Below are 576,716 nucleotides of genomic sequence, written 5' to 3' on the forward strand. Positions count from 1 at the left end.
TGTTAGGTTGCCTTCTGGAGTGCATTTCTATTACCTTGCTTCATTCCTGAATTATGTTGCTCTTTTGACATATATACTGGGGGGGGGGGGGGGGGGTAGGGTAATTTTCAAAAGGATTTACATGCATACAAGTAGCAAATATTGTAGCCATTTTCAAAACTGCATTCACACGCTCAAAAATCAACAAATATTGTAATCTGCCTTGAGACCAATTTTATTTTTTATTTGTATGTTTTTAAATACCGAAGTTTGGAGCTGGCCTTCACTCCGGTTTACAGGTATAACAACCATTTACATGAAAAGTCAAACTATAAATACATTGATTTTGGGAAAAGACAATATAAAAGGGTCTATAAAAATAAATTTTTGTTTAGCAGGGAAGGGGTTTTTTTTATTGGCATTAAAATAAAAAGTCTGATTACATCAACTTGCAGATTGAGGTTTCCTAGATAATTTGTAACAGATAAAGGAGGTAATTTTAAAAAGGGTTTATGGGCTTACAACTGGATCTATGTCCCCGCCCACCCCACTAGAACTGTCATGTAATATAATACAGCTCCAGAGCGGCTGAGCCAGTCCTGGTTTTCCTTCCAGTGCATTCAGGGACTTAGTCGTTGATTCTTAAGAAATTGAAAGAATAAGTTGCTGCGTGCCATGAGGACTGGCTCAGCCTCTCTAACGTGGCCCTCCAGAGCCGGCTCCCGATCCCCCAGCACCTCGGGTCTTCCCTTGCTCCTCCCCCTCTTACGCCGGGAGGCCGCCTTCCTTGCCACGCCGCTCACCTGCTGCGCCATCCGCGCCTGATAGTCTGCCACCGAAGCCTCCATCCTGCGCTCCGCAGCCGGCTCGGACCGCGCGCTTCCGGGGGAAGAGAGAAAGCGCGAGAGATCGGAGGGGCACTTGGGCCGGCGTAGAGCTACACGGGGAACCGGCCAGGGCCACAGCATGCGCGCTGCCCCCTGGTGGCCGGCGGTCGCACCGTCTCATTGCGGAATCAACGCACGTGCTCGCCACGGCAGCTCCTCGCTTCCCGTAGGTTTCGGAGAGACGCTGGGCACGTACGACGCTTCACCCGCCCTTCCGTGACGTCACTGGACGTGCGCGCTGCTCCTTCCGGGCTGGGAAGGATCAGGATGATGGGGCGCGAGGGGGCAGTTCTGTTTTGGGTTTTTTTTCTTTTCTTCCTGTTTTTATATTTCATTTCGGAGGGTTGTTCGCTTTCTAGAAGGGTCACGCCCTCTAGTTCTAGGGGTCGTTTTCTTGGGGCCCGGTCTTATATCCGCTTCAGTAAAGTCCCAGAAGGTAGCACAGTCCGTAGAGAAGGAGCCTAGGAGGAGGGAGGGAGGGACGGACGCTCAGGGGTAATTACTGCGTGGTTGCTAGGGTGGTGGGGGTATTTGAATCAGACGTGGTAACAACTCAAGCGGGCATTATTTATTTAACACATTTCTTGATCACCTCTCAACGTTTCTAAGCGCTTTATAAAATAGGGCTGTGGACATGGAGGAAGCGGAGCAGAGATGCAGTAGGGAAATGGTAACTGGAACTGATTTTGTAGAGAGAGCAATGTAGTGGAAGGGTTTCAAGGAACACTTTTGGGCTGCAAGCTGTTCAGTATCTTCGTGAGTGACACTGGGTAGGATTTGAAGTTTGTCTTTCTGCATCTGATACTAAGATCGGCAACAGAGCAGGCACACCTGAAGGAATAGAGAGAATGAAAAGAGATTTAAGAAAGCTTGAAGAGTGGACAAAAGTTTGGCAGCTGGAATTCATTGCCAAGAAATGCGGAGTCATGCATTTGGGGTGCAGTAATCCAAATGACCATCCGCAAGTGGGGGGTGGAATACTAATGTGCATGGATAGGGAGAATGACCTTGGGGGTAATAGTGTCTGGAGATCTGAAAGTATTGAAGCAATATGACAAGGTGGTGACTAAAGCTGGAGGGATACTAGGCTGCATAGAGAGAGGAATAACTAGCAGGAAAAATGAGGTTTTAATGCCTTTATACAGGTTTTTTTGGTAAGGTGTCACCTGAAGTACTGTGTTCTATTCTGGAGACCATTTCTCCAAAAGGATAGAGACAGTCCAGAGAGGATAGAGGCAGTCCAGAGAAGGGCAACCAAAATGGTTTGGGGTCTGTATCAGAAGACCTCTGCGTAGGGGAGGTGCAGGACAGATGTACAGACATTCATATATCTGAAAGGTGTTAATGATGCACAAACTTCAGACCTTTTGTGTTGGAAAGGAAACTAGAACTAGGGGATCACAATATGAAACTCTGGTGGGGGGGGGGGGAGAGGGCATTGGCTGAGAACCAACATCAGAAAATATTTCTTCACGGAGGAGGTGATGAAGATGAAAATAGTATTTGAATTCAAAAAAGCATGGGATAAACACTGCAGATCTTTAGAGGAAAGGATTGAAGAGCTAGGGTAAACTCTGTTAACTTTAGGTGTAACATTTCTGCATGGGTGAGTTAATATGCATGGAGTGGCAGTTACTATACTTCTCAGAAGGCATGGTGGATAACTGCTTGGAGCGGCAGTTACTACCATAAGCAAATTGCTGGACAGATATGATGGAACATTTGCTCTTTATCTGCCATCAATTATTATGATACAGAAAGATCATTGGAAGGGCCAAGAGCTGCTACTTAATGGCACCAGCCCATTGTTTATAAGCAAAGTATATAGGGGCAACTTTACTGATCTCTGCAGGTAACCTCTTAATTGAAAGATAGTTTGCTACAGTGTGGGAAGGGCCTGTTTGGGATCCTGAATTTGTGGGTCAAGAGGAAGCGATATGTCAGAGTTCCAGGATGAAAAACCATAGAAAACAGATTACCCTAGTACTCACCCCCAGGACTAATGGTCCTCTTAAAAAGGGGCTTTTTGTAAAAGTGATTCTGTTTGGAGGAGAAACACTACAATAACACAAGTAGCTGTAGGATCTGGGGCTTGAGCATCTTTCAGGTGCAGTGAACCTAGGGGGAGGTGACTGGTATAGGCAATGCTCCCGTCTGCCCTGCATCAGGGTGCGCTTGCCAGCTGTTTGTATAGGCATCGTAGTATTACCTATGATGCTGCGTCAACTACGCCACAGCAACAAGGGCTCACTCTGACACTGCTCATCACAAAAATGTTATTGAAACAAAATGTCCATTCACTATATACACAAAAAAAGTAAAACAAAATGAATGTTACATCACAAAATGTGAAGACAACTGTACCCAAGTAGCAGTATCATATGAAGCATCACAGCCACTATGGAACAGAGTACATGGAAAAATAATCAAGTATTCCAAAAGGAAATTCCAACCCTTCCCCCCCCCCCCCCCCCCCCCCCCAAAAAAAAACCAAAACCTCCCTAGCTCATGAAATATAAAGGCAAAACATCAAAAAACACACAAGTAGCCAGGAGTTAAAAGTTGGCCCCATATTAAATACGATTATGAATTCTTTGCAAAACAGAAGAAGGGACTCCTTCTCACCACCCATGTGAGGTTTTCCATTCCACCAAATCTCACTTTCTTCAATCATAGCAAGATGAAGGGCACTCACTTTTCCACTTTCTTGCTAAAACAACTCTTGCCAAAAACAAAAGATGGCTGGAGTAATCACTTCAGTCTCACCAAGACCTTGTCCTGTATGTCTTCCCTCAGCAAAAAAATTGACATTAGGGATGTTTTAAACTCTTAAATCTTAATGAGTGAATTGGGTATTTCTGTTTAAAAATTCTTACTAGAAGGACAATCTCACCATTTACGAAAAAAAGACCCAAGCATTCCACAAGTGTGCCTTCAAAATTGAGAAAAGTGACATCCCTTTTATTGATCCTAATGAGTTGATCCTCAAAATCTTCAACTGAGTACTCACCAAGCCAAGGGAAATAGAGCATTGAAAAGTATATCTCTAAATCAATTGACCAAACAGTTTTCCCAACTTTTTACATATTAGATGGAGACAGAGAAGATTCTGATTAGCTGACACTTCCCCCTTTAAGATACAATGAAGTCTGCAGCACTTCAGTAATTCTCTATCTCCAGCAGATCATAGAAGTGCTGAATCCTGCAGGGTAGGTTTTGCAGACAAATTGCTCCCAGGCAGTTTCACTCTTTCCTGTTCTGGTTGGTTGAGTAAGGGACAAGCAGGGAGCATTTGCCAGGCATAGGCATCGTAGGGTCACCTACACCACAGCAACAAGGGCTCATACTTACACTGTTCATCGCAGAGGGAATTAGTGGCCCTTCTTTAGGCTTTGTCCTTGGATTGGGATGGGAAGAGAAAACCAGTGATGCTGGTTCCCTCCTTCCTCCCATGGCATCGTGGAATCTGACTCTTCCTCCTTTCTTGTTTAGGGAGTTAAGTCTGGTACCTGGTAGAGACCACCAGGGAAGTATACATTGAGTATTTTCTGTAAAGTCTTTTAAATAAATAAAAGGGATTTAGAAGTCTGGAGTTTGCAGCCTTGTTTTTGATTGGATAGGGATCGGGGAGTCATCTCTTGGAGGTACTTGTTTCCCAAGGGTCACTGAGGGAATACTGTGGTGTTTAGGAGTTTTGGTGGGCCAGTGTTATGGCAGCTCCGGCGGGAGCGCAAGAAGCATGGGTTAGTTAAGGGTGTTGTGGCAGCTCAGCAGCAGTGTGCCATGATCATCTGGAGGTGTATTTGTGAAGATCAGGCACAACTGGAAAGTCTCCCGTGCCGGGGCAGCAACGGGGGCTGAAGCCGCAGAGGCCCAAGCATCTCCTTTGTCTGGGCCAGAATGCTGTTTCCTTCTCCCAGTGTTTAACTTTAGGTTCATAATCTTAAGAATTTCTTTTGAGGAACTCTAGAAAGGAGGAAGCAAGGAGCATTGGCAGCAAAGTTGTCAGTGGCCATTTTTTTTTATTTTCGATTTATTGATTTTTCAAAAAAATCACAAAACAATAATGTTTGGAAATTTGACATAAAACCACAATATGGGGGTATACATATTAACTAATATAATAAACCCTTATACAAGAAGAAATCATTTTTTTTAAATTTATATCTTTATTGATTTTCCATAATAAAAACAGTAACAGAAAATAGATTAAGTTTGGTTCAGTGATCAACCTTCCAAACTTATTAATTTCACATAAATTCTTATAGCGTGATCAATGTAACAGGTACTTTTGTCAACAGAAAACAGAGGTATTAAGATAATAGGGAGATATTATTTAACCTAATCAATTGTCTGAATTAGTAATTCACAATTCTGTGCTATTCCTTTTTCTCACTTACTCACTGGAGAGGGGATGAGGTGGTTAATCTCTTCTGTTCAACAAAACACTTTAACTGATCAGGCAGAAAAAATATGAAAACATCTTGATCGCCCTTAATTATACACTTGCAAGGAAATCTTAGGATGAAGGAATATCCCATAGTTATCACATCCTGGCGATATACCAAAAACGGTTTCCTCCTCTGCTGTGTGGCAAAAGATAAATCAGGAAAATTTTTTACTAAATTTCCATGATACGATATAGGGTATTTGGAAAAATATCTTTTCATAACTTTAAGTCGGAAAAATGTATAAAGGAAACTAGTAATATACCCCTATCAATTATCAGATTATTAGAAGTTTCTAGAAAATTAATTAGATCGCCTTGAAAAGGCAATTCTGAAACATTCAGATTAACATTTTTCTTTGGCAAGAAATAACAGTAACTAATACTAGGCAAATCTTGTTCAGAAAAAAGCAACACTTCCCTTAGAAAGTTTTGCAGCGATTACATCGGTATTTCTCCGACCACTCTTGGAAAATTAAGTAGATGGAGATTTAAACGTTTGGACTTTCTATTGCTACAGCAGCATGAAATTCCAAATTCTTTGCTCCTGTTTCTTCCAGGACTTTAATTCTATCTTCAGACTTTTTAACCACATTTTGTATATTCTCTAGATCCTGCTGATTTTTCCCTGCAATAGAATCTATCTTCTTTTCTAACCCTTTAATATTGATAGACATTACAACCATCAAGTCCCACACTCGATCCAGTGTGACCACTGCAGGACGAATTAGAGTCTCCAGAACCTCTCCCTCAGCTGGCTGCTTTTCTCCTTCATTTGTGGCCTCAGAGTATTTCATTCCTTCTTGCTGTTCATCACTCTGGCCTACACTTAATCCCATTACAGCTGAGGGCTCTCCTCTCGAACTTTCCAAGGAGACCCCTGCTCCTACCAAAGATGGTTTACACATTATATTTCCAAGTATCGACTCATTCGCCCACTGCAAAGGTGGTAAATCCAGATTGGGACTCAGCGACGCCTCCTCTATAGGTCCAGAACATCCTCCCTCATGATCCGGTTCAGCAGGTTCCTTGGCTGCTGGAGTATTTAGCACAGACGCTGACATATATCTAACAATCTTCTGCTGGATAGGAGATGGTAGGGGCATGGTGGGAAACACCCTAACCTTGCCCTTTCGCTTAAGCAGCATTGTAAACAAAAGAAAACTTTAAACTCCAGCAGATTATGTCACATATAATCAGTTTCTTGTGAAGTTCCTTACCTCTCTGGCTGCCAAAGTCGGATAGTAAGCTTCCTCCTGCTACTCTGGCATACTCCGGACTAAGCCGGACCAAGCCGTGCGCCGGCGGCAGTGGCGCGCTGGTCTTATGGCGTGCAGGGCCGCTCCCTCTGACGTCGGGGCCTCCTGGGCGAGCAAGTTGTTCTTTGCCGGGTCCTTCCAGGTAGGCTCACAGTCCAAGTAGGCAGCCAAGAAGAAATAAATTTAACCCCCCCCCTATCTTGTTCATATCTCTATACTAGGAAATATGAGAGAGTTGTAATTAGGAGCAGAAATACATAGGAATAGTATATTAACATATAACATTCACAAGTGCTTAGGAGTTAACCATTGCTCTTATTTCTTTACCAAATTCCCTCAAGCTAATTAGAATGAGAGTTCAAGTAAGTACGTAGATAGTCCTGCTCTTTGAACAAGTATCTGGTATTGTTATGAATTATAAGGCATTGACAAGGGAAATGAGCAGAAACTTTGCCCCCCCTATCTTGAACCTCCCTTCTCATTTCCAAGAATCTCTTCCTTTTAGTTTGCGTTAACTTAGTAATGTCAGGGAAAATCGTAATAGGATATCCATAAAACTTTTGTTCTCGATTCCAAAAGAACAATTTTAGGATAAGATCTCTCTCCATTGCTGTATCCAGCTGCACAAAAAGAGTGGCTCTTTCTTCAACTTCTAAATCACTAGATTTTTCCAGAATGGTAGTCAAAGGAGGCTTCCATCTTTTCCTTCTGCTCACTTGATCCTTTCTCTTTATCTGACTGTGGTAAATAATACACTTTAATAATTTTAGGTAAATCCTTTTCTTCCAGTTTCAAATTTTTAAGGAAATAACATTTAAGCAGCTCTCGGTGAGATAATCGCATTTTAGGAAAATTTAATAACCTTATGTTATTCCTCCTTATATAATTCTCCAGGCTATCCATTTTAACCATCTGTAAATTCTCCGATTTTATCAAATTTCCATGAATCTTCTCCATTTCAATAACCTTAGTTTCTAAACTAAGGATTGATGAATCATTTTTTTCCATTCTTTTTTCCTAAGGACTGATTTTTCTCAATACTCTGTTTTACAGTCAGAGTCAAAGAAGCTATCACATTCTCCATAGAGGAAATTGCTTTTAAAATTTCCTCTAAAGTTTCTTTGAAGGGGATAGATTGAGGGGTTCCACACCACACTTGAATGTGATCTTCTCCTCTCATTCCCGACTTTGGGGGAATAGGTCCTTCCCTGGCTCGCTGCGTCACTTCAGCTGGTAACTCCCTGGAGCCCAGTATCCCTGGGCTCACTGCGGATATTGCGAGTGCCTCGCCACCTCTCTGGGGTTCCGTCGTCTGAATGGCCGATTTTCCTTTCAGCAGAGCAGAAATATCTAAGGAGGAATCCACTCTCCTAAGCGGGGCTTCAGGCATTATTGGTGCGCCGGGGCTCAAAGATGTTTCAATGGCCAGGGGGCTCAGCGACTGCTCCACGCTGACGCCTCCAGCGGCCCCTCCTCCCGATGGTAACTGCAACAGTCCAGCAAAGGCTTCTTGTTGTCGAATTAGCTGGATCGGAGTTGAGGTAATGTCTTTAATTTTGGCTTTTCTTTTTGTATGTGGCGTTATGCCACAAAAAGGAGGAAAAATATTTCCAGGAAATATAAGAAAACGCCAGGCAGTGGCCATTTTAAATTCTCAGTCAGTCATTGCTGCAGCCAAAGATGGATTAATGATTTCTCTGACTCTCTTTCCAGTGAAGGGAGAAGAAAACAGGTCTTGAGTAAGAGCTTCAGTTGTTTGGGGGCTTCTGCTACTTCCTCTTCTGGCTTTTCTGTGAAGTTTATTTGATGCTATGATGTATTTTGTTTATGGAAGGACAAGCCTCTGAGGAAATCTGTTTCTTGTTTCTCTCTTCAGCCTACTGGATAAGGAACCCTTGGGACACAGTGGGGCTAAGACACCAAGGTTGAAATGGGAGGAGGAGTTGGGTAAAAAAATTTTTTTTCAGAAGTTCTTGGGAGAACTTCTATAGTGACTCAGAAGGGAAGGCCCTGGAGGAGGGAATCTTCCTCTGGCAGAGGGAGAATGATTCCCCCATGTGGTCAGGTTGTTCAGAAAAGAGGAACCGCCCACATTGCTAGCCCAGGCATTCATGGAACGAGGTATGAAAGAGACTCCTCTGGAGGTGGAAGGAGAGGGCTAGAAATATTCCTTTTCATAGAACAGCGAGGGCTCTTGTTAACAGGGATTGGGACTCACCAGAGTCTGGTCTTAGTGTAGGCAGGGCTATGGCTAAGTTGTATCAACTTCCAGTTGAAGACCTGGAGTTCAAGTATCCTAAAGTGGATGCTTTGGTTTCTGCTGTTATGAAAAAAAAAACCTATCATTCCAGTGGAAAGTAGCACAGACTTGAAGGATGCCCTAGTTAATGTTTCAAGTTGGCTCCAGATTTTCAGGACAGGTTGAATGAGCTCTGAGACCTTTTGGAAGCAGTCAGGGAGCTTTATGGCTCTTTCTACAAGGAGTCGGGCAGCTTTATGGGCAGACCGTAATTCAGTATCGCCTGCAGCGATTTGTAGGGTGGCCCCTTGGCTGTCCATACACACTTTCTCTCGATATTACAGTTTTGATGTGCATTTTAGGGAGGTGGCCTCATTTGGAACAGACGTCTTGAGAGCAGGTTTGTCTGGCTTCCTCCCTAATTGATGAATGCATGGATACATCCCAGGCATGCTGGACTGGTCTGGAGAGATGATAAGGAAGGTAAAATTAGAAAATTAGCAAGCAAGAAACCTTTCCTTGAGTCTTTCAATACCAGTCCAGGTTCCCACGTATTGCTGGCTGTCACCCTGCTCTCTATGCATAGATTCACGCAGATGTTTTAATGTTAGTTTCCTGGATGAGGTAAGGGTCTACTTTTTTATTCCCTCTACTCCTGGGGGGGGGGGGGTGAGTTTAATATATTTATTGCTTTAATACAGTTATACTGAAGCATTGCAAGCTTCTTTGCCCCCTATGGGTATGGCATCAGCAAATCAGAATATTCTGTCTTCATCTGCTGGCAGGGGGGCCTAAACCCAGGCATACTGGACTGGACTTGTCTGGAAAGATCCAAGTAAAGAAAATTAGAAGGTAAGAATCCTAATGTTACCTTATGACCCAGTTCCTCAAAAATTGTCAACTCAAAGGACAAACATATCAAGTGCATCAGGTTAGCAAAGCTTAAAGCAAAGTTCTTAATCTGAAAAAAATTGAAAAAAAAATGTGGGCTATTTGCTCAACAAGTTGCAAAAAACACTTCTGTTGAGGCACATCCTGGACTTTAAATAGCATATTCCATTTCTGCGCATTTAACCAGGACCGTCCTGGCCTGGAAATCATAGAGCAAATGCAGACAAACAACTTGAAGAATGCAGCATGACCAGGGGGCTACTTTAAAACGACAGTCCAGCCAAGTACATTGAGCTTTGTGTGTCCTGTGGTGGGTGACAAGATACTTCAAGAGTTCTGTTCTTTCACTTCCTGGTGTTTCTAGTGGGTATTATTTGGATTTGGTACCGCTTTCAGATTGCACAATTTGAGTGTACACATGCTACTTTATCCCACTTCAGCCACCCGCCCAAATAAGTTCAGAGTATGTGGGCACGTTCAGGGTGCGTACTTTACATTAGCTAATTGCTTGGAAGTTACAATTCAATGCAAGCAAATGCTGAGTCATGCATCTGGGGAAAATCCAAGGGAGCAGTCCATGATGGGAAGTAAGAAGCTGATGTGCAAGCCCTTGGGGTGACAGTGAACCAATGTGATAAGGCTGGAGACACATGGATCCTGGGGTGCAAAGGGAGAGGTATAACCTGCAGAAAAAAGGAGGTGATACTGCCACTGTACAGGTCATTGTTCATCTAAAATACTACAGCTAGAGGCTGTCCAGAGGCACTAAAATGGTGAGGGGCCTGCACTAAAAGCCATATATGATGAGACTTAAGGACCTAAAGATGTACCCACTGGAGCACAGGAAAGATGGCGGGGGGGCACTATGGTGGGCATGATAAAGATATTTAAATATCTGAAATGTTAATGCGCAAGAAGCAAACCTTTTTCAGTGGAAAAAAGGTTGGAGAACTAGGGGTCATGATATGAAGGTGGTGGCTACCTGGAAGGAAGTCGCAGAGAGAAAAATGGTAATAGAATTCAAAAAAGTATGGGGTATACATAGAGGATCCCTGGTGGCCAGACAATGGGAATGAAGCAGTAGGTAACCTGCACTGAGCAGTGAGTTCTGTGCTACCATAAAAAGCACTGGAGTAGATTTTAAAAGAAGTGCACACATCAATTTTATAACATGCATGTGCCAGCGTCCACATGTTATCAAATCCGTTGGCCGTGCGGGCGGTGCATGCAAGGGGAGTGACTTTTCAAATATTACGAGCGGCAACGGAATCGGGCCTCCCCCCAGTTCCCTTTTGGAACGGATTGGAAGGGAACTTCCCTATCCCCCTACCAAACCTTCCTTCCCTTTCCCCTCCCCACCCTGACCCCCTACCTCACTATAAGATTTTTTTAAATTTTTTTTACTTACTGCTCTGTTGGAGCAGACACAACTTGCATGCACCAGCCGGCTGCTGGCAGGCGCTTCCCCAGAACAGCGGCTAATGGCCATTATCCCGGCCGGCCTCCGTTTGGTCCCACCCCAACCCCACCCCTTTTTCAGGGTCCGGCCCTTGTGCACGTATCTGCAGTTGCGCGCCGTCGCCAGGCCCTTTTGAAAATGTGCGCGGCATGCGCAGGGCCCGGCCCCGCACGTAACTGCCGGTATTTGCGCAAGTGGCCCTTTTAAAATCCAGCCTACTGGGGATAACCTGCACAGAGCAGCAGTTGCAGCCCAATACAGCACTGGCAATGCTTTGGGCTTCCTGGAAGGCATTTGGGTAACCTGCTTTTTAGAATGGAGCATGGAGCAGCAGTGTCTGTCCTAAACAGCAGGCAGACTCTCATGGATAAATCCCAGTGAGCAGAGGGAGGCCAGCAGTATAACAGAGTTTGAATGTGCTTAGGAGGATGAGGAGGACAGTTAAATGATACAGGGAGAGTGAGTGGTGTTTGATTGCACGTGTGCATCTCATGTGCGTTCTCAAGTGCATGAAAATTAAATGGGTAGACTGGATGGGCCATTTTGATCTTTATTTGCCCTCTGTCAGTATTCAGTCAATCTTCAGCCGCACGCAGACCTGGTGCTATCCAGATAACTCGGTCAGGATATTCAGCACTGCTGAATATGTCCATATAGATTAAAATTATACAGGTAAATTTAGGATTGGGTTGGGGTATGACCTGATTTCTGGATAACTCTGAATATCATGGTTATCCACCTAAGGCAACCCTTTCCCGGAATTTATTTATTTATTTAAAAATGCTTCTTACCCATACCCTCCAACGTTTGGGGTAGGTTACACAAAAAGCATACACCATAAAAACAGAAACCATGGCACTATACAAGACAAACAAATTGACTTAAAGCTGGAGTATGAAGACTGTGCGATGAAAAGGAGGCAGAACTTATTCTTGAAATCTTTAGCGCTGGTCATAGTTCTGATAGATGAAGGAAGTGAAATCCAAGCGTTGGGGCCTGTAATTGAAAAGGCTCTTTCATGGGTCATGGACAATCTGGTTTGCCTGGCAGAAGGGTCATCCAGAAGTGATTGATTTGCAGATCTGAGGTTTCGAGAGGGAACATAGGTGTAAAGTTGACTGAATCCATAGGCTGGTGACATTGTTAAGTAGGTAATGGACAATAGTTCCCATCTTCTATGTTATGCGCCACTGGAGAGACTGCAGAACTAGGGAAATGTGATGAATTTTAGTGGTTGGAAGTAGGCTCGCTGCAGAATTTTGTACTAGCTGAAGGAATCAGAGTGGGGGAAGACTGGCATAAAGGGAGTTACAGTAGTCTAAACCAGTAAGGAATAAAGATTGTAAAACCGTATGAAAATAAGGAGTTTCGCGTAATGGCTTAAGATGACACAATAACCTTAATTTCGCATTTGAGGACCGTATAACAGATTTAATATGTGACTTCATGCTCAAAGTTGTTTCAAAAGTAACAAGGTTACAGGCAATGTGGGAAATCTGTATGTTGGTGTTGTCAAAGAAAAACAACAAAGGCATTTCATAAAGGGCAGAACAATCAAGGATAATGAATTCAGTTTTTTGAAGGTTGAAAGAGAGTTTATTATGGGATAGCCAAGCTGTAATAGAGGAAAGTCAAAGTGTGAAGGAACACACGGTGGCATGCTAAGTAGGATCTGAGAGGCAAGTAAAACTGTTTATCATCAGCATAAAGACGGTGAATAAGCCCTGATGTGGGCAGAAGGGCACAGAGAGGAGCAATGTAAATATTAAATAGAGCAGCGAATAGAACCAATCCTTGGGGGAACCCCTGTAATGTTAGGATACCAGGAGGAAGGAGCAGAATTTACATGAATTTGTTGTGAGTGATTGTGAACTGAATTAGGAGTAAACTAGGAGTAACTAGTAAGTATCTAGGAGTCATGCACCATGCCTCCTAGATACTTAGCCAGGTTTTAGTCTAGAATCTCATTACTTTATCTTATTCATTGTACTTTATTCTCCCTGTTCGATGTAATCGCATTCTTACATGCTTGTTAATGTTATAATGTAAACCGAAATGATATGTAACATTGCTACATGAATTTCGGTATATAAAAATGTTAAATAAGTAAATAAATAGATAAACTGGGCCAGAAAGACAGGAGGGAAGTATCTCATGATTAATGGCTTCAAAAGTGGCAGTGAGATCCAGGAGGCTGAGCATGAAGGTAGATCCAGGGTCAAGTTCACGGTGGGTGATGTCAGTGCTGTAGTGTCTTAGTGCTATGATGTTGTCTGAAGCCGAACTGACCTTGGTTAAGAATAGAATGACCATCGAGGTACTGGTAGTTGTTTAAGAGCAGCTGATTCAATGATTTTTGAAAGAAAAGGAAGAGAAGAAATGGGACGAAAATTAGCAAAGTCAGAACTGTCAGCAGAAGGTTTTTTTTAAGGGGTGATGGTAAGGAACCTGAAGTAAGAGAAAGGTTGACTAGTTGGGTAATTAGCTCAGCAATGTCATTCCGGTTGAGCTTGAATAAGGGAGTGGAGTATGGGTTCAGTGGGCAAGTAGAGGGTTTAAGATTGGTGATGACTTTGAGAATCTCACTTTTTGCGACCTATTAAAAATTCTCCCAGACAGCCAAGGTGGATGTTTCTAAGGACTGATGTGTAGGAGGGGTATACGAAGGAAATGAGTTTACAATATTTAGAACTAAAATAATTTGCAAAGAAGTTACAAGCTCAGACTTACTACCCTTCTGAAAATTGGCAGAAGGATAGTTAGGAAGATTGTTTACAGTAGTTGTGAGGAATTTTAACAGTGCTAAAGAGTATTCAAGGAATGCCCCCGACTTATCTGAATAACAACTTAGCCAGATAATTCAAAATAGAGGAATAGCCTATGGTTAGGGCAGTAGGCTGAGAACCAGAAAAGCCAGGATTCAAATCCTGCTGCGGGTCCTTGTGACAATGGGCAAATCACTTCACCCTCCACTGTTTCAGGCACAAACTTAAATTGTGAGCCTTCTTGGGATAGGAAAATACCTACAATACCTGAATATAATTTTCAATGAAGTGCCATAAAAGCAGAATGTAAATCAAAAAAATAAATAAGCAAGTGAATGTAACAAATTTCAAAAACATTGCTTTGTCCAACTAAGTCCCAAACTTAGCCAATCTGTTTGAATATGGACTTCTATATTACTGTAGAAGCTTCAAAGGATATATGGCAAAAGTATTTGCATACTGTGCAGCTATTCAAAATAAGGAAGGCACCATTTGTCTCCCATATCCCTCAAAATCAATCTGAGTCATGATTTCATTTTAATAAAAAAAGTTGGGAGTCCTTTTTAGAAATATAAACTAAAAGATGCCACAGCAAACCCCATTAATTCTGTATGTAAAAAAATGAAGTGCCAAACAAATGCCATTTAAAACTCTGACACATACGCCTCAGTTTACACTAAATTAGAATCTCAAGGGCCCCAATACAAGCATGAGAGGGAAACTGTAGAGTAACATCCTGTAATCTTTCGGTATTCGCAGTTTGCTGGGGAGAGAGTGGGAAGAAATATTAAAAGATTCATATTAACAGCAACCTACTACAGCTTCTAGTGACTTCTGTCAGCAGGGCCAGCGCGTCCATTAGGTGAAAGTCGGCGGTCGCCTAGGATGCCGAGCCATAGGGGGTGCCGAAGAGCAGCCACGTGGTGCCGCAAGTGGGGCCAATAGAAATAGGGACTGTGCGTCTTAGGACTGAGATGCACAGTCTGCGCCGAAACAGGTAGGGGGGGCACGACTGAGGAGGGGGCGGCAGCATAAAGGTCGCCTAGGGCGCCTAATTACCTTGCACCAGCCCTGTCTGTCAGACCCACAGACCATACCATCCCTTTTCTGCAGGTGCGGCTATGGGAACTCATAAGAAAGGCTCAGACTTGTAAGGAATGAGTCTCACACTTCTTTGAAGTGGGGCTTGGTAATGTTTTCATTGTAACTCAAACATTATCCATACTTACGGCACGAGTTCTCCAGGCCAATGACACTCAGTTTTTCCACCAGATGAGCGCATAGGGAGAAGGAGCAGCAGGTTTGAGGCAGGTGAGCAACAGGGAGCCGCCAGCTTACGCAGAATGGCCAAACCCGCTAAAATGTTATTTTTCATGTTGTTGAGCATGTAGTCTTCGGGAAAGTTATTTACTCCACTTAATCAACTGTCAGTAGTGAGCTTCCCATGAGTATCCAGATCAGAGCCCCTTTCATAGATCCTGACATTGCCTTCAGCCCTCTTTGCACTGATGCTGCCTCATTGGTTTGCAGAATCAAAGTGTTTCCCACCTCACACTTCCACCCAAGCATGCATTAGAATCCCAAACCTGTTCTTATGACCCCACAGCCAATTATGTCATCAGAATAGGCACAATAAATATTTTTGAGATACTTATTCACCAGTACATTTCATGCATATTGATTGTGGATGTCCCAAACACATGACGAGCTGTGGAATCAATAGAACACCTTTGGGAACCAAGAGATAAGACTCAATACATTCTGCTAGGACTGGAAAATATATCTGGGGTATGAGAAAATTAAAGAGAGCTGGGCTGAAAGTGCCATGTTAGGATAGAGTGAGCAGCTGACATTAAGAGCATTTTGTTTTCGATCCCATAGGACTTTGAGATGTGCACAATCAGCTTAATAAGATAAAGGAGACCTGTAAATCCCCGCATGCTCTGAGTGAGAGGTAAACAGCAGGATTAGAGTAAAATAGCTGAAATGTCCACAGCATCGTCAGTTCCTCTGCAGGCGAGAGTCCAGGCTATGCAAGGCTCTGTCCCCAACTAGCTGATGTAAAATTACTTGACACGTATTCAGATACAGCAGAATAGTCCAGTGGTGATTTTCTGCCAAGCTGGAACGTTTGTTTGAACTTGTTTTCCTTGTCCGCATTAGGAAACAATGGAAGGTGGAGGCTGCCTTTGGATCTGACCTGATACATTTTTTATGTAGAAAACGATCACTTTCTCCAGAAACAAAAAGCAGAATTCCATTTAGTGCAAAGGATATCAAACTTCACTTCTGTGGGAGTAACAAAGCCACGATAAATGACCCCATGGGCCCCAATCACATGATAGGGGCAAAGGCCGGATGGCGCCGTTTTGGAAAATGGCAGCTATCAGGCCTGGAGCCGGGGTGGGGGGGGAGGTGGGCAACAGGCCCCCCCATTGGATCATCAAGGACATTTTGGTGAGTGGGGAGGTCCTGGGTGGGGCTAATAAGACCACCTGGGCTTTGTTGTGTCAAAAGGCGGGGGGGGGGGGGGAGTGGAGCCACTCAACCACCAGGGCTACCTTCCTGTGTAAGGAATGGAGTGGGAGGTGTGGGGGTCCCAGCCCTTAGGACTGCATGATTTTAGTGAAGGGGAGGGGTCTGAGGACAGGGCTTGCACCTCCAAGGATGGCAGGGTATGGGGGGATGGGACAGTTGGTTTATGCATCTACTTTTAGGAGAGGGTTACTCAGGACGATCAGCCCCTTTAAGGCAGGGCCCCAGCAGCTTCGGGATGTGCGTTAACATCCCAAGACTCCTGAGGAAAGTTAGCTAGGACTCAATGGTTGTAGCTAACTTCTAATCAGATAGTACAGCTTGCAAATTTTTCATAAGCACCATTTGATTTGCATCAGTTAGGGTATGGGTGGTCATTTAAATATATGTGGTGCCAGGGCTGGAATAACACAAAATATTTGAAATATCTCACCTGATTTACCAGTATTTTTCATGTGGTAAACTGGTTAATGCAGCTTAGTGGTGGCCCCTTTTAGGGTCTCATTTACTAAGCATTTTTCCCATAAAAACAGAAAAGGAGATTACCCTTATCAAATCAGGCCCTTAATGTGAAACTGCATTCTTATTCCTATCCCCAACTCAGACACGTTGTCCAGAGCCCATTCTCTCTCTCAGCATCTCTAACTATATTTGTATAGTGCCAACTGGCTCCATTTTCATTAGTCAGCTGATCCAGGCCTACGTTTACACTGCTGCATAGATGGTGTTCAGGACATGCCTTCCAGAAATCAAAACCTACAATCCCAGAGATGCACAATGGGGAAAACAAATCGAGTCAGCTGCTAGCCCTGCGGTACAATCTCAGGGTCTCCCATTGTTTGCTAGCGCTTCGTACAGCTTCCCATTCTGTTTCTGGAAAGGGCTCAGTAAAGTAAATATAACATCAGTCCTTGAAACTCTGGCGAGAACATGGAGGGAGACAGGAGCTGAAGTGTAAAGGTGAAGCACAGACCTACGTCCCTGCAGCAAATTCCATTTACTAACCGGAGTCGCAGCTCACAAAGAGTGGAGAACAAGACTTGCATATCACACAGAAATACACATTTCTATATATATTTATAATCTTTTTTCCCATGGTGAGGTTTCTTTATTTTATTGCAATAAAACCTCTATGAAGGTCCAGCTGTACAAAAGATTCTAAACACAGACTTTTATTCAAGAATAACAATGCACCTTCTCTGTTTTGTTTGTAATTTCTGTCACAAAAATACATTCCTAAATATACAAACTATACAAACTTGTAAATTTAATGCTGGTTTTTGTAATATTGGTAGAATAAAACTAATAAAAAATAGTTCATACACATTAAACAGACATTTCCAATGTACAGATCGCACTGTACCTTCATAACACCAAAACGACTTCATCTACACGAGTGGTCAGCGAATGTCAGGCCCCCAAGGCTACAGCCCAGCCTCTGACCTCTCGCCTACGCGGCAGCGATGCTGCAGACGAAAGGGGGTGCAAGCCTCTGTGTGCCTGGTGGATACCCAGCATTGCAGGGACCAGCAGGAGGTAGAAAAAGGGCTGAAGGGCGACCCAGGGGACCCCCAAGCTCTGCTGGGGTGGTTTCTACATTTCCTTTTCTGCACATGGCACCACCATTTGTGACCAAGAAGCAGTGGAGGAAAGCTGCCTCCTCCTCTGTGCTCCTGCTCTCCTTCCCCAGCATAGGCAGGATCTCTGTCCGACGGCAGCAGGTTTCCTTTCCCTACAAAAGTAGGGCTCCACCCGCTGCCTCTCCTCGGTGACCTCAGCCTGTGGTGCCTCGCTTGTCTACGACCCGGCCCGCATTGCCGACCACCGATTTGCACCCGACTTGGTTTTCCTATTTTTTTTTTTCTGCAACAATGATTGGAGTAACACATGGAATACTTTGTGGTGATTAAACATCGTCTGCAGACAGGGTTGGAATGTTAATTCTGGGGCGGGTGAAGAATGCCATCTTCTCCCTGTGGAAGTAAAGAACAGCACGTGTCAGTTCACCAACTCCGCATCCTGGCACGGGCAACCAGAAGAGTCCATGCACTTCCGGCAAACACAAGAGCAGTCATGGGAATGTGCAGGTGCCATCATCTCCACAGACACTTTGAACATTTTTCCTAAAATACAAATTGCTTGCCAGGAAAATAAGGAATAAATCAGGAGGCAGCACTGAAAACAGGAGAAAGAGGGCAGAGAGGTGTTGTTCTGTAATAGGAGTACCTGGAGGTGGCGAGATAAAGGTATTGAGTCTCTGTGCTTCTCTCACATCTGCAAAGTGACCCAGTTTCTTGAGGAAGACTTTTATCCTACACTGGCTTTTGAATTTAGATCCCAGTGCATTGTGGGAATTGCAGTTCTGCTTCCTTTTGAATTAATTAATGTAGGGACTAAAAAGCCTTGAATGGCTCTAGGATCTCTTGGCAGGGCTCCTGGTCCAGCTCTTCTATACCACATCATCAGGTTTAAACAGAGATCATATTAAAATTGTCAGGTTAAACAGCAGATTACATTAGGATGCGACTCTCTGATAGCTGCCTCCCTGCTAAAGCGTCCATCATCATAAGCCAAGAGAGGCCCTTCAGAAATGCAATGTGCTGACAGGATGAGCTATGTGATTTTTGAATCAAAGTGAAGCATACCAAGGGTGAGAATATTTGCATCCATGCATTTTTTATTTTCTGTCCGGGGTGCAGTACAACGAGAATACGAAAATCACACTAACATGACCGTACAGAGAAGACAGACACAGGGACAGAGGGGAAGAGAGGGCATTAGGAGTTGGGACAGGCAATTTAAAAAAAAGGTTGAGCCTTTAAATTACAATGGAAAGTGGGAGTGGAGGAGTTTATTCCACATTGACAGAAGCAGGAGGGGGGCCTTGGTTGAAGGAGATGCAAGGTAATGTGCAGACCAGGAAGCAAAGAGAACAAGTAGGTTTGGAATAGTGGAGGGCAAAGTGTGGAGATGGAAGGAGGAGTGAGACCACATATGCAAAGGAAGAGTGTGCATGGTCTGGAATTTGACAGGGAGCCAGCGTAGAGAGATTATTAAGAGAAAAGCAAGGGAAGAGATCGAGGAAGTGGGCAGCAGAGTTATGGAGAAATAAATATCAGGGAGTCCTATGTCTGAGATATGATGATATGTCAATGCTCCTTGCCTCCTCCTTTCTAGAGTTCTCCAAAAGAACCTTATTTAAAAGCCTAACCAGCTGCATGCATAGCCCCAGAAAGGTGGAATTTCCAGCTGTTTCCGGTCAGCTGGGCAGACTGAAAGAGTTTGATTTTGCCTTACTGAATCTAAGGACCTGTAGTGTAGTCCTCCTTTTCATAGACACCATGGAGCAAAAACAGGACTGGCTGGTTCCGTTCCCATGGACCTGGAGCCACCTGGTAACTCTATAGCAAAGATCTCCAGAAGAATACCCAGATTTACCTAATTAGGATGGCACTGGCTAAGTGAGAATCATTTTCAAAACTTCAAACGCTAATACAAATGAGACTTAGCAAGAATGAAGGTTGCGAGGAAGAGAGAATATGAAAGCATGTTTCTCTAATCCAGCATCATGTGGGCCACATGCATCTTCCTGAGAGTTTAATTGCGGCTTTTTGAATGACGGTAGCTGATTTGGTGCAGGCCCGAAGGAATGAAGCGGCGGTAGCGGCAGAGGCAGCAGCAGCATTGTTCTCCTTGGCTGCCAGCCACCTCCCGTAGTGCTTGGGGGGCAGGCAGAGTCAGTGGTACTCCTGCATTCCATAGCAACGGGGGGGGGGGGGGGGGGGGGGGGCGCAGAAAATTACCCCCCTACCATCCGGGGCACTCTTTAACTTGGACATGCAGTTGCTGCACCCTATGCCTGGAATACACTGAGGTGGTGCGTCTTGCTCCTTCTCTGGCCATATTCAAATCCAGTTTGAAAAGTGACCTTTTTTGAAGATGCTTTTTACGCCTAACCATTTCTTTATAATATAATGCACTTCCCAGAGATTCTTGTTTGTCATGTATAGTAAGCAGCATGGAGCAAGGGCTGTCTCTTATTTGTGTCTGTACAGCACTGCGCAAGTCTGGTAGTGCTTTACAAATGAGTAATAATAGCAGTAGTACTAGCAGAAGAGGCAGGGAGCTGCTGCAATCTGATGAAGTCACGACACAGTAAGAAAGACTTAGGGGGTGGGGGCAGTGACAGAGAGACCGCTAGGAATACGGTGGAGAAATAAGAAAGACTGCAGAAGATGGGGATGATTTATTTATTTAAAATAATTTATATCCTGCACCCTTCAAGGTTCGGGGCGGGTTACAACACAACATACATAATGGGATGGGAGAGAGAAAGATGATGAAAGAAAGAGAGTCTGCCTGAGATGAGGTGAGAAAGACAGACTGTGCAGATGGCGTGAGAGAAAGAGACTGGTGGAGGCAGAGAGAGAGAGTGGCTGGTTGAGAGAGTAGAAGAGGGATTAGTGGAGAAAGTGAAAGACTGATGGGGATCAGAGTAGGAAAGAGAGGGACTGATGGTGGAAGGATTAACAGAGAGAGACTGATATAGGCACATTGGGAACAAGAGAGAGACTAACAGAGGGCTGGGGACTAGGAGGAGGTTGAGAGAGTTTGGTTTGTGAAAGTTCGGCAACTCCTGCTCCTACAGGGTTTTTTTTTTTTTGCTCTTCAGCACCATGGTCAGTTCCTGCGACTGGGAGACCAACAGATTAGAAACTCAAATTCATTGCATATTTTACATTTTTGAAGTGTGGTAAAACAATTTTAATGATTCTCTTTGTTTAAAAGCAAGAGTGCTATTTTTTCACAAACAGAAATGTTAACATGAAAAGGCAAAAAAAAAATTTTACCACATCCAGTTTTTGCTTTTAATTTTTATACTACTATGTACATAGCAATGCAATTCACACTGATCACAGTTTTGGACTTTGCAGAATTATAAGCATTGATAGATAAATAAATACATTTCATAAACAAGCCCTGCAAAGATAAAAGAAAAAATAATTATCTAAGCATCTCAGACCAGCTCTGCTCCTTCTCACTGATTTGGCAATCAAGTGCTTCCCCAAACCAGTTCCAGATCAAAGTGCCGGACTGCTCTAGTCCTGGCTGGAGATGTCACTTGTTTTTGTTGTTGTTGCTTCGGCTGCCACGCACATTATTTCTAGTATTTTGGTATTAATATCAGGGAGGACAAATTAGCCAGGTAAAATCAAAGGTTCAACATTGCCCTCCTCTACAGGTAAAAGTGCTTGTGCTGATTCACCCAGACTATCAACATGCAAGGATTTCATGGGGAAATCCCCATGCAAGGTTTATAACACAGACTTTGCACTGCTGGTTGGCTCCAAATTTTCCAAGGCAAATTCTGCAAGGAGTTTCCTGGCTTTTGAAAATGCATTTAAAAAATTGTCCCCACTATGTTTAAGTAACACAGTAATGAAGGCAGAAAAAAACCAAACGGTCCATCCAGTCTGCCTAGCAAGTGCAGGTTACCCCCATTTTTCTGTTAAGGGTAGTAACTGCTGCTCTGTGCAGGTTACCCTCATGTTTCTATTAAGGGCAGTAACTGCGGCTCTGTGCAGGTTACCCTCATGTTTCTATTAAGGGTAGTAACTATTGCTCTGTGCAGGTTACCCTCATGTTTCTATTAAGGGCAGTAACTGCGGCTCTGTGCAGGTTACCCTCATGTTTCTATTAAGGGCAGTAACTACCGCTCCATGCAGGTTACCCCCATTTTTTTGTTAAGGGTAGTAACTGCCGCTCCATGCAGGTTACCTCATGTTTCTGTTAAGGGTAGTAACTGCCGCTCCCTGCAAGTTACCCCAAGCCTTATGTTAAGGGTAGTAATAATAAAAATCAAAACCAAGCAATTGTCAAACCCATAAAGTTACTGCTAGCAACATTTTTACAGGGTGACCACCTTCTTGATAATTCAGACAATGTTGCTACTTGAATGTGCTTTGTTTTTGGACTTGACTGTAGAAACAGTCCTGTGCATTTTTCCCTAATGTTTGCAAATCAGTTCCCTGGACCATGAAAGGCAGGGCCCAGCATTGGCTGTCACCTGAATTCAACTGCCCGCCCTCCTCCCGAAGAAGAGAGGAATGTTGCAGTTGCATCAAAATCCTGAAAACTAATTGGTTAAGGGTAGTAATGCCCCCCCATGCCTTCTGTTAAGGTCCTGGCGAGATTTCTGGTAGAGTGATCTTGTTGTTGGAAGTACTTTTAGGCTGACGTGGAAAGTGAATAATTACAGGGTTTGAAGCTGAAGGCCTTTATTTTCCCTTGATGGAAAGGATTTTAGTCCAGTGGACACTTGGTGCATTCAGTCTAAATCTGGTTTTCTTCTTCCTTTAATCAGCGAGTGCTGCAGAGGTCAGGAGTCTACTACTGTAGGAACATAAGAAATGCCATACTGGGTCAGACCAAGGGTCCATCAAGCCCAGCATCCTGTTTCCATCAATGGCCCATCCTGGTCACAAGTACCTGGCAATTACCCAAATACTAAGGGGTAGATTTTAAAAGGTGCGCGCGGGAGTAGATTTGTTCGTACAACCCGGCGCGAACAAATCTACTCCCGATTTTATAACATGCGCGTGCTGCCGTGCGCATGTTATAAAATACAGGCTCGGCATACACAAAGCTGCGCAAAATCGGCAGCTTGTGTGCGCCGAGCCGCGCAGCCATCCTCCATTCCTTCCGACCCCCCCCACCTTCCCCCACCTTCCCCTCCCTAACCCATCCCCCCAGCCCTAACTAATTCCCCCCTACCTTTATTTTACAAGTTACGCCTGCCCATAGCTCCACCCCCGGAACGCCCCTGATGACGCGCCGGCTGCGGCACACCCCCAACACGCCCCCCCCGGAAACCCCTGGGACTTAGGCGCGCAGGGGGCGGTAGGGGCAGCTTTTCGGGGGTTACACGCGTAACCCTTTGAAAATCTGCCCCTAAGTCTGTTCCATATTACCGTTGCTAGTAATAGCAGTGGCTATTACTAAGTCAACTTAATTAATAGCAGGTAATGGACTTCTCCTCCAAGAACTTATCCAATCCTTTTTTAAACACAGCTATACTAACTGCACTAACCACATCCTCTGGCAACAAATTCCAGAGTTTAATTGTGCGTTGAGTAAAAAAAGAACTTTCTCCGATTAGTTTTAAATGTGCCACATGCTAACTTCATGGAGTGTCCCCTAGTCTTTCTACTATCCGAAAGAGTAAATAACCGATTCACATCTACCCGTTCTAGACCTCTCATGATTTTAAACATCTCTATCATATCCCCCCCTCAGTCGTCTCTTCTCCAAGCTGAAAAGTCCTAACCTCTTTAGTCTTTCCTCATAGGGGAGTTGTTCCATTCCCCTTATCATTTTGGTTGCCCTTCTCTGTACCTTCTCCATCGCAATTATATCTTTTTTGAGATGCGGCGACCAGAATTGTACACAGTATTCAAGGTGCGGTCTCACCATGGAGTGATACAGAGACATTATGACATTTTCCGTTTTATTCATCATTCCTTTTCTAATAATTCCCAACATTCCTTTTGCTTTTTTGACCCCTGCAGCACACTGAGCCGACGATTTCAATGTGTTATCCACTATGACGCCTAGATCTCTTTCCTGGGTGCTAGCATCTGTGATACTGTGGGCCCCCATCTGGAGAGCCTGCAGCTGCAAGCACAGGGCCTCATTTACCAAGCATCTCCCCTGAGCAAATCAGGCCCCCAGACAGGTGATCATAATCAGAAAAGAATAAAATTACCCCGTTTGTTTTCTGTTTGAATTTGAACGAAAAACGGAGTGAAGAAATGTAATTAATATATTTCCAACATTGGTTAGGCCACAGCCCCTTTTGGATGGGTGTTGTCTTTTCTTTCCTTTGAAAGTCTAGTTGTTAATAGAACTGGCCTTATAAGATCATCATGTCTGTCTTTTGTCCGACCATCTGTCCCCCGTAACTGTGCCCCATAATACCACTTTCCCGCTGCTCTAATCAAACAAATGGTTTCTAACTCCCCCACCCTGGTATCCATACTGAGCCAAGACCCCCCAGTGGCGTGAGGGGGAGAAGAGCAGGGCACAGCACGGACACGAGGACGTGAAAGGTACAACCTGCCGGGCGTACCTGAATGACTGCACCTCCAAGGGCTCCTTTCGACTCTGCCCTCGCAGCCTATGCACATCCTTGGCCGCCGTTCTCATCATCTTGTCCACCCGCAGCTCACACCGCTGCTCTGTCTTCTCTACCTGTTGGGTTAGAAGAAAATAGCACATCTAGAATTAGCAAGAGGCTGCAGTACGGTGCATTTCACTATACGGGAAGGAAATGGAACAGAAAAAGGAGACGCATCAATTCTAGGCAGAGACTTCAAAATAGGAACCTGATTGCTTCTTGGCTCTGCTTTTATGGTGTTTGGTCTTCTTTCTAAGTCTTCTTTATCCCAGTACAATTAATAATTTATTTTGTAATAAATAGTTTATATCTTTTATCGCAGCCATGCCCACCTCTGAATAATTTCTCAGAGGGCACTGGTTAGTTGCTTCTGTTTATGTGAATCAGGGAGGCGCCTGCACAAGGCTCTGATGATCCACTCTGTATCTGTCCGTGCTGTGTTCAGGATTTACGTGCACAAGGCTCTGATTATCCACTCTGTATCTGTCCGTGCTGTGTTCATGATTTACGTGCACAAGGCTCTGATGATCCACTCTGTATCTGTCCGTGCTGTGTTCAGGATTTATGTGCACAAGGCTCTGATGATCCACTCTGTATCTGTCCGTGCTGTGTTCAGGATTTACATGCACAAGGCTCTGATTATCCACTCTGTATCTGTCCGTGCTGTGTTCATGATTTACGTGCACAAGGCTCTGATGATCCACTCTGTATCTGTCCGTGCTGTGTTCAGGATTTACGTGCACAAGGCTCTGATGATCCACTCTGTATCTGTCCGTGCTGTGTTCATGATTTACGTGCACAAGGCTCTGATGATCCACTCTGTATCTGTCCGTGCTGTGTTCAGGATTTATGTGCACAAGGCTCTGATGATCCACTCTGTATCTGTCCGTGCTGTGTTCAGGATTTACGTGCACAAGGGCTCTGATTATCCACTCTGTATCTGTCCGTGCTGTGTTCAGGATTTACGTGCACAAGGCTCTGATGATCCACTCTGTATCTGTCCGTGCTGTGTTCAGGATTTACGTGCACAAGGCTCTGATGATCCACTCTGTATCTGTCCGTGCTGTGTTCATGATTTATGTGCACAAGGCTCTGATGATCCACTCTGTATCTGTCCGTGCTGTGTTCAGGATTTACGTGCACAAGGCTCTGATGATCCACTCTGTATCTGTCCGTGCTGTGTTCAGGATTTACATGCACAAGGCTCTGATGATCCACTCTGTATCTGTCCGTGCTGTGTTCAGGATTTACGTGCACAAGGCTCTGATGATCCACTCTGTATCTGTCCGTGCTGTGTTCAGGATTTACGTGCATCAGTAACACAGCTGCTCAGCACGTGGATGAAGATCCACTCTTCAGCTATCCGCGCTGCTTTGTGTGCATCAGTAACAAGCCTGCTTGGGGCTCTGATGAAGATCCATTCAGCTGTCCCTCTTGTATCCATGCTTTACGTGCTGATGTTTTGAATGCTCTTGCGCTACTTTAAGGATGTGTCTAGAAAAATTATTTTTCAATCATTAAAACTGTTGGAGTTAATGTTGGAGTATCGTATACATAAAAAAAAAAGTGTTCAAAACCATTTTTTCTTAAAAAAAGAAAGTGGCACACTTTCAAAACCCCATGATTAAATGTTTTAGAGCAGACACTTCTGTTACACTTTGCAAAAAATTTGCATCATCACAACATATAACAAGGGGGTTCACACCCCCTTGTTATATGTAAACCGGCATGATGTGGTTTCTAATCGCAAATGCCGGTATAGAAAAACTCCAAATAAATAAACAAGTGAACAAGCTAAGAAAACGCTTTGCAGCGCCAGTTCCTTTAGCTCATTTATGAGGGTGAACACTGACATAAAGAAAGTGTCATTTCATATTTTGTACGTGGTTCATCATTCGATTGCGTGCTTTAGTGACACACTTGCACAAGGCTGTGATGAAGATCCACCCTTCAGTTGTCCATGCTGTATTCATGATTTACATACATCAGTAACACCGCTGCTCAGGGCTCTGATGAAGATCCACTCTTCAGCTAGCCATTCTGTATTTGTGCTTTATGTGCATCAGTGACATGCCTGAATAAGGCTCTGATAAAGATCCACTCTACACCTACCCATGCTGTGTTCATGATTTACATACATCAGTAACACCGCTGCTCAGGGCTCTGATGAAGATCCACTCTTCAGCTAGCCATTCTGTATTTGTGCTTTATGTGCACCAGTGACATGCCTGAATAAGGCTCTGATAAAGATCCACTCTACACCTATCCATGCTGTGTTCATGATTTATGTGCACAAGGCTCTGGATGAAGATCCACTTTTCAGTTGTCCGTGCAGTATTCATGCTTTACGTGCATTTGTGACATGCTTGCACAAGGCTCTGCTGAAGATCCACTTTTCAGTTGTCCATGCTGTATTCATGCTTTACGTGCATCAATAACACGCCTGTTCAGGGCTCTGATAAAGATACATTGTTCAACTGTCCATGTTGTATCCAAGGCTGTGATGAAGATCCACTCTTCAGCTATCTGTGCTGTATTCATGCTTTACTTGCATCAGTAACATACCTGCATGTGGTTCTTTGGCTGTCTGTACTGTATTCATACTTTGAGAGGACAGTTTTATAGTAAACGCGTGTCAGTTCACTTTGAAAATCAACAAGTGCTGCGGAATCAAGCATGGCATATGTGCAGATGTCCATGCCCATTTGGGAACATGGAAATAGTTTTTACACCTCTGGGAACACCTTGGTCAAGTAGGAACAACATTGCTTGCACACATAATTTTATGTGCGCAACCCCCAGGGGCAGTTTTCAAAAACCCTATTTGTGTGCATAAAATATCCACTAAAATCCTGGATCGGCGCGCGCAAGGCTATCGATTTTGTATAGCCTGCGCGCGCCGAGCCGCGCTGCCTCCCCCCGTTCCCTCCAAGGCCGCTCCGAAATCGGAGCGGCCTCGGAGGGAACTTTCCTTTGCCCTCCCCTCACCTTACCCTCCCTTCCCCTACCTAACCCACCCACCCGGCCCTGTCTACACCCCCCCTTACCTTTGTCGGGGGATTTACGCCTCCCGGAGGGAGACGTAAATCCCCGCGCGCCAGCGGGCCTGCTGCGCGCCGGGCCGCGACCTGGGGGCGGGTACGGATGGCGCGGCCACGCCCCCGGGCCGTAGCCACGCCCCCGTACCCGCCCCCAAAACGCTGCCGACACGCCCCCGGAACGCCGCGACGACCGGGCCCGCCCCCCGACACGCCCCCCTCCGAGAACCCCGGGACTTACGCGAGTCCCGGGGCTCTGCGCGCGCCGGGAGGCCTATGTAAAATAGGCTTCCCGGCGCGCAGGGCCCTGCTCGCGTAAATCCGCCCGGTTTTGGGCGGATTTACGCGAGCAGGGCTCTGAAAATCCGCCCCCATGTGTTTTTTTTTTTTGCATAAATGCTTTTGAAAAATCAAGTCTTAGAAGGATCAGCGTGATGCCTGTCCGTGCTGTATTCAGAGGGCCGCAAGGCGCTGCTGCACTCGGGGCTCTGAGGTTCCTTTTTTTACTTTTCTAACTGCCTCTCCTCTGCTGCCTACGATTTCTCCCTCTTTCTTTCCTCGTTCACCCTTGAAAAGCATACAGTAATTTTCCCCGAACGCATCGCAGAGGAACATAAGGTAGCAGCACGTGGAAGAGAGAAGAAACTCGCCACGAGCCGGGACTTGCCTGTTTCTCCACTTGCTGGAGCATCAGCTTGAGCCGGTCGTCCCCCTTCATGGAGCGAGGCAGCTCGCTCTCCCCCTGTCGCTTCGCCTGCTCCAGCTGCTCCTTTAGCTCTTTCAGCACAGAGATCTCTTGTATCAGCTGACTGTGCCACGTCCGTGTGGCCTGCAGGTCCAGCTCCAGGTCCAGGGATGTGCGCAGGAGACGTTCTGTGCCAAAGGGCTTTGCAGAAGAAGGCTGCAAAAACGGAAATGTTTATGGCTCTTTGTAAGACAGGCACCAGTATACAGGGCTGATTTTTCTACATTTTCCATAGCTTTTATGTTTCTGGACCCTAATGAGATGCTGGTAATCAGTAAAGATTTGCTTTCCTTTGAAAATGACACAGAAACAGCAAGGAGAGGTGTTTTGTTTTGTGTAATTTTCATAACAAAGTGAAAGGAAACCAAAGTTTTGTTTTTTTCCATTTTAGTGTGCGTTAAATGTGTTTTAAGCTGCGCTAAAACCATTAAAAGTGAATTTTCAAAGTTGCGCATTTAACAGCTCACCCTTTTGCCTGTATATAGCAGAATCACGAGTGCATGCGTAAATCAGAGGCAGTGTGTAAAATTACGTATGTCAAAAAGGGGCAGGGTGGGGTTGACATTTTCTAAGCACTTTATTCATGTAAATGTGGCACCTTTCTCGTGCATATTTACTCAATATCAGGAGTAAGCGATCGGAAACAAGTGAAAAAATGGGGGACTTCAGGTAAAGAGCTGGCGAACTGGCAGACCAATTAGTAAAGCTATTTATTTCATTGCCACGTGGATGCTAAAAATCCCCTGACTTACGGGGAGAGAGGGAGGGATGAATGTGTCTAAATAATGTGATTAAAATCTAGTCGCATGTCCATTTAAAGCTGGAACACGTGTATATCATTTACGCACACTTATCCGGCTAAGTAGTGCCTTTCCCATTACTTAGACGGACAAGTTCAGACTTATCTGGATAAGAAGTGGCAAGCACTATTTGCCTGTCTAATTAGCTCTTTTTGGACTTAGCCAGTTAAGTAAAGTAGCCGAACAGGTCTGGGAAAAAATGTTTTAAGACTCAGCCAGATAAGTCAGAAGGCAGATAAGTTTGTAACTGCCACTTAGCCGACTATCTGATTTGGCTGGCTACATAGCATTTGTTTTTTTTAAACTTTTATTTATTCATTTATTAAAATGCATCAGTCGCTTTCCAGATGCAGTCATGGTCGCCCAAAGCTATCTTACTTAGCTGAATAAGTAAAAAGGGGACACGCAGCGCTTTTCAGAACTTATCCAGATAACTCTGAACTTGCCTGTTGTGCATGTTTTATATGCGCATGCATCTTTAAGTACATTTTTTTTTTGCACACATTTTAAACCTGCGCCTATCGTATCCACGCAGGTTATCAAATGCAGTAGGAAATTTGCACGCGCTCATGTGCAGGTTTTTTTTTAGTTACCCTCCCTGGGTGTACTAAAACCATTTAACGCGTACACAAATAGAAAAATGAAATGAAGCAAATTAAACCTCTACCCCCCCCCCCCAAAAAAAAAACCCAACGAAATAAAGAAAACAAATGAAGCCCTCCTTCCCACTGAAGATAGCCAGCAGTCAGTAGCAGCTCTGCTGTAAGCACAGTGCCCCCTGTCCCTGTTATACAGCTCTTGCCCATTTTTCATCTCTAGGTAACTTTTTTATCTTTTGAAACTAGCGTCTTCCTCCCAACCTGCTCTTTGAATGTATCTGAGATCGCCTCTCCTTTTTCTGCAGATTTTAAGAGGTCAGCGTTTTATCTGGGTAAGCTGCCTGTCTGAAAATGATCCCTCCCACCCCAGCGTGTGGATTTTCAGTTTTCCCGGGATGCGTTAAAGCCGGGGAGGAAAAGTGCAAGTGTAAACGGCATTTTCAACTTCAAGCACAAAAAGCAGTGACCCTGCACACTTTGTACCTGCGGAAACATTCACAGTGAAAATAGAAGGCTAATTTTGCTTCGAGACTTGGTGTGAAATGCATGCTCTGTCTGAACGTGGAGCGTCTGAAAAAGGATCGATTCAGCACTGCTTCATCTCGCTTGATAAAAATGATCGCTGCCCGAGGACATGTTGGCTGAATGCTTGGCTACATCAGATGGACTCTCTAGAGACTTTGGGAGTGTTTGTGTGAGCCACAGATTGAATCTTATTTGTGACTCAGCCAGTGAGGTTACACCAGGAAGTAGTGCAAACTGTGGGATTCAAGAACAAACTCTTATAGGGTTATAGGATGACGCATGGGACACCCATGCAGAGCAGGCTGTGATCTATCAACCTGCTTTTGTCACTGAGACAGCCAGACTACAAACACCAGAAGGCTTTAGGATGGAAGCATAACTGCCACAAAATTGACACAGGGCTCATGGATTCATCTGATCGTGCTGCTCAGAAATCCTGTCCAGCTGCTAGGACCGGGCCATGCAAGGTCTGTCAAAGCAAAAAAGCAAATTGGCCAGTTCCTGGTCTGCACAGATTAGCCCATCTATCCAATCTGGTGTGTATCACTGGGGAAAATGAGCTTAGCTGTGTTCAGTGCAAGGCACACGCCACACCAGAATAAACTAATCAGTTAGAGCACGTGGCTGGATTTCTTACCCTCTTCACTCTTACGCTTTGCCTCTCCATGGCATTCCTGACAAAGGGTGGCTTTTTGGAGAGGGTGGAGCTGTCACTATCACTGCGATTCAACTGCAAGACAGAGAAAAGGAAAATACATCAGTTTTTGTACAATACACATCTACTTGTGTGAGGGTGTGTGCGTGTATGTATACAATACCTATAAACACACATAGATCTAAAAATATCTCTAGCGCTACATCTCTCTGTACAGATGTAGGGGAGGAACGGTTGGGGCTGGCGGGTTTTGGACTGCTGATTTCCAGTCTGAGTGAAACCGGCCCAAGCCCCACTTGCCACCCTGTGAGGAGCAGCTGGGCCTTCATTTCTGGCTGCGCCTTCATTTCTGGCTGCGCCTCTAGGATTGTATTTTTAAACAATGTCCAAGCCTGTTGAACACTTTTAACCTTTGCAGCTGCACCTTTCAGTTTTTTTCTAACTATTTTCCTCATTTTATCAAAGTTTCCCTTTTTAAAATTTAGTGTTAGAGCTGCAGATTTACTTATTGTCCCCCTTCCAGTTATTAGTTTAAATTTGATCATGTTATGATCACTGTTGCCAAGTGGCCCCACCACCATTACTTCTCTCACCAAATCTTGCGTTCCACTAAGAATTAAATCTAAAATAGCTCCCTCTCTTGTTGGTTCCGTGTCCTTGTGCTTATCTAGGGATGGTAATGAAATGGACTGATTCAAATGAAACTCCAAGACTATCTTGGGCAAGAAGGATGGAACAGCACAAAGCTGTAACACTCCTGGAGTCATCCAGATGAACAGTTCCCGACATGACAATACCTGTAGTTCAGAGATGCGACATGCCGAGCATATAGCCACCAGGAACACCGTTTTCAAGGTTAATAAACGCAAGGAAAGACTGCGCAGTGGCCAAAAGGAGGGCCCTGCCAAAAATTATAATACTAGCTTAATATTCCACAAGGTTACTGGACACTGTAGGGGTGCTGAAGTGCTTCACCCTTTTAAGAAAACGAACCATGTCCGGATGAGCCGACAGGCAGTTTCCATTCACCTCGCCCTGAAACATGAGAGAGCTGCTATCTGGACCTTCAAGGTCAAACTTTTATTCAAGCCATCCTGCAAAAATTCCAGAATTAGTGGGATTTTGACCACCTGAGGGGGGACACTGCACTAATCACACCAGGCCTCAAATATTTTCCAGACCACACATATGCTAGGGATGTAGAGAACTTCCACGCACGGAGTAAGGTGGCAATTACTGCTGCAGAATATCCTCGCTTCATTAGGCGAGCCCTCTCAAGGGCTAGACCGTTAGACAGAATAGAGACAGACCCTCGTGAAGGACCAGTCCCTGCTGTAGCAGGTCCCTATGCAGTGGGAGACACAGGGGGGTCTGCAACAGGACTCTTCGCATGTCCGTATACCATGAACACCTGGGCCAATCTAGAGCTACTAGTGGGACTAATCCCCTGTCGTGCTCAATTCTGCGAATGACCCTGCCCAGCAGGGCCCATGGAGGGAATGTGTATAGCAACTCTTCTTCCGGCCAGGTCTGAACAAGAAAGTGGATCCCCAGGGAACACTGATCTCTTCTGCGACTGAAAAATTGGGGAACCTTCGCATTGTGAGATGCGGCCAGCAGGTCAATGGAGACCCCAGCAATCTAGTATCAGCTGAAAGGTTTTGGCTAATAATGCCCACTCTCCTGGATCTAGACTCTCCCTGCTTAGAGAGTCTGCTCTGATGTTGTCTTTTCTTGAGATGTGGGAGGCTGAGATCATCTGTAGATGTATTTCCGCCCATTCCATAAGGAGATCTATCTCCTGTGACACTTGCTGGCTCTTGGCTCCATCCTGGCGGTTGATGTAGGCTACCATTGTTATGTTGTCAGACATTACATGGACCACTTGACCCTGGAGTCTGTGACTGAATTGTAGACACGCCAATCTGACTGCCTGGGCTTCCAGGCAGTTGATGTTCCAGAGGGCCTCTTCCTCATTCCAATGTCCCTGGGCCACCAGTTCCCGACAGTGAGCTCCCCTGCCCCGGAGGTTCACATCTGTTGTGAGGACCAGCCAGTTCGGAGAGGACAGGGATACACCCCTGCTCAGATAAGCTTCCTGCAGCCACCACTGGAGCTTAGAAGCAGCCATCGGTAAGTGGAGAGGAATCGAATAGTCTTGAGACTGCAGGTTCCAATGTGACAGAAGTGAGCATTGAAGTAGTCGCATGTGTGCCCTCGCCCACGGCACTACCTCCAGGGTTGCTGCCATCAAATCAAGAACTTGGAGAAAGCTCCACACCGTCAGGCGTATTGTGCTCATCAACTGATGCACTTGGGACATCAACTTCTTTATCCACGTGGCTGGAAGGAAAACCTTGCCCTGCTTGGTATTCAACCAGACTCTCAGATATTCTAAGGACTGGGAGGGCTTGAGACTGCTTTTGTCCAGGTTTACAACCTAACCGAGTTCCTGAAGCAAGGAGGTCACCCTGTTGGTCACCCAGAGACTCTCTTCCACGGACTTGGCCTGGATCAACCAGTCATCCAAGTACGGGTGCACAAGGATTCCATCTTTTATCAATGCTGCCACTACAACCACAATAATCTTGGAAAATATTCTGTGGATGGTGGCTAGGCCAAAGGACAGTGCCCGGAACTGATAATGGCGACCCAGTACAGCAAAGCATTGAAAACGGTGTTCTTGATGGATTTGAATATGTAGGTAGGCCTTGGATAGGTTCAGGGAGATAAGAACTCTCCCAATTGTATGGCCATTATCACGGAGTGTAGGGTTTTCATGCGGAAATGATTCACTCGTAGATGTCGGTTGATGCTCTTGAGGTCCAGAAAGGAACCTTCCTTCTTGAGTCTGATGAAATAGATAGAATAATGCCCCATATTTTTCTGGGGCGCAGGTACTGGGATTATAATCCTCATCCTGAGAAGTCATAAAAGAGTAGTCTCCACTGCCTGTTTCTTGTGCTGGGAGTGGCAAGGAGACATCATGAATATGTCCCGAGGAGTGCTGTGAAATTCCAGCGCATATCCTTCTCGTATGACCTCCAGTACCCATTTGTCTGAAGTGTTCTTGACCCAGCTCTAGTAGAAGAGGGACAGTTGACTCCCTATCTCCTCATTCTGAGGGTAGATTAGCAAAATTTCATTGGGGTGGTTCAGGATGAACCAGAACCCAAGCCTGCCCCTCTCTTCAGCTGTTGACTAAGAAAGAACTGAGAGCTCCCAAAGGGCTGAGACCTCTGAAATGAGTTTCTGTAGGGCTGAAATCATTGGGAGCCCCTGGATTGATCCCTCATAGGCGAGGGGTGCTGTAACTGCTTTTTCTTATCTTCTGGTAGCCGGGGAACTGGAGATTCGCCACATTTACTGGCCAGCTTTTCCAATTCGCTTCTGAAAAGGAGTGATCCTTTAAAGGGCATCTTTGTAAGATTTGCCTTGGAGTTGCATTGGCTGACCAATTCCGCAGCCATAGCTATCTTCTCGCTGCCACCACTGAGGCCACTCCTCTAGCCAAATTATAAACTAGATCCGAGCCCACGTCAGCTAAAAAGGTGGCAGCAAGTTACATAACCACTCTGGAATTTACTCCCAAGTCATTCACCGCCTGAGAGAGGAGTAGGTAAGAATGAGCTACCAGGGCACGACAAGAAGCAATCTGTAAGGTCATTGCTACTGTGTCAAAGGCCTGTTTACGGATAGACTCCATCCGCGTATTGTGCGCATCCTTTAAGGCCGCTCCTCCCTCCACTGGGATAGTTGTTCGCTTAGAGATGGCACAGACCAGCGCATCCACTTTAGGGAAATGCAAATGCTCTCTTGCTGCTGGATCAAGTGGGTACAGAGCTTCTATCACTCATCCCCCTTTAAAACCTGCTTCTGGGGCATCCCATTCCAGGTCAATCAACTCCTGGATGGCTTCCAGTACTGAAAGATAGCAAGAGGCTATCCATAGGAAAATCAGAATGGGATTCTTCTTTGGTTCCGTCAGAATCCGCCCCAAGAACTCCCAGCATCTTCAGGGTCTGGGAAACCAGGGCCGGCAATTTGTCTCTATGGAAAAACCGTAACATGGTCCAATACGGTTCTAAACCAGGGGGACTTTCCCCATCTTCCAAGGAATCTGTATATCCTCTTCTTTATTCGTGCTGTCCAGGTCCCTGCCAGGGATACCCTTGGTGAGGTGAGGCATGTCTCAAGGTCTGCTGATAGGACTGGGAGAGGGAGGTCTTACCAGCTGAGGTTCCATCTGGACAGGGGCAAGTGAGGTAGAGACTGTGCCTATACGAAGGCTTCAAGTCCTGGAAAAATTCCACTCAAGAGAAGGCAGCCGGGTCCATGCCTAGCCCAGGAGGTACTGGGGTAGGTGCTGCTGAATTTCCCTCTCCCATGGATGACCCAGTCCCAGGGGTACTCAGATCCAGGGTACTTCCAGTTAAGGCTCTTATTTATTTTAATTTTTTTTTACTTACATGGGCTCAGTGCTTACCAGCTGAGTACAGATACAGTTTCCTGCTGTGGGGGGGGGGGGAGAGGGTTTTGGCCATCACCACCATGCTCGGCTTACTGCACCCGCTGTTTTTCAGCTGCTTAAGCAGCAAAGTCCACACCAGGAACCGGCTACCGAACCAAGACACACCTCTGAGGGATCTCAGAAACCACCTCAGGAATTCTCAACTGGGGGAGGGACCTTTAGGTAACACCACAGGAAAGCGGGGCTCAGCTTTTTTCTTTAATTTTAAATGTAGAATTTCTCCTTCCAAAAAGTGCAGCAATCCCCATAGGGAGAGGTATGTCTACCATCTACTGGAGACAGAGAAATACTGAAGGGCTGAGGTCACTGCAGGAGTGTATCTAGGGTGATGACAGCTTTGAAATCTGACTCCATCTCTTTCTGCTGGCAGGGGAGCATAACCCATTGGTCCTGAGTCCATCTGGCTACATGCTAGGAAAGTAATGTTTTTGTGACCAAGCATGGACCAATCAGACATGGTGAGTGCATGGTTAATTTGAGATTCCTGCTAAAATGGCCATTCCCAGGGATTAAAAGGTATTACAAGTGAGCACCTTAGATGGTTTAAAAGAGAATGATCTAGCAGTGCAGTTTTTGTATGACACAAGGTGAGTGCTCCTGCTTACTGTGTACAGATGGGTATGGCTTTCCTTTAGAGCAATGTGTCCATTAGAATAGCCGGGGTTTTCTAGCCATGATCCACTTTGACTGGCGTTAAAGGCTGGAAATATTCAGTATTTGCTGTAACAAGCTTCAGCTGTACTTCTGTTAAGCATGTTCTGTTTAACCTCTGTCACAGAGAGGAAGGCGGAAGTCCTCTCTCATATGATAGTGTCTTGCCATGAAAATGTTTGGGGCTAGGACTGCCGGGTCAGAAATGCTGGCAGCCAAATATATACGTGGCTACATTCTTATATTAAAAGGGACACCACCAGGAATAAATATTAATTTCCGATACTTCACCTATGAATTTGACATTTGTAGGCGCTGTATAATAAATAGGGTTTGTTTGTTTTTTTTAGTACTAGGAAGAATAAGGAATAACCAATCTGACCTGATCTGGGTGCAATTTTCAAAAGCTACTTTAAGGGACTTTTTGGGCTGTGTGGTGGCATGCAGGACGTATCATACCGCCCCAGTGAACATGCAGGAAGTTTTGTGCTGGAGAGAGCAAAAAGAATTACATTTTTTTTTTTTTTTTAATGCAGGCCAGGAAGCCGCTCCAGATGTAACGGAGAGCCTTTCAGTTTGCAATCGGTTCTTACTACAGACCTCGTTTGCTTCACACTGAGCAAGTAGTGATGCATTCACCCAGCTCCGAGGTAATAAAAGCCCATACGTCTCCCCATAAATCAAGGCCTGGCTCGTTGCTTTCTGAGTGATGCCTAAGAATTTCTCTAATAGGGACTTATCCAGCTAACTGGTGGCATTTAGATATTTGGTCACTTTGCAGCAGCCGACACTTCGTTAGATAAATCTAGCAGCTGTGCTGCTGAATATCCCAATTAAGTTAGCCGGTCACATTTATCTGGCTAACTTTCTTAGCCAGATAAGAACAGAATATCAAACCCTCTGTGTTTAAGGGGAAATGGGGGGAGGGGCTTTAAGAATTTCTGCATTAGTGCTGCTGTTCTTACCCGGCAAATGTAGTGGCTCTGGGGCCCTGGTGAGAAGGTCTTGGAGCGGATGATGGGGCTGCCCCTGATGAAGGGGGTTTGCAGTGGGTTCGCCGGTCTCTTGTCTTTTGGCCGCACTATTGTAGAAGGCTGTGCAGGACTTTCAGTGTTTGTCTCTTTATCCACCTGCAAGGAGGAAGCATTCAGAAAAACGCAAGCATGACCACAGTCCTGGAAACAAGGATGCTGGGGAGCCGAAGAGAGTTAAACAAGGTAGGACAGGAAAAACAGGTCTCAAGATAAGTGGAAGCAGCATGGATAGGGGATGGGGAGAGCAGAAACGGGGAGGGGGGGGGTGCATGTGGCCATGAGGGAGGGCAGGGGTAAAGAGTAGCAGAGAATGTTATAGAAGCAGATTTACATATTTTCTGGAAGCCAACAGAATATTTAAACAAAGAGATTGTGTGCGAGAAGCATGTCCTGCAGACCCTTGGCATTCTGCTGGATTCCCCAGCGGTTTCACTCCATGGATCTCCAGCCCGCCGGACTCTCTAGGGGCACTGTGTATTGGATCTGTACCTTGCCCCCTGGTTCTTTGCCTCACTGAAAACACCAGCATTTCAGGTTCTGACAATTCAGTTTGTGTAGCTCAGCCCCCACCAAAATCAGCATAAGTCCAGCAAGTTTTCTGAGAAGCCTCCAGCACAACCATTAAAGTCCTTGAAGAGAATGGAGAAGGGAAAGGGGTAGCCGTGAAGCTGGGAGTCGTGTATGAGAGGAAAGGACAAAAAGCAATGGAGGGAAGGCCAGCTGGCAGAACACTGCTATAACCCAAAGAGCTTTTCTCAGGAGCATGCATTACATGAAGAGATATGGGCCAAAAATCATAATACCATCCCCCATAATTAAGGTACAAGCTTTGTGTTCTTTAATTCAGGCTTCATATGAGTCAGTCTGAATGAAGGTGGCCACAGAAACAAATGTGGCTCTGGATGCATGACTCCCCCACCCCTCCCATCTGCTTTCTCTGAAATCTCTTCTAGCAGCGTTTCACTGTAAGGCCTGGGAGCTTTTGGCCATTCCCATTGACCCTAAGTGTGGTTCCCTGACTCTTACTTCAGCACACACCACTTTCTTTGGAGGACTGCTGCTGGTGCTACCTCCTGAAAACCTGGCCTGTTTTTTTTTTTTCGGTACAGCATAGTTCTCATTGAATCTGAGCTGTGTCGTGCCCAAACTCCTACATAATTATTCTTGCAACCCTGTGAGAACAGCATGGGAGCGGACACTGCTCAACTCTTGGTTCCGCCCTGCCGATTGATTTAAGCCACCATCGTTTCATTGTCAGAGAATCCTCACTGATCACCCTCTCAGTAATGGTAGAAATTTCTGTAAGGTTAAGCGGACCGCTGTGGTCTCCAAATGGTTGATAGCCCACACAGACTCGCGAACCAGACACCCTGAGCCGACTGTTGACAAATTGCTCCCCAACCAGAGAGACTGCCATCGGTAGTAACTACCACCCAATCTGGAACTTCAAGGTCCACAGCCTGAACAAGATTGGAAGTCAGAAGGCACCAGGAGAGGCTCTCTCTCACGCAAACCCTTCAAATGGCAATGGAAGCTGAAACTCCTCTGAGACTGGGTTCCACAGAGCCAAAAGAGCCCTCAGCAGCGGTCTCATATGCACAATTGCCCATGGCACCAAATCCAGGGTTGAAGCCATAGAACCCAGAACCTGCAAATAATCCTAGACCTTGGGCATTGGTAACCGCAACAAGCACTGAACCTGCCTCACAGTTTCAAAACACGCTCCCTCTGTGAGATACACTTTGCCTACTAGAGTGTCGAACCGAGCTCCCAGATACACTGAGGACTGCATCAGCAACACATTCACCACCCAACCGAGCATCAGCGACACATTCACCACCCAACCGAGCAACTGGAGAATGCCAAGAACCTTCTGAAGCGATTGGCAGTGTTTCCCAAACTGCCACCTGTTTGTCTAAGAAGCCACAAGGGGAAACTAGAAATAAGTCGCGGACGGGATGAGAAAATTTTAAAGCATAGCCATCCTTTACCACACTGAGAACCCACTGGCCCTCTCCTCGTAAAACCACGCCAGGCAACTTCCTATAACAGGAATGACAGAGTGGACCAGCCTCGCCTCATTGCAAGGACTTAACTCCGGATGCACTACCACCGGTGGCACCCAGGAATGGTCTTCTGGCACCCGAAAGGACTGACCCTAGGACTGTCCCTGAAGAGAAAACTACCTTTGCGGACCTGGCGCAGCTCTTAATGGATGAGTCCTCCTATTGACCTGAAAACGGGAACACACCTGGAAAAGTCTTGTCCTTAGGCTTATCCTCCTGTAGCCCGAGGACCTTATTGTAACCCAGAGATTGCATCAAATGGTCAAGGTTCTCACCAAATAAGAGCCGACCCTTAAAAGACAGCAAGCAATAACTGTGACTTGGAGGACATGTCCACTGACCAGTTATGCAGCCAGAGCAACCTTCTGGCGGAAACTGCAGACACCATAATACGAGACGACATGAACCAAATCATACAGAGCATCCATGCCGTAAGCCACCGCCGCTTCAACATGCCCAACTTCGGCAGGCTTTCTTGAACCTGTTGCACCCAGCGCAGACAAGCACACTGCATAAAACTAGTATAAATAGCAGCACACGACCCCAGAGCCAAGACCTCAAAAATCCTCTTGAGGTGTACTTCCACAGTACTGAAACTCTACTATTATCATCCTTCGATACCTTACTAAGAGGCTTCAACTCAAACATAGACTATATACTAGTGCTATTAGACATCTCGGCGGCTTTCGATACCATTGATCATTCCATTCTATCACTACGACTACGGTCCATTTCCATTAGAATATCAGATAATTAAACCAGTTGACTTCCTTATTTCTCATTAATCATCAATGCCAAATTCACATTGGCTCATTCTCATCTTCCCAATATACCATTCCATCTAGTGTTCCACAGGGCTCATCACTATCTCTCATTTTCTTCAATATTTATCTCTTGCCATTGTGCTACCTACTAGACAGTCTAAATGTTCATTTCAAAATATACGCTGATGATATTCAGTTTTTCGTTCCATATTCAATGTCTTGGTCAAACACTCTATTATTAGTCTCCTTATAAATCAATACCATAAAATTCTGGCTGTTGCATAATCGCTTGAAACTCAGCACTGCAAAAATTGAAATAATCCACCTACCCCTCCATCCCATTCTCCGACTGTAACCCACCTGCTTATTTAGACCTCAATGGCACATCCCTACCTATTATCTCTAAAGCCCGTAATCTCAGTCATAATTGACTCTAGCTTGTCTATGACCCATCACATATCACAGACAGTAAAAAAACAAAAAACAAACCCTCCTTTTACAAGTTACATATGTTAAAATGTTTACGGCCACTATTACACCAGGAAGACTTCAGAACTATTTTGCAAGCTTTAATCTTCAGCAGTCTTGGTTACTATAACGCTCTCTCTCGGTCTACACTATAAAACATTACGTCCGCTGCAATTAATTCAGAATGCAACAGCTTGCATCCTCACACGTAGAGTCCACATTTCACCTATACTTTATTCATTACATTGGTTACCAACAGAATACAGAATAAAATACAAAATGTTCATCACAATCCATAATCTATTAAATGATATCTCAACCTGGCTCAGTTCTCAACCTTGCATTTACAAACCTTCAAGAAGCCTATGATCGGCACATAAAATTTTATTACAAATACAAACAATAAAAATTGCCCATCTTGACATCACAAGACAAGGTGCCTTCTCTGTAGCCGGCCCTCAGCTTTGGAATTCCATCTCAGACCACATGAGAAACTTAGATAACAGGAACGAATTTAAAAAGCGTATAAAAACCGATCTTTTTAAATGTGCTTTCAACATTGTTGACACCATTTAACTTTGACCTCGCCTCTGACTATTTTATTTACTTTATAGTATTTTCTAATTTATCTTATTTTTACTTTGACTTGTATTTTCTTCTATTTATTCGATATATCCTTATTTTATTTTTATTCATTCATGTTTGTGATACAAGATTATGTACGTTTACTTTGTAAACCATTTTGATTATTTCCATATAAAAAACAGTATATAAAATGTTTTAAATAAATAAATTAACAATCCTGCACATCTTTCAACACCACAGACGCTACCACCGGAATGGTCGTCCTTTTTGTAACAGCTGAAACCGCACCATTGACTTTAGAAAGAGCAAAAAGCTCCAATGTCTGTTCAGGCAATGGATAAAGCTTTGCCATGGCCCTTCCCACCTTTAAACCGGAATCTGGAGTTTCCCACTCTGCTTCCACCTGCTTCATCACAGACTTGTGATATGGGAAGGCCATTGGGAGACCACGCATCCCATCCAGGACTGGATCTGCACCCTCCAAATCAGAGTCCTCCTGGGGAATTTTAACCCCAAGCACCTGAAAAGCCAGAGGAAGTAAGGCATCTAGCTTCTCCTTCCTAAAAAGATGAACTATCTTCGGGTCATCCCCCTTGGGGACCGGGATTCCCTCCAGATCATCCCCCTGATGCACACCTCCTGTCACTGGATCCACCGGTACATCCTGGCCAGGAGGCTCCCCTGTCCCCATGGGAGCATCGTCAGAATTATACGACTCATCCCCACCTGAGCCTAATCCCGAAGGAGGTCCCACTAATCTCTGGACAGGTGAAACTTGTTTCCTGATAGAACGATCCTGTCTTGGCCCTACTGCCCCCCCCTTGCGGTGGCTGGGGTGGCAGGGACCTTGAATCATCATGAGCACAAGCTGCTTGGCAAGATAAGCCTCATGTAATAACACAAAATCCACTGAGAATGGTTTTGATGCTCCAGCCCCCTCAGGATAGGAGCTAGGGACCAGCAGCATGGGGCTCCCTTCCTCCTCCGTGTTCACCTGGTCACACCCAGAGACAGAACGGGCCAGAGACAAGTGCGGAGAAACATCCCCCCCCCCCTAACGGTGCGGGAATGGCCGAAAGTAAACCCAAGATGGCTGCCACTCCCGCACTGAGTGGGAAGGGATCAGCACCCCGGCTCAAACCCCAGAGCACTGCAGAAGCAGTGATCCTCCGATGCTTTGTCACGCCTGTCAGGCCCTGGGACGAGTACTCCCTGCCCTCGGAACATCAGGTGCACAAACAGAGCCGGTTGAGTCGCGACCACACTGAGCTGCACACGCAGCAGGCTGACTCACGGCCCATTGCAATGAAGGAGAAAATTGCCCAAGAGCACAAGTGGGGAAAAAACCTACCTCAGCACTAAAGAAAAACACACCAGCTGCTAAGACAATAAGAAGGAAGCCACATGCACAGCAGAGCTGTGCTACAGCCTTTTCTCTTTTTTTTTTTAAACTTTATTCAACTCCTCCAAAGCTGAGAAACAGAGGGTAGAAAAAAAGAACAGACTGCCTCAGAATAAAAGAATACCCTGAGCCTGCAGCTGCCTCAGCGGCCTCGTGAAGGAGAGGGATCTGGACCACCAGATTTACACCCCATGGGCACACAGACCAAGCACACACAAGGGTCACCAACCCCCGACTTGTTCGCCTCAACCGGGCAGGGAAGAACCCACTAGGATTCAAAAAAACCTTTGGGAGGAAGGCTCAAAATGAAAAGATTGCCCAGACTGCAGAACTACAGGTTTTGCACCATCTATCATCTGCTGGAGACAGAGAAATACTGAGGAACTGCAGGTGGCACACATGGTTAAGTAGCAGTGTTAGTAAAACTTTCTCTGTCTCCATCTGCTGGAAGGGAGGCAAAACCCAGGAGTCTGGACTGATCTGGCTACGTACTGGGAAACTCCAGTTATACTAGGCATTGTTCTCTCCTCATTACCTTGAGTGCTGTTTCTGTAGGCACTTGCACTGCCATGTCTTCCTCTTCAATATAGTTTCCCCCCTCATCTTCACATCCCTCCTCCTCTTCCTCTTCAACCACATCTTCTTCATCTGGCCTATTGCAGAACAAAGGATACAACATAAAGCACTATGCACAATACATAAACTAATCCATGATGAAAAAGCAGAATAGCTCAATACAGCTTTGCGAGTACATGTACCGCAAAGGAATTTGTGATCAGCGAATAAGGCACTATTGACGGTCCCATCAGTTAAGGCAGCAAAAATGACACAGGTTCGTGTCAGAGCCTTGTCTTTAGCAGGTCCTAACTTGTGGAATAGTATGCCTCTGGAAATAAGACTACAAAGAAACTATAAGCTATTTAAAGGCATTTTAAAAACTTGGCTCTTTAAACAGGCTTTTCAGAGTGAGTTTGATGAGAAGTAAAGAAAGGCTGTGTAAATGACAGGCAGACTATCTGATGTTATTTAGCATCTTGAAGAAATCTGTATTGCATAATATGATAGCTGTTTTATATATTTTATCTTATTTTACATAGTCATCTTAAAATAGTTTGAATTTCTAAATGCAGTATAAAGTTGGGAAATGGATTTAGTTTTTAGTTGTTTTACATACATTTAAAATTTTGATATTTGAGACTATTTTTGTAACCGAATTTTAATTGATTGGCACTTTTTAACTTTTAGTATTTTTTAGATATTTAATGTTATTTTTGTGTGCCTTATTTGCAAACAGTCGTGATGGTTATTAACTTAAAAACGGTATATACAACTTATTAAATAAATAAAACAAGCAACACATGTTAGCATGAATGCTTTCCCCTCACCAAACCTTCCATCCCAGTACCATTTCAGCAGAGCCAAGGTGAGACAGAATTCTCAGTCCCTCGGCCCATCCCTCGCATAATCCAGGGATTTGACATAAGTCTGTCTGAGAAACCCAATAATAGAGGACTGCCAAAGTATATTAAGTCATCTATACTAATATATATATATATATACACATTTCAAAGCAAAAATCTGTAGTGTACTTATGGTAAGAAGGTGAAAGTTTCCCAATCAATCCAATCCAATCCAATCACATTATTTTACTAGGTGTATTTTTATTACTAATTTTTCTCAGAGTACTACCACATACACAGTGTACTCATCTTGTGCATTTAGTTTATTTAAGTTCTGCTATAATCTTCTACATCTAGGAAGAAAATAGTAAACCTGAGCCATATTTACCTATCCCTAACTTGGTCTTTGTCATACAGCAGCTTATATTTTTAACCATTCATTTTCAACTACATGCTTCATTTCCTTAAGTGAACTTTGGGTCTTCTGCAGCCTTTCACTGCTACCAGTCCTTTCCTAGTATTGCTGTTTATACATACCAGTTCTCTTCTGCGCACAATGTGCTTCTGCTTTCTTCTCGCCTCTTCTCAACAGCCTCCAGCTCAACAGCAGTCTGCTCCAAAAGTGCAGACACAGAGTCCTGTAGGATGACAAAGTCTCCATGTACCAAAACTTCTTTAAACATTAATCAACTTGTATATTCCTGATAGAGCAAGCACTAAAGCTATGAGCACTTACTGGCTGGCACCAAATTACCTGAAGACCAGGCATGTGGGCCCCTGTTGCAGACTCCAGAAAGCCTCTGGACAATGCAGATGTCCTTATTACAGGGGCAGATACACCACTAAACCATACATGTGTGCTACCATTATAGGAACAGAGGTACCATAGGAACATGCATGTGTGCCCCTGTTTACAGAAGCAGAGGTACCTCAACTATTATCCACCAAATCATTTTTTGATCTTCTAATTTGATCAAGCCATGACAATTTGTGCATCGTTATTTCAAATTATGACAAAAATAATCAGTTCCTTGCTCCTTGGCCATGTTCCAAAGTTACACTTTGGTTTCTTTACACACTTATGATTAAAGTTCTTCCCTACCATGTTCTCTTGATCGGACACCTCCAAACGGCTGTTTCTCTGCCTCTTTTTCATGGTTTCATTTGGCAGATATCTGTAGCTGAGGAGATTATACCAACGTGTTGTGCTCTCAGCAGACCTGCATACCTCGGCTAGGCTAATTTGAGCACCACCCTATAATAACCAAGAGAAAAAGCACACAGACTGAACGCTTTGGAATTATTTTACCAACCTTTGCTATTTTGTTATAAGCATCGATGTGTATTTGTAGGGTTATAAAGTGGGATGGTTGCAAATCAGGGCTCATGGTGCTGCAGCCCAGAGGCCAGTCCCTATTCAGCTGGAAGCTGAAAAGAACTGGAGGAAACTATAGGGCCAAAACTAATTAGAAGTAGCACAGAAGAGTAATTATAAACAGCCAGACTTCATGTCTAAAATCTCAGCTAGACCCCATCAATAGCATATGAAGTGGGGTAACTTGTGAGCTGGATTGGCCACTGCTGGAAACAGGATTCAAGGTTTGAAGGACTCAGTATGGCTGTTCTTATGTTCTTAGCTGGGATTAGCCACAGTGCAGATGTGGGAGAGTAAAGCTTGAGGTACTCCTCAAGTCTGATGTATGCCATGTTTCATTTCACACCCAGGAATGGGTTAAGAGGGCCCACAGTAGCTGGGAGAGAAAGAGAAGGCATAGAAGCTTGTCTTTCTTTGAGTAGGTGATCTAACATCCAAGCTGCCAATGCAGAGAAAGAGTGAGATGATGAGAGGGGAGAGAACTCTTCATGGTCAGACTAGCTAGGTCATATGGTCTTTTTCTACCATCATGTTTATATGTTTCTAATAGGGTAATTTATCAAACCACATTATGGCGTTTTCGCACCAAGATGAGATTTGTACAATGTTCTCTCAACCTAGCTTGATATTACCCAGGTACAGAGTCCATCAAGCTAGGTTGAGAGAACATTGTACAAATGTCATCATTGTGTGTTTCTTCACTCCAAAGGACAACAAATCTTCACAAGAGTGCACTGTTCTGTTCATATGACTCACTCTGCATGTAAAAGTGGCCCCTAAGGCTTTCACTACTACCTAAAACTCGCAAGTTACTAGGTGGGCCTCCTATAGTAGCATATATAGCTAACTACTACAAGGATTTTGTAGATAGGCGCTCTCTCTCCCCATCCCACTCTCCCCAGTGGACCTTCTTTTGCCTTTAAAAGGAAGATGGCGAGTGACACTTAAATATAATAATTTGTATATTCATCAGTACCAGCAATGGTTTCCCATTGCTGATAGCAAAATGAGGAGGGGCAGTCACTCTTTCCTCTCCTCAGGGGTTCTGGGGAATCCTCTGCAGAGTAGTCCATAGGAGAATCATATCAGAATACCATGTGCCCTTGGCTGTTCCCTGTGCCACAAATTTCTGCCAGGAGCCAGGAATTAGCCCTGGGACTTGGAAAAGAAAATATTTAGCAATAGTTTTCATAATGCAATTAACTTTGACATAATTACTGGAGGAAGGATATTAAGTAAAACTATTGCAGTAGCATTTAACTTTAAAAAGAGTACAATAAAATGAGGAAATTAGTTATAAATAAAAACTAAAAGGAATGGTTTTAAAGGTTAAAAGTTTGCAAGAAACATAAAAAAATTATCTTGGAAGCTCAGATAAAATGTATTCCATTCTTTAAAATAGGTTGAAAGAAGACCAAATGACTACCAGCATAATTACATGTCTAAAGCGGCAATTAAATCCAAAAAGACATTTCAAAAAATGGAAAGTAGATCTAAATAAGGAAAATAAGAAAGAAAATAAGCACTGGCAAATTATAACTAAAACATAATAAGGCAGGACTAGAAATAATTCAAAGCTTGACATACAGTAAAAGCAAATAATAAAAATGTTTAAAAGTACATTGAAAATAAGAAGCCTATGAGGGAGTCAGTCAGACCAGCAGACAACCAAGGAGTAAAAGGGATACTCAGAGAAGACTAAGCCATCACAGAAAAACTAAATGAATTATTTGCTTCAGTCTTTACAGAGGAGGATGTTGGGGAGGTACCCACACCAGAAGTGTTCATTAACGGTGATGATTCAGAAGAATTGAAGCAAATCATTATGAAACTGGAAGATGTACTAGAGCAAGGACAAATTAAAGAGTAATAAATCACCAGGTTCAGACAGTATTCAACCCACAGTTCTGAAATAACTCAAATATGAAATTGCAGGCCTGTTACTAGTAATCTCTAACCTATCATTGAAATCAGCCTTGAAAACTGGAGGGTGGTTAATATAACACCAGTTTTTAAGAAAGTCTCCAGAGTTGATCCAGAAAATTCTAGAATGGTATGCCTAACATCAGTGTCTGGCAAAATGGTAGAAACTATGATTAAAAACCAAATGACTAGCAATATGGACAGATATAGCTTAATGGGGAGAGCCAACATGGATTTAACAATGGAAAATCATGTTTTACCAACTTATATATTTTTTGAAGATGTTAATAAACATGTAGATAGAAACTGATGCAACTAACCCATAACAATAATGTTTAGGGAAAACAATTACAGAAACACAGATTCACATGTAAACAGAAGGATATCAGGATTGATTTTAGAAGAATAATCAAGAGATTTTGATTTTGGAAGAATAATCAAGAGATACCCAGACGATTAATTTTTTGAAACACGGCTATATATCAGGGCAGTTGTTGTATGCTTTTGGACTTTAGGTTAAGTACTATTGAGATTTTATAAAAATTTTCAGAGTACAAGCAAGCTAGTTTTGGGGTTATTTTTAAGTGAATATCTAAAACATCTGGGGGCCAATATTCAAAACATGTTCAGCCCTATTTAGCCAGATAAGCAGGACTAATGTGGCTAAGTAGCAACCGCTGAATATGCACCTATATTCAGTGGCCGCTGTTTAGCTGCATACGTCCCTTATACAGCTAAAAGTTACATGCACAAAATGTAGGCGTGTACTGGGCAGATCGGAAGTGAAACGAGTTAGCCGTATAACTTATACAACTAATTACCAATATTCAGAGTTAGCCACACAAGTATATACACAAGTCTAGATGTGCCATAATGCAGGTCTAAACTTAGCTGGGTAGCCTTATCTGGCTTAGTTTGTGTATATATGTGTGTGTGTGTATATATGTGTGTGTATGTGTGTATATATGTGTGCGTATATGTGTGTGTGTGTGTGTATATATATATGTGTGTATATGTGTGTATATGTGTGTGTGTAGTGCCTTCGCTGTGCCACTGATTATACATTGTAATTTAACTGGCTGCCTGATTTGTCAAGGCATTTTCTCAGACACAGAATGGAAGAAATGTCTTAGTGAATCAGGCCCTTACTTACCCAGCCAGCTTTGAATGTCTACCCTAATGTACGCATGGTAGTTGACCTATGATTTGGTTTATGAACACTTTCCACTGGCATTTATATGATGGTCCTTCAATATATATATTTTGAATGGAGATATTTATGGCTTAGGGATGTTTACTATGTTTGATAGAAAGAAACATGATTGCAGAAAAAGACCACAGAGCCCATCTGTCTGCCCATTCACACTGTATTGCTCAGCAATACAATTCCTACCCCTCCTTCAGAGACCTCCTTGCTTGTCCCATGCTCTCCTGAAGACATATACTGTCCATACCTCCACCACCTCCGCGGGAAGGCTGTTGCATGCATCCACTACTCTCTTGTTTAAGAACAACTTAATTAGATTACTCCTGAGTCCCTTTCACACTCATCCCATGACCCCTTGTTCTAGAGCCTCATTTGAAAGAGGCCCGTCTCCTGTGCATGGAAACCTTGGAGGTATTTGAATGTCTCTATCTTATTTCCCCTATCCCAGCTTTCCTCTACAGGGCTGGATTTAAGATTTTGATGCCCATAGACAAAGTGTCACAGTGGTGCCTCTTTGAAATTCTGCTGTCATATGGCTTTAAAGCTTAGTAGCAAGCTCCTCTATGGCCTGGATCTTTGGCACCTTCAAAATCTGGTACCCTAGGCACTTCCTATGCTGCTTATGCCTATGTCTGGGCCTGAGAGTATACATGTTTAGATCCTTAAGACTATCCCCTTATGCTCTAAAACCAAGATCATTCATCATTTTAGTAGCCACCCTCTGGACCGACTCCATCCTGTTTATATCCTTTTGAAGGTGCGGTCTCCAGAATTGTACACAGTATTCCAAGTGAGGTATCACCAGGAACCTATACAGGGGCAATATCACCTCCTTTTTCTGCTGACCATTCCTCTCACTATGCATTCAAGCATCTTTATAGCTTTTGCCATTGCCTTATCCACCTGTCTGGTCACCTTATCATCATCATATACAATCACCCTGCTCTTCTTTTGTGCTTAGAAGAATTTCACTACCTATACTATACCTTTCCCTTGGATTTTTGCAGTCTAAATGCATCTCTTTGCATTTTTTGGCATTACATCTTAGCTGCCAGGCCATAGACCATTCCTTGAGCTTCACTAGAACCCTCCCCATGTTTTTCATATCTTTCTGGTGTTGCGCTTCCCGGCCACGCTGGTGCTGCGACCAGGTCTGCTCACCTGGCGAGCCTGTCTACCAGCTCTCTCAATCCCAGCACTGCTCACCCGTGGCACCCACGAGCGACCCCAGGCCCATCGGGGCCTTCCACCTCGGAGTGCCCCTCGCCGCGGGGCTCAACGTCCTCCTCGGCGTTGGCCCTGCCCCTTAGAGTACACACGCACGGAGCTCTCCCGTCTTTAAAGGGCCAAGCACGGGAAACTCATGGGCAGCGCCTGATTCTGACGTCACTTGAGCCCTGTATATATAGCAGGGCTCAGCCACTAGCAAATTGCCTTGGCAATTGGGTCGCACACTCCGGTGTCTCTAGTTTGCCTGTTCCAGTGTCTCCTGTTCCAGGTAGTACCCTTCGGACTGATCTCACGTTACTGACCTTTGCTTGCTCCTGACCTTGTCTGACTGCTGCCTGGATCCGACCTCTGCCTGTTCACCGACCATGTCTGACCGCTGCCTGGAACTTGATCTCTGCCAGACCTGACTACTCCCAGATTGACTACAGGTACTGACCCCTGCTTCGGCTGACCATTCTGGACTGATTCTCTGGCCTTGATCCTCGCTATCCACTCGGACACTCTATTCTGGCCTACTGCGACCTCTGGACATTCTTGCTTGAAGATTGACCACACTCCCTTGCTCTGGGAGACCCTGTGAGGCCCACCTAAGACCAGGGGGCCCAGGTAACCAAAGGCTCAACCTGAGGGAACCCCCGGCTTCCTATTGGCGAAGCTCCAGCTAGCCTCCTGAGCTCCACCTCCTGGTGGCAGGCGCTCTCTGGGTCCGACCAGAGGGCCGTACCAATCCTGCACCAGGCCATGGGTCCACCTCCAACCCAACACCTGGCTGTCTACCCCATTGCAGATTTTGGTATCATTGACAAAAAGACAACTTTCTTGACAAGCCTTCTGCAATGTTGCTCACAAATTTTGAAAAGAACTAATATGAAGATCAATCCCTACAGCACATTACTAGTAACACCCCCCTCCTCAGAAACAACTCCATGTAATCACTACTCTTTATCACCTCCTATGCAACCAATTTCTAACCTAGTCACTTTAGGGCCCATACCAAGGGTGCTCAATTTATTCATAAGTCGCCTATGTGGCACTGTGCAAAGGCCTTACTGAAATCCAAGAACACTACATTTAATGCTCTCCCCTGATCCAACTGTCTTGTCACTCAGTCAAAGAAATTGATCAGATTTGTATGACAAGATTTACCTCTAGTAAAACTAATCTGCTTCAGACCTTGCAATCCATTGGTTTCCAGAAACTGCACTATCCTCTGTTTTAGCAGCGATTCCATTAATTTGCTCACCACAGAGGTCAGACTAACTAGCCTGTAGTTCCCAGCCTTCTCTTTACTTCCATTTTTGTGAATAGGATCCACATCCTCGTTTCCTGTCCTCCAGAACTACTCTGGACTCTAAAGATGCGTTGAAAAGATCAGCCAGTGGAGCTGCAGGACTTCTCTAAGTTCTCTTAATATCATCGATGTATTTCATCCAACCTTGTCATTTTATCTAGTTTAACTCCTCGCAAACATCACTTTTCTAAAAATCAAGTGAGGCTTCCCTCACTTTTAATCTTCTGTGTTCGTTTTCTGTGATCCTTTTCCTGGGTGAGTCAGTCAGTATACCGTAGTATATCTGGACTTTCAGAAGGAATTTGACAAAGAATCAAGCCCAGCGTTGGGCCGGTAAACGGCACCATTCCACCTGGCACCGAGGCGGAGGGGGCTGCCCACCAGCTCCGGGCACTTTTGAGATGCTTCACTGAAGAGAAAAGCTCAAAAAAATGAAAAAAATCAGCTTTAAAATGTGAACGGAGATCGCTATGAAGAAAAACAGTGAGCAGAAAAAAAATCAGCTTTAAAATGTGAATGGAGATCGCTATGAAGAAAAAGTGAGCATGAGACCCGCCCCCTTGTGATGTCATCCAGCCCAGCATCGAGCCGGTAAACGGCGCCATTCCACCTGGCGTCGCGCGCCGAAGGGGCGTGACAAAGGGGCACTCCCCCTTTGTGCACCCCTTCGTGCAACCCTTGGTGCTACCTTTTTTCGTTTTTTTTCTTTTTTTTTTTTCTTTTTAACTTCTATGTTTCTTCCACTTTTGTTTACCTTTCTCTTTTTTCATAGTTATCCTTTGTTAACAATTTTCATTGTTATTAATGTTAAATGTATTTGACAAAGGTAATTTTTTTCCCTGCATCTCCTGTTTTAATGTAAACTTCATATGTGGGAAACCCTAGCTACAGACTGCCCTGAAGAAAAGGAAGAGAAAATACAACCGGAAAAATATAGCCAATGGGCAAAATTACAAAGGCTCTCTGAAAGTCCCCCCTACTAAATCCTCTCTAAGCAAAAGAGCGTTATCTACATCTGGGCTGACTCTTTGGAACACTCTCCCTCCTGACCTCCGTCAAGAACAGTGTTTCCTAACCTTCAAGAAAGACTTAAAAACTTGGCTGTTCAATCAAACTTTCCCTGAAAACCCTGGTTCTCCTTGATGCAGGTCCCAAAACATGAATGCAAGTCCTATGACTATCATTTAGTGGACTCTCAGAACTTTCTCTTCACAGCCCTTTAAGGACACATTCTAGTTTTAAATAATGTACTATATGTACTGTCACTTTATTCATTTTACTTTATCTTATTATTTATTCATATTTTTATTTATTTTGCTCTCTGTTTTCTATTGTTCCTTGATTCCAACTGTTTAAATGTTAAATGTTCACTGGTTAATGTTCATTGTTTAATGTATCGCCTTCCCAGCGAAAGTTCTGTTCCATTGTAAACCGGTGTGATCTATATTCTTTATAGGAATATCGGTGTATAAAAATTCAAAATAAATAAATAAATAAATAAATAAATAAATTATACAAGAATGTCGGTATATAAAAATTAAAAATAAATAAAGACCCTAATGAGAGAGATTAGTAACAGGCTAAAAGGCAGAAAACAGAGTAAGACTAAATGGCCAATTTTCCCAATGGAGAAAGGTAAACAATAGATTACCCTAGAGATCTGTATTGAGACCAGTGCTGTTTAACATATTCATAAGTGATCTGAAAAGGGGGTAACATGAGGTGATCAAATATGTGGAGGAGACAAAATTATTCAAAGGTGTTTAAAACGTGAGCAGATTGTGAAGAGTTGCTGGGCGACCTTGCGAAACTGGGAACTGAGCATCTAAATGGCAGACAAAATTTAATATGGACAAGTGCAAAGAGATGCACATAGGGAATTATAGGCACACAGTGTTGGGTTCTATATTAGGAGTCACTAACCAGGAAAAGGGTGTTGGAATCATTGTGGACAATACATTGAAATTCTCATCTTAATATGCAGATTATTATTCTGAAAGAAATGGAGAATAAAACAGAGAAAGTGAAACATAGAAACGACGGCATAAGAAGCCCAAATGGCCCATCCAGTCTGCCTAGCAAGCTTTCACACTTATTTTTCTCATACTTATCTGTTACTCTTGGCCCTTATTGGTAACTTTTTGGTTCCAATTTCCTTCCCCCCTGACTGATGCAGAGAGCAGTGCTGGAGCCGCATCAAAGTAAAGTATCTAACTTAATTGCTTAGGGGTAGTAACCGCCGCAATAAGCAAGCTACTCCCACTCATTTGTTTACCCAGCCTGTGCAATTCAGTCCTTGTTTGTTGTCTGAATATAAATCCTCTTTTCTTCATTCCCCCTGCCGTTGAAGCAGTGAGCTGCGCTGGATATGTATTCCAAGTGAAGTATCAGGCTTATTTGGTTTGGGGTAGTAACCGCTGCCAGTGTTATCTGAAGACAGTGAGATGTAAGTCTTCACACGTGTGATGAAATCATTCAACAAAACTAAATGCAGGAAAATTATACAAAGGTTTCTAGAAGTTTTTGGCATGCTCGACTGAGCATGTGCAGTATGATCCACATCACTGTGCTGCAGGAGGCCTCTTCATAGTCATGTATGCATAAATGTTAAGAATCAACTCTAAGAGATGGCAGGTGAGTTCTGTGTGGATTTACATTCTGCTGTCTCGGAGAACACTTGTTACAGGTAAGCAACTTTCCCTTTCTCTGAGGACAAGCAGGATGCAAAGTCCTCATATGTGGGAAACCCTAGCTACAGACTGCCCTGAAGAAAAGGAAGAGAAAATACAACCGGAAAAATATAGCCAATGGGCAAAACTATTTTTAGTGGCAATATGACATTTCTTTCTTTTTTTGGGGGGGGAGGGGCAGCCTGAATAACAATGATAATGAGACCTGAGGGGGGATAAAGTTGGGCTTTAAACCTCAGATAGACTCAGAATGACTAAACTTTCTCTTGCTTCGGGAATCCCCATCCAAACAATAATGAGATGTGAATGCATGGACTGAACTCCACTTCACAGCTTTGCAAATCTCTTCCATGGAGGTTGATCTTAGCTGGGCCTCTGACACTGCCATGGTTCTAGCACTAAGAGTCTTGACATGTCCTTGCAGTTTCAAACCTGCTTGGGCATAACAGAAGGAGATACAATCTGCTAGCCAATTAGAAAGGGTATGTTGGCAATGACCGTTTCAGGTTTACTGGGGCCAAAGAAACAAAAAGCTAGGAAGATTTAATAAGGGCTTCAATCTGTTCCAGATGGAAGGCTAAGGCTCTTTTGCAAAATAAACTATGCAAAGTTTGTTCACCTTTATGGACTTGTGGCCTGGGGAAAAATCTTGGAAGAACAATTGACTGGAGAAGGTGGAAATCTGACATTTCCATAGGCAAGAACTTAGAATGTGTGCACAGAACAACTCTGTTGTTGAAAAACTTCGTATAAGGTGGCTAAGTCCCTAGAGGCAGGAGTTCATGGACTCTGCATGCCGAAGTGACTACCATCAACAATATTTTTTATTTATTTAAAAATATTTCTATACCGTCTTTTCAAACGAATTTGACCAAAACGGTTTACAAAAATCCAAATTATAAAAAAAACAAAATAACCAAAAAAATTACTTTAAATAAAACTATAAAATAAAATAAATGACTTTCCAGGTCAGATACTTTATCTTATATGAGTCCAATGGCTCTAAGGGAGTTTTCATCAGCTGGGTTAATACTACACTGAGGCTCATGACACCATGGAAGGCTTGACAGGAGGTTACAAGCAAGAAGATTTCAAGTAAAGCAAGTTTTACATAAACTGAACAATTAAAGGCTGCAGAGATGGGTTTATCTTCCACATGGTGATGATAGGCACCAACTGCACTGATATAAACTCTAATGGAGTTCATTTTCAGACCATATCCTGAAAGATGAAGAAGATATTTAAGTGTTTTTCCCTCACAGCAGAAGGCAAACTTCCTCTATTGCAAACCATAAGATTTCTTTGTGGAATCCTTTCAAGAAACCTGAAGAATACAAGACATATCTTCAGATAGATTAAAAGAATGCAATGCTACACTCTCAACATCCAGGCTGTGAGGGCTACAGACCTGATGTTGGGATGATGTAGCATTCTCCAGTTCTGGATGATGAGTGATGAGTAATTTCCCAACCCGATCAGATTCCTGACTTACATCTCCTATTGGACAGAAACAATCTCTTTGCCAATAGGGAGCTATGAGGATCAAGGTCCTCCATCTCTTTTGAGTTTTTGCAAGGTTATTTCCACCAGAGGAATTGGAATATAACCAGACAGAAAGACCTGTCCCCAATCTAAGGAGAAAGTGTCCGAGGCTAGTTTGCCTTGAGTCCCTCTGCTGGAGCATAAATTCAGAACCTTTCTGTTTGGAGGAGATGCAAACATATCTATATGGGTATACCTCACTTGTGGAAAATCTGATTTGCTATTCCCTTGTCCAGGGACCATTGCTACTTTTTGAATCTGGCAGTCTTCTGGACACGATATATTGTGTCCATCTTCATATTCATTGGTGACACAGAGAAGGAAGGTCTCCCATATTCTCATCTGCACCTCCTGAAGCATCTCAGATCCATGAGCGTACCCAGAAGCCGTTGATGGTGTGATCTGAGCTTGCATCTGGCTAGCAGACAAGGTGTCAATGAGGACAGCTCTTATCTGTTGGGGGTGAAGATTCAGATGATGCACTCTCCCAGTAATTAGAATTTATCATCATTATGATGGTACCTTGTGTCAATGGCCCTCCAAGAACAGAAATTGGGGCCCTTCCATCAGTTGCTTTTAAAGTTTCCAGCAGAGGTTGGACCTCAGTCTGCAAGGCCACTGATTTTTCTCAATGCTGGTGCACTGATGCCTGCCATCTTTCGTTCCAATGCCTCTTTGCTTCTATTCAATGCCTCAAAAAACTATCAATGCTAATAAAGTTCGGGTAGCAGGAGGAGAAAGATTAGTGATTGACATTTGGACCCTAAGAGTCTGTTGAGATTCCCAAGAGTGATGCAAGGATGAGTTGTCCTTTCTATAGGAATGCTTTGAGGAATTTATTGTGGCACCTAGAATTTTTCCGTTGCCAGCATCAAGTACCAACAGAGGCCTTCACTAGATGTACATCATCAGAGCTCCTTGATGCTGGAACAGAAGCAGAACCTTTGCTTTTTTCGAGTGGGAGGAGCTGGATGATCTATCTCCTTGGCCTCTATAGATGCTCGATGCTGAGGAGGAACAATATCATCTATGCTGCTCCTGGGACCTTCAATGTTGACAGGCTGGAAACTCTCTCAAAGAGCTTTATCATCAGCCCCCAACAAGAACATCCTCCTCTGTGATCATCTTTCCACAAGTGGAACACTTGGGGTTCTCCCAGCAAAGCATACATCTATCACTGGGATCCATGACAGATATAATGTGTTCACATCAGGGGCACTTATTGAAGTTGATGGCTTTCTTCATTTTCTGGGATATTGGCTGAAAAAGAAGTGAGGCAAAAATCAAACTGATTGATTTTACAAAAATCCAACCAATACTGCCCGATAAACCAATGTCAATGCATGTGGCAGTTGATGAAAAATTAAGAAAACTTGAAAACAATCATCAAAACCTATTTAATGAAACTAAGAAAGATTAGATCAAGAAACCATGAGGCCCGTGTGAAAAATTAAGAAACTCTCTCAAGAGAGAAGAACCATGACCATAGGGCTCTGACGAAACTCACAAACTGAAGGGGCCTCACATCACATGGGTCATGCTTCACATGTTCGATCAAGTATGCCAGAAGTTTGGTATAGTCTTCCTGTCAGATGACATTATCCCACCTGCGAAGATGTTACATCCTGCTTGTCCTTAGAGAATATCTAATGCCTCTGTATCTAGCCTTCCTTCAATACTGTGTACAATTTTAGTCACCCTATCTCAAGCAAGATAGAGGAACTAGATAAAGTGCAGAGAAGGTTGAAAATATGATAAAAAGGATGAACGGATCCCTTATAATAAAAAAAAAAAAGATTAAACATGTTAGGGCTCTTCAGGTCGGAAAAGAGACAACTGAGGGAATATGATAGAGGCTTATAAAACCATGCGTGGGGGTGGATCAGGTAAGCAGGGGACGGTTATTTACTCTTCCAAATAACAGCAGGAAACTAACAGGTAGCAGTTTTAAAAGAAATCGGCAAAAGTATGTTTTCATTCAATGCACAAGGAAGCTATGTTGCCGGATGTAGCCAGGGCATATAACACAGCTAAGTTTAGACAAGATCCTGGAGGAAAAGCCCATTATTAACCAGCTAGACGGTGGAAAGCCACTGCTTATCCCTGAGAGTGAGATACAAGGAATGGATCTACTGTTTGGGATCTGCTGGGTATTTGTGACCCAGATTGGCCTTGATCAGAGACAGGATGCTGGGATCGATGGACCTTTGGTCTGACCAACATGGCACATCTGATGTTCTTAGTACCCAGTCTGCACTCTGAGGTCCATTTTGATTTTTAACTTTAAGAGGATAAGGGGGATCCCAGATGAAGTGAAGAGACACTTCTCTATTAATTTCTGTGCTCCATGAGTCTTTGTTCAAGCCATAAACTTCAAAGGATTCACATTGAAAGGCATTTCTCTGGTTTCCAGATCTGAGTTAAAGTTCAAAGCTGCACTTCAATAGCTGTGTGTACAAAGTGTACTGCCACCATGGAAACCTGTCTTGCACATAGCTGGCTTGCAATTAGGGAACTAGCAAGAGGAATGACAAATGTATTATTTATTAGTCTATAAATATCTTTAGAGCTTTGCAAGATGAGTATAATAATATTTTACAGCCTCCAGTTAAGGGACAAGGAAGGGGATGACACTGGTCTTTAAACACTAAGTCAATCGCTTTCCCAGTAATCAAAGTGAATATGCATGAGAGAAGTACACAGGGAGGGCAATAATGAAACCCTGCAGACCCACGGGCCTGCAGTTGAATTTTTACAGGGAAACTGCTCATGAGTTTCCCATTGAAAAAATGTGGTCAGCGTGCACATTTTGGGTACTTGTGTACCAAGGGATTAGCACCTGCATGGGGGCACTGGAAACCATGCCTGGTGATTTGAAATGAACTTACTCTGTGTGCTTTCTCTCCCCCCAACCTGACCCCACCACTCATTCCCCACAGTGAAAGCAGGCATGAATGCATGTATTTTTACTCGCACTAAGGGAAGCGCAATGCTAAAACTGTGATGCTACATAGGTCAATGCACGTTTACTCCTGTGAAATCTTTTGCTTTTTGCGAGGGGGCGAGAGGAAGGGACAAACCAGGATGGCACCTCCAGGTCTGACTCTGGTGTGTGACGATGCCACTTCAGGGTTGCCATCCCTGTACCCCACACAGAGTGACCCCCCCCCCCCATGCACCCAGTGCTGGATTTACATCTCTTACACCCCTAGGCACAAGAGAAGGCAAAGGAGCCCCTTCTGAAGTCAATTATCAAAGAGTTTAGGCTCATAACGTTTGGAGTTAGGATCCCAGATTGCCTCTTTTTAAAATTAACTAGGGCCGAGTGCCTAAATTGAGGACCCTAAAATGTGGATGGCTATGAGGGCGAGGTTAGGGCAGAGAAACAAAGTTAGGAACTTAGCACCAATTTTCAGAACTAGGCACCTAATTTAGGAGCCTAAATCTAGAAAAATAAATAGCAGGCATAAATATAGGAGCTTAACTTTTAGGACCCTAAATTTATGTGATTTGTCAGCTGAAAACTTAGGAACCTAATTCAGTGGCCTAAATTTAGGGGCTAAGCTTTTTTTTTTATATCTATCCCTGTTATATTGGGGGAAAAGAGTTCTCTCCAAAGATTCAATATTATTAATCAGCATCTCCTTCCTCCAGACAACCTTCCCCCCCTCAGAACAGCCCCCTTAAAGTCACAGGGTGCCCTTCAGAGAGAAGATGCCCCTAGGCAGGTTACCTACTTTGCCTAACAGGAAATCCAGCCCTGCGTGCAGTTTTACCAGAATACTGATGAAGGCCAAAACAAAGAATGAATTAACTTTTTCTGCCACGGCCTTATCCACCCCAAGTGTTCCTTTTACCCCTCCAGTAATGAGGAGGACTTTCAAACCAATCTATACATGTTATAGTTGGTTAACAGGCCTCAGTTGCCCTGTTACCTGCAGGTCCAGGTACCTTTAGCTGCTTTTAGGGGAGGTGTTCCCGGTGGTCGTTTTTTTGTATGGGGTTGGGAAGCAATGCACACAGGTTTGATGTTACAGTCTACGCATTTTATTTCCCAGCCAAAATCTGCCTGCAGCTGCCTCACCTTCTGTTTAAGGATGGACAATTTTCAAAGGGAAAGGAAGTGGCAGAGTGTGGCACCTTGTCGGGGCCGTGCGAAGATTACTCTCCCAGTGCTCCAGCTGATTCCCTCACAGGCTTCTTAACGTGGATATATTTGAGAAAATGTTGATTAGTTTTTGCTGCTTTGGCTAGTTTCTCCTCAAATTCTCTCTTGCCCTGCCGTGTTAATGTTTTACATCTAACTTGCCAGTGCTTGTACTTTTCTCTGCTTTCCTTATTACTCTATATTTTTAAAGAATGCCCTTTTTTATTTTAATAGCCTTGCTGACATTAATTAATTAATTATTTTTTTTTTTACAACCTTTGTTTTAATCTTGTGGATTTCGTTTTATCTGGGTTTCAAAAATGCTATATTTAAACAATCTCCACACTTTTAAATCCTTGCTCCTTTTTGGTTTCCTAATTCTCCCATTATTATTGTGGATTTTCAGCAGAAAGTCATGCTTAACTAATTTTAGCACAGTTTCTTCATTTATTTTTAAACAGGACCACCTTGCTCAGAATCTTAGATGTTGGGTCAATACTGCTGTTAACAATAGAATCATAACATTGCAATGGACACTGCATTTCTGGCTCTTTCAAAAGTAGATTTGTCTAACTTGAAAAGGCACACTGTCACTCAAATAAAAGTAATATTCCTAACCAGGCATTCTTCATGGTGGGAGGAATTCACAGTGCAAATGTCCACTCTGAGAGTCTTTTGACGTAAAGCAGCATGGGATATGGGAACCCAAAAAATTTCATTATATACAAGATTGTCCATAGTCTCCACAGATCGTGTCCGGAACAAGCAGCTCGTGCTCTCAGAACAGGGAAGAACTGCAACACGGATGTACCTACAATGAAAAGAATCTCTTATTAGGATCTACAAGCGTCTGAAATTTCTATTGATGTGAAAGAAAATGCTTTCCACGGATTTAACGGTTTGGCAAGCGACAATTCAATAAAAAGGTGGGTCCCACTTTAGATTGGAAATGCATAAAACCATGAGGGACCACATTGCTCATTAGCTTAGCAAAGGGACACTGGCCCTTTCCTTTACATGACTGCATGACTCAGATACAGGGACACAGAGCCTCTCATTTGAAAGAAGGAATGGCTTAGATTGACGGTGATTGACGGTGATGTGCTTAAGCTTTGCCTCACTTGGTAAGATGCACTTCACTTTCATAAAATAATTTAACGAGGGCCTTCCAGGGGCTATTGAAAAACTGCACGGCTGAAATTGGCACATGAACTTACAACCTTTCAGATTAAGGTCACCAGCTCAAATCAGGCCTTGGTTGTTTGCGAATGGCTTTTAGTGGCTCTGGGAAATAAACTGGTGGTCCCAATCACACCAACCAAAAAAATTGGACTGATCAATAAAATACACATCACAAATGATACCAATTAGCAACCTTCCAAGGACTGAATGGAAATGGAAACTGAATTATTCTGTCTCCTAACTCCCCTGGTACCTTAGCAGGGTAATGTGGAGAATGTGTGCACACCATTGTTATATGGAGAAATGATTAATAAAACGTATAGAGCCAACAAACATAGTAAAATCAGGCAAGAAGGGAACAAACATAGTAACATAGTAATGACGGCAGGAAAAGACCAAAATGATCCATCCAGTCTGCCCAGAAAGCTTCCCAAGGTAGTAACTGCCTCTCCTCGCAGGCTACCCCCATGTTTCCACCAAGGATAGTAACTGCTGCTCTGTGCAGGTTACCTCCAGGCTTTTTCACTCATTCCCATCGTATAGCCTTTAGGGATCCACAGGGCCGGATTTTAATACCTATGTGCACGGGGTACATTTGTGGAAGCTATCCGGTGCGCACAAATGTACGCCCAATTTTACAACATGTGCGCGTAGCTGTGCGCATGTTATAAAATCCAGGGTCGGCGTGCGCAAGGGGGTGCACACTAGTGCACCCTGCGCGCACCGAGCCCTAGGGGAGCCCCGATGACTTTCCCTGTTCCCTCCAAGGCCGCGCCGAAATCGGAGCAGCCTTCAGAGGGAACTTTCCTTCACCACCACCCCACCTTCCCCTCCCTTCCCCTATCTAAACCACCCCCCAGCCCTACCTAAATCACCCTCCTACCTTTATTTTGTAAGTTACGCCGGCCTTTGGCGGCGTAACATGAGCGCGCTGGCCAGCTGCTGGCGCGTGATCCCCCGGCTTTGCTGCTGTGCAGGAGGCCTCAGTCCCGCCCACATCCCGCCCCTTTTTTCAAGCCCCGGGACATACACGCATCCCTGGGCTCTGCGCGTGTTGCCGGGCCTATGCAAATTAGGCTCGGCGCGCGTAGGGCTTTTAAAATCTGCCCCACAGTGTTTATCCCACGCTCCTTTGAAATCCTTCACAGTTTTAGTCTTCACCACTTCCTCCGGAAGGGCATTCCAGGCATCCACCACCCTCTCCGTGAAGAAATATTTCCTGACATTGGTTCTAAGTCTTCCTCCCTGGAGTTTCAAATCGTGACCCCCCTAGTTAAGGAGAACTGCCTACAGAAGACTTGTGCAAACACTACTGCTTCTATACAAGGTCTAAGAAAGCCTGCGAGGAGAGTTAAGATTTTAGTCTATTGTTTGCTCTTCATAGTTGAGTTTAAGGCACCACAAAACACCACGTGGTTATTTTACATCTTAGCCTCCAAAGCTATTATGTGGCTGGTTCTCACATAATATCCCTTGCAGACAAGACATCAGCAGTCATGCACAATCTCTAATGGGATTTTAAAAGAGTCAAGGACCAGAATATGTTTGAATGAAAGTTAAAGACTGGGACTAGCTTGAAATTTCATGGTGACATAGGGCTGGGCCGGCAACTCTGGAAACCCTTTTGAAAAGCCAAATGTATTCGTTTCTGTACTCACACTTTCTGGTCTTGCTGTAACAGGAGAACAGAAGAGTTGCTCAGCTGGATGACAAACACTGCAAACTGACCATTTTTGTCATCATACCTTAAACAGAGAACAAAGTGTTAAAACACTAGAAAGTAATTAGTACTATAAATGCAAAGCTAAAACAAAGGGCAATTCTTTTAATCATTGCTTATTACATCTTGGCTGTTAGAAACATGCAAAGATGCTTAGAAGGTACAACTTATTCTTACCTGTTAATTTTCTTTCCTTGAGCCCTGCTAGACCAGTCCTTACAAGTGGGATTTCCCCACGCCACAGCTGTTGGAGACAGAGGTCACACCTTTTGATGACCTCTCCCTCATTATAAAGGAGTTTTCTGGCATCAAGCTGTTGCCAGAAAACTTCTGGACTGTAGGAATATTTCCCCCCAAGTTGGAATTGAAAGGTCCCCAGGGTTCCTGAAGCACATCCTGCAGCAAGTGGGAGAACACGAGAGAGAAGAAGCCCCCTTACTACCACCCTCTGTTTTCCTGAGCAGGCTTTGGATTGGTCTAGCAGAACTCAAGGAAATTAACAGGTAAGAATAAATTTCACCTTCCTTATTTTCCTGGTAGACCAGTTTTTCCAAATGGGAGTTACCCAAGCTGCACCTCGACTGGGCGGGGTGAAGAAAGGGCTGCTCTAAGGACCTCAGCCTTGAAGGCGTCTTATCTGACTTCTACATTTAGAAGGTAATATACCTCATGAAGAAATGCAAGAATGACCAAGTGGCTGCCTTGCAGATTTCCTCTGGCGAAAGCTAGGATACTTCCATCTATGATGATGCCTGTGCCCTTGTGGTGTGTGCATGAAGTTCTGCCAGTTCCTGTTTGCCCTTGAGCAGATAGGGGAGGGCTCTAGGTTGTTCTTTGCATAGTTTGTCACCCACTAACTGCTCCAGGAGGTAAACCACTATGGCTACTGCCTGATGGATCTCCTGGGTGGATTTGGCTCAGATTAGCCAGTCATCCAGATAAAGGTGCATCAATATACACCTCCTGCAAATTTCCACTGCTACTATGACTACAACCTTGGTAAAGGTCCTTGGATTGGTTGCTAAACTGAAGGGTAGAGCCTTCAGTTCTCCCAGAATGCGGAATAAGAGGAGATTCTGATGGGAGGCTCAAATGGGGATGTGAAAATAGGCATCTGCCAAATCCAGGGAGGAAAGAGCCTCCCCTCTCCTTACCGCCAAAATGATGGAACGGAGGGTTTCCATTTAGAAGTGGGGTACATACAGGTACTTGTTGACCCTTTTAGGTCTAGTACCGAATGGAAGGAGCCATCTTTCTTTGCTGCCACAAAATAAATTGAATGTGTCCCTAGCCCTCATTGCTGAAGTGAAAAGAGAATTATGGCCTAGAAATCCTGAAACTTTCACGGCATGGTTTTTATAGCTTCCCACTTCATTTGCAACATGCAGGGAGAGATCATAAAGGCATATGAGACTGACAACATGCATTCTGATTGTTACCCCTTTTGCATGATTTCCAGGATCCACTGATCCATGATGATTTGGGTCCTACTCTACTGTAAGAAAAAGCTCCTAGAGATTGTTCAGCAAGAGGCGGCTGCCCATGGGTACTACTTCTACCACAGGGACCCTTTAAATATCATTGGGAAGGGCAACAATCCCATGCTACCACAGAGGGTTCACCCTGGGCCCTTCTGGTACCTCAAAAGGGATGTTTTATTGTCTCAACTATGGGAGGGGGAGACTGCCTAGCTGTCCTGAAACCATATGGTTCCTGAAATCTCTGGTGTCTGAGACCTCAGGCTCCAGGTCAGATCTTGCCCTCCAGAAGCCTTTGGGTCTTGGATTCTCCCTGGTCCTTAACTTGTGAAATTCCTCCTCAAACAGCAAACCTTCTTTAAAGGGAAGCTTGCTAAGGCATGTCTTGGATGCTGAATCCACCATCCAGTTATGCAGCCAGAGAAGCCTCCTGATGGGCACCCCTGAGGCTACCACTCAGAAGGACATTCTGACCAAGACATTTATAACATCAGCCAGAAATGCCACCCCAGATTCCAGATGTGCCATCTCAATACTTTCTGGGAGATGTTGGAGCCAGCATAAAACTGGTTGGGCCACATATCCCCCGCAGATGGAGCTTCGGTTTTCCAAGACATTTGTGGAGAGGATCTGCTTTAAAATAGCTTTTATTTTCCTATCTTGTGGGATTTTATTTTATTTTTTATTTATTTAAAAACTTTTCTATACCGTCATTTAGTAATGCACCATCACAACGGTTTACATTTAGGCACGAAATAGGTTTGGTTTGGTTTCTAAGTTATCCATGGGGTGCCAATATTTTACAGTTACATAGTTCAATAATATACTCTAAATGAGAAGTGTGTTGGATTTACTGTTTATATGATTGCTGGGGTAATCATATATGTGAAGACTGTTTTAATGTAATATTTAATTATGATTAAAATAATACAATAATCAATTCTGCTTTTTATAGGTAACTTTCAGCTGTATTTGTTGTTATTCAGCGACCTCACTGTGAAATGCTTTTTTGAAGAGCCAATTTTTAAGCTTTTTTTGAAGAGTTTTAGTTCTTTCATTAGTCTAAGCTCAAGCAGTAATGAGTTCCATAATAGAGATCCTGCCAAAGATAGTGCTCTCTCTCTAACTGGGTCAGTTTTGCTGTTTTGACTGATGGAATGGTTAGCAGAGCTTTATTGGCCGATCTGAGATTTCTTTGAGGGACATGTAATCGTAGTGCAGTGTTTAGCCAGTCGGCATTTTCGTCGTTTATTAGTTTATAAACTGTGCATAGTGTTTTGAATCGGACTCTTTGTTCTATTGGGAGCCAGTTTAAATCCGCAAGTGTCTGGGCGATATGATCTCTCCTGCCTTTCCCAGTAAGTATTCTGGCAGCTGAGTTCTGTAGTATTTGCAGTGGCCTGACTGTGGTATATGGTAATCCTAGGAAAAGTGTGTTACAGTAGTCCATGCTAACAAATATTAGTGCTTGTAGTATTGTGCGGAAGTGTTCTTGAGTTAATCAGGGTTTTAGTCTTCTAAGGATCATTAGTTTGGCATCGCCTTCTCTTACTTTTATTGATATTTATTTATTTAGTGTTTTTCTATACCGGCATTAAGCATATGTGTTGCTTAAGGCTGAGTTCCGTGTCTATAATTACTCCTAGGTTTCTAGCCTTATTGGTTAGCTCGACTGATTTGTCATTTTTAATTTTGATGGGATTTTGGATTCTTACAATGTTTTTTCGTTCCAGGTGTATAAATTCTGTTTTTTCTATGTTAATTACTAGTTCCATTTGGTTTAATAGTTGTTTTATTATGTCTATGTACATCATTGCAAAATTCAGTGTTTTCTCAATGCTGTCTCACACTCTAATGGAATAGATAACTTGCTGGTTACAGCTGACACCATGGTGTTTACTCTGGGAATCCTTAGTGAATTATTCCTCTCTTCCAGCAGTAAGAGGATATAGTTTAGACACAACTCTACCCAATTGAGACCTTCTTGAGGGAAGTCCTATTCTGAAAGTACTATCTGCTTCAGAGTTTTATGTAACGGGAATGTCCTTGGTGGCTTTCTTATACCCTGAAGGATGGGATCCCCATCTGCTGGGTCTTCTGACTTGGTATCTGATATCTTGCCGGTGATTTTGATGTTAGTGATAAGGGTTGAAGACTCTTCCTTGTGGAAAAGCCTAACTCTCTTCCTGTGCCCAGAAGGGAGGCTTATGTTAGAACTACTTCCTCACCAGGAACCCTCTATGGATTCCTGGGAAAGCATTGGGAAAGAGGAGGTTAAAGGCTCCAGGGCACCTTTAGGTCATATGGAGGCCATATCCTTCTGCTCTGATAAGTGACTCCACTCCAGAGCTGTAGAATGAGGGGCTGCGCCTAGTTTATGCATAATGCAGAAATCCTGGTGGATGAGAAGCACAAACTGTGGGGGAAACCCCCCTAGCTGAGGCTGTAGGACAGATACCCTTCCTGGATGGGGGAATTCCAACCCTGATAGTGCTCCTGCAGCTTCCAGGGGGTGGGGGGCCTGAAGGGTGCTGCCCACAGGGGGGGTTGGGAGTTTCCCCTTCTATAGCAGTCGGGGACAAGTTTGTCCCTAATACTGCGCCTCTGCTTGGTGAGCTGGTGCTGGCAAGGGAAGGCCGTCTCTATTCCCCCCATTGCATAGGGGACAAAAGAACACTGTGATGTTGGGGACCCCTTTTGTCCTGCAGATTGTGCATCTATGGCTTTGCAGAATGGTTTCCCAGTGTAAGCATCTGCAGAAGAGGCATGCCTTGTATATGTTGCAACACTCCCTCTCTCTAGTACTTCCACCTTTTTCTTTTTTGTTGCACACACACGACATGCTGGGTGTGATGAATTAAAAAACAAGTCTCACAGCCTGAGTACTGGGTCACCCTCTCCCCTGTTCCTCTTTGCAATTACTCTGCCCCTGGAAGCCTTACTAAAGAGGTTAGAGCTATGGGTGACCTTCCTCTGACTGGCCTTATCTGGAAGCAGGAGAGAAGGAAGGGAGAGAGAGAGAGCGAGAAGGCCCTGGATGGGCACTAGGCAGACCAGCTCTCCTGGTTCTACCTGGTCCCAAGAAGCTGGGGAACCCCCCAACTTCCAGGGGAATTAATAGAACCCTCAGGAGACTGTGATCATCCCCAAGGGAGCCATCAACCAGGGTCCTTCCTGGGAGGCAACTCTACTGTAAGAAAAAGCTCCTAGAGACTGTTGCCCCAGAAGTTAGAGGGCTCAACCAGGCTGAGGTCTAACCTTGGCCTGGGAGCTTATGGAAAGTTAGTCCTAACTTGTCCACAACTGCAGGAGACAGAGATTACTAACAACAGCCTCAGCCCACACCTTTCTTATACCCAGGGATGAAGTCATCAATGAGATACGTTCTCTGTCTTCTACAGCTGTGGATCAGGGAAATCCCACTTGTAAGGCCCGTTCTAGCAGGAAAATAAGGAATCTGGCCTTTCAATATCACTATAAAGTCAGTAGAAACTGTTAGAGCTTGGACTATGGCAAGGTTTCTTTGCAGAAAGTGATACACAACTTATTCTAGACACAAATGTATATATTCAGTGGTCTGGTAAGCAGGAAAGTGTCCTGGGCACCTTTACCGGAATATTCAGCCGCACTTAGCCAGATAAGCTTGCCACTGAACATATCCAGGACATATATTTCTTTCAGCCAGAATTACCTGGCTAATTTTAGCTGGGTAGCAGTGAATATCAATGCTCCGTGGCTAACATTTAACCATGCCTTCCATCAGCACCTCTTTTTATCTGACTAAATTTTGTGTGAATAATGAGTTACCTGGCAAAAAAAAGGCCAAGAAACAAGGCAAATGTTTCACTCCTCTGCTTTTGTCCAAGAGTTGCCTGGACAAAGCCTTTGGACATTGACCTCACTCCTGAAGTTAAAAACAGTATTTTACACGCATACAAATGCAGAACAGGATGCCATTTAGCCCATCCACAGCTCCTGTCCAGCTTTCTAGTCCTTTCCCTCAGAGATCCTCTGTGCTTATCCCATGTTTTCTTGAATTATGACACTGTCCTCATCTTTACCACCTCCATTACCCTTTCTGTAAAGAAATATTTATTTAGATAACTTTATATCCCTTTTCACCCTCATCCCACAACAATCCAATACTGGGTGCACACACTCGGGGCAATGGGGACATAAAACTCACAGCAGTTTATTAACAGGTTTCAGTTAAATCCATCGGTCTGCCTAGCAGAGAAAGGCAACATAGGCAGTCGCAATGCATACAGATATGATATAACCCATGGGAAAACAGAAATGAAATGGTATTTGGAATTTATTGTGTTGCTTCGGTAAGTAAACCAGAGAGGGAGCAGTTGTTATTAAGACTTATCAATCACCTATAGTCTTAATGCCAGCTCTGTGCATGAACAGATGTGGATATTTGTTGGTATCAGTTTGCACCACTGCTGAAGGTTCTGGCTCTTTGAATGCTGACATTTATTTAGCTATTTAATTTATACTCTGCCTTTCAACCACTTCAAAGTGGACTGCATTCAGGGAGTGTAGGTATCTCCCTGCGCATCACTCAGAACACAGGGAAGAAAGATGGCAGTAAAGCGCCAGTGTTAGAAAACCGATTCACAAAGCGGGAGAGCAGCCTGGCACAGCAGCAGGCCACAAACTGGTCTGGCTTTCAGGATTTCCACAAGGAATCCGCATGAGACACATCTGCATGCACTGCCTCCACTATACGCAATCCATCTTGGGTATGGTCATTGTGGAAATCCTGAAAATCAGACTTGTCAGAGGGTCCCTCAAGATTTGGGGACCCTCTGACTCCCAATCAGTCAAAACCTATCATGGTGAACGCTGAACTCGGCAGCTTTAGCAGAGGAGTGAAAAACTGAATGAGCGTGGCAAATGAGTATACGATCCACAAGGAGTGTGAGTGTGAGAGTGAGAGTGTGAGTGTGTGAGAGTGTGAGTGTGTGTGAGTGTGAGTATGTGTCAGGGAAGCCTGTGGTGCTTATGGCTTGTACTCTGCCTGTTCTTGGCTGGGTCACTTTGTGTGTGAGAAGGTCACACTCCTCCTGAATCTGCTCTGTGTATGTATCTGCTGCAGTCCAGTTAGTTCTCAGGGCTTAGCCACCTGGATCCTTTCACTAGCATCAAAATGAGGGAAAGGAAATAAAGGTAAGCGCTCCCCTTACTTCATTCCAATCTGGATCTTGGCAGTCCCAGCCGCATCCGGTTCATCCCCTTCGAGGGCTGCATTTCCGGAGATGCGGGACCTGAAACACAAAGAAGCCAATCTTTTTTTTTCCTCTTGTAAAGCACTGATGGACCTTTAGAAAGGAAACTCGCATTAACAAAGGAGCTGAGTTTTTGTAGATGGTGATCTGTAGCAGGGTAGAGTGGAATATTTTTTTGCCCTCTGAGGGGTTTGGGGAGAGTTTATCCATGCAAAATGTATTAATTATTGTATTTTGGTGTAGAATATGAATAAGCCCCATTCCCGGCGAAAGCTTTAACCTTATATCCTGGGGAGATGTTTATCCTGATTAATGTGTGCGTTTTGGGAGGAAGAGTAATTCTGACGTTATTTTACTTTCATTATGCAATCTGCTCCAGCTCCACAGTAGATGTGTGTGTGTGGGGGGGGGGGGGGGGAGGATCCAGCTGTAGTAGGGATTTTATATTGATCTATTTTGTAATTATAGTTTTATCACGATGTTGTATTTAATGATAACTTATATTGTATAAATACGAAGCTAGGCCAGGTGCAGGCTTAACTGCAAAATAAGATAAACAAAACACACACTATTTATGCAGCCCTGCAGACAGGGCCCTGGCAGAAGTGGCTCTTTCATGGCTGACAGGTTGCCAGTGACATCAGCACACTTCTAATCTTCCAGGCAATTAAGGTTTCTCTTTTTAAAATTGGCTCTATTTTGGTGATTTCCTTGCAGTTTTCTCTGTACTGAACATTAGGACGGCTGACAAATTTCATGGACAAGTTCCATTTCTTTTCAAATGACAGAAATCTGATCAGATTTCTCAAAGACTTTCTTTCATCTCATTCAGGTTTCCCTTGACAGTGACAGAGCCCAGCAATACGATGGGACATTTGGACTGCAGCAAATCCTTCTGAAGCCCACCCCCAGCACTACAGAACTACCGTAACTACTGGCGGCCTTTGGCTCACTCCATTTATTTCTTCTTTTGAAGGGGTCCGGGTAGGGTTCAGGAGAAGTCCGGCTCCAGTCTCCTGTCCATCAGGCGCATCACAGGGTGAGAGAGAAGGTAGTGGCTGCTACCGGCAGAAGTGCAGTGCTGAGGGGGGGCCCTGCAGGCCTCGGTCAGTGAGGGAACTTGTAGTCACTCAGAGGGGGGGAGTTATAAAGAAGCAGAGAAAGGAGGGGGTCACTAAAGCATTTGCTAGAAGGTTTCTGGAGGGTTCCTGCTCTCCAGGAGAGGTTCAGTGAGAGGTCAGTGAGTTCTGTGTAAGCGCAGACCTCTTGTGATCTACAAGTACCTTTCCTGCAAGGGGAGATGTTAGGGGGATTGAAAAATCTGTCCTGCAGAGCGAGTGATGCTCTGAGCTACAGAAGGCTGGAACAGCGGGAGGCCCATTCCCCCCCAAAGGGAATGGGTTGGGGTGAGAAATTATTCAGGATGCTTCCCTCAGGCATCTTAGGGGAGCCTAGAGAGAGTCTGGAGAGTTGTAGGAATCTTTGGAATGAAAAGAGTCTTAAGAAATTGTCTGAAACAAAAGACTTGGATAAGATTCCTGACAGCCATCCAGAGGGCTAAAACGCTGAGTGTCAGGGGTGACTTTTCTCAGCTGCCCCGGAGGTCTTGGGGCTGAATGGTGAGTTGCTAAAACTCACTCTCAAAGCAGGTAATTTGAGGAGTGACTAATAATAATGGTGTTTTTTTCTTGGACTGTATCCTGTCACCTACTGGAAGATTGTTTATTTTCCTGAAGATTTGGATTTACAAATCAGTTTCAGGTCTGGGTAAGTCTTCCCTTTGAGCCTCCCAGAGACCTTCTGGTCCCCGCTGGTGAACCCTGGAAGGACTGCTCTCCACCCCTGCAGCCACCGAGATGACCCCAGCCACAAGAGGTTATGCAGAAACAGGTTATGTAGGAGGACACGCTTGTGCACTGCAACGTGGGACATGGGGGGGGGGTGGGAGGCAATGTTTAAAAGGCTGCAGGGTTTGCAGGGGCCTACAAATGGGTTTTTAAAGGGAAACTTCCCACAGCGAAGAGTGTAAAGTGTGTGTGTGGGGGGTGGGGGGTGGGGGGGAGGTTTCAAAGTGAAATTCCTGCATGGACTTTCCCTCCCCACCCTTCATCCCGTGTGAACAACGCCCGCACTTTCACCCACTGTGAGACGGGGGAAATTTTCCAATCATATTTTTATGTGGGTAAACACGTTTCCCCAAGTTTCCCTTCCTGTCAGCAAGGACTAGGAACATCAGAAGCTGCCGCTTTCAGGCCATCTCATGCGGCACAGATGGTTCCTGCGAGCTAAGGAAGAGTGTGGATTCAGAGTGGCATCCTCACGAGCCCTCAGCTTTAGGGGTCGTCTAGGCAATGAGGGAAAAATAAATCATGGCCAATAAATTACTGACCTTAACTGTTATAACCAGGTCTCCTGACTAAGGTGCAAGGCCCCTTAGTCTAACTTCAAAGTGAAATTCAGTCCCTCACACAGGGAATAATGCAGTGCTAGGTGCCCCCCTGGAGTAGCAGCATGTGTACTCTGCCAGGAAGGTGGCATCAGGACTCTTGAGAGACTTTGGCAGGACAGCAGGAGAGTTCTCCTGATGGACGGGTGCCTGAAGAATCTGGAGACTAACTCGCACCCTCTTATTCTGAAGACTTCCCTTTAATAACGTGTAACCCTGAGTGGTGGGGATGGCCTGCATTCCAGCCGCCCACACTGCCGTGGACTCTGTGAATGGGAAATGACATCCCTGATCTGCTGAAAGAATCATCTACCCCTCTAGCACTAAGGAGCAAGGCGAGAGGGTGTGAAATCGGGGTTCAGCATTAACGCTGCAGGATTTGAACTTGAAGCTCTGCAGCATTTCTACTTCTGCGTAAAATGCAAGCGCTTGGGGGAACGCAGAAACTCTGTGTGTAGTGCAGTTTGTGCGGAGAGCGTGAAGTGTAAAGGGTTTCCTCTTACCAAGGTCCAATTCTACGTGCCCATTAGTTAATATGAGAGAACCCCCATGTTCCGTGTGTAAGCTCAGCACCAAGCATCGGGCTACAAAGGTATTTAAGGCTCATTGGCTGATGGCCACATTATAATTTATAATATTCTATGGAATCTGCAGCCATACTATTTATCTAGGTGAGTTATTTATTTATTTATTTTTATATACCTGTGTTCGATTTTACATATCACATCGCTTTACACTTAAACAAAATTTGCAGAACTCATGCATTACCTTTGTCAAATACATTAAACATTTAAATATGGGGATTGTTAACAAGGGATATAAAAGAACATGGGGAATGGCTAACACTACGGGATGCACGAAGGGGTGCACAAAGGGGAGTGCTCACTGATAGTAGTAAATACCTCTGCATTGATGCCTCGTAAACGCCGCTGTCTCCTGCTACAGATTCGTCTGACACTGCAGCCGACACACACGATACTTTCAAGGCTGCCCCTCTGAGGCTGTTAAGACCTGGCAGAAAAAATAAAATATGGCAAGGTGATATTTTCCATAGAAAAGTCATGCTCTGTGAGGTTACAGGAAGGAAGGTTCAGAGGAAACAGGAGAGAGTGGTAGATGCTTGGAATGGCCAGCGGCAGAGGTAGTGGCAACCGAACCCATGACTTGGGACAGTCGCAGAGCGCAGAGGTAAAGGCAGGAGGAGGGAGGAAGCTCGAGTCACATGGAACGTTGGAGGGTGGAAAAGGAATAGAAAGGAAGGAGCAGAATGTGCATCAGGCTTCCACGGTAACAACCCTGAGGTCACTGAACAGAGGGCAGCTGGACGTCTGACAGCCTCACTGGTTTATTGCAAAGCTTGGTGATAAAACATGGAAAGGATCCCAGATGTTGGATCAAGTCTGGGAACTGTAAGAATGAAAGAGGAAGACAAGGCTGCCAGCAGAGGCGGGAGAGGCCAGCACTGCAGCAGAATAGAAAAATGCCTGGGACATATATAGAGGGCAGTGGTAGTAGCCGGGCTGAGAGGTCTGTAAAAGACAAGGAGGGAGTTGGTTGGGAGGTTTAAAAATGGAACTTTATAAGCTTAGATACCCAAAGTGATAGAGAAACAGAGGGGCAGACAACACTGTGTTACTCTGAAAGCAGATCAGTCAGCACAAAGAGCTATGTGATATTGAAATACCCTACAGCTGTCAAACTACATTCTGTGTACCATCAGACATGATAAGTCTGCAAAAGGATTTCATTTCCAGAGCTTGGTTCCTTCCTGCACCCCCAGTTTCTGGCACTTGAAAATCTATCACTGGGGGTCATACGATACAATTGTCAGAGGGAAACAGAGACTTTACTAAGAAAAAAAGTTGAGAACTGTTGAACAGATGAATTGGCTCGTTGAAAGAATGGACTTCAGTGCAGCAAACTGTTTGCTGCACTGAAGTCCATTCTTTCAACGAGCCAATTCATCTGTGAGACCCAAATATTTACTGCCACGCATATTGCACAGGCACTAACATAATGCAACAGACAAAAATCCTTAGTCCAAACCAGGTCCCACCATGCTCTCCCAATCTGTGCAGCCACCTCTGATGTGGATGGCTTAGAAGCACTGAATTCCAGCTCAGGAGGAGGGATATTGCTTCCTTTATTACTACATGAAAGCACTTATGGGCAGAGGGGGGAAAACATTCATCATAACCAAGGCACACGTAGCTAAATGACTTTCTTGGGGTCACATTAGGCTGTCAGAGGTAGAGATGATCTGAACTTGCTGGACAAGCAGATCAATGACAGCCTTTCTGGTTTCCTTCCTTGTGGCTGGCATGTACTGTCAGCATTACCATATTTATTAAGTTTCCTGAACTACATAACTGCAGGAGCTGGGAATCCCTCTAGGTTAGAGAGAACTCGATTTCAACTGTTGGCACTGGCAATAGAATATATTTTGGTAGGAAGGCCACAGAGTTTCTGTTTAATATTAAGCAAACAAAACAGCAGTATCTCCCCAAAGTTCACAAAGATGGCACTCCAGAAACTTCTTTTACATGGTGTCGCACCCTTCCAAAGGCATGCATCTTTTTGTGTCTGATCTAAGCATTCACACTACAGCAGGCTGCAAACATCCATCATCGAGACAAGACGTCACGTTTGGTGCCGATCTATTGCAGGAAAAATCATTTGATCTAACAAAAAGAAAGCATTTGGATTTGCAGCAGTAGGTGGCAGAATCACAGCATTTTAAGCATTCACGTTTTGGAAAAATCCTTTCACAACTGTCCCAAGCTGGGGAGATGCCATTACTTTGTTTTGTATATTGGAGAAGGAAAATAATCAGCAATCAACAGCAGTGGAGCAACATAAAATTATAGACAGATAGGGCTAGAAAGGTCTTCAAAACGTCTTCTATCTTATTCCTCTGCCAACATGCAAGATAAACCAGCCCAGACTGATGTATGTCTTACCTGCTCTCATAACCTTTCAACAATGGATAAATTCAGCACCTCGCCAGATAATTATTCCCATACTAAACTGCTTTTTAAGTTGGAAAGTTCCAATCTAAATCTCCTCTGCTACAATTTATGCCCATTATTTCTATCCTCAGTAACACTGAAGAATTACTTATCATGAGTCTCTTTACAACTCCCCTTTATGTATCTGAATATCACTGTCAAGTCCTACATTAGACTCTACCTTCAGCCCAGTAGTCCTGGATACAATATTTAGCGCCTGTTACACAAGAATGGGTACTGGGCATAGGTAGTAATAGGGTTGCAACCTCACCCAGATCAAACCAAAGAGGCCGATCTAGTTTTGAGATTTTCCCATTGTATGTGTGGAGTTATAGCTCTGATTTTCCTGAGAAAAGTAGGTCTACTCCATGTATGCATGCAATAGATCAAAAAAGCCTCTTCGGTTTGACCTGGCTGAGATAGCAACCCTAGGTATCAAATATTCAACAGCTGCATTTCATCATGCTCAGCCACATCGCTTCAAAAAGAGCTAAGCACTGCTTAGAAAGTAAAATCTTTCATTCTCTACTCCTCTAATAAACTGCTTTGGATAATTAGTGTGCCTGCTGACTGAATAACACTAACTGATGATCACTTTCATCCTCTTGGAATCCCTTTCAAATAGGCTTCAACAAATCACCAAAGGTCACAGCCAGTCACGGCCCATTTGGAACCAAAACAGATTACAGTTTTCTACACATCTATCCAAGATGACAAAAATATGTCTCTGGCTAAAGAACAGCAAAGTGATAATCTTGATTATCATCCTGATAATCTTCTTCTAAACTTTATAAACACCCAGTATCTTCATTACTTATGATTTCTTCTTTATTATTAAAAACTGCATTTTTGAACTGAACAACTCATTGTAAATTATACAATTAATTTTTTTTTTTTTTTTTTTTTTTTTGAAAACTTTACCTTCTACAGGTTTATACACCATGTTAAAGTTACTATCTTTTCTTCTTCTTACTCCCAGTTGCATGTTTCCTTGTTTATTGTAACTGCATTTATAATATGTATATTACATATTTGTTCTTGGTTCCGGTTATTACCCCATTGTTTATTGTAAACCGGCCTGATGTGATGTTATCACGATTGCCGGTATAGAAAAAATTAAAATAAATAAATAAATATATCAGTCAAGGCTTTCAGACCGCGCCGGAGATTCAGGTTACTGATGGTGACAAGGTGAATCCAGTCCAATATGCATTTCACATCCTTGGGATATTTCATTGATCATTCAATTTAAAAAAGGAAAATTCAATGTTCTCACTTTCCCCTTTCAATTGCAATATTAAACATTTCATTCAAGTAATAATGACTGATGGAGAACGGTGTCTGTATGTGTGTGCTTCTTTCCTGGCAGGGATTGGTGGACACTGAAGAGACCTATGGTGAAGTTGGGGGCTGTAATTTGCCAGATCATTATCAGCAAGGTCATAACCAGTTTGGAGGTTGCTAGTAGTTAAAGCAGTGGTCCCCAAACCTGTCCTGGAGGGCCACCAGCCAGTCGGGTTTTTGGGATATCCACAATGAATAATCATGAGAGAAAATGTGCATGTTATGGAGGCAGTGCATGCAAATTTTTTCTCATGCATATTCATTGAGGATATCCCAAAAACCCGACTGGCTGGTGGCCCTCCAGGACAGGTTTGGGGACCACTGAGTTAAAGGATTCAAGCTCGCTACATTTTTCAAATTTGCATCATTCCCAAAGAGAACAATCAGTAATAAGTAGAGACCTTCATTTTCAGTTTTTATTTCATTTTTCCATGGAATTTCAATGTTATAACAAAAAAATCAGTAGAAAAAATGACTTTTACACTAATTTTTCTCCTGTTATAAAAAAGTCATTTTTCCACTGATTTTTTTAAATTATAACACTGAAATTCCCAGGGGAAATAAAAACTGAAAACGAAGATCCCTAATAATAACAGACTGCCAAGAAAGTGAGGTCAATATTCAAAACAGTTTGCCTAGCTAACTTCAGGAGTTAACCAAACTCAGACTTTTGTATTTCCAGCTAAGTTTTAGACAGTTAAGTCACCACGAAGCTAAAACTTAGCTGGAAAAGAGAAAGACGGCACGAAGGTATTCCAGGAGCACGGCTTAAGTTTATCCAGGTAACTCTGGAAAAATTGCTGTCTTAAACAGGGCGAGTACAAGACTCTTTGGTGCCCTAGGCGAACCTTTAGTCACTCATCCCCAGACTCCGGCACAGAGCGCCCTTCTTCGGCAGTACTGGCTCTTCCCCTCCATGTTGGTGCAATTTTGCCACCTCCAAAGTTCTAGTGCCCTAGGCCAGTGGTTCCCAACCCTGTCCTGGGGGCCCATCAGTCAGTTGGGTTTTCAGGATATCCACAATGAATATGCATGAGAGAAAATTTGCATGCTATGGAGACAGTGCATGCAAATTTTCTCTCATATATATTCATTGTGGATATCTTGAAAACCCGACTGACTGATGGGCCCCCAGGACAGGGTTGGGAACCACTGCCCTAGGCGACTGCCTGGTTTACCTAATGGAAGCACCGGATCTCGTTCTAACGTTTGCCAGAAAACTTAAAAATAAAAGTAGGGGGCCAGCAGCAGAGGAAAAAAAAAAAAGCATGGGATGAGTGGCTCCCTACCATCCCCCAAGATGCTGTAAACATAAATTTCCACTGCCTAAAGCACCCCTTCCCCTGCCCACCCAAGAAAGTCATGATGCCCAGTGACGCAACGAATGGTCCAATCATTGCCCAAGTGCAGTTAATAAATCAATACTACATGCTAGCACTATCAGAGCTATAGGCACCTAGTATTACGCGCAGGAGGAGGATGTAAGACTACTGAGGATTCTGGGGTGGGGTAGGGTTTTGCAGACACACATTTTTAAAGATAGGGGATGCGGAAGGAGGGAAATCAGGCCACTGAGCAGCATTGCTATTTATTAAAATATTGAAGGGGGGTGAGGGGGTTTAGCATTACCGTGATGCTAGGACAACATAAAATGGACACAAATAGGATTGGAAGTGAGGGAACCCTCAAATGGTTTTCAAAAGGCTGTGTTTGTGAAGGGTTAGCAAAACTAAGAGTAGATAAAGTGATGGGGGCCGACAAGGGTTTTATGGGAACAGAGAAGTTCTGAGCTTCTGGCAGCTTCACTGGCCGACCTTTTCAATTTGTTGATATTTGTTACGGAGGACCAGAGAAGGGCGGATGAGGTTCCTATTCATAAAAGTGGAAGTAAGAAGGAGGCTGGGAACTACAGGCTGCTTAGTCTGACCTCTGTGGTGGGCAAAATAATGGAATCACTGCTAAAGCAGAGGTTAGTACAGTTTCTGAGACAGCACAGTTTAACCAGATTTAGGTCTTGTCAGATGATTATCAGTTTCTTTGACTGGTGGCCCTAAAAGTGGCTGACTGGGTTAGAAACTGGGAGGTGACAAAGGGTAGTGGTAAATGGAATTCACGCCGAGAAGAGGGGTGTGATTAATAGAGTGCTACAGGGATCAATCCTTGGACCAGTTCTTTTCAATATTTTTAGATGCGATATTGTAGAAGTACTATCGGAAAGGTTTGTCTTTTTGTAGGTGATACCAAAATTTGTAACAGAGTAGACAGCCAGGAAGGTGTGGAAACCATGAGGAGGGATCTGGTGAAGCTTGAGGAATGGTCTAGAGTCTGGCAGCTAAGATTTAATGTTAAAAAAGCAGGGTCATGCATTTGTGCTGCAAAAAGCCCAAGGCAGCAGTACAGCATGAAACAAGTGCAGGATCTGGGGGTAATCATATCTGATGATCTTAAGATGGCCAAAAAGGTAAACAAGGAGACGGCAAAAACCAGAAAGATGCTTAGTTGCATAGGGAGAGGAATGGTGGTTAGCACAAAATAGGTGGTGATGTTGCCCCTGTATTTGGAATACTGTGTACAATTCTGGAGACCACATTTTGAAAAGGATATAAACCGGCTGGAGTTAGTCCAGGGAATGGCTTTTAAAATGATCAGTGGTCTTCATTATCTAAACAAGTATATCCTGGAGGCAAGGAGGGATGATGAGATATGATAGAGATGTTTAAATATCTCCAAAGTATCCATGCAGAGGAGATGGGCCTCTTTCAAAGGAAGGGTCATGACATGAGAGTGAAATGGGGTGTACTCAGGCACAATCTAAGGAGAGATTTCTTAACAGAAAGGGTTGTAGATGCATGGTACAGCCTCGCTGAGGAGATGGTGGAGACACAGACAGGATCTGAATTCAAGAAAGCATGGGACAAACACAAAGGAAATCTGAGGGAGTGCTAGGGATTGTAGAGTTGAGCCATTGGTGTGGATGGGCTGGGAAGAAATAGGTCTTTTTCGGCTGTCCTGTTTCTATGTTTCTAAAATGATTAATAGGGTCTGTTTTCCTGTCTCTCTATTATACCATGCCTTCAGTCATAAAAAAGAGAGAGACGGAGCTGGTATAAAAACCCACATCCTGCCGTAATTCCACAGCTCCATCTGCTCTTCCTTATCTATGAGATTATGGTTCAGGCTGCTTCTTCTAGGACGGAGGTTGGGGAGAAAGCGTGAAACCTCCATTATAAAGCAGGTAGCTTTGTTGCCTCTTTAGTGCAACCTTTTCAATGCTACTTCCTCTTTTTTCATATTACTAGAGCAAGCAACAGCAGAAAAAGTGCAAATTAAAGTTGCATCATCCTGACAGTCTATTTCTACATTACTGAAACAAAAATTAAAAGAAATAAATAAAAGTATGTCAGGACATCCTGAGTTTATAATTTGAATACATCTGATCTTCTGACATGTTTACATATTATCATTTTCACTTGTAAACAATTTATATTTGAGATACTAATTAATGGTTTAATAAGAGAGAAAAAATCTGCATGAAGTTCTGTTGGTAGGGTAACAATGCTACTCAACCTAAAGCTGAGGAGCCACATGTGACTCTTTTGGGCTTTTGGTGCGGCTCGTTCACACTCTGTTGAAAGGATGAAAGTAAAACTGGAAAGCTTTAGAAGTGTGTCCCCTTCAGGTGCAGCATACCAGGCTTTACTTTAACCAACAACGGACTGAGCTTACCAAATTGAAATGAATCCATAATGATACAGAGAAGTTTAGGAGAAGTGGAGGCATACCTTGGCCTAGAGCTTTATCCTCGGCCTCTGTCCCTTCCAGTCTGCAGCCCTCAGTTACAGCGTTCAGTCTGAGTTCACAAAGACTCAGGCTCAGGTCACTATCATCAGAGTCCATGTGGCTTAGGAAGGCATCGCCAGCTAAAAGGGGGTCAATCACAAGCGGGGAACAGGGTGGAGAGGGGGAAGATAATGAAGACCTTGGGGACAGTGATGTCATCGACTTGGGAGTACCAGATAAGGATCTCAGAAGCTGGATGCGATTGGTCGTGTCTGTTCTCTGAAGTTTTGCCACCTCGTTCTCATGAATAGTGGTTATGCAGCCAGAAGGCCGGAAGCCTATGGCTCCTTCCTGGAGTAAAAAGTCCATTTTGTTCTGATACTCTAAGTCCAACTGTTCCAGCTGTTCGTAATAGAGATCTGTAAAGCTGGCAGACGTGGAGGAATCTTGACTGGATGTTGCGAGCGATCCTCTGCTAGAGGTTAGGGATCCAGGACTGCTACCCGATGAAAGAGATAGCATACTGGCAGACAGACTGTGGAGATCAAAAAAGAACATTAAGATCTGCATTGGACCAGTTTAATGAGTTCATTTCATTTCATTTTTACAGTTATATATTGCCCTCCTTCATAAAGGACCCAGAGCGGCTTACAACAGATATAAAAGTACAATAAATATTCAGAAAATATACTGAATATCATCAACACGGGAATACATTTCTCCTGTATTGGCAGCCCTAGACTGGCCCCCCAGTCTCAGGGAGGATTACATTCAAGGCTCCCATTCTGATTTTCAAAGCTCAGCATAAACTTGTCCCACAATGTATCGCAGCTACAGTTCAACAATATCAACCTAGGCGCTCACTTCGCTCAGCCTCTCAGTTTCTCCTGGAAATTCCTTCTGTAAAAGAGATTCAATTAAGCAAATCTAGAAACCAGGTATTTAGGGTCACAGGTCCCACCCTGTGGAAAAGCATCCCAGAGGAAATAAGAGCGGAGAGGGATTTCATGAAGTTTAGGAGAACCTTTAAGACATTTTTTTTTTGTCATGGCCTTTCCCTCCATTCTAATTAATTGGCCAGGATCTGAATACATGAGCTTGATTTTGTATATAAGAGATTTAATGCTCGCACTTGGTGGTGTTTATTATTTCTTGTTACAATAGAGCGCCTGTAATAGTGTCTGTTCCAATTATGTATATACAGTTGTTATCCACCAAGATTCATGGACTGGAGGAATATAAATAGTGTAAAATAAATAAATGAATACAATGATGATTAAATCCACACTGCTCCCTGGTAGAGAGCCTTGAAGTGAGATGTGTTTCAAGAGCACTATTCTAATGCACAAACGTCGCACACCAAAGAGAACAATAAGATGCACCGCAGGTGAAGTACCAACATTTCCATGGAAATCTCTGGGCAACTTGCGCTGGTGCCTGCAGTTCACCTGCAGATCGCCTGCAGGAATCTGCAGTGTGCTAGGGTAGCAAAGGATACCTCAAGCTATCATGCCTCAGGAAGGAAAGCCATTCAGAAGTAGATCTTACTTGCTCTTTAATTACATGAAGCTGGAGCAAGTATCTTGAATCACGCATATGATATGACACTCAAAGTGTAACTATTGTCTCCTCTTTTTTAAATAGTCTTTTTCAACATATGGCTCACTCTATGAAAAACATTTTTATAAGGACCATCATAATTTTGTGTGGTACTCCTATCCAGTGTCATTAAATTAAAGACGAAGAAAACAGCTCTAGGGCATTCTAGGGAATTCAAAGGGGAAAAACGTATCCTATGCCGAGCTAAACGCAAATGGAAAAAGTAAAAATCTACTACTAACTTTTGGGCCGATACAGTAAAGTCCTGTGTGCGTGATACAGTATGCAAATTAGGTCCGGCGGTAGAAACAGGTAAAAAGAGGCGCTAGGAACACTAGCATGTCCCTAGCGCCTCTTTAGGGACAGGAGCGGCGGCTGTCAGCGGGTTTGACAGCCGATGCTCAATTTTGCCGGTGTCTGTTCTCGAGCCTGCTGACAGCCATGGGTTCGGAAACCAGATGCCGGCAAAACTGAGCGACCGGTTTTTAACCCGCGAGCTTACTTCAAATTTTTTTTTACCCTTCGGGACCTCTGACTTAATATCGCCATGATATTAAGTCGGAGGGTGCACAGAAAAACAGTTTTTACTGCTTTTCTGTGCAATTCCCCGGCGCCGGCAGAAATTAGCGCCTACCATTGGGTAGGCGCTAATTTCTTAAAGTAAAATGTGCGGCTTGGCTGCACATTTTATTTACTGAATCTCGCGGGAATACCTAATAGGGCCTTCAACATGCATTTGCATGTTGCGGGCGCTATTAGGTTCGGGGGGGGGGGGGGGTTGGACGTGCATTTTCGACCCCTTACTGAATAAGGGGTAACGCTAGCGCGTTGAAAATGCGCGTCCAATCAAGGGTTAACAGTGTGCTCCGTCTGAGCACACTGTACTGAATCGGCCCGTTTGAAATTTATAGAAACCAACTACCAATATACAGAATCATGATTAACGAAACACACACATATATATATATATATACACACACACACCACACTCACATATATATATATATATATATATATATATATATTTTTTTTTTTTTATTACAACCATTCATGAAACAGGTTATAACTAAGATTTTATTTTCTCCTGTAAAGAGTCTGATTAGTCCCTCAGCTGATATTCTGTCTAATCTCTCTACTCAGTTTTTTTTTACACCAATTAATGATGCTATCTTGGCTATCCCAAATGCGGCAATATCACGCTGATATCTGGTGTGGAGATTCAACATATTTCTAAATTAAAGCCTTCAGTTTGCTCACTAGAACTAAATCAGACGAATGCCTTAAAAGTGATTAGGGAGGAAATAGCCCCTTTAAGACTGTGAACCTTTCCCTTGCCTAAGGTCATCTCCCTGAATCATTGAAGATGGCCACATTGCAACCGATACTTGAAAATCCAACCGCCGACCCGTTGGAACTATCAAGCTATAGGCCTATATCAAACTTGCCTTCTTGGCAAAAGTCATCAAAACTCTGGCACATAAACAATTAATGATTATCTGAAAGAGAAAAGGTAAAACCATAGTAAGGAAACTTTACTTCTTCGTGGCTTTGACTGTGGGCAGGATTACATCCTGGATCTTTTGTACATATTGGCTGTTAGAGATGTGAATCGTGTCCTCGATCGTCTTAACGATCGATTTCGGCTGGGAGGGGGAGGGAATCGTATTGTTGCCGTTTAAACTATCGTGAAAAATCGTTAAAATCGTGAGCCGGCACACTAAACCCCCCTAAAACCCACCCCGACCCTTTAAATTAAATCCCCCACCCTCCCGAACCCCCCCCCAAATGCTTTAAATTACCTGGGGATCCGGCGGTGGTCCAGAACGGCGGCGGTCCGGAACGGTCCCCTCAATAGAATCGTGTTGTCTTCAGCCGGCGCCATTTTTCAAAATGGCCACCGCAAAATGGCGGCGGCCATAGACAAAAACGATTCGACGGAGGAGGTCGTTCCGGACCCCCGCTGGACTTTTGGCAAGTCTTGTGGGGGTCAGGAGGCCCCCCCAAGCTGGCCAAAAGTTTCCTGGGAGTCCAGCGGGGTTCCGGGAGCGATTTCTTGCCGCGAATCGTTTTCGTACGGAAAATGGCGCCGGCAGGAGATCGAGTGCAGGAGGTCGTTCAGCGGCGGTCCGGAACCCCTGCTGAACAACCTCCTGCAGTCGATCTCCTGCTGGCGCCATTTTCCGTACGAAAACGATTCGCGGCAAGAAATCGCTCCCGGAACCCCGCTGGACTCCCAGGAAACTTTTGGCCAGCTTGGGGGGGCCTCCTGACCCCCACAAGACTTGCCAAAAGTCCAGCGGGGGTCCGGAACGACCTCCTCCGTTGAATCGTTTTTGTCTATGGCCGCCGCCATTTTGCGGCGGCCATTTTGAAAAATGGCGCCGGCTGAAGACAACACGATTCTATTGAGGGGGCCGTTCCGGACCGCCGCCGTTCTGGACCACCGCTGGATCCCCAGGTAATTTAAAGCATTGGGGGGGGGGTTCGGGAGGGTGGGGAATTTAATTTAAAGGGTCGGGGGTGGGTTTTAGGGGGTTTTAGTGTGCCGGTTTTCCTGCCCTCCCCCTTCTCCCGATTTACGATTTTTTAACGATAAATCGGGGGAATTGGTATTGTATCGTGGCCCTAACAATTTTTTGACGATTTAAAATATATCGGACGATATTTTAAATCGTCAAAAAACGATTCACATCCCTATTGGCTGTGTTTGACACAGTTGACCACATAATCCTCACTAAACGACTTGAGAAATTTGGTACCTTAAACACAGTACTTAAATATTTAACCTCTTTTCTCATCCATATAGAAGGAAAATCAAAGCGGATTACAATTAAAACTGGAGTGCCACAGGGGTCTGTGCTTTCAGCCACTGCTTAACTTGTATCTGGCCCCATATGGAGGCTTCTTGGGGGACTGGGATTAAATTTCCGCATTTATGTGGTGATGTACAATTCTTTACCCCAATCCACTCCGCAGTTGTTTCTTCATTTAAAAACCAGGAATCCACCTCTCAGCAATCCTGAAATGGCTTTTTTTTTTTTACAATAGAAAACCCCTAAATATTTCAAAAGCTGAGATTATGATTTTGAGCCGAGCCACCCAGATAGATGCACCATCAAAGCTGAAATTTGAGGGACATGGATTAGCACTCTCAACCTATGTCCACTATCTTGGAGTCTCTCTCGACTAGACTTTCCATGAAAGCTCATGTTCACAATCTATTAAAATATGAGTACTATAACTCATATAGTAAGAAGACTGAGACTTCTGTTATATCCATAATATTTTCTAGGCAGTCTTTCAGGCCCTTATTTTCCCAGGAACTGATTATTGCCTGGGGTATCAGAGTTACTTGATAAGTTATCTAACACTGAACATCAGAGTTATTCAGATAAGAACGTAAGAACATGCCATACTGGGTCAGACCAAGGGTCCATCAAGCCCAGCATCCTGTTTCCAACAGTGGCCAATCCAGGCCATAAGAACCTGGCAAGTACCCAAAAACTAAGTCTATTCCATGTAACCATTACTAATGGCAGTGGCTATTCTCTAAGTGAACTTAATAGCAGGTAATGGACTTCTCCTCCAATAACTTATCCAATCCTTTTTTAAACACAGCTATACTAACTGCACTAACCACATTCTCTGCCAACACATTCCAGAGTTTAATTCTTACCTCATAGGGGAGCTGTTCCATTCCCCTTATCATTTTGGTAGCCCTTCTCTGTAACTTCTCCATCGCAACTATATCTTTTTTGAGATGCGGTGACCAGAATTGTACACAGTATTCAAGGTGCGGTCTCACCATGGAGCGATACAGAGGCATTATAACATTTTCCATTTTAATCACCATTCCCTTTCTAATAATTCCCAACATTCTGCTTTTTTGACTGCCGCAGCACACTGAACCGATGATTTCAATGTGTTATCCACTATGATGTCTAGATCTCTTTCTTGGGTGGTAGCTCCTAATATGGAACCTAACATTGTATAACTATAGCATGGGTTGGGTTATTTTTCCCTATATTCATCACCTTGCACTTATCCACATTAAATTTCATCTGCCATTTGGATGCCCAATTTTCCAGTCTTAGAAGGTCTTCCTGCAATTTATCACAATCTGCTTGTGATTTAACTACTCTGAACAATTTTGTATCATCTGCAAATTTGATTACCTCACTCGTATTTCTTTCCAGATCATTTATAAATATATTGAAAAGTACAGGATCCAATACAGATCCCTGAGGCACTCCACTGCCCACACCCTTCCACTGAGAAAATTGTCCATTTAATCCTACTCTCTGTTTCCTGTCTTTTAGCCAGTTTGTAATCCACAAAAGGACATTGCCACCTATCCCATGACTTTTTACTTTTCCTAGAAGCCTCTCATGAGGAACTTTGTCAAACGCCTTCTGAAAAACTAAATACACTACATCTACCGGTCTCCCTTATCTACATGTTTATTAACTCCTTCAAAAAACTGAAGCAGATTTGTAAGGCAAGACTTGTCTTGGGTAAAGCCATGCTGACTTTTTTCCATAAGTTATCTAATGTTGATCATCAGAGTTATCCTGATCAGTTATCTAACGCTGAACATCAAAATAGCCAGATCAGTTATTTAACACTGAACATGAGAATTATCCAGATCAGTTATCTAACGCTGAACATCAGAGTAAGCCAGATAAGTTATCTAACGCTGAACATCAGAGTAAGCCAGATAAGTTATCTAACACTGAACATCAGAGTTAGCCGGATAAGTTAACTAACGCTGAATATCAGAGTAAGCCAGATAAGTTATCTAACACTGAACATCAGAGTTAGCCGGATAAGTTAACTAATGCTGAACATCAGAATTAGCCGGATTAGTTATCTAACACTGAACATCAGAGTTAGCTGGATAAGTTATTTGGCTAACTTAACTCTACCCTAGAATGCTTCCAACTTATCCAGCTAACTTTTATCTGGCAAAAAGGGCAGGTAAAGCAGAGGTGTTCAGAGTGGCAGAAAATTTAAAAACCTGCAGTTTGTCCAGTTAAGTTCCAAACATAGCCCATAATAATCATGATTTCCCACATCTCCTCTTAGTGTTTTTACTTTGGTGAGCTCTGTTGGGGCCTTTTCATCATGTTATGTATTTTTAGATTGTTTTATTGTATTAGTTATTTATCTTGACATTTATTATTGTACACTGCTCTGATTGTTTTTGAAAGGCTATATAACAAGTCAATAAACTGAACTCATAAAACAGAAAGGGGTCCAGTATTTGGAAAGAGGTGCTGTATTTTTGAAAGGGAGAGATCACAGAAATCTGATTATATACTGTACCTGCTTTTGGTAATTCCTTCAACTCCCCTATCTGGGGAAAACGGGTGCTATTTCAGTATTTCTGTGACTTCCTGTGAATTCGAGAATCAGGTGAGTGCTCCTTGGGACCTCTTCCAAAACTGCTCTTGGAACATCTCTGTCTCCCCAAAAGTGGAGTATTTTTCTTAGTCTTTCCTGTGTTATTTTAGAGGCACTCTGAATCACAAGCGGGTCTGAGCTGGGATTCATCCCCAAGCCATCACTGTATTCAGTACAGTAACCACTGGGATAACAAGTAGCCCTGATGAGCGCTTCTGAAACATGATGCACAGGAAGCAGTGTTTACTTTAACCAGCTGTATTTAGCTGTGATCTTGGCCGTGCATACTGTGGAATCTCTCATTCTGTGAATCCCACGGTGACCTTGAAGCTGACGGTAAAGAATACCTTCTCAGAGAAACTCACCTCTTCAGCTGTGAGTGTAATGTAGCCAGTGACCGCGTCGCCTCTTCCAGCTCTCGCACCAGCTGGGTCCGTTTACTGTTCAGCTTCAATCTAAGGAAGGCACCCCAGTATAAAAATTAGACACAGTAAGATAAATCACATAAAGCCATGGCACCATTCAGTAATCGACAGCAAGCTACACCAGGACTAGCCAATGTGACCCCCATGGTCCCCGGAGGACAACCAAAACAAACTAGCAGGGGTGTGATCTCTCCCCCCCCCCTTCAACCTCCACTTAATCCTCTTTCTCAGCCTCCACCCTTCTTACAGATCTCCTCCCCTCCAGTGGATCCCCTCTTTCTTCTCTCCAGGCCTTCTCTCACCCCCTCAGCTCCTTTCTTACATCCCTCAGCCAATTTTCTGTCATTTCCCTTCTCACTCTCCACAGCAAGTCTCCAGCTGGCCCAACTCTTAAACCCCCTCCTGCATTTGATCCCTCCCTTCAAACAGCCCCTTCTTCAAGCATGCCTCTGGCCAGGGTCAGCAGCAGGCCAAAGGTGGATGATAACTGGTGGGAAGAGAGGGCAGGCTGATGACAGAGGTGACCTTTTTCTCTTGGCTAGGTTCAGTGGGGGGGGGGGGGGAGTTAAGGAGTGAGGAGCTGTGGCAATCTACACAGGCCTGTGCACACTCTGCCTTTCCCTACCTCCATAGCTGGCTCCGACAGCAATTTGCCAGCAGCAGCAGCAGCAGTATTAGAAATGAAAGTCAGCAGAGGCCTCACAATCCCAGCAGCGGCCCCAGTCCTTCTTCGTGCAGGGTTTCCTGTTAATACTGAAATTCATGCGAGGGTGGGGCTGCTGCAGGGCCTGTGAGTGCGAGCAGGCTCACAGGCCTCACGCTGACTTCCATTACTAATGCTGCTGGTGCCTGAAGAGGTGCACTTGTGACCCCAGCCGAAGGTTTTGTGACCTTATTTGGGGTCTCAACCCAGAGTCTGGGAAGCCAAACCAATTAAATCAGGCCCCTGGCTTGATCTAGCTTCATCTTTATGGGACTTTTCTTAAACTAAATTTTCTCCAGTAGCAATCCAGCCTTCCGGAGAGGGCAAGCTGCACAGTTAGAGGGCAACTATCAAAGAGATTTACCTGGATAGGTCTCCCAGGCTGATAACTGTTCCCCTCACAGAGCAACGAGCTGGATGAAAGTCAGGCACTTTCGGGGTGAGAGGGAGGGTTTAGGTCAGGGAGAAACAACAGATGATTTGATTTTCAAAACGATGGACACTGCTTTCCCTCCTGATCAGATACCACCATGGACATCCCAGAGGTAACTTTCAAAAGGAAACAACCCTGGCCTTATTTGGCAGCTGGCCCCTAAGTTATTGTTTGTTCTCTCTTTTTAGGAACAGACAGAGGTGACATTCTTAAAGAAGAGCTCTTGTACTCAAAGTTCAAGGTGGCCTGTGGTCCAGCAGGGTTGGAAGCCCTTCAGAATGATCAAGATCAGGCAGTATTCTGACTCTTACTGGGGAACACGGTGAGACATCCCAGTTTTTCTTTGCGTGTGTCTAGGCACATCTGAGATTTGCTTCCTGAAATAGTATAGATAAAGGGGGTTCTCATTTCATGTCGTCAGAGGGTGCACAGCACAGCACTGCTAATGCAGTCCAGTTTTTGCTTTGCTTTTCATCAGGTTTCCAGCTTCAGACATTAATGGGTCCTAGAGCAGTGGTTCCCAGCCCTGTCCTGAGGGCCCACCAGCCAGTCGGGTTTTCAGGACATCCACAATGAATATGCATGAGAGAAAATTTGCATGTTATGGAGGCAGTGCATGCACATTTTCTCATGCATATTCATTGTGGATATCCTGAAAACCCGACTGACTGGGGGGTCCTCAGGGCAGGATTGGGAACCACTGGTCTATAGCATTCTCTTCCTGTAGAGCTCATGTAATTAATGACCTCATTGTCCAGGGACAGAGCTGCTGATCAGGAGGGTTAGCAGACCTCCTCCTGCCTGGCTATACCAATCAATAAAAGTTACTGGTTCTAGTCCTGGCTAGAGAATATTTTAATGCTCCCATCACATCAGTTTGAGGCACTTCAGCTTCAGATGGTGTCTGGGAACCCAGTTTGCCGGCAGCTTACACAGCAGAGGTTTGCTGTTTGCACCTGGAGGTGGAGCGCGGGGAGGGGAGGGGGGACCACACATACACACTAAGGGATAAAGAATCTTCTGCCAAGCATATGCTAGGTACTAGTTTTCACAATTTTTCAGCCTGGCAGTTTCTCTCCTACTCTCATGTGTTTCCAGCTGTATGAGAATCTTTCTGTAGCGGGCTGCAGTACATAACCTCTGCCCCATCCTCTCGCCGGGCGGAGGGCTTCCTGTGGGAGTGCTGGGGCCAAGCTGTGACCCATGCTTCTAGGTTCTTCCCTGACGGAAGAAGGCAGGGTCCTTAAGATACATCTTCCAGTAAGAATAAAGCGCTGCTGTTTGGTGCAGACAAATTCCTTTGCAATGGATCTGGTGACAGAAAATAAATTCCAATAATAATAATAATAAAAAAAAAAAAATCTATCGATGCACAATCTTCACATCACTAGGGATTTCTTCCTCCACTATCCCCTAGCCAGTAGGCACTGTTTGAAGATGGGATCCGTCCTGGACTCTTCCCTTTTTGGTACCTGTTCCCTGGTGTGCAGACCACTGAGGTCCAGTAACATGAACTAGAACACTCTCCTGAACGGACAACCTTCTACTAAGTTTTTTCTAAGCCGGAACTTTGAAAGTGGATCTTCCAGTCTGACTCCAACCAGAAATCCACTCTGCCTTTCTTCTCTCAATCTCAAGATCCTCCTTGGACCCCAAGAAAACTCTCTCCTGCTAAAAGGTCTGAGAGCTCCACCCTTCAGCGTCAGCCACTTTCTCAGGATGGAAGACTGGTTCATGAGTTTTCTGGAGACATTCCTTTGAAAGATACCGCCCACTGGGAAGTGTAAGGGAACACGACGCACTCCTTACTCTCTGTGACCTCATGGGCCTGATTTTAAAAAGCATTTACATGCTTCAAATTGTTTTTTTTTCTCGTGTAAATGCACTTTACTCGAGTAAGAGGCTTTTGAAAATTGCTACGATAATGTGTTACATTTACATGCGCAACTCCTTTGAAAATTATCTTCCATACATCCAGCATCTGATATCTCTAGTAAAGGACGTCTTGGAGACAATCTTCTACAGCTACCTGACAGGTTGCGAGTGCACATGTGCCCATACACATGCGTATCAGCACGCAAGCAAGGATACGCTTGGCACACACTGGCACACTTACAGATACATTTTAAAAGGAATGCACATATTTGGCACGTGAGCAGAGATATGCTTAATTTTATATCATGCGTGCAAGTACATGTGTATTATTTAAAATATCCTTGCTGCTCATATGTGTGCATCCTTTATGTGCATATTTTAATAACATGCTTGTACAAGTGACGGAGAGAGAGAATCCGACACTCTATACATCTCAGTGTAAGAGGGGCACTTGCAACTCAGGGTGGGTTTTGGGTGGTAGTGGTGTTACAAGGGTCCTCAGACCCTTGCGCCCTGGGCAAACCAATGTAACACTGCCCCCCCCCCCCCCAAAACCCACCCTGAGTTGAAAGTGCCCCCTCTTACAGTGGGAACTATATAGAGTGTCAGATTGTCTTTCTCTCTCTGGTGTTCTGGGTCCTACCCTGGAACAGCCATGCCCTGCCCCTTTTCTGCCTCCATGTTCTTGACACCAAACTCGCGTTGCTTGTGTGTGAACCACAGACGCGCGTGTGAGGCCGTTTTTGTGCAAGCAACACTTTAAAAATCTACCTGTTATGTTTTAAAATGCATCAACTGCGCTTAAGATGGCTCCTAGTTTTAAAAGACTACTCAAGCCCAGCTAGCACACGTGTGTCTTCCATAAGATCTTGTCGGTTTTTACTCACGTATGTCAGCAAATTTTAAAACATGCTCACCCATGTTACAATTAGTCCACCAGTTTGCCCAGTTAACAGTGAGGTCTTTCAGACCTCTAGTTCTTCATCCTACATGCCACCCAGTTGACCCAGATCCCTCACCATCTTCTATCAGCCCTAAAACTGGAGATCTACAGACTTGCTCATCATCAGGAGCACAGTAAAGCTACGCGGATATCTAACGTACACGCACTCCGGGTTTCGGTTTTAAAATTTGGAGTTATGCCCTGCCCTGGATTGCCCATGCACTGCCTCTTTTCTGCCCCCTTATTCCTTATGCGTGCATGGGTACATAGGCATGCATTTTGCGGCTTTTTAAAATCTGCGTTGCTCGTGTGTGGCTCACAAACGTGTGTATGTGGGCAATTTTTCACATGCACGCTTAACATCAACCTGCGAGGTTCTTGCCCTTTTATAAACCCTCCCTTTGATTTAGTCCTCGTTTCTACGATGATCTGCTCCTACACGTACTCTGAGATCTGCCCATCCAGACCTTTTAGAAGTCCCGTCCTCTCGCGTTGTCCATCTAGCAGAATCTAGAGATGATGCATTCTAGAACACAGTCCCAAAGAACCTATGAACCATCACTTCCACCCAAACTTTTAGAAAGTCGCTGAAGGCCTTTCTTTTTAAACAGGCTTTTGATTTATGATCAGGATGGTAAAGTGACCATAGTTCATATGGTTGTTCGAAATATTTATCTGCCACAACTGGACATGACAGAAAAGCTATGAAAGCAATATGATGTATGCAATTTTAGAAGTTTTGACAGCAACAGTATTGTAAGGAAGCTCTCATTTTTCTTGTGTATGCTTTTATGATGTGATCAACAAACAGTGGATGGGTGCATAAAACAAATGTTTTAAAATAATTAAAAAACCATTGTGTGATGAAGAGAGTTCCTCCCCCATCATCCCCGAGACTATGAGCACTGCCTACTCAGCATCCTTAACCCCTGTCCAATGCACCACTTGGAGGCAGACCCTCATCTCAGTAAGCCACCAAGCCAGTCCAGCAACTTTATTTGTGATATTCAAAGATAGAGTCGAAAATAATCTGATGATTTGACACCTACTGTTCTTCAATCTGTCTCTCCAACTAGAATTTCATGTTTTAACGCCTCCATATGTTACACTATACTGACTTCACAGAAGGCGTTTTAGACTTAATGAGGATAATTCCACCATGGAGTTGCAAACTCGGTTCTCACCCAAAATTTCAGCAAAAACTATGAACTATCTGCGCTCCAACTGGATCTGGGTGTGTGTGCCTAACAAAATCTCTAAGGAGAGGAACAGGAGCTGGTATATTCTGATATCAGCACTAAATACTGAACCACAGACCTAAAAAAGAGCCGCATGGGATACCCACTTAGAGAAATGGTCAGAGACAGCAAGGAGCAAGTGGTGAAAGCCTTTCCTATCACTGCCACACAAGAAAGAAATCAGAAGTGGCATGCGGTCAGGGCCTTCAAGGGATGCAGGGGGATTCCCTTTGTTTAATTTTTTTTCTTTGATTTTTTTTTTCAAGTTGGGCATGACGCCACCCCTGTGGCACATCTTTAACGAAGTGGTCTTCTTCCCGGGGCATCTTAAGTGAGGTGGCCCTCCACTCCACCCCCCCCACCCCCCGCAGCAGCACATCTTTACTGAAGCCACTCCCCTCTCTCCTGCAGTGGATCTTTACTGACATGGCTCCCCTCCCCCCCACTTGGTGGTGAATCTTCACTGACGCAGCCCTCTCCCCGGTGGTGCATCTTCAGTGAGGCTGCTCTAGCGACAAAATAAGAAACTCAATGGGGCAAAAAAGGTCCATAAAAGAGTGGGAGACCTTCAGAGTGTGTGTGTGGGTGTATATACATACATTTATACATATACACATATATATACACATACATATATACACACACATACATATACATATATACACATACATATACATATATATACATATACATACATATATATACATACATATACATATATACATATACATATATATACAAACATATACTTATATACATATATATATATACATATACTTATATACATATATATATACATACATACATACGTATATATATATATATATGAGAGAGAGAGAGCTTGTGTGTGTGTCAGAAAATGAGAGCCTGTGTGAGAAAGATCGAGCCACTGAATGTGAAAGATTGTTTGTTTGTATGAGGGAGAGATAGTCACTGAGCGTGAGAGGATGTCTGTGTATTTTTGTGTGCAGAAGAGAGAGTCACTGTGTATGTGTAAGGGAGAAAGAGCTACAGAGTGTGAGAGTGCCTGTGTGTATGTGGAAGAGAGAGCCACTCAGGATGAGAGACAGTGCCCCTGAATGTGGAAGTGCCAGAGCCTATGAGCGTGAGAGTTTCTCTGTGTATGTGTGAGAGAGAGCCACTGAGCGCATGAGAGAGTATATATGTGTGTGTGTGTGTGCATGTGAGGGAGAGAGCCACTGAGTGTGAGGAAGATGGCAGTGATAAGCCAAATTCCCTCTCAAGCTGATGCTGCATTCAATTGCCACTTCCTTACTCCCACAGCTGGCAGCAGGAGTCTTGTATAAGTGAACGTCATCTCTTGCTGCCTTTGGGGCCAATCTCACAGTTTATTGTAAGATTGGCCCTGCGGCAGCAGGAGTTCACGTTGCATTGACGTGACTGCTATGGTCTATGTGATCTGGCAGGCCGCCAAGGAGCCTATCTGGCAGATGAAGAAGACAGGATAACCAGCAACCTGGCAGCCACCTGCAGAAACCATTCCATTGGTGGCTGAAGATGAGTCCTGGCAGGCCACTGTGTGTGTGTGTGTGTGTGTGTGTGGGGGGGGGGGGGGGGGGGCGCCTGAATAAGAAAGCCCCTGTGACTCAGTAGCATGGCAAAAAGAGGGGAAGGTCCTGAACCTGTGTGAATGAGTGAGAGTGTGAATGTGTCTGAGAATCAGCAAGCCACTGAATGTGAGAGAATGCCTGTGTGTGTGGAGAGAGAGCCACTGAATGTGAGAGTGTGTGTGTGTGTGTGTGTGTGTGTGTGTGCAGAGCTACTAAATGTGACAGGGCCTGAATATGTGTAAGTACATTAGGGAGAGAGAGCCACTGAACGAGAGTGTGCCAGTGAATATGTGTGTGTGTGTGTGTGCAGAAAGACATTGAATGTGAGAGTGCTAGTGCCTGTGTGTGTGTGAGCAGACAGCCACTGAATGTGAGGTATTGCCTTTGTGTGTGCATGTGCAGTCACTAAACATGAGGGAATTCCTAAGACTGTGTGTGTGTGTGTGTGTGTGTGTGTGTGTGTGTGAGGGAGAGAGCCACAGAGTGAGAGTGTGCCTTTTTTGTGTGAGCGACTGTCTGTGTGTGTACATGAGGGAGAGAGAGCCACTGAATATGAGAAAATGCCTGTGTGTGTGTGTGTGTGTGTGTGTGTGTGTGTGCATGCACTGAATGTGAGAGTCTGATTATGTATGTGTGTGTGTTTGAGGGAAAGAGAGATACTGAATGTGAGAAAGTACCTAAGTACTCGGCGACCACCTTGAAGAAAGCAACATCCCACTACCCACGCAATTTGGCTTCAGGAAACAACTGAACACGGAGTCACTACTACTATTATTAAACGACACCGTACTCAAAGGTTTTGAAAATGGCCACAGCTGCCTTTTAGTCCTACTTGACCTATCAGCAGCCTTTGACACGGTAAACCACTCAATCATGATTGACCGTCTATCTGAAATTGGTGCAAAAGAAAAAACCCCTACAATGGTTCACATCCTATCTATCACAAAGAACCTACCAGGTGTTGATCAATGACATCCTCTAAAAAAAAATAAACCTAGACACCGGAGTTCCCCAAGGCTCCACTCTATCTGCGACACTCTTCAACATTTATCTGCTCCCAATATGCCACTTCCTCTCAAACCTTAAACTGACCCACTTCATATATGCAGATGATATCCAAATATTAATCCCAATATACAACTGTTTGGAAGACACCTACAAAAAAACAGCCACCTAACTCACCAAAATAAAGCAACTATTAACCAACATGAAACTCATCCTAAACTTTGATAAGACAGAAATAATCATACTGGACAGAAAGAACATCGCTCCTCAACTACCACAACTCAACCTAATGAACCAAAAAGCTACAATCTCACCTGTCAATCATGCCTGCAACCTTGGAGGAGTCATAATTGACAATGAACTTTCCTTCAAGAACCAATTCACTACTAAAATCAAAGACAAATATTACAAACTACTAACCCTACGTCGTGTAAAACCTTTCCTTTCCCCCAACGACTTCAGAACAGTCCTTCAACTACTCTTCTCCAACCTGGACTACTGCAACTCCCTGCTATTCAACTTACCTCTCAACATCATCCGTCCACTCCAAATACTCCAAAATACAGCCGCAAGAATACTCACTGGAACTAAAAAACATGATCACATCACTCCTACACATATCACTACACTGGCTCCCAATAAAATTTAGGATAGAATACAAAATACTATATCCATATTACACAAAATAATATACGAAAAACAAACAACTGGCTAAATACATCCATAAAACTGCACTCTCCAAAAAGAAACCTCCGCTCAGCTAATAAAAGTCTATTAAAGATTCCACCTGCTTGCTCCAAACAACTCACCTCAACTCGGAAGAGAGCCATATCCCTAGGAAGCCCCAAACTCTGGAACACCCTCCCAATCGAACTTAGAACACTGCAAAACTTAAAAACCTTCAAAAAAGAACTAAAAGCCAAAACCAAAAACCAAAGCCTACCAACTCACCAAATGACTCTCAAACACCACTTCCCTCCTACTGACCCTATGCAAACATGTGGAGCCAATGCAAGCACGTAATATAACACACCAGCCAGTCGGATTTTCAGGATATCCACAATGAATATGCTTGAGAGAAAATTTGCATATTTTCTCTCATGCATATTCCCCCAGGGAATATGCATGAGAGAACCCTGTCCAGTGGGCCCCCAGGACAGGGTTAGGGACCACTGCCATAGACGATTTTAATGATAATTTACAAATTTCCAATAGCAAGTCTGCAATTTCAGTTTTCAGTTCTTTCAGCTCTCTGGGGTGTAAGCTGTCTGGTCCAGATGATTTGCTATTCTTTAGTTTGTCAATTTGTCCTAATACATCTTCCAGATCCACTGAGATTTGTTTCAGTTCCTCTGAATCATCACCTTTGATTATCATTTCTGGCACGGGTACCTCTCTTACATCTTCCTCAGAGAAGACTGAAGCAAATAATTCATTTAGTTTCTCTACTATTGTTTTGTAATTGTTTTACCCCTTGATCATCTGACTCCTTCGCTGGCTTCATACTTCAAATGTATTTCCACAGATACTCTTAAAAAAAACCCCCTCCTTCTTCATCCCTATCTCTGCTGATTCAAAAATGGAGTTTGAAATCAACATCATCATCGACTACAAGGTGGTGAGAAATAAACTTTATTACTTGGTAGACTCGAAGGGTTATGGTCCCGAGTAACCAGAGGGACCATAACCAGAGAACCTCAATGCCTCCATTCTGGTTCAAAGGATCCATTGCCTCTTTTCCCACAAGACCATAAAAATGGCCTGAAGAAGCCCCTGGGGGTGGGAGCCTAAAAGGGGGGGGGGGGTACTATAACATGCTGCCAACCCCGGGTTACTACACCCTAATCAGAGTCCTGTACTTTGCGGCTCTGGACTCGGTATGGTGCCATGTCCTCTGCAGTGATGTCCCAGTGTGGTTTCCGGTATCCTGCTTTCGGGCTACATCCTGTGGCCTGGACTAAGGGCACACAGCATTCACCAGTTTTATAGGCCCAGCCTTCAGGACTTCCTGTTGTGCAGACTGCTGATATCACTGCTACTCTGAAATAAAAGGAGGCTCAATTCCCTTGGTGAGTGCCTAAGCCAGAGATCCTAAATCTTGATCATGTGCCATTGTAGTTCCTGGTTCTTCTCTTTGGTGGTGTTCCTGCCTTGGCTCACTGCTGCCTCAGCGGCCCAGTCTATCTGTGGTGTTCCGGCCTTGTTCCGGACCTCTCTCTCTACCTGCCATCAGTCCTAAATCCTGCCTTCGCTGTCCCTTGCCCATTCCTGCCTGCTGACATTCTGGACCAGTCCCTTCCCGCTGGTCAGCTGCTGCCTATTGGAGCTAAGCAGTGCTGTCTGCTGGTTAGGCTGCGTCAATCCAACAGCAGCCCCAAGAGTCCTCACCCTGAGTAGAGATAATTGCAATGTCTCACTGTTTTGCTACTTCGAATCATTGGATATCACGACACCAAAGTCTCTGTCCTGCTATGTGAACTGCATTGTGTAGTGTTCCCTTGTGCAAGGATCCAAGGCCAGCACAGCTCAATGTGCAAGCCGTCCCCTTGCACAGGGCAGTGGCTCAGATTTGGAAGCAGTCTGACACAGCAGAGTTCGGTGGAGTCAGCAGCAGCACTAGATGACTTATCTAACCCCATCCTGACAGCAGACTGAGCGGGCAGCGCCGTCCCACTTATTTTTTTCTTTGCCCCTTTCCCCAGGCCAGCAGCAGGAAGGAGCATCGCTTATGCCAGCATCAACTTCCAGTGCACCAGAAACTGATACTATGGAAGCAATGTCTGTTTGGGAGCCACATTTACTGTGTTCCATGCATTGACCTAGCAAGTACCAGACAAAGGAAAGAGTGCAAACATTCACCAGAGGACCCAACTAATTCATTCTGCCCCCATGAGAAAGATCTCTGAATACTGGATGGGTTGTTTGGTTTTTATTTTTAGTGACTGAGTGAGCCAGGTGCCTACACTTGGATTTTGCGGCATAAATGCATAACTCTGCATTTTTTAGTATTGAAAGAAGAGTTTCTATTAATTTTCCTACCAACAAAGTCAGGCTAACAGAGCTGCAATTTCCAACCTCTTCCCTATTACCATTTTATAAAAGGTAAACCGCTGTTCCAGTCCTGATCCATAAATGGGAAATTCTGAACTACAAATCCATGCATGCAATGGGGCAAAACCTGGAGCAGGCGTCAACTGCATCTCACTGGCCTGAAGATGGCTCTGCCATGGATGCTGCTTCTATAGTCTCCCCAGCTCCAGCCAGCCCATGGGTTAGGAGCTAGGTCCTGGTTCCTGAGTGACAGAGCACAGCACTGCTGCTGGGAGTTGCCGCCACTTCTCTTGAGTACTTGAAGTACACATATCTACTTACACATATCAAATCTGCAAGCTAAATGGACAGAAACTGCAAACTTCTTTTTGAGCAATTAACAAAGTTACTTCTTCTAGATGTCAGAGTCCAAAGTAGTAAATGAAACCCTTACCCTTGAGCAATTAGAGAAATGTTGAATTCATTTTCAGGAAGCGCTACATATGGAGGACTTTTTTCACAGGAATTTCCCTGCCTGAAATTTGCCCTCCCCCCAGAATCTGCTTGCAGCTTCACTGCATATATATTTTCTCCCCTGGATAAAGGCAGGGAAGGCACAGCAAACATGGGGAGTTTACCCTGCCCTCTTTGCTACAAAGCAGCTGCAAAGTTCATGGGTACTGTTTTGGTTTTTTTTTCATCTCGCAGGCCCTGCTGGCCCCAAATTTTCAAAGGAAGATTCCTCAGGTAGTTTCCCTTTGAAAATGAGCTTGCAGGTACACAGTATCAGGGGCCCTGCAAGCTCCCCGAGGTGTGTCTAAACTGCCCCCCCTGGTCCTTATTTGCCTTCACTACTTTCGGCAGACCATCTCCAGCCAGCCTAAGTCACCCACTCTCCGCAGTCAAAACAGTTTGAAAGAGCCACACAAGGAGCTAACCCAGCAGCTTTTTCTACAAAATGTAGGTTGTCTGTGACGGAAACAAACACCAGAGTTACTCATTAGATAATGGCTTTGAGCTCACACGAATGGAAAAGTCAGCATAACTAATCCATGGCAGAAACCCCTCCCCTCAATTTTAGGATGAAGGCGATAAAGCCTTAATCCTTTCTCTAATATTTGACTTTATTAGTGAATCCTTTGGGTTTAGGGCAGGGGCCAGCAATGTTATTTGTCAGCGTGCCGTAAAACATGCAATGCCTACCGCAGAGATGCTGGGAGTGCAAAGAAAGTGGGAGTCAGGGGAGTGGGGAACCCTGAAGGGGAGAAGCAATTCCAATCGAATGCTGCAGCCCTGCGAGCCTGTCCCTCTTCTCCAAGCGCCACACAATCTCTGTGCTAAAACTCTCAGGCTGACTCCGCTAATCTCGCAATGCACAAGGTTAGCACAACCAGCCCGGACGTTTGGACAGCTAGCACAGAAGTTGTACAGCGCTGTGTGGTTTGTCGCCTCTCCCCCACCTGGCTGCATGCACACCCTGGCCTGCTGCCAACCTCTGCTTTAGACCCGTCGGTACGGCTGCAGGCGGGGGAGTTTGGGTGCCCTACCTTTCCGTGAGAGCTTTGCTTTGGGAGTCTCTGGCGGTTCGCAAGTCTTCCTCTAAGCGCTTCCGCTCCACCTCCAGCCTCTCCACCTCGCTCTGCGTCCACTTCCTGGGGCTGATGAAACGCATCTCCTTCAAGAGTTCCTCCTTCTCACTGATGAGGATGAGCCGGTCACGCTCGGAGTCCAGCACGCCAGGCCAGGCCTCACTGTCCAGTTTAGCCAACTGGATCTTTATTTTTGCTATCCTATAGTAAGAAAAGTGATAGTAACTGTTCTGGCATAGCACATGCTATAGAGTGCTCCTACCCCATGTGCAGGCATCTACCAAAAATCTTTTTAGTGTCAAGCACATTTGTTAAGAGATATTTTCTATATTTTTATACTGCGAAACCTCTCTGTCAGTGAGCTCATCAATCACCTTCAGAAGCATAGGTTTGCACACAACAGAACATTAGGGCAACATGCAGTCACATAAAATGTGCCAATTATATTATACGAAAATACATGAGTACAGGAAAACGACTTCTTGGTGAACTTACTGAACATTTTTCTATCATTAGTATTATTAATTGTGAGGTCCATCTTCAGAGAGCCAGAAAACTTTATCCAGATATTCAACAGGACTTATCTGGATGAGTCTGCTGCTGAATACATATCCAGAGAACTTTCTTCGCATCCAGACTTATCCATTTAACTTTGATATTCAGCACTGTCTGTCTAATTAGCACTTTCTGGCTAAGGTTCTGCTATGCCCCAGGGATGCTTCCAGCCTCGCCTCTTTTATGGAGTAAATTTTGTGCGGGCAACAGTTTGCCTGGATACTAGGGATATGCTTTTGGATAAACCGAATCTGCAAAACAAAACAAATAGGGCCAATTCATTTCTTTCATGGGGCCCCCAGAGCTGGTCCAAAGGCTGAGTCCTCTACGCCTGATCCTCAGGTAAGACCAGAGCCTTGGCACAAGCCCAAAGCTGGGGTCCAGTCCCAGGCCCAACACTGGAGTTAATTTACAAAATGGCACCCTCTGCTGAGGAGGATGTACCAGAGTGAATTTACTTCAGCACGTCCTTAGGGGACAATGTCATTTCGAGAAGAAAGAAGACAGAACATGGAAGAAGGAAGTTGCTGAGGCTTGGCCTTTGAGCCTGGGCCTGGGCTGAGGCCCAGGTATCAGGACCTGGTTTCGTGACCAGGCCCCAGCATCAGGCCTGGACCCAGGCATTGGGACCTGGTCTCGGCCTTGCATAGGGCATTGGCCAATGTTGCGGCAACCTTCCATGGCCTAGGTTTGACCAAGGTGTTGATACCAAGTCTCTAAGCCTAGGCCTTGCATAGGGCATAGGCCGAAGTTGCAGTGACCTACCACAGCCTAGGCCTCGCCAGCAGATCCCCCACTGATCAGGTAAGTGGGGGCCATGGAGGATCCTGACATCAGTATTTTCCCAGGTGGGAGGGATGGGCAGTGGGGATGGGAGACCTTGGGAGGCCCTGTTTCTTTTTTTTCAGTTGTTTTTTTTTTGGGGGGGGGGGGGGGTATGTTTATTTCTCTTTTTTAAACTAAAGAAACAAAATAAACATTGAACCAAATGAAATTCATGGGTCTCCCCACCCCCGAAAACAAAACAAAAAACAAAGTTAATTTTTTACCCCTGCAAACCCCTACTAGACACTCAGCAGGGGAAGGGGAAGTGTAATTTAAACCCTAAAGATTTGTCTCATATATACTCCCAAAGTTAATCAGACAAATGTTTTCTCAACCTCTGTAAGGAATCACATGGGTTAGGGTATTTCCCAAGGAATACATCCGCATGCTCAACTTTTGGGAAATGTTATCAGCAAGAGGCAAGGCAGTTCTTGAAAAATCAAAGTGGGGACGAGAGATGTTTTTCTTGCTTTGGAACTGATCATGTTAAGAAATCAAGAAAAGGAAGACCTTGCAGATGATCCTCTTCAAATGAGAAATGTAATGTATATCCAGATTAGAGTGAATTTTTAATAGGACATTTAAAAGTGTGCCATACTTTGAAGCCTGCACAGAAAAGGCACCCATGCACATTTGTCTTTGATGATCAGCTTGCTAGGAGGCTAAAATATGTGTGTCTTAAGCAGTTCTGAACGATGGCATAGCGTATGGGTGTTAGTGTTAGTGGCATGCCTTCAATACACATAGATGTTTGAAAATGTAATGGGAGCGCAGAGTTTCCAAGCACGTCCCCAAGCTGCCTCTCTTCTCTGCAGCTAACAGCATGGCTTGTGAAAGTGCATGCTTACTTCTTATCGGGCGCGCACACAGGCCACTCTCCTGTGCACGTGATTCAGAAAATTAATTTATTTAAATTAGGGCCCACGGTAAAAAGAAGCGCTAGGGACACTAGCGCGTCCCTAGCGCCTCTTTTTGGACAGGAGCACTGGCTGTCAGTGAGTTTGACAGCCGACGCTCAATTTTGCCAGTGTCGGTTCTCAAACCCGCTGACAGCCACGGGTTCGGAAACCGGACGCCGGCAAATTTGAGCGTCCGGTTTTCAACCTGCGAGCCGCAGGCCCATTTTAAATTTTTTTTTTTTAAATTTTTTATTTGTAAATTTTGGGACTTCCGACTTAATATCGCCATAATATTAAATCGGAGGGTGTACAGAAAAGCAGTTTTTACTGCTTTTCTGTGCACTTTCCCGGTGCTGGCAGAAATTAATGCCTACCTTTGGGTAGGCGCTAATTTCTGAAAGCAAAATGTGCTGCTTGGCTGCACATTTTACTTTCTGAATCGCGCGGGCATAACTAATAGCGCCCACAACATGCATTTCTGTGTTGCGGGCGCTATTAGTTTCACGGGGGTTGGACGCGCGTTTTCGGTGTGCTATTACCCCTTACTGAATAAGGGATAAAGCTAGCGCGTCGAAAACGCGTGTCCAAATGCGGGTTAACAGTGTGCTCCACTGGAGCGCACTGTACTGTATCGGCCTGTATGTTAGGTACACAGAGCCTGACTAAGCCTTTGAAAATGTAGCCCCCTGTGCATTGCATTCTGTGTGTTTAAATCAGACAATGGCATCTCTCTGCATGTGGATTCCAACGTAGGCCGGTAAATAAATATTCAAACAGTAATACTCCCCACGCTCCTTCTCAGTAACACATAACACTGCAAAGCATGCCGGCAGCTGTTTGTCCTGCCTTTTTTAATGTGTGGAATACATATGTTCTTGGCTTCCAAAATAGTATATTTAAGCAGTGCCTACACCAGATTAAATCTGGAAGTGGACTGGTACTCATTAATTTGAAATTGTATCCAAACTCAGCTTAATTTGATTTAACTTTTACGTAGGATTTACTCGTTTGGATCAACTGCATTTAAAATGTACCTGCACGAGGACAAGTTGGGAATAAAGGAAAGGGATAGCAAATTGCCATTTGACATGTATGGATTTCGGAGTGGCGCAAAGAATTTTAACAACATGGCGGCTCTCTCTGTCTTTTCAGCAGGTGTTTATATTAAAACTCTGCCACATCACGACTGGAGAAATGACACAAGGCTGAGGAAAAGTTGGATTGAAGGTCCCCCCTGATGCAGGAAACGCACTTCCAAAACCCAGATTGTATCAGGGAACATGTATTTAAAAAAATAAGAGGCCCGATATTCAAGACACATTTAGCGCTATTTAGCTGGGTAAGAGAGGCTTACATAGAAACATAGAAACATAGAAATGACGGCAGAAGAAGACCAAATGGCCCATCTAGTCTGCCCAGCAAGCTTCACACATATTTTCTCTCATACTTATCTGTTTCTCTTAGCTCTTGGTTCTATTTCCCTTCCATCCCCACCTTTAATGTAGAGAGCAGTGATGGAGCTGCATCCAAGTGAAATATCTAGCTTGATTAGTTTGGGGTAGTAGCCGCCGCAATAAGCAAGCTGCACCCATGCTTATTTGTTTTACCCAGACTATGTTATTAGCCCTTATTGGTTGTTTTTCTTCTCCCCTGCCGTTGAAGCAGGGAGCTATGCTGGATATGCGTGACGTATAAGTCTTCTCCCATGCCGTTGAAGCAGAGAGCCATGCTGGATGTGCATCGAAAGTGAAGTATCAGGCCCATTTGGTTTGGGGTAGTAACCGCCGTAACAAGCCAGCTACTCCCCGCTTTGTGAGTGCGAACCCTCTTTTCTTCTCCCCTGCCGTTGAATCAGAGAACTATGCTGTATATGCATTGAAAGTGAAGTATCAGGCTTATTTGATTTGGGGTAGTAACCGCCGTAACAAGCCAGCTACTCCCCTCTTTGTGAGTGTGAATCCTTTTTTCCACATTTCCTCTTGCTGTTGAAGCTTAGAGCGATGTTGGAGTCAAGCCTGTGTATGTTTATTTAATAAGGGTATTGACTCCAGGCAGTAGCCATTATTCTGGCGAGTCACCCACTCTTCATTGGCAGCCTCTTGACTTTATGGATCCACAGTGTTTATCCCACGCCCCTTTGAAGTTAGCTTATGCGGCTAAGTGTGCACCCACATTCATTGGCCGCTGCTTAGTCATATTAAGGCCCTTATATGGTTAAAAAGTTAGCTGCATAAATCATGGGCGGACAGTGGGAGGATCGGGGTGGAGCGAGTTAGCCATACAATTTACGCGGCTACCTGCTGATATTCGAATTTAGCCGCATAAGTTGTTTGGCTAAGATAGATGTGCCATAAAGAAGGGTCTAAACTTAGCCGGTTAAACTTATATGCTAAGTGTTCAGTTATATAAGCATAAGTGCAGCTTGCTTATTGCGGCGGCTACTACCCCTAACGAATCAAGCTAGATATTTCACTTGGATGCAGCTCCATCACTGCTCTCTACATTAAAGGTGGGGGTGGAAGGGAAATAGAACCAAGAGCTAAGAGAAACAGATAAGTATGAGAGAAAATATGTGTGAAGCTTGCTGGGCAGACTAGATGGGCCATTTGGTCTTCTTCTGCCGTCATTTCTATGTTTCTATGTTTCTATATATATATGTATATCAGCAACATAACCATGCTGCTGCTGAATATACATCGTAACTTAGCCGGATAAGTTCTAACTGGCTAAGTTACTTAATTGGCCAGTTTTAAATATTGACCCCAAGATAAATTGCATTTGAATGTTTGCCTTATTTGGATCTATGATTACAGCTGGGCACATTTGAAGGTGAATTTTAAAAGCCGAGCATGCGCCAAATTCTGGAGAGGGGCGCACATCTGGCACTTACACATGTCCACCTGATTTTATAAGGCACCCAGATGCACATACAAGTGTCGATGCACATCTCATATTGGTCAAAAAAGGGGTGTGGTGTGTGCGAAGCATGGGTGTTTCAGGACATGACCAAGAGACGTGCGCACAAGTAGCTACGTGCCTGGACATGAGTCCAGTTCCAGTGTCGAGTAAATTTACTTTTGCTATGGAGGAGGTTTATGTTAAAAAAAAAAAAAAAAAAAGTTCCAGGCATCTGTGAGGGGTTTGAAGGGTCCGGGGTAATTGGAGGAGTGCAAGCTAAAGAACCAAGGGGGTTCCTCCAAGAACTTATCCAATCCTTTTTTTAAACCCAGCTACACTAACTGCACTAACCACATCCTCTGGCAACAAATTCCAGAGTTTAATTGTGCATTGAGTGAAAAAGAACTTTCTCCGATTAGTTTTAAATGTGCTACATGCTAACTTCATGGAGTGCCCCCTAGTCTTTCTATTATCCGAAAGAGTAAATAACCGATTCACATTTACCCGTTCTAGACCTCTCATGTTTTTCAACACCTCTATCATATCCCCCCCCCCCCCCTCAGCCGTCTCTTCTCCAAGCTGAACAGTCCTAACCTCTTTATTCATTCATTTTAGGGGAGCTGTTCCATCCCCTTTATCATTTTGGTCGCCCTTCTCTGTACCTTCTCCATCGCAACTATATCTTTTTTGAGATGTGGCGACCAGAATTGTACACAGGTGCGGTCTCATCATGGAGCGATACAGAGGCATTATGGCATTTTCCGTTTTATTCACCATTCCCTTTCGAATAAATCCCAATATTCTATTTGCTTTCCTGACTGCCGCAGCACACTGAACCGATTATGTCAATGTGCTATCCATTATGACGCCTAGATCTCTTTCTTGGGTGGTAGCTCCTAATATGGAACCTAACATTGTGTAACTATAGCATGGGTTCTTTTTCCCTATATGCATCACCTTGCACTTATCCACATTAAATTTCATCTGTCATTTGGATGCCCAATTTTCAGACTCACAAGGTCTTCCTGTAATTTATCACAATCTGCTTGTGATTTAATTACTCTGAATAATTTTGTACCATCTGCAAATTTGATTACCTCACTCGTCGTATTCCTTTCCAGATCATTTATAAATATATTGAAAAACACAGGTCCCAGTACAGATCATGGAGGCACTCCACTGCCCACTCCCCTCCACTGAGAAAATTGTCCATTTAATCCTACTCTCTGTTTCCTGTCTTTTAGCCAGTTTGTAATCCACAAAAAGACATTGCCACCTATCCCATGACTTTTTACTTTTCCTAGAAGCCTCTCATGAGGAACTCTGTCAAATGCCTTCTGAAAATCCAAGTACACTACATCTACAGGTTCACCTTTATCCACATATTTATTAACCCCTTCAAAAAAGTGAAGCAGATTTGTGAGGCAAGACTTGCCTTGGGTAAAGCCATGCTAACTTTGTTCCATTAAACCATGTTTTTCTATATGTTCTGTGATTTTGATATTTAGAACACTTTCCATTTTTCCTGGCACTGATGTCAGGCTAACTGGTCTGTAGTTTCCCGGATTGCCCCTGGAGCCCTTTTTAAATATTGGGGTTACATTAGCCATCCTCCAGGATTCAGGTACAATAGATGATTTTAATGATAGGTTACAAATTTTTACTAATAGATCTGAAATTTCATTTTTTAGTTCCTTCAAAACCCTGGGGTGTATACCATCCAGTCCAGGTGATTTACTACTCTTCAGTTTTTCAATCATATAGTCAATGGCGATGGAGCTGTCTAGTGGTTAGAACAATGGACTGAAAATCATTCAAATTTCACGTCCTCCAATTCTACTTCTTGTGACCTTGAGTAAGTCATTTTATCTCCTGTTGCCTCATGAACCCACTTACATTATAAACTCTTTGGGCAGGGACTTATTGTACCTGAACTACTAAGAATGTTCTAAGCAGTGTTAAGCATTATTTGGAAAAGTGTGTTGAAATCCAATTATTATTAAATATGGACATGTTTTGTAAAGAAGAGTTATTTTCTCATGGCTTTTTGACTTGCTTCAGGGTTCTGTGTCCCCATGCACAGGTATTCTATCAAAAAGTCATTGACTTTCTCTGCAAGGGCTTGAAAGACTTCCAGAGATGGCATGAGCATCCAGTTCCTAAATCAGAGAAAACTGCTCGCCAGTATGACATGTATGAAGAACATAACTGCCGTCATATTGGTTAGAGCAAGGGTTAATCAAGCCCAGCATTGTCTCCAACAATGGCCAATTCAGGTCCCAAGAATCAAGAAGGATCCCAAATAGTAGATAGATCCCATGCTGCTTATGCCCAAGGATAAGCAGTAACTTTCCCCAGGTCTACATGGCTAATAACAGTTTATAGAGACTTCCTTCAGGAACTTGTCCAAAACTTTTTAAACCCAGATATGTTAACTGCCTTTGCCACATCCTCCGGCAATGAATTCCAGAGCTTAGACATGTGCAGAGTGAAAAAATATTTTCTCCAATTTGTTTTAAATTTAAACTTTTATTATTTTCATTAAAGACATTCTTTAAGAAATAACAGGAAAATATGTTATACATTCAATAATCCATATCATATAACAAGAGAACAATCATCCTTATACTTTGCAAACATATCATATAATTGGGGGAGAAAAATAATAATATATATTTACTTATATATATCTTATAACATAGGAGTTTCTTTTACAAGTTAAACCCCCTATCACATTCAATCTGAGAGAGGAAGAATGGAATTACTTTTACTGGACTTCGTTCTCTGAGGTCACAACTTGATTTTTATCTGACAAAAACATTTCTAAGTGTGCCGGGTCAGAAAAAACAAATTTTTTCCCTTGATATGTTATAAGACACAAACATGGAAATTTTAAAAAGAAAGTGGCTCCCAATGCTAACACCTGATCTTTTAATTTCAAGAAATATTTTCTCTTGACTTGTGTCGCCCGGGCCACATCGGGAAAAATCTGAATCTTTTGACCACAAAACGGCACATCTTTATACCTAAAAAACTTTTTGAAAACACTCTCCTTATCCTGTTCTGTTATAAAGGAAATAAAAAGAGTAGCTCTCTTATTTATTATGTCAATAGACTCTTCCAAAAAGGTAGAAACCCCTATACTAGGAGGGGTTTCTGTAACCAAATTTCCCTCATCCTTTTTAGATCTTTTTAATGGGAAATAAAATATTCTTGATATCTTAGGGATAGCTTTGTCTTCATAGAATAATACTTCCTTCAAAAATGTTTTGAACATTTCTTCTGGAGAGAGCAAATGTGTTAAAGGAAAATTAATAATTCTTAAATTTTTGGATCTTAACATATTTTCTATATATTCAATTTCTTTATGCATGACTATGCTATCACGAATAAACACATTTCCAGAATTTTGCATTAATTGTACCTTGCTGGTCAAAGCATTGACTTCTTTCTCACAATAACTAATTTTCTTAGTATGTTCTTCTATTACCTCTCTATTAGCATTAATCACAGTAGACAAGGAGTTGTTCATCATTACCACATTACTATCAAGTCGTGAGATCATCCGCCCAAGATCTACTAATGTAACATTGTCAGGTACTGCTACCGGATCAGTGCTGCATTGTATATCGACTGGGAGTTTAACCTTAGACACTTCCAAAGTTAATGCTGATTTTAAAGTTTCAGTCCTTGGGGAATCAGGTTGTTGTATCATCCCCGACTCCCCTTGAACTGCTCCTACCAGTCTGCTTGTCGCCTCTCTAGATGTTTCCGGATTTGGCTGCGGTGGAGACGTTGGTCCATTGCCAGGACTTAGGGAGACTAATGATGTAGCTCCCAAACTGTCCTCTTGTGGCCTTTCCATCAGTCGTGTGACATGATGGTCCATGGGGCCGGTGCAATTTTGTTGCACTGGTGAAGAGGTGAAGATTTTTGCCTTCCTCTTTCTGCCCATAAGTAATTAAATGTTAACAAAATATGAGCAAATATAAATATGGACACCGGCTTCTGGACTTCCGGACTAAGCCGGACCAAGCCGCGCGCCCCTTCGGAGCGCGCGGCTTAGGAGGCGCGCCGGCGGCGATGGTGCGCCGCACTTCCGCTGTTTTTATCGTCGGTGAGGGGATGCCCTTGCTGACGTCACTCAGCCGCGCCCCCAGCACTTCCTGCCGGCGATGGATACTCGGGGTCCACGGGATGAAATCTCGGGGTCCACGGGTCCAGGTAGGGCTCGGGGAAGGCAACGACCCCCTCCTTCTCTCTCGCTCACTCCCCGGTTCTGCTCACCACACCGCTGCTCTTATCGTCGGTGAGGGAACGCCCTTGCTGACGTCACTCAGCCGCGCCCCCAGCACTTCCTGCCGGCGATGGATACTCGGGGTCCACGGGATGAAATCTCGGGGTCCACGGGTCCAGGTAGGGCTCGGGGAAGGCAACGACCCCCTCCTTCTCTCTTGCTCACTCCCCGGTTCTGCTCACCACACCGCTGCTCTTATCGTCGGTGAGGGGACGCCCTTGCTGACGTCACTCAGCCGCGCCCCCAGCACTTCCTGCCGGCGATGGATACTCGGGGTCCACGGGATGAAATCTCGGGGTCCACGGGTCCAGGTAGGGCTCGGGGAAGGCAACGACCCCCTCCTTCTCTCTCGCTCACGCCCCGGTTCTGCTCACCACACCGCTGCTCTTATCGTCGGTGAGGGGACGCCCTTGCTGACGTCAGTCAGCCGCACCCCCAGCACTTCCTGCCAGCGATGGATACTCGGGGTCCACGGGATGAAATCTCAGGGTCCACGGGTCCAGGTAGGGCTCGGGGAAGGCAATGACCCCCTCCTCCTCTCTCGCTCACTCCCCGGTTCTGCTCACCACACCGCTGCTCTTATCGTCGGTGAGGGGACGCCCTTGCTGATGTCACTCAGCCGCGCCCCCAGCACTTCCTGCCGGCGATGGATACTCGGGGTCCACGGGATGAAATCTCGGGGTCCACGGGTCCAGGTAGGGCTCGGGGAAGGCAACGACCCCCTCCTTCTCTCTCGCTCACTCCCCCTCCAATTTGTTTTAAATGTGCTACTTAGTAACTTCATGGTGTGTCTCCTAGTCCTTTTAGTTTTTGAAAGAGTATCAACAACCAGTTGGCATTTACCGAATCTACATCACTCCTGATTTTATACACCTCTATCATAACTCCTCTCAGCTGTCTCTTCTACAAGATGAAAAGGCCTAATCTCTAGCCTTTCCTTATAGGGGACTCACTCTATCTATGACCCTTTATCATTTTAGTCACTCTTCTCTGTACCTTTTCTGGTTCAGCTATATCTTTTTTGAGATGCAGTGACCAGAATTGTTCATAGTATACTAGGTGCAGTCCTTTTCCTGAGTAGTGACTCCTAATATGGAACCTAACATCATGTAACTACAATTTGGATTATTTTCCCTATGTTCATCACTTTACACTTGTTCACAATAAATTTAATTTGCCATTTGGATACCCAGTCTTGCAAGGTCCTCCTGCAATTTCTCACAATCTGCTTGTTTAACAACTTGGAATAATTTTGTGTCATCTGCAAAATTGATCATCTTATTCATTGTTCCCTTTTCCCAGATCATTTATAAATATGTTAAAAAGCACAGGTCTCAGGGGGATGCTACTGTTTACATTCCTCCATTCAGAAAACTGACTATCTAGTCTTACCCTCTATTTCCTATCTTTTAACCAGTTCACAATCCTCAACAGGACACTGTTTCCTACCCCATGACATTTTAATTTTCTCAGAGGGCCTTTGTCAAACACCTTATGAAAAACCCAGATTTTATTGATCAGCTCACAATTATCCACATATTTATTAACTCCTTAAAAAAAATAGCAGATTGGTGAGGCAAGACTTCTCTTGGTTAAATCCATATTGACTCTTTCCCATTAATGTTCATTAATTTTTGTCTTTAGAATTGTACCTACTATTTTTCCCAGCACTAACATCAGGTACACCGGGCTACAGATTCCTGGATCATCCGTGGAGCTCTTTTTAAAGAATGATGTTACACTGGCCACTCTCCAATGTTCAGGTACAATAGACGATTTTAATGATATGATATAAATTACTAGTAATAAGTCTACAATTTCATTTTATAGTTCTTTCAGAATTCTGGGATGTAAACCAGCTGGTTCAGGTGATTTGCTACTCTTTAGTTTGTCAATGTGCCCTATTATATCTTCCAGGTTCACATGATTTGCTTCAGTTCCTTCAAATCATTATCCTTAAATACTGTTTCTGGGCTGGTATCTCCCCAAAACACTTTTCAGTAAATACTAAGAATTAAATTTAATATTTTCGCTATAGCCTTGTCTTCCTTAAGTGCCCCTTTTATCCTGCCTTCATCTAACAGCCCAACCAACTCACTCACAGTCTACCTACTTCAGATGTATTTGAAAAAAATTTTATTATGAGTTTTTGCTTCTATGGCAAACTTCTTTACAAATTCTCTTTTTGCCTACCTTATCAATATTTTGTATCTAACTTGCAGTGCTTGTGCTTTTTCCTATTTTCTTCATTTGGATACTTGTTCCATTTTTTGAAAGATGTTCTTTTGACTATAATAGCACCTTTTAACCATGCCGGCTTTTCTTCTGCATTTTTTAATGTATGGAATACATCTTTTCTGGGCTTCCAAGATAGTATTTTTTAAACAGTGCCCATGCCTGATATAAACTTTTAACCTTTGCAGCTGTACCTATTAGTTTTTTCCTAATTTTCTCATTTTATCATAGTCTCCCCTTTGAAAATTAAATGCTAGAACAGTAGTTTTCTGTAACATCCTCCTTCCATTTACTATGTCAGATTTGAATGTTATGATCACTGTTGCCAGGTGGCCTCACTACTGCTACCTCTTGCATCAAATCCTGCATTCCCCTAAGGATTAGGTCTAAGATAGTTCCCCCTTCTAGTTGGTTCCTATTGGCAGCCATTTATTTCATCTAGAAACTTTACTTCCCTAGCATGTCCTGATGTGACATTTACCCAATCAATAGTGGAATACTTTAAATCTCCCCTTATTACTGTGCTACCAAGCTTCCCTAATTTCTTCCTAATATTTAGTCCATTTGAGGATGTGTAGCACTATATTTTAGTGCTGTGCACCCACAGGACCACCTCAACTTCTCCAGCTCTCTAAGTCACTAAAACTGAAAGGCTTCTTCTAATATGCAAATTAATTAAAAAATAATGACTTTATTTAACTACTTGAACTTCTAAAGCTGAGCCTAAACTGAGTGACAGCACTACAGGGGGAAAGAAAATGCCAGGGCATGTTTGAGCAGAAAATGTTAATATAGATAATCTCTCACACACTCTCTTCTCTACCACTGGAGATTTCAGTTTTATATTAGTGCCATGTTCTGGGATATTGGTCAGTCCCTCTCCTATTGGGCTACTCATTTGTAGACAGATTCTGCCCATTTTCTTCTTTAAGATCCTTATTTATTTATATTCTGCCTTTTGGCACTTGAAAGTGGATTACATTCGGTCTAGTAGGTATTTAGTTACTAGGCAGGCATGAAAGAGGTATCTGGGAATATATTTTTGACCCAATACGCTCCTCCTTTTAGGCTTCCAGCTCAACTGGAACCAGACCCTGCTAGGACTATGGGTTTAATAGGCTTCTTTCATAGCAGTCTGGAAGAGTTTCTCCCATCTAACCTATCCAACACAGTGCCAGTCCTTTGGCTGAGAGGCCTGGACCTCTGTCCCCCTCAAAATGCAGCACAGCTGTGCCTTTGGGTTAGTGAACAGGGGTCCCCTGTTTCATGGCTGGAGCTCCCTCCATAGCATCCCCAGCCCTATGAAGCAGAAGCTGGGAATTAAACACGGCTGTCCAGCTTGGGCTGCTAAACCATAAGACCAGTTCTAGGAGCAATTTTAATTAGTGCCTGATTTAATTTTACATTCTCATAACTTTCCAGAGATGGGCAGTAACTATGGAGTTCATTTAGCATTTTAGAGTTCCCGTGTTCATCTTGTATACCGTCAGCATGATTTTCTTAAGATTTTTCCCATAGGCACAGAATGGGAGAAACCCTACAAGGCAGCCTCTGTTGTGCCTAAGAGGACTGGGTGTAAGTATGTGGCCTATATTTATTTGAATTTACTCAAGGCATAGTTTGTTTAGCTTCTTTAAAAACTAAGTTTGAACATCCCCCACAATGTAGAAACAAACTGTTCATTTTGGTTCAAGTGGTAATAAATAATTAACATGAAACGGTGTGGTAAAATTTTCTGGAAAGCCAGTGTTTGCAAATTGCTTGGCCCTGCCAGAATAACACTTCAGCAATCACAAACTGTGAATTTAAAGCACCAGCATTCATGCACAAGATCCGATTTGCATCACAAAGCAAGGCTCAAGGTTCCCAGTTCTTTTGTGCCAAGGAGTGAGTCATGCTGCAGGGTGTCCATCATTCAACTCCCAGGAAGCACAAAACTGAGAATAAGCAACACTTCTGGCAAGAAGATACACATAACTGCCACTGGCCATGAGCTGCCACCAGCATCTTTCATGATTTTGCTGCTAGAGCCTAATAGGGCTTCTCCTCCGGAAGTTTTATCACCAGATGCAGCCATATGAAGCGGAAATCCATCAATCTCATGAAGAACCTTGCCCAAATGCAGACATCTCCTTCCTGACTAAAACCAAGCACTGCTCTGCACAGTTTAATATACTTTCTATCTTTCCTCCCACCGTTTTCTCTATCTTCATGCACATGTACCCACCTCTCCTACTACATGTCAAGCATCTGGCAAAGTGAACTCTTGTTTTTGAAAGCTCATATCTCAATCAATCAATTAATCTATAAGCCACAGACTAACCACTCTGGAAGCTTAGAAACACCACTCTCTCTCCCATTCATACCCTCAGGATCAGTTTCAAAACCCCCTCTGTCTTCTCCTTGAACTTTATAAGGAGAAGGAGGAGGCTATGTTGAAGAAGAAAACCTGAATGTGGGGCTGGATGAGATAGATCCTAGAATATTTAGTGAGCTCTGAAGGACCTGCGCAATAGATCTTTGTAGGCAGGAATGCTTTTGTGGGACTGTGGAAGAGAAAATGAAAGGAGAGTGAAGCATCTTGAATCAAGTGCTTTTACTAGAGGGCAATTGTTTCTGGTGAATCTGATCAATTAATTAACCAGAGAATTAGATCTGGGCAGGCACTGGATGTGGTGTACTTGGATTTCAGCAAAGCTTTTGTTATTGTCCCATATAGGAAGCTCATAAACTGAGCAGTCTAGGGATGTGATGTAAGGTGGCAGTCTGGATTAGAAACTGCTTGAGGGACAGACTGAAGAGTGTGGTGGTAAATGGAGTTAGCTCTGAAGAAAGAAAGCTGATGACTGAAGTGCCTCAGAGATCAGTCCCGGACCTGGTTCTGGTCAATATCTGAAAGGGCAAACATTTTCTGGCCAGCTTTGACTTGATGGGTGGCTGGGATGGGAGGCTGCATTCTGCCCTTAAGCCACTGGGTGGCTCTGTTAAATTGAAGCTGTACAAACCAAAAGGGGTTTGCAGAGTGAAGACCTGTAAGCCCATCCCTGAGGAAGAAGACTGGTCCTTTGGGATTACATGACTGCTGGGATCACATTGCTCCTGGTGCTCCTGGGCGGTTGAACTGGGGAGAACCAGGTGAGAGATTCGCAACTAATGAAGTTGTTTCTCTGAATATTGCAGTGCTCTTCAACATAAGGCCCAAGGGTCAGTGGCTCCCACGCATGTTACATCGGGCTCAGCCTGGTTCCCGCAGAGTCCCAGAAGACCACATGTGGCAGACAGCAGTGGTGAGATCCATCCCTGCAGCGACCTCTCGCCCTTGCAGCACACTGATAGCCAGAGGAGCAGGAGCAGCCAAGAGCCTCGGAAATTGCACTGCCCTACAGCCCAGCCCAACACATGAGCAACCTCGAGAGAGACAGAATAGGAAGAGGGTGACAGAGCGCTTTTATTTTTGGTGGGATTGCCCAGACAGAGGCTCCATGACTCTGGTAGGCTCAGCACAATAAGGTTTATAGTAAGCCCCTTTCATAGCAACAGGAACAGAATTAAGTTACTTCCACTGCACCGGTGGCTTTATTTATCTGTGCCACATCGTTTCTGATGTGGCAGAAAGCTTGCTTATCGCCAGGATGCCTGCTGCAGCTGGCACGTCTCTGCTGCTTGCTAACACTCCTGCTCTCACCGCTAGAGGCCTGGGTTCCTCACAGCAGCCCATGCTCCTCCTGTCTCTGCGTCCCATGGCCCAACTCTGTTGATTCTACTGCTTTCTCTGTGGCCCCGATACCACGAATGTTTAAAATGTCATTGCCAACCAACTCCTATTGCTGACAGAACTGGAGCCTTCACCTTCTACCTTCCTTACATGGCCACTCGAAACCTATCCCAGCAAAAAAAGCTCTTGCTGCACTGCCATCCTCCGGCCACAAGCTAGGGCCTTCTCTTAAATGTGCAGTATTCCATGACGAGTGTACATAGCTAACATTTCAGAGCCCTGCTCACGTTCTCTCTCCCTCAGCCTTTTTCTTCTCTCGTTCCCTTTACTCCTCTCCCCCCTTGTTTTCCTTTACCACTTTCTTCTCTCTTACTTGCTATTCGCTCTCCTCCTTCTCACTCCCTTATCTTAATTCTCTTCCTTTGCCATCCTTCTAACCTCCCTCATCCCACTCCATTTCTCATCAGTCTTATTGCTCCTTTATCTTCCCTCACCTATGGGTAAAGAACATATTGGAAGGGAAAGGGGTAAAACAAGGGAGAGAAATGGATGTGTAATTATGGCAGCAGCAGTCACACACACACATTGACGCAAACACCCCCTGGCATGGCAGCAGAAGTATAAGCTACACACACACACACACAAACACACACACAAATACACACTCTGGCCCACAGTGTAAGCTCCAAACAGCAGCAGGGAAACCATAGGCACATATTGGTGGGACAGGGTGGGTTGAGAAAGAGATAGTGTCATGATCCTACCTGCTATGCAGCCCCCCACCAGCAGAGGTCACCAGTGAACCTTGCTAACAGCCACTCTAGCTGCCTCCTTGCTGATCATATGATGTGGCAGTTCCAAACCTATTTAGCCCTTGCACTTCTTGCCTCATTGAGTCACGATAATTGTTTGCATTGGCCTTTCTTGTCTTGCTACTCCTTGCTCTGTGGCCTTCTCGGCCTTTCTGCCTTGCCATGTGGCCTTCTTGTCCTTCCTGTCCTGCCTTATAGCTCTCAGGCCTTCTAGGTTCACCTAGCCCAGCCTTTTAGCCTGTTTACAGCCTTGTGGCCTGTTTTGTCCTTCTTGTTACTATTTGCTTGTTCTTGTCCTGCCCAGTACTTGTCCTGGCCTGCTGTTGCGACTGTCGCTGCTCGATGTCTCCACTCCGCCCTCCTTACCTCTTTGGCGACTCCCTCTTGCTCAAGTGGAAGGTTGGCTGCTGCGGCGTCACTCTGCCGTCTTCCTCCAGCGTCCCCCGAGTGGCTCGACACTGCAATGTGCCATGATTCACAAGGGCCTAAGGGCGCACTCGCGGCCCTGACTGATGTACCAGCAGTGGTGCGAACCTCAGGGGCATCTCCCTGAGATGACGTCATCAGTTCCGGATATATAAGGTCTTAGAAATCGCTAACTAATCAAGTTAGCAAGGAGTTGAATAGGAGTTGGTTACGGACCAGTTTCGCTCTCTCTAAGCTACTCTTCCTCCTTGGACTTACCAGGGGTACCCACTCCTCGGGGGCCTCGCTCTCTCTTTGTTTTTCAGGTCACAGTCAGGAACCGGCACTCATTCCTCAAGGGCCCATGTTCCCAGACTGGTTGCTGAATACTTATTCTGCCTGGAAGTCATTGCTGCCTACTACACCAGTGAGTTACTTTCTCTCAGAGCTTTCCCTGGAACCAGGTACTCACTCCTCGAGGGCCTAACTTATTCCAACACCTGGACTACTTCTAGAGACTATTGTGTGAGTGTTACCATCAAGACTCTGTTCCTGAACTCTGCATTCCCTGCCTACTCACTATATTCAGTTTCTCTACAGCTCAGTTATCCAGGGATCGCTGTTCCAGTACCTGAGGGACTACAGCCCTGCCGGGCACTTCCAGCTCACTACTGCCACCTCTGGTGGTTCAAAATACTGTTTAATAAAAGAACTAGTGTGTGTCTGTCTCCCAACTCTGAGCCTGACCGGTGGTCCCTCTCGGGATCTTCCCCCGGGGGCGTGGTCATCTGCCACGGCCCAAGGATCCACCCACAACTACCTGAAACACCAACACCTGCCTAGTCTAGTCCTGTCTGTCCCAGTCCAGTCCTTCTTTGCATTGCCTTCAGTACCTGCCTTGTCTCCAGCCCAGGCCTTGCCCTTGGTTCCAGCCCATGTCTCCAGCCCTGCCTGTATCCAAGACCCATTGTGTCTCCTATCCCAGCTAAGTCCTGCCGGCCAACAGAACCTGTTGGCCATACAGATCCCACAAGAATGGGTCCAGGATTCTCTGTCATGCCTTGCCCGGTGATTGAGGAAAAAAATGTATCTATACTAATCATAGACACTAGTGATTGTTCTCCAGCCCCAGTGAATGAAGTAATTCCTGCACTGCCCTTTATTATATTTGCCCGGATTGCCAAATTTGGAACCCACCAAACTTTCCAGATTGTTTTAAATGCCATTTTCACAACCCTGCTTTGTAGGTATGGAAGCAGTGCTGCTTTGCAAACCTAGTATTTGCAAATGTCTGTCTCAGCTGTGATGCACCCAAACTGAGCCCCAAACTATAAACTCCAGATCCTGACAGCATGAGATCTGCAACTCAGAAAATACCAAGCCCAGCTCCCGTGAAAACCACAGCAAATCCAGTCACAGTTCAAACCCATCCAAAGCAATTTAAAACCAATACTTGCCAAAGTAAATTCTGTTTCAGAATCCAATCCTTTTTCTGTTCTTGTGCCCCTGTGTCAGATTGCAGAAATTTCAAAACTAAATACTGCCAGTGGTTTAAGCTTCTGTGACCTTACCTGAACCAGGTGCTTCCAGCGTAAGTTCAATGAAATCTGTATTAGCTCCCTTCAAGTCTGGCAAGCCTAACAGAAAGTTTTCTAATTTTGAAGCACCTTCTACTGCAGTTAATTACTGGGATTGTAGAAAATGGCAGAGTAGTAAGCCACTGATAGTTATGAATTGCTTTAACTGTGGTCCTTTTCATGCTGACTGGTGGAGGTGTGAAAAATGCAGTTCTGGGAACATCTTTCCAGAACAAACCTGTTGGCGGTGACTGCCTCCTAAACTGCTAACTGCACACAGACCTCTGAAATAATAAAGAGATGCAATACACAAATCCAGAATGCAGCCTGGGGCAAACATTCTTCCTGCTTCTGCTACCCATAGGAATAGTTTACAAGCCATGCCAGCTTGCCTAGACCCTACTTCAATTCCTACTGAATCCACTTTAATACAGTCTCAAGTTGATACAGATAATATTCTTACTACAGCCAGCGTTAACCACAGCAATTTAAAATCACTACGTGTACAATTGAACATTTCTGAAGAATTCAGGTCTTCAGTGACTTCAAAGTCCATCTCCCAGTTTGCAAGGCACAGCACGGCTTCTGAGATCATTAAGCCATCAGCTGTTCCTAGCCTGGTTCCTCAGCATCCAAACAGTTTCAGAGGTCAGTGTCTCTCCCAAATCATCTGCTAATCCAGCCTTGAGAAAAACTGTTTTGGCCACAAAAAGGGTAGCCCCAGCCTGTACCTTTAAGGTAAAGCAGCTCTGATTAAGTCACCTGTTTTTACCCCTGGGCCTGTTGTGAATGACTCACTCAAGACAAAACTAGTGCTAATTTCCATGCCAGGTTTTGAATCTCTCCCTTTCGCACAGAGATCTGCACCCGAGATACCTTGTAGGTAAAGCTCCAAATCCTGCCTCTGCTTGCCAAAAAGAAATGTAAGACTGATCTTGAGCATATGCCAAATACAAAGCCAGTTCCACTGAATCCACTCCAGGCTACTATTCCATCTCATCCAAAGATTCAGATCAAACTTCTTCCATCCAATCCGCTCCAGGAGGAGCCCGCTCCATCCGATCCGCTCCAGGAGGAGCCCGCTCCATCTGCTACGCCTCAGAGGGAGTCCGATCCAGCAGCTCCACCCCAAAGGGACCCTGGTTAAATATTTCAGCGCCAGAGAGGCTCTGTCCCAGCACTGCAGCCCAAGAGGGACTTTGGCCAGCAATACAGTGCCAGAGACACTCTAGTCCAGTACTTCACCATGCAGTGTGCAACAATATTTGAAAATGTATTGAGATGAGGGACTGGGCTTATGGAACACCAAGACAGAGCAACTGTAGACCTTACAAGATGCGAAAAACAAACAAAAAAAAATGTGAAAACCCGGCTGTTTAAGCAAGAGTTTGATCTGTAATCTAAGCAGTATAAGGACACAAGGAGCTTAAGTTACATTTTATTACTGCTGTTTTTTTGTTTTTTTACATCTGTAGCCTTAATTTTCTTTTACATCTGTAGCCTTAATTTTCTTTTACATCTGTAGCCTTAATTTTTATTGTCTAATGATGATTTTTTTTTTTTAACTTGGGTTTGTTAATGTTGCTTTATTTATTTATTTAAATGCTTTTTTATACCAAAGTTTAGCTAGCTGCCTTCACTCCAGTTTACAGATATAACTTAGTACATTTTGTCAACAATTGATACAAACAGGGTATGACTGGAATCAAACTGGGTAATGATCATCAAATGGGTTGAACTTATGTAATTAATATCAGCTTTAGGGGTGGGATAATTTACATAATTTGAATTATGTTAACACTGAAGGGAGAAATGAACTTGTAACGGTGAAAGGTGGATGTCCATGCTCGATTTACCTAGGAGAAACTAAAATGTAAAGGTCTGTGGATAAATATATAGTAATCATTCTCGTCAGTGAGCCGTCGAGCTTAAACGTTCTCTATAATAGTCTTGGGATTGTTCTTGCATAACCGAACATGGTTATGTGTTAGATAGGTTATGTGTGGTTAACCGATACCATCTTTGAAAGTTTGACTGAAGATCCATGTTTTGAGCTCTTTTTTAAAAGTTTTGATGTTGCTTTGTGAGCTCAGGTAATCCGGTAGTGAGTTCCATAATTTCGGTCCAGCAATGGAGATGGATCTGTTTCTTGAATTGGATAGCTTAGCTAATGGAAGTGATGGTATGACAGATATTCAGCAGCGGCTATGCTGCTGAATATCTGCACACAAAACGCTACTTAGCTGAATATGTCTTCTGGCTAAGTCTAGACCTACTCAATAGCAGGTCTAGACTTAGCCGGTCAACTTATCCGGCTAAGTCTCAATATCGCTACTTAGCCGGATAAGTTATTCGGCTAGATAGTGCTGCCCGATCTGCCCATTGGCCGCCCAATTTTTCTCCATTGAAAAGATAGTCAGATAAGCGATTTATCCAGTTAGCTAGTGACCACTTTTACCAGACAATCAGAGGCTGCTAGATATCTGGATAAGGACTATTATGTGGCTATCACCCATTTGAATATCAAGCCCCTCAGATTTTGCCACAATATGATTAGAGAAATTTATCAAAAATGTCCCAGTAAGTAAAACATTTTCAAAACAAGACCCAGCAGAAAGATGTTCCCCAACAAAGGCCTTTGTTTTTGTTTTGCCAATATGGCTTCCTCAGGGGGAAGGGGATGAACCAAACAAATATGATGCCTTATGTGAAGTTTTTCTAAACAATTCTTACTTGTTTAAAAGTATTACATTTGTGTATTTAATTAGTTAACACATATTATTCATTCTTTTCTTGTTTCTATATATTTATATCTATATTTATCTATCCATCTATATAAACCTATATACACACATATGCAGCAAAAGCCCCATTATCCGGCACTTAACTATCAGAAATGCTCAGCTAATTAGCTTCCTGCCCAGAAAGCACTTGGGCTGTGTGTGTGTGTGTGTGTGGGGGGGGGGGGGGGTGTTAAGATTCGAGAACAGGGTAGTTTTTCTCTTCTGTGGTTTGTTCACTCCAGCATCACCCCTTCCCCTTCTGTTTTTTGCAAGAGACAGGAAGGGAGGGGGAGGGGAGGGAAAATGACAGGGAAGGGGGGAGGGACTGGATTTGGGAACAGAATAGTTTTTCTCTGCTAAGCTATGTCCCAGCCATCATCACCCCCTCCCCTCCTGTTCCCTGCAAGAGACAGGAGGGGAGAGGAAGCAGAGGGCTCTCACATAATCTAAGCGGCACAGCCTATTCCCATATATACCAGAAAATGAGACTTTTTACTGTATATAGTGTAGAGACATCAGTCCAAGATTTCTGTCTGGATTTGTTCTGCTACATGTAACAAAAATTTCTCCAATTATTATGAAAGTTCTTTGTCGACAGCTTTGCCAAATGCATTAGTCAACAAATTACAGTGTATTACCATAGGATCTCATTACCAAACTGCAAACTACTGTATAGAGGGCAAAATGGGTCTAGGTTTCTGCAGGTAGGCAGAGGAAACTTCACTGCCACCCATGCAAACTCCACTGTCACACATGCCAACCCCAGAGCCACCCAAGCCAACCCCATCACTGTCCATGTAAACCCCAATGTCATTAAATGTCAACTCATACTAATTCACACAAATCCCAGAGCCACCCATGCTATCCCACACCATCATTCACGTCAACACCAGCACTATCCATGTCGCTCTTCACAACTGCCCACAGGAAACCAGAACCACGTAGTGGTCTATATTTTAAATGCACTTTCAAGGATTTGCTGTGGTGATCTGCTATCAGCAGTCAGTCTTGCATAACCACTACAGAATTAAACCTGGCACCACACACACAGCTGCTCTGCGCTGACTATCAAGCAGAACAGGACCGTGAAATCTTTAATGCCTAAGCCACTGATACTTACATAGCAATTACAGGGCTAATGTATTTTCCTCCAGACATGTCGTGTACCTATTTCCACTGTCAAAATGTACAATGTCTAACGCCATCAACTGCTATAAAACACTAAATTACCTTCTCTTTGCTTCTTCATATCTGAGGCGTAATCTGACCTTCTCAGCCAACTGATTATTGCTGCTGGTCACAAACTGGAAAAAGAGAGAGAATGACATTTGATCAACAGTCGAAGCATATTTGGTGCAGGGGGAGAATGGGGCAGTCTTCTTCTTGGCGCCATCCATTAAAGTCATGAAGCAATGAGGCTATCACAGTACGTTAAACTGGTTGGTTCCAGCTGGACAAATGCTATACTGAAGCAGAGGGGGAGGACTCTAAATTAGCTTATACTACGAAATACTATTAAACCGAGTCACATCTTCAGCTGAGCGTCTTACTAGGATAATACTGATTTGTATATGGGGAGGACAACTGTGAAAGCCATTTACATGGGCAAAAATAGTGAACTGGCCGTCTAAAAACCTCCCTCCCTCAATGCGGCTGAACGCATGCATGTTCTTTCACAATGTGCGGGCTTTTTAGCTTCAGTTCCAGGTGGTGTTCTGGAGCAGGGGGAAAATGAGCATAGGCGGATCGAATTTTCAAATCTCTATTATTTTCCATGGGAAAAACTTATCCGCATATAAAGCTGGTGCAAACATCCAGAAGTCCTCTGCACCCAGAGCAAGTTTTACAGCCACAGTGCGGCGTGCTTTCCTTTTGAAAACTGGCAGAAAGGCTGCAGATAAAAGCATAAGTACGCACAGGGCACTGCCCCAACTGTATTGGCCAGTGACCAGAATTTCATGGCAGAAAACAGCTATTCAGCTTACTGCTTTAGCCACTGCCCTCCCCTCCCAGGCAGCATGTAGGGAACAGGAGGGGAGGGGATGAAATTGAAGTGCACAGATCACAACACAACTATGTAGAGCTACTCTGCTCTCTAATCCAACAACTCCCCTCCTCTCATTTTCTCTCTCCTCCTGTTCGGTGTAGTGAACAGGATGGGAGGGGAAGGAGCCTGGAGCAGACAGACAAAAATAAAAGAGAAGAGCTATTCTGTTCCCTAATCTATCCCTCAGTGATAAGGGAATGAGGGGGTACATTTTGGGGAGAGAAGAGGAAGGGCTGAATGCTTGGATGGGTTGCATGAACACGGTGAGTGTTGGGAAGGCAAGAAAGGTGTTGAAAGCTAGGGTGAGCATAAGGAGAAGGTGAATGCTGTCTCTTCCATCTCCCTGTCTGGCAGAGGGAGGGGGAAGAGTTAAAGAAACTCACTCATGTGTGAGAGAGCCAGAAGGGATGGTGATGGAGTCTATATGAGATGGAGCCAGGAAGGTTATTGGAAAGAAGGAGAGATCATGCAAGAGGATGACTGGGGGTGAGAGTGAATCAGATGAGAGAGGATAATGGGTGTAAGGCAGTCAGACTAGTGGGGATAGGATACCATGAGATGGGGTGAGTGAAATGAAATGGTTGGGAGGGGTGAGAGATCTACAGAAGGGGAGGCTCTTGAGGGAGAAGGGAACCATATAGCAGAATTGAAGGGAAGATCCAGTGAGGAGGGCTGAAATGGGCAATGGAAGGGAGGTGAAGTATTAGGACATGGAGGACATGAGGATGAGTGATAGGGAGAAAGAGGGGATGAAATCTAGCTATCAGAGGTAGAGAAGCAAGGAAGAGAGAAAGTGAAAAAAGATGAAAAGGCCATGATCAATGTCAGAGAGAATAATAGAAGGACTAGTGGGCATTCCATGAAGTTAGCAAGTAGCACATTTAAGACTAATCAGAGAAAATTCTTTTTCACTCAACGCACAATAAAGCTCTGGAATTTGTTGCCAGAGGATGTAGTTAGTGCAGTTAGTGTAGCTGGGTTTCGGAAGTCAACTGACAGGAACACGCTTTTGACTTATTCAAGCTGTCACCCCAAACCTCTTAGGGATAACATTCCAACCGGCCAATTTCTCAGATTACGGCGTCTATGCTCCTCCCGTGATGATTTTGTATTAAAATCTAGGGTGATGTCTTTAAGATTCTTAGAGAGGGGTTATCCCTCCCGAATCGTGAGAAAGGCTTTTAAAAGGGCATTATACACCCGCCGGGAATGGCTCTTCCTTCCTCCGCTTGATGATGCTGATACGTCCTTTAACTGTATTCTACCATTTTCTGTTGTAAGTAAAACAATAGCTTTAATGATTCGCAGACATTGGCAGAATTTAGCATTATCTTCTTTATTGCGGGGTGACCTACGGTTTTCATTCCGCCGAGGTAGTAATCTTCGCGACCAACTAGTACACACGTCTTTTGGCAGGAACAAGGTGGACACTCGTGGGGTGGGTTGCCATAGTCCCTGCGGTCACTGCACGATGTGCAGCCACACTTCAGCCTCCTCCACTTTTCAACACCCTATCTCTGGACAGATTTTTCATCTACGCGGTGTATCCGACTGTACAACCAAAGGGGTGGTCTATGTGGTACAGTGCCCATGCCCTAGTTTATATGTTGGAAAAACTAAGAGAATGGTGAAAACCCGAATCATTGAGCACTGCTCCAACATTAGACTTCTTAGATCTGAAGAACCCCTGGTCTCCCACTGGACTACCCTGGGCCATTCCATCTCTGATCTTACCTTTTTAGTTTTAGAGATAGTTTCCCCCTCTACCCGGGGTGGGGACTATGCTGAGATGTTAGGTAAAAGAGAACAGAGATGGATTTACACTTTAAAGACCATTCACCCTCACGGACTCAATAAGGACATTGAATGGCACCTATTTGTGTAAATGGGGGCGGGACTTATTTTGATGTTCTCGCGAGGACATCTGTTTTGGCGCCAAGGCTTCTTCTTTAAATTGTGTTGACAAAGTGAGGGTGTTTGCGCTCCATGATATGATTAAAGGATGTAAATATATATTGTATATCTGCTACTGCTACAGCCTTTTTATGTTATGTTCCACTCTGATTGAATGTATTTATATTTTAGAATTTATATTCTGTGTGGTCCCTCCCGATGCAGCCACCAGCGAAACACGGGACCGTGTCGGGGGACTGATACCTGTTTATATATACTAACGTGGAGTTGCCGATTTCGACTGACTGTAAGAATTAAAACTGAAAGATTTCTGTTATATACTGTGGTGGAACTGAAACTTTTTCCTTGCACGTTACATTTGGATACTTGCTTAGTGCAAGGCTTGCTTCTGTGTATTTTCTGGCAGATTTCAATTACCCCAATATTGACTGGGTAAATGTGTAATTGGGACATGCTAGAGAGAAAATTCCTGGATGGAATAATTGACAGTTTTATGGAGCAATTGGTTCAGGAACCGACAAGAGAGGGAACAATTTTAAATCTAATTCTCAGTGGAGCACAGGATTTGGTGCGAGAGGTAATGGTGGTGGGGCTGCTTGGCAATAGTGATCATAATATGATCAAATTTGAATTAATGACTAGAAGGGGGGTCAGTAAACAAATCCACGGCTCTAGTGCTAAACTTTCAAAAGGGAAATTTTGATAAAATGAGAAAAATAGTTAGAAAAAAATTGAAAGGAGCAGCTACAAAGGTAAAAAGTGTACAAGAGGCATGGACATTGTTAAAAATACCATTCTAGAAGCACAGTCCAGATGTATTCCACACATTAAGAAAGGTGGAAGGAAGGCAAAACCATTACTGGCATTGTTAAAAGGTGAGGTGAAAGAAGCTATTTTAGCCAAAAGATCTTCATTCAAAAATTGGAACAAGGATCCAACAGAATAAAATAGGATAATGCATAAGTACCAATGCTTGATGACAGCACTGCATCTTCCTCTGCTAATAGGACCTGGGGTTCCCACCAACTGTATCTCTCTTTTCCACCAGTGGTGCATCTCCCACAGCTGGGGGTGGTGGGAGGGAGCAAGGGATGGCCTGACTCAACACTATTACATAAGAACATAAGATATGTCATACTGGGTCAGACCAAGGGTCCATCAAGTCCAGTATCCTGTTTCCAACAGTGACCAATCCAAGTCACAAGAATTTGGCAAGTACCCACTTCATCTAGCTGGCAGGGCCTGGGTATCCTGCCAGCCAACAGTGCAGATGACATCTAGTCATCTCATATATCTAGTCATAGACATCTCATCTAGTCATCTCATATACAATCTCTCATATATTGCTTATATTCTTTTAATACATAGTTATATACTGTATTGTATTTGTTCAGTTACCATGTTAAATTGTAAAGCGCAATGCTGAATTACTGTTTGAATGTAAACCGAGGTGATGTTATTTACGTACCCCGGTATAGAAAAATCTATAAATAAATAATAAATAAATAATAGTCCTGCCTGTCAACTCACTCAGCACAGCTCTGTTTGTCTGGCAGAGTGCACATAATGCTCTATCAAGTCAAGAAATGTTAGCTTATAAGACTGATGGTTAAAATAAGGCTTTCTATATTGACTGGCATGATGCGTTGGAAACTGGAATCTTAACTGAGGCCTTCTTTCTTTCTTTTATTTGAATTTTATTAATTGAGGCTTTTTTCTTTTTATTTTATACAATTTTATCCTATTTTAATTATGTGATTTAAATTTATTTTAATGTTTTTTATTTTTATCTTTTTTATTTTTTTATCTTATAATGTTTTACATTTATCTGCTTGTTTTATTAATGATGTTATTTATTTGTTCTTGCCCGATTTTATGTATCTGCCACCGTGTTTCTATTTATTTTACTTTGTAAACCGTTGTGATTGACTACAGAACAATGCTATATAAACACAATAAAATAAATAAATAAGCCCAGTGATAGAGAGTTCAAGCCTATTCCATTAAGGGTTGCTATTTACTGAGACCATCCAATGGCTATTTCAAAGGTTATCAGCAACTTCCAGGAAAGGATGTAATAAAATGGTAGCTTTGTCAAAACACAGAAATAGTCTCTCTTTTTCCAGCTAGCTGGTTCCAACCCAACATTGGATCTACTAAAATCTTTGAGTTCAAACAGCAGATCTCTCCACAGACTAGGCTATTCTCACAAACAACTTCCAAACTTCTCCTCTCAGGATTCCCTCGAAGACTACAAGGATCCTCCTGAATCCTTCTAGGTGTAACGGTGTTTCTTATTTTACTAGCAAAAATAAGAAACCTCCTACATTAACCTGCCTGTAAATTTGATTGAAAGGTTAAAGTTAAACATCCCTTATTAAGTAGGCAGAAACTTTTATTAAATATCTTGATGCCAATATACCAATTAACTATGAGGCTTTAAAGTCTACTAATCCCCCCAGCCCTCATCAACAAGGTAAATAAAGATCTTAGTTAATGATCCACATATTTCTTGACTTGGTAGAATAGTGAGCATAAAAATACACCTCCTCACACATTTGTTGTTTGTTTCACCCCCTACTAATAGAGGTTCCAAATACGATTTTAAAGTCCCTATTAAAACGGTGACTGATTTTATTAGGATCTCACATAAAGTATTATTTAAAACTAGATTAGATAGGGGACTAGCAATACTGCATTTACAAGGCCCGGATGTAATAAAGTGCGTTAGGCTGTGAACACGACAGCGCATGGCTCTCTGCACATTCTTGTGTGTACAATTTTACTTCTGATGTAGCAAAGAGTCTTGCACACAAAAAGTGTGCGCACAAACCTGAGTAAAAACGTGCAGGCAGATGAGTGCACAGGCCGAACACACATTTTAATTTGGGGGAGGGAGAAGGGAGAGCATTCTTAAGGCTTTCAAATGATTGAGAAGATCTGGTGCTCCACGCTTTTGCAGATGAAAGGCAGGACTGGGAGAGACAGCAGGTGGCAAGAGTCATGGGAAAAGCCCCACACAGCTATGATCAAGAAGTGAAATGGGAATTTGGGGGGGGGGGGGAAGAGGGGAGAAATTCAAATCCTACTGCCATCTTGCAACCAGGTGGACAATGACAATCTATTCTCAGATAAATATTTTAAAAAAATTAAATTCATTTAAAAAGACCTTTTTATTCCTCCTTCCTTAATTGCTGGCAGGAGCTGTGCTTTGTACCAACAGCGACCTTGGACATCAATTTTAATGGGTTTTCTAACACTTTTTTTTTTTTTTTTTAAATGCATGCAAAAACCCAAACAAGTAGATCACACATTCGTCCAAGCAGCAATTTAAACATCTGTGTCCCTGGACAGTCCCTCCCCTAGATGCCTGTCTTGCTTAGCCTAGTCCACTCAGTATAGTGAGAGGAGCCTCCCTTCACTCAGAATCCCTTGCAGGGCTGATCCTTTAGAAGGACTGGGCTGGATAGCTGTGGCTGGTCTCTTAAGTGGTTTGAGGGCCTTTCCTTTACACTCCCTCACACTCAGACCCAGGCTATGTCAAAATATATACAGGGGCTTCATCCAACCCTCATCTTCCCCAGCATGTGTCCGCTTCTTCTTTGTGGGGAAAAAGGATGGTTCCCTTAGGCCCTGCACTGATTACAGGGGCCTCAGTGCTATAATGAGGAAGAACCGCTATCCACTGCCCCTTATCATGGAGATATGTCTCCGAGGGGCACAAATTTTCACCAAGCTTGATCTGCACAAGGCCTATAAACTTATATGGATCCATGAGGGTAATGAATGGAAGACGGCCTTCGACACCAGAGATAACCATTATGAATATTTGGTGATGCCATTCTGCTTATGTAATGCTCCCGCTGTCTTCCAACACATGGTCAATGAGATATTTTGGGATCTTTTTATGGTAATGTACCTTGATGATATACTCATCTTTTCTCAATCCCTGGCCCAACATCAGCAGCACATAAAACAGTTTCTGCAGAGGATTCGAGCAGCATCTTTATGCTAAACTAGAAAAATGTATGTTCGAACAAGAAGAATTACCGTTCCTAGGTTACATGATTTACTAGCATGGGTTCTGCATGGATCCTGAAAAGCAGAAAGCCATCCTGAACTGGCCCCAACCTGTGAGACTTAAGGCTTTACAATGCTTTCTGGGCATCACCAATTATTATAGACAGTTTATACCTGGATAATCCTTGCTGGCAGTTCCTCTTACCACTCTCACAAAGAAGGGTGCAGATAGTGAGCATTGGCCAGAAGAGGCATCCAAGCATCTTAAACAAAAATTTCTCAAGGAACCATGCCTTCATCATCTGGACCTATCAAAACCCTTTGTTCTAGAGGTAGATGATTCTGCCATTGGGGTAGGAGCTGACCTCACCCAACATGATGAACACGAGACTCTTTTTCCATGCTCTTCTATTCTAAAAACATTTTCCCCAGCAGAGAAAAACTACACCATTGGGGATCTTGAGTTCCTGGCAGTTTAGCTAGCATTAGAAGAATGGCACCATCTATTAGAAGGAGCCCAACATCAATTACAATCTATATGGATTACATGAATCTAGAATACTTTCCACAGGCTCAAAGGGTTGAACCCTCGACAAGCTCTGAGGTCATTGATTTTCAATCATTTCAATTTTGAATTATGCTACTGTCCTGCAGAAAAGAATCAATGAACGGATGCTCTTTCATGATCATTTGAGACAGAAGATGCCCCAAAGTCTCCTCACTACATCATAGACCCAGCGAAAATTATGATCACCACTGTCATACCTGTACCACCTGGGAAAACTGTCATTCCTAAATGACTCAGGGAAAGAGTATTAAAATGGGCTTATGATTTCCATCTGGCAAGACATCCTGGGATCACCTGAACCCTGGAGCTTTTTAACCATCATAACTGGTGGGCCCAGTTGAAGCAAGATGTGAACTGCTATGTGGAGTCCTGCCCCACCTGTGCAAGGCATAAGGGCTCTCAGATTTGCCCTTGGGGGCTGTTATGTCATTGCCAGATCCTGAGAAACCCTGGACCTACTTGGCCACTGACTTTGTCACTGACCTTCCCCTTCCTGGCCTACCATCCGCACCAGAGTTGGCTTATCTCTTTGTGCATTATCTTCCATTTACATGGACTTCCTTCTCAAATCCTCTCAGACCGAGGCATATAATTCATTGCCCATTTCTGGAGAGGCTTATGTAAGAGGTTTGGCATCACTTGGATTTCACTTCTGCTTACCATCCACAAAATAATGGGCAAATGGAAAGGGTCAATCAAATTCTTAAAAGTTTTCTAAGGGCCTACGTCAATAAGCGTCAAGACAATTGGGCTTCCCTTCTCTCCTGGGTGAAGTTCTGCCTCAATAACCATGTAGGGAGTTCTATGGGAGCCTCTCCCTTCCAGATTGTCTTTGGGTGCCATCCTTGGGTCCCGCATCTAGCACCTCTCTCCATTTCCTGCCCAGTGGCTAACATCATGAGCAGCAATCTAAAGGATCTATGGCTTAGAATGCATCAACTGCTCACTGCAACGGCAGATCGATTTAAGAAACAAGCTGATAAAAGACACTGGCCTGCATCACAGTTCAAACCATGAGATTGTGGTGTGGCTAAGCACCTGAAATCAGGTGGATTACTGGGCCATTTCCCATCCTGCAGCTGAAACTTATACCTACACTGAAGATCCATAACGTGTTCCATGTATCTCTTTTAAAACCCCTGCTGATCTCATGGCCTTCTCATTACCCTCCAAGCCCAACAGATGCTATCTCTGAAAAAGATACTAAATTCAAGGTCCAGGAAATCCTAAACTCTTGGAGACATCATAGCCATCTAGAATATCTCTTTTCCTGGATAAACTTCGGGCCAGAAGAAAACTCATGGGAATCTGCATCCAAACCTCAAGCCCCTCAGATGGTACAGGACTTCCATAATTGGTTCTCCCAGAAACCCAAACATAGAGGCCTCAGGAAGGGGCTTAGAAGAGGGGTACTGTAATGTTTGCCGGTCATGGGGTCACCCCATGACTGGCAGCACTTATCCCAGGATGCCGACAACCTCCGAAATGGCATGAATGCCACGACACCATCAGTAATGCTGCTTCCTGGGCTCTTCTAGGTGCACATGTGCATGGTGTGCACCTTATGAAGACCTGAGTGGGAAACCCAGCTTCCAGCGCACAATGATAACGTCACATGGCTGGGTATAAAAGGCCCAGTTGCTCTCCATAGGATTGCCCCAGCAACAGGTCTTTTCCAGGTCTATCAAATTGCTTGGCAAACTTATTTTGATGAATTCACATCTCTTCTTATGGCTGCAAATCACACTTTCTCAGTGATGCCTCATGTGATCTTGAACAAGTCACTTTTTCTACCTGTGTCCTAGTTTATCCTAGCGTAATTGCCAATTTTTTTTATTATTAATAGAAAAATTGCTTCTCTACCCCAGGGGTATGCATGTTTTCAGAGTATTATATGATAAAAATACTGTATTGGGAACCTGTTAAAATGAAAAGTGTACTACAAATCTATACTATGATAATGATTAGTATATTCTAAATATCACCTTTGAAAAATATAACACGGACACCATAAATTAAGCAGGTAATACTCCTCTGCTTCAGTATAGAAAAGCAATATATTTGATATGAATATGTTGACTTATTACTCACATTTTCAGTAAGGTCAGTTTGGGAGCTAACATCCAGATATTGCCTGGAGTTCTCAAAGGAGATATTACTGGCCCATAGATCAGATTGCGACCCTTTGTCAGACAGAAATCCATCCTTCAGTCTGGCGAGACTCTAAATCAAGAGAGAATCAATTGTTGATAGGTGCCCCAAAATGTCATTAAATCATTATTAGCGGCTTTCAATAACTCCAGTTGGGTGTTAGAACTCACCAATGAAGAAGATATAGACTCACATTGTTTAGACAAGGTGCCCAAGATGCTTTACCATTCTCCCTGTTCCTCACTTCCAGATACTGTCCTATGCTTTACATTAACAGGTGTTTCATTTCCACTGATGTGGATTAAAATTGACTTCTCTTTTTCCTGTTTCCAGTTGAAAAAGAGCAGTTTCATCCTGGAAGGTACAACCTCATTCTGTTTCAGATATTCAGAGGGATAGCCGTGTTAGCAGGTGTAGCAAAAGTGGCACAAGTTGAGTGGCACCTTACAGGCTGACCAATTTATTGAGGCAGGAGCTTTCGAGGACAGGGTCCATTTGTCAGATGTAGGGTCCACTTTGTCATGCATCTGTCCTCAAAAGCTCATGCCTGAAATTGGTTAGTCAATAAGGTGCTAGCTGCCTCGTGTCATTCTATTTAGTTCCAGATTTCTTAACCTTCCTCATTCTCATCTGCACCAAAGATTTCGTAAGCCTTCTTGCTGCTGAAGTGGATCAGATTTAGACCATGTAGTCCCCAAAATATCAATGAAGTCTGTTCATACCTTTTCATATATTTTCTTTATATTTTGATATTTATGTGGTAACAAAATACAAATTCTGCTTTGCAAATGTTAAGCACCTGATTCATGAAGGTCGTTTCTCATACACAGAATGGGAGAAAAACCCTGGTGAATCAGGCCCTAGGTATCAGGACCAGATCTGGGGTTGGCCAATTTGGCCCTACCTGGATTTTTCACCAGTGATTAGATTTGGTAGTGCTACAGTTAATGAGAAGATGTATGTCATGTTGGATCCCTTCATTCAGCCTCTGAGAAAGCCTTTCAGTGGCAGACTGTGATACCAGGGTCAGCCCTGCAGGGATAATGACCTTCCCTCCTTCCTGAGTATCTATTCAATGGTGCATATGTCTGGTAGTGCTTTATAAATGATAAATAGTAATCCTAATAGCCCCCCTGAGACAACCTGTGACCTGCAGGGCTAACTGTCCTATCTCAACCATCTGTATTTAAATTGCTCTAAAATAAGTGCTTTTCTCTGAGTAATTTTACATTTTGTCTGCTACACCATCTGTGCTTGTTATAATTCACAGTGGCTCAGAGCTGCTCTTTGATCTATCACATTGCTGCTGAATTTCAGCACCTGGATGAGAGCTTGTTTCTCCTTCTCCCCGGAGCTGATGGCCTTCTTGATGGCTTTCATCTCACTTAAAATGGCTTGTGCTTCATCCAGCTTGTATCCACCTTGAGCACTGGACATTTTCAGATCAATTCTGCATGGGAACGGAGCACACGGTTAATGACCCAGCACTGCACTTACCTTCAGACACATCAACTAGGGTAAGCTGTGTGCACTTTACTGCAAAACACTCAACAGAATCCTCTTACAGCATATTTTGTATACAGCTCAGCTGGCAGTTAAAATCATTAAGGTCCTCAGCTTTTTGTTCCTCAGGTACCATTGATGTTTAAGGATTTTGCAAGATGCTCCTAGGTTGGGAGTTGCTTCTGAGCTGGTTCTCATTAGGCATGGTGGAATGCTGCATGAACCACCATGAAAAGAGTCTAGAAAAGAGACTTTTCCCAAACAAAGGATGTGGCCATACAAAAAAAGTATACAACAATTATTTAAAAGTATAAAAACTTAAAATAAATTGAGTTTGCTGGGACAAAAAAAAGAAGGCAGACCATGAAAAAAGACCAGAAGCACATTTCTATTTTTGTCATGGCTTGCCTTCTGCCGCTGCTCAGTCATTAATGCATACACACAAAAATGATTAATATATTAATTTAAAGAGGAGCTGAAAAATTGTACTTATCCATAGTCTGAGCCCTTCCCATAGGGTGGGACAGGAAGGGTCATTTTCAGCAACCTGCACATAGCTAAACAAAATGTTCAACGTAACCTGTGGACATAAATCCGCCGTGCAAATTCTCAAGTCGTGCCGGTCCACGTACAGGCATGTGTGCAAGAAGTTTGCCTGCCCCTGAGCAGGTCTAGATTTACAGGCATACGTTCGAAGTATGAGCACAAGTGCTTTCCACGGTCCAACCTCATCCCTCGAATGTGGGCAAAAAGTGTGGCTAAAATCAGCTTTTCCCAGCAGAAACCCTCCCTCCGGTTGATTTTCAGAAGGCAGACAAAGGGTGGTTTAGGCAAAAAATAATCCTTTTGAAAAATTACCCTTAGTGGTCATAATCCAAATCCTATGGCAGTGCTCTGGATAAATCAGGGGAAGAGTAAATAAATCACTGGCAACATGTTAGATGGTCATTTTCAAAGCCATTTCTGTGCCCAAAACACAGGTTTGTACACATAAGGGGCTCCTTATAAAATTGCACGAGGTTTGTATGCATAGGAGTAAGCGAACAGCCCGATTTCAGGGGGAGGTAGTAACGGGACAGAGGTGGGATTTACTTCTGATTTTAAAAAATGCACGCGGATATTAACACGCGTAAGTTACAGTACATCCTGCAGACAGCAAGTGGAACTCTGTGCAGGTGAGTTTGTGCACGTTATTTTGGATCAATAGGAAAAGCCCGCCCAAGGACGAGGAAATGCTATGGAGGGTAGGACGTGTGTAATTAGCTTAAATGGCTTGCTGTAGGGCACACACTGTGTTGCAAAACTATGGGATCACAGTTTCACAGTTCTAGGGTTTTAACCTTTGGACTACACTGCCAGCCCCAGTTGGAGAGGCCTTCTGATTAGAGTGGTTGCATGCGGGTAGTGGAGGACATCCCGTAGCTAGAGAAGAGAATCAGTTGAACAAAAATGATGGAGGAGGTCTGAACCCAATTGCCTTGTTGTGTTCATTAGTTTACGTATGTGGGTGTGTGTATATGTATGTATATGTATATATATAAAAGAATTAAAAAGAATTAAATAAAATAAATATGTATATATATATATGTGTGTGTGTATACTTAACTTCTGAGGAGTGCAGGCTCAGCCAGCACTGGAGACTTAGCATTTTAGTTCTTTGTTTTTTTACTTGTCTGTAGGTTTACTGACGGCAGCCCTAGTGTATCATTGTTTATAGGGTGGCAGGGGTCCAAGAACACTTATCATTAACATAAGAACATAAGAAAATGCCATACTGGGTCAGACCAAGGGTCCATCAAGCCCAGCATCCTGTTTCCAACAGTGGCCAATCCAGGCCATAAGAACCTGGCAAGTACCCAAAAACTAAGTCTATTCCATGTAACCATTGCTAATGGCAGTGGCTATTCTCTAAGTGAACTTAATAGCAGGTAATGGACTTCTCCTCCAAGAACTTATCCAATCCTTTTTTAAACACAGCTATACTAACTGCACTAACCACATCCTCTGGCAACAAATTCCAGAGTTTAATTGTGCGTTGAGTAAAAAAGAACTTTCTCCGATTAGTTTTAAATGTGCCCCATGCTAACTTCATGGAGTGTTCCCTAATCTTTCTATTATCCGAAAGAGTAAATAACCGATTCACATCTACCCATTCTAGACCTCTCATGATTTTTAACACCTCTATCATATCCCCCCTCAGTCGTCTCTTCTCCAAGCTGAAAAGTCCTAACCTCTTTAGTCTTTCCTCATTGGGGAGTTGTTCCATTCCCCTTATCATTTTGGTTGCCCTTCTCTGTACCTTCTCCATCGCAATTATATCTTTTTTGCGATGCGGTGACCAGAATTGTACACAGTAATCAAGGTGCGGTCTCACCATGGAGCGATACAGAGGCATTATGACATTTTCCGTTTTATTCATCATTCCTTTTCTAATAATTCCTAACATTCTGTTTGCTTTTTTGACTGCTGCAGCACACTGAGCCGACGATTTCAATGTGTTATCCACTACATTGTTACTAGGGATTGTGGAGGATGCAAGAATGTGTGTCATGGCTTGTAGGACAGAGGAGGGATGTAAGAATATTTGTCATTGCAGGGTGGTAGAAACATAGAAAATGATGGCAAAAAGGACCAAACAGTCCATCCAGTCTGCCCAGCAAGCTTATGGTAGCATCTGCTGTGCCATACAGGTCACCCCCTTACTTAGTTTCCCAAAGCGTCAAAGTCAGGGCCCTTGTTTGTTGCTGTTACCCCTTGCCATTGAAACAGAGAGCAATGCTGAAGTTGCATCAAAAGTAGTCAGGGCCCTTGTTGGTTGCTGTCTGAGTCCAATTCCCTGTTACATTTTGCTGTTGAAGCAGACAGCAATGTTGGAGCTGCATCCAAAGTATCAGGCTTATTGGTTAAGAGTAGTAACAAATTACCCCCATGCTTATTTGTTTTCCCCCAGGCTTGTTTCCCCAGACTGTAAAATCCAATGTCCTTATTGGTTGCTGTCTGAATCTAATTCCCCTTTTCCTCTTTTTCCCCCCTGCCGTTAAAGCAGAAAGCAATAAAGGAGTTGCATCAACAGTATGAAGGCTTATTGGTTAAGGGTAGTAACCGCTCACCAGCAAGTTACCCCCATTCACTCTTTTCTTCATTTCCATCCTCTAACCTCGAAGGATCCACAGTGTTTATCCCATGCCCCTTTGAAATCTTTCACCATTTTTGTCTTCACCACATCCTCCAGAAGGGCATTCCAGGTATCCACCACCCTTCTCTGTGAAGAAATATTTCCTGACATTGGTTCTGAGTCTTTTTCCCTGGAATTTCATTATGTGACCCCTAGTTCTACTGATTTCTTTCCAATGGAAAAGGCTTGTCGATTGTGCATCATTAAAACCTTTCAGGTATCTGAAGGTCTGTATCATATCCCCCCTGCACCTCCTCACCTCATAAGTCATTTGATGGAGACCTCCCCACCATTTTTGTGGCCCTTCTCTGGACTGCCTCCATCCTGTCTCTGTCCCTTTTGAGATACGGCCTCCAGAACTGAATAGAATGCTCCAGGTGAGGCCTCACCAAGTCCTGTACAAGGGGACTCTCCCTTCCTTTTTCTTACTGGTTATTCCTCTCTCAATGCAACCCAGCATTCTTCTGGCTTTAGCTATTGCCTTGTCACATTGCTTCACCATCTTCAGCTCACTAGACACTATCACCCCAAGATCCCTCTCTTGCTCCATGCACAACAGCCCTTTACCCCCAAGACATACATCTCTTTTGGATTACCACACCCCAGATGCATGACTCTGTACTTCTTGGCACTGAATCCCAGCTGCCTTATCTTTGACCACCATTCAAGCTTCCTTAAATAACGTCTCATTCTCTCTACTCCTTCTGACGCGACAACTCTTGCAGATCTTTGTAATATCTACAAAAAGACAAATGTTACCTTCTATCCCTTCTGCAATGAAACTCTCAAAGATATTGAACAGGACCTTTCTCAACACCGATCCTTGCAGCACTCCACTTAGCACCTCTCTCTCTTCAGAGTAGGTTCCATTTACCATCACATGCTGTCTCCTATTAGTCAACCAGTTTGTAATTCATGCCACCATCTTGGCGCTCACTCTCAAGCTTCTCATTTTATTCACAAGCCTCTTACGCGGGACCTTATCAAAAGCTTTGCTGAAATCCAAGTAGATGACATCGAGCACTCTTCCTCAATCCAATTGCTTAGTTACCCAATCAAAAAAAGTCAATCAGATTTGTCTGACAGGACTTTACTCTGGTGAATCCATGCTGCCTCTGGCCAGCAATTCTGACTGTAGATAGTTCACTATTCTTTCCTTCAGCAGTGTCTCCATTACTTTTCCTACCACTGAGGTGAGGCTAACTGGCCTGTAGTTTCCAGTCTCCTCTCTGCTCCCACTCTTGTGAAGCAGGACCATTATCGCTCTTCTCCAATTATGCAGCACCACTCCCGTTTCTAGGAATCTATTGAACAGGTCATGTAGCGGACCTGCCAGCACATCTCTAAGCTGCCTCAGCATATTGGGATGAGCCTCATCAGGTCACATGGCTTTTCCACCTTCAGTTTTCCTAGCTCTTCCTATACATTCTCTTCTGTAAACAGAGTTTTGTCTACTCCATCCCCCTCCATTTTCTTGTTAACTATTTATTTATTTAATTAAAGGCTTTTATATACCGGAGTTCATGCACTAGTGCATACCACTTCGGTTTACACAGAACAAGGATCAGAAAATTACATCAAACAGATTGAACAATTAAACAAATATACAATTACATCCAACGATTGGGTATAAATAACATGGCTAACTTAGTAGGAACTTAGAGTTTGAGGTAAAGGAGAACTTAGAGTTTGAGGTAAACTAGCGACGGTCCTTTTCCAGGGTTTTCTTTAGTAAACACTGAACTGAAGTATTTTTTAAATATTTCTGCCATTTCTTCGTCTCTCTCTCCACACAGTGATTCTTTTCACCTTTCAATTTCAGTATACTACTTCAGACCTTTCTCTGAAAAATGTTTTGTCACCTCACTTTACCTCTTTGGCAATTTTATTTATTTAGGAATTTTATATACTGTCATTCCAAAAGAAGATCACAACGGTTTACAAAAGCAACATTCATATGTTGGTCCATTCTAAAAATCACAGCCTCTTTTGTTCCTAATGGCTGCCAAAGGGCTCTTACCAACCTTTCAGTCCTCCACACCACCCAGGTCCCTGGCTTTAAAAGAGTATTTAGGGGATTTGATGTTTCCACAATTGGTTCCAGTTATACCTAGGTTTTTGAATGGGAGGAAAACACTGGGATGTTTGCACTGAGAAATCCGCAGCAGCTTTTGCACCAGTTCAAAACTGATACATCTGTTCCTTTGGGTCCTTGCGCTCTTCTCCTCACACCCATGGGCCAGAGCCAGTGAGCGAGAATGGGACTATAATTTGGGTTAGCTGGAGATGGACTCTTGGAAGCCAACTGGCCACAGCAGCCACTTTCATTTTACGCTCTACAAGCCTCAAAGGAAGCGCAATTTAACCCTAAGAAAATCTCATAACTTAAGACAGCACTATCATCCTGACAATAACGATTAAAATATAATATACACATTATCATTTATCAGTTTATTTTAACTATTATATTGGAATGAATCAAAATGATATATTATTTATAAATAAATAACTCCTTCCCTTTCTACCCAGTTTAATAATTTAACAATTCTTTCTTCTGCCTTTCTTTTTGCTTTCTTGCTTTCTTTCTTCGTCTCCCTCAGTTTCACCAGATATTCTTCCTTGTGTTTCTCTCTTTGGGATCCTTTTTATTTCTTGCCTGATGCTTTTTTTTGCTTTTATTGTATCAGCCACCTCCTTTGAGAACCAGATTGGTTTCTTAGTTCTCTTGCTTTTGTTTACTTTTCTAACATATGGATTTGTTGCCTTTGTAATTGCTCCTTTTAGTTTGACCCACTGTTGTTTCAACTGTCTCATTTTCTCCCAATCTTCTAGTTCTCCAGGTACTTCCCCATTTCAACAAAATCCAAAGTTTTGAAATGCAAAACTTGGGTCTTTGTATGACTTCTCCGGATCCTATTTGCAATATCAAACCATACTGTTTGATGATCACTGGTGCTGAGGTGGGCACCCACCCGGACATTAGAGACATTAGCCCCGTTAGTGAGCACTAGAGTATAGCCCCCTCCCTCGTGGGTTCCATTACCATTTGTTTGAACAGAGCCCCTTGCAGGGCATCCGCTATCTTTCTACTTCTGTTAGATTCTGCAGAAGGGATTCTCCAGTCTATGTATGGCAGATTCAAATCTCCAACAATCACTACTTCTCCCTACTTTCCCATCTTTTGGATGTTTTCAACCAGAACGCTGTCTAGTTCTTCTGTTTGATTCAGAGGCCTGTAAACCACTCCAGTAAAAATGGATGCACAACCATCATCTTTTTTAGGATGGCCCATAATGCTTTTTCTTTGCCCCATCTTCCTTGCAGTTCAGTTGCCTGGATATTGTTTTTATAACACTATTCCACAACAGAGATTACCGACCAAGTATATAACTTGTTACTTTACAAAAATCACTACTTGGTTCTAATATTTTGGCTAAGGTATTTACTGAAACCTTACTCAATTTTTATTTTTATGTTTTTTTAATTTTTTTAGGTCAAAAAATTTTTTTTAGAAGGACGGGGATTTTTTTAGAAGAACGGGAATTAGTTATTATTGATTTAAATCAACTTTCTTCTCTCTGTGCAAACGCACTATTTGTTGTTATTACAAACCGTCAGAAATTAATATGCTGATGGAAGAGCGTTAGACGGAGGCTTGTTTGAGCACCGGGAAAATTGAAAAATGAATGAATATCCAGTTGGACTTTGGTGAAAAGAAAATGTACATGAATGAACCAGGAGGAAGACACTGCATGTCGAAACTTGCACAAGTCGGGATTAATTCAAGACTTTCCAAAGCTAAGTACAGCATATTAATTTCTGACGGTTTGTAATAACAACAAATAGTGTGTTTGCACAGAGAGAAGAAAGTTGATTTAAATCAATAATAACTAAAGGAATAAAAATGATATTTACTGATACTTAACTCTAAAAGTTTTTAAAACATAATTTGTTGAAATAAAAATATGGAGGTTGGAGGGTGTGTTGATGATTAGACGGCAAAGGCACCAAGGGGGTTGCCACACATTCACTATATGAAACCATCCCCGTCCTTCTAAAAAAATTTTTTTTGACCTAAAAAATTTTAAAAAAACATAAAAATAAATATTGAGTAATGTTTCAGTAAATACCTTAGCCAAAATATTAGAACCAAGTAGTGATTTTTGTAAAGTAACTGGATATTGTTTTTGACAAAGAGCTACTCCTCCTCTCTGTCCTTCCTTAACAAGTTATAGCCCAGTATGACCGTATCCCAATCATGAGATTTCGTGATCCATGTTTCCATGACAGCAACTAATTCCAAGTCCGCCTCCATCATTAGGGCTTGCAGGTCTGGGATTTTATTGCCCAGACTACGAGCATTTGTGCTCATAGCTTTCCAGCTTTTGTCGTTCAGGTTTTCTGCTTCTCTTGGACTTGTTTTGTGCCTTATTCAGCTGACTTTTGTTATCCCCTTCACCTATTTCCTTTGTATATTTATTTGGGGGGGGGGGGGGGGTAACAAATGTTATAATGCCTCTGTATCGCTCCATGGTGAGACCGCACCTTGAATACGGTGTACAATTCTGGTCACCGCATCTCAAAAAAGATATAGTTGCGATGGAGAAGGTACAGAGAAGGGCGAACAAAATGATAAGGGGAATGGAACAGCTCCCCTGTGAGGAAAGACTAAAGAGGTTAGGACTTTTCAGCTGCGAGAAGAGACGGCTGAGGGGGGATATGATAGAGGTGTTGAAAATCATGAGAGGTCTAGAACGGGTAGATGTGAATCAGTTATTTACTCTTTCGGATAATAGAAAGACTAGGAGGCACTCCATGAAGTTAGAATGTGGCACATTTAGAACTAATCGGAGAAAGTTCTTTTTTACTCAATGCACAATTAAACTCTGGAATTTGTTGCCAGAGGATGTGGTTAGTGCAGTTAGTATAGCTGTGTTTAAAAAAGGATTGGATAAGTTCTTGGAGGAGAAGTCCATTACCTGCTATTAATTAAGTTGACTTAGAAAATAGCCACTGCTATTACTAGCCACGGTAACATGGAATAGACTTAGTTTTTGGGTACTTGCCAGGTTCTTATGGCCTGGATTGGCCACTGTTGGAAACAGGATGCTGGGCTTGATGGACCCTTGGTCTGACCCAGTATGGCATGTTCTTATGTTCCTTACACAGGTAGATAATTGTAAGAATCCTTTTTATTTTTGGTTAGGTAGTGAAGGATGTAAGAATACTCAGTATTAGTTGTAGAGAGGTGAGATATTAAGAATCTGTGTCCCCCGAGCCCAAGATAGTGCTGTAAAAAGACACTAAGAGGAACTCTGACCTTGTTGGGGATTTTTGCTTTGTGAAATGTTTGCCTGTGGTCAAGAGCAAGGTGAGGTTTTGAGGGGCTTCCCCTACTTGCTCTAAACTGGTCCCGATGCATCAAACGGTGATTCCTGAGCTTCTATGAGTGTCCCCACTGATGTCGGGTTTGTCCTTCATTGCCGCTGGATGTTAGGGAGTAGAACAGTGGCCGGAAGACACTGAAGAAGTGTTCCTGAGTCCTGACACAAGTTCCTCCCTCCCCGGCTGTTTTTTCGGCGGTGTCATTACTATGCATTACGGAACTCATGGCAACTGGCCTGGACCAGAGCGAAGTGGGTGCACAGGTGCTGGGTGGAACTGTGTCTGCAGATGCCATTGTGAGCAGAGTCTGGGACCAACCGTGTGCTGGTGTGCACGTTATTGGCTTTGAGGTTAGTGATGTGCCTTCTGTGGAGATTCTTCTTCTTCTAATCAAGCCACTGTTCCTACTGTTTCTTCTCGCATACTTGTGGAAGCCCAATAGTGAGGCCCCGCACCCTGAAGCCCTTTCCTATTACTCTGGAGACGTCTTGTCCTCTGTGGAGTCCTCTTTGGCCTCGCTATCTTTGTCTGTTAACAATTTCAACAGCTGGATACAGTCTCATGATAATTTGTTGGAGAATCACTCTCAACTAACTGCTTCACTTACACAGACTATAGAGAAGATTTCTATTCCCAAAGCAAAAAAAGTCAAGCAGCATTGTCTGAATCAAGAAGGCTCCTCACCCAGTAAAAATGTTACTAGTGCTAATTTGTTATGGGTTTGACAGTTGCTTGGTTTTGATTGTAAATATTACTACCCTTATCATAAGGCTTGGGGGTAATTGCATGGAGCGACAATTTCTATCCTTGGAGCAGCAAATACTACCATAAGACGCTTGCTGGGCAGACTGGATGAGCCATCTGGTCCTTTTCTGCTGTCATTAGTATGTCACTATGTTCAGTCAACCCTTGTGCAAAATATAAATATGATCCATCATAGAATGGAGAATTTGGAAAATACTGTAAGATCTCTACATTTACGAGTTCTTAATTTCCTGCTGATCTCTCTGATATCCCCTGTGGAACTATTTAAGTCTTATATGCAAGATATTTTGGGTTTACCACAAGGGGTTACGCCCTCCATCAAAAAATCTTTCTATATTCCTGATGGAGGAGAAAAAGTTGGCAAACAGGTTGGTCCAGAAACTCAACAGCAGTCTGGAGCATCTCTGAATATCTCTGTGATCCTGGAATCCATTGTGGTGGATTAAGGCTCATCGAGCCACCCTGTTAGTGACTTTCTCTTCTCAGTCAGACTGAGACTTAGTGCTCCGACTGTTTTTTTCACTGTACTCATATGCCTTTTATGGGGCTCAAAATAAAACTTTTCCTGATTTTTGTAGAGCTATGCAGGAAAGCAGGAAGAAAGTCCTGGCTATGTGTCAGGAAGCTGCAACACTGGGTGCTGGCTTTTTCTTTTGTTTTCCTTTGATTATTTTGTCCTCAGATAGGTTGGCCTTTTTGAATCTTCTCAGCTTCGGTACTTTATTGATTCTAGGCCTCCTGTGAGGGATGGACCTTTTGGATCTTGATGAGGTCAGGTTATGTGGAGGGTGTGTGGTTTATCCTCTGTTTTAATAAAGGGTGACATTATCTTTTTGGAAGAAGTTTTATTATTTTTATTTTTTCCTGTATTCTCTTCCTGGACTTCTGGGCTCCCCTTATGTTGTTGTGGTCTTTGTATGCAATTGTGTAAATGTTCTTTTTTCTTACATATATGGTTTTGTATTATTTCTCCTTGATAGTTTGTTCATTTCAAGTTTTGCTTGACATGTTAACTATGTAATCCATAAATGAAGAGTTAAAAAAATGAATATGTCCCTTTGTGTAGGGCGCCAGCTCTCTAACAATACTTGTTATTGTAGTGCGGTAGGGATCCATGAATATCTGACATTGAAAGATCCCGCACCCCTCGACTTGCACCTTGCAATGTGCAGAAGTCCCCTGGACCTGCTCTGGGGGCCCACTGAGAAAGGTTCCTGGTATCGGCAACCAAGAGGCACGAATGCCTTTCCAAAGGCTGCCATTGTGCATTCCAATGCATGAACAGCGCACTTCAGCAGCTGGCGCCCTCTCAGACCTTGCTTTCATATTTCACTATCGCACCCAGCATTCAGGAAAGTACCTGCTCATTTTCAAGTTGCCTGTCTTCTACGCTGAAACAAGGGACTGTGTCACTGCTAATGGCAGAGATGTCAAGCAAGGCTGTGAGAAATCCCCGCCTCTGGTTTACTGCCAAATATTATGTAGTAGACAAAGATGAGAAGTGGCAAATTCTCGTGAAAACCATTGGCCATGTCTAACCAAAGGGAACACAAATTCATTGGAATAAAACTAATCTGTTTCTATGGACGAGTGAAAAGTCAAAAGCTTTTTTCCACAAATATTTTGCAATGACAAACATGCTACTTTTTGTGCTTTTGACTTTTAAAAGCCTTCCTGTTGCAGCCACAGAAATGAAGCATTTCTGCGCAGGGGGAACATGTGGGATCATTTTCAAAGCCACCTGAGGCGCATTCATTGGCTTGGAAAGTTGATTTCTGCAGGCCCCGTGAATAGGCAATTCCGTGCTGGGCCTGCGCGCCGGGGTCCTGGCTCCGGCAGTCTCTCTGGCCCCCTCTCCGTTCTCTCGCTCTTCCGAAAGAAAGGGCTGAGCTGATGGCAGGGGGCGAAGCAAAGCAGTGCAACTGGTTGAGCCGCAGTCTTAGCAGCCACCCTGGAACAATAAGGGACATTCTTCTGAGAGCCTGGCGGGGAAACAATCCTGAGCTATCATGCGACAGGTGAGTCACCCTGGAAGCACTCCCGCAGGAACCTGAAACTCGCATTCTCGCTGCAAGGTAGTTTCTGTACCAGGGAACTGGCTCACTGTCCACCTTCTTTGCCTGGTTAAAGCCACGGTGGGCCCTGTCTGCTGCACGGTGGCCCCAGGTTTGACTTAGGAGCACAGCTCTCACTGCAATAAGGAAGGAGAACTGCAGGAACAGCCCAGCTCTTTTTTATTTATTTTTTAAAGTGGACCTAACATTTCAGCCGGCATGAAAGCAGTGCCTGGCCAGCCCTTGGGCTCCCTCCTCCTCCTCTTTGTCACGCCTCTGACCACCAACTGAGAGTTTTGGGACACCCAGTTGGTGGCTGGGGACTTCAGGAAAGGAAGACAAAGGTGCAAATTCACCAGATATTTCTCGCTCTGGGTCACTGCTTTGTTGTTTGGAGGGAGGGAGGAGAATTGTTGACTGGGAAAACTGGATTACTGCCTTTTATGGGATAAGCTCCGATGGATATAAAGTGGCCTGTCCAAGTCACGCAGAGAGTCAGTGGCAGAGGTGAGTCAAAGCCTCACGTCTCATATGGACTGCTGACTCACACTTTAATGCTCTAAGCTACAGACCCCTCCTTCTCTGGGTGTACAAGTCAAGTTTATAACCTGCAGGGGTAAAATTAACCACCAAACAATAAACTACATTCCAGCATAATTCAGCCAGAAGAGAACGCCGCCTGCTCTGGAGTCCTCGAGAGCCAGCCTTGCCCCTGGGATTGATGATGTGCCAGTTGTCCGGTGTTCCCATGCTGCCCCCATCCGGGGGAGACTTTTAACTGCCCTGGGCAGGTCACCCCTTTGTGAGCGACCAAGAGTCTGGGTGTTATAGTTAGGCATTTAGTATTCAGTGGTATTCTGAAGGGCTGGCTATGGCTGAGAGGCCTGAGGAAAGGGCTGGTTTACGTTGTGCTTCCTGATTCCCCATGTATTGATCTACTAATTGTTTTGATATACTGATGTACCTTACCGATGCATTAAAATTTGCTTCATTAGGTTAATATTTAACACGCAGCAATGCATCATTCTTCTTGCATTATTTCTCTTTTTGTAAACCACTTAGGGTTGGATCTTGGTATGAAGAAGATGAATACAAATTAACATTAATATTTCCCAAGATGCCCCCCTGTGTCGCACAAAGCCTGTGCTCTTCCCCAGCCTGACTCTGGCTGGCCAAGCAGGGGACCTGTGTGCCGAAGGGAAGGCAAGCTCCGTGCAATGTGCAGGCAAAGATCTTTGGGAAAGATGTACCGAGCACAAAAGAGGGGAAAAAGAGTACAGCTGGCCCAAAGGGTATTTGTGTGGCTTAGGATTTAGCATTGTAATGTGTAGAACACCTTTGATTTGGCACCTTTGGGGAGTGGCTGTGCTCTCTGGTCTGGTCTGCTTTCCTAAGGGCTGGATTTCTAAGGGTTTGGATTTATAATACACTGCACAGAATCTGCCAGGAAATTAAAGCACACTTTAAACTGCTCCACTGTGCAGCTGCTCCTGTTTAACTGGGCTGCACTCCTACACACTTACTGCTTCAGCGTCTGGAAGCCGTTCTCCTTGTAGTGCAGCTCCTGTCTCATGTAGAGGACCTCTCGTTTCAGTTTATTCACCTGTGGAGAGAGCAAGACAAGAGCAGTGTGAGCAGAACTGTTTTGTTTGACATCTACTGCCATTGTAAAACAAAAGCTTCCAGACCGCCCCAGCAAAAGGCAGAATGCTTTGGGACCGTATCGTTACTCCTGCAGGCAAGGTTGCAAGCAATGCCGCAAATATAGACCCAAGGAAGCCGAAGCCACGCTCCCTATGCCAGCACGAAACACTCCTTTCCCTCATATTAGCTGATACAAAACATTACTTGTTCCTTTGCTAAATAGAAATCCAGCGGCAAAAGCCACTTTGAGAAAGAGGAACTTACAGCACAACCAAATGTCATATTTGCTTACTTAAAGCCAAACTTTATCCTGCCATAAGGAAACTGCTGCAGCATCTAGCCGCCTGCAGAGCTTTCTTGTACATCGACTTAGATTAGCAGCCAAAACAGGTTCTTGCACTCCTGGAGGCCAACATGCAAGCACGAGGTGCGCTCTCTTCTTGTGTGACCTCAATGCTCCACCAGCTCTTTTCACTGTGCAAGCCACAGAGGGCTAACAGCTGAACCCCGCTTGGGCAGAGGGAAGAGGCCAGGGGCTGAGAGAGAAGGAGCTCTGTGGACTCCAAAGTTCAATAGAACTAGGGGTCATGAAATGAAACTCCAGGGAGGGCAACACAGAACCAACGTCAGGAAGTATTTCTTCACGGAGAGGGTGGTGGATGCCTGGAATGCCCTTCCGGAGGAGGTGAAGACAAAAACAGTCAAGTAATTCAGAGGGGCATGGGATAAACACTGTGGATCCCTAAAGGCTAGAGGATAGATTTAAAGAAGAGAGTGCATGGGGGTAACTGGGGATAACTTGCTGGTGTGGCCACCCTTAACAAATAAGCCTTGATTCTGTTAATGCAACTCCATCATTGCTCTATGCTTCAACAGCAGTGAGAAAAGAGAAATTGGATTCAACAGCATCCGAGGGCCCTGACTTTTATAGTCTGGGAAACTGATAAGCATGGGGGGTAGCCTGCACAATGCAGCAGAAACCGGCATAAGCATAAGCTTGCTGGGCAGACTGGGTGGATCAGTTGGTCCTTTTCTGCCATCATTTCTATGTTCACTGTCTGGCAGACAGGATGGATGAGATGATCTCAAAGTGCCACCCGCTGACAGCAATTGTCCCCCCAACAAGTGAGTCTGGGTCAGGAAGACGCTGCTTCTGCAGGCTTTACTCAGCCTCGCCACGATATCTTGGAATGTTACAGGCTTGGGAAAGGAAAGGAAGCCTCACCCGAGTCCTTCTTACCCTGGATTTTGTGGTTGCGATTTCCGCCTTCAGGATGTCAGGGTCATACTTCGAGCTGGACGAGGAGCCGGACACCACTGGAAGACAGGAGGTCAGAGTGAGCCCAAACGTGGCACGCCTCATACAAGGAAGACCAAGCGTAAAATGCAGAGCAGAGTCCCAGGGGAGAGCCGGAAGCTGCAGGCTGGTACCACATACTGCACCACTTCTGACACCGCGCAGATGTCACAATGAAATCAAGTCCAGTTTTTCACAATATTAAATGCAGCCTAATAGTTAATTATTTTGAAATGTAAGTAATATGAAAACAAGTGAGTTGAAGGTGTGTTGGATGCATGGAAGGGCTTCATGAGGTGGGTGGTGGCTGCAAAGAATTCAGGAAAGCTTGGAATGAATGCAGAGAAGGTGAAGGGGGGGGGAGGGGGGAGCCTTGGAGAAGCCGAGGTCTCAGGCACTGCACCAGGATATAAACTGGGCCGATTATTGGGTCTTACAGCCTTTACTACCTCTCACCATCATTTTCCACATTTCTGTGGAAGGGACTCCGCTCATGCGTATCAAGTATCTTTGACTAATTCTTATATTAGTCCAAGAGGTTTCGCAGCTTGTAGAGGATTCCGCAGCAGCAATACATAATCAAAGCTTTCTCCCACCCTTCTGTGCATTGTGAGATCAGAAATGTTATTTTCACTCCCATGACGGAAGTGCTTGCAGCTACTAACACAAGATCAGGTACCCCTGGCGATCCTCTGAGGAGGTGGGGACAGGCTTGGCGTACTGGTTAGAATAATTTGGAAAGAGGCTGGATCCCTAAGTTCAATGCATCTGTCATTGGCACTGTGGTACCCACGTAGCCTGTAAGCTCTTGGGGCAGGGATACCTGCATGTGTATATATTGTACAACGGTCTCCAGCAGAAGGGACTGACTCTTGGGCAGGATTGGGCTCTTGCAATGAAACTTGAGTTTTATTAAATATTTAAAAATTTATTCTGCAGTATAATTATAAATACAAAGAGAACACACAATGAATCACAGAAATAATTATTACTGGCTTTTATCAGGTTCCTTATTTTCCATGGTAGGCCTCAGGGATGCTTTTGATATGTTTGCAGTACAGATAAATGGGGAAATCCACACTGCCAGCCCACTGCACACCTCCATACTTAGCTATTATCACAAAGATCAAAAGCTGGGCTCAGGAGTTTAGCACACATGCCAGCAGACTTCCCTCTAAGCACACTGCGCCCTCTGAAATGCCAGCACCGCTGTTCATCTTGCAGTGTGGATGGTACAGAGGGAGCGGCACACAGTGCAGGAGAAGCCAAGATTTTGCCCAGGAACCCCAAGCCCCTCCTCCCATGGCCTAGCTGATGAAAACCCCCAATGCACACCTCTGGCCCAAAAGCAATAGACTGGCGGGAGCAGTGCCTTGCACATGTGAACGTGATCCAACGCTCTGTCACTTGTACATGAGCCCTGTCCGTGTGCCTCTATTGCCACAATGTACTCACAGCTCGTCTGGGAGCCCAGCTTGTGTTTCCAGACATCGTGCAGTTGCCGGTACTCCTGCTGGGCCAGCTCCAGCCTCTGCTGCTTCACCTGGAAGATCTCCTTCTGAGCCAGCAGGGCCTCCTGGGCCAGTACAAGGTAGTCCTTCAGCATGCGCTCCTGCTCCTGCCGCCACAACACCCGAGGGTCCTCAATCTGTGTGCTTTCTGGAAGAGAGGTCACAGGATCTTTAAGGATCACAGGAGGACTTCCTGGAAGAGACCTGAAGAGGTCATCTAGCCCACTCTCTGCCTCTGGGCAGGTTCTGTTTGTCTTACCACCTGGGCTACGGGAGCGATCACAGTTTCCAGAGGTAACCTGTTCCAGTGTACGGGCGCCCATACTGCTGCCGCCAGCTCTTTGCACAGCAACACAGAGGGGACAGAAGGCACTCACCCTGGTAACAGAGCTGGTAAGAAGTGCCCGAGCTTAGCCCAGCTGAAGTCCATGCCAGGATCCCGGGGAAGAAGGTACAAAGCTCACCTAGGTTGTGTTTTCACATCTATCCGAGCTATTTGCCATGAGAAAAGCATCGGCAGAGAAAGCCAATGCAAATGTCATGGGAGCTTGGTCTCTGGGTACATTTTCAAAGTAGGAGCTAGGGATGTGCTTTCGTTGAAAACATTTCCTGTTTCGTTTTGCAAATTTGTGGATTGGCAGATTATATATGTATTAAATAAATAAAAATTACATTTTGTTTGCGGTTTTTTTTTTTTTAATGTAATTTTCTTTCTTGCCTGCCCTGCTTCCGCCAAAATTAAAAAGTCCCCCTCCCACCCCCCACGGTCCCCTTAAACTTCTCCCATAGCCGTAGGGTCCCAATGGGGCAAGAGCGATGCCCGCTTGATCCTCCCCTGATCGGACCCTACAGCTGTGGGGTAAATTTGATGGAGGAGGTTTTGTTTTTTTAGATATTTCCAGCACATTTTTTAATCATGACCCGAACTAAATAAAACGATGAAAGAAAGCCAAACCCCGCACACCCTAGCAACCCGGCCCTTCCTCACAGTCTGGAGAAAGTCCACAGATGCAGAGTTCCTGGGGAGGCCATTTCCCAAATCTCCCCCAAAACGTACTGGCAGGCCAGGGCCATCCTTTCCATCATCCCTTCCTGTTGCTACCCAGGTTCTCCCTCCTCAGAGGCGAAAGGCACAAGGATGCAAAGCCCAGAAAAGACAAGAACCGAGGGGCTGTGGTGAGCTCCCCGCCTGCAGATGGGTCAGGCCGCCCCTTCCCTCCAAGCTACTGCAAGCAAACAGAAACAGCTGAGGGGCCAGGAGTGTTTGGGAGGGACAATGTCCAATGTTTCCACTTCTGACCATCAGGGAAAAAAGGGGAAAATCCTTCCAAATGTGTCCTTTTTTCCAGAGCTGCAGCCTCATTACAGCCCACCTTTAGCATCTGAATGTAATCTGCTCTGAGGTTCCAAAAAGCAGAATATAAATCAAAGAAAATAAAAAGATGCATATTTCCCAAAAATGACACAGAGGAAATCAAATTCTTCCCAAGTGCCATCTCCGAGAGACAGAAGCAATAGCAGTCTTGCTTTCCTACCCTTCCAGTCCTCAGCAGTGGTGCTCCCCAGGCTCTCCCCCCTCCCAGACCTCCCAGCCAGACTCAAATGACTCAAATGCAGTGCAATAATGCAAAAACAGAAACATCACCATTCTTAACAAAACAAAATCAATCATAATAAACCATACTAAGAAAAATATTTCAAAACAGCTGATGAACAGAACATCTAATAACTAAGAAGAATAAGGATAAAAAAACCTTTTAATATTTCCTAAAAATCAATTCAATATTTCAAAACAGGAGATGTATCAAACAACATCCAATAATTAAAATGAATAAGGATAAAAAATGTTCCCCTCTCCATACATGGTAACTTTTGATTTCCAGTAACCCTGAGGTTCTAGTGGAGGAGAGGTTGGTGGGCAGAGGAAAAGGGAACACTCAAGCTTTTCCCCCTCTCTCTTACAGACACACACCTACCCTCTCATTCTCACTCCCCTCTTCCACTTTCTCACGCCCCCTTCCCTGCTTTCTCACTCACTTCTCAGTCACTCACCTTCTCCCCTTCCCTATCAGTCATCAACCCCCTTCTACTCACCCCCTTCCATCTCACTCATATTCACTCCCTCCCTCCCACTCACCACTCTCACCCCTTCCCCTTGGATTTCTGCAACCCAAATGCATGACTGCACTTTTGTGCAGCGCAGTATGAATGGTACCAAACTGTAGCTACTTCCCAAAGCCGATGAAGCTCCAAAATCACATTGTCTAGCAGGTGAAGCCATAAAACAACCATCCAACATGGCCCGTGTATCAAAACAGTTCTGCATCAGATGTCCCAAAAAATATCATCAAAAGAAAGGTCTCAATTCCATAATACTGTAACTACAAAATAAACTGCAGGTCTGGCGGTGCTAGGCCTCTGAACATGGAAGGCTGTAAGCGTTCAGTGATTTAAAACCACTGGAACCAAGGCCCATGATTGGGTAAATTATTCTTCTAAGAAACGCAAGGGCTTGGAAAAAACTTGACCTTGCTTTAGCTTCCCATGCACCTTGGGGACTTGTTATTAAAACAGCAGGCCCTTGGGTTCTTACCAGTTTCCTTTCCTTTATGACAATCCTTTTCAATTTGTTAAGTTGCCTATTTACTTACGGTCTACTCCTTTTAATATCTGTGAACCTGCTTTGCACAAACATTCAGCCAATGCAGCCGTAGCCAGTGGACATTGAGGATAGCTATAAAGCGAATATCTCAGCAGCAAGAAATGTCCAGAGACAGCAAGTCACCTGCACTGTAAATCTACCTGGCAGGTGCAGATCTACAAAGGGAAATCCTAACTGGGCTCAGGATCTGAAGTTATGACAGAAGCATTTTTTCCAGGTACGTTTTACCAAAACAGACTTCTTGCAGATTCTTCCCCAGGCTTGTCACAAAGGCTTCACAGGGAGCTGCAGTAAATTGTATACGGAAAACCCAACAAGCCATAGCTTTTTCACTTCACAGTTTGCCACGATTTGCAGCAGCCCACAAATGAGTCATCTAGGAGCCAGTTACCAGAATTTGCAGGTGAATTTAGCCCATCAACTTTACAAATCATTCTCCCCAAATTTTGCAACACGATTTTAAATTTTCCAATTTATAAATCTCAGAAAAGCAGATACAGGTGAGAGTCCAACATGTAAAACCATGCTATTCCCTCTTCTATTTCTGAACAGGGCAATGAGGCACATCTGGGAGCTGCTGGGCAAGCATGCATGCCACAGTGGGGATCCCTGGATTCTTCCTACAGCGAGCTTCAGGGCCATTGGAGCTGGGAACCTTCTCTTTGCCTACTGTAAGAAAGCACATCCCCAACAGCATAGGCTTGTTCCAAAAGCAAAAATTTACTGAGATACTTGTGGAGTAGCAATAACCCAACAAAATACACACCTCCCTGGTAACATCCATAGCAAAACAAAAAAATTCAGTGTCATAAAAATACAGTTTATCAGCAGATAGGGGCTTCCACCGACAACAAACCCCCTCGAGATACTCCCAGGGATTCCTATGCTTATAGTCAGCCTAAGGATTGCCTCTTTCTCCACTGAACTTTTGAGTTCTCAGGGCAGATTCGGGGCACTAGAATGAAACCCTTCTCACTTTAGTGCCATTTAGTGCCATTTACTCTCCGAACTCAAGCTCAAATTCTACCTTTACGCGGATGATGTTCAGATCATCATCCCCATCCACACCTCCATTTCTGATGCACTAGAACACTGGCAAAACTGTCTTACAGCCATCAACTCGCTGCTCACTAACCTACACCTTGCCCTCAATACTAATAAAACTGAACTCCTCCTCATATCCTCACACTCTGCCCCCACCCCCTTCAGCCTAACAACCCCAAACTCAACCTCATCATAGCACAACCCTTTGTCAGGGACCTCGGTGTCTTCCTAGACCATCAACTATGAAACCATACATCAACTCCATTCTCAAAACAGGATTTTTCAAGCTCAACGTACTCAAGAAACTCAGACCCCTACTGTACACCCAGGATTTCCGCACAGTAATACAAGCCACCATAACATCCAAACTTGATTACTGCAATGCACTCCTCCTAGGGCTCCCCCTCTCTACCATAAAACCTTTACAAATGTTGCAAAACGCGTCAGCAAGACTCATCACTAACACACGCAAATACGAAAACATTACCCCCCATCCTCAAAGACCTTCACTGGCTCCCCCATCCTCTCCCACATTCACTACAAAACCTTGACCATAATACACAAATCCATCCACACCCACAACTTCAATTGGCTCGACATCCCCTTCAATATCCCACAGTCCACCCGCCCCACCAGATCCACCAACAAGGACACACTACATGTTCCCTCTCTGAAAACAGCCCACATCTCCTCCACTCGCGATCGTGCCCTCTCTATTGCAGGCCCCTCTCTCTGGAACTCCCTCCCTGTACACATGCGCCTCGAACCATGCTCAATCAAATTCAAAAAAAAATGTAAAACGCTACTATTCAAACAAGCCTATCCTGAATAGTTCCCCCTCCACCCCATCCCTGCACCGTCCCATGGTGATCACAACCTCCTTATATTAAGGAACTAACTATACTGTTAACTTATGCTTGTTGCTGTTATGTTAATCTTTCCTTCCACGCTGCTCCTTGTTATCCATCTCCCAGTTCGCTTCCCCTGTTAACATGTATTTTCAAGCCTTTTTGTTCAAATGTAAATCGGTATGATGTCCCCACTAATATCGGTATATAAAAGTTTCTAAATAAATAACATAAATAGTGGCTCTCCTCAGATTTTTCTCTGCAAGTCACACTGGTAGAAGTCTCTACTGCCACTCTCCTGGGTGCAGAACCTTTTTCATATGTAGAAATAAAGACAACAGAAAGCTGCTAGTGAACGGGTGTCATGTTGCATTACCCAGCAAGCAACACACGATGTTAAAGTAACAACAGAGACAGGAAGTAGAAAAACAGTGCAATATTACAATCAGCCACAAAGTAGCATCAGCTTATAAATTAACTTCTGTATCACCTCCCTTTTCTTTACTCAGTGTTTGCACAAGTTAATACTGCAAATTGTTCCGCAGATCAAATCTCTTAGGAGGCTTTGTGAGTGCAGACAGGGCTTTTCTGTGTATGCAGCTGCTGACCTCTGTCTGGAATCAGTAGGCTTCATCTCTTGGACATCACGCTCAGCCCTAAACTTCTAAAAGGCGTTTCTACTTGCTCAGGGTTCCCATCCATATTATTGATCTTCTAGTCCTCCCTGCTTGGGTGTGCCACAAGGTAGCATCAACCTAAGTTACCATCTGTAACAGTCACCCAGCGTTTATTAGGGGATACCCTCATCTTTGCCTGAGGGCATGCATGTGCACAGACTATTCCTTCCCAAAAACACCGGTTTCTAGGGGCGTTTATTGATGGTATCCGAGCTACAGGACTTGCCATGGGTGAAGATTACTCCTGTGCAGCACGACCCTACCCAGAAGTAGCATCACTCGCTGTTCCTACTGAAAGAATTTATGCAGGCCACCTGCTCTGCATGCCGCCAGTGCTAAAGGAGCATCGTTTTACAGAGAACTGCAACACCACACAACCCTGTTGTCTTCATTTCCTGAAGTTTTCACAGGCTCTGATCTCCAAGCTCCCAAAAGGCCTCACTGAGAGGAGAACATAAATGACCTCTTATAAATAAAGAACCTGTTCAGCTACCTAGTAATGATCAAAGGAAAAACAATGCCCCCTGAAAGGAAAGCTAGCATTCCAATCAAGATAAGCTCAAATACGTTCCATTACACGTCTATAGAGAGAAGAAGGCTTGATGTAAATACAAGAGACTTATTTTATATTAATATTTATATTGTATTAATATTAGTTTTAATGGTTTCTATGTAATTATGTTAAATTTTATTTACCGAATTATTATAATTTTAAATGTTTTATATGTTATTTTAGATTGTTTTACCTATTAATTATGTTATACATTTTGGATTTCTAACATGACTTATGATGTAAACCGATATGAAGCTCCTATGAATATCGGTATATAAAATGTGACTAAATAAATAAATAAGAGACAGGAACTAGGACGTGCTGTAGCCTCCATGTTAACAAAGCATCCAGTGTAGGGGGAGGAACACAATCATGCCACTGGTTTCCAAATCAGGCATCCCTGGAGAAAACACACCCCACTGTAAAATTACCAGTTCTTGCTTCTCGGTCAATATTTTTTATACCAGATTTTCTTACTTACATCCAACAATCTGACATACAAGTTAAGTTACTGAAGGCATGATTCATTGGGGTGAGACACAGAAAAACATGTTTCTGGAAAAGTTTGCAGATTTTCTCTTCCTTCCCTCCCCAAAGATAAACGCATTTTAAAAGTATATGCTTATATAGAATTCTTTTTTATTATTGTACATGTGATCTGCCAGGTTCTTCCTCCTTCTCTGGGTTTCCAGTTTATCCAGAACTAGCCTCTACTGGGTTATGGTGCCATGAGCCTTCATTTAAAATTGCCCAGGGCTTTCCCACTATTTTATTTATTTATTTTATTTAACATTTTTCTATACCGAACTTCATGACAAGCTTCATATCAGGCCGGTTTACATCAAACTTAGGGGTTAACTTAACAAAACCATATAACAAGAAGGCCGAGGCGCAGATACAAATAACATGGAGAATAATAATATTTTATGTCCGGCCAGTAGGTGTAACTGTTGAGCAAAGGCTCCCTTCCCTCAAGGGCTACAAACTGTGCTTCCACAACATCCCCAACTCTAGTCCCAGCCAACCTAAGACCTGGCCCAACATTTTAACCTAGGTCCTTCTGCACAGCAACAGACAGCAATGCCACTCAGCCACCAGGCCAGCCCCTTTTAATACATTCTAAAATACTCTTATTCTGCTAAGAAAATCTCACTTGCTTTCTTTTGATGATCATGAAGAATCAGGATGATGAGTTTTAATGAAGCAGCACTCGGAGTCCCACAAGGGGTACACATTGGTTTTAGAGTGACACCTAGTGGCTGTTCATGAAGTAGCACCAGAAGTAGCTCTTTAGGCAGCTGCTTTCTGCTGTGCCTGCCATAGCGGGTGCTGCAGTACTTGGGGGGCAGGACGAAGGGAACCACTTGAGGTCCTGTAGGATGGCAGTTCTGGATGATAGCTGGAGGGGACAGAGTGAGGAGAAACATGAGAGTGGATAAAACCACTCTCAACCAAGCTGGCAGGAAATGAAATGCTACACCCACACTTTCTAAAATTAATGGTAAAACATGTTAACTAAAAACCAAATGGAGCCTTACATGAACGTTTGTAAGTGACGCATGAACATTTCCATAGTGTGTTGGAATTTTAATAGCCTTTCAGTTTCCTGCTCTAATAACTTGACAGATGACATGTAGGTGATTAGAAAGAAAAAAATACCATTTTAACACAAATGTTTGATTAGTGTCGACAGTATGGAGCTGAATGAAACTTCATTAACTATACAATGCTTATTATCAGTTGTTTTCAGGCTTGGTTAATAAAGAACTGATGGTGGTTAATACATTGCACACAGAACTGAACATACTGTGATGCCGGAGGAAACAGAACTCTCAGTCACTAAAGGCAGTAGCCCAAAAATATACTTGCAGAAATATATTTTTTTCTGCAGTTACTAGTGCTGGGGTAGCAGCCTGTGTTAACAGAGACCATGCCAACATGTGGATGTCATGCTCTGATTGGCACTAAGGGCATTGTTGGGTCTGCAGCCAACTTTAAAGGGAAACTCAGCATGGGGCCAGTCCAACAGCTCAGGAGGCAAGTGCTTAGGACTGCCACACGGAAGCTCCCAGATTCGATCCCCACGTAGGATTTTCTGCTTTCTAGACTGGTTAGGGCTGGGGAGACACCTGTTGGCCAGATTCAGCGCCCAGGACTGCAGGGTTTCAGAAGGTGCATGCCCACTAGCCCAGGGCTATCACTGCAATGACCGGACTTGGTATGCTGGGGATGAGGAGATATAAAAATACAGGAAAATAATTCCCACTCAGTGCACAATTAAGCTCTGGAATTTGTTGCCGGATGATGTGGTTAGTGCAGTTAGTGTAGCTGGCTTTAATAAAAGGTTTGGATAAGTTCTTGGAGGAGAAGCCCATTAACTGCTATTAATTAAGTTGACTTAGGGAATAGCCACTGCTATTACTAGCATCAGTAGCATGGGATAGACAGTTTTTGGGTACTTGCCAGGTACTTGTAGCCTGGATTGGCCACTGTTGGAAACAGGATGCTGGGCTTGATGGACCCTTGGTCTGACCCAGTGTGGTATGTTCTTATGTTCTTAAGTAGTTGCAAATGAAGGCTCCTTGCACCAGACCTAGCCCTGGTTCTGACTGAGTTGGAAGTACAAAGGAGCAGAAGGTCAAAAAGGAAAAGTGCTTGCAAACTTTGTACCTGCTTTATAGCATCATAGATTTCATAAATTCCTGCATACACTTTTCGGCCGTCCCCGCCCATGTTGGACAAGCACGGTGAAAGTACATGCACGTCTTCGGTTACTGATGGGGAAAGCACTTTCAGCCTGCTTAGTTACCCATACAAATTCCTCTGAAAACTGCCTTCTATAAGGATCCAGAGATTACTCTGCTCAGAGGGCTAAGTGCTGACTTAGCTCAGCAAACTCTGCTTGAAACAATTGGAGGTGCAGCAGGGCGCCCTGCACAGTGGATTGGATGCCGATCTTTTCTTTCATCGCTATTAACGCAGAGAAGTCAAACCTCAGAGGTTTCCCAGAAGGCAATTACCAAATTACCTGGATGAAATGGCCTATTGGAAAATTGCCTCTTTTTGCCCAACTAACATTATGTAGGGGTTTCCACGTTATGCATCCTTTTAGCTAGGTGAAACCCAATGACCTGTTCCAGGTGGGTGAATAAAACAGCAAGCACATGCGCGTTATTTAACGCCTTCTCCACAACCCCTTCCCCTCACAAAAAGCTGGTATGAGGTAACTGGGTGCTTTGTGCATGCAAAAACATTACTCTGGCTGATTTTCCAAGAGAAACTACCCGGATGATTTTTCTTTGAATATTAGCTGCAAGTACATGTAGTAAAGTGTCCATGTATTTTGTAGCTCCGCTGAAAATGGTCCCATAATCTTTATAAACCGAGTTGAAATAGAAGGCTTTGGTTCAATCCTCAGGCTTAAGGTACAAGTCAGCTTTGTTTCATTATTTTGGTCCCTGGGTCCCTGGACCCTATGGCTGGGTTAAAAGGTACTCGCCTTGTGTCTTGGTCGTGTCCGTCAGAGCTAGAAAACATGGTGGGAGGATAACCACCAGCACCAGTGGAACTGAAGGGTTGAATTTCAGAGGGGATGTCTCTTCCAACTCTAGACCAGCAAGGAAGAAGCTGTGCCCTGTGCGCAACTGGCCGGAGAGAAGATAATGGAGAAAAATGAGAACAGACAAAATGAGGAAAGTCTATGAATCCCCAGAGCCTGTTAAACAACTAGGAGTGAATTTTCAGAAGAATCTTTACCCTCCATTGCCTCAGGTACAAACTTAGATTGTAAGCCCTCTGGGGGATAGGGAAATACCTACAGTACCTGAATGTAATCCACTTTGAAGTGCTGAAAAAAAGTGTGAAAAGCGGAATATAAATATAAATAAATAAATAAATAAATAAATAAAATAAATCTAGAACTGTGAGGGTGAAAATTCCTAAATTTAGTCAGTCAAAAAAATGAGTGACCTCAGAGATGTGGTTGGGATGGGTTTTTGATTTAGCCAGCTGGTGCTGCTTTCCAGATCTTGCTGCCTACATTTATCCATTTAACGGGCCGATACAGTAAAAGTCGCTGGAGAGCCTGTGAGCGCCCACTCTCCCGACGCATGCACAGGCCAGTGTCCTGGGCGCGCGATTCATTATCCGCCTGTATGAAAATTAGGGCCCATGGTAAAAGGAGGCGCTAGGGCCACTAGCGCGCCCCTAGCGCCTCCTTTTTGACAGAAGCGGCAGCTGTCAGCAGGTTTGATAGCCAATGCTCAATTTTACCGGCATCAGTTCTCGAACCCGCAGACAGCCATGGGTTCGGAAAATGGGTGCCGGCAAAATTGAGCATCTGTCTTCCAACCCACGGGCTGCGGGCAGATTTTAAATTTTTTTTTTTAATTTTTTTTTATTTTTGGGGCCTCCGACTTAATATCGCTATGATATTAAGTCGCACTTTACTGCATCGGCCCGTAAGTTAGTCCGTCCAAACAGCAAACTTAATCTAGCTGGCTAAGTTCAGCAGGAAATCACCTTCAGCTGACCTAGCAGCACTGACTTTTTCCAGTCAAAGGAAGGGTGTTCCCATAACTTCTCCATCTGGGGTTGGATTCTTGAGGAAATTTCTGGTGCAGAGATGTAATTTGAATTTTGGATTTAATTACTTGCTTTTCCAAACCTATGCTCAGGATCTGGGAGTAAATGGATAAGGATGGTACTGATAACCATGGAAGGGGATAGGGCACTAAAGGAATGAGTAGAGAGAGAGAAGTTTGATAATCGGATGGCAGTGGAGGAGAATCCAGTAAAAGAGTGATGGAAGAGGTAACCAAGGGAGAATGGAGTCCTGAAATCCAAGTGAAGAGAACATATCAAGGAACAGACTGGGATCAACAATGTTGAAAGTAGTGGATAAGGATCGAGTAAAAGGGCCCTGGCCATGACGTTGTCACAGGAGATCTTGGCAACGGCTGTCTCTGTGGAATGTAGAGGGCGGAGGCCAGGTTGGAGTGGATCCAAAATAGCTTGAGATACGAAGCCATGGGGGCAGATTAAAATGAGCAAGAAAAGAGTCACTGGAAAAACTAGCACCTCTTGCCTATTAACCTCACGGAAACGTGAAAACGACCACGCCACAGAGCAGCCTAGCAGGAAAGAGGAAGCACTCCTGGATATTCCCCACTCTTATCTCTCTAGCATTGACCATGTGACATCTGTGTGCATGGCACAAGGAATGTGCATAGCTGCTTCAAACAGATCACACACAGATTTGATTTATGAAACCTTATCAGCAGCAAAGTCAACTCCAGGGCTCTGATCTTCAGAAATGAACCTTGTTACACTATTACAGTCACCACAGATGCAGTCAGGAACTAGGGATGAATGACAGAACGCCTAACTGTACACTTCAGTCCATGACACAAGGAGAGGCGTCTGTCAGAGGCTACAACGGAAGAGACTATGAGAGAAAGGAAATAACAGAATAGATTTGAATTCATTAACAGACAAGCACATTTTCTCCAATAATTATATATTCTAAATTCTAAAAATGTTAGAAAGTAACCACATCATTATTAAGAGCTGGGAAAGGCAAATAATTAACATAAAAAAATGACATATCTACAGACTGGCACAGCACAAGCAACAGGTAAAATATCACCTGAAATCTCTTATTTCTCTTATCTGTGTTGCCTTGGTTAGATTACAAAGCAATACAAACACAAAAGAGTGCGTAGACTGTAAATCATCCTTTAAGATGAGTAGAAATGTGCTTATAAGTCAAATATGATTCTCATTTCTAATAAACAAAGGAACTCCTGAATCTTTAGAACATTCATATATTACAGATCAAAGTGTCCCCTGACAAGGACACAGTGTTTCGTTGAGAAGGCTGCAGCTCATCCACTATTAAGGAACAAGATAAAGCATTATTATAATATAAAGGACAAAGCAAAAGGGTTTAAACAGCAAGTGACAATGGCGACATACCTTCTACAAGTGCATTCAATGAGTGCCAGGAGCCTGTATGGAAAGTAAACAAACTGGCAAACTTAAAGACGCCGATCTTGGCGTGAAAATGAGCTGTACAGTCACAAAGGGTCACATGGTAAATAGGTTGACCAATCAACATAAGGTAAGTTATAATCATGGTTAGAAGACACTGATACATGACATAAACAAGGTACTTCCGCAACAGTAGATACAGCGATGAATCCAGTAATGATTTCAATACTGTGTCTCTCATCTATATACAGTCATGTCTAAACAAAATGTACCCACTCAATATCTAAATTAAGGCCATTGGGGGATGATGATTATAGTGTGAAGATCCACTTCTGTTCTCTGTGGAGCAGATGTTCAGACAAACTGCCACCTCTGGAGGGGGTGTCAGAAAATTAATCACAAAAAATCTCAAATCAAATAGGAAGTGTGAAGTAGATAAGCAGTGTGATACCAAGGGCACTTCATCCCGCAATGTACGAATATACAAACGATGTTCAACATGTGCTTTAATGGGGTGTATAGTCTTCCCAATGTACAGTGACAACATATATCAGACCTGCAGAGAGACACATTGCTGTAAAACAGAAGACATATTCTGTACCGGTGACCGTGTATCTGAACGATGTTAATGATAGAGAGTGGGGACAACCCGAACAGTGTCCGCATGGGTGATGACCCAGGGGAGAAATTAGTGATGTAATAGAGGTATGAAGTGGTCGTAGCTCAGAATGTATAAGAAGATCCTGCAACTCGTTTTAGTGCCAAGATCGGTGTCTTTTAAGTTTGCCAGTTTGTTTACTTTCTGTATGGGCTCCTGGCACTCATTGAAATCACTTGTAGAAGGTATGTCACCGTTGTCACTTGCTGTTTAAACCCTTTTGCTTGGTCTTTTATAATATAATAACATTTTATCTTGTTCCTTTATAGTGTATGAGCCACAGACTTACTGTCCCTCCCGACGCAGCCTTCTCGATGAAACACGGTGTCTGTATCAGGGGACACTTTGATCTGTAATATATGAATGTTGTAAACTTTCAGGGGTTCCTTCATTTATTAAAAAATGAGAATCATATTTGACTTGTAAGCACATTTCTACTCATCTTAAAGTACAATTACAGTTTCCACACTGTTGTATTTTTATTGCACACTTACAGGCCGATACAGTACAGTGCGCACCGAGACTAATAGCGCCCGCAACATGCAAATGCATGTTGTGGGCGCTATTAGTCATTCCCAAGGCCACATTTTACTTTAAGAAATTAGCGCCTACCCAAAGGTAGGTGTTAATTTCTGCTGGCGCTGGGAAAGTGCACAGAAAAGCAGTAAAAACTGCTTTTCTGTGCACCCTCCGACTTAATATCATGGCGATATTAAGTCGGAGGCCCCCAAAGTTAAAAAAAAGTTAAAAATATATATGTTTATATTAAGATATGTTCTGCTTTATATATTAAGTTTAAAAATCTTTTCATATTTGGATGCCTCCTTAGTTATGTTGCTCTCTGTTATATGTTATATGTCATATGTTATTTGTTATATGTAACGCTCCTAAGCGAATTTTGTTGTTATCATGTAAACCGGTGTGATCTGTATTCGTACAGGAACTTCAGTATAGAAAAAAAATTAAAAATAAATAAATAAATTAAAGCGGCTTGAAAACCGGACACTCAATTTTTCCGGCGTCCGGTTTCCGAACCCGTGGCTCTCAGCGGGTTTGAGAACCGACACCGGCAAAATTGTCAAACTCGCTGACAGCCACCGCTTCCGTCAAAAAAGAGGCACTAGGGATGCGCTAGTGTCCCTAGCGCCTCTTTTTACCGCGGGCCCTAATTTAAATAAATTAACTTTCTGAATCTCGTGCACAGGAGAGTGGCCTGTGCGCTCTCCCGCGTGGTTTACTGTATTGGCCCATTAGTGTGGACTTTCCTCCGTTTGAAATTTTGGCTTAGATTACAAAGCTCCATAGAGCAGGGACTTTCTCTTATAGGCATCTGTATAGTGCTATATATGTAGTATCACTATAGAAATGGTGCATAGTAACATTGTAGATAACAGCAAAAAATGACCAATGATCCTTTGTCATAAGAACATAAGAAAATGCCATACTGGGTTAGACCAAGGGTCCATCAAGCCCAGCACCCTGTTTCCAACAGTGGCCAATCTAGGCCATAAGTACCCAGCAGGATACCAAAGAATAGATCCAATCCTTCTTGCTCATAACCAGGGATAAGGAGTGGCTTGGGAAAAGCCTACATAGATAATTGTGGTTTTCCCAATTATCCCCAATCACCAACTATTCACACCATTTCTCAATGTTCCAGAAATGAATAGGATCAATCAGGATGTCTATTATCAGCCTGCTAGGTCTCCATGGCCTTTCCAGATGGCACCTCATCACCACCAACTTGCTGCACCAATCAGGTCAGCATGAGAAGTGCGTCGCCTCCCAGACAGACCAATTACATGAGCACCTGCATTTCTGCTAGGACTTCTCATTTTTACTGTACTTGCAAACTGCCAGACAGACGTTTTGCAATTAAGGAAACTTTCTTGAAGTCTGTAACTTCCACATTCCACACATCCATTACTTTTATCATGAAAAATAAAATTTCCTGACATTATCCTCAGAGTATCATACCAATCAAAATTGAATCACCTATTGTAGGTTAGTCTCCAATATAATAACACACTCAAAACCTACACCACTACATCTATTACAGTGCAAGACCTTTAACATCCTTAGAAACAATTTCTTTTAAGGAGGGAGGTGGTTACCTCTATAAACTTTATAGCGGTAACCTCTATAAACTTTATAGAGGTAACCTGGATGGCACCTTAAAATAAGTGTAATATATGAAATTATCACCTCCTTCCTTTAAAATTTTTTCTAAGGATTTTAAAGGTCTTTCACCGTAATAAATACAGTGGTGTAGGTTTTGAGTGTGTTATCCTCGGAGTGTCATATCATGACCCCTTGTTCTGAAACTTCCGTTCCAATGAAAAAGGATTTCTTATGTGCGCCATTAATACCTTTCAGGAATTTGAATGTTTCTGTCATATCTTTGCTGTAATGGTAATTTTCTATTAAAAAAAAGATACCAGGGCCAGCGGTGGCGTCCATCTTCCAGTTTCCCAGTGGGGAAAATGAAGCAGGTTGGTGACCTGGCAGAATATCACCCCGCAGCCTTCTGGAAGCATCTCTCTCCATTTTGTTTATATTCTTGTGGAGATATGGTCTTCAGAACTGGACATGATACTCGAGATGACATCTCATCAATGACATAATCACTTGCTTTTTCCACTAGCTATGCCTTTTCCCATCCTTCCAGCTCTGGCCACCAGCTTGTCGTATTGTCTCGCTACCTTGAAAGGATTGGCTATAATCACACCAAAGTCACGCTCCTGCTCTATGGACATCAGTATCTCACCCTCCAACGTGTGCCGCTCCCACAGATTTCTAAACCTAAAATGTGCAACGTTGCACTTAGCAGTAGAAGAACGGGCACAACACAGGCAGCGGCAGATCAAGCTCACAACAGAACAGGGACAGCACAGGCGGCAGCAGCAGTGCACGCTGCACGCCCCACACACACACACACACACACTGCCCCACCACAGAAATAGATACAGCAGGTGCCAATTCACCCATGCAGTCAATCCATTTATTGATTCTATCCCCCATTCCACCACATACTTTGTTAAAGCGGCACTGGAGCACTTACGATTGTTGTGGTCAATATAGTAAGTTCCGGCTTGCTTGTCGTGGGCCTCCTCCCATCCCAGGGGCAATTCATCGCCAATGCAGTCTGCAAAGGTCAGCGGTTTGGTGATTCTGAAACAGAAAATGCAGACAGATACTCTTTCAGAATATCAGGAGCATGAAAGGAGGGAGAAGAACGTGCTTCCCCATTAAGAATAAACACAAATATAAAACACTTTCTATTGCGACCTGCCAAAGGAAACTGGCGATTTCATTTATTGAAAAGCAGCAATAAAAACAACTGAAGTATTTGCTTACATTTGGGGAAAATAAAGCCAACTTTGTGGCACTCTCACCAATACTGTGTCAACTACATGCACACTGTGCCAGCCATGAGCATCCAGTGTATGCTGTGACAACCACATGAAGTGCACACTCCATCCCAATTCAGCCAGTCTTGTGTCAACCTATAGGCTCAATGCCGTATCAGCTCAGCCTATGCTAACCCAGCTACCACTATGCCAGCTTCCTATGCCAGCACAGGAAGTCCAGTACCAGTGAAATACAATTGTTCTGACATAGGAGAGCCCTGGCTTTGAAGTGAGCCCTGTTAGCAGCAGAGGAACGCCTGTATGACTAAAAGCATTAGCTTAGCACGACGCTAAACAAAAACAGGTGTGCCCACGGAAGAGTGTTCTGCTATGTAAATAATCTATGGCCTTATTTTGGAGGGCGAGCTGGTTTGGAGCAGAATGCCAGGGCCTGGTTTTGATGTTTTGGCTCTGCACCTGCCATGGCATGTCCCGGAGGAACTGCAGAGGGATCGTGGGCCGGTTCAACCTGAGCTGCCACCAGAATGAAGGAGAGGGATGGAGAAAGGTTAAACTGAAGGGCAAGAGGCGAGGTATGCAGCTGGAAGGAGGGAGGCTCAAAGGAAATCATTGCTTGTTGAGAGCAGAGTGGACCTTTGAATAAACCTCCTACCAACAGAAGCGTTAGCAGCCGCAGCCGTGAGAGAGTTCAAGCACGCTTGGGACAGAGGCAGAGGATGGTGGACGAGTGTGGCTTGAGCAGGTAGACAAGTGGACCTGGTCTACAAGCAACTCCAACGGTGCCGTGTTAGACAGCAGCTGCACATGGAAGCCACTGACCTCTGACCCATTCTTTAATAACCAAACGGGGAAAATACCATTTGATGAGAAACTTGCAAGGATAAGGCCAACTGGACAATAAAACCATACACTACGTGACTAGAGTTGTTTGATAAAAAGCAATAATCTAGATTATAAAACTAGATAAGTCTTGGCTTTTAGAGATGCTGAAAAAGTTGCCTAGTGTATTTCTAGTGACGGCAGATGCATGAAGCTGTCCCGCAGTAATCGTACCATCTTGTACCTTTCACTTTGTCCTGACAGACATTTGAATGGGAGATTACAGCATTTACCAAACTCCAACCAACTGCTTGGATATACTGGATTAGGGCATAGTATCTGCCACATGAGTACTTTGGGGGCAATTTTCAGCAGCCCACCTGCGCTCATAGACCAAAGGCATGTTTGTAGCTTGTAGCTAATCTTCTGAGGAAAACCACCCTAGTGAAAAAGAAGCTGGGGACCCTGCACCTGCTATTTCTGTAGATCTGAAAGTCAAAACTAGGCATGTATTTTCCTTCCCCTCTCCCTTCAGAAAGGCCTCATTTAACCATGGCTAAATCTGGCCACCTAGTTTCACTACAGAGGCAGTTTTTTTACCCTCGGTGCTCCAGCTGGCTAACTCCTTTGTTACTGGTCAGATGTCTTTGAAGTACGTCCTGCCTAGACAGCATGTTTTCCTAAGCAAGCAACCACAGCGATGCCACCCGCAAGCATTAAAAATATCAAGAATTTGTTTTCCCGAAAGAAACATCCTCATGCCACCCCTGGGTTGCACCACAGAGTCCCAAGTGCCCCAGACCCTTCAAAGTTATATTCATCAGATTACATCAGAGAATTTTACATGGATTACTGACCAGTCACTCAAAATAAATGAAATCCCATCCTAGTCCAGCAGCGACCATAGCAGTCTGAGAATAAAAAAAAATCCCAACAGGAGGCAGGACCACTAGATTGCCATGATTTCACAGCGGCCGACCGTCTCCTCTGCTCTCTAACCTTGCCCTTTCACCCCCTCACAACCATGGACTGGAGCCTGCTGCCGTTTCTGTTTCCTGCAGCCACGATAGCTGTCCCTCCTTGCTGCCAACCACACAACTGTAATTTGGAAGCCGACAAGGGGTGGGAGTAGGACTGGCTTTGGGAAGTGGGGGGTGGAAATCAGAGTTTCCATGAATTGCCGGTGGACCAGGAGCTGATGTGCCTGCACAACCCAGATATCAACAATGGAGTAAGTTCATCTGATGAAAAATTTGCAAGGATAAGGGCCAGTTCTACCCCAGTCCTCCCTGCTCTTCAATCTGACGGAGAGACTTCCTCTCTCGCTCTTCCATCTCAGAGGAAACACCCCCCCCCCCCAGCCTTTGATCTCAGCTGATTCACCCTCGGCCCCACAATCTTGTGGGGTCATCCCGGGCTAGAACAGATGGCACTTAAGAGGGATGGAGAGGAAAAATTTGGAGGGAGACAGAGGAGGAGAAGAGATATGCGAGGGGATGGAAAGGTAGAGAAGAGATGGAAAAAGAGGAAGGGGAATACATTTTGAGAGCATGGAAACAGGTGGGAGACAATCTCTACTGAGAGAATAAGGTAAGTGAGGAGACAGAAAGGAGTTAAAGGTAAAAGAAAATGTAAAAAGAGTAAGAACATTAAATAGAAAGGAAAGAAAGAACAAAAGAATAAAAAATTATCCAGGCACATGTAAGCAAGCTACTTCCTTCCCCCATGAGCTTATCATCTGTTGAAGCCTTACAATGTGGACTGAGCTGCATCTAGATATGAGTGATGTGTTTTGGACCTACTCAAAAGAGGTTTTCAACCCTCCAGAGACTACAAGCCACCACAGCCAAGATGAAGGAACATAAAAATACGTCAAAACCTTTGTGTGCTGTCCTGTGAATGCAAGAACCAGCATCCAGCACTCACAGGATTAACAGGTTGGGAAAAGGGCTGTAATGTTTAGCCTGCCCAGAGAACAGCACTACACAGTCAGCAGAGGAAGAAGCCAAATGATTGCTGGGAGAGGATTTAAGGTAGAAAAGGTGCAATTTGGCTGACTCTATGAGGGGTGGGGACAGCCAGGATTTGAAGCCAGGAGCCAGGAAGAGAGGAGTGCATCTGGCAGCCCTGCAATCAGTTTTTCTCCAGAAGAACTAATTATCAAGTGGGAGAGACACTGAAGAAATAGAGAGACAGGCAGCTGTTCTTGATTAACAGCTAAACAACATGTAAAATCCCAAGGGACAGAGGAGCCAGGAGCTCAGAGATATTGAGGCCCAGGAGCACATGGCTAGATTACCCTGCTAAGAGACTGAGTTAACTAATCTAAACTTTGCACAGAAAGTATTTTAGAAGAGGAGGCAGAAGGTTTATTTCCTTGCCTTTTGTCACAAATTCAGTATCTCATCTTAACTGCCTCAGCCTTTCAGCTAAAGCCAAACATAAACCCTTGCTGGCAGGCACAGACACACAAGATAGGGCTGGGACAGTAAAGCTGATGGACCGTGGTCTTTCTGTAAAAGACTGAAACCAGGCTCGCTTTCTGTTTAGTACCAAGTAAACCATTGGGGGAAGCTCCCCAGGAGAGAGAGAGACCTTCCACACACTGCAGTGCTCATCTATTTGGTTTCTCATCTAGCCAGCTCCATCATCAAAGGGGACTTCATTTTCTTGATTGTTTATTTTCCACACAAATGTTGTGTTTGGGACGGGGGGGGGGGGGGCACCCTTTACAAACTGGTGCCATTGAGATGGATCTGTGCCCCCTCTCCCTCCCCCCCCCCCCAACACACACACACATTTTTGAGCACTCAGGGGTAAAGAAATTTTTTTTAAAGCTGTGTACTTCATTGCTTTCCCCCACCACCTTTCTTATTTTAGTGTTCCTTATTTTATTTTATTATTTTTTTTTACTATCCGTATGAGTATTTTGGTTGCCCTGGCTAACAGGCCATACCCAGTGTTATTTTTGTTTTGCTTGAGTGAAAATAAGAAACCTGAAAGTTGATATTATGTTTCACTACTGTACTTTTCTCATTTAATGTTCTGGTTGGATTAGTAAATATTAGTAAAAGGGTTAATTACTGTTTTATTCTCATGTGATGATTTTATCTGCTCTGTGGTGCCACAAGTGAGGTTGTTTGGAAAGGGCACAGAACTGTGGTATCGGGGTGACCGGGACCCTGTCTCATACCCACTCAGGCTATGAACCCAAAGATAAATCATCTCAGTAAATATTTCTCATGTGGTAATTCCCACCCCAAGCATAGGGGTAATTCATAGTCTGGGAGGGAGGCACACACACACCCACACACACACACACACACACACACAAAAGGGTAGAAATCTTGCATTTATTAAATACAGAAGGCAGATTTCTGTCTGGTTAAATAGCTATTTTCCTGGATAGATTGCAACAGGTAAAAGTGCAAACTACTGTACACAATGCAGGTCCTCTCAGCAGATTCACGAGGCACTTTTTTTTTTTTTTTTTTTGAGGGGAGAGCTACACATCTCTGTTTTACCCCTGACTATAATAGGCCCCCAAAAACAGCAGGTGGAAAACATGTGGGCACTTTTGAAAGGGAATCTGCTCGGGTGTTTTGGAACCAAAAGGACCTGTTACTTTAGTACAAATCCACTGGTGCGGAGAGGGCCCCGGCTTGTGGATGCCTCTCGGGGAGTGGAATCTCTGGGGATCAGTGGTCCTCACGGGGACCGTGTGCTACACAGGGTCAGTGAAATGTGCTCCAGCACTGAGCAACAATGAACTTTCATTAACAAACCACCATCTGGCAATCAGGGTCAACCATATTCTCCCTAGCCAAAGCCAAAATATTTGACATCTAATTGGAAAGAAAGAGTGTTGTGGTTGCTCTTCCTTTCACAAACTAGAGTACTAAAAAGCAAATTTTAAAAGCCCGAAGCCTGCCAAAGTTGGGAGACGCGCATGGAAGTCTGGCTGGCATGCGCTGCACAGATTTAAAAAAGCGTGCAAGTACGCGCCTGTTTCCCAGTATACACGCAAACATTTTTTTCTTTTTTTAAAAGGGGCAGGGCGCAGGCGTGGTCTGGACGGGGCACAGGCATTCTTACATTTCTCAACGAAATCTGCGCATAAGTAATTTATGCGCACAAGCGCTCGCCACGGTCCCCCTACCGCGTAACTTTACTTCTGCTATGGATGGCGTGTAAACAAACACCCAACCCTTCAATCCCTGCTGGTCTAAAGAGACCAGCAGGGATTGAAGGGTTGGGGTTAACAGGGTAAAAGGAAGGCTAGTTAACTGGGGAGGTTAGGAAGTCCTATCCTTTGTCTAGATGAACTGGGAATGGGCTGGGTAATTGCTTCGGCGCGTGTATGTACCAAAATCCCCTTCACTTGCGTGGTAGAGGTGGCATTTGCCCACACATGAGCGCATCTATATAAAATTAAACGCATACAACTTATGTCATACGCGCATACGTTATAAAATGACTGCGTCCATTAGTGTGAGTGGGCATGTATTTTTTTTTATTTTAATGCCTTGGCTCCAACTCTAGAAGTAGCAGGTGGGTTGGACAGGGTCTCACAAAGCCCCCTAGGAGAGTTTCCACGTGCTGGAGGGTGCATTCGGGCTGTTCGTGCCCTTTAATTAGCAAACTGGGAGTATCAGGATGTCCGTCGGTGTCCCAGTGCTCTCGGGCAACGTTAGCTACAATTCAGAGTTTTAGCTAACTCTCATGAAAATAACGTGGACTGCAATTTTTCAGGCAAACTGTGTTATTTTATCTCCATGCTGCTTTGCGTGCAGTTGTAAAGCATTTGCTTGTGAAGTAGCTCATTACAATTTTTGTATTATCGAGGGCACGGGATTTAAAATGCCGTAGGTTATCACTAACACAAGGCATTTACCATGCAGCAAATGCTATTTCCCACACGATGGGACCCTGATTTTAGAAAGCATTTACATGCTTAAAATTGGGTTTGACATGGTAAATGCACTTTGCCCGTGTAAGTGAGCTTTTGAAAATTGCTACAATATATACCATTCAGGTACAAACTTAGATTGTAAGCCCTCTGGGGATAGGAAAATACCTGCAGTACCTGAATGTAATCCACTTTGAAGTGCTGAATAAAGTGTGAAAAGCGGAATTTAAATCTAAAATAAAAAAAATAAATAAAATTGTCCATAGGCTGTAAGTGTAGGGTTGCCAACTGACTCCTGACTTTCAAGACAGATTGATCCATTCCTGGTTTTACCCAATTGCATGCTGGGACTTATTCTGATTTCCCTATTGCATTCCTTAAGAAGAGCAAGACTATAAAGTACCTGCATGCGGGGGGGGGGGGGGGGTGTAAAACCAGGACTGGGCCAACCTGTCCTGAAAATCTGGAGCCAGTTGGCAACCCTATGAAGTGCACTTTAAAATTGCTATGATAGTTTGTTACATTTACATGTGTAATCCTTTTAAAATTATCTCCTAAATGACTAACACAGCTTGATAAATGGCCCCCTTTGTAAGCCCTCTAGGAATAGGGACATATCTACTGTATCTGAATATGATAGACTTTGACGTGCCATGAAAGACCGAATATGAATTTTAAAAATTATTATTATTAATAAAGATGTTCTGCTGTGGGTAGGTAACTGGTATAAATATAGGAGAGAGTTGAATTATATTGTCAGTTTTCCCAAGGACAAATGTGGACTGGTGTGTCCCAGGGCTGATTTATAATATATATATAAATGATCTGAAAAGGGAGCTACAAGTGAGATGGTCAGATTTGCAGATGACACAAAATTATTTAAAGTTAAAAAAAAAAAAACCAACACAAAAAGAGACAGACTATGAGGAACTGCAGAAGGACCATGTGAGACTGGGAGATGACATAAAAGTGGCAGATGAAATTTAATGTGGATAACTGCAAAATGATGCACATAGGGGAAAATAATCTTAACTATAGGTACACAATGCTGGGTTCCAATCCAAGGTAGAAATTGTAGCCCAGAAAAAAAGAAGAATCTGGGAGTCATTATGGACAATACATAAAATCCTTCTCTCAGTGTGTGGTGGTAGCAGTCAAAAAGCAAACAGAAACAATTTAGAAAGAAATGGAGAATAAAACTGAGAATCATAATTCCTCTGTATTGATCCATAGTACAATCGCACCTTGAGTACTGTATGCAGTTCTGGTAACTACATCTCAAAAACTGTATAAGTGGAATATGAATGGGGCAAGGTCAGATGGGTCCCAGGGGAGCTCACTGTACCCCAACAATTGTTTTGTGATCTTGGAGGGTCTGGGTTGGAGGGGGGACCATTATACCCAATGATTGTTTAGTTAATCTTTTGTTAATCTTTTCTTCTTAGCTGCCTCTTGTTACCCCTCTCTCCCAGTTATAATGTAATTTCCAAACTTGATTCGTTCTATGTAAACCGGTAAGATGTCCACAACTAATACCGGTATATAAAAATGTTTAAATAAATAAATGATGGCTTTTGAGTATTTGGGGGTTGGGGGGATCTACCTGTAATTTTTTTTTTTTTTTGAAAGGCATGGATGGGTGCTACCCTATGGCCTTTATTTTATTCATGCACTCAAGAGTTGTGTACAACGTGGGCCAGATTTTAAAAGATTTACGCGCGTAAAGGGGGGTTACGTGCGCCGGGCCTATTTTATAAAGGCCCGGCGATGCATGTAAAGCCCCGGGACACGTCTATGTACCGGGGCTTTAAAAAAGGGGCGGTCGGGGTGGGGCTAGAGGCCTCCGGCACAGCGGCCATTTGCCGCTGTGTTGGAGGATCGCCTGCTGGCAGGCTGCCGGCAGGCGCAAAAGGTAAGAGAGAGGTCGGGGGGGGGGGGGGGTTTAGAATAGGGCTAGGGGGTGGAAAGGTTAGGGGAAGGGGTGGAAAGTTTAGATTAGGGGGAAGGGAATGGGGAAGGCAGCGGGCGTCGGCACGTGCAAGATGCACTAGTGAGCACCCCCTTGCGCACGACGACCCCCGGTTTTATAACATGCGTGTGACTGTGCGCGCATGTTACAAAATCGGGCATTCATGTGCACGCGCCGGGTAGCGAGCGCACATGTACGCCTGTGCGAACCTTTGAAAATCTACCCCAATGTGTCGGGGTGAACATAAGCACACCGAGTACCTGCTGCCAGGAACACAAGCACACACTCACGGCACACACTCATGCAAAACAAAATGCAGCGCAATCTTAACGCTAATAAATAAACATTCTGCCTCTCATGATCCCTACCTAAATACAGTTGAGTTATATATTAACAAGGTAACTGAGGGCAGATAAAGATCAATTGACCTATCCAGTCTCCCACTTATTTCTGTCCACTCTACCAGGGATATATCCCAGTTACCATAGTAGTCGAAACCCCATCACTTGTAGGATAATGCTCCTTATTCAAGTCAGATTTTATTGTCTTCCTCATTGGTTCTCTACCCATCCTGGATAGATAAGCATACAAGATCCCATATTATATCCAACACCTAGTCCATTAAAACTTTACAATAATCTAAACAGCTACCAAAAGTAGTGAGATTGTTATCCAAATATCTGGCTGCCTAGATCTCATGGACTTTTAGACAGTACCCATCCAGCATGAACCTGCCAGAATCAGAGCTGTATCTCGGGCAGGGGCACTATTAGTTATGGGTACTAGGGGCACTTGCCCTGAGTCCATTTATTAGGGCCCCGTATCTTGGCCCCTGCCCAGGAATATAGCCTACAAGACACCCTTTCAGTTTCAGACTCCAGTATAGGAAAAGACTTCAGGCTACCCAATTTCTGGCTTCAAATTGATGCAGGAGGCAGCTCCACTGGGTCCCTGCATGCAGCTTGTGTGCTTTGCACTCTGGAAAATTCAGGACAGGACTTGCTTGGCTGTCATCCAATAGGTGAAGGAACTATAAAGGAAGAGCCTACCCTGCACAGGCAGCAACAGGAATGCCACTGGAGACAGTGGAAAGCAGGCCCCCGCACACCCAAGGGCCTTCCAGGGTAGAGAGTGCAGATACTGAGGCTGAGCCACAGTGTACTATGGTATAAGCTCATATGCAACTCTTGCTGTGCAGCACCCTCTCGTTTTTCAGCTGTGAAAAAGAAATGGCAACGGTAGCTGCTCTCAGAGGTGACTGAACACCACAGCATGAACCGAAAGCAGAAGAGAGGATGCTAGGCTGACTTCAGAGGGAAGCTAGCAGAGAAGGAAGCAGCAGTGGGTAAGAAGCGCCCGGATTCCTTTTGCCAGCTGAAGGCCATACAGAGGAGGGAAGGGAAGGCGGTGATGATGCCAGGGGGTGGGAGGGGAAGGAAGGGAATATAGTAATGGCAGGGACTGGGAGAAAGGGAAAGGATGATTCCAGGGGATGAACAGGAAGAATGAGAAAGTGATGATGCTGGGATGCGGTGAGAGAGGAAAAGGAAAGGCAATAAAGAAGTTGACAAAACTTTGACGTATGCTGTCTCTGTGTGTTTTTTAACAGGCTCATTCTCAGAGGGGGGTCTCTTTGGAGTGGTTAGGGTTGAAGACCTACGGGCCTATGTCCTGGATCCTTTAAGTACCAACAATGCCTCTGGTCTCAGGAGTTCCAGCCTCTTAATTCCAACCCAGCATCCCCGTGACCTTCAGAGTCACGAGTCCATGCTTCCTTTACTTATCCCTTGCTTCTCCTGATCTCTCGCCTTGGTTTAGCTCTCCAGGAAGACAAGGGTGAGTTATTTGCATTACCGCAGCCTCCCAAGGTTCGTTTTATTTATTTATTTATTTATTTATTTATTTATTAAATGTATATCCTGCTTGATAATTCTCAACAGGTAACAGAAAAACCATGCATAAAACATGAAATGCAGACACATTAAAAACAAATGAAACAAAGTAAAAATGTAAAACTAAACAAAGATGTCAAAATGCTTAATTAACAGCTGTGCAACCGTTAGATTATAAATGCAGATCAATTTCAGCAATACCAGCCGCTAGACCACAGATTACATACATATCAAGTTAGAGCTATCCATTGAAAGCCAGGGCAAAGAGGTAGGCTGTTAACTGCTTCCTGAAATGAGGAAACAAAGATTCGTTTTTAAGCTCTTCAAGGAAAACATTCCAAACTAGCATTCACAAGACTCAGCAAGATGAACCAGTTTAACTGAAGGGATGTCCAACAAGTTCTGAAAAGATAGGCATAGAATATGACAAGGACAATATATTTCAAAACAGCGTTGAAGCACTGTGAGGCCAAACCATTAATGGTTTTGTAGATCAAGATGAGAACTTGAACTTGATCCACCCTTCTATGGGGAGTCAATGCAAATATAAACATAATATGGTCTCTAATCGGCACTCCAGTAAATCAAATGGGCCATGGCATTCTGAATCAACTGCATACTTGCCAGGTACATGTGACTTGGATTGGTACTGTTGGAGACAGGATACTGGGCTAGATGGACCCTTGATCTGACCAAGTATGGAATATCTTATGTTCTTAATTATTAGAGCTTCAACTTGGGTAAGAATAGGCTTTAAATTATGTAGGTCAAAGTTTCCAAAAGAAATATGAATAAGATGCTGCAGGGTCAAGGATAAGAATTCCCAGTTTCCTGGCCTGACAGGAAATGGGAATATTCTGATTTTCAAAATGAAGAATAAGAGGTAGTGCATTATTGGGGAACCAAGCTAAAAATATAGTATCAATCTTGTTCAAGTTGAGAACCTGTTTATTAGTGGCTAACCAGTCATTAATGGTGTTGAATCAGTCAGCAATTTTAGTCAGTGACTTGAATAGATGAGATGACAGGAAAATAAAACTGAATATCAACAACATATATTCTGTAACTGGCACACAAGCTGGACAGGACCAGACAGATGGGGAAGATATAAATATTGAATAAAATAGCGGAAAGAACGGATCCCTGGAGTTCTCCAGTCCGCAACATGAGAGGAGTAGATTTAAATTACTTGAGACTTGCACTCTGGTATCCACCATGAAAATAGGATGAAAACTAATTGATAACAATAGATGAAATGCCCATAGAAGAAAGGCAATTGAGCAAAATGGAGTGATCTACTGTATCAAATGTGGAAGAGACAATGTATCTAGGAGAACCAGGAAGCTCTCAAAGAAGAAGCAAAACCATGTTAGAATGTCTCAAAGCTGGAGATATAAATCTAAACTGAAAGTCACCAAAGAAGCTATCATTAATAAAATTATTGAACTGTTTCAAAATGACTCAATGACTTTAGTTAAAAAAGGAAGAAAATAGATAAATTGGAAATTACATACCTCCTTGGGGGGGGGGGGGGGGGTGTCTAGTGGGTTTTTTTTTTTAATGATGGATGAATAGAGGCAGTTTTAAAGATCTGGGTAAATGGCCTTCTGCAAGAGACATGTTGATTAGATTAGAATTGAAGCTACTTAAATCGGAGCTTAGTGCTTTCACCATGGCATTCAAACAGAGATTCATGGCACAAAGGCTGGTGTCCAAACTCACAATAATCTCTGAAATTCCAGATGCAGATACTATATATGTTCAAAAAAGTCCTAATGAGATTCAATTGCAACAGAAGTTTCTTTCAATAGTACACACAAAGTCTAAGAACCTTTAGCAATAATTTGGGATACTTGTCTGGACACAATTTCTCACAGAAATCAGCAGAAACACTATCCAAGCACTGATTAGAATGTGAAGTCTGGGATTTAACTATATGAAAGCGTTTGTGAGGATGGGATGAGGCAGCTTTATCATTGACAGACTGATGAGCTGCCAAATGAATCCTGTGAGTTTCTTGATCACTAAAGAACTTACTTTTATGCCACTGTCACGCCAAGTTCCTAAATTTATACTTAGATGGTCATGTAGCACTAAAGAAACTTTAAGTAGTAGTAGTAGTAGTACTAGTAGGTAAGTTTCATATCGGTGATGGGTGCACATGTGCACATGTTCGTCAGCCCTTGCCCAGGGACGCAATTATTTTATAACTTGCGTGTGTATAAAAGTATGCATGTTATAAAATAGCCTGGCCACGTGCACTGAATTTTAAGTGGGATGCACGCCGACGCCATTGCCAGTAAAACCAGTTTATTCCCAGTTCACCCAGTTAGCAGCTAGCTTTGCCAAATCCCCTTAGTTTAAATGTCTACTCCCCCCAGTTAGCCCCAATCCTTCAAACACTGTAAATTCATGTAATTTTTTAAACTTACACAGTATCCATAGCAGAAGTAAAGTTACGTTGCAGGGGGCCTTGGCGTTTGTCAGATCGCATAAGTATTTAAGTGTATGTTTTAGGTTCCCGTCCTGAAATGCCCATGCCTCACCTAGATCACGCCTGGGCCCCACCCCTTTCTGAAAACTTCTGAGATGTGTGCACTGCGGCATTTACACGTGTACCCGGGCAGCTTTTACAATCCGTTCGGCATGCACAAGTCCAACATATTTGCGCATCCCATAATTAATGTGCGCGCTGGCCTTTTAAAATTCACCTTTTAGTGTCTCAGATATTGGAGGTGTACTGGGGGGGGCGTAGTGTCTACACTGACTGTGCTGTAAAAAGGTGCAAGAATATCTAAAGTTGAATTCAAGGCGTTATGCAAGCGATGCTGCTTCTTCAGTGTTATCTTCTGATCCTGAAGATAGGTTAGGCAACCACAGGTCAACATCCACATGCGCACGTATCTGATGGATCACAATTGGGCACCTGGGGGCAACAGTATTGGCTAGGATTTTCAAGTGGAACAGAATTATAAAATGGTCTGTCAAAGTAACTTCCCAGAAAAATTAAAAGTTCTGATGGCTAGGCCAATTACTGTGCAGGAACGCAAGAGCTTAGGTATGTCCTAGCCTATGGCTGGGGGAAGTAATACTTGCTCCCACCCTAAAGTGGCCACAAAGTCTAAAATATCTCCATTGTTAGATGAAAGTGGTGTGACATCAATAAGCAGGTTGAAGTCACCCAGCACTAGGCAATTCTTGGAGTCAGTTTTGTATGTCAGTAGCAGCTGTGTCAATATAGATGGGCAATAAACTAAACACAGATCCCAACCAATGGGAGATTTTAAAACAAGATGTTCAAGGTGAGGAATGTTGTCTGTGGGTAATTGTGATAGCATGAACAAGTCTTTGGCAACAATTAATAAACCACCTCCACGTTTATCTGAGTGGGGTTGAGAGAAACAGCGCAATCGGGGAGACGCAATTGATCAATCAGAGGTAAGTAATCATGTCTCAGTCACACAAAAAATATCCAGCATTTATCTTTGAGCAGATTGATATGGATATAGATTTTCTGCCTAATGGCTTGTCTCTTAAACAGAAAATACAAAGTAGGGATGTGATTCGTTTTAGGACGATTAAAATTATCGTCCGATAATTTTAATATCGTCTTAAACCGTTATGGAACACAATACAATAGAGATTCTAACGATTTATCGTTATAAATCGTTAGAATCGTGAGCCGGCACACTAAAACCCCCTAAAACCCACCCCCGACCCTTTAAATTAAATCCCCCACCCTCCCGAACCCCCCCCCAAATGACTTAAATAACCTGCGGGTCCAGCGGCGGTCCGGAACGGCAGCGGTCCGGAACGGGCTCCTGCTACTGAATCTTGTTGTCTTCGGCCGGCGCCATTTTCCAAAATGGCGCCGAAAAATGGCGGCGGCCATAGACGAACACGATTGGACGGCAGGAGGTCCTTCCGGACCCCCGCTGGACTTTTGGCAAGTCTTGTGGGGGTCAGGAGGCCCCCCCCAAGCTGGCCAAAAGTTCCTGGAGGTCCAGCGGGGGTCAGGGAGCGATTTCCCGCCGCGAATCGTTTTCGTACGGAAAATGGCGCCGGCAGGAGATCGACTGCAGGAGGTCGTTCAGCGAGGGATCTGGCGCCTCGCTGAACGACCTCCTGCAGTCGATCTCCTGCCGGCGCCATTTTCCGTACGAAAACGATTCGCGGCGGGAAATCGCTCCCTGACCCCCGCTGGACCTCCAGGAACTTTTGGCCAGCTTGGGGGGGGGCCTCCTGACCCCCACAAGACTTGCCAAAAGTCCAGCGGGGGTCCGGAAGGACCTCCTGCCGTCCAATCGTGTTCGTCTATGGCCGCCGCCATTTTTCGGCGCCATTTTGGAAAATGGCGCCGGCCGAAGACAACAAGATTCAGTAGCAGGAGCCCGTTCCGGACCGCTGCCGTTCCGGACCGCCGCTGGACCCGCAGGTTATTTAAGTCATTTGGGGGGGGGTTCGGGAGGGTGGGGGATTTAATTTAAAGGGTTGGGGGTGGGTTTTAGGGGGTTTTAATGTGCCGGTTTTCCGATTTTACGTTTTTTCGATTTTTTACGATTTTTCACGATTTTTCACGATATTTTACCCCCCCAAACGGCAACAATACGATTCCCTCCCCCTCCCAGCCGAAATCGATCGTTAAGACGATCGAGGACACGATTCACATCTCTAATACAAAGGTAGTGTTAGGACACAGCAGAACAATATTCCATTCTAGAAAGAGGCACTAAGACAGAAGATGGTCTAAGAAAAGTACATGCACAGAAAGAGAAAATGCCTGCAATACCTGGGGAGGTTGCCATAATGACCAGGCCCCCAGATCACAGGGATAGCCTCACCACCCCTCATTGGCCATGAAGTGAATAATAATGCACACAGAAACAAATGGTAATAAAGAAGGCTACATGACCACCACAAAATCCACAGACCTCACAAAATGTGCATGAAGGAGCCGCGTTCCATGTTGTGTGTGACAGAGGTATGTGTCCTCTCTGGCATGCAATGCTTATTTATTTATTTATTTGATCATTTTATATACCGAAACTTTCGTAAATAACTTCAAGCCGGTTTACAGAGTTTCTTAAAAGTCAATACATAAATAATCAAAGCATTCTTCAAAATTAAAACAAAATTAAAACCTAATATATGATGCCCAGGAAAATTATAATCTCAAAGTAAAATAACCCCCCATCAATTACAGATTACAATATTATAAACATACTAAAACAATACAGATATAGCTAACCTAAAACATTATCATGGACTAATTCCATAATAAAATATAAATTAAATAATAAAAAATATAAAATAATCATAAAATAATAATAAAATAAACCTAAGAAAAAACTGAATAGGGAGGGAAATTAAGTTTTTAAGCTTGGCCGGTTTGCATGAATGCCTGCTCAAATAGCCACGTCTTCAAGGATGTTTTTTTAAAAGTGCTTACATTTGTCTCAAGCCTAGTGGGAGAGCATTCCAGTGAGCTGGCCCTGCCAATGAGAGAGCTCTCATTGCCTAAATTAGCTCACTTAACTGCAGTTAAGTGAGCTAATTTAGGCAAAGGGATGGATAGAAGGGCTTTTCTCAAAGACCTGAGGTTTCGTTGTGGAGTGTGTATGTGCAGAGAGGCATTTAACCAATCTGAATTATTGCCGTAGACCGATTTATGAATTAAAGTCAAACTCTTGTATAGAATGCGAAATTGTACCAGTAGCCAATGGAGCTCCATCACTAGTGGCGTAATATGATCATATTTTCTTTTATTAGTGAGGAGCCGTGCCGCTGCATTCTGCAACAGCTGCAATGATCAAATAGTTGAAGCGGGGAGTCCCAACAATAGGGCATTACAATAATCTAATTTAGTTAGAAGAGCCTGCAACACCATGCGGAAGTCACTACTATGTAAAAAGGGCTTTAATTTTCTCAGAATTTGTAATTTATAGAAGCCCTCCTTGATAGTGGTCTTAATAAAGGCTTTCATACTCAGTTCTGTATCCAAGATACAGCCAAGATCTCTAACCTCGTGTTTTATATTATAGGAAGGGCTTGAATTGATGTCAGTAACGACTTTTTCGGGGATTTTGTGACAAATGAGAAGAATTTCCGTCTTGGAATTATTTAATGAAAGAGACATATGCGTAAGAAGTTGTTTTATTGTGGTGAGATAAATTTCCCATGTCTTCAGAGTGGATTGCAATGAGTCTTTAATAGGCAGCAAAATTTGCACATCATCAGCATACAAAAAATAAATTAATCCTAAACCAGATAAAAGTTTACATAGTGGGGCTATATATATATATATATATATATATATATATATATATGTCATAGGAGACAAAGGTCTCCTCGTGATCCCGAATATTAAATCTGCCCATTTATGTGAAGTCAGGGAGCGAGCGCTATCAATTGCGGGCCCTAAATACTGGAATGAAATGCCCACTGACCTGAGATTACAGCAAGACAAGAAGAAATTTAGGAAAGATCTGAAAACATGGTTATTCCATCTAGCATTTGATGCAGAATAAATGGTAGTGTTCCCATGTAAGCAACTGGAATCTCTTTAAGAGCTTCACCTTTTATCTTATCTATTTTTACTTTTAATTTGTTTTAGCTTTATCTGTAATTTATAATTTTATATACTCTTGGGATTTTATAATTCATATTTAGATGGCATTTTTAGAAGTTTTATTTCTATTATAAATAATTATTGTCTTTAGTGATTTTTATATTTATGAGTAATTGGTAATTTTTTCCTTTCTCTTTGTTAATTGATGTATAGAATGTGAACTGTAGAGATGGACTTTGTCTAATCAACAGTATAGAAAAACTGTTTAAATAAATAAAATAAATATATTAAAAAGCGTTGGTGACAATGAAGAGCCCTTGGGGACCCCTGTAGGCAAATTAACTATGTCTGATTCCATCGATCCCAGTTTTACTTTAAACAATCTGTTGGCGAGATAAGATTTAAACCATGAAAGTATAGAGTCTGTTAACCCGATTTCCTGCAGTCTTAAAAGCAGAGATTCTCCATCGCAACTATATCTTTTTTGAGATGCAGCGACCAGAATTGTACACAATATTCAAGGTGTGGTTTTACCATGGAGTGACACAGACGCATTATGACATTTTCCGTTTTATTCACCATTCCCTTCCTAATAATTCCTAACATTCTGTTTACTTTTTTGACTGCTGCAGCACACAAACAACAATTCGAAAAAAATGAGACACCCTCACCAGCCAGGTTATGGACTGGAACGGTAATGGTCTCCTTCTTATCCTGTGTAAACAGGGATGAGAGGCCTAGCCCATCAAGAACAGGCCTCCAACCCAAACTTCCACACAGATACCCATCCAGATTCACTTAGCAGGCAGGAGCCTACCACTGAAGCCACTGCATGTGCCTGCTGTGTTGCGTTGGAGGTGGAGCCTTGGGCTGAGGTGGGGTTGATGCAACTCGTAGGCAGGGACCTACAGTCCCCACCATCAGCAGGTGGAGTGGGCTGAAGCTAGAGGCCACTGGAGCTTCACCTATACCAGCCCTCAATCCCCTCGGGTTGAGCCTTTGGGTGCTGGGGCCGGCAGGACTTAGGTGGGCCTCAGGGTTAGCTAGAGATGGAAGGTGGTTCAGCCCAGAGACAGCAGCCAGTAGATGTGTAGTCCTATCCTGGACAGGATTCGGAACTGGAACAATGGGTAGCCGGAGGCACTCGAGGAACAATGGGTAGCTGGAGGCACTCGAGCAAAGAAAAGGCCTAAGCCTTGAAAATCCACGTCCAGAGGATAGGCATCACTGACAAGCAAGGATCGGAGCCGGTGGCAAGTAGAAGTTGTGGCAAGCGGTGTAGACTCTGGACACAGAAGAGTCTATAGCGTAGTAATTCAAAGCAAGGGTCAGTATACGGAGAATGCAGGCGTGGTCAATCAAAGCAATGGTCAGAGCACGGAGAAGGCAGGTGTGGTCAATCAAAGCAATGGTCAGGGCACGGAGAAGGCAGGCATGGTAAGGCGTAGCGGAGGTCCGAGGCTGGAGAGAAGCCGAAGTCAGGCATAGTGGTGGTCAAATCCAAAAGTCAGTCCAACATAAAGACGAACAGGAACTGGATACCACAGGAAACAGGAACACCACGAAGACACAGTTCTGGAATCAGCAATGAGTACTCGGAATACGAGGCGACCTGTTGCAAAGGTAACGCTATGAAGCAAGGCCTGAGCTTTTATACGCTGAAGACTGATTTCAGCATCCGGGTCTGCGGCCAGGTTCCCGCCGCGGGCCTTTTAAAGGAATTAGAGATGTATGTGCGTGCGTGCGTGCCTAGGAAGGGGCACAGCGTTGATGGTGACATCTCTCTGCAGGCCACGTGAAGAGGTCCGGCGAGCAGGGACATCTTGGCTGGCAACACTGGGTGGTGAGGCAGGACCGGAGGCACTGGAGGGAACCCGAAGTCAGAGCTGGTGGCCCACCACTGCCAGAGAAGAGGAGTCAGGCCCTGGATCCTGTCTGAGAAGGTGAGAGGGCTGCGCCGCGGGGTTGCTGCAGGCAGCGTGCGTAACATGCTGCAGCAAGTGCTTTCCTCCACTTCCTCATTCCTCTATCCCAGATCACTGATGAGGGCCAACTAATGGAGATCTCCAGGGGGTCTCTACAGATAGATGCAAGGAGAGGACACAACCAGAACTAGGTGAGGCTGGGTTTGCACCCAAGATGCAAAGAAAGTGAACAGCACTCCTGACAATGTTGATTGATTGTGCAATTTTGATTGATATTTTGGTTGTGATTATACATTGTTTGTGATGCTTTACTCCTTGTACCCTGCCAAGAGCATCTTTTTGTTGTGATCATGTATGTAATAAGTCTAAATAAATAAACTAAATTGTTTCTGTGATTGGATGTCTGGAGGTATGCTAAATTCCGTGGCCTTGCCCAGTGCTCTATGGCTTAGCACAGAGCCTTCTATCTCTAACTTCACTAGTGCTCCTCCTGCCAGCCCTTTCCAGCTCCCAAATTCTCTAATAATATTTATAGTATATATACTGTACCCCAAGTGTGCATACTGTATGCTGATTGTGCATTGTAAACAATAATTATCAACATTATCAGAGAAAGTTGGCAAGAGTAAAGGTTGTTACTGTGACACATGACTACCAGGTTGATGTTTGGTCAAAGCATGAGCACGTGGAGGTTAGGTGCCTTGCTTGAGGTGGAAAGAGGTTCCCAGCTCTACCCATGATGGTTCAGTATGGTACTTCAGTGGGTCTGTATATCCGCTTTATTAACACCCTCTTTTTCTCAGGAAGTTTTTCACAAACAGGGTATGGAAATAACTGGCATTATATATACTCTCAAGATGCTTTATTTCAGCTTAAGCAGAAAGTCCAAATTGATTCTAAGAAACCTAATGAAATAGGACACCGAGTATTAATTCCCTAGAAGTACTTATTTCACAAATAGAGCTATTCCTACTGCTGACTTATTTTGTATTTTGATTTGTTTTTGTTGCCATTTGGTCCAATATATGTTTTTATTATATTTTTCTGTATATTGTGTACCCACTCAGAGTTCTTGATTAGATTGGCAATTTATAAATCAAACTTTTAAATATAAATAAATGTTCAAAAGAATTGAGGTTTCTGCTCAGATATTACAAACATTTTAAAAAGCAAAACTATTAAAACAAGCAAAAAAACATCCAAAAAACACAATCAAGTCTAGCTTTTAGTAGTAGCAAAACTATGTGTCCTGCCTGGGTGCCCTCTCTCCTCGCAACACTCATGAGATGCAGCTCGTCATCTGCTGGTCCAGAAGTGAGACCTGTCCCCTCCAGCTGGAACACAATTGTTGGCCATGCAACACCTTATGGGTGGATCCTTGTCTGTTTGCTTTTGTCCAGACTAGTTCATTGTTGCTTCCTAGTATGGGCCATTGGCATTGGTTGTCTTCACCCCAATTAGACCATAATATATTGTAATCTCCGATCCAGATCCAATAAAATTCTGCCAATGGGAAAATCCCCAGTCTGCAAGCCAAGGTCGCCAACTTTCAACCCATCTCTTAAGCTGCATAAAGTAACCATTTTCCTTTCAAAGAAGCCTCATAACTAGTACCAATATTCCTTTTAGCCATATGTAAGAGGCCAGAATGTTCTGCAGGGAGAGAGACTCTTTTCACTAACGTGGTGCTGATTAAAACACAACAAGTTCACATAATATTCACTGGACATGCTTACAGTGGCACCCATTCATTAGTTGAGGCATAATCACAAGGGCATGAAGCTCTCTAGTCAAGGGCCCACTGGTTATTTTATCAGTATCTAACTATGTAACGTTCAACTGCATTTTTAATACAAATATTACTTAAAAAAATTATTGTAGCACTGGTGCCCTATAATTATAGAACCCCTAACATTCAGGAAGCTTGCTTTTGCAGGGTGGAATGTGCCTTTAAGCCTTTGCTCTTAAGCCTGGAGACCCCTGCTAGTAAGAGGGTGGTGAGACCTGTAGAGTTTGTATATTTTTTTTTGCTATAGGAAGGTTGCAGGAGGAAGCCGAAAAATCAGCACCAGTTTTAACTGTGCTCCTGGTTTTCCCAGCATGGAATGCTTTCATCTACTTTCCAGGTCCTAAATTCTGGCTTTCACCATTAGCCACTAGGAAGATTATGCAGAACACCATATGAAAGATTTTCCTGGTCTTCTGGTAGGATTCACCAAATACTCTATGTGGAGGACTGAGTGAGTTAATAACTCTAAGATATTTGTTGTAGACTGAGAAGAGAAACTGAGGAGAGAAGACTGTTCCCTAAAGTTCAGAGTGGTAGGGACTTCAGCCCTTGGCTTATGGAAGTTCGCTCACTATGTTGAGAGTTGGTCTCCTCAATAGTATATTCTCCTCTAGAGCAGTGGTTCTCAACCTTTTTTCTGTCGGGACACACCTGACAGATAGTTCTCACATGCATGACACACTGACCCATGATAGTCACGGGGCTAGATGTAAAAGTACAGTTTGCATCCACAGGAACCCCCCTGACCCACAATAATGGATGTAAAGCAGAATTATGACATTCCCCATACAACTCACCCTACAAAAAAAGATATTCTGGTTCTGGTGTCATCTCAGTAAGCAACTCAAACTTCTACTTCCAGGCTCAATAGCCCTACTTATGAAAAGACAGCAGTTTACCACCAATGCATGTCCTCTTGAGAAAACCCAACAAATAAGTCTGATACAAATGCTTACATGCTAGTAAAATATCTCATCTCGGTAACAAACACAGAACCGACCTAACATACTCCCAGGATCTGTAGTAATGCACATAAACTGATACACACACAGTTACACTTGTATTATGGAATACACTCAAACAGGAACAACCCTATCTATGAAAAGGCAACACTACAAATATTAAATCAGGTCCTTAAAACCAATACACCTCTTATTAGGAAAACAGAACTAGCTAGCAGCTATAGATCCCCACATAGAAATAATTGTAAAACTATACTAATAAGCAGAATAAATGTTTCAAAACAGCTATGAACAGAATAACATCCAACAATTAAAAACTCATAAAAACTATTAAACATTCTCCAAACACCAATAAAATATTTCAAAAAAGCAGACATCACATAATATTAAATAATTTAAATGGCAGTCAATCAAGAAAAATAAACTTAAAAAGCCACCTTCACTTACCCCGTCCAGCAGCTCTCCTACTCTCCTTCCATGCAGGCCATGGCACACACCAGAAGCAGCAGTAGAAGCTAAACTCTATACTCATGGTCCTCTTCCTTAGTGCCCATGTCTCTCACACACACACATACCAGTCATGCCCCCATGACCAGTTTCTGTCTCTCACACACCAATCATTTCCCAGTCTTTGACACACACACACCCCAGTCACCTTCCTGAACAGTTTCTCTCATGCCATATACACACACAGGCTTCCCACTCCCGTGTTCTACTTACATATATGGGCTTCTCATTCTCATAATCACTTTCTCTGTCTCTCACACACACACACACACACAGGCTTCCCACTCCCATGTTCTCTTTCAGATATACAGGCTTCTCACTCCCATGCTGTGTCTCACACACACCCAGGTTTCTCACTCCCATGCTCACTCTTCATATGCACAGGCTTCTCATTCCCTGAATCACATTCTCTCTCTCATATTCACACACACCAGTCTCTCTCTCACACACACAGTCACCTTACCAACCAGTCTTTCTCTCTCATGCATGCATAAGAACATAAGAATATGCCATATTGGGTCAGACCAAGGGTCCATCAAGCCCAGCATCCTGTTTCCAACAGTGGTCAATCCAGGCAAGTACCCAAAAACTAAGTCTATTCCATGTTACCGTTGCTAGTAATAGCGGTGGTTATTATCTAAGTAAACTTAATTAATAGCAGGTAATGGACTTCTCGTCCATGAACTTATCTAATCATTTTTTAAACACAGCTATACTAACTGCACTAACCACATCCTCTGGCAACAAATTCCAGAGTTTAATTGTGCGTTGAGTGAAAAAGAAAAGAACTTTCTCCGATTAGTTTTAAATGTGCCACATACTAACTTCATGGAGTGCCCCCTAGTCTTTCTATTATCCGAAAGAGTAAAAAAACGATTCATATCCACCCGTTCTAGACCTCTCATGATTTTAAACACCTCTATCATATCCCTCTTCAGCCATCTTCTCCAAGCTGAAAAGTCCTAACCTCTTTAGTCTTTCCTCATAGGGGAGCTGTTCCATTCTCTTTATCATTTTGGTAGCCCTTCTCTGTACATTCTCCATTGCAATTATATCTTTTTTGAGATGTGGCGACCAGAATTGTACACAATATTCAAGGTGCGGTCTCACCATGGAGTGATACAGAGGCATTATGACATTTTCCGTTTTATTCACCCTTTCTAATAATTCCCAACACTGTTTGCTTTTTTGACTGCCGCAGCACACTGAACCGATGATTTCAATGTGTTATCCACTATGACGCCTAGATCTCTTTCTTGGGTAGTAGCACCTAATATGGAACCTAACATTGTGTAACTATAGCATGGGTTATTTTTCCCTATATGCATCACCTTGCACTTGTCCACATTAAATTTCATCTGCCATTTAGATGCCCAATTTTCCAGCCTCACAAGGTCTTCCTGCAATTTATCACAATCTACTTGTGATTTAACTACTCTGAACAATTTTGTATCATCTGCAAATTTGATTACCTCACTCGTATTTCTTTCCAGATCATTTATCAATATATTGAAAAGTAAGGGTCCCAGTACAGATCCCTGAGGCACTCCACTGCCCACTCCCTTCCACTGAGAAAATTGTCCATTTAATCCTACTCTCTGTTTCCTGTCTTTTAGCCAGTTTGTAATCCATGAAAGGACATCACCACCTAGCCCATGACTTTTTACTTTTCCTAGAAGCCTCTCATGAGGAACTTTGTCAAATGCCTTCTGAAAATCCAAGTACACTTCGGCTATTCTTCTGACCCCCCGGTAACCCTCATAAACCCTGTATATTCTATAAGTGCTATCACGACCCACCGGATCTCGGTATCATTTATATTCTGTACTCTTGCACCTCTTTTGTATATTTTGTACACTTGCACCTTATTTAACCATGTGTTACCGTTCCTCTTGTTTCGCTCCTTCTCTCTAATTTGTTGGGGTCCCCACTTCCGACCCCCAGTTTCTTAGTTCTCCCCATCCCCTCCCCCTGTTTTTTGTACTTTCTACCTTTATTTATTATGTAAACCGATATGATGTGTACTTTAATGTCGATATAGAAAAGCTGTTAAATAAATAAATAAAAATAAATAAATAAATACACTACATCTACCGATTCACCTTTATCCACATGTTTATTAACTCCTTCAAAAAAGTGAAGCAGATTTGTGAGGCAAGACTTGCCCTGGGTAAAACCATGCTGACTTTGTTCCATTAAACCATGTCTTTCTATATGTTCTGTGATTTTGATGTTTAGAACACTTTCCACTATTTTTCCTGGCACTGAAGTCAGGCTAACCAGTCTGTAATTTCCTGGATCTCCCCTGGAGCCCTTTTTAAATATGGGGGTTACATTAGCTATCCTCCAGTCTTCAGGTACAATGGATGATTTTGATGATAGGTTACAAATTTTAACTAATAGGTCTGAAATTTCATTTTTTAGTTCCTTCAGAACTCTGGGGTGTTTACCATCCAGTCCAGGTGATTTACTACTCTTCAGTTTATCAATCAGGTCTACCACATCTTCTAGGTTCACCGTGATTTGGTTCAGTCCATCTGAATCATTACCCATGAAAACCTTCTCCAGTACAGGTACCTCCCCAACATCCTCTTCAGTAAACACCGAAGAAAAGAAATCATTTAATCTTTCCACGATGGCCTTATCTTCTCTAAGTGCCCCTTTAACCCCTCGATCATCTAATGGTCCAACTGACTCCCTCACAGGCTTTCTGCTTCGGATATATTTTAAAAAGTTTTTACTGTGAGTTTTTGCCTCTATGGCCAACTTCTTTTCAAATTCTCTCTTAGCTTGTCATCAATATCTTACATTTAACTTGCCAACGTTTATGCATTTTTCTATTTTCCTCTGTTGGATCCTTCTTCCAATTTTTGAATGAAGATCTTTTGGCTAAAATAGCTTCTTTCACCTCCCCTTTTAACCATGCCGGTAATCGTTTTGCCTGCTTTCCACCTTTCTTAATGTGAGGAATACATCTGGATTGTGCTTCTAGGATGGTATTTTTTTTTTTTTTTAACAATGACCACGCCTCTTGCACACTTTTTACTTTTGTAGCTGCTCCTTTCAGTTTTTTTCTAACTATTTCTCATTTTATCAAAGTTTCCCTTTTGAAAGTTTAGCACGAGAGCCGTGGATTTGCTTACTGTCCCCCTTCCAGTCGTTAATTCAAATTTGATCATATGATCACTATTGCCAAGCGGCCCCACCATCATTACCTCTCTCACCAAATCTTGTGCTCCACTGAGAATTAGATCTAAAATTGCTCCCTCTCTCGTCGGTTCCTGAACCAATTGCTCCATAAAGCTATCATTTATTCCATCCAGGAACTTTATGTCCCGATGATACATTTACCCAGTCAATATTGGGGTAATTGAAGTCTCCCATTATTACCGTACTACCAATTTGGTTAGCTGCCCTAATTTCTCTTAGCATTTCACTGTCAGTCTCACCATCTTGACCAGGTGGACGGTAGTATACTCCTATCACTATAGTCTTCCCCGACACACAAGGGATTTCTAACCATAAAGATTCAATTTTGTATTTAGTCTCATGCAGGATGTTTATCCTGTTGGACTCTATGCCATCCCAGACATAAAGCACCACACCGCCTCCTGGGTGTTCCTCTCTGTCATTGCGATATAATTTGTACCCCGGTATAGCACTGTCCCATTGGTTATCCTCATTCCACCATGTCTCTGAGATGCCAATTAAGTCTGTGTCATCATTCACTGCTATACATTCTAATTCTCCCATCTTACTTCTTAGACTTCTGGCATTAGCATACAAACATGTCAAAGTTTGTTTTTTGTTTGTATTTTCATTCTGCTTTTTAATTGATAGGGATAAGTTAGAATTTTTTAGCTCAGATGAGTTTTTAAGTACAGGCACTTGGACTACTTTTCTTATTATTGGAACCTCACTGTCGGGATGCCCTAATTCTAATGCATCATTAGTATCCTTTGAAGATACCTCTGTTCTAGTTTAAAAGCTGCTCTATCTCCTTTTTAAAGGTTAGTGCCAGCAGTCTGGTTCCACCCTGGTTAAGGTGGAGCCCATCCCTTCGGAAGAGACTCCCCCCTTCCCCAAAAGGTTCCCCAGTTCCTAACAAAACTGAATCCCTCTTCCTTGCACACACACACACACAGGCTTCCCTCTCCCATGCTCTCTCTCACATAATCAGGCTTCTCACTCCCATGCTTTCTTTCACCCCCCCGCCCCCCAAACAACACCAGGCTTCTTACGCCCATGCTTTCTCACATACTCAGATTTCTCACTTCCATGCTTTTTCTCTCTCTCACACACACACATCAGTCACCTCCCTGACTAATGTCTCACACACACATCAGTCATCTCCCTGAGCAGTCACTTTCATTGTCTCTCACATATATACCACATCAGCTCTCTGACCAGTTTCTCTCAATCACACACATGCTCTCAATCACACACAGGCTGGGTGGCTGCTCCTCTCTCTCTCACACTCACTTCCTCTCTCCCCCCCCCCCCCCCCCGAGCACAAATGGTAGCTGCAGCAGCCTCCTCCTCCAGCCCCCACAGGCCAAGAAAGAAGAATCCCATCGGCCACGGGAGGCTCATGCTGCTGTCTCCTTTCCCGATTACCAGCTGCTTTGATTGCTCGAGGGCCGATGTTGATGCCGCCGCTGCTATTTTTCCACATGGCACGGCTCTTTCTCCTTCCCGCGCACCGCATATCACTTCCTGTTCCGGGTCACGGGGGGGGGGGGGGGGGGCGCGGGAAGAAGAAAAGGCCAGCCAAAGGTGCCACAGCTTCTTCTACCACTGCTGCCATTCCCACTGGGCTTGAATGTACTGATAGCCCGGTGGCAAACACAGCAGGGAAGGAAGAGCAGCGGAAGAGACCGGGAACACGCGACATACCAGCCGGTGCTTGGCGACACACTGGTGTGTCACGACACACCGGTTGAGAAGCGCTGCTCTAGAGGATATTTTACTACTATTTCTCAGTACAAGTAAATGTACTAATTTCACTGCAGATTATCTGTGGTTGTGGATTTTATAACTACCTTTGCTTCCATGAATAAAAAATAGTTTTGAAACCACCAGCCCTAACCTCAGTTTGGATTATTTTCCTGGGACAACCCCCGAGTCCACAGCACCCTCTAGTGGGTATCCTGTCTGTAAATTCATCTGTGCCAAAAATAAGCTATTCCACACAAAGGGGTCTGGGTCAACCCTATCCAGTCCATCTGCTTGACTATGACTTAAAAAGACCACCGTAACCAGCCATTGATTGGAACCCACCTACCAACCAGATATTATATAATAATGTTGGTAATTTATTATTATTGAACAGAATTATATTCCATAAATTCTTTAAATAAATAAATAAATAAATAAATAAATAAATAATACGGATCACAACTGGTATTCTGAGGCATTCTCGGCTAGCAAAGGGGGAGAATCCACTGACTGATGAGATTTATCACTCAAAAAGAAACTAACTATGAAAAATGAAAAAAAACAAAAAACTCTGGTATTTTATGAGGCATTTAAAAGGGAACTTGAGAACAAAAAAAGTGCCTAATTCCAAGACTCGAGGTCTTAGCAACAAAAATTACCTCCTTTTCTTCCGAGCTTGGAAATGTCAGGGTAAACTCGAACTTTAAGGTTCAAAAACAATTCCATTCAATGGCGAAAGAAACGTTTTAGGATCCAGTCTCAATCTGATTCTAAAAGAAAAACAGCAATTGAAGTAGCTGGTGTAACCACATCAGATGCAGAAGATTCAAGGATTGTAGTCAAGTTCAAATCTGGTGGTCTAATCAGAGACAGGGCCTGCATATTCTTGTCAAATGGCAAACCTTTTTTTTTTTATAGGGAGGTAAATAATAAACCCTCAAAGTAATAGGCAAAGTTTGTTCAAGTATTTTTAAAACCTCTGAAAAGTATTCTCTCAACATATCTTTAGGAGACAGTCCAGGATCCTTAGGAAAATGAATAAACCGAAGGATTTTCCCTCTGACTTGGTTTTCAAGCTGTTCAATCGAGATGAAAGATATTGGTTTTAAGTATATTTTGCTCCAGAGCAGTATGACTCTTCAAGTATGACTCTTCAAGTTTAAGGGAAGCATTTATTTCTTTTAAAGATTTACTGTCTGATTCCAAAATCCTACTCAGTTATCCAGTTCATTTAAACGACGAAGTACAGGATTTATTTGAACAGATATGTTATTATTCAGAGTCTTAATTGTCTCCCAAATCGTTTCAACAGAAAACATAACAGATTTTACCAAAGGTAAGTGTTAGAAAGTTGTTTTCTTCTCTAAATCAGCGATCTCCTCTCCTCTCTGTCGCATTGCTTTCTTCCCAGCCGACTGCCCATCGATGCTACGAATGTAGGGTGGTTCCAGAGCCACTTCAGCTAGGCATACGGTCCCAGGACTCGTCTCAGCGATCGCCATGTCATCAGCCAGCGCTGGGTGTCATCGCTCATCCAGCTTCAATGCTTGGGCAGGATTCCAGGGCACAATCCACATCTCCGGGGACAGAGATAACGAGTCAGGGAGAGGGTTGAGTACAGCTTCTTCTTGAGACCTCTCCAGCGACTCCACTCCTGGAGTAGAAATCCCCTGACACACATGGGTATCCATAGGTCCGATAGCAGGGCCTGGGGAGGAGGCAACTGGGATTTCCCGCTCCCTGGCTCTCCACTTACGGGCAGAATGAGGCATATTCACTTAGAAGAAAAGTAGGTAGGAAAGAGCCTTTTCCGTGACTTGCTATTGCAGTTATCTTGGATCCTCTGCCTTTACCCTTTTACAAAATTAAAAAAAAATCTCACAACAATATTCAACTGGGAGAATATTCTACAACAATGGAGCTCAATTGAAAATACCTTCATCCTTGTTGCTTGGAGATGGAACTCACTAATAGATGGTACATAAAGTAACTGCTGAGTCGACAAATGCAGAAATCGAGTAGGCACAAATCTAGTAATTTGGTACTACGAAATATAATAATAAATAGCTTTCTGGTTTATAGCTTATAGCTTAAATTGTATGCATTGAATAATTGGCAACCAATGAGGTTTCATCAACTAAGGGCGAATATGCTCTCTCCAACATAAACCCAAAATTACCCGCACAGCTACAAGTTGTACTGACTGCAAAACCTGTTGAAAGTATTTAGATAACCCATAATTTAAAGTGTTACAATAATCTAAATGACCTGACAATGTTCCCATTTCATTTCAGCAAGGGATGTCATTCAATTGAAATTTGCTACCAGTAGGTGGGTGCTGGGCTGTATCAATCTATTATTGCTGAAATTCTCTGAGTGCAGCCATTTTCAAAAGGCGGCAAAAATGTCCTCACTCACACAAGTACCTGATTGGATCAGGGCACGTACACGCAAGCACACATGTGCATGTGTGCGATGTCAATTGTCACATCATAGCTAAAGTGCTGGCCTGAGAGATCCAGCGCGTGAGCAGTATTTCACGACACTATTCTGAACACGTGCTTCCTGGGCTTCCGAAGAATAGCCTAAAGAATTAAAAAGAAAAGCCAAGTCATCTTTTAACGAAGAGCAGGGGGTTCTGGTGCCGGGCATATTTACTTCTGGAAATACTGCATGGTGCAAGGGGAGGCGACATCTCTCACTTTTAAGAACCTGATCTGTTCAGCAGCTCCCCCGGGGACAGGAAACTCAATGCACCTAATTCTCCTTCTCCTTCAGAAAACGATCCCCTCTTGTTAATGTAAACCAATATGTTTGCTTCAAGGACTTTATACCAATGTTTTTTCTTCAACTTTTCTTTTCAGTTCACAGAATTCTGTTTTAACAATAGTTGCCTGCCTTTTCACAAAGGCTCCCAGTTCCAGGAAACCAACCAGGACCAACATCTTTTGGTATTCCTGTTTACAGCTAAATCATGAAATCTTCATTTAGAGAAAAGAAAGAGACTTCACCTAATTTCTTGCATGCTTGTGTGATCATAGCTTTATCTTGATGATGAGGGAGCTGTCCCATCAAAACCATGGCCCAAACACTGGGGCAGAACTGCCTAGGCTGGCTTTCAAGCATGGGCTCGGGATGAATGCACAGAGCAGGGAGCAGGGGAGTTATCACTGCTAGGGTTATCCGATGGCTCCCAGGCACTAGGGAAAGGCTGAGCCAATCCTGGTTATGCCCCAGTTGTGATTTAAAAAAAAAAATAACATTGAGATATTGAGTTGGGGGCCAACAGCAGTCTCCGTCTTCCAATATGGCTGCAGTGGAGAAAAGAAAGTAAGTTGTTGCAATTCTAAAAGGTTTCATGTTAGTGACCTAGTAGAAAATCAGTCCTGAATGTGCCCCAGTGCATGCAGGGGATTCATAGTCCTGATCCCTCTACTGATTTCCCTCGGTAAAGTCCCTGCATGCAATGAGGCAAAACCAGGACTGGCTCAGATTGTTCCTGAAGCCATCTGGTAACCCCAGGAGACAGAGACATGTTGCTGCCCAGGGCAGGCTGGTAATTTGGGACCCCCAGCCTCACCAGCTTTTCTCACCCACACTGAAACTTTACCAGCCTCCGTCCAACTCCTCCCCCCTGCACACGGTGGAAGATAGTGAGTGTAGCAGAGGCAGCAGCCGGATGGAGGCTGGTGAGGTTACAGTGTTCTAATGGTTGGCGTTCTGGATGATTGCCCACTTGGTCAGCCCCTTAATCCAGACCCTGGGTAACCTTAGTCATCACCATGACCCAGAGGAAGAAGGTACAATCGCACAGCTTTATTTAGGAGCTAAGGGCTGGAGTGATGGGCAAGTTGCTTATATAGAGAGAAAGAGTCAGAACAAGCCTGATACGAACGTGTGTGTGCAGATCTCTCATATGCATATTTACTATAGATATTCTGAAAACCTGACAGCTTTGAGCCCTTGAGAAACTGAAGGTACAGGATTTTTACTATTTTGTGCCTACAGGGAAAAAGCTTGAGAGCATGCAGCCACATTCACTTGACTGCTACCTACTGACTGGAGCTGTGTTGAATATGCAGCGGAGACCCTGTGCAATTCTCCTATCCACTGCGCAACCTTCAAGCAAGTAAATATGGTAATGAAACCCACTGCGTATAGGTGAGACCCATGCTTATGTGTATGCTAATATCTGTGATTCCTACTCAGTTTATGGATTATTATTTATTTCCAAACCTAATTACTTCAGAGTAAAAACGGACCAGAAAGCTTGGGTTTTTATCTGGTGTCAGCCAATGCGCTGTAATCATCACACAAAGCCTACCTAACTACTGATTGCAGACCTGAACTCTTGCCATAGCCACTGTGCAGTACGAAGGTGTGGGAATAAAAAAGATTTTCCTGAATGATCTGAGCAGTTCTGAGCTGGAAATCACATAGCACACAGGTGCAGGCAACCTGGAAGGCTCAATTTATACATCTGTGCACTTTAAAAGAACTCAGCAGGCCCGAATGTCCCCTAAGGATTATATAAACCCACCCTAGGGTACATAAAATAATAGAATATCTGATACTAGTTTAGGAGTTTGGCACCTGCCTCAGTAAAGTTCAAAAGTCAAACAATGGTCAAGCAGATGTAGTGGACCTGGCCCAGAGGTCTTACTAAGGAAAATAACTTCAATACTCCTTTTCTCTCTGTGAATCATCTGACTGCACCCCTGAAGCCATAAGTCCTTCACTCTTCTCTTCTGTTGACTGACGGACTCGTGCAAACCCATGCCACGGGATTAAGTAAGCAGTCTCACACCAAACAATAGAACCTTCTTTCCTTCTTGGGTCTACCAACAGTCAACAGAAGAATAAAAAGCCACAACAATGGATGAATTTACAGGAATCTCACAGCAGAGATAAACAGCACAGCAAACACAAAACAAAATACGCTTCACAGTTTCTCTTCCTTTACTAGAACTCCCAAATGTTAACCTCTCTGGTATTAACATTTATCTTATTTATCTATCTTAACAGGTGGAAAAAAATATGACCACGTTACTCCTATTTTAATTACATTGCACTGGTTACCAATAAAATTTAGGATTGACTACAAAGTCTCATGCTTAATACATAAATCACTGCCTAATGATAAGGTTGAATGGTTAAATTCAGCTATTCATTTTCATACCCCTCAACGGAACTTACGATCTGCTAACAAGGCTTGCTGACAGTCCTCAGAGCTCGAATTGCATATCTGAGCAAAGTAAGAGAGCTATTTCAGTCGCTGGTCCTAAATTGTGGAACTCACCGCTCAAGGAATTAAGGAGGCCAAAAGACTTTTCTGTTTTTAAGAAAGGATTAAAGACATGGCTTTTTAAATCAGCTTATGATATTAATGCTTAAAATTAAGGCTTTTCTATACTGGCAGGCATGAAGCTTTGGAAATTGGAAACTGGATGATTAATTAAGGTGTCCTTGACTTTTTATTTTATCTTATTTTATTCTGTTTTATCTTAATTTGATTTACTTTATCTTTGTTTTTATAATTTTTTTTAACCTTTGATTGCTTGTTTTATATTGATGATATTTATTTGTATTTCCTAATTTTATGTACCTGCCATTGTGTTTTATTTATTTTATATTGTTAACTGTTGTGTTTTATTACACAACAGCAATATATAAACACAATAAATAAATAAATCTCTTATAATCAATTCAAAATATTCATTGCAGATTTCAATTCACATATGTAATGAAACATATAAAATACATACATGCAATAATAATAGAACAAAACACAAACAAAAAGTCATAGATTAAAAGCCTATGTGAACAAAAAAAACTTTAATTCTCATATGAAACTTAAGATAATCTTATTCCCTCCGAGGTATAGAATTCCATAATGTAGGCCCCATTATGGAAAATACTTTGGTCCTGGGTTCTAGACAACAGATATACATTTATGGATAGAAGGGCAAGCAGTATTTGAGATGGTGCCATCGAAAGAAGGGACCTTTTGATTGAAGTTATTCTCTGTAGGATTTGGGGACTTGTCTTGCTCTCCGCATTGGAAATTATCTCCAGAACAGATACAGCACAGGCAGCAGCAGCAGCCACCGACTGCCCTGCCAATGTGCCTTATATCTGCACAATCTTTGGCTTCTCTGCTTAAACTGCCAGCAATAGCACCAATCAATGTCACTTCAACTCAGTCTCCAGATGGGACAGCGTTTTGGTCATTACTGATCTGAGCTAGATTTGAACCTGTGACCTCGGAGCCATTTGAAAGTGTGAATCTAACCGTGCTCAGATATTTAGCCTCTCCCTCTATATTAGAAGACCGTACATTGTCCGAAAGCTGCCTCAAGCTGACTTTAACTTGTTCAGCGCTGGAAAGAAAGAGCCTGTAGTACGATCAGCAAAACTGATTTAATGGTGAAGGACTATAGTGCTCGTTTCTATGAAAAAATAAAATAATAAAAATTACAATACAGGGTAATCCAGACACTGCTGCCGCGCCCCCCTCCCCCCCTGAAATGAATTAAAGAGACTACTGTACATGTCGCCTGCACTGCAGCGGATAAGAAAAAAAATATTTCCCAACTTCAGCTACAGAAATCAAACCTTCGATCTGCCTTCTTCCCTGTATCTAACCACCTCCGTACAACTGTCAAAGGCAGTGCTGTAAGTCTGTCAGCAAAATGTCTCCTAATGCCACTTTTCTGTGGTGGTAAAATTATTTAGGGAAAGCAATAATCTGGATCGGAACAGTCCACTGATTCCATCCCAGCGGCTGCGTGCTGCTCTGCCTGCACGGAGAATGAAACCATGAGTTAAACACTGCTTTAGCACCAGGAACTGGACTGTCTGGTAAGATCAACACACAATAAAGCTCTGGAATTTGTTGCCAGAGGATGTGGTTAGTGCAGTTAGTGTAGCTGTGTTTAAAAAAAGGTTTGGATAAGTTCTTGGAGGAGAAGTCCATTAACTGCTATTAATCAATTTTACTTAGGGAATAGCCACTGCTATTAGTAATTGCATCAGTAGCATGGGATCTTCTTAGTATTTGGGTAATTGCCAGGTTCTTATGGCGTGGATTGGCCTCTGTTGGAAACAGGATGCTGGGCTTGATGGACCCTTGGTCTGACCCAGCATGGCAATTTCTTATGTTCTTATTACTGTCAACCCTGTACGCAGGTAAAATCATATGCAGGCTGACTTTTAGCTGTAGGGTTTTACGGGCGTTCCCGGGGCTGGGATAGGTCAAAGGCAACTATGCACATAGTTTTAAATAATCAAAACTGCTCGGGTAGATTTGCCTTGAAAAAGCAACCACACAAAAATGTGTGCGAGTGTTTGTGGGGGCGATGATCAGAGCTAAAACTAGCCATGTAGTTTTGCTTAGATTATTCTGGCAAACCCTACAAGTAAATGGAAGCTCTACTGAACAGGGACTGTCTCTTGTATGCTTTTATACAGTGCTGTGCACGTCAAGCAGAAATATGGGCAGTTTGATTATCTATTCCTGTATGCTAAGTAGATTTCGTACAGCAGCATGGAGGACACCAAATGTCAGACCAGCTCCTAAAATATCACTCCAGGGGAAACAAGGCAAGCCACAATTAACATCTTTTGCACACTGTGCTGGGGCAACACAAAAAATACTCTCTCTTCCCCAGACAAGCCTTCACCTCATCTGTCCAAAACCCGGGGGATGCTGCTGGGGAGCCAGTGGACCTCCGAGCCAGTGCCTTAAGCAGTCTGGCCTTAAATGTCCGGCTAACCTGCTAGCACAGTCCTGAAGATCCTCCACCCAGGGTCTGCAGTCTGATTACAATCTACCTTTCACTCAGTGTTTATGGAATTTGGTCAGAAGCTCAGTCGCTGACCTTTAGAAAGACCTGGCTCACTGAGCAAGGTTTCCCAGGGTGCCAACTAGTTGTTTAGCCAGCTTAGCAGCGTCACAGTTTCAGCTTAGCTTTTAGATTTATGGGAAGCCCATACAAAGCAGAATATCAATTCCAACATTAAAGAAACTTGAACGAAAGCCGATGTGGGAGGAGCGGGCAGGGCCTGGGAGTGCCCCTCACCGATTCCATCACTAACTGCAGAAGTGTGACCCCCTCCCTCCCTCCCTCAAATAATCCAGCCCAAGATAATGCTTAATTTAGAAGAACAGTGAGAAACATGCGGAGGGAAATGAACCCCTAAGAGTCCAATGTGAAAGAAAATATTGAGCTCAGGTTCGTTACGTTGTGCAGACGTCTATGGCCTGAGACACGAGAGAAATCAGATAAATAACTCCACCTCATTCCATTTTGGGGGGGGGGGACACAGGTTGATCCACTCTGCACTGCATGCAGTGATTTGTAGTTCTGACTTTCTTAGGAGAATCAATGGGAAAATCAGAAGTACACCTGCACTGGGGCAAAAGCCAGCCCTCAACCCATCCTTCAAAAATTGGAGCCAGATGGTGACCCTGGAGTTTACAGATTCCCGCCACATAAAGCTCCCTACAGCAGCACTGATCTGTGAGGAAGGAGTGTGCCTAGCTTCACTCATAACATGGTTGGGCAAATGCTTTCTGTACTGGGGTCGGTGCTCACGGGCTGAGGAGCCGGCCATAGGCAGGAAGTGAAAGAGGGACATTATGGAAGACATTCCAGCTTCTTTAGTGCCCTGATGTTAATTTGTGTGTGTGTATATTGGGGGAAGCCTGGGGTAAACATCTAGAACACAATACTGCAAAACCTGCAGGGGCGCAGCCAGGTTGCTGAGCATGTAAAACATGTAATCCAAAAGAAAAATGCAATGCAAATCCATTTCTCAGATGTTTTCCATCTTTCAGGTCAGCCTGTACCTCTTGCCTGAGCAGAATGACCTCCCTGTTGAATAGAGTCTGCGCCAGCGTCCTACTGCGGGGTGGGACAACAGGTCACACGCATTCTTACATGAAAAGAATGAGGCGCTGTCTTCATTACATCTGCCTCAAAAGCTTGGCTACAATGAACCGCTCCTTATGGGCAGACAGAGCCTTAGGGCCCGGTTCATTCAGGCTGTTTTCCCATTCAGCGTCTACTGAAAAAAGATCGTGATGAATCAGGCACTTAGATGAAGAAAATATTTTAATGAAAAAATATAGGAGGACCAACAGAACGGTGCTGATGTATGGATGGCTCAGAATTAGCGCTGTGTGTGCTGATGTATGGATGGCTCAGTATTAGCGCTGTGTGTGCTGATGTATGGATGGCGCGGTATTAGCGCTGTGTGTGCTGATGTATGGATGGCTCAGTATTAGCGCTGTGTGCGCTGATGTATGGATGGCTCAGTATTAGCGCTGTGTGCGCTGATGCATGGATGGCGCGGTATTAGCGCTGTGTGCGCTGATGTATGGATGACAGTATTAGCGCTGGGTGCTGATGTATGGATGGCTCAGTATTAGCGCTGTGTGTGCTGATGTATGGATGGCTCAATGATAGCACTGTGTGCTGATGTATGGATGGCTCCTTGCTAATGTACTGTAGACAGGGCTTTGATTCCCAAGCCAGCTTCTGTTTCCTAGTTCAGCTAGGGCTGGGGATGCTGTTGCTGCTCCAGGGAAGGGAGTCTCAAGCATTGGACAATGCTAACTGGCTAAGTGTGCCCTTGTGCCAGGTTCACAATCTCTCTTGGGCTACAATGGCTGTAGTAAGTTAGAGAGTTAAAAACAGGGTGCAATCCCTTTGGATATCTGCGCAAGAAAGCTCATGATGCAATTAGGTTGGAACTCCAAAGGAGGAGGAGAAAGCTGACAGGTCACAAGTCAAGAGGCCGCCAATGAAGAGTGGGTGACTCGCCAGAATGATGGCTACTGCCTGGAGACAATACCCTTATTCAATAAACATATACATGCTTACTGTGACTCCAACATCGCTCTAAGCTTCAATAGCAAGAGGAAACGTGGAAAAAAGGATTTGCACTCACAAAGAGGGGAGTAGCTGGCTTGTTACGGCGGTTACTACCCCAAACCAAATAAGCCTGATACTTCACTTTCAATGCATATACAGCATAGTTCTCTGCTTCAATGGCAGGAGAGAAGAAAAAAGGGTTCGCACTCACAAAGCGGGGAGTAGCTGGCTTGTTACGGCGGTTACTACCCCAAACCAAATGTGCCTGATACTTCACTTTCGATGCATATCCAGCATGGCTCTCTGCTTCAACGGCATGGGAGAAAGGCTGATACATCACGCATTTCCAGCATAGCTCTCTGCTTCAACAGCAGGGGAAAAGAAAAACTGATGCTTCACGCATATCCAGCATAGCTTCAACGGCAGGGGAGAAGAAAAAAGGATTCACACTCACAAAGCGGGGAGTAGCTGGCTTGTTACGGTGGTTACTACCCCAAACCAAATGTTGAGATTACTTACCTGGTAATCTTGTTTTCCTTAGTGTAGACAGATGGACTCAGGACAAATGGGATAGTATCCGCGTGCTAGCAGTTGGAGATGGATCTGACGTCAGCACGGGGGCGTGTATATATCCCCACAGGAAGCGCAGCTGTTCAGTAATCTTCCTTGCAAAAGCTGTTATGGATGTGTGTACTGACGCTCAATGAAAGGTAAAGAAAAAAAAGTGAAAACAGGCCTTCCCTGACCGATTGACAGTGGCTGGAGACCGCCAGCCTTCCCAACCAAAAGGCGTGGATATTGGCAGAGTGTACGCTCTTAGGAAAACAAAGGTCAAAGGCTTACCTGGAATCAGTGAAAACCCATGTACACAGGCAGCTGGGCGGGATGCTGAGTCCATCTGTCTACACTAAGGAAAACAAGATTACCAGGTAAGTAATCTCAACATTTCCTGGCGTGTAGCCAGATGGACTCAGGACAAATGGGATGTACCAAAGCTTTACACCCCGCCTGGGCGGGAGGCTGCCTGAGGACCATGCAGTACCACCCTCGCAAAAGCCGAGTCCTCCCTGGCCTGGACATCCAGACGGTAGAACTGAGAAAAGGTATGGAGGGAGGACCATGTCGCCGCTTTACAGATGTCCGCCGGCGACAGCATCCGGGATTCAGCCCAAGACGCCGCTTGGGCTCTGGTAGAATGAGCCTTAACCTGTAGAGGCGGAGCCTTCCCAGCCGCCACGTAGGCGGCTCTGACAACGTCTTTAATCCAGCGGGCAATGGTGGGCCGAGAGGCCACTTCACCTTGCTTCTTCCCGCTGTGTAGGACGAACAGATGGTCTGTCTTCCGCAGGTCTTGAGTCATTGTCAGATACCTGGGCAGCAATCTGCCGATGTCGAGATGGCGTAATAAACGGCCTTCTTCAGATTTCTTCAAACCTACCGTGGTAGGCAAGGATATGGTCTGGTTAAGATGAAATTGTGAAACCACTTTAGGGAGAAAGGAGGGAACAGTCTGAAGATGGATAGACTCCGAAGAGATACGTAGAAAGGGATCACGGCAGGACAGCGCTTGTAGTTCAGAGATGCGGCGTGCGGAGCATACGGCCAGCAGGAATACCAACTTCAGGGTTAGAGACCGTAGAGACAAGCCCCGAAGGGGTCGGAAGGTGGATCCCGCAAGGAAATCCAGAACCAGATTAAGGTTCCATAAGGGTATAGGCCACTTTAGTGGCGGACGAATATGCTTGACGCCTTGCAGGAAACGAGAAACATCAGGGTGCTTGGCGATAGTCTTGCCACCTCTCCTGGGCCCATAGCACGATAGTGCCGCTACCTGAACCTTGATGGAGCTGAGGGAGAGACCCTTCTGAAGCCCATCCTGCAGGAAATCCAACACAATAGGAATAGTGGCGGCATGTGGACTGGTGCCATGAGAGTCGCACCATGCTTCAAAAATTCTCCAGATCCGTACGTAGGTGAGGGATGTGGAAAACTTGCGAGCCCGGAGGAGTGTATTAATCACAGGCCCCGAGTAACCCTTTTTCTTCAGTCGAGCCCTCTCAATGGCCAGACCATAAGAGAGAACTGAGCCGGATCCTCGTGCAGAATGGGACCTTGACGTAGAAGGTCCCGGAGAGGAGGCAGGGGGAGAGGCTCCCCTGCCAGCAGGCGTCTGAGGTCCGCGTACCAGGGTCTTCTTGGCCAGTCCGGGGCCACCAGAAGAACTAGGCCCTGGTGTGACCGAATCCTGTGGATGAGGGCACCCAGTAGAGGCCACGGGGGAAAGGCATATAGAAGAGTCCCCGGAGGCCACGGCTGGACCAGAGCATCGATGCCGGCGAGCACGGGTCGCGTCTGCGGCTGAAGTATCTGGGTACCTGAGCATTGGACTTGTCTGCCAGTAAATCCATGGCCGGGATCCCCCAGTGATCGACAATCATCTGGAAAGCTGTGGGGGACAGCTGCCACTCGCCTGGATTCAGGCTTCCTCTGCTGAGGAAGTCTGCTGTGGTATTGTCCTTCCCGGCAATGTGGACGGCGGAGATGTCCCGCAGATTCGCCTCTGCCCAAACCATGAGTGGGGCGATTTCTAGAGATACCTGTCGGCTTCTGGTTCCGCCCTGACAGTTGATGTAGGCCACTGTGGTGGCGTTGTCGGACATCACTCTGACAGCTCTGTGCCGCAGCCGTGGAGCGAAACGAAGGCAGGCCAGTCTGACTGCCCGGGCTTCCAGGCGATTGATGTTCCATGCCATTCAACTTTCAGAAAGAAATTGAAAACCTGGCTTTTCGCAGAAGCCTACCGCTGAAGGATCTCCTCAACCATCACTGACTCTCACTCCCCCACCCCTCCCCTATCCCTTCCCCCCACCCAACCTCACCCTTTCCTTCTCCCTCTGGACATACCAGGCTAATAACTGCCTAGGACAAACCTATGTTTTGTATCTTACAGTTTTTGTTGATTTATATATTTATCTCTCTCTAATTGTTTCTTAGTTTAAACTCTGCACTGTCTTCCATTGCCCAGGTTTTATGCTCCCTGTTTAATGTAACTTTACTTTCTACCTTGATGTTAATTGGTTTCCCCTCAGTTACATTGTAAACCGGTACGATAAGACCTAGTCTTGAGCATCGGTATAGGAAAAGAAATTAAATAAATAAATAAATAAATGTGGACTCCTCCCTGTTCCAGCGCCCTTGCGCGGTGAGTTCTTCGCAATGTGCTCCCCAGCCGCTTAGGCTGGCATCCGTGGTGAGCAAGATCCACGTGGGCGAGGACATCCGCGACCCCCTGCTCAGGTGGTCGGACCGCAACCACCACCGCAGCTGGGTCCGAACATGGACCGGTAGAGGGAGGTGCGTGGAATAGGCTCGGTGATGGGGGCTCCAGTGAGAGAGCAGGGAATGCTGTAGTGGTCTCATATGGGCTCGTGCCCAAGGCACCACGTCCAGAGTGGAGGCCATGAGACCCAGAACTTGCAGATAATCCCAAGCTAACGGCCGACTGGTTCCCAACAGATACTGGATACGCTGCCGAAGTTTCAACTGTCTCTTGGTCGTAAGACTGACCGTGTCCGCCCGAGTGTCGAACCGTACCCCCAGATATTCTATGGACTGGGAAGGCTGTAGGCAGCTCTTGCTGAGGTTAATGACCCAGCCCAAGCTTTCCAGAAGGGCGATCACCCTGTCGGTTGTCCGCAGGCTCTCCACTCGGGATTTCACCCTGATCAACCAGTCGTCTAGGTAGGGATGGACCAAGATCCCGTCCCGCCTGAGTGCCGCCGCCACAACCACGATCACCTTGGTGAATGTCCTTGGGGAGGTGGCCAACCCGAAGGGGAGAGCTCGAAACTGGAAGTGGCGGTCCAGAACCTTGAAGCGTAGGAAGCGCTGATGATCTGGATGTATCGGAATATGAAGATAGGCTTCGGACAGGTCTAATGCCGTGAGGAACTCTCCGGGCTGGACTGCGGCTTTGACGGAGCGCAGAGTTTCCATGCGAAACCTCGGTACCCGTAAGTACCGATTGAGGGATTTGAGGTCCAGCACAGGCCGAAAAGTGCCCCCTTTCTTGGGTACTATGAAATAAATGGAATAGTGTCCAGAATTCACTTCCCAGGCAGGCACTGGGAGGATGGCGTTCAAGGTCAGGAGCCTCGTCAGGGTGGCCTCCAATGCTGCCTTCTTGAGCGGGGAACATGAAGACTCCACAAACTTGTCCGGAGGAAGATGATGAAAGTCCAGATAATACCCCTCTCGGATAACTGCAAGGACCCACTGGTCCGACGTGATCTCGACCCATCTGGGGTAGAAGAGGGTCAACCTGCCCCCTATGGCTTCGTCCCCCAGATGAATCGGCAAATTCTCATTGTGGGATGCGACCGGGACCCCCGCCCGGCCCGTTCCCCCGTTTGCGCAGCCTGGACCGAAAGGACTGATTCCTGGCCGGAGGACGCGGCGTCTGGTAGCGCCCTCTATATGGAACAAATCGCTGTGAGCTCCTGCCCCTGGAGGGCCGTGGACCGGAGCGCTGTCCCCTCCTGGACCGGTCTTCTGGTAGGCGAGGCACAGGAGAGGCACCCCAGGTAGCGACTAGCTTATCAAGGTCACTGCCAAACAGAAACGAGCCCTGAAAAGGCAATTTGATGAGGCGAGACTTTGAAGGTGTATCAGCGGACCATGGCTGGATCCATAGGTGTCTCCTGGCGGCCACGGAAGACGAGATCCCCTTAGCCGTGGTTCGAACCAAATCCGATGCGGCATCGGTGAGGAAGGAAAGAGCGGGCTCCATGTCAGCCGCCGGAGCGTTGTTCCGGACCTGAGACAAGCAGGCACGAGTGACCACCGTGCAACAGGCCGCAATCCTCAAAGAAAGAGCTGCCACCTCAAAATTTTGCTTCAGAATGGCGTCCATCCGCCTGTCATGGGGCTCCCTGAGGGCCATACCCCCTTCCACAGGAATGGTAGTGCGCTTGACCACAGCGCTAATTAAGGCGTCCACCTGAGGGCATGCCAGGAGGTCCTGGAGAGCCGGTGCCAATGGGTACATGCCTTTCAGGGCCCGGCCCCCTTGAAATGAGGCCACCGGTGCTGCCCATTCCAAATCAATGAGTTGCTGAGCTGCCTGCAAGAAAGGAAAATGGCGGGCTGTAGGACGAAGACCTTCCAGCAGGGGGTTCTGCGCAGAAGGAATCGAAGCACTGGGTCCAGTGATATCCAACTCCGCCAGACACTGAGACACGAGGTCCGAGAGGTCCTCCTTAGGGAAAAAGCGCCGCATAGTCCTATATGGCGCAATCCCCGGGGGGAGGTCCCCTTCGTCCGGGAGTTCGGACTCGTCCGGTGAAACCTCCTGGTCCGAGTGATCGGGACTGTCCAATAACGGGAGGTCCCGCTCCCGAGAAAGCTGCGAGGGTCCAGGAACAGGATCCCTAGAGGCTGCCATCATGGCGGCAGCCGCAGCATGCGCCGTAGACGCCGCCACCGCAGGAACCGCAGCAACCGCCGGAAGAACAGGCGCAGCAAGGACCGTAGGGGCAGGACGCGAAGCCGTCTGCATCTGGACAAAGGCATGAATTCCCTGAAAAAGATCCACCCAGGAAATGGAAGCAGCCTCAAAACGCCGGGGTACAAGATCCCCCGGGATTCCTGAGCGGTCGAGACTGCCTCCCAAATCCGGGGTAGCCGCAGGTGAACTGGCAAAAAACTGCGGCTGAGATTGGTCCTGGCCGGAGGGTCCCCCGGCCACCGCACATTGGGTACACAGGGAGTCGGGGTCAGTACCGCGCGTGGCATGAAGGTGGCATGCAGAGCAGAGGCCCAGAGCTGAAACGTCTAGGGCAAGCGGCGGCGCAGCTGCGGCCGCGGCTGCGAGCTGATCCATGAGCAAAATATAGCAAGCGTGCGCTTCTTATGCGGCAGCAATAGGCGCAGGCTAGAACAGGCGCACAATAGCAATAGGATGCGGCAGCAATAGGCGCTGAATAGAGCAAGCGCACAATAGCAAAGGCAAGCGGCAGCAATAGGCGCTGAGCAAAACAAGCGCACAATAGCAATAGTAAGCGGCAGCAATAGGCGCTGAGCAAAACAAGCGCACAATAGCAATAGTATGCGACAGCAATAGGCGCTGAAAATAACAGGCGCACAATAGCAACAGGCTGTGGCAGCAAGAGGCGCTGAGTAGAACAGGCACACAATAGCAACAGTGTGCGGCCGCAATAGGCGCCGAGCAGAATAGGCGCACAATACTAAGCAGGTAGCAAGATACACCTAATGGCAGTCAATAGACATACAGCAGCAATATGCGGCACATACTCACAGTGGCAGCCAATAAGCAAGAACAAGGAGGAAAGAAAGCCGCACCCATTACAGGCGCGGAATACCTGAGTAAGGCCACAAATGGCGTCCTCCACGGCTTGCCACGCCGCCGGTCCTCTAGATAGCGGAGACCTGGGTGAAGAGACGTACACCTTACCAAATCTTCAGCGCTGCCGGGCAGGATCACAGGCGGTCTCCGGCTGCGAGGGGAAAGGGCCGATACCTTTCACCGCCACGGTTGAGGCACTGCACCCGCTACCTCGTCCACGCCGGGAGCGAGGGCCTCGGCGGGACCGAGGACTTTCACCTCCGGGGGACCACGGCAGTCACCCCGGGAAGCTCAACTGGGGGGCACGGCCAGAACGGCCCCTGAGGAGCGCGGGGCTCAAAAAGGTGTTGAAGAAAGGTAAAGTAGAATCTAGAAGAGAAGAAAACAAAAATGAAAGTAGTCTTGGAAAGCACGCTGAACCAGCGTGCAGGCACTCCAAACTGCTTTGGAGACGGAAATTACTGAACAGCTGCGCTTCCTGTGGGGATATATACACGCCCCCGTGCTGACGTCAGATCCATCTCCAACTGCTAGCACGCGGATACTATCCCATTTGTCCTGAGTCCATCTGGCTACACGCCAGGAAATGTGCCTGATACTTCACTTTCGATGCATATCCAGCATGGCTCTCTGCTTCAACTTTCGATGCATATCCAGCATGGCTCTCTGCTTCAACGGCATGGGAGAAGACTGATACATCACGCATTTCCAGCATAGCTCTCTGCTTCAACGGCAGGAGAGAAGAAAAACTGATTCTTCACGCATATCCAGCATAGCTCTCTGCTTCAATGGCAGGGGAGAAAATAAAAAACTGATACTTCACGCATATCCAGCATAGCTCCCTGCTTCAACGGCAGGGGAGAAGAAAAACAACCAATAAGGGCTGTATAACATAGTCTGGGTAAAACAAGCATGGGTGTAGCTTGCTTATTGCGGTGGTTACTACCCCTACTACCCCTAACTAATCAAGCTAGATATTTCACTTGGATGCAGCTCCATCACTGCTCTCTACGTTAATGGTGGGGGTGGAAGGGAAATAGAACCAAGAGCTAAGAGAAACAGATAAGTATGAGAGAAAAAATGTGTGAAGCTTGCTGGGCAGACTGGATGGGCCGTTTGGTCTTCTTCTGCCGTCATTTCTATGTTTCTATGTTTCTATTCTCTCTCATATATATTTATTTAAAAAACTTATATCCTGCAACGGTTACAGAAATGCGCTGGTAAAATAAAAAAATACAAACAGCCTATAAAATCCTGCTGTCACAACCCACCTTTTCCTATTGTTCTCCACCCAATATCCATGAAGTCAGCAAGTAGTCCACTTAAGACTAATCGGAGAAAATTCTTTTTCACTCAACGCACAATAAAGCTCTGGAATTTGTTGCCAGAGGATGTAGTTAGTGCAGTTAGTGTAGCTGGGTTTAAAAAAAGGTTTGGATAAGTTCTTGGAGGAGAAGTCCATTAACTGCTATTAATCAAGTTGACTTAGGGAATTAGCCACTGCTATTAATTGCATCAGTAGCATGGGATCTTCTTAGTTTTTGGGTAATTGCCAGGTTCTTGTGGCCTGGTTTGGCCTCTGTTGGAAACAGGATGCTGGGCTTGATAGACCCTTGGTCTGACCCAGCATGGCAATTTCTCATGTTCTTAAAATACTGCAATAAGTTTCAAACTAAATTGTTGACAGCCTGTTCAGATAAGCATAATTTAAGTAACTTTCAGAACCCAAACAGGGACCCTTCGGCCTTTAATTCATCCAGTAACAAATTCCACATACTGGGGCCAGCTAAACACAAAAAAAATCGCTGCCTTCATTCTCTGCGCTGTTCCTGCTTAATTCATGGCACAGCAAGCAAACCACGAGGGGAAGACCTTAAAACTCAAGGCAGCTGATAAAGTTTCAGTACAGAATTAAAACATTTCAGAACTAATCCATGCAAAACCTTAAAAACACAAAAAATAACCTTAAAATTAATTCTCCAGCATATAGGTAGCCAGTGTGGTCTAAACAAAACTGGTGTAATGTGCTCAGCAATATGAGCTCCAGTAACAATTTGCGTGGAAGACCAATTTATAAGGAATTACAGTAATCAAGAGATGAAACTACCAAAGCCTGCATTACTGTTCTTAAATCAGCACCAGTAAGGAAAGGGTTCAATCGCCGCAATATATGAAGTTTATAAAAAGAGCTCTTAGCCAATGATGAGCCAATCACACCCTTGCATGCACGCACGCACGCGCACTAAAACCCCAATTATTCAGCATTCAACCAACGGGAAAGCTGGCACCTAGCAGCGCTTTCTTTCCCTTTGGCATTGGACGCATGCACACGCGTCTATGGCCTTGCAGCTTCATACTGCGCTGGGACTGCTGTACTAGCACTTTCTTTTCTATATATATAATAAAAAGCACCAGTCTCGCCTATCCTGCAATCATGGCACTGAAGGAATTAAAGTGGCCTGAGCTACCACCACACAATCCCTTGAAAATGTGCCTGAAATCATGTTGTTAACAGCTTATTCGGAAAAATTAAACTAAACAAAACAAAAAAAACCCCCGCAACTGTTTTGGGAGTTGAGCTGGATGTCTCTCCCTCACTCTCCATGTCTAATGTTTCAGCAATTCTCGTTCGTGTTTTTTCACCTTTGGATTCTTCACCAAATCAGCGCTTTTTTAAATATGGATTTAGAATCTGTAGTTTATTCCTTCCTCCTCTCTAGACTTGATTACTACAAGGCCTTGCTTCAGGGTTGTGCTGTGAGACTTCTTAAGAGATTGCAATTGGTTCAGAATACAGCCTGTAATAGAACGTGAGCAGTCAACTTGCCAGAGGACAGAGTATTCTTCTACAGAAAGGAAAATTAAACAGTCAAAAAGCCTGCTTACCTCAGCAGAAAGTTTACAGATAATGTATTTTCAGCAAAGTTCTCCTCTCCTCTGGGCTCTGGTATTTTATTCCTCTCCCCAGAGGAAATGCCCTGCAAGCACGAGTCCCTTGTGGCTGTTTTCAAGTGGTCCTGAACTTTTCAGGAACATCTAATGTACACTCCTTTACACAGCCATTAAGTTGATTTTTGGAGCCCAGAAATATGATTCAATTATGCCACTCCTCAAGCAATTACAATGGCTGCCTTTATCTGTTAGGAGGCTTTTTAAAATTCTTATATTAGTTTATCAGATCCTAGTTATTTGTCCGACCTTGTGATTCCATATAAACCAACTCATCCTCTGCATTCCTCCCAGCCGAATTTATTTATTTATTTATTTATTTAAAGTCTTTTTTATACCGAAGTATAGCAAAAAATGCCTTCACTCCGGTTTACAGAATAACAACTTGATACATACAACGAGTTTGATACTTATAACTAACAATGAAAGAGAATCCAAATAAAACAAGCAATGAACAATATGAATGGGTAACATGTAAACAAGATGTTACGGGGACTATTAAGTAATTATTTTAGGTTGAACAAGTCTAACTATGTATAAATATTGCTTATCAGGATGAAAATAATAATAATAGTAAATATATATCTAACTATGTAAAATATTGCCTGAACCGGTTATAATAAAGTGCTGATGCATTAATTCTATGACAAGACAGGGTAATGTCAGAGAGTCATTTTGGGTGTGTGAGGTATGCTTAACCCATGTCATCTGTGAAAGACTGACTGAAAATCCATGTTTTCAGTTCTTTTTTGAAGGATTTTATGTCTCTGAGTGAACTTAGATAGACAGGTAGGGAATTCCATGCTTTTGGACCCGCAATGGAGAGGGCTCTGTTCCTAGTGTTGGAGTTTTTGGCCAATGGAATAGGGGGTATGGTTAGGAGCAGTTTGCTTGACGTTCTAGTCGTGCGTTGTGGTTTGTGAGTTTGGAGCATGTTATCAAGGATGGTGTTATCTGTTCTGTGGATCGCGTTGTGTATGATTGTTAGTGTTTTGAACTTTATTCTTTGTTCGACAGGTAGCCAGTGAACATTTATTTTCCACTTGTAGAGGACCCACCTTATTAAGTGGATTTCAAAAATATAGAATAAAACAATTATGAAAATCATAAGGAAAAAATAATTATAAAATGGCTATAAAACCAACACAATAATAAAAAATAAAATACATTTCCAAAACATAAAGCACATACAAATCTGGCTCCTCAACCTGGTGCCCCTTCAAATTAATTTTGAAGAACAAAGCGGTTAGTTGATTGTGAAATAAGCAATAATTATCTGAAAGACTTAGTACCTCAGGTAAGGTGTTTCATAAACATGGAGCTCTTATAGAAAAGGCCCTCTAGTTCTTTTTAAGTGTATGAGCCTTGCAGCAGGGATTGATAACCGACCCTTTCCTTGAGAGATTAGCAGAGGGACAATAGTGAACCAATAACCTGGCCAAATTTAATGGACCAGCAAATCTTAAAGATTTGAAAACTAGTTAGTTATTTATATTAAACAAACTGTTTGTGATCCCTTTTCCCGCTAGGTTAACATTGGTCTTATTCAAAAATCTGCTTTTGGTTGTATGGTTCCCACTCTTTCGAATAATCTTCCACAATATATTAAGAAAAATGCTACCTAAAATTCTGTAACAGTTTAAAAGCTTGGTTATTTGCTCGTCTATGATTCCCATTAGCCTCTTTCCTTCAGTCTTTACTTGATTGCTACTTTTTACTCACTTGATTTGTATATATATTATCTTTTATGTAATTATATTTATCCAGTGTGTTTTGTATTTAGTTTTTATTTGATTATAGTTTTTTTTTGTTTTGTTTTTTTTTACTTATCTGGCTGTGTTTTTTAATGTTTAAGAATATTTCAGGTCCATACTCAGAAGTTATCCAGCTCAATGAATATTTGGGTACTTGGCCAGCTATAAGTTAGCCAGCTAGAATATACCGGCTAAATGAGAGGCATGCCAGAGGCGTAACTGGGAGGAGATGATTCAGGCAGCTAAGTTATCCAGTTAACTCCAATACTGAAAGTTAGCGGGCTAATTTAGGGCCTCATTTTCTAAAGTATCGCAGGCCTGCGATACTTTAGGTAATGAGGGGCTGGGGGCCAAAACAGGGGGGGGGGGGCGGTCCTGCGCTGCTGGTTTCGCACCCAATAGCACCACCATAGAAGGTGTAGGTATTTGGCGCGAAACAGGATGCAAAAAGGCACTTACATTTTCGTCGTCCACGGCGTCTTCGCGGAGTTGGCCCCGGTGACACCCCAACTCCTCCTCTTCCGGGGCCAGCTCCGCCCCCATCTTGGTATCTCGTGTGATCCGTCTAGTAAATGACCCCCCTAGCTGGCTAAGTCTGTTCAGGCCAAACAGCTGTCAAAGTTAGCTGGCTAACTTTAATTATATTTATTAGTGCGGCTGCACGATTGAATATACCTCCAAAGTAGTTTGATAACTTTATCCGGTTACATTTGCTACCTGGACAGTGACTGAATAGGGACCTCTTTTATTTGATTTTTTTTTGAGTATTCACTTCTTTGATGGAATTAATGAAACTGTGGTATATCCCGTCAATAAATAATAATAATAATTTGCAGGCACGCAGACATTTCTAAGTCGCTTAAAAGACCTCAAGTTTCTGTCAAGCTGCATCAATATCAGATATTATTGATATTGATGCTGAAACAATACAAAGGTCTGAACAGTGGAGGGAGGGAGAGTATGGATAAGAAGTGTGAGGGCAGGGAGCGAGCAGTGTGTGGCAGAGGATATAAGATGTGCTGGGGCAGAGTGAGAGCAGGATGGGTGGGATTATTATTAAGTAGCCTGGAGGGCAGAGTATGAGTGGAGTGGAGGGAAGCAGAGATAAATAGAGTTGGGGCAGTGTTAAACACCTATTAGATACCTATAGAGACTAAGTTCACTTACAAGTCAACATTTAGTGAGAAGTAAAATGCATTATTAGAGCAGTGCTGGAGGTTAGACTAGAAGAATACAGAACTCACGTGTAGCAGCTAGGTCATAATAAAAAATTCATCTGAAATCAGTCACTCAACACCTAGTGTCTTATTACTAGACAGAGAGGGAAGGTTGTCACTGATACCAGCAGTGATGGATTTTGACTGTCACTGTTGGTGCTGCCCCCCTCCCCCCTCCATATCCATCACCCCCTTGCATCCTGTCAGCCCTCGCCCCCTTACTTCAGGGGCTCCACTCTGGTGACAGCATCCTCAGACTGCAGTGCTACACAAACAGGAATTAGGGAGCTAGAATTAAGAATATACAAACATAACATTCTATACTGGGTCAGACCAAGGGTCCATCAAGCCCAGCATCCTGTTTGAAACAGTGGCCTATCCAGGCCGTAAGAACCTGGCAAGTACCCAAACACCAGGAAGATCCAATGCTGCTGTTGCCAGTAAGAGCAGTGGCTATTCCCTAAGTAAACTTAATTAATAGCCATTAATGGACTTCTCCTCCAAGAACTTATCCAAACCTTTTTTCAACCCAGCTACACTAACTGCACTATCCACATCTCCAGGTTACAAATTCCAGAGTTTAATTGTGCATGGAGTGAAAAATAACTTTCTCTGATTAGTTTTAAATGTGCTACTTGCTAACTTCATGGAATGCCCCCTAGTCCTTCTATTATCCGAAAGAGTAAATAACCGATTCACATTTACCAGTTCTAGACCTCTCATGATTTTAAACATCTCTATCATATCCCCGCTCAGCTGTCTCTTCTCCAAGCTGAACAGTCCTAACCTCTTCAGCCTTTCCTCATAGGGGAGCTGTTCCATCCCCTTTATCATTTTGGTCGCCCTTCTCTGTACCTTCTCCATCACAACTATATCTTTTTTGAGATGCGGTGACCAGAATTGTACATAGTATTCAAGGTGCGGTCTCACCATGGAGCGATACAGAGGCATTATGACATTTTCCGTTTTATTCACCATTCCCTTCCTAATAATGCCTAACATTCTAGTGTTTTCTTCTCCCACCCCCTCTTGATGAGTCTATCAAGAAAAGGGTCAGTGTGCTGCCACCTGCCAAGCCCTAAATAACAGTGAAAATAGTTTTTTTTTTAAATTAAAAATAAATTGAGAAATTGTTCGTGTTTTCTTCTGCAGTGTGCACTTGGTGTTGTGCATGCGTGGGGAGCAGGACAAGCCGGTCAGCCTTTGAGTCAGACAAGCTGCAGTGTGAATTTCTCTGAGAACAACAATTCTGTGTTGACTAATGATTTCTTCCCTGTGCCTCCCTTCTGCATAATGACTGAGCCTAGTGAAATAGCAGCATTTTAATTATTGTTTTCACCCTCTCATTATGTGGCTGCCTCTGAATTGTAAATATGCAGCAACAAAGCAGGAAATTGTGTGCAGCTACACCAGGGCAGGGATGGGCACACCTGGTTTGCATTAATTCCCAATCAACCTCTCTCTCCAAGGTCAACACCATTCAACCTGCCCAGAACCTGGGTCCTTCCATCACAGCCCTGTATTTAAAGAGACATTGCAGCCTGGCAGACTTGAGGGTCTACATGGTAGGAACATTTTCCCACTCCTCTCCCCCTCCCCCTCTACCATATATCCCTTTCTGGGAACAGCGTTTTAAGTAAAATGTTGGTTTCTTCCTAATTTGGACAGGTGCACATCACAACACATGACTGACCTCTCACCCCCCCCCCCCCCCCCAGCCTATCCGAGATCGGTCTCTGCTGGGCACAGAGGGTTGCTGAACCAGTACCATGAATACAAGTCTCCTAACCTAAATCATTGCAAAAAAAAAGGGGGTGTCTTCTTTTCACTTTCTTTTCATTTATTAAAATTTTATAACCCAACTGTAAAATGAATTATCCAGGCAGCTATAAAACCAATAAACATGCATAATAGATCATGGAACTAATACAGTCAGACTGGCTGACTATCATACAAATAAAATACATGCATAACAATCAAAGAAAATCACATAATAAAACAAATAATTGCACACAAGCTGGCAAAAGCTTAACAGGCTGAAATGGCAATTGCACCTAAAGATCTTAATTTAAGTTGCTGTAAGATTGGCTAAAAAACCAAGGAGTCCATATTCAGCCAGATAAACTTATTTGGCTAAGTAGTGCTATCTTCAAATTAGCTGGATACGTTTACCTGGCTAACTTTAGGACAGGTGTACAGACCGACCAGTGTTTGCCGGATATATCATTTATTTATTTATTTTGAATTTTTATATACCGACATTCTTGTATCAGATACAAATCATATCGGTTTACATTAAAAACAGGGTATGCAGGAAAATAGGTTTCCCAAGTCAAATACATTGAACATATTTAATAAACAAGAGATCACCTGGCTAACTCTGAATATCTGAATAACCTATCTGGCCTACTCAACTCCTAGTTATGCCCCCAGCATGCTTCTAACTTATCTGGCTAAATGCTAGCCCGATAGCTTATTATCCAGCTAGCATTTATCTGGATAAGTGCCCACATTTTAATTTAACCAGATAGCTGCTCAGTTATTTGAATATTTTATTTATTTACAACTGTTTATATATCGCTTTTACAACAAGGGTCGGTTAAAACGGTTTACAAAAGATATACATAATAAAAACATAAAAAAATAAAACTGATGCAATACTAATGAGAAATATGGACCTGCAAGTTTTTACTGTGTCCCTAAATGTTAGATAATTCAATTCCATAGGAATATCAGGAGGCAGGGAGTTCCAATGGCCTGGTGCCTGGTTGCTAAAAGAAAAATCCCTGGTAACATTAAGTCAGATAACTGAGGGCAGTGGGAGATATAAAAAAACCTTTAGTACAAGGGGTCAGGAGTTTGGAAAGTTATAGGTGAAAACCAGAACGGAGAGCATGAAATGTTAGAGGATTTTACATTTAATCCTGAAAGTAATAGGTAACCAATGTAACTGCTGCAAGGCAGGAGATATGTGATCAAATTTCTTCAGACCATAGATGACTCTTGCAGCAGTATTCTGATTAGAGGTGTGCACTGATCACGGACATCGCCTATATCCTTAAAAACAAAAGCACATCCCTAGTTCTGAAGCAATTGTAAACATTTTAATTGGTAATTAAGAAGTACTTGTTGGGATTTGAGAGTTAGTGGGCCCTTGGCCCAAGGTGAGAGGTGGTACTGCCCACGGGGAGGAGCCCCATTGGGCCTCACGGTCTGGAGGCGAGGTCTGCAGCAATAGGTGACACAGCCCAGAGAGCACTGAGAGAGCAGGAGACAGGGGTGTGGATACAATTGCCAGGATAGTTCCCCCCCTAGTGGTGAAGCGCTGAAGAGCAACCCCAGGGGTGGAGCCATGGAGAGAGCCAGCACAGGGTAATGACAGACTTACCCAAGGAGCGGGGAAGTCCAGGGGTCTCTGGCAGTGCATAGGAACACAACCCTGAGGAGCGAGCGAGTGCAAGTACAGTCTCAGAGATGATAGCTAGATGCTTCCCCGAGGAGCGAGGCGTAGTCAATGGAGTAGTCAAGGCGCTGCCCCGAGGAGTGGGGAAGTGTGGCACAGTCACAAGATACACAACACGCTGCCCCGAGGAGCAGGGGGTGCGGCACAGTCACAAACAAGAGGCAATGGCCCGCGGAGCAGGGTACACAGACATTGAGTCTCCACAAAGCAGAGTAGTAAGGCAATGGCCTGCAGGGTGGGGTACACCTTCGTTGAGTCTCCACAAGGCAGAGTAGAATGGCAATGGCCTGCGGAGCGGGATACACCAATGTTGAGTCTCCACAAAGCAGACGGTCCACAGAGCGAGGTACACCACACTGAGTCTCCACGAGTAATTCCAGAAGCAACCCCGAGGAGCGGGTACCCGAGAGTGTCTCACACCAGGAGAAGCAGGAAACTGGAACCAGCGTCTGTAGAGAGATCAGCAGGATTCAGCAAGGAAGGAACTCACTGCCAAGTCGATTAGAGCCAGGCTCCGATGGTGCTTAAGAGTCCAGGGCTAGTGATGTCATCAGGAGGAGACGCTCCTGAGGTTCCCGCCCTGGCGTCCTTAAAAGAGGGCCATGTAGAGCACGTGCACGCCTAGGAAGGCCCAGAGGAGACATGTAAATCCCGGCGTCCTGGGATGGAGCAATGTGTGTCGGAGGCAGCTGGCCACAGCCGCTAGTTTCCCCAAAGGAGAGAGGGCGGCAGCACATGCAATAAGTAATAGCGGTCGCAGCCGTCTGCGACAGACGGTCATAACAGTGCTAGTAGTCGTGTTTTTAGATGGCAAAAGCATATATTAATAATTTTAGACCATTATGGTCAAGCAAAGAACTTTGAGGTCCATATTCAGATACTGTGTGGCTGTGCTAGTTAGCAGAGTATACAAAACTGGCTAACTAGCAGGGGATATTCACTAGCCCAGTCATGCCGCTGAATATACCTGGCTATCTTAAAAGTTGGCCGGTTAGGTAAAACCAGGTAACTTGAGAGCAGTCCTACGGCCTGACCATAAGTGAGCCACAGAAGGTAACCGGTCAGACTCCAATCCTCCCCAGAACGCTTCCTGCCCACCCCCGGAATGCCCCCAATTTATCTGGCTAAATTCAAGCTGGATAACTAATTACCCAACTAGAATTTAACTGGATGATGGCAGAATATAGTGGGTAAGTCATTTAGATGGATAACTATTACGTTATCCATCTAAAAGGCTTTTGAATATGGACTTCAAAGATGACGAATATGTCTATGAGAAAAAAACAAGGATTTCTGAACAATGGAGGAGATATAGCAAGATGTAAAATTAGAATCAAGTTATACTCTAAGGCAGTTAACAGAAGTCTTTAAACTGGCATGTTGCACATCACTGGAGCATCTGATAGAATTATTGATCTCTGACTAAACCCCGCGTGCTGCTGTATTCATCCCCGATGCCAGCAGATCAGTTTTATGGCACGGATGCTGCCTCAAATAGTCAATGCTGTTACATGCAAGCACAAGATGACATCTACATTTCCCCCAGATATCCCATAGGCACGTACACGCACCCGAACTGCCCTGCCTTAAAGGGCCTGGTGTAGGAAACCTACCCTGGTATCTCCTGATGAGGACATCGGCAGTCTCGTACATAAGGCTCTTTCAGAGGAGTCTCAGCCTCAGCAACAATCCTCCTACCTTGACTAGTGCATGTTGCCAGCATCCTTGTCTTCTCACCTGTCTTCTCACCTGCCTGCCTGTTCTTCTGTGTCAGTTCTCCCTGTCTCTTCCTTGTCTTCTTTTTGGACTGACCAATGAATCTGACCCTTTGCCTGAACTCCGACTACTCTTATTGTTGCCTGTCTCTGACCCCTTGCTTGGATTCTGACTATTCTGATTGCTGCCTGCCGCTGACCCCTGTCTATGGCAGCCCCACAAGATACCATCACCTACGTCCTGCCGGCTCCTGGAATCCAAGGGCTCAATCTGTGGGGAAAGGGGCTGGTATAAGCGAAGTCTTAGACCAGTCTCTTGCCAGCCAACCTCCACCAGCTGTTGGTGTGGGCCTACAGGATTCACTCCATAGGCTGTGTCAACCACACCACAGTCACAAGGGCTTACAGCTACTTAGCCGCATAAGTTATGCGATTAAGTCACTCCACTCCGATCCGCTCACTGCCCACCTACAAGTTATGCAGTTAAAAAAGTAGCTACATTAGATCCGGGTAGCACCAAATCTTTTGTCCGAAAAATAACGTTTGGTTATTTCGAAAGAACTGCTTAAAGACATTATTTTTGTCCATCAAAAAAGCAAGGGAAACTAATAGTGTCTTCCTTTGGGAGACCACCATTTCTTGCGATGAATCCAAAAGAGTTGTTAAGTCAGGTAATGATATTTCTTCCAAGTTACCTTGCTTAGGATCAGAAGGAAATAGATAATAAGCTTTTGTAATGACAGGCTTAATTTCTTCTGGAATTTTTAGTACTTGAGATACATACAGTTTGAAAATGTCCAATGGGGCAATATTTCTAAAGACAGGAAAGTTAATAAACCTAAGGTTATGAGCTCTCAAATTATTCTCGATTCTTTCCAATCTCTTATTTACTTCTGTTTCACTCTGTACCAAATTTATCTGTATTTTTTTCAACAGCTTCTATCTGTTCTTCTATTTTTCCCATTTTTTCTTTTTGAGTAGCCAATTCCACAGCATTTTGTTTAGTTTGAACTTTTATACTTTGCACATCACTTGTTAAAGCCACTATAGCGGTCTCCAACGATTTAAGAGCATTCCAGATCATGGAAAGAGTTATTTCCCCTGGGGGAGTCATTGATACAATACATTTGACTTCCTGGGCCTCAATGTCCCTTCCCCCACTTACTGCCTCTCCGACGCCATTGCTTGCTCTCATCGGGCCGCCTCCTGTAGCTGGCTCCGAGCCCGCAGCCTCCGCTCCTCCCCGCGGATCCGGACTGCCCCGCTCCATGTTGGTAAGTCTCACCGTTATTACACTATGTGCTACCAACTCTACCCCTCCGTTTCTCTACTCGGAGGGGGGGGGGGGGGGGTAAGCATCCGACTGCCAACGGAGAAAATTATTTCTTAATATGAGAGTGGAAGTCCTCAAGAAAGGGGGAACTTTCAAACTCCAATTTCCCTGTAAATGTCATGTAAAGTGTGGGGAACATAGATACATATTTTTGGAACCATCTCAATTAAGATACTTTCTGGACACTCATACCAACCCCATGTAAGCTTACTGCTTAGGTGAATGTGAATGTATTAGGTGGAGGAATTCAGGACATTCATTTGTTTGCCTGTTTTGTTTATTTCATATTAGATCGCTCCTTGTTTCTTGCTCTCCCGTATTTCTTTTATTAAGATTGAGTACAATTAAGACTATTGCCTGCGTTTGTTATTTACTATTATAATTGTACTTAAGATATTTCTTTGACAAGTGGATACTTGTATATTCTTAAAATGCAATAAATAAAAAATAAAAAATAAAAAAAAAGTAGCTACATAAGTGACTTATGCGGTTAAACTGCATCGATGAACATAGGCACATATTCAGCGACCTACCACTTAGCCATGTAAGTTTCACTTATGCGGCTAAATAGCACTGAACATGCTTTGAATATTGACCTCCTCCTGATTAAAATGAAGGAAAATTAAAGAGTGATCTGTCCATGGAAAAGTGTGAGATGATAAAGAATTAGTAAGAAGGAGATTATTCATAGAAGAAAAAATAAGGTCTAACGTATGTCCTGCCTCCTGAGTGGGAAAATTGAGCCATGATGAAGAGCTACTTTAGAAGAGAGCAAGGGAAAATATTTCTCGGCAGGACAATCAGGACTGTCAACATGGATATTGAAATCTCCTAGAATTAAGTTCTGATGATGAACGGCACTATCTTCCATAAGCTCCACTGGACAATTCAGTGGCATATATTGTAGCAATTTTGCATTTGCACATGTAAAACCCAACTTTAAGCATGTAAATGCTTTTAAAAATCAGGCCCTTTAGTTTTATGCAGTACAGAAATTTCCACATAATGGAAGTAATTTTCAAAAGAAGTTATGCATGTAAATGTAAAATACTATCGTAGCAATTTTCAAAAGTCATTTATTCAAGTAATGTGCACTTACGTGAATACATCCTATGAATAATTCAGCAGCATATATTGTAGCAATTTTCAAAAGCCCACTTAACTCGAGTAAAGTGCATTCACACGTGTAAAACCCAATTTTAAGCATGTATATGCTTTTTTAAAATCAGGCCCACTATGTTTGCTAGCACAGAATTTGCCCTTTTCAACATTTTTGTGCTAGCTCTTCAATTCTTTCCCATCCCCCAACACGCACTACTGCTACCTTAACTACCGAATAGAAATTAAAAAAAAAAAATGACCAAAATTTTTCAGTATCCTGTGCTTTCTTCTGAAATAAATTAATTTAGAATTCTTAAAGACTGGCTCGGAGCAGACACTGATGCAAAAACCAGCATCCACATTCATCTTAATTTTAATACTCTGAAGAACTATTTCTTCATATAAGGGGTTTTATAAATAAATACATAACAACTATAAGTCCTAGTGGAAACCTAGGTGCTCGTATAGCAGTGTCTGTCTGGCAGGCTACACTCTACTGCAGAGCTGCTTGCAGGACTAACTAAACTTTATGATCTAAAAGGGTTTTCATTTGTACTCCTAGGAGTCCAACAATGAGACAGGCAGATGAACTAAAACACTGATGACAGATGAGTCTGACACAAACACTGTGATCATCCCAGCAAAACTTGGTGGTTTCCCCCTGGTATTTGCCTTGAAGCTGGAACAGACACATCACACCTGACCACATAGAATACACCTTGCCTCTTGATATTCATTGTGAGCTGGATTACCTCAAATTCAGAAAAAGAAAAATGTAAAGGCCTGACTTTTCATGCAAACCTTCAGTTAAGTGAAGTATGGTTATGGTCTGTTCCATCAGCCCACTGCATTTGTTGGCAAAATTATTCAGATTTTTTTTTTCTGAAATAATTCATTCAGAGCATTTTCTTTCTTTTAATAACTGGATTACTTTATAGTCTTTACTAAGCTTGTGCAGAGTTTTGGTTCATTCATTTGTTTTGTAGATCACAGTCATTCGCTTGGTTTGTATTTATATAAAAAAAAGTTAGTTTATGCATTTTATTTGTTCATTGGTTTATCCTTATAGTAAATGGAGGAAGCAATGCAGCCTATTTTGGGCTCCCAAATTGGGCTTTTCTAACCATTTTTAATGAAACTGATAAGTAGACGACATCAGAAAGGTGAAGGCAGGCCAATGCATTGTGGCACCAAAACTGGCATGAAGAGCCCAAGAACCTACAATATGTCAAAATGCTACCAGCAGTGGCAAGAGTTCTCAAAGGCAATGTAAGAGGAGCAAAGCAGTAACAAGAGTGGCCAGAACACCCCAATGCCCCAAAAGTCATGCAGAGGGGCACCACCAACAGTAGTATGAATACCCCAAGCTAAAATGAGAGGAACATAGTAGCACCAAGTGTGGTATTAACAGCTCATCAAGGGGGAACAAAGTAACAAAAGAGCTCAAAGCAGTGATAGTGAAAGCAACTGAAAGAGTAGCATGAAGATCCAGAGCATCATGAAAGTTATAAATCCACTCAGATTATCAAGAACATCCCAAGGCACCAGATGAGGGGAAAAAGATACTAACCAAATTAGTACAGATTTCCTAAGTAGAAAGAAGACAGAGGAAATCCCTGGAGGAATCCTGATGTAAATTTATGTATGGCATCATTAGGTGAAGGAGCTGGCTGTTCAGGCTTAGAGCTGGTCTTCCCTGGAAACTAAGATGCCACTGATTAGAAGCACCAAGTTCTCTTTAGTCAATAGCTTTTAATATCCTATGATTCAGGTAATCCAGGATATGATTCTTCTTCTGAATCAGTTTTTGAAAATACTGCCCCCATTACCTTCAGAAGCAGTAATCATGGAGAATAGTGTGGTTTCTGGATGCTGAACTTTTGCAGTCCTTGCTGTGGTATAATCCAAAGGCTGAATACAGGATGAGACCAATAATGTAAAAACATAAGGGAACATAGTTTGAAGAAAATGTCCAAGAAGACATGAAACCATTAACTGGGTGGATAAGCTTGTGTAAAGCATTAGATGGCCAGGTCAAGAGCATGAGTTGACAAGTACAGTAGGGGAAGGGGTTCAGAAAGAACCTTGAAGACTGCTTAAGTAGAGGAGGAAGCACCCTAAGGTACCTAGACTGGGGTACCCTCCTCAAGGGCTGAGGCAAGATGAATATTGGCATCAAAAGCCCAAGGTACCACGAGGGGAAAAGCAGTACCAGGAGTGGCATGAAGGGCCTGAGGAGTGATATAGCAAGTGTGCAAAGCAAGGGTTGGCCAGTGCAAGACCAAGAGTTTTCAAGTACTATAGAGGATTTAGAATGAATGAAGAAGACTGCTGGAGGAGAGGAGGAAGCACCCTAAGGTATAAAGAATGGCTTCTCCTTTGGGTCCTCTTCAGAGGGCTTTGAGGCATAGTGCAGGGAGCTCCCATTGGGAGTGGTCTTCAGCACAGCAAAACAAATATACTCAGAAACTCACCCAGGGGCCCAAGCACAGACTTGGTATTGTCCCCTTTTTCTGGCAGCCAAGGCAATGAAAGAATTGGTATCTGGCATGTGCAAGTGTCTTCGGCTTTCATGACTGCTGTCTCTTCAGAGCAAGAGACTGCCCTGCTTTTCAACCTGGAGGAAGCAGGCAGCCTGATTTTTATTCTTAGCTGCTCCAAGGCCCTTCCTTCCACCAAAGAGCAGAAGGTGGACACCGTCCACTGCATGGAAACCTGCAGCAGTGTGGGGTGCTTGTCCCAGTTGGAGGCTTGGCTTCCTAGTTGATTCTACCAATAGCATTTGCCTCTTTCAAATAAAAATCAAACCATGCATGTGTTAAATACATATAGCTGGTAGAGTGAAATTGCAAATGGCTCTTTGTCAATTATGGTTCCATCTGTTACTTGGATAATTGTGGTAATTATAGAACTAATACATGCCAATGAGCACTGATCCCCAAGACATAGTGCAGGGAATCACAAACAGCAGAACAGCATCAAAACTCCCAAGGTGAAGAGTGAAGGCAAACACAAACAGCACAAATCTGTTAAACCCCCTCAAGGCATAGGGTGCTAGCAATCACAAACAACAAAAAGTTGTCAAAACCTCCATGGCACAGTGAGGTCAATTGCAAACAGCACAAAAGTGTCAAAATCCCAAAGGTGTAGAGTATGAGCAATCGTAAAAGACACAAAGGTCTTGCCTAAACAGCAAGACAGAAAACCAGAAAAGAGGTGGGGTGGGAGAAAAAACAAACAAGCTTGTATTTGTTTTCATTTTTCACATTTTTATTTTGAGGACAAAACACCCCAATATAACCAAGAAAGAAGTAAGGTGGAATAACTAGGCTTGGATCCAAACAGCAAACAACATGGAGGCACCAAAACTCTCAAAGTAGTACAATTGGGGCATGGCAGGTAAACATAATAGCAGCAAGGCCCTAAAGGTGGTATTTCTGGGGCATGGCAGCTATAGTGTCACAAAAGCCCCTAAGGTAGTACATTTGAGGCATGGCAGGTAAGCAACATGGCAGAAATAACTCCAAGGTGTCTTCAGTTGTCTTGTCACTCAGATGCAAACTCTAGAAAGCCCAAGAAAGACCAACTTTTCATCAATTCTGGTGCCAGCCTTGAATGAGGAGGACTCACCATGTCCCTGTCATTGAGAAAAGTTTGCTAGGCACACTAGTTGGTGGGTAGGAAAGATAATGCTGATCTACCTTAGCCAAGTCAGACCAGACCATGGACTTGTGTGCCTCATATGCCAGTGTATCTGTCTCCATGTCCTCGTAGGGTTCTGTGAGATAGTGTGTCATGGAAATGTTTGCTGCGGCCTGCTCTGCTGGGATGGGCAAGGGTCTCTCTTGCCAGCTGATTTAGCTATGGTCTGTGTCAGGAGAAATAGTTCTGTGGGGACAATGCGGCTTTGGTATATATAAGTGGGAGAAGAAGTGCTAGCTGACAGGGTGCTGCTTGTGTCTGTACTACTCTCTAGGGCAGAGCTTTCCAAACTTTTCATGTTGGTGACACACTTTTAGACAAACAATTTCACGACACAGTAATTCAGTCTACTAGCAAACCAGAGATTAAAGGTTAAACAAATGAAACATATTTTGACAATTTATGTATGTTTCCTTAAATATATACATAAATAAAATGTTTCACGACACAACCTCTCTCATGAAAACCTTTCATTTATATAAAAAATATATAATATTCCAAGATTAATGGTGTTATAATTTATGAGCAACAATAATAAAAAATTGTCTGTCCCCCACACACTCATCTTTCTTCCCCCCCCCCCCCCCCCCCGCATGTCTGGCCCCCACACACTCATCTCTCTCCCCCCCCCCCCCCCAGCACATGTCTGGCCCCCACGCTAATGTACCGCTTCTTTTTGATTCTTGCCAGTTAAGTGCTTCACTCCCTTCAGGGTTCAAGCCTGCCATGGTGCATAACACCTTCCATGATCACCAGACACTGTTGCTTGCAGTCAGTACTCCTCGTGGCCAGGCCTCATCGGCAGCAGCAGCCAATGACAGGGACAGTTGGGCTCAAGTTCCACCCACCAAGCCCCAAAAAAACACGATTGACAGCAAAAATCGCCCAATAATAAGCAACCCACCAACTGAAAAAAAAAAAAAAAGTAAATCACTGGAGGGGAGCGGCTATGTGGACCGGCTTTCCCGACCCACCTGCACACTGTAGGCAACACACAGTTTGGAAAGCTCTGCTCTAGGGTGACCACTCTTTTCTGCGCTACATCCCCATTGTCGCTCTGCCTCTGGCACTCCTGTTCACACACCCTAGCTGTCAGTATCTCCTTCATGTATGTTAGATGCTGGGACTGAAGGGTGAGACTCCCTTTCACCCTTGGATCACAAAGTATGGCACTCTTCCTCAGAATATTTACTAGGGATGTGAATCGGGCTTCGGACGATTGAAAATATCGTCGATATTTTCAAAATAGTCAGAAATCGGGGGCTCCCCCAAAATGATAGGAAAACCCCACGATATTGATTCGGGGGTCAGAATGAAACAAAATTGGACTCATTTGCTGCATTTTACCCATTTATTTCAAATGAATGCAAATCCCTAGTCTTTAGTGTATGGCATGTGTGATGTGTTACTGTTGGTATAATTATTATGTTTGATTTTGTTCACTGTTTAATGTTATGTATGGGCTTTTATTATAAAGTGCTTGGATGTGGTTTCAAGACTAATAAAACATAATAATAATACTTATATTGACAGAGTAGCAGGAACATGGTGGTGAGGCAACATTCAGAAAGACCACAGGAAGCCAAATGTTTGGGCAACAGTCACAAAAGAATTGGTGACTATTTAGATTATTACAAAGCTTTTTGGTTACTCATGGGAAGAAAGGGGTGCAGGGTGTGAACTAAATAGGGGATCTTGCATGCTCATCCACCCAGGAGAGTGAAGTACAATGAAGAAAATGACAAGAGCCATCTTGGATATCTTACAAGTGATGATATATGGCTGACAGCTAGGATAGAGGGCAGACAGAGCTGATATTAATGATGCACAAGAATCAAACCTTTTTCCAATGGAAAGAACGGTATAGAACTAGGGCTCATGATATGAAACTCCAAAGGGGTAGAATCAAACATCAGGAAACTGCTTAGTTTACTTTAGAGGTGGTGCATTAAACTTAAATAAATGAAATGAAATATTTTTTCATAAAAAGGGTGGTGGACACATGGAATGCCCTCCCAGAAGAGGTGGTGAAATCAAGAATGGTAATGGAATTCAAAAGGGCTTGGGATAAACATAGAGGGTCCCTCATGGTTAAAGGATGGAAATGAAGAAAAGAGATAATCTGGGTTAATTGGGGTAACCTAAATAGAGCGGCAGTTACTACCCTTAACAGAGGGCATGGGGTAACCTGCATGGAGCGGCAGTTGCTACTCTAAAATAGAAAAAAAAACAAAACCTTTCTGAGCAGGCTGGATAGACCATTTGGGTCCTTTTCTGCCAACATTTTACTATGTACTACTATATCCTTGGCAACGTGGAGGAATAACTGGGCAGAATGGATGGATCAGTTAGTCTTTTTTTCCACTAATTTGCTTATGTAGTATAAAAGTGTAAACATAGAACAGGTTTCATAACATGGTTTTAAATATCTCATTAGCAACATTTTCTTCTCTTCTGTGTAATGATTTTCTGGACATATTTCATCCTGTAGACACCTCCAAAATGTATGCAGTTTGGCTGCACCATTCCATATGCCTTGCGTAGAATCTATTCTCAGGCTGACACAAAAAGCTTGGTTAAAATAAATTTATTCTGGGGGGCGCTGTTCCGCGGCCGCTGGGATAAGAATTGTGCGTGCTGAGCTCCGTTCCCTCCGCGCTGAAAACACCTTAAAAGCAGTTGATTTCGTCTTCCTGCCCCGGTTTGCTCTGCCGTGCCTCCCTCTGCCGTGCCTGCGCTCATGACGGCGAAAAAAAAGACGGCAGATCTAAAACATTTTGCCTACGGTAAGGCACATGCCGAGGAGGGGCCTGTGGGCATCGATCCGACCAGCCTGGATTTTGACGCTGCCGAGGGCCCTGGGACCGCGATCGGACCCCTCCCCCCACAGGCTCAGCTTACCCCGGGAGACGCTGTCACTAAGGAGGAGATGAGGGGGTGGTTCATGGAGCTCCATGCCGACATGAAACAGCACAAACAAGATCTGATGTCCTCCATGGCTGACATTAGGGAGGACTTAGCTGCACTTGGTCGCCGCGTGGATGATGTGGAGGGGAGGGTGGATGGCCATGGGGAGGTCTTGAACAAAATGGCGGATCAACAGCAGAAATTTGATACAGAATTGTCTGCCCTCTCTGACAAGCTGGAAGACCTAGAAAACAGGAATAGGAGATGCAATCTCCGTATTAGAGGAGTGCCAGACAGTCCGGAATATGTGGATGCCCATAGCATTGCCCAACAAATCTGTATTTTTATCTTACAAATGGCCTCCCCGGACCAGGATAACAACTCTGCAGAGGCCTCTACCATCCGGCTAGAACGCGCCCACCTGGCACTGGGACAGCGAGGTGATCAGAGATCTCGGGACATTATCATCTGTTTCCACAGTTTTCTGCAGAAATCCCAGGTTTATGAAGCGGCCAGAAAGCAACGAGATATTCAATGGAAGTCTCACTCCATCACAATATTTCAAGATTTGGCTCCAGTGACTCTTAAACGCCGCTACGACCTGTGTGAAGTCACGGCGGCTCTGCGATCGGGTGGGACAAGCTATAGATGGACTTTTCCATTTGGACTACAATTTCAAATCCAAGGTGTGACATATCGTGTCAAGACACTGACGGAAGCAGCAGAGGCTTTCAAGCAGGCTCAGCTACCAGTTCCGTTTCAGATACCAAAGCCGGCCGCGGCCCGCTCCAAATCGGATGCCATGCCTCGCTGGCAGCGAGCTGGAAAGGGCGGACGTCGCCTCCGTCGCCACTCGGGAGCTGCTGGAGGGTCCATGTCTGATCAGGGTTGAGCAGTCGACCTCATCATTGGTCCTTCTTACCAGTCTTCCTACCATGGAGGTGGTTTTGGAGTTGGTTTTTCAAGGCACCCTTTTTGCCTGGGGTATCTGCATTAATCACAGGCGATTGGGTGGATAACTTTTCTGCCCTATTGAGTTATGAGGAATTATGTTCCTGTTTGCATTTTTGGTGTTTTCATATTGTTCTGCTATTCTTTTGCTTCAGAGGGGGGGACGGCCTCGGCACGGGGAGTTCCCTGTGTGCCGGGTACAGTTGCAGCCCCCTGAAGGTCTGCTTTCCACTGGGAATGGTGGCATGCCTTCCATTCTTTGGGGATGACAACAGGGTATCTTACTATTGTACTGTGATCTGTGTGTGGCGTTTACTGTATATGTGGGGGGGCTGTCTACACCGATGTTTGGATGGGAGTCCGGGGCCTGGAGAGCTCTGGGTATGGCCCTATGTTTATCTAACCCCTCTTTCCTCCTATGGCCACTAAAATTATCTCCCTAAATGTAAAGGGGTTAAATACTCCCCGAAAAAGGGTACTTTTCAGAAAAGAATTGCAAGTGCAACAGGCGGCTCTAGCCTTTGTTCAGGAAACACACATCCGTAAGCGTTTTGAACACTTGCTAGTTTTTCCCTCTTACCCCAGCACTTATTGGGCAGCCAGCACAAAGAATTCCCGCTACGCAGGGGTGGGGATTCTTGTTTCTCACACCTTAGTCCATGACTTGGTGCACAAGGTTCTGGACCCACAGGGCCGGTATTTACTACTTAAACTGAGAGTGGGCGGCCGTATCCTGACCCTGGTTAATGTTTATTTCCCCAATGTCAACCAAGCATCCTTTCTGAAAGAGATAGACCAGTTACTGATTGGTCAGGCAGCTGGAGACATTATATTGGGGGGAGATTTTAACTTATCTATGGACCCTAAGGTTGACAATTCCTCTCAGCCTACTACTGCCTTCTCTGGGCTACTTAAAGCGTGGCATGCATTCCTGACGCGCTGGCACTTAGTAGATATTTGGCGGGATAGGTACCCGACCTCGAGGTCCTATACCTTTTTTTCTGCGCCTCACAAATCTTATTCCCGTATTGATTACCTTTTTATTGGGGCCTATATTCAAAATCTTGTTCGGGCAGTGGGCATCGATGGCATCACGTGGTCCGATCACGCGCCTGTCTGGGCAACAGTGGCCTTCCTTGACACTGTTGGCGGCCTACGTGCTTGGCGTCTAAATAGCAGTTTGTTGAGGGATATTGCCTTCACCAAACAGCTCGACTCCAGCATACGAGAATATTTTAGGGTCAATAACACGGACGGCATGTCTGCTGCCACACTTTGGGAATGCTCCAAGGCCGTGGTCCGAGGGCTTTTGCTATCTCGGGCGGCTTTTTGCAATAAGGAACGAGAGGGCAAACGATCGGCATTGGTGTCTGACATTACCCAGCTGTCGCAACAGCATGCTGCCACCGGGTCGCCTGCACTCTATACTCGCCTTTTACGTGCTAAAGACCTGTTACGCTCTATAGATGATGCTTATGTGAGTCACCAGCTGAACCTGACCAAACAAAAATACTTTGAGGGGGGTAACAAGGCGGGTCGCTTGTTGACGCAGAGTTTAAAGGCACAACAAGCGCAGACCTTAGTTGCAAAGATTTGCACTCCCCAGGGCATTCTGGAAACCTCTTCATAGAGTATTCGCACTTGCTTTTCTGATTTTTACACCCAGTTATACTCTCCTGAGGCGTCCATTCGGGACGTGGACATTGACTGCTATTTAGCCTCTGTCTCCTTACCGGCACTTACGGGGGACCAACAGCTTTTGTTAGACACTCCTATCACCGTGGATGAAGTCACATTTGCTATTAAGAACTTGAAACCGGGAAAGGCCCCAGGGTTGGACGGTTTCCCGGGGGAATATTACCGGCAGTTTACGATGGCTCTGGTGCAACCCCTTACTGATATGTTTAATGCCCTTAGGGACCTTGGTACCATTCCTGCTACTGCCAACACGGCTGGGATCTCAGTTATAGCAAAACCTGGTAGGGACCCGACTTCCTGTGGGTCGTATAGGCCCATTTCCTTGATCAATGTGGACCTCAAGATTTTGGCTAGAGTCCTTGCAGAGAGATTGAATAGCGTACTTGTTAACCTCATCCATCCGGATCAGGTAGGCTTTGTCCCAGGCCGTTTGGCTGCGGATAACGTTCGTAGGATCATGGACATCATTGACCTTGTTCAACACGATCATATCCCAACTGTTTTATTGTCTTTAGATGCGGAGAAAGCGTTTGACCTGGTTCACTGGTCCTTTCTCTTTCGCACACTGGAACATATGGGGTTTGGTGTTTTTTTTATTACTTGGGTGCGGAAACTCTATGATCACCCTATGGCCAGAGTTAAAATTAATGGTAGTTATGGTCCGCCCTTTTCCATTGGTTGTGGAACCCGCCAGGGCTGCCCCTTATCCCCCTTGTTGTTTGCCCTGTTTTTAGAACCATTCACTACTCGCATAAGGTCGTCTCCCTCTGTGGCGGGGGTTTCTATTGGACACAACCACTTTAAAATCTCCCTATTCGCCGATGACATTATGCTCACCCTAACTGATCCGATTCATTCTCTGCAAGGGGTTATGTCTGAATTGAAAGCTTTTGGGGCTGTCTCGGGGCTCACAGTCAATTTTGACAAGTCCGAAATCTTGAATGTTAACCTTCCCCCCCAAGAGGTAGCAACCTTACAACTCAGCTTACCTTTCAAATGGGCCAAAACGGCGTTGAAATACTTGGGAGTTCGTATCGGTCCTACTGTTAGTCAGTTGTTTGCCCTGAACTATACGCCCCTTTTACATTCCATTACTGCAGACCTTCACAAATGGTCCCGACATACACATTCCTGGCTTGGGAGGATTGCTATTGTGAAAATGAATATTCTCCCCCGCTTTTTATATTTTTTTTACCACCATCCCAATTCTGCTCTCACCAGCTATTCTTCGCTTGTGGCAACAGAAGATCTTTGGGTTCATATGGCGCAAAAGACCTCCTCGGGTTTCACGCAATACTTTATATCTTTCTAAAGATAGAGGGGGCCTGGGAGTCCCGAACTTACAATGGTACTACTGCGCGGCCCAGCTTCGGGCCCTGCTGGTATTTCATTCTCCTCATAACCTCCCACTGTGGGTCTCTCTGGAACAGGCTGCAATAGGGGATTTCCCACTCTCTGCCCTTCCGTGGCAGCCTAAGACCTCCTGGGCTATGGGCCCTTACATGCCCTTTGCTTTGGGTACCACACTTTGCCTTTGGCAGCGGTGGAAAGCTCTGTTGGTTGGGAAGGAGCCTTATACTCCTCTCACTCATCTTTTTGCTAATGCTCTTTTTCCTCGTACCTCCACTGCTGCGGCGTCTCAGCCATGGCTAGCCGCTGGCATTCGCTATATAGAACACGTTATTGTCCAGGGCTCTATCATGACAAAGGAGGCTCTTCGCGCTCATTATCATTTTAGAGACGTGGACTTCCTATTGTATGCTAAAATCTATCATTCTATTAAAAGGGCTGTCAGACAGGGTACTATGCGCCTTAATGTCACATTGTTTGAACATTATTGTCTTAATGTACATAAGTTACGCGGTCTCATTTCCAAAATCTACGCTTTGTTGGCAGGGAGAGCCTCGGGCCACTTTTGCCAACAGAGGGCTTGGGTGTCTGACTTTGATCATGTATTAGATGAGGATGACTGGACTCTAATTTTTCTGATGAACCGCAAATGTTCTATCTCTGCTACCCTGCAGGAAAACTGTTACAAACTATTATATCGTTGGCATTATACCCCTCAACGTCTTCATCGCTACAACCCTCGTATACCAGACACCTGCTGGCGGCAATGCGGACAGATAGGAGATTATTATCATGTATGGTGGCAATGTGGGAAAATTAGATGCCTGTGGACTGCGGTTTTTGAGTGGTTATCTCATATCCTTCGGGAACCACTGGACATCAAACCGTGACAAGCTCTGTTAACCTTGCCAGTGACATCAGTCAATAAGCCACAACAAAGGTTCATCCAACAAGTCTTTATTGTCACTAGGCTTGAAATAGCCACACATTGGAAAGCAAGTAGTGTCCCCAGTCTTGCTCGAATTCTCCACAGACTCCATAATGTTTATCAACTGGAGCGCCTCACGGCAGTACATCATAACCATTCCAGTGGAAACACTGAGAGGAGAGGATCACCTTGCTAGTGGCTGAAAGGAATCAGTAAGTTTTTGCTTGGGACATTGACATTGACTTTTTTAAAAGTATTGGAGCAAAGTTAACTATTTGGGAATATTATTTAGTGTGTTTGTGTGTTTGTGCCTTTAATAGTCAGTCAGTAAATAAAACAAGTTAGACTGCATTTTTAAATAGTCAGTCAATAAGGTAGCAGTAGGTAGTGTGTTTATTTTTTAAAAAGTCTGCCTGACTATTAAAGTGTCCTCCAGACTTTTAAAGAGCTAAGTGTCTTATTTAATAAATAACTGAGTGCATTGTATTGAAAAACAAAAAAAACCACAAAAAAAAAAAAAAAAAAACCCAACAAAAAAGTAGCCAGAAGCTAGAAATAAGCTAGGAGCAGTATATACCAAAGTAAAAAAGTTGAATATTTCAGCTCAGTTACTCACCTTGGAAAGGTGTTGAGGTAGTGTGATTAGGTTTGAATAGGGAACAACATTTGTTAATCAAGGGAGCTGTGAGTCACTCAGGCTGACTAACTAAGTGTGAAGATTGTGTGTTTTGTTAAGAGGTACTATTGTGTATTTGTGAATAGGTGCTATTCTTTGTTAATCAGCACAGCAGTGAGTCACTCAGGAAATCTAACTGAAAGGTCACGCAGGAAATCTAACTGAAAGGTCACTCAGGAAATCTAACTGAAGTGTACATCTCCTAAGGGATTATTTTGCGCTAATTTACTTTAGAAGCACATTATAAATTAGAAGGAAAGAGCTCAGTAACCCACATTCCAGTGGAAACACTGAGAGGAGAGGATCACCTTGCTAGTGGCTGAAAGGAATCAGTAAGTTTTTGCTTGGGACATTGACATTGACTTTTTTAAAAGTATTGGAGCAAAGTTAACTATTTGGGAATATTATTTAGTGTGTTTGTGTGTTTGTGCCTTTAATAGTCAGTCAGTAAATAAAACAAGTTAGACTGTTTGCATTTTTAAATAGTCAGTCAATAAGGTAGCAGTAGGTAGTGTGTTTATTTTTTAAAAAGTCTGCCTGACTATTAAAGTGTCCTCCAGACTTTTAAAGAGCTAAGTGTCTTATTTAATAAATAACTGAGTGCATTGTATTGAAAAACAAAAAAAACCACAAAAAAAAAAAAAAAAAACCCAACAAAAAAGTAGCCAGAAGCTAGAAATAAGCTAGGAGCAGTATATACCAAAGTAAAAAAGTTGAATATTTCAGCTCAGTTACTCACCTTGGAAAGGTGTTGAGGTAGTGTGATTAGGTTTGAATAGGGAACAACATTTGTTAATCAAGGGAGCTGTGAGTCACTCAGGCTGACTAACTAAAGTTAGACTGTTTGTAATTCCCAGCCCACCCACCCCAAGCTCATCCCTTAATTTATAGGCAGGTGCCACTTGCACAAAAAAAAACCCAAAAAAAACAAAAAAAAAACCCCATCAACAAAAACTTTATTGAGAATTCGATCAGACCCCAGTAGGCCACTACCAGACATATAGTGAATTCACTAATACATTTAAAGGAACTTAGACACATTCCTACTCCCATAGCAACCTAAAACTTAACTAGGAACTGATCAAAATTGAGATGAAGGCAGCAGTCCAGCAGCAAGAGGGGGGCTTCCCAGTCTTTTGCATCGAGTGTCACATGTATGATTTTTTACCCACCGGTGAGAAGTTGTACATGTGCACGCGATGCAAAGAGCTCCTGGCTCTCAGAGAACGAGTCCGATCTCTGGAGGCTAGAGTGGCAGACCTGGAGGAGCTGAGGGAGACAGAGAGGTATATAGATGAGACCTTCAGGGACATAGTAGTCCAGTCCCAACTTCAGACTGGCAGCCCTGGTGCTGCCTTGGAGGAAGAAGGTCTCATAATGGGAGAGCACCAACCAGATGTAGCAGGAAAGGATCCTGTAGCAAGGACCTGCTCTCTAGGTGATGCATTGTCCTTTCGCACTGAGGATATCTCCCCAAGGCCTACTGCCCAGGAGGGAAGGGTTAGGTCAGCCGTCATAGTTGGTGATTCGATTATTAGGAATGTAGATAGCTGGGTGGCTGGTGGGCGTGAGGATCGCCTGGTAACATGCCTACCTGGTGCGAAGGTGGCGGACCTCACGCGTCACCTAGATAGGATTTTAGACAGTGCTGGGGAGGAGCCGGCTGTCGTGGTACACGTGGGCACCAACGACATAGGAAAATGTGGGAGGGAGGTTCTGGAAGCCAAATTTAGGCTCTTAGGTAGAAAGATTAAATCCAGAACCTCCAGGGTAGCATTCTCTGAAATGCTCCCTGTTCCACGCGCAGGTCACCAGAGGCAGGCAGAGCTCCGGAGTCTCAATGCGTGGATGAGACGATGGTGCAAGGAAGAGGGATTCAGTTTTGTTAGGAACTGGGGAACCTTTTGGGGAAGGGGGAGTCTCTTCCGAAGGGATGGGCTCCACCTTAACCAGGATGGAACCAGACTGCTGGCGCTAACCCTTAAAAAGGAGATAGAGCAGCTTTTAAACTAGAACAAAGGGGAAAGCCGACAGTCGCTCAGCAGCGCATGGTTCGGAGAGATGTATCTTTAAAGGATACTAATGATGCACTAGAATTAGGGCATCCCGACAGTGAGGTTCCAATAATTAGAAAAGTAGTCCAAATGCCTGTAACTAAAAACTCACCTGAGCTAAAAAATTCTAACTTATCCCTATCAATTAAAAAGCAGAATAAAAATACAATCAAAAAACAAACTTTGAAATGTTTGTATGCTAATGCCAGAAGTCTAAGAAGTAAGATGGGAGAATTAGAATGTATAGCAGTAAATGATGACATAGACTTAATTGGCATCTCAGAGACATGGTGGAAAGAGGATAACCAATGGGACAGTGCTATACCGGGGTACAAATTATATCGCAATGACAGAGAGGAGCAGTCGGGAGGAGGTGTGGCGCTTTATGTCCGGGATGGCATAGAGTCCAACAGGATAAACATCCTGCATGAGACTAAATACAAAATTGAATCTTTATGGTTAGAAATCCCTTGTGTATCAGGGAAGACTACAGTGATAGGGGTATACTACCGTCCACCTGGTCAAGATGGTGAGATGGACAGTGAAATGCTAAGAGAAATTAGGGAAGCCAACCAAATTGGTAGTGCAGTAATAATGGGAGACTTCAATTACCCCAATATAGACTGGGTAAATGTATCATCGGGTCACGCTAGAGAGATAACGTTCCTGGATGGAATAAATGATAGCTTTATGGAGCAAATGGTTCAGGAACCGACGAGAGAGGGAGCAATTTTAGATCTAATTCTCAGTGGAGCACAGGACTTGGTGAGAGAGGTAACGGTGGTGGGGCCGCTTGGCAATAGTGATCATAATATGATCAGATTTGATTTAATGACTGGAAAAGGAACAGTGTGCAAATCCAAGGCTCTCGTGCTAAACTTTCAAAAGGGAAACTTTGATAAAATGAGAAAAATTGTTAGAAAAAAACTGAAAGGAGCAGCTACAAAAGTAAAAAATGTCCAAGAGGCGTGGTCATTGTTAAAAAATACCATTCTAGAAGCACAGTCCAGATGTATTCCACACATTAAGAAAGGTGGAAAGAAGGCAAAACGATTACCGGCATGGTTAAAAGGGGAGGTGAAAGAAGCTATTTTAGCCAAAAGATCTTCATTCAAAAATTGGAAGAAGGATCCAACAGAAGAAAATAGGATAAAGCATAAACATTGGCAAGTTAAATGTAAGACATTGATAAGACAGGCTAAGAGAGAATTTGAAAAGAAGTTGGCTGTAGAGGCAAAAACTCACAGTAAAAACTTTTTTAAATATATCCGAAGCAGAAAGCCTGTGAGGGAGTCAGTTGGACCGTTAGATGATCGAGGGGTTAAAGGGGCACTTAGAGAAGATAAGGCCATCGCGGAAAGATTAAATGATTTCTTTGCTTCGGTGTTTACTGAAGAGGATGTTGGGGAGGTACCCGTAATGGAGAAGGTTTTCATGGGTAATGATTCAGATGGACTGAATCAAATCACGGTGAACCTAGAAGATGTGGTAGGCCTGATTGACAAACTGAAGAGTAGTAAATCACCTGGACCGGATGGTATACACCCCAGAGTTCTGAAGGAACTAAAAAATGAAATTTCAGACCTATTAGTAAAAATTTGTAACTTATCATTAAAATCATCCATTGTACCTGAAGACTGGAGGATAGCAAATGTAACCCCAATATTTAAAAAGGGCTCCAGGGGCGATCCGGGAAACTACAGACCGGTTAGCCTGACTTCAGTGCCAGGAAAAATAGTGGAAAGTGTTCTAAACATCAAAATCACAGAACATATAGAAAAACATGGTTTAATGGAACAAAGTCAGCATGGCTTTACCCAGGGCAAGTCTTGCCTCACAAATCTGCTTCACTTTTTTGAAGGAGTTAATAAACATGTGGATAAAGGTGAACCGGTAGATATAGTATACTTGGATTTTCAGAAGGCGTTTGACAAAGTTCCTCATGAGAGGCTTCTAGGAAAAGTAAAAAGTCATGGGATAGGTGGCGATGTCCTTTCGTGGATTGCAAACTGGCTAAAAGACAGGAAACAGAGAGTAGGATTAAATGGGCAATTTTCTCAGTGGAAGGGAGTGGACAGTGGAGTGCCTCAGGGATCTGTATTGGGACCCTTACTGTTCAATATATTTATAAATGATCTGGAAAGAAATACGACGAGTGAGATAATCAAATTTGCAGATGACACAAAATTGTGCAGAGTAGTTAAATCACAAGCAGATTGTGATAAATTGCAGGAAGACCTTGTGAGACTGGAAAATTGGGCATCCAAATGGCAGATGAAATTTAATGTGGAAAAGTGCAAGGTGATGCATATAGGGAAAAATAACCCATGCTATAATTACACGATGTTGGGTTCCATATTAGGTGCTACAACCCAAGAAAGAGATCTAGGTGTCATAGTGGATAACACATTGAAATCGTCGGTTCAGTGTGCTGCAGCAGTCAAAAAAGCAAACAGAATGTTGGGAATTATTAGAAAAGGAATGATGAATAAAACGGAAAATGTCATAATGCCTCTGTATCGCTCCATGGTGAGACCGCACCTTGAATACTGTGTACAATTCTGGTCGCCGCATCTCAAAAAAGATATAATTGCGATGGAGAAGGTACAGAGAAGGGCTACCAAAATGATAAGGGGAATGGAACAACTCCCCTATGAGGAAAGACTAAAGAGATTAGGACTTTTCAGCTTGGAGAAGAGACGACTGAGGGGGGATATGATAGAGGTGTTTAAAATCATGAGAGGTCTAGAACGGGTAGATGTGAATCGGTTATTTACTCTTTCAGATAGTAGAAGGACTAGGGGACACTCCATGAAGTTAGCATGGGGCACATTTAAAACTAATCGGAGAAAGTTCTTTTTTACTCAACGCACAATTAAACTCTGGAATTTGTTGCCAGAGAATGTGGTTCGTGCAGGTAGTATAGCTGTGTTTAAAAAAGGATTGGATAAGTTCTTGGAGGAGAAGTCCATTACCTGCTATTAGGTTCACTTAGAGAATAGCCACTGCCATTAGCAATGGTTACATGGAATAGACTTAGTTTTTGGGTACTTGCCAGGTTCTTATGGCCTGGATTGGCCACTGTTGGAAACAGGATGCTGGGCTTGATGGACCCTTGGTCTGACCCAGTATGGCATTTTCTTATGTTCTTATGTTCTTATATGAAACCTTTTACGGCGATCTGGGAACCGTATTGTACATGGCTCCAGGATCAAGCTCAGGGGGACTCTGCCCCTGATATGAGTGCTGAGTCCGCTTGTTAATCTGATCTTCTCATTCCCTGGTTTCCTCTTCCGGGCTTGGGATTCCCCGACGAGCATCGGTCGAATGATTCACTTCAAGCTGTGTACTTCAGTCACCTTTCACAACAAATAACACTATGTTATGTATTTTTGCCACTCATCTCTTCATTTGTTTTCTCAATTCCTGTTGTCAGGGGGGGAGGGGGTTGGGGGTTTTATATAGCTCTGATGATTGCTAGTATGGTTGTATTTACTAATTTGTATTTGCTAAATCATCCAATAAAAATTGTTTAAATAAAAAAAAAAAAATAATAAATTTATTCTATTAATCACGTGCAAATCATGATCAAACCGAAGATATTCTCAAATCCTTGAACAAAGAATCCTCTCAAAAATGTCATCTCCGCTCTGAAATCAGACCTGCAAACCATGAAATTCAACCCCCGCCCCCCCAGCCTTTAAAATCTTAAAGGCAGTTTTCAATAGCCCCAAGGGATGTACATGTGTTTGTACATTCGTGCCTTGCGGCTAGTTGCCAGTGCGTGTGTACTTCTGGCCTGCGTACGCTGCACCTCCTGTTTCTCCTAGCAGCCGATCGGGATTTAAAACCGTCTGTGTATACTGGAACACCTGTTTTCCTCCTCTCAACCTAAACACACACCTAGGATTCACCTTTTTTTCAGCTCACAGACACAGTTTTAACTGCTTTTGGTGGGTAGGGAGTAACTTTCAACCAAGGCAGGCTACCCGGGTAAATGCCCTTGAATACTGTCATCTACAAATGTGGCCAGCGATCACCAGAATCAGCATGGACAGCTTCCTGGAGTTAATATAAGACTGTTTTTTTCTGATTGTCAAGCTCCATTTTTTGCAGATTACTCTCTGCGATAGCCGAAACAGATTTTCTTCCATTCCTTGACGTTGCTTTTCTTCCCTGCATAGCTCCTGCCCCTGGAATTGCAGATAAGAGGCTTTCAAAGCTGGATTTTGCGCAGACTTCAGGAAGACACAACAGGGGCTGCCCGTGCACAGGAATGAAAACGTTCGAATATAATTCATCACAAGAAGCGATTAATGAAAACCCCAGGAGGCTCCCCAGACTGAGACACCAGTTATGTTTTTGTAGGATTTTCTCACTTTTCCTTTAATATGCTTCTAGAAGATTCAGCATAGGTTATAAACCTAACAATTCAATCCCTGGGAATCAAGCGAGCATATTTATTCTGCAACATCCACCAAAGCAATGCAAGTAAGAATCTGTTCGTGGCTCTACCACTAGAATATGAACCTAGTCTCAGAGTGCCACAGAATGCTATTCTCTTTTTATCCTTTGCAATGCAACATTTTTTTTTTTTAATTTTATTACAGCATAAACTGCATCTCTCCTCTGACTGAGCACGCTTACCTTGACCTTAAAAATACAAGGCAAGGTCGCTGACAGCTCAGCAAGGGGATCATAAGATTTATAGCGGTAAGGGATAGGAAGCTGAAATCTTGAAGGGGCTACTCACCTCCCCTACAAGAAGCCACCTCAGAACGCTGAGGGGCTGATCCTGGCTGGGTACATCCTTTAGCAAATACTGTCAGTGCAATTTAGTGAATAGGGTCCTTTGTGTGAAAGACTGGGAACAGGGCCCTTACAAATTAAATATACATCTTTGAGCCAGATCGAAGACCAATATGGAGCATGAGCCTCACACAGCAGGGGGGCCCGGCGCAGACTGCATCTCCAACCCCTCCCCCTGGGTCTCCCATGAGCATTGTCTGGAGGAATGAACCTGTTCTGCTCTTAGTTCAGCGTAAAACCTTCCCTGGCGCTGTCACACAGGTGCTGCAGGCGAGCAACTTCCCAATGCTAGGAAAAGAAAGCTTCATCCCTTCCCACTCACAGCAGTCTGAATTCAGGCCTGATACAGTGTTACGGGCCAGCAAACTGAGGAGCACTTAAGCCCGCAAACGTGAGTGTGCATGAGAAGAGCGTTTCTTAGCACACGTAAACTAGACCCGCAGTGATCCGCCCCGGCAAGCGTCGGGAGCCTCAGAAAAACCAGCGCAGTCCAGCTGCTGCCACTCTCTGGCAGGTTTCACGCGATAGCGCCGGACACATTTCTGCCACTCTACTGCGGAATCAGAAACTATTTTCTGTCTAGATTTAAAGGAGCTCAGTGTTAGACGTCACTCTTGTGTGCAATAACAAAGTATTTTTTTTGAGTATCTTCTGTACTGGAGTGATGTCCCAGTACAGCACAAGCAGACCTCACTATAGCACACCTGACTCATAAACCCATCATGGTTATAAATCATTACATACAGAAGATCATGTAACTGCATCCAGAGTCACCAGTATAATCAAGCTTTTATGAACAATGAAAACTTACCAGAATATTCCTGACTTATAAAGTTATAATTGTTATATAGTGACTGATTTTTTTTTTCCAGGTAAACTGAAAATAATTCTGATGGTTTCACGAACATAAAATCATTGTTTTCCATCATTAGTGGATGTAAAGTTGCTAATTTGGGATTTTTAGCTACTTAATGTTTTACCCTTTAAGTTTCATACTGTTTATTTAGCATTCAGCATACTTGGCATTGACACTGGATGCAATAAGGGGGATTTACAGAAAGTAAAAAGAAAATCTAAGTTAAAAAATATTAGAAAAAAATAATCTGCTCTCCACAAAAAAATGAATGCGTTTTCAGGCAAACAGGGAGAAGACAAAACTATCCGGCAGATTTTGATGGCCAGTCTATATAGATGGCAACAGGTCAAGGCAGTAGGTTTTACAGAACAAGTTTGCTAGAGTTAAAACTTTAAAGAAATAAATGGATCATTAGATGTAATTTGCATGCCTATAACGTGAACACTTCTGGATTCTCGCTCGTCTATGCCAGACCCCAACAGTATTGTTCGATCATCTCTTCTCTTGCACCCATTATTATTCCAGATCCTTGATCCTACCACAGGTATTGCCAGCTCCTAGAAGATAACTCGCAGGCTTCCCATTCCCTGCTCCCCAAATAACTATTATACTTCTACAACACTACTATTACTATACACAGTCCCCTTTCTTAACCCTCTCTGTTTAAATGACCTTCCAGCCAGAACTTTTTTTTTTTTTTTTTTTTAAACATCCAGCCGTGATGCTAAGGGACCTTCGATCACGGTTGCTATAATTGTTCAATTTAAATTTAATTATAATCTGCCTTGTGGCGGTGAGAGGTGAAATATGAAATGCTTATAAATAAATACAATAAAATAAAAGCTCTCAGTAACTTATGCCCTGCCAGCAGACCCCAGATGACTTCAGCGCATAAAGGCAAACTGAGCCCATTCCAATTATGTTGGGCTGCAGGTCAGACTTTTACTTCTGATTTTCCTAAGAACGACAGACATGGCAGTCACGGCATCCTGAAAAAAATCACATCCACCTGCAAACCCGTTCCCCTACTGATGTAAATTTCTCAAGGAAACTGCTGAAGAGCAGCAGCCTAAATGTTGCGCAGCCAGTTCCGATCTGAGCCCGAGGTAAATAAACGTCAGATATTTTCTCTACTTCCAAAAAAATGTGTTTGAAAGTTTACATTATGGATGTATAGAAAAGATGTGAAAATGGACGGCAGGGTTACAGCCTCCGCAACTAGTGCTACTACGCACGTGCTAGCTAATTCAACCCCCTTTCTGTGTCTGTTATCGTCTGTCCAATATCTGCTTAAGGGAAGCAAGAAACTTATCTTCCATGCATGCCGTGACGCAAAACCAGGACTGGCTCAACATGGAGCGACAGCATCCCTAAATCCAGATGAGAAAGCAAGACTACAAGTCCCAGAGAGCCAGGAGACAGCAAGTTTAGACAGCAAGCCACTTACCTGCCATTACAACAGACTTAGGGAACCCCCTGATGCGCGGTCATGTGCGGTCGCTATCTCTGGGGCAACCACTCTGTGGTTGTTCCACTTAATAGCTCCAGTATTTTATTTTTTATTTGCTTCAATCAACTTATTTTTTGTTTTATAATTTTTGCTTTTTTTGTGCTTTGTTTTACTCCCCGGCTGTTTATCCGACCCAGCTGGGACTTTCCCACTTCACTAAACGGGTATTCATTAGTTGCTCATATTGTCATTTGATTATTACTGCTCCTGCGAGGTCTGACCCGCCTGCCCGACATCGGCCGTGTTTCGGCAGAGTACTGCCTGCTTCAGGGATCTCGGGAGTATTCTTGTGTCCGCTGCGCGGGTACACTCTTCAAAAAGCACGTTTTATTTTTTCTTCTTATGTAAGCGACGCAGAGTGGTTATGTGAGAACCACAGAGTGGTTGCCCCAGAGATAGCAACCGCACAAGACCACGCATCGGGGGTTCCCTTGATCAATGGTTGTTAAAGATCTTTTATACAGGGGAATGAGGTTGGTAGTTGTGTAATGATTACAATAGACCTGCAAAATCGACTTCAGTGTCTCTTCCCTGTTTAAAGAAACCAAAAGATGTCACCTCATTCAATTTGTCTCAAAGCAGCAGTCACTAATTTCCTCCTCCTCCTCTCTCTTTTTTTTTCCTCCACTACCCCAAGGCACCTAGAAAGCTAGACCCTCTTGTACTGTGTAACTACGGTACATTATATTTGCTTGCACCAGGTAAGGAAACAAAAGCCCAGTAGACTATTAATAAATAAATCAGTTCAGGTACTGGGTTTATTACTTCATTTTCAACCCAAAAACTATGGCTCCCTCTGCATCTGAATAAACGCATCCTATCCCTGAGACAGCACAGACCAGGCCAGCAGCACTCGACCTGGGGCAGTTTGCTCTGTTGAAGATGTATTTATCAAAACTACAAGGAGAAGGATCCTGTCTCTGTCCATCCTCTGTAGTGACTGTCAGTTAAATAAGCCAGAGATGAACTCTGGAGTTTGTTGCCAGAGGATGTGGTTAGTGCAGTTAGTATAGCTGTGTTTAAAAAAGGATTGGATAAGTTCTTGGAGGAGAAGTTCATTACCTGCTATTGGTTAGGTTGACTTGGAAAATGGCCACTGCTGTTGCTGGCAACAGTAGCATGGAATAGACTTAGTTTTTGGGTACTTGCCAGGTTCTTATGGCCTGGTTTGGCCTCTGTTGGAAACAGGATGCTGGGCTTGATGGACCCTTGGTCTGACCCAGTATGGCATGTTGTTATGATGACCTGCCCAAGCTCTATAAAATTCACTAATTTTGCACCACTGTAGGAATGGGGCCTGCAGATTAATGATACCCGAATCCTGTCCTCGCAGCACTGCACTAAGCCCAGTCATACTTTACATCTAGCTGCATCTTTCCCTATCCCCTGAATCTTGCTATTAAACTGCACAGCTATTTGGTGTCCTAATGGGCAAGTACTTAACTAATATTCACCCAGGAACACAAGGAACCTGGTCTTGTTGCTGTAACTACTAGGCTACTCCTCCACTCATCTGCTTTCTGGGCATTTTCTCACTCTGCTCCCTACCCTAACCTTGATCCTCATTAATCAGCTGCACTTTCTCTCCTGCATCCCAAAAATGATTTTATAGAAAGGTTCTTACATTTCTGATCCACAGAACCTGAGAGTCAACAATATCTGAAGAGTTTTAACAAAGCTGACTCCCTACCCACCACCTAATGCTGGAAGCAGCTCTTGGGCCAGCCTGATGGCAGAGGCGCAAAGTCCTCGGTTTAAACCCTGGGTCAGCCGGGGTGGGGGGAGGGTAGGGTTGCTGCAGAAGCAGTGTGCACAGCGCCCAGAGGAAATGGAGGGGGGTTATGGTCATTACTCAAGGGTGACACCTAATAGCTGGATTCATGGCCTATGATTGCAGAGCTCTGGAAGCTGCCCGAGTCCATGGCTCCTGGGCCCAGGGCCATCACTGTAATGAGCAGATCAGGTATGCTGGATGGGAGGGAGATATAAAATAGGGCAAATGAAGGCTCATGGTGCTAGACTAAGTTGGAAATATGAGGAAACTATCAGATCTCCCCCCCCCTTATCCCATCTCCCCCCTCTAAAAAAAAAAAAAAAAAAAAAAAAAAAAAAAGGACAGTCCCTTCAGGAAAGTGAGAAATGTACTGACATGACATTTCTTCGAAAGGCTGAAAGCACATTAGAATAAAAACAATATGTAATAAATTAAAGCTACTGAATGGGTTCCCAGAATAACTTTTTAAAAAGCAGATGGCTTCTTTCTACCTCCTCTTTCTGAGAAGAAAGCATGAATGCAAGTGTTGTGTTTCCCAACCGGCTCCAGTCTCTGAATACAGAGTCTACCTCCTCTCACCGGTCACAGGATGGGTTCAGTCCAAAGAACCAAGCTGGCCTCAGGTTTCAACCGTCCTTCCATGCCTGCTTCACAGTCATGTTATTCTCCAGAGGCCAACATTCCTTCAACAGCTGCACAAATGTAACAGGTGTTCTCCTAGGACAGCAGGATGTCAGTCCTCACACATGGGTGACGTCATCAGATGGAGCCCAGCATGGAGAACTTTGACTAGGCACACTGGGCATGCCCAGCATGCCACTATCCACGTGGGGTCCTTCTTCAGTCTCGTAACACAGAATTATGAAAAATAAAACAACAAATGAGAAATCCAACTCTGCAGGATGACGGGCAGGGTTCGTGAGGACTAACATCCTGTTGTCCTAGGAAAACACCTGTTACAGGTAAGCAACTCTGCTTTCTCCTAGGACAAGCAGGATGGTAGTCCTCACACATGGTTGAATCCCTAGCTACAGGCTGCTCCCAAACAACAAGCATGACCAGCATACACCCAACCAGGTGCCAACTGGCACAACAAAACTGGTGCTGTTGGTAACAGAGGGAGTCAGCCTGAACCCGAACAGAGGGCCTGAGGTAGGAAGAGTTCGGTTTCACAACAGAAAAAGATTCCAGAGGACTGACTGGCCGAAATTGCTGTTGCGTCGGCTGTCCCTGTCCAGACAGTAGTGCAAGGCTTTACAGATCTCATCTACGGGAACCGCTCACGTGGGACACTGAAGCTGCCATGGCGCCAACAGAATGAGCTTTGATATGCCCCCCCCCAGCTGTAATCCTACCTGTGCATAGAAAAAATAAATGCAATCCGCTAGCCAGTTGGACAAGGTCTGCTTGGTCACCACAACTCCTAATCAACTCTTGCCAAAAGAAATGAAGAGTTGCATGGATTGCTGATGGCCTGCTGTTTACTCCAAGTAGAAGGCTAAGGCTGTCTTGCAATCCAGGCTGTGTAGAGCCCATTCGCCCCGGTGCAAATGAGGCTTAGGAAAGAAGGTGGGCAGAATGATTGACTGGTTCAAGTGGAAATCTGTCACCACCTTTGGCAGGAACTTAGGATGTGTACACAGAACTACCGTATCGTGAAAGAACTTCGTGTAAGGCAGGTACAACACCAAAGCCTGAAGTTTGCTGACAATGGACAAGAGCGAAGGCAAGAAAAGGAGCAGGACAGGATCGACAAGGCAAGGAAGCACAGCAGGAGAACCTGTTATGAAGGCAATGGCTGGAAGCACAGCGGGCTGATGTCATCAGGAGGCAATGCTTCTGTTTCCCGCTGCAGGACCCTCGTAGGACGGTGCATGGTGTGCGCACGGACCTAGAGGCAGAGCCGGAAGCGTGAAGGGAGTAGCGTCAGAATTGAGCTCTGTGTCCTGGGGTGAGTAGGCCAGTCACGGAGCCGTCCCGTGACCATCCTGTTATTACAGGCGTGTCCACTCTGTTGCAGATCTTAGTATCATCCGCAAAAAGACAAATTTTCCTTCTAACCTCTCTGCATATTCAGCGGATCTGATAGGTGCAGGAAAACAAGGCAATTTAATCAGAGCATGAAGGGTAGGCACCGGCTACGGCAAAAGCAGAAAACAGTGGGGGGAGCACCTCTGAGCCACCTTATTCAGGATGTGGGTACCAGGTGGAATTCAGGCAGATCCCCCCCTAGGGTATTTACTTACTTCATGGTTCTTATATTCTGCAGCTTCCATTGTTGGGGGAGCGATCCCGAGTCCGGGGAGACTTAGTGTGCCCAGACTGCGGCACAATCCCAGAGGGCTCCAGGGAGCGCTGAGGCAAGAGGTGTTCAAGCACAGGCGGACAGGCAGAGACCAGGAGCTTGACCTCTGCTGAACCCATCGCCCCAGAAGAAACCCAACAACGCAATGCTGGTCTCTGGTGTAGTCCTCCGGCCACTCGATAGCCCTTTCAGACATGCCGCTTGGGAACGGCAGATGCGATGGGATGGACAGAGGTCAAGGACAGGTGATGATACTGGAACAGGAACAAGATGTAGGTGCTTGGAGACTTGGACAAGACGAGGAAATTTGGAACTCAGACAAGGAATCAGATGTAGACGAAGGTTCAGGATGCTCAAACATGGATGAAGATACAGGATGCTCAGATGTGGACAAAGATGCAGGATGCTCAGGATTCAAATGGGGATACAGGTTACTCAGAAGACTCGGATGAAGACTCAGGTTACTTGAAGGTCTCAGGCAAGGATTCAGGACTCAGGCGAAAGTACTGGGTGAGAACTGCATCACAGCATGCCCTACACAGCCGCCACAGCTGGTCACGGACCACGATGAACACGAAGCAGACTCCAGGCGAAGAAGTGGAAGTTGAAGCCAGGACATGACGAAGATTTAGGAGAGGCCTGCACCAGGGCGCGCCCTACACAGCCGCCAATGGCTGGTCATGGCCCACGCTGAAGCGGAGCAGGTTCTGGCAGAGTCTTAGACATGGACGGAAACAGGCAAGGACTCAGACGACCGGGAATAGGATAAAAGACTCAGGATTCAAGACTCAGAACTCTGATTCAGGAACATTAAAAGCAAGGGTCCATCAGAAACTTGCACTGCAAGGTGAAGTGGGCCTGTGTCTTGAGGCGCCCTACACAGCCAGTCAAGGCAAGGCATGGGCCACGATAGAGGCACACCAGGAAGGATGGACGAAAGGAATTTGGAAGCTGGACGAAGAGGACATCAGAGTCAGGACAGGAACAAAGGACATCAGATACATCAGAACCTCTGGAGACAAGGACATCTGGGATGTCAGCAGCATAGAGCATGGAGAGCAAGTACCTCTGGAGCAGGAACACTGAAACTAGGAACATCCGGAGGAAAGAGCATGTGAAGACAGGAACATCTTTGAAGATGAAACGGATGAGGAGACAGGATCCAACGAGAGACCAGGACATGGAACGAAGGTGAAGATGAAGGATCAGGAACCACAGATGAAGACAAAAGAATTCCCACGAAGAACAGAGTGCCTTGAAGGAGCGAGAGGAAGCAGAGAAGACTCCTGGAACCAAGAGCTAGAACCATGGAAAATCCAGGAGTTAACCAACTCCTTGCAAAGGCAATGACAGACTGAAGAAAGGCCCTCTTTATAGGGCTGAAGGAGACGCCTCTGAAATGTCATCAGGAGGAGTCTAGACAGACTGCTGACTACTGGCCCTTTAAATAGGGCAGAGATGCGCGGCTGCGCGCCTAGGAAAGAAGCAGGACCTTGGAGAGTGGCGGCAGCATCCGTGCCACGAGGTAAGGCCCTGACGTCGGCGGCTCCCTGCCGCGAAGAGAGGAGCTCCGGGGCAGCCTCCTGGCCGTGGAAGGACAGCTTCGTCGGCAGTGGCATCCGGGCCGTGGAAGGAGGACTGCAGTGGCCCTGCCAGAGCAGGGAAGACGTCGGCGGCATCTAGGCCGTGAGGAAGCTCGGCGGCACAACCCGCCGTGCAGGAGAGAGAGGTGGACGGCCTCCCCCCTGCAATGGCAAGCTGGCGGCGGCTCCAACCGCTGCGGAAGTCAGGCTGGCAGCAGAGAACTAAGGCGAGAGGCTGCTTGTGGGTCTATCCCACAAGTAGAATTGTAACATCCATAAGATAATGTTCAGTGCAGATTACAAATATACATTAATAGTCCTAATGCACAGACTTTCACTGACAACATAATCACACAAGACCAACATATAATCATTAAAAACAACAGCATTTTAAAATTATAATAAAAACTAATTATTCATAGTCTTGCTTAAATAGAAAAGCTTTCACACCCATCTGGAAGCACAAATAATCTGCCTCCTCCCTTAAGGCACAATGTTGGTCCAACGAGTTTTCCTGAATGAGGGAACAGCTGATCGCAGAGTGCAGGAGGGAGTATTACAAATCAAAAGATCCTGGAGACAGGGAGGTAGATATTCAAACCTGGCCGGCTAAGTAACTTTTATATTGATCTCAGGATGAATTTTCTGCATAAAGGGTCTTACAGACACCAGATTACCACTGAAGCCTCCCATAAAAGCTGAAGCAAGGACACGAGTTTTATAAATTAAAAACCAACAGATCATTAAAGTTCATGTATTTCCAGAGATGTGCAAGCTTTAATTTTGTCAAAGTTAAATTATTGTAATGCTCTTTATGTGGCCTCTGTGACATTCTTGGGTCCAACAAGAGCCATCCTCAGTGAGGTCATCCCCATAATCAACCTCCTGAAGGAGAAGTTATACGATTTCCTATAAGAGCAGGGAATGGCACTGGAAGAGTTGGTGCTGGTGGACTGTTTGCACTATATGACCCATGGGTGAAAAGAAGCATCGCCCTCCAGTCTAGCACTCTGACTTACTAGAAGGAGAAGCTGGTGGTTAGAGTGAAGGAATGTGAACGCAAGAGGTAGAGGGGGAGCAGGGATGCAGCATAGGAAAGATTGGGCTCTCCTTGCAGTACTGTTAGAGTCGGCAGCATCCTGTCAGCTACCAATTTCTCCTCCCACTCTCTTGGTCACCACAGGAGGGACTTTCCTGCCCCAGCCATAGCTTCAGCAATTGGCAGAGAAAGTAGTATACCAAACAAGGAGTCCCTTGCACAAACTTCTGTCTCATGGCACCTTGCAGAACCCATCGAGGTCACAGCCATGGACCCCTTGGCATATGGGACATACAAAGCTGCAGTTTAGCGAGACCTCGCCAAGGTTGTCCAACATTTCCTATCCTTTCCACCAACCAGCATGCCTAGTGGACAGGTCTTCTCAATGGCAGAATATATCGTGACTCTGCATCATTTGTGGCTAGCAAGACCAATCTCATTCTATTGAGTTTCCCTAAATTTCCAAGTGAATGGCACTAAGACTGAGTGCATATCTTCACTGAGCCAATGCCTTCACTTTATGTCCTCAGCACCTTGCCGTTTTGTTACCATTAGTGCTGCTGCTGCTGCCTAGCCTGCTCCTCCTGGCCTTCCTATTTCTTGATTATACTTGGGTGTTTTAGCCCTACAAACTTAAACAAAAAAAAACCCTTCTCCTGCCTGCTCCTCTCTGGGTGCCTTGGAATCTTGTCGCTACTGCTGCCCCACCTCTCTCTTGGATCAGTGCCTTGCTGTGTTGATACTGCCTTGCTCTACACTCTATGCCTTGGGTTGCTGATGCCACTGTTTTTGCTGTTTGCTCTTACGGTGCGCCTTGGGGGTGTTGATGCCACTGTTCTAACTGTTTTGCCCCATTCTTGGTGCGTTGGAGTGCTGCTGCTTCTGCTGCTGCTACTTGCCTTCAAGTTTGATAAGACTTGGATTGAAAACCCTAATGTTAGAGTTAAAAATAAGATGTATTGCTTCTTCCATTGATTTTAATGGAAATAAAACAAACAGCAGAATGAAATAAATAAATGAAAGAACAAAACAATACAAAATGGCAAACGAAATAAGTTTATCCATGTACACCCCTACCTACTACAATGCTGGTAAAAGTACACGCATTGTGGTGCAATCTGTACCCAATCTGCCTACTGCCCTTATATACCTCTGTCTCTTATCCCCACTGCCTATTTCTTTTCTATACCTCTGTCTCTTACCCACACTGCAGAGAAGCTAACCTGTTTACTTTCTGCCTATATGTTTTTTTAAGTTGCTGTGCCCTAGCTGTACTTCTACTGTTAGGGAGTATACAGCTTTCATGACCAATTACATTCCTTGGCTTTGCTTCAGTAATTAATCATCATGTAACCTCCTATCAATCCTGAGCAATGGACACTAACGCTTAATTACAATTAGAGACTGTGTGAGAATACTGCAATTATTCACTCACAACTGTGTATTGCTTTCAGTCATTGTCAAGCATGCAAATCCCTGTATTCGGATTTGTAGCTTCCTTAGAGCTTCCAACTCGCTTAAACACATGCAATGTTTTTCCTTTACCTAAATTTTACAATACACTGGATCTTTACAAAGCGCAAGGGGGAATTACGCTTAGTGATTGTTGTAAGTGCAACTGAGCCACCAAAAATGTTTTTCGACTCTCGTGTGTGTGTTGCGTCAACAATCAATGCATTACAACAAATTAGCAGGGCAGCCCTCCTTTCACATCGCTACATCCAAGGAAAGGTTTAACGTCCTAAAACGTCTGAGTGCAAGCAAGATCCACACTTCCTCCTCACAGTGATGCTTTCTGAACTCTTTATTCAGTCCATGGTAGTCTTATAAAGCAGTGCCTGACCACGGAGGGCCGCATTTAAACCAGACTCTTCCCACAGGTGAGGAATGTGATTATCTGGGCTCTCCCTTTCTTATGTCTTTGAGTCCCTTGCCATGACTTCTCCTTTGTTTTTCTGTTCTGTCATTTTTTTTTAAAAGGGTTGAGAAAGGAGAGATAAGTGGATCCACTGAAGGAACATCTGCTCATTTCCAGCTCTGACCTTACAGTGCCAGCCCCAGGAAGCATAGGCTCCAATGAATGCTTCAGGTTTCTGGGAAACTTCCAGAGTATACAGCATCATCAGTACTTCCAGAATACCCACGAGTTAGACTCCTGACAAACATAATTTCATACATTGCACAAACTTTGTTTTTCTTTGTTTTCATAGTGAACTTAGAGCCTGATTGTGACTGACAGCATTGGATACCGATATCCTCCAATAATCTAAAGAACAGGGACAGTACAGGCAGCAACAGTACAAATCTCCCTCATCCACACATACCCCTTCCACAGAACAGGAACAGTCCAGGCAGCAGCAGTACTTAGCTTTCCTCATATATTCATACACACACACTGCACCAGCTCAGAACAGGAACAGCACAGGCAGCAGCAGTATAAACTTCCCTCACATACACACACACTGCACCAGCTCAGAACAGGAACAGCACAGGCAGCAGCAGTACAAAATTTCCTTCATATATACACACACACTGCACCAGCTCAGACCAGGAACAGCACAGGCAGCAGCAGTACAAATTTCCTTCATATATACACACACACTGCACCAGCTCAGACCAGGAACAGCACAGGCAGCAGCAGTACAAACTTCCCTCATATATTCACACTCCCACACACTGCTCCACCACAGAACTGTTAAAGCGCAGGAAGCAGCAGTGCAAGCTACACAAACACATTCTGTTCCACCACAGAAAGGACCAGCACAGGCAGCAATAATGCAACAGTGCAGCCTCCTTCTATGGACAGCAGTGCTGCAAACTTCATATACACTAACAGGCCAATGCAATAAGGTGCGCCCAGCTTGGTGCACAGGTTTACTTGTGGTTGGACATGTGTTTTGGGTGCGCAAGAATAGCGTCTGATGCAGTAAGGAGACTGGCACTTCTAAAACACGCGCCCTAACAAATGCATAACTGACAGTGTCCAACGCATGTAAATTCCATGTAGTATAAGACATTAGCAACTGCTGCACGATGTAGGAAAGCGCTGGGTGCCCAAAGAGCTTTTTTTAATTGGGGGAATTTAGCTCCAGCTCTGGAGGTGGAGTAAGGTTAACTCGCAGTCAAGGGCTCATGAGAAACATTAAAACATGTGGTCCTCTGTGTTGTGATAAATGTATCCTTCCCCTTAGTATCCTCCTGACTCTTAAATTTACTGCTTGCGGTGGAGAAAAAATTATACTGTATGCATATTGAGGTGATGAAAAAGAAGCGCACTTTTCTTATGACTGAACAATTTAGACACTCATAGCAATGGGCACCTGATATAATAAACCAACACTGAAATCAGCACCTCAGCAAAACAGACACTCATATTAAGTGCCTGTTGCATTTGTGGGCGCCCGATGCAATAAACTCCTTTGAGCGGCAGGAACGCACAATTCTCCCTTAGCACGCCCTTTTTTATGCAGCCCTGATATTTCCCTCTCATTTAAATTCTGCAATGGGCGCACAGGGGATGTGGCTGCGTGCACGTTAGGAAGACAGGCGTTCAATAGGAGAGCGCATCTTATTGCATCAGCCCATAAAGAAACAGATCTACAGATTTTCTGTTAAATTATGTAAATGGCTATACTAATTGTTCTGCTTTTCACAGCAGAATGAATGCAAAGATTCATTAAATACTAGACTTGTCTTTAGTAATCATTGAACTCTTACAGAACGAGTGTTACTTGGATAGTCTCACTTTCTAATAAGCCCTGCTCTGTGAGTATACTAAGAGACTTTCCTGTTTCTGCCTGCTACAGGTGACCAATTTCCTCGCAAATTCCTCCCAAGGGATGATCTGATGTTGAATTACCAAGGAAGAGGCATTTTTGCTGAAATGCTAGAGCGTCTCAGGGATCACCTCATTTGTCCTTTGCTCTCCATACAAACATTTGTATTTCTATCATGAATCTTAGTGCTGTCATAACTAAATATGCCTAATCAGCGGCACAGGAAACTGAAGGCCTCCATGTCTAATAATTTATCCCAAGACAGAGACTGAAGAGTGGGTGATATTACAAGCTCCTCCATTCTGCTGCTCTGCCACTGTTCCTTAACTCTTTTCTATAGTAATCGCTCGCTTATAGCATGAAGTCTATGACCTCCTCTAAGCTGAGAATGTCCCTTTGGACCAGTTTTGATAGGAGATAAGCCTCTGCCATAATTTATTTATTTATTTATTTAAAACATTTCTATACCGGCCTTCATGAATGGGATTCATATCATATAATGAGGTACACTACATCATTTAGAGACAGGATAGTTGACCAAGGACACAAAACCAAGGCAGCTTAGCCCAGTACTGCAGTACAACTTCTGATCCGGAAAGACATTCACCTAGTTACAGTCTAAGCCTCAGTACCAGCTCTTCCATCTGTGCTCCCAGATTACAGACAAAAGCAAACAAACGATCATGTGCATGTGAGGAATAAAGAGCCAGACACCACATCTATATGCCAAAAGTAATTACATGTCTACTTTGGTGCCTACCCCAGAGGGCTCAGCACACAGTGCTGCGACAGCGGAAGTGCCCCTCACTTCTTGTCCAAGTACTGACCTAGTTTGAAACACGGAAAATGGAATTCGTGATTTGCTCTGCTCAAACTGAATTCTTTTTTGAACAGTTCATATTTACTTGTGATATGACACACACAATTATTTGTAAGACGCAGACACGGAGGCAGCACTGCTGTCTAGCACGTTCTTCCTGACAAAGCCTGCAACACTGACTCAGTGATGCAACAATGACGCTGTTGGTAACTGTTGCCACCATTCATTGTTATCTGTCTGTCTATATGTGCTCAGTAGCAGGAGGAAAGGGGGTGATGCATGTCTGGGAGTTACAGAAGCAGTAATTGGTAATCTTCCTTTCAATACGTGTATCAGAATACTATGGAGGTGGCAACAACAATACAGTTGCTGCAAGCCATCTCTGAGAGCCCCAATCTGTACCATCCCTCCCAAAGATGGGGTTTTCTGCCAGCCTCCAGCTAAAGCCCTGCATGACTGTATTGTACGTCATGTCATTATGCAACATCTCATAAAACTATGTCCCACAAGTTTAACATTAGCAGCCAGTCAGTAGGTCCTGTGACCATCAAACTTCCTATCCCAGCATTTTTATTTCTTAGAATGGCATTGCGAAACAATTGCCATAATTGCATGAATAATAGAACAATATTGTCCTCTCAACCTTCTGGCAATATAATTATCTATCATAAGAACATAAGAAATTGCCATACTGGGTCACACCGTGGATCCATCAAGCTCAGCATCCTGTTTCCAACAGTGGCCAATCCAGGTTACAAGTTCCTGGCAGGATCCCAAACATTAAATAGATCCGATGCCAGTAATAGCAGTGGCTATTCCCTAAGTCAACTTGATTAATAGCCGTTAATGGACTTCTCCTCCATGAACTTATCCAAACCTTTTTTAAACCCAGCTACACTAACAGCACTAACCACATCCTCTGGCAACAAATTCCAGAGCTTAATTGTGCGTTGAGTGAAAAAGAATTTTCTCCGATTAGTCTTAAATGTGCTACTTGCTAACTTCATGGAGCGCCCCCAGTCCTGTTATTCGAAAGAGTAAATAAGATTCACATTTACATGTTCTAGACCTCTCATGATCTTAAAGACCTCCATCATATCCCCCCTCAGCCAACTCTTCTCCAAGGTAAGCAGCCCTAACCTCTTCAGCCTTTCCTCATAGGGGAGCTGTTCCATCCCTTTTATCATTTTGGTCGTCCTTCTCTATACCATCTCCAGTGCAGCTATATACTTTTTGAGATGTGGTGACCTGAATTGCATTGCTTGCTTTTCCCCATTACAGCTGGAGAGGAAGGCGGAGACTGCTGCTGGCCCCAACCTGGAACATGCTTTTTTTATGTAAGAAAATTATCCCAGAGTAAAAACAAGGAGAGGCTGAGATCATGGTATAAACTACACACATTTCATTTTCCCTTCAAATACAATAATATAAGACATGACATATGACAAAGAATGCCTAGGAATAAGGAAGCAATAGAGGCAAGAAATAACCCAAGTTCCTGAATATAATCTGCTTTGAAGGGTTGAAAAGCAGAATAAAATTCAAATAAATTTAAAAAATTAAATACGTTTAGATTTTGAAGAGTCTAAAGTAGTCCATTGTTTGCATAGCAGGAAATAGTAAACCTGATGACATCATCAAGCTTCCTGTTTGAAACGGTATTGCAAATGCAATATAGATGGTCAAATTCATTCAAAAATGGAAAAATATTGGCATTTGATTACCAGGGGCCTACGCAGTCTTCCATTATAGCAACCAAAATTTGGCTTCAGAACATTTTGTTTCCTTTCTGGTTTTTTTTTTTAAGTTGGCATCCAATTATTCCCCAGAATAATTTACTGGTTTCTGCACACTCCACTCATACTGACCTGCACCGTGCAGCTCTCTGTCACACTTCACGAGGTTCCTGGCATCTAGCTCTGTGCTTTGCTCCTACCAGGATGCTTTCTTGGACTCTTCCCTAATCATCAATTCTGAGACTTTTTCATGTTCAAACAGGATAAATTATCCTTTAACAGAATTTGTTTCAGCCTGCCAGCAAATCCACAGGGCTTCGTTTCATCAGTGATTATGTCTTAATGATCACAAGCTGAACCTTTTAGGCGCACACTGATGCCTGGAATGGGCTTGGCAAGTTGATGGAGAAAAGGACACCAGAAAAGCAGTTGAAATGAACGCCATCTGGCTTTCTGGTTCCCAATGCATTCTGGAAACGAACCTCACTCATCTCAGAAGTGGCTATTGTACATTAAATCTAGCAAGGGCAGGAGGACTTGGGGATACCCATGACTGCTCTTGGAGACTTTTTTTTTTTTTCTTTTTCCCTTTTTAGGGATCTCTGCCATACTGTATGCCTGGACAACGCAGGGGAAGTCTCACTGACCAAAGGGCTGGTGTGAGACCTTTGAGGTGCACCCGCAACACTGTTTATTGGCCAGCAGGGGTCACCACAATAGTGGAAGATGTGTTCCTTCCCTTCCAAGATCCGAGTGCAAGATTTCCACAGTGGCACTGCTTTCATTTAAGCAACATTTTCTTCCTGAGTTTCAAATTTGCCTTTTGAACAATAAAATACGTCTGAGTGAAAATTGCAAACACCCGAAACATGATTTGATCCCATTGGGAGCAGGTTTCATCTAAGTCTCCTAATTCCTCTCCCATACATTTTCTACCACTCAGCCATCCCCATTATCAGACACTCAAACCTGTAACCGGGGCAAGGGGATTGATACACATTCAATATCAATAACACTGAACCTATGCATTTTTTCAGTTTGTGGAGGCCCAGATTTAGGAATTGGCAATATAGGCAACGGTCTCCAGTGCCAAATTCTGAAAGGCTGAAGCACTGCCACTGCTTCTATGCCTCTGTCGAGCCTGCCTCCCTGCTGCTTTTTACCTCACGTGCTGGCGGTGAGAGCCCAATTCAGCAGCAAACCAACAATTAAAAATAAAAAATTTATAGCAGGTCTTCCAATCACCCATCATGCTCTCAAGGCCTTATGGCAGCCTCACTCCTCACACAGGTTTCCATAGTAACAGGAAGCTCGTGTGGGAGGAGGGGGGTGAGGTGTTGAGCTTATGACGCGTGGCTGAATTTCCTTTTTAAACTTGTTTGCTGGATAGGGATGCTACCATCTTGATTTAGGTAACTTGCGCCTTGGAGGTAGAAGGGGAGGATCAGAGGGGAGAATCTGGATGGGATAGGATGGGTGTTGGACCGCCCGGCCTGCATCTCGGAGAGGAGGTGTGTGTGTGTGTGGGGATGGTGCCCACCACTCCATGCTGCCTATGGTTGCCCAAAATGTAAATCTGGCCTTGAGTTTGTCTAATAGCAATTGCTAAATGTTCTAGCACTAAATTAAACAAAAGCAGGGATAAGGGATATCCCTGCCCAGCACCTTAACTTATAACAATGGAATCTGAAAGAGGATCATTCAGCAAGAATCCCACTCTAGCGTCCCCATACAATGTATGTATCATTTGCACAAAAGATTATCCGAAACTAAAGAAATTTAAAGCCTAAAATAAGTCTGGTTGAGAACTTTTGCCGTATCTCATGAAATTGCTGCTGCCTTTTGGCTTCGTGCAGGATATTTATATTCACAGCCCCCAGTTTCCTGTGGCTCAGGGGCAGATTCTGGAGCACGAGTTAGGATTAGGAAACTCTGCAGCACATTTATCTGCTTACACGTAAAGCATTTTGCTTATTAAATAATAACAATTAAGCAGTTCTCCAAACTTGCTTGAGTCTGAATAATTTATTTTGTTCTTCTGGGAGTTCTAAGAATGGAGGAACGGGTGTGGGTGTGGGGGAGGAGAGAGGAGCAGACATGGATCAGGGAGAGAAGAAAAGATCAGAAATGGGGAGGGGGGAGAGAAGATCAGTAGAAGGTGAAAGGCGGGGAGGGAGGTTTTGAGATCTTGGGGGAGGGGAAATCCAGATATGGAGGGTCCCCCTCCCTGGCTCCAGCCCTGCTCCCCTCCTCCCTCCCGCCTCTCTCCCCCTTCCTCTCCTCATCCACATGCGATCTTCCATCCCTCCACCCTTCTTTCAGGTAAGCCCCCTCACACCCCATCCTCTTTCATACAACCCCTCCCCCCCCCCCCGTTCTTTTTTTCTTTTTAATTTGTATAATTTGCTTCATCTCCCTGATTGGGCGGTGTTTATTTATAGTTACATTCGCGCTGATACAATAAAAGTCGCGGGAGCAGGCAAACGCCGCTCTCCCGGCGCGTGCACATGCCACTCTCCTGTGCGCGCGATTCTGTATTCAAATGAGGGTCCGCGGCAAAAAGAGGCGCTAGGGACACTAGCGCGTCCCTAGCGCCTCTTTTTGGACAGGAGCGGCGGCTGTCAGCGGGTTTTACAGCCGACGCTCAATTTTGCCGGCGTTGGTTCTCAAACCCGCTGACAGCCACGGGCTCGGAAACTGGACGCTGGCAAAATTGAGCGTCGGGTTTTCAACTCGCGAGCCACAGGCCGATTTCCAATTTTTATTTTTTTTAACTTTTTATTTATTTATTATTATTATTTTTTTTTTTAACTTTCGGGACCTCCAACTTAATATCGCCATGATATTAAGTCGGAGGCTGCACAGAAAAGCAGTTTTGACTGCTTTTCTGTGCACTTTCCCGGTGCCCAGAGAAATTAACGCCAGCCTTTGGGTAGGCGCTAATTTCTTAAAGTGTGCGGCTTGGCAGCACATTTTGCTTTCTGAATCGTGCGGGAATACCTAATAGTGCCCGCAACATGCATTTGCATGTTGCGGGCGCTATTAGGTTGGGGGGGGGGGGGGGGGGGGGGGGTTAGACGCGCGTTTTTGACGCATTATTACTCCTTACTGTCCAATCGCGGGTTAACAGTGCGCTCCCCGCAGGAGCGCACTGTACTGTATCGGCCTGTATGTAACTGCTGTGAGCCACCTTGATCATATTGAGAAAGGCAACCTGTGAATGTTATTGAATATACAAATTTACCTTCCCACTCCGAAAACCACCAACCCAGGTCCCTCTTCCATAACCGATCCCCTGGCCCCAGCTCCTCTTTCACATTTCCACAAGGAAGGGCCGTGAAATCGGTGAGGGGAAGGGAAGCACTGCCACTCGAACATCTCTGTCACCCCCGCCTGGCTCGGGCCGCAGGAACCGTCCAATCTCACGGATCTGGCGGATACCAGGGGGCCCTGACTGTATGATGGCTTTGCATTATCTGTGAGGTAAGAGCCTTCTGAAAGATCTGGATTCATCCTCTCAGGCATTTAATTCCTAAACGTCAGGGCAGCATATCTTAGCATAAGTTTTACAGCCCACATTAATTACCGTAATGAGCAATGCCTGTCATCGTGAGCAGCCTCTTCCTGACTTGTGATCACAGCCTCCGTGATGGTACCTTCAAGCTTTACTCTGGGAAATGAAATCTTGAGATCGTTGCCTATGTTTCAGGGTCAGTCTGCTCTCAAATGCTAGATAAGATTCTACCACAAACTTATGAGGAGGCAGAGATTTCAAGATTTACTGAATTTCCTGCTGTGTAATTGTAATTTCTTCAAAATTACCTTGAATTTCATCCAATCTATTAAATACATTAATAGATTCAATATTACATGCATTTGGATTGGTACAGAGTGAAATATTACTCCACAAATTGTTAGGTAATCTTATTATCCTTATAAATTATAAAGTGATGATTGTATAGCATGAATTCTCTCTCTATTCCTTTTTGTTTTAAATTTTTTTTAAATCGTAATCTGCTTTTGGCCTGTTGGAAATTGCGGAATATATCTCTGAATAACACCCACGAAGAGGTTAATGGACTTCCACCCAGAATTTCTCCAGGGCCATACTCCAGTGACGCAGAGCTTAAGCCAAAAGCCTTGTCACATTACAAATGGAATTGAATTTGCATTTCAGCTTTGGAAGCTGCCATACTAAAATGCGGAGTTTTTTTCCTGGTGTTGTGTTGGTTCTGTATGTGTTTGATTTCTCTTTCCAAATTGTAAAGTTCCAGCTTCCTTCCATAGCAGGTAATTTTCAAAGGAGTTATGTTTGTAAATGTAGCATACTATCATAGCAATTTTCAAAAGCCATTTTCATGAGTAAATCCTATGGAGAATTGAATGGCATATATTGTAGCAATTTTCAAAAATGCATTTACTCAAGAAAATCCCAGTTTTACGCATGTAAATGCTTTCTAAAACCAGGCCCTTAGTGTATTGTTTCCAGCACCAAAAATGTATAGTCACTCCCCTACGAGTTGCTTTAAAGGCATCCTATTGAATAGTGGGTGAAGCCTCACATGAATTATTAAATGCAAAATAGTCCACAATTACATGCTTATTTATTTGAACATTTTTTTATCCCACCTAATTCAACACAAGATGTTCTAAGCAGATTACTGTATAAGAGGTAAGAACAAATAGGCCAAACAAGAACTATGAAAGTTTTTAGAGAACATCGCCAACAAAATCATCCCTGAAAGAAAAGCACAAGGGAAAGGCAACGTGGCCTAGGGGCAGACATCAAAGGCCTGCGAAAACAGAAAAGACCTGCAGCTTCCTTCTGAATGCTTTAGAATCTGGTTGGTCATGAATTTCTAAAGGAAGCGAGTCCCGTGATGTAGGAGCTATGACACAGAATTCTGGCCTACGTGCTTCTTGCAAGCCGGCATTTTTCCAGGAAGGCAGCACCCGTGTGCCACAGAAAGGGTGCAAAGTCAATGCAATGAACACGTGCTGTGTTGAAGGTGGCGATTTTCCTACTCCAGGGTTGAGTTAATGGAGCTGGGAAGGCTCCAGTTATCTTTTGGCCAGAGGGGAGCTCCACGCACTTTTTGATGGTTTGGTGCAGCCCCTATGGGCTTGGGTTTAGGACAGAGGTAGGCAATTCCGGTCCATGAGGGCCACAAACCAGTCAGTGGTTTCAGGATATCCCCAATGAAGATGCATGAAATAGATTTGCATACAGCTGAGGCAGAGTGTGTGCAAATCTGTCATATGCATATTTGTTAGGGATATCCTGAAAACCTAAATGGTTTACGGCCCTCGAAGACCAGAACTGTCTGGTTTAGGAAGGTTATAAAAAACCCCAACTCTCCTTGGTCTGGGGCTTCTCCAACCAGAACAGGCAAACAGGAGGATGTAGCTGTGACTCTCTCCAAGGCTTACAGAGAGGGAGAAGGAGGAGTCAGACAAAAATACTCACCTAGTGAGTGGCTCAGGAAATTAAAGATCTATGGTTTTATGTTGAAGATGAAGTGAAGAAAGAGTATTTTAACCGTGATGGGAACTTGCTTGGACCAGGAGGCAAACTGTGCCAGCAGGAGCTTTCTATGGGGCTCGGTTGATTCCTGTTTGCAGTCTTGAGCTGATCAAGACACTGTGAGCATGAGCAACTAGATTTGAGTGCATGGACAATAAAAGGGCCAGAGTAAGCTGAAGAAGAGAGACTGTGTTAATGGAAGAAGTTTCATTTTATTTTTTTCTGTTGTGAGGAAGAAGATACAGAATATGGACTGTGATTTCTTTTATTACATTTTTTTCTACATAAGAACATAAGAAATTGCCAATCTGGGTCAGACCAAGGGTCCCTCAAGCCCAGCATCCTGTTTCCAACAGAGGCCAAACCAGGCCACAAGAACCTGGCAATACCCAAACACTAAGAAGATCCCATGCTACTGATGCAATTAATAGCAGTGGCTATTCCCTAAGTAAACTTGATTAATAGCAGTTAATGGACTTCTCCTCCAAGAACTTATCCAAACCTTTTTTGAACCCAGCTACACTAACTGCACTAACCACATCCTCTGGCAACAAATTCCAGAGCTTAATTGTGCGTTGAGTGAAAAAGAATTTTCTCCGATTAGTCTTAAATGTGCTACTTGCTAACTTCATGGAATGCCCCCATGCCCTTCTATTATTCGAAAGTGTAAATAACCGATTCTCATCTACTGGTTCTAGACCTCTCATGATCTTAAAGACCTCTATCATATCCCCCCTCAGCCGTCTCTTCTCCAAGCTGAAGAGCCCTAACCTCTTCAGCCTTTCCTCATAGGGGAGCTGTTCCATCCCCTTTATCATTTTGGTTGCTCTTCTCTGTACCTTCTCCATCACAATTATATCTTTTTTGAGATGCGGCGACCAGAATTGTACACAGTATTGAAGGTGTGGTCTCACCATGGAGCGATACAGAGGCATTATGACATTTTCCATTTTATTCACCATTCCCTTCCTAATAATTCCTAACATTCTGTTTGCTTTTTTGACTTCTGCAGCACACTGAGCCGACGATTTTAAAGTGTTTTGTAATGCTTTTAAACCGACCTCGGTAAACTATTTGCATTTTGGAGCACACAACTGGAGTGCACATTAATTTATATCATGGGAGTATCCTTGGCCCAGTTCTGACTCTGCAGCTTTATCCCCAGGAGTTTTTTTCCCCTCCACCTTGGGAGAGTGGCCTCAGTGTTGCCCCAAGGCTGGGAAGGGCAGAGGGGTTACACCTTTTTCTGCAGAATCTAATGAACATGGGGAGGCTGTAATTCTGAAGTAGGTCAGATACAGAGGACCGTCCCTCTAAGGACCTTGTATCCCAATGTGAGCAGCCCAGAATTCACTCGCCTCACCACAGGGAGCAGACGCAGCTCTCACAATCCAGGAGATCTCTAAAAACACAGCGGAGAGTTGCAGGAACTGAAGCGCTCTCAAAAGGTATTTCAGGAAACCCCTTTTAAAGCACCAATTCAATTGGAAAGATTTACACCTTTCCCGGTTTAAAGCTTAAGAAGCTCCAGCATGATCAGACATTATAATACTTGTAACGGACACCCAGTGCAATACACTGGAGGATGCTTTTACCTCCCCCCCCCCCCCCCCCACCCTCTCTCTCTGTGCCATGCGTGCCCACCCCGGGCAGCGTGTAACACAGCCATTGCAGCCACGTGTGTGGCCCTTGCTGCTGCCAAGACCCGCACCCGCCTATGTGGCCCTGGGCACCTCTCCATCTGCCTCTGCTCCTGTAACTCTCTGCCTGCCTCCGGTTCTGCGGCTTTGCAAAATGGGTGCATTCAGCAGCAAACAGGGCCCGATGGCAGCAAGCTGTGCACTTATCAACTGACCTTATGCTTTTAGATGTTCTTTAAAACCCGTTCTATTTACTGCTGTTTGATGTTCATTGATATATTGTTTGATTTATGTAACTCTGTAATAGTGATGACAGCAGAAAAAGACCAAATAGCCCATCCAGTCTGCTCCGCAAGTTTCTTAAGGTAGTAATTGCCTCTTTGTGCCTTATGTTAATGTAGTAATAGTAATTAGGGATGTGAATCTGGCTTCGGACGATTGAAAATATCGTCGATATTTTCAAAATCGTCAAAAATCGGGGGCTCCCCCGAAATGATAGGAAACCCCCACGATCAATATCGTGGGGGTTCTCTTATCGTTTTGGGGGGAGGGCGGGAAAAACGGCACACAAAAATAACCCCTAACCCACCCCCGACCCTTTAAAACTAATCCCTTTGCTTCCCCCACCCTCCCGACCCCCCCCAAAACATTTTACAGGTATCTGGTGGTCCAGTGGGGGTCCCGGGAGCGATCTCCCGCTCCCGGGCCATCGGCTGCCACTAATCAAAATGGCGCCGATGGCCCTTACCATGTGACAGGGTATCCGTGCCATTGGCTGGCCCCTGTCACATGGTAGGAGCACTGGATGGCCCACGCCATTTTTAAAGATGGCGCCGGCCATCCAGTGCTCCCTCCATGTGACAGGGGCCAGCCAATGGCACGGATACCCTGTCACATGGTAAGGGCAAAGGCCATCGGCGCCATTTTGATTAGTGGCAGCCGACGGCCCGGGAGCGGGAGATCGTTCCCGGGACCCCCACTGGACCACCAGGTACCTGTAAAATGTTTTTTTTGGGGGGGGGAAGCAAAGGGATTATTTTTAAAGGGTCGGGGTGGGTTTTTTGTTTATTGGCTTGGGCGCAGCCGATAAATAAAACTGCGATCGGGCCCGATGAAAAAAAACCCACATGTGAATCGGAACCGGAATCTGAGCCGATTCCGGTTCAGATTCACATCTCTAATAGTAATAACTGAAACAAAGCAACTGTCAAACCCATAAAAAAATTACTGCTAACAACATTTTTACAGGGTGAGCTGCCTTCTTGATAATTCATACAATGCTGCCGTTTGAACGTGCTTTGCTTTTTTGGACTGGGCTGTAGAAGCAGTGCTTTTTCCCTGCAGATCAGTACCCCAGACCATTAAAGTCAGGGCCCAGCGTTGGCTGTTGTCTGAATCCAATTCCCTTCTTTTTCCTCCTGCCAAAGCAGAGAGCGTTGCTGCAGTTGTGTAAGATCATGTAAGCTAATTGGTTAAGAGTAGCAATCCCCATTCCCCATGCCTTCTGTTAGGGGTAGCAACTGCCACTCCATACTAGTTATCCCTCATGCACCCTTGTCTTAATTTCCAACTCTAGCCTTAGGGATCCACAGTGTTTATCCCATGCCTTTTTGAATTCATTTACACTTTTCATCTTTACCACCTCTCCCGGAAGTGTATTACAGGCATCCACCACCCTCTCTGTGAAGAAATATTTCCTGACTTTGGCTCTAAATCGTTCCCTCCCCCGGGAGTTTCATTTTATCACCCCCTAGTTCTACTGTTTCCTTTTCAATGGAAAAGTTTTGAAATTCGTGCATCATTAAAACCTTTTCAGTATCTGAAGGTCTGTATCATAACTCCCCTGCACCTCTCTCTCTCCCAGGATGTAAATAAATAAATAAATATTCAGATCCTTCAACCCCCTCCTCATAACTCTTCTGGTACAGACTCCACACCATTTTGGTTGCCCTTCTCTGAACCGCCTCCATCCTGTCTCTACCCTTTTTGAGATACAGGCCCCAGAACTGAACCCAGTAGTCCAGGTAAGGCCTCACCAAGGACCAGCACCATTGTGCAACCAGGACCGTCTGGGGATGACGCCGGCCCCTTTCTACGTTGAAGATCCTGTGGAAGGGGTGAAGGCTAAGAAACCCTGTTCAGTTCAGGGAGGCCTGGAGAGCTCCCACTTTTTTTTTTTTTTTAATAAACGGAAAATATCAAAAAAAAGTTTGAATACTTTTCCATTTTTGGTCCATTACAAACTTCATACTGAGAACATATCAACTCTCTCAGATACCAGCATTTCAGTACGTCTTCTCAGTATTAACTTACTACATTTAGTTCCCCCTCTTTATTCTGAATTTCTTTCATTTAACTTGCAGACTTCCCATTGCTACCTTCCCTCCTCCTCATATTATTATTTTTTTTTTAAGACCCAGGCACACAAGTTTATGTTCCCAGTAAGACCGAGCACAGTCCTATATATTTATTTATTTAGATTCTTTTATATACCGAAGTATAGCAGAGTGCCTTCACTCCGGTTTACAATGTAACCAACATCATACATAAAACGCATTCATAACGAACATATTGAAACATGTATAGACAACTAGTAACTTACATCATGCATGTTTAAGTCCTCTCCTCCAAACTCTCATGGTCATTAACCAAGCTCGATGAATCATGTAGAACGTCAAGCCACGTGCTGATTAATTGTTGCGCAAAATGTTGCTAAGCCACGTGATTGCTGCATTTTCCAGGAAACCTCTGGAAGCCCTTCCACTTTGCTAATAAGCTGGTTGTGTTTTGTTTATATACAGTTAAAGTCACATAGACAGTAATTCTTGCCAGTCCCTAACACAGATTCGGCAGCAAACACTCAAATCATATCATCGCCCTGTGCACATGATATCCGGCAGTTCTTCCCATGGCTCTCATAACACTTATGCCCTAATTTTTCTCTCCAGAATAGTTGGATGCCTCCTTTGCGTTTGCATACAAAACACTGCACTTCTAAGGCAGTGCACATGTTCTCACATGCCTTACAACACAATTGCATATTCTCGGAGACAATCTCCATTATTTAAATTTGTTCTCATATCTTTAGCGCCATACTTTCTATTAAAGTTATATAGGCTGCTGGCAAAATTCATTGGTTTACATTTTTATCTGCACAACCATGCAAGATTTTCAGATACACCTGGATTACAATGATGCATTCTCCACGTGCCCATTGCAACTCACAGAAAAGCCATGGAAGATTTCGGACATTGTGTAGAGACTTTACTCCATTTTGTTTTAATAGCAAAAGGTCACACACAACAAGACTTCACATGAATAAATCTATCAATAGACCTGAAACTGTAAAACCCTCCCCCATCCACTTTTAAGAAGGTCCTATGTTCATACTTCTGCTGTGTACAGTTCCACTCGTTGCAGGATTGGGAACCCATAGTCTGTGATGGGGATGGGCTTTACCTGTAATGTCCCAAAGAGGATCACTATCGAAACTAAGAACACTGCACTCCCAAACAGAAAGATAGCTTTCACTGAACTCAGCCGGTTCCAAAAATTACAGGCATTACATTCCCTCTGGAATTCTCAAGAATCTCAATCTGACTCCTGGTACCGGCATCACAGGGGTCCCTATGCAGCTCAGCAGCGCCTTCCATGTTGTCCTGTAGCAGTGCCACAGTGTCTCCCTCCAGTTGAAATAAAGAGAATTGCACTGTAAGGGGAAGCCAGCTCCATTTTAATTAGTACCTTCAGGGGGTGTAGCTCCTTTGTGTAACCCCAAGCACATAACATGTCGGGAGGGTCTGTCTCAATATGATGAGGATCAGGCACTCCAATTCATTTTGTGGATTCAACAATTTGGGTCATGAAGATGGTGAAGTAGTGCATCGCCTCCCCTCCCCCCTCCAAGAACCTGGTCTCTCTTTTCTCATTTAGTGCTGGCATAAAATTCACTGCGCTCACAGTCTTAACCAAAATGCCCAACTTTATTTTAACTGAATTTTCCAGCCAGCAATTGCTGTATGTGCATTTTAGCAAAGGGTAAGCAGTCAAGAACTGAATAATCAGAGTTCATGGGATACAGAGACAAACATATACTACCTTACTCCCAGTCCACACATGAACAGAAATTGGATCTTCCATCCCCCTCCTTAATCACAGTCTCTTCTTCCATACTCCCCACTTCTTCCTCTCTAACTCTCTCTTTGTTGGACAAGGAACTCAAATCCCAATTACACCGAGCCATTCTTCCAGTCCCAATGAGCTTTTCACAACTTCTTGACCTCAGGCACCTTCTTTCTTCATCGTCTTGGGCCTCTCCATCCGGCAATGTGAAGACGTCCCCGGTTTCCTCCACTCTCCAGTCCTCCTTGGGCTCTTCCCCTTGTGGGTCACTCCTTCTCCGGGGAAGGAATTTTCTTTTCTCCAATCCTCTGCTTCGGGCTTTTCCTTTGGGAGGGCAGCCCAAGTGACTTAGTCAATGCCCGCACAGGCTCAGTTTGGCTGGGCTGGGGTCCTTGTGCACTTGCACCAGCTGCTCCCCCTCCTTCAATAACTCTGCCACTGCCATGAAAGTTGCTTCCGTTTTGCCCAAATTTACCACTAAGTATGATGGTTAGCTCTTATGAAGAGACAGGACTTTCTAATGTTTTACTTGTTTCTCAGAGAGCAGATCTCTTGCGCGTGCATCTGACAGCAAGCTCTCTCACATCTCAATGCAATATTTGAACATATTTGCTGTGAAGTCAGATATATTGAAATGCTTTTTCAGGGATGTTTAGTTACAGTACACAGAGCCTGACTTACACACATTTTATTTTCCCAATTGATTCAAACAGGCAATTTTTAAAAAATGTACCCTGAAAAAAAAATTAAGTGGTTCATATTCAAAGTGGTTTGCCCAACTAAATTCAGAGGATTTAAATATCCTCTGTACTCACCACTGTTAATTTATCTGGTTAAGTTTTAATCTGGATAAAAACTCAGGGGCATTCTGGGACGAGGCTGACTTATCCGAGTGACGCTGACGTATAGAGTTATCCGGCTAAGTCATTCAGATAAATCTGGTCATGCTGCAGGGCAGTCCTAAAGATATCCGGCCAAACTTTGGACATACTCAGCAGTGCAGCCACCCTAGTAAATATCCTGTCTAAGTTATCCAGATAACTCAGCTGATCTGCCTGTGATCTATCTCAGTATACATACTTTTTCCAAATTTGAGGACTGCTTGTAGGTGCTATGTTTTTGACCACTCATGCCGGGTGGTCAGCAGGTTCCCGAAAACAAGGGCTAGTCGGAGCTAACTGTGCATCATTAATCTGATTGTAAAAATTAAAATCCATGATTCTATCATTGGTCCTCTTCTGAGATTATAAACTTCATGTCACAGATTAGGATCCAAGACCTGGGAATGCAACTGAAAATAGCCGGACAGGGAGTTGTATGGAGGGATCTTGATTGTTGTGCTCCTAAAATTGATGGCTCACCGACTCCCTGGGGACAATCGGAGAGCTGCTCGTAGAGCACAGGTCTTTCTTTTTCATCACCAGGGAAAGGACAGCTCTAAAATTATGTAGCTTTTGCAGTCTGTGCTTTTTTCCCCTGAAGTTTGTACACAGCTATATCCAACTGGGGTTGAATTTCATCATCATCTACATTTTGGGCTGGCCCATCAGTAAGTAAAGAACTAGTGGCCCAGTTTGCCAGAAAAACGTCACTGGCTGTACATCCTCCCCCTCAGTCAAATTCATTTCCTTTTAGTGCAGAGGTTCTAAACCTTTAGGTTTCTGGGCTTCCCTGCTCCTGATGCAGTTCTTCACCTCCCTTTCTCCTGTACCATAATGCATGCATCTTTCTGAATGTAGGTAAGCTAAACAATTAAATATGGTTTTGATTCATTTTTATTTTTCATGACTATAGTTAGATTTTGTGGACTGCCTGAAAACCTTTTGGAGAACCCCTGCTAGTGCAGGCAAAGAAACTGGCAATAGGGCCGATTTAATAAAATACGAGTAAAAACTGTGCGCTCAATATTAGCACACATTTCCTATACTCTCATGCTGAAAAACGAGTTAACTCTCAATGCAATGGTATGCTCTGCATCAGGAGTTAAATATGCATACTATCACAAACATTTGCACACACGAATAGAAATATAAATAGTAACATAGTAATGATGGCGGAAAAAGACCATTCTGCCCAGCAAGTTCCTTATGGTAGGAACTGCCGCTCCGTGCAGGTTACCCCCGTGTTTCTGTCAAGGGTAGTAGCTGCTGCTCCGTGCAGGTTACCCCCGTGTTTCTGTCAAGGGTAGCAGCTGCTGCTCCGTGCAGGTTACCCCCATGTTTCTGTCAAGGGTAGCAGCTGCCGCTCCGTGCAGGTTACCCCCATGTTTCTGTTGCCCACATGCACCCTTTTCTTCATTTCCAGCTTCTAGCTATTAGGGATTCACAATGTTTATCCCTTGCCTTTTTTAATTTGTATGCTCAGTCTAGTGCACCTTAGTGAAGGCAGTGTAGCCGTCTGCCACTAGAGAAGCACTGATGTGGTTCAGAGAGTAGCAGGGTGCCTGACAGATATACAAGCAGAAAGGTAGGGGAAGAAAAACAGCAAGAGGCAGAGCAGGGGAGAGTGAGGTGGAGCAGAGGCAGGGTTAATGGGAACGATATGGGTACCCAAGTAAAAGGGAGAAGACAGGCTTCTTCTTCTTTTGCAGCTTAGCTCAGGGGAGCGTCCCTGGTTTAGACTTGTAAGTTTAAAGGCTCAGAATCCCAAATCCCAGTTTTAGAAAACAGGCTCCAGCAGTACATGGTACTTCAGAAAGTGGTAACACTTCCAAAAGGGGAAGACACAATAAAAATGCATACAAAATCTATGTTTCTCTGCAGATGAACTTGTAACAATATCAGTATCAAATTCTGTGTTCAAATCACAAATAATAACTTAGTGATCAAATACATAAATATACAGTAGTAACACTTCACAATTTCATGTTTATATGGGCCACTTCTCTTTCCTGTGAACCTGATGTTTTGATAATATTTCGGACCAATGGCCTGGACAACATCTGGTCAAAATTCAAGGGCTATGCACCTTGCTGGAAGCCTTTCAAGGGCTATTTTTAAAAATCTGTGTAACATTCTGGTGAGGAATTTCTACAGTCTTGTTCTTCTGCACCATGGAGATGCTGTAAACACAAGCCTGTTAATGTTTAAGCCAGGTTAATCTCTTTAATCAGACAACTATTCCTTCCTAGAAATACTTTAAGACTGAAGGAAAAGGGCAAAAGATGGGGGAGATTTGAGCATCTGTCCAACTGAACATGGTGTTTTTCTGTAACATTTGGATATCACTTTCAGATCCTGTGTTCGTTATTTGTTTTCTCTGTATATCTATTTGCTTGAAGAAATAGTTCATGTTAAGAAAAAGCAAAAGATGAGGGAAGAGGATTAGCACAGGCTGATCAGTTTAGCAGCTAGAATGGACTAAACATGTTTACTAAAATGTGTCCTGCTGTTTACCTGCTGCACCCATTAATGTCAATGGGGCCTATGTATTTTTAAGTGTGGAAGTCAAGACTTCTATTTTCATCACCTCCCATGCTTTTTTTTTTTTTTTTTAAAGCAAACACACGCTGCTAAGTTCATCAAGCAACCACACAATAATCCACTAACCAGTCAGATAAGCTTATTTCTTTATCTTTAGAACCTGCTGGGAAACAGGGTAAGCCTGGTTGGGGGTGAAGAGCAAAGAGAAGTATGAAATAAATGCTGAAATAAACAAAGATTTGGAAAAGGCATTGTATATTCTGCCTCTGCAAGCTCATTTTCAAAGACAACCTCTGTGAGGGGGTTTCCCTTTGAAAACGTGAGCAGCATGTAGAATACGAGTACGAGATTTCCTTTGTACTTCGCACCTACAAACCGTGCAGATGAAAGTAAGCATAGTACCTTAAAATGAAGCCAGTGTGTGTATCTTCACTCCCCCCACCTAACTCTGCTCCCTTTCCTCTGTGCACTGTAATGCGTTTCCCGTGCATGCTGAACACCTCAAGCGGTTATCAGCAGCAGGAGATATCACTTTTTACACACAGGATTCCTGAAAATTTAAAATAAGAATAATAAAAAACAAACCAACAGCAAAAACTACCAGTACTTTTCTTTTAATATACCAAATTTGCAACAGAAATTGCACTGTTGGAACAGACATTCTTTAGTGTTAATGATGGTCTCAAGCTCTTGTCTTTTCCTTGGGTTTTGAATAACATCTGAATATAAACAAAGATCTCATAAGAATCTGTCCTTTGGACTCCCAAATGCATCTTCTGCTCCTTGAGTGGGAGGGTGGGAGCTGGGAACACTGTAGGGGGAGCCATGGAGGAAGTCCTCCCAGTCATTGACCAGAGGCACCACCTAACAGGGTCCAAGTGTAGCAGGTTCTGGAAGAAGCTGTGGCTTGTGGTCTAGAAGATTGTGCCTGTTATAGCTGGGCCAGATAGATTGTGGAGGGAGATTACAAACAGGGAAGAAACCTGGGCATTGCAAATGAAGGCTTTTGAGGAGTAGAGCCTCTGCTGATTGACCTAACAGCCCATAGGAGTGGGAAGAAAGTAATAACTAAGCAAACAAGACGCTTCCAGTTTATATTTAGCTACTTGAAAAATTGGATTCACTAAGCACAAACACCCAGGCCGAAAAAAAAGGGGTGTCTATCCCTTTAAAATCCTTCAGCGTATGGTAGAATAATCCTCCATTTGTAAGTATGACAAGCCCATGATATGATTATCCTGCACACACAGATGCACCACACAGCTCTCAGAATTATGACTGTGCTTAAGCATTAAAAAAATATTCGCTCCAAGGGACCACAGTCACCCATCAGTTGGAGGCTCCCTGCTTTAGTATTTCTGAAAGCAGAGTGCTGCACAATGCCCCATTTCCCAATTCACCCTTTTCCACAGGCAATGCCTTCTATCAGGAATTTCAGCAGGTCTTACCCTTAACATAACAGCAATAGAAAAAGGATGCCGTGCTGAACTGATCCTTTATTAACCCTTTTTTCAGTTAAATCCACAGTTTAACAATAACCTGTGCCCCTATGCAGCTGACCTGATAACAGGGCTACAGCTTCCCAAAACTGTTGAATAGTAGTGCCTGGTTATTTATTTATTTATTTATTTACGATTCTTATATACCGCACAATGGGTAGGGGACTATCCGTCTAGGCGGTTTACATATTAGTACATACACAAGCAGTATTACACATTAACAAACAGGTCATAAAATCATATACAAACATTAAAAATTCATAAAAATAATCAAATAAATTACCAGGTCATGTAATGTAATAAACTTAATATATATTGTATGCATGAGTGAAGAGATGAGTTTTTAACAATTTCTTAAATTCTATACGGCTAGCTGTCAGGTTATTAATTTCTAGCTGCTGCTTTACGTTCCCACAGAGCTGATTGTTAGACAATCCCTAACTAAAGTTAGTATTTTGTTCCTGTGGAATTTGTAGACAGCCCCCTAGGGGGGAGAAGTTGATCTATGACCCTTAGAAGTCCTTGCCGGCCATATTGACCTAGAGACAAGTGAGCTCCAGCATTGGAGCCGTTGGGAGCTCTGATTAAAAGCCAGCTTGTGAGCAGAGTACTGTGGCTGTAACTTATTACACTCGCGATGAGGATAATATGTAAATAAAAGGAAAAAAAGGCAACTTATGAAACAATAGCTGAGTTTCACAGCTGACTGGACCGACTATATAGAATGTGTGGGATATTTCTTTAAAGCAAATGTAGCCCCCCCTCTCCTATATTCGTGGTGACTGGCTCAGGTGGGAGGCCATAGGCCATTACAGTTCCAATGCTCCCGGGTTCTTCCTGCCCTTAACGATTTTCAGGAGGTCCTTTGCAACTATCCACACCACCACCACCACTGTAAGTGTTCAGAATAAAATTTTTTACTAGTAAAACGACTGCAGGTAAAACTCACAGTAGGAACTCTGGTGTTAGTGCACAGTCAATACATTAAGCTCCAAGAAACAACAATTTCAGTCACTGAGAAACCCTGCACACTCTGGCAGAAGGTACTCTTGATAAGGAAAACGCTCCCTGGGCCCTTCTCCTGGTAGTACCTGCAACTCTGGATGCAGATCCTGGACTCCAGTGAACTGGAACTGGCTGTTCCTCGGCCTGTAACTCTAGGATGGCTTTCACCTAGCTTGGAGACCCCCCGTATTGCTCTAGCTAGGAAAACTCAACCCTTTGCTCCATTGAAGCAGTCTCCCTGGACAGCTAGGAAGTAGTGACGCGCCACCTCGGGTTCTTCAATAGCCTCAGTGGTCCCCCCTTAAACTCCAAGACAAAAACAAGCTCCCAAGTCCTGAAGGCCCGGGTACTCTGATCTTGGGTTCCAGCCACCTTCCTGCTGAATTTGCTTGTATACTCGAGTGAGATCTCCGGGGACTGTGCCATGCTCTAAGAAGAGTCGAGAATGGACATAATGCAAACAAAAGAATTTCTTTAATAACAGGAACTGGAACCAGCAGCACAGCTCTCAGGTACTTGCAGACTTTTTTCCTTCCGGTTTCAAACATATCTTCCTGTGATGACCATACCATAATAGCTTCCTAGGAGCTCATAAGAACATAAGAAATGCCATATTGGCTCAGACCAAAGGTCCATCAAGCCCAGCATCCTGTTTCCAACAGTGGCCAATCCAAGTCACAAGTACCTGGCAGGAATCCAAACATCAGACAAATAACAAGCTACTATTGCTTATTAATTACCATAACAGTTTATGGATTTTTCCTCTAGGAACTTATCCAAACCTTTTTTAAACCCAGTAACATTAACTGTTGAAACCACATCCTCTGGCAATGAATTCCAGAGCTTAACTATGCGCTGAGTGAAAAATGTTCAATTTGTTTTACATGAGCTGCTTGCTAACTTCATGGAGTGCCCCCTGCTCCTATTATCTGAGAGAGTAAATAACCGATTTACATTAACTTGTTCAAGTCCTTTCATGATTTTGTAGACTTCTGTCATATCCCACCCTCAGTCGTCTTGTCTCCAAACTGAACAGCCCTAACTTCTTTAACCTTTCCTCATAGGGCAGCGGGTCCCAGCTGTCTCTGCCCTGCATGCTGCCCATTTATCACCACACTCCAGGGCTCATGCTGTAGCTAGGATGAGATAAGCATGATTGCATGTGTACTCAGAAAGGAGCTCTTATCAATTTATAAGCCACCGCTGGTATCTCTTGTTGTTTCAAGGTGCTAAGAGCAGAGCTCAGGTGGTGGCCTGGGTCAGAGCATCAGGTAGTGGAGGCTTTTCCATGGCACCCCTTGTCAGGTCTGAAGGCGCACTTGTTGAGAAGCACTGTACTGGGCTCTGCTCTACTTACCTATTCCTGGGAGGAGAATACCAGAAATGATTCATACTGCTGGCTTCCTCCAGGGCTTGAGAAAAAGAAAAAACTAAGACATTGCTGATGGAGCAGAGACTGGGGACAGAGAGCCCATGGCAGCAGAGCTCCAGATGAAATTCTGCTTTCTCACGTGGAGCCAGGTCATCCAATACCCTAGGAAAACCTTACAGCCTTGCACCTTCCTAGCTGCTGCCTCATCCTCCACACTCACAATTAAAAATCCTCCTTTCTCACACACATACCCACAGACAGAAGCACCCTCCTTCTCTCATAAGAACATAAGAAATTGCTAGGCTGGGTCAGACCAAGGGTCCATCAAGCCCATCATCCTGTTTCCAACAGTGGCCAAACCAGGCCACAAGAACCTAAGAAGGCCACAAACACTAAGAAGATCCCATGCTTCTGATGCAATTAATAGCAGTGGCTATTCCCTAAGTAAACTTGATTAATAGCAGTTAATGGACTTCTCCAAGAACTTATCTAAACCTTTTTTGAACCCAGCTACACTAACTGCACTAACCACATCCTCTGGCAACAAATTCCAGAGCTTTATTGTACGTTGAGTGAAAAATAATTTTCTCCGATTAGTCTTAAATGTGCTACTTGCTAACTTCATGGAATGCCCCCTAGTCCTTCTATTATTCGAAAGTATAAATAACCGATTCACACACACAAACAGAAGCAGCTCTCTCACATGCATAATCGTGCCCCTCCTTTTTTCTTTGGCCCAGCTTGCCTGAGCTCCTGCAGTGGCCCACAGCTCCCTTCTTCAGCCCCACTGGTCTGGGCTCCAACGTTGGCTTGCAGCTTCTGCTCTGCCAGCAGGGAAGATTAAAAAGTAAAAGGGAGAAGATCTGTTGTGGGCTAGTGTTGGGCACAGAGGTTCCCTTAGGCATGGGGGCCATTGTAACCAACACCAGCCCCGAGAGGTCAATCTAGCCCTGGTCCTTGTGGCTCCCCTGCAAAATTCCCTGGTCTTGAACACCCAGGGCTGCAGGTTCAATTCCTGCTGCCCCTGATAAAAGACCTCTAGAGGGAAGAAGGGTTCATCTCTAGGCTTAGAAAAATAAGGAGCCCATCCTTGGAGTTCAGCTCTGTGCAAAAGTAGAAGAAGGAAACTGGGAGAGTGAAGAGCTACAGAAGCTTGCCCCAGTCAAGAGATTGATTAAATCCATTCAACTCTCTGTTGCTTCAGTTTTAGCAACCATTATGCCTCACTTTGAAGTCTGCAGGTTGAGCCCAGTTACTGGAAACAGAATTCTTGGTATGGGATCTTTGGGATAGTTCTCTCCTGACTGTAGACAGTCTGACAATTCTGCTGTTGTGGACATTTGGCAGCAAGGAATTGATCCTTGAGTCCTGAATGGATATCCAGGTAATCACTGAACATCTTGAATTGGCAACAGATAGATGCTGTCCAGTGCCAGCAGAAGACCCGCAGCTGTTCTTTTGAGTCTGTGTTACCTTGCAGGGCTAAGATGGTGGAACCACTTTAAAGTGCTCGCTACCTCCTATCATTAAGAACTGACATGCAATGAAGACTGTCTATTGTTTTGAAGCGAGGATAAGAGACTGTGGTTTTGTCTGAGGATTGCATGCCTCTGCTGTAATTTTCTGAAAGAAAAGACATCACTGGGAACCCAAAATCTACGCATGGTCTGTTTTATTTTAGCATAGAGCTATCATCCTGTTCCCCATCAGCTGGGCTACTGAAACAAGTTTCCCCTCAGTGGACAAAAACCCTGTAAAGCCCATCTCATGCCACATGAGAACTAAGCAGTGAGTAGATTTGGAATTACTTAAGCCTAGCTGTGTAAGTTTTCATGCTGCAGTTCCTGTGCCATTTTGAGAGTCTCTGGTCTGCTTCCATCTATCAATGTCTTTATGATGGTGGGGCCTCCAGAAATGAACACAGGATTCAAGATGGGGGTCTCACGAGCGACTTGGACAATAGCAACGTTACCTCCTTTTTCCTGCCGAGGATACATTTCTTTTACGCCTGGGCACAGGGTCCCTTCCCTGCTGCGTCTAGCTCTTTTCCTTCTGATGAGGGGGAAGGGGCCTGTCATGCCCCATCCGAGTAAGACAGCACTTTGTTTGTACTGAACCATGGCTTCCATCACCATTCTGCCAGTTTTGTTTTTTTTTTTTTCAAGTTCCCTTTCATGTTTCAATCAATCAATCTTCCAATCAAGACAGAGTCCAAATTGGAACTGGGTCTAGTCAAGTCAAAACACCTACAAATACTCTTTGACTAGACTTCGCCGATCCACCTGACAATCACTAGTTGTCCTTCGCGCTTACCCGCGCTGGCATATACACTCCCGAATGGACCCTGACTCTTACAGGTTAAAGCACCATTAAGCTTTAACCCATACGCTCTATGATATCACTTTATATTTATTTCCTGCCTTATCTTCTTTCCAGCTTGTTACAAGCTTCCAAGTTCTATTTCCCTGTTGATTGTAACTTTGACTTATTCCTATTGTTCATTTTTTGTTCACCTGAATTGTTACCACTGTTATACCTTGTTAACTGTAAACCGATCCGATATGGTTATTTACTATGAAGGTCGGTATAAAAAACTGTTAAATAAATAAAAATAAATAAATAAATGTTTCCACCCCTTCTACCATGACCACTGTGTCATCTGCAAACTGATGTTTTCCCCTAAAGTCTGTTACTAATATTGAAAAGAACTGGTCCTATTATTATCATTTATTGGACTTTGTAAACCAGCTGCTTAACTTATTTTACAGGCGGTATATAAATTAAAACATATATAATACAAGCAAAACAGTCTGCATATAAGGTACAAACAGTGCACCAATAATTAGTTAGTGATAGCTTTTCCACTAACTCTCTATATATAACTCCTAGCACTGAGCCCTGGGTTACCCCATTGGTCACTTTTCGTTCATTAGAGTGGAATCCATTGATCAGTGCTCTGCGTTGTTACTTAACCGGTTCTTCACCCACTCAACAACTTTCTGGCTAGTTTGCTTACTGATTTCTATATGGAGCAATGTCAAAAGTCCAATTGAAGTCCATATATGCCACATCCACTGCTCCTCCCTGATCTACTATCTCTATTACTTCATCAAACAACAAAATCAGGTCCATTTGGCAGTGAATAATAATCTTTTTTTTCTCCATTGGGGCAATTCTCAGGCTGTCCGCCCTAGCACAGAGACCACGCCTACTTTGTACCAATTTTCAAAGCAGAAGTATGCATGTATGTTCGCTTTCAAACTTGCCTTGGGTTCAAACCGCTGCAGCCACTTGCATCTGCATTTCTGCAGGTAGAAATTTGCTGGAATAGTACATGCAAAGATATGAAAATGCCGTCTACCTACGCACATCCCCACCCCCTCTCAATACCTCTGGAAGTCCGCCCATTGCTCCAGACGTTCAGGGAGAGCAATTCTTGGGCAACCGTTTAATGCAGGAAAAATGCTTTGTACCCGGGTAAATCACTCAGAATACTGTCTTCAAAAGCAGAATTAAAATAATATAAGCATCTGACGGAGAAGTCTCTTTGGAGGGTTTTTTTTTTTACATGTATCTTATGATTACCATGTATATCTCAAAATGCCCCTGAAATCCATAGAAAGTTTGGCCAGAGCTAAAGCAGAACAAAAAACAAAAAACTTACTCTTGGCCACCAGGTCTCACCCATGAAAATTAATGTACTTATTTATTTGCTTTTTTTTTTGTTGTTGTTGTTTAATATCTGCCCAGAACAGAAGACTGTTCTGGGCAGATTACAATAAAACAGTCATAAGTAAAACATCCAAGATTAAAACAAACATAAAACATGAACAAACAACTGTCAAAAAAAAAAAAAGCCAATAAACTCAAAAGACCTTTGTGGAGAGAGAATTAATTTATGTGGGTGTCATTTCAAGAAACAGAGGGACTTCCTTTTTCAAATTCTGTAGAAAATCTACCACAGACCAAATGCATAGTAATAAAAATAAGAAATAAAAACAAAATTGCAGGCTGAAGGTAGGCATACGCATAGCACAAAAAAGGAAACGGAGTGGTTGTCTGGGATTTAGCAGGTTCCCATTCGATTATCATACTATTTGTTATTGATATAGTCCTGTATCAGTGTACACAGTACTGCACAGAGCTATCCTATTCCTACCCCAGAGCGATTTCCATGGAACTGGGAGCACAGGTGGTCAGTGACTTGTTGAAGGTTGCACAGTGCAAGGTAGATCACCAGTAAGAGCCCTGTGCTTCGGCTGCACTATAATGCACGTGTCTGTCTGTCTGTCGTACAATCTTATTCCTCCTCCAGTGAGAAAAGACTGCAAGTATTTCAAGGTCATGGTGACTTCCTGCCTGTCTCCTGTTCAGCTGAAGTGAAATCCCAAGAATGTAGCCCTGGGCTCCTGTTTACATTCCCACCCTCTGAGTATCCAGGATACAAAAGCAACCCGTCACATTTCAGTGAACCAATAAACCCTCGGCTTTGTTATTGGCATGAAACGGCTACCTAAGCTGCTGAAGGCTTCGGGGGATCAAGCCTTGACGATGACTTTAGTGTGCACCAGGTTCCCGCCTGTGCTACCTGAGCTACAACTGCATTCACCTGCAAAAGGTGGCAAGGAAGTGAATGACAACCTGCCTTCCAGCAGAGCAGAGCTGGCTAGTGCTTGCCATCCCGGTCTCTGCACAGGCCCATGCAACCAATCCAAAGCACAGCTTGCGACCCTCCTCCCCAGCCGCTAGAATGGAACCGAAATCAATTCTTAGGAAACTAATCAAATCACTTTTCCGTGTCTCCACAAGCACAAGGACACTTTCATTAGCTCCAGTCCTATTTTAATCCCACTCTACAAAATTCAGACTACAAACCCCAGAAAGCTTTGTGACTAAATAAACTGATGTTCAAGATCTGCCTAGAACAAAACTGAGAAACAAGGGAATATTTTCTGATAGACAGTGCGGCAAGCTGAGGGAAAGCTAAGAGAACTTGTGCCAGAGCTGGTGTGAAGCCAGGGGGGAAAAAGCTATCCCCCCGTCCCCCCCACCCAAGGCAAGCACAGACACCTATCATTGGACCAGCGCCGTACATAGACCAGATGGGCAAGTAGTCTGTGAGCTGGTTTCGATCCCTAGGGCAACTGCTCACCCAGCCTGACGGAGTTTATCAGGGTCAGGGAAGGAGTTCTGCATGGATATCACCCAGCCTGGACCAAAGGATGAGGACAATTCTCAAAGCAATATATACTAATGGGGTAACCACATGTGGGCCTTGGAGGCCTCCAACCCTAGCAGCATCATGTCCCCTTTTCAGTCAGGAGTTAGAAAGTTTTGAGATAAACCGTGAACAGGAAATACCACTGCCCTTAGGCTAGACATGTTACTTTGAAGCCATCAAAATCTGTTTACTTTTGGCAGGTAGAGCCCTTGTTCCAGTGGTTGTGCTTAAAAGACAGGGATCACACAGGGTCCTGGGGCCAACTCCTTTTACTTCTCACACAGGCCAATACAGTAAAAATTGCAGGAGAGCAGGCGAGCGCCCGCTCTCCCGGCGTGCGCACAGGCCACTCTCCTGTGTGTGCGATTCAGTAAAAAAAAAAAAAAAATTTAAATTAGGGCCCATGGAAAAAAGAGGTGCTAGGGACACTAGCGCGTCCCTAGCACCTCTTTTTTGACAGGAGCAGCGGCTGTCAGCGAGTTTGACAGCCGACGCTCAATTTTGCCGGCATTGGTTCTCAAACCCGCTGACAGCCATGGGTTCAGAAACCGGCCGCCGGCAAAATTGAGCGTCAGGTTTTCAACCCGCGAGATACGGGCCGATTTTAAATTATTATTATTATTTTTTTAATTATTTTTTACTTTTGGGACCTCTGACTTAATGTCACCATGATATTAAGTCAGAGGGTGCACAGAAAAGCAGTTTTTACTGCTTTTCTGTGCACTTTCCCGGTGCCTGGAGAAATTAGCGCCTACCTTTGGGTAGGCGCTAATTTCTGAAAGTAAAATGTGCGGCTTGGCTGCACATTTTACTTTCTGTATTGCGTGGGAATAATTAATAGGGCCATTAACATGTATTTGCATGTTGAGGGTGCTATTAGTTTCGGGGGAGGGGTGTTTGGACGCACGTTTTCGATGCTCTATTACCCCTTACTGAATAAGGGGTAAAGCAAGCGCGTCGAAAACGCGCGTCCAAACACGGGTTAACAGTGCGCTCCACCGGAGATCACTGTACTGTATCGGCCCGACAATCCCCATAGCTCCGGGGTGGTGAGGGAGGGGGGGGAGGAATATTCCTCCTGGACCCAAGATGTTGGTGGTGACTCTCAATATCTATCCCGAGGAGGCCTCTGTCCACTTTCAGAGAAAAGGACGTGAATGCCAACAAAATGCTCTGGATGCTCGAGTTGGGTGTCCAAACAAAATGTTACTATAGCAACGGTTGAAAAGCAAAATAATGACACAACGCTCCAGCTCATTATCAAAACTCTTCCAACTTTATATAAGAACATAAGAACATAAGAAAATGCCATACTGGGTCAGACCAAGGGTCCATCAAGCCCAGCATCCTGTTTCCAACAGTGGCCAATCCAGGCCATAAGAACCTGGCAAGTACCCAAAAACTAAGTCTATTCCATGTAACCATTGCTAATGGCAGTGGCTATTCTCTAAGTGAACTTAATAGCAGGTAATGGACTTCTCCTCCAAGAACTTATCCAATCCTTTTTTAAACACAGCTATACTAACTGCACGAACCACATTCTCTGGCAACAAATTCCAGAGTTTAATTGTGCGTTGAGTAAAAAAGAACTTTCTCCGATTAGTTTTAAATGTGCCCCATGCTAACTTCATGGAATGTCCCCTAGTCTTTTTACTATCCGAAAGAGTAAATAACCGATTCACATCTACCCGTTCTAGACCTCTCATGATTTTAAACACCTCTATCATATCCCCCCCTCAGTCGTCTCTTCTCCAAGCTGAAAAGTCCTAACCTCTTTAGTCTTTCCTCATAGGGGAGTTGTTCCATTCCCCTTATCATTTTGGTAGCCCTTCTCTGTACCTTCTCCATCGCAACTATATCTTTTTTGAGATGTGGCGACCAGAATTGTACACAGTATTCAAGGTGCGGTCTCACCATGGAGCGATACAGAGGCATTATGACATTTTCCGTTTTATTCATCATTCCTTTTCTAATAATTCCCAACATTCTGTTTGCTTTTTTGACTGCCGCAGCACACTGAACCGACGATTTCAATGTGTTATCCACTATGACACCTAGATCTCTTTCTTGGGTTGTAGCACCTAATATGGAACCCAACATCGTGTAATTATAGCATGGGTTATTTTTCCCTATATGCATCACCTTGCACTTATCCACATTAAATTTCATCTGCCATTTGGATGCCCAATTTTCCAGTCTCACAAGGTCTTCCTGGAATTTATCACAATCTGCTTGTGATTTAACTACTCTGAACAATTTTGTGTCATCTGCAAATTTGATTATCTCACTCGTCGTATTTCTTTCCAGATCATTTATAAATATATTGAACAGTAAGGGTCCCAATACAGATCCCTGAGGCACTCCACTGTCCACTCCCTTCCACTGAGAAAATTGCCCATTTAATCCTACTCTCTGTTTCCTGTCTTTTAGCCAGTTTGCAATCCACGAAAGGACCTCGCCACCTATCCCATGACTTTTTACTTTTCCTAGAAGCCTCTCATGAGGAACTTTGTCAAACGCCTTCTGAAAATCCAAGTATACTATATCTACCGGTTCACCTTTATCCACATGTTTATTAACTCCTTCAAAAAAGTGAAGCAGATTTGTGAGGCAAGACTTGCCCTGGGTAAAGCCATGCTGACTTTGTTCCATTAAACCATGTCTTTCTATATGTTCTGTGATTTTGATGTTCAGAACACTTTCCACTATTTTTCCTGGCACTGAAGTCAGGCTAACCGGTCTGTAGTTTCCCGGATCGCCCCTGGAGCCCTTTTTAAATATTGGGGTTACATTTGCTATCCTCCAGTCTTCAGGTACAATGGATGATTTTAATGATAAGTTACAAATTTTTAATAATAGGTCTGAAATTTCTTTTTTTAGTTCCTTCAGAACTCTGGGGTGTATACCATCCGGTCCAGGTGATTTACTACTCTTCAGTTTGTCAATGGGACAAGGATCCTTCAGGGCTTGGAAGACCAGGTGGACTGGGGTATCCTGGGTGGACAAAAAAAAAATCCCCTTCCAAAAATACTGGCAGACAAAAAAATAAACCCCACAGGGTCTCAGTCTCTGCACAACTCCCACTTGTATCTCTTCTCCCCAGGGCGAAGCCTCCGGACAGGTCTCTCCAGATGACATACAGAGGATCTTTCGAATAAAAGCCCCAGGAAGCAGGGAACAAAGCAGCTCTTTTGGTTTTCCCTCGTTTCAGAGCAGAAAGGGTGGCAGCAAAGCTTCCCTCCAAAACCCAAGGCAAATCTTCAGAAAAAGGCAACGAATGGAACTCTGCTGCAGCGAGTCACCTCGATCCACCCTTGGTTTGTGTGACGGAGAGCAGCAGAATCTCCCCTACTCCTGACCTTCCCAAGAGAAAAGGACTCCCCGAAAATCCTCTGAGCCAGGCCACGTACCAGGAATCTCACAGGAAAAACCTCTCAAAATAGAGTCCAAGAATCCCTGAAGCCACCCTGGGACACCCTCACTGGACCCTTCCTGTTCAGTACAGTTCAAAGCCACGAGGCCTAACCTACCAACATAGGAAGAAAATCAGCTCCTTCTCCTGTGACTGCTAACTAAAAACTGCCCCATCTTGCAATGCAGCCAGCTGCTTTTATACCAGCAGGGGGCAGCCATTCCAGCAACCTGATCCCTGCTCAAAAAGGGCCCACGGCAGTGATCCTAATAGATCCCTCCCCCCCAGCCCCTTAAAAGTTCAGGAATATCTGGGCTAGGGTGGGGGGAAGACTGGAAGCCTAGTTGCATAATGAGAGTGGGTTTTACATGCTCCGCCTGGTATCTGGATTAAAAACTATCTTCTGCATAGAGGTGCAGGCTTCCATTCTACCGCTTACTGATTACTGCAATGCAGTCAACCTTGGTCTCCCCGATATATCCATGAGGCCACTTCCATTACTACTGAACAGCACAGCACGTGTAACTTCTGGAACTCGGCAGATTGAACATATTACACCAGGCATTTGCTTCCACTTTCACTGTGAGTTGAATACAAAATAGGCACAATTGTTTTGATCAGTTCAAACTCTTGTCCATGGTCTGATGCCCTTTTGAAGCTGTACTGACCGACAAGCTTTCTCAGGTCCTCGCAAAGAGGCAGGCCATGTCTCTCTGTGCCTTTTCCATAGCCATCCCAGTCCTGTGAAATCATCTCCCGGTGGAGCTGCACTTGCGTGAATGCTTTAAAACATATACAGGCCGATGCAATAAGGGTGCATGAAAAAAAGGGCAGTCACGACCGAGCGCCCGCTGACCTAATGCGCGCCCGTCCACCTCTCCCGGGTGCGCAATGCAGACCGCTAATAAGCCGCTGCATTAAGGAGGCGGCGCTAGGGGAAACTGTGCGTCCCTAGCGCCTCCGCGGCATCGGGAGCCCAGGAGAAGTGGCTGCCCATGGGTTAGGAAAACGGACGCTCACTTCTACGAGCCAGCAAGAATTTTTTTTTTCCCCACGTTCGTGCTTTCTATGGTCTCTCCGACATAATATCACCACGATATATAGAGTCGGAGGAACCCCAGAAGAGCGGTACTTTCTGCTTTTCTGTTAAACCTTTGGGGCTCCTCGACACCAGCGCAGGGTTAAAACGTGCACACATTGGGCGCACGGTTATTTTTTTTTCCCCATCGGGACTACTAGCTAACGGCCTCACCAACATGGCATTTACATGTGATGAGCGCTATTAGCTACACACGGTTTGGACGCGCTTACGCCCTTACTGCATCAGGGACATGCATCCAACCGCGGGTTAACCAGTGCGCTAGCCCGAGCGCATGGTATTGTATCGGCCTGTTAGAGCAGTACTGAAAGCTTTTTAGTATAGGCGAGCCTATTTGTAATCCGAGGCCTGGTTAGAACTGAATTTATTCATTTTCTGCATAGTATGAGGTCTAAGTGGAATTGGACACAACTGCTTTTCTGTGGGTGTTTTTTGTCAAGTTTTATGTTTGTGTGACAGTAAAATGTGTATGTTTCGCTATGTACATCACTTAGGCCATTGTGCTAAGTGATTAATAAATTTAATAACGATAAAGGTAATTGCTATTCAGCAGCTTGAGAGATTAACTCTTGCATAAATTAGCTGCATTAATCACAGACAGAGAGTGAAAAACAGCAGAGACAGGGCAGGGAGAACGGGGAAGAGCCAGAGCATAAGAGTTCGGGAGCCACTGCCATGAAAAGGCACATAGGAGGGGGTGGGGAGCTGGGCACAGTGCACCCCCCCTCCCCCATAGAAAATACAGTTCTGGCTGCGCCCCTGATTTACACAGCTAGAAAGTGTTTGCCCACCCTCGACTTGCTAACTTTTAGCTGCAGTAACAGAAGACATTCCCGAGGACGTGCTTGGGCTGGGGAAAAGCTTGCTCCATCATTTTCTAGCAAAGTTCGGCCTGCAGCAACAGCAGGGCCAAGCAATTGTGATACTTCTTACCGGCAGCAAGTTTCTAAGCAAGAGTGTGCCCGCACGCTTGCTGAGAATTGATGCAAACCTTGTAGGTGAAAAGCACCTGCGGACTTTGTCCTAATGCGGACAGTTTGAACATTGCCCCTCCCCCCCGTTAGGTTAGAATATCAGCACAGCTTCACTTCAGTGCCGTTTCTGGAGCGGAAGGTCAAAATTAGACTTATCTACCCCAAAATGTCATTGAGATTCAAGATCTTCCAAATGGGTCAAGAGAATGCGTTCAGGTAGAAACCAAACCAGAGCCAAAGTGGGTTGTGCAGGAAAAAACAGTTCAGAACTAATCCAAGCCTGCTTGCCCATTCCTCACGAGCTGAGTAACTCATGCACTAGCACTGGGCTACCGATTCCTGCCGCAGACCAGGAGTCAAGGTGGGCCGCCCACAGAGAGTGTGAGCCACTCGCACTCTGGGATAAACTGGCTCTGTATCCGAGGTGGCATTGATAGCAGAACCCACAGGGAATACAGGTAAGAAACGGGGTGGCAGGAGCTGGTACTGCCTCCATCAATGATCGCATGTCACAATAGGCTGGATAGCTAATTATTTTACAAAAACACACATACACATAGCTAAATAGGCTGGATTTAGCTATTTTGTAAAATAGCTAAATAGCTATTTTACAAAAACACACATAGCTAAATAGGCTGGATAACTAATTATTTTACAAAAACACACATACACATTTTAACAATCTCCCCCCCCCCCCACCTACACACACACAAACACTCACACAAAATCAGTTGTTAGTGGCCTCCAAAATCAATAACCCCCCGTTTCTTTAATTATAATTTTATTACTTATACAGTGCCATGCCTAGGTGACTGGTGGTCTGGGGTGAACTTTTAGTATCCGGAGCCCCACCATGGCCCCCTTCTAGGTCCACTCCTTCCTGTGTTCTCCTTTCTCCCACCTGCACACCAATCATCCCTTTCCAGGTCCTTCCTCCTCCTGTCTTCCTTTGCCCCCCGCCTGCCATGGCCCCCTTCCCGGGTCCTTCCCCTACTGCCCCTCCAACCCCTGCCTTCGCTCACAGGTTTCCTCTGGGTAAGAGGGAGCCTGTGCAGGAGAAGGGGCGGGACCCGCGCAGAGTTCTCTTCCCATCGCTGGTTGGCCTGGCGGGCCTTTCTTTCTGTCTGCGGCCCCGTTAGCCTCCTGCTTCGCATCTGCCTGTGTCCGGCACTGCTTATATGGCACCATCAGTGCATATGTGCAGATCATTCATGTGGTTACAATGCTCTTCCTCTAAAGAACCTAAAATCTATTTGCCCGCAGGGAGGTTAAGTGAAACATTCAAGTTCATACAGCAAGTGATGGCTGGAGGTCTTTTCTTTACACTTCTATTCCTTTCTGGTCTAGATCATTTCCAAATGAAGTGAGGGTTTGACGTTACTCTTCTATGTGCACCTCCCTGTCTGTAAAAAATTAAGTAATTAGATTATTTTTCTGCTAAGTAACCTCTGTTTTAACTAGCAATAAATTGTTTTTAAATGTAGTTCTGTCTAATTGCTACCATTTAAATGCATCCAGGAAAGGAGGGCAGAAACACATAGGGAGCTTTACTTGACAATTCAATTACAGCCAGAGATAGTGCACATGCATATGGGGGAGGAGGTGAAGTGCAGGCCTAGACCTGGTATTCGCCATAGTTCGTTCACTAATACCATGCTATTAATTAGACACACGCTGATCTCAGGACTGGCTTCCAGACAGGTCTTACAGGAACCCGACTTGCCGGTTCAGTGGATGCGCTCTCTGCAATGGAATGATGCTCGCCAATAAGGAAGCATAAAACGAGGAACGGCATTAACAGTCAGCCTCTGGCTAAACAGCCGCATAAGATACTGCCACGTTCAAGCCAAAACGCAGGAAGCACATCAACAGTGATGGCCAAATAGAATCCCGGCCTACTCTGCAGCTGTGTGGCCCAGGGGTGCAGCTGGGTAGTCTTCTCCTCCCCCTTCTCGTTCCCTTCCCCTATGCTGGCTTTCTCTCTCTTCTCTCTCCTCCATCCTTCCATTACAAGTATCCTGCCAGCTCGTGTGCTCCTTATCTCCTTCACTCAGTCCCCTCCCCTTAGTCTCAGTGCTCGCTTCCTCTCCCCTCCAAAAAAAAAAAAAATCTCAGTTATCCATTCCCACTTTCCTACCTCAGAAGAGCACCAAGTCTGAATCTCCTGGCACAACAGAAGCGACTGATGACTGGTGCCACTGCCCCTGCGAAGGAGCGTATGTGCTGGACTAGCCTGTCTGCAGGTTGCATTTTTTAAGTGGCTGCTTTGCCTGAAACTGTACCCAGAATTTATTCCCAGAAAAAAAAAATAAAAGGATCCATTTCAGTAGCTACAACTACAGTTTAATTAAATATTAGACGAATTGTTCAGCTGCACTCCACTCACCAGAGAGAGAAAGCAGCGTTAGCGGGGCCATGGCCCTGCCTAGAATGATCACAGTTTGCCTCTTCCTTTGTAAACCATTTACAACGTCCCTGTGATTTGTTCCCAGAGCTGCGGTCAAATCCCAGCAACTGGATAACCAGCGGCACTTTCAGAGGCATCCACCTTTATAACAAAATGAGGCTTAGATAGAAAATACTAGGGGTGTGCATTCGTTTCCAACGTATTGGTAATCCGCAATGTATAGGGCCATATTCGTTGTATTCGTGGGGAAGTGAAACGTATCGCGATTCCCAACAAATACAACGAATCTTCACCGAATTATTCGGCTGTCTAAAGGAGCGAATTTAAACAAACCCCCCCCCCCTCCTGACCCCCCCCAAGACTTACCAAACTCCCTGGTGGTCCAGCAGGGGGTCCGGGAGCCATCTCCTGCCCTCACACCATCGGCTGCCGGTATTCAAAATGGCGCCGATAGCCTTTGACCTTATGTCACAGGGGCTACCGGTGCCATTGGTCAGCCCCTGTCACATGGTAGGAGCACAAGATGGCCTGGGTCCTTCACTACCACTGCAGAGTGGACATAATAAACTGAACAGCAACAGAATCAGAAGAAAGTTTTTTCATTTGCACGTAACACAGGATTCAAGCACTGTCAGTGGGAGAGAATGAACCACCTTGGTTCTGTAGAAAACTGGATTCTTTGCAGGCAGTGATATATATAAAGAGAGAGAAAATTGTGTTTTTAAAAGGGACCTATATGTTCAACAGCTCACGTACCTCATCCCCTATGGATAATTCTTATTTTGGACCAATAAACTTGCAAAGAATCCTATTTTTAAATTGCCAAGAGATCTTTAAAAGGAGGAAGACAAACTCTGCAGAAAGGAGAACCTGGGTGGACTGAATGGTTTGTGATACAGACCTAAAACACTACTGTTAAAGGTCAAATTGGAAGAACTTCCCTATGCAGAGTTACACGAGGATAACACACATTGTCTGATGTGCCCACATATGGTTATATTTCAAGCTAGCCTACCCCTAACCCCCATGTGCTCCCCCTGGTACTATCACGCTACATGACTTTGACTACAGTTTCAATTATATCATATATATAAGTTATCATCAAGTCCAGTATAAAAACATCTTGTACCCTCTCAGACCATACCTTGTAATGTGTACATAGTTCTATTTATATTTACATATATATTTTCCTTCAACACCTTATACTCTCTGCATACCATGTTTTGTCCCCCCCCCCCCCCCATTTATCATGCCATGTAACCAAATCGTTCCATGTATTTTCTCTATCAAGTTATATGTTATCTGTAAACAGATACGATGTGCAAACGGCTATCGGTATATAAAAACCTTTAAATAGATAAATTAAATAAATATGTACAGCTGGTGGCATAATGGACTTTCCTTCAAACAGTAATATCTTCCCACCGATTATAGAAACTCCCCCAGGCTGGATATTCTAAATTCTCAGATGTATGTTTCAAAAATTCACACTTATACTATATTTTATATTATTTTTATGAATAAGTCTAAAACAGGGGTGGCACTAGCCAACTCCGGTCCTCAAGAGCCACAAACAGGCCAGGTTGTCAGACAATGAATATGCATGAGATAAATTTGCATGAATATGCATGAGATAAAATTGCATGTAAATCAATCTCCTGCAGTTACTTCCCTTAACAGAATGCATGGGGGTAGCCTGCATAGAGCTGCAGTTACTACTATAAGCACATTGCGGGGCAGATTGGATGGAGCATCTGGTCTTTATCTGCTGTCTTTACTATGCTACTGGTTCATTCTGGATATCCTGGCAAGCAGGCCTGTTTGTGGCTCTTGAGGAACGGAGTTGGCTATACACGACTTACGCTTGGGAATGATTCCTGCATGTTTTAGACTTATGCTACCTTTTGTATTACTTTTATTAACAAGTGTGACTTTCTGAAGAATACACCTGACAGTCTGGAATATCCAACCTGGGAGTGTTTCTAACTCTAGCATCAGAGGGAAGATATTACCATTTGAAAGAAAGTCCATTCTGCAGTATTTATTTGAGCTGTTTCAGCCATGTTATATTTCAGATAAAATTTCTTTATGTCAATTTTTGAATTGCCTTCTCTACGTACAATTCAAGGTGATTTACAAACAGCAGTCACATTAAAAATATAGTCAGTAAGCCGGCAAGGAGTCAAGTTATGCATCTAAGGACAGCTGAATAATTTGTCCTAGGTATTCAGTGGGATAAACGTCCCCCACCCCGGGTGTCGCTGGCTTCTGGTTATTTGACTAACTGTGTTACGAGCGCGCGCGGGCGCGGTCGTCTCGGGCGGATGGTGAGCCCTTGGGCCACGGCAGGACCCCAGGAGGAGCCCAAGGCCACACCGTGGGAGGTGAGCTGAGCAGGCATGGTGAGCCAGGCAGGCAGGAACAGAAGCAGGGAGTCCGGCCCTCAGCCGGACCTGCATGCCCATGGTAGCCAACACGGGGAAGTTGACTAATGAACGGTCCTCCGACTGTTCCCGGCCCTTTCGGACCTGCCGCAGGGAACGGCAATGGGCAGCAGGCCGGACAGAGGCGAGGGCAGACAGAGTCCTTAAACAAACGACATCAGACAGGGCAGAAGCAGGCTGAAGCAGACGGATACATCAGGACAAGGGCTGAAGCGAGACACAGGAAAGATCCAGGCGAGTAGGAACTCCGATGCTGGGATACTCACATCCGAAGCCCCCTCGGCTGGCAGAGGAAGACATCAGGGTACGGGCTGAAGCAGACACTGTAGACAAGGCTGGACGGGAACATTGCACTGTCCATCAGGGCGCCCTACTCAGCCCACCCGTGGGACTGAGTCACGGACCACCCTGTCCCAGACGCGCCCTACACAGCCCTGGGAGGCTGGTCGCGGACCACGCTGAGAAGGAGGGCGCGGGGAAGACCCAGGCGAACAGGACTCCGATGCTGGGAAACTCACATCCGAAGCCCTTACAGCTGGCAGGCACAGGAACAAACATCTAGGCAGGGTCAGAGACAGGCATCAAGGCAGAGACACTGGACATCAGGAACATCAAGCAGAGACAGGACAAGGCGCCATCAAACATGGAGGACCTGGATCGGCTAGGTTACAGGCGACTGTAATGCTCAGATCCAAGGCAAAGACACAGTGAACAGAAAGTCCTTAAATACTGGAGGTAGAAGGCAACTCCCTGGGAAGAGCTTGCCAGGACCGCCCATCGCTGGTCCTATAACTAGGGTAGAGAGCTGCGGGCCAGCCCCTAGAGAAGGGCGTCGCCCAACAGGAAGTCCAAACACTGAGGCTGCAAGCCACCGGCATGCCTCAGGAGCAGCTAGGCCTCTCAGGCCCTGGAGCAAGTCCTGGATGATGCGCAGGCGAGGCCCTGGCTTCAGAGCGGCCTCTGGAGGAAGGTAAGAGACCTCCTGCAGCGCAGCAGCAGGGGGGATCGCAACAAACTGATCGACACCAGTCATTACTTTTGGTTAATGCCTGAAATAGCAAGGTGCGTACCAGTGAGACAACAGAACTGAAGTAAAGCGAATACAGTGTCCCAACCAATTCCGGTGCAAGATTCCAGGCCACTGCCTGAAGGTTTACCCTAAATATGAACACTTAAGATTGTTAGATTCTGATGGGTTGGAGCACAGGATCCATTATGTAACATTCAGCAGCTCGGAAAAAGGCAGCAAAAGCAAAATGCCTCCTGCTTTCCGAGGAATCCATATCCCTGAGCAAATTCCCCTGGTTTCCAGCATTACAGCCGACTTGCAGCATCTGAGGCGCTGCTAAAAGCTTCTGGGGCCGATGCAATGTCATGCGTGCAAAAAACGTGCGTCCAGTTTGGAAGCATGTTTACTGAACACGTGCACATCCCCCTCTTTTGGGCACTCGATCTAATATTCTAATGAGCTGCTGCGCTAAAAGGGTCACGCAATGGACAATTTGCGTGTCCCTAGCGCATCTGTGCCATCGAGCGCCCAGGAGAAGTGGCTGTGAGCAGGTTAGGAAAATAGACACTCACTTTTTCTGAGCATCCGTTTTCCTAACCTGACTGCTGTCAAGTTGTTTTTTGTTGTTGCAGCTTTCTGTGGTTCCTCCTGCTTAGTACTGTAACAATATTAAGTAGAAGTAAGCATTGAAAAGCTGTATTTTTTGCTCTGAGCATGGCTTGGGGTGCCTCAAAGCTTAACACCAGCTCTGGGCTGGCATTCATTTTTGAGGGTTAAAATGTGTGTCGGCCGCACTTTTTTTTTTTTTTTTTTTAATCTGGGGTACAAGCTAATAGCCTCATCAACATGGCATTTTTGCATTTGCAATCGATGAGCTCTATTGTATGCGCCGGTATGGATGCACATTTTGGATGCGGTAATCCCGCTACTACATTGGGCGTATGTCTAGCGAGTCCCACTTGCATCGGCCCCCTCTGTGTTCACTGCCATTTAATATTACATTCCTGGGTACTGTACCAAACCCTCTGCAGGACGAGATGTCGCAGGAACTGCTTGTCTCACAGTCTTCATCACTAAGAAGCTGAAATTCAGAGCTCTTCGGCACTGTAAGACACACGTCTGAGTACCAAACCAGCCGTGAGAGAACAGGTGCTTTTATTCTGACTGTCTCTTCTGGTTTAAAATATCATCTGGCAGCAGTGCACAAATACTCTAAATTACATTCTGATTTTCCAATGTCTCACTGATACCTCTTACAATGCAATGAACTTGCTATTTTTCCACTTGCATTAGATTCTTTCACACAGCAGGTCACACTTTGACTTACGAGGCACACGGAGGCATCCACAGGACTTCACGTGCAATCCTCTTACTCTCCCGTGATAACGCGGTTGAGAAACAGGAAATGGGGCATTTAGATCAGGGGCAGTAGAAACGCCTTTTTGGTTGGGGGGGGGCATGCAAATTGCCCCCAATTGTCATTCTCTTATATGTATTCTTCATGTAAACCATATTATGCTAATCTCAAAATCAAGCTAAAAGATTGTGAAGAATGACTAACCGCTCACTCTCCCTCATTCACTTCCCCCATCCTTTTACTCTCCCTCACCCACCTGATCTCCTCACCCTCATTCATTCCCTCCCCTTACACATTCCTGCTTCCTGCCACCCACAGTCCCCTCACTCACCTCCTTCTTCACACTTCACAATCCCCTCCACTCTTTCACTACCTCCTTCTCCTCCCCATCTACTTCACTCTCACCCACACAAGCCCCTCACTTTCACTTCTTCTCTGTCACAAACCATCCCCTCATTTACCTTTCATTCCCACCCACCACAACTCCCTCTCTCCTACCATAATCCCCTCCCCTTCTCACAATTCCCTCACTCCTTTCCTCCCTCCACCCCAATCTCCTCGCTCACCTCCTTCACTCCCACCCCCACAATTCCTTCACCCACCTCCTTAACTCCCACCTTCCACAATCCCCTTACGCCTTCACTACCCCCCTCCCCCTCCCACCTCCTTCACACCCTCCCCGCAACTCAACCTTCACACCCCCTCCCCCCGGAAGAGAAGCCTCATTTGGTGGCAGGTGGGGGCAGCACAGTATTTCCTTTCCACGGCCCCGCGATCCTCACACACCCTCCATGTTCTGAAAGAGGAGAAGCAGGAGGCTTTCGGCCTTACAGCATACCTTGGGCCGCTTCCTCCTCCTCGGCTGTCACATCCTGAATGAGGCTCAGCAAAGCCACAATCCTTCTCCTCCTCTTTCAGAACAATGAGGGCAAGCGAGGGGGGATCGGGGCAGCAGTGGTGGCAGCTGCCAGAGGGCACGGATAGGAAATAACACGCCAAGCCACCTGCCACCATTTCTCTTCCACGGGTGGGGGGGAAAGAGGAATGAGCTTCTCCCCCACCACCGATGCTCTAGCTGGTCCTGGCCCCCGGTATTACGTGGCAATTTGGCCTGGACTGGCCAATTCCACGGCAAGGGCCGAATTTTGCAGCCCTTACAACGGCCGCAGGATCACCGAATATCAGGGCTCTGACCTTCTCTTACAAGGAGAGCAACAGCAGTGGTACCGACACCAACTCCTGGAGCAGAGGCGTGGCAGTCCGGATTGTGGTTCAGCGCGCACACGGTAGGCCGGCTGGAACAAACGGTGCTTGGTATAGCACTGCAAAGGGCAAGCGTGCAAAAAAAAGGGACTGCATGTGCTCCAGGCCCTTTTTAAGCTTGCTTGCGGTGGCGGATGGAACGCCCAAAACGTAATTTCTACCAAAAGCAAACTGAAGCACTTGTTCATTTAGGAGAAGGGGAGCAGGAGGAGGTAGAAGACATTGCCGGTGTCGGCCAGAATTTTCAGGGAAGGGGAGGGGGCTAAGGTATCAAAAATCTTCAACACACAGTGAACAGCAGCCAGTGACCAATGGCAAGGCCTCCTCTGATGTTTCAACCAAGGCAGCTGAAGCAACCATACCTAAAGAAAATGGATTTAAGTTTCCTTTATATTTTAAAAAGTTAAAGAAATATATGGTAAAGAAGTTAAATGAAGGTGGCAAAAGGTTTTGCTGGTATATTAGCGGAATTAAATTCAGAGGTGGGAATATTACACAGCTGAAGAGTCAAAATTGGTGGAGAGGACCAAGGGAAAGGCAGCTGATTGGAACAAATCTTTTTGTTTACTGTTCATAAAGGAAGGAGGAGGAGGAGGATCACCGATAGTTGATGGAGTGCGTGTGATTGTGTCAGAGATGTCACTCCATTTACAAGAGGTTAGCATGCCATTGGCAAAACTGATGGTAGAAAAGGCAATGGGGCTGGATGGGATGCATTCAGGGATGCTGGAGGGGCTCATGGAGGTTCTGGTGGTGCTGTTCCGTTGGAGACAGACGTAGCTTTGGAGGATCGAAGAGCAGACGTCAATATTCTTCATGAAAGCAGTAGTGGAGAGGAGATTGGTAACTAAGGACCAGCTAATCTGACCTCAGCGATGGGTACGATGGAGGCTTCTACCAAAAGATAGGATGGTACCGTATCTTAAATCCATCTGAGACAGCCTGTTTTTAACAGAGGAAGATTGATACAATTTCATGGACTGGGTTATCAGAGAACTAGATAAGGGGCATGTTCTGGATGTAATACTATATGTAGGGCCTCACTTGATCCCTACTAAGTGTAAGAGTCAGAGAAGCATCTCATAGAAACATAGAAATGACAGCAGAAGACGACCAAGCAGCCCATCCAGTCTGCCCAGCAAGCTTTCGCACTTTTTTTTTTCTCTCTCACATACTTATCTGTTACTCTTGGCTCTTAGTAACATTTTTTATTCTATTTCCCTTCCACCCCCGCCATTAATGTAGAGATCAACTAGGGTCTACGTCATGCAATAGGAAGTACTTTGAGCAGATTGGATGGGCCCTGTGGCTTGGCTACCATATTCTCTGTCTACGGTGGGAGGGCACAGTTGTAAGTGGACTCCACAGTGCATAGCAGAAAGGGTGCTGCATGCACAGATCAAGAGGAGCAGAACTGGAGAAACCTTGGAATAAGCAGACGGGATCTTTGAAGGGAGAGTCAGAGATCAAAGGTCTGTGATATTGCAGCCGGTAGGAAAAATGGGCCTGGTGGTACCTACCTACCAGCAATTTGGGTTTCCGTTTTCTAGCACCGAGCTGCAGAAGACGTCCTGGATGCTGAAAGCATGTCGCTTGGCCTACTGCTCGCAATGCTGAAGTTCTTTTAATGTGCGCCCCGAAGTATCTGATTTACAGAATGGTGACAGCACAAAACCCTGCAAAATCTCACCGGTCGTTTATAGACAGGGACCAGGGCAAACCATGGCAACCATGATGCAGGGTTTTCCTGCATAAATCCCCTCTGCTTCTGCCAAGAATTCCCCTTTACCTTTACCTCTCTGCCTCTTACTATTTCCTGCCAGCATGCTGAGGAATGTCCCTACCATCTGCTCCCTCCCCAGTTTCAAGGAAAGAGCTCACCATTGCTGCTAGTCAGAAGGAGGGACTCGAGTGAGCAGTGGGGGAAGAGTCAGTAACAAATAAACCAACAAGAGCACAAAATAACCGTCCCCCTCCCAAAAGAAAACAAAAAACAATGAAAATGAGCAACGGAAAATTAGTATTCAAAATCTAAACCAAAAAAGGTCAAAATAAAAGGTGAAAAAAAATATTTTTGGCTAATGGGATTTTTATTTTGAGCTGCTCCGTTTTTTTTGTTTTGCAGAAGAAATGAGACGATGCTTCGAGACTGCACTGAGCACTGACCCAGTAACTGCACTGTAACAAGATAACCCTGCAGATTCCTCTTCTGTCCAGCTGACCAAGGGCTCCAGAGAACAAAGGTCCAGATGGGAAGGCACCTTTGGCCTTACCTTTAATAAACCAGGCCCTAAAGTAAATATTCATTATTTTTAAAAATGTACAAAATATTGTTTCATTTTCTCTTTTCAAACACAGCAAGATTTTGAAGAGGGCAAGCTTAGTTACGTGATATTTTAACCTAAGGGTTTACAAAATGCAATTTGTTAAGTAACTGTGTAACAATGTCATAAATATTTTGTTTTAAATTAGCATCCAAGATGAAACCCCAATTGAGCCTTAGTACTAAAGGCCGATTCTGCTCACGTTTATCATTGAGCCGATGAGGAAAACAAAACTGGTCTTGGATTTAACGTGGAATATATTGGAGGAGCAGAGGTGATATGATACAGACTTTCAGATACTTGAAAGGTTTTAATGATCCAAAGACAACGACAAACCTGTTCCGTAGGAAAAAAATCAGCAGAACCAGGGGTCACGATTTGAAGCTCCAGGGAGGAAGATTCAGAACCAATGTCAGGAAGTATTTCTTCACGGAGAGGGTGGTGGACGCCTGGAATGCCCTTCCGGAGGATGTGGTGAAGACCAGAACTGTGAAGGACTTCAAAGGGGCGTGGGATAAACACTGTGGATCCATAAAGTCAAGAGGCCGCCAATGAAGAGTGGGTGACTCACCAGAATGACAGCTACTGCCTGGAGACAATACCCTTATTCAATAAACATACACATGCTTACTGTGACTCCAACATCGCTCTAAGCTTCAACAGCAAGAGGAAATGTGGAAAAATGGATTTACACTCACAAAGAGGGGAGTAGCTGGCTTGTTACGACGGCGGTTACTACCCCAAACCAAATAAGCCTGATACTTCACCTTCAATGCATATACAGCATAGTTCTCTGCTTCAACGACAGGGGAGAAGAAAAAAGGGTTCGCACTCACAAAGCGGGGAGTAGCTGGCTTGTTACGGCGGTTACTACCCAACCAAATGTGTCTGATACTTCACTTTCGATGCATATCCAGCATGGCTCTCTGCTTCAACAGCATGGGAGAAGACTGATACATCACGCATTTCCAGCATAGCTCCCTGCTTCAACAGCAGGGGAGAAGAAAAACAACCAATAAGGACTGTATAACATAGTCTGGGTAAAACAAATAAGCATGGGTGTAGCTTGCTTATTGCGGCGGTTACTACCCCTACTACCCCTAACTAATCAAGCTAGATATTTCAATGGTGGGGGAGGAAGGTAAATAGAACCAAGAGCTAAGAGAAACAGATAAGTATGAGAGAAAAAATGTGTGAAGCTTGCTGGGCAGACTGGATGGGCCGTTTAGTCTTCTTCTGCCGTCATTTCTATGTTTCTATGTTTCATTCTGTGCTATCTTACAATGGTCACGCTCTGTGGCTGGCAGCTGGGATGTATCCTTAGCAGTGTGGACAGGAGAGGAATAACTGTGCTGACGATAGGCCAGGAGGTCTTTTTCTGGGATCATCTACTATGTTACTTTGTTAACTTGCTTAAAATGTGACATTTCAATGTTTCTGCCCTTTTTTGTTTTAATCTACATGTGATCAAGTATACATGTGGTCAGACTTGTGAAAGGTAGATCCCTCTGGGTTCTTGTGACAGCAGGACGTACCGGGAAAAAAAAAAAAGAGTGCTACGCTACCAGTCCCTTGATGTCATTTTATGAAGGACATGGCTGCTGGGGCCACATGTTTTAATTTTTTATTTTTTTTTTACTACTGTAGAAGTCTGTGGAAACGGGGACAAAAACAGGAAACCAAGGCCAGGTTTGCTTCTGGAAACTGACAAGACAGCAGGGCAACGGACAGGCGAAATGGACTTGCACCTGACAGCAAACAGGATCTGCAATTCTACTGTGGAATTAATAAAAGATAAATATAATAATTTACACAAGTGTCTTTATATAGCAAAATAAATGTGCAATAGATACTTCTGTTTGTATAAGAAGAAAAACTAATGTGGATCATTAACTTCTGTCCTCTTTACTGAAGATTAGATATCGCCTGCTAAGGACAATGCATCTGACCTCTTTATTGCAAGCTAAATGGCTAATGACTTTGGTCTTAAAATACTTAAGAATTTGCACTTATATCCTCTTTCTTCTGGGATCAAATGATTTACTTCTGACTTGCAGATGGTCTGGAGATGCTGTTAACCTCTGAGGAGCTAAACATGTAAAGAGCAATTAAATATTTTTCAAAGGATTGACCAGGTGAAAGCAAAATGTAGACTGTGAAACAAAAACAGTTTCAAAAGAAGACTGCTTCATTTTCAGACCCACCCACCTTGCTTGATGCTTAAAAAAAAAAAAAAAAAAAAGACGTAGGGTCAGGCGACTGCTTATAACGGCCTCAGCTGCGAGTGCCACAAAACCATATACAGAGCCACGTGCAGCATGAGCCACGTCTACAGTCTCTCCGATTCCCAAGGAATGCCTGACCACCGAGGCTTTATTCCTAATCTGTGTCTACGGGAAAAGACCAGGGGGGCCCACGTCCAAACTGTACAAGTACATGGCCCACAGTAGAGGGAGAGAAGTGCCAAAAAAAGGCAGTCTCGGGTGACAGGCTGGCAAAACCGCTCTGTCACACTGGCTAGCCCCATCTGTCAGAGAGACAGGCAAGACGTGCCCACGGCAAAAGGTTTGGGGGCGCATTCTATTGCTGATCTAGTGTACAAAACAAGCCACTTCCGCCATTCATTCCTGCTCTGGTAATAGGTTTTTGGAAGCATCTATCAGCGCGTGGTACTTTGGGGGTAGAGCAGGCGTCACAAGTCATGGGATGCAGGTTTCTTCCACTGAATTTGAGTGGTGTCTAGTTTGCTTCTTTCTCCAGCAATCCTTTAGTTAACCACCCGGTAACACTCTCCCCCTCTCCTCTTTAGAAGTCTTCCTGTAGTCCCAGGCCATCCATCCTCCTCTCACGACAGCTCCCAGTTTCTTTCCCATGAGCCAAACCGTGAAGCGAGTTGAAATTCCGTTGGGATGAAAGGTTCTATTTAATGCAAACGCCTCACAAGCCATAAAGTACGGGCTCCGCGCATGTTCGGGGGGGGGGGGGGATTCAAGAATTCATGGAAATATTTGGCAGGTGCACAGAACTTTGCCACTCCTGCCTCCTGCTGGCTTTCCCCCTCCCAGACCACGGCCACCCTCCTTCCTTTCAGGAGGCACACACTGTGCCTAGAGGGGAAGGAGGGAGGCTCTGCTGCCGTGCAGGAAGGGAGACACAGAAAGGAGAGCGATGGAGTGAAAGACAGAGGCGACCATCCACAAGCCAGGCCCAAAAAAGAGGCCCTTAATTCTGCTGCTGTGCAGCTCGGCTAGTTAGCCGGATAAACTTACTTAGTTCTTACATTAAGCAGCGCAGCAGCTGAATATAGCCAGCTAGCTTAAAGTTAGCCAGATAACTTTATCTGGCTAACTTTAGGACAGCTCTATGGGCCAATCAGAGTTAGCTGGATAAGTTATCCAACTAACTCAACTCCTCCCCGTGACGCCCCCAGAACTTAACCAGCTAAATTCTAGCTGCTTAATAAACTTAGATGGCTAGAATTTAGCTGGCCATGTGCCCAAATATTCATTTTACCGGATAACTTCTAAGTTTCCTGGAGCAATGCTTGTGAATATGAACCTCTGAGTCTATTTAACCTTCACACTGGATGTGTGAAACTAGCGTACCCCGACTAACGGACTCCGCGCCAAAGCTACGATATGACCACCCGACTGATTTACGCCCAATTATATCTATTCTCCCTCCCCCCCACTTCTTGTGGATCTCCCTCTCCTCCTCCTTCTTACTCCTAATACCCCACCCACCCCCCTTCAACTACCTAACTGCTTTGATTAACTCTATTGTTAAAAAAAACAAAAACTGCTTTGATTAACTCTATTGTTAAAAAAAAAAAAAAAAAAAAAAATGTACATATGTATATAATCCACGTATTATCTCCACCACCCCCTGTTTACTGACTCCTTGTTAAAAATTTATATTATTGTAAAGCTTGTTGCTAGGTTATGTTACATTGTGAACCGAGGTGATGTTTTGCAAACGTGCCTCGGTATATAAAAAACCCTTAAATAAAATAAATAAATAAATGTGCTTGGGGAAACCATAAGAATAACTGTGTTCAACCATCATGGAATGTGTTTACAGTAGGTTTCAAATATATAGCAAAAAAAAAAAAAGTGAAATAACGTATTAAATTTTTTTATTCGGATGGAATTACGCCTCTTTTCGAAATCCAAGCTCAAAACGATGGGCAGTTTCATTATAAGACAGCCAAAGAAGAACAAAGTAATTATTTTCCGAAATGAAACATTTGTTTGCACGCTGGGTAAAGCATGCATCTCGGGTTTCTACATTCTCCAGCCGCTGGCAAGGTCTGATGTAAGCAGGCTCCACATTTTAGAAGAAACCTCTCTTCCAGCTTGGCCATTCAAGGCTCTGCTCAGCTCTGCCCTTGCCAGGCCGTGGGAGCTCAGAGAACCTGTGTGGCACGGTAGGAGGCCCAGCCCAATCCCTATTCAGGAGCCCTTCTGCAGAAACTGTCAGTGCGGGATGCCTGCCAGGTCCTTTCTGAAGTGCTGCAGCTTTGGCTGGGTGCCAGCCCCCTCCTTGGACACCAGGCCGGGCAGTGGGAGTAGATTCCACTGCACGCTGAAAGAGTGGCACCTCCTCATACTGTAAGACTGCTTCTGAAAGCAGGTATAACCTATCCAAGGGGAGAACGGATTACCAGGGCCACCCCACCGTTGCTTATCCCCTCTGTCATACTCAAGAGATCTGACTTAAAAGAATTATAGCAGATGAATGGGGACATCCTAACCCCTCTTTCTCTACCAAAATGGGGTAGGAGAGAAAGTGGGAGGTCTGGAAGGAGCAGTGGGGGTGGGCCTCAGAAATCTTAGCTTGGACTCCTTTAAAATTTGGATAAAAATATAATGCCTTTCAGGTTTCAGACAATGAAAAGGGCAATACCCATAAAGCTGACTATTTTCTCAGTGATTCAAAGCCACAATTCATATTTCTTGTAAGTTTTAAACATTTGCACCAAGTGTGGAGCTTCTTGCCAGTGCATTGGATGGGCTGAATGACTTCCATCTGCCTCTCTATAGGAGGAAGAGGCAGACACTTCTGCTGTGCCGATGACTTTGTGACCGTTTAGAAAACAGGCAGCTTCCCGGTGCTGCAGTGCCCAGGATATAGAGCGACATGCTCTTATAAATCAGGCTCTTATCAGGCCCTGGGCAAACTTTTGTGTATGGGCCCTCTTGTGTTTTCCCAGATTGATCCCATTCCCATGTACATAAGAAACAGAAAAATGGGGGATGGAACGATTCCCCTATGAGGAAAGGCTAAAGAGGTTACGACTCTTCAGCTTGGAGAAGAAAAGGTTGAGAGGAGATGTGGCAGATAAAATAATGAGTGGAGTGGAATGAGTAAACATTAATCAGTTGTTTACTCTTTCAAAAAGTACAAAAGACCAGGGGACACACAATGAAGTTACTAAGTAATACATTTAAAACTAATAAGAGAAAATATATTTTTTTTTAGTCGATGCATACTTAAGATCTGGAATTAATTGCAGAGGATGTGGTGAAAGCTATTAGTGTAGTTGCATGTAAAAACTGTTTGGCCAAGTTCCTGGAGGAAAAGTCCATAAACTATTATTAAGGTGGAATTGCAGAAATCCACCTCTTATTCTTGGGATAAGCAGCTTGGAATCTATCTACCCCTTGGGATCCTGCCAGGTACTTGCAACCTGGTTGGGCCATTGATGGAAACAGGATACTGGGCTTGATGGACCCTTGGTGTGAGACCCAGTATGACAAGTCTTATGTTCTTAAAATTTATTTTAAACCAATGCTTTACATGCTTGAATGATTATTTACACAGATCCTTACACAGAAACTACTCAATTAGCAGAATCCCTCACTCGATCACACATGCAGAACAGAGACAGACTCTCACCAAATACAGAATAGATACCAAAATGTAAATAGAAACAGGTAAGCAAAAACTGAACTGGAAATGGCAACAAGCCAGCTTTGTATGCTGTGCAACAATGGAAAAAGAGAAACATCATCATTCCTCAAACAAAACAATAAAATTAAGAAATATAAAACATCAGCATAGTAGAATGTAACATTCTATTTTATTTATTTATTTTTAATGTTTATATACCAGTGTTCCTATAATGACATACAAATCACATCGGTTTACATTGAAACAGAGAACCAAGAATTCACCCGTGGGGCGATACATGGAACAAGGTAAAAAGAGTTAGTTTAAAACTGACAAACAGAACATTCAATAATTAAACCCATATTAAAAATTGTTAAAAAGTTCCAAAAATATCAAATATTTCAAAACAACAGACACATCAAATAACACCCAATAATTAAAAGTAATAAGGATAAAAGAAATTGCCCCTCTCCAGACTTGGGAACTTTTGATTTCAAGTCACCCTGAGATTGTCGGAGACTAATGTGGGGAGGCGAGGCACACAGACGTTGACTTCTCTCTCTCATATACACACACATATCAGATGTATGTTCATTCTCTCACACGTCCACACTCACACTCTCTCACATCACATGCTCACACACTCACCCCTCTGGAATGCACAAGCTGCAGCTCCCGCAACCAAAGGGCATGGGCTGATGCTGCTCCTTCCCTCTCACTCACTACCCTTCCCTCTCTCTCACTCACTCCTCCTACCCTATCACATTCATCCCCCTTTTCTTGCCCACTTCTCTCTGTTTCCCTCCCCTCTTACTCATCCTCCTTCCCTTCCTTCCCCCTCACTCCTACCCTTCCTTCACTCACAACCCCTTCCCTTTCACTTACACAGCTCAGCTCCCCTTTCCTTCTCAGTAAGAAGGAAGGGGAAGGGAAGCATGGGGAGCTGAGTGAGTGAGGGAGATGAGGCAGGGAATGAGTTCCTACTCCCCCCTCCCTTCCATTTCATTGTCCGCCTCCCTTATCTCCTCCGGCCTGCTGGGTATGCAGCTCTGTGGGTACGTCTTCACCATGCCACGGGCACATCACCACTGCACCTGCCACTGCTAAGGATGGTACTGGTGGCGAGTCTTGTACTCTGGGCCACTTTTACCTATGGGCCCCTTATTATGCTGGGCTCAGGGCAACTGCCCCTTTGCCCACAGCTAAAAGTAGCCCTGCTCATAATGAATTGTTTATGTAAAGACCCAGTAATTTTTTCACTAGTGCATAAGAAAAGCTTTAGGACATACCAGTTGACTGAAATAAAGATCATATGCAGACAAGGGCAATCCGTTCTCTCTCACTTTCTTGCCATATATTCACAATTTTCCACTCTCTAAGATTGTAGTGCAGAGTGCTAGCTGCTCTATTGGTCCCGAAGAAAATGTGATTCTTTGCAGGTTGCCCTTGATAAAGATTAATAGAACGGAATGGTTAATAGAACGGAAAATGTCATAATGCCTCTATATCGCTCCATGGTGAGACCACACCTTGAATATTGTGTACAATTCTGGTCGCCGCATCTCAAAAAAGATATAGTTGCGATGGAGAAGGTACAGAGAAGAGCAACCAAAATGATAAAGGGGGGTGGAACAGCTTCCCTATGAGGAAAGGCTGAAGAGATTAGGGCTGTTCAGCTTGGAGAACAGACGGCTGAGGGGGGATATGATAGAGGTCTTTAAGATCATGAGAGGTCTTGAATGAGTAGATGTGACTCGGTTATTTTCACTTTCGAATAATAGAAGGACTAGGGGGCATTCCACGAAGTTAGCAAGTAGCACATTTAAGACTAATCGGAGAAAATTCTTTTTTACTCAAAGCACAAAAAAGTTCTGGAATTTGTTGCCAGAGGATGTGGTTAGTGCAATTAGTGTAGCTGGGTTCAAAAAAGGTTTGGATAAGTTCTTGGAGGAGAAGTCCATTAATGGTTATTAATCAATTTTACTTAGGGAAGAGCCACTGCTATTAATTGCATCAGTAGCATGGGATCTTCTTAGTGTTTGGGTTATTGCCAGGTTCTTGTGGCCTGGTTTTGGCCTCTGTTGGAAACAGGATGCTAGGTTTGATGGACCCTTGGTCAACCCAGCATGGCAATTTCTTATGTTCTTATTCGATCTCAAGATAAATGACCTACATGGACTTTCTAGCCACACAAAAGCCTCCCCACCAGAGGAAGCGACCTGTGTGTTCGAGTGCTCGCGTGCAATGTCATCTTTAGATATTATTTACATTGGTCCAGTGCGCGGCATCACAACCTGCGGACAATCCAAAGAGGACTGTGAAGCACAGACAGAAAGATGGAAAGGAAGAACGGGCGCATTAAACTGAATGCTGCGGAGGCTGCGTTTACAGCCCCAGCTGGAGGGGGTAGAAGAGGGAGTCGTGGTCATTAGTGGCTGGATTTAGTCTCACGATTGCAAGGCTCCAGAAAGGTGCATGGCTCCGGCTTTGCAACGATTGGACTAAAAAATCAAAGTGAAATTACAGGGCGGGAGGTACTAAATCCCCAGCTAGTTCCCAAATGAAGGCTCCTGGCGTCAGATCCCAGTCCTGGTTCCAGATTATCTCACCACATGCGGGTAGGGAGTGTGCACAACAGCAGGGCTTTTACTGAACTTCTGCAATGAGTTCCCCTCCCAATCCCAGGAGATGGAGCAGAGAATGTTTTAATGCTCCCTTTACTTTCAGCTTAGGCTAGGGCTTCCCAAACCTGTCCTGGTTTTCAGGCTGTCCACAATGAGTATGCAGGAGAGGCAGATGCTTATACTGGGTTTCTGATGTATGCAAATGTATTCATTGTGGATAACCTGACAACCAGGACAGGTTTGAGAAGCCCTGGCTTTGGTGCACCTGGAATATTCTGACCTAAATCGGATGTGGCCAATTCAAGCTCTAGTAAAAAACTGAAAATATGCCTCACATTCCAAAATGAGCAAATCCGGAAAGCGAGCCCACCTCCAGGCCCTGTTTGCCTCTTTTGCCGTGTCTCCTTCACATTCTGCATGTTCGCTACATCCTATGTCGATCCTGACCTCAAGGGTATCGCGTTTCTTTCTATACTTGGGGCCCCTAAATGGCGCACCTAGAAGACATAGAGTCCTACATTAGATAGCAGATGAGCGGCAGAACTCATGACTAAAAAACAAACTGAATCAATATTCAAAGCCATTCAGCCAAACAACTCACAAATCATCCATCTAAAATGCCAGGTTTAGAATATGCCCTTACTTATTCGGCTTCGTTAAGAATTAGAGGGTGGGGGAGAACCAAGATGGCTGCCACACGGTGAACACGTAGGCAACACGGCTCCGTGGTGATTTCTGAAATCTCTTTCCTTGTGCCTTGAACAGCCTTTTCTTCATAGCTACAATGCCGCATACAAAAAGAAAGGCAAGGATTCGAGATAATCTTACCTCTACTCCAAGTATTTCTCTAAGACAACCGCGGATCGAGGAAGCCTTCGAGAGCATGCACCTGAAAAAACAGCGAACAGCCATCTGCTTCGGAAGGCCCGATAGATCTCGGGACTAAGGGTAAGAACGAAGAGGCTCAGCGTCTGGAACGCGACGAGGCAGGCCTTTTGGAGGAGGGAGGTAAGGAGACTGAGATGCACGTTATTGTGAATGCACCGTTGGAAATGCCTGAAAAAATAACTCTGGAAGAGATTTGGAAGGCACTAAAACATGAATAGAGCTATAAATGATCTAACAAATGTTGTAAAACAAAATATTGATAAAGCTCAGAGAATGGAGAATAAGATTCAACTGATGGAAGCAACTGTGAAAAAGGTTGAGACAGAAATAAATAAATGTTAAAGAAGTGCAGTGTAACTTAATAAAATCTGAGAATTTAGTGCTGAGAACAATGGACTTTATTGAAAATGAAATAAGAAATAACTTTTGAACTTTCCTAAGACTAGATGGATGGCACCAAAGCATCTCCTTAAAAGTTATCTAATTAATGTATTAGGATTTTCAGAAACATGTATTCCACTGATTTCTAAAATATTCTACCTGCCTGTTAAAAGTGAAGAAAAGAAAGCACAAGATCAAGATTCTAACAGAAATATTGGAAAAATCCTTTGCGACCAAGATCGAGTCTAGGGTAACGCTGCTGGTGACCTTCATACAATTATCAGATAGAGATCCCGTATTGCGATTATCATTTCGTAATCAGAGTAAGTTGTTTTATGGACAACAAATGAGAATATTTCCAGACATTACAAAGAAAATGCAAGAGAAAAGAAAAGCCTTTCTGATGTTGAAGAGTGAAGTAATCTCATGTGGAGCCAAATTTTATCTAAGATTCTCGTGTAGATGTATTCTAGTATACCAGAATGAGAGATACATTTTTTCAGAGCCTGAGCAATTACGGGTATACTTAGACTCGCACCCCTAAGTAACTCCAAGAGGTGTTGGCACTGTGTTGTAACTAAATGTTAAGATAATTTGTATTTCCTTGAATCTGCTCTGATATTTGGTTCTCCCACTATTCTTATAATATATGATAAATAGGAATATTTCTTATAAGTTGTAATGAGAAGAAAGAATGTTATTTCTATCTTTTTCTGAAGACATTGTTTTCAGTGTATATTTTGATTAAACTTCAATAAAAATAAAATTTAAAAAAAAAAAAAAAAAAAAAAAAAAAAAAAAAGAATTAGAGGGTGGCGTTGCGAATAACGTATCCGGCTAACTCTCAAGATGTGACTGAGAGCAGCTCTAAAGTTATCCGGCCTCATGTAGCTGAATCACTTTGCCCTTAACCAGCTATATTCAAAAAAAAATACAGCTGGTTAAGTGGCATTGCAAGCCCCCAAATAAAAGCCAACTCTAGTGGGCCTAGCAGCCTCCGTTTACTATGGCAACCGGTCCTACCAGACCAGGCATCCCCACCCCCCACAAAGGAATTTCAAAAATGTTAAAAATGAAGTGGTCCGGAACCAACCCGCGTCTCTTCCCCGCCCACTCCCCAGTTGCAGGTCTTTTATATTAAAATATCCATCCTCAGGCTTTCCAGCTCCCCATTAGCCTTTCCCTCCCGGTGCCTTTAATGTTACAATTCTTCAGCCTGGATTGCAGCAAGCAGTGACTACCATGAGCCAGGCCCGGTGTTTTTTGTGTTGCTATGGAAGCAACACGCATAGTAACACAGACAGCACCAGGCCTCTACCGTGATCCAGGCTGAGGAACTGCACAATTAAAGCTACCGAGAGAGTGGGAAGGGGAGCATTGTGGTGGGTGGGGAGGAGGAGGAGGGAGGGAAGCCCAAGCAGGGCTACTTTAAGTGGGAGCAGGGGGCTGGCTAGTGCCAGACTACTACTTTTTTTAAATTTGTAATCCCTTTATAGGGCTTCGTGGAGGTAGGGATTCTGGACCCAGTAGGGCTAGTTTGCATAATTTAGAGAAACTTAGCGGGTGGGGGGGGGGCTGTCATTAGGCCACTAGTCCGCTAGGTAGCGGGTTTTTTTTTTTGGTTCTATAGTGCCTTTTAACCAGTTATAACTGGTTAAGGCTAAAGCTATCCAGTCACACAAGCCCAGATAATTTAAGACTAGGGACCTTTGTTTTCAAGGTGTGTTTTTTTATTCCCCCCCCCCCCCTCCAGGAATTTAATCAGTGTTTATTATAAAAAACAAAAATGGAAGAAATCGGTGGAAAAAAATAACTTGTTATTTTCCTGGGTAAATATCATTGTTCTTATTGTAAAAAAAAACAAAAACAAAAACTGATAAATTCCTGGCAAAAATAAAATAAAAATTGAAAAAAAGAAGAAAAAAAGAGATCCCTACTTAAAATCTAACCAGCGCTATTCAAAGGATAGTCGGTTAACTTTAAATATCATCCTGCTAAAGGTAGCCGGGTAACTTTAATTGGGAATCTGCGACAGACATACATCCCGCTCAATTTCCAGCAGCTAAATGCTGCTGGATAAGTGATCCGTTCTAGATTTTTTCAACATGGACCTCAAAAGTAATGGATTAACCAAAAGTAAGGGTGATAAAAGAAAAGGGATTTAAGGAAAATCATTGTGGGAGACACCTGGTTGTCAGGATAGAGGTTGTTCAATAGACAAGGTGCAAGGATAGAGAAAACCTGAAAGCAAGTGGAGATATAGAAAGATTAGCAGTTTAGGACATTTTTATATTCTTAAATAAAGTTCTTCAATACCATGAACTTTCAGATCTGGTGCTCTGCCCTTGGCAAAAACAAAATGCAGAATCATAATATTCGTTCAAAAGACCAAACTAAATGGGCCACGATGTGCTATCTTCAAAGGCATACAAGCTTTAAGTAAATAATTAGCAGACTACTTCCAGAGAGAAAGAGGAAGTACAGAAAGGAGAATCAATGTAACACTATTTTACTTTTCTGACATATTTGTTAGAGCTGTCCTGACATTATACACACGCAAAGGGTAGGGGTGAGGGATCACAAAGAGAATGCCACTCGGATGTGTACAACACCAGAAATACAGGTCAGTCCTAGGAGGTCCTTCAGTTATGCTCCTCTCACCCAACTTACTTTCTCATACCAGCAACAGTGGCTCTGGCACAGCGCTCCCTTCTTCGGTGGCATTGACTCTGGCAAGGCACCCCACTGGGCCCTCAAGCTGGCTGGATTTTGCTGCATATAGATAGAGCATATTTGGACTTTCAGAAGGCATTTGATAAAGCTTCCCATGAGATACTCCTCAGAAATCTGCAGTCATGGGGCAGGAGGCCATGTTCTATTGCGGGCTGGTAACCGGTTAAAAAGCTGGAAACAGAGTGTAGGCGTAAATGGTCATTTTTCCCGAAAGGAGAAAGGTCGTTAGTGGAGTCCCACAAGGATCAGTACTAGGACCTATTCATAATCCGGAAAAGGGAATGAGGAGAGAGGTAATCAAAATTTGCAGATGACACAAAATTATTCAAAATTTATTTAAAACTGCAGCGGATTCAAGGAACTGCAGAAGGACCCCGTGCGACCAGGAAACTGGGCATCTGAATGGCAGATGAAATTAAATGCAGAAAAATGCAAACTGATCCACATAGGGAAAAATAATCCCAACTACAAGTACATAATGCTGAGTTCCATATTGGGAGTCACTACCCAGGAAAAGGATCTTGGAGTCCTTGTGCGCAATATGCCGAAATCCTCTGCTCAGTGTACGACAGAGATCAAAAAAGCAAACGGAATGTTAGGAGTGATCCGAAAAAGATTGGAGAATAAAACGGAGCACATCAGATTGAGTCTGTACTGAGCCATGGTGCGACCGCACCTTGAGTACTGTGTGCAGTTCTGGTCACCCCATCTCAAGAAAGGCGTAGCAGAACAAGAGAAGGTGCAGAGGAGGGTGACAAGAATGGTAAAGGGGATGGAGCACCTCGCCTATGATGAGAGGCTACGCAGGCTCGGGCTGAGAGGGGACATGATAGAAGTTTATCAAATCATGAGTGGGGTGGAACGGGTAAACAGAGGATGGTTTCAGACCTTAGTTTCATCAAAGAATTTGACCACTTAGGACATCCAACAGTCTTAGGCGAACAGAATTCAAGCATGCCGCTTACATTGAGATCTGAAGCAGACACATACCTGTGACCCCCCTCCCCCAGCTTGGATGCTGAACAGCAGGTTCCAGAAAAGAGATGGGATAATATTACTGACTTCAATGGTTATTACTACAATGGGGGAAGTGTTTACCACCATTTTCTTTTCTATTCCCTAGTTTACAGTTAGATGGGCACAATGGCATCCCAGCTGCGTTTCTGCCACCCCTTTCTCCTTGAAGAGGAACATGCCACATTGTCATAGGTGGTAACACCGAGGCGGATTCTGGGAGCAAGACACTATCTGGTGAATTGTCTTCTTGGGGTTTTTTCCATTTATATTTTATTTGCAACATTTAAATGCCAGACTGCCCAGCACACTGTACAATATTTAAAAGAGTAAAAGGATGTATAATTCACCAAGCAATCAAGAAGGGGAGAGAAACAAATGCCAGAGGATCAAGGCACTGGGGCTGAGCAGGGTGAATAAATAACTTTCCCCTGAAGACAGCCAGGATGGGGCTTCTTCACTGCCAGACAGGAAGGAGGCGAGATGGGAGAAGTCAGCAAAGCAAGACATTTGTTTAGTGTCGGAGGGGGAGCGGATACAGAGGAAAGAAGCAGCTGAGAAATAGTGGGGGGGCCAAGTCAGGGATTATTATATAAGTGGAAACTATTGACCTGAATGTCTCACAATACACTCATGTTATGGGTAACCAATGCACACAATGCTAACAGTTCTCCTTCAGTAAGTGCATTCAGCCCAAACTAGTGGCTCTTGCATTGCATATTAGCATCAAGTTTCCTGTTCTTTGTTATGGTGAACACAGGAGCCAACAGAGGCGCCCTCTCGGCAGTCTGGAATGCATATGGGATAATTGCTAAAAAACACGCTGAGAGTCAACAGTGAAAATAATGAAGTTATTTCTGAGCTCTCCCTTGATTTTCAGGTCACAGGCAAACAGGACTGAGCTACAGTAATGAGATTATGATTGTCATTGGGTTCGCTAAGAAGGGGAAATCCCCAAAAAGTAGGCAGGAGTTTCCTACGGCTCTTGCTCTGCAGAAGGATTCCCTGTTAAATCTAGAGTACAGCAAGACCATGAGCGCACCTGCAGCCACAAGAGAGAGCTTGAAAGTCACTAGGGGCAGCAGGAAATTTAACCTGCGTCACTGATCCCTGTAGCCAGCTCACTGAAGCTGTCTCTTGACAGAGGCACCACAACAGAAAATAGCTCTCATTTTCCATTCCCCTTAGTGAACCAAAGGTTAATTTACTCTCTCTCAAGGACCTTCCAGATGGGAGGTCAGAGAAGAAAGGAAGGCTTATGGAAAGCTGGCTATACAAGCACCAGGCACACAACATGATCAATCAGTAAAACTACTGCAATAAAATATCTTGCAAATATCCAGCATTGGGCTACAAATTGTATATTTTGCCCCGTGTCCTGCATTTTAATGGCATTCGGATTTTAACACCTTAAAAATAAAACCGGAGGGGACCGCCCATTTTTACAGCTACACTTCAACAGGTCGATGGAATCCCATGTGCTGTGGCCAGCGCCCACCTCAACATGTGACTGGACATGCGTCCATAAACCCAGATGCAAAACAGGGATTAGCATGTCCAAAACATGTGTAGCTAATAGCGCTCATGTGTAAAGTACATGTGGATGAGGATTTTAGCTGATCCCCGCAATGCAAAAAATTCCCTGCGCGGCCATTGCACCCTTGCCATGCGGCAAAGTTTTTGCCAACTCGTGGCTGGCCTAAAGGTCGGCCATACTCAAGGGCTCATTGTAAAAAAGCAAAATCCCAGGTTTCTGTGATCCTTCCTACTAGTGTCGTGGCGATACTAGTAGGAGGGATTTTGTTTCATGATTCTGAAAGCGGAATCATACATCAGCCTGTATGTTTCAGTCCATCCGATTTTTGTGTTGAAAAGACCAGTACAGTCTATATTTTTATCAGAGTGATTCAGAAACATTAGATCATAAAATGCTGGTCCATTACCATGCGGGCAATGCATACTTTGTCTGCAATCTTTTGTTGGCAGCATGCTACCTTTTTCTAAGTTGAGTCAACAGTTTACAGGTAGGGACTGTGTGTTCAACTATGGGAGGAGTTTCTCTCATTTGGCGTCCATGCAAGTTGATTTATATTGGTAAGACCAAACTGGTCTTGACGCAACGTATAATTGAACATTGGAGTTGTTGGAAAAGTATGCAATTTGATGATCTGCTGGGCGAACGTTGTTTAGCAGCGGGACACAGTTTTCAAGATTTGGCATTTTGTGTGTTAGATAAACTTCAATACAATGTTTGTGGAGGTGTGGGAGGCTGATTATTATCTTGTTTTTGAACGTTCAAAATAAACATGGATTTATAAAATTACAGACCATTCATCGATGAAAATTGAATAAAGATGTAGTTTGGTCTGTCTTTTCATTAAATTTTGGGGGAGGGGTTTTTTGAGTGATTGTTGAGTGATTTTTTTTGAGTGATTGTTGACTTTTGGTTCTTTTGGATGATAGTGTTTTAGAGAAGTGATATAAATTTGACTGACATCTGAAATGGGTTTGATTAATGTGAGATGGGCCTTCGAAAATTTTTATACTCCATGATGCTGATCCCCATGTTGAAACACTTTTGAAGTGTAGCATTCGGATAGAAAGTGGTATGTTTGAATGGATATATTTATATAATTGTTTAGTAACAATGCTTTTGATTTATTGCAGTTAACCCCTGAAGCAGACAGTGAACAGTCAAACACTGCAGTGTTGGGTGGTTGGTTGATTGGTGTTCACAAATTTATTTAATTTTACAGAGAAAGAAGTAAATCTTTTGATACATGGTATGGTTTATAAGACTATAAATTAGAGTGGTAAATGATTTGAAAGTGGATGCTGATATAGGATTCTATTTAAAGCCCATTGTGTAGCATAAGACAGCAGATTTGACTTTCAGCATACCACTAACTTAGCCGAGATATTCAGTGGCGAAAGTGCGCCACTGAATATATCCAACTATTTTAAAGTTAGCCGGTTAAAATTATCCAGCTAATTTTAGGACTGCTTTTTGATTGTCCTACACTTATCTAGCTACCTTCACCATATAATACTGGATAACGGCGCTGCACTCTGAAAAGTCCCCAGCCTGCCCTGACACAGCCAGATAACTTGCTATCCAGCTAAAAACGTATCTGGCTATTTTGGGGGCAATCAGACCGACTGAATTTTTAAATCTCAGGATTTATCTGGTTAAGTGCCAAACTTAGCTGAATATGGACTTCTCAGATCCTTGCAACCACAGCTCCAGGGGGGTGACGGGCATACATCTCTCCTTACTCCTCCATGGAGCATCGAGGACACCCCCTCCTTGTCCAAAGCAGAATGGCCCACATGAGGCAGAGCCAATCTGACCCTCAGGCCAAAAGATTTGTCCATCCCTGCGCTCTCAAAGGAGAGAAAGGTGAGATACGATAGTAACATTCAAACATCCAGCAGGCTTCAACAAGGTATCAAAAGGTAGTGCGTTCCATAGAACAAGTGGCTCAAAGACAAGGAATTGTTCTTATGCCAAGCTGAAAGGGAGGCAGAGTCAAAAGAAATGCGAGGAAATATTTTTCCCACTGGGAAGGTAACAGACACCTGGAACAGACTTCCAGTGGAGACAGAAAACAAAAGAGTGCCAGAATTCCAGCTGTTTGGAGGCAGACACAAAAGCTGAAGACCATGGATCTCGGTGGCACACCAGCTGTCCTTCTGCATGTCTATGTAGTTCAGCACTTTGTTTTTACATTGTTCCGATCATTTTTCTGACTCTGGTACTTATTTCTTTCCCTTGTGTCTGCAGTTTTTAGAAAATGTTACCTTTCCCTAAGTGAAAGCAATGGGATTCCTCTAGGTGAGTGAGTGAGCGTTTGGGGGCTCTCAGAAAAGGCCTTGAACAGAAACCCACCTCCCTGTCCAAGTAGCAGTTAAACAGCTGATCCACTATAATCCTCTTTCGGATGCAAACATATGATGTATCCCGATTAAAGCAGTGTGCCGGCAATGCTAGTCCGCTTGGATACATGGGATTAAAGGTCAACAAATAAGTTGTAGGCGAGACCTTTCATTTAACACATTGTGATTCATTTTTATGACTGTATCCTGAATGGGTAGAGCTTCAAGCATGGCAAAAGGCTGAACCAGCAAACGGAGGTCTTTCTGGAGTAAGCGGACAGAAAAAAAAAAAAAGTGTCTGATTCTAGCCCTTTAAGAAGGGAAACGATATGAACTGCAAGCAGAAAAGGAAGCCGTCTCTGGATCCTAGCATTCCACCTACACAGACCACATTGACTTCGTTCCATTAAAAGAAACAGAATGAGGTTGTCCAGGCAACTGGTTTCAATAATTTAGCCTGGTATGCTTTTCCTCTCAGTGAGCGGGAAGAAAAAGCTGACGTGACTTATTGTTTTGGCTGATCTTGAACCACATTACCAAAGTGAATGGCCTGCCCCCAGCAGCCAAACTCTGTGGACAGTGTGTGCGCACACACACACACACACACATACAACAGAAGGTTGTGTCGGGAATGCAGAACATGCCTTACAAATTCTTTTAAACAGTCATTTGTCCCCAAGATTCAACACAGTTAAGCCAGTCACCTGATCCACAGAATAAGATGCACAAGGGGAATACAAGGAATGGCTGCGTACAGGCTTAACTAGTGAGACACTGGGTACAACACACAAATGGCCCTGGAACATTATCAGTTTCTACAAATGGCCTGCTAGTATTCTTGCCTCCATAAAGTAGATGAAAAAAAAACAAACAAACCCTTAACTACATACTTGCAAACAGGAAGCCTACAAATATGACCCAAAAAGCTGCAGGAATGGCTCAATCTGCATGCAGTGGGAGTCTTCAGAGACTCACTCCCACCAGGCTTGCTCTGGAAAACAGGATCCCAATGGCTCTCCTCCCTTACTACAGCAAAGGTTGCCTTCCCATTCAGAAGAAATGAACACACCGGTGCCAGTAACAGGAGCATCTGCCCTAAGGGGCAATGCTGACATTTCCAGAGGTTCAGGAAAGGAAAAGTGGGGAAAAAGATGATTTCCTTGCCTTTGAGTCACAATTTCTACAAAGCTGTTTCGTTTTCATTCGTTGAAGTTTAGCTGTCTTTCTTCAGGGAGAAAACTGCACCCTATCCCACTGGCAAACTGCTCAAAACACTTTACGATAAATTATAAAAAAAAAAAAACCTAATTGCTTGGGTGAATTTTTTTTTTTATATAGTTTCAGGAAAGGAAACCATTCCTGTTCTCTTTGCAAAAATGGTGCAACCATCCAAACATTAAGGGGGAGATTGTCTTATTTAGGGCTTATATTGTAATCACACAGAGACAAATCAGATTGATCCCTTCAAAAGTCAAGTGCACCCAAGGCACCCTGAGACATTTTCTGCTGGATTGGGACCTTAACAGTGCCGGCTCTAGGCCAGCTGGCACCCTCTGCAAAAACTGAAATTGGCACTTCCCCCTCCCTGGCACGGCGCCCTATCCTTTGGTAGTCACGGTATCTCCAGCACAGCATGCCCCCCCCTCCCCCCTCTGCCCACATGATGTGGAAAGGCACTGGGGGAGGGGCACCAACACGCTGGCACCTCCCTTGTGCATGGCACCTTGTGTAACTGCACAGGTCACACACTCCTAAAGCCGGCCTTGGAACTTAAGGAACAGAATCTGACTCATTCATTTACTCCTCCTATTGTGCCAAGCTGCCAAACGGCAAGGCTTTCAAAGCAAGGCAAGAGAGGGGGTGTCAATGAGTAATCAACATATTAAAAAGGGGCCACTATTCTTTTTATGTTCACAATATACCTGTAAATGAGTATTGTAATCACTTTCCAAAGGAAGTGCCACAAGACAAGACCTATGTGGTCTTAACATCTTTGGATACTTCTTACTTGGTTGTTTGTCCAACAACCTCACTTGTTTAACTAGGTGTTTGGATTATTATCAAGGTTCAGAATCTTACCCAGGCAGTTTGGCACCTACGGTCAAGTGACTTTGTACACAACACATATAAATGTTGTCATGTTCCATGTTGCTATGATTAATAAATAAAACTGAGAAACATGAGAAATGAAATTAAAGCAATAAATGCCGAACAGAACCGACACACTAGCAGATTCCCTCACCACAATCACCCTTGCAAACCACAGACCCTCTCTCAAATACAGAATAAGAGACCAGAAATAAGAAACTGAAATGTACAGACAGACTGAGAACTTCTGCATACAATGGAACACTGGAGAAATAGGAACAGAAATGCATTGTCACCTGCACCATGCAAAAAACAAAAAGGTATGCGAGTTGCTGCACATTCACATATTGCAATCATTAAACTGAAAATAAAATGGCTTTCTTTGTACTTCTGTACATTGTATTCTCCATTTTAGATAGATAAAAAAAAAAAAAAGATGATTAAATTATGTACAAATGCACATAGCCAGGACTGAAGCCTTGATGACTGGTGCTACTGCTCACACTTGTGACAATTCAACCCCTCTTTGTGTCTGTTTCCTTGGGACAGCAAGTTTAAAAAAATACCAAAACAAAGCAAAAATTAAGGAAAAGAACATTTCCCTGACTCCTGTAAAGTTTCATCTGGCACCTAAGTTTTCTAACTATGTTTCCTTTTTACCTCCGAGTGTACGTCATTTGCTAGATTCCAGCAGTACTGTAATAGGGGGAATGTGACTTCTCCTCTCAATGCACGGATTGCACGCCTGCCTGCACAGAAGGAGTCACAGTCACACTATCACAGCAGCACATTGCCATCCCAGGGTGAGCGATTACGCTGTTCATTCAGGGTAACATTCCTGGGGAAACCGCTGACCCGAGCTTCCCTAACGTGGGCCGACTTTTATTGCGGGGGGGGGTTTAAAGCAGCCTTTTAAACCGCAACCGCTTCAGCTATGGTCGAACAGCCCCTGCCGTGGGCATGCGGGACATCCTTTAGGGGGGCAGAAAAACCTTCGCGAGCCCTAGAGAAGAATGTCACACTTCCAAGACGCGGACCCAGAACTTGAGTCTCATTCAAAACAATACTCAGCAGCCAGGAACACAAGCCCCCCGCAGCAGCATCGCGTCCCGAAAGCAATCCCTAAGCAGCCGGCTAGGGACCGTGCCGGGCGCGCGAGAGCAGCCGGGCGGCAGGTGCCCTCTCGCTCGCGACGGGTGCACGCGGCCTCTCAGCAGGTGCGCGTGTGTGCGCGCGCGCGCGCGCTCCTACCTGTCCCGCGGGTCGATCCAGCTGGTGGTCTTGCTGGTGTGGTCGATGTAGTAGGCCTTGCCGTCGAAGTCCCAGGCTTTCTCCCAGCCCTCTGGCAAAGGCAGCTCCTTCCTTGGCATCTCCGGAGCGGGCGCTCTCCCCCATAAATCCCGCCGGGTCCGCGGCGAGCGGGCCGGCGGCTGAGCCCGCCGCCTTCACAGCCCCCCGGCCTCCATGGTGCGGCCGCTGCCAGCGGGCGCCGTCCCTCGCTCTGCCTCGCCGTCGCTCCCTCCAGCTCCGGTTCCCCCGCTCTGGGGCTGCTGCTGCTGCGATGACATCATCCAGGTGATTACTGTAATGCAGGTAGTAGAGCGGCACTGCGAAAGCCCCGGGGGGGGAGGGGCTGACTCGCCTCCTGCTGCTGCTCCTGCGATGACATCATCCAGGTGATTACTGTAATGCAGGTAGTAGAGCGGCACTGCGAAAGCCCCGGGGGGGGGAGGGGCTGACTCGCCTCCTGCTGCTGCTCCTGCGATGACATCATCCAGGTGATTACTGTAATGCAGGTAGTAGAGCGGCACTGCGAAAGCCCCGGGGGGGGAGGGGCTGACTCGCCTCCTGCTGCTGCTCCTGCGATGACATCATCCAGGTGATTACTGTAATGCAGGTAGTAGAGCGGCACCGCGAAAGCCCCGGGGGGGGGGGGGGGGGAGGGCTGGCTCGCCTCCTGCTGCTGCTCCTGCGATTACATCATCCAGGTGATTACTGTAATGCAGGTAGTAGAGCGGCACCGCGAAAGCCCCGGGGGGGGGGAGGGGCTGACTCGCCTCCTGCTGCTGCTCCTGCGATGACATCATCCAGGTGATTACTGTAATGCAGGTAGTAGAGCGGCACCGCGAAAGCCCCGGGGGGGAGGGCTGGCTCGCCTCCTGCTGCTGCTCCTGCGATGACATCATCCAGGTGATTACTGTAATGCAGGTAGTAGAGCGGCACCGCGAAAGCCCCGGGGGGGGGGCTGGCTCGCCTTCTGCTGCTCCAGAAGGTAAGGTCTCGGCGCTCATTTCTGGGATGGCAGGCACTGCTTTTTTTTTTTGCCTACAGTGGAAGCAGAACAACAACTAAAGGGCATATTTATTTTTCCTGACTCCTTTTCTGGAGCAGAAAACTTCTCGCTTTTAAACCTTTTCTTTTATCCTGTTTCTTTTCCAATTGACCTCCCCCCTCTACTTTTTTCCCCCTCCCTAAATACCTCTCTCAGAGGTTTGTTTCGCAGAGGGGTTTTGCCTTGTTCGTTTAACCAGAAGATTTTCTTTCTGATTTTTTTTTTTTGTCGGAGTGTTTGCAACCTGCCCGTTTTTAAAGCTGTGTGTGTTTTCCCCTCCCCCACTACCAGGCTGAAACCAAGCCTGCAACAATTATATTCTTTCCTTTTTCATTTACCCCTTTACCTCTTAGCATCTCTAGGCAGCCTACAAGAGGATTTAGGTTAGCTAAGCTCTTTTTCCCCTCCTCTTTATTACAAAAGTAACTGGTTACTTAAAGCCCAGCTCAGGTTTTTCTCTGACCACCTAACTGCAGATAACTTAGGACCTGTTCTTTCTTTTAGTTTTGTGCTTCTGCTTACCTTTTTTTCATTAGCTCACAGTGTGTAGTTTTTCGTATATCTATCTTTTGCAAGGTCACTGCTGAGCAAAAAATGCCTAAAATCAGTTACAAAGGAACTAAAGAGGGACCAGACATCTCAAAGTTTCTGCAGCTATACAAGACTGTTCAGCTCTTTCTCTCTCCCAGTAACTACAGTGAAAGACTTTGCCCACGTGATCCCCGGCCACACCAGACCCCCAGTCACTCAAAAAGGCTCAAAGTCTCAAGAGTATATGTTTCTCTGCTCCAGGAGCACGTGCTACTACAATTGTTAGAAAATACCCTGGACCCCCAGAGAGATGCCATCCCACCATCTACTGAAGAGGTCTAATGCCGCTGCCCCAAGCCCTCAGCCGCATACCTCCCTCCACCCTGGAGGGATCCTAGTTATCCCACAAGTCCCAGGTGAGACCATAGTGCTTCCCTTAGGGCACGCCCTCTCAGGTGGGATCACATCTGCTTCACTGGTGCTAGGAGGGGAATGCAACACAACCATCCAACCATGTCCTACTGGGAGGGGCTTCATATGCTCTACTGGCCCTGGGAAGGATCACAACGTATTCATCCACTTGCACTGCCTGGGAGGGTCTGCGTCTAACCTATCAGCCCTGGGAGAGAATGCAATGAGTCATCCACTTGCACTGCCCTGGGGCAGGGGGCATATCTGCCCCCAACTACCTACCTGCACCATTCTGAATGGGAAGGAATATGTCGATCCCAGTCATGACAGGCGAAGCCGTAATCCAGGCCCAGGTTCGGCCCAGCTTTACCTGTGGCTGTCCCTTCCAGATGTTTCCTCCTGGACATGCTCGCCGCCCCAGACACTGCCCTTAATATCACATTGTGTGGTGTCGACACTGACGTGGCCGGAGTGCCACCCATGAAGAGAGGAATAATCGAGGAAGGAGGGACATGAAAAGGGATAACAAAACTTCACTCTAGTACCAGTTTGGGGGAGGGGCCCCCCCCCCTGTTAATTGAATTCACCATTCTCCAGCCGCCCAAAAGCTGTCGTATGCACCGCTGGTGGCTGGAAGTACATCCAATTCTAAAGTCAGACCAACCAAAACCCCCAGCAGAGGCAGTACAAACGTGTGCAGGAAGCATGGCGTTTGCTGCGCGATGCTGCCTGAGGAGGATATCCAAGACTACGCCTCAGCAGTGGCGGAACTAGTGGGTCCGAAGAATATAGTTGCTTGCAGGAAGATGTGTGGGAAAGTTATACTCTTTCTAGCGAATTTAGCTGCAACCCAGCAGGTGCTCACTGAGGAGCTAGTGGTAGGAGAGGTCTTCCACCCTTTGGAGCCCCTTGATGGGCTGGAGAAGAAGGTCATGCTCTTGAATGTCCCCACTTTTCCTCCCAGTTGGAGTCCTGAGGTCACCCATGTGGATAATCCCTATGGGGCACATTCAGTCATACTGGAAGGGAGGCAGTGATTAAGCTGCCATGAGGTCAAGAGGAGGCTGAGTGGTGTTTTGCCATCCTCCACAATGGCTATATGTATTGTATTTATTACTCAGCGAGGCAGACAAGATGCTATGTATGCGGGGGAGTGTGGCACATCCAGAAGGGGTGCCCCAAAGCCAAAAAGACCTAAACCAGCAAGGCTTCTCCTCGGTGGCTGCAGCACCGAGCACCCCAGCTATGGCTACCCTCTTGGCCACAAAACCTATGCCCTCAAACAACATCGAGCACAGTCCTGTAGAGAATGCTGCCTCAGGAGCTACCAAGATGGAGAGGAAGGGCTCTGGCCCCCTCCTCCACTGAAACAACCCCATCCCTGAAAGAGCAGATGAGCACCTCCTCGTGCAGAAGGGAAGAAACTGGACTCCACCAGCACCACCAGCGCTGAACCAAAGGTCTACAAGACCTTTCCCTCCCATTCCACAGGACCCTCTCTAGCTGACAGCAGCAAGTAACTGGAGCATTGGGCTGTGAACCCCGAAAGCCAGGAGTCCTATGACCCGAAAATAAGAAGAGGGAGAAGCACCCAGAGATCTAAGCAATCCCTCCTTCACCCAGACTCCAGTAGCGAAGTTGGAAATGCCTCTAAAGATAACTTGGAGGAGTCTACTCCAGCAGAAGAGTCCCTGTATAATCCTGGGATTCCAGTTATGAGAACCAGGGCACTGCCTGAGAACACCCCATGCCTTTAAAGTCCCAGAGGATGCAGTTGAGCAGGAAACCCCTACATAATGAGCCAAAAAGTGGCAATCTCCCCTGTCACTCATGCCCGCAACCTAGGAGTCATAATTGACAATGAACTATCCTTCAAGAAACACATCACCGCTAAAATCAAAGACGGATACCACAAACTCCTAACCCTAAGACATCTAAAACCTTTCCTTTCTCCGAACGACTTCAGAACAGTCCTTCAACTACTCATCTTCTCCAACCTGGACTGCTGCAACTCCCTGCTATTCAACTTACCTCTCACCACCATACGACCAAGTCCTTCAAAATACAGCCGCCAGAATACTCACTGGAACCAAAAAACATAATCACATCACTCCAACACTTATAGCACTACACTGGCTCCCAATAAAATTCAGAATATACAAAATTCTATCCATATTTCACAAAATAATATACGAAAAGCAAACAAACTGGCTAAGTACTTCAATAAAACTCCACTCACCAAACCAAAACCTCCGCTCAACTAACAAGAGTCACTTAAAAATTCCTCCTACTTGATCCAAACAACTTACCTCAACTCGGAAAAGAGCCATTTCCCTAGGAAGTCCCCACCTCTGGAACACCCTCCCAACCGAACTTAGAACACAACAAAATGTAAAAACCTTCAAAAAAGAACTAAAAACATGGATGTTCACCAAAGCCTACCAAAACACCCAATGACTCTCTTTCACTATTTCCCTCCCTATCTGCTCTATGTAACCATGTGGAACCAATGTAAGCACGTAATATAACATGTGTAGCTCGACATCCGAACTACTTTTATAACGCCTATAATAACTATGTTAACTCTCGCATAAATCTTTTGAGCACTCTGTTAACATCGAAACTTTGTAAACCGTTGTGATGGCAAAACCGAACGATGGTATATAAAACTTGATAAATAAATAAATTAATTAAAAAGCAGAGGAAAATCCTAGATATAGGTAGTCTGGATGCAGATGGCCAGATGCCTCCAGGATCTTTCATCCCTAGTACCTCCACCACAAATAAGATGGAATTAGGAAAGAAGCGAAGGAGGGAGAAGACAGCACAGACAGCCAAGCTGTCCAAGATAGGTGAATATCAGGACATTGATGGCGCCCTGCAAACCATCAGGGAGGAGGACAACAGAGTCATTGCCACGCCTGATCCACATGGAGTGGGGCGCACCACTCTCCTCTGTACGTAATTTCAAGATGCCTGTCATCGCTGGCTCCCAAACCCGAGATTTTACAACCCCCCCTCCCCCCACAATAGAACCCTTGGTGGCATTACCCTCCTCTCCTCCCACCACTGGCTGGAACGCAAGCTCTAATTGCTAGAGGATCACTAGCCGGCAAAGCTGGGGCGCTGGGTCCTATCCCCGGAACTTATCTCTGGCGCTGCAGGCTGTAGGGTGCAGTTGAGCTGGGAAAGGATAGCTGATACTGGGGGCTGGGGGCTGGGATGGAGATCCCTGGGCCAGAATTAGTAACCCCATTCTTTTACCAGTGGTGGTCAGGAATCTTCAGCCAGAAGACTGAGTCAGCCAGACCCCAGGGGGGGGCATGCCTTGGGAAATTATGAGCTGATGGGGAACACCATTCGGCCGGGATCGGATATCATCCAGCGTGCCTGCTGGAAGACTCCCTCTCCGGGACATAGTAAAGGAGGCCATGGATGTGACCTCTCCTTCCTCTGGCTGGATCTCCTCCTTCAGGAGAGGGCAGGCAGGTACAGCAAGGTGGAGCAGCTCTGCAGCTTCACTAGAGTACACCTGGACCACTTGAAAGAGAGCAAACTGAAGGGCTTGGTGGACATTCAACAAGCCTGAGGTTCTGCATGCAGGTGGCATCTGTTTTAGACCTCATTGTTGCAGCAGGTGGACATCCTGACAGAGGTTGGCTCTGGTAATGAGCACCTTGAACTCCCCCAGCTGCTCTCTGATTTTTGTGGATGGAACTTATCACCCCTGACCTTTGCCTATGGCCTCCACAATCTTAAATCCGACCCTGTATATACCCAGGAGTACTAGAGCCCCAGGTACACACCAAGCACCTGGAATGTTTAGAGCCCACATACATACTGAATACAGTATACCCTACTTATGTGCCCGGCAGTATATACTGAGCAGGGATTGTCTTTTTGTACATTTGTACAGCACTGTGTATGTTGTGTAGCGCTGTAGAAATGTTAAGTAGTAGCAGTAGTAATAGTAGCAACAGTCCCAGAGCTCTGAGTACACATCAAGCACAGGACTCCATTCATATACCAGGAAGTACTAGAGCCCCGAGTATACATTGAGCACAGGATACCACTTACACAGCCAGAAGTACAGAGCCCCAGGTACACCCCCAAGCATTATATATCCGCAAGTACCAGAGCCCCCGGGTGCATCCTGAGCATTGGCTACAACTTATATATCTGGGAGTAGCTGAGCCTTGGGTACAAGACTGTCAGTAAGAACCACTAACTGGGGGGGTTGAAGTTATGAAGTTTGGCTTTGCAGTGTGGTGATGCACCAGGTAATGCTGTAGAGAGGAACCTTAAACATTTGGAAATATATCATAGTAACATAGTAATGATGGCAGAAAAAGACCAAATGGTGGATCCAGTCTGCCCAGCAAGTTTCTTATGGTAGTAACTGCCACTCTGTGCAGATTACCCCTAGTCCTTATGTTAAGGGTAATAACATTAACAATCAAAACCAAGCACTGTCAAACCCGTAACAAAATTATTGCTAGCAACATTCTTGATAATTCAGACTATGCTGCTTGAACATCAGGAATTAAGCGGAAAGTGCAGTCATGCTCCTGCAATCAGACAACACATTTGTAAAGCAGTAGTACCAGTCAAAAATGTTTAATATATTCTAGCTGGGCATGGAGTCAAACAAATGAATGGAAGGTTAGGCCAGTGACTCAATGGCAGTGCTGTGTATTTCAATGAGGGTTCGATTTCCGAGTTTGGCTTCTGCTTCTCAAGCCGCCTGTGACCAGGATGCTATGAAATTAGTGTTCACAGGACTTTGCAAACCTGTTCTGGAGACCCCACAGCCAGCTGAGTTTACGGATACTCCTAATGAAAATGCATGATAAATTTGCATATAATTGGTCTCCAGTGCATGCAGATGTCTCATGTGCCTATTCATTGTGGATATATTGAAAACCCGACTGGCTGAGGTATCAGCAGGTTTCTAGCTAGCTTCACGCCCTCAGGGACAGGCTGAGACCGACCTGCTTTTTACCCCCATTGCATGTCTCAGCCAGGGTCAGATTTAAGATCATGGCACCCATAGGCAGAAGGCTGGTAGCACAGAGAGCAATAGAGGGAGTTGCAGTTTTAGGGCACTTTCAGCATTTAGTATCCTAGGCACTTGCCTATGTTGCCTATGCCTGTATCCAGCCCTGGTTTCAGCCTGTTTCTGATGGTCTGGGGGAGGGGTGGTGGGGCCTTCTGGTAGCCCTATAGCTCTTGAGGGAAGACCGTCTCTATCATTGCACAATGGCAAAAACGTAATCATCAGATTCAGGATCAATGCAAACTGGGAGGTCTGTGGACTGTCACTGCCATGGCTGGGCTAAATCAGGAGTGGGGAGCCCTAAGTAGTTAAGAATGAAAGCTCATGGCACTATAGCTCAGTAAAGACCAAGTCATGTTCAGGCTGATACCCAGCGCACCTTTTAGCATGCCATTGGCCGCGTGTTTTCGACGTGAGTCTATTACCCCTTTACAGTAAGGGGTTTAGCGTGTCGAAAATGAACGGCCAACCCCCTCCTCCCCAAAAACTAATAGCACTCATCACATGCACGTGCACGTAGATGAGGCTATTAGTTAGTGCCCGGGATACGGAAAGTAAAATGTGCGGGCACGCCGCACATTTTGTGCTCAGAAATTAATGCCTGCCTAATTTTTGAGCAACCCGGAAAATACTGCTTTTCTGTACACCCTCTGACTTAATATTGTAGCGATATTAAGTCGGAGGAACCAAAAAAAAAGTAAAAAAAATCTGCCCGCTGGTTAGCAGTTAGCAAAATGAACGCTCAGTTTTACCAGTGTTCATTTTCCTAACCCGTGGCTGTCAATTGGTTCGGAAACAGACGCTGATAAAATTGAACGTCGGTTGTCCGGACCTGCTGACAGCCACCTCTACCGCTAATAAGGAGGTGCTAGGGCCGCGCTATTGTCCCTAGTGCCTCCTTATTAGCACGATCCCCTCATTTAAATACTGAATCGCGCGCCCAGGAGAGGTGGCTGGGCGCGCGTCGGGAGAGTGGGCGCTCAAGAAGGAGTGCCCGCCTTTCCCGCGGTTCTTTCTGGATCGGCCTGATTGAGTTGGAAGGCCAAGGAAGCAGGGGGGGCATCTGCTGGGCCAAGCGCCCGCCACCCAGAGAACAAAATAATGGAGATTCTGATATGTTGTTCTAAAGCAATACTGCTGTCCAGTTTTTTTGAAAGCTCCTCCTCCTTCCTCCCCTTATTCAAGCATGTGGCTGGGTGTTACAGCGCTGCTCCTTATTAAAGTACACGTATCACAAGTGTGCATGAATATATAGCATCCGCGACTGAACAGTCAACTTAAGGGAAGAGCTAAAAGGAACACGCCCTGTATTAAACAATTGTGAAAATACAAGTTGTATTAGGAAAACAAGATGAGCTCGGGAAGACTTAAACGGAAAGGCACAGCATTAACAACTAGGTAAACTATTTCAAACCATCTAGCTTGGATTGCTGCTTTAATGGCCTGTCAGATGCTAATAGATGCCTCCTCTTTTCCTGTGTGCTGCAGCCAGTTACTTACTCTCTCCAACCTCAGCTGGGGTGTTGGCAGGGATCACTCTCTAGGGTTTGCTGAATTTTACCAAATATGCGTGGTGGGGGTGGAAGGGAAATAGAACCAAAAGGTTACTAAGAGCCAAGACTAACAGAAGTATGAGAAAAAAAAAAAGTGCAAAGCTTACTGGGCAGACTGGATGGGCTGTTTGGTCTTCTTCTGCTGTCATTTCTATGTTTCTATGCACTAATTTTATTCATGACGATTTTGTTGCCTGGGAAAATAAAGAAGCTTTATTTTGAGTGGGGTCTAGGAGGTCCCGGCCGGTCACAGTGTGCAGAAGAAGCTTCTGGTCTATGACTTCTGGAGCATCACATTTATAAGTGGAACAGTCTGTAGCAGTGCTGAAATTGTAAATAAGCATCTCCAGCTCTGTGAGCACGCTCACTGCTGTCAGCATTTTCTGGTGCCCCAACCAGTTGGCAGGTAGGTGTTGTCCCAGGGGGGTAGGTGAAGCTGCCAAATGACCCAGATTCCGGCGGGAGGTTTCTGCTCAGCCCTGGCACCTTGCTATCTCTTCCTGATGCATTCTGGTACTTGTAGTGCTGATTTCAAGCAGGAGAAGCAGAATTAGAGAGAGCGCACAATACAATGGAGTGTAAATTCATTAATCAGAAACGGCCAAAAGTCTCCTTTGAGAAACTGGGTCACTTGGCAGCACAGTGTGGGGCAAGGCTAGGGAGTTGCTTAAACTTGCAGCCCTGCTGGTTTTAAACTACTCCCTTATATTGTTACCCACTCCTAATAGCAGGCATACCAGAAAACGCTGAGCAGGCCTGGCTGTCACTGCGGCCCCTCTCCCGGCTGTATCCTAAGTAGTTCGATAGTGCTAGGGTTCCCATGGCTTTTAGAACTGAAAGTGTTTGCGTGCTGCACAGTCTGCGATGCGCAGAATAAGAGCATGTCAAACTGTGGCACTGAACAGCACGTGAAGGCTCTTACGAGGAAGACTCTTAACCTCCTGTTGTAATCCTGTGGAGGGACATTTTTGAAGCCAGACAGTGGGAAAATAAGTGTGTGTTTGTGTTATCTATTTTTTTTTTTTTTTTTAATCAAAAGCAAGTAGCTTTGCCAGATTTACAGCCTGTGCATATGGCAATGGTCTTTACTGATTGGTACAAGTGAAGAGGTTCAGCGTCTACCATTACACCTCTCTGAGCCCCCCGGCTTCTTAGCTGGGTTCCTTCTGTATGGATTTTGTTGCTAATTTCCAATTGCTCTTTGCTGGCTGTGGCCTGGCCCTGATCTCCTTGGGCTTGGCATTGGGCAGGAGTGTCTCGGCAAGGCTTGATCTGGCAGGCACTGAGGACGAGCAAAGAAAAGCTCAGTGCGTCACAAGGCGGGTGTCTCAGTGGGAACCCAAGAGACAGCTTCCCTTGCTGAGAGCTGTCGTGGGCACTTGAGCAGTTTGTGCCAGGTAACCTGATGTTAAGCCATCGGCTTATGTTTAGAGCTTGTACTAGTCTGGAAGGTGAGCTGCAGAGAAACGGAAGTTAAAACTTGAGGTCGTACCTTGTCAGAAGGGATAGTGTGACACGGTTGGCATTATGCTACTCTAGTTATAATTTTATTGCAGAGGTAACGGAAGATGACTTGCCTTTTTGCTTTGGTTTTACAGAGTTGCTTATTTAGATTCCTAGCCGAAGTTAAAAAAAACAACAACCTTATCTGCCACTTATTCTGCTATCTTCCTATTTTAGATGCATCAGGATAAAATACCAGTGTTTGGCTCTGATGACAGCCAGCCACATCACACATCACTTGACTCTAAGTAGCAGATGGTAAGAAAAACATCTACAACTTATTACACCTCAGGAATGGAAGCAAAAATCTGAAATAAAACTTAGGATTCTATCAGTTTGAACTGTTGCAAAGACATTTGTAACACTGTAATTTTAAAATATAAGCAAGAGCCCTGCAGTGAAGGCTTTATTATCATTCTTTGTACGGAAAACACCACCCTTAACGTGCCACAAAATTCTGTTTTGATCCTGATGAAGGCAAGAGAGAATTGCAATCTTTTGTATCAGTGAACCATCCACAGAAAAAAGTGTTCCGGAGTGGTAGAAAGCTACTCAAAATGATGCACATGTATGTGAGAGGAAAGCTTCTGCCCATTACACATGCACGTGTAAGGGTTCATTTATGCAGAAAAGCAATTTATTTCTGGTAACCCTTTTGGTAGCAATGGAAAATTCAAGGGTTCGTCGGAAGCTCGTATGGCCTTGTGTGGAGCCTGAAGGGGCAGTGAGCTTGCACAAGCATCAGCTAGGCTTTCCATAGCACAGGCATTTACTGAGGCCGTTCAGCCCTGCCCTCCCCTCTCTCATGATAAAATGTGAGTAGCTCAGGTGCTTCTGGCACAAGACTCCCTCCTATGGTGAGGGCAGCAGCCCTGGCACAGTATTCTCCCCCATCTCTGCCTGGCATCCTCCTCTTTCTCTGCCCAGATCCCTACACGGAAACTATAGGCTAGCACGGGGACGGGCAGCTCCAGGCCCGGAGTGCCGCAAACAGGTCTGGCTTTTCAGACTATCCACAATGAAGAGGGATGAGGTACATTTGCAAACACTGAGCCATTATATGCAAATACTGTATATCCCAAAGGATATTCATTGCGGATATCCTGAAAACTAGACCCGTGTGGCACTCCAGGACCAGAGTTGCCTCCCCCTAAGCTAGCAGAATCCCTGACGTTAATCACATTTACAAAACCCTCACCAAACACAGAATGCCCGACTGCTCCCCTGCCTTCAGTCCCTTTCTTCTGTCTCTTAACTCCTACCTGGCCTCCCATTACTCCTCCAGCCCAGTGGCATTGGATTCTGATGACAGCCAACGCTGGCCCCTGACGTTTACTGTCTGAGGTCCTGATGTGCAGACATGAGGGAAAAAGCACAGGACCTCTTCTGTGGCAAAGCACCTTCCATCAGTATTCTCTGAATTATTAACAAGGCTGCTTACTATATAAAAATGTTGCTAACGGTAATTTTGTTATGGAGTTTGACAGTTGCTTGGCTTTGGTGACCTCCAAGCCCTTAACATAAGGCTTAGGGGTAACCAGCACGGAGCGGCAACTACAACCCTAAGAAACCTGCTGGGCAGACTGGAAGCCATCGTTACTATGTATGTTACCCTTTTCCTCTCTCTCTCACCCACTCCCCAGCCCTGCAGCCCCTCCCCATCTAACACACCCTCACCCAATCAGCGAGTCTGTGTTGCCCCCATTTTGCCTTCCAGTCACTGCTCGTTTCCATTCTCTCCCCCATCCCCTCACCCAATCTCTAAGTGCCCCCTCTCACCACAATCCTCACCCAATCTGAGTGCCTATTCACTTCCCAACCAATCTCTGTCCACTCCCCACCTTTCCCAATCTAATCTGGAGTCTCCTCTCTCTCTCTCTCTCTCCCCTTCCAATCTAGGCATCCCTGATCTCCCCCCAGCCTGGATCTGCTCTTGGACCTTAGGCATTCTTCCTACCAGGATGCTGGCGGCTCTTCACTTTCGTTCATGCATCGGCTGTCTGAACCCCGCAAGGCTCCCTGATGCAGGAACCGCCCGGGCAATGAAGACTGCGCCGGGGTGGGGTGGGACAGAGTTAAAGCTCCGGGAGGGGAGAGCTGGGACCCAGGGCAGCACAGATGGGAGCACAGCTGGGGGTGACCACGGGCCCTTGGTGCGCCACACAGCACTAACATAGGGTTGTCTTCAGGTCAGTGCCATCCCTGTAGCTAGAGAAACCCCCATGGCCCAGGAATAATCTTGTGCAGCTCGCTGCAGAGGTGGCGGCGGCAGCAGCAGCAGCAGCAGCGGTACATTTATAGGAGGAGTGTACCCCAATGTACAAATGAAAGGTGTGCAGGAAGCGGAGTCACCTCGGAGTGATTGTGCATGTGCCAGACTGACATGAGCCACTCACACAAACTGCTTGGTGCTACCTCTGCCAGGCCCAAGAGGAAGAGGACCCAACAGCTTTACCTGCTAAAAGTGGGTGAGTGAAGGCCTGCAGGTGGAGCACGAGGGAAAGCGGGGGGCGTGGAGCTGCAGAGATGGAGAGGATGGAAAGGAGGAGAGACTGAATGGTATGGGAGGGGATTGGTTGGCTTTTTTTTGGGGAGTGGGGGAGGGAGAGGCTCGCACCGCTAGCATGAGCTGGAGGCCAGGGGAGTGAGCCAGGCTGGGTGAGTGGAACTGACTGCAAGACCCAGAGCTCAGGGTAGCAAAGGGAGGGGGGGATAAGACAGGGGGCAGTGGAACCGCATGCTGGTTTTGGGGGAGGTGCTGTCCCCCTCTGTCCCTGCCTGGAAATGCGCAACCCCTGAGCCCCCTCTTTCCTTCCAACCCTCTGACCAGCATCCCCAATAACAGGAAGGAGCAGCAGGTCAGAACTCTCCCAGGAAGAGCGGGCACGGAGGGCTTGGGCTCTGAGTCAGCAGATATCCTGCGTGCACCTCGGAACTGGGGCTGTAGGAGCTGCTGTGTAAGAAAAATGATCCTTTTATCTTCTGTGTTGCTCCTACGTGGTGTAAGCCAGGATCTTGCTATGTTTCCTTTATGTTCCCTTTATTAAAGCCCTGTGGTAAACCATGAATTATTGGGCCCGTGCCTATGATTGCTACTTAAGGTATGTCATGATGCCCCATGAGTACAAACACCCTCCACCATCCCCCTGACCTCATTCCCCCCCCCCCCACCCTGTTCTCCCTCCGGCCCTGCATCCCTACCCGACCACTCTGTCTCCCTAACATCCCCCTGAGCAGCTTTCAGCATCAGCCTCCTTCCTTCTCCCTCTCATGGCTCTCTCCTGCTTCAGGCCGCAGGGCCGTGGCAGCTCTGTGCTGCTCAGATTGCTGGGGGGGGGGGGGGGGGGGCTGTACATGGTGCCGGCTGACGAAGGCTGCTCAAGTCACAGCCCATGAGGCCCACTCCGTTCTGATACCTCTGGGAAGGTGGTAGACAGGCCACGGAGATCCTCGCAGAGGTCTAGGAGGATTAACTGCAATTAGAACTAAAAAACAACGGAAATGATAATTTAGCCTTGATTCTGTCACTGCATTACAAGTTCATTTGTTTTCACTTATAATTGCAGTTAACCCTTTGAGCTCTGCAAGTAAGGGGGTGAAGGCCGGCAAGATGGAGGAGAGAGGAGGCAGCTTGGGTTTGAGTGTGTGTGTGTAGACCGAGCTGTGTCCTTCTCAATGGTTTATGCTTACTGGGACATATTTTCAGTAGGGTGTCCAACTGGCAGTGTACATGGATACGCTTCTGCCCCACAAATCCAGCTGATTTTTAACCATGAGGTGCCCGCATGCCCTGTATTATGTGGCTTAAAGTGTACGCGTGCACGTACCCAATATTAAACATGGAATAAGTAGGCAGTTTAGCGGCCTACCTACCTATACACGCCCGTTTTGAGATTGAAATGTAGCGTCTGATCATATCTCTGAAACACTCTGGAGTGCCCTCTTTATATGCAAGAAAAGAGGAGTGGTTAGTGCGATGGGCTGGGAGCCAGGGTTCAAATCCCGCTGAACCTCCTTGTGACCTTGGACAAGTCACTTCCCCCTCAGGTACAAACTAGGGCCTCATTTAAGGGCGGATTTTGAAAGCCCTGCGCGCGTAAAGCCCGGTACCCGCACGAGTGCTGGGCTTCTTCGAAGGAGGCGGGCCGGGACAGCGCCATTGAGCGCTGTCCCAAAGGACCCGGCTGCCGACGCATGCACCTTGGGAGCTGAAGTAAAGTTGTGAAACAAAAGAGTTTAGGGGGGTGGAGAGGAGAGGGGGAAGGGAGGTTGGGTAGGGGGATAAGGAACCGGGGAAGGCCAGAATGCGTTGTTGCGCAGAAATTGCTAAAGTGGTCCCTCGTCCCCTCCCCCTGCTTGCGCACGTTATAAAATCTACCCCTTACTGAGCGTTTTTCCCAGAGGCACAGAATGGGAGAAAAGCCTTAGATTGTAAGCCCCCTGGCACCAGGGAAATCTATACTGAAGGGCCTGAAAGGTGGAATGTAAATACAAATTACTTTTAATATAATGTGACCTTGGGAAAATCATGTTATCTCCTGTTGCTTCAGGTACACGCTTAGATTGTAAGCTCTTTGGAACAGGAACTTGTATATGAATATTAGTAATGCCTTCAGCTGCCTTGAGCTAATGGTGGACTAAAACTCCAGATTATTCTATTCTATTCCAAGTTCACACACACTCTGTTGGCAAAAAAAAGTCCACTTAGATATGGACATAGCTGTCTTAGGTGGTTTAACTCATTTTTCTCCATATAAAAGGTGCCTAAGAACTTTTGAAAATGTAATAACAGGTTTATAATGCCATAAGCATTATGGCAAATAACTAGATTATATCACAGGATTAAGACACAACAGGGAGAGCTTTACTTGCTCATTACAGCCTTGGATGCACTTTGGGTGAGATGTGCTGCCTGCTGGATGAAGTTTGACATCTGGCCTGGCGCTGGGCAGCATGGAGCTCTGGCAGCTGGGGGAGAACTGTGTGGCCGTGCAGATTTTACTTCCAACAGCCTTGGTGTTCGGTGCTATCACAACAGAGACCGATATTAATGATTATTTTTTGGTCAGATTGATTTGAAATTAAATCTTTGCGATGTAGCACCGGTGTTTGTAGCCCAGTTATTCCAAGGTCATCATCTTTATTTATTTATATCATACTTTTTCCAATCGGAGTTCAAAGCACTACAGGAGAAGGGGGGCTGTACAGGGAAGATAGGGTATGGTGATAATAACCACAGTTTAACAAGCAAAGGCTCGGTTTACAGCTTTACGTGTTCTGGATACAGGCACGAATTCATTGGCAGTAGAACTAAATGAGGAAGGTATTACAACAAACACGGGCAATGCTCAGCAAGGCTGAGTGAGTGTAGGCTTCAGTTTAACAAACTTCAAAGTTCTAGGGAAGCCCTATGTGTATGAGTTTGAAACATCAATGGCGCTAATAGCAGTAGATTATGCAACAGATACAGGCTAAGAAGCACATGTAGGGCAAAAACAGGAACAGGCCGATTCAGAAAGGATCGCGGGAGAACGGGCGCCCCCTCTCCCAATGCACGCCCAGTCACCTCTCCTGGGCGCACTGTCCTACATTTAAATGAGGGGTAGTGCTAAAAGAAAGCACTAGGGATGATTAGCCCGCCCCTAGTGCCTCCTTGGCCTAGGAGAGGTGGCTCTGTCAGCGGGTTCAGGAAACCAATGCTCTATTTGACAAGCGTCAGTTTTCTGAAACAGCTGACAGCGATCGGTTAGGAAAACAGACACCAGTAAAATTGAGCGTCCGTTCTCCTAACCGGACCAGCCGGTAAATTGTTTATTTTATTTCTTACATTTTTTTTGTTTTACATTTTCGGCTCCCCTGACTTAATATTGCTAGGATATTGTCAGAGGGTGTACAGAAAAGCAATGTTTTCTGCTTTTCTGAACACTTTTTCGGGCTGCTCATGTGCGGATTGGCCGCACATTTTATTTCAGAATCCCGGGTGACTGATTAATAGCGCTCACCACATGCATTTGCATGTGGTGAGCGCTATTATTTTTCAGGGCGTTTGGCTGTGCGTTTTCGAGGCGCTAAACTCCTTACAGTATAAGGGGTAATAGACGCCCGTCGAAAACACACGGCCAAACCTGTGTTAAACAGTGCGCATGGCCAAGCGCACGTTACAGAATTGGCCCGTAGGTCAGTGAAGTATCATCAACTCAAGAGGGGGGTGCTTAGTGGGAGCATCATTGTTCAGCTCAGTCAGGATAGGTGATGTCTGAGCTGGGATTACAGGGATTCAGCCAGGAGTAATGTTCTGCTTTCATTTACACACAGGCTCCCACTCACACACACACATGCCTCTCACATGCTTGTTCCCATTCCCACAAACACACACATACAGGCTCTCACACTTACATGCTCTGTCACACACAAACACAGGCTTTCACATGCAGGCTCCCAATCCCCCCCCCCCCCCCCCCCCGGAACATACATTCTCTCTGACACAGTTTCATATTTCCAAACAAACACACAGGCTCTTATTTATTTATTTATTTAGAATTTTTTATATACAGACAACCGTTTGCACATTGTATCGGTTTACAGATAACTTGAAACTATTTAGGCGAGGGCCTTTACATAGAACAAAAAACTTTATAATACATAGGAAAGGAAACTATATGAATTAGGTAAATTATGTACAGATTAACTAGGTACAATGTTTTGACAATGTGTGAGTGATACAAAAGGTTTAAATTGTTAGGGTTTAGGGAAGGATAGAAGAAGGATAGGAAGGAAGAGGGGGTGGGCATTGGATTAAATATTGAGGGAGGTGCTGGGGTTGAATAATATAGGAGGACATAACATTTAAGGCATATAGGTTAACACATTGATTAAGTACTAAGCAGTAGGGGGGATATTTACAGACGAGGTAGAAGGCATGTAGAAATATAAAGATTAAACAGTTTCTCTCTCGCACATGCAGGCTCCCACTCCCATACATATGTACACACACACACACACATGCATTCTCACATGCAAGCTGCCAGTATCACACCCACATGCACAGGCTCCCTCATATGCCCCCTCATACACACACAGGCTATCACTCTCTCTCTCTCTCACATTCACATATAGTCTCTCATACCCACATGCTCTCTCTCTCTTACACATGCAAGCTCCCATTCATATGCCCCCATTCACACACACACACACATACAGCCAGGTAGGTTACCATTCACACTACACACACGCTGTCACCCGCAGCCAGACAGGTTACCATTCACACACACCTAGATAGCTTACCATTCTCTCACACACACATAACCAGGAAGGCCACCGGCAAACCCCATCCCACCTGCGGCCAAGAAGATCAGACATGGGAAGCTGCCAACAGCTGAAAAGAGGAAGGGACCTATTCTCCTGCTGCTCCTTGTGTGCTTGGCTCGCACTATTCAAAACTTGCGAGGCTAGCACTTCCTCTGTACTGATCTCGCGATGCACAAGATCACCTTAGAGCACATATTGGCTGCACATGGTTTGAAGGCTGGCATAGAGGAGAACAGGCTTCTTCCTCTTCTTGGCTGCCAGCGACTTCCCAGACCTCTTCAACCTCCTGGAGATGGGGTCTGCCAATGGTCTCGCAGGTCTCTTCCTCTTCTCGGCTGCCAGCAGAATGGGGTCTGCTGGCAGCCACTGGTGGCCTCTTCCTCTTCTCGGCTGCTGCCAGGATGGGGCCCGCTGACAGCCTCCCAGTTCTGCTTCTCTTCTCGGCCACTGGTGAGATGGGGGTCCATCAGCAACCTCACGGGGCTTTTCCTCCTTTGTGTTGCCACTCTCTTGGATGTGCATGCAGTTGGTGGTGTACGGCACACCTTGTTTTAAAGTTGGTGGTCCCTGTGCACTACGCCCATGAATGGAACCTACTCTAAAGAGAGAACGGTGTTAATTGGAGTGCCAGAAGGATCGGTTTTGGGACTGGCTCTGTTCAATATCTTTGTAAGCTACATTGCAGAAGGGATAGAAGGTAAAGTTTGTCTGTTTATGGATGATACTAAGATCTGCAACATAGTGGATATGCCTGCAAGACTAGAGAGAATGAAAAGTGATTTAAGAAAGCTTGAATAGTAGTCAGCTGGGATTCAATGCCAAGAAGTGCAGAGTCATTCATCTGGGCTGCGGTAATCCAAAAGAGCTGTATGTGTTGGGGAGTGAAAGACTAATGTGCACAGACTGGAAGAGGGACCTTGGGGTAATAGTGTCTGGCAATCTTAAGGCAGCAAAGCAATATGACAAGGTGATAGCTAAAGCCAAAAGAATGCTGGACTGCATAGAGCAAGGAATAACAAGCTAGAAAAAGGAGGTGATAAAGACCTTGTACAAGTGCTTGGTGAGGCCTCACCTGAAGTACTGTGTTCAGTTCTGAAGCCCGTATCTGAAAAAGGATAGAGACAGGATGGAGGCGGTCCAGAGAAGGGTGACCAAAATGGCGGGGAATCTGTATCAGAAGACTTATAAGGAGAGACTGAAGGATCTGAATATGTATACCCTGGAAGAGAGGAGGTGCAGAGGAGATATGATACAGACATTCAAATATCTGAAAAGTTTTAATGATGCACGAACTTTGAACCTTTTCCATTGGAAAGGAAATATTAGAACTAGGGATCACGTAATGAAACTCCAGGGGGGATGACTCAGAGCCAACATCAGGAAATATTTCTTCATGGAGAGGGTGGTGGATGCCTGGAATGCCCTTCTGGAGAAGGTGGAAGGGTGAAAACAAATTAATTCAAGAGGGCATGAGATAAACACTGTGGATCCCTAGGGATTAGAGATTGGACATGAAAAGGGTGCATGAGAATAACCTGCTTGGAGCAGCAGTTACTACCCTTAATAAGAAGTCATGGAGATTTCTACCATTAACTGATTAGCCTTGACGCTTTTGGTTCAATTACAACATAGTTTCCGCTTTGGTGGGGGAAAAAAGGTGAATTGGATTCAGACGACAGCCAACACTGGGCCCCAACTTTTATGGTCAGGGATACAGATATGCAGACAACAGGGAAAAAGCACAGGACTGCTTCTACAGCCAAGACCAAAAGCAAAGCATGTTCAAACTTCATTGTCTGATTGTAAATATTACCACCCCTAACATAAGGCTTTGGGGGTAAACAACATGGAGCAACAGTTACTACCCTTAACAGAGACATAGGGGTAACCTGCACGGAGTGGTGGTTACTACCATATGAAAATTGCTGGGCAGACTGGATGGACCATTTGGTCTTTTTCTCCATCGTTACTATGTCACTATATTATTTTGGTTTTAATTCTTTTAGCTCTGGTGAGTACCAGGGTTTGGTTGTGGGATTCTTGATGTACATGCTTTCCGGGGGGGGGGGGGGGGACGACGACAAGTGTATTGATGGCTTTCATGTGGCTAGAGTTCCAGGAATCAACCAGCATGGATTTTTATAGTAAATTTGGGCAGGAGTTTCATATCATGGAGGTTTGTAGAAGGCATTTGGGCCTGAGGTGTTAGGTCAGTTTCACTAGTTTAGTGAGGGTATTCTGGTTGGGAGTGGTTGTAATTTGTGGTGCATTGGATGGTTGTTTGACCAGGAAGGTGGTGTGATTTGAGTGGCATTGATGTACTGCTAGGAGTAGCTTATGCGGTCTAAGCCCTAGGTCAAAGATGTGACCATCTTCCTGTGTTGGGTTGTTGATTTGTTGGGTGAGTCCTAGGGCATCCAATGAGGAGAGAAATTCAACTGCTGGTACTGAGTCTGTGTTATTGACATGATGTTGAGTCGCTGCAGAGGACCATTCTTGGGTGCTCTAGTATCTCTACCATGATGGTTAGAAGGTCCTGGAGGCCTTTGTTTTTGATCTGACATTAAGCTGATGCTAGGAGTAGCAATCTGATGTAAATCTGTTGTTAGACTGCGAAGTAACAATCTATTATTAATGGCTCCTAAAGGAGGAGGAGTAGCAATCTGTAATGAGTCTGATATAGTTGTGGGTGGATCCCTGGGCCGGTGGCAGATGACCACGTCCCCGGGAGGATATCCAGAGAGGGACCACCGGCTAGGCTTGAGTATGGAGACAGACACACATTAGTTCTTTTATTATACAGGTTTTTGAAACCACCAAAGGTGGCAGTAGTGAGCTGATATGCCCGGCAGGGCTGTAGGCCCTCAGGTACTGGAACAGCGATCCAGGATGGCTGAGCTGTTGAGAAACTGTAGAAAGTGAGTAGGAAGAGTTCATGAACAGAACTAGATGACAAAAACTCACGAAAGGTCTCAAGGAAGCTCAGGAGCTGGAAAGGTTTAGGCCCTTGAGGAGCGAGTACCTGGTTCCAGGGAAAGCTCTGAGAGAGCGATGGTAACACACAATTGTTTGTAGCAACGATAGCTTCCAAGCAGTAGACAATCTTCAGAGTGTCCAGGAACATGGGCCCTCGAGGAGCGAGTACCGGTTCCTATCTGTAATCTGAAAGAAAAGAAAAAGAGCGAGGCCCCCAAGGAGCGGGTACCTCTGGTAAGTCTGAGGAGGCAGAGTAGCTTGGGGGGAGTAGTCCGTAGGTAGCGAGACACATTCCCATACCCAACCCCTTGCTAACTCAGATAGCGAAATAGAGACCTTTAAATATTGGAAGCAGATGACGTCATCTCAGGGGGACGCCCCTGAGGTTCGCGCTCTTGCTGGTACTTCAATCAGAGCACGCGCGTGCCCTATGTCTTCAGGCAACATGGTAGATCTGCAACGTTGAGCCGGTCCGGGAACGCTGGAGGGAGACGGCATGGAGACGCCGCGGCAGCCGGCCGCCATCAAACCCGGAGGGAGTCGCCACACAGGTAAAGAGGGCGAAGTGAGGACGTCGAGCAGCGACGGTCGCAACAGTTTTTTAGTTGTGGTGGGCAGTTTAACAGGAAGAGGAGCCATTTGGGTTGGGAATTATTCTATAGGAAGTTGTTTTTTTATTCCAGTGAGTTTTCAGGTGGGGGTGAGGGTTAGGCCAAGGGTGTCTCTAAAAATTATTGCTTATGTACCACCCCTCACGTGTCATAACAAAGTATCTTCATCAGCCAATCACATTGCAGTTTTAATCTGTTAACATCCAGGGCCATATTATAATGCTTTATTAAGAAAAAAATAGGAGTGATCTCGAGGTATGTTTATAACCTAATTACATTAAGGATTATAGGTGCAATGTAGGCAATAATAAGGGCTAAGAATGCATTTTGACAGGTACATAGGTCCAGCAGGGGCCAGAGACATTTTGAGAAAAGAATAGGTCAAAGATAAGATGTTTGAAAAAATAATTGAGGGGGATGGGGGCAACACTATCTTACTGGGATTTCCTTAAACCCAAAGCAAATACCCTCTATGAACTGTCAGGAAAGTGAGAATTAGTTGGACACCTGGCATGACTGACTTGGAATTTCACTCTTTTTCTTATAAAGATAGCAAGCTGTTCAGGAATGTTTATTGCCTGTATCTCACCTTTGCAGTCCTTGGCACTCAGTGCACCTGCACTACAGATACGCATCTCTTGGCAAACAGGCCAGAGAGAGATTGACATTCCTCAGTCTGACCTCCAGCCGCTAAGTCACACCTGTTTGTTTCATTTCAGGCTGTTGGATTTTCAGCATGAGATGCAAGAGCGGAGGCTCTTATTTCAATAGTCCCTTCATTTTATCAAGATTCTTTTCTCCTTTTCTGTATTTCCTGGGATAATTAAGTAGGATTTTCCTTCTTTGGGGAGTTGTGCTCATCAAAATGTGTGTGAATTATGTTGTAGAACTCAACTTCATATCTTTATTCTGAAACACAAACCCATGTGGATCAGTGGTTCTCAGTCCTGTCCTTGGGACCCACCTGGTTTTCAGGATATCCACAGTGAATATGCATGAGATATGTGCCTCCCTTGTGTACAGATATCTCTCTCGTGCATATTCTTTGAGGATATCCTGGAAACCAGACTGGTAGGTGGGCCCTGAAGACCTAGTTGAGAACCAGTGTTTCTAGAGCAGGGGTAGGCAACCTTTCAAAGTGGAGTGCCAAGTCTTTATTTATCCAGTCTAATCTAAGATTTCGCATATCAATAATAAAAGTTAACATTAAGGTAAGAGTATAGTGAGTAAACTGGTTAAAAGACTACCATCCACCGGGACAAAATGGTCAGACAGATGATGAAATGCTAAGAGAAATCAGGGAAGCAAACCAATTTGGCATTTCTCTTACAAATCAACCAAATTGCAAAAAAGTCCCATGGTCTGACCATTCGCTAATCTCCACCAGCTTCTCTTTACCAAGATCAGACTACAATCTAAACTCAAGACCCTCTTTCTTATACAGAAAACCTTGTTCCTCGGAACACCTCAGCAACCTTCTTACCTCAGATCTACCACTCATTGATGTCTCTACGCCCAATTCGGCCCTCCAATCCTGGTCCAAAATAACTAAATCTATAGCAAACACTCTCTGCCCACTGACAACCAAAACAAGGTCTTCTAGTGTATCCAAAAGACAACCCTGGTTTAATGATGAACTGCGAAAGCTCAAACAACTACTTCGGCAGAAAGAAAGAAAATGGCGTAAAGCCCCCTCACCGGCCTCACTATCTGAATACAAACGCTCACTCCATTTATACAAAAGTACCACGCTGAAAACAAAAAGAGACTATTACGCCCGGAAAGTTCATCATCTAATCTTTGATTCAAAAGCCCTATTCACCTTTGTCTCCAGCCTCACTAAATCCATCATTCCAGATATCCCACCAGAGTTAGCCCAGACTAAAGCAGATGAATTGGCTCTTCATTTCAACAAAAAAATATCGGATCTCCTCAATCAGCTGATTACAAACACTACTGTTCCAGATACCACATATCTCCCCCAAGACAAAAACATCCAGCTTAACGCTTTCGAACCCATCACAATCACAGAGATACATTCGGTGTTAAAGAGAATGAAACAGTCATCACACCCATTTGATCAAATCCCTTCCAAATTGCTTCTTCTCATCCCTGATACTATAGCAAAAACACTGGCAGAAATCATAAATTGCTCCCTATCACATGGGATCTACCCAGATGACCTAAAAACAGCCTCAATCAAGCCACTGCTAAAAAAAACCAAATCTAAATGCTTGTGATCCCAACAACTTCCGCCCGATTTCCAACCTCCCATTCATAGCTAAAATCATGGAAAAATTGGTAAACACCCAACTATCCAACTACTTAGAGGACCACAGTATTCTGTCCCCAAACCAATATGGTTTCCGTAAAGCTGCAAGCACTGAAACCCTACTACTCTCTCTCATGGACTTCCTCATTTCTGGAATTGATAAAGGCCAAACATTTTTACTAATCCTCCTTGACTTCTCGGCGGCCTTCGACACCGTCAATCACACCCTACTCCTAAAACAACTGGCAAATATTGGATTGACAGGTTCTACACTAAACTGGTTCAAAACATTCCTAGAAAACAGAGGATATAGAGTCAAAATCCACAATAAAGAATCCCAATACCACCCTTCTAACAGAGGAGTGCCGCAAGGTTCATCACTTTCACCCACGCTCTTTAATGTCTACCTGTTACCACTATGTCAACTTCTTACAAAATTAAACCTGAAACACTTCCTTTTCGCAGACGACGTACAGATCGTGATTCCCATAAAAGAAACAATCTCAAAAACAATGGAACACTGGGACAGTTGCTTATTAGAAATTAAACCCCTCCTCACCAGCCTAAACCTCGTACTTAACGCTTCAAAAACGGAATTTCTGCTCATATCACCGGAAAACAATAACACACTTCCAAAACCAACCGCACTCCTTCAATCTACCCATGTAAGAGATCTAGGAGCTATCTTAGACAATCGTCTCAACCTTAAAACATTCATTAACCAAACCACCAAAGATTGCTTCTACAAATTACACATTCTGAAAAGAATCAAACCACTTTTCCACACTATGGACTTTAGAACAATCTTGCAAGCAATAATTTTTTCAAAACTAGATTATTGCAACTCTTTACTATTAGGACTCCCAGCTTCTTACATCAAACCCCTACAAATGGTTCAGAACTCCGCAGCCAGAGTCCTTTCAAATTCCAGGAAAATGGACCACATCTCCCCTATCCTCCAAAAACTTCATTGGCTACCAATCCACTATAGAATCATGTATAAATCCATCAACATCATATACAAGACCATCAACCAACTCACGCAACTAGATCTTCAAATACCATTTAAAAAAATACACTTCTGCCAGACCTATTAGGGAATACTACAAAGAGTCACTCCAAATTCCAAATGCCAAAACCTATCAACATAAATCTTTGAGTCTCAGAGCCTTCTCTACAGCAGGTCCAGTTCTGTGGAACTCTATACCACCTGATCTAAGACAAGAGCCATGCGCTCTAACATTTAGGAAAAGACTAAAAACTTGGCTTTTCAAAAAAGCATTTCCAAGCCTTGAATAAAATACACTCATCAACACAAACTGCCATGTAACCTCTGGATCCAAATAAGAATCCACCTATCATAATCTTATCACTATTACGTTTTGAGTTTTATCATATCATCACCATACTCTACTGTGTCATATTGATTCTCTTGTTTATATTACCGCTCATATTTATGTACCGTCACATTCATGCAAATAGGCTTATTTACTTACTCTGCTGCACTATCACTTTAATTGTGTTAAATGTAAATATTGCATTGTTTAACCTCTCCCCTCTTCCAGTTCCAAGTTAATTTTCCCTGTTATATTGTAACTTTCTCACACCTTTTAATTGATTCTCTGTATTTAAAGTTCAAATTTGTATTGGAAATATTTATTACGTTACGCTATACTTTGCACACATTGTTATTTGTAAACCGGGTTGATGTGATTCCTATCATGAAACTCGGTATAACAAAAATAATAAATAAATAAATAAATAAATAATAATGGGAGATTTCAATTACCAAATATACAGAAATGTGGAACCCAAACAAACACTTAACAATTATTTAGCCTATGAAGGTGTCAGCAAGCCTTGACGTTATGTGTCACTTTTCACTCAGACACTAACCGGTCTTATCGATCATTCACCTTCCTCATTTTATTTAATGCAAACAATTTTTTCTTTTTTCTTTTTCTATATTTAAAAAATGTCCTCCGTTTATATCAACAAGAATGACTCATTCGAAAATGGTTGCCAGCATTGCCCTACACTGGCCGGTGTTTCGCTGGGTTAGCTTCCTCAGGGGCGAGTAATAATCTTTATAATAAGAGCCATATATCTAGAAAAGATTATAAAAATATGATTAATAATATAAAGGAGGGAATGAAAAATAGTACTTATCTTGAACCACCATGGCTACCTTTTTCAACGGGACCAGACGTCTCAACCATCTCACAAAAGCAACGAACGGAGGAACCAGAACCGGCTGGCGTTCCTTTAAATACGCCCTTCTAAGTTGACGTCAGCCATCCATAATGACGTCATCACTCTGCCGAAATTAAGTCAGTCAATGATGATTAAAGTTAACCTAAAAATGCATGTAGATCCTGTTCATTATTTAGTCCTGAAGGAAAGACAGTTTTTAACCGATAAATCCAACGTTGCTCTGATTGTAGTAGAGTACGCTCACGATCGCCACCGCGCCAATGTGGGGGAACTTGATCGATTGCACAAAAACGCAAGTCATCAAAAGTATGTCCCTTTTCCAAACAGTGCAACACTAGTGGTTCATTAGCTCTTGCATTTTTAATGTTGGAGCGGTGCTCGATCATGCGTGTTTTTAATATATGCTTCGTCTTCCCAATGTACAGTAAGGAGCATGAACATTCAATTAAATACACCACCATGGATGAATCACAAGTAGTATCAAACCGCAGAAAAATTTTATAGCCTGATGAAACAGTCAAATGTCCTTGAATAGTCATAGAAGAATGACAGACTGAACATGTATTGCAAGGCTTATGGGAACCAGTTGACCGCTGTGGGGTAGATGACATCAAAGAATTATCAGATTTCACCAAAAAAATTTTTAGGTTCATAGCTCGTGAAAAAGTAATCCGAGGGGGAACTTGAAACATTTCATTCATTTGTAGAACATGCCAATTTCTTAATATCGATTGATGAATTTTGTGAGCCACAGAGGAATAAGGTAATATACAAGTATGTCGAGTCGAATCATCTGTCGATCGAGCACCGCTCCAACATTAAAAATGCAAGAGCTAATGAACCACTAGTGTTGCACTGTTTGGAAAAGGGACATACTTTTGATGACTTGCGTTTTTGTGCAATCGATCAAGTTCCCCCACATTGGCGCGGTGGCGATCGTGAGCATACTCTACTACAATCAGAGCAACGTTTGATTTATCGGTTAAAAACTGTCTTTCCTTCAGGACTAAATAATGAACAGGATCTACATGCATTTTTAGGTTAACTTTAATCATCATTGACTGACTTAATTTCGGCAGAGTGATGACGTCATTATGGATGGCTGACGTCAACTTAGAAGGGCGTATTTAAAGGAACGCCAGCCTCGGTTCTGGTTCCTCCGATCGTTGCTTTTGTGAGATGGTTGAGACGTCTGGTCCCGTTGAAAAAGGTAGCCATGGTGGTTCAAGATAAGTACTATTTTTCATTCCCTCCTTTATATTATTAATCATATTTTTATAATCTTTTCTAGATATATGGCTCTTATTATAAAGATTATTACTCGCCCCTGAGGAAGCTAACCCAGCGAAACACCAGCCAGTGTAGGGCAATGCTGGCAACCATTTTCGAATGAGTCATTCTTGTTGATATAAACGGAGGACATTTTTTAAATATAGAAAAAGAAAAAAGAAAAAATTGTTTGCATTAAATAAAATGAGGAAGGTGAATGATCGATAAGATCGGTTAGTGTCTGAGTGAAAAGTGACACATAACGTCAAGGCTTGCTGACACCTTCATAGGCTAAATAATTGTTAAGTGTTTGTTTGGGTTCCACATTTCTGTATATTTGATTCTATATTGTGGTTAACCACTGACTCCCTTGAGTAAGTAGATTTCAATTACCCCAATATTGACTGGGTAAATGTAACATCAGGACTTGCTAGAGACATAAGGTTCCTGGATGTAATAAATGATTGCTTCATGGAGCAATTGGTTCAGGAACCAACAAGAGAGGGAGCTATTTTAGATTTAATTCTTAGTGGAACGCAAGATTTGGTGAAAGAAGTAACGGTGGTGGGGCCACTTGGCAACAGTGATCATAACATGATCAAATTTAAACTAATAACTGGAAGGGGGACAATAAGTAAATCTGCAGCTCTAACACTAAATTTTAAAAAGGGAAACTTTGATAAAATGAGGAAAATATTTAGAAAAAAAACTGAAAGGTGCAGCTGCAAAGGTAAAAAGTGTTCAACAAGCTTGGACATTGTTTAAAAATACAATCCTAGAGGCGCAGTCCATATGTATTCCGCGCATTAAGAAAGGTGGAAGGAATGCAAAACGATTACAGTCATGGTTAAAAGGTGAGGTGAAAGAGGCTATTTTAGCCAAAAAAACATCCTTCAAAAATTGGAAGAAGGATCCATCTGAAGAAAATAGGATAAAACATAAGCATTGTCAAGGTAAGTGTAAAACATTGATAAGACAGGCGAAGAGAGAATTTGAAATGAAGTTGGCCATAGAGGCAAAAACTCATAATAAAAACTTTTTAAAATATATCCAAAGCAAGAAACCTGTGAGGGAGTCGGTTGGACCATTAGATGACAGAGAGGTTAAAGTGGCTCTTAGGGAAGATAAGGCCATTGCAGAAAGACTAAATGAATTCTTTGCCTCCGTGTTTACTAATGAGGATGTTGGGGAGATACCAGTTCCAGAGATGGTTTTCAGGGGTGATGACTCAGACGAACTGAACAAAATCACCGTGAACCTGGAAGATGTAGTAGGCCAGATTGACAAACTAAAGAGTAGCAAATCACCTGGACTGGATGGTATGCATCCTAAGGTTCTGAAGGAACTAAAAAATGAAATTTCTGATCTATTAGTTAAAATTTGTAACCTATCATTAAAATCATCCATTGTACCTGAAGACTGGAGGGTGGCCAATGTAACCCTAAAATTTAAAAAAGGCTCCAGGGGCGATCCGGGTAACTATAGACCAGTGGGCCTGACTTCAGTGCTGGGAAAAATAGTGGAAACTATTCTCAAGATCAAAATCATAGAGCATATAGAAAGACATGATTTAATGGGACACAGTCAACATGGATTTACGCAAGGGAAGTCTTGCCTAACAAATCTGCTTCATTTTTTTAAGGGGTTAATAAACATGTGGATAAAGGTGAACCAGTAGATGTAGTGTATTTGGATTTTCAGAAGGCGTTTGACAAAGTCCCTCATGAGAGGCTTCTACGAAAACTAAAAAGTCATGGGATAGGAGGTGATGTCCTTTCGTGGATTACAAACTGGTTAAAAGACAGGAAACAGAGAGTAGGATTAAATGGTCAATTTTCTCAGTGGAAAAGGGTAAACAGTGGAGTACCTCAGGGATCTGTACTTGGATCGGTGCTTTTCAATATATATATAAATGATCTGGAAAGGAATACGACGAGTGAGGTTATCAAATTTGCGGATGATACAAACTTATTGAGAGTAGTTAAATCACAATCAGACTGTGATACATTACAGGAGGACCTTGCAAGACTGGAAGATTGGGCATCCAAATGGCAGATGAAATTTAATGTGGACAAGTGCAAGGTGTTGCATACAGGGAAAAATAACCCTTGCTGTAGTTACATGATGTTAGGTTCCATATTAGGAGCTACCACCCAGGAAAAAGATCTAGGCATCATAGTGGATAATACTTTAAAATCGTCGGCTCGGTGTGCTGCAGCAGTCAAAAAAGCAAACAGAATGTTAGGAATTATTAGGAAGGGAATGGTTAATAGAATGGAAAATGTCATAATGCCTCTGTATCGCTCCATGGTGAGACCGCACCTTGAATACTGTGTACAATTCTGGTCACCGCATCTCAAAAAAGATATAGTTGCGATGGAGAAGGTACAGAGAAGGGCAACCAAAATGATAAAGGGGATGGAACAGCTCCCCTATGAGGAAAGGCTGAAGAGGTTAGGGCTGTTCAGCCTGGAGAAGAGACGGCTGAGGGGGGATATGATAGAAGTCTTTAAGATCATGAGAGGTCTTGAACGAGTAGATATGACTCGGTTATTTACACTTTCGAATAATAGAAGGACTAGGGGGCATTCCATGAAGTTAGCAAGTAACACATTTAAGACTAATTGGAGAAAATTGTTTTTCACGCAACGCACAATAAAGCTCTGGAATTTGTTGCCAGAGGATGTGGTTAGTGCAGTTAGTGTAGCTGGGTTCAAAAAAGGTTTGGATAAGTTTTTGGAGGAGAAGTCCATTAATGGCTATTAATCAATTATACTGCTATTAATTGCATCAGTAGCATGGGTTCTTCTTAGTGTTTGGGTAATTGCCAGGTTCTTGTGGCCTGGTTTTGGCCTCTGTTGGAAACAGGATGTTGGGCTTGATGGACCCTTGGTCTGACCCAGCATGGCAATTTCTTATTTCTTATGATGTCTCAGCTGAGTCTAATTAAACTATACATTTTTTTTAATTCTTAAGAAGCTTTATTTAAAATTAAATTAAAATGCTAATTTTACTAGTAGTTAGTGTGAACCTTGCCTTTGATTTTTGTTGAGTTTGCCAATGTCCAACTCACATTTGGAAACTTTAAGCGGGCAGCTGGGCTCCTGCAACTCTGAGGCCAATGAGAAGGGCTGCCAAAACAAATCCTTCCCACAGAATCTGCTGGTTCCTGCAGAATCACTGCGGGAAGCTTGGGGGCCAAGCTGGATCTGGAAAGAAGAGGTTGTCCTGTGGAGCATCTATAACTTTCTCCCCCCTCTCCCGTGCTTTTTGGAAGAGGAGAACAACTGTGCGTCAGGCTGTATTCTCCTCCTCTGCTGCTTTGAGCCATGCTACTGTATGGCCCAGGCAGAAGAGGAGGATGAGGCATCTCCATTCTCATTCTGCTTTTGCCACACCATAAGTGTGGGGAGAGGGTTGTGGGGAAAGGGGCTGGGAGGGTTGGGTGGGTATGTGAATGAGGGGCTGTCGGGAGTTGTATGAAAGAGGGACTGGGAGGTGTATCTGAGGATGGTTGCATGAAACAACTGGGTAACAAGTGGGGGTTGAGGAAAGGACTATGTGAAAGAGACTGGGGAATCGGGGCGTGTGTGAAAGGGGAACCAGTTGGGATGGATGGGTGTGCGGATGGGTTCTCGGGGTGGGGACAGGAAGAAATGGAAAGAGGACTGTGGCAGAGGAAGGGAATGAGACAGAGGCGGTGAGATGGGGATGGGAGAGCAGAACTGGAGCCAGGAGAGGGGCTGCTCCTTCTCCTCTGGATAGGCCTCCAAGATCCCAGATTTGCCTCTGCCCTCTCCATATCCCTCCCCACCAAGATCCAAGAAACTTTCCTCTCCTCCTTCATCTTGATTCTTCCCTTCTCCTTTTCTGCCTGACCTTCCCTCCTCTTCCACCTTCATCCCCAATTTTCTTTCTATCCTTCCCTCTGCTGTTTGTTGTCTCATCCCCAATCTCCTCTTTCTCTCCTCCCCCACATCAAATCATGAAATTCCCCATCCATAAAACTCCCAAAAGAACAAAATAAATCATTCAGACACAGAGCAAGACTGGGAAAACTACATTATTTTTATTATGTAAAATGTATCCATGCTATTTAATATGGAAAGTAATTCAAATGTATGCAGGACGACGCCACAGAATTTTCTAACTTGTGCTGCAGAATTTATTCAGAAGCCTGCCTGCAGCAGCTCAGGGATAATTGTTAACCAGCTTTGAAAAGGACAGAGGGCTGATTTCCAGGTATGTGGATCCAAACACTGGAAGCATTACAAATACAATTGTCTTCAGTTACATTTCACTGGCAGGGCAGAATAGAAGCCCCGTGATCTTTCCTGGTAGCTTCAAGTGCACTCTGCAAATCTGCAGACTTTGATGCTCACAATTCTGAGCTCTCTCTCTAGTACTGAGCTGCATTTCAAAATCTTCCAAGTTTTTTCCAATTGATGTTTTCTGGTTTAATTAGATAGAAAGCATCAGGCCAAGTCGCTGGACGTTTTGAAATCTGTCAGATAATTCAAATGCCAATGCTTGTATGTGCATCCCAGTCTCATCAGTGCTGACTGTGCCTTGTGTCAGTAGGCTGAAGTTCTATTATCCCGAGAGAAACTGCTAGTTTTGCAGCACATAACCTTACGATTTCACAGAGATCCAGAACTGCATCTTCAAGAAGGAGCTTGACTTTGTTTTATTAATTTCATTATTACGCTCTGAATGAAAAAAATTTAGCATACAGGTTTTCTTGATAGATGACACAATGACATTTGTCTGTCAGGTGACCGGTTTTGATAATCAAGTAACTTAAATCCTTTTTGTTTTCCAACCATGGCAAGAGCGCCATCTGTTATCCCAGAAAATATTTCCTGATGTAGACTCCATGTTCTTCAAAGTGACTTACAAAAGTTTCCACTTCCACACTGTGTTCCCCCTTTGTTTTAGCCAATAAAGTTCAATTTGGACTTCATTTGGAAGATCAATGTCTTGCAACCTACCACCGATTTTTCTTTTCATGACATCTGAGTGCAAGGTGCAAAGGCCTTGGCAATCAGGGAGCAGCAGTATTTCATGCCACAACTCCCCCCCCCCCCCCCAATTGCTAAGCAGTCGTCAGACATAAATAGGATGAGGTCAGACAGTAAAAAGATTAAAGGGGAACACTGCCCCAGCTGTCATGAAAGAAGGCCCCAGTGGCACCTCTGCGGTGGAAATCCTCTTCTTGCCATCATTATCAAGATACAGAGCAAAGCTAAAGCACATTCTCATTGGGCTAGAAGCCCAGGGGTAACTTGCGGAGTTTAATGCCCAATAATTGAGAGGAAAAGAGGAGGGAAATGAGGGGGTAGTGAAAGATGGGGGAAAAAAAAAGGGAAGGATGAGGATCCTTCCAGAAGAAATGTGGAGTGCTCAGGAGAGCAGGATCACCTTTTTTGGTTGGGGGCAGCATCTAAGCTCCACTCCTATCTCCACCCCCACTATCAATTTCTTGCTTTGTTTACAGTTAGTCATTCTTTCTTAGGTTCATTCTTTGTGTAAATAAGATTAGAATTGTTAATTCCCAGACCTACCAATAGGTAGGTCGGTACTAGATAACTACTAGGGGCAGGGATGGTCTGGCCCCTGAGATAAGGTTGGATGGGCTACAGCCTGGGTGGCCCACCCCTTTCTGACACCTATGCAGTGTTGGTAACTCCTGCTTGAAGATAATTACTAGATTCATTGTGAAAAGTTTCTAGATCGAGGAAAAAGTAGCTTAAAACCACGATCTTGCGCAGTGACGTCAGTATAGTTGGTGTGCCTAAGATTAGTGGGGAAAGAGGGATGGCTCACACACACACACACACACACACACACTCTTGTTGTCTCAGAAACTGACACACATACTTGTATTCTCTGTCTCACACACACTTTCTGAGACATGGGCAGTCACTTACACGCATGCTTGCAGTCTCTTAAACACACATATACACACATGCTTCTACTGCTCATGTGCTCACTTACAGGCCGATACAGTAAAACCCATGGGAGAGCCGGCGCTCCGAGGCGAGCGCCCACTCTCCTGTGTACGCGATTTACTATGCAAATGGGGGCCTGCGGTAAAAAGAAGCGCTAGGAGGAGCAGCTGTCAGCGGGTTTGACAGCCAAAGCTCAATTTTGCCAGCGTCTGTTCTCAAACCCGCTGACAGCCACGGGTTCGGATCATATAATTTCAGTTCTGTGGAAACTTCATTGGCCAATGGAAACCAGATCTAAATTTTAAGATCTTATGTTTGATTTTTTTTAAGTGCCTACATAGGGGTGTTACTAAAGCTGCAGAAGTACAAACTTGTCAGAACTCTTAGGTCATCTCAGAAGGGGTTTTTGATTATTCCATCCATAGGAAAGTTATACCTGATACCCACACATCTAGCATTTTGTTATTTCACCACAGCCTTTTGGAACTGGGCTCCAATGGAACTTTGAGACAAATTAAACTATCTGCATTTCAGAAAAAGGCAAAACCTGGTTTTTCACCTAGGAGTGTACATGGGCAAAACTTTCTTTGGGTTCATTCATTTTGTTCCATTTTTTTTGTTTCATTTTGATTCATTTCTTACTTTATTGGTGTAAATTTGGTTTTACATGCATAACGTATTTTATTCACTTAAGTAAAATTTTATGATCATAAAAATATTGGGGCAGATTTTCAAAGGCTACGCGCGTAACCTGAGAAAATCTGCTCCTGTGCGCGCCGAGTCTATTTTGAATAGGCTCGGCGGTGCGTGCAAGCCCCGGGACGTGCATATGTCCCAGGGCTTCGGAAAGAGGCGGGAAGGGGGCACGGCCGGGGGCGTGGCGGCGGTCCAGGGCGTGGCCTAGTGCTCCGGCACAGCGGCCTGTGTTGGGGCATGGCGCGCTGGCAGCCAGCCGGCGCGCACAACTTACACCAACAAAATAAGATGGGGGGGATTTAGGTAGGGCTGGGGGGTGGGTTAGATAGGGGAAGGGAGGGAAAGGTGGGGGGGACCAAAAAAAAGTTCCCTCCAAGGCCGCTCTGATTTCGGAGCGGCTTTGGAGGGAACGGGGAAAGCCTGCGCACATGGACATGTGGAGGGAATGGGCCTCCCCTAGAGCTCGGCGCGCGCAAGGTGCACTAGTGTGTACCCCTTGCGCGCGCCGACCCCGGATTTTATAACATGCGTGTGGCAGCACGCGCATGTTATAAAATCGGGGGTACCCTTGTGCGTGCGCATCTTTTAAAATCGGCCCCATTATATGCACATAGCAAACAAAACAAATGAAACAACTGCACATGCCCATCTTAAACGAGGTATTTGGAGCAAAGCATTAAATGCTTTCACAGTAAGTAAACTGAATATCTGCTAGCTGGTAAGGATGTTAGCAACTAATGGATTTATATATGTTTTTAAACCCCCACTGATGGGAGGGATCACATAAATAGCTCCACCTCTCAGCTGTGTGATGTAGAATGAGCATGTGTTTCATACCCACACAACTAAAGGTTTCTCCCAGGGGTGGGGAGGAGAGGCAGAAAGTAAAAACAGCATAAAATAAAGTAAACTCATAGGGCCGGATTTTAAAAGAACTACGCGCATGAAACCTGGGGTTTTACGAGGTTAGGTGCCTTATGCATGCCGGGCCTATTTTCAAAGGCCTGGCCACGCGTGTAAGTCCTGGGGTGGCTGAAAGGGGCGGTCTGGGGGCGGGGCAGGGCTAGAGGTGCCCAGCACAGCAGCCATGCTGCTGTGCTGGGGGATCATGTGCTGGCAGAGTGCCGGCAGGCACAAAAGGTAGGTTAAGGATTTTGGGGGGATTTAGAATAGGGCTAGCGGGTGGGAAGGTTAGGGGAAGGGGTAGGAAAGTTCCAGGCCGCTCCTAAATTGGAGCGGACTGGGAGGGAACTGCGGAAGGCCGCGGGCGTCGGCATGCACAGGTTGCACAAATATGCACCCCCTTGTGTGCACCGACCCCCGATTTTATAACATGCGCTCGCATGTTATAAAATTGCGTGTCTGTGTGTGCCAGGTAGCGTGCGCACATGGACATGTGAGGCAAGCTTTTAAAATCTACCCCATAATGTATTACTATTGCAAATAATTTATTTTATTTATTTATACATTTTTATATACCGACATCGGTTTACAGATAACGAAAAGGAAATAAGCGGGAGGGGTACTTATTTTTTACAGTGAAACATATCTTTAACAATGCAACAAAGTGAAACTTGAAGTTTAGGAACAAGATAAGGAAAATATGGGAATATAAAAAGAATGAACGTTGATACGCAAACTCTTCTAATGCAACTTAAAGGGATTGGTTAGCCTTAAAATGACACGTGGTGAAAGTGAGCGGCATGCGACCAGGGACAAGGGGGTCGGACAAAATGATAACGGGGGCAGAGCTAACAAGGAAGAGTGGTAGGATGATTGGGGGTATGATCATTGAGGGAAGGCTAGCCGGAAAAGCCAGGTTTTTAGGTGTTTTTTGAAGAGCTGTTTTGAGGGTTCAGATCTTAGTTGTGCTGGAAGGCTGTTCCAGAGGGAAGGTCAGGCTATGGAGAGTGCGCGTTCCCTTGTCATGGTTAGATGTGCTTCTTTTGGGGTGGGGATGTGGAGAAGACCAGTGTTAGAGGATCAGAGGGTTTGTTGTGGTGTGTGGTATCATAGGGCCGTGCTTAACCAGTCCAATTTGTCATTGTGGAGTGACTTGTGAATGAGGGATAGAACTTTTTGCTGTGTCCGTAAGGCGATGGGTAGCCAGTGGAGGTCCTTGAAGATGGGAGTGATGTGGTCCAATTTCTTTTGGTTTGCGAGGGATCTGGCTGCTGCATTTTGTAGTAGCTGCAGCAGTCTGATTGTGGCTGCGGGGATGCTGAGCAGAAGGGAGTTACAGTAATCAAGTTTTGAGAATAGTATGGTCTGGAGGACGGTTCTGTAGTCGCATGGGAAGAGCAGCAGTTTGAGTCTTTTGAGGGTCTGGAGCTTGAAGAATCCGTCTTTGGTGTTGATGTGCTTTTTGAGGTTGATTTCTGTATCGAGTGACTCCGAGGTTTCTTGCTGTAAGGGCTAGTTCATGGTTCGGGAGGGTTGTTGGGCTTTGATGTTTGAGGTGGCGGTTGGGGGTGTTGGAGATGTAAAGGATTTCAGTTTTTTTGTGGTTGAGGGAGAGTGAGAGCTGAGTGAGGAGTTGAGTTATGTTCGACAGGTGGGTGTCCCAGGTTTTTAGCATGCTTTTGAGGGGAAGCAGAATCTGTATGTCATCTGCGTATATGTAAAATGTAAGCCCTTTTTTGGAAAGAAGGTTGCAGAGGGGGAGCATGTAGATGTTGAACAGTGTGGAGGAGAGGGATGATCCATGGGGTATGCCGTGTGGTAGGGGGAATTGTTTGGATTGAGATGATTCTATTTTTCTGAGTAGGACCTGCTGGAGAGGTATGAGGCAAACCATTTGAGTGTGGTGTCACATAGGCCAATTTCTTTTAGTCTGGTCAGCAGGGTGTTGTGGTTGATGGTATCGAATGTGGCGGAGATATCAAGGAGTATCAGGAGGTATGATGTGTTCTTGTCCAGGCCTCTGAGAATGGAGTTGGTGAGGGTTAGGAGTGTCTCTGTGCTGAGGAGTTTTCTGAAACCGTGTTGAGCCGGGTTTAGAATGTTGTGGTGTTGTAGATGTTCAGAGAGCTGTTTGTTGACAGTTGTTTCCAGGATCTTGGCAATGAAGGGCAGGTTGGAGATTGGTCTGTAGTTGGCAGGGTCTGAGATGTCTAAGTTCATTTTTTTGGGGATAGGTTTGATGATTGCAGATTTGAGACTGTCTGGGAAAATGCCCTGTTCCAGGCTATTGGCTTTTGGCTTGGCGATGATGTCTGAGACTTGTTTTAGGAACTTTGTTGGAATATGGTCAAGGGGGTGTGTGGCGGGATTTGTTCTTCGTATGATTGGCTCCACTTGAAATAAATAATGCAAACAAAATTAGTGAATGCACATTTACATAATATATTTGGATTCTTACACTCTATAGGAAACAGAAACACATAGCATTATATTAAAAGAAAAATGTATTAGCATTAGAAAGTTAAGGAAATTAGGTTTCAGTAAGTTATAACAGAAAACCACTACCCTGCTCTATATCTCAGTTCGGTTCAAGGAAAATTTCAATATTCCTGTATAAGTTCTTTGAATCTTTTAGATGAACTTCTCTGCAATTCAGATGGGTGATGAAGCAGTTATAGATGCTTTGGGGTCCAGTGCTCCACATCGATACAGGATCAACTTGCTTCAAGGTGATGAATATCCAAAATCTCACAAAAGAATTCCCTGTATATTCTAAATAAGATTCACAACAAAATCTTCTGAGACCTGCTTTATACTACGTTGGAGAGCCTAATTCTAATAATGTGTAGGCAACTATTCTTAAAACTGTTCATCTATTTATTTATTTATTGCACTTACATTCTACAACATCCAAACAATTTGGTCAGTGAGGATTACAATGTAACATAGACAGTCAATATAACAAATATAAATAAAACATTTTTCTATATTCATAAAATATAAAAATAAATACTAAAATCATTTATTAAAAACTTGTCAGCTTTTAGCCTTCCCTAAAAAAAATTTAAATTTAGGATAACCTATTTCACATTGCTGGATCTGCAATTGAGAATACTCAATTCCTAGTCTCTTGTAACTGAGAGTTCTTAAAATTAGGCTCCTTCAATAATTTTTCTTCAGTAGATCATAAGGAATGCACACAGGTGTAAGGATCTACTGGGGCCACTAAAGGATAAACAGATTTGAAATAAAAAATCAGGGAATATCTGTAAAACACTTTATTTTCTCTTGCTGCAAAATAACTATCTTTCAGAACTGCTGGATAAATTACATTTTACCTTTTTTGAATATTTTTTAGTGTCTTTTTCTGTATTTTATGACTGTTTTTATGATTGTATATTAATATTATTCTGATTAGAACTTTGTATATTGTGGATAATGAATATTTAAAGAGAAGTTTTCTACAAGAAAACTTCCAGCTATCTGAGCAGCCACCTGGAGTCTCCAGTTAGGTCTCTCCTCATGGCTATATCCCTCTTTCTATAGAGTAGATTTTGGGCCTTCCTTAAAAGTCCAGGACCAGGCATTTAGCCTAGTCCACCTTAAGATAGCCATATGGGAATCTTAGTTGGAGGGGATAAGATGGCACGGATACCCTGTCACATGGTAAGGGCAAAGGGCCATCGGCGCCATTTTGATTAGTGGCAGACGACGGCCCGAGAGCGGGAGATCGCTCCCAGGACTCCCACTGGACCACCAGGTACTTGTAAAAAGTTTTGGCGGGGTTTGGGAGGGTGGGCGAAGCTAAGGGATCAGTTTTAAAGGGTCGAGGTGGGTTTAGGGATTGTTTTGGTGTGCCATTTTTCCCACCCTCCCCCAAAACGATAAGAGAACCCCACGAACAATTTTGTGGGGTTTTCTTATCGGTTTCGGAGAGCCCCCGATTTCTGATGATTTTGAAAATATCGTACAATATTTTCAATCGCACGATTCACATCCCTAGTATTTAGTTCTCCAGTTTTAACTTATTACATATCTTATAATGCAAATTTTAAGCAAGTTAATATGACTATCCACCGTTCTTTTCTGATCTGCGTTCCTTTCCTTCTAACTTAGTCTTATGCACCCCTGCCCTCCTTCCTCTCCCCTCTTCCAGCCTGCTCCCCCTTTCTCCCCCTCCTCGTTTTTTGTAATTTTCTCTTTCTTTTGGTTATTTGTAAACCGGTGTGATGTGTTTCATGAACATCGGTATAATAAAGTTCATAAAGAAGCTGAAGAGAAAAGATTTTTTTGATGCAGACTGATTCAGCCTGGATGGAAGGAATCACATTGTGATCCTGAAGGACTGACTTTAGAAAGATTTTTTTTTTTGCCTGAGCTAAGGAAGAAGCAAGGGTGAACAGAATTTCAAGGGGGACTCTTGTACTAGAGATATCGAGAAGAAAGGTTGGACTCTTGCATGGGAGACATCCGGACATTTTGTTTAGCTTTAGAATTACAGTTAAGAGTTTTGACTCTAGTTTGGGATTTGTGTTTTTGACTGGGGGATATTTTCCATCCTGACCAGCTCATGCTCCACTCTAGCTATCCTACCCTCATTGGTGAGGATATATTTTCTATGGATGAATGGTGCAAGAAATAGGAAAGATGTGAAAATCTAAAATGGACAAGGAGACTATATTTTTCATTGTGGTGATTTGTTTATTGCTGGTTTTGATTTTTGTGATTTTGGACTGGCTTCTTTAAGTTGCAGTAAAGACAATTTTGAACACCACTTTTGGACTTTGCTTGGTTTTTTTTTCTTTTTCCTAGTGCTTTGGCTGAATGGATGGACACTAGTGGGAGTATTTATTGTTGCCCATTTTGATACTTTTGGCTTCCTTGCTTTTACATTGGACACTCTTGCATCTGGTTGTGATCACTGAGTTAGAGAGTGTGAGCCTGTGACTGTGGTTATGACTGACCATGCTAAGGGGCCCCAAAACTTAATTCTGTCATGCCATCTGGACTAGAACCCGGACCTGTGGCACTCCTGGTTGAGCCTAAATACCCACATTGGGGAATTCCCTTCATAAGCATACCTTGTTACTTATTGTGCACTCATTAAAGCCTCAATTGCATGTGACTTTCCTTCACAAGCACACATTTTAGCATTCACCTATTAATATCTTTTTAGACCATATTCACATGTAAAGTAAGGTCTTATTGCAAGGCACTCTACCTTTGGCATGCACAAAAGGCCTTTACCGTGCATGCTAAGCTGTATTGCATAGGCTGCCATAGTAAGAATTTTTCAATGGATGACTGGGGAAGAGGTTATTTGGAGAAGCCCTTGTGAGATTGTTGAAGAATGAGTATAAAACAGTTGAGAACATTGCTTTGAAGGTGCCATAGGAGATCAGCAGAATTAGTATAGAAGAGAACGTAAACTGCTTTGGCTTCAGTTTGTAACTCCTGCTGTTTCTTTGTATTTACCCAGGAGTTAATGTGGAAACTCTGCCAAAGGGAAGTGCTTTGCACTGGCACATACCAGTCTTATTTATAAAGTTTCTTGCAGTACTTAAGCTGTTCAAACAATATAAGACTTTTTTTTTTTCCAAAGAATTTGCAACAGGTTTTGTTTATTATCAAGTTGTTGCACACATAATGTGAAATGTGTAAGTGGTAGTAATTTTAAGCATAACAACTGTTTACTGAAAATAAATTTAACAGGACTGTGGGTCTGGTCCTGGAAGGGAGATAGGGGGATGAGCAAAACCCTGTTTTTGGTCACTCAAGCAGGAAAATCCTAATTACTGTCTAAGACAGAAAGATATGTGTCTGTCTAAAGCGGTGAAACACCCTGATGAAATAGCTAAGGCAGTAAAGCAAGCTGGCAAGATGTAGTGAAAGGAAGCAGTGCAGGGCTGGAATAAGAGTGAGTGAGTGAGTGAGTGAGGAGAGCTGCATGGAAAGGGAGAAGAGAAAGCAGTGTGGGTGCTGGGCTAGTCCACCCGAGCATATGGGTGAAAGATTTACTGGAACCGCAGGTTACTTCCTGCACTTGGAAATATTGGATCTGTTCCTACATTACTTGGCTCTGCTGCAACAGATCTCACTCCAAAGCGGTGGGGGGACGACAACTTTCTTCCTAGCACCAACTGCAAAGAAACAGCCTCGGAGCTCCTCCTGTCTCTTTCTCTCTCTCTGCAGCTTTCATGGATTCTCTCCAGAATGGCTGGGCTCTGGATCTACCTCTGCCCCCAAAAGAAACTGCCTCGGAGCTCCTCCTCTCTCTCTCTCTCTCTCTCTGCAGCTTCTCCTGCAGGCTTCCATGGATTCTCTCTAGAATGGCTGGGCTCTGGATCTACCTCTGCCCCCCAAAGAAACTGCCTCAGAGTTCCTCCTCGCTCTCTCTCTCTCTCGCTGCAGCTTCTCCTGCAGGATTCCATGGATTCTCTCCAGAACGGCTGGGCTCTGGATCTACCTCTGCCCCCAAAAGAAACTGCCTTGGAGCTCCTCCTCTCTCTCTCTGCAGCTTCTCCTGCAGGCTTCCATGAATTCTCTCCAAAACGGCTGGGCTCTGGATCTACCTCTGCCCCCAAAAGAAACTGCCTCAGAGTTCCTCCTCACTCTCTCTCTAGCAGCTTCTGTAGGCTTCCATGGATTCTCTCCAGATCGGCTGGGGCTCCAGATCTACCTCTACCAACAAATGAAACTGCCTCAGAGCGCCTCCTCTCTCTCTCTCTCTCTCTCTCTGCAGCTTCTCCTGCAGGCTTCCATGGATTCTCTCCAGAACGGCTGGGCTCTGGATCTACCTCTGCCCCCAAAATAAACTGCCTCGAGGCTCCTCCTTCTCTCTCTCTCTCTCTCTGCAGCTTCTCCTGCAGGCTTCCATGTATTCTCTTCAGAACGGCTGGGCTCTGGATCTACCTCTGCCCATAAAAGAAACTGCCTCGGAGCTCCTCCTCTCTCTCTCTGCTTCTCCTGCAGGCTTCCATGAATTCTCTCCAAAACGGCTGGGCTCTGGATCTACCTCTGCCCCCAAAAGAAACTGCCTCGGAGCTCCTCCTCTCTATCTCTGCAGCTTCTCCTGCAGGCTTCCATGGATTCTCTCCAGAACGGCTGGGCTCTGGATCTACCTCTTGCCTCAAAAGAAACTGCCTCGGAGCTCCTCCTCTCTCTCTCCCCTCTGCTGCTTCTCCTGCAGGCTTCCATGGATTCTCTCCAGAACGGCTGGGCTCTGGATCTACCTCTGCCCCCAAAAGAGCTTTGCTCAAAAATACAAAACACAAACAGGAAGTATGGATTGCCTTGGCTGGCTCTATGGTTTCCAGATTTCATTGGTTCAAGGCAGATCAGCCGGGAATACAACGGCTGAGTATGTCCTGGCTTTCAGCACATCACTTTTAGCCTGAAGCTTAGCCCCATGTAATTGCAGGGCTGCAGCAGCCTTGGCAAAGCCTTCTGATTTCAACAAACAAACCTCAGGACCTGTGCTTTTAAATGGCAGGTACCACGGCAACAATTTGATGATTTCAAGTCCAAAAATACTTTCCCATAAAACAATGACCACTTAGCTGGTTAATGGTTTATAATGTGACTGAGTAGGGATTAAAGTCCTGTTAGAGTTTAAGGGTAGATCAGTAATTTAAACCTTCTCTCACATTAATATTGTATATCTATCTTGCCATTGTTTTTCCACCTTGCCGTTCTGTATGTCTAGAATAGGCTTCCTGAGCCGTGTATTATGCGCCTTCTCCAGCTGTGTTCAAATTCAGTCTAAAAACATCTTCTTGAGGTTGATTTCAAATCCTAATCACTTTTTTACACTAAGTACGCTTCCAATACGCCTTTGTTTGACTTCACAAGACTGTAAGAGCTGAGGAGATGGAACCACGGCGTGTGTGTATCTACACAGCACTACTGTGTAGCACTTTAGAAATGATAGATAATAGTGTTTAGGTGGTCAGTCACCTCAGAACCATTCCCTGACCTGCCAAGTCTTCTGATCCCGATCAGAAGACTTGGCAGGTCAGGGAATCCCGATCAGAAGACTTGGCATGAAGACTTCATGGACAAGTTGGATAAGCCCATCAATCTCAATGTTTGGGAGGCCAAGGATCCCTGTAGCGAGGTTTTTGGTCTACTTTGGATTCTAGAAACCCTTTCTGGACCAGCAGCAAGCCTAGTTCATCAAATCCTAAAGGACCTGCAAAACAGAATGAGGGCTAGTCTACTTTCCTGCCCCTGGAAGCCAGGAAACTGGATATTAAATATAGAATACCACAGGCTCCTGGTTTTGGCATAGTCCAACTGCCACACCAATTAGAGGTGGTATTTGACAACAAAGTGGGCCAAAAGGACCAGGATATTTTCTCACACACCCCCAGGTAAGGACTACAGATTGATGGACAACTTTGGGCAGGAAATCTTTGAGAGCTCAATGCTAAAAACTCACATGAAGAACATAAGACTTGCCATACTGATTCAGACAGAGCCGTAGCATGCCTATGGCCAACATGGCCATGGCCATAGGCGCCGCTACCAAAAGGCACTGCTACTGCTGTCATGTGCCAAGGAGAGCAGTGCGGCTGGTGGGTCCTCAGCAAAAGAGAAAGCAGCACAGCCCCATTGAAATCGACAGCGTAGTTGGCGCAGCCTTAGTACGTGGAAAAGCAGAGCGACCCCGTTGGCAACGCTGCTGATTCTGGCGGGACCGCTCTGCCTTTCCACTTACTAAGGCCGCGTTTACCACGCCATCGATTTTGGTGGGGTCGCGCTGCTGAGGAGGAGGAGGAGGAGCACGCCCTGCCGGAAGTAGTTCAATGTCCTATGGCTGAAAGTCGTACCCTTGGCCAGGGGGGGCTGACGAAGGAGACTGCTGCTGCTTGGTAAGTCAAGGAGGAAGTGAGTGAGAGAGAAAGCATGTGTGCTTGTGTGCGGGAAAGTGAGAGTGCCATTTAAAAGCACAGGTACTGAGGTTTGTCTGTTGAAATCAGAAGGCTGTGCCAAGGCTGCTAAGCCCTGCATTTACAGGGGCTAATCTTCAGACTAAAAGTGATGTGCTGAAAGCCAGGACATACTCAGCTGTTGGATTCCCGCCGGAACTGCCTTGAACCAATGAAATCTGGAAACCACAGTGCCAAGGGAATCCATACTTCCTGTTTGTGTTTTGGATTTTTGAGCAAAGTACTTTTGGGGGCAAAAGTAGATCCAGAGCACAGCCGTTCTGGAGCGAGCATGTGTGTGCACAACTACCCCAGTTACTCTCTCTGTCTGCTAATCCATGACAATTTCAGGGCATATGGAAATCAAAAGTTCCAAGGTATGGATAATGAGGAATTTTTTTAAATCCTTATTTTAATTGGGTGTTATTTCATGTGTCTGTTTTGAAATATTTTATTGATATTTGGAAGATTTTTATATGAGTTTTTAATTATTGAATATTATTCTATTGATTAATTATATTTTGAATTATACTTTCTATTGGTATGGTTTTATTAATTTTATTTTGAGGAATGGTTATTAATTTATTTATCGAGTTTTATTTACTGTCGTTTGGTTTCGCCATCACAACGGTTTACAGTTTCGATGTTTAACAGAGTGTCCAAAAGATTCATGCAATTGTTAACAAAGATATTGTAGGCTTTATAAACGTAGTTCGGATGTCAAACTATACAGGTTCTGTTACGTGGTTGCATTGGTTCCACATGTTTACATAGGGCCAGTAGGGAGGGAAGTAATATCTGAGAGTCATTGGGTGACTTTGGTAAACATGTAAGTTTTTAGTTCTTTTTTGAAGGTTTTTAAATTTTGCTGTGTTCTGAGTTCGGTTGGGAGGGTGTTCCAGAATTTGGGGCTTCCTAGGGATATGGTTCTCTTCCGAGTTGAGGTGAGTTGTTTGGAACGAGCAGTTGGAATCTTTAGGAGACCTTTGTTAGCTGAGCAGAGGTTTCTTTTTGGAGAGTGGAGTTTTATTGATGTACTTAGCCAGTTTGTTTGTTTTTCGTATATTATTTTGTGTAATATGGATAGTATTTTGTATTCTATCCTGAATTTTATGGGGAGCCAGTGCAGTGATATAAGAGTTGGAGTAATATGATCATGTTTTTTAGTTCCTGTGAGTATTCTGGCGGCTGTATTTTGGAGGATTTGGAGTGGTCGGATGGTGGTGAGAGGTAAGTTGAATAGCAGGTAATGTTTCTGTTTCTTGACATTGTTGTAGTGCATACAGAATTTGGCTTGTTGCGGTTTCCAGTTCAGTTTTTGTCTGTATATTTCTGTTTATACTGTGTGGTCTCTTTATTCTGTATTTGAGGGTCTATCTGTGTTTTACATGTGTGACTGAAGTGAGGTATTCCATTAGTGTGAGTTTCCAGAGCCCCCACGTCACTTGCAGAGAAGAGGACCAGAAGGCTCAGCTGCATATTCTATCCAGCAGCCCCTGGGAGAGGACTCCAGAGGTCACAGCGAGCGCTCCAGGCTCCCCAGCTTCCAGAGGCCCCACACCACTTGCAGCAGGACAAGAAGTACGCGCTGTACCTCGAACCTCCTTGCTATACTCTCTCCATTTACCTTGTTATATCTTATCTGTTTGCTAAATCTTATCTGTTTTTATTTGGTTTTATAAGTTTTGATTTTACAAAGTAATTGTATAAGGTAGGAGTAATTTGTTGCAGATTTTAGACATAAGGAAACTAATTAAAAACAGGAGTTCATAAGTTGGGTAATTAAGAAGATATAGGTAGATTAATTGTACTCTTTTGAAGGTCATTGCCAGACACATCTAAAATAAATCCATAGACTAAAAGTAATTTAGGTTAGCTTTACATCCCTGCTCCCTTAGAAATTTTAAATCAATAACAAATCAAGAAAATTATGATGCAGGAAGTAGTCCAGCAGTGAGAGGGAGGGTTTCCGGTCTTTTGTGCTGAGTGCCACATGTATGATTATCTCCCAGCTGGCGAGAGATCATATATGTGTGTGTGCTAAGTGCAAAGAGCTCCAAGCCCTCAGGGAAAGAGTCTGATCTCTGGAGGCTAGAGTGGCAGACCTGGAGGAGCTATGGGAGACAGAGAGGTATATAGAGGAGACCTTCAGGGACATAGTAGAGAAGTCCCACCTCCAAGCTGGTAGCCCCTGTGCTGCTTTGGAGGAGAAAGGTCACCTGGAAGGAGAGCATCTGCTTGATGAGGCAGGAAGCAATCCTGTAGCTAGGACCCGTCATCACACTGAGGCTAGATCCCGTAGCTAGGACCCTTCATCACACTGAGGCTAGATCCCGTAGCTAGGACCCGTCATCACACTGAGGCTAGATCTCCAGAGGCACATGCCCAGGAGGGAAAGGGTTAGGACGGCTGTTATAGCTGATGATTCAATTATAAGGAAGGATGATAGCTGGGTGGCTGGTGGACATGAGGATCACTTGGTAACTTGTCTGTCTGGTGCAAAGGTGGTGGACCTCATGCAAGACATAGATAGGATTTTAGATAGTGCTGGGGAGGAACCAATTGTCTTGATACATTTGGGTACCAATGCTATAGGAAAGTGTAGGAGGAGGTTCTGGAGGCCAAATTTAGGGTTTTAGGTAGCTGAAATCCAGAACCTCCAGGGCAGCATTCTTAGAAATGCTCCCTGTTCCACATGCAGGACCCCAGAGGCAGGCAAGCAGAGCTCAATGCGCAGATGAGATGATGGTGCAAGGAAGAGGGGTTTTAGATTTGTTAGGAACTGGGCTTCATTTTGGGGAAGGGTGGGCCTTTTCTGAAATGATGGGCTACACCTTAACCAGAATGGAAGCAGGCTGCTGGCACTAAAGTTTAAAAAAGAGATAGCGCAGCTTTTAAACTAGATGATGGAGGAGAGGAAAGTCAATAGTCACTCAGAAGGATATGTTTCAGAATGATGTATCTTTGAAGGATACGAAGAGAACAGGAAAAACAGGGCATTCCAAGAGAGGTTGCAATAAATGCCAAAGTGGACCAGGTGCCTTTAAGTAAAGTGCAGAAAGAATCCAAATTACCCCTATCAACTGATGAGCAGGTTATTAATACACACAAGAAACTTACTTTGAAATGTCTGTATATAACTGCTAGAATTCTAAAAAAATAAGATGGGCGAGTTAGCGTGCATAGTAGGGATGTGAATCGTTTTTTGACGATTTTAAAAAATCGTCGATATTTTTTAAATCGTCAAAAATCGTTAGAGTGCACGATACAATACAAATTCCCCTGATTTATCGTCAAAAATCGTTAAATCGGGCACGGGAATTATTTGGGGGGAGGGAGGGAAAACCGGCACACCAAAACAACCCCTAAACCCACCCTGACCCTTTAAAACCAATCCCTTACCCTCCCGAACCCCCCCAAAATGTTAAATTACCTGGTGGTCCAGTGGGGGGGGGGGGGGGGGGGTGTCCCGCCGCGATCTCCCGCTCTCGGGCCATTGGCGCCATTTTGGCTGCCACTAATATAAATGGCGCCGATGGCTCGATATAAAAAAAAAAACCCACCTGACCCTTTAAACCGACCCCCTTAGCCTCCCCCACCCTCCCGATCCCCCCAAAACCTTTTTAAATTACCTGGTGGTCCGGGGGGGGGGGGGGCGCGGGGAGCGATCTCCCGCTCTCAGGCCATCGGCTGCCACTCATAAAGATGGCGCCGATGGCCCTTTGCCCTTGCCATGTGACAGGGTATCCGTGCCATTAGCCGGCCCTTGTCACATGGTAGGAGCACTGGATGGCCGGCGCCATCTTGGCGCTGACCATCCAGTGCTCCTACCAACTTATTTTAATACTTACTGCTCCTCAGGAGCAGAAGTAAACTCTGCGCACTGGCTGGCTGCTGGTGCGTGCTTCCCCGGGACAGAGGCTAGTGGTGCTGTCCCAGCCTGCGCCCCTTCCTGCCCAGACCATGTTCCCTGGCCCACCCCTTTTGCAGAGCCCGGCACATATGCGCGTAACGGGAGTTATGCGCATGGCTGGGTTCATTGTAAAATGCGCGCAGCCACACACGTAATGGCCACACACATAACTCCCAGTTTTTATGCACATGGCCCTTTTAAAATCAGGCATATATTATACAATGTTTTGGATGCTGGAAATAAATATTTTATGGAATAAAGCTTTTATTGCCAAGAACAAAAATACCTGCACTCTATCATTATCGATTTATACTTAAACATTGAAAAAATGGGAGCCAACCTTTGACCATGTTACAAATGGTTTTGCATTATATCAGGTCTGCAGTGTGTATATGTATATATATCTCCTTATGTATTTATCAATGTCCCTTTAAAAAGTTTATATTTCTTTGTATCTTGAGTTGCATGTCTTATTGAAAATCTTCAGGGAGGCATCTATGTCAGTCTGCTGTGGCAAAAATGACAGAGGCAGGTGTACTCACTTCACTTCATGCATCTGATGATGTGGACTCTGGTCTTCAGAAGCTCGTGGCTCAATAAATTGGTTAGCCTATAAGGTGCCACCTGCCTCTGTTGTTTTTGTATTTCTTATTGGTGATAGGAGTCTGCAAAGTGCAGAGTCTGGGCGGGGGCAGGCCGGGACAGCGGCCATTAGGCCCTGTCCCAGGAAAGCGCATGCCAGCAGTGCGCTGGCGCTCGGAAGTTACTTCTGCTTCAAAGGAGCAGTAAATAATTTAGCCAAAAAAATGTGCCTAGATAGGGGGAAAGGTAGGAAGGAGTAGTTAGGGCGATAAGAACGTTCCCTTCCAGTCCGCTCCTTAACTGGAGGAGACTGGGAAAGGCCTACTCCAATCGCTGCATGTAGTTTTTTTAAACCCTCCCCGTTGCACTATGCGCACGCCTATATTAAAATTGGCCACGCAAGGGTGCACAGGAATTTTATTTTATAACATCCGTGCGGCGACGTTCCTATGTTATAAAATTGCCGTGTCCATATGCTTGTACATTTTTAATGATCAGAATTCATATTATTATCCTGAAAGAGATGGAAACGTATGTACTTTACCTGCTGCAGCATGCAACATGCTTTTTGAGATTATTTTCCTTTGTTTTGGACGCTCCAGGCCCCCTACTATAGTGAATCTCTTGAAATGTGCTATTTTCATATAGCCCTCGCATCCATTTAGACTCGCTGCTGCCTGTGTTCACATTTGAAAGGAGATGCAAGAGTTGTAGAATAACTCGTCCCACTCCACAAGGTAATTTGGCTCTTGGATTTCTTATTCCAGGATTAAATAAGGGGCCTATTTAGTAAAGTGCTAGAGTAAGCATTTAATAAGTGCCAATGCCCGCATTACCATTTAACATGCTTTAAAGAGGCATTAGCACACATGAATGTGTTTACATTAATATTAGTATGCAAATTTTCCCATTAACGCACATTAATGTGTCAAATATTTAAATGAGTTGTTAAAATTGAAAATTTGACTCAAATCTCCATTCGCATGCAGGTAATACTGCATTAGTTACTTCTGGAATAACCATTCCAGAAATGAAATTACCTCCCAGGGAGAGATTAATGCGGTGTACATTAGCTCCCTGTTCACTGCAGCATGAATGAATGCAAACCTTGAGTTTGGCCCAAAGCCACAGTCAGACCAGAATTAACAGCATTTGTGAAAATGGTATATATTAACGATCCTAGGAGTAGAAGGGTTTCTTTGTGAAAGCATTCTGGCAAACAGAATAGGTCTTCTTAACTTATTTTTTTTTACTATTCAGCCATTACAGTGCATAGTTGATCCTGTTGCCAGTTTTGATCACATTGCTTATTGCCAGCTGCCTTATGAATAAGAGTAACAGTGACACAATACCTCATTGATCATGGAAGAAGGAAGCTGCCAAACTCTAACAGAAGTCAGGTAGGGAGTCCGGTTCTGAGGCAAGGTCTGTGCACTGCCATGCTGAAGGTCCCCGGTTTGATTTCCAAGTTGGATTTTCCACTCCCTGGCTTGGCTGGGGATTTTGTGGAGGCAGCGCTCAGAGCCCTTGAGGAGGAGGGAGTCATGGTTATTGCTCAAAGGTGCCACCTAGTGCCACCATGATTGCAGGTTCCGGAAGGAGCCCTGGTGCACAGTCCCAGCTAAGGACTAGATATGCTGGGGACGGCAAGGTGGACAGTATAAAATAAGAGAAAAAAATTCCGGCATCATTATGGTACCTGGATCCAAACTTGGTTCCGACTGAATTAGAAACCCTAAGGAGCAAGAGGAAACTGCTGGGTCAAAAAAGAAATCAAGAAAGTGAGGTTGGGCTGGGGACATCACAGGATGACAAAAGGAACATGGATGGTGCCAGAGCTGTGATCTTCACTGTCATCAGCTCCTAAGAAGGGATGAGAGAGAGCTCAGAGAATTCCTTATCGCAAGGATTTTTATGCTTCAACAAACGCTATAAGCAGGAAAATGCACCAGTGGTTCCTATCAATGACATAAAATTAGTTTAAAAAATACCAAACAAGCAGTGCAGTTCAGGCATTATCTTTACAAAAAGAAAGATTAAGAATATAAGCGTTTGGGACTGCTAAGCTCCCTTCATCTAGCACAATTTGAAACTCCTGAAAGCTTGCATCTTTAAACATTCCTTTGCCACATCAAGGTATGGTTTCTATCAACTGCTTTGCCTTTTTAATTAACTCAATTTCTTTTTGCAATAACAAAATACTTCTCTTTCTATTGAATGAGTATTACAAAGGAGGCTCTAGAACATGGGGGGAATGGGATAAAGGTGAAAGGGTGCAGATTCAGGCGTAAGCTAAAGTAATATTTCCTTACAGAGAGGTTACTGGATGCATGGAAGTGGTGGCGACAAAACCAGTATCTGAATTCCAGAAAGCATGGGATAGTGGTAGGGATTGTAAAGCTGATAGCTGGTGTGGATGGGCAGACTAGATAGGCCGTATGGTCTTTTTCTGCCATCATATTTCTATGTTTCTATCTTGCCTATGATAAAAATGTATAGTGCACTACAGAATTTTCTATAAAAATGTCATGGGGACCAATGCTGAGAGTTTTTGCAGCTTTAAGGTAAAGTGGCGTGCACGTAGAGTGATATACTCATAACACCCTGCTGCTCTTTGAGGGTCCTTTAAATTTTCAGTTCTTGCATTTGTCCCGTTTATTCCGCATGTTTGTAGAATATAGTAGGCGTTCCAAAAGAAATATTCTCTTAGAGCAAATTCTTGTTTTGACTTGGCTCAGGACTAGTTTTTATGTTCCTATTTTACTTTTACACATTTCTGAAATAAAAAGTATGCATCTTTTATTACAGGTATGCCCCTGCCTTTTTTTTTTTTTTTGCTTGGACACCTCCTCTCAACTGCAGTTCTTTCCTTAAGTCCCTTCTTCAGTTGGTCATGCTAGGTTTAATACTTCATGGTGAGTAATATAATCCCTGCAGAGGGGCAGCACAGATTTATGCTGATTCAGCATGGTAAGAAAGCAATGTTTAACAATTTATTTATGTTCAGGGGTGAACTAAATAGTGGGAAGAGGTGAGGACTTAATATTTTTAAGTTAAAATATTACTTTTATTCATAATGCTTTTTAAAGGAGAGCAGTTTTATCTTCCAGATGTAATCCTGTCTGTTCTAGAAGAGTGCTAAAACAAGTGAAATCTAATTTATATTTTTCACATTTCATCATTACTCTTTTTCCCAGTCCAGCTAATATTTTCAAGTGAGATGCCTACTGTACATGGCTTGAAGTGGTTGCTTTCCATCCTTGACTTAGGTTTGCAGTGTATTTGCTTTACCAATCACCCTGGACTTATCCTAAGCTTAGGAAAAAAAGTGCCTGTTTTCCCTTCCAGGAACTGTAGCCAACAGAATGGTTCTCTGAGGGTCAGTTTTATTGGAAAATAAAATCATATCTTGAAATTGGAAAAGAAATGGAATTTTTTTTTAGTTATGTTTGACATCTCGAAGAACAATTGTATGTCTGAGTTTAGTGGGAATTTTATTCCTTCAAAACTTTCCTTGTACATTGATAGAATAGGGTGTCTGCCATGAAGAGAGAGAAGAGTCTAGAAGCGGCAATGTATGGGTTCAGAGTAACACGACTCAAAAAGAACGCAAATAATTTCCAACAAAAACCAAATCAGCAATAGAAAAGGAAATGTCAATCTGTATGCCGTTTCCCAATATAGTCGGTTATTAGTTGTAAATGTGTTTTCATGGTTTTTAATTTTTATTTATTTTTTAATTTTTGTATATATATATATCTGTATCTAGCCGCATCAGCAAGCCTGTCGGCGTGCTTTCTTATGATATTTCAAACGAAAGCCGCCCGGACTTCTAATCATTTGCGGCAGTCCTTAATATTCTAAATATTCTTTTGTTATATAGTGTATTCCTACAGTTTTTCATTAGATCATCAATAAATTGTGCCGTATACTAATCCAACACTGTTCACTCCTCATCGAGTGTATTTTCTCAAAACGCAGTGCATTGACAAAGTCAGATCTTGGTTCAATGATCAAAGTCAGATCTTGGTTCAATGATAGCTGAGCATTGAACCAAGATCTGACTTTGTCAATGCACTGCGTTTTGAGAAAATACACTCGATGAGGAGTGAACAGTGTTGGATTAGTATACGGCACAATTTATTGATGATCTAATGAAAAACTGTAGGAATACACTATATAACAAAAGAATATTTAGAATATTAAGGACTGCCGCAAATGATTAGAAGTCCGGGCGGCTTTCGTTTGAAATATCATAAGAAAGCACGCCGACAGGCTTGCTGATGCTGATGCGGCTAGATACAGATATATATATATATACAAAAATTAAAAAATAAATAAAAATTAAAAAACATGAAAACACATTTACAACTAATAACCGACTATATTGGGAAACGGCATACAGATTGACATTTCCTTTTCTATTGCTGATTGGGTTCAGAGTAAGCCAGACAAGTCTCTAATAGATATTGCATGTAAGTGAGGTTCTTTTTGGTTTGTTATCTGTATAACCATCTAAGATTTGTTGCAGATCTTAAGTCTTATGGCCAAGGTAGGCATTGGTTACAAAGTGGTTGCTAGGGATTTGACTTTGTCATAATGGTGATGGTCTTGGTGATTTATAGAAAAATACTAAACTTCATCATAAGACCTACTCAACTTACCTTTCTACTGTATGCCTTGCCATTTGTTTCTACCAAGCAGACTCTTGTGTATTGCTTATGCATTAAAAATTGCTTATATGTATTAAAAGTTAAGTTTGCCAGCAACACCAACAAAAGCTACAAAATTAGATTATGGACATTCTTCTGAAAGTTATATTTATTTTGTATTTTTTGTTCTGTTTTTCACCCCATGTAAGACTCCTTTTCTGTTTCCATCCTGCTCTCAGTATGGAGCAATGATGCACAGCAGTCAATAGCATTCATGATAAGTAGGCGTTAGCAGATAATGTCTATTAGGTTTACCCAGCCTCCCCATTTGCTTCTGCCTATATTCTAATTAAGCATGTCTCCCAAATTTCAGCCATAGAAGCTTGACTGCCTGCAGGATCGTACTCCTTCTGCTTTTTGCCCTTAAACTGGAAACATAGTCCATCTGAAGCCCATGTTAAGAATCTTGCCACATCCCTCACAGTTATATCTGGGTATGAACCAAAGTCATGTTGCTATTTCATTTTGTTTGATCTTGCCTCTTCTTCCCTTTTTAGTAGTGCCCTTCCAGATGATTGAACATATTGGCTTCCATAATTTGTCAAACACTCATACCTACCTGCCTCCAATTTTTTTATTTTTTTTTACCTAAGATTCTCTCGGCTTGCTCTTATCATTGTCCTTTGTATCCTAGCATATTTAAATTCTGTCCTAGTTTTGCTTACTATGGGACGGCCAGCCTCCGTCCCGCCCCGCTCAGACCACACCCCCCCAGCCCGCCCCTTTTTCAGGGCCCGGCACTTCTGCGCATAACGGGGGTTACGCGCGTGGCTGGGCATGCACGCAGCACGCGCAAGCCCGGCCATGCACGTAACCCCTGTTTTTTACGTGCGCGGCCCTTTGAAAATGTACTCATTAGTTTTTATAGGCTTTAAAAGATAACTGAATTTTGAATGTACATGCAATGCATAAATGCATAGTAGGTAGCGCTGAAACCTTCGTGATTAGTGCAGCTGCTCACAGATTTCAAACTTTTGCTAATTCAGCTCCTTTTCCTTGCCTATTACCATTTCTCCAACAAATCTGCAAACATTTTTGTGTGTAATTATTCTAAGAAAAGCAAAATCACAAACATAGAGATGCAGGACTGGAGTGCCTATCGGGTTAAAGCATGCTAGAAGCAGTCTGAGCTCTGAGGTAGTACAGCAAGAGCATGAGAGAGAGTATGTGACAATTTGGAGAGCTGAAGGCCCTCGTAAGTCAGAGCAGGGGGAGGCGTTTTTTGCAGGAATAGATTCTGATGCTGCTGGTCTGAACCAGGTTTAGCAGTGAGAAATATTCTGCATCGAGTCCACCATGAGTAGAAAGAAACGAAGAATGCCATATGAAATGATTTTTGTTTGGGGGTACATGCCGTCATTTCATCTCAACCCTGGCAGTGTACTCTTAATCATATAGACCAGTTAAGGTCTGACAGCGAGACTTACAGTAGCACTATTAGTGCACCCTTCATACGCGGCTAATATTTTTCCATTAGAAGACTGAAGCATAGGTTTCTCTCTTTTTTAAGTAGTCTCCCTGCACGCTGCGATATCTTTTATTGGCTCAATGTAGGAATGGTGAAAAGATGATGTAATGCATAAGCTTTCTTCACCACCTACATCCTTTCTTTACGTCAAACATACCCTGCTTCTCTGGCAAGACTTCACAATGAGACATGCATTCACAGGAGTTTTAAAGACTTTATTTATGTATAAACAATTTAAACACTTTGCCATAAATTATCTTTGCTTGTCTCTATTCTTTGCTCAGCAGCAAATTAAAATTATATATAAAAACTCAATGAACGGGTTCATACATGTATATTACAAAAAAGATCTCGTACCAAAGGTCAACTTCAACTCTCTTCTGGTGATTGCGCAATGTGATTGTCTCAGTGTCTTGACCAAACAAACACAGCTATATAATAATAAGAATTATTATTATTTTGCTTTAATTTGAAACAGTGATTTATGCCTTCTGGCGCTTGTTATGTACAGGGTGATCTGAATTGGTGCCCATTTGCAATAGTGTGACACAATGCCCACGTCTCTACAGGAACCAGTACCAACAAACTACTGAATCTAGACAGACTACACCCTGTAATACTGTCCACAATGGAATCTTCAAAGACAAACAAGAGATGAAATTAGTTGTAGTGGTTATAGCCGCCATGTTCCCACTGAACTTTACACTCTGCCTTCCTCGAATAAATATTAAGTTTAAGTCAGACAAGCACAGGGGTCTGAGTGCAAAAGCAGTTTTCTTTTTGTAGATCTCCAGTGCTTTCTCTGCAGTTTTTTCCTTCCCCAGTCACTAAAGCTCGCTCCAGAGTTAATGGTTCAGATGCATTTGCCTTCTTGCTTAAAATTAAAACCTGGGAGTTATGTACTGGAGAAGCAATCTGAATGATTCTTGTCAGGGGGTTCGCTGAAAAGTGTCCCTCTTGGATTCCTTAGTTTCTCACGTATGAATGGAGTGAGGTAAAATGTGGCCGCCACTATTTTTTATATTTTCCTTTGCACCCAGAACAAGTGGGTAATATTTGGAGGGGGGTGATTTTTTTTTCTTTGTTTCTATTTTGGAAAGTGTTCTGTTTTGTCTGCAGTTAGGCTTGTAGTCCACTTTAGGATATGTGTGGTTTTATTTGTCATTTTAAATTGTAGCATTCAACTCAAAAAATGTGAGCTTTCCTGCTACGTGGGTGTCCTAAAGCAGTTCAGCCTAGTGCCCCATTGTAGGTCTTCATCTCCTTAGGAGAGGAGATAACAGTTGTGACCACTGACTCATCCAGCAATGGATGACAGCAGGTTAATTTGTTACCTCTTTCCCATCTCATTCTGTCTTAAAAACTGGATGTTACTGCTCCTGTCTGCCAGCTCTGGGTACTGCTCCACGGGCAGCACGTAATAACCCTCGTAACCTTGAACCCGCCCCGTATTCAGGAGCTGCTGCTTTTCTCCTTCAGTCCACAGGCGACTGCCCTCCTTACCATCTCGTGCTTTCTGCTGCTCCTTGAGCCAGGCTGCCCCCAAGGCCCGCTGCCGAGCCTGGTCCAGCACGCGCGCTCTCTCCTCGTCCAGTGTATCCACGCTCAACCCATAGCGGATGTTAAGCAGCAAGGCAGAATACTGGAATTCAATATTTGTAAACCTTCTAGTCCTTCCATTGATGAGAAGGGTTGGCTGGGAAACTGTAACGTTTACTCCGCTTTCCAGTACTTTCCGTCCACTCGTCATCCCTAGGGTGACAAGGTCATTGTCAGCCGAACCAATCTTGACAAAATAGTGGGTGTCCTTGCCTTCTGTGCTGTAGTGCATCCTTTCTAGATAGTAAGCAGCATTGAGCACTAATGCTACCTTTCGGCTGTCTTCACTAGCAATACTCGAAATGCCTGTTATTACTCTTCCTTCCTTGATACCAAACATTACTCCTTTCCCAATAATCGGGGTAGTGGTAGCAAACCAGTGTCCTGGCTTCTCTCTTGTGTGTCCATGCAATCTTTTGGTTATTGTCTGCCCCTCCAGTGCCATGAATGCTTGATTATGTCGTTCTGTCGTCTGCTGGACTCCAGTAATTAGCTACGAAAAGAAAAAATGAATACAAATTTACTCAGTTGAAACGATTAACATCTGAGTTACACCACATAGAACTAAACAGAACAATGGAAAAATCAATCTTGTGAAACTGAGCTTTTGAAGGACATATTGTGAATGGAATTACAGTGTCACCATGGCCAGATCAAATACCAACATATCTGATAGCATTTTAGAGTGGAGTTGCATAAATACATATTTTGATTTAAAAAATGGAATGCTCTTGTAGCCATATTGGTCCTGGGAAAAACTATACCCTTCACAGGTTGTGATTAGGGATGTACAAATAATTCAAAGTCAAACTGGAACCAGGTGGAACTGTTTCAAGTTTGACAAAATCCTTGGATCTCAAAAAGAGCTGAAGCTGATCTGTGGAAATGTGCAATGGATTTTCAATTCAGTTGACATTTGGCAATTTATCAAATTGGTTTGCGAATGCCTTTTTGAGAAGACTGCATATCCTTTGTTGATAAGCCTTTTAATGAATTATTGAAAAAAAAGTATCCAAAGATGATGATATCCATGGCCATATCCGAAGAAGGGAATTATGTGGTCTCAAAGGTTCATGTATTCCATATTTTGATAATTATTATGTTGGTCCAATAAAAAGTATCACGACTGGCAAAAAATTAAGAACATGAATGCATCCACACCCTGGAAAAAGGAGAAATGTTTACATAAAACTGTTTAACATTTTTAATTATTTCAAATCAGTAGCTGCCTGGGTATCTACCATTAGTTGTGTATTTGCTTAGGCAGGAGAAAATAATTTAATAATTCAAAAGCTTGGAGCTATGGCAGATGTGCTGCAGATCACTGCCCACTCCTTTTCTGTGGTAGGAGCACTCCGCAGGGGTGCCAGGGAGGTAACAAGAATTCTGACCATATACCCCACGCCTTAAATTTCAGGGAACATCATTCTGAATTTACTTAAATGCAGTATCTTGCCACAAGGAACCTTATCAGTTTAGAGGATACCTTTAAGATTGTAGAGATTCTTTAATACATTGAGCAGTACAGGATATGCACGCGTAAGTGGATGCTCAGACATTAATGTATTTTATAAACTTTGTGGCAGAAACTTATTTCTGCTCCGACAGTATGCACGCATATTTCCAATGCAGAAAACCGCATAGGTTCTCTAATTTTATAAACATATGCATGTATATTTTATGCATGAAATAATAGATTTTTCAAGAATAAACACCCAGAATTAAACGCGGAAACAGGTATTTTATAAAGTACGTAGGTTTACAGTTTTGAAAAGAACTGGGCAACTACTTGGCATCACCAGTTCACCAATACCTCGACCAGTTCACTCAGTCCATCTCCAGTTACATAGAAATGACGGCAGAAGAAGACCAAATGGCCCATCCAGTCTGCCCAGCAAGTGTCGCACTTTTGGGTTTTTTTTTCTCATACTTATCTGTTTCTCTTGATTCTTAGTAACCTTTTGGTTCTATATTCCTTCCACCCACACCATTAATGTAGAGAGCAGTGTTGGAACTGCATCTAAGTGAAATATCTAGCTTAATTAGTTAGGGCTAGTAACTGCCACAATAAGCAAGCTACACCCATGCTTATTTGTTTACCCAGACTATGTAATTCAGTCCTTGTTGGTTGTCTGTATATAGATCCACTTTTCTTCATTCCCCCTGCCGTTGAAGCAGAGAGCTATGCTGGATATGCGTGAAGTATCGGTCTTTCTCCCCTGCTGTTGAGGCAGAGAGCTATGCTGGATATGCGTGAAGTTATCGGTCTTTCTCCCCTGCCATTGAAGCAGAGAGCTATGCTGGATATGCATTGAAAGTGAAGTATCAGGCTTATTTGGTTTTGGGTAGTAACCGCCATAACAAGCAAGCTACTCCCCGCTTTTTTGTGAATGCAAATCCTTTTTTCCACATTTCCTCTTGCCGTTAAAGCTTAGAGCAATGTTGGAGTTGCATTAACCGTGTGTATGTTTATTGAATAAGGGTATTATCTCCAGGTAGTAGCCGTCATTCCCGTGAGCCACCCACTCTTCATTCACGTCCTCTAGACTTTATGGATCCACAGTGTTTATCCCATGCCCCTTTGAAGTCCTTCACAGTTCTGGTCTTCACCACTTCCTCCAGAAGGGCATTCCAGGCATCCACCACCCTCTCCGTGAAGAAATACTTCCTGACATTGGTTCTTCCTCCCTAGAGCATCAAATCGTGACCTACACCCAGACCTCCCAAAAACTGAAGACATCAGAGAAGTGGGAGTTTACTTACACGAGTCAATGAGCAGAAAGTATATCTGAATATTTCTTAAAAATAGCAACTACTGCGTGTACTTCTGAACATCAGCATGGAACATGTCTAGACCCCCCCCCCCCCCGGTAAAATATACATGTGAAACTGAAAATATGTACTTACATTTTACTTACATTGGTATATGGTATTCTTGCACGCGAAACCCCTTTGAAAGTTAATTCCATTGACTTTTGTTCCATTTCCAAGGTGTTTTTGAAAACGCCTCTTGCTTAGACACTATATTATCATAAATTGGGGAGTTGCTGGATTATAAAAAAAATTGCTTACATGGCTGGGCCACATCCAGAGGGCGACTATACCAAATCTTAAGTGAGGAAGGATCAAGAGGAGATTGTTTAAAAAAAATAAAAATAAAATAAAGTTGTGGACATAACAAGGGGCAGAACATTATCTCAAAACACGATCCGCGTTGGGTTTTGTTTGGAACAAAGATGCTGGATCTTCATTGACTGAAACAGCAAAGAGCTTTTTGTTTGCTGAGTACCTTTTTATTACATTTACAAAATATATACGAAAAATTTACAATGTGTTTGAAGGTCCCATGATTATAAGCTGTGGGCATCATCAGTTGATTTTGCAGCCCACATTCCATTCAGTTGTATGAAGGTCCTTATATGCAAACAGCAATATCAGTAATTAGGAAGTGTGCTAGAATTTATTTTTGCATATAATATTCTACCTATGTTGGGGTTTTTGAATATAGTGATATCATAATAACAAGAAACTAATCTTTTATTCTCTCTTTTAACAGGACTAAAAGGTATACAAGAAGAATCAGGAACTAGATCAAGAGCGGGGAGAGGAGACCTAGAAGCAGGCCATTGGACCAATAGGTAGTGTTAAGGATATTTCCTAGAATGACCTGAACTGATATATGCTGAATACTAACAAGAAACATAAAAAGCAGCCATGGGGAGGAAGATTTATGTCACTAATCAAATTATTCCCAAGTAGAACACCAGATGAGGTCTGCTTTTGTACTGTAGGTGAAACAGATGGTAGCATATATCAATATTTCCCAGAGCCATTGTGCTCCTGAGTGTATCCTTGAGGAGCTAATGGCCCTGTAATTGTGATAATCCAGGCTGGTAACGAGGGAGCAGACAGACACTCCTAAGAAAAGTGCACTGCTTCTAGCTGCAGCGCGTCTCCAGTGAAATGGCATGAATGCATACCAGGGACGGAGCTTACCTGTCCGTTTTCAGCGCGTCTCCAGTGAAATGGCATGAATGCCTACCAGGGACGGAGCTTACCTGTCCGTTTTCAGATTCCTGGCTCTCTATCAATTCGTAGGGTGGTGGCACAAAGTATGACTTTGATCTTGGGAAGCCAGGAATAATGTTGCTGAGCTGAAACCCAAACATCACCAGCCAGCTTTTCACATCTGCCAAAACAGGAGGGAAAAAAAATCAGGAAACTAAAGTGTGCAATGGTAAATATTACAATTCCTCCATTAGAACCAACTAGGTTATGAGAAACAGAAGCTTTCTACCACTAAATACTTTTTCTACAGTTGTTTGCTATTCATTCTGCTATGATAAATTCTTTTTATCAGAAAAAAATATATTGGTTTCCAGTATAGAGAGAGAGATCACTATAAATATCAGATAACTGCAAAATAATGTCTTATTTACAAAGCACCAGTGCATATCCTGCTGTACAGAATAATTAATGTTGATTGTGTACCCCTGCGGTAAAAAGCTTATAGTGAAAAATGGATCACAGTAACATAGTAAATGATGGCAGATAAAGACCAAATGGTCAATATAGTCTGCCCTGCAAGTTGCTCGTGGTGCTAACCTGCTGCAGGTTACCCCCATGCCTTCTGTTAAGGGCAGTAACTGCCACTCAGTGCAGGTTACCCCCATGCCTTCTGTTAAGGGCAGTAACTGCCACTGTGCAGGTTACCCCCATGCCTTCTGTTAAGGGCAGTAACTGCCACTGTGCAGGTTACCCCCATGCCTTCTGTTAAGGGCAGTAACTGCCGCCCTGTGCAGGTTACCCCCATGCCTTCTGTTAAGGGCAGTAACTGCCGCCCTGTGCAGGTTACCCCCATGCCTTCTGTTAAGGGTAGTAACTGCCACTCAGTGCAGGTTACCCCCATGCCTTCTGTTAAGGGCAGTAACTGCCGCCCTGTGCAGGTTACCCCCATGCCTTCTGTTAAGGGCAGTAACTGCTGCCCTGTGCAGGTTACCCCCAATGCCTTCTGTTAAGGGCAGTAACTGCTGCCCTGTGCAGGTTACCCCCATGCCTTCTGTTAAGGATAGTAACTGCCACCCTGTGCAGGTTACCCCTATGCCTTCTGTTAAGGGCAGTAACTGCCACTCACTGCAGGTTACCCTTATGCCTTCTGTTAAGGATAGTAACTGCCACCCTGTGCAGGTTACCCCCATGCCTTCTGTTAAGGATAGTAACTGCCACCCTGTGCAGGTTACCCCTATGCCTTCTGTTAAGGGTAGTAACTGCCGCCCTGTGCAGGTTATCCCCCCCATGCTTTCTGTTAAGGGTAGCAACTGCCATACCATGCATGTCCTATAATCTGTGACAGATAGGGAGAGATATTAAACCAGGATCTTGCAAGAGATTCTGATGGGATTTTTCTGTGTCTGACTTTTCCACATTTCAATTTGTGCTTCATAGTCTAAAACAAAATCATCCCCACCATTTACCTGAATAGGCCTGGGTGTTCTGGATTGTGATTTTACAAACTAAGGAAATCATCTGGGTTTTGGTTTAACTAATATACTGCAAGTACCAGTGTAAGGTAATGTTATAGGACTCCAGAAAATCTAAAATGTATTCTATTTATTTATTTATTTATTACTTTTATATACCGATATTCCTGTACAAAACTACAAATCACACCGGTTTACAGAGAACAAAACTTTGCATAAGAGCGTTACATGGAACAATGTGAGAGACAAGAAACTGCTTAAGAAACCAAGGCTAAGAACTTGCCCGGTGCAAACAATAACAAAAGGCAATATTCAACATAGCTAATATACGGGTATAAATAAATACTTTCGAACGGGAAATGATAAGAAATCTGAAATTAACAACTTCTAAAATGTTGCCTATGCAAGTGATTTCAACAGTGCGTGTCGGCCAGTGCTTTGAAGAAAAAATATCTTCCATCCCCATCTCTACTTCCAAAAGAATTCAGAAAAAATGTAACAGTATTATCCTGGGAGAGAGCATGTATCGTTAGTGGACATGGGACAGGACTCTCAGCTCTCATCCCACTTAGGGGTACATTTTTAAAGGCGCGTGCACACATGGACGTGCCGATTTTATAACATGTGCGGGGTGACGCTCAAGGGGGTTATTTTATAAAACTCGCACGGCGACGCGATCAGGCCATCCCCAGTTCCTATCCCCCTACCCATCCTTCCTCCCTTTTCCCCTCCCCTCCTTGAACCCTAAACCCACCCTAACTAAACTTTTTTTTGGTTTTTGAACTTGCTCGCTCCACAGAGCAGGAGTAGGTTGCGGCGCGCGCTTCACTGGGGCAATGCAAAATGGCGCTGTCCCAGCTGGCCCCGCCCCTTTTTAAAGGCCAGGCACTTCCGCGCATACTGGGAGCTACGTGTGTGACCGGGTTGCTCTGAAAATGCGCTTGGCGCGCGCAAATCCCAGGAGATACACGCATGACTGCGCCACGCGTGTTTTCAGAGCGGCCCGGCTACTCGCGTAGCTCCTGGCATGCGTGGAAGTTTTGAAAATGTCCCCGTAACTGAGCTAGATTGCCCTTGACTTTGGAAAATGTTTTCAAACCCTGTTAATTAAGCAGTATTCATAAAACATGCCAACTGAAGCCAATAACAGAGTCAAAGATTTTCATATGCAGGTAGACTTTCAGAGGTCCTTATTCAATAACCTGGCGAGCAGCGAAGAAATCTGGATAAAGTTACCCAGATAACTTTAGCCAAATATTCAATGGCTTTTATGTGGATAAAAATGCAGCTGAATATATATGCCTAAAATTACTCAGGTAACATTATCTGGGTCACTTTGAAGCTCATTGGCTTACTGAATTTTGAAAATAATGTAGCAGGCTGAGCACTGGATAACCTCTCCCACTGCTGCCTCCAAGATAACATTTTCTCCCCCTCCATCCCATCCCAGTAAATGTTTATATTATAAAAAGGATCAAATTCCCCCAACTGTCACCCCCAAAAGTGCCCCTGTACCCCTGGGAGGGTAGGAGAGGCTCTTACCTCCTGTTGATGGGCTAAATAAGTGCCGCTACCTCTGACAGCTACCAGCACTTAGTATTCATTTATGAAGCAGCCAATCCCCATTTAGTATTCACTGAGAGGGAAACAGGCAATCCAAGCTGAACAGTGACTTCTAAATGGGGACTGCTCGTTTTACCTCGGTGTCGTGTTACAACTATTGGCATGTACAGTTCAGCCCGTGGTTGGTGGTAAGGGCCTTTCCTCCTGCTGGGCTTCAGGGGCACTGTTGGAGATCTGGGAATGGGAGTTTGGCCTATGACTTTTTTGTTATGGGTGAGGGGAAGAATTAGCCACTCAGCTTGCTACATTTCATTTTATTTTGGGGGTAATGGGGTGGGGGGTGGATGGCATCGGGTGCTCGGCTAACTCAATTTTTATTTTAGCTCTCCGGATAATTTTAGGGCACCATATTTTTCTATTAGATTTAGCGTGATACATTTTAGTGAAGCCTACAGAACTCCCCTCCACGGTGCCGCTTTTACTTGGCTAAAATTAAGCCAAGGAGTGGAGAACAATTTTTAAATGTCACATTTTATCTGGTTATCTCCAAAAGTTAGCTGGACAAGCACTTTGATTATTGACCACTCTTTACAAAGGCTCCACATAACGTGTACGTGAGGGCTAGCAATAGTTTGGTAATAAGTACACAACACTTGCCATACTGGAGTCAGACCCCAGGTCCATCAAGCCCAGTATCCTGTTTCCAGCAGTGGCCAATCCAGGTCACAAGTACCTGGCAGGATCCCAAGGGGTAGATAGAGGCCAAGCTGCTTATCCCAAGAATAAGGAGAGGATTTCTGTAACTCTACCTTATTAATGGTTTATGGACTTTTCCTCCAGGAACTTGCCCAAACCTTTTTTAAACGCACCTACACTAATAGCTTTCACCACATCCTCTGGCAACAAATTCCAGAGCTTAATTATGCATTGAATAAAAAAATATTTTCTCTTATTAGTTTTAAATGTATTACCCAGTAACTTCATTGGGTGTCCCCTGGTCTTTGTATTTTTCTAGAGTAAACAACTGATTAACGTTTACTCGTTCCATTCCACTCATTATTTTATAGACTTCTATCATATCTTCCCTTAGCCGTCTCTTCTCCAAGCTGGATTCTAACCTCATTAGCCTTTAATTCATAGGGGAATTGTTCAATCCCCTTTATCGTTTTGGTCACCCTTTTTTGTACCTTTTCTAATTCTGCTACAACTTTTTTGCGATGTGAGCAGAACTGTACACAAGATGAGTTTGCACCATGGCGCGATACAGAGGCATTATGATATTCTCTGTTTTATTCTCCATTCCCTTCCTAATAATCCCTAGCATTCTATTTGCTTTCTTGGCTGCTGCTGCACACTGAGCAGAAGATTTCAATATATTTTCAACAATGACACCTAGATCCTTTTCCTGAGTGGTGACTCCTAATGCATTGTGCAGCCATAATTTGGGTTACTCTTCCCTAAGGGCAGATTTTAAAACATATGCGTGGGCGTAGGTTTGTTTGCGCAACCCGGTGTGAACAAATCTTGCGCATGTTATAAAATCCAGGGTCGGCGCGCGCAGGGGGGGTGCACAATTGTGCAACCTGCGCGCGCCAAGCTGAGCAGCCTGCCTCCGTTCCCTCTGAGGCCGCTCCTAAATCGGAGCAGCCTCGGAGGGAACTTTTTTTCCAGTCCCCCCACCTTCCCCTCCCTTCCCCTCCCTAACCCACCCCCCAGCCCTAACTAAATCCCCCCCAACCTTTGTTGAGAAAGTTACACCTGCCTGAGGCAGGCGTGACTTGTGTGCGCTGGCTGGCCAGGCCCCGACACAGGCCGCTGTGTCGGGGCACTCGGCCTCGCCCCCAGACCGCCCCTGGACCGCAGCTACTCCCCCGGAAACACCCCCAGACCGTGGCCCCTTCCCTGGACCACCCATTTTTCGAAGCCCCGGGACATATGCGCGTCCCGGGGCTTGTGTGTGCCGCCGAGCCTATGCAAGATAGGCTCGGCGCATGCAGGGGGAGGCAGGGGTAGGTTTTTGGGGTTTGCGCACATATCTTACGCGCGCAACCCTTTGAAAATGTACTCCTAAGTGCATTACTTTACACTTGTCCACGTTTAATTTTATTTGCCATTTGCATACCCAATCTCCCAGTTTTGCAATGTACTCTTGCAATTTCTCACAATCCTCTTGTGATTTGACAAATTTGAATAATTTTGTGTCATCAGCAAATTTGATCACCTCACTTGTTGTTCCCATTTCCAGGTCGTTTATAAATACATTAAAAAGCAGTGGTCCCAGAACAGATCCCTAGGCACTTCACCTTTTTCCATTGGGAAAGTTATCCCTACTCTCTGTTTTCTATCTTTTCACTGCCCCCTATCCCATGACATTTACATTTCCGAAGAAGTCTCTCATGACAGACTGTCACATGCTTTCTGGAAATCCAGGTACATTATATAAACTGGCTTAACGTTATCCCCATGTTTATTTACGCCCTCAAAAATGTAGCAAATGTTTGAGGCAAAACTTCCCTTGGCTAAATCCATGTTGGCTTTGTTCCATTAAACTATGCCTATAATTTTGTTTAGCAATTTTATTTTTATGATAGTTTCTACGACTTTGCCTGGCACAGACGTCAGACTCACTGCTGTGTAGTTTCCTGGATCACCCCTTGATACCCCTTTTAAAATTTGGTGTTACAATGGCCACCCTCCAGTCTTCAAGTACCACTATTCAGCGGTTCTCAATGGGCGTGTGGCCGGCAGGTGTGCTGCGCATTTCCTGGTCCCCTGCTGCTCTTCCCTCCCTCCCTCTCCTCACCCCAGCCAGACGCACACACATTCTTCAACTAACACTGCTGCTGCTGTCCCTGCCCGGGCTATCGGCACATTCAAGCCCAGGGGGGGGGAGCGGCAGAAGTGTTCATGGAAAACAGCAACATGGCCTTTTCTTCTTCCTGTCCCTGCAGCTGGAAAGAGGAACTGATGTTCGGCAGACGTGAGGGAGGGCCCCTGCTGCTGCTGCAGATATCGTGTCCCAGCTGTTTGCCTGTGCTGTGATCATGGAGGTGCCGAGCAGTCAGCTGAGAATGTGGCCGCGGGGATTTCCTGCTCTGGGAAATCCCTCCATCTGCTGCCCCAGGCCCTGCCGCCTGCGGTAAAGGACTGTCTCAGAAAGGAGAAAGTTTGAAAACAAGCTTCACCTAATTATAACCCTCAGTCCTATCTAGACCTATTGAAAAGGACCTTTTTTTTTTTTGTAGTCTTTGACTTATGCTGGGGTCATTAGGGCAGTTTATGGGGGCAATTTACAAAAGTGCCCCTAACCATGCAAACTCTGGTTACTTATACTTGCGAGCTTTGTACCAGTTTTCAAAGGAGGAAGTACCTGTAGAGGTTTGCAGCAGTTTTCCTTCTGCTGGAAATAATGCCTGGAGTTCTGAAAGGGCAATCAAGGCCCTGGTATTTCCTCCCCCCCCCCCCCAGGAATGTGTACTCATGATGCAGATAAAAGTACAGGAGTCCCTGATCCCGGGCTAAAGGGGTGGACAATCTACAAATAACCAATTGTTCAAGGCAAAAACACGAATGTCTAAGCAGATTTACAAAAAAAAAGTCACTGAAGTGATGCATTCAACTGTGATACCCCCCCAAAATTCCAAGATGTGGGTGGAAAAAACATCCAATAATAAGACAGCAAACAGAAACTTCCCGTTAGGTATGCTTGAATGAGGATTTGGATTTACATGCCTTTCCAAGTTCAAGGCAAGTGACATTTCAGGTATGGCTGTAGGCAGGTATTTCGCCTTCCCAGAAGGCTTACAATGTAAGTCTCCTTTCTGAATCAGTCCTTCACCGTCACAGACCCGGGGCAGCTCATCGAGGGAAATCCCACGCAGCCGTGTGGCAGGAAATCCCTACGGCCACATTCTCAGCTGACTGCTCGGCACCTCGATGATCGCAGCACAGGCAGACAGCTGAGTGCTGCCTTCTTACCGCTGCAGGGATTGGGGGGAGTCACTCCTGCTGCGGTTCCCAGCTTGTCACGACTGCTTTAATAGCAGCATACCAGCTGCCAGATGTGCTGGGGATGGAGGCGAGTGAGTGAGCCTGAGGCAGCATGTGTACGTGTGCGAGAGAATGTGTGTGTGATTGAGACTTTGTGTGTAAGTAATAGAGAGAAAGCATGTGTGAGAGCAAGAGACTGGTTAGGGAGGTGACTGGTGTGTGTGTGTGTGTGTGTGTGTGTATGTGAGAGACTGGTCAGGGAGGTGACTGGTGTGTGAGAGAGAGAGACTGGTCAGGGAGGTGACGTGTGTGTGTGTGTGTGTGAGAGAGAGACTGGTCAGAGAGGTGACTGGTGTGTGTGTGTGTGTGTGAGAGAGAGACTGGTCAGGGAGGTGACTGGTGTGTGTGTGGGTGTGTGTGAGAGAGAGAGACTGGTCAGGGAGGTGACTGGTGTGTGTGAGAGAGAGAGACTGGTCAGGGAGGTGACTGGTGTGTGTGTGTGTGTGAGAGAGGCTGGTCAGGGAGGTGACTGGTGTGTGTGTGAGAGAGAGACTGGTCAGGGAGGTGACTAGTGTGTGTGTGTGTGAGAGAGAGAGACTGGTCAGGAAGGTGACGTGTGTGTGTGTGTGTGTGTGTGTGTGAGAGAGAGAGAGACTGGTCAGGGAGGTGACTGGTGTGTGTGTGTGTGTGAGAGAGAGACTGGTCAGGGAGGTGACTGGTGTGTGTGTGTGTGTGTGTGTGTGTGTGAGAGAGAGACTGGTCAGGGAGGTGACTGGTGTGTGTGTGTGTGTGTGTGTGAGAGAGAGACTGGTCAGGGAGGTGACTGGTGTGTGTGTGAGAGAGAGAGAGAGAGACTGGTCAGGGAGGTGACTGGTGTGTGTATGAGAGATTCATTCCATCCCCCACTCCTGTCTGCTTCCATCTTCTGTTACCTGCCAGTTGCTTCCCTGCCGATACCATGCAGTTCATGCTGCTCTCATTGATATGCATGTTAGAGGAAAGTCATGTGTTTAACAAACACAGCTCATAGGTGCCAGCTCGGTGGGTGCTTGAGCACTCCTAATATTGAGCAAACTCCATTGCATCCAGGGAGGGGTAATTTGCGTTGAGATTAGCACCATTAGTCATTATGAGAAATTGCCTCCAATGTCAGCACTCCTGTTTCTGCCAGCAGAGGAGGAAAGAGTAGGCGCCAAGCTTTAGGGGGGGCAGAGGAATGAGGTTTGAGAAAGAAGGTACGAGAGAGAGAGGGGTGGGGAAAGAGATGAGGAAGGAGACAGAGAAATGGAAGGATGGGAAAGGAGGGAGAGCCAAGCAGAATGAAAAGAGAAAGAGGTGTGGGAAAGGAACAAAAGAAATGGAGGAAAGCATGGAAGGGATGGAAAAAAGAAGAATGGGGAAGGAGAGAAATAGAAGAAATGGAAAGGGAGACAGGGATGGGAAAAGACAGACACATGACGGGGAGAGGACAGAAGACTGAGAGGAGGAAAGTATCTGCACCCTATTTTTATTTTTTTTTACATTTTATCTCCTGGTAATCCATGCCTGCCATGGGCTGGAGGAAAGAGAGGAAAGGCATCAGCAGGGCTGAAAGAGAGAGGAGACACAAGGAAAGGGCAAAGGAGAAGAGAAGAAAGAGAGTGAGCTACGGGAGATTGAAGCTGGGCTCAGGAGATGAGACAGGTACACGTGGAGGGAAGAGAAACAGAACAATGGCTGAAGAAATGAGAGGAGGACAGAAATATGAGAAATATTTCCACGGCCACCTTCTCGCTCCTTCTAAGCCTCTGCAGGACAGATGAATCAAACTCAAATCACCCGTGTCACAGTCCTACAACCAAGCTGTGGGACCAACTGCCACACATTTTTATTTTATTTATAATTCTACAAAGTTTGTTTGGCTCCTCTGTGGCTCATCTCTCTGACTTCCAGCCCTCTCTTTCCTATCTCGCTGCCTTCCCCCAGCTTTCCACCCCATCTACTAAATACTAACACAATATTGTAATAGTCTGTGCTTTCAACAAAAACTGATAAAAATCAACAAATAATTCATAAAATAGGCACTGTACACCCTCTCAGCCAAGATTATCCTCCTTACCCTTCACATCCACCTAAATCAAGGGCTAGGGAGCACTCCATGAAGTTAGCAAGTAGCACATTTAAAACAAATTAGAGAAAATTATTTTCCACTCAATACACAATTAAGCTCTGGAATTCATTGCCAATGGATGTGGTTAAGGCAGTTAGTGTACCTGGGTTTAAAAAAAGGTTTGGATAAGTTCCTGGAAAAGTGCAGAAACTGCTATTAATCAATAGGGAATAGCCACTGCTTGTTGCCAGCATTAATAGCATGGAATCTATTTAATGTCTGGGAACTTGCCAGGTACTTGTGACTTGGATTGGCCACTGGATACTGGGCTTCATGGACCCTTGGTCTGACCCAGTATGGCATATGAACTGCCAAGCATGCCTTCAGTTTAAGTAGTCAGAACCAGATTGAGAGCTTATTTAATTGTGGCCCCTATTATGTTGATTAGGTTATCCCTATGGTTTCATCAAGAGCAGGATTACTTGTACTTCAGAAAATCATTAAAATTATTTTAAAAAGCCTACAGTGGGGGAAAAGAACTGAAATCTGAGGAATAGTAAGGGATTGTGCAAGATGTGGTTTTTTTTGTTTGAATGTTGCAATTTTATAATTTTGTTTTTAGCTATGTTTGTTGATTTTATGAAATTTATTTTGTAACCTGCGGTGAACATAATGGATTACGCGGAATAAAAGATGTAATAAATAAACATATCAGAATGTTTGTTTTCTGGTTCTGCTGCTTCCACATGTTAGCTTGTTTTCTGTTTTGTCCTAATATAATTTGTTTTATGAAATAACATTAGTTTACTGACTGGCAGGCGGTCTGTTTTTGGCAGGTGTACAGCAGCTAGGATTGGCTGGCATCAGGCGGGTCGCACTTAGTCTAGATCCTGGCATTTGGTTTATTGATGGTTTTATTTTGCTAGTTGGAAACAAGAGATTCAATCCTGGAAAATGCAGGCAAGTAGTTAGGTGTTGTGGCAAGCAACTGCCCTGTTGGTCACAGAAGATTATTCATTAAACCCTGTCGGCCACTAGATGGCACTAGGTCCCTGTGATAGGAATTTTACAGCTGGAGGTTGCTGCCACCCTTTCAGCCCTTCCCCACAGAGGCTGCCTGAGCTGGGTGGGCCTTGTTTTCCTTTAAGTGGGGGGCTAGGAGGAGGTAAAGTGTAGCATTTGAGTTCGTATTTTGGAGAGTGAGGAGCTCTTGTGTTCCTTTAGCGTGAGGCCTACTCCCTCACTGAGCATATTTTTTGGAGGCTGTTCCTTTCTGGACATGCCCTGCCTGGCTGGCTCTGCCTCTGCTTAGTCTTTGTTAAGAGTTTTATTACTTTTCTTGAGAGTTATTTCACTGGAGTGCAGCCTGGGTTCCTTCTGGATCCGGAGGCCAGGACAACTGAGAATCCGTCAGAGCCCTTCTAGGTCAGAGAAGGGCTGCAGGGACAGTAAACACACCCTAGAGGTTTCTGGGCATTTTGACAGGGATTTCTGTTTGCTTGAGAGGAGATTGTCGTCACCTGTCCTCACTGGGCAGCAACAGACTTTTCCCCTCTGAAAGATCATCAGGACTGAGTAGAATTGGAGACCCCGCCCCCCCCCTGGATCTCCTCCCCAGGGTACAGGCACAGGCTGGGTATCATGACTCAAGCAGGATCAAATTAATTGCTAAGGGGACTCCACACAGGACAGAGCTTTTCCCCCAAAGAATGGGCCCGTTACACATCCATTGCAGGAGTGGTAGGAACCTGAGGCAGGTACACTTACACAGAGCAAAGCGGGCACTCAGCTTTGAATTTCAGTTTACTAACGAGTGGACATTGATATAACTTTTTACCCGTCTTATATTATTTGAGTACCCAGTCCTGTGTATCAGTGCATCTACAGAGTTACTGTGGTAACTTGGGAGACAGCCTGAAAGAATGAGGACGCAGACTCCGGCTGTTTCCTTTTGTGCAGTTTATTTACAGTGGGGAAAAATGAAGTGTAAAGCAAAACAAACAAATGATGCAGTTCACCTTAAAGTTCAGGTAGCAGAGCGACATCACGCATAGCAGGTTTTCTCACAGAGCGGCTTCCTGCCTGCTCTCCGGGGCCTGTCTAACCCTTCTTATAGTATGGGGAGGGGAGAATCCCTTGTGGGGCCGATCCCTAAGGAGGAATGGGCTGGATAGCTGTGGCCAGCTCCTTAAGGTGGCTTGAGGGAGTTTTCAGTATATTCCCTTACAGTCACTGACAAAAGTACCACAAGCATCAGCTTCCCCCACAGAAAGGAGTTACCCCTGGGGTTAAATCAAGCAAGAGGGGACAAATACCATCTAAGACAATTCCAATATAATTTTGTGTGTCTTTGCAGGTAAATGCCACTTCAGAGAAAAAGGTTACACATCCTCGTAGAATAAAACGTTTGCACCTTTTATAGTGGCTATACCTCGTCTTTATAACGCTCTTCTAAATCAAGTCTCCGGCTGTCTTGTGCATGCATGGGGTTGTGACATGTATCAGCACAGCAATGCCACAATTTAATCTGAACACATAACGGAGAGAGAGTCTTTCAGAAACTTTAAAGTTAGTTCTCCTTTAAACTGCCATTAAAGCAAGAATGAATCAGAAACCTAGGGAATTTTCACAGCACCTTTCATGGTTGCTCACAACAACATGGTCTGGCAGTTCAGCCTCATCAAAATTAATAGTACTTTTTCAATTTTTCAAATGCACTGAAAAGAAGAAAAAAAGAGGATTCCTAGTGAGTTTATCTGCCAAACGAAGGCTGAATTTTAAAACGGCTGTGCGTGTAAAAACCGGCCCTTACGCGCGTGGCTGGGCCCTGCACACACGCACATAAGTGCCGATATGCGCACAAGTGCCGGGTCCTGAAAAAGGGTCGGGCGGGGCAGGACAGAGGTCAAGGCCATTAGCCGCTGTCCCGGGAAGGCACGCGCAAACTCCTCCTGATCCAGGGGAGCAGTAAATAGTAAAATAAAAAAACCATAAGTTGCTGGGAAGGGGAAGGGAGTTTAGGCAGGGGGGTAGAGAAGTTCCCTCCCAGTCCACTCCTTAATTGGGGCAGACTGGGATGCAACTGGGGGAGGCTCCATTGCGTCGCCGCACACAGTTATCAAAAATTCGCCCCCTCCACATGCGTGTGCGCTCCTTTCAAAATCTACCCCTAAATGTTTACAGTCTGCTGCTTCCTTTAGGAACTTTGATTGCCTTGTGAGATTTAAAATTGTGTGCAATGAGCTCTTGCAAAGAGAGGACTCTCGGCAAAGACATCTTGTGACTTCTGCATTCTTCTCTGATGCCTTGCAGAAAGCTGGAATCCACGCTGTGTTTAGTCTGCCGTTCCCAAAAATCCCTTATTGTATGTTAACACGGTTTCATCTGGGAAATAATTTGATTGAATTGATTTGTTGCTTGGCTGGGTAACTACTTAATTGCATTTCTGGTAAGCCCATAAAAGCACAAAAATCATGTGTAATTAAGAAATAAACGCAGGGTTATTTGTGGCATCGCATGCCATATTTCCCCTATTATAAGGCACAGACCTGCTGCTTTGCCTGTGTCAGGCTTCCTTTTCATCAGCTCTTGTAAGCGACTTCATACTGCCAAGACTTTGGCTGTCGGTGCATTCATTTAGTACCACTGAGCTGATGAGGACTCGGTGGTGTGAGCTCATTATAGGGTAGGTAGTTGTAGAGAAAGAGGAGCTCCTGCGTCAGGTGTTTGCTGTAATTACAGCCCTGGGGCTGAGGAATGCCCTGTCTGTGGGTTTCGTTTCAGGGCATTAGACTCCACAGAGCTGTCATAACTTCCTGGCTGAGGCTTCCAGCAACTCATCAGTTTTAGTCTAGGGAATCACTAACAGAGAAAGGAGCATTACATATATTTCAGTCACCAATAAATCAGATTTTAAGATGCCAGGGAGTTTGGTTGTCTATCCAACTGCACTGCTAATTAATACAGTTTCTCCTGTAATGATTTTCTTTTGACAAAATATAATTGCCATTTCTGTTACTGTTTTCTATTAAATGATCTTGTTGAAGTCAAATGTGTCCCTGTAAGGGCTGCTGCTTCTAAATTAAGTGAGAAGGGAGAAAATGACAGGGAGGGCTCAAAATCATTCTGGGATCTGCAGGTGGAGCTAAAGCAGTAGACAGACTGCAGTCTTCAGAAAGAGATGCAGTAAGCGTCAGGCAGTACCCAGCAATAAGTACAATACAGTTCATTAAGGCGTGCAGAGATCATATGTTATGAACATTTGGGCTACGAGAGCCTAAAGTTCAGGAGAAGTGGTGGTACCCTGGCACCATTTCTTCAGTTCCTCCTATTTTTCTCTTCTCCTTTCTGTCTTCAGCTTCTTTCCTCTCTCCTCTCTTTTTTTGACAGCTACAGCCCGATATGGCCTTTCCTCTTTTCTTGCATAGCTCAGTTTGGTTCTCTTCCAGATCAAGGCCAGGACGCACAGTTGGCACTGCAGGAACTCTGCTGATGCTGTTGGCACCGTATGGGTGCAAATCTCGAGGAGTGAATGAGGCGTTTCTGAGTTTTGGGGAATGTGGGCGACAGGAAACAGGTGAATGGGGAGAGGAAGAGCAACACTTTTAAAATCACTCTAGAGGACCAGCAGAAATACAGAGGGCTCAAAAATAAAAAGGATTAGAGATGAGAAATACTGCACAGAATTGTTATGCAGGGTCCAGTTTACTAAAGGCGCTAAAACTGGATGCTAATGCCCGATTTTAATACCAATGTTATTTTATAGTTTGAATGCCCAGTTTACTGAAGCGCCTTAAGACTGGTATTGAAACTGAAAGTAACAGGGATGCACTGCTGCATCAACACTACCAGCTGTTGTAATGCAAGCCTCTAATGGGGACTCCCCACCACCAAAGTGAGCAATAAGGCCCCTTGGACCTTAACTCTTATTCCCCATCTCAAGTCCAAAGCAGCCCTGGCAGGCTCAATCCCCTACCCCCAGCCTCTTGATAGCCAAAGCAATCCCCAGCAGTCTATTCCATACCCATGCCCTCTCCTGCCAAAAACCAATAAAGCCCCTGTTGGCACAGTCCCTCATCCCCCATATTAATGGTCTCCGAGGCTCTGATCCATCCTTGGAACCCCCCCCCCCCCACATTCCCTACCCCCCTTCCTTTCACCCTCACTCTGCTGGAGATCTCCAATCACTCCTGCCCCTTGCACGAGTGCTGATTTAAAGAAATGGCACCCGACGACCTCATGCACTCATTGTTGCTGCCTCCAGCGTGACACTGAAGACCCTCAGTCGTGAGAGTAATAAGAAGAGTCAGAGCCAGAGAGCTGCTTGATGAGGATGTTAGGGGGTGGGGGGGGGGGGGGTGCAGCTACTCAGGACTTTGTGGAACACTGAGGATGTCTTATTACGCATGGAAGGGGATTCAGAACTGTGCCCGCCCTCCCCATCAGGGCTGTCATCAGCTGGCACTGGTCACACTGTAGCACTAGCCAGGGAATTAACACATTGTACAAGTTAATGCAAACTGCCTGACTTAATGCAATTAGTGTTAACTCATGGTGAATATGAATGAGACGCTTTGCATGTATTCACATGTGTCACAGCTTATGTAAATATTCAGCATGTTATGTTAATGGTAACCAAAGCGCAACGGTGGCCTGTGCCCTCATCCTCTGCTCTACAGTCTCCTTTTCCCCAGGAAAGAGGCTTCACCAAAACCTGGTACATATGAATTGATTTAATGTCTGCAATCCTGGCAGTAGAGAGATTTGTCAGAAGACCTCAGTTTCTTAGACAAAGATGTTTTTACCTATAAGACCTCTGAGAGATTTTCGCTGGAATACCAGGGGCCAGATCTCCTAAAGGGCTTTTCTCATTTTTTGTCTATGACAAAAATGCTTAGTACGTAGGACCCTTAACCAGCATAAAATATTTTGATTATTTATCATGGCAAGTTTAAAAGCATCAAAGCATAGGGTTTGTCAACCAAGCTTCTTAGGCTTGTATTGAAAAAAGACGAGTGTAAATAAGTGCCATTTCCTTTTAAGATGAATATTGCTAGGCTAGCATAAATTCCATGCACATTTTAGCTAGAATAGTGTTAATAAAAATAAAGGAAGTTTTTATTGATGCAATAAATTTGGAAGCAAAATTAGATTCATTCTAGGCATAAAGACAAACTCTCGGCAGATCCCACAGGACTAATTGGGGATGGGGTTTGGTTTCAGTTCGATAAAGCACTGGCTGCTTCCGAAACTAACACCCAGAACCAGTTTTTGGACTTTAACTGACTCGTGTAGTAACAGCTACAGGTACTGAGCTTTTATTGTGCACCGTTTTTGTGAAAAGTTCAAGTGTCCTTTCAGGAGCTGCCTGCAAAACAGTCGGACAAACCACAACTCTTCTTATACAACCCTGCTATTTCGCTACTTAGGGCCAATCTCCAGCAGCCTAAATTAGCCGGATAAACTTATTGGGCTAGCTTGGCTGAGATACTGAGCTATCTTAAATTTAGCTAAATAACTTTAGGGCAGCAGAATAATAGTCCCACACATCTGGCTAAATTAGACAGCGCTGAATGTTGGCGTTTTTCCGGCTGTTAGCTGAGCAAGTGCCCCCGCCCTGCCTCTCTCTCTGAGCTGGCTAACTTTTTAGCCGCATAGAAAGTCAGCCAGCTAAATGGCAGTTGCTGATCACGGCTGGATATTTAAACTATGCCAATTAGCTGGCTAAGGGGTGATGCAACAAGCTCTAAATCACATTAAACAGTGTATATCGCATGAAAAAGTACTGGCGTGGCGATATTGTGCACTATACACGATATTTAGCATGTCCCGCCCTGACATCTTCCCCTTTACAATAACCTTCTTTGCATGCATGAATAATGCAAATGCATGCAAAGAAAGTCATTAATAGGCAATCTTATGTTATTTTATTGTGGCCGACCGAGAAAGTGGTCAACCAAAATAAAACAACTATTTGAAACAGGGTAAATGTAAGGCGGGAGTTTCAGGACCCTGGCGCAAGTCCCGTGGCTCCTGCATCACATTTAAAGTGCCAGCAACAAAAAAAAAACAAAAAAAAACTCCCGCCACTATAGAAAAGGTTGAGCAGTGATCAGGGCTGACAGCTCAAGCAAAAGTAAAAAAAAAAAAAAAAGATTAATGTTCCCGCACAGCGATGGCCCCCAACCCCTCCCCCTAAAGGTAAATCAAAATCATTGGGGGTTCAGCGGCCACCTTGAGTGGTGGCCCCAAGATGATCTGGGTGTCCAACCGGACCCTCACGCAACCTTTTCTTTAGCCACGGGACTTTTTTTTTTTTTTTTAGCGGCTGACCCTTTAAGGCGAAGGTAGTCTCTCGAGTTTGGGGCCGTCCTCATGTTAAAAGGTCGCTTGCCGCATTCTTTTGTCCCGTGGTGTTTGGCTGCATGATAAAAGAACGCACCATAGAACTGCAACATTTTAGAATGGGAGGGGCCACACTATTGCAGCGATGCCCCCACATGATAATGTTACCCCTCCCACGAAAAAATATTGCGACTTAGTGTATCTAGGCCTAAGTATAGTCAGCTGACTAAATGGCATTGAATATCGGGCCTTTAATTTCCAGTGCCACCTCAAAACCTTTGGGTTACGTAGACATGTAGGATTGGCTTGCAGTCGCTGGCTACTGAAAAACATGACTTTGTAAAGTGTCTTGGATCAAATGGAACTTTGAAAAATTGTTCATTGCCTACAGTGTCAGGTATAAGAAAGCTAAACTGAATAACAATAAGGATTTATTCTTAATGCTTTGATATCTGCTGTAAGGACTTTTTGGACTGTTAGAATGATTTAGCACTAACGGTTGGGAACTCAAAAACAAATCAGTAGCCAAGGCTACCTGCAAGCATTATGCTTAGTTAGAATATATTTATTGCCATTTAACATTACAAAAATATGTCTTAGAATGGGGAGAGAATCGGTTTTCTTAAGTCAATGAATTTGCTATGAATTAAGGGCAAACTATACCTATTGGGATGGAATCCACAGATATTTTTTACCCTGTCACTTTGCACCAATTTTCAAAGTGAAGGTCCATGCAAACGTTCACTGGGAAACTTGCTGCTCATACACAGAGTACTCATAGATATATGCACCTGCCTTTTCTACTAGCTCATCTTCATCGAAAATAATGCACATAGACTTGAAAATAAAATCCACATATTCCCTGCATAAACACGTGCACAGGATGCTTCTTTTCAGTGTTCCTAAAGTATGTGCATGATGGAATAATGCTTGCATTTTAGCTGCATTGAAATTTACCTTCCTCAAATATGGCTAAATGTATGCTCGGGTTGCCTGGTGCCCATGCTTTTAGATGCATTGAAGAGAGGCATTTTTCTGGGCGTTTGTTCATTAGGCTTTCAAAAGTACACACTAGCAGGAGCTGTATTTTTATGTGACTAATTTACCTTAAACTGAGTCTGTTAGTCAGTCTCATTAATTCAATGCAAGCTGAGATCTCATTCACTCACCTGTGACGTAATTCTTTAAATCCATTTCAGTGCTGAGAGGGTTGTTGTTCTTGAACATATAAAGGTTGAATGGGGCAGGATCCTTACCAATATTTTTCCACATTGTATGATCAGGAGATGTCCAGCGCCCTGCCATGACATCATAGTCTCTCTGAGTAAAATGGACCAATTTGGTCAAAGAATCATACAGTCCTCCATGAAATCCAATTACCAACTGGAAATTTGGGTTAGAATCATAATAGATTTCTCCGTATGCTGTGTACTGAAGTTGCTTAATTATTAGGCCATTGATACTGAACACCGCCAATGGGGTACCTGTATTATCAGAAGCAATATAATATTCTTCTCCACTGCTGCTTTCCATAGCAAAAAGATGACTTTGGAGATCATAATATAAGGAAATAATTTCTGAATTGGAATGATTATAGACATGGGTTACCCGAATAGGATTGTGAAGATCAGCATAAAAGAACTGGAGATGATGCCCCAGATTTGTTTTATAAGAAGCCCTTCGACCTAATCCATCATAGCGGTACTGAACATTCCACCCATTGACTTTGTTGTAGGCCCTTGTCAAGAGGCCTTTAGAATTATACTCAAATATATCTGAGCCCCGCTGATTCAAGAAACCATCATCATCAATTTTATACTGTACATCCCCCAGACGTGTAATTCTGTCTCGAAGGTCATAGCGGAGAGGCATCAAACGGGCATTATTTCCTGGGTTCAGTAAGTGAAGATTCCCATTGAGATCATAACTATATCGCCAAGTTGGTCTGTCATTGACCGCCACATTTTGCAGCTGTCCATCCACATCATAATCATAAGTATATTTGGTAGTATTGGCATAGGGCCCAAGTTTTAACTCTCTCTTTGTTACTCGTCCCATGCTGTCATACTGGACTGTCATCCAGTACATAAGCGATCGAAACATTTCATACTGAACTTCCTTAATGCGCCCATGGGTATCAAAGTGTTTAGTCAGAGTCATCACAGCTGTAGTGATTATTTGGTTTATATCGTAATAGATAACACCAAATTTTCCAAAATGCTCAATTTTGCCAGAGATTTCATCATAACGGTACAATTCAACCGGAAGAGGCGTTTCACTTATGATAGGTTTGATGCTGGCAACACGAAAGCTATTGTCATGGTAAGTGTAATCAAATCTAGCATTCACCATTCCCTCTTCAGAGAACCTGTAGATCTGTTTGTCCACTAGAGGGCCAATTTTTCTGTAACGAATTGTACAAGAAAATCCACCACTCTGTAAGTTAACCATTTTCAAGACTCCAGTTGTTTCATCATACCCAAAAGTAACTGCAGTGCTGTCATAAACAATTTCAGACAGCTTGGATAGCTTTCCATACTTGTAGAACACTTGTCGACCTGTTCCTAAGAAGGATTTTTTTAATATTCTGCCATGTTCGCTGTAATCAAAAATCACTGAAGCATTGCTTTCTGGAGGGTTATAAATATTCCTGATGTAGCCGATGGAAGTATGAGTGGACATACTGTGCCGGGCAACACTGGGCATAGTGACAGCTTGGAGACGGTCTGACATATCATACTCAAAGATGTACTGCCTTTGGCTCTGTAGAAGTAGTACCATTGACTGTGAATATAAAAGAAAATATATTACTTCTAGAGCTATGAAAAATTTTGTTGAATTGTTTTCAGAATTCTTGAGACATTAACTGTTACTATGTTTCTTTGGAAAACAAACAAAAAGATCATAGCAATCCTAAGTAAAGAATAGTCGTTCTGGCTACCACAGTAAAATGACACAATAGGCTATGTCTTTATTGGGGTTTTTTCCATGCTGAATGTCACATTGTGAGGTAGGAAGCCAAGGGTCACATCAAGCAGCGCAATCATTTTCATGAAGAGTTTTAGAGTTCCTTATACCAGTTATTAAAACCTACCATACTTTGACTGGCACACCCAGCTGGCATGAGTATGTGATTGGCATTTTGCATTGCTGTCAAACTCTTTACATGGTAAGTGATACAGAAATTGCTGACTCATTTTGTCAAAGTGCATTTTGAAGGGGAAAAGAGAATTTACATAATAATAATAAGTTGTTACCATGCCTAACTCAAAAGCTTCTATTTGCTCAGCTGAAATATTCCTCTATAGTGAAGAACTTAAGTAGAAATTTGTAACTGTTTATTTCACAGGTATTTGTAGCCAGTTTCAAATGACTTTCATTTTGCATTATGGCCTAACTTCCTACGAAGAATGGCACTGAGGAATGGAAATTGATCAGAACGCAGAGCCCCTAAAGGCAAGTAAATAAGTGTAATATTTTGTGTGGGAGCAGTGCTGATTTTCTGCCACTTCATACCAGGAATTTTTTTTTTTTTTAATTACGGCAAAATGCTTCCTCTTCTCTATTGCAACCTAAGTGGAGCATGAAGGCTGTCATTGGTTCTGAACCAGTAACTTTTTCTTTTTATAGAAAATCTCCATTGAATGGCAGGGCTAATGTATTAAATAGCTTACTTAGCTTTTCCAACTCAATAGGAACTAGCTTTACATAGCCCCATCTTAACATTGGAGGTCTGAGGCTCAGGCATTTGTGATAGTTAAAATTTCAAAGTTCAGTCTAGCCATGATGGATCGTCTAGGCTGTGAATAAAATAATGTGGTTGCTGTGTTATTCCACTTAGATATGTACAAATAAAGTTGTAGTTGATGATATTTTACTGGAGACTTATAGTCCCTACATTGGGTCAATTTCTCCCTTTACAGTTGTAGCATTTTAGAAGCAAGCACCGTCTGGGGCCAATGACCTAGCAGCACATATCAGTCACTGATTGCCTTCCAAAGGGAAGAAGAAATAATGTTATTACAGCTTTGTAACAACACTGGGGTAAATTACAGGAGTTAAAAAATAAGTGTAAGCTGTAGAGAAGAGATTTAAGCTTAGTAGCCCACGAGTTTGTACTTATCTGGCTGAAATTGTATACCACATTTTGCTGAAAGCCATTCATGAATTCATTCATTCTAGACAGAAATAGACTTGTGGGTTCTGGCGATTGTTGTAAACCTTTATGCAGTATCTGAGTGTTAAAATTAAATGTAAATAAATTTGAGCAAAGTAGTAAATTACAATTAACCTTATTTTCTTTTTTATTGAGCACAAAATAAGAGAAAACTTTTATTCAGTTAGGTCTTTTATTTTCTCCTATTTCATTCTACCCATGGTCTTAGTGTCTTCAAATTAGGTTTCCTTTCGGTCATACCATTTCAGGAAAGAACCTTGTTTCTGAACCAGGCAAATTGATGACTGTGCCAGTCTCTTAAATGTGTTGCAAAAAGCCTTATACTAAATGCTTATACTGTACCATATACAGAATCTTTCTGGAATTTATATGGTATTACAACTATAGGCAGCATACAAGCGTAGTTCATTTTATGTATCGTGATGACCCATAATCTGAAGTACAAAAACGGTTCTGTCATGAAGAGGAAAACATTTTATATTAAAACCAAATCTGCAGAGGTTTCAGAAAGTATTATAGCAGATACATGCAACTAATCTTGTGTACTCAGCCTCTGTGCTTTGGTGATGCCAATTAATAAGGACTCCAGCAGGGAACAAAAATCACACTTTCTGTTGTGAAAATGACCTGCTTATGGAGGCAACACAGAAGATAAAATTATTATTTATTAGGGATAAAACTAGCATTTAGTATGTAAGGTTGCTATGAAGGTAATTAAGGCTGCAAAAAAAAAAAAAAAGATGTTGCTGCTACAGATGCTCTCCTTCTTTCCTCAAGAATGTGGACTATATTAATATAAATGTGGACAATAAGTTGGTTTTCTGTTTTGTATTATGATTATTTCTTTAAAATACCTTTGCAATGTTCTAATTTCAATAAATATTAAATTTAAAAAAAAAACACAGAAGATAAAATTGTAGTTTGGATATGTGCTATACATTGCACAAGATGAATTCTCCTTCACTGGATTGGGAAATGTTTTCATCAATCTGTCTGTGAAACAGGAAAATGTACAAATATGCACATGAACTTTAATGGTGGATAAAGAATGTAAAACAGACTTGAGCAGTTCAGCTGAAAACATGAGCCTCTGTTACTTCTCTACATCTTGCATAGCAGTCGCACTAGTGTCTTCAAACTCATGTCTTACTATTACAAGTCTCCCACCTTTGATGTCCACAGAGGAGAAATTAAACAGTCTGAGAATTTGCTCACCTTTTCTAGGTATGTGTAACTCCACACTTTTCCATCTGCAAAGGTGCGGGATGTTATCCTGCCTTGTTTGTCTATCTCTGTCCTTTCACTCATGGCACCTCGTTGAAGGCCAGACAATCGCCCATTGAAGAAATAGGAGACATTGACTGGGGCAAGCCCGCTGCTTGGCAGCCAAAGAAGCGGCCGTCCCAGCTGATCGTACACTATCCTCAGTGTGAATTTGCGGTGATCATCGTAGACTTTTTCTGTGTGAGAATTCCGATCAAAATCAATGGACAATAAATTCCTCCCATGGACCTGTGATAATGCAAGAGGATAGTACTTTCAGCATCTCACTAGTTATTCTTCAATACCGCATGTATTTTCTAGCCCTTGACAAATGATCAGCAAGGGGTCAACATTATTGATCATTTTAAAATAAAACTCTTGTAGTTTGCTTACAATTAATAAAATCGAGTGCAGAAATGTAAACAATTTATTTTTCAAAATATAGAAATAGACAATGTTGGCAGATAAGAACTACTTGGTTCGTTCATTCTGCCCTTGTGCGCCTTCCTGTTGTGTGATCAAAGGTCCAATGTCCCACCACCAATATCTTTAAATTCTTAGTATGAAAAAGAAAATGAAATAGTATATAACACACTTTTATTTATTATTTACCAACATTTGATCTGAGATATCACATCGGTTTTACATTCAGGTACTGTAGGTATTTCTCTCTATCCCCAGAGGGCTTACAGTCTGTTTTGTACCTGAGGCAATGAAGGGTAAAGTGACTTGCCCAAGGTCACAAGGAGCGACAGCAGGACTCAAACCCTGGTCTCCTGGTTTGTAGCCCACTGCTCTAACCACTAGGCTATTTCTCCTCCCTGTAGATGTAGGTTTTTTTTTAGTTGGCATTACAATTTATTGGCCAAGGCAAAGCATCAATGTTTTGTTCTTGGCCATTATATCCTGATGTATACTGAAAAAGAAGTTGGTAGCTGCTGCTTTGCATTTTGCTAGCTGCTCTGGGAGCTATACTATCTCTTTCTGAAGGTGAGGAAACAAACATAGCTCACGACCAAGAATAATGATGGTGATGGTGATAATGTAGACCTTTCAGCTGAAGACAACATCCTTGGTACAGTAAAGGCTATGGTGACTCTGTTCATAGACCCTGTCTGTAGCAGAGTCTATGAACAGGCCACAGAAGCTAATGAAAAAAATTAGAGAGGAAAGGTACAGTTATGTCGACCTTTGAAGATAAAAATGATATGTGCTATCTTTCGACAATAACACATGCCTTCTTGATTGTGGACCCTCTGAAGCATCACATTCATGTTTAGTACCACTGTTTGGTATTGGACTGTTTTGTGGTTGACCATTTAAAGGAGTCAATGTTGTCATGTTCTGTGTTTCTGGTTCTACAGTTTTCAACATTTTCAGACATGTGGGCTTTTCCACCAAGGTGGCTTTTCCACCAAGCCTTTCTGGACTAACTTTGCCACAAACATCTCTCACCCTGCAGCTTTGTAAATAATTGTCTCTCATTTCCTCCACCCCATCCTCTGTAAATAGCTCCCTTTATCACCCCCCTCCCCCCCTTGTTTTTTAGCTATACCTCTGGCTCTCAGTTAGAGCCCTTTCTAATTCTTGTTTTGCTGGTTGTCCACTCCCTCTCCCTGTTCAATGTACTTTCCACCTGCTGTTATAATGTAAACCGATATGATGTGTATTTTAATGTCGGTATAGAAAAACTGTTAAATAAATAAATAAATAAATAAATGTTCAATGTTGTCCTGTAGCTGTTCCTTCTAAAGTGACTGATTCAGAAAGAAACCCTTTAGCTTTTGTATATTATGTTCAAAAACCAAGACTCTTGAATTTCTGGTTCTACATTTTATCACAAAACTAAATTAATGAATGGTTATCTAAGCTCGGTAAACAAAGGTTTATTAGCCCTCCCTATGATCCAACAGCCACACCTGAGAGGAGAAGGTGGGAGGGCTATATTGGTTGCTAGACCTATTCTGTGGAACAACTTGCCTCAGTTGATCCATATAACAGGAGAATTAAGCATTTTTTAAAAAGATCCAAAAACCTGGCTATTTAAACAAGCATACAGTGAATATATGTTATCAGAAAAACAATGAAGCGACCAGGAAGGCGATGAATAGGCAAAGGGATGTCGCTATAAATTGAAAAGGGATGGATAGGTCATTATTACTTGTATTTTTATGTGTACTTTATTATTTTATGTTTATACTTTAATTATGAATGTAATTCTGTTAGTTGCCATGATCTTAGTAGTGTGCAACCAATAAATAATTTTCAAATAAATAAAACTAAATAAATACGTACATAAAAAGGAGATAATGTACTGCTGTGCAAGTAGTGAGGCACGCACTAGCAGTAAATCTATGAGACTGGGATCATATTCATCATCCCTGGCTTTTGAATGAGGGTCATTCCTGTCATGGTGTGCGCAAGACAAACCCATTTGGAGACCCCTGCACCACGCAGAGAAAATAAAATTCTTAAACCTTGGCGCAGTTGGTCATTTGTGTCTTGAGTGCTCAGGAAGTAGAACAGAGACGTTTCTTTACATAGCATATACACAAATGGGCAGTAACATATAAAATGTACTGAGTCTTGCAGTATTTAAATTTATAAAAAAAAAGTAACAGCTTCTTTTCTTTGTGAGTGTCATTTGAAATCTCAGTGAGGTTAGAACTCAACTGTTGGGTCATAAATAACTGGTGAAAGGGGTTTATCACTGGCCAGTGCACTGTACATCATAGCATTTTATTTATTATAAGCATTCTTTAAAGGCAGACCCAAGGTGCATGACACTGACACATGGTCACATGATGTGGGTCTGACAAATCACAATGCTTGATTTATCAGCCATTTTATATAAGATTTTTCTTAAGCTGGAAACAAAAAGACATGGAACAACTGAGCGTAGGAACATTTATGAAAAATACTTTAACTGACTTAAAATTATTTAGAAAACACATTGCCAATGTAGTATAGCTCTCGGTACTGGTTAGGTGGTGGAAATATCTACGCATCACCTGGATAATTCAGTTGTAGCGTAACCAGATCTGATTAAGATTTTCACTAGAAAATCTCAAAGAACTGTAGTAAATAAAAAAAACCACAAGCACACTGTCTAGAGACTTGGGATCTAGGCCAGCTATAATCTAATAAAGTTCAAGTAATTTAATTCTAAGTGCACCATTAATAAAACAGAAGTCTTTAAAGGAGATGCTTTTTGACAGTTCTATGCATTTATCGCTCTATTTATACTAGTATATTCAGCAACAATTTTTCGTAGGCTAGAATAACATGAAAACTAAAGCTTGCATTCTCCAATAATGCATTATTATTTCCAGATACAGAAACTCAGGGTTCCTCCATTCCCTCTCCACAAGTTTGCCTATTAGTTGCTGATTTTATAGGTAAATGGTTTTTTTTTGTTTACAGCACTCTTCATGGCAAAACGAAAGGACACTTCCATTTTTGCTGCCTTGCAGCTGTCCTGCTCCCCTAATAGTTGCACTAAGGGTGTGACAAAAGCTAGGAGAAAGAAGTCATCTCGGGGTGAACCCTTCAAGGTTCTCTGACCATTAGACCTCTGTCTACTATTTGGGATCCTGCCAGGTAGTACTGAAAACAGGATCTGGGCTTGCTGGACCCTCAGTCTGACCCAGTATGACAATACTTTATACTCAGGTCCTAAGTGCAATACTTCCACAATGTGTGTGAACCAACCTGTCTCTGTCACTCTAAATATATCTGGCTAATGTTAGGACAGTCCTACGGAAATACATCCCACCCCTCTCCAATTCATGCGGCTACCTTCTACCGCATAACTCGTTGTGTGGTTAGAATGTAGCCGCATACGGCAATGAATGTCGCTGTTTTGCCATGTAGATGGATAACTTTTCAGTTTTTGAATATTGACCTGTTGGAACCTGTATGGCAAATCTGTTGTACCAAAATGGCACTAACTTCCAGAAATCAAGACAGCAATAACCCCATCTGTGAAAAGGAAACACTACAGGCTCTAGGAGACAAATACATTTCCTACTGAGCAATACGAGAGAAAGAAATGCATTTGCTTCTATACTGAGAATAGACAGAAGAGCTACCCATTCCAATCACAAAACTGAAAAGTTTTTTCTATCTTTGGTCATTTTATCACTCTAATCATGGTGGTCCAGTCTCACTTTTCCACTTCCTTTGTGATAATCTTCTTCTAATTTCTTTTTCAGTCTCCTTTTCATTTTTCCTCCTGCCTTCTCTTCCTCCCCTACATTTGTTTCTAATTGATCTAATTGTTTTCTATTTCTCTCTTCTATGCCACTCTATCCATTCCTACCTATATTTCCCCTTCCTTCTACCCTTTCTCCCCATACACTTCTCCATATCATAGTACATTTCCCCATTTGTCCCTTCCACTGCTCCTCTCAGCCCCCCATCTCCCTCTCTGTTGGTTCTTCAACCCATCCTATTTGACTCCCTTCTTCCTTAATAGCCATCCCCTCTCTGTTGCCCTCACCACGTCCTATAATCCCCAAACTGACCCTCATCACCCCCCTACCATTTAATTCCACTCATCTCCTCTCACATTTCCAGTCCCCTCCAGCCTGACTCATTTACCCCATCATATATGGCTCTGACTCTCCCATCCCCTATTATCTCACTCATGCTCCCCTATAAGCCTCTTTGATTCATTCTTAACCTAGTTTCCCCTTCTCCCAATAAAATCTTCTCTGGCTCTAATTCCTCTATCACGCCTTTTGACTCACACACACCCATCCCCCATCACACATTTGTCTTTATCTCTCTTTTTCATCACACCTCAGGCTCTCTGTCACCATCCCTCCCCTTCACCACCTCTGGATTTCTCTCACATCCCCTTTTCATCACCACCTCTGCACCACCCCCACCAAACAATATCTGACTCTCTTTCACCCCCCATCAACAACCTCTGGCTTTCTTTCACACTGATCCTCTCACTCCAGCTTTCTCTTGCACACCCACCCTATTTTCATCAGCTCTTTTATACTCCCCTTCCCAGATCTTGTGCCTCTGCACTTCACCTCCAACTTTTTCATATACACAACCACCTCTCCCACGTTTCTCATGCGCCCCCTACCCTGTTTCCCTCTCATTCCCTCAGGCAATCAAAGTCTGCACTATTGATTTCAAGGAGATGGGAAAGGAGACCTCACTCATCTGCCATGTCATTTATTTATTTACTTAATCAATCTTTTATCATCTTTCCAAAGGTAACCCAAGATGATATACAGACAAATATAAGGTACAATAATAAATGAAAATAAGTAGATATGAGTACACCAGTGCATACGTTTGTTTTCTTCTGTATTGCCTGTCTGATGTTGTGTATGAAAAGTTTTATGAAAAGATTTGAAACATAAAATAAGTCGATAATCAAGTACATAAAAACACAATCCATAGAAACAAACAAGACTAAATACTGTACATCAATTATATAAACACAAAACATCACAAACATTTGCAAATCAACAATAACACTGAATAACCCATGCATTAAAAAATAAAACCCATATTGGGTCAGACCAAGGTCCGTCAAGCCTAGATCCTGTCTAGGATCATTAAGAAGTATCTAACAGATCCCAAAGAGTAGATTCCTCATTGTTCCTTCCCAGGGATAAAAGTAGTGGGTTTCCTAAGTGTATCTGGCTAATAACGGTATATGGACTTTTCCTTTGCATTCTTCACCCCCTTTTGTGTCACCTTCCCCCCTCAATAATTCAACTCCTCCTCATTTCCCTCAGAATTCATCACCATCTTCCTTCCCCCAGCAATACTTGCCCTCACACTGCTTCAAGTAGTCACCCCTTCCTCACCTCCTCCAGCATTCACCCTCCTTTTGCACCTTCCCCTCTCTGTCTCCACCAGCATCACCTCCTCACCCCACAAATCTCACAGCTCTCAGACTCTGTCCTCAGCTGATTCACTAGTCCCGTGATCACTGCGAGCTGCAGCTTTGTCTGTTGCAATCCCTCCTCACATGCCGCCTGTTGCCAGGAGGGGAGAGGCTAGACTTGTAGCCCCCCAAAACTGTGCCACCTAGATGATCGCCAAGTTGGCCTACTGGTTGCACCGACTCTGGAATGGAACTGCATGCCCCTGCATGGCAGAACGTAGGAGCACAACCTCCATTCCGAATGCACACACTTTTTATTTCTAAGCTGACGTGCCGCCGTGCCTTAACTGTACTTCCTCCCCATATGCTCAGATGCAGCAGATACTCTGTCACATTTACTTTTTCCCTGTTGAATTGAATTTAAATACCAGCTCTCTGCAACCATTATAGAAAAGAATATGTACACACATTATTAAAAGAAAGAAAGCTCATGATAGCTTCTGCTTCGATAATTTAGTAGCTTCATTGTGATTTGTAAAGTAAGTACCAGTACAGAGCATAATTACAATGTCATATTAATTATATGGAAACCAAAACAAAATTACTAACTCCCACTTTCTCTTGGAATGCTAATACCCATATCATGACAGAAAATTATCTTGCAGGCAATTTTCCTTTTGTTCTGCTACCTACACACACAACTGTTTCTTACTTCTGTAGCTGCCTTTATGGAAATTGCAACAGAAAGATTTGCACTCTAGAAGTTGGCAGTCAGCAGACGAGGAACCTGCCTTACCCTGTCCATCAGGGCCCCTGTTAACCCTCTGGAGTCTGCAGGTCCTTAGCTCCCAGGTATTTTGCATGTCTGAGTTGCAGACTTCAGACATGTACAGGTCGATATTCAAAGGCATTTATCCAGATAACTCAGAGCCCAGATTTGAATATTTGGGTGGTTGGGGAATTGCCGGAGCACAGCTGAGGATTTCGGCTACCTCTGGATGTGTGCAAAGTAGAACATAATCCAGATAACTTTAACTTAACCAATTACATTTAAAGGATAAAGCCAGCTAAGCAGAGGAACAAAAAATACAAGTGAGTGGGCCTCCTGGTCCCATCCCCCACCCTCGTGAAATACGGGTCTTACTGGCCGCTCCCCCTCAACCCTCAAAACATTAAGTTCCTGTTATGCAAGGATATTCAGTGGAGTATTTATGCCAGATAAGTTATCCATTTTCTGGGTTTTTTGAATTAAGGGCAGCGTTCTCATGCAAACCATGGCAGCTTTAAAGTATCTGCAAGGGCCCCATTTTCTCTTCAGAAAGATCAGGGAGATGAGTGGGCCATGAAGCATCTGATGCCTTCCATTTTTTTTTTTTTTGTTAATTTTATTCTTGGGAGCTGTTGCAAGTGCTAAGAAAAGAGTGAAAGCAGAGGCGCCTTCTTCAGCACTGGCTCATCGCATTCTGGGGTTTGCAATTGCAAATATTCAGAATATAGCGTCAGTTTTTAAGTTTCATGTAGGATAGCCTGAAGTGCTGCCAGGTTTTAATGAGTTGGCAGTCAGGATGTAATATTCCTTTTTCTTTCAGATTTGTATTTTGATTTCAAGAGGACATCAGAGGAATAAGGTCACGAATTCTGCTGCAAGTCAGCAGATCTCTCTCTGTTGGGCATTGGAGTTAATGAGGGTGGTGCTGCTTGGGTGTTCAACATCACTGATGTAACAAATTCATTTCTGGACTAGTGGGTACAGCAGGAAAAGGTGGGCTGAAAATATACAAACAAGTTCTGCCAAAGAGGTGAGAAAATAAAATATATATCAGAGCCAGAAAGAGACCTCGATGCAACGGGCATGCAGATAACGTCTAATAACATTGGCACTCAGCTGCTGCTCTAAAGGAATGTCGTCTCTTACTTCCCAGCACTTGTATGTGTCATGTGTTGTTTAATCTGAAATCTAATTTGTGCATTTTGTTTCTAATATATGTATCCAAGTGCACACAGACAAAAGTATATTCAAGCAGTGCAAAGCTGGAGAAACACTGGAAACACGTGCGATGCATTTATCCACGTGTTATACAGTGTTGGCCTATTAAACCAAAGAAAAATGTCAAATCCAGCAAAAGAAATGCAGTCCCGTGTTTTAGCTTTGATATTTGAAAATGTTCTAAGCCTAAATTGCAGTGGGGAACCCCATGATGCTCACTGTCAAAGCCTCCCAGATCCTCTGCACATCAGTCACAGCCACACAAAGCAGAAGTCACTGAGAAATGAGATGCTAATATAATGCCATACTTTCACTCAAATTTCCAAATTATATTTTCAGCTCACTCAACCTGTTATAATCCCAGAGTGAATTCTCATTCATGCTAGCTAAATGGCTACGCAATTATTGTTGCAGGAATTAGCACCAGACAATTAAATGTTGAGGTGTTGATAGATAAAACTGTGTTTTGATATTGCATGAACATGATGCCAGGAAACCTAAGCCTGACAAGGATTCATGCAGAAGGCTGCTGCATTTAACTTTAGTTAATTACACTGAGTACCGCTATTAACTTTTTAATAACTGGAGTCAGGATTATAAACATTTTACTTCAGGCACTTTATTCTTTTTTTTTTTTTTTAATTAAAAAAAGCATATTCAATCAAAAATGTGGTGCGCACTTGTCTGAGGAAAAAGGATTAATTGTTACAAATAATCAAGTTGGATAAATCCAAAATTTATACTGCCTTGCTGAAATCTTGTTCTGGATTCAGCTACGGGATCTGATTTTGCTTATGGCAGCAGAGGGGACATCACTGAGTGTTATTTCCGAGTATCTGGTTTGGAGAACTAACACCGGGCTCTGTCATGGCCTAAGTACATTCTGTGCAATATTTCAGCATGGCTACCTTTACCTAAAGGCAGGAACAAAAAAATGGAAGCCAAGACACTAAAAGGGTAATTATAAGAGGCATTTCTGCTGGCTTTAGCCATGGAAACAGGCTTTTAAACAATTGCCTGTCCGGTATGCAGGTACAGCCTGCATTGCCGGAGGCAGGATTAGGAAGGGGTTCTGTGCATATTTTTCACATTTTAAACTGTGCACGTAAATATCACTGGGAACACTGCCCGCATGTATGAGCAGCTGTAAATACGTGGGTGAGATTTTCCTGGGGTACTGTTCAGTGGAAGTGCAAGGGTACTTTTGCCAGGGGTAAGAAGTACCTGTGTTCTTTATAAAGTTACCCCCAATGGGGGTCATTCTGTTGCAGTCTGCATACATGCGTAAATGACTCCAGTTTTCAAAGGAAAAGTCCATGCGTATCCCGCCAAATCTCCCTGCCTACACTCACCACCTGCCAAAATTGTGCAGGGCTGCTTTTCAGGACAATGTGCACACCCACTTTGGAGAATGCAGACGTGTGCGGGTAAGTGCAACGCTCGCCCCTGCCCCCAACCCATGCTGCGGTAGCTGCGGACGTTTGCCCGCAAAGCAAGCAGATGCTTTCAGAACAGGCCAGATCTGCGAGGAAATGCTTTCTGCGCAACCCGTGGGCTGTGACTGCTCAACCTGAGGTTGCAGTTGAAGACCTCCTGCTCCCCTGTGGGCCTGTGCTGTGCATGACGCTGCCCATTACCATTGGTTGCCTCAGAGCGAGCTTTATCTCTGTGAGCTTTGGATTAGGTCTGAGCATGAGCGGGTCTAATCCTGGGGCCAGCTTAATGGTACAAAAACAGATCTCGGTGGACTCTGCGGCGGGTTAAGCCTGTCAGAGCAGCAGGGCTTTATTTTTATTTGCAAAAGAGCCATAATAACTTGCTCCATACAAGGCTTTCAATTCTGGAACGTCCCCTTCAGGCAGACAGCTTGTCAAAATGCATCCGTGATTGGGGTTTGATCGTTTTTAGCTTGGTTTGCATGGTGATTTTTTTTTCACCAGCATTAAAACGCTCATCTGTCAACTACACCTGAAAGAGCCTTTTCCATCGCTTCCCCTAAACTTTGGAACATCCTACCCAAAGCCCTGAGAATCCAGCACAACCTGAAAACATTCAAAAAGACCTAAAACCATTTATTTTCCGCAAATTCTTTACTAACTCTCAGACGTCTGATCATCCCAGCTCTCAACCGAACCCGCATCTATAATCCTCTTATTTCCTGCTCTCCTGATGAACCTCCTTTCCCTCCCCTTTCAACCCCTCCTTGCTCTCCGACTTGATACGTTTTATATTTGAAAATGTTAACCTTACTCTACTGTTATACATCTTCTATGAAAATGTATATTGTTCACAAGGTTTTACTATTCTCAACTGCTATGATAATTACATAATCTGTAAACCGCTATGATGGCTCTACCGAATAACGGTATATAAAACTCAACAAATAAATAAATAAAAGTGATTTTTCCTTTTTTGGGGGGTTAAAAAAATGCTATGAAATCTTGTTGAAACAAAGTTTAAAATTTGTGGTCACTGATAATGGAACTATGGATTTGTTTGGTGCATTACGCAAGCATCATTAGAAGAATTACTTATCTGTAGAGGTTTGATTTAAGTCCTTTGCATTAATAAGTCTGTTTAAATCTCCAGTCACAGAGCAGTTTGACAGTTCAGGCTCCTCGGTCTTACTGTTCAAGAAATGGACCTTGGGAGCCTTTCTTTCTGCTACTGCAGCTTTCACCTCTGCTCCATTTATCGCGTAGTCATGCAGTGCAGGCCGATGAGCAGAGCTCTTCATGCCAACTGAGGGCCAAACTGCCTTGCTTTATTCATAGCACATGCAGCAATTTATTTCAGTCCTAAACAGCAGCCAGGGTCAATAATTCTGAGCCTTTAATAGATGCCAACCTCATTTTCATATCAATAGGATTCCAATCACTTTGTCAACTCCCCTTTGCTTCTCTAAAGCTCAGAGTTTAATCTCCATTGTACGATAGGTTCCCCCCCCCCACCACTGAGGTACTCCTTAGTGCTCACACTCTCACCCTTACTCATAGGAGCCTCTAGGCTGAAGAGTCCAACATAAGGATCTACATTTTTCTCCCTAGGATCACTAAAACTGCTTAGCAAGGGAGCTGAGGAGTCACCAGTATGCAAATCACCGACTGCTTCATTTCGAAAAGCTTCCCACACTCTGAGCAGGCTCCTGGATACTCCTGGAGCACGCCCTGATCTCTCAGACAGGGAGTCCCCCGGGCCTCACCAGCCCAGATGGCTGGCCCCCTCCAGATTCTTAAACCATCTTGCAGTCTCCCTCCCTGCCACACCTTGCACAAGACTATATTACCCTCTTAAACACTCGCCTATAGAATTCTCTCACCAACACTCTTAAAGGAGCCAAAAAATTATTGGTAACTTTCCCATGCCCTGGTCTCTCAGACAGACTGGAGCATTCACACAGTCCCAACTAGACATCTATGGAGCATGCCACAGCGGCAGCATGCAGGGCTACATTCATGCAGGTTACATCACCAGACACCGTCGGCATGTCCTAGGAAGCCACCATGACATTCTGAATACTTTCTATACAGATTAGCAATAGCTAAAATGGAATTTTAGCCATGAGATTAGCAAAGCATGAAATGAAAATAAACATTCATGTAATACCAGTGAGTATCTCTGGAAAACAGAAGAGTGACGGAAGGAGGCCGTGTGCATTGACTATACACCTTAGATGTAGGACTGTTAAGTTGTTTATTGTTGATATCCTAATATTGCACTACTGTGAACATTTTTTTTAACCTGGCAGTTTCCTCCTGCTCCTGTGGCTGGAAACTGGCACCATGAGCCTTCATTTTTAACTCCCTGGGGATTTTTTTCCACTTTTGCACTTTAGTGACTGCAGTGACAGTCCTCAGCGAGGGGCCAGATACCAGGGCGCCTTCTGGTAATTTGGGCCTTAAATCCAGTCACATAGGTATCACCGTTGTGCAAGGACTAGTACTTCCCCCAGGGACTGTGAGTGCTGCCTCCACAGCATCTCCAGTCCCAGCCAACCCAGAAGCAGAAGGAGCTGAGCTGAAATCAAACCCAGCTCTGCCACTCAGCCACTGGACTGGCCCTGTTCCACTCCTCTATTATTACAGAAAGGTTTTCCTTGCATAGCCCCATGTGCCTGATTTATTGTAAAGAGGTACAAGCAGACTGGTTATTAGAGCTTGACAAAGTACCATCTGCACTTTGTTTTTTAAACAACAGGAGAAGATATGTGAAAATGTGGCATTTAGTTTTAGTAAAAAATATTTTCAAGAACCTATGAGCCTCCTGCAGTGGTCTGAGCTCTGGAAAGCTGCACATGATCCAGGCAACATGTTCTGTTAGCTGCAGGCAGGGGGCATCTCATCTCTAGTAGAGAAAAACAACCCCGGCTTGTATGTTGCAGAGTGCGGGCAGAAATCTGAAGCTTTGCAGTGCATGAAACCAGCACACACACAGAATGAAAACGGCCTGATATGCTCAGCAGCTCTAGAAGATGGGAGAAATCCATCGTCTTTCCTCTCCTAAACAGGTTGGCTTGGAATTTTCTTTGACGTGTAAGGTAATTAATGACATAAAAGTTTTAGTGTGGTGCATACTGCACCCGCACACCGGGCAGCAGGAAGTGAAACTTACTCTGAGCTTTCTTCCAAACACAGTCACTTTGCCTTTGGTCTGCTCCTTCCGTAGCCGCCACTCGATCGAGTTCAGTCCATTCTCCAGAGGCAGGGAAATGTTGCGACGTCCTAGTGTGGGGGTCACAGTGCCGGCCAGGATGTGAGGCTCGCTGTGGAAGCTAATGCCCATTCCATTGGCATAGATCACTCTCAGAGTACCGTTGTTGCATAGCTGGTAGCTGTTCCTCACTTGATCTAGGGCAATGAAGGCAATGCTTGATTATGATTATATGAGTCAGACTAAATTGTTACATACTGGTAAAATGTTTTAGGATGTTGTGTTGCATTTTAGCCTGTGCACGTTTACCATTTGGACTGTGTTACTATACTGCAGACATCACACGTTTTTTAGAAAGTACCAACAATAGTGTATTGTATGCACCAAATGTGTATCGTTAACTGCAGAGAACACGACACTGGAAAAACTGAATTCATACACTGATCTTTCCTGTAAATAGGATCTTAGTTTCTATACAGCCACCTCTGGAGTCATTTCTGGCACCTGGAATGCTTCCAAAAAGGAGCAGGAGAAAGGTTATCAGTAATACACACTTGCAGGCACAGGATCATCCATGGTGGCATTCAACTGAATGGTGTGCTATGTCCAAAATGCAGAGCAAGCCATATACGCAAATTCTTATTAATTTTGCTATTTGCCCAATAAAGCAAAATATCTACTTGTAGTACCGGTTAACATCAAAGTCATCCACATTAAGCCCATTTGAGCATTTTTCTAAACTGCTGGGGCTAGATCAAGCTCAAATTACTACAGTGTGACCCACAATAAGACAGCAGGAGCTCCAGTAAGATATGAGGGATGTGTATTCTCAGTCAAACAAGGGCCTCATGGAAAAGTATTCCTCCATCATCAGATGTGAAACAGACTATTTATTTATTTGAAATATTTATATACCCCATATTAAAATTTCTATGCAGTTTAACATAACATAATAAACTCATAAATCAATAACAATAACAAACAAAAATTGTAACTAATTGTAAGAAATAAAAAGTAACATTACTTAGATTTTATGCTACTCCATAATGCTGGTAGCCCATTTATAGACTAATCAGCTCGCTTTTCCAACTGCTATAAATTTTCAGCCATTCAGCTTGATCCTCCAACTGCTATGTGTCCATGAAGGCCCTAGAGAATAAGTGTGCCTTAAGATGTTTTCTGAACTTCTATAAAGATATTTCTTCCTTTAGGCTGAGGGGAGGGAGTTCCATAATAATGGGCCTGTACATAAAACAGCTTTTCTCTTGTCTCATCGAAACAAATGATTTTTGGAGAGGGTACTGTCAGTAGGAGGAGAATCTCAGGCCACGAGATGGTTGGGATAATTTCAAAGCTGCATTAAAGCTGGGGGGTGGGGCAATTTTATTAATGCCCTTAAACATGAACATGATGGTTTTAAAAATAATTCTCCATTTAATTGGTAAGAAATGTAAATCAATTAGAATCAAGTACTATGTTCCTTCAGTAATGTCCCTGTGATGATCCTTGCTGCTGAATTCTGTACCAGTTGCAGCGCTCTTAAAGATTTTTGTGGGACTCTTAGGTACAATAATCAAGGGGGGACAGTACAATAGACTGTATTGTTTTAATCTCCTTAGTAGCTGTAATTTAAAGTATGATTGTTTTATAGCCTTCGAAATTTGAGGTTTAAATGACAGTGTGGTGTCCATTACAAATCCTAAATTTCCAGCCTCTCTTACTATTGGAATTTTCTGATCGCTTAGTGTTAAGGATTTAGGCAGTTTAGGATCAGGAAATCTAGCTAAATGTAGGAGTTCTGTTTTTGATACATTCAATAGTAACTTGTTTTTGAAAAGCCAATCTTTCAAGACGTTCAGGCAAGATGTAATCTTCAATGTGCATTCAGTTGATCCCTCAATTGGTACATAAAAGTGAATGTCATCCGCATATAATCAATAGCCCACACCTAACTGTGCCAATACTTTGCATACTGGGGCTATATAGATATTAAAAAGGAGAGTGCTGATCCCATGGCACTCCAGTATTGAGTTCAAACTTGTCAGAGCAGTTGCCAGAAATGCGGGCAGACTGTGAACGATCTTTTAAAAAAGAAAACCAATTCAAAACTGTATCACCTATCCCAATATTAGCTAGCCGATTGATTAGGACAGAGTGGTCAAAGGTGTAAAATGCTGCACTTAAAACCAAAAATACTAGGAAAAATCCTTGCCGAAAAGTATCTACAAGGGATAGTAATAGTGTCTCTATATTATGGTTTGGTCAAAAGCCATATTGAAAATCATCTAAAATAAGATTAGTATCCAAAAGATCTTTTACTGGCATTTGTAATTATTTTACATTTTGTGGCGAGGCCGATCATTGTAGAATGTATCTATGAAGGCTGTGATTAAATTGATTTCTGGAAGCTGACATTTTCGTTTGGAGCATGAGACACAAATTCATGACGATACCTTTGGGAACAGGTAAGAATGAGGCATCTGCAAGTTTGCGTTTGTGACAACCTGCACATGAAATACCTCAGTGCAGATCTGCAGGACATGAAACGCGGTGGGAAGCTGCATAATGCAGCCAAAAACATACCAACCTTATTGGGTCTTTTAAAAAGCCACAGCATTCAACATTTGCCATCAAACAGCAGAGTCTAAGCAGGGAGTATGCTCTAACCAACAGAAATTGCTTTCTGGGCCACATGTGGTTGTGAAAATATTGTCATTAAACTACAGTTCATTTCTTTAAACACAGTTCTCCCTTAAAGAGAGCCCACCCCAACTTCTGTTTTCACTTAACGGAGAGATAGATTTATATAGGAACATTTGAAATTCTGCCTTTTCCCAAATTTGGTCTCAAGGCAAAATAAAATAAATTTCTTTTAAAGTCTACAGTGCTTGCTCAGCCTCCCACCAAGCAGTTTCCGTGGACGATTACCTCCGTAGGTACACGGGGGATCACTGTGCAATGCATGCCCTGCTCCAGCCAAAACTGCCGGTAAGGCAGTCCTGGGATTTAATACAGGTCTAACTTTTCAAAGAAATCAGTTTCTTTCGCTCTGTGAGATATTTCAGAAGAACCCTTGATAAGTGTACTTGTGTCTATTATCGTGGCTATTGTTATATCATTACCATGGAAACTCTTTAAATTGCTCTGTTGCAATTCCTCCTGAATCTCATACATCACACCTCGCTTGCTGCATCTGACTGCACATTATCTATGTTGTCCCTAATGACTCCGTCGCACACTTCCTGAACCAGTCATGCTCAGGGGATTTATTGAAGGACCAGCTTAAATAGTTGAAAAAAATAATGGTGTAGGAGTGACATTTCATGGCACGTGAGAATCACCTGCTCATATATACTTTTGAAGACCTGCATAGCTTTCTTTTATAAATGGGACACGTAACATGTTGAGACCCTGGCACCGGTGAGAGCTAAGTGCCAGTCTCTCAGGTTTTTGGAGTTCAGCAAACATGGGTCAAGCAGATGGTGTAGTGTAGTGTATCCAAGCTAGGGGCACTTTTCCTTGAACTGAAACATCCACTTAGGACTCCCTTCTGTGAATCCCAATACCTCTCTCCTATATGGCAGTGGCCGCCAGTCAAGGTGCCCATCAGTCAAGCTCTACACAAAGTATTCTTCCAAAACAGTAAAACTTGTACTCCTAGCACATCAGCTTTTTACAAAGACTTCAAAGAGGGCATTACAATTTACTGAATTACTCAGAGTTCACAGGCTTCACAACCAAGACAGAGTTCCACCAAGCTCCAAACATAATTAGCAATAGTCTTACAATGCCTTCCTACAGCTTTATATTACTCCTTCTCCAACTCAATTAGAAATATGTTGCTCACATTTCTATTAGGTGCCACAACTATCATGAAAACTGTATCCCCCCCCCCCACCCCCACCATCCGTAGGATACTTTAAACTCCTCCAAGTAGAACTATATCTGACCCCAGTCTCAGGTCCACTAGAGTACCACCTTTCCCCAGGTCCAATACCTCTGTTCCCAAGCACTTTCCATGAACATCCTCAGCATCCTTGACACACTTCTTCTTGTGAACGTCTTCCATTCCTTCATCTGCTTCTCTTCTGGAAAGAGCTACTTCCTCCTGGTCCCTTTCTTGTGGGGAAAAACCCAGACCTGGTTCCTGGGATAATCCTTTGTGAAAAGGATCACTCTTTGGCCTCGGGCCTATCCCCTTGTATGGGAAAGCCTCTGCAGGGCCCACTCCTAAAAGGAGGGATTCCCCGGGCTTCACCATCTCAGATGGCAGGCTCCCTCTAGACCCTAAACCTATCCTGGAGTCTTTTCAATCTCCCTTCCTGCTAAACTTTGCACAAGATTATATTACCCTCTTAAACACTTGCCTACAGGATTCTTTTACCAACACTCTTAAATGAGTCAAAAACTATTAGTAACTTTCCTATTAGAAAACACACTACTATCTCCATATTATGTATTTTGCCATCCAGTAGCAATTTACTGGTACTGCACATATAACATTCTTCCAATTTCTCCCCCAGAAGACAACCTTAGGGATCCCTGGCTCATCTTCATGTACAGGCTTCCTGCTACGTTGGAAAATACAGACCTTGAGACACCTTAAAGGTTTTAATGATGTACAAACTTCAAACATTTCTCGTTGGAAAGGAAATAGTAGAACTAGGGGTCACCAAATGAAACTCCAGGGAGGACGACTCAGAACTAACATCAGGTAATATTTTTTCACAGAGAGAGTGATTGATGTCTGGAATGCCCTTCCAGAAGGGGTGGTGAAGACAAGAACAGTTAATGAATTCAAAAGGGCATGGGACAAACACTGTGGATCCCTAAAGGCTTGAGATAGTGTAACATTTCTGAATGGGGGGCAATTACTACTCTTAACAGAATGCATGGAGTAACCTGTATGGAACAGCAGTTACTACTCTTAATGGGGGTAACCTGCACGGAACGGCAGTTACTACCATAAACAAATTGCTGGGCAGACTAGATGGACCATTTGGTCTTTATCTGCCATTGTTACTATGTTACTACCTATATATGTGAGGAGTGGGAACGTCATGGAGCTTGTCAGTATACAAAGTCAGTAGGAGGCTCTGCTACTACCCTGGAGCCACTGTGAGGTGGGCAGGGTTGCCCTGAGAGGAGAGGATTTGGAAAGGAGAGTGAATCGTCCCTTCCCCTCCACATTGCCTATGGTCGCATGCCTCTGGAATCTAACCCTGACAGGAAATACACTGGAAAATCATACAAAAAGAATTTCAGAATGAGAAGGTCAGATATCTGACCTAAAGTTTTCAGTTCCCCATGAAAAACTGAGAGTTTCTAAACATCTTTGAAAAGAAAAATTTGTGGTTTATAATTTTAAATGCAATTTACTGGAAATACTTAAAGTTCCCAAGGAAACTATTCCTCCCACATTAAAGATTTACTATTTGCCTTCTCCCAAGCAGCAGGATAACAAGTCTATATCTGGAGTGAAGTGTAAGGCTTTTAACCTATACACAAGACAAACCATTACCCTAATATAGGGAATAAACTGTGTAAAGCTAGGTAGGAGTGAGTCAGCCCAGTAGAGGGTGTAGGGGAATTGAGAAAATTCTAGAAACTCTTGTCTGCAGAGTGTAGAAGTGAAAGCAAGAGGATCTTGGGACAACATAGAGAGATCTATGCATATAGGCTTGTAGGGATAAGTCAGTGACCCTGAAAAGGAGTGTGCAGCTTAACCAAACTCAGTGCAGGCTTGAACTACTACACAAGATGGAAGTCAAGCCATGTGGTGGCCTCTGCAGTTTTAATGTGAATGCCTATGATTGCTGGAGGTACATGTTTGTACATGTGAATGCCTAAGATTGCTAGAGGTACATGTTTGTAAAGCCTGACCTTTCTCTATCATTCTTTACTATGAGCCACAGATGTTATTTACTACTGTTTTGTGGTTTGTTCTATTTTGAGGTACAGCTTTTACCACATATGGTTGACTAGAGCTTAGTATCAGTCACCTGCTTCTGACACAGCTCAGTGATGGTCATTTTTAAGGTTTTACTCTGGCTTCTGATCCACCATGTGGTGATCTCTATTTTTAATTTCCTTTTTATTCCTGAGTGTTGTAAGCCCTGGGGATATAGGAAGAAGTGTGTGTTTTATGGGATTGGGGTATGGGGATAGGGGGGTGGTAGGAGGGGGGGGGGAGAGGCAAAGCTCAGGTTCAAGGTTTCTCCCTCTTGGGCGATACGCCTACAGTTGCTGTTGGGGGTGTTAACTTACTAAGGAGTCAAGGTGGCGGGAGGGATGGACAGGGGGCTGATAGCTGGTGTACCTTGTCTGGCTCCTTCTCTCCTTGTGGATATGGAGAAGTTAGGAGTTAGGGTGGGGGTTGGGGGAATGGTTTGGTTGGGGTTTGTTAAAAAGTTTTACTGCAAACCTAGTTGGAGTATTAGTCATGGTGCTGATTTGGATGGTACTATATGGGTATGCTCTTTGATTTCATGCTGTTACTTACTACCGTATGTTGGTTTATTTAGATTATGGTTAGCCCACATATAAATCATCTCATTAAATGTGAGGGGCACAGCTTCCCCTATCAAATGCAAAAGGATTTCCCAGTTTCTGAAAAAATGCAACACGCATATAGCATTCCTGCAGGAGATACATCTCATGGATGAAGAGCATCAGAAGGTCCTTAGGGATTGGGTAGGTCAAATATACTATGCCTCTTACAATTCTAAGAGCAGAGGAGTCTATATCATCATGCATTAGGCTCTTCCTTTTAAAATCTCTCAAGTGGTCAAAGATCCTGAAGGGAGATTTGTGCTAACAGAAAGAATACTTTACGATCAGAAACTTTTATTTCTAAACGTTTATGGCTATAATAAAGACCAAAACACTTTTTACAATTGCCTTGCAAAGCTGATTGTAAACTCAGTCTCTATCTCTATCACTGCTGTGGGAGATTGGAATACGTGCATAGACCCTTGAATGGCTAGGTCAAGGATGATCCGAGATGCCACAGAACATACAGATTTAAAAGCATTTATTCAGGGACTGAATCTTTTGGATGTCTGGAGGACAAAGTATCCCAGTAGTAGGGACTTCACCTTCTCACCAGTACAATGTACCTACAGCTGTTTAGACTTTTTCCTGTGTTCTGCCAATCTGTTAAGTAATGTAGCCTTGTCATATTTTGGATCACAGTCTGACATTGAATATCTCTCAATCCTTGGATGGGGAACACACATGGAGGTCTAAATTGTCCATACTGGGGAGAGGACGCTGAGGAAATGATACGTAAAGTTACTAAGGATTTCTTTGAGGATCATGCCTCAGAGCTATATAATCCTGTGGTGTTATGGGAAATGTTGAAATCTGTATTACATGGGTACATTATTAGATTTGCTAGTCACTTCAAATGCCTAAGGTTGCACAGGGAATGATCCTTAGCGTACCTGTTCTAAACAGGTGTGGAAACAGCTTCAGAACTGTAGGCAAGAACTTGTGGCTCTGCAGGTAGAGCAGATCGAGAAGGCATTTTGCTTTTCCTGCCAAAAGTTCTCTGAACATGGTAGTAAGGCAGGTAAGCTGTTAGCTAGACTACTTTGGAAAAAGTTCAGAAGCAATCTGATAACAGGTATCCGGATGAGGGATGGTAGGATCTCTCATACTTTAAAGGACATCGGTGAGACCTTTCAGTATTTCTATTGTGACTTGTATGCAGGTGTATCCCCAAGCTGCGCTAGAGGCCTTCTAGAACATGGTAAAGCTACTCAAGGTGATAGATGAACAGAATGAGAAACTGTGAGCCCTAAAATCCATACTTGAAGTGTAGAGGCTGTAAACATCTCCCTAACGGTAAATGTCCTGGGTCCGGGCTTTCATCTAGACTTTTATAAGAAATTCCTTCCTGAGCTTAGTGTCTGGTTTTTAGATGCATTTGAATATCTTAGGGGCGACCCTTCTTTTCCACATAGGTTGACTGATATTTCTATAACTCTTATGCATAAATAGGGTAGGGATTCGCTAGAGCCAGGATTGTACCATCAATCTCACTCCTAAATGCAGACATGAAAATCTTGGTACAGGTGTTGCAGATAAGATTAGATCGAGTTATGGAAATCCTGGTCCATGATGATAAGACAAATTTATTAGGGGCCACTTGGCCATGAGAAAAGCACTCAATATTATTTCTTTGGCCAAATGATACAAAATTCCAGGTCTTTTAGTATCATTGCATGCAGAAAAGGCCTTTGACAGGCTGGGTTGGCTCTTTGTATTCACAGCTATTTTGTCCTATAATTTGGATCAGGATTTTATGGATTGTGTCAGAATTTTGTACATCCAAACTACCACATGCATTTATCAGGTTATTAGGAAGGGGTGCCCATTGTCCCCTTTACTTTTTCAGTTAGCCATTGTGGTTTTAGTGCAAAGGATTCAATCTGACAAGGACATCACTGGGTTTTCTTTTAATGGCATGTTTCATAAGATATCATTGTATGCTAATGACATCCGGCTATTCCTTATCAATTCCAGGAAATCAGTCCTAAATTCAAGGATTGCAGGAATATAGCAGAATATTTGGGTATAAGGTTAATTGCCAATAATCCAAATTATATTGGGAGGGCGAGAGTCTGCATGCATCCCTGACTATCTTAAGGTAGCCCATGAAAGATTTAGATATTTGGGGATTTTTCTATGAAAAAGTTGGGCTTATTTATATAAAACTAACTATATCCCCATGCTTTATAACATATTGGGGGATAGACTTATTACTGTCTTGGGCAGGAGGGATAGTAGTCCTGAAAATGAACATTCTACCCAGATTAATTTATTTATTTCAGCATCTTCCAGTTACACTCCCTTTGAAGTTTTTTGCTAACCTCAATGGAGCTATTTTTCAGTTCATTTGGCATAAGAAAACCCTGAGTTTGAAGATGGGCACATTATGGGGGACTAAGGTGGGGGGTGGCCTGGCTTTATTGAATAGTTTGGGGTATTATTGGGCTTCCAGGTTAGCTTGTCTTAAGGCCTGGCTGAACAGGGATTATGGGCAGCCGTGGCTTTCTTTGGAAGTGTGGGGGATGGGGGGGGGGGGGTTATATGCTTGCCCCATTGTTGCCCATGCAATAAAGACATGGAAATAACTCTGACCTGTCCATCACTACCATTTGTCTTGAAACAAAGGACTGGTGGGATATGGGTTTTTTGTTTCTGGGACAGCTCTGGGATGAGGACGGTTGGCTTTCTTTTGCCTCCTTGAAGAGTGAATTTGGTCTCTGAGAGGAGTCTAAGGAGGTTTATAATAAGATTATTGACAGGTTGATTAGGCAGGAGGGATTGTTTATGATAAGAAGAAATAATCTGCAAGTGGAACAAGTGCTGTAATTAGCTGAGGAGAGCTCTAAAATTATTTCCCTTCTATACAGAGCTATCATCATGATGCATTAGAAGAGAGTGCCCCTGATGGAATGCAGACCTCAAATTAAATCTTGGTGTTGAGGGCTGGAGGCAAATTTTGAAAGCCACAGATAAGATCTCAATATGCAGCAGATTGGTGGAGCTAATGTCCAAGCTTGTGTGTCAGACTTACAAATACCGTCTGACCTTTGCTAAGTTTTCTCCATCCTCTTTTAGACTCTGCTAGAGAGGGTGCATATATGGTGGTCCTGTGTTTTCGGCAAAAATTTCTGGAGTAATGTGGAGCTCAGAAATACTAGCATTATGGCCCGGAGGGTCAAACGTCATCCAGAGATGTGCCTCCTCAGGTTGTGGATAGATGCCTCCCTTGGTACCTATCAACGCAAACTCTGCACCTATCTTATTCATGTTGTCCAATACCCTATAGTGACATATTGGAAGTCAATTGCTTTGTTAGCATACTGGTTTAATTCAGGTACATGAGATAGCCTTTACAGAAAAGTTAACATTAATGTTACAGAAGATAAAATCTGGGGTAAATACTGGGGTAATGTGGGCAGGCCTGCTGATGTCAGTATGAAAGCCTGCAGTGAAGCTTGGTCTAGTCCTTGCTATTGTTTTGTTTTGTTTTGTCAATTTGCACTACACCTGTCACTGCAACTTCGACTGTTGTTTTTCAAGAGATATTGTTTGCTGGTTTTTTGTTAAATAAAGAGTTTAAAAAAATTATGTGCAGTCCTTATGCCAATCCACCCAGAATTGCAGAGAGTGGGCAATAAATCTTTTAAATAAAATAAATAAATGTGGACAGCTTGAAAACTGGCTCTTGAAAGATCTACTGAAGACTGTTACCCAACAGCATGGGAAGAATCAAACAGACTCTGGGATTGCTGAAGTACCATTGATCATACTTTGGTGGGAAAAGTGTGTGTTGGCATGGTGTCTGAAAGTAATACACTGATGGACTCGACCTTGTGAGTGGGGCACAGAATCTTGTGTGTCCACAGGAAGCTTAACCTCACGAATCTCACTATCAGTGGAGCAGGGATTTCCCTCTACTTAAAGTAAAAGTAGAGTTTCAGCCACATCCTGTTTAGCATGAGAGGCAGGAGTAGATTGCATTTCTTATCTTTTTCAAAGACTAAGAGAATTGACTATAAATTTATTCCTACCTCAAATAAATGCAAGTCATTGGGAACCCCAGTCCTGTGTATGGAATGAATTGTTACAGCCATCCTAGGCTTTCTTCCATTGAGGGTCCAAGTCACCATCTTTATGATCCCTTACTAGAACTCATGCCACACTCCCCCTGCAAGAAGAGCAAACTAAGGCCTGGATTTTCTAAGTTCGCAGAACTTAGAAAAATCTGTTGGTAACAGGGGGCGAGGGGGGGTGTGAAGGGTGTGAAGCGGGGGGCGGGCTTGCAAAAGCCGGCAGCGATCGCACCACCGCGATGCGATCGCCGCCGGCTTTCGCAAACCAATAGCACCACTGTGAAAGGTGGTGCTATTGGCCGTGTTACTGATGGCGATAAGGCTCCTTACCTTTTCGCCGTCAGCAATGTCTTCGCGGCGTGCACCCCGGTGCCGCCCCGACTCCTCCCCTTCCAGTGCGGACGCCGCCCAGAACCTGCCCCGATCTAGGTATCGTGAGCGATACCTTTGGAAAATGACCCCCTGAGGCTGAAGGTCGGAACTTAAGAATTGCTGTGAATTCAGGAGATTATTATTGAAAAAGTTTCCTTAATGGTAGTGATAGCCCTAGAACAGGACCATAACTTGACTTTTTGTAATATAAATGTTTTGTTTCTAGTCCTTAAGATATATAGTTTCCCTAATATTGTTTGATTTACTCCAGAGAGATGAAAACCTTTTTTTTTTACTCTCTGTCAAGAAAAGGGTCAAATTGGGGCAGAGTTTTATGTAAAATTTCCATGTGAATGCTCTCTGAAATATCGGGGAGTTCAGTATGTTTCCTATGACCCAGATCAACTAGTGCTTTCTTGAAAGATAAATCTAGAAATTTACAGTTACAAGCCATATGGAAAGATTTTTTTTTCTGTTTCTCTCTTTTGACCTCCTGCCATAGAAGGCTCTTGTTTTTGTAAGCCCAGACATTTTTATTGGTTATATATATTTCCTTGTTACATCATTTTGTATTGGTGGACTTCTCCACCAAGTTAGTGGGCTTACAGGTCAGAGGTGGATGATTTTTCTTTTTTTTTTTTTATATATGTGGCCCTACTGGCCACTAGATGGCACACTGGCAATAGGAAAGAATGGAATCAGTGTGTAACAATGAGATTTTCCAGCACTTGGAGGTCAATGAAAGTTCAGAGGTGTTCTGTAGTGGTGTTCTATATTCTAACAAGTAAAACCTGCTGGAAAAGGTAGTTCAACAGGAAGAAAAAAGGTGTAGAAGATATTACTTTCAGGGACAAGTTGGTTCATCCCCAAAAGGGGACAGGGCTAAAGGGTGTTATAAAATATGCTTCCCACAAGGCACAGTGAAACAAAAGAAGGATTGGATAAGTTGGGGTGCTTTCACAAGCCCTCCATGGAGTCTGATACAAAAGGAATATGAGAGGAGTGAGGAACTGGAGAAATTGAAGATTCAGGTCAAGGAGAAGTCCATTACCTGCTATTAAGTTCACTTAGAGAATAGCCACTGCCATTAGCAATGGTTACATGGAATAGACTTAGTTTTTGGGTACTTGCCAGGTTCTTATGGCCTGGATTGGCCACTGTTGGAAACAGGATGCTGGGCTTGATGGACCCTTGGTCTGACCCAGTATGGCATTTTCTTATGTTTCTTATGTTCTTAACTATGGTGGAGGCCTGCAGGACCAGAAGAGAGAGCTGAGCCTGAATGATGCTTCAGTGCAGGGTTGGGGAAGCTGCAGCTGCCTAAGGAGAGGGGATGAATTGTCCTGGAGGCAATCTGGACCTGTTGTGAGTAACTGGGAATCCCAAAGAGAGATTTTGAGTTTACTTCTGGGACCGCAGAGGACCTGGTGGGGTGAAGAGAAGATGATTTGCTTTTGGGGAAATTTTCTGCATGAGAGTAATTATAGACTGTAATTTTGAAAGCTGAACTGTTTTCTGCATTTTTGTTTTACTAGACTGTGAAATTATGTTTCGTTTGGAGTACAGTTTTGGTGTGGACATTGTGTTTCTTTTCAAGGTATCCTCAGCCCAGTTTGGTCTTGCCGGCAAGCTTGCTCTCAAGCCACAGAACTGCAGAATAAATCCCCTGCCTGGCTGAGTGTACCCAGTGGCTCTCCGCGACTGGGAAGGTAGCCCCTGCTGTTGGTAGAGTTACATATCTTTTTTCTTGTCCTATATTTCTGTCTCTCTCTATGTTTGTAAATTAATTAAAATATATTTTTTATTTTGGTATTCCTAATTTTCCTTTTAAAACAGAGAGAAATTTATAGGAAATAAAAGTTTAAATAGAAACTGAAGTTTCTTGGATAAGCCATTATGTTTACATTTGACCAAGTACAAAACATGGAATCTTTGTTAGTTAATACTTTTGATATATTTGAATCATGAACTGTATGCACAAGGTATTATAGAACTCACAATGTAAAAAAAGTATAGCATTTTAGACAATTGCTGGTGAAAAGAAAGGTTTTCCCAAAGCTCTCTACTGGGCCTCTTAGAGAATTACAAAATTCAAAGTGCTGCGGCTGAAGTAAAAAGTATTCCCTTGTTATCACTACAGCAGAAAACAGGAAAAGTAACTCCCGATGCAGCAAGTGTTGCGTGCCGAAAATGGGCGCAGAAACACTAGTAAAGGTTAGCGCCCTAGCATGGAAATCCCACGTAAAGCATTAGTTTTACCCCCAAGGCAGAGAAGTGTGCTGGCTAACTCTTGGAAAATGAACTCCCAGTCACAGGTGGACTAACATTTCCAGCGCTGATGTTCTTTAGGGATGCACAGCAGAGGCAGCAGCAAGTAGAATGGATACCAAGCGGCTTTTATCCCTGTCTTGTTCTGCCTTCTTTTTTCTTTTTATCCGATACCACTGCAGTGCCATGATTTCCTACTTCACATATTCTTCACATATCGGTCCCACTGTTTGCTTTTTGCCAGTATGTCAGGTTCTCTCCTGCGTCTAGATTTATGCATACAAACAAGTAGATACCATGCTTTGGGTACATAATCCATGAGTCTGAGAAACTCCATCTACTCCCACTCCAAGTGAAAATGTGTGCTCAGCCTATAGTTTGATTGCACATTTTAACTCAGTTTTTTGTGCACATATTTGAGTTTTCATTAATTTTTAACAACCAATGCATTAGCATACCATTTGGTTTTTTTTGCATGCACATTGAAAAAGGGCAGTGAATTTCAGTGCATGGTCTTAACATATGGCTTAATACCTAGGCCCTTCAGTGAGAAATGTCAGAGCATGGACTACATTGTTAAACAGCCATTACAGTACAATCTCTGAATTTCTCATTTCCAATCTGTTGGAGCAAATACAGAGAAACACACTGATGATGTGGCTGTTCTAAGAAGAACCAAAATAGCTGTTGGGTTTTAAACAACATAATTTCCTGGGGTATCGTATTTGATTTAAATGGGAGTAATGTAGACTCATTTGGTGCAAAAGCATCCAAGATGGGATCTTTAAGTCCTGTTCTTGAAGTAATGAAGTGCTGCTTTACCTTGCACCACGGTGTAGGACGCTTCCACAGAGGACAGGTTGGTAATGACTGTGACATCATCATCTCGGTTGGAATTCTCAATGTCAATGGTGATGGATTTTTCCATTTCCCGGTGAAGGCTAGTCACTACCCCTGTTGGACGTGTCACATTGGTCAGACGACCTTCGCTGTCATAGCTTCCAAAAAAAAAAGAGTAGGGGAAGAAAGGTTTTTATGCATGTTAATGGCTTTTAAAACTCAAATGAAATTAGCATTGTACATAGCCCAATAAGGATTAGTTGAATTTGTGCTTATAAAACCTAATTATTAGGTACAGTTAACTGTGGCCAGCAGTACTGAACATAACAAGGCTCTAGCTGGTATTAAAGGTTCCGATAACATCCTCTATCAACAAAGCTCAAACTGTCTCCAGAACCTGAGGTAACAATGGCAGCCCAAATTATATATTAGTTGACTACAATAACACTTGTCAACCACTATCCAATGTCTGCTTTACTTATGGGTTTTAATTAAAATTCGTCTGCTTGGACAGTGAAATTGCACCGTATGGCTGTCTTCGAGTATTTTACAGTCAAGAGGTCGACTCCGGCGAGATATAAGGAGTTTATGGACAGTCGGTCCGAGTTTCTTCTCTCTCTTAATGCCAAGGCGCGCAGTAGGCTTCTCGATATGTCATAAATGATACCACAATTCACCAGTATTTTAAACTCTCATCATATTACGAAGGCTCCCTGTTCATGTTCATGATGTAACCTGAAGCGGAAACCCTCAAGACACTCTAATACTCACCAGAGAAGGGGAAGGGGTAGGGGTTGAGGGGAGGGGAAGGGGGGCTTATACGTTGTAAGTTGTAATACATGCAAATGTTCATATCTTTCATGTTCTGGTTGATAAATGGAAAAATTGAAAATAAAGATAATAGAAAATATTTTTTTAAATAAAATTAACTTATTAAAAATAGAAGTGACAAATCTCATATTTAAGCAGGTCCAAGGAAAGTTACTTTTTAAAAAATATATAGTAATACTCAATATTAAGCATTAGAATGTGAAATATAATTTCACCAGTAGGTGCCAGTATAGCCCATGAAAAGCACTGCAGATAATTTGTGAAAGAAAGTGTGCCTGACTAGGAAAGACTTAAACCAGAATATAATGATTTTTTTTCCTTATTGTAAATTTGTTGTCTGAGAAAGCCACATTAGGACAAATAACAGTGAGAGCCAGATTTAAAGCATTCTCAGAAAGGTAGAATTATAGATCACTTATCTAACAGGGTAATGCTGAAAGAAATCTGGCCTGTGCCTTACTAGTAATCTCAGTAGGAAAAGCAGAAGCCACGGTGGATGAGAGAGGATATATGAGGAATGTGTGTCCTAAAGATCAGCATGTGTGCTCTGGCCCTGGAGCACTGAACCCTAGCATGCTGTAAGAAGCAACAGGTCTTCAACCAGTGGCTCTAGAGACAGGAGACTACGTCAGCTTCATTGCTGAGCCATACGAACACCTGGAGTCAGGGAAAAGAGCTAGGAGTCTGTCGTCACCGTAACAGGTGCTCCTGAACATAGACCAGTTACAAATCAGTAAATGTGTCTTTAAATTAAGTGCAGGAACTAAGAGTCTAGAAACTGCATAGAGGTAGGAGTAGCTCCAGAGAGCCCAGCTGGAGGAATGTCATCCAGTCCCCTAGTCTGGGCCTGCTTCCAGTCTTCCGAGGAAGAGTGTGCAGTACGTCCTGCAGAATCTCCAGCTTTCCAGGAAATCTAGCTTAGTTCATCATCTATCAGTAACTGCTTTCTTTGCTGTTTGTGAAGGAGGGTCAGGATCGCCAGGCTTAAAGGCCTAAGCACATAAGGAAACCCCCAGGTAAAAGGGATAAAGTCGCATCAGTCCACGGAAGTAAGGACTCAGCCAGTACTGTTGAATTTCTCTTCTGACTGACTGATCCTGGGTTCGATCTTGGGCATAGATCTCTGCAGTTTCTGAAGTGCTCAGCAGGCAGATTAACCGCAGCAAGATAGCAATGATTCTGAAAATCTTGCCAATACTTTGAAGTCTGGCTGTTTTCATGCCAGTCTTAAATCTCTGGGGTAGATTTTAAAAGGAGAGCGCGCACATGCATGCACCGATTTTATAACAAGCGTGCATGTTAAAAATCCGATGGCTGCGGGCGCTTCTGTGGGCGGTGCGTGCAGGAGAGGTGAATTTTACTAAATTATACGTGGCGATGCAATCGGGCCTTCCCCCAGTTCCCTACCTCCTTGCCTAACCTTCCCTTCCCTTTCCCCTCTCCACCCCGACCCCTAACCCCTACCTTCCTACCAGAAAATGTTTTATTTTACGACTTACTGCTCCTCTGGGGCAGAAGTAGTTTGCATGGACCGGCCGGCTGCTGGCGTGCGCTTCCCCGGGACAGCGGCTAATGGCCTCTGTCCCGCCCCGCCCCTTTTTCATGGCCTGGCCACGTGCGTAAGTGCTGATTTTTACATACGCGGCTGTTTTAAAATTCGGATTCTGTGTCTGGTACATTGTGAGGTGTGGAGCAATGCTTCGAGAGTCTGTGATGTGTCACTCAGGACTGGATTTGTCTATAGGCCCACTAGGCCTGTGCATAGGGTAGCAGAAATCTGGTGGGGCGGGAGGGGGGAGGGCAGCAGACTGGCTAAGATTTGTTGTCTTTCAGCTGTGCTGAATCTCATTAGAGAACAGATCTCTGCTTCCTGATCCAGCCCCTCTGCTCCAGGCAGCATTCAGGGAACAGGAAGGCCTGTAGCAGACAGAACATTAGGAGATCATTCTGGGGAGATGAGGAGGGGCTGAGTAGAGATTATTGGAGGGTGGGATGAGAGGGGCATCAGCTGGGAGTGGGGGGTGGTGTATGTGTATGTGTGTGTGTGAGAGAGAAGGGAACAAGGGTAGGAGGGCAGTGTCTGTGTGTGCGAGAGAGAAGAGACTGGTGCCAAATGTGTGTATATGCCATATTGGGTGGGATGTTAGAGAGGGGAGACAAGGAGAAGCAGGACACGAACATGGTAGGGACACTTCCTTCCTCTTTTACCCACTCACTGCAATTCAAATCCTCCTTCCCTTGGATCTTGGATTCTATCCCCCAGACCCTTGAACCTTCCTTCCTCCCTCTCCCTCCCTTATTCCCAGATCCTGGTACCCACTCCCTCCGCAAGCCAAGAATCTCTCTTTTTCTCCTCCTCTTCTCCATCTCAGATTCCTGATATTCTCAATTCTCCCCATCCCTACTTCTTTCCTTCTCATACTCCTCCCCCCTTTCTCCTCACTCCATTCCTGATCCTCCTCCCTTCCTCTCCCCCTCCCTGTACCCGATACCCGAGATCGCTTTTCTTCATCCAGTAAATTATACTAATAATTATAGCATAAAATGAGTATTTTTATAATGTAATATAAAAGATGGAAATATTTTCCAATTTCCTTCAGAATTTGTTAATTTTTGCCTCAGGATCTACCCCTGAGCTGCCACAAAAACTTAGACCTTCTGCTCCCTGTTGTTGAATCTTGGTGGGTGGGGAAAGGGAAGGAGGGAGGGACATGGGAGAGGAGATAACTGGGAGGGGGGGGGGGGGGGAAGAAGGGGACAGCATCAACAGTGCCTAGGGTTACCAAAATCCTAAATTCATCACTGGTGTCACCGTTTAGCCTGAGATGATGTATTTTGTGGCATGAAATGCATGCGTGTGTAAGAGTTGCCTCCAAAAATTGTACGTTAACTGTGTTGGTTTTGGTAAAGTAAAGTGTGGGAAAATGTTTTCATCCCAAAGTCATCTCCTGTCCATGGCTTTTATTTTCCAGTTAGCTGAGTCCTCTCCAGAGCAGCTCAGTTTGGTGTAATCGGGCCATGCAGCTTGCTCTCCTGAGTAAGTTACGTCAGGTCCTTGCAGGTATTAAGTAGCGTCCTGTTAGTGAGGGCTCATTAAATAGTGTGGAGGAGGAGGAGCACACCATGATGGTTAGGCTGAGCTCAGTACCCCCTCATTTACACATGACATTTATTAGCCAATTTTTGTCTGTGCTCACTGTCTTCATGGACCTCTCTAACGAGCACTGTAAGGCCTTCCTGTGTAGCTTGTTGTTTTTAGTGTGCAGGCAAGGTCCTTAACAAGCACACTAATATTTACTACAGAGGCCCAGGAGGGTTAAAAAAACATCTTAAATTGACAGGGGAGAGATATTTGGAGGGCTATATACCTAAATAAGGCATATTTGGCAGCTCTGGATGTCAGTGTCTGAAAAGCCACCGGTGTGACAATTGACTTCATGCCCATTTTGTGAAGCAGATTTCAGAAAACAGCAGGAGTGGGGAAACTGGTCAAGAAAGGCTAGTGGTAAGCAGGGCATCAGTGCTCAGCTTCAGGCGCTCCTGTACAGCACACACATGGTCCGAGTTTAGTCTTCAGGTTAGCTGAAAATTGTAAGTCAACCATAAAGCAGATTGATGGGGGAAAATGCTGTTCGTGCTTAGTGCTGATGATGCGCTGAAGACGAGTCTAGGTTGCAGCACTTAAGGACCTCCGTGGCATCAGTAGTCTGGCAGCTGGGGGCTTGTGCTACCTGGTAGCAAGTCATGAAGTCATGGCACAAACGACTTTAGTGCTATATACCTGGGGAGAATATTCCAGACAAACCAACATTTCGTGTCAGCCAGCTAGAAGTGTTTATTTCCAGGAGAACTGTTTGTATTTTCCTCCTCTCCCAACTGGGAAGCAGTTAACAAGATGGGAATTATGTTGCATCTCAGGTGTCAGAGAACATCAATGTTATGCATGCTCATGAGGGAGGTTCATATTCCCCAAAACCGTATTCAAGCAAAGCGTTAATATTGTCATCAGAAGTGCTGAATGATTTGTCTGAAGGTAATTTCACAAAAGTCAGAGATGCTTAATGGTATTTTATCATCTGGTTTAATGATCCGCTCACTCCGTGTGCATCAATAACATCACTAATTAGACAATTAAGTCATGTCAGCACAGCAGAAGTGTTATCAGAGAGAGGAACTCTATAGCTCTGAAAGTGACAGAGAGTGCAGAATTAATAAATGACCAGCAGAGGTCCTCACGTCCTCTTTCTTGCAGACGGAAAGCAGCAGCTGAACACTACAAAAATCAGCTGTGTGAAACTGGGTGTGCATATCTAATGTAACCGGTCACATCAGCAAAGGTAAGCTCACGATGCTCCTTCAGTGGCCCTTCCTTAATCACAATTCACCAGGCACTGTTTGTCAAAGACTGGTGGCCAAATGAAGGATTCCAGTCACCACTAGCCTCCCATTCCTCCGATACCGGCCCTTTGCATCTTTTGGTGCAGCAGTTTCCACCTGCTGTTTGGGCTGCCAGCTGAGTCTGAACTGTGTTGGAGGCATGGCACCACGAGCCTTCATTCACCACCACCGGGGGGATTTTTGTTTTTGTCTCTTGCATCCTTTCACCTAGCCCCAGACATTGCCGTGACAGCCCACCAGCTGGGGCCACATGCCGGGGCACCTTCCTAGGGGGTTGTGACCTTTGCCCTTTGCAGAATCTGCAGCCCTGATGGGGCCCAGGGAGTGGAAGACCTGAGGCAAAATCTGAACTTAGATCCTCCGCATGAGAGTACACAGCACTGGTGCTGGGTCGGCCTGTGTGGGTTTTTTTTTTTTTTTAATTAAATGATTTTTCTTTTGATATAGATAATGCGTGAATGTCAACTGGGTTCAGCTTACAGGTAAAAGTTTTTTTAGAGTGGCAGAAAGCAATGTTTAAGTGGCCATTGGTGACTGACTTCAGTAATCACATCTACATTCACAGAGATTTCTACAATGTTGAAAAGGTTCAGTCTTGCTCACAAAACATTGTAGAATACTGAAATACTGCTAATTTCAAAACCAGACATTAGCCCTAAATGATTTTGCATTGATTTTTTATCCCCTGTGTTATGCTGAGGCCAAAATTGGGGGATATTTTCACATTAAAGTTTCCATTTCTCTACACTGTATTCCATTAGGAACACATAAGGCCTCAGGACTCCCATTTGCTCTTAATTAAATCCAACTTTCCCCTCAAATTTCTCAAATCATCTAAATATTTATTAATGCAAATTACACAAAAGTAGTAATAGATCAGCTTTCCTATTTTCCTCCTCTAAGAAATTTGCCACGCTGAGAGTTCTATGTTTCTCTCACCCATGACACTACTGAATGGAAACCAGGTAGGGCACCATGCATCTGACTGTCAAAGGAGTATTTTGCTATTAGAATTTGGATGTCAACAGTAAGGCTGGTCCCTTAGTATGGTGAAAAACAGCAGTGCTGCTCCAGACTGTGAAATTTGTGCTATGCCTACTTTTATGAGATCTATGCATGGCACAGGTTGGTTGGTAGCCCTCAAGATTTTATGGTGATTGAAAATATTGCAACCAATGCCTGGTCATATTCATCAGGCAGGAATTGTCATAACCTCACTAAACGCGAGATATTGTGTGATCTTTGACCAAAAAAACCTGCTGCTATTGAAATTAGCTGCTTTGCATGCATTTGCATGCATACAATTTTTGAATGCATGTAAAACAGCGAATGCATAGGTAATCCTATGCAAATAATGCGGTTAGCTATAGCCATGTTGTTTTCTGAAATGTTAGCGACAACTGAAGATGTGTAGCTAACTTTTCCATGGAGGCATCAGACGCTAATGCATGTCCCAATGCCTCCATGTATCAAATTAACGGGTCATGTGACCTGCAACAAACCCCCCCCCCCCCCAAGTGCAAGATGTCTCCTGGGGGACTGTGAAACCCCTGCCCACCCAACCCCCACTATCTGTTGAGGCAAGCCATAGTAAAAAACATTTTCTAATTTGCTTGAAGTGTTGTGAGGCAATGTCTTGTGCCCTGCTCAAACCCCCCCACTTTGAAGAAAATGTCCCTTGCTGGGTTCTCTCCCCCCACCCCCTAACCTCCAGCAAAGGCTGGCCGGTGCCCTTTTGAAAGATAGCATCTACTGGCCACATTGTACACCAGGGATTTCTTCAAAGAGATGAGGAAATCAGGGACTTTTTAACTTAAGGGGGTTTTGGGGTAAGGGGCCACTAGACACCAAGGAGTTCTTCTAATGTATTGGGGACTGGAAGAACCTGGGGGGAGGGGTGTGGGCAGGGGACAGGTCATCACCATGTGACATTTCAAGCAATTTTCTACTATAGGCCACTTTGACAGATGGGGAGGTGGGCCAGAGTCTTTTACATGATTGAGGGCAGGGCGTTTTGGGCCACAGCTGTCCCTTTAAAACCATGGTGCTCCTGGGTAAAGGAGCCTCCATCGCACGCTATTTCTCTTATCTTAGTGATATTTTTTCTCGCAGAATTTTTCTGTCAGAAAAAATATCACAGGAATACCACTGATATTTTCCCAGAGAGGATCCAAATATCGCAGGAATGCCTCCGTCCTCACCGCAATATTTTGGCCCTCCCAAGATTAAATATCTCGGCATAGTAAATGACCCTCTAATTCATACGTTTGAGCATTCAACAATTCTGGGAGCTTATGTAAAATATGTTTTTACAACTTATGGAAGTTGTTAGGTAGCTAGAAATATATTTAGAGAAAAATGCATAATAGTTTTCCTTTAACAGTAACCTTCTCCCGCCTCCCCAAAAAACACTTCTTACTCGTAAAATGTTGTCCATCCAGTTTCATCACTTTTGGTTGCCAAGAGACCAGTGGTTCCATCATAAGTCATGAGTGCCAGCTCCAGGTTCTGGGTAGATACTATCTTAAGGCCACCATTTGTAGTCACAGTCAGAGTAACAATCTGGTTATCAGGCATCAAGAAATGACGAGGCGTACCATTAATCTCCCGACGGATTTTTAAAGAGTTACCATTGTTGTCGACCACTTCTATGAGATCATTCTCTGCGTTGTAGGTGAAATTGTATAAATATTCTCCAGTGACAAGACTTATGGTGTTCTGATGAATTCCATTGGCATTGAAAACATACAACTCTTGCTCTCCTGGTGAAGCAATCTCATATTGGTTGGTGGAACTAAGAACTGGCTTGTTTTGGTTCACAGCCCTAATACGAAAATTTCCAAGGTCAGCTATATAGATTGTGCCATCTGGTGCTACTGCCAGTGATGATGGACAGTTTAAAATGGCATCAGTAGCATAGCCGTCATCCCCAGAATAACAGTTGCAGTTGGCATCATCCTTGCAATCACAGTCAGAAGAAGCCCCTGCTAAAAGAGAGATCTCTCCATTCGTTGTTACTTGGCGGAGACGGTTAATTCTCTTCTCATCTGTTTCAGCGATGTACAGGATGCCTGTGTGTGAGAGAGCAATTGCACTGGCAGACTCCAAAGCAGAATGAATGGCCAGCTTACTGAGAGAGTAGTCTATGCCAGGGACCTGACAGTGCATTGGGCGTCCAGCTATGATTCGAACTTGGTGGTTTTCTGTTATTTGTAAAATAACATTGTTCTCTAAAACGTAAAGGGAGTTGTCCATTGGGTTCACAGCAAGATCAGTTGGCCATTCCAGACGTACCTGCAAGTAGAAAATTCAAAACTCAGCTCCAGAAGACACAGGCTTTAAAATGGCATCATAAATCATCATTATTTTATTCACACAGTGAGCTACACATCAATAATTCTGAGGGGAGGAATAGTATACATAGATATAAAAACACACCACATTAGTTGGGAGGGATGATGGGGGAGAGGAAATTTAACCACTGCCAAAAGCAACATAAACTCAAATAAAGCAATGTAGAACTGTTCCAAATGCATGCTGAGACTTGGATGTTTTTTTATACTATGAAAGATATTGGCTGTGGGAAACAAGGCAGCTCAACTTTAATTCAAGATTCCTTGGAACAAAGTGACTTCTCTTATACAATAAGAGGTAGCATTTGTAGCATCTCTTCAACCACAGTATGCATTAATTGCTGAATTTTAAAAGAGTTCCTCACTTTTAAAGGCCCATATACAATAGTATTTGGGCCCAGCATGAGCAACTCGTATTTAAAGGGGCCCTGATTATGTGTGTATATGCGTGTGTGCGAGCAGTCCAACGCATGGAAAAAAGGAATGGAGTTAGGGCATGTCGTTCTGGGGCGGGGCAGACATTTATATACGTAAATATGGATTTTAGTCACGCTTATTTATTTCTGCTCTTGATGAGGTGAAAGTCTGAAGAAAACTCATTTTAGGCCTAAAATGCCCGGGTGAGGGGTCTGGATGACTTAGCGATAGACTAATTCATCAAACTGGCTGTTTCCTTTATGCATGAATGTTTTAAAAGCCGCTTAGCTGCGCACGTTAAAGCCAACAAATTCAGAAGGAAGATACGTGATTAACGTTTGCTCATGTAGCTGCTTAAAATTAGGAGCACAAACATGCACGCTAGGTGTATTTTAAACAGTACACGCGCAATTGCGCGATTTATAATTCCTGCATCTGTGCGCTAGTGCACGTGCGTTTGTTTTAAAGTTACCCTCTCTATCTCCTGTTACACAATTACAACATGGAGACAATGGGGTCAGTCATCAGGGTTTAAGATCTAAGGACCTAAATCAGGCCCTCTGAAAACAAACTAGGATTAAGCACCTGAAAGAGTAGGCGGCAAACAGGTAGAGGTTGGATGGGGACAAAAGCCAGGGGCTTAGCACTAATTTTTATCATGAACCACCTAATGAGGGCTTATTTACCAAAATGTGATAGTGCACTGTCACCTGCTGTCATGCATTGTTAGTAAAACAAAATATTTAAGGAGCCCGTATCTTGCCCAAGAAGCAAAAACAATTAACCAAAATTGGACAGAATGTGAATATAATGTAAATGGCAAAAGCTTATAACAAACAAGTAATGTAAAAAAGCATGGCTTATATGTGTCAGCCTCTCTGATAAGAGGTATCCTGGTCTTCTCAATTATCCACCCACAAACTGAACATAATACTAGAGCAAAAATGCTTTTTTTTAAAGGTATTTTTGTTGCAGATAAAAAATAAATTTAGGGAAATATCACGGTCAATTATCACCACACAGACCCATATAAGTTCAAGAACACACAACATTGTTCGTAAACAGGTCTCAGGAAGACAAACTTAACATATGCGTTAATGCATTGTAGTAAATAAGCCTCTTGGGCTGTTAAATCTAAGCAAATGAATTATTTAGCTGGACAAACGACATTTGTCCAGCTAAATAATTGCTGAGTGCTGATTGCCTCCAAGTTATCTGGCTAAAGAGTTAGCCGACTAAAACTTAGCTGATAACCTAAAGGTGTTCCAGGGTCTGCGGAGCCACTTATCTGGTTAAGCTAGCCAGATAAAGACAGATATTCAGTGTTATCCAGTTGAGAATTGCCAGCTAACTTTAGGCCTGCCTTAAAGTAGGCCTAGAGTTAGCCGGATAAACTTATCTAACTTCCCTATTGCTGGATGTATTCAGTGCTGTATCCATGCTGCTGAATATCCGGTATAAGTTAGTCAGGTAAGTTTGTCTCTCATTATTGACCTAACTTCTAAACATCTACATTTCGGGGAATTTTCAACCAAAAATTTAGGCCCCCAGTTTGGCGGAAAATCTTCCTTAATTTAGGAACTGAGTATTTTTTGAAAATTATCACCAGTATCATCAGATATGCTTTTTTTTGGCAGCAGGAGTGGTGGGAAAGCTGGGTGGGGAAAGGCGAAAAAGGGCCGAACCATTCCTTAATCGTGGTAAGAGAGAAATAAAATGTTTTTACCTGGGTGACGTCCATGCTGGAGTCGCAGCTTAACGGTCGCCCTGCAGCGAGCTCATTGGAGCCGAGAAGAGTGGAGATTATTCCATTCTGATCGACTTTTCGAATCATAGTGGCATCAACAAAATACATGAGTCCATTCTTATCCACCGCGATGCCTGTGGAAACCAAGCCAAAATTACAAATAATGCTAGCACCTCCCCTTCTCTTTCAGGTGCAAAACCCCTGAGCCCTGCCACGTTCTGTACGTTGCAGTGTTCTCCGGTGGTGATGAGCCCACATGGACGCACCCTGCAAACAGGACAGAAGTGTGAAAACGAAAGCATCAACTGAGCTGCTTCCATGCTCAGAGCACCTAATTTGTTATTTTAAGCAAGTAACAGTCTGGTGGGGGGGGGGGGGGGAATTCTTTAGATATTACAAACGTGCAGAAGTGTTTCATGGTAAAATGTGGATGAATCCCACAATGCACAGAAATGCATTCTATATAAAGGAGGTTTCACTGCAATCATATGTTTAGCAGGAGAATACATGGAGGTGAGGGGTGAATTAGCCTAAGGAGGAGCGGCAACAGTTTGCTGTTTATTTGGCAGAATGGGAACCAGGCCACATGGGCCAGGCACATGCACTCCCCAAGGCGGCTCGAGAGTGAAAGGCGTGCGGAAACGAGCGGTTACCTTTATGGGACTTCCTGTTTTCAAGTTTAATATTATTCTCAATGAAGGGTCTTTAATATTTTATCAGCTATGGCGTGGTCATGCACACTGTTTTTTGTTTGTTGATAATTCAACTACATCTCTCCCTTGCAGTACGATCTGAAACAGCAGGGACTACCGCTTAATATCAGCATAAAATATGTTTTAGCATTTTATTATATTAAATTGCCTTATATATAGCTACACAGCAAGGCAAGAGATAATTAATATGCCAAGTATCCCTACCCCAGAGAGCTTATCATTTAATTTAATTTTAAAATAATTTCTAGCCCGCACAGTCCAACATACTAGGCAGGTTACAAATGTACATACATAATTAAAACATAACATGTGTTACATGATTACAAAACAACAACTATTTCATTCTTCTATGCATCAACTAAGACGTGTCATAATAATATAATGGTTTCCACTTGCATCATATGCTTGTTCAAAGTAAAATGCTTTCACATGTTTTCTAAAAGTTAGATAAGACAATCTGATTTCATCCGGTAGACTATTCTACAAAAGTAGTCCAGAAACAAAAAATGTTCTCTCTGTCATCTAAATTTGAGCATAAAGTAGTGAAGTGAATTGGCCCAGGCCACAGAGTCAATGATGGATTTGGCAGCTTAATCGAGCATCTCCAGTTATCACAGCTCTGTGTTCAAATCAGCACACTGCCAGCCCGATACAACTGTAAAAATCATATAGTGCAAAAGAAAATCTGACACTTATAGCCTAGAGTGCAAGAGAAGTATTTTATAAACAGTGATTGGCACTGTGTAGAAAAAAAAAGTCAAAATCTGTGTGACCTCTGGGAGGGTGAGTAGCGTCAATACTGAGCCCAAGCTTTGACCTATTTATATTCATCTGCCAAATGTGTGTCAGGGCAATGCTGGTACTAGCAGTGAAGTAAGGGCCAGTGCTTCTAACTACAGCTAGAAATCTCTATATGCAAAGAAGATACAGGGGCAAGGACTCTATCCCTGCTCTCGCCTCTGTCTCTTCACTTGCATGATGCTCTATATCTGTGGGTCTCGACTTGCTCCATGGGGGTTCACCCAGCCAATCTTGTGCATATTCACAGTGTATGCACAAGATACATTTGCAGTCAACAGAGGCAGTGCATGCAAATATACAGTATGTCTTGCATATTTATTGTGGATATCCTGAAAATCAGACCAGCTAAGTGGTCCCCAAGAACCAGGTTCTGAACCATTGTATTAATATGTACAGATTGGTCAGTGATTTAACCACCCGTTTTTTGCTATGACAATGAATAAATTGTAATATAATATTACATGTCTAACAGAAAAATGAAAGCTGACACGTTACAACAACTTGGCTAGTTGGGCCTGCTAAGGATATATGGTCTTATGATACAGTGATACATACATTCAGGAGAAAATAACCTCTAAATTGTTTCTCTGTTGCTGAAATGTGTCACGAGCATTTTTAGCTTCTTCATTAATATTATGCAGACCTTCCTGGGGAGCGTGTTGGGAAGTTATGCACTCTTGCAGCTGCTATTTGATAGGCTTAGCAGGGAGGCAAAAGGTCAGGTGAGCATCTGAAGTGGAGAGAAAGACCCCGGTCTATTCTGACCTAGCCGATTTTGTAAGTGGCTAACTTGAATTGCCTTTTTAACTAATGCAAGGCTATAGGACCATGTATTTCACAAAGTTTCGGCGTTCTGTGCTTTTTACCTCTGGGGTTTATCAGTAAGGCCTCCACTGCTTTCCCTCCATCACCACATCTGGCTTCAGTGAAGGGCATCATACACTGATCTCCTGTTCCAGCCACGACTTCAGAATTGCCAACGAGATCTTTTGAACCAGACAGGTACTTGACTCTGTAAATTCGCCGACTATTGGTATCCGAAATAAACAGTGAGCCAGAGACAGGGTCCACAGCCAGATAGTATTTATGGCCCGGGCTGTTGCTATACCAACAAAAAGCAAAAAAGGGAAATACTTAGGTTTTATATGGCATTCTAGTACAGGGTGTGTACCCACAATGAGCATACTGGTACAGGTCTAGGGATAGCATGCCTTCCCATTAAGACACAATCATCCTCTCTCTCTCATGCCACACTTTCTATTCCTTGTAATTTGAAATAAAATGTAACGAGAAAAATGATATCCTTTGCTAGCATCTGTATATGAAGGATCTTACATCCACACACACACATGCTGATGTGAACAGAACCTTTGTAATCCCTTGGCCAGGAATGTATTTACTTAGGATTTAGATTACAGCTATAAATAGGGTCATAGCAAATATTTTCCCTGCATAGATTTATCTGTGTGGCAGATCAGACAATTATAAACTTACGCTCAGCTTTTAAATGACACTGCTTGCCGCTGAGATGAAGTTCTGGCTTAAAATAAACTGTACTGAACAACAATTCACAAGTGCACATGGCACACTGTAGTACTCACAACAATAGCAATAAAAAATAGTCATTATTTTTAGGGTTTGTTGAAGCAGCTCCCTTGCAATTTCCCTGAATCCCTGGGAGCAGCAATCAGGCTGATTCAATAAGAGGCACGGGAGAACGGGTGCTCCGTGTTGAGCGCCCGCTCTCCCAACGCGCACCCAGCCACCTCTCCTGGGCACGCGATCCTATATTTAAATGAGGGTGTGCACTAAAAAGGAGACGCTAGGGGTGATAGCACATCCCTAGCGCCTCCTTATTAACGGCAACCCAGGAGAGGTGTCTGTCAGCGGGTTCAAGAAACCGCCGCTGAATTTTACGAGCGACGGATTTCCAAACCCGCCGACAGCCATAGGTTAGAAAAATGGATGTCGATAAAATTGAGCATCCGTTCTCCTAACCTGACCTCAGACTTAATTTCACTAGGATATTAAGTCAGAGGGTGTACAGAAAAACAGTTTTTTCTGCTTTTCCGTACACTTTTTTGGGCTGCTCAGAAATTAACATCTGCTCCTAGGCAGGCATTAATTTCTGAGCGTAAAATGTGCGGATTGGCTGCACATTTTATTTTCAGTATCCCAGGTGAATGAGCGTTATTAGTTTCCGGGGGAGTTGGCTGTGTGTTTTTGACACGAAAAATCCCTTATAGTATGCGCGTCGAAAACGCATGTCCAAGCTCGTGTTACTCGGCCGAACGCACCTTACAGTATCGGCCAGAATGTTTGGAAGACGATTGCAAATGACATCACATCATTTTTGTTTATGGAATTTAGATCCTGTAACTTTGTCTAGATAAAGCCCCTTATTCTAAAGCAGCCTTCAACCTGCACCACTCACTCTAGTTGGCTGCTCTGCACGGAAACTTTGCAAGTACTAAACTTCAGAGTGAAAACTGGGATTCTATTGGAATGAAAGGTGCTGTACAAATTCAAATAATTACTTTAATGCGGATGGCCCACTAACAGGAGAATAAAAATAGGCAGGCCAAAGATCACATAATAGACATATCAGTAATTTTAACAATAGTATCAAAAAATAGATCAGAACAAAAGTGATGGATTCAGATTTCCTAAATTGTGGGGAAAAGTACATGTGCATATATTGGACACATGATAACAGACATAAAAAGGGGCTGAATCATACTAATTCAATCCCTTAAATTACGGGATAAGAACATAAGATTACCATACTAGGTCAGACCAAGGGGCTATCAAGCCCAGCATCCTGTTTCCAATAGTGACCAATCCAGGTCACAAGTACCTGGCAGGATCCCAGGGGGTACATAGATTCCAAGCTGCTTATCCCAAGAATAAGCAATGGATTTCTGCAACTTGCTTAATAATGGTTTATGGACTTTTTCCTCCAGGAACTTGTTCCAAACCGTTTTTAAATGCAGCTACACTAAATTTCAGGTTTTGCCCACTAGATGGAACCTGTAGCTAAATTGTTACTGGCTTACATTATTTTGCTCTTTTATAGGCTTTGGCTATGCCTCTGAATGTTATGACTTGCCTCTCTGTTTTTATAGCCTCTGCTGCTCCGTATAATCATGCAGTCTCGGTGCCCGAGAGAGGGTTTCCCATGCAAAGCACCGGGATGTATGGATATACATGTTGGAGGGATCTCATCTCCTGTGATAAGGAAATGCCAGTGGTACTGATGTTCAGGAGAGGATTCTCCCCGGTGTCCTCCCCTCAGGAGACAACCAGATTCCTGAAGATATTTATGGGGGTCGGTTATTGTGCCAGGCGTGCAGCCCTGTAAGCTCTGCACTCCTGCAGGATAAATATATCTTAGCAGGAGTGCAAGTAGTGCAAAAACACTCCAGATAGGAGGCTCTGTTACTGCCACGAGGGAACCACAAGTGCTTATGAGCACAGAAAAAGCTGGATTTTTCATTGTCATTAGCACACTGTAGGCAGTCTATATTTAAAAACACAAAAAGTGTCACCATTTAAAAAGGCAGAATAAAATAGACTGTGTAAAAACGAAGGAAACATCCTTTTGCCTTACCTGTGCTTAAATTCTTTATTTCTGTGTGGAAGGAGAATAGAAGGGAAAAAGAACACTCAAGTCAGTAGATGCATAGAAGATACATGGAGACATTTGTTTTCAGTTTTTATTTTATTTTTCTTGGGAATTTCAATGTTATAACAAGAAAAAAAAAGGGGAAAAATGACTTTTCCCACTGACTTTCCGCCTGCGTTATAACAGTCATTGTTCCACAGCTTTTTTTCCTTATAACATTGAAATTCCCAGGAAAAGTAAAATAAAAACCGGAAAAAGAGGGAGCCTAACAGTACAGCAAGCTATGCATTTTGGTCAGTTTTACCAGCGATGTGAAAGAGGGAAATTCATTTTAGTATTCAAGCCTTACTGTTAGCTATTACAAATGATGTTGTCATGAAATCACAGAATAATTCCCTTTAGGTGTGCTTTCCTTTTTTCAAAACCCCAATAGCCATCAAAACAAATCTAGTATGCAGCGATGGCTTTTTTTGCAGCATTTTATAAAAGTGAAACCAATTTATAATGCTTAACTTTTTTTTTTTTTTTACAAATTTTATAAAAATATCACACGTTACAATTTCTCATTTCTCTTCCCACACACCTGCATGGTCATATATTGAGCAAGGAAGGTCCTGAGGGCTAGATAAACCTTCCTCGGACTACATTCCCATCACAAGATGCCCCCCATCTCATCACCTTTTCTTTCTCCCCGTTTCCCATACACTCTCCCTCCAGGGTGGACAAGTCGCCTCCTGTGACACACTACGCTTCAGGCAGTCTGCTGAACTGCAGCACTGCCTCCAAGCTACCTTTTATGACAGTGATGATGTAACGTAAAAATACTTTAAGGAATATGAACAACTACAAGCTGTGTGCAATAGTGCATCGTGCCTCAGAAAACATGTTTTTCCTTAGATTCTGAGCGTATGGACACTTAAGTGTGCTTCCTTAAATCCATTGGCAGTTAGTGGAAAAAAAATGATGGTGACCTAAGAAGCAGGAGTGGTATATCTTATTGCTTTGCTGCAATGACTGCTCTTCTCACCTTACTGATTATTTCTATTTTATGGTATAAAGCACCATAGTCAGCAGCCGCCAAGCCAGTGTTACTAGATTCAAGCCCATCTCAGAGATAACCAAAATATAGCTGGTTTTATTAGAGTTTGCTGACCAAACCATGGAGCAGCAAGCAAACTGTCTTTTTTTTAATATTTATTTTCGTCCTGTAAATTGTCTATAGAAGGAGATGACTGTAGCTGGAAACAAGATCTGCTATATTAAGAGGACACACAATCTTAGGAGCATATACTATAATGTGTATAAAGCAGATTAAAGTATGCATATGTAGCAAGCTACTATAAATCAGGTACCTGCCCCCACAAGCTTATCATGTGTTGAAGCCTTACAGTGTGGACTGAGCTGCATCTGGATCCGAGTGATGTGTTTTGAACCTGTCAAAAAGTGGTTTTTCAACCCTGTAGAGACTACAAGCCACCGCAGCCAAGGTGAAGGAATATAAAAATGTGTCAAAACCTCTGTGTGCTCCCTTGTGAATGACAAATGTTCTGCAAGAACCAGCATCCAGCACTCTCAGTGTTAATAAATTGGGAAAAGAGCAGTCCTATTGAGCCTGCCCAGGGAACAGCACTACATTGTCAGTACAGGAGAAAGCCAAAGTAATGCTTGGTGACCATTACAGGAAGAAAAGGCACACATTGACTGGTTCTGTCTTTGTGTGAGGGGTGGGGATGGACAGGAGTTGGAGCCAGGAGCCAGGGTGTATATCTGGCAGCCCTGCAGTCAGTTCTTCCCCTGAAGAGCTAATTATCAAGAAGAAGAGACAGAAGTCTGCGCTCTGAAGAAATAGAGAGACAGACAGTTGTTTTTGCTTCAAGGCCAAGCTACATGTGAGGTTCCAATGGGGGATGGAGGATCCAGGAACTGAGAGAGAGACTTCCTATCCAGGCTCAGGAACACATGGCTGGATCAACCTCCTAAGAGACTGAATTAAGAAATCTAAACTTTGCATAGAGAGTATCTTAGCAGAAGAGGGAGAGGGTTTGCTTCCTTGCCTTTTGGCACAATTTCAGTATCTCTTCTTAACTGGTTCAGCCTTTCAGTCAAAGTCAAGCATAAACCCTCACCACAACCAAACGAGATAGGGCAGGGAAAGAGAAGCTGATGGACCATGAACTTTCTGTAAGAGACTGAAACCAGGCCTGCTTTCTGTTTAGTACCAAGTAAACTATTTGGGGAAGCTCCCCAGGAGAGAGAGACCTTCCACACACTGCAGTTCTCATCTATTTGATTTCTCATCTAGCCAGCTCCACGATCAAGAGGGACTTCTTCATTTTCTTGATTGTTTTTTTTCCCACACAATTTTGTGTTTGGGACAGGGGGGCACCCTTTACAAACTGGTGCCATTGGCATGGATCTGTGCACCCTTTTTTTGAGTACTCAATTTCTGAAAGCTGTGTATTTCACTGTTTCCCTCCCCCCCATTCTTTCTCTATTAGTGTTTCCTCATTTTTTTAAATTTTTACTGTCCATATGAGTATGTTGGTTTCCCTGACTAACAGGCCATTCCCAGTGTCATTTTTGCATTGCTTGAATAAAAATAAGAAAACTGCAAGTTTATATTATACTTCACTACTGTACTTTTCCTATTTAATGTTCTGGATGGATTTACTGTCTACTTACACAATATTAGTACGAGGGTTAATTACAGTTTTATTCTGGTGTAATGATTTTATCTGCTGTGTGGTGCCACAAGTGAGAGGTTGTTTGGGAAGGACACAAAACAGTGATATTGGGGTGACCGGGACCCTGTCTCATCCCCCACAGGCTACGAACTCGAAGATAAATCATATCAGTAAATATAATTTCTCATGTGCTACTCCCCACCCCCAAGCATAGGGGTAATTCATAGTCCAGACCAAGGGGGGGGGGGGGGGGGAGCACACATATATTACTTGATTTGAAGGAAGTGCTTGATTCCATGGATCAAGTTTATATTGCAGTGCAGTATGTGATATGGTACAAGGAGACAGCAGTGGATGCTTTTATTGCTATAGTCTGTTTTTCTCAATACATTTAGGTTCATGTGGTAGGGGTTGAAGACCTTCCTTCACGTGGTCATTAATGTTTGACCACACTGAAGTCCATATTTAGAGCATTTAGCTGGATAACTCATAACTTATCTGGCTAAAATCTGGCTAAAAGCCAACTTTTGAATATTTCCCCCACTTATCTCCCCCAGATATCTCATTATCTGGCAAAAATTTAATCAGATAACTTAGGGGCGTTCAGGGGGTGTTTCTGGGAGGTTAGACATAGAGCTGTCCTAAACTTATCCAGATAAACTTATCCAGCTATCTTTAAACAAGCCATCTATAGTTAATAGTGCAGCTGCACCACTGAATATCCCTCCAAGGTTAGTCGGATAAGTTTATCTGGATAACTTTGCAATGTGGTCAGTGACTGAATATAGATTGCATTGCTTTTTTGCTGCTGGATCTAGAAAGCTGTCCTTTCTCAGCCAGGCAATTAAGATGCATAAACATCGAGAAAGAGCTCAGCTACTCAGACATCAGGATGGAGAAAGTTTGGAGAAAGATTTCCAAAAAGTGTGCAGAAGAAATTAAGCTTCTTGACATGCATGCATGAATTAGCCATTATATGAGGTGACATCATCTGATGGCGCCAACATAGACCCAGCTCACAGAGCTCAGTAAAGACTTTATGGAACATGCAGGGCTTAGGCGAGAATCTGAGGGAACAGGGACAAGAATGATCCAGGGCCAAGTAAAAGTCAGCGTGGTCAGGTCAAGGCAAGAAGTCACGTTCAGGTCAAAGCCAAAACGTGGTCAGGTCCAGGCAAGAGGTCAGAATCCAGAAGTCAGGTCAAAGGTGAACAGAGACACACAGTGAAGACACTAGATGAAGCAGGCAAGGCAAGCTGGGGAAGGATTAGGCTGGAACTGGAAGGCACAGAAACTCGGGAATGCTGGCAACACACACTATGCTAGATAGAAGACCAGTTGCTGAAGTAAGGTAGAGACATCCAGGAGCCCCCTATATACAGTAGAGCTGATGACGTTATCAAGTTGCATCTCAGGACTTTTCCCACCATGGCCCCTTTAAGAGCCACTGCACATACACACCGAAGGAGCCCACAGGGAGAAGGAGGAAGCAGGTGTCAGGAGCACCATTGGAAATACTGATGGGGCAACAACCTGCATGGCCCAAATGGTATTGGGGTAAGTCTGGCAGCTCGCGGGAGTGTCCAGTGGCAACAGATGCTAACACTTGGGATTCTGGACAGGGGTTCTACTCTCAGTATTTTCTGATCCTCAAGAAGTCAGGGGATAGAGACCTATTCTGGATTTGCAAAGGCTAAGCAAACTTGTGGTTTAAGAGAGGTTCAAGATGAATCTGGTACTCACACCAGATTATTCTTCTCTTCATTTAACCAGTGTATTGGATTTGTACTCTGAACCTGAAAAATGCTTATGCACACATCCACATTCACCCATCATTCAGGTTTGTGGTGAATGATGTACATTTTTAGTACAAGGTGCTTTCTTACAGCTTCTTGGCATTTCCGAGATACCTTACAATAGTGGCTGTGCATCTGCATCAGGAGGCAGTCTATGTGTATTCCCTTACATAGACAATTGGTTGGAGTTCTAGAGTCCCTTAAAGCAACCATTCGACTTCTCCAGTCTCCGAGTTTCCTGGTAAACGTCCTCAACTCCAACCTGACTCCATTTCAAAGAATTCAGTTAATAGGAGCCTAAATAGATTAGGTCAAGGAGAAGCCTTTTCTTTCTGCCCAAAGAGCCACATTGCTGGTGGGTCTAATGAACTGTTTTCTGCAGGAGTCTGAGCACCAGCAAGTTTGGTCCTATTTCTTCTGGAAAATATGACTGCAGTGGGGCTCATAGTTCCTTTGTGGAGCCCTCCAAAGCCAGTGGGATCCGTTTTATCAATCCTTATCCCACCAGACTTTTGTGACCCCCAAGATGAATGCATTCTTTCAGTGATGGGAACTTAAGAGGTTGTCTAAGAGGTTCTCACTGCATTTCACAGCACATCCCATGATCCTGTCTAGCAAAGCATTCAGCAAGGGGAGGGATGGGGGGGGGGGGACATAAACAGATGCTGCATGGCTCCAGGGGTCATGGTCCACAGCAGAGAGATATCTGCAGATCAGTCTGCTGGCACTGCAAGCTATCCATAACATGCTATGAGCATTCTCTCACCTGCTGTCAGTCAAGAGAATATTGATCCAAACAGACAAACAGGTAGCCATATTCTATGTAAACAAGTGGGGAGGCATGGACTCATATACCCTTTGCAAGGAAGCCCTCCAAATCTGATTGTTTCTAATTACAATGCCCACGTCCAGGCAACCTTTCTTCCAGGAATCCAAAACGTGATGGCAACTGCCTAGCAGAGTGCTGAAACTCCACCAGTGGATCATGGAAAGATTGATCAATCCTTGGTGAATGTCACTGATTGACCTGTTCACCCTAGGTCAACAAAATGGTCAAGAAGTTCTGCTCTATTCTTCTGAGGAGCCACTGTTCAACTACCAATGCTTTTGTGTTAAACTGTCTGCTACTATTTGCGAACCCATCAATTCCTTTCATTGCCACAACTGTCCATAAGGTCTTTCAGCTCAAGGCAAGACTGATTCTCATAGCACCGGCATGGCCATGTCAAGTGCGTTATCCATATCTTATCCATCAGCTCAGCCTTGTTTTTTTTGGGGGGGGGGAATCTCTAAAGGCACATCACTCAGGAGGGCAGCAGATTTTGCCATCCGAGCCTGCCATCACTGGCCTCATGGAATGGATGTTGAATGCACAGTAATCTCCTCCTTATTCCTTTCTAAAAAGGTGGTAGATGTGCTGATTTTGGCTAGAAAGCCTTCTATCAGAAGATCCTACAGTTTTAAGTGGATGAGGTTCTCAGCTTTGTGTGGGATCAGCCGGCTGTATATTTTCTCCTGTGGCCCAAGGGACTTGCTTCAATACCTATTCCTCCTTGGCCCTAAGCACGTCTTTAGTTAAAACTTATCTAAGTGCCATTGCAGTGTATCACCAACAGGTGGAAGAAGCTCCATTAGTATTATAAGAACATAAGAAATTGCCATACTGGGTCAGACCAAGGGTCCATTAAGCCCAGTATCCTGTTTCCAACAGTGGCCAATTCAGGCTACAAGTACCTGGCAAGTACCCAAACACTAAGTAGATCCCATGCTACTGATGCCAGTAATAGCAGTGGCTATTCCCTACGTCAACTTGATTAATAGCTGTTAATGGATTTCTGATACAAAAACTTATCCAAACCTTTTTTTAAACCCAGCTACACTAACTGCACTAACCACATCCACTGGCAACAAATTCCAGAGCTTAATTGTGCATTGAATGAAAAAGAATTCTCTCTGATTAGTTTTAAATGTGCTACTTGCTAACTTCATGGAGTGCCCCCTAGTCCTTCTATTATCCAAAAGAGTAAATAACCAATTCACATTTACCCATTCTAGACCTCTCATGATTTTAAAATCTCTATCATATCCCCCCTCAGCGGTCTCTTCTCCAAGCTGAACAGCCCTAAACTCTTTAGCCTTCATGAGCATTCTAAGCCTCCGGTCCATAAAACTTCAGTGTCTTGGGAATTCAGCTTAGTCCTTGCTCAACTCATGAAACTTCCCTATGGACATCTCATATCAATGGACTTGAAATTTCTCACCTGGAAAGTGTTGTTCTTGTAGCCATAAAGTTGGCTTGACAAATAAGTGAATTGCAGGTTCTGGTTTCATCATCATACCTGCAGTCTTTTCACAACAGGGTGGGCTCTTCATACTCACTGTGTTCCTTCCAACAGTGGTATTACTATTTACATTCCACATTAACTAACCTATTGTGCTGCTTACTTTCTTTCCGAGACCTCATGTAAGAGAAAAGCACTCAGCCACACTGTCAAGCTTCTCAGATGTTCATTTCCTTTGATCCCAACAGATCAGGATAGGCAGTTGCCAGGAGAATTTTCTCTCTAATTGGCTCATGGACTGCATCGCACACTGTTATGCATCAGCTGGCTTGCAGAATACAGATTGTGTCGAGATTCATCAATTGAGAGCCATGGCTACGTCAGTGACCATGTAAGGGCCACTTCCCTTAAAGACTTTTGCAAACTGCTACTTGGTCGTCAGTTCACATCTTTTTGTGCCATAACTGTCTCAACATCATGTTTTGAAAGGCCACTAACTTTGTACAAGCAGTTTTCCGCAACCCGTTCTTTCCATTATCACTCCACTGGTCAGGTCCAGGTTGCTTGTTTCAGTAGTTGTTCTTCTCTGCAAACCTTGTATTAGGACTTACCTCACATAATTTCTAATTCATGTCTGCTTGTCGACAGAGAAAAACGCTTACCAGTAAACAGAGTTTGCCATAGACAGCAAGATGAATTAGCCATACTTAATACTTGCTCACCTCCCTGGAGATTTGTTGACCTCATTAAAGCTTAAGCTCTGGAAGAGACCAAGGGGTTCATGAGGCAGTGTGTGTGCATGGGAACTCTTGCACATGCTCACTAAATTCTTCAATGAGCTCTGAGAGCTGGGTCCGTGTCGGCACCGTTGGATGACATCACCCACATGTAATGGGTATCACTAAAGTCTTCAATGAGCTCTGAGAGCTGGGTCCGTGTCGGCACCGTTGGATGACATCACCCACATGTAATGGGTATCACTAAAGTCTTCACTGAGCTCTGAGAGCTGGGTACATGTCGGCACTATTGGATGACATCACCCACATGTAATGGGTATCACTAAAGTCATCACTGAGCTCTGAGAGATGGGTCCGTGTCGGCACCATTGGGTGACATCATCCACATGTAATGGGAAATTCATCCTGCTGTATACAAAGAACCCTATTTACAGGTAAGCAAACTTGCTTTACCTGGCATCGCCTTCTGTGGAGCATATACCGAGCAAACTCATAAATTCTCTTTGATTAATTACAAACAAAATGACATCTACATATTCTCCCTGTATGTAGATTTAAATATAGACTTTCAAAAACTTCAAGCTGCTCCACCTCCCCCACCAAAAGAACTAAACAAAACAATCCCAGAGTCTCATTTTGAGGCCATGAAAAAAAGAGGGAGAAAGAATGATTTTAGGTGGGGGAGGGGGTCTTTTATTTGTCTGCTTGATAGCTTGCTTTCTATTCATTGAATTTAATTTTGTCACAAGTGTGAAGGCAGATTTCAAGTCAAGGTGCTTAGATCAAAGCGTTTAGATTAAATAGCTAACCTGAGTTCCAAAATACTGGTAACGTTTCTGGAGGGCGAGATGCGTCGTATATAGTTAACATCCCCAACAAAGAGGCTTCCATCAATTCCCACCGCAAGCGCCATTGGAGCCAGCAATTTGTTTCCCTCAGCAAGACCGTAGCAGGTTGGGCAATAAATGCTTCGTTTGCGCCCATTGCCCATGATACTGGAAATTATTGCTGGCTGCTGAGACAGAAATTGATTCTCTCCACTGCCTTTATGAAGTACACCTAGGAACAGGAAAAAGGGAACCAGTATGTCAGCTAAATATGGTCTTACTTATACTGGCATTTTTGGTTGGGGCACTTTCAGTGTCAATGCTTATTCTTAGGGAGAGCAAAGAGCCAATTTCAACACACACACACACCAAAAATCCCTATCATAGAAGCTCCAATAATTTCTAAACCAAAAAAAATAAAAAGAAGAAAATGTTTGCGGCACTAGAAACGAATGATACAACATCAGGCAAAGGGGAAATTCCATATTCCAAATTCAAGGCAGCTACTTGATAAGTTTAATACTCAAGTGAATTTTGAGCACATTGGGCTGGTTTAACCATTTTGCAGACTAGGTAATTGCCTAGCATGGCAGCCCTTGGGCAGCAACCAGCAGCTGCAGTCAAAGCAAAATAATAGGTCCTGACAGCCACTTAAATGCAAAGAACCATAAGTGCTTTAACTCACTTTGTCATGGTGTCCAATTATGTGCTTTTACAGCGTTATTCTGGGAGGGATGTGTTGAGGTGATTCTGACTATAGTGTTTAATAATCAGAATCTCAGGGGATGACCTAGGAACCTGATAGTTAATTTGGGGCTCGGAGCTTCACATGACTGAAGATTCGCCTAAGGCGCCTAATACACTTGCATGAGCCCAGGGGCTAGGTCATCTTGAAAAAGGCTCTGTGCTATGGGGTGATTCCATTTTGTGCCATGAGCCTTAGAACAAACTCTCCACCTTAAAACGAGAGAGGTTTTATAACAGTGTCCTCCAGCTGCATGCTCAAAAAGAGATGCCCCCAGCAATAGTGCACTGTCATTGTATAGGGTCAATATCAATTACTTATTAGATATTTCATTATTATGGAACAATAAGTGAGAATTCTACCAAGTTTGCTTAGTGAAAATTAGCAATTATGGCATTTTGAAAACTCAAGTTCTTTTTGAAGTGATGCTACCATTCTATTGCTGCACAAACCAATTATTTTGGCTGTGTCGACCTATAATTTTCTGGGTCCCTCTCTCTCTCTCTCTCTGTTATTAATCATGTGAGGTAATTGGCAGCCTTCCCAAAAATTAAATTTTAATCATTATAATTATAATAAAACCGCACAAATTAGTACAAAGTGAGCTTTTCAGAACTCAAATACAACTAAGGTCTGTGGTGTTACGTAGGGAAAACGAGTAAGATAGCTTTTTTCCTGCCATCAATTTCTGTGTTTCTAGTTTCCCCTGAGCATTAATGAGCACACGTGGTTATGAAATGAACTTACCACTCCTAACATTGAGAATATGATGTTTATCCAGTGACCAGCCACCTAGGTTAGAGGGAATGAGTTCAAATCCTTGCAGGACAGTTGTTCTCTTCTCCCATAAGATGAGCCCAGGACAAGTTTCATATTCAAAACCCACAGAAACTGAAAAATAAAAGTATAAAATCCAATATTACTGCTTCATTAAATAAAATCTTAATAAAAAAAACCTCAAAAACATCAATGTACTGATCATAGAACCTTGTAACATTAATTGGTACCAATCATAACTAAGCAATCAGACAGGGCAAAATCTTAACCCAGGATCCACATCTGAGCATTATTTTCCTTAGGCATGGAGGGGAAATTTTCTAAAGGATTAACGCGGGTAAAAAAAACAACACATTTTACTCATGTTAATCTGCTGTCTGAAAATGACTGGTAAAAGTGCATGCATTGTTCCAGAACGCGAGTTCTTTTTGCTGCACTGAAAGAGGCTGTTCCCAGGGTTATGTACGCTCGGGGGGAAGATAAGTGCGTGCTGGGATGACATTTTCACATTTATGCACGTAGTTTTCCCAGCAAAAGTCTCCCTACAGAAGAAGCAGGGCACGAGGGACCTCTTGGCAGGTTTCAAAGGGAAGATGTGTGGGTGGGTGCAATTCCCTTTGAAAACGGGTGCAAAGTCTGTGGAGAAAGAGGATGTGTGAACTGCTGTGTCCCAGAAAGGAAGCTCCAAAGCTTATCAACCAAATGCAAGTTCTGTAAAGATGATCAACCTTCATTCTCATTGGTGCAGACACTTTATCCAAAAACTAGCCAAATGCTTCTTAACTTCTAGTTGCTGTCAAATAATTAGTTAAGGACATAAAATGCATCTTTGCCAGTGGCTGTAGTGTCTAATTCAGCCCAAATATTTATTTCAATCTGACTTTTAAATACAGCTTTTCACCAAAGCACTGGAAAAAAAGCAAACATAAGCAAAGATCTGGCAAAGGAGAATCAAAGGAGCCAGTAGGAGCCCCTCAGGAAAAGCAAGGTGAAGGTCGCCAGAGCAAAGTGGGTATTTAAAAACCTGCAAAGGAAGATTAGCGCAAATGATTCCGAAGAAGGGGAGAAATCAGCTGTAAGAACCAATCAGGAGGTTTCATGCAAAGAAGAGAAGGAAGCTGAAAGAATTGGAAAGCAGCAAGCGAAGCAGGGAAGGAAGGAGAGGCACCAGCCAGCAGCGAGCTGGAATGGCGAGAAGGTTAAAATGAATGAGTACGCAAAGAAATCAGGCAACCTCGGCCAAGGGAGGTGCACTGAATGTGGACGAAGCATTGGAGACCGGCGGCACTGGCATATGGCTGGCCAGTTAGGAAGACATTGCAATATTTATTTATTTAGACATTTTATATACCGTCGTTCCGTGGTTTACAAAGTGGCATTCATAATTCTAACACAATTAACAGACAGATATGGATTGGGTGCAGAGGCGAGCATTTATCTATCAATTCTATGAAATCCAATTTTCTAGTACATATTAACATTGATCTAATACAAAAGGCAGAGAGTTCAGATAATGAAAGTACAAAGTTATGGTTCTCACTTCCTAGTCTGAGAGTTGTTTTGGGGAACTTGCATTCAATCATTTGATTTATACTTCAAGGTTTAATTAACATCATTTATCCTTCTTGATTTTGTGGTTATGTACATTACGATGACACAGCTCATAAAAGCACAGAGTATGTGAGGTGAGTCAAATGTGAGTAGATTCAAAATGTGGTCAACTGTGCCACTCTGAAGCAGGTGGGAGAGAGACCTTGCAAGGTCCTGGCAGAGGCAGAGCAGATCAATAAGGCGAGCAGTCAAGATAAGGGAGAAGAGGAGGGAAGAAGCAGGACAGAGGGAGGAGTGAAGAAAACTAGCTTAACATAAAGGCAGGTATAGTGATAGTGCAAGGTTTTTATTTTTTTTTAATGTGTTTTCTTGCATTCATATCATTGTGAGTTTTAAAGTCTGCCTCAAGTTCTGTCAACCATTTCATGTAGCTACAGAGTAATAAAGGCCTGCCATGGAGCTGTGCATTCAAGAACTATCTGTTCTGTATCTTCCTAGGACTAGGGTCTGGTCCTCTTTGACCAGATAGCTACACAAAGCTTGAAATGAACTGGAAAATCTCATTCGAGTTCCAAGCATCATATACTGCATGGTATGCTACACTCCAGAGCCCAACTATGATTTGTTACAAAGCAGTAAACAGGAAGACCAAATCATTCTCCCTCCACGCAGCCACTGTAAGAGAGAGATAAAACATTAGAATGAAATGATGCAACCACAGGGAAGCCTCACCATAGCTAGCAGGGACTACATCTGACCTAAACAGAAATGCTACTTTTACTTTTCCCCATGCATAATAAAACCAGCTCCAAAAAGACACACATTTTTATCTGGTAAACGTTTCTATTAACATACCCACAGCATCTGCAAGCCCATAAACCTTCTGACCATATGCATCGTTTTTGTCCCAGATAAATGTATATGCCAGGTTGGGGGATGCCTGGAACGACTTTTGATAGAGATGTCCTTCCACCGCTACCATCAGATGTACTTTAATGAGGTTAAGAGGTGCCAGGGACTGGGTCATAGTTATCTTTAGCAATGATTTATAGCCGGGCGTGCGGGAACTCAGGTAGCACAGCCTCAGGTTAGAGCCGAGCATCTCAATAGCTTCGTGAAGAACCTGCTCAAAGAGATAGGGGTCAGTAATCATCTTTTGTTGTTTTCTGCTAGTGACAGATTTCGGTTGACTTATATGCTTTGGTTACAGCAAACATCTATCCATTTTACAGCTAACTGTAGGACTAATGAGGTCCATATTCAGTCACTGTCCAGGTATCAAAGTTAGCTGGATAAACATGGAGGTATTTTCAATAGTGCGGCCGTACTATAGCCGGCTATATTAATGTTAGCTGGCTAACGTCATCTGGCTAATTTTAGGACAGCTCTTTGGCTAACTTTGAATATCGGTTAGAGGGTTAACTTTGTCGGCTAACTCAACTCCTCCCATTAATCCCCCTGGAATCCCCCTACCTCAGCCGGCTCAAATAAAGATGGCTAAGTACCTAAATATTAATTTACCTGGATAACTTCAGAATTATTCATCTAAATGCTTCTGAATATGGACCTCAATATAATTATAACATTGTCATAGTGGACACATTAGGCTGGATGACAGGGCTGTCCTGTGGAAGTCCCAGAAACCCTTTGCTGCCAGGCAGTATAGTGAATTTCACCAAATTTAAACCCAAAGATGCATAATACCTGTTTGTGCCGTAATGGTTTGTAAAAAAAAAAAAGATAAGAAAACTATTTAGAGCCTGATTCACTAGGTATTTTTCCATAGACAGGGAATGGGAGGAAAGCTTTAGTACATCAGAATCTAAAAACTTGAAAGCAAACAAAAAAACTGTTTAGGGATCATCCATCAAGAGACTGATTAAGATTTTGTCCCCCCCGATAGACAAAGAATGGGAGAAAAGCATTACTGAATCAGGCCCTAATGTTCTTATCCTGGAAATTGTGCCTGGTATTTTGTTAAATACTGAAACGTGCCTTCATGTTGGCAACCTTTCCATCGTGATGGCTTCTGCAGTTCCAGTCTAACATTTGCTTGCAGCAGCTGTCAGAGTCAATGGATGCAGGAGTCCATGCTCCGCAGGCCACAGCAAGGGGACTTTCCATATTACGAGGGAGATGAGGAGCTTTCAATGTATCTGTTTGACTGCTGTTTTTTGGGGTTTGAACTGCAGTGCACCCCGGAGAAAGATTTAAACAGAGCAGGTTACTTTTATAGCTAAGTAAGGAAGCAGCAAGAGGCTCAGCACCCCCCTCCCCCGATGACACTGCAATGTAAATGGGACAGTGAGAGAATTTTTGTTGAAAAAATTAGATAAAAATGCCTGAAAATAACTCAAGGAACAGTTTAAAGTATGGCAATATATGGCTTCTGAATAGGACGGGTAGAAATGGCTGAAGGATTTTTATTTTTCACTAGGGCAACTGTTTAAAATGTGTTTCCAAAAAGAGCCGTAGCATTGGTGCCACCATGTGGGGTTTCAGTAAGTGTAAACACAGCACGGCCCGCTGGCCACGCCCATGACTCGAGGGGCCACGATGCTTTTTCCACTCAAAGGCGTTGGAAAGGGAGGGGCTGCCGACCGCGAGAGGAGCCGCACTGGTGGCAGTTGGACGGCGCATGGTTTTCTTACCCTTGCTTCTTCCTCCTCGGCTGTCAGAACCTGATGACGTCCATTCAGGCACCGGCAGCCGGGAGGGAGGAAGGAGCCCATGCTGCAAGGCAGGGAGGGCGAGTGAGGGGATCACAGCAGCACCATGGGGTAAGCAGCATGCACTGGCCACCCGCGGCGAGTGAGGGGATTGTGGGTGAGAAGCTGAGGGAGGGGAAACAAGATTGCTGGGGACTGGGAGGAGACTGCGTAAGATTGCTAGGGACTGGCATTGGAGGAGGGGGGGACGGGATTATTGAGCAAGACTGCTGGGGAGTGAGGGATCTGGAAGGGGAGAGGAGGTTGAGGCATAAGACTCCTGGGGAGTGGGGTGCTGGGAGAGGAAAGCAAGACTCCTGGGGAATGGGGATCTGAGAGGGAGAAAGAATGCTGGGGTGTGAGGGGTTTGAAAGGGAAGAGGGGTCTTGGGAGCAAGAGTGCCGGTGAGTGGGGATCTAGGTGGGAAGAGGGACTAGGGAACAAGTCTGCCAGGGGATGATAAGCAAGACTGCTGAGGATGGGTGTATGAGAGCCAGAGATCCTGTACATGGGTGTATGCATATGAGAGCCAGAGATCCTGTACGTGTGTGTATGCATATGAGAGCCAGAGATCCTGTACGTGTGTGTGTGTGTGTGTGTGTGTGTGTGTGAGTATGAGAGCCAGAAGCCTGTGAGTGAGGAAGAGAGAGGTTATGTTTGTGAAACAGAGCCTGTGTACGTGAAAGAGAGAGGGCATGAATGTGTGAGAAAGGGACTGTGGAATTTCCAGTTATTAAGGCCCCCACCAACCATGCTGTTGATTTTGGCAGGGCCATGTTGCTTCGGAGTAGAAGGAGGTGCATTCTCTGCTCTGCCGGAAGGAGACTAAAGTCAGAGCTAGGTCGGGCCCCGTGGCTGAAAGGTGTTCCCTTGGCCGAGGGAGCTGAATAAGGAGACTACTGCTGCTTCAGTGGAGAGTGAGAGACAGAGAGCATGTGGGTGGGAGACAGAGAGCATGTGTGTATGTGTGTGAAAGAGAGAAAGTATGTGGGGTGTCGAGGAGAGGGGAGCAAGACTACTGGGGAGTTGGGGGTCTGAGAGGGGAGAGAGGGCTTGGGAGCAAGAGAGCCAAGGAGTGGGAAGCTGAGTAGCAAGACTGCTGTGTGTATATGTGTGTACGAGTGAGAGAGAGCATGTATATGGAAGAATGAGAGCAAGCGAGAGAGAGAGAGAGCGCATGTGTGTATGCGTGTGAGAGAGAAAGCATGTGTGTGGGAGACAATGAGAGCATGTGTATGGGAGACAGAGAGAGATCATGTGTGTGGGAGAATGACCCCATTTCCTCTCCGCTTGCTAATCCATGGCAAGTTTAGGACATCTGGAAATCAAAAGTTCCCAGGCATGTATAACGGGAATTTTTTAAAATCCTTATAATTTGTAATTATTGGGTATTACTTGATGTGTTATTTGAAATTTTTATTGGTATTTGGAAAATTTGTATATGAGTTTTAAATTACTGAATGTTATTCTATTTATTAGTTTTGAAATATTCTTTTATTGGTATGGTTTTACTAATTGTATTATGATGAATGGTAATGCTTTTGTTTTTCCATTGTTGCAGTGCATATAGAATTTGGCTTGTTGCAGTTTCCAGTTCAGTTTTCTGGTCTCTTTATTCTGTATTTGAGGGTCTATCTGTGTTTTGCTTTGTCACTGAAGTGAGATATTCCAATAGTATGAAGCTGTTATATAGGGATCTATAGAAGCTTGGCTTGTTCTGTTTTCCTATTAGGGGTGAATTGGTGTTTTAGATCTAGTGTAATATTTGCAGTGTTAACTTTCATAAGTAGAGTTGCTGTTTGAGTGCTGGCAGTTAATGTTTTGATATAGAAAGTTTATTTCAATGTAATTCTGTTTTCTTGTGGCTCTCTGAGGGTCATGCCCAAGATGCATTACAGTAGGCCTAATACCATATAAGTTCCAATATCTCTTTCTTTTTTGCAGGATTTTCTAGTTGGCACCACAGCAGTGTATGTAAATAAAATTATATATATATATATAAATATATATATATATATATATTGTAAGTGATACCTCAGAGGACTGTGCGTTGAATGACTTTTTCATGTAAAATCTATTATAAATGTATTTTTAATTGTGTGTGAGGAGGGTGTGATGGGGTTGGGGGGGTGCAAGGCTGTAAGGTTTTTCTAGGGCACCTAATACCCTTACACCGGCCATGGGCACTGATGTACAAACATTTAACAGAGTCTCTCACTTGTGGTGTCATGTGTTGTGTAATGGGCGAGGGTGCAGTTTTTCACTTGGCCATAGGCGTCACATTGCCTGGCTACAGCTCTGGTTTTCCAACTGCAATCATTAGCTCATGAAATTCTTACCTGAGTTTCAGGTACTATGGGGTTGTGTCCTGGGGCTGAACTAAAGAAGGTCGAAAGAGGTGATGAGATAATAACTGGATCAGGACGCACAAAGCCACTTAGGTCACAGCTGGGAATGGAGTTTTCTTCGGTCTTCATCGCCAAGGTATCCATTGCATAGAAGCTATTCCATGGTAGCCATACTGTTCTCTCCTGGCTCATAAATGGGGCTCGCTCAAAGTGAAGAGTAAGGGATGACCCTCCATTGGCGATCAGGTCAAACCTGGAAAAATGCGACCTCTTCATAAGAAATGAGTATAACAACCAGTTCTATAGCAAAGCATCTCCCAACAGACCCTTACTGGAATTACCACTAACTGATCTGGTTTTCAGGGTAACCACAATATGCAAATGAATGTGATTTTTAGACTAAATATATGCAAATATATTCTATAAATATGCTGAAGGCCAGACATATTGGAGGGGAGGGCCTGAGGATTGGAAATGAGAGCCACTGTGATAAGATAAAGCACTCTAAGAGTGTGGTTTTCCATCTGTGACTTTCTTGATATTTTTCCTCAGTTTACAAGTCAATGAATTAATAATTGAATTAATTAATTCAAAAGGGCATGGGACAAACACTATAGATATCAAAAGACTGAAATAAAATAGTATAACATTTCTGCAAGGGGGTAACTTGCACAGAGCAGCAGTTATTATCCTAACAGAAAACATGAGGGTAACCTACACAGAACGGCAATTACTACTCAACAAAACGCATGAAGTAACTGCACAGAGAGGCAATTACTACCCTTAACAGAATGCATGGGGGTAACTATATGGAGAGGCAGTTACTACCCTTAACAGAACACATGGGGGTAACCTGCATGGAGCGGCAGTTATCATCTTAAGCAAATTGGTGGACAAACTGGATGGACCGTTTGGTCTTTATCTGACGACATTGAAATATTACTATATTAGTTACACACTGAAGAGCTGGCAAAGCTAAGGAAAGCTAAGCTTATGCGTTTCTTTTTCATAGAGCAGAGGAAAATGAGATTCCCCCTATGGAATATTTACTGCTGGCACAGGTTTATCCAAAGTTGATTGTGGAGAGAAAAGTCCTTTGGCTTTCCTGCTTAAATAACCTGGAGATAAAATGGGCTCAGATTAAAAGATCTGTAAACTGTTTTTGTTTTTCATGTTTCTGGCTTTTGGTTCCAAGTTTCAGTTAAAACATCCTCCTTTGACTGAGCAAGCATGATACAGAAGCTAAGGAGGAGAAACACTGATGCTAAGCCAGTCTTTACTGCACGAATAAGTGTTATCTGATGCCTCCTTTCTTAAAAGTGCCACACAAAATAGACATGACACAACCAGCACATCACTCATTAGTTTACCCGCTCACACTGTGTTTTCTAACTGTATTTATGGTAATAAAAAGGTTAAGTGGCAACCTTTTGAATACTGAGCCAGATAGAAGGATGGGGGTAAAGTTATCTGGCTAACTTATCTGATTTTCAACTGTATCTGGCTGTTACTTGGATAACTTTAGGCTTACCGCAGAGAAGAACTAGCGTTATCTGGCCATATGTGGCCAGATAGCATGTTACTTAACTAGATATATACAAAAGATATCCAGTATAGTGGCCTGTGGCCCATGGAAGCGTAAGCTACCAGACAACTCAACGTTGACAGTTGCTGGGATTGCATTAGAGCATAGTAATCCTGGCAGAAGGCCTAAATTTCTAAAGGCACCGGATGGGAGAAAGAGGAAGGCACTATGCAGGATTTTCCGAGGAACTGGGCAGGGGGCGGAGGACGGCTGACCTGTGGACCCCACCATATTCTTTTATGTGCTTTCTGAGGGGGGGGGGGGGGGGGGAGGGGCTGGGGGTGCTAGGCCCAGCAGGGCCATTTGTTAAATTGGTGAGGTGGGGTAGGGAAATCGGACCACAGGTCCATACTTCACTTTTGATACATTCAGTTAAGTGGCAAGTTATCTGGCCACACATGGACTGATAGTTTTAAACCTAACTGGCTATATTCAAATATAATAAAAAATACCGCTCTTTCTCCTGTAGAGTTAATTTTGGGGATAAGTGGATTTATGTGTACATAGGATAAATTAGTCCTCCTTATCTCTTATTTGTCTTCAACATTTAAAAGTGCAATAGATTGAAGCCCTATAGATCACTCAGATGCAGGTACAATGACCTTCATATTAGGTGTCATCGGTATATGCATTACACATTTATCACTCAGCCTTATAAATAATCGGTCACTATTGTGGTATCAGTCCTTATTTATTTATTTATAAATAAATAAGTAAATAAATAAATAAATAAAGTAAATAGATCAGTCCTTCATATAAATTTATTTTTTGGGGTATTATTGCTTGCAATTAAAAATATTATCAAAAAACAAATAAACAGCTTTCTTTATGATGTAAGAAACATCTTAGATCCAATGCCCACTGTTGGTTCAATAGTCCACAGCTGCCACTGCACTCCAGCAGTGGCAGCTATGGACTATCCCTAGGAAATTACAAATGAAGTCTCATTAAGCTGGAAGTCCAAAGGAAGAGGTGGAAACTGCCGGGTCAAAAATAAAAATGCAAAGAAAAGAAGGTACAGCACTACAGGAAACAGGTTCACTTACGTGCCATCCTGGCGAGTGATAGTATAACCATACTTTGGGTATTTAACGAATGACACATTGACCCCGACTAATGGCGTTCCATCTGTAGTTACCACTTGGCCTCTTATCAAAGATACCAGACTGTAAAAGAAGGATAATTACCATTAGCTCCGGTTGTGCTGACTATGAGAAGACCATAATTTTTTTTTCAATTTAGATATCCAACAATGTGCATGGTATATGGTGATAGCAATACACCTTTGGTATTACAGTCAATTCCACTACTCCACCACTTTTGTGTGAGGTGGAGTAGTGGAATTGACTGTACGTCCCAAGGAGTCCGACAATTATTTTTTTTTCCTATTTTGCATTTCTTTCCACTTTCCAGATCTGTATTGATGTCTTTAATGTTTATCGCCTTATAGTCCCCAACGACATTTAGGGTAGTCAGCTGCTTTTGATGATGTCACTGTGCACAAGTGTGCATCATTTCTAAGAAAATAAACTGTATTATTTCAGGGCAGACAGTAACAGTTCCTCCTGACAGCATCAGCAGAGGGGACTCTTATAGCCTGTATTATTATTTCTTTGTTTTATAAACATTTCCTTTCTCAGCAGGCAGTCTTATCCATTGTTATAATTTCATCGTTTTCAAAGTCCATCATTGTATCAACTATACAGGGAAGTCCTCTCATTAGGCAGGGTGAGGCAGTATTTCTTCTCAGGCAGCAAAATTTTGGAGTGACATCAAAAGCTCTCCAAAACACCCTTGAGGTGACCACATCATTTCCCAGTCAAACAGGAAAAGAGAGTCCCGCTGGTGGGGCTTCCTCCACCCACTGGCAAGAAGCTAATTTAAATATAGTGGATGTCACAGAGACTTGGTAAACCGAAAACCATGGCTGGTTACAACCTATTCAGGAAGGACTGGGTAGGAAGGAAGGGAGGAGGCATGGCATTATATATAAAACAACTATTAAAGCAACAGCATGCTGGGCTTCCAAGGTAAGGAGAAGTTACTGGGAGTTAATATGGAAAGAGGGAATGGAACATTTATTTATACTGGTGTAATATACGGACCTCCATCACAGACAGAAGAAATGGATAAAGATTTAATGGAGGTAATTCACAAAATTGCCATAGAAGAGGATGTACTATTGCTAGGGGATTTCAATCTACCGGATGTTGATTGGGACATCCCGGCTGCAGTGTCCTCTAGAAGAAGGAAGATCCTGGATTCTGTGCAAGGAGAACTGTTCTCTCTATTGGTAACAGAACCCACATGGGATAATTATCTGGGATCCAGTGATCACGGATTATATGGTTCATTATTAGGGCGCTAGAGGTGAAGGTTCATGACTTAGACTTAGACAAGGATCTTAGACTTCAGGAAAACTTTCTTAAAATGAGGGAGTACCTCAAAGAGTTGTTAGCTAGATGGGAAAATCTAGAGGAAGTAGAAGAGCAGTGGGCAAAACTAAAAGGAGATATAATAAGGGAAACTAACCTTTTTGTTAAGGAAGTAAATAGAGGAAAGAGGAAAAAGAAGCCATTATGGTTTTGTAAAGAAGTAGCTAAAAAGGTAAGGGAGAAAAGGTTAACATTCATAAACTACAAGAGATCGCAGAAAGAAGAAGACAGGCGACAATATCTGCAAGATATTACGAGAAGATGAGAAAGTCAGGAATGCAAAAATTCTAATAGAAGAAAAAATAGCAAATGTGGTAAAATGGGGGAACAAGATATTTTTGTAGTGATAGAAGGAAGTACAAAAGTGGCATGATAAGGAAGAAACAAAATTGCTTTGTGTTCGGTGTTCCCTGTGGAAGGGCTGGAGCAGGACCACATAAACAAACACAAATAAGACTGGACGTGAGAAAAACCTGATAAGGAAGAAACAAAATTGCTTAACAAATATTTGTGTTTGGTGTTCCCTGTGGAAGGGCTGGAGCAGGACCACATAAACAAACACAAATAAGACTGGAAGTGAGAAAAACCTCAATAGATTTTCAGAAGAGCATGTTTGTGAGGAGCTAAAATGCATCTAAAATGACACCCTGGGTAAATTCGTTGATAAGGGTATATCAACCAATGTGTAATTTGAGATCGGCTAATAGATGTTCCTTCCCTGGAACATGCACACCTAGGGTCCACATGTGGGTCTTCTTTTTCAGTAGCAGTACTAGTGAGGTAAGAAATTCCTTACCTCAGGCTCTGCATTTAGAAGAGAATTTTAAAACTTTTAAAGCAGCTCTAAAAAGACATCTTCTCAGGCTGGACTATTTTTTAATTTAGAAGTCTTCTTTCTTGTAGCAGTGCCAAGGTCATGAAGAACATTACTTCAGGCTTCATGTTTAGAAGAGAATTTTAAAATGGTTTTAAAGACACATTTTAGCAGGCCTATTTTTAATCTGAGCAAGCCACTGTTTTAAATTTTGTTTCGAGGGTTTGTATTTTAGCTGCATTATTTGTGTATTTTTTATTTTTATTAAATGATTTTATGATTTTGATATAACAGTAATGTTGATGTTAACTTTATATTTTATTTTTGCTGGATATGTATGTGTTATACTGTCAATCGCTTAGTACTGTATGGGGTAAGTGATTAGTAAATCCTAAAAGAGATAAAGATAAAGCTAACTAAACTCAAAGTAGATAAAGTGATGGGGCTGGATGGGATACATCCAAGAGTACTAAGGAAACTTAGTCCTGGCAGCTCCAGTGGCCGACATTTTCAATGATTCTTTAGTCAGGAGTATTTCTGGAGGACTGGAGATGAGAAGATATGGTTCTTATTCATAAAAGTGGAAGTAAGGAGGAAGTTGGGAACTAAAGGCTGGTTAGTCTGACCTCTTTGGTGAGTAAATTAATGGGCTCATTAAAACAGAGGTAGTGTAGTTTCTGGAATCCAAAGAATTGCAAGATATGAAGCAGCATGGTTTTACCAGAGTTAAATCTTATCAGACAAATCTGATCAATTTCTTGGATTGAGTGACCAGAGAGCTGCATCAAGGGAGAGTGCTAGATCTAGCATATTTGGATTTCAGTAAGGCCTTTGACACAGTTCCACATAGGAAACTTGTGAATAAATTGAACGCCCTTGGTATGGGAATTAGAGTGACTGACTGGGTCAAAAATTGGCTGAGTGGGAGTTTTCGCTGAGGGGATAGTTCTAGTTGTGTGTCTCAGGGATCAGTCCTTGGACTGGTTCTTTTCAACATTTTCGTGAGTGACATAGCAGGATTGCTGGGAAAGGTTTGTCTGTTTGCCAATGATACCATAGGGCGGATTTTCAAAGGGTTACGTGCGTATATTACATGCATAACTCCGAAAACCCGCTCCTAAGCGTGCCGAGCCTATTTTGCATAGGCTTGGTGATGCGCGCAAGGCCCGGGACGCGCGTATGACCCGGGGCTTAAAAAAGGGGCAGGGTTGGGCAGTCCGGGTCAGGGCGGGGGTGTGGCCAGAGGTCTCCGAAGGCCTGCTAGGCCAGGGAATCGCGCGCCGGCCCAGAGGCAAGCGCAACTTAAATAATAAAGGTAGGGGGGATTTAGGTAGGGCTGGGGGGCAAAAGGAAAGTTCGAGGCCACTCCGATTTCTGACCTGCCTCAGAGGGAATGGGGAAAGCCATCGGGGCTCCCCTAGGGCTCGGTGCGTGCAAAGTGCACACGTGTGCACTCCCTTGTGCGTGCAGACCCCGGATTTTACAACATGTGCGTGGCTGTGTGCGCATGTTATAAAATCAGTCATAGATTTGTGTGCACCGGGTTGCGCGCACAAATCTACGCCCACTTGGGTTAGAAAATCTGGCCCATAATCTGCAACAGTGTGGACAGCCAGGAAGGTGTGGAAAACATGAGGATGCCTAAATGCAGTAGTGCATTTAGGCAAAAATTCATGGGTGAGGTATAGTATAGGAGGTGAAATTCTTCTAAGCATTAAAGAAATGTGGGAAGTGGGAGTGATTATATCTGATGATCTTAAAGTGGCCAAACAGGTGGATTAAGTCCTGAAGAGCTTGAAAGAAGTTTGACTGCATAGGGAGAGGAATAGTCAGCAGAAAAGGGAGGTGATATTGCCCTGTATAGGTCCCTGGTGAGACCACATTTGGAATACTGTGTACAATTCTGGAGATCATACCTTCAAAAGGATATAAACCAATTAGAATCAGTCCAGAAGGTGGCTACTAAAATGATCAGTGGTCTTCATTCTAAAGAATATGGGGATAGATTTAAAGATCTAAATATGTACACCCTAGATGGAAGGTGAGAGAGGGGAAATAGGAAAAGTAAAAAGTCATGGGATAGGTGGCGATGTCCTTTCGTGGATTGCAAACTGGCTAAAAGACAGGAAACAGAGAGTAGGATTAAATGGGCAATTTTCTCAGTGGAAGGGAGTGGACAGTGGAGTGCCTCAGGGATCTGTATTGGGACCCTTACTGTTCAATATATTTATAAATGATCTGGAAAGAAATACGACGAGTGAGATAATCAAATTTGCAGATGACACAAAATTGTTCAGAGTAGTTAAATCTCAAGCAGATTGTGATAAATTGCAGGAAGACCTTGTGAGACTGGAAAATTGGGCATCCAAATTGCAGATGAAATTTAATGTGGATAAGTGCAAGGTGATGCATATAGGGGCTTTTCCCCCATGAATTTTGTTTAATATTTATTTTGTTTCTTTAGTTTAAAAAACAAAAAAAAAAGCCAATCCCAAAAACAGGGGCAAAAAAAAAAAAGAAAGGAAATGCCAAGGCCAGGATCCTTCACTCGGTCTGGGGAGATCCACTGATGAGTCCTAGGCCTAGGACGAAGCCTTGGCCTTGCGTAAACCTAGGCAGCGATAGGTCACCATGATCTCAGCCAGGCCCTATGTAAGGCCCAGGCTTAGAGACCTGGTGCTAATGCCTTGGCCCAGGACCAACGTCGGGCCTCTATCCAGAGGCCAGGGCCCGACACCTGGGCCTCAGACAAGACCTGGGCCCAGACCCAACGCCAGGGCCCAGTTTGGAGGCCAGGTCCCCATGCCTGGGGCTCAGCCTGAAGTGGGGTCCCGATGCCTGGGCCTCTGCTAAGGGCTAGGCCCAGTCTGGAGGCTAGGTTTTGATGCCAAGACCCCAGCCTAGGTGCAGGCCTGGAGCCCACGCCATGTAGTTCCTCTTCTGTCTTCTTTCTTCAAATGACAGCATTTGCTGGGGATACACCGGAGTCGGGTCTGGGTCTAAGCCTAGGTGTTGTGTTGGATCCCCAATGGACGAGGTAAGTGGGGTAGGGAAATTTCCTGACCACAGCAAAATATTTTGGGCCACGGCCTGTGCTTTGCTTTTCAGCTTATTCCCTGAGTGAGTCCCAAATGGTAACTTTTTATTTTGATTTTCCAAAAAAAAAAAATAAAAATGCAGACAAAATTTAATTGGAATTTAAATTGCTTCATTCTGAAAACGACCCAAAATGAAACAGGACATTTTGTTGTTGTTTTCTATTTCATTTCTCCTGAATGCACATCCCTACTGGCTGACCTCCAGATCCCAGATTCTGTCAAGGCTTATCAAGTAAGGGCCATGGCTACCTCAGTGGATCATATCAAAGCCATATCCATTGACATCTGCAAAACTATAACTTGGTGGTCAGTTCATGTCCCATTACTATCTGGGCAATTTCTTAAAAATCAACAATAGCTTTGCGCAGCCTCTTCCCCTCCCACAGTGCACGCACTACAGGGGAACCGGTTGCTTTTTCAGTATCTCCTCTGCCATGCAGTCCTCAGCTTGAGAATCCCCATATGTCACGGCTAATTCACCCCTGCTTGTTGATAGAGAAAGCAAGTTTATTCACTGAATACTGGTTTTTTTTTATAGACAGCAGGATGAATTAGCATGACAATGCTACTTGTGCTTGAAGTTGATCTGGGGTGATATGTTCCGGTACTATGAACTAGCCCATCTTTACTTGATTTCAGCTCTTTTAAAAGGCTCAGCTACAGCCAGTAGAGTCCTTTATACCAGCTCCAAAGAGAAGTTCCAAGGTTGATACACGACCCATTCCTTTCCACCCCTCCTTCACAGGCCATAGCAGACACAGCATCAGTAGGTCGGCAGCACAAGGACACAGCACATGCTCTTAAATCCATGCGGCTGTTGCTTCTCCCTACTGAGATGTAGTTCCTTTCTTAACAGGAAGCTTGTAGGTGAGAGGGAAGAACTGTGGGGACGGAGTTGACCGCATTCAAGCATTGTTGCCTTATAAATGCTGTGCTGGACTGATGGAGGTGAAGTGTGTGTTGACAGGAAAATGGAAATTTAAAGATAAGAGCAACATGGAAGAAACTGGATAGGTGAGGAAATGGAGGGGAAGGAGAAAATAGTAAAGGGCTGAGTCAAAATGGAGAGAGAGGTAAGAGCTGAACAGGTGCTGGAGTAGAGAGAAATCCCTAGGAATTGTATTATGACCGGGGGACGGGGGGGACTTTTAGGCCCAATTAACCTTTTTAAAAGATGGTGGCATTGGGATATGGAGCCACCATCATGCAGAAGTTGGTTCACGTCGCGGTGAATAATGCTGCTATACTCTGATTGGCAGGGGCAGATTGGCCTATTGGGGGATCGGTTGCTCTAGTCACGTGGTCTGCCGAGCGCGGCCGTGACAGAGCCGCGCTCGGCAGACCACGTGGTATCCCCTGGGCCGGCCTGGGCGGCGAATCCCCGGGCCGGTCGTCATCGGGAATCCGCTGCTGCTGATTGGTCAGTGTTTTACCATTCTATTTTTTGATTGGATGTTTTAACAGCCCCCAGACAATATAATTAGTGTGACAGAGGTGGCCTCTGTCCTTCATTTTAAAATGGATTCCCTCATCCACACACATTCATAAAATCATGTTTGGTGGGTAAAATTAAATATGAATAAGACATTGTATATAAATATGAATAATATTTATATACAATGAATAAGACATTGTATATAATTATATGAATAAGACATTGTATATAATTATATGAATAATATTGCATATTGTATATTGTACATAAGAACTTGTTATTCCCAAACACGTGTTTATATGCCGCCTACAAATGTTGATATCCTTCCTATTTATCAGAATTTCTTTGCCCCCCCCCCCCCGTTTAGATGGATAACCTCTATCATGCATACCACTTAGTTAATTATTTATTGTATATTCTACTCTGTTAATTGTATGTTTTTAATGTTCCTTGTATATTCTACACTGTTAATTGTATGTTTTTTAATGTTCCTTATATAATTATATGATAATTGTAAAGCCTGTTGCTCAGTTCTGTTCTCTGTAAACCGACAAGATGTTCCCAACGTTCGTCGGTATATAAAAGCTATTAAATAAATAAATAAATAAATACACATTGCATTTTTCTTCATAACACTTATGATGTTCTTTATATTTTTGACAGATATTACACTGATTGTTCACCTGCATAAACCGCCCCTGATGAAGATTTAAAATGAAGCGTATGTTAACGTTCTCCTATACCCCTACCCCCTCCTCTCCTTTCCCCCCCTCGCTCCCCCTCTCCCCTTCTCCCTGCCCCTGCATTTAATTTTAATTTTGTAAATAAGTTCATATGTTAATTTCTTAAGTGTAAATGCATCCTTAACATCCTGATGCATACCTACTCTTAACATGGATAATCATCATCCAGTTCGTTTTTCAAAGTTGTATCCCTGCTCGTTGACTCTCTCTATCCTGGTTCCTAGTTCATTGTAATATCGTTGACTCTCTCTATCCTCGTTCATTGTAATTTCCTTTCTCAGTTAATTGTGAACCGACATGATGTGTCCTACGAATGCCAGTATATAAAAATTGTTAAATAAATAAATAAATAAATATGTGTAGGGCCAGGCTGTGGTGCTGCAGGCAAAAGAAAATTGTTTTCCTTATGCAACAAGTTTTATTAAATGTAGTGCTGCTCTTTTAAAATTTGCAAATAAAAAATACATACATACAAAAAATGTAAAAATTGAATTAGTGAGACCAATGATTATTCCAAGAGCTGGGTTACACCTAAGTGATTTTTACTAGGTCTTTGCACCGCACAGCCATTATTAAGTGAATTGCCATAAACGCGAACTTTTGTATGATGGTCTCTCACTCTATAAGTGATGTGTGGTTTTGGTTTTCCTATTGGGTTTTCATTCATTCATTTTGATTTGGATGCACCACAGCTTTCTTGCAGTCACACTTGGTACCCAGCTTTGTGAATCCAGCAGCATTTTCCCTCCTCTGGGGAAAATAAACGCTGCTTAGAAAATGACCCCATAAGATTGCAAGCTCTCTGGGGACAGGGAAACACCTACTGCACAGTGAGCTATGATGCAACTTGCACTGTAGCTTCATGTACAGGGAAAAGTGAAACTGAAAATATCCAACTTGTTTCTAGATCATTAAAAGTAATCCTCTAAGGGGCCCCAAATAACTCTTTTGTTCAAGCCCTGATCAGCCCTAAACCCACCACTAGTACTCCTGCTCTGCCAGTTAATCCTGTAAGATAACATAATGTATTTCAATAGAATACTTTCAAACCTCAGTATTTCTTGCTCTTTGCTTCTCGTTGCTTTCCTCTGATCCCAGCTTACTTTCTTTCATGTGGTTTCTTTAATCTTTTATTTGTGTTTCCTTGTATAATCATTCACCATTTTTCTCCATTTCCTCTCCCCATTGATTTCCCTGTTTATCCATTTTGCTCTCTCAGACTGTCTTCTAGATGTTTCTGTCCTGCTAGGCCTTTTCTTCTCTTGTTGATCTCATTCCCAGTCTCATATCTCTGCTGTTATTTATTTTGTTTTCTTTTCACTTTTGTTTCCGTTTATCCTACACCTCATAGGACTTTTCTCTTCCTTCCCTCCCCTTCTCCCCCACACACATCCCTGCAAACTCTCACACACATACCTCAGAGCCCCTTCTAACACGCATGCATCCCTGTCAAATGCTCTCACAAATACCTCACACCACTCCTCCTCACACACATATCCCTCAATGGTCTCCACTCAGCTCCCTCATCCTAACAGAAAGAGACATCACTCTCCCACTCTCTAATACCTATAACCCCTCTACTCTCTCACATACTATTTACCTGGTCCTCTCTCACAAATACACCCTTCCTCTACTAGTCCTTCCTGCCCTCATCTCTCTTCCTTCCCCATTCTCTTCTAACCCTACATTTCCTTTCCTCCACCCCTGTCTCTTCCATCCGTCCACTTCCTTCCCTCATTACTTTCTCCTACATTTTTCTCTTCCTTCCCTCCCTCTCTCTTCCAGCCCTCCTACCCTCTGAAGCTCTCTTGAATAGCAGCAGCAGTGCAGGCTACAGGGTCTCTGTACCGTTTCAGCGCTGCCTGTCCTTGTGGCCCATCTCCTCCCTCCATCTAATTGCTTCCCTGCACGGACTGGCAATGCTGAGAGACCCTGAGGCTCGTGCTGCAGTCACTGCTCCGTGCAGTTTTCAGCAGAGCCAAGCAGGCAGGCAGAACCCTCTGGCAGGGAGTAAGATAAGCGGGTGGGGCAAAGTGGGACAATGACACCGGACACAGTAACTCTGCTCCCCGACAACATTTCCTGAGCACCTGCAGATGTTTTGGGAAGAATGTGGGCAGGCAGGTGAAAAAGCGCTGGTTCATAGCGCCAGCACATACTGTCTGAATAAAAGCTCGTTATTTAAGAATGGTACAGTCGAAATCACGTGTGTATGTCTTCTCAGTTTCAGATATAGTAATATAGTTATTCAGACTAAGAGAAGACAAGAGCTCCACTGAGTCCTAACAGTCAAACAGCTTTTTCTACAAGGTAATCCAGGAATCCTAAGACCCCAAATCATCATTTTTCCTTGAAGTTCACCTACATCATACCCACTGATCATTTTTCCTTTAGAAAATGGTTTTTGAAATACTTTAGAGCTGTAGATATGGGTGCACTGCCTCCATTGGCAAAATTTTCCATAGTTTTACCACTCTGAGTAAGTTGGTGGCAAACAAATCTACTTGTTGCTTATTTTAAATGATACCTCCATGATTTCTTTGCTGTTCTGGGGAGCAGGTAGAATTTCTGTATAATCCTGGGGGAGCAGGAGAAACAGCAGCTGTAGCAGCCAGAAACATCGTATGACAACGGCAGAACCCGGGATTTGTCCTGGTCATTCTCCTCCCTACCTGCAATTTTATCATCCTGCTATTATTTTGCTTATTATTCCGCTTTAATTTCAACCACTTTATGGATCGCTTTGGGAACATGTCAAAGCTGTCATGCCCATAAAATAATCTGAGTTACGTTTAAGAATCCAAATATCCCATCCGAAGGTAGATTATACCACAGTGCTCAGCTCATCAGTTACTGTCTTTAGAGAAAATTATGAAAGAACCCCTAGAATGAGGAGAAATGAAGCAAGTTGATTTTGTTAACAGTTTTCTGTTAACGTACCCCTAAATATTTAATGTTGATACCGTACCTGCTATTGAAGGGGTTTTCCCCTGGAATTATGTGTGTGCTGTCTTTTCCCATCAACAATTTAATTCTCTCATAGAAGGATTTCACTGCTGGTGAGCCCGACTGGCTCTGTTGGATGATGTCAAGAGGATCACGAGACCCACGGCAAAGCAAACTGGATTGGCATGCAGACTGGAGACAGCAGTCGGGGTCCAGGCAATCAACAAGTCCATCTGTACAAAAAGGCAATTCATCAAATTCCGTATTATTTATTTATTTATTTTTTGGCACGTTTCACACTTTCTGCCTACATCATTTCTTCATCTGAAAAACATCATGAGGGCAGTTTTCAAAGCCATCTACCCAGATCAATCGGCCATCTGGAATCCGCCCTTTTTCCGAGCAGTTTTCACACCATTAAAAAGGGGCGTTCCTTTCAGCATGTTTAGGGTGGGAGTGTAAAACAGAGCACAAATGTGGCATTTTCAGAAGTACATGTGCTGTTTTATCCCTGCCACCTGCACAAACAACACATGTAAAATACGCAACTGTTTTTAAGGCATGTAATCCATACTAGTGAATTGTAAACTGCCTGCAAAGTATGCTCAATAAAAGCACCTGCTCAGAATTTCCCCCCTGCATCCTGGGTGACCAACTCCAGACCTCAAGGGCCACAAGATAAAAGTCACATTCATTTTATTCAGTTTTGTAAATAGTCAATAGTCTTAGGCTCCAGTTTTCAAAAGGGTCTCTTCAGTTCTGTTCCTATGAATATGACCTTTAAAGTTTTGGAGCTATTAAAAAGTTTTCTCTAAGAGCAGAAAAAATATATGAAATATTCTAGTGTGGGCCAACCTGATGGCTCAGTGAGGGTGCTGTGCACTGCCATGCAGGAGATCAGAATATGATTTCCAAACCTGTACCTTGGGCAGACCAAGACTGCGAATAGTACAGAGGCAACGTTTACAGCCCCTGGTGGGAACGGAATCCCAGTTGTTGCTCCACAGCAGCCCCTACTGGCCAGACGCAGGATGCATGCATGCTGGCCTTCAGAGAGAGCATGCATGTCTGTGGCCCCTAGTTTAAGATCGTTGTCTGACGGTTGAGCTAGAAGGAAGGGCAAGCTCTGCTTTGTTGCAAAGAATTCTTTTTGGCTCCTTAGTTTCCTTAGTTCCAACTGAACTGGAAGCAGCACATATAAGGGTAAAAAAACCTGGGCATGTCGGTGCAAACCTTTGCGGGTAGTTTTACTTATGGGGTTTGCACTGATAATCAATTAACAGGGAAAGCTAACGATATGCTTGGATGCTTAAGTAAAGGTATCATCAGCAGGAAAAAGTAGGTAACCTTGTCATTAATGAGACTCCACCATGCGTACTGTGTTTAGCTCTAGAGGCCACATTTTTGTAGACACTGAGAAAGTGGGAAATGTTCAGGAAAGGGCTGATAAAATGATTCAGGGCCTGCAATCCAAATCCTACAAAGAAACTGGAAGGAAGGAAGGAAGGAAGGAGGTTAGCTGGCCAAACCCTTTTGAATACTGACCTCTGCAATGATTACTCCTAAATGTCTTTCTTGTTTAACGGTACAGTTAGTTAACATCATACATTTTACTTACAGTAAGAAAATAAAACAAATATTCCAAGATTGTTCTGCCACCTCCTATGTTCCCCTTTCTACCTATTGAGATTAGAAGGGTAATTTATGCAGCAGCTATGCACATAACTTACACCAATTTTTGCAGCAAACTTTATGCACCTAAGTTTGCTTTGAAAATTATCCAAAATAATGCGCAGACACTCACCTGCATAAATTTGCACCTGCTCTTTGCTAATTTGCACAGATACTTTTCAAAATCCAAACTATGCACGTAGATCCCGACACCGCCCTCCCGGAACACCCATAAGTCAATAGCATACGATGTTAACATGAGCTTTGTTTGGTGCTGTGCACACTGTCAGCACTATATTTATGTAACTCATTTATAGTCAGCCACCTCAGCTTTGAGAAGGATGTTCAAAGTGGTATACAACATTTATTTTTAAAAAGATCACATGGTATACATAATAAAATAAAAATAATAAAACCAGCCTATAGGGTAGACATAATAAAATAAACCAAAACCTGTCTTAAAGGTGTTTAAACAATCAACTCCCCTTGCGGAATAGCCACTAAAAATTAAATGCCAAGGAGGATAAAAGTTTTAAGGTGCTTTCTAAAAAAACTCAGAGGTCAGGGAGACGATTCTAAAGTGTAGATCAAGCAGACCCTACAATGAGCTGTGCCCACCTCCTTACAAGATGGTATCTGTGATAATGATCGCAGACAATGGAAGGATACAAGGACAGGAGTCAATGCTCCAGCTCTGGAAACCTCAGTCTATGCTCTGTGCACTGCAAACAGGAGCACTCCAAAGGTAGAGTAACATATACTGACTGTATCTATTTAACCTGAAAGCACCTTCTCTTAGGAAAACTGCCCCCAGGTACAAAATCCATGGGATCTGAAATCCCCGCAGTGCCAGCCGGCCCCACACCAGAAATCCCCACTTGGTGTCTGCCGGCCCTAGTCCCTTCTCTAGGTGAGTTGCAGTGCAGGAGAGCAATTCTCCATCCCACAGTTTTACCTGGGTAAATTCTTTTGAAAAGTATCCTCCCCCCCCTTGCTGATTAAAAATGCTTCTACCTCCAGAGAGGGAGCAAGGACGTAGTAGGTAAGGTCAATAGGCTTTTGTCCAGGTGCTTAAGATCTCTACTCTCCGGGTAACGATTTCCTAGCATCCCTTTCACTGCACATTCAGATTTGTTAGCAGGGGCTCTCTGCCAGTTAGAGGGATGGATTTCTTTAAGGTCAGCAGCCCGTTTCCATTAGGAGCTCCATCTGTCTTGGAGTCCTTTTCATCCATGAGTTGGGAATGTTTTTTTTTTCTTTTCCTTTCATCCATTTACCACCCACTCGACATAATCAACACAAGGATATCATTTGGCTCAGATAATGACTTGAAATGGTTTTCCTATTAAGCTTGGCAGCATTGTTCCCCCCTCTGTGTCTCTGCTGTTTATGGGCTCGCAGTTGCGATACCTCCACAGCCGCCAGCTAAAAACCGCACACTGCTTTGTGGTGTTGGGTGCTTTTATCCGGGGAGCTGTCAGTCAAGAGAATCCAATCAACACATCAGAAATAGCAATTGGGGGAAAAAAATAAAAAGTCATAAGGATCTTATATTTCACCTTTCTATAAATTTAGGTTTGCTCATTCCAAATATTACTCTCTTCCTTTTTTTCCCCCTTATGCCTGTTATTATGTGCGAACATATGTTATGGCTTGTAATGACCTCATTGCATGGTTTGATTACGGGCTGCTGCAGCTGAGCAGTTTCTGAAGACATTGTGAACTCTAAATTGGCATGCCAATCTCCCAGTGGCCTGTCAGTCATGAGAATCACATCTTTATGCCAGCAAGCCCCCTTTGGATATAGTCTGACATTGCAATCTTCAGTAAATTACCCTGTCACTGCCAATCTTACAGTTATCCAGCAAACAATCAAGCAGGCAATCAAAGGGCTCTGAATTGGCAGTTCAGGACCTGGGAGGCTAGCGTGTCTCCATTCAATAGCAGAGCGAGAGCAGCACATCATTCCCTTCGCATTGGAGAATTTATATCCCCCCCCCCCCCCCCATCCAACCCCCCCCCCCCAAATCCTCACGGAGGGCAAAAGTGTAAAATAAGAGAATTCATAATTTACACCTGCTGGGCCGACTCGCTCAGGGCATGATGCTGCTGTTTAATTACGTTCTATATTTCTGCCTTTTCACCGTCCCATCATATTCAACCTGCAGATGGAAAGGGAATTGTAGCAAAACAAGAACCTAACTATTGAAAGGGATAAAAAAAAAAAAAAAGATGATTTTACTGAGAAAGGTCCGGGAAGCTATTTATTTGAAGTAGGACTCTTATTTTCATCTCATAGCAATGTAACGGCGTGACCCCGTTTTCTTCCTGGATGTTTGTGCAGGACCAGGATAGAGGCCTGGTCCACCTTAAATCCCACAGGAGCTCTGTGGGCAGGAGAGAGGCCCCTTCTGTAACTCCTTGTGGACACAAAGCCCAGGGAGTGGGAAATATACTGCAAAGGTAAGCGCTGGAGTCAGTCAGTGTGGCTTTGCGCCTCCAGCCAGGGAAACGCTGCTCGGTCTCCCACCAGTAAGCTGTTGCATGGCAGATGACAGCACGGTTTCTCCGCACTGGCTTTCATACATTCAGCGGCATGAAGCGAGTTACAGTTTTCGTCTAGGTTTTCATGGTTCAGCTTTTCTACTCTTTCTTTTAAATGTAAACATGAATTTGGAACTACATTTGAGGGAAAGGTGAAAAAAACAGTGAGAATGATATTTAGAGAGGTAAAACATTATAGTCCTCTTTAAGATGAGCCATTTGTTCCAGCTCTGCAGTGACGGTTTTGAGTCAGAAGCCCACTAGAGCTGTAGATGCTGCTCATCTGAAGACGGGACCTGTGGGGGTCTTGCAAGCTCGTGTGCTGCAACTATTTTATGCCGGTCCAGTAAAAGGCATCACAGTCTACTGAAAGTCCTGCTTTCTCCAGGAGCGATACGAATAACATAACTATGTGCATGTTTGGCCATCCCATCTGTACAAGGGCATAGTCCACTTAAAAAAGGCAGAGAGTGTGGCACCCAAAATGATTAGGGGAATGGAATAACTTCCATGTGAAGAAAGACTAAGCTTGGTAAAGGGATAACAGGAGGGAGATATAAAGGAGGTAAACAAAATCATGAAAGATGTGGCAGAAGTAAATAGAAACTATTATGTGCCATGTTTCATAACAATAGAACTAAGAAGCACCCAATATACCTATCAGGTGGTAGGTGCACAGGAAGGGAAATGCATAGCTAACCTGTAATGCAGTCATATTGGTTCTGGAGAAAACTGGAATCATTGCAGATTATGATACCTTTTACTGAACCAACAAAAAAAGATGCAGTACTTGAGCGCTCAAAGCTAGAGAGGTCCCTTCTTCAAGCATAGCCAAAGGATGCTGTGAAGGCAGATAGCACAACAGGATTCAAAACAGGAGTAGGCATACAGGGCCGACCTTCAGCTTTTATCCAGATAAACTGCCACTGAATGTACTCAGCTATCTTACAGCTAGCCGGATAACTCTACCTGGCTAACTTTAGGACAGCTGAATGGCACATTATCTGACTAACTAGGCCAGATAATGCTGAATTATCAGCATTTATCCAACTCACTATACCCAGGGCCGGTGAAAGGGTATTAGGCGCCCTAGGCAAACTTCTGCCTTGCGCCTGCCTGCTCTCCCCCCTCCCCCAGTTCAGGCCCCGGCTCCAGTCCCAACTTCATTCACTCAGACTGGCCCCCCTCTCTTACACACACACACTTAGGTTCCCTGTCTCATTCACACACACCCTTACACAGGTTCCCTCCCTCTCTTCTCACTAACATCATTGCTCTCATGTACACACACAATCACTCTCACACACACACACACACACACACACACACACACACAAACAGAGGCGCCACTCATGGCCTGTCGAGACTCTGCTTCTCTCGGCCGCGAGCAGGATGGCTCCGCTCGCGGCCCCACATAGCTGCTCTTTGCTGCCCCCCTAATGACTGACGCCCTAGGCGACCACCTAGTTCGCCTATTGGGATGCGCCGGCCCTGACTATACCTACTGGAAAGTGGAAGAGTGTAACAACCAACGGGCAATGTTTCTTATCCACTTTCTCTTACCACTTGCTGCATGCCACTCCAACAGTCAGAATATGTGCTAAAAGAATCTTTGATCTGACCCAGTTTAGCAAGTCATACATTTATATGACTGTTTCCCCTTGTGACACACAAAATCATAGCTATATTAAAAAAAATACTTTCCTCAAAACTGGTAGAAACGGTTACACAGCTGGTGGCATGGTAAGTATAGTACTATGATGATGCTATTCTGCTTATTCATGGTTGCTAATGATATCTGATATCTTTTATTCCACCACATGAATTTCAGTGAATGCAGGGGGTTTGATTTAAATGTTAGAATAGTGAACTGTGAGTCATGGGAAGTCCTGAAATATGAGTTATCCTACTCTACAACTGACTTTGTGTGACTTTGGGAAAATTGCTTTATCTAACTGCTTCTGCAATACAGCTGGGGAAAATACACATTTCTTAATTTGGTTTTCTTGGGTCAATAAATTAAACCCACCCCCCAAAACATTAGTTGGCATTACTGTAGATATTAGTCAAGGGCCTTTGTTTTCAGTTTTTATTACATTTTCCCGTGTTTGCTATAACCAAACAAAACAGCAGGAAACCAATGGGAGAAAAAAAAAAAAAAAGACTCCCTTTTTTCCCCAAAAGATTTTCTCCTGTTTTGGTTGGTTATAATAAACACTGATAACTTGTTGGGGAAAATAAAATAAACACTGAAAACAAAGGTCCCTAATTATAGCATTACATATCTGATATGAAAAAGAGCTTATGTCTAGCCATTTTGTAAGGAAATTACACCTTACATATAATTGAAGGTTCAATCCTTTTGTAATGCTTAAAGCTCAACTAAATGCATGGCCTATAATCAAAAGTTCATTCTTAGAAATTAGAGATGTTAATTTCTTTGAAATGAACAGCTAAAATGTAACAAATGAATCCATTTTTATTTCATTCATGGACCCCTGAAATTAATGATCCACAATTCTCAGCAGAGAACAATGTTATATCCACAATCAATAAAAACAAGAAATTGTAAAACAAATGAAACAAATTAGGACAAAAGCTACAATACAGCAGAAGATAAAAAGTATGGCGCAACTCTGCATGTCTATCCAAGAGAGATGACTACCAAAATCTATTGATGCTCATTGGTAATCACATACAGACAAAATTACAAAACCATACCTCATAGTGGCAAACATGTCCAAGACACTGATTTATATGACTAGTCAAGATAGATTCTAACAAAAATCATTGTACCACCCAAACGTGGAACCCTGAGAACAACAAATTAAAACCAGCATGATAAACGTCAGATCAGAATAGTAACTTGGAAAAAAAATTAAATAGCCTAGCTAATGTAAATTGGCAAAGGTAAAAGAATCAAAACATGTCTAGCAATTTCCCAAAGCTAAGAAATCTATCTCTGACTTAATAGACTGTGGCAAAGTGAGCGGTCTTGGGTAACTAGAAAACAAACCCAGCTGAACTCTGGCAAGTCTCTCATAACATTATTATAGATCAGAAAACACAACAGAAGCAGCTATGTTCTCCTTTGCAGTTCAGAGAAACAAAATGTAATATAACTTACAGTTCAGCAGTATTCACCTTCTCTAGGCTTCTTTCTCTCTCCTGGGGCTCCTTCTATTCTTCCAGGGCCTAGCTTATTATCCCCTTCTAAAGTGAACACCCTCTGAACAGTACTTTCTTTCTGTCTGTGGCTTAAGGTGGGCCTATAAAGGTCTATAAAATAATGAGTGGAATGAAACGAGTAAACGTTAATCAGTTGTTTACACTTTTGAAAAGTACAAAGATCAGGGGACTCACAAAGAAGCTACTGGGTAATATACTTAAAACTAATAAGAGAAAATATTTTTTTACTCAACGCATAATTAAGTTCTGGGATTTGTTGCCAGAGGATATGATGAAAGCTATTATTATAGCTGTGTTTAAAAAGGGTTTGGACAAGTTTCTGTAGGAAAAGCCCATTAACCATTATTAAGGTAGAATTGCAGAAATCCACTGCTTATTCTTGGGATAAGCAGCTTGGAATCTATCTACCCCTTGGGATCCTGCCAGGTACTTGTGATCTGGCTTGACCACTGTTGGAAACAGGATACTGGGCTTGGTAGATCCTTGGTCTGACCCAGTATGGCAAACCTTATGTTCTTATGACAACCAGTTTAACAACATTCAGAATTAAACTACACTGGTAACCAATGGTTGAGAAAACTGAGTCTAAGTTTCTAACTATGGCACATAAATCCTTTCATGATTGTCTTTCAGGCAAGCATACACAGTGTATTCCCTTGCATAGTTTGTGGTCACTAGATCAAAACTTAGTTGCAATTCTGTCGTATACTGCTTTTAGGTTACAAGCATGCAACATGGTTTTACATTAGCTGCTCCAAAGCTATAGAATACATTACCTTTAGAGGTGAGGGAAAAAAAACAATTATTTAAGAGTCAGGAAATTGGTAAAGGCTTTCGTGTTTAAAAATGCATATGCAGATCTCTTAAGATGATGTTTTAAATTGCAATTACTGTACTTATGTGCTGTAACTGTAATGTGTGTTTGATTTTATGTATTTTATGTTTTATTATATTTTGTTTATGTATGTAAAGATGTTATCTGCATTGAATGTTGAAGAAATAGCAGATAATAAGATGGAATAAATAGATGCAAAATTGGGAAACTACTTTATTTTATAGTGCAATATAAAAGATGGAAATGTTTGCCGATGTGCTTCAGAATTTTCTAATTCTTGCCACAGAATTTACCTCTGAACTGCCACTGTAGACAGTGTGGCTGAACCTTAGAGTTTCTTTTCCCTGTTGTCCAACCTTCTGGGGTGGAAGGATAAGGAGGAAGCACTGCACTAATGTAGGGGGCTGAAGGCTTCAACCTGACAGAGGACAACCTGAAACTCCTGCCAAACAGAACTTCATGTACCAGAATTCCTTACTTCATAGAGGGTCTATTGCCTGCAGTACAGTTGTAGTTAGGACATTGAGAAACTCTGTCAGCACGTTATGTCTGATAAGCTTTCACTGCTGTAACCTAGATTAGAACAATGGATGTATTATGTGAAGGGCTGTATTGCTGCAGACTCGCAAATTCCTTTCCAGAACTGCAAGTCCCGACAGCCTCTCCTGCAGAAGTTTCACGAAAGTTGGGTGTCTAGGGAGGGGGTCAGTAGCCCCTCAGCCGGATATGCTTGCTCAGCAAGGCGTAGAACGCATGTGTAAAAGATAAGAAATGTGGAATGTATAAAAGCCAGCTCCTGAAGGGGAGGGGCACGCAGATTTCTGAGCCATTGTTCTCAGCTGTGTCTTGCATGCAATAAAGTCTTTCTTTTCGGACCAGTTGTCTGGGGCCTCTTTTCTGACGGTAACATTTGGCACCCCAGATGGGACCGGGGCCCTGGGGATGCCACATTGGCCCCCTGGATCCTTGCCTGCAGATCCAGGTTGACTTTATTGAATTAACCCAATGCCAAACTTACAAGTATGTAGGAAGCAATGTTTTGCAGCTTCTCAGCATTGTCTGAACTGATTTGCCTCCAGGCGCAGGTCACCTATTCAATTTCCAGATGGACTGTGATTTTTTCATCGTATTTTGAGGTGTATGGGAACAGGGATCAAGAAGAGAAGAAAAGGGCCCGTCCCTGCAATCAGGAACTTAATAGTAGAGACCAGACATCCGAAAGAAGGTGCAGAAGGCCGAAGGCTTTGAGGGCATGAGCCTCAGCCAGTTAAAAGCTATAGCAGACCAGGTATGTGGAAATAGAGAGGAAGAGAAAAGAGAGAAGCAAGTAGACATATGAAGGAGAAAGTGACTGTTAGCCGCCGCTCTCGAGGACAATCGGACGTACTGCAAAAATGAAGGCCATTGGAAGCGAGACTGTGAAGAATGGCAAAAGAAATACGGGAGCCCTGCAGTGAATACTAACGACAAAAATGGACCTGCACCGACACAAAGGGGCCGAGGAGGAAGGAGATCGGACAACCCCCACTGGCAGATGGCGGGGGATGCGACAAGGAGCATACAGCCTGAAGAGACCGGGAGGGAAGAATCCCCACTGACCCTCTGGTGGAAATCCACGAGGGAACACAACAAAATCAAGGGCCTGTTGGACTCAGAGGCCAACGATCTGTCATGACTGCACCAATCGGCCCCCCCCCGACGAAAGAGACTATTTCTATAGTGGGTGCCTCAGGTCAAGTACTCACTGCCCCTCTGCAGAAAGAATGAACTATACAAGTAGGCGGGACCATGGTATCCCACCAGTTTATCCACGTCCCTGATTGTCCAGTTCCCCTTATCGGACGGGACCTACTGTGTAAACTACAGACCACATTGAGATTTCAACCAACAGGGGAAGTTAAAGCCTCCTTCGGGGACCATCCAGTGATACTCATCTGCCCCCTCAGGGAGGAATGGAGATTACTTCCTCAACCAGTCAATACCCAGAAGATATCCCCATCATCGACAGAGACGAGATTTGTCCTGGAGGATTAGTCGTGAATGCCCCCGGTCTGGATCGAACTAAAGCAAGGCACCCAAATAGTTAACCAAACCCAATACCCCGTGCCATATGCCGCCAGATGCAGTAATCGGATCTGAGTCAGAAACACCTGAAACAGGGAGTCCTGGAAGCAACCAGATCTGAGTGGAACACGCCTTTGTTACCAGTAAAGAAACCTGGTACTAACGACTATCGACCTGTACAAGATTTAAGAAAAGTGAATACTCAAGTGGTAGATTTGGTAGCACTCGTGCCAAATCCGTATTCAATCCTGGCTCAAGTTTCTTCTAGTTCCAAATGGTACAGTGTTATTGATCTCAAAGATGCTTTCTTCTCTGTTCCAATAGCAGAGGAATGTCAGAAAATTTTTGCCTTCACTTGAAAAATGCGCAAACTGGAGCAAAGCAGCAGTATACTTGGACTCGCCTAGATTTAAAAATTCACCCACTCTGTTCTCGGAGCAACTGGCCAAGGACCACACATGGGCCAGTTGTATAATATGTGGATGATCTCTTGATATTTAGGGAAGCATACTCGAAAGGGTATCGTGCGAGTAAAAAGAAAGTGCAAATTTGTGAAGTAGAAGTGGAATATTTGGGTTTTCGTCTCAGAAAAGGCACTCGTCAACTTGGAATCTCTCGTACTAGTTCTATAAGACATCAACCTGTACCAACCTGTAAGAAGGAACTCCGTGTGTTTTTGGGAGCTGCAGGATATTGTAGACTTTGGATTGCAAACTATGCAATTATTGCTCAATCATTATATGATAAATTACGAGGCAAAGAAGCAGAATTTCAGCCCTTTCAATGGGAAAAACAAGAATTAACGAATTTACATCAACTGAAAGAAGCCTTGATCTCACCCCCTGCTCTAGGGTTACCTGATATAACAAAACCATTTCATCTGTTCATAGATGAGAAGAAAGGAATGGCCATTGGGGTATTGACTCAAACTTTAGGATCATGGGAACGACCTGTTGCATATTTGTCAAAAGGAATGGACAATGTTGCTAAAGGATGGCCTAGTTGTCTTCAAAGCATTGCTGCCGCATGCTTATTGATACCTGAAGCTGTTAAATTAACATTTGGACAGACTTTACAAGTAACAACTCCTCATACTATCCAAGGACTGCTTGAGACTCATGGACCAAAATGGATGACTAATTCACGTCTTTATCAAGCTTTACTGTGTGAAACACCTGAAATTCAAATACAAGACAGCAAAAACTTGAATCCGGCTACTCTTATGCCGGCACCTGAACCAGTTGCCCATGATTGTGAAGAAGTCATGGCTACAGTACACTCTAGTAGACCAGTTGTTGAGGGATCAACCCTGGCAAGGAGCTTGGACTTTATTCACTGATGGGAGCAGCCAAATCATTCATGGGATACATTCTGCTGGATATGCTGTAGTATCCGAAGATGAAATCATTGAGGCTCAACCTCTTCCCCCAGAAACGTCTGCACAAAAAGCTGAACTAATTGCCCTTACTCGAGCTCTGCAGTTGGCAGAAGGAAAAACTGTAAATATCTATACAGACTCTAAATATGCCTTCCTTACAATTCAACTGCATGGAGCATTATATAAGGAACGAGGTTTCTTGACTGCAGAGGGAAAACAATTGAACAATGCATCAGAAGTACGTGAATTACTAGACGCAGTTTGGCTACCTCGCAAGGTGGCTGTAATGCATTGCAAAGCACACACCAGGAAATCAAACCCTATTGTCAAGGAAATCAGAGAGCAGATGAAGCAGCAAAAAAGGGCAGCTCGGGAACCCTTCCAAGCAGCATTAATTGCATTGAATCATCAGGCTTCAGGCAGTCCTGGAGCTCATCACCAACTACACTGCTTTCGCTCTTAAACTCTGGGCAAAACAAAATACCAAGATTATGACTGCAGTGTACCAGAATAGACTGGTTTTAGATTACCCTCTGGCTCAGGAAGGGGGGTTTGCGGAACATTTAACCTCTCCAATTGTTGTTTACAGGTAGATGACCAAAGCAAGGTTATCCAAGACATCACTGATCGCATGGTCAAGATGGCGCACGTCCCTGTCCAGCAGTGGAATAGTGCTTTGGATGGGCCAACGGATTCCGTGGTTGGTTTTCCATGATCGGTGGATTTAAGAGCTTGTTTGTTATCCTAGCCAGTTTAATCCTGTTTTGTCTTTTAGGACCCTGCATTATTCCTTTCTTGCTCAATCGCCTTCGTCGGATGATGGAGGACATTGCTGAACGAAAAAAAGCCACACAGCTCCTGTCACTGTACATGTATTCCTCTGAGCCTATAGAACCTGTTTAACCCATTATCCTGGGCCATCTTCCCATACATGACAAGTTCGGGCTACAAAGGGGGGTGGAGCCAATAGGGCCCATCCGTCTCAAACCCGTGAAGAAACCATCGGACTGTTTGGGAAATTAGGGCCCTCTGAGAACTCAAATTGCTAATTTTTCTTGTTTCTGTTTCTTTCAGCTCCACAGCTGTGTTGTGATGGTGTGATACTTTTCATAGAGAATGATAAGTATCAAAGGGGGGAATGTAGGGGGCTGAAGGCTTCAACCTGATAGAGGACAACCTGAAACTCCTGCCAAACAGAACTTCATGTACCAGAATTCCTTACTTCATAGAGGGTCTATTGCCTGCAGTACAGTTGTAGTTAGGACATTGAGAAACTCTCTGTCAGCATGTTATGTCTGATAAGCTTTCACAAGTCTGTAACCTAGAATAGAACAATGGATGTATTATGTGAAGGGCTGTATTGCTGCAGACTCGCAAATTCCTTTCCAGAACTGCAAGTCCCGACAGCCTCTCCTGCAGAAGTTTCACGAAAGTTGGGTGTCTAGGGAGGGGGTCAGTAGCCCCTCAGCCGGGATATGCTTGCTCAGCAAGGCGTAGAACGCATGTGTAAAAGATAAAAAATGTGGACTGTATAAAAGCCAGCTCCTGAAGGGGAGGGGCATGCAGATTTCTGAGCCATTGTTCTCAGCTGTGTCTTGCATGCAATAAAAGTCTTTCTTTTCGGACCAGTTGTCTGGGGCCTCTTTTCTGACGGTAACACTAACAGTGCTTGGGGCAACAGCAAATACCTAAATCTGTCACTGAATGTCACCTGTGTTATATAAAGGTGCTTCTCAAAAGCAACTACTCTCGATTTTTGCTGCCCTTGGCACTATCAGTGCTAATTCCCCTGTGGTGCCCAGCTCTGTAGACCACACAGAGCTCTAGTCACTTCTCCTATCTCTCCCAGACTGTCTCCCATCGGTGTGAATTTCTGAACAATCCCTCCCCCAGTGTGACCATATCATGTTCATAGCTCTCCCTCCAGTGTGAACTTCCAATCACTCTCTCCCCCTTCCATGGACAAATGACTTTGCTCATTCATCTCCCCAAACCCCTTCTACCCCCTCCCACCCACGCACACACAGTGTGGTCATCATCTAATCACTTCTGCACCAATCACTTTCATCTACTCCCAACTCATTACTTCTTTCTCATTGCCCATGCTGACCTTGGGACTTTAACTGCAGTGGTAGTATCTACGACTTGTTGAATGAGTATGGAGACTAAGCCTGCATTCACTGGGACAGATACCCAGAGGGGTTGGAGTCACCAAGGTGCTTTGAGAAGTGGTTGGAGATATGTGTGGATAGGAGTAAAGTTATCAGAGATCCATTACTGTTGCCTCCATAGGTACAGACCTTGTAGGCCCTATGCTTAAATCCAGGCCCTCTTCTCAAACTTACTCAGTTTCATAGCTAATAATTCTCAAACCATCTGCATAAGGAAACTTGTGATCAAAACTGGACACATAGCTCAAAACACAAACATTTATTTATTTATTTATTTATTTAGGGTTTTTATATACCGGCATTCGAGAACGCAGTCCCATCATGCTGGTTCACATTAAAACAAGTGTGCATCGTAAACAAAACTAAAACAATGGTGCGGAAAAAGGCAGTTACAAATAACAGGGAGATTAGAACTTGGCAGAGAGAGAAGAGAAAGGACAGGTTATTAATTCAAACATGTAACGATAGTGTAAAATAATATAAAATTCAAACAAGAAGGTTAGTCATGGTGTATGTGAAGGTAAGGATTGGCGTGGAAGGTAGATCAGTTTGAGTCCGGGAATGCTTGTGTGAATATCCATGTCTTTAGTCTTTTTTTGAAGGTTGAGATGCATGTTTCAAGTCTGAGGTTTGAAGGGATAGAGTTCCATAACGGTGGAATGGCTGTAGAGAATGCCCGATCTCTTAGTGTGATCTCTTAGTGGTAGATTTGGACGGTGGTACCTGTAGCGATCCTTTGTATGCATCTCTTGTTGGTCTTGTTGAATTATGTAGTTGGAGAGGGATCTGTATGTCGATGGGAGCCAGTAGGTGGATATTTTTGTATGTGGTAAGGATGGCCTTGTAAATAATTCTAAAGTGTATAGGTAACCAATGGAGGCTCTTTAGGATGGGGGTTATGTGATCCCTTCTCCTGGAGTTTGTCAGTATTCGTGCAGCTGTATTTTGTACCATCTGAAGCGGTTTAGTATAAGAAGCGGGAAGACCAAGTAGGATTTTACTTGTTAAATAGGTATAGTTAGAGAATGTGCACTTCTTACTGCTTTAGAAGGACATTTATCAACACATTCAGCATTATGAGGAATCTGAACACTGCTGATATGTACGAGATGATTAAATTGAATATCTAAATCAAGCATTTACAAAATTAACCATTGATATAATATACTGGTAAGAGATATAAAGTGGGTATCTGTGGCATTTTATCCTGTCAAATGGATGCAATATTACTAAACCATCTAGATTTAACCTTGGAATATATTCTCTGCCGCCAAGGTAAACTCACTTCAGTTGCATCATTTTTTTGCCAGTTAGTAATAGCTCAATTTTATCAGTCTTTTGGTTTTCAGAATTAATGTATCAGGGAAAAAGGAGATCATTATAGTGGTAGGAGCCTTACTAAGTAATCTCTCTTTCCGAGTTCATTTCTTCTACTTAAATGAAGAGATCAACTTTAATAAAAAAATCTGGCCAAATAATATTTCTTGTACTCACCACTCCCTCCCTGCAAACCCATTTTACTAAAAGATTCAACATTTTGTGACTTACTCTTTGACTTGAATCCAGTAGGGTCAAAGAACAGAGATAGATAATTGCAAATATTCTGGGGCAGGTTTTCTGGCAATCTGTTTGCTGATATAGGAGAGCTAAGACCCAACTCCCATCATCTGTATTCAAAGGCAATATTTTGTATTCAGTGGAAGGACAATGTGCTCCTACTGGGCTTCCTGAAATCTTAAACTACACATATTTGAATAGAGGCAGCTGTTGTCATATGTATTGTACGAATCACACTCATATAACATATATAATAATATATGTTACGCACCTGCAGTTATATCAGATATAACTGCAGGTGCGTAACATCAAGGTTAATAGCTGAGGTATAAAGATATAGTAGTATTTTCTATATGTACTGTAGAGATATATGTTCTTTATTTCTGCTAAGCAGTAGAAGTATTCAATTTTTTTTCACTTTCTTTGCCATTTACCAATGCTTCTGAAGTTGGGTGGTTATCTGGAACTCAAGTATATTACCAACTTGCTGACAGAGGCTTTGATTTGTTTCATTGAGGCTCTGTTGCTCTTCAGCGTAAATGTAATAGTATTTGAGGACAGAGAGTTAAAATCCATTTAAATCTCATTTTAGTTGATGTTTGAAACAGTCATTCCACATGCTGAAGACAGTGACTGCACGGGGCTAAATGTCAGGTTTCTCTTCTATCTGCAGCCTTTTTCCTGCCCTGTAACAGTTCAAGGTAAACTGTCTTACTGCGTGCAGCGCAAGTTAATAACCAGCTGAGTATGCTATGAAAAAGCATACGGACGTCAATTGTAAAAGTGTTATGGGTGTTAACAAGCCTTAGTTTGAATTCTGCAACTATAATCAGGATCTCCTGGCTTTGAAAGCAAATATTTTAAACAATTATAAAATCAAGACATTTTATAGTGTTAATTAGTAATGAAAATGGTTTCCATAAACATAGAAAGATCATAAATTAGTTGAACTGGGGATAATAAATGTACTCTAAAAATGAAAGTAACCATTACATGTGGTGAGTTCTAAATCTCTCCCCCTGCCTCCATTCTAGAGAGGAATGGGTCTGCTTCAGGAGCAGAAAAATTAAGCACCCCAGGATGAGATTTAGAGAAATTCGTTCAGCTATTTTTGTTAAAGAATGTTCCAAATAGATTCATTTGTGGTGAGAAGCAATTACCAGAACTTATAAACATTTTACAGCTTTTTGCAAGTTTTGTAATAATTTGGTTTCCCCCGTGTATCCTCTCCACTCTTTGGTTTTGCATTTCAAAATCCACAATGATACCCAGCTATGGGCTTCAGGGTCCCCTGCAGCAGAAAGTCCAAGTGTCAATCAATATTTCACTGCAAAGACCTGTCTTAAATACGCTGAACCATTAGGGACACTTAGAATTTTGTCAAAACACAATATATTTTTGGATGCACGAGTTAAGCTGAAGCATACTGACTCTCGAGTTGCTTTTGTCAATCTGAAGGATGCAATAAAGTGTCATATTAGTACTAGGGATGTGAATTTGTTTCCATCTGAATGGAAAAAGACAATGAATGAGTCAATTTTTGGTTTAGGCCTACCAAACTGAATGGCTGTTGTCTCCCAAAAAATGAAATCCTTTTTGGCTCATTCGGTTTGGTCCCATTAAACGTCCATGTTGGAAGCAGAGCATGCATGTTTTGTACTCCAAGACAGATCACTGCAGATGGGATAAGGAAAGAGTAGAACCAGACATGTTTCAGCATTTTTTTCAAACTGCCTATCCCAAATGCCAGATGCATGCCATGACTTCATCATTTTTTTTTGGGGGGGGGGGGGGGGGGAAGAGAAAGTGAAACTAAGAGCACTTTGAGCAGTGAACATTTTGTTCTCAGTTATTTCTATGTTGGATCTCTGAAAAAGGAGGCAGAAAAAATTTGAAAAAAAGATAAGAAAGCAACCAAAGCTTGCTGTTAAAGTTATAAACTCTGTAGTCCTACCTTTCCAGCAACTGGCTAGCTCAGGGCTGCTCTGGGGAATAAGACTACTTTATCCCAAAAATAAAAGAGCACGCCAATCAGTGGAAGCAGATAAGGACTAAGGAGGCATCTATGCTCCAGTATGAGAGGTCTCCTGGGGTGAAGTACCCCACACCTTGACCCTTACAGCAATATCAGTGATCCAAATCTTCCCAGGATTCTGTTCCCAGCCCCAGTTCAGAACCTTGCATTATAGGGCTGTCTTTATATTTCCCTCAGACAAAGTACTATTGTCCCTTCAGCGTGTGGGTCAGTTTTTTTGTTGGAAAACAGAAAGGAAAACAGCTCTAAAGTTGCTGCAAATGTCCCTAGAGATTATAACCCTACAAACCCAGGACACTAATTACGTCACAAATCATTAGAACACAATCAAAATTAATGCCAAGGTTTATTTAGGTAAATTGTTTTTCTCTCCTTTGTATACGCTTGCGAACACAGCTCTGGGTTTGTATGAGAATTAAAAAAAACCTCCCAAAGAATTAAAAACCCAGCATGATTGTATCTCATCCAAATTCTTGAACCAGGAATATCTCTGGTGGGAAGGCTCCATGATCAATGGAAGGTTTCCCAGCACCAATTACAGTACCTGGCAGTCTCTCGCTCTCACACTCTGCATAGGTAGCTTGTTTCAGACGATTGTAAAGGTTGTAGATCCTTGTTGTCGTACCAGTTCTTCTCACTAATTAGCTGGAGTTGTATGTCGGTATAACTTGGACCCATTTTCTGGCTGAGTAGTTACTTCCTGACCCTTTCAATGTGAGGATGTTACAACTGTCACTGCCCGATGTCTCCACTCCGCCCTCCTTACTTCTTTGGCGACTCCTCCTGCAGTTGACAGACGTTTGGCTGCCGAGGCGTCTGCCTGTCGTCCTCTCCAGTGTCCCCGGTCCGGCTTGGGCGCTGCCTCCCGCCATGCTGTCCAGTTGTCTTAGGGCACGTGCGCCGCAAGGCCCTGCTTCAAGTACCTTCTTTGGCGCGAACCTCAGGGGTGACCCCTGTGATGACATCACGCATCCCGGATACAAATAGCCTACGCGATTGCTAGCCGTCGAGTTAGCAAAGGTTTCCTAATGGATGGGATTCGCTCTCCGTACCTAGCTACTCTGCCTCCACTATTGGACTACTCTATTTGGGGTACCCGCTTCTCAGGGGCCTCGCTCTCTCTTCTCTTTCAGGTCACTGTCTGGTACTCGCTCCTCGAGGGCCCATGTTCTTGGACTCGCTACCTGGACTTCTCTTCTGCCTGGAAGACACCGCTGCCTATACCATCAATGAGTTACCATCTACTTCTCTCAGAGCTGTTCCCTGGAACCAGGTACTCACTCCTCGAGGGCCTGCCTTTACTTCAGCTCCTGTGCTCCATACCGAGAGACCGCTGTGTGAGTACTATACCAACGAGGCTCTATTCCTGAACCCTGCATATATTGCTTGTACTCACGATCTCAGTTTCTCTCCACTACAGCACAGCCATTGTGGGATCACTGTTCCAGAGCCTGAGGGACTACAAGCCCAGCTGGGCTACATTCCTGCTCACTACTGCCACCTCTGGTTGCTCATCAATACTGTTTAATAAAAGATCTGTGTGTGTCCTAAAGCTGAGCCTGACCTGTGCCCCTCATGGGACTTCCCCCTGTGGGCATGGTCAGCAGCCACAGAGTCCAGGGGTCCACCCAAATTCTTACAAACAATAACAGATTGCTAACTCCATGGATCTGGCACAGCTCAATGCCCTGCAGGCCATTCCGGGCCTGGCTCTACGCATTTCCGAACAGCAAGAAGCCTTGGAGAAGCTCACTTCAGCGTTTCATCAGCTGCACACACACATAAGTCCCAAGGCCCTAATTCCAGCAATGAAGGTCAGTTACAGGAAGTAACTTTAAAGACTGCTGTACTGCTGGCTGCACCAGTTCGTTTCTCGGGAGAAATTCAGAAGACCAGGGGCTTTTTAAACCAGGGCTGCATGCATTTTGCACTACAGCCTTCTCAGTTCCCTACAGCTTTTTCCAAAACTACTTACATTCTATCTTATCTTGATGGAAGGGCCTTGTCTTGGGCCTCTACACTGAGGGAACGCAAGGATCCTATTTTGCAGGACATAGATGGATTTCTGGACTTATTTAAATCCATTTTTGATGATCCTGCTTGAGTTACCATTGCCGGTTCTGCGTTGGTGGACCTGAAGCAAGGCAAGCGACTACTGGCTGATTTTGCGATAGAATTTAAGACTCTTGCTACAGAACTCTGCTGGGACCTGAAATGCATGAAGACCCTCTTCTTCAGAGGCCTGGATTCTCGCTTAAAAGACGAGTTGGCTGCTCGTGAAACATCTGACTCGCTGGATGAACTAGTGGCTTTGGCTACTAGGATCGATCACCGACTTCATGATAAGGTGAAGGAGCTCCGGCCTACTAGAGGATCTGGTCTGAAAGAGGCCAATGTTAAACCTGCATTTCGGATGGTTCCAGTAATTCCTGCTGCCAGTGAAGATGAACCGATGCAACTTGGTCACGGACATTTGACTTCCAAAGAGAGAAGACTTCAGAAGAGGCATGGCTTATGCATGTACAGTGGTCAGTCTGGTCACGATGTTCCTACATGCCCAATTCATCTGGGAAATGGACGGGCCTAAGTCCTGCAGGAGGACTGTTCTTAGGCCTCACAACGCCCTCTTCTCCACTCTCTCTCCCAGTCTCCTTGATCTGCGGACCGTCTAAGGTTCAAACTCTTGCCCTGGTAGATTCAGGGGCAGGAGGCAACTTTATTCTTCGACGCCTAGTGGAACATCTGAGGATTCCCCTTGTCAGTTTGAAGGTTCCACTACTACTATCCTCCATCCATGGAGAGCCTTTGCCAGGTGACGTGACCTGCCAAACGGTACCAGTAATTCTCTGCACCGGAGCTCTCCATACGGAGTCCATTTCCTTCTTTGTGTTAGAGAAGTCCATGCACCCTATCGTCCTGGGGTTACCCTGGTTGCAATTGCATCAACCCCAATTTGACTGGGCATCCTTGGAACTATCCCACTGGCGCCCAGATTGTCATGGGAAGTGCCTTAAGGAGATTTCTCCTGTCATCTGCATGCCTACGACTCCAGCGATGCCGGGATTGCCGCCCCAGTACGCATCCTTTAGTGATGTGTTTTCCAAAGAAGCTGCTGACATCCTTCCTCTGCATAGGTCCTATGACTGTGCCATAAGACTGAAACCCAATACTGAGCCTCCTAAAGGACGTGTCTATCCTCTCTCAGCAATTGAGAACAAGGCGATGTCCGAATACATTGAGGAGAATTTACAGAAGGGGTTTATCAGACCATTGAAGTCTCCAGCCGGCGCAGTCTTCTTCTTTGTAGGGAAGAAGGACGTTACCCTACGTCCTTGTATTGATTAACAAGGTCTGAATGAGATCACAATTAAAGACCGCTGCCCCCTGCCTTTAATCTCGGAGCTGTTTGACCGGCTTCAAGGGGCCAAAATATTCTCAAAACGTGACCTGAAGAGGGCTTACACTTAGTTCGCATTCGTAGTGGCGACGAATGGAAAACAGCCTTCAACACTCGAGACGGCCACTTCGAGTTCTTAGTGATGCCCTTCAGCCTGTGCAACGCACCCGCCATATTTCAGAACATGATGAACGACATCCTGTGGGACCTGTTGTACAAGAGTGTCGTGGTATACCTGGATGATATCCTGATCTTTTCCCAGGATTTGCCCACTCATCTAGAGGATGTCAAACAAGTATTCCGCCAACTCCATGAACATATACATAATTCCATGGCACAACGTTTGCATACGAATTTAAGAAAAAACAATGAGCCAAGTTGTAAAACCCAAGGTCTTAACAACAGAAACTGCTTACGTTTCCTTCAAGTTGATTTGGCTTTATCAGGGAAAGCCATGATTTTACATGCAAAAATATAATAGCACGATATCTGAAGAACATTTTGAAAAGCCAATTTCTATCAGATTCTAGTACCAGAGTGACCACTAAAGTAGCAGGTTTAGCCAGAGCAGTATCAGAAGTCTCCAAAATAGCAGCAAGATCTAAAGAATAGGAGAAAGTCCTTGGGATTTACTTCCAGTCTAAATATGGAAGATAATAAATCTGAGCAACAGGTGATAATGCAGCCTCAGGAATCTTAAGAATTTCCAACATATATCTTTTGAACATATCTGTGGCAGATACCATAGGAGCCTGAGGAAAATTTATGGAACACAGATTCCTGTGCCTCAGAGAATTTTCCAAATTTTCCACTATCCTGAAGAGACTTCATTGAGAAAACTTAGTCTGAATTTGAGTAATTTGCTCAGCCATCTCAATTTTAGCATTTTCTAATGCAGTAATACGTGTGTCCATAGCATTATTTTTCAAAATCAAAGGGAAAATTTGAGAAGTAATGGCTTATCCAAATCTTCTATGGCTTCCCATATGGACTTTAAGGTAAATAAAGTTGACGTCTCCATTTTAAAGCTCCCGTGCCAGTCTTGAACACTGGAAGTACTCTGACCAGTTATTGCAATCTTTGACTTACTGGAGTCCTCTAGTTGAGCAAGCGCAGTTCCGTGGGGCACAGTGATTTCTTCACTGGAAATGATGTCGGCCATAGCTGCAGCAGTATTGCTTTCTGCATCCTCTGCTCCGAGGAGAGTCACAGCCAAGACATGATTAGGCTACTGTCCAAGCCACAAAGGGAAGATCCTGCCACTAGCTGATTTCAGGGGCAGTGTTTGAGCCGCTGGACTGACTGTCACAAACAATCCTGGGGAAGATGGAGGCAAGTCTTCCCCTCCAGCACCTCCCAACAGACCTTCCATCAGTGGGACAAAATCCCAGAGTACGTGAGCATCCATGGGTCCTCGTGGAAAGGAGGCTGAAGAAGCAACATGGAGAGCAGCAAATTTAGCCTTCCTTTTCTAACCCATAATTATAGCAGGTAATAGAATCACAGAGAAAACATAAGAACATAAGAAATTGCCATACTGGGTCAGACCAAGGGTCCATCAAGCCCATCATCCTGTTTCCAACAGTGGCCAATCCAGGCTACAAGTACCTGGCAAGAACCCAATCACTAAGTAGATCCCATGCTACTGATGCAGTAATAGCAGTGGCTGTTCTCTAAGACTTGATTAATAGCAGTTAATGAAAACCTTTTCTTTTAAAACCTAGCCACACTAACGGCACTAACCACATCTTCTGGCAACAAAGTCCAGAGTTTAATTGTGCATTGAGTGAAAAATATTTCTCTGATTAGTTTTAAATGTGTTACTTGCTAACTTCATGAAGTGTCCCCTAGTCCTTCTATTATCCGAAAGAGTAAATAACCGATTCACATTTACCCGTTCTAGACCTCTCATGATTTTAAAGACCTCTATCATATCCCCCCCTCAGCCATCTCTTGTCCAAGCTGAACAGCCCTAACCTCTTCAAACTTTCCTCATAGGGGAGCTGTTCCATTCCCTTTTTCAGTTTGGTCGCCCTTCTCTGTACCTTCTCCATCACAACTATATCTTTTTTGAGATGCGGCAACCAGAATTGTACACAGTACTCAAGGTACGGTCTCACCATGGAGCGATACAGAGGCATTATGACATTTTCCGTTTTATTCACCATTCGCTTCCTAATAAATCCCCACATTCTGTTTGCTTTTTTGACTGCCGCAGCACACTGAGCTGACAATTTCATTGTATTATCCACTATGATGCCTAGATCTCTTTCTTGAGTGGTAGCTTCTAGAGATGTGAATCGTGTCCTCGATCGTCTTAACGATCGATTTTGGCTGGGAGGGGGAGGGAATCGTATTGTTGCCGTTTGGGTGTGTAAAGTATCGTGAAAATTGTTAAAATCGTGAGCCGGCACACTAAAACCCCCTAAAACCCACCCCCGACCCTTTAAATTAAATCCCCCACCCTCCCGAACCCCCCCAAATGCTTTAAATTACCCTGGGGTCCAGCGGCGGTCCGTAGCTAAATCGGGGGAAGGGGGAGGGCAGGAAAACCGGTACACTAAAACCCCCTAAAACCCACCCCCGACCCTTTAAATTAAATCCCCCCCACCAAATGCCTTAAATTACCCTGGGGTAGAGCGGCGGTCCGAAACGGCCTCCTGCTATTGAATCGTGTCGTCTTCAGCCGGCGCCATTTTGCAAAATGGCCGCCGCAAAATGGCGGCGGCCATAGACCAACACGATTCGACTGCTGGAGGTCGTTCCGGACCCCCGCTGGACTTTTGGCAAGTCTTGTGGGGGTCAGGAGGCCCCCCCAAGCTGGCCAAAAGTTCCTGGGGGTCCAGCAGGGGTCCGTGAGCGATTTCCTGCCGCGAATCGTTTTCCGTACGGATAATGGCGCCGGTAGGAGATCGACTGCAGGAGGTCGTTCAGCGGCTGAAGACGACGCGATTCAATAGCAGGAGGCCGTTTCGGACCGCCGCTCTACCCTAGGGTAATTTAATGCATTTGGGGGGGTTCGGGAGGGTGGGGGATTTAATTTAAAGGGTCGGGGGTGGGTTTTAGGGGGTTTTAGTGTGCCGGTTTTCCTGCCCTCCCCCTTCCCCCGATTTAGCTACGGACCGCCGCTGGACCCCAGGGTAATTTAAGACATTTGGGGGGGGGGGTTCGGGAGGGTGGGGGATTTAATGTGCTGGTTTTCCTGCCCTCCCCCTTCCCCCGATTTACGATTTTTTGACGATAAATCGGGGGAATTGGTATTGTATCGTGGCCCTAATGGTTTTTGACGATTTAAAATATATCGGACGATATTTTAAATAGTCAAAAAACGATTCACATCCCTAGTAGCTTCTAATATGGAACCTAACATCATGTAACTACAGCATAGATTATTTTTCCCTATATGTATCACCTTGCACTTGTCCACATTAAATTTCATCTGCTATTTGGATGCCCAATCTTCCAGTCTTGCAAGGTCTTCCTGCAATTTATCACAATCGCTTGTGATTTAACTACTCTGAATAATTTTGTATCATTTGAAAATTTGATTACCTCACTTGTATTGCTTTCCAGGTCATTTAATAAATATATGGAAAAGTACCGGTCCAAGTACAGATCCCTGCGGCACTCCACTGTTAACCCTTTTCCTCTGAGAAAATTGACTGTTTAATCCTACTCTGTTTCCTGTCTTTTAACCTGTTTTTAAATCCACAAAAGGACACCACCTCCTATCCCATTGTTGCGGTTCTGGCTGCGAGCGCCACAGCCAGACCCTTACCTCCATGCTCCTGGACCTATTCCTGCTTCTGGAGGCCTGGTTTGCGCCCTGTTTGGTGGCGTCCCCGTGGGGGCCGCACCATCGGGAAGCTTCCCATGGACGCCCTGCTTCTAGGCGTACACGCACCACTTGGATGCTTTTATAGGCCGTTTCCCGCCAGTGGTGACTCTGCCCAGTTCCTGACGTCAGACGCCGCGGCCTTGATAAGCAGGCCGCGGACACTCAGTCTTTGCCTTGCAATGGGTTTACCTCCTGGTTCTCTGTTGCGTCGTGCCCCGGAGTGAGCTGCCTTGCTACTCACTCCGTTCCTGCTTGCCTGCTACAGTACCTGCTTGGTTCCTGCTTGCCTGCTACAGTTCCTGCCTGGTTCCAGTACCCGAGTCCTGCTACAGTTTCTGCCTGGTTCCATTACCCGAGCCCTGTTACAGTACTTGTCTACAGTTCTAGTCTGGTTCCAGTTCTTAGTCCTGATTAACAACCCGCCTAAGTCCCAGCGGTTGGGCTCCTACAGGCTCCTCCCGGGGGAGTACCAGCTTCCAGGGTGAAGAGCACCTCTACATTCTGCCTGAACATCTGCCTCCCGGCCTGCCACATACTAGAGACATTGACCACCTTTCCCAGTCTCCTGCAGGTTGGCCCAAGGGTCCACTAAATTGAGACTCCATAACACATTGCAAGGCCATGGACTCGGCGGATGCGCCTGTCCCCTTGGACCTGCCAGGGTTGGCCCAGCAGCTGCAGTATCAACAACAGTACCTCGAGGTCCTTACTGGTTCGGTAGGGGAGTTATCGGCCCGATTGGATGCCAGGGCCTCGTCTGCCCCAGAACCAGCACCCGAGGGTCAAGATTCTTCAGTGACTCAGCTGCTGGCACTCTCTCGTTACGCTGGTGATTTAAGGACCTGCCACGGCTTTCTGAACCAATATTTTATACGGTTTTCTCTGTTGCCCCGGCAGTTCCCCTCGGATGCGGTGAAAGTGGAGTATATCCTGTCCCTGCTTGATGGGAAAGCCTTAATAAGGGCTTCTCCCCTTTGGGAACACAATGATCCCTCGCTAACGAATTTACAACAGTTCATCTTGAACTTTTGACAGGCCTTTGATGAGCCCACCCGAGTAGCCACGGCTACATCTGATCTGCTGCAACTCCGTCAGGGGGCTCGCTCCTTGGCAGATTATGCTATGGAATTCCGGACTTTAGCCCAAGAAGTAGGTTGGCAGGATGGTAGTCTTAACGCCATCTTCCTGGAGGGCCTCTTCGGGCGCATAAAGGATGAGATTGCTGCCTGAGATCTGCCGGAGGACCTCAACGCCTTGATAGAGATGGCTGCCCGCATTGACCGCCGCCTATAACAACGGGCCAAGGAGCAGTGCTCCTCTCGCCACAGTCCTGCTGCTGTGTCGGCGAGACCTGTTTCTTCTCCTAAGACTTCTCGTCCAGATGTTCCCACCTGTGAACCCATGCAGCTGGGTCGGGCCCCGCTCTCTGCTGAAGAGAGGCAGCGTCGCCGTTCGTTGAAGTTGTGTTTGTATTGTGGTCAGAAGGGCCACTTCTTGGCACGCTGCCAGGAGCTTGCGGAAAACGCCAAAGCCTAGGAGGTCGGGAGGAGCTCCTCCTAGGCTGTGCTACAGCTCCTCAATGTACTGTGCCTGTTACCCTGGAATACCCTGGAGGGTCCATTGCGATGATGGCATTCCTGGATTCTGGAGCCGGAGGTAATTTCATCCTGCAGGACTTAGTCTCCCAGTTGCTCATCCCTATGCATAGCAGGAGGTCCCGTTATGAATTACCTCTATCCAGGGGACGCTCCTTCCAGGACCTGTCCTGATGTCCATGGCACCCATTACTGTCTGCACCGGGGCAATCCATTCGGAGGAGATAGCCTTCCTAGTGTTGGATAAGGCTGTCCACCCTGTGGTGCTAGGGTTGCCGTGGTTACAGAAGCACTCTCCCACGATTAAGTGGGATACTCTACAGACTGTCAAGTGGAGCCCTTTCTGCCTAGTTAACTGTATGAAAGTGCCTAGGGTTCCCGCACTTCCATTGATGCACTGCTCTAGGTCCTCCTGCACCTTATGGGGACTTTACGGACGTTTTTTCCAAGACCAAGGCAGAGATCCTTTCGCAGCATCGTCCGTATGACTGCGCTATAGACCTGTTACCTGGAACTATGCCCCCCCCCCCCGAGGAAGGGTGTATCCCTTATCATTACCTGAAACACGGGCCATGTCTGAGTATATTTCAGAGAATCTCGCCAAGGGGTTCATTCGCCCGTCCAAGTCGTCTGTAGGGGCAGGCTTCTTCTTTGTCAGCAAGAAGGACGGCTCGCTGAGACCGTGTAAAGACTATCAAGGCCTAAATTCCATTACTAAGCGGGACCCTTACCCGCTCCCGCTAATCCCGGAGCTCCTCGATAGGCTCCAGGGAGCGAAGATTTTCACAAAGTTGGACTTATGAGGTGCTTACAACTTAGTCAGAATTCGTCCCGGAGATGAGTGGAAAACCGCTTTTAATACCAGAGACAGGCATTACGAGTATCTTGTGATGCCTTTCGGCTTATGTAATGCTCCGGCGGTGTTCCGGCACCTTATGAATGAGGTGTTACGGGACCTTCTGAACACCTGCGTAATTGTCTACCTCGACGATGTGCTAGTCTACTCCCAGGACCTGCCTTCACACCGTCAGCATGTCCGTCAAGTGCTCCAAATACTGTCTGTACACGAAACTTGAAAAATGTAGTTTCGAGAAGACGTCCCTGCCGTTCCTGGGCTACATAATCTCCGCAACAGGCTTTCAAATGGATCCTGAGAAAGTGGCGGCAATTAAGAATTGGCCCCGGCTGAGGGGCCTTAAAGCGTTGCAACGCTTCCTCGGCTTTTCCAATTTCTACCGTCACTTTATTCCTATTCCCGTATTGAGGCCCTGTTTACTGCCCTCACCCGAAAGGGGGCCAACGCGGTGGATTGGCCTGTTCCCGCCTGCCAAGCCTTTGAGGCCCTTAAGGAAGTGTTCTTGTTAGACACCTGCCTTCATCATCCGGATCCTAGCCGGCCCTTTGTGGTGGAAGTCGATGCCTCTAATGTGGCCGTGGGGACCGTGCTGAGCCAGTACTCTGATTCTGGACAATTGTTACCCTGTTCATATTTCTCGAAGAAATTCTCCCCGGCAGAGAGCAACTACTGTGTTGGTGATAAAGAGTTGCTAGCCGTGAAACTTTTCCTGGAGGAATGGAGACAGTGGTTGGAGGGAGCCAACCATCCGGTTACGATTTACACCGACCATAAAAACTTAGCATTCTTGAAGCAAGCCCAATGCCTGAACCCAAGGCAAGCCTGGTGGTCGCTTGTTTTTGATCGTTTCGACTTTATTTTACGCTACCGACCCGGCTCTAAGAATGTTCGAGCCGACGCGCTCTCACACTCCTCTGAGGTCGAAGAGACTCCTGACACTCCCCAGTATATTTTGGATCCAGTGAAAGTGAGCCTTGCAGCAACCTTGGTGTCCTCCCAAGGGAAGACCTTCGTTCCACGTCACTCCTGGAGAGCAGTTCTCACTTGGGCCCATGACTCCCTCACTGGGGGCCATGCTGGTTGTAAAGGGACCTTAGACTTGCTGAACCAATTCTACTGGTGGCCGACGGTGAGACAGGATGTCCAAGCTTTTGTGGGCTCTTGCCCTACCTGTGCCGTTCAAAAGCCGCTCATCAGGAGGCTCACGGGCCTGTTGCAACCATTGCCCATCCCGGTGGAGCCTTGGACAAACATCTCCACCGACTTTGTCGTGGACCTTCCCGTCTCAGGAGGTAATTCGGTCATTTGGGTGACCGTAGACAGATTCTCCAAGATGGTGCATTTTGTCCCTTTGCCAAAGTTGCCTTCTGCATCTGACCTAGCTAAACTTTTCGCTCAGCATATCTTTAGACTTCACGGTCTCCCGCAGGATATAGTCTCCAATCGAGGACCACAGTTTACTGCTCAATATTGGAAAGCACTGCAAACGCTTCAATGTGCAACTTAGTCTTTCATCTGCATTCCATCCCCAGAGTAATGGGCAAACGGAACGGACTAACCGAACCTTAAAGACTTTTCTCCATTCGTTCGTGAATGAACGACAAGATAATTAGGCCAAGCTACTCCCATGGGCGGAGTTCTCGTATAATAATCATACGCATGCCGTTACTGGAAGTTCACCTTTCCTAATTGTCTATGGGAAGCAACTTCGTCCGCCCTTGCCTTCACCTGAACCTAGTGCACTCCCGGCAGTGTAACTTTCAGCCCGCCAGCTTCTTTCATTATGGACTTCTATCCAGGGAAAGATCCATAAAGCCGCCCAGTCCGCCAAGAAATGGGCGGATAGGCATCGTCAGCCAGCGCCTATCTTCCTCCCCGGAGACCGCGTCTGGCTTAGTACTAAAAATCTACATCTACGAATTCCGTCTTGAAGACTAGCTCTGAGATTCTGTGGGCCTTTTCAAGTCACCGAACAAGTGGGAGCAGTCTCATACCAACTACGCCTACCCTCCTCCATGCGCATACATGACGTGTTCCATGTGTCATTGCTGAAGCCTCTTGTTTTATCCAGACACCACTCCCGGGCTCCTGAACCATCGGACGCTTCAGTACCGGACGAGGTTACGTATCAAGTACGTAAGATCTTGGATGTCCGGTTCCATCAACGCCGCTGGGAGTACTTGCTTGCCTGGGAGGGTTGCGGACCCGAGGATAATTCTTGGGAACCGGCCCGTAACATCCTCAACAAGGACTTATTACGGTAGTTCCATCTGGACCACCCAAGTAAACCCGGACTGGCTAAGAGGGGGCGTAAGAGGGGAGGTACTGTTGCGGTTCTGGCCGTGAGCGCAGCGACCAGACCCTTACCTCCGTGCTCCTGGACCTATTCCCGCTTCTGGAGGCCTGGTTTGCTCCCTGTTTGGTGGCATCCGCGCGGGGGCCACACCGCCAGGAAGCTTCCCATGGAAGCCCTGCTTCTAGGCGTGCGCGCGCCACTTGGACGCTTTTCTAGGCTGTTTCCCGCCAGTGGTGACTCTGCCCAGTTCCTGACATCAGACGTCGTGGCCTTGATAAGTCGGCCGCGGACAGTCTTTGCCTTGCAACGGGTTTACCTCCTGGTTCCCTGTTGCGTCGTGCCCCGGAGTGAGCTGCCTTGCTACTCACTCCGTTCCTGATTGCCTGCTACAGTACCTGCTTGGTTCCTGCTTGCCTGCTACAGTACCTGCTTGGTTACTGCTTGGTTCCTGCTTGCCTGCTACAGTTCCTGCCTGGTTACAGTACCCGAGTCCTGCTACAGTTTCTGCCTGGTTCCAGTACCCGAGTCCTGCTACAGTTCCTGCCTGGTTCCAGTACCCGAGCCCTGTTACAGTACTTGTCTACTGTTCTAGTCTGGTTCCAGTTCTTAGTCCTGATCAACGACCTGCCTAAGTCCCAGTGGTCGGGCCCCTACGGGCTCCTCCCGGGGGGCTTCGGCTTCCAAGGGTGAAGCCGCCTATGTCTCAGCGGTTGTGCTCCTACAGGCTCCTCCTGGGGGAGTACCAGCTTCCAGGGTGAAGAGCACCTCTACGTCCTGCCTGAACATCTGCCTCATACTAGAGACATTGACCACCTTTCCCAGTCTCCTGCAGGTTGGCCCAAGGGTCCACTAAATTGAGACTCCATAACATCCCATGACTTTTTAGTTTCCTTAGAAGCCTCTCATGAGGGATTTTGTCAAATGCCTCCTGAAAATCCAAATACACTACATCTACCGGTTCACCTTTATCCACATGTTTATTAACCGCTTCATAAAAATGAAGCAGATTTGTGAGGCAAGACTTGCCTTGAGTAAATTCATGCTGATTGTGTTCCATCAAACCATGTCTTTCTATATGCGCTGTGATTTTGATCTTTAGAATAGTTTCCATTATTTTTCCCAGCACTGAAGTCAGGCTTGAGAGTTTCTTGAGAGCAGCATGACTAGCCTGCCACCATCTTGGATTCCCCAAGAGAACTCATCTTGAAAAACCTATTTAATATCATGATATGAGGTGAGCAGCTGCAGGTAGTAAGTGATCCTGACTGTATAAAGATCACCCCTCAGGAAAAACAGGTAGTTAAGAGTGAGAAAGACAACCCTGATATTTTACCTCTTGGACAGTCCTCAATCCCAGCCCTAGCAGCAGCATTCAAGGATCCAAAGGGAGAATCCTGCAAGACATCAGAGTTGTACAGGCACTTCAAATTGATGGAGGATCAACTGTGATACCCTTTCAACTGTGAATTCACAGTTGAAAGGGTATCAGTGAAGGGAAGATACTAGGATATTGTTCAATGGTATGCTTCATCATTTGCAAAAACATAAATTTGTGTTGGTTTCAGGGGCAGCCAATACTAGTCCTGGACCCCATCATTCATTCAGAACAGCAGTAGACGGAACAGAAAAGCCACAACAAAAGCTAAATCCACCTCCCAAACTGAACCTCTGACCTTTTCCCCCACCTAGGTGGCAGGCCAGCAGCCTCTATGCTGGTGTCAGTAGCAAACCACCATAGAGCAGATGGGGTGATATTATGCATCACTGTTCCAGGGCAAGAGTCAGGCAGTATTGAAGATGGTAATAAGGACCATTGGGAAAATTATTGCCCTTGATGACCAGCCCCTGAAGGTCATTGAGAACATGAGATTTTATTGATTTCTGCATTTCTTAGCCCCAAATTTTGAAGTTCCCTCCAGGACAACATTGAGTAGCTAGAAGATCCCTACCCTGTAAACTCAATGTCAGGCCCAAATACAGGCACAGAAGCCAAAGGGGAGGGCAGTAGCAGCATCCATTTAACCAGCAATACCCAGATGAGCCAGCAAGCTATTATGCCTTTCTTGCCCTGACAGCAAATTGGCGGCAGCTGAATGATGTAGGGTCAGGTAGCAGCTCTAACAAAGACATTCCAGCAGGTTAAAGGTGAATTGAACTGTACACCCATACCTTGACTCATGTCTTAACGGCAATAAGGGGGGTGATAAAGGGCTGATGGCTAGGCTAGGAAAACATGACCATTCCTGGTTTTATGGTTACAGACAGTAGTGGGATCATGACCAGGGCAGCAAGTGAACATTTTTTTGTGCACACCCCTAAGTAGTATACACACAAAAAAAATAAAAAATAGATAAAGGCTAATAAACAAGTAGCCAGTGATACTATCAAAACTGAACAAAGCCAATACATTTGTAATTAACCATCATGTGCCTTATTTCCTCTCTCATATCACTACAAAATGAGCTGATGCTGTGGTCTGAAGATATAAGTGCATTGTTGACTGCAATACAACAGCAGTGATTGTCCTTAAAATTCATAAATAAATTTAGCGAAAGACTGTGAGAAAAACTGATGACATAGGCTGGATGTGCTTGGGTGCTCTTCAAGCCATTATATTTGTTTACTTTAATGTGTGAGAGACATGAGGTAAGAAACAACTGAATTTACAACTATAAAATTATGCTCAGGAATCTTGAGGAAACTAATGTTTTTACTGAGTTCCTTAGTGTATAATTCAAGGTGTTGGATTTTTTTTTTTTTTAATCTTTTTATCATTTTCAAAATATCTTTACAAAGATTAAATTTGCACAGAAACAGCAAAGAGATTTGTTTATTTTTTAATACTCAAAGTCAAAACTCCAAAATGTTCCTTAGGCTATTCATAAACTATGCATAAATATAGGACCATCATAATAAGTACTCCTGATCATGCGACTTTCATTGCTTTTCTCTTAATCATCGATCCAAAACATATACAATATTTTTTGTCTCTTTTTTTTTGCAAATAAAATTAATCCACATCTTAAAGGGTGAACACAGTGTCTTTCTCCCATTATCCCAAAATGTGCCATGTTTCGAGACTTATGTCTGCAACAGGGATAAGGCGAATGGAAAACAGCTTTCAACACTCAGTCTTCAAAGTGAGACATACGAACAGAACAGTGCACTCTTGTAATGATTTGATGTCCTTCGGAGTGAGGAAACACCCAAAAATGAGATTTGTACAATGTCCTCTCCAACTAGCTTGATGTTACCCAGGTAGAGAGTCCATCAAGCTAGGTTGAGAGAACATTGCCCAAATCTCATCTTGGAGTGAGTTTTCTCACTCCAAAGGTCATCAAATCTTCACAAGAGACCACTGTTCTGTTCATATGTCTCACTTTGAATGTCAAAGTGGCACCTAACCCCCTACACTAATACCTAAACCTCACGAGTTACTAGGTGGGCCTACCATAGGGATACAAATACCTATCTTGGGAGTTGACATTATGGCCAGTCTCTCTCTCTCTCTCCACCCCACAAGAGGGCTAAGCTGACACTCTGGGAGCTTCAATTCACCTAAAATAGGCCTTGCAGGAGACATCGCGAAAGGCGATAAAACCTTACCACCCGGTCACAGCAGCTATCACACAGCTTAACGCTATTCAAAAAGGTGTAGCTAAAATCAGCATTAAGTCTGTACGATAGCTCTTCGCAGACAGGCAACCCAGCCCACCCCTAACTCCTCCTATTTTCCAAATTTGCATCACACCATTTGGTGCTATCGCATGCGTTAAACACATTTTCGCATGCAGTAAGGGCCTATCGCATGCGTTAATGGGGCTTTTTGCATGCAATAAGCCCTAAACGCATGCGAAAATGCCTTAGCGCATTTTGATAAATGACCCCCTTTAATACTTATCTGTGTATATTCAGTGGCATTGCCATACCACTGGATATCCTGTATAAGTTAGTTAGATATGTCTTATCCATCTAACTTACAGAGCCAGCTAGCTTTAAATATTGGCCTCTCTGGGTTTATTCACCACTGTTGAGACTTCAACATCTCAGAAAATATGGACAGCTGATGAAACAGCTGTTGCAGAGCAGCTAATCCCACTTATCTTTGAGGGCTGATATAAGGCCACGCATGTGAAGATGAATCTTAGATACTGAAGAAGCTGAATCGTTGTGTGGAGGGATTTATTACTAACCAATCAACCAGGAGTGGGAAGACACCCTGCTGCTGTAGCAGTATCACTAGAACTGCCAGGCACTTTGTGAACATCCTTGAGACAGCTGAGAGGCAGAATAGGAGTAGCTTGTACTGATACGTGTGCATCCTACACCACAAACCTGAGGAAACTCTAATGGGTGGGAAAAATCGAGATGTGAGCATATGCAGGACCAGAGCCCACAGCCAGTCCTTCAGCTGAATTAACAGCAGAATTGTATGTTGTGAACTTATTTAAAACTCTTCTGAATCAATAACTTGTTCAAATTCCACAGATCCAGGATAGGCCTTAGTTCACCTGTCATCTTGGGAATTAAGAAGTACTGGGGTAGAACAGTGTGCCACAGTCTCTAAGAGGAACAGACTCTGCAAACTCTACAGAGAAGACAAAGTTCTAATAGAAATAGAATACTAGGGATTCACTCAAATAATCAGCAGCTGTTAAATGCATTTAAGGTGAATGTCAGCCATCACAGTAGCATAGTAAATGCTGGCATATAAAAACAAAAATGGTCCAGCCAGTCTGCCAGCAAGGTGTTTAGTTCTCCTCGTCAATTTTAAGTTAGCATTTAAAGGCTTGGTAGAAAAGCCAAATCTTTATTTGCCTCTTTTTTTATTTATATGCATTTCAAATACATTTCAAGAAATCACTTAAATAGCAAACTTTAAGAGACAAATGAAAAAAAAATACAATTAAAAAAAAACAAAACAAGGCAATAAAGAAATTGTTTCTTATAACCCCAGTCTTCAACACGAGGTTCCAATGCCACAACCTTAGGTAATCTCATATAATCATAGCAAAAATAAATTAGCAATCACAAGGAGCATATACAATATGAGCGGAAACATTCCTAGAACCTGCACTTTATTTTAAGCAATAGGAGAAGAGCTTACAACAAGTGGCAATTTATCACTCAAGAAAGAGGAAAGTTGTGAAAGCAAGAAAAAAATATATGAGGCATCCTGGTACTTTGCAGGGAAACTTGAGAAAAAAAAGAACATCCAACTCTAATACCCTAGGCCTTAATAGCAAAAACTGATTCCTCTTTCTTTGGGTCTGTCTAGCCAAGTCCGGGAAGACATGAACTTTCAAATCCAAGAAAGTATCCAGGCGATGATGGAAAACATCTTGAGAATCCATTCTCTATCGGACTCCAAAAGAAAGGAAACAATAAGTGTTGCAGGGGTAAACAATTCCTTCTGAGTTATTTCCAGCATAGTAGTAAGGTCCAGCTGTGGAGAATCAATAAGGACCGGAATTCCCTGTTGATCTACAGTGCCTTTTTTAAATGGTGGAATATAATAAACTCTTGAGACAAGAGGAAGAGTTTGCTCAGGGATCTTAAGAACCTCAATCAGATATCTCTTCCACATATCTTTTGGAGAAATGAATGGGTCTTTCAGAAAAGTAATAAGATGGAGGTTCCTCTCTTGCACTTGATTTTCCAATAATTCCATTTTATTATTTATTCCATTATTTTCCTTTAACATAGAATGTTGAATATCTTAAATTACTGACATCCTTTTCAAGAGTCTCACAAACATTTTTGTTAATAGAAATCCTATTCTCAGCCAGTTTCAAATGGTATCTAAATTTCTCAACAAACTAAAGGTTTTAACTGATTAGTAATGTTAGTATTTAACATTTGAATTGCATCCCAGATAACATCAAGAGCAATCAAAGAAAGTCTCATCAACTTGGCCATATTGCAAAGAAGCAGCACTTCCAGCCATGTCCCCGGCAACGCCAAAAGTATCAAAAGGCTCCGAGGTAGTTCCCAAGGGACTCACAAGCTCAATAAGAACATAAGACATAAGAAATTTGCCATGCTGGGTCAGACCAAGGGTCCATCAAGCCCAGCATCCTGTTTCCAACAGAGGCCAAACCAGGCCACAAGAACCTGGCAATTACCCAAACACTAAGAAGATCCCATGCTACTGATGCAATTAATAGCAGTGGCTATTCCCTAAGTAAACTTGATTAATAGCCATTAATGGACTTCTCCTCCAAGAACTTATCCAAACCTTTTTTGAACCCAGCTACACTAACTGCACTAACCACATCCTCTGGCAACAAATTCCAGAGCTTTATTGTGCGTTGAGAGAAAAATAATTTTCTCCGATTAGTCTTAAATGTGCCACTTGCTGACTTCATGGAATGCCCCCATGTCCTTCTATTATTCGAAAGTGTAAATAACCGATTCAAATCTACTCGTTCAAGACCTCTCATGATCTTAAAGACCTCTATCATATCCCCCCTCAGCCGTCTCTTCTCCAAGCTGAACAGCCATAACCTCTTCAGCCTTTCCTCATAGGGGAGCTGTTCCATCCCCTTTATCATTTTGGTTGCCCTTCTCTGTACCTTCTCCATCGCAACTATATCTTTTTTGAGATGCGGCGACCAGAATTACTGACATCTTTTTCAAGAGTCTCACAAACATTTTTGTTAATAGAAATCCTATTCTCAGCCAGTTTCAAATGGTATCTAAATTTCTCAAAGAACTAACTAAAGGTTTTAACTGATTAGTAATGTTATTCAAGGTGTGGTCTCACCATGGAGCAATATAGAGGCATTATGAAATTTTCTATTTTATTAACCATTCCCTTCCTAATAATTCCTAATATTCTGTTTGCTTTTGTGACTGCTGCAGTACACTGAACTGATGATGTTAAAGTATCTTCTTAACTATACTTATGTTATTTTAGGTTTTATTTTACAAGTAGATTTTAGCTATCTTATTATTTTTATTGAAGTTTTCTTTTATTGTATTTATTGTATTTTCCAACTGTTATATAATAGTTTATATTATGTAAACCGTAAAGAGAGAACCTTGTGTTCTGTGTAACGGTATATAAGAATTGCATAAATAAACAAATAAATTATCCACTATGATGCCTAGATCTTTTTCCTGGTTAGTAGCTCCTAATATGGAACCTAACATCATGTAACCACAGCAAGGGTTATTTTTTCCTATATGCAACACCTTGCACTTGTCCACATTAAATTTCAACTGCCATTTGGATGCCCAATCTTCCAGGATTGCAAGGTCCTCCTGTAATGTATCACAATCCACTTTTGATTTAACTGCTCTGAATAATTTTGTATCATCCACAAATTTGATAACCTCACTCGTCGTATTCCTTTCCAGATCATTTATATATATATATATATATTGAAAAGCACCGGTCCAAGTACAGATCCCTGAGGCACTCCACTGTACCCTTTTCCACTGAGAAAATTGACCATTTAATCCTACTCTGTTTCCTGTCTTTTAACCAGTTTGTAATCCACAAAAGGACATCGCCTCCTATCCCATGACTTTTTAGTTTTCTTAGAAGCCTCTCATGAGGAACTTTGTCAAACGCCTTCTGAAAATCCAAATACACTACATCTACTGGTTCACCTTTATCCACATGTTTATTAACCCCTTCAAAAAAATGAAGCAGATTTGTTAGGCAAGGCTTCCCTTGGGTAAATCCATGTTGACTTTGTTCCATTAAACCATGTCTTTCTATATGCTCTGTGCTATATGTTTTAGAATAGTTTCCACTATGCTTTGCAAGTTATGAGATCTAGAACCTAATTAATTTAATATAATCAATAATCCTATAATTCCAAGTACATAAGAACATAAGAAAATGCCATACTGGGTCAGACCAAGGGTCCATCAAGCCCAGCATCCTGTTTCCAACAGTGGCCAATCCAGGCCATAAGAACCTGGCAAGTACCCAAAAACTAAGTCTATTCCATGTAACCATTGCTAGATCCCTGAGGCACTCCACTGTTTACCCTTTTCCACTGAGAAAATTGACCATTTAATCCTACTCTGTTTCCTGTCTTTTTTTTTTTAATTTTTAATTTTCCAATTTTACAAAATACATCAAGAAAACAATCTTGTGTAAAAGCAGTACCAACAAACCAACCGGTATTTTACTACCATATCACAATAATATCTTGCCTATTTCAGCTGCTTTAAAGTCCTCGTTTCCAGGGGGAATTCCATTACTCTACCTCAGGAATATAAACTATACTATTAACGAATAATTGACAGGCCCTATACAGGAGATTTCTAATAATTACGGATCCAGCAGCAGGTTAATAGTACTTAGCCTTCCAAAACAGGAGAGGACGTTATTATATCTAAAGAATACTTTTTTAGAAAATTCTCCAATTGCTCCGGTTGAAAAAATATATAGGAAACATTTTTATATTTTATATAACATTTACACGGATATTTGAGGATATACATGGCTCCCATTTTTTGTACTTGAGGTCTCAAATTTAGAAATGATTTTCTTCTTAACTGGGTACTTCTTGCCAGGTCTGGAAATACTCCGACTATTAGACCTAGGAAAGACTCAGTCCTCTTACGAAAATATATTCTCAAAATCCATTCACGGTCTGATTCAAGCAAGAAAGTCACTATGAGGGTTGCAGGCTTCACTTGTTCTCTCTGAGTCGTTTCTAGTAGATTTGTTACTTCTAGTGCTGGGGTTTCAGTTGTTTTCACAGGAGTTAGCAATTGGAAATCTTTTCTCCTTCCTTCTCTATTTTTTTAAAGGCTGGTATATAGTACAGCTTAGATGTAGGTGGTATCAATTCCTCTGAAATCTTTAATGTCTGAATCAAATATTGCCTCCACATATCTCGTGGGGTCACCATAGGATCTCTGGGAAAATTTATTAACCGTTTGTATTGCTTCCCATATCTTTTCTAAGGAGAAAGCTTCTGGTTTTATTAATTCTTTCTTTTTAGGTAATGATAATGTTAAAAGTACTTTCCTTTCTGTTGGAGGCTGTGTCGTACAACCTGCGTCTCCCAGGCCGGTCTCTTCTACGAGCTGTGGCTTCTGATGTTCCTCCCTTCCGCCTTCCTCGCATAGCCACGATTCTCCAGCGGTTTCACTTTCACCTTCGTAGTTAAAGTCCTCCCCGTTTGCTCCTCGTAGAGCTGCAGGGTTTCCTGGGGGCATCCGCAACACCGGGGATAAGGTAGTCTGGAGCTCTTGTGAGGAGGCGGTTTCCTCTTCCACCCGCTCTCCTCGCTGCGAGCCATCCCCCGGCTTCTGCTCCCGTATTACGTGGGAGTCCATGGGTCCTAAAATACGGCCCTCACAATGTTCATGCTGGTTTTATTTTTCTTTAGCTCGTCTTTTCCTGCCGGTATGAGGCATTTTTACAAAAAATTTCGTTACTCTTCGGACCGTGGTTACCCACGTCTGGACCCGTCGGCCATCTTGGAACGCCCCTGTTTCCTGTCTTTTAACCAGTTTGTGATCTACAAAAGGACATCGCCTCTGAACCCATGACTTTTTAGTTTTCTTAGAAGCCTCTCATGAGGGATTTTGTCAAACGCCTTCCAAAAATCCATACACTAAGAACATAAGAACATAAGAAAATGCCATACTGGGTCAGACCAAGGGTCCATCAAGCCCAGCATCCTGTTTCCAACAGTGGCCAATCTAGGCCATAAGAACCTGGCAAGTACCCAAAAACTAAGTCTATTCCATGTAACCATTGCTAATGGCAGTGGCTATTCTCTAAGTGAACTTAATAGCAGGTAATGGACTTCTCCTCCAAGAACTTATCCAATCCTTTTTTAAACACAGCTATACTAACTGCACGAACCACATTCTCTGGCAACAAATTCCAGAGTTTAATTGTGCGTTGAGTAAAAAAGAACTTTCTCCGATTAGTTTTAAATGTGCCCCATGCTAACTTCATGGAGTGTCCCCTAGTCCTTCTACTATCCGAAAGAGTAAATAACCAATTCACATCTACCCGTTCTAGACCTCTCATGATTTTAAACACCTCTATCATATCCCCCCTCAGTCGTCTCTTCTCCAAGCTGAAAAGTCCTAACCTCTTTAGTCTTTCCTCATAGGGGAGTTGTTCCATTCCCCTTATCATTTTGGTAGCCCTTCTCTGTACCTTCTCCATCGCAATTATATCTTTTTTGAGATGCGGCGACCAGAATTGTACACAGTATTCAAAGTGCGGTCTCACCATGGAGCGATACAGAGGCATTATGACATTTTCCATTTTATTCATCATTCCTTTTCTAATAATTCCCAACATTCTGTTTGCTTTTTTGACTGCCGCAGCACACTGAACCGACAATTTCAATGTGTTATCCACTATGACACCTAGATCTCTTTCTTGGGTTGTAGCACCTAATATGGAACCCAACATCGTGTAGTTATAGCATGGGTTATTTTTCCCTATATGCATCACCTTGCACTTATCCACATTAAATTTCATCTGCCATTTGGATGCCCAATTTTCCAGTCTCACAAGGTCTTCCTGCAATTTATCACAATCTGCTTGTGATTTAACTACTCTGCACAATTTTGTGTCATCTGCAAATTTGATTATCTCACTCGTCGTATTTCTTTCCAGATCATTTATAAATATATTGAACAGTAAGGGTCCCAATACAGATCCCTGAGGCACTCCACTGTCCACTCCCTTCCACTGAGAAAATTGCCCATTTAATCCTACTCTCTGTTTCCTGTCTTTTAGCCAGTTTGCAATCCACGAAAGGACATCGCCACCTATCCCATGACTTTTTACTTTTCCTAGAAGCCTCTCATGAGGAACTTTGTCAAACGCCTTCTGAAAATCCAAGTATACTATATCTACCGGTTCACCTTTATCCACATGTTTATTAACTCCTTCAAAAAAGTGAAGCAGATTTGTGAGGCAAGACTTGCCCTGGGTAAAGCCATGCTGACTTTGTTCCATTAAACCATGTCTTTCTATATGTTCTGTGATTTTGATGTTTAGAACACTTTCCACTATTTTTCCTGGCACTGAAGTCAGGCTAACCGGTCTGTAGTTTCCCGGATCGCCCCTGGAGCCCTTTTTAAATATTGGGGTTACATTTGCTATCCTCCAGTCTTCAGGTACAATGGATGATTTTAATGATAAGTTACAAATTTTTACTAATAGGTCTGAAATTTCATTTTTTAGTTCCTTCAGAACTCTGGGGTGTATACCATCCGGTCCAGGTGATTTACTACTCTTCAGTTTGTCAATCAGGCCTACCACATCTTCTAGGTTCACCGTGATTTGATTCAGTCCATCTGAATCATTACCCATGAAAACCTTCTCCATTACGGGTACCTCCCGAACATCCTCTTCAGTAAACACCGAAGCAAAGAAATCATTTAATCTTTCCGCGATGGCCTTATCTTCTGTAAGTGCCCCTTTAACCCCTCGATCATCTAACGGTCCAACTGACTCCCTCACAGGCTTTCTGCTTCGGATATATTTAAAAAAGTTTTTACTGTGAGTTTTTACCTCTACAGCCAACTTCTTTTCAAATTCTCTCTTAGCCTGTCTTATCAATGTCTTACATTTAACTTGCCAATGTTTATGCTTTATCCTATTTTCTTCTGTTGGATCCTTCTTCCAATTTTTGAATGAAGATCTTTTGGCTAAAATAGCTTCTTTCACCTCCCCTTTTAACCATGCCGGTAATCGTTTTGCCTTCTTTCCACCTTTCTTAATGTGTGGAATACATCTGGACTGTGCTTCTAGAATGGTATTTTTTAACAATGACCACGCCTCTTGGACATTTTTTACTTTTGTAGCTGCTCCTTTCAGTTTTTTTCTAACAATTTTTCTCATTTTATCAAAGTTTCCCTTTTGAAAGTTTAGCACGAGAGCCTTGGATTTGCACACTGTTCCTTTTCCAGTCATTAAATCAAATTTGATCATATTATGATCACTATTGCCAAGCGGCCCCACCACCGTTACCTCTCTCACCAAGTCCTGTGCTCCACTGAGAATTAGATCTAAAATTGCTCCCTCTCTCGTCGGTTCCTGAACCAATTGCTCCATAAAGCTATCATTTATTCCATCCAGGAACGTTATCTCTCTAGCGTGACCCGATGATACATTTACCCAGTCTATATTGGGGTAATTGAAGTCTCCCATTATTACTGCACTACCAATTTGGTTAGCTTCCCTAATTTCTTTACTGGTTCACTTTTATGCAAATGTTTATTAACCCCTTCAAAAAAATGAAGCAGATTTGTTAGGCAAGACTTCCCTTGGGTAAATCCATGTTGACTGTGTTCCATTAAACCATGTCTTTCTATATGCTCTACGATTTTGATCTTGAGAATAGTTTCCACTATTTTTCCCGGCACTGAAGTCAGGCTCACTGGTCTATAGTTACCCGGATCGCCCCTGGAGCCTTTTTTAAATATTGGGGTTAGACTGGCTACCCTCCAGTCTTCAGTTACAATGGATGATTGTAATGATAGGTTACAAATTTTAACTAATACATCAGAAATTTCATTTTTTAGTTCCTTCAGTACCCTAGGATGCATACTATCTGGTCTAGGTGATTTGCTACTCTTTAGTTTGTCAATCTGGCCTACTACATCTTCCAGGTTCACAGTGATTTGGTTCAGTTCGTCTGACTCATCACCCTTGAAAACCATCTCCGGAATTGGTATCTCCCCAACATCCTCATTAGTAAACATGGAAGCAAAGAATTTATTTAGTCTTTCTGCAATGGCCTTATCTTCCCTAAGAGCCCCTTAAACCCCTCGGTCATCCAATGGTCCAAGCGACTGCCTCACAGGTTTCTTGCTTCGGATATAGTAAAAAAAGTTTTTATTATGAGTTTTTGCCTCTATGGTCAACTTCATTTCAAATTTTCTCTTTGCCTGTCTTATCAATGTTTTACACTTAACTTGGAAATGCTTATGTTTTATCCTATTTTCTTCAGATGGATCCTTCTTCCAATTTTTGAAGGATTTTTTTTTGGCTAAAATAGCCTCTTTCACCTCACCTTTTAACCATGGCAGTAATCGTTTTGCCTTCCTTCCACCTGTGTGGAATACATAAATAAATAAATAAATATGGACTGCACCCCTAGGATTGTATATTTAGACAATGTCCATGCCTATTGAATACTTTTATCCTTTGCAGCTGCTGCTTTCAGTTGTTTTCTAACTATTTTCTGGCTTCCCCGTCATCTCCATGTGACACTGACCCCCAGAGCAGGTCTGATGATCTTACCTCAGCAGCATTGGCTGGGGCTGTCCGTTCCTCTGGGAATAAAGATATTGATAGTTCTGGGAGAGTATTGGGTATAACGTCCCCCAGGATGCTCTCCAACGTACCAACTCCCAGAGCTAAAGATCCCTGTCACACATGGATGTCCATCGGGCCTGACAGTGTAGAGACAGGGAAAATCTCTCACTCTGGCCCTTTGCTTCCTACCAGAGTGTGGCATTTTAGGCAATTTGAACACCTGGTGGAAACAGCCTCAAGCACTTCTTGCTAGTTCATCCATCTTGGATTGAGAATTGTCCTGTATTCCTGTGCAGGATCTATTGTGGTTATATGTTCTTGTGATTTCTTTTGTCGACAGAGTGCTTAAAAAAGCCAATAATGAGATCTAGAAAGCATAGTAGGTAGGTCCATTTCATCTTAAAGCTTGAATGTCAGTGCTGACCCTAAAGGGGAAAATGCTGAGGATGAAGAGATGGGTTATGTTGTCTTTGGAAGGAGTAGAAGGATCTCGTTTAAATAAAAAGGCTACTTGTATGAGAAATATAGATGCCTGAATGCAGCAGACTGTTCCGCTGGACTGCAGATGCCTCTTGATCAGGCCTAATTTGATAAGACAACTTAAGCCACCCTGGATGGCACCGAGACTGGTACATCTGGGCAGAACAAACTACACAGTGCCCTGGAGTCTCTGCATCATGGTGAACAATGCCATTGGCACTGAAGAGCACCAAGGAGACAGAAGGCACTCTTCTTGAGTTGGGGCTCACTCCAGTGAAGCCTTCAACATTGAAGGAGATGCTGCCTTCAACAATGAGGGAGTTAAACAGGGTGAGGGATCCCCTCTAGGGTTAAGTGTATGTCTCAGTGCATCATCATATACCTTATGCTTCCATACTGAGCTTGAACCCTCACCCATGGTGGATCCATGAGATGACATCATTGGGGGAGTTTTCTCAACACACCTGTGAGTTGAGGGGGAGGCTGACTCCTGATGTGATCTCCAATGCTTTTTGTTGTGCTGGGAATCCAACCTTCATTCTCCAAACAGGTTCCCTGTGCTAGGAGATTATGAACATATTCTCAGAGCCCTCTCACCTGGAGTCAGGTGAATTGCCTGGCTCCAATAGATACTTCTAACATTCTGGATCCAGTGTTGAATGCCTCATAAATGGACTGGATTAGTTGTTTACTACATTCCTCTGCATTTGCCAAGGCATATTGGAAGGAAGCCTGGCAAGGGTCCCCTGAGTCCACCTGAGCCTTAAATGTTTGTATGCACTTGTTCAGGTACTGCACTATGAAAAGTTGCTGGGCTGCGGTCTTTGCACTAAGCATTGATTTTATATATTTATTTAAAATATTTAGAACCCACCTATAAAACATGTTCTAGGTAGTTCACAATTCTAAAAGCATCCTTAAAATGCACAATAACATCATCGTATCAAACAGGACATACAATCACAGATAAATTAAAAGTAATTCTTCAATTCACCCAGATCTTTCAGATCATATAGTTGTAAGGAAGGTTTCGCTCCTTACTAGATATTCTTGTCCTTTTCCATCTGCTGGGAGAGAGTTTTGCATTTTTGGATCCTCCCCAATTGGTTGGCCATTCCCCCTTGCTTTGGGATTGGCTAAGCTCCCCTTTATAAGCTGGGTTGAGCATTAGGAAAGTGTGGTTGGATGTAGTTTTCTGTTGGAAGTGGAAGCTGGTGTCCTGTGTGGAACACAGAGCCACCCTGTCTGCACTAGAGGGATATACCAGGAGAACTCTGAGGAGAAGATTTTTACTTTTGAGAGAGCTAGTTTGTTTTTGACCTGCTCCCTGTTTCAGGAGGGAACTCCCCTGCCTGAGGGGACAGGTGCTGTTTGCCCTACCACAAGTCAAAGTGCTACTCTACCCTGCATCCAGCAGAAGTGGGGGCTATAATGACCTAGAAAGAGCAGACATTTTTGTAGAAGTTTTTTTTTCCATCATTTGAAGGGGGGGGGGGGGGAGGGTGGTCTGTTTTTCTACCACTAGCTCCCTGCCTTACTTTCAAAGAAAAGTTGTCTTTCCCATCACTGGGAAACTATTTGGGCATTGGGACACTGATTCAGAGGCTGACCTGAATAGAGATTGTAGCGCTTGGAGTTACCATCTGTTTTTTTCTGTTTGATGATTTTGCTATTCATGTTGGGACTTTAAATTACAGTAAAACTATTTTTGTTGAATATCACTCCAAGCCTCTGTGTTCTTTTTTTTACATCTCAAAAATCAGCCTATTGAACTGAGAGATCTCTCTACGTGAGTGCAATTGGTTGGTTATGAGAGACCACACAAATACCTACCTCCTGGAGCTTAGGACCTCAGAGGCTTGTCCTAACTGCCTGTAAGACCCCTCGGTGGCTTACTGTAAAGTTGTATATAGTGTGAGAGAAAGACAAGAGTAATCTGGGAGGCAGTGGCCACAGGGACTTCTGCTGTGACCCTGGTATTAGAGATCTCAAAAACCAAGAAGGGATTACACTTGAGTAGGTGGTGAAACACTCTTCTCTGACACCCAGATGGGCTTATCCTCGCTAATAGCTGCAGTAGCTGAGGGTGCCGAAAAGAACTTTGATGGAGCAGGTCTGGGACACACTTAGTGCCAATATACTCTGCTAGATAGAGTCAGACCAAACCATTGGTCCCAGAAAGAATTCGCTCTGCTCCTTCCATTGATGATGGCTTCTTGCACTGGGAAAACTAAAGGTGTACTGACTAGCATCAGTGAGCTTCACAGCAAGGCAACTAAATCCATCCTGGATGGCGCTGAGACCAGAAAATCTAGGCAGAACAAATTTCTTGGTGCCCTGGATCCTCTCTGAGCTATAGTGGACAGTACTATCTGCAATGAAGAGCACCTCATTGTGGAGATCAAAGGCAGGCTTCTTGGTGCTGAATCGTAGCATGCTACATGGAGCCCTATACTGACAGTGCTGTCTTCAGCACATAAGGAGATGGCCTCAGAGGATATCCCTTGCCCTGTTTAAGTGTTCTCAGCACATTGTACTACACCTTAGGCTTCATGGTGGATTCTCAGCATACTGTCCTACGCCTTAGACTTCATGGTGGATTCTTGAGATGGTGCCATCAGGGGATCCTTCCCAGCAGACCTGTGAAATGAGGGGGAGGCCACAATTTCCAATGCTTTTTGTGGTTCTGGTAATCCAACTTTCACTCCAGGCGGAAGAGTGGCTGCACTGCTCACCATTGCATCAAGGTTTCAGGGTCTTACCCAATGCTGACCATGCAGTTCCTTCATCTTCCAGGAGTGGAAATAAATTGCCCCGGGGACATTCTGCTGCAGCTAATATAGTTAAATTATCATGATCTGACATTTGATATACTGGTTATGAAATGTGGGTGTGAGCGTTTCAGACTTCTTTGGACAACAAGAACTTCAAGAAAACCTGTTTAGCCCCCTGAGGTAGATTCATATCGAAACATGGATTCATGTCGGGGTTTGGATTGTATCATTCTGGCAAGCTAAGTATTGTTAAAGGTTGTTTTATCTGACGTTTACATATATTTCAAAAACATTTCTTTCTGAAGTTATCAAAAGTCAATGCTCACTTTGTTTAAAGGCAGTATCCATAGAGACTGCTAATGAACTTTAGAAAAATTTAACAAAAATGTATATTATTAATAAACTAAAGTTGGACCTGAAGTAAGGGGCAGTTTCATGCTATAAACTATTTCAATGTCGGTCCCACATAATTTTCTCTTTATAAGATTCTAATATATGTGACCAGGTGACTTTATGGTTTGTGTTTGGACTTTTTCTGAATTAGTCCCTGGAATTCATTTGATATTGGGCTTGTGTTGTTCATTTATTGATGCCAAGATTCATCATTCCACTATAAATACAGTGGAATGTTGAGTTGCGGGAAAAAAAGGGGCGAGGGGGCAAAATTGAGCAGGCAGCCGCATCGCGGTGGTACGTTTTAAACGCGCCACAGTGGCGGCCGCGCTGCACACAAATGCCCCCATAGTGCCAATGGAAAAGGTGTAGGTACTTCCTGCACTACTGCCAGCGATAATGTCCAAAACATTATTGCCCGGCGCGCTACCGGCCCTTCATTTTCCTAAACCCCGCCCAAACTCCTCTCCTTTCCCTCATTTAAAATTTCAATTCACGACACGCTAATGGCCCATCGCGATTTGAAGAATGATTCTGTAAGTTACTTACATGGTCAGCTTTGAATATCTACCCTAAGATAATTAATAAAAAGGCAAATTTCTTATGTTTAGACACTGCATCAAACTAAAGATACAGGTGCTTTCAGACAGCTCTGGATACACAAGAGATTTGTAAGAGGGGCCAAGTTTTTTGCAAGAAAGGGCCATCCTCTCCATACCCAGTAGTAATTATATAGTTTGATATATTGAACCATAGCAAACCCATGAGAATATAAACCTTATTTCTGTTTCTTTATTGTACTTCACCAGTCTGATCTGCTTGGTGACAGAAAATCTTGCTATTTTGGTACAAGAGACCTTATTCTGTTCTTGCTGGTAAAGTTTTCTACTAATAGTCCCTCAGGGGAAATATAGCTCAACCTAATTTAAAAAGTGATGACTTAAGGTTTATAGTTACTGTACAGTAGGCTTTGTATTATTTCTGGGTAAAACTCATTCTCTTTCAGGAATGATATATATATATATATTTTTAACACATAGAGGCAGATATTCAGCACCATTTGTCCAGTTAAGTTTAACTGGACACATGGCAGGATTTGAAAATCCCACTGCGCTGACCAGCTCTAAGTTAGCCAGCTAACTTTTTATCCAACTAAAAAGGTATCCAGCTAACTCAAGGGCAAAGCAGGCATGTTCTGGGGCAAAGTTGGCTATCTGGCTAAGTTAGCCACATAAATGCCAATTTTCAGAATTATCTGGCTAATATAGCTGGATAACTTTAGGAGGGCTGAAGAACTGTCCTAAAGTTAGCCAAATAAACTTCTGGATAACTTTAAGATAACCGGGGATATTCAGCAGCTCACCTGTGCCACTGAATAGCCCTGTAAATTTGGCTGGACAAGTCTATCTGTCAAGGTTTACTAGCTAGCCGGTGGCTGAATATATTTACAGTATCATAAGCAGGCTATTTTGTTCAATGTTAATTAAAGCTTTATATATAAATTGAGTTACATGCTGGAAAAAGAAAAAGCTATGGAAAAATGCCTGTCCTTTTCAAACCTTATTCTTGGACTTTGTTCTGAAATGTCTTTGGTCACTAAAGCTCATTGGACTCTTATTTACTAAACTGCATTAGTGCTTTTTCAGACTTTAACCCATGTTAATCAAAAAGCAAGATGTGTGCTGCAATGACACTTGTAAGTGGAGTGCAAATAGAGACAAATTAAACAAATTGAGTTATAAACAATGAAAACATGGAACAGCATTCGTTCTAAATGAAAAATATGTTTTTAATTAACAAAGGTTGTTATAGATATAATAAATTATACACCGGTCGCCGAAATAGATGTTAATATGTTCAGTCCCTCGACACGGGACCGTGTTTCACAGAGCTGCATCGGGCGGGACAAAGGTTGACTTTAAAAATAAAGTATACAATCTGTCTGACTGAGACGGTAACAATGATTTATGAAGAACCTAAGGGTCTGATTTTAAAAAGCATTTACATGCGTAAAACTGGGTTTTACACGTGTAAATGCACTTTACTCGAATAAGTGGGCTTTTGAAAATTGCTACAATATATGCCATTGAATCGTCCATAAGATTTATTCACATAAGTGCACTTTACGTGAGTAAATGGCTTTTGAAAATTGCTACAATAGTAGTTACATTTATGCACGTAACTCCTTTGAAAATTACCCCCTAAATGTAAACAAAATGTATCCAGATGTACTGCTTCAAATGTTTGAAAAATATCTGTGGAATTGAAACGTATGTTCCCCGCAGTGTCTCAAACCGATAAAGAACGTAGGAAAACGGCAAGTCAGACAGCCACGGCAAAAACCGCTGAACAAGTGGGTCAACCTATTCAATATTATCCAAACATCTTGAAAAACTTGAAGCTGGGCAGTGCTGTCCTGGCAGCAGGATCGTCGAGTGAGAAGAACGATTAAATCACAAGCTTAAGACTCGTACGATTCAGCATCTCTGTGCCTTGAAAGCATTGAACAAGTGAAGTTTTAGCATTGCCCCGGCTTCAAGATTGCCCAACATTACCCAAAATGATTGACCCTGCAACCTGCCGCTGAACCGCAAAGCACGCCAACCGGACTGCCCAGGCTTCCAGCCGATTGACATTCCAGACAGACTCTTCCGCACTCCAGTGCCCTTGCACTGTTAGTTCCTGACAGTGAGCTCCCCAACCCTGCAGGCTTACATCTACCCCCTCCAGGAATAAAAAGCCACAGCCCGCAAAGAGAGCTCAGATCTCCAAACAAAAATCTTATTACAATTCCTTCAAATCTGAACACTCATCTAACCCAAATAAGAGAATGGTCACAATAGCAGGACCCAAACTATGGAATGATCTACCCAGAACAATAAGACAGTTAATGGAATAAAAGAAATTCAAACAAGAATTTAAAACCTGGCTCTTCAGAAAAGCCACTTAATGAACATTATTACTCCAGAAATGTTACTTCTCAGCACATCAAATATATATATATTTTTTTTGTAAATCATGTTTATTAACCACTTAGACAAGACCTTGTAACAGTACACTTAGTACACGTTTAGTACAAATAACAACTGTAGGTTCCAACCTCATGATGCACACTACCCAACGTAGCCCGCTTTGCAAGCAGCAAAACTGTGCTTAATAAGTATAACACAAGAAACATATATGGTCTGGTAATAACCAATAGTATCTCTCTTAAACCCGCTCTCTATAACGTATACCAAACAGTTAACATAAGAATCTGGCGAACACATCTGCCCAGAAGTAAAAGTGCAACAGGTTGAAAATATAGACTGTGTTGTGGTTAAGGTTTTGGGTTTAAATTTATCAGTACAATCCCACTAACTGTTAGTCCCGGAACTAATAGCCCTTCCCTTCCCCCTTCCCCCCCCGCTTCTGATAGTAGATCTAAAAGGAGAATGGCGGGTCACCGTATTTATAGTGATATTACATGAATATTTCAATGGAGATGCAGAGACAATACAGCAGCAATACAGTAATAGAACATGAGTAGTACAGTAATAGAACATGGATAATACAGAGGCAGTACGTTGATATTGGATTAGACAACAAAACATACTATATGTGGCTCAACCGGAGCTTCCCCTCCCTACCAAGACATGTGCTATAGTCCATCCTGACGAAGATGATATCAAAAGTCCACAACAGCATTGAAGAGTGTCTGGCAAATTCACTGGCCTTCTAAGTCTCACATAATAGGTCTGTGACTTCCTTGGGAAGTGTAGTTATATATGGTCCCCAGATTACAGACATATGTATGAAGTGTTTATCCGATCTGCTTTTCGCTGTCAAGTATTCCATATGTAAAAGCTTATGAAACATCTTCTTCCATATACCCAATAAGGTCGATTTACGCACAGTCCACTGTGATAAAATTGTTAACTTGGCAGTTACTATCATCTTATCGAATAATCTGAACTGATGCAACGTTAACAGCTGATCATCATCCATCAGACCAAAAAGCCAGAGCCGAGGTTCCATTGGTAACGTAATCTGCCAAAGTTGGTGGGTTAGCTTCTGTAATGCACATCATAATTGTTGGACCTGAGGACAGCTCCAAAAAGAGTGGAGATAGTCGGGTGTTGAGTGGGTACAACTGAGGCATGATCTATTCGGAAGTATCCCCATTCGAAAAGCACATAATTGGGAATAGAATGCTTGGTGTAGAAATTTGTATTGTTTATCTCTAATAATTACATTTTCTATCGACCCTGGAATACGCTGAAAGCAGTCACGTAAGTCTTTGGCTGTTAAAGTCAAAATAGGGTAAGAGGTCCATTTGGAAACTAGCTTATCCAATGAAGTCGTGGAATGGAGATTCAACAGCGCCTGGTAATACTGCGAGCAGGAGAGGCGTTTGCCATCCGGTCCCTTTAGAAAGTCGCCTAGCTGGCTCGATTTGTAAAAGGTAGGATACATCAAATATTTTAATAAATTCTATTCCAAACTAAACAGTAATAATCAATATTAGATTGTTAACACAATAGATAGCATTAGTCTAATTAATAACCTGTTAATTCAATATTTTACAATGTAATTGAATGCAATTTATGTAAACCATTGTGATCTTCTGTTGGAACAACGGTATATAAAAAGCATAAATAAATAAATAAATAGATCCATCGTGAGTACTAACCAGTCCAGCAATTTCAGGGAAACTCCCTTTCTTAAATAATCCACTTGCAATCACCATTATATTTGAGAGCAGACTTCCATTGGCAGGTGGAGCTTAATCAAATAGCCCTGAGATTGTGGGCTCCAACAAGACAGCAGGAAGCACTGAAAAGGATGCATATGTGCTTTGCCCATGGCACTACTTCCAGGGTTGCCACCATCAAACCAAGTACCTATAGTGATCATCAAGAGAAGCCTACGCCATCAACTTCTGAATACGAGATTCTGGTAGGAAAACCTTGTCCTGCTTCGTGTCAAACCCAACACTCAGATATTCCAATGATTGAGATGGCTGAAGACTGCTCTTGCCTAAGTTCACCATCCAATCAAGCTCCTGTAACAGGGAGATCACCTTGCAGGTCACCAGTTGACTCTCTTCCAGAGACTTGGCCCAAATCAGCCCGTCATCCAAATGTGGGTGTACTAGGATCCCATCCTCTCTCAACTCTACTGCCACCACCACCATAACCTTGGAAAAAGTTCTAGGAGTGGTGGCCAGACCAAAAGGCAGTGCCTGAAACTGCTAATGGCACCCCAATACTGCGAAACACAGAACATGTTGGTGCTCCAATCGGATGAGAATATGGAGGTACACCTTATACAGATTAATTTTATTTAGACATTTTGGGGTAGATTTCTAAAGGTGCACGCGCAAGTCCATGTGTGCGCAACACAGGAATGCGCTGATTTTATAGCATGCGCATGCCGGCACGTGCATATTATAAAATACAGGGGTCATGCGCACGGGAGGATGGTGTGTGAAAGGGGGGAAGACTTCTGCAAATGTTTGCACGGTGATGCATCCCGGCCTTCCCCAGTTCCCTCCCAGTCCGCTCCAATTAAGGAGTGGACTGGGAGGGAACTTCCCTATCCCCCTACCTAACCGCCCTTCTTCTCTCCTCCCAACTCCCTAACCCCTTTCTCCTACCTTTTATTTTTTTTATTTTGTTGCTTACTGCTCCATTGGAACAGAAGCAACTTGCGCATGCTGGAAGTCCCGTCCTTGGCACAGCAGCAAATGGCCGCTGTGCCGGCCGCCTCCAGCCCTGCCCCCGGACCATCGCTTTCCTTCGGTCTGGCTCTTCTGCGCGTAACGGGATGCATGGCTGGGCCCCTTTGAAAATGCGCGCAAGGCCCGGCCACACAGATAACCCCCGTTTTTTTACACGCGTGGCCGATTAAAAATGTACCCATTTATATACTGTTGTTCAATGTATAGATCACAACAGTTTATAAAGTGACATTAATTGCTATAACTCAACAAGCAAATAAACAAATAACGATTGGTTACAGAGGTGGTATTCATTGGCAGGCATTATCAAGTGAAATTTTCTAGCGTATTTTAATTGATCTAGTACATAGGCGAAGGGTACAGGTAATTGACATAAAACAATAATGTTCATGTCTTAGTCAGTGAGTTGATTTGAGAGTCTTGCATTCCCTCATTTGATTTATCCAGGGATAAATCAACTGCACTGCCATTATCACCAAGCACAATGTTTCCATAAATGGAATATCAACCCGTATTTTCTTGAGACGTGGGCACTGGGATCACAGCCCTCATATTGAGAAGCCTTGCCAATGCATACTCCACTGCCTGCTTCTTCTGTGGGGAGTGGCTGGGAGACAACATGAACATGCCCCGAGGAACACTGAGAAACTCCAGCACATATCCCTTTCTGATCACCTCCAGGACCCACTGATCTGATGTGATTTCAACCCACCTCTGATAAAAGAGAAAATGGCACACACACCCCATCTCCTGCTCCCAGGGGGTGGGTTGACAAACCTTCATTGGGAAGCTCTGGAGGTTCCACTACCAGAGCCTGCACCCCAATTGGGCTGTCAGGTTTGAAAGGACTGAAACCTACCAAAAGGTCAAGTCCTCTGAAAGGTTGCTCCTCTGTAGGGTCGAAAACACTTGGAACCCCTGATATGACCCCTCATGCCAAGGGGGGGCATGGCATCTGCTTCTTATCCTCTGGCAACCGGGGATTCACCCCACTTAATGGACATTTTCTCCAACTTACTCCCAAATAAGAGTGAGCCTTTAAAGACAATTTTGTAAGATTAGCCTTGGAAGTTGCATCGGCCGACCAATTTCTCAGCCATAACTGACGCCTGGCTGCTATTACTGAAGCTGAGGTGTGGACCAAATTACTGCCCACATCTGCTAAAAAAGGCAGCGGCTGGCTCCATATCTGCCCAGGAATTCACTCCAGAGTCATCGACTTCCTGAGCCAGAAGTAAACAGGAGCAAGCCACCAGGGAACAACAAGAAGCTATCTGCAAGGTCACTGCCACTGCTTCAAATGCTTGCTTAAGGATGGTCTCAATCCTCCTATCAAGCACATCCTTCAAGGCCGCTCCTTCCTCCATGCAGATAGTTGTCTGCTTAGAGAGGGCACATGCAAGCGCATCCAATTTTGGAAAATGCAGACGCTTTCTCACCACTGGATCCAGGGAGTACAGGCCTTCCAAAACCTGACCCCCTTTGAAATTTGCCTCTGGTGCGACCCACTCAAGATCATTCAATTCTTGAATGGCCTCCATAACAGAGAAAAAACAGGCTTTATGTAAAGAAACCAAAATGGGATTTTTCTTTGGTTCAGACATGGAATCTGCCCCAGGTACTCCCAGCATCTTCAATGTCTGGGAAATCAGAGCCAGTAGCTCATCTCTATGAAAGAACCACAACATAGTCCTATATAGTTACAGTCCCGAAATAATTTCCCCATCCTCCAGAGAGTCAGGATCAGCCGCATCATCAGTGCCATCCGGATTCCTATCAGGAAGACCTGCTGCCAATCTAGGGGTGCTTCAGTACTTAACAGTAGTACCAGACGAGTGAGAGGCCACCGCCTGCAATTGTGACTTGACAGGATTGGACGGGGCTGAGGACTGCACCTGAAGAAAAGATTGTAATCCTTGAAAAAATTCTACCCAAGAAAAGGCAAAAGGATCCATGCCAAAACTAGAAGGCACCTGTGGTGTGCCCACTGAGCTACTGTCCCCTGCTGATGAACCGGTTAAGGGAGTTCCAAGGTCAGGCGTCCCTCCTGACATGTCCTTACTCAGTCACAACCACTTCCCCATGCACACCACTGTATTCTAGCGTACCGGAGTGTGTATCCACAAAACAAAAACAATGGTACAACCAGTCAATCTAAAACTAGTATTGAAATCTCTTACCAGATATTTGTAGGCCCCTTATTCCAAGGGTCTGTATAACATCACAGACTCTATTTTGGTTCAGGGTCACCTTGCTTTAATTTATAACATCCTTTTGTTGTTTTTATATATTTTTTTATGTTTGTAATAAAATCTATAAAAGTCTCATAGTACTCTTTATCAATGCACTTAATTCAAAAACATGCACACTATCCACAGAATAGAAAGAGCTCTAATACTCATCCATTAGTTGGTCCAACTAATGGATGAGTATTAGAGCTCTTTCTATTCTGTGGATAGTGTGCATGTTTTTAAAGAGTACTATGAGACTTTTATAGATTTTATTACAAACATAAAAAAATATATAAAAACAACAAAAGGATGTTATAAATTAAAGCAAGGTGACCCTGAACCAAAATAGAGTCTGTGATGTTATACAGACCCTTGGAATAAGGGGCCTACAAATATCTGGTAAGAGATTTCAATACTAGTTTTAGATTGACTGGTTGTACCATTGTTTATGTCCTTACTCAGACCATCATCAGGCTGGGAAGAACCAGGATTAGTAAAATTAGAGGAAGATAATTCTCCCTAAGCCTCTAAGCAGCGCTGGCACAAGTTAGAAGGCATTCCAGGCTGAGATGCCCAAATATGATAGATAGCACAGAGGAAAGGCACTTGTTTCTTAGCCACAGGCACCATCAGTATGCTTAACAGGCGATTGAGGCTGTGCGTCCAGCTGAGGTCACGCTGTAAAATTTAGGCGCACAAAATTTAGGTGTCCCAAGGCTTGGTGCTGCAAAACTAGGCACACTTCCGCTGCGCCAAATTTAAGTACACAGCCAATGTGACCCAGATTGTGTGCATAGGCAGCGCTCTCAAAAGAATATGGGCACACAACTTGGATGCACAGCCAGATGCACTTTCACGCACCGATGGTCCTGAAGAGGGCAGCCTAATGTGCAGAAAAAAAGCATGCAAAAAAGTCACCACAGCTTACCACGCAATGCAAAGAAAAGAAAACCTAACAGCGGGTCCTAGCCCACCTGGGCTGCTCAACCCGCCAGGCTGCCCAAGTCCCTTAACCTCCTACAGAAGTGGGAACAAATGTTGGAATGGTGCGCCGAGCATGGAGACTGGAGGAAGGGGAAGGCCTACAAACAACCCTTCTACTCCATCTCTGTCTTTATTATTATTTTTTTTTTAACCTTACCTGAGCTCAACCCTTCCTGGCTGAGTACAGAGACAGTCTCTGGCTGCAGGAGGAGAGGGCATATACCATCACTGCCACACTCAGCGTCCTACACTCACTGCCTTTCAGCAGTTTAATCAGCTAAGTCCATGCCGACTGAGAAAACCAGCTAATGGATCAAGGTACTCATCTGAGGGACCATGGAAATCTCAGGAATTCTCAACTGGGGGAGGGAACATTTGGTATCACCGCAGGAGAGTGGAGCGAATGAAATCTCCTTTAAAATTTGAAGCAATCCCCAGTAGGGAAATGCACAGCCACCATCTGCTGGAGATGGAGAATTCTGGCAGGCTAATGTCACTGTAGGAGTAAATATACTGTGGCATCAGTTTTCTCCATCTCCATCTTCTGGTAGAGGTACATAACCCATTGGTCCTGAATTCATCTGTCTGGGTGCAAGGAAATAAAATTTTTTAGCAAAAATAGAAGGCAGCAATTTAAATGCTTATGTTAAAATATATTCTGAATCTGGATTTATCAAAGCCTGTTATGAAAATAAAATATCAATTCTAGCCTGATTGTAATAAAACAAGTAATCTGTTATATTAAATTATTATATTAAATTAGTAAATTAGTAAATTATTAAGTATTAAATTATATATAATAAATCTATTATATTAAATTATTATATTAAAGGAGGTGGCTGATAAAATAAAAGATAAAAGAACAGCATTTAAGAAATATAAGGGATCCCAAAGGGAGGATCACAAGGAAGAATATCTGGTGGAAGTGAGGGAGACGAAGAAAGTAATCAAGAAATCGAAAAGTGAAGGGGAAGAAAGGATTACCAAAGAGGTAAAGCGAGGTGACAAAACATTTTTCAGATACATCAGTGAAAGGAGAAAAGTCCAAAGTGGTATATTGAAATTGAAAGGTGAAAAGGATCAATGGGTAGAGACAGATGAAGAAATGGCAGAAATATTAAACGAATACTTCGGTGTTCACTAAAGAAGACCTCGGAGAAGGACCGTCGCTAGTTAAGAAGAAACTGGAGGGGAGTGGAATGGATGAAACTCTGTTTATGGAAGAGAATGTAAGGGAAGAGCTAGGAAAACTGAAGGTGGACAAAGCCATGGGACCTGATGAGGTTCATCCCAGGATACCTAGGGAGCTCAGAGATGTGCTGTCGGCTCCGCTGTGTGACTTGTTCAATAGATCCCTGGAAATGGGAGTGGTGCCAAGGAAAGAATAGTGAACTATCTACAAGCAGCAGATTGATGGACCACAGGCAGAATGGTTTCACCAAGGGAAGGTCCTGTCAGACAAATCTGATCGACTTTTTTGATTGGGTGACTAAGGAATTGGATCGAAGAAGAGCGCTCAATGTCATCTACTTGGATTTTAGCAAAGCTTTGGATATGGTCCCGCACAGGAGGCTTGTGAATAACACGAGAAGCTTGGGTGTGGAGTTCAAGGTGGTGGCCTGGATAGCAAACTGGTTGAAGGACAGAAGACAAATGTGTGATGGTAAATGGAACTTACTCTAAAGAGAGAGTGGTGATGAGTGGAGTGCCGCAAGGGTCGGTGTTGGGACTGGTCCTGTTCAATATCTTTGTGAGCGACATTGCGGATGGGATAAAAGGTAAGGTTTGTCTATTGGTGGATGATACAAAGATCTGCAACAGAGTGTACACGCCGGAAGGAGTGAAGAGAATGAGACAGAATTTAAGGAAACTGGAAGACTGGTCAAAGTTATGGCAGCTAAGTTTCAATGCCAAGAAGTGCGGAGTCATGCCTATGGGGTGTGGAAATCCAAAAGAAATGTATTCGATGGGTGGTGAAGAGCTGATGTGCACGGAGCAGGAGAAAGACCTTGGGGTGATAGTGTCTAACGATCTGAAGTCAGCGAAACAATGTGACAAGGCGATAGCTAAAGCCAGAAGAATGCTGGGCTGCATAGAGAGAGGAATAACGAGTAAGAAAATGGAAGTTATTATCCCCTTGTACAGGTCCTTGGTGAGGCCTCACCTGGAGAACCTTGCTCAGTTCTGGAGACTGTATCTATGAAGGGACAGAGACAGGATGAAAGCGGTCCAGAGAAGGGTGACCAAAAAGGTGGATTGTTACGGTTGAGGACCCTTGGGCCGGCTGAGACGGTGAATGGAATACTGTGGGAACCCACAGAAAGCGTCACAGCTGGGAGGCGGCGCTGAAGAGGCTCCGGAGAAGACTTTACCACTGGAAGCCAGAGGCCCCCTTCAGGAGGAGCCCGTAGGGACCAGGGCCTCTTGGACTTAGGCGGGACCCTATGCAACCAAGGATTCAGGCAGCGTTCGGAGAGATGGAAGAAGAGGATAACTGGACCCAGGAAGCTGGAGAGTCTTCACCCTTGGAAGCCCGCGGCTCCCCCAGGAGGAGCCCGTGAGAGCCCGAGCTGCTGGGACTTAGGAGAATCCTCTGGGCCTGCGAGTACCGGATACCTGCGGTGGTGGAAGAAGCCGAAGTCAGAGTCCAGGAGCAGAGCCAGGTCAGAAGCCAGAAGTCAGAAATCCAAATCAAAGCTGGGGCGGAAGCTTAGGACAGTGTCGTGGGACGGAGCCAGGTCAGAAGCCAGAAGTCAAACCAAAGCCAGGGGTGGAAGCTGAAGACAAATCACGAGACGAAGCCGGGTCAGAAGCCAGAAGACAAACCAAAGCCAGGGGCGGAAGCTGAAGACGTAGTCAGGGAACGGAGCCAGGTGAGAAGCCAGAAGTCAGCTGAGAAGATCCAAATTCCAGACGCAGCAACTGGAGACTCAGGGGACCTGAGGGAACCTCGTTGCAAGGCGAGGTACACCTGCAGCTGCCGGGTTTAAATGGCCCGGTAGCATCTGACATCATCAGGGGCTGTTCCCGGGTTTTCCCGCACTGGCCCCTTTAAGTCTGAAGCCCCGGCGCGTGCGCCTAGGGGGTGGGGCCAGCTGCAGATCGACGCCACGGAGGGCTGCGTCTCCAGCCTAGGAGGCCGGAAGGAAGGCGTTCCTGTGGCCGGACTGGCCGCGTGGTAAGTGTAGGTCCCGGGGCACAGCCCGGGACCGTAACATGGATGGTCTTCATCAAATAACTTATGAGAGATTGAAGAATCTAAATATGTATACCCTGGAGGAAAGGAGGAGCAGGGGTGATATGATACAGACGTTCAGATACTTGAAAGGTTTTAATGATCCAAAGTCAATGACAAACCTTTTCCGTTGGAAAAAAAAAATCAGCAGAACTAGGGGGTCACAATTTAAAACTCCAGGGAGGAAGACTCAGAACCAATGTCAGGAAGTATTTCTTCATGAAGAGGGTGGTGGATGCCTGGAAAGCCCTTCCGGAGGAAGTGGTGAAGACAAAAACTGTGAAGGATTTGAAAGGGGTATGGGATAAACACTGTGGATCCATAACGCCTGGAGGATGGGCATGAAGAAAAGAGGTATGAGGGTGGCTTGCGGGAATGATGGCTACTACCTAGTGATTAATACCCTTATTCAATAAATGTTCACACGGTTAATGAGTCTCCTACATTGCTCTATGCTTCAACGGCAAGAGGAAATGTGGAAAAGAAGATTTGCATTCAGGCAGCAACCAACAAGGTAGCACAATCTAGGTAAACAAATAAGCATGAGAGTAGCTTGCTTGCTGTGGCAGTTACTACCCCAAATCAATTAAGCCTGATATTTCACTTTCAATGCATATCCAGCGAAAATCTCTGCTTCAATGGCAGGGGGGAATGACGATAAGAGGATTGACATTCAGACAACCAACAAGGAAATGTGGAAAAGAGGATTTGCATTCAGGCAGCAACCAACAAGGTAGCACAGTCTGGGTAAACAAATAAGTGTGGGAGTAGCTTGCGGCGGTTACTACCCTGAACCAATTAATCCTATTACTTCACTTGGAAAGCATATCCAGCACAGCTTACTGCTTCAACGGCAGGGGAAATGAAGAAAAGATGATTTATATTCAGACATCAACCAACAAGGACTGAATTGCACAGTCTGGGTAAACAAATAATCTTGGGAGTAGCTTGCTTATTGCAGCAGTTACTACCCCTAACAAATTAAGCCTGATACTTCACTTTGAATGCATATCCAGCACAGCTCACTGCTTCAACGGCAGGGGGGGAATGAAGAAATAGGATTTAGATCCAGCCAACATCTAACAAGGCATTGATCTGAGCAGTATGAGTATACAAATATTGGGATAACTTGCTTGATACGACGGTTACTACCCTCAAACATTAAGTCTTATACTTCACTTTGATACAGCTCCAACACTGCTCTCTGCATCAATGGCGGGGGTGGAAGGAAATTAGAATAAAAAAACTACCAATAAGGGCCCTGAACTCAGCGGTCAAAGTAACAGATAAGTATGAGAAAATAAGTATGAAAGCTTGCTGGGCAGACTGGATGGGCCTATTGGTCTTCTGCCATCACTTTTATGTTTCTATATATATATAAAATACTGGTATCACTAAACTGAATAAGGTTCTTTCCACATAATCTAGGTTCATAGTTCTCTCAATTGCAGCCATAAAAGCTGGCAGCAACCAAAACTGAAAAAGCAGTACTGAATAGCTAGCCTTATAATGCTTCTGTAACATCAAGTAATCCTTAATCGTGCGTAGCTCCTTCAGAATTGAGTTCTGAAGACTCGCTACCATGCACAAAAATACTTTTTTGCTCATTTCAATTAACAGTCAACACAGCCAGGATGTTTAGAAGAACTTCTTGTGTGCAGCAAAGGGTTATTTTGGGTGTATGCTGTTTCCAAGCAATCTCTTTAGGTATTTCCGTCTGGCAGCATTTCACGCTCTAAAGATCACAGAAAGAATTTTATAACTGGCCCTCCATGCACCTGGTGGAAGGCAGTGAAAACTGTGCACCGCAGCAGCTTAAGTCTTAGCAATATATGAGCTGATGCATTTTGCAACAATCAGACCATAAGAAGATATGATGTGCCATGCTGGTCAGACCAAGACCACTGAGCCCAGCATTATGCTTCTGAAAGTGACCTGCCTGGGTCACAAGTATCCAGCAGATCCCAAAACGTAAATCTGTTTTCTTGTTATACTCACCTTCCTGGGATAGCAATGGCTTTCTCTAGCCTACCTGGCTAATAATGTTTTATGGACTTTTGCTCAAGGAACATTTCCAAACCACTTTTAAACCCTGCTGTGCTAGTCGACCATGGCCTCTAGCAATAGATTCCACAACTGATTATGCGCAGAGTGAAAATATTTTTTTTTTTTATGATTCGTTTTGAATCTTCTGGTTGTCAGTTTCATGGGATGTCCCCTTGTTTTAGCATTATTTGAAAGGGTAAATAATTGCCCTTTATTAACCCATTCCACCACTCTTGATTTTATAATCTTCTATCATGTCCCCAACTCAGCCATTTCAACAATTTTGAACACCAGGGCTTGTCTGGCTCGCTCCAAAGGTTACCTGGAGAAACCCTTTGACCTCAATGGGATTCAAGAACTGAAAGTTCCCATTACCTCAGACATTGCCGAGATCACTATAGGTAACATGGCCACTGAATTCTCTCTTAGCAATGTGACTGTCCTAGTGGAATACTTGCTTTTGTGTTAAGAGAACCTCATAAACTCTTCTCTCTGTTTTGAATTAAAGAACCCTGCTGAGTGAAGGCTTATTCAGGCGAGCCAAACGACATCATTTGCTTTGTACTGTGTGAAATATGTTTATTATTTTAAATGTCATGAAGTTAATGCAGTATCTTCAATGCCAGGGAAGCAAAGCTTGTCTGAATGCTTTGCTGCATGAAGGCAAATTTTTCCTTTACATTGCTGAATTTGAGAATTCAACCACAAGGGCTCTCATGCTTTCTGTTGTCAAACTGCAGAAGCCAGAGTCTACATAGCACCTATATGATTCAGAATCTCATATTCTGGAAAACCAGGTCCTACTGATTATGGTTCCTGTATGGCTAATTTGGTGGTGAAAACTATTACTGCATATTTAACTTTCCAGACTGTTCTTCCCTATGAACCTTTATTATAGAGGTCGGAATCAGTCCTTTGGTGGGGAGACAAATGATTTCTTACATTGAGGAAAAATTTTCTAGTTCTGGTCATCAATTCAAATGATTGTATGTGGGGTTTCGCAGAGTATCCATTTGTTTACTATGGCTTTATTCATATTCTTTGAATATGCATGATTTATTTAAAATCATGCGGATTGAAACACATCTGTTTCAATCCGCATTCCATATATCACTTACAAAATAACATAATCTCTTTTTTTTCCATGCTTGCAAATAAAATGGCACAACATTATTATATATTGATTTGTTTTATATTAACTAATTTTTTTTTTTTAGTTTTTTATTTTTTATTGATCATTTTTTTGTAATTTTATGCTTTTATAATTCTATGTTTTTTTAATTTCTTTGTGTTTATGCTTATTTTATTTAGTTATGTAAACTGTTTTGATTAAACATTGTTTGTAAAGACGGTATACAAATACTTTTAAATAAAATAAATAAATAAAATGAACAACACAAGGGGCTAGACTGAGGTCTGCCACACAGCCAGGTGGCAGGATTTCTGCATGAAATCTATCTATTTGCATGCCCTTCCTCCACTGTATGCAGTTAGATCTCATGCATGTTTCACTGTGGAAATCCCGAAAACCTGACTGGGTTGCAGTTCTTGAGGACCGAGTATGGGGAACCCCTGATGTAGCAAGTATGTTTCCATGATCACAAAATACGAGAAACCCCTATGTACTTCTAAGATGTTTTATTACCCAATCAAAACTACTGCTTTCTACTTAAGTTTAAAATTAGACTCTATTTTCAGCTTTCTTAAGGATAACTCATCCACTCTGCTCGTAATCATATCTGACATTTTCCTCCTGCTCCTTTGAGCTTCTAGCTCCGTCTGCCCATTAGCCCTATTTTTTTTTTATCCCCTCCCAATTCACTTTGCACAGACTGCAATCTTCTAAAAGGGCCAGGATTGGTCTTAACCCCTCAAATGTGCCAAAATACCCACAGAGGATACTGCAGACCCCCGCCCACCCCCTGCTGTTTGTCAAGGTGGTCCCAAAGTAAAAAAAACAAAACAAAACAGAAAATTGAAAACTTTTAATGCTGCATGACGATGCCTCACCCAAAACTTTCCCTGGATTTCTACCCCCCTCCTCATGAAGGCTTCCTAGCTCCATCCCCCCAGCACCCCCCCATACCTTTAGATGAAGTCCCTGGTATCTAATGGGGCCCAGAGCACCGGGCCGGTCAACACTTTTCAAAATACCTCCAATCAGTCTTTGTTCCTAAAGACCAATCTGGAGTTAGGGGGTGCTCCGGATCCCACTAGGGGTTTCATCTAAAGGTTTGAGGGGGACTCGGACATGGGCTAGATCAGTGGGCCCATATGATACCAGGGACTTAATCAAAGGAACGGGAGGGCCAATAGACACAGGGACGTGATAGCGCACTGGAACGCGCTACCGACTAACCTATGGCTAGAAACATGTCCGTCCAAATTCAGAGCCAACTTAAAAACATGGCTCTTTAAACAAGCCTACTCTCAATAACCTCATCCACCGCCTCCTCCCCTACCATGCCTGACGGTTCATACTAGAATCCTTGTACATTGTCCTGTTATTATATTCTGATTTTTACATATATCATGTAAGCATTTGAAGTTTCTGTTTACTGTTACTTTTTCTGTGCTATTCTCTGTTCCTGTATTGTCCCTCCCCTCTACCTGTTCAATGTATTTTCCATCTACTGTTACACTGTAAACCGATATGATGTCCCCACGAATATCGGTATAAAAAAGTTATAAATAAATAAATAAATAAACGTATGGGTTGATAGGAGGCAGCCTAAGAGGGGGGTTAGAATCAGGAAAAATAATTTTTGAAAGGGGAGGGGTTTGGGGAAGGTGGTGGGGCAGGGCATTGTTGCATGATATTCAGCTTTTTTCTTTTTCTGCAGTGCCACCTCGACAGGCAGCGGGAGGTGGGTGGGGATCTGCAGAGACTCCTGGGCTATATTTTGGCATGTTGTGGAGGGGTGTTTTGGGCCATGTGGCCCTTTAATTTCAGTGTGAGATGTGCGTTAATGCCCTGATGCGCTCACTGAAAAATTATCTTCAGCTCATCAGTTGTAGCTAATTTTTCGGCAAACACCTCAGCTAAGGCAAGCCGCATTATTTTATTGGCATAGGATTACCTATGCATTAGCTGCTTTGCATGCATTAGAAAACTGTATGCATGCAAAGCAGCTAATTTCAAAAGGGGTGGATTTTTTAACAAATATGTGATATCGCCATGATATGAGCATATTGCACGATAAACAGAATTTTACAAATTATAGACTTATCGCAGCTTAGTAAATTTCCCTATTAGATTTAAAACCATTTGGGGCTGGGAACTGACCGTAACTCATTTTGGGCTTGAATTTGGAAAGGCAAGTAATTAGGACGATAAAATGGAACTCACTTAGCCCAGTCATTGCAACAACGGTACTCGGCTGGGGGAAGCTTACGCTTCTGGGATTTTTTGCTGAATCCTACAGTCATGGGCCCTAAATCCAGCCAATAGTGTCGCTGTTGTGAGATGATTAGAACTTCCTTCCTTAGGGGCTGTGAATGCAGCCCGGCCTGGGGTGTAGAGGACCTGACCCGGGCCTTGATCGCCCGTCTTTCACATAGCAGTGAGCAGCACCAGTGCTGAATCACGCGGGTTGCACCAAAGAAAATATATTTACAGGTTTTGTCACAGGAGAAGGCAGGGGAACTAGCATGCCATATTTTCCAATAAGAAAGCTCTTGATGTAGGAAATGAGGGGAGAGAAGCACAGGTAAGAAAGATATGGGAGGAAAGGTAGTTTATTATTCTGTATTTAGCTCAGACCTTTTCACTGGTAACTCAAGACGTGGTACATTCAGATGCAATAAGATACACAAATTTGTATTTCTACTAAATGACATTATTTATGCAGCTTTTTAATTCATGGTTACAGTAATGTTTAAAAATATAGTTGCCCAGTGAAATATGTCCTCTTTCTAATTTTCTTTAATTAACCCAAGTTATCCCAAGTCTATCACCCAGGCTTTCTGCTCATTTTTTCTTTATTCTGTAGGTTATAACTCACAATGCCACATTTACCTCCTTTTTCTGACTGCATTATCTGCTGAAGATGTTTTGGTTACTTCTGCTTTTTTTTTTTAAGATCTGGCACTGTACCTCCTGTCTGTACATAGTTTTATTGTGTAGCTCTCAGAGGTTTATGTATTTTTGTTCACTATGTTCTGCCTTCACGGTATATGTAATATATATATATATATTTCCATGTTTTGTTGCCACCTTGTATCATTTCACTGATTTTGCACAATTTGGGTTCCTTACATGTTATAGAGCTCTCCCTCCTGACTGGTTATCTTTTGAATGATTCTGAACTCCTTATTAGATCTTTCCTGTTTTGCTTTGTCTCTCTGTCTGTTTTGTCTTGCCTGCTCTCATGGGTCCCTTCCTGCTAAGAATGCCTAGGACAGTTAGTTTACTTCCTGTGCTCTCTGCAGGCTAGCAGCTTCTCCTGATCCCTGCCGCTGGTTCTAGAGAAGCATTGTTTTTCACCATTCACATTCTACAGCTCCTTATCTCAGTTCCAGTTGCTTTCTTCGGACTACTGAGCTTCCAAAGAGAACTTTTCACAGCTGTGACAGTCTCTCCTTTCTGTGCGGCTACTCTTGATGCCTTCTCACTCCATGAGTACTGAACATCATTCTAATAAATGTTGTTTGGTATTCAAGGACTGAGTTTTCTCTGGTATTTGAAGTGGAGAATAAGGTTTAACTGAATACATAGGCACTCAGGCTAAGGAACGAAAGCTGAGAGCAGTACACACTGCATCAACAGTTCACTTAAACAGATATTGATCACATTTTGTCAGTAGATAATTCTTAGTTCTCAGGGGTGATCACATGACTTCCAGGACACACTTAATGCTCTCAGCCTTTGCCTTCAGGCATAATAATTCCATTGGTCTTGTCACCCCTTGGGCAGCTCTCCAATTCATTTCAGTCATTATATATACTGTATGTATTATTACTCAATTCACCTAATAGTGAGCCTTATAGTTTCATAGTGATATGAGTAATAATCTACATTGGAGCTCACTTCAGCATTGGCCTGCTAAAATTGTACAATTTGTGAGGAAATATCTGAGCCTGGATTAGAACTTGCAGCTTTCTGGACTCGAGGCCACTCTTCAACTGCAGCCAATAGTAAGCCTTCCTCTCGATTAATGCATGCTATGAAAGCAATTTTCAAAACAACAATGAGTAAATCGGCTCTCTGAAAACTGCTCTCCCTCAATTTGGATAAAAGTAAGTGCCATATTCCACAGCGCACACACAACCGCGAAGAGGCAATCCCAGTTGTGAGAGAAAAGTAATCTATCCATCTTATTTTCCATTGATATTTCACCTGCACAAAAAAAAACAAAAAAAAACAGGTACAGGTGGTACTTTGTACCCATAGACTATTTTAAAAGTAAAGTATACAAATCCTTTCCTTTGAAAAATAGGAACAGAGATTTGTGGGTAGAAAATACTGCAGACCTTGTACCCACATAGATTCTACTGAGCATTTAGTCTCTTGTATGATCTTTATCCTGTTGGACTCTATACCCTCCACCAAGTTGATCCTCCCTATCATTGAGATATAATTTGTACCCTGATATAGCACTGTCCCATTGGTTATCCTTCTTCCACCAGGTCCCTGTCTATCTCATCATTCACTAGGGATGTGAATCGTTTTAGGACGATTAAAATTATCGTCCGATAATTTTAATATCGTCTTAAACCGTTATGGAACACAATACAATACAGATTCTAACGATTTATCGTTATAAATCGTTAGAATCGTGAGCCGGCACACTAAAACCCCTAAAACCCACCCCGACCCTTTAAATTAAATCCCCCACCCTCCCGAACCCCCCCCCCCAATAACTTAAATAACCTGCGGGTCCAGCGGCGGTCCGGAACGGCAGCGGTCCGGAACGGGCTCCTGCTCCTGAATCTTGTCGTCTTCAGCCGGCGCCATTTTCCAAAATGGCGCCGAAAAATGGCGGCGGCCATAGACGAAAAAGATTGGACGGCAGGAGGTCCTTCCGGACCCCCGCTGGACTTTTGGCAAGTCTCGTGGGGGTCAGGAGGCCCCCCACAAGCTGGCCAAAAGTTCCTGGAGGTCCAGCGGGGGTCAGGGAGCGATTTCCCGCCGCGAATCGTTTTCGTACGGAAAATGGCGCCGGCAGGAGATCGACTGCAGGAGGTCGTTCAGCGAGGGTTCCGGCGCCTCGCTGAACGACCTCCTGCAGTCGATATCCTGCCGGCGCCATTTTCCGTACGAAAACGATTCGCGGCGGGAAATCGCTCCCTGACCCCCGCTGGACCTCCAGGAACTTTTGGCCAGCTTGTGGGGGGCCTCCTGACCCCCACAAGACTTGCCAAAAGTCCAGCGGGGGTCCGGAAGGACCTCCTGCCGTCCAATCTTTTTCGTCTATGGCCGCCGCCATTTTTCGGCGCCATTTTGGAAAATGGCGCCGGCTGAAGACGACAAGATTCAGGAGCAGGAGCCCGTTCCGGACCGCTGCCGTTCCGGACCGCCGCTGGACCCGCAGGTTATTTAAGTTATTTGGGGGGGTTCGGGAGGGTGGGGGATTTAATTTAAAGGGTCGGGGGTGGGTTTTAGGGGGTTTTAATGTGCCGGTTTTTCGATTTTTCGATTTTTAACGACCCGCAGGTTATTTAAGTTATTTGGGGGGGGTTCGGGAGGGTGGGGGATTTAATTTAAAGGGTCGGGGGTGGGTTTTAGGGGGTTTTAATGTGCCGGTTTTTTTCGATTTTTAACGATTTTTCACGATATTTTACCCCCCCAAACGGCAACAATACGATTCCCTCCCCCTCCCAGCCGAAATCGATCGTTAAGACGATCGAGGACACGATTCACATCCCTATCATTCACTGCTATACACTCTAACTCTCCCATCTTACTTCTTAGACTTCTGGCACTGGCATACAGACCTTTCAAAGTGTGTTTTTTGTTTGTATGGGATAATTTGGAATTCTTTACTTATAGCCACATGGACTACTTTTGCTTTTATTGGAACATCTCTGTTGGGATGCCCTAACTCTCCTGTTTCATTAGTATCCTTCAAAGATACCTTCCTCTGACTGTCTGCTTTCCCCCTTATTCTAGTTTAAAAGCTGCTCTATCTCCTTTTTAAAAATTAGTGCCAATAGCCTGGATTCACTCTGGTTAAGGTGGAGCCTGTCCTTTCGGAAAAGTCTCCCCCTTCCCCAAAGGTTTCCCCAGTTCCTTATAAAAGTGAATCTCTCTTCCTTGCACCATCGTCTCATCCATGCATTGAGACTCTGAAACTCTGCCTGCCTTTGGGGAACTGCATGTGGAACAGGGAGCACTTCAGAGACTGCCACCCTGGAGGTTCTGGATTTCAGCTTTCTACCTAAGAGCCTAAATTTGTCTTCCAGAACTTCCCTCTCACATTTTCCTATGTAGTTGCTGTCACCATTAGAGAAGGTACATCATATATTGACTTTTCTCTCTTGGTCATGTCGCTTCCCATGACATGCACTACACATGTATCACAGTTAAAAATTAAGTATGTTGCTCTTTCACTATGCCTACACTGAAATGAGATGTCTATCATCACTGTTAACCAAAATGGCTCTTTCCATGTCAACTACATTGTATATTGAAATTTTACACATTCTTAAACTTGGAGAATACATACGATTTCATCACAAAGTCACATTATGTGGCTGTTGCTTTTCAGATCTCACATGACTGCAGCCTATTTAGAAGGGAAGACAGATCTCCTTTTAATGTGAGTTTTCTTTCTAGATTTTAATTTGAAACTCAATTTAACTTATGACCTGAAGCTAAATTTAATATAAGGTCTGAACAAGAACAGAGAGTCCAATTAAGGACGTAGCTTTAATTGTTCATGTCACATGAGATGGGAGACATCTCAGCCAGGGAAAATACATAGAGTATCGTCAGAAGATCAGCATTTTCTGAGTTTTTCCTATAAATGCCTTGGAAAGTTAACTGGATTTAAACAAAAACAATTCTCCCATTTTCACATCCTGTATAATTTTGAACCATTTTACATCAGAAGAGAACAAATATTTTTTAAAGAGGTGCTTTTTATAGCTCAGTGACTTTCCATACAGAGCATCAGATTGACAATATCGCTGCCAGTAAAAGAGATATTACCGTTTTCAAATAAAATGTAAACATTCTGCCTGTGGCCAGAGCTCTGAGAGAGTTCCTCAAACCAACAAATCATTGAAACTGTGATTTTCATGGCAGCTAAGAACCATAAGGCCTGTCCACTCTGCCTAATTTACTTTCTAATTCAACACCATTGAATTGATGTTTGGTTTTTCCCTACCTTCATGGCAACCAAGGATCGTCTGTGCTTATCCCCAGCTTTCTTGAACTCCTTTACCATTTTTTGTCTCCACCTCCACTGGGAGGCCATTCCATGCTTCCCCCACTGCTCCCAGGAATAAATGTTTCCTGATGATTGCTCCTTAGTCTGTCCCCTTGAAGCCTCACACTGTGACCTAAAACATTCTAACATCTGAAAAAGGTTTCAGTCTTGTGTATTATTTATACTTAGGGAGGGTGAATTGCATTAGTGTGTACAAGTTACAACGCATAATGCAATTAAGTTGGTGCGTCTAAAATTTATAAATTGTGTAGTAGCTCAGTTTATAAAATACTATTAATCTTCGCTGTGAAAATATGCGCTTGTCAGTACGCACACAATTTTTAATGCACCAGTCTTCATAGTATATGCACCAGTTTCATAATTTATTATACTTATATTCCACAAACTCCCATACAATGATTCAATGCGGATTCAAAATATACATCTAGAAATAAAACAAAAATACATAAAACCACAAAACATCCTAATATCTGCAGTATTCCAGACTACATTGTGCATGATCACTGCAATTCAAATCAAATCACTAACAGGCCGATACAGTACAGTGCGCTCCGACGGAACGCACTGTTAACCCGCCATTGGACGCGCGTTTTCCCTTACCCCTTATTCAGTAAGGGGCCGAAAATGCGCATCCAATCCCCCGAACCTAATAGCGCCCGCAACATGCAAATGCATGTTGATGGCCCTATTAGGTATTCCCGCGCGATTCAGAAAACAAAATGTGCAGCCAAGCCGCACATTTTGCTTTCAGAAATTAGCGCCTACCCAAAGGTCGGCGCTAATTTCTTCCGGCGCCAGGAAAGTGCACAGAAAAGCAGTAAAAACTGCTTTTCTGTGCACCCTCCGACTTAATATCATGGTAATATTAAGTCAGAGGTCCCGAAACTTTCCAAAAGGAAAAAAAAAATGTGAAGTCGGCCCATGGCTGTCGGGTTGAAAACCGGACGCTCAATTTTGCCGGCAAAATTGAGCGTCGGCTGTCAAACCCGCTGACAGCCACCGCTCCGGTCCAAAAGGAGGTGCTAGGGACGCGCTAGTGTCCCTAGCGCCTCCTTTTACTTGGTTTTACCGCCGGGCCTAATTAGCATACTGAATCGCCTGCTCTCCCGCGGACTTTACTGAATCGGCCTGTATGAGCTTGTTGAAATAGTAATGTCTTCACTTTCTTCCAAAAATTTAAAATATGCATATACATTTTATGTGAGAATAATTGTAACTTGTGCATGTAATAACCTTGCATGGAGGCTTTTTATAAGCTTAAAATGCTACAATTCTTAATTCTAGAATACGTGTTCCATACAGTGTTTTAGGTACTTGTTTTGGGGCATTTGAATTATTGCTGTATTATTTGTATTGGATTACCAGAAATGCTGCTGCATGTTTTGCAATTGATTCAACATGCAGGGACTCATTTGCTATTGGGGCTAGCAAAAACTGATCACATTAGCTTGGCAATGCATGATATACACTAGTGGTTACCTGTGAGATTGAGAATGAGATTTTGGACATTGACAACAACATAAGGTGATTTACGTAGATACTCCTTGTATTGTGCAATGTAAATCGAAATGGTATCATTCAGTTCGCACACAGGGCCAGATTTTCGAATCTATGCCCGATTTTATAACCCCGATTTTATAAAATCCGGGGTCGGTGCGCACAAGTGCACCTTGCATGCGCTGAGCCCTAGGGGAGCCCTGATGGCTTTCCCCGTTTCCTCAGAGGCCGCTCTGAAATCGGAGTGGCCTCGGAGGGAACTTTCCTTATGCCCCCATACCTTCCCCTACCTAACCTGTCCCCCAGCCCTATCTAAAACCCCTCCCTTACCTTTATTAAATAAGTTGCACCTGCCGGCTGAGTGCCGGTGTGCAATTCCCCAGCCTAGAGGCCTTCGGAGCCCTCTGGCCCCACCCCGCCCCTTTTTTCGAGCCCAGGGAGTAGGCTCAGCGCACACAGGAGTGGGTTTTCGGGGTTACGTGTGTAATATACGCGTGTAACCCTTTGAAAATCCGCCCCACTATGTTCAGAAAAACAGCATTTGCTGTGTTTACCTCCTGCAAAGTATTATAAGTTGCAACACCCTAGGGCATGTGCATTTTCTTATGTAGCCCCCAACCATGTGGAATGCTTTACCTTTAGATGTAAAGAAGATTACAAATGTAAAGATGTTTAGGAAGTGCATTACAATCTTGCTTTTTAAGGGGGTATTTTGGGATTGATGTTTTTAAATGTGATCTTATTGTTTATGTCTTTGAATGATATTAATGTTTATGTTCTAATTGATATTAGGGCTGTTATTTGTAAGCCACACTAAACACAGTTTTGTATGGAAGTTTGCAGCAAACAAGATTTTAAATAAATAAATCTCAACCCAGATCCCCCATCCAAAAACTGCAGAAAAAAAAAAAAGTAGTGAGATTACATTTCTGCAACTCGAATAGCAGATGTAAAAGTGTGCATATAAGTTGTCCGTAGACTGTGTGCACTTCTCATCCCTGCTGTGGAGCGCCCTCTTTTTTATTCGCAAAGAAGTATGTGCAGATTTTCAACCTTTTGGAAATTCACTTTCTAGCGTGCACAACCCCCGTGTCACTTTGAAAATTGTTTCTATCATATCCTCCCATCTGTCTTCTCCTCTAGGGGATACAACACATATTTAGCTGCTTAGATCTCATTTGATAGGACTTTTTGGTGTAGGCCATACACCATTTTGGTAGCTTTTCTCTGGACCACCTCTATCCCATCTATATCCATTTGGTTGTATGGTCTCCAGAAGTGTTCCCAATATTTATAGCTGAGGTCTTATTATAGACCTAATCAGAGGCAGTATCACCTCCCTTCTACTGGTTATGGTTCTTCCTATGTATCCTAGCAACCCACTGCCTCTGGCCTCCTTATCACATTGTGTCTGATGATCTCAAGGTAGCTGTACAATCATCCCATGGTCTCTTTCCTGATTAGTGCACATCAGTATTTCATCCTCCCATGGTGTACCCCCCTCCATCATATTTCTACGTGCCGGAAGCATGATTTTACATTTTATTTTGCTTTGGATATTACTTGCCAAGCACTTGCCCACTCTACAAGCTCTCTCAGATCACATCCCATTCTTTGTGTCATCTGCAAAAGGCAAACTTTTTCTTCTAACTCCTCTGCAATTTAACTTAGAAATACAATGAAAAGAACTGGCTCTTCAATAGATCCATGTAGCACTGCTCTAATCATCCTTGTTTCCTCAGAGCGAATCTCATTTACCACAATACTTAGTTGTCTATCACTTAATTAATTTCTAATCCACTCTGTCAACTTGATGCCCATCACTAGGCTGCTCAGTTTATCAAAAGCTTTAGCCAGAAAAATGTGTGTGCATATATTAGATGCATGGAAACAATTTCATTTATTTTAGATTTATATTTCAGTTTTAAGGCACTTCAAGAAGGGGGATGAATTAGCACACGTGAGCAGTAGCACCAACTGTCAAGGCTTTAAGGTGAATTTTAAAAGCTGGAGAAATGGGTGCTCATCTAGAACATGCATGTGTCCACCCCTCACATGTGTACAGACGTCCTGATGCACTAATATCTTGCACTGGGAAAAAAAAAGGAGCGGAATGTCAGCAGGGCAAATATCTAAGTGCTTGGGCTCGTGCCCAGATTTATTTCAACACAAAGTTACTCCTGCTGTGGATGAAATGTATGTCTTAATAAAACTATTTCAAGGCATCTACAAAGTGTTCAAGGGGGTCTCAGTTAACTGGGGACAGTGCAGGCTAAAGAACCAGAGGAGATTGGAGGATCTAGCTCTAGTCTGGGCAAACTGGTGAAACTGGACACGCATCTGTTATAAAATGTCCTCATTCACGTGCCCTAAAGCAGACTTGTGCTGCCGTGCATGCTCAAGCTTAAAATTAGGTGCACACATACTTGTGCCGGGACTATTTTATGACATGCGCGTGTGTATGTGCGCACAGGATATAAAATTGCAGCACATCTGGCCATGCGCCCACCTGCACTTATATATATGCGAACATGCACCCATTTGAAAGTTATTGTCCCTTTAAGTGGGATGGAATAGGTAAGTAGGGAAAGGTTAATTATCTTTTCGACTTAATGAGTACATTGGCTCTCTGAAAAGAGCTCTCCCTCAGTTCGGATAAAAGTAAGCGCCATATTCCACAGCACGTGCACAACTGCGAAGAGGCATTCCCAGCATGTGTTTAAGTTGTGGGAGAAAAGTAAAGACTGGATGTTCTAATCTATCCATCTTACTTTCCATTGATATTTCACCTGCACAAAAAAACAAATTAAAAAACAAAACAAAACAGGTGCAGGTGGTATTTTGTACCCAAGGACTATTTTAAAAGGAAAGTATACAAATCCTTTCCCTTTGCATATTAGGAACAGAGGTCTGTGGGTAGAAAGTACCTGCAGACCTTGTACCTGGATGGGGAGTATAAAATTGCCTGAAACTGACAGGTATCAGACTTAAACATTTGGAGAAATATTTTTTTCCACTTTGGGGTGAATTTTCAAAGTGTAAACAGTATATTTGCAAGGAAGTAGCATCTACTCACTTACATGCTATTTTATAAACATCAAACATAGGTGCATAATTTTCCTTTTGGACGTACATATATGTGTATAAAAAGGGGGGGGGTGGTCTAGGGGTGTCCCAGGGCACGGCCAACACTTACGCACATAAATTGCTATTTTAGAATACACACATGTAGGCTTGCCAACTTACTCGTGCAATTTTATGCCTGCTGATTACCTTGCATGTTTATTATGTACTATTGGCCAGGTGGGAGGTCTGAGTGGAGGAATTCAGGCTGAAGAACCAGGAGGGTCTTGACCTGGAGATGGATGGCCGAACTGGTGGAGCAATTGGTAAAACTGGTAATGTCAATTCCATGTGCATATTTTAAAATATACTGATTTACATGAGGAGTTCTTATTTCATTTTTGCACGTAAAATATATTTGTATTTATTTTTAACAAATAGGAAAGGTATGTGCTTTCAATGCACTGCATTTATTCATACGTAATCATGTATATGCGCATACGTTGTGCGATAGAGATACATGTATTTTGTGGTACAAGTAGGTTATAAAATACTATCATAAATCTATGAGCAGCGGTATATACATCATGTATATGTATCTAGCATTACAGGATTTAAAAGAAGTTTGGATAAGTTTCTGGAGGAAAAGTTCATAACACATTATTAGTCAGGTGGGCTTTGGGGAACCCACCGCTCATTCCCGAGAGTGAGCAAAAGAGAAATGGACTAACCAATTTATTGAGACATGAACTTTCAAGGACAGAGTCCAATTCATACCAGACTAACATGGCTATTCCTCTGAATATCTGAACCATGACGTTTAGTTCCCAATGAAAAGAATTCTGCTGATCCATTCAAACTTGCCTTCTCTAATATTATGAAAACTGAGGATACAAAACATGGATAACAGAAAATAAAACACTCTAAATGGAGATTTTACAGAACTGAGAATTTTTATAATGGTGAACATTAACTTAGTAAGAGAGGCATTTCATGCTTTGCCTCCAACAATGGCCTACTTTTTTTGAAATGCAAATTGAGGACATTTCCTGCCTTTAAACAGTGTTGATTTGAAAAACAAAAATAATAGTCCCCAGTAAAATGTTATTAAAGAAAGCTGTTGGCCCACTTAAGCCTAAGTGGTGGACTAAGTGTGACTTGCTATCAAGCAACCAAGACTGCAGACCAGCTTTGCTGGCAGCATAGGGAGGTGCTACCATTCTTTGGCTTCTAGGAGCAAGACGAGCCTTCTTATTCACAAATGCTTAAAACTGGGAGGTCTTGCTACCACTGATCTTTGATAGATGGAAGTTGGGCCTCACTAGAGTACTCAACATCAGAAGCAGATGGTAGTGAATGGGCAATGAGGACAAAGAGGTGAGGGCATGACTTTGATGGTTTTGCTTTAATGGCAAACCCTACAATACAGCAAACAGATTACCTGAAACAGGGTTTATGTGCTAAAGAGCTATTAATTGTCATTGTGTGTCCAGGGATGTGTGGTTTGGCCCTCATTTAAAATTTAGGTCAGGCTATGTTGGTTCAAATTGATGAAGCTCGATTGTATTCTTATTGTTAATGTATTATAATTGGCCAAACTATCCATTATAAAGAACAACTCTCTCTTGAAATAGTGAGTGTCTCAGCATCTTTACTGTTGGAAGGGGAGAAGGACTGAGGGCAGACTGCATATTTGGCTGTGTTGTGTTGTCTTTTAATCTTTTTAAGCAAACTTCATACGTACTGGATCTGACTGTGCCACACTGCACACACGGTCTGTAACAATCGGACATCAATGTGGACGCATTGCAATTTTCTATAATCTTGCTAACGGGTTGCAGATAATTTCAAAAGCAGTTTTATAAAATGCTGAGAGCATCACCTCTCAATGTGAGGTCTTGTAATGTTGCTCAAAGATTTGTAACTGGGGATTTCTGTTTGAAACAGAAAAAAAACGCTCTCCAGTTTTAACACAATTTCTCTTCTTTCCATGCAGAGCTTCCTCCCTGTCCTAGTGAAATATTAGCACTGCTGTCTACTAGTGACAGCCCATAAAATGGATTAGAAAAGCAGTGAAAGCATGAAAATGTTTGAAGAAGGGCACAGATATTGAAAGCCAGATGTTCTGTCAGATCTTCTTCATTGTTCCACAGATCTATAGAAAGACCTAGCACCTACTGCTAATTCTAGCCATAATGAAATAAAATTAACCTTCATGCACTGCAACTTCTATTTTACAGAATGCCCTTTTCACCTGAAAAGGCAACAGTATACATTCGCTGCCAATAATGATCCCTATTAGGATTTTTATCTCAAGATGCTTGCTTTTGCTTTATTCTCTTTCGATCTGCTATACTGGGTCAGACCAAGGGTTCATCAAGCTCAGCAGCCTGTTTCCAACAGTGGCCAATCTAGGCCTCAAGTACCTGGCAGGTTCTTAAATAGAGAAATTTCATGCTGCTTACGATCAGGGATAAGCAATGGCTTTCTCCACATCATCGTGGTTAATAACTTCTCCTCCAGGAACTTGTCCAAACCTTTTTTAAATCCAGCTATGTTAACTGTCTTTACCACATCCTCTGACAATGAATTCCAGAACTTAATTGTGCACTGAGTGAAAAATAAAATATTTTCTCTAATATATTTTAAATGTACTAATTTATAACTTCATGTCCTCTAGTCCCTTCCATTTTTTGAAAGAGGAAACAACTGATTTACATTTACCTGATCCACTTTACTCATAATTTTATCAATTCTCTCCTCCATCATCTCTTCTCAAAGCTGAAGAGCCCTAACCTCTTCAGCCTTTTCTCACGGGGAGCCGTTCCATTCCCTTTATCATTTTGGTTGCTCATCTCTGTACCTTTTCTAGCTCTGCTATATCATTTTTGAGATGCAGCAACCAGAATTGTACACAGTCCTGTAGGTGCAGTTACACCATGGAGCGATACATATTATTCTCCATTTCTTTCCTAATAATTCCTAAGTTTCTGCTTCCTTTTCTGACTGCTGCCACCATATTGTCCACAATGATGCCAAGATTATTTTCCAGGTGGTGACTCCCAATATGGAACCAAACTGAAGCCCCTCTTTCGGACACCTCCCAGAATGCAGGCACACAACAGTAGTCTTGGGGCCACATCTAACGCTTCTTCTCTACACTTTAACAGAGTCCACAAGGCCTTTGGGTGTTGGGTTTCTTACGATGGGAAGGAGCATAAACCTCCAGGGCCCTGGGCGTATGGAAGTAGGGACCAGGTCACGCAGTCTCTCACTTTGTCTTTGGATTTCAGACTTCAATGTCCTTGTTTGAGGGCTTCTCTGATTTAGAAGAAAATACACTGGATGATCTGTTTGGGTGTTCAACAAAACTTTACTGGAACTGAAAATACGTTAAAGTACAATTCACAAAAATAATTCTTCACATAATCTTTGTACAAAAATAAATAGTCCAAAGTGCCTTTATTCTCTCTTGTAATCCCTTTGTATAGAATTCACTAGGGAAACTCCATACTCTTAAGTGGTAGAGGCTCCTAGTAGGACTGGAATCTCCTTGTCTTTCTTTGGTGGTGGGGCTTCAGGTAGCAAAGTCCCACAAAGATGTTCAAAAGTCCCATAAAATCCACTCCTCCTCTGTGGGCAGGAACTAGTGACCAAAACATCCTCCCAAAACAACTGCAACAAATTCTCTGCATAAACACTACTTTCTTCTCTCTGGTTACTGCTGTACCTTCTTTCACTGGACAAAGGGAGTGATGGCACCTTCCTGATTTTCCAAGGCAGGGGAGAACTTACTCAGGCAAACTCAGAATCTCAAAATCCTGGACAATCCCTTCCACATCTGTTATGGTTTGAAGTGGACTCTTGGGCACTGTGGTGGTGGCCACTCCCACAGGGTGGAGCCCCATGAGGAACCGCAGTGCTAGGCCAGATTCTACACACACACAAGCTCAGAAGATCTGTCTTTATTATACAGCAAGATGATACCACTAGAGGTGGCAGTAGTGGGGTGATTCAGTAGAAGCAGTCCTGGGACCCTTGGCAGAGGAGACCCGTCTCCCAATGATAAATGTTGCAGCACATGGTAGAAGATGCAGGTTCCTAGTGCTAAGCTGTAAGTGAGACAGACTGGCAAGGTTAGATTACTCACTAGGTTGGTAGCTGTATAGGTGTAGATCCCAGCAGGCAGAAGTAGTTGGATGGCAGGCACCAAGGCAGGGAGAGCAGGTCCCCGAGGAGCGAGTACCTAGTATCCCAAATAGGCACCTGAAAGAAAGCATAGGGCCCCTGAGGAGTGGGTACCCAGGTTAGAAGAAATACCCCAAAGGGCAGAGAGAGCTTCCAGCGGCAGCATGAAGTGGCGAGTAGTTAGACCGGAGGCAATCCAATCCTTGCTAACTCGCCGGAAGAAAGAAAGTTGCGGACTAAATACCCCCGCAGAGGTGGGTAACTTCTGGGGTTGGCCCGGGTATTCCCGTGCTGATCCCTTTAAAGAAAGGGACGTCGTCACCGCACGTGTCTAGGTGAAGTCAAGGGGCGGGGCTTCGGCAGTGTTCCTGCCGCGAAAGGCCTCAGGGAAACCAAGCGCACCATCCTTCCTCACCTCAGCGTCCTTGGACCTGCCGGACCTCCGCGGAAATGGGCAAGCACGCTCGACCAAGGCCCCCAAGGTCGAGCAGCGCAACACCTGTGAAGATACTGGCAAGGGTAAACTCTACTTTCTCTGGTACAGGCCATAAAGCATAAATTGGGGGCCACCTCCTCTCTCTCCCAAAAATTCAACACAGACCAAAGCAAAAACCACACTGCTCCTCATGCTACACTACTTTTTATAGTACACTGCTGACCAATCCAGACTAACCTCACTAGATGAGTCTGCAAGGCTGGTCTACAAACAGCTAAATCCTAGCTCGGGTTTACCTCCAAGAACAATTTAGTGAGAGACCTAAGTGGTCCCTTACATCAAACCTGGGAATTCTCCGGATTTGACCTGGAGACTTTGGAATTCTAACAAAATTGCCGGGTCTCCAGGCCAACACCTGAAAACTCTGGCTGTCCTGCTGCTGCTGCTAGTGAATCAGCCTGTGCAGTCGGAAAGACTGGAAGGTGTTGAATTGTCCCACATAGGCCAATCGGCTTCCTCCTCCTTTTCTCCTGCCCCTTTCAGCAGGAAAAGGGACAATGCCTCCAATTGGTCCATGCTGGCAGAAAGAAGGGAGGGAAGCTCAGGGCAAGAAGAAGGGAGAGTTCTATAGGTTCATGGCAAAAGCAGAAAATGGTAGAGCTTGAAGGAGGAGGAGTCACATTGGCCAATGGAGGATGGTTGCTGCTGCTGATGGGTTGGGGTGGGGAGAGATTGTGAGTGAGTATGGGGAGGGGAGGGAGTGTATGTGAGGGAGCGTGTATTTGTGGGGGAGAGGAAGTGTATGTGAGGGGGCATGTATGTATGAAAAGAGAAAGCTTATGTGCATAACACCCAATCTGCCGCCTCATACACTCCCCCCATTAATCAATGAAAATCTCAGGGTGACTCTACATCAAATGTTCCCAGGTATGCCCTTACGCTTAACATTGTGCAACTACAGTTTGGGTTATTTTTCCCTATGTGCATCACTTTGCACTCATCTACATTAGATTTTATCTGCCATTTGAATGCCTAATCTCCCAGTTTTGCAAGGTGCTCCTGCAATTTCTCAAAATATGCATGTGATGTAACAGATATGGAGGACCAAGGATAATAAGGGGCAGATTTTCAAAGCCTATGCGTGTGTGTGTGTGTGGGGGAGGGTATGCGCACTGAGCCTATTTTGAATAGGCCCAGTGATGCACGCAAGCCCCAGGACGTGGGCGGGACCAGAGCCTCCAGGCACAGTGGCCATTTGCTGCTGTGCCCGAGATCGTGGGCCAGCCGTCGGCCGGTGCGCGCAACCTACACCTGCCCAGAGGCAGGCTCAACTAAGTTAAAGGCAAGGGGGGGGGGGGGGGAAGGTCAGGGGGCGGAAGGAAAGTTCCCTCCGAGGCTGCTCCAATTTCCAAGCGGCCTCGGAGGTAACGAAGGAAGGTTGCATGGCTTGGTGCGTGCATTGCAAGTTGCACAATTGTGCACCCCCTTGCGTGCGCCGACCCTAGATTTTATAACATGTGCGCGACTGCACGTGCATGTTATAAAATCGGGCACAGATTTGTGCGCGCCAATTTGCGCGCACAAATCTACACCCGCGCGTAATTCTTAAAATCCGGCCCTAAATATTTTAAGCTCTTTTTTTTTTTTTAATTTCATAGATAAGGCCCAGAAAGTGAAACCTTTCATTCTTCTTGCTTGAGATCTTCATCTGTTTTTATTTATTTATACAGTTTGTAGTCTGCATTTTCCAAGTGCTCAAGACAGAATACAGTAAAAATAAATAGCATCCAAATATAAAATACCATGAATAACAATAATATTCCAAACAAAAAATATAGAGGGTAATAAAGCCACATTGTCAGATAAAACAGTGTTTTATCTGCCAGAAATGGACTTTTAGAAAATTTCCCACCCTCTATGTAAGCAGAAGTATGCGCATTGCTGAACAATGTGAGGCCCTTATTCAGTAGGCCGTTTAGTGGACAAGTTACCTGGCTAAAGTTAGCAGGATAACTTGTCCTGAGTATTCAGCCGGATAAATGTCCCGATGAATATACTTGCTTAAAGTTATCTGGCCTCATGTGTTTAACGTAAAAACCTAACTAGCTATGTTTGAATATAGCAGGTTAGATATTCAAGTTACACGAAAGAAGGGAGGTGCAGGATAAGTACACATTCCAGAAATTATTTGTGTTAAAGTAATTCTTCTTTATTTCTTTTTCTTATGAATTCAACATGGCTACTCCAAAGCTTGTTAAAGTGTACCTAAGTTGTCAACTGGGTCCCCCGACACAGACCTATGTTTCGCCAGAGGCTGCGTCGGGAGGGACTGTTATGGTGTGTGTTTTTCACCACTTCGCAAAAAGTCCATATCTGACTCAGATTAAAGATATCCAGTTAAGTTGCGCTGTCACGGTCATAGAAAAAAAAAAGACAAAAAAAGAAAAAAAAATCCAAGGGACTGCGGCGTGACTGTAAGCCTTCTCCTCTCCCCCCACACCTTATACATTCATGACCCTCTTGGGCCCAGCGCCCCTCAGCCCCAAAATAGGAACAATCCCTCCCTCCTCGTTGAAACCTTTGCCTAATATCAATAAAAATGTTGGAACTGGAATCCTCCTGGACCACTCCCCCATCACACAATCAACAGCCTCATCCCTTCTCCACCCTGGATGCCCCTTTCCCACCCCCCACCTCCCCCAGTTTCTCAATATCCATTCCTGCCGGGAGCGAGGGTCTTACTCACCTGCTCCTGGCAGCTCCAGTGCTGCTGCTATCAGAAGAATAGCAGAGCCCCTTTTGTTAGTTTTCTGTCACTAATAAAGAAGTGTATGTATGGTTTTTTTGCCAGAGTCCAGCCTGAATCTGTGCTCTGGTTATTCTAAGATTGCTCACGGTGGCATATCCACATATTGCAAAGGATTACTCCTGGCTGGTGAGGCATGTGGGGACGACAACCCAGTTACTTTTACCAGTATTAAAACTATTTGCAGAAAAAGCATGCACAAAGTCCTGTGGGCATAATAATCAAAGTATAACTACAAGTTTAATGAGCAGTTTGGTGCAAACCTTGCAGGTGAAACTTACCCATGGTGTTTGCACCACCAATAAACAAACAATGTGGGAAAATTAATTATTGCCATTATAGAAATTAAAACAGTAATGAAACAATAAGATAACCAAGGTAAAAAGCAGCATAAGTATAGTGAGATTCAGCCATTTAAAGCCAGGTCTTAAGTAGGCAATGGGAAATAAGAAAATCCTTCCATTCTGAGGGAGTTCCAGTGGTTTGGGGAAGTCAAAAAAAAAAAGAAGAACACTAGTATGTCCCAGACAACCACATTTACTTAAAGGACATCACTGAGAAATAAGCTTCTTCAGAGGAATGCAGAGATCTAGTTGGTATGACAAACTTAAAATTGAACAGACCCCTAAAATGGACGAGTAACCAATGTAACTTCATTAAAATAGGACTAACGTGATCTCGGAATTTGGTGCTGGTCAGAATCTGGGCACAGCACTGAACTATTTATAATTTTCTCAAATGCTTTTGAGTTAAGCCATGATAAAAGGGAATTACAACAGTCAAGCTTGGTGGTCAACATTGCATATATTACTGTAGCTAGATTTGCATCATCTAGAAGGGGACATAATTTATAAAACCAATGGAGCTGGAAAATAGTGCTTTTAGCCACTGAGGAAATTTGAGCATCAACATTTAATAAAAGTAGAATTCAACAAAACACCTAGAATTCATGCTAAATTCTTAATATGAAGAGCTATTTCTCCAGGTACCAGAAGGTAGAGTAAATTCAGAAAAAGCTCTTCTCAGACTTTGGATTTCAGTGTTTTGTTGATTGACATGCAACTTACTATTTATTTAGTTAACATGCTTATATTAAGCAAAATCTAATAACATGTCCAAAGCAGATTACAATAATGCAATCATAATTATCAAATGATAAATAAAATCACCATATAAACATAGATAAACATACAATATTAGCACAAGCAGACATTTTAGAAACTGCTTCCACCCAATTAAATAATACCAGCAGTTAAAGCTGAATATCATCCGCATTTAACCACAAAGGAGGTAATAATTTCCCCAGTCAGTTGAACATAAATATTAAAAAGCATAGGAGACAAGATCAAGCATTGAGGTACAACAGATGTGAGAAGCCATGCTTGAGATAAACCTTCACCTAAATTACCTGCAGAGTTCTTTTGATAAAAAATGAATGACACTAGTTTAAAACAACTCCTTCAACCCCCTAAAGTTTTGGAGGCAAGGAAGCAAAATGTCATGTCCAGTGATATCAAAAGTGTACAAAACGTCCAAGAAAACTAAGAGGCTTGAATTTCCACTAGCCATCTCTTTATGGAGATCATCTAGCAAACAACCTGAATTGTCTTTGTGCTATAACCTGGCTGGAAACTGGACTGAAAAGGATCTAAACTATTTGTCCTAGTTTAACAGTCTTGGAGCTGCAGAGCAACTGATTGCTCAACAATCTTCCAAAGAAAGCTTCTTTAGAGTTGGGCGAACAACTGCTTGTTTCAGTGCCTTAGGCAGATTCATTTCACATAATAATCCATTATCTGGGTAACCCATACTGAAAGTGCACTCCTGGCAGATCGTACAGCCATGAGTGGCTCGTATTAAAAACCCTAGGAGATGTTTTCATTCCCCCAAGAAGCTTATTAACAATCTCGGGACTCATTTTCATGAAAAGTGACCAAGGTAGGAGGCCTATTTTCCTCACTACATGATATCAGAGAGTCAGTAGGGGATTTTGCATTTAGATCTTTCTGTAGAGAAACAAATAAAAAAAATACAAGCAAAAATTAAAGTTATTAAGAACTATTTGATTACTAGATCTAACACTAGGGGGCCTCAAAAATAAGTTATCTACTATGGAGGTAATTTTCAAAAGGTTTTATGCATGTAAATGGGCTTTTGAAAATTGCTACAATCAATGCTTTTGTGTAACTCCTTTGAAAATTCACTATGTCAAATAATTTCTTAGCAGAGTTTTGGAAACCTACTATACAGTTAGAGAAGTAGCATTTTTTATTGTTCTAATCCATTTCTGTTCATGCAAATTCCTCATACACAAAGGTGTGGGTTTTAACTAGGTCCTTGTGAAATCTTTGGGGAGAGGGTAGGAATTTTATCAAGAACCATACTGATCTCCTTATTCCAGCAATCAGCATCAACCTCAATATCCTTATGAAACTAGTCCAAGGCTGAAATGTCTAAAGAATTAAGAACAACTTCAGTTGTCATTCTTCTCTTTTTCAAATTTTTCTAAACTTCATCAATATGGCCCTTAATAGGGAAGAAATCACAAAGCTGAAATTTTATCAAGAAATGGTCAGACCATGAAAAGAAGGGTCATGATAATTTAGCTTGAACCCTTTATCAACATTACTTGTGACCTCTGACCTACTTCCTATGGTAAGCCAAGCACAAGGGCTGCAAAAGCAAGTGACCACATGTACCTGTCTGTTTCTGTTGGTCCCCATTTCTAAACCAATCACTGCTACTCAGCAACAGCCACCAAAGCCCTCCCTCATCCGACTTGACCACGCTCGGATATCATGGCATTATGATGTTATATTTCATGTTACTGCTACTTTTGTTTATATCCGTTTATGTCCTTCATTGTTTTTATGTTCCTTAATTATGTATGTTATTTTAACCTGTAAACTGTTTTGACCAACATAAGTTGTAAAAGCGGTATATAAACATTTGTAAACAAACTAACTAAATAAATAAAAGTGGGATACAAGCTGGGATGGCAGTGTCTACTGCTACAAAACCAGGGTTACCAGGTTTCAGTCCCACCACTTGAATTAGTCACTTAATCGCCCCAAGCTCAAACTCACATTTTAAAAGCTTTGTGGCATAGGCCTTACAACTGTGTATTTTCTTATACAGTGTCGTTATAATAAAAATGTAATAATAGTTTTATTTAACATTTTTTCTATACCGACATTCGCACGAGACATCACATCGGTTTCCAGATAACAGAAAATTCAGCCAACAGGGCTTTACATTGTAACTGATATTATAACTGGGGGGGAGGGGAGGGAAGGGGTAGGGCAGTAACTTGGAACTATATGAGTATGCTGGGAACAGAGGAGGGAATAAGGGGGGACATTCCAACCCATTACTGTAATAAAGGACTGGGATACCTCCTTCATAAGCTTATATTCAGAGCCAAATGAAAGACAAGTGATTCCACTGCGATGTTTCTATGATCCTAAGTCAAACACCTGAACTTGGCTGAGATGCTGATCAGCAGTGTCTATGCTTGGATGAAAATCTTGATTTGCCGTGGAGTAAATAAGGAAGGGGCAGGGGTGATATTTGCTGAAGATTTGCAGGATTAATCCAATTAGATTTTTTTTTTTTTTTTATATCCAGCAGTTTTCTCTTGCTGCTTTCAGTCAGAATCAGGATCTGACACCGTGAGCCTTCATTTGCAACTGAGCAAAGATTTTTGCCCCCATTTCTATCCCCTCCCAGTTTATGTTGTCATCTCGGCGACAGCCCTTGCCCCAAGCACCATACATCAGGGCTCCTTCCAGAACCTCCTGAATCCGGCACCCTTAAACAACAGCCACGGTTCCCTCCCAGGTGGATTTAAATGCTACCCTCAACAGCATCCTCGGCCCCTACCCAACTGAAGCAGCTTGAATGATGTGCACTGAGCCTACACCTCATCCTGGCTGGGAGAGGAAGTCTGGATACAATACAACTCCTCGTTAATCCCTACTGCATATTTCAGTATCTACTATGATAGGATGAGTAAGTAACAGGAGAATGGGAATGAACGAAACATAATATTTACATTACTACTCACATGACTAAATACTGTACGGATTTACATTTAACATCCTATTTAAAATTAAGACTGTTTACATTTTCATTGCTGAATTATTGCCTTGGTATTTTGTCACTCTTAGGCACACCAGTGCCTAAGAGTGAGTGCCTGAGTACCAGAGCAGACTTTCTGTAGTACTTATGAGCGAAGTGCATACAGGGTATAACCCTTTGTTCTTCAGTGGCTGGAAGGACTTTTGCTCACCTCCCTCATTATCCTTGTTATCAGCACAGGAGGTTTCCATGGCAACATTGCATCCAGGCCCTCTCCATCCGGTCTGGCAGATACACTGCCAGCTGTTCTGACCGAGTGAGCATCTCCCATTGCCATTGCACAAATCAGGACAGCCATCTGGTTAAAGAAAGGGAGAAGATAAGCGCAAGAAACAGTGATCCAGACTACGATTCCGAGGTCCTTGTAGATGAAGAGAAATTCTACAGTGCATATAAAAATGATATCTTTGGACAGGACAGGCAGTTTTCCACATCACAGGGTGCATTAAAAATAGGATTAAAACAAGAATTATGGATAATATACAGCAACATTTATCTTACAGCTTCAGAAATAGGACCCTAGAAGCCTTCTTAAGATGAGCAGGAAAGTATTTAGCCTGCGCATGCACTGCCTACACAGAGCTATCTTCATTTATTGTTCCTTGCAGGGAATTAATGTCAGAAAGCCATCGTGTACGACCTCACATTCTTTTCCTTCAGATGTGCAGGACATGTACTATGGCAACCTACTGTACAATCTTCAACCTGTCAGCATTTACAAGAGGGGGCTAGTGTGGTGAGAAAAGTGGGGAGGTATTAAATTAACAATAAAATACATTAAAGGAGTGGGGAGGGAAAAACATAGAAAAATGGTTTAGAAAGCATAGTTGCATTCCATAATACCTGCTTTGCCCAAGCTGCTAAAATCCCTAAAGCTGGGTATGATTCATCCTGAGGCTTTCAGTACTGATAGCCACTAGTCCAGGAGTAGGCAATGCTGGTTCATGAAAGCCACAAAAACATAGAAACATGACTGCAGAAAGAGACCATATGGCTATGTAGTCTTCCCATCCATCTAATACCTAGCCCTTACAATTCCCATCACTCCCTCAGAGCTCCCCTGCATTTATCCCATGTTATCTTTAATTCCAACTCTGTCATCACTTTAATCCTCCTGTTTAGCCACCTTAAAGTAACCAGATACAATCACCCATAGATCCTGCTCCTCTTTTGCGCTTAGAATTTTTCCACCAATACTGTACCTCTCCCTTGGGATTTTGCATTCTAAACGTATTACTCTGCATCTTTTAGCATTAAATCTTAGCTGCCAATCTCTAGACCATTTCTCAAGCTTCGCTAGATCCCTCATCTTTTCCACACCTTCCTGGTTTGTAGGAGAGCCAAGATATATAAATTAACTGGCTCTTTGATCAAAATGTCCTGCCTCTTGTTTTTGGTTTCCCTTCATTCTTTACCTTAGGGCCAGGGACTTGCTTAGCTACCATTTTGAAGAAGTGGTGTCCTTCACAGAGCAAGAATCTTAGGCCATTTGTATCCTCAAGGAAAAATGAATCTACATTCATTCCCAGGGAGAAGGTAGAAGGAGTGAGAAGAATACCGGTGGTACCACTTAGGTGTGCAATAAAAGTGAGCCCAAAAATGGAGGTATAATAATAATAATGATAGCAGAGAGCCACCAATTGCAAAATGAGACAAAGAGACCTTTATAAAAACATAGCAGAGAAAAACACTATAAGCATTGTAAGTTTGCTTAATAGTCACTCAAGGGTTGTTTGTTTTTTTTTGCTATATAATATTTTTTCTAATCATGAGTCTCAATTTTTGACAGGTTTTTTGAAATGCAACTAACAATTAAAGTGGGTTACAATTCCTATGGATCATCTATCAAGAGAAAGCTTAAAGTCTACCCAATGTTTGGAAGGGATAAGTAATAAATTACATAATTCAATTTGGCTTTAACACTAATTAAATGCATAAGATTAAGATCCCAAATTTATTGAATAATTAAAAAATTAAAGCTGTAACGAGGACTCTGTAAATATCAAGTTATAAGTTATACATTTTTTCTTTCTAAATCAGTAAAAGCTTAAGTTGGAAAGCACATCAGCTTCCAGTGTGATCATTAATACTATTTACAGTAGACTTTACAGTTTGATTACAGCAAACAATGCATAGGGCCTAGAAGAGTAATATCCCCCCTGTCAGGGAAATCTGGACACTAACTTAACATCGAGAGGACTGGAACAACAAACGCTGTGTTTGAGGTGTGGTACTTGGGGTCCTGCAAGGGGACCCGGCTTGGGGGTTACACACATGACAAGGACTTATAGAATAAAAGAAGTAATAACATACAAAACAGGGGCGTTGCTAGGTACTTAAGAGATCAGGGGCACAGGCCCATAGATCCTTCCATCCGCCTTCCCACCTCCCCCCAAGATTTTGATAAATACATTGAAGAATCAAAATTACTTCCTCTTTCCGTGCACATTACATGGGTTCAAAAAGCTGACTGAAACAAGCAGGAGAAAGTTAGGCCTCAGTGGCAGGAGGAATGGGTTAGAAGCACAAGACTGCAGTTTCTACACTTACACCAGCTGGGGCACAAATCTAAAAATTATGAATTTATAATATTAGATTTTATATGAAAAAGGACCTTCAAAGTATAGTGTTCTGGGGTTAAAATATCACTTGTATATTATATTTACATGCAGTGTTGTGGTGCCAACTAGAAAATCCTAAAAAAAAACCATTCTGAACCCCTATGGCATTAGGCCTATTGTAAAGCATGTTTTGGTCCTCAGAAAACAGAATAAACTGAATTATAATATAATAAACTTCCCATGCCAAAATGGCACTAACTGCCGGCACTCAAATAGTAACAATTCTACCTATAAAAAGCCAACATTGCAAATATTCCAGCAGGCCCTAAAACACCAATGCACATCTTATTAGAAAAACAAAATAAGGCAGGCTGCTATCGAATCTCTACAAAAAGTACGTGCTAGCAGAATACTTCACCTCATTCAAACATGTAGAACACAGACAGACACTCACCAAATACAAAATAAAGTAACCATAAAGTTTAAATAGAAACATATAGATAAAAACTGAACTGGAAACCGCAAGAAGCCAGACTTTGTATGCAGTGCAATAACGGAAAAACAGAAACATCAACATTTCTCATAAAACAATTGATAAAATCAAGGAATATAAAACAATCATAATAGTAAACTAAAGGATATAAAAATCCCCCACTCTCCATATCTAGGAACTTTCAATTTCTTGTCACACATAGATCTTCATAGAGGAGAGGTGCAAAAACTGTCTCCTCTCTCGTGCACATAGATGCTTCCCTCTCTCATAAACACACACACACACACTTCCCTCTATCTCTCAAAACACATACACAGATGCTTCCCCCCTCTCTCACAAACACACACACACACAGAGAAGCTTCCCCCTCTCTCATATATACACATACACACAGCCACTTCCCTCTCTCTTATACACACACACACACAGATGGTTTCCTTTCATTATACACACACATACATACACTTCTCTGTCTTTTATATGCTTATACACTTCCCTTGCTCTCATACACATGCTTCTCTCTCTCATCTAATGCACACATGCTTCCCTCTCTTACACACACACGCTTCCCTCTCTTTCATAGACACACACACATGCTTTTCTCTCTCATACAGACACATACAAACATACACGCTTCTCTCTCTCTCATACATATAGGCGTTTCCTTCTCTTTCACATAGCCTCTCACTTATGCCAGGCTTCTCTCTCTTGTTGGCTGTCGGGTAAATGGGTTCCTTCAGCAACTCCAAAAGTTTTTTCTTTGGCCATAGGCGGCATCAGCTTCTTTCCCTCCTTAGGCTAAATCCCTTTGGTTTAATTTTCTTTCACATACCCAGGCTGAAGTCCTCCAATTCTCCCCATCCAACACTCCTCCCTCCCAATTTTCTCCCTTCTCCCTCCTGCAGCTTGAAACTCCTCCCCTTCCACAGCTCATCCCCGTGATGGCAGTAGGGGGGGGGGGGTTATCAAGCATCAGTGGAGATGGAAGAAAGCGAGAGCTAGTCTTCCATCCCCACTGAGGTTGACACCCTTCTCCCTCTGCCTTGACCTGCACGGGAAAAGTAAATGGCAATAGCTGCCTTCTGCTTGTAACCTGCATAGCTGCTTCCTCCCTCAGTGGAGCAAACCCTGCTTATCTCTCTCTGCTGCCTCCTTCCTCTTCTTCTGGCCCATGCAGTTCAACACCATCCCATCCCTCCTCCTCTGGTTGGATTAACTTAAAGCTCCATGTGCCTCCTTTCCTTCCAGCTAAAGACTATTTGTTCGACCCCCCCCCCCCCCCCCCGGCTCTCTTACCCATGCTACATCTGTCCATGACCCGCCCTGCCACTCTCAGCCTTCCTACTGGTTGTGCAGTGATGTAGGAGGCTGTGCAGAACTTGGAAGAAAAACCAGAAAAAGAAAATGTTTGGATCCGCGTCCATTCCACTTTTTGAGAGTGACAAATGGCTTGCGGCCTCTCCTTCCACAGTGTTAACGTGGTTGCTAATGTCACTGCCGGCCTTAGGTGTGCAGCTGAGACACGAAGCTCTTCTGCTTGCACTTAAGGCACAGGCGCTAACGATGCCGCTGATAAATACAGCCATTTCAGACTTTGTCCCATTAGCTCACTGCTTTCCTATACATTTTGCAAAATAAAAATATCCTAGGCTAATCATGAAAACTATTTATGATCATGTTGAAATTGCATGCCGTAACACTAGATATTTCACTGTTGTGCTGTGAGTGACTGCAGCAGATGTTATTGTTTGGTTCTCTAAATTAACAGGTAGATCATCTCTGATAATAGCCTGAAAATGAATGCATCCTGCAGATCCCTTCAACCAAACCTGAATCAGTTACTCTTCATTACTCACGTCATTGCAACATGCAGTCAATGTTTTACTAAAATCCATCTTTGGTTTATTATTATTTATTTATTTGGGACAGATGTGCTATTTCTGATGGAGCACTTTTTTTTCCACAGCCTGCATACCTACAAAATATGTGGGCAGCATTACCTGAATTTTCAAAAGGAAACCATGTGGGTACTTTCCGTTTGAAAATCCAGGTAAAATGTGCTTCATAAAATAGACATCTCCCCCGATGTTTCCAGGACTATGCAGGTCAAGTGTAAGGTTGTTCTTAGATTTTGTCTGAGGGCATTAGGCCTTGGGGTGAAATTCCTTAGGCATTCCTGCAAATGATGATTTAAATATCAGAATGCAAGATACATTATGATCCTATGCATTTGGAATTTTTTTGAAAAAGAAAGAATTTGTAATTATAGGGGTTTCTCTTCCAATCCAGTAATTGGGGGGTGGGGACACAGGAAGTATAGAATTATTTTATAAAGGTGTACATTTAATATTAGGTCTCTCAGTGCTCTTTGTATGCTTATGAAATGATGTAAAGACAAGAACACCAGTACGCCTTAAAGGCATGATCCACCTTAAATACCTAGAGTGGAAAATCAGGCCACAGGGCATTTCTCAAGGGAGGGAAATAAAAGCCCAGCTGGCCCAGAAGGGGAGCAGGAAGCTTCAGGAATCCTCTATATATCTGAAGGCTTGACTTGAAGTAATACTGCTGAGTAGGGATGTGCAGCCCACAAATTTAGCTTCTTGTTTTTGGAGGGTTTCAAATCCAAAAATTTGTTTAATATGTATTTTGTTTTGGTATCTTTACTGAAATGAAAAACATTTTTAACCCACCCCAAAACTGAAATTAAAAAAAACCCTGAAATGCTGGGAGCCCTGCAGGACAGTGATCTAACCCCATGGCCTGCCCTACTGACCCCCAGCCTACCTACTGACACAAAACCTGCCCTGGAGCCTCTCTGACCCCTTCCTTTACCCTTCCTGAAATTATCCTGGGGTTGGAAACCACCCTGGCCCACACTTCCCCTTCCCCTGGGGTTGATGGAGAAATAAACAGGACAGGAGGGATGTGCACTCACCTCTTGCCCCGTTTGTGTCTTCTTCAGAATGACACCGGTCGTCCCTGCGTCTGGCACCATAGCAACTTTAAAAATGGTGCTAGCCTCAGAATAGGCAGGCATCATTTTCTTGTACGGCCATATGTTTGTACGCATTTCAAAGGAGATCCATAATCAGAGAGAGAATCCAAGGGAAAATATCACTGAGGCATGATAAGCCAAAGAAAACCAAGTACATTACACCATGGTCATCCTTATCTTCTATCGTTTACCTGTGTGAATTTCAATAACCTTTCCTTTCTCTTCCTTCTCAGCCAAGTTCTTATCACCCTGTTATATGTAACTGCCTTTTCAACACCATTGTTATAGTTATGTTTACTATGCACCCCTGTTTTATGTGAACCAGCACGATGTGACTGCTGTCTCGAATGCCGGTATATAAAAATCTGAAATAAATAAATAAATAAATAAATTTATAACTCAAAATGATAACTTTAAAATATGTGCAGATGTGCCCATATATGTGTGATATGGGCACGCAGAAATCTACTCCAGGATTTTATAATGTGTGCAGTTTATAAAATACATCTAAATATATGAGGGAACATGTGTGCACATGGAAAAAAACGCCCAAATACATACATTATCTGGACAAGATGAGAGTTATTCAAATAAGTAGTGGCACTTAACTGGTGTTCCAATTTATCAGGATAAGTAGTGGCAAAGCCATTATCTGACAAAAGGGGTCATACATCAAACTGCGTTAGGGCATTATTGAGGGCGTTAGGATCCTAATGCCCGCGATAACACCATAACGCATGCGATAAATAACGCATCGCAAGATGCGTATGCAAATTTTAAAAATTTAGTCAAGTGAGTGGAGTATGGGAGGAGTAAATGAAAATGAGGGGCGCTTAATGTTGCGTGAAATAGCTTAATGCACACTATCACTGGATTTAACTACATCTTTTTTCCTGGCGTTATGCTGTGCGTTATGGCCGAAATGGGATTTGAAATATTTAACACAAATCCGGGGAAGGGAGAGGAGAGGAGAGGAGAGGAGAGGAGAGGAGAGGAGAGGAGAGGAGAGGAGAGAGAGAGAGCGCCTCTAGCGAGGCACACATATCAGTCAACTTTTTATACCACTCCATTCAACTCGGACCATTCAACTCAGGGTGAGGTTTTGGTGGTGGGCTAGGTTTTGGGGGGAAGGTTTACATGCATAATCAGAAGTACACAGTTACCATCAGTGAAGATTTTATATGATTTGGAGCAATGAAAGGTACAAAAAGATGAGATTTGTACAATGTACTCTCGACCTAGCTTGATGCACTCTCTAGCTGCTACCAAGTTAGGTCGAGAGTACATTGTACAAATCTCATCTTTGTGTACCTTTCCTCACTCCAAATCATATAAAATCTTCACTGATGTGTACTACCCACTGACACAAAACCTGCCCTGGAGCCTCTCTGACCCCTTCCTCACACCGGGTTTTTAGTGGCCCCTCTTACAGAGGTAAAAGTACTTTCCTTATATGAGGCCCTGATATAGGGCCTCATTTTCCAAGCACTTTACCGCGTGCAATAAATTCGCAAATCGCGTTAACAGCTGTTAACGCGATTTGCGAATGCAAATTAGTCATTTGGTATTCAGGGGGCGGAGTTTATGTAAAGCGGGAACCTGTGTATCGTGTGCGGCGAAACGGCCGCAGTGTTAGCGCGGCTGCTATCGCGGCTAATAACTACAACTCCAACCTTGCGTTATGGGCCTGAAAAGGATTACCGCCATCCACGATAGTCCCAGACAGCCTGTTTTCAGGCTCCGGGGGGGGGGGGGGGGGGGGGGGGGGAAAGAGAGAGAGAGAGAGAGAGAGAGAGAGAGAGAGAGAGAGAGAGAGAGAGAGAGAGCGCCTTACTATAGTGCCTATGCCCTACATAGGTATTTTAACCCCTATGGGAGGGCCACCTACTAACTCGGGGTGGGGATTAGGTATGAGCGTCGGGGGTTGGGGGCCACTTTCGCATTCCACATGAGACCTACGGACAGAACAGTGGTCTCTAGTGCAGATTTGCTGGCTGTCGGAGTGAGGACGCTCACTCCAAGCGGAGATTTGGCCAACGTTCTCTCCACCTAGCATGTTGTTGCCCAGGTAGAGTGTCCATCAAGCTAGGTAGAGAGAACGTTGCCCAAACCACTTCTTGGAGTGAGCGTCCTCACTCCGACAGCCAGCAAATCTGCACTAGAGACCACTGTTCTGTCCGTAGGTCTCATGTGGAATGCGAAAGTGGCCCCCAACCCCCGACGCTCATACCTAATCCCCACCCCGAGTTAGTAGGTGGCCCTCCCATAGGGGTTAAAATACCTATGTAGGGCATAGGCACTATAGTAAGGCTCGCTCTCTCTCTCTCTCTCTCTCTCTCTCTCTCTCTCTCTCTCCCTCCCTCCCTCCCCCCCCCCGGAGCCTGAAACAGGCTGTCTGGGACTATCGTGCACCGCGATAACAGAAACCGGCAAATATCGTGCACTGCGATAAAAGACTGAAAGAATCATCGTGCACTGGGGAAACATCGCGTGCAGTGCTAATGTTTTCGTGAATGGCGAAAACATCGCCGCACGCAATTTTTCCCCACTGCACGAAAGAAGCCTCATTTGCATTGGTAACGCCCCCTAATGCGTTACCAATGCGATATTGGAAAATAAGGCCCAAAGTCTCTCTCTCTCTCAGCATGCAATGTGAATATTTATTTTTGTGGTAAAATAGCAATGTGGTATCAGGAAAATTTCCCTAAACAAACCCCTTTTTTATCGCGGGTGCTATTTTTCGCAAAATATAGCAAAATGTTGAATCTAGGCCTTAGCTGGATAAGTTGAGCTTTTTAGACTTAACCAGATATGTAGCATTTTAAGACTTATCCAGCTAAGTGGCAGCTTTGCCGGATAACTCAGAATTTGTCCAGATCAGTGCAGATTTCAAGATTTAGCCATATGAATTGTAATTTATCTGGATAAATAGCGTGGAACAGTTATGTCTTTTTGCATCTTAAATTTAAAAATATACACATGGAGATTTTACCTATGTAATTTACATGCATTTACGCCCCCCCCCCCCATAAGTTGTCTTTTACTCATGTAAACTGGGAGATTTTCTAACATGCGCGTGCAAGGTGATGCATATAGGGAAAAATAACCCATGCTATAATTACGCAATGTTGGGTTCCATATTAGGTGCTACAACCCAAGAAAGATCTAGGCATCATAGTGGATAACACATTGAAATCGTCGGCTCAGTGTGCTGCAGCAGTCAAAAAAGCAAACAGAATGTTGGGAATTATTAGAAAAGGAATGGTGAATAAAACGGAAAATGTCATAATGCCTCTGTATCGCTTCATGGTGAGACCGCACCTTGAATACAATTCTGATCGCCGCATCTCAAAAAAGATATAGTTGCAATGGAGAAGGTACAGAGAAGGGCTACCAAAATGATAAGGGGAATGGAACAACTCCCCTATGAGGAAAGATTAGAGGTTAGGACTTTTCAGCTTGGAGAAGAGACGGCTGAGGGGGGATATGATAGAGATGTTTAAAATCATGAGATGCCTAGAACGGGTAGATGTGAATCAGTTATTTACTCTTTCGGATAATAGAAAGACTAGGGGGCACTCCATGAAGTTAGCATGGGGCACATTTAAATCTAATCAGAGAAAGTTCGTTTTTACTCAACGCACAACTAAACTCTGGAATTTGTTGCTAGAGGATGTGGTTAGTGCAGTTAGTATAGCTGTGTTTAAAAAAGGATTGGATAAGTTCTTGGAGGAGAAGTCCATTAATGGCTATTAATCAATTTTACTTAGGGAATAGCCACTGCTATTAATTGCATCAGTAGCATGGGATCTTCTTAGTGTTTGGGTAATTGCCAGGTTCTTGTGACCTGGTTTTGGCCTCTGTTGGAAACAGGATGCTGGGCTTGATGGACCCTTGGTCTGACCCAGCATGGCAATTTCTTATGTTCTTATGTAAGTTTCATAACAGGAAAATTCAAAATATACAAATTCAAAAATTTTGCAAAATTCTCCAAATTTTCCGGCCTCCGATATTCTCGAAGAACACCTATTAGGACTGTCTTCATCTATGGCAAGGAAATCTCCAAATCAGCACACATCCTTTCACAGAGATCCATTCTGGTATCCTGGGTCTGAAATCTAGTATGCATATCAACAGTCAGAAGAGCTAAGGAAGAAATAGATTGTTTAACAAAGACCATCACATTCCAAACTGAATCCAATGTATAGTTGAAGGTTGAACCAAGTGAGTTCTAACCTTAAGCCCAGCCATCACTGCAGGAACCTCCGAAAAACTAAGTGCACACTCCCCCGAAGCCAGTACTGCAAGTACTCAATTATTGTTGCTCATGCTGAAATCATCAGCTTTGGTTTCAGTTGTCTGCTGTCAGCTCACACACAGATCCCTTGCCTCCTCTTCTGCTTTCACAGACTCCAGTGTAAGGGAGCTCAGAAGAGACACATCAAAGAGACACACTACCAAACTCTGTTCCATGGTCTCTACTTAAGCCAGTAATGATTGCAGCAGTTCAGGCTTTGGGGCTCAAAGATGTATCTGCCTCTAACGCGCAGGTCACCCCAACTCCAGCCAAAGCCATTGCAGGTGAAAGTTGTGTAGGTTCCATTATTGAGGTCTGAAGAAGCAGCAACTTTGAAGGATTAGAGGGCTTCTACTTCATAATTCCCTTGCACTTCCCCATTAGGAAATAGAAGAAAGAGAAAATGGCAGTGATTTTCCTGAAGCGATATAGGAGCCCATACACACATCTGCACTCAGATCACCATTTCAGATTTATATTTTATATTCTTATAGAGATAAAATGGAGGATATTCACAAAATTGCTATGACAGTGTAGATGCTATTGTGGCGGAATCTCAATCTGCCAGATGTTGATTGGGATATCTTAACTGTGGTTTCTTCTAGAAGTACGGTGATCCTAGATTCTCTAAAAGGAGAACTGTTCCATCAACTAGTAACAGAACCCACATGGAAGGGGGAACAGTACTGGACATAATGCTTATCAATGGGGACAGCATTTCTGATGTTTTAGTGGCCGATCATCTGGGATCCAGTAATCACTGGATAGTGTGGTTCAGTATTACAGCACAGGAGAAGGTTCATTCAAAGACAAAGGTCCTTAGTGTCACGGTTGGGCTCCGGTCAGGAGTCGAGAACACCACTAACAGGGGTGTCTCTGGGTGGAGAGAGGCAGGGTTGCAGAAGAGTCCAGATGCTGGCTGGTGCAGGCAGGAATGAATGAACCCTATGGGCAAGTGGGAAGGTGGAATAGGCAAATGGAGTTTCACACTGACAGGAGATACCTAATATCAGATGCATGAAGGTAAGGGTGAACTTAAGTGCTGATACTGCATGGAGGTATGTATGAATGTGAATGCAGGTACAGGTGTACAGGAAACTGGAACTGGGTGCTGGTAAGGATGAATTCAGGAAGCGTGCAGGTAAGAGTGATAATGGCTGGAGGTATAAGTGACCGAGAAGAGAAAACAAGACTGACAGAGAACGGTACAGACAAACCAGGACAGCACTGACAATGAACATAAAACACATAGGCCCGAAGGCAGCAGAGCAGGGCAAAGGGCCCGTAGGCCACACACACACCCTGTAGGCAGAGGCCCCGTAGGCCACACACACACACACCCTGTAGGCAGAGGCCCCGTAGGCCACACACACACACACCCTGTAGGCAGAGGCCCCGTAGGCCACACACACACACCCTGTAGGCAGAAGCCCCGTAGGCCACACACACACACCCTGTAGGCAGAGGGCCCGTAGGCCACACACACACACCCTGTAGGCAGAGGGCCCGTAGGCCACACACACACACCCTGTAGGCAGAGGGCCCGTAGGCCACACACACACCCTGTAGGCAGAGGGCCCGTAGGCCACACACACACACAGAAGGCAGAGGGCCCGTAAGCCACACACACACACCCTGTAGGCAGAGGCCCCGTAGGCCACACACACACACCCTGTAGGCAGAAGCCCCGTAGGCCACACACACACACCCTGTAGGCAGAGGGCCCGTAGGCCACACACACACCCTGTAGGCAGAGGGCCCGTAGGCCACACACACACACACAGAAGGCAGAGGGCCCGTAGGCCACACACACACACAGAAGGCAGAGGGCCCGTAGGCCACATACACACAGAAGGCAGAGGGCCCATAGGCCACACACATACAGAAGGCAGAGGGCCCGTAGGCCACACACACACACAGAAGGCAGAGGGCCCGTAGGCCACACACACACACAGAAGGCAGAGGGCCCGTAGGCCACACACACACATACAGAAGGCAGGGAGCCCGAAGGCCACACACACACACAGAGCAAGGCGAGTCAGGTCAGAAGGCCCATAGGCCAAACACAGCAAGCAAGGCAATACAGAACAGGACAGAAGGCCCGAAGGCCAAACACCGCAAGCAAGGCAACACAGAAGCAGACAGAAGGCCCGAAGGCCAAGCACGGGAGGCTAGAGCAGGGAGCCCAGGCGAGCTCGATGCTGAAGCGCCGATGGTACTGCTAGACAGGGTTATAAAGACAAGACTGGTGTATAGAGTAGACAGGAAGGAAGGAGTGGGCCAGCCAGAAGGACATGCTCGTGGAGGACCTCTGGTGGTGAGGCGGCTACATAACAGGCATAGCCGTAACACTTAGTTCAGGAAAACTAAATGGAGGATACCTCAAGGAATTGTTAGCTGGATGGAAAAATCTAGGGGAAATAAAAGAACAGTGGGCTAAACTAAAAGGAGATTTTAAAAGGACAAGTGACCTTTTTGTTAGGAAAGTAAATAAAGGAAAGCAGAAAAAGAGGCTGCTATGGTTTTCTAAAGAAGTAGCTGAAAAGGTAAGAAAAAAAAGGTTTACATTCATAAGCTACAAGAGAGATTACAGAAAGTAAGACAGGCAGTAATATCTGGAAAAGCTGGGAAAGTAATCAGTAATGCAAAGATGCATATGGAAGAAAAAAAACACCACATAGCACAGGGCCGTTCACTCCAGTAGACATAGAAATCAGCAGTCAGAGATATACCCTGTTGATGCTAGAGGTTGTTCAACTAGCAGAAATAACTGCTTTTAGACATTGTAAACACTAGATCTGTGTAATAGAAAGAGGAATATATAATAGAAATTATAAAGCAACACTACCTAGACTTGTTTATGACTGAGTTGTAGCATTATGATATTTACACTATATTATTGAATAGTGTTTACCCTGAAGGTTATACATACACTCAACAGGCATGCCCGGATCGATGGGTGGGGAGTGTTAATACATAGGAAGAATCTGAAGATACAATGGTTAGAGTTTTCTGTACCTCCTTTTGTGAAAGTTCTGTTGACAAGTGTCCATCATTTGTTTATTCCCCCACTAATTTCTCAGTTGGAGGCTTCAATTGACTATTTAATGTTTTAGTGTCATTAACTCTTAGATTTTGTAAATCTATAATTATTAGTGATTTTAATACTCATGTAGGTAATGTATGTTGTAGTCAGGCTTGCAAGTTTTCATCTGCCATTATGGCAATTGACTGCGAACAGCTCATTAGTACCCTAACCCATAAGCCTGGGCACATTTTGGATCTCTTTGATGACATTTTGTGTCATCAAAGTTGGGTTCATAAAATTATAGCTATGTCTGTCAGTGATCTGGCCACTCCTTAATGACCTTTAACCTACAGTGTTATGGGAGCAATTGGAAATGTAGTAGGTGTGTCAGGAAGTCCTTGTGCCCTAAAGTAAATTAAGAGGAATTTACACAACAGTTGAATTCGAAAATATCAACCCACGACTGGGCTGTAGCTCCAGTTGAGTAGTCTGTAGATTTTTGGTATTCTAGTCTTACAAAGATTTATGATAATGTAGTATAATCCCCTTTCTGGTAGAGGATCTCTGATGCAGGGGCTACAGAAAAGTCCCAAGGATATCTTTATTCTCCTAGATCTCCAAAACACTCTTGCATGAAACCAGCCCTGGGGGTCTGGGGTTTCCAGTGAGGAGAAGGCCTGGACTTCCAGAGCACTAGGTGCTGTGGGGAATAACCAGACTGCACAGAAAATCTCTCTCTGCTCAATACTCACAATGAAGGGGGGTCAGTCAATCCAAAAGGGAACATTTGAATAAAAGGCTTGTAATCCAAGGTTGGTGTTCAACTAATCAAAAAGTTTACTTAAGCTTGAAAAATAATATCCAGGCAATGATTCCAAAAATCATGAATAAAATGAGGAAAATACAAATCAAGAAAAAATAGGTTTCACTGCTCAGTGTTAACCCTCTTTCTTTCAATTGTGTCCTGGTCCAAAATGCCTTCCTCAATAAGGGTAGGAATGTTCTCCTCCAATTCTACAATAAACATTGCTAGCAATAATTTTGTAATGGGTTTGACAGTTCCTTGGTTTCAATTGTAAATATTGCTACCCTTAACAGAAGGCTGGGGGGTAACCTGCATGGAGCAGCAGTTACTACCATAAGAAACTTGCTGGGCAGGCTGGATGGAACATTTGGTCTTCTTCTGCCTTCATTACTATGTTACAATTAAAGCATACACCAGGGATGATGGAAGCATTTTCCCCCAGCTTCAAAAATTAAAAGAAAACTCTTGAAAACTCTCAAAATATCCAATCTGTCTTCTACCTTGCTGTTAACTGGGCGCAAGATGCAAAAACAGGGATCTAGTCCTTCCTTCTGATATGAGTAAGACTAGAAACTGCAGGGGTTGCATTGTCTGCGATCCCGGTGGAAGAACTGGTCCAGTTAAGATACCGGGTGGATGGGTGGGAGGGTAGGCATCAGATGCTGTGGGGGGGGGGGGGGGGGGAGGAGTGGTTAGCAAGCAGTAGATGGGGTTTACATTTTCTATTTACAGGGGATGAAAGGAAAGGAGAGGCCCAAGTGAGGCATCACAGCTTAATTTTTAGTTTTATATGATGAAGGGGTTGGGAGAGGTCTGGGGCAGCTGATAGCTGAGACTCGGGAGGGGCGGTTTCGGCTGGCAGTCCCATAATTTTACTGTACTTATTTTAGTAAAGAGAGCTAGTTACCCAGATATACATGAGGCCAGACAACTTTAGGCCTTATTAGCCATATTTAAATACTGTCCCGGTTAGGCCTAAAGTTACCTGGCTATATGTAGCCGGATAACTTTATAGTTGCATATTCAGCGGGCCATTTATCTCACTGAATATATGGGATAACTTGTCCACTACTGGCCTCGTTCATGTTTAATATAATCCTACATTTTGTCCCTGAATCAAGTTACACCTCTAGGAGCTCCTCTTTTTACTTTATTGTGAAAGTGAACTTGTACTTTTTGCCAGCTGAAAATCCGTTTAAATATTTTCAGCCTTTCTACCCACATACACCCCATTTTTACACCCAGGGAGGATAACTTTCATACACATGCACGCAGTGGCATATATGCATGTATATATGGCTGAGAGCAGATATACATATTTTATAGCAAGTAATTTATGATATACACACATTTAATAAAATATTCATTACCCCATATCATGTGTGTACATATACTTACGTGTGAACGCATGCAATGCATTGAAACCACATATATCAATGCATTGAATGTGCATACTTTTCCTATTTAAGCGTGTATACGTTACACGTGAAAGTAAAGTAGGACTTGCTAGCATAAGTCAGCCAATTTTAAAACATGCACGTGTAAATGAAATTAACCAGTTTACCAATTAGTCCACCAGTTCATCCAGTCCTTCTCATTGATACCGTCCTAGTTCTTAAGCCTGAGCTACCAGCCACAGTACCATACAATAAACAGGTTTAACATCACTTTTGCCAGATAATTAGCAGGAGTAAATATCTGCGAATAAGTTGGCAAATCTACAAGCATCTCTTTTAAAATAGCAACATACTATCACTTTCTTTACATATTTATGGGAGATAATGAGAAATAGCTGATAGAAGTTCAGCAATTATCTTTATTTCAAGTTTTTCTGTTACTTATAATTATCTTTCTATAATTTCAGATCCAATGTAAACATACTATATTGATTTATGGATTAAGAAAGGAAGGAATGTTTATTTTAATTTTGGAAAAATGTAAGTGGAGAGAAAAATTTCATCCCCTCTTTCTGATTTTTTTTCTGTATTTGCAAAATTTGGTTTTTGTAATGTAAAAATTGATAAATAAAGAATTAAAAAAACAGCAACATACATGGGAAAGTGTTGGCCTCACCCAGAACACCCTTTTTTCCCCGCATATATATGTGCGCCAGAAAGTGAAAATGGGCACATATTTTTTTACTTTTATAAAATATGGTGTATGCAAATAGAGGCTAATTATATGCTAATTTTTACACACGTAAAGTTTTGAAAATTATCCCCATTGTTCCTACCCAAGCCTTTGAAGATTTACCTTGAGCATTCAGCAGCATCAGGCATTGCTGGTCCTTGGGACCAGAGCCAGTTTCATGCAAAATTTTGATTCCTCAGATTAGAATAAAAATACAATAGTATTTGAATTGAAGTCGTATTCCTGCACTAAATAATATACAATACTGCCAAATGATTTGTAATCCTCAGAATAAAAACAGAAGTGAAATAAAATCTTTTATTCCAGTTTCTATATTGAGTGATCTCCCCTTCTTCAAGGACTCGGGAAAGCTGCCTCGGCTATTAAAATCTCACATTCTAACCACAGTGCAGCGAATCCTCAGGGGACGGTTTGATAACAGTGGAACCAAAAGAGCTGTTCATCATATGATCTGTCATTGAAAGTTCCCTGATACAGGGCACAGTGAAATCGACAAACTGCCAACATCCTGTGCTGTAGTCAGCCTCCTTCCACTGAAGATGAAGATGCTACGACATCAAACACCCTCAACACAAAGAAAGCCATACAACTGTTAGCAATTTCTGAATAATGCTAAGTAGACTGTATGAATCAAAAATTACTCATATCCTTCCTGTTTCTATATTTATTTTGGACCTGCAATTGTCATTTTTTTTAATCACTCTAACCATACTTGATTTATCAAATATTAACAATAATTAAAAGGTAACGTAAGTGACTCCCTAGACCCCATTGTCGCTGGTTAGAATCAGGGCAGAGATTGAGGGAGAGGAAGTCCAAGCAGTTCTCAACATTTCCTTCCAGGCTGTTGGGACTGGCCAGCTTCCAGGAGGATTTTCCCCTGCCCAGAGGTGGACAGAAGAGAGAACTGTCTGGTCCCGCCCCCCTTACAAGGGAGACAACAGTGTCTTGTTTCTGCTGTTGCAGAAGTCTTGTTCCTGTTTTTGAAGGCAGGAATTTTGTGTGCCACCATTCTTGCCCATAGGAGATGTCAAAAAAACAGTGTTTTTGGAACTCTCTAGAGAGAGACCATTGCAACATCAGAGAGGAGTAAGGAGAAGCCAGTGACCATCTTTCAGCTCCCCTGGGAAGGAAGGGTCACCCAGGTGCATGCCGACTAGGAGAACATTTGTCCAGACGAGCAGGTCTGTGACAGAGATACTTTTGAATTTGATTTGGAAGATAAACTGGAGGCTGGCTGGTAAATGTTTTTTTTTCTCTACTTTGAGACTTGGTTACAGTAAGGTTTTGATTTTAGAAACCCTAGCAATGAGTTCCATGTATGCCTTTGGGTACTGGAGGAGCAAACTCCTAGCAAGACCACTAGCTATGAGTACTACAGGGAGAGAGTTGAAGAACCTGCACTATCCTGTGGTTCAGATCTTCCGAGGGATAGTCGTGTTAGTCTGGTGTAGCAGGTAGCACCTTATAGACTAACCAGTTCAAAAGTCAAGAAGAGAAAATATGATGTTCTTCTATTTTCCATGGCAAGCAATAGGAAACATTATGTGAAAATTGCAAAAGGCCAAAAAGTCATGAAAAGCAGTATTGAAATTGTTCAAAGGTATTCTGTAAATGCTTCCTTCTTTAAATGTTATATTTGCTGCATCGGGGGTCATTATTCAAAGCCATTTAGCCACATAATTCACAAGTTATCTGATTAAATGGCAACATTTTGAATATTTGGCCACTTATCTAGCTTCGGCTATAATTTAGCTGGATTAAATAAAAGGGTGCGCCTAAGTTACTGGCTAACTTATCTGATTTTCAGTTGTAACCAGTTGAGTTGGCTGAATAAATTTAGACCTGCTCTAAATTTATTTGATTTTGTGTGGACACTGGACAGATAAATTGCTACTTAGTTGGCCACATCTAGCTTCGGCTATAATTTAGCTGAATAATAAAGAAGGTGGGTCTAAGTTACCCGGCTAATTTAGTTGATATTCAGTTGTGCTATCCAGCCTTGTGTGGCCACTGACCAGATAATCGTATATCTTCAAAGATATCCAGTTAAGTAACACTGTCAAACATAAAAAAAAAATCCTTTATGGATCTGGCTATTTGATTTTCATTAAAAAGATGAAGGCCCTTTTGTTTCAGGAAGCTTTAAAGGAGTGATTATGGAATCTGGGTAGGGTGTGTATAGTTTTAATGGGGAGGATGTGGGTGAAAGTGAAAAGAAGTCTGGTTTCATGGAAAACCAGACGTAATTTAGTTATTTTCATTAGTTTTTTTTTAGGTAGTTTATTTTTTACGATGTTATGTGGTTATGTGATTATGTGTTTATATTTTGTGTTATTATGGTTTATGTTATTTGCTGAAACCCTCCTGAAGCACTTGTTTGCCCAGACAGGAATAAAGAAAGAAAATAAATATGATGTAAGAACAAGGCTAATTTGCATTGTTAGCATACCCTGAAAACCAGATCTGTTTGTAGCCTGCAAGAACAAGAATACCTCTTTTAGGTTACGTATTATTACCAATATTGTATGGTTTTGTGTAATTAGAACAATAAATTGGCTGTGAAGATGATATTTGCATTGTAGAATAATCTCTGGGAGGACAAATATAATGTACATTTGAAATATATGTGCACTGGCAGCAGATGAGACTCTGAAAGCGGAAGAGGGAAGGCTTTGACATTAGGCATTTTACAGAAGTGGCATTTTATTTAATTAGTGTGCTTTAGATCATGCTGTGTTTGTGTAAGGTGAAGAGAGCCACATATTTCTGAGTAATAAGCTTTTGCACCTTCAGACAGTACCAAACCATTGTAACTCCATTTTATACAGTTGAAGCTGGAATTTGGAGCAAAGCTTAAGGGCCAGAATGAACAAAGAAGACGAACAAAAGTACCCAGTCACATCTTGAGTTTATCACTTTATTTCTCTTTTTGGTGCTGTGCTTTTCAAAGCAATTTACTCAAGTGACTTAGCAGTTACCTGGATAAACTCCCTAGGCTGGAAATTGTCCTTGGCGGCTATAAGCACATGTTACTTTTTCCGCAGGACACTGGGGCTGGAGAGGGGGCAGAAATAGGGTAGGGAAGGCAAAGTACATGCGAGTATTTGCAAAGCATGTGGTAGGTTTGTGGCTTCTCTGGACCTACAGTGTGTATGCTGGCTCCAAATTTTGAATGGGAAACTTCACAGGGAGTTTCTGTTTTAAAATTATCTTGCAGGTCCATGGGTACTTTAAGCTCCCTGTGGTGAATGAAAATTGCCTCCTTAACTAGACAGTTGGATGCATGTCACATTCTCACAGACAAAAAAATGGGAGACATCCCTTATCCATCTGTCCCCTAGACTGCTTAATCAGCAAGCTTCACATTAAGCTAAAAATATCAAACACTTTAGAACAGAAGATGCACCAAACCAAGAACCAGAAAAAGGCCTGAAGGCCCATATTCAGACCCAGTCCGGCTAGCAAAGTTAGCCGGATAAACTTATCTGGCTAACTTTGGAGGTAAATTCAACAGTGCAGCCGCACTATCTATACCAGCTATCTATAGCTGGCTAACTTTAGGACTGCTCTTTGGACTGACCAGGCTTAGCTGGCCAAGTCACCTGGCTGACTCTGAATATCAAAGTTAGCTGGTTAACTTAGCCGGCTAACAACTTCTCCCAGTTACACCCACCAGAATGCCGTTAATTTATCCGGCTAAAATCTAGCCTCCTAACTTATTAGCTGGTTTATGTGCCCAAATATTTACTTAGCCAGCTTTCCATTAGCCGGCTAAAGGCTTTTTAAAATGCTATTTTCAAACTATCCAGAATGAAAATGCATTAGGCAAATTTGCATACAATAGATCTGACAGGTTAATTTGCATAGCTTAGTTACCAGGAAAACCAGACCTATTTATTTTTTGGCTCTGTAATATAAAAGTGTCATGTATTTCTGCTTTTGTAAACTGCGGTTAACCAAATTTGATCATCTTTTCAGTTTGTTATGTATCAACAGATGTTTTCTAGTGTATGCCTTCAATTCAGAAGCTGGTAGGAGGAGGCAAGTTAATGGTTCATTGCCCACTGAATACTAAGCAGTGGCAGATAAGAATGAGCACAATTATATACAATGTCTGACCACTCTAGGGAAACCGTGAAACCAATTTCAAATGAATATCTAAAAAAAAAAAAAAAAAGTGAATCTGGCACCAAGGTTTCTAAATTCTTGCTCCACTGAACATATGCTGTAACAAAATGGAAGATATAAAACTCAAAACCCTGCATAGGGCCTCCTCAATATGCTTGCTGAATAGTTGTACAGGTCACCTCAGTCCATTTAATGAGTTCTATTATCCCATTCTAAGAATGCAGACAGGCAAGAATAATGATTGTTTGGATCTGTGTAGTACTTGCTATGCAAATACATGTATATCGCCACCACTGGGGTAGATGGACTGGAATTGCATTTCTGACACCTTGGCTGGAAGACAGCTGGATTGAGGCAAACTGCTTTGATTCTGCAGCAGACTCGTGGTATATCAAATCTAATAAGTCACAATAATACTAAAAGTGTGATGGGAGAAAGAACAGTGTTATTACCCAGTCAAAGCTGGGTAAACTGAAGCACGGAGAAATAAAAAGACCTGGCCAAGGTTACACAGTGTCAGTGATAAAGTGGTGTAGGAAGTACCATCCCAGTGTCCTTTTTGGTTCCTAGCTGAATATTCTAAGTGCTAAAGCACGTCATTCTTCCCGTAATTAGTGATTACCAGTAGGATAAGCTATGCATATATAATATATACATGTAATGTAGCAGACCGAAGTGAATTACTGTATATATAGGATGTAATGTCTGTACAACTATTTCACATATTGTTCACTATAGTCAGGACCTCTGCAAGGCACAACGGTGCCCTGGGTGTCCAGGCGGGGGAGAAAGAGGGGAGTCCCTCTTCAACGACTTGGCTGGACCTGGGTGATTTCCCTCCGATGATGCATCTGCTCAGTGTTGCATACTCCTGCCAGTGACCCACAGTTGGAGGCAGCAGACACTAGTCTGACGCGGGTGGTGGTGCGGCTCCCCCTCTGGCCTTGCCTGACGTTTTTGATAGCCCTGTCTAGGCCACATGACTGTGTTATATGATTTCACCTGAATTATTACTATAGTCATTACTATTACTATTTCTGCATTTTCATTAGTACTGTGGGGAGATACCCTCCAGGGGCCATCAAGGACGGTGACGAGAATGGATAAGAAGTGATCTTAGTTCAACATGATAAAAGGTATGAGATATGGAACTCATTCCCAACTGGACTCAAGAACCCTATCCACTAAATTCTGGGAGGGAGCTTTAAAACTTAAACAACTGAAAAGAAACAATAATATAAGAACAAATTAACAAGTTATAAAGTGATAGAGCAATGGAAAGACCCATAGTATAAAAGGACCGTATTGAATATAAATGTCAGTAAATTTAAGATGGAAACCATAAACAGCTTCCAGCAAGATTATTACTGCTGTATAAAAAAAGACTGTGTTGTGTAATTATGGATTTAATCATACTCAGATAATCTCCTCCACCCCCCAACAGGAATCTTGGACTCAGAGGGGCTTAATGTTAGTAAGGAAAGTTTGAACCATCAGAAGCAGAAGGTGACTCTGGCACCCTTTGTGGAGGACTTTAGGACAGGAGTTACATGGACATGTAATTAGGCTTCAGCGCAGATTTGGAAAAGCAAGTAATTAAATCCAGAATCCAAAAAATAATATGTTAGAGGTTAAGAGAATCTTTTCCCCCAGTGAGCTCACTACATAACCTTTTCATATACAATAGGATGGCTAATTTTATAATTGTGCAGTTGGATAAAGACTGTATGTACCTTTTATGTGCAGACTTTACCCTGAGTTTTACCCTGAATTTTCAAATCAAACTTATGCGATCACGTTTCCTTTGAAAATGTGTGGTTACTTGACCAGGAACATGCATAGAATAATTCTCACTAAGATACGCCGGGTCCTCTGAGGCCGTAATTTGAAAAATTAAAAATAGGAGGATAACTTCAAAACATGTGCGTGCATACCCATATATGCAGAAATTTGCACGCAAGCATGCATGCACATATATTAAATACGTATAAATCTACCCAACATCATGTTCACGTATCAAAAAATATGCGGCATGTATTTTAAACATAGCTGCATAAGTGTTGACTTATCCGGCTAAGTAATGCTGTGGTGACTCATCCAGCTAACTAGAGCAATTAAAACTTATCCAGCTAATATACAGGGTCATTCATCAAAATGCATTATGGTGTTAGCGCGGGCGTTAAGGCCGTAACGCCTGTGATAACACCATAACAC

General features: G+C 43.6%; 3 protein-coding genes and 1 long non-coding RNA gene across 4 annotated transcripts in view; 1 reads left to right on the top strand and 3 right to left on the bottom strand.

Moving 5' to 3' along the window:
• The window catches only part of RARS (arginyl-tRNA synthetase), a 113,158-nt gene extending 112,209 nt beyond the window's left edge, over positions 1–949 (bottom strand). Inside the window, exon 1 of the mRNA XM_029583732.1 lies at positions 783–949. Within this exon, the coding sequence (XP_029439592.1) occupies positions 783–947 (165 nt within the window). The 5' untranslated portion in view covers positions 948–949. The remainder of the gene's footprint in view (positions 1–782) is intronic.
• Positions 950–18,272: 17,323 nt separating this feature from the next.
• On the bottom strand, positions 18,273–315,800 carry WWC1 (WW and C2 domain containing 1). The gene is made up of 23 exons (XM_029583831.1): positions 315,518–315,800; positions 163,841–163,950; positions 148,291–148,494; positions 146,779–146,855; positions 145,418–145,497; positions 132,333–132,462; positions 130,953–131,084; positions 121,543–121,616; positions 99,270–99,512; positions 86,865–86,954; positions 79,500–80,032; positions 72,268–72,376; positions 68,878–68,958; positions 62,146–62,232; positions 59,924–60,116; positions 45,003–45,155; positions 44,438–44,538; positions 43,036–43,153; positions 37,147–37,311; positions 30,982–31,074; positions 28,343–28,576; positions 24,590–24,711; positions 18,273–18,434 (listed from the first exon to the last, which is right to left on the bottom strand). Exons 1-23 carry the CDS (start codon positions 315,634–315,636, stop codon positions 18,368–18,370), a joined length of 3,315 nt encoding a protein of 1,104 aa, XP_029439691.1. The 5' UTR covers positions 315,637–315,800; the 3' UTR covers positions 18,273–18,367.
• On the top strand, positions 315,704–328,720 carry LOC115079887. The gene is made up of 3 exons (XR_003853431.1): positions 315,704–315,841; positions 325,830–325,910; positions 327,552–328,720. It is a non-coding gene; the product is annotated as an uncharacterized LOC115079887 (long non-coding RNA).
• Positions 328,721–369,670: 40,950 nt separating this feature from the next.
• TENM2 (teneurin transmembrane protein 2) overlaps positions 369,671–576,716 on the bottom strand; it is a 2,776,334-nt gene continuing 2,569,288 nt past the window's right edge. The window contains exons 16-32 of the mRNA XM_029583832.1: positions 554,190–554,336; positions 468,983–469,193; positions 458,536–458,655; positions 455,896–456,157; positions 451,704–451,971; positions 449,268–449,411; positions 447,758–448,007; positions 439,435–439,455; positions 436,691–436,926; positions 434,290–434,444; positions 431,213–432,087; positions 423,547–423,722; positions 409,418–409,653; positions 396,915–397,211; positions 392,692–394,306; positions 375,115–375,245; positions 369,671–371,549 (exon numbers count right to left, since the gene is read on the bottom strand). Coding sequence (XP_029439692.1) covers positions 370,788–371,549; positions 375,115–375,245; positions 392,692–394,306; positions 396,915–397,211; positions 409,418–409,653; positions 423,547–423,722; positions 431,213–432,087; positions 434,290–434,444; positions 436,691–436,926; positions 439,435–439,455; positions 447,758–448,007; positions 449,268–449,411; positions 451,704–451,971; positions 455,896–456,157; positions 458,536–458,655; positions 468,983–469,193; positions 554,190–554,336 — 5,906 coding nt within the window. The 3' untranslated portion in view covers positions 369,671–370,787. The remainder of the gene's footprint in view (positions 371,550–375,114; positions 375,246–392,691; positions 394,307–396,914; positions 397,212–409,417; positions 409,654–423,546; positions 423,723–431,212; positions 432,088–434,289; positions 434,445–436,690; positions 436,927–439,434; positions 439,456–447,757; positions 448,008–449,267; positions 449,412–451,703; positions 451,972–455,895; positions 456,158–458,535; positions 458,656–468,982; positions 469,194–554,189; positions 554,337–576,716) is intronic.

The sequence above is a fragment of the Rhinatrema bivittatum genome, chromosome 18 (assembly GCF_901001135.1).
Source record: "Rhinatrema bivittatum chromosome 18, aRhiBiv1.1, whole genome shotgun sequence".
Taxonomy (NCBI): domain Eukaryota; kingdom Metazoa; phylum Chordata; class Amphibia; order Gymnophiona; family Rhinatrematidae; genus Rhinatrema; species Rhinatrema bivittatum.

Coding starts and splice junctions, on each gene's coding strand:
- WWC1 (XM_029583831.1), bottom strand. CDS start 315,636: ATGCCAAGGAAGGAGCTGCCTTTGCCAGAGGGCTGGGAGAAAGCCTGG. Junction 131,085..132,332: donor AGAAACAAGCTCTCATCCAG/GTGCTGAAATTC, acceptor CTCTTGATTTAG/AGTCTCGCCAGACTGAAGGA. Junction 62,233..68,877: donor AAGATCCAGATTGGAATGAA/GTAAGGGGAGCG, acceptor TCTCTGTTTAAG/GTATGATGACAAAAATGGTC.